The sequence below is a fragment of the Rhizoctonia solani genome, chromosome 3 (assembly GCF_016906535.1).
Source record: "Rhizoctonia solani chromosome 3, complete sequence".
Lineage (NCBI taxonomy): Eukaryota > Fungi > Basidiomycota > Agaricomycetes > Cantharellales > Ceratobasidiaceae > Rhizoctonia > Rhizoctonia solani.
Window position 1 is genome coordinate 1,930,523 of NC_057372.1, and position 418,499 is coordinate 2,349,021.

Here is a 418,499-nt window from a genome sequence, read left to right on the forward strand (position 1 = left end):
GCGTATGTGGAATCGCCCAGTAGATATTCTATGGTGCCCCAGGGATGGGGATTGATTGGTGCAAAATTTCCCGATTGGATACTTTGAACAAAAAGGACATGAAAGCATACATCAAGGCTAATCCAACGCCACGATCCAACCAATATTCAAAGAAGGTTACAACCAATAAAAAAAAGAAAACAAAAGTGCATGTCATCAATGCTTATAATGTTGACCCTTGACTCCGCAATCGTGCAACCTTCGTTCATCACCCTTGGCCTATCGGCAGTCGTTACTCTTCCAAACCTAGTTTGTATTAAGCGTGGCCGAGGCCCACCACAGGATCTCTCGATCTCTCGTGGTCGACTCGTAAGGTCCAGCCATAATAGGCAACAAATCACTCTCCAAAACCTCCTGTGGAAACTTGTGACTCAGGGCCTCGAGCGGCTGGAATCAAAGTTCCACATGATACGGGCCGACAAGTGAGGTTTTATGGGGGACCACAAACAGAGTGGCTAGGGTTGAAAGTAAGCCACTTTTTTGATGGAGTCCAGCACGAACGGAACATTAAGCGAGGGGTTTCCTGGGTCCGTATTGGGAATATGGTCGAGCGTTTAGATAACCACATTTCGAAGCTGTACCATCGCCATGGGTCAGAACGGGACGATTTGAGCTCATAATACCTATAAATGTTTGAAAGATTCCTTGACGAAAGAGAACTCCAAGTAAGAGCGTAACAGGTGTATGCATCCATTGAGAGCCAATAGCAATCAGGCACCCCAGTTTTAGTTCGACGGTCTGGATATGCGGCAAGATCCCGGTAATGACGCGGTAGCATTCTTCGTTGTGAGCCCAGAGGTGCGATGGAAGAGTAAGGATTTTAAACAGCTCCGTCCTAGCTAGCTCGTTGACGCATTGCTTTCCTCCTAACGAGAGAGCCAAACAACCCAAAATTGTCTTCACAAGATGATCATCGAGGTTAAAACTAGGAGGCAAGAACGGAAGCGATACACTATTCGTATCCGTCTTGGACGTCATACGAAGCAAAGCCCCAATCTCAGCGACCTGTTCGCCATCAAAAGCATAAGACCGAGGGTTCTTCAATAGCTCAAGTATTCCAAACACCAATAACTTGCTATAACCGTTGTCCCGATGAAATCCAGCTTGGTACATCCGAACAACCGGCTGGGCCCGGCGGATTCGCGACTCCGCGCTCGGTTCTGTCGTCCCACCCGGATAATTCATGAATATCCAACGTAAACGACGTTGGAGCGACCGCAATCACACGGCGAACGGGGTCAAAGGAAATGCAACGAGGTCCGGGAAACCAGTTTAACGAGAACCATCACAACGTGTCCTCTATCGTGCGCATATCGTAAATCGAACCATCTTGCGGCTTCGAGAGCGATCCTTTTTACCAATGCGACCACGGCGGATGAATGGAGTGTAAGCTCGCCCTCGGAGTACTTCTTCAATAGATTGTACGAAGTTGTGATGGGAGCCTTGGGCCATATCCATTCAACTTGGGTCCAGAACTCTCGCCAAATGCCCATACATGCTGCACCGAAAGCGGCGACATTGGAATTCGCCGGGTTATGTCGCTGTCGTGAAGACTAAGGAACAGGCCCCGTAAGAACCGGAGTCGTTGGAGATGGGAAAGGCGCAAGGCGCAAGATAACTTACCAACTGAAGCCCGAGTCCATAAGGATCGGTCTCCTATCGGGCGCGGTCCCAGTGACCCTCTTGAGCTCAGAGGCCACATAAACTTGATCAGAGGCGCAAGACATGACAAAGGTTAAAGCGCAAGCGTAGAGCGAAGCCGCTTCAAGTGAGGTTATCCCGGTCAACTTAATCTTGGGATCCTGGCTGGGACAAGCCATAAACCTTGTAGCTAATCGGAGGATGACATTCGAGTCGATAAGAGGCTGGACACGCATACGGTTATCTGCCCCCCGCGATTGCCTGCAATGCCAAGTCGACAGAACGCTCGTTTTGAGAGTCCGTGATTAGCCATCCCAGGGCGCGGCTCGTTACTTGATCGCTCAGATTATTCGTAAGATCAACAACCGCGCCCGAATCGTACTGAGGGACCAGAGATCTCTAGGTAAACCCAAACTTTCGGAAAGGCGACAAAGACTTGCGTAATGCGACGTCAATGTAATGAGATAATGGCGTACTGTATGGGCAATATGCATTGCCGAGCGGTAATATCGTCGTAGTTGCGTAAAAGATAAACGTCAGGGCCGTAATACAAAATACGGGGATAGCTACAGCGATATGAATATCCCGGCGGTAGATCGTTAAAACGCACAAAGAACAGGACTGTCTATTTGACGCGCGCGGGGAGTAAAACATTATCATTAATATCAGTAATACGGAAAAACAGAATCATATGGAAGGAACTTACCAAGCGATGGATGCATCAATATGGGCAAGAACGCTAATATTTCAGGCATCTTCCAACGTTCCAGTCCATCGAGTCTACGCTGCCCTCGAGCGGGCCTGAACGTGCGGCTGACCGGTCCAGCCAGATACGTACGAATAGCACCACTGTTTTGGCCAGCATCGCGACGAGCGAGGCGGATACGCTCAAACTCAGAGACAAGAACCATAGCGCATTGACCCATACAGCGGCTAAAGACGGGGTAAATCCGGCCTCGGTCGGAGATGTCGCATTGAGAACTTGAACCTGTAAGAGACTGGCTACTTCCCGCAATGCAATTTCGGTAGGGTCCGGTTGTAGGTTCTTTGCAGACTCGATGAGGGGGGAGAAGAGGGTTTAAAATTAGAAAAATTTCGACTGTACAAGCATTCGATAACCCACGCGGTCGAGATCGCAGAGAACAACGCCGCCTAATCCTCCGAAGTTTTTTTTTTCACGTTGGTAATGTAAATAAGCCGGATATCGTACCACCGTAAACCATATATGCGACAAACTTACAAAAACTGTCAAGCCGCAATTAGTATTAGTTTACCGTAGCAACCTCTCTCCCTCTCGTAACTGTAGAACTACCGCGCACCTAGAATAACATCCAAGCTCCTGACAAGAGTCAATCCACGCACCGAAAAAATAATCAACCGGGTGGGATAGGACGGGAGGAGCGGGAGCGGGTATGGGTGTATCTACCTATTCCAACCACCAACCATATCTTCGTCCCATCTCTCCGCTTCGCGCACATAGGTGACCAGATCCGGGCATCACGCACTAGTTCGCACCCGCACTCATCAAATCCGCCCCGCAAAGCAGTGGTAGCCTAAACATAATCAGATAAAGATAAAGAAATAAATAAAGCTCCGGGCCATGAGAGACTTGACAAATAGTTTACCGGCTCTAGGCCCTCGTTCCGGGAGATCCGTACCTGTTTAGGGCAAAGTGAATGGAAAAAAGAGTGTGTGTGTGTGAGGGGAGTCAGAATCGATGGGCAAAGTTTGATTGTTAGGGCGATATCGTTGGCCGTGGGCATGAAATAAACTTGTGTGCGGAGAAGGGGAAAGGGGGGAGGGGGTGAAACAATTCAATCAGGTCATTGGATGAACACATACGTTGGAGACGGTTTCCAAACTCGGACCAAGAGCGATGCTCTCGCCATTACGCGACTCGAGCTCATCCTCCTCGACTTTTGCACGTGGACGATTCATTTGAGCCCACTCGCAGAGGTGTACAGGTACAGTCGGTCAAGCCCTAATCCACGAAACCAACACCCTGCGACTAATTTGGTGTATTGTATGTGGTAGTCGTAAGCAATACGAATCGTCGGACCGCAACGAACAAAAGCCAAAAGCAAATCAGTCCCCCCGAGCTTAAGCGCAAACTGAATCAGGAAGAAGATGGTATAGGATTGACGCCCGTCGCGACTCGAATAATCGACAACCCGGATCGTTCGCGGTTTGTTTGAAATACTCGATGGTCATTTCGCCTATGGTGTGTATACGGTTACTTGGGCGTGGTGCTATAGTGATGATGATGCCGTTGCGGGAATTGATTTAAGTTTAGTGTCTGGGAATAAGGCAAGTGAGAGTTTCGGTATGTAAGAATAGACTCGAGTGTGACGGATGAAGGATGAGGAATAATCGCGATGGGTGCGAGAGTAGTAACTTGGGACGACAAGTCGTGTGTTGCACACAGTGAGAGTGATTCTCGTCATCCGAGACAAGCGATGGGGGAGACAGGCCGAGTTATTTTGTCCACCCACGCTAGAGCCCAAATCACCATTGGTCTCTTCATAATCGCTCAACCCATCGAGGAACATGCATATGACAACCCGATAGAGCATGGCTTGACAAAACGATTTGCTATAGTCAATAGTCCACCAGACATGGCCAGACTAGGATATGGTCGAGAAGGGAAAGAGAGAGAGAGAGGCATCAGCAATATGAAATGCGATTCATTAGGACGGAACCAAATCATGTGCATGCGCCTATTCCACATGTACATGTTCTGCACGCTACAACCCCCAAACGGCTCCCCCTATCATTCTGGGTATTGGTATTGGTCCTAGCCGGTTACAGGCTACTGCGGCCCTTTGCCCTCTCCCCTCTCTCCTCTCTTGTGGCTCAAACCCCGACCCAGAACAAAATGAATAGGATTCGAGGGGTTGATATCAATATTAATATCAATATCAGCGGAGGAGGCGGGCTCTGTTTGGACTGATGAGTCGATGACAGGTGGACCCCGATCATCATCCGCTCAATACCCCACATTCGATCGGTCGCTCGCGTGCTGGTTCCTGTTCTTCTCTCTCTCCTTCCCCGCACTTGAACGGAACGGATATATGTCTCTAAAACATTCTTATCTCTGGGTTATCTACAAGAGGCTAGTGTGTCCCCGATTGTGGACGTCATAGAGTAAAGCTTAACCCCGGCGCGTAAAGTAATGAGCGGCATTGTGTACAAAGTGCTAGTGTGATGCCGTATTACGTCGCACAATACGAATGACAATACAAACGATTTGGAGGTGAATCAAACGGACCGGTGAGTGGCGGCCGCGGTCATGGAAAATAAGCAGGTAGAGCTTGAATAATGATAACCGGGCCCATGATGTTGAAATAAAGCCAACTCTGTCCGAACTGTGCAACGTGTCGCATTGTCCGGACTATTGTCGTAACTGTCCCCCCCACATGATACACCCCGAGTTCACCATGGTAGCAAATATACATTTAGTTCTAGTGTATCATGACACACCAACCAAAAAATTTTATTGGAATCGTATGGATTAACCTTTTTAGAGAACAGTGTAAAGAAATTAGGTAGGGTGAACTGATTCCATGTGATTTCATACGGTATGGATGATGCCCCTAAGCGTTCATCATCATAGACCTAAAGCAGGAACGTATCCAATCCCCCGGAGTGAGCGAAGAGCTAGTCATAATGGTACCTGGAATATCGAATGCGTAAGCAAAATGTGTGTGTGGAGGTTGTGACGATATTCTACACGTGTATCGATGATGAAGCCATTTTAGTTTTTGTTCGACGAGCCCAAGAGGCTGGCTTGCGGGTTTCTTGGCGGCTGGGAATGTATAGTGGGTGGGAGACCGAGGCCGGAGATGAATCCAGGGCAAGGAATGGAATGAATGACAGCGCGGGGGACAAGACAGGACTGGGAAACATAATGTGACGTTTCTGGGATAGGAAGAGATGTGATTAGGAGCACATGGAAGAAGAAGAGAATAAGAGACTGAGAATTGTGTCGATTAATAGGCGATAATTGTCGGAGCGTCGTCGGTAGTGATTGGCGTGCGCAAGGGCGGGGACCAAGTGAGATGGCGGGGGGACCGGAACCAAGCAGTAGGCGAAGTGAGGCACTTGTGCCGTAGGGATCAGAGGAAGGGGTGGAGTTGAACCCTGAAGTGGCAGGCTGCGAAAGTGAATTGGATTAGCGTTGGATTTGGTTAGGAGCAACTGAGCGAAAGCGGAAGGTGTTTGAGATTCAGATCGGTGGCTAGGTCAAATAGACGCAAATAAACGAGCTCAGTGGGTGTATATCATTCGGTGGGCTTGGCCTGGAGAAGACCCACTCCCTTATTACTATTGCAATGGCTGGACTATACGACGACGACGCCATCTCTGTTACCTCGGACTATACTCTCCCCGACGCCGATGCTGTTGGCTTTGGGGCTCCATTGGAGCGTATGGGCTTCGACCACTATGCGCTCACCAAGGGCGATACTTCCTATTCGGGCTCCTATTATCCCTCGTGCGAGCACCTGCCTGTTGCATGCACGGACCCCGACTGCGACTGCGACGACGATGCCGTGTTTCTCGGAGACGACGACGACAACGACAATGACGACGACGACGAGCAAGTTCTGTCTCCGTGTGCTTCCAGCTCGTCTTCCCTGAGCGAGTACTTCCACTCCCGCCGTCTCTCCAACGCAGGCGATCTCGCTGGTGTCGAACACTGCGATACTCCCAAGGCCACTCGACGCAAGGTAAGCTACATGATTTCATGCTCCGTTCGCGAGCTTACATGTCCTAGTTCTCCACAAGCTTCGCGGCTGCATTGGCCCAAGGCGATGCACTTCCTCCAAGGCCCGCATCTCCGCTCGAACACCCGACAATGCACAACCAGCGTCGGATCGGAACTTCCGACACCCACCGCCACCAACTCGCCCTCGCCCGCTACCTAAACGCCGACCGCACCCGCGCAGACCCATGGAACCACACCCATCCCGTCATCCACATCCGTGAACACACAATTGCCAATCACAACGTCGGAGCCACTCTTGTCACCGAGCGTCTCCACGACTGGTGGACCGTTCCCTTTGCCAATGCCCACGACTGTATTGACTATGCAAAGCAAATCCTCGAGGTCCGTTTCATCTTGTCTGATATATACGCTCTAGTTCTGACCCGGGATCATTAATTTAGGGTGTCGCCTTTTTGCATGAGCATAGTATTACCAACTTGGCCGAGGCCGTAAGACCGCACAATATCCAGATGGACGTCGGTCTAGCCCCCCTGGCCCCGCCCTCTCTTTCCCCCAAACCGAGCGGCAAATCTGCCTCGGCTCCTGCCACTCCCGCAGCCGAGCCAGACGACCTTCCTTCCGTGGCCTGGACTCGAGCCGACTATCCAGTCCGGTACTACTTTACCGCTTTGGGCGCTATTCATCGTGTCCGGCGCCACACCCAGGAACAGCAAGACGAGGAAGAAACCGAAGACGACGAGATGCTCGACTTGGCCCAGACTCTCGACGCCTTGTCTCGCCAAGTCGATGACGATGCCTGGGACCTTGCCACCGCGGTTGATCTTGTAGCAGTAGGAAACGCCCTCGACCTCGTTTTCGGCAAGGTACGTTAGAAACACTCACTTTAGGGGCTATATGCGCTCATACTAACGGCACCTTCTTTTCAGATGTCATTCAATCCTCTCCGGCCGATCATCCAAGACTTGTGCGATGCCTTGGATTCCAATATCACCGCCCATGACGCTCTTGCGCGTGTCGAGAGTCTCGAGCAGAGCTTGTCTCGGCACGAACTCTTCAGTCCATGGGCGACGAGTGAAGAAAAAAAAACTTCACTTGACTTTTCATCATCTTTGATCAGCCCCCTAGATCTAGTCTACTCCCAGTTTACTCGCCCATCACCACACACACCATTCTTGATTTCCCTCTTATATGCAACACCATCTGGATTCCTTTTTCCCTGCACTGGTCCTGTCCTGCTATCCTGTCTGATAACCGTGTATTCTTTGATTGTTTATAGCTGGGCTTGACGAGGCAGCTTTCTTTTCATTCCTGTTCGTTGGGGTTTGTTCTTGTTGTAACGCTTATTCTGTTTCTCTTTTTTTTACTGTATGTACTTTGGGTCTAGGTTCTCATGCTCTTTTCGTATATGCAAACATGATTCAGCTGCATTACCATCATCATTGGGGCAAGCTTTTTATTGCCCCCTCTCCACTCCACTCTTGAGTCGTGTGACCCCTCCTCCCCCCCAAGGCTGGAAAACTCGAGACTTGGGGGCGGTACTTGCCAAGTGCAAAAGTTGTCATCAGTCAAGGTAAGTAGAGTAGGCGCCGGCGGAATCAAATTAGCGTTTACAGCCAGAGGGCTAGAGCTTGTTTTGCGTCACCACGCCCTTCCTTTGCCTTTACGCTACTAAAGCTCTAGTCGTGCGTCACTCGGAGTTTTTATTTTACTTTGCTTTGCTGCATCGCGCTGAGAATCTACGCCACCAGACTTGAAGCCATGTCCAATATCAATTCCGATTATCCCCCACCTCCACCTTTGAGCGCCGGGATGAACGATCCGACAAGATGTGTATGGCTTCTAGCGTCGGTCGAGGCAAGTTCAATTTAACCTAAAATAATCATCATACTCAAAATCTCTACGTATACACCGCGAGCTCAATTACAATGACTCATGTTCAAACGTCATATTAATATGAAAAAACAAACAAAGCAGGATCGACAGGATCGGGATCCAGCGAGACGGTTACAGCTGCGCGGAGCAATAACAACACTAATAACAAGGAGACGGAGAAGAAGAAGATGATGACGAGTTGTGGTCGTACATCTTGCCTGTTCCCGCCGAGCCTCGTCCCGGCGGTACCCATGCATCTATTCATAGCCATCCCGCCATCACCATCGATACCGCGTCCACGGCTGCAACCGCAACCACACCCGTAACCATAACCAGCACAGCCGAAAAAGAAAACTTAAAGTTGCCGACCACGTCTCCTGCGGACAGAAACGCAATTTCGATCAGGCTCGCGCTGGGGGACACCCAATCGGCCGTCCAGAAATTGGCGGATCGGGTCGATCGGGTCGTGGATCTGCAACGGCAAGAGACAAGGAATGTGCACGATGCCATTGCGCGGGTTGGCCAGTCGGGTGAGTTTGGGGGGTGTGCGGTGCGGAATTTGTTTGTTCGGATATGGTCTGGTAGGAGGTTGGAAGTCCGAGTTTGGTGTAGAGATAAAAATAGAGGGCTGAGACTCTTGGATACGCTTGGGCTGGGGGGGCGCTGAGTTGGAGAAGAGAACGAAGGAGATTTGATCCTTGGGGCTGGCAGCTGCGGGGATCTTCTATTCTGTCGTTGTTCGGATGTTGACTCACATCGTGCTTCTTTCCGCCACGCACCTCTATCCATCTTGCATGGTCTATTTTTGGGAACAATGCAGTCGAACAGGCGTTTACGGCACTCGACCAGACTACCATGGCGCATACATCTAAACTTGACGAAGCCTTATCTCGCATCGCCCGGCTCGAAGCCGCATTGAGTGCGCAGTCCACGGTGGTGACGCAAATAGGCGCTAAATGCGATGTACACTGCTCGGTGAGGATTCATCCGAAATATCTGTTTTTTTGGGAGGGGGCCGAATATGGTTTTATTAATGTGAATTTGTGTATGTGCGTGGTGAGAAGGAATTTGGCACCATCATACCGATTCTCCAATCACTTCCATCCTCGATTCAAAACAGCCACCTTTCAACATCCCAAGCGCTCGAACGATCGTCACAGAACCAGCTGCAAGTCCTGTCCGCCGAGGCGAACCGGTGGATGTCCGAGCACCAACTGGCTACTAGCGCAAGTTTGGACAAAGTAAGAGAAGAGGTCAGACATGCGTTGGATGCGAATCGTGAGGCGTGGAGTGTGGCTCTGTCCTTGCATCGTCAAGAAATGAGTGCGATGCTCTCGGCGGTCTTGGCGGGGATAAGGAGTGTGGCCGGTCCTATTGGTACGACTTCTATTCCTGGATCTACTCGTGCTTCTACCACTCGTTCTGGTTCATCCGGGGGGCCAACGCAAACTCTGATCGCTGTGGATAATACAAAAACAACAATGGCTCGAAGTCATGCATCGGAGACGCCACTGACTGCAGCGCTCGGCGACACCACACCGCTGCATACATTCGAGCCATATGGACAGCCATCTTCCATCACACATTCCCAGCTGCAAGAGCGTGCGGCGACCGAGTCCGAGAAAACGCATGGGGCTCAACAACACGCAGCCAAGAATTCGAACGTTCAGGCTCGGCATATCCAAGCTGGTCCAGTACACGGTAAAAATAGCACACGATCCGAGGTTCTTCAATCTAGTCGTGTGGTCATGGATGATACCCAGTCGATGCGCTTTCCTCGGTCCCAGACGAAGACGAGGCTGTGGACCATATGGTGATTGGGAGGAGAGTGCCCTTGGATGGCCGAGGATTCGGCGCGCTCAGTAAACGCGCGAGCTCGACTTTTGCAAGTTTTACAAACCCAGCCTCGCCCGGATTTACTATTCACCGCCAGCCGTTTGTGCAAGGTGAGCCTTTGGCCGTCCGTTGATTGGATCGATCTATAGCATATATTCGTATTTCAGGCTTGAATTTACAACCTGCTCTCGTCCTGCAGGCCAAGGAAAAGCCTGAAGAGGATAATACCGAAACGGGTCAAACTCTGGATCACTCACACCTACCCTGGGCCAATCTTCATCTCCAGGAAACGTACCCAATGTACGTCTGGTCATCAAAAAACGGCCGGCTAGGGTCGAAGATATTCCTTCGGCCCCGGCCAAACGATCGCGCAAGGCCAAAACTAGAGTACTCATGGACTCTCAGGAGTTGTTGATGCTTGACTCTTCGCCAGAACGCTAAACGTTGAAACATGTGGAATAGAGGCGTGGGATTGCAGCGGGGTGGCCGGATCTTTTGATACGAATGCGTTCTTACTGTAAACGACTATCTGGAGCCGCAGCGATCGAGAGACTTGTAACATATGCATATGTATTGTGTGGGAATGTTTATTACCGTTTTTGGTCAAAACGATGAAATACTGGCTTGTGATGTACAAATCGAGTAAAGTAAAACGAGGTCGAGGCCAGACCATAAAGAATGAGTGAATAGGATCACGTACCCTTGAATACGAGAGGCGAGGAGCTACAAGGGAGGCAACGATCTTCGACATTGGGGGCAAATATTCTAATGCCCATGCCATCTCAGTACCCTAATGTCCACAAGTTCATAACTTGGCACGTACCTTGATCGCAAGCCACTGCTCCAGGCATTTCGTATGCTATCAACAGAATGGTGAAATCGGCCAGAGGTCGATAGATTGTTATTTTTTTTACTTACAAACATATGGTGACACGGTGCAATTGCGTATACGCATTTCGGACCCATGCCCACGCCTGCCAACAGCGACGCTCCTTCTTTTGCGCCCCCGCTCACATCGGCACTGTCAAGAAGGATATCATCCATGCATATTGCACAATCTCCCAGAGACCGGTTGGGGGCTTCGGCGTCAGGGCGTGCGATAGGGGGATGCCAATCATACAACTCGATCTCCACGAGCTTGAAATTTCATCGAAGACAAAATCAGTATCAAGGGTGTAGCAATTTCAAGGGACCTAGCGCACACTCACCCCTTTGGGAAGAAAGAAACTGGGTCCCAGGTATTCTTGTCCTACCAGTATGGCACATTGCAACAGGGCCCACCCGGCCACAAGCCATATCCAAGCTTACCTATAATGTCAATATGAGGTTGTATTATCCTCCCGAAAACACTTACGCTGACGTTCGGCAAAAAGGACATTGCCCGGGCATAAAAAAATATCTTCAAGCGCCAGTTGAATTCGGGCTTCGTAGATCATAGTAATTAAGCTACTCACAAAGAGGGAAGAAGAGGCGACAGAGCGTGGTGCCAATTACATAGCGTTTTTGCAACGCCTTGCGAGTGCCTCTCTTCACGTTCCTCATAATCTGAGGTACCCAGAACGAGTAGAGCGCGCCGATCGCGTATAGAACCAAGCGAGGCGACACCGTGATTTGAACCAGGAATAAAAATGCAAATAATATCATAATCCCTATCCATTGCGGTTAGAGTCTGTCAGCTGACCCCAAAGTTCGAACACTCACAAAACTTTGAGTCTGGATCAGTCATGCTATCCACAAATGACCTCGCCCCATCTGCAATACGGCGAACCCGAACCATCCATCCCGGTGGAGTGCTAGCCTGAGGCAGGGTTGGTGTAGCCTCTGGCTGGTCCGCAAGGAGTGGAGTCTCAGCCTCGTTTGTCGTTGGCACAGCATTTGGAGTGGGTGTTATCGGTGCCCTCATCACAGCATCTTCCGGCCCTTGGATTTGATGAATGAGCATCGAAAAGCGCTGAATATGTCACGGTTAGACTAGGCTCGTGACTCTCAGCCTTCAGCATACCACTTCGAATACTAAGAACAGTGTGGCGGCCAGAAATCCCGGCGCGATAATCGAGAGTGAAGATCTACTTTCGGATACAATGCCGACCGTAACATGCTGGTAAGGTTAGACGAATAGGCGTATGATATTCAGAATCTCCAATACTTACTCCGACGAACGAGTAAGCGTCCGCGATCGCCTGAAGCGCGAATGTCCATCTTGATATCTTGGCGATTGACGACGGCGTACGAGAAGTTTCCATTTGTCGGACAATTAATTTGAGGATGACGAAGTAGCATATCGACGCAATGAATGAGTCTTAATCGCGACTCGTCAGTTTACAGCTACTGCTGGGGACACATGACTTACACAGGGTGGCCTTCTCCCAGAATATGGATGCCCTGAACAAGATGTTGGCTGAATTGCCGCAAGAACATGATGACGCACTCACTGCATGCCAACCGCATCCTTGAAAGTCAAAGCAACGGCGCAGTCTGGGCTTAGGATAAGGCCATCGAGCTTCAGAGGAGGGCGAGACACAGTTCTAGCTCCTGTTGGGTCTTCCATTTCGCTCTCGAGTTCTTGCATAAGGTACACAGGGAAATCTGCTGCTTTGATTTGGCTGTAGAGTTGGAAAGAGCATGTAGTGACCGAGTTCTTGTCTAAGAAACAAAGGGTATTGGTGAAATACAGTCGTAAGAAGTATGGGCAATGTAAACAGACCTTCAGCTTGACCGCCGCCTGAATTCTTGATTTTGTCCTGCAAAACATGAATTTGGCGATCAATCTCGTCCTTGATTGCGTATGCGGTCATATTCTGTAGTGATGCCGGAACAAGTGGAATAAGCTGCCTTAGATCAGGTTCAAGCCTAAGAGTGTATTAGACACGGCGTCGTCACTCAGTAACAACATACCCTCTGGCTCCATCAAGCCATAGATCGACCCATCTTCGAAAAAGTGAATGCCCTCAAGTTGATAATTTACGAGAACATCATCTTTTGAGTTGACAAAGTCTATATGACCCTATGGCTGTATTGATATTACTGAGATGAGCCTTGTTCAAACTACTCACCGCCAAAAATGAGTACGGAGTGCTTTGATTAATCCGTAATTCACGAACATTCCCAGCTATCTTGTCGATTCCAGCCCAATGAAAGTCACCGAGGCTAGCATTGAGCCTGGTCTGGTTCAGCCCTGAAATTAGTGGCCCAACAGTTTTGTTCCAATTCCACGTATGATTGAAGGATGGATCGGATAGATTGAAAAAGGTGGCCATTCCGTTCACAAAACCGGTTGTATTGGTAAAATAGGATTGCTTCAAGTCGTCTATGGGCAATCGGGCAGGTAAAAGGGCATCGACGATGGGGGACGTAATGTTGGTCGTATCTTCCTACAGCAATCATTAAAATCCACCCAAGGGATAGTAACAATACAATACCAGTGTAAAGTTGGATGCAGTCCCGTTCAGCCAAGCGGTATAATTACTTTGTTGATATTCAAGAGACCGGAGTGTATCCTCTATAACCCAGATAAGGTAGATGTCCGAGACCGATGGGTGTGTATTCTCGAACCTTGTTGTGCTTGAACTGACGGATCATCGCCGCTGAGGAGAAAGAGAACTATGCTAATTAAAAGTATAGATGTGATAGAGCTCCTAGCTTGATTCGGATTCAAAGGGGTTGTAGCAGCCGCTCCAGGAAGAGGCGTCTCCATGAGCGTATTGGGGTGGCGAGTTGCAATGGATGGGCCAGCTGAGCGTTAGTAATCAGACCCTTGGCGCTTAGGTACTACGATAAAGCCGGCTCGGGACCAAAATTTCTTCAGAGCCATCCACGTTAGGTGAGTTGACGTTCCAAGTTCATTCTTTCTATCCTCAATATGATGTTTGTGAGGCATTTGGCTTGAATATCTTGGTGATGGAGCCCATCGCCGTGTAGAAAATATCACGCTACCTTATAATTCTTGTCTGACTCTTCAGCTCTTATTCTCAATCCTGCTTTAGGAACATCACTGACAAATTATACTTAGTTTATAGCACATTCCGAAATGGCTGTACCAACGTTTAGGACGTATATTGCCCCAAGCACTCAGTCTCTCCTTCGACACCTGGGCCATTCCTCAGCCATCTCGGCCAACAACGTCAATATGTTTGCTCTCTCGACTCACGCAGATGACTTGCAAGCTGCCGTTGCTCACTTGACAGCGATCCCAAACTCGATAGGCACCTTGACCACTTCAGTTTTCAAAGGAGTTCAACTATCGATTGCATCTTATCCAAAAGCATCCTGCCTTCCCTTCCGGTCCACTGTTCCTGGGGTTCCCCAGGCACAAGTGGGTCGTATTCGAACATACCGGCCTCCCAGTCGTGAGGAACAAGCCTCAGAGACGCGACTAGGAAACATGCTAGCAGAGGGAAGTGTGGATTGGAATGATGCGTTGAGTGAAAGCGGTCCTCTGGAGCTTCCCTCGGATCTACAGCGCATTCGGTGTGTTGGGCTTTACCGTTTATCCCACATGTATTTACACCGTAATAAACAAAAATTAGTGATAAATCCAGTGTTTCTTCATTTTTCTATCTCAGCGATGGTAGACCAGAAGGGCTGTTTGATTCACTACACCGACACTTTCCTGCTGCTAGCCAGGTCGGCCGTGGTTCCTAAACCAAGTGGATAGTTTCTGACTTCGGCATCATCCCTCAGCTTGGCTTGATTGGTAGTTCGACGCCGTTCATTACCGGACGTCCTTTTACTCTGTTTGAAGGAACCAGCGTCGTTTCTGACGGAGCAGTTGGAGTTGCCTTGTTTAATCACACCACGCCAAGTAGCGATATATGTTTTGATGGCATATATGCAGTCTCCGAGCCGATGGAAGTAACTCAGTACGTGTATGCGCTATGCTTCGGGATGTTCAATTAAGTCTGATGCAGGGCACAGACTAACTTGGTTGAAACCTTGGACGACGGGAACCCAGCCGAAACGCTGATGGCAGCTATGAAAGCCGGCGGCACAATCGGGAAAGACCAGGAAATTTATCTCGGGGTCATAAGCGACCCTACTTCCGGTCCTAAGGCACAGCATTCTGGAATACGCACTTACAACTACAGCCGAATTTATCGGATTACGGCCGGAGGTCCTTCTCGAGGATCACTCCTTTTGGACGCCGCGGAAGGTCCTCAGACAGGTACTAAAGTTCAAGTGAGTAGTGATGCTGCGCACAAGGATGTAGTACTAATGCTCAAATCAACCTCGCATATATATAGTTCGCTACCGCCAGCCCACCTCAGAAGGCCTCGCATGGTTTGAACCTTTCCAGTCCGGCGTCACCAACTGTTTTGTTGAATGTATTGGACGAAACTCAAGTTCAGGCATCTTCTGTCGACTCGGACATCCGCGTACTGGACAAGCTATTCATTGGAACTTCCGAAAACGGGTTTGTTCTGAAGGCACCAAGTAAAGCAAACCAAGGACGTCCTTGGATGTGTTCAGTACCTGGTGCAACGGTTCAATGGGTTTGGTAAAGCAGATACCAACCTATCATGTATATTAACCTATGCATAAAGCAAAATATTTCGAGTTGAAGCTATTCAGGTGTTCATGTATTGTTCTATATGGCTTCGAGAGGTTGGTGGGGTAGCATGCCTTCAAAGCACTATCTTACTATAGATTACCACTTGGAAGGTGGAATCGTTATTTCCGCCCTAACTGCAACCACATAATTTATGTCTCCAAGGCCCAAGCTTATAATTAATATGTACGGTATGCATGCGCGGATCACTTGGTTAGGCTTGTTGGTGAAACATTGTATTATTGATCATGCTATTTACATGAAAACTGCCACCACAGCTAAGGTTACTTGAGAAGGCGAATGGCAATGGGGCAGATAACTGTCTGGTAGCAATATTACACAAGCGAACGGAATAGATAGGACATGTTCCAACGGTATCTTTTGAATTAATGGTATCTCAAACTCGGGCGGCGAGGGTATGCTGATGGGCAAATGCGTGGTTCGATCCAGCATCACGAAGAGCGGACATATTGGTACTGGTAGTGGGCGTGGTGGGTATGAGATCTGGGATATATCCGTCGGTATCGGACTGGGGGTTAGTCTCGTGGCCAGACAGCCCAAAAAGGAGGCGCTCAAAGGACGAATGAGTCAGTGGGAAAGATCAAGAAAGGTGTATCATCTGCTCAATGGTGATATTAGCACCATTCAATCGCATAATATACAAGTCTACCAGGAACATACGCAGTGTCCACTTTTCAAAAGTTTCCGAGCTGCTTCAGTCCTAGCATCCTTTAAATTTCGTCCTTCACCAAAGCAATCATCAACAGGCGAATAATTTAGTCTGTAGCAAACTTTATTCGAGCTAACGAGATCATCCAAGCGAAACAAGAATATGTCGCACCTAATATCGAGACAATCTGTCTTCCTGCCTCCCACCCAAAACATGGCCAGTAGTTTATAAGCTCATACGTAGCCTGCCTGTCCATCCATTGATCAACAATGCTCCTGGAGGTAATTTCTAGATGTTTCCAGTCTTGAAAGTAAAAAGTCAGGGGGAAACCATCATGACTAGGGATCGCGCAACATTTGATGCAGGTAACTTGATGCATCTAATTCAGGTAAAATGCAGTCCGGAGGAAAGAATGAACTCACGGTATGGAACTACTCTATGTATGATTTCGTTTTTGGGTCGGCGGTATGATGATTCCTGCCAGTCAACTTTGGCTTTAGTCTTGGTCTCCCACTTGGCGAGAGCATCGGTCGGATGCTGCCTCGAGTCTGGATTCCAAGTCTCCCAACGACCAGAAGATGGAATCCGATTCATGTGTAGCTAGAGGGGAGGGTGAGAGGTTTGTGTGCTGTTAAACCGAGTACAATCCCTATCGACGAGCCACGAGAAGGCTTACTTATGCATGCCGTACGGACGCAGCCTTGATCAGCGTAGACCGCTGTCGGGATAGCGCAGCCACGGAAGACCACCTATTGTCTGACTGAAGTAGGTAGGGATACTCGCCAGCTTCGTTTTTACCAAGACCTAGAAAGACAACAGTCTATTATCAGAAACGCGCCACATCCTGCTACCAGCGTGTTTCGTGTAACGTCAAAAGCAAGGTCTAGGGCAGTAAGATTAATAGTGCACATACCTCATTAGGGTTCTGAAAGTTCTCCGGGAAGCTTGTATCATTTAGGAATTATTCGGTGCACGGTGTAGTAGCGGATAATAAGAGATAGATGACGCGCTGTTGGGGCCCGGTACAAGGTCTTTCCGCACCCAAAGTTCCACAGAAGCTCTTGAGTGTATCGCAGTGATGGGCGAGGAACTGAAGGAACGTGTCTCGCCCATCACTAAATATTCGAGCTGGGCATGTGGTCACTGGTGGATGGAGTGGTGCACTGGGACAAAGAGATAGAGGTGATACCTCCGCTTAATCTGCTAACAATATATAGCGCGCTGCTTCTAGGGAGTTTTTTTGTGATGTTTCATAGAAGTTTCCTCGATTGTCAGGCTATTGCAAGTAACTAGAAATGTTTTGTTGTGATGATTGACTTGAATCCAATGAACGGTGATTGCTCATGATCAAATCAATGCCAGATACAACTCACTTACATCCGTGGAGTTTTTCAAGCGCGGTTATACTCGTGATTATTGCCCACGCCAATAAGTTATAAAAAATGATACAAAACTCGGTACATGATATATGCTCATGGCTAGCATTATTTCAACCGGTGATCAAACATCTTTATGAACTGATTGCAGAGCGTCAAGTAATTTCTCGAGATTTAGCACCCAACCAGCGGCGGAACTACTTCCAACGAGTTTTGACGAAACTCTTATACACCAGGCAGCTTCCTACCACTCTCATATAGAATAGACTATGTGATAACATACCTCTCTCTCTTGCTTGTGTCCGAGTAGTTCGAGTGGTCATTGGAGATGCTTCGGTTAGCATCAGTATAGCAGTTCCGCGGCAAGTAAGTTATTCCTAAAACAAATGGGGAAACGCCAAGGCTCCTGAACTGGCGGAGGATGAATTGATGCAGCAAGACCGGTTCTACAGTATTGTTAAGAAATAACAGGGAAGCAAACCGGCTACAGGTGTGGTATGTGGGCGCAAATGATACATTGGCGCCGGCTACGGATAGTAGTGATGATAAACGAAGGTATGCTGGTACGATTGTGTAGGGTTGTGGGTATGCAACGTATGAATGAATGTGAAAACAGAAACAAAGAGGCGAAATATTCCGAATACCGTGAGTCATCAAAGGAGAGAACAACCGTGTCTGGACAAATGAAGTCCGGAGGGTAAAAAGGATGGCGCTTAGTCGAGGCGTATCATCTGATCACAGAAGAATATTAGTCAAGGACTTGTGAAGGCTAAATAGAGAACGTACGCAGTGACCGCTCCTGAGGAGCCTTTCGGCTGCGGTTGCTTTGGCTGCCTTCAAACTCGGGCCTGTTCCTAGGCATTCGTCAATGCGGCACCGGACAAGTTTGTAGCAAACTTCACATCCCATAGTCAGATTCATACGCATATTAGTTGAGATGGTTTTGGCTTACTCATGACTGAAACGTATGGTTGAGGATAACCTCCCACACGAGACCAGTATTCGAGTAACCGACGGTCGTGTTGATGCCTGTACTCCCAATCCCTCACTGCCCTTTCGACCCGGTCGAAGTCTCCATAAGGAAACTCCAGAACGCCACCACGTCCATCCACAAGGGGGTGGACTTTGACACAGGTCACTATGCTAAATGTCAGTCGCAGCGAGATACAGTACAATTAAACCCGACTCACATACTGGGACCACGGTATGTACGACCGTGTTGTCTGAGTTGCGGCGCTGGGCGCAGACCCAATCGACCTCTGCGCAGGCATCTACCGCCCAGTTGGCAAGAGCATCAGTTGGCCATTGCTGGGGCTGTCGGGGGCGCCACACGACCCAGCGACCAGAGCAACTAGACATGTTCAGTGGAAAGGAAAGTGGAGAGGAAGAGAGGGTTAAGAGACCAGGGAAAAGATGAATCTCAACCCACCCTCTATCCTGGTTTTATTCTGAGCTGAGGGGGCCTATGTGATATCGGCAACTTGCCCCAACTGTTGTGTACAGGCCCCCGTGACTTCGAGTTCGTCGTTAATGGCAAGAGTATGGGCAAGAACGCTGATACGCGAGCCACGCCATACCATAGCCATAGCCTCTAAACATACGTACAAACGGCCGCGGACACTAACAGGGATGACTTCCAGAGTCCAGACCCTGCACTATTGTGTTTCCGACCAAACTCTTGGTGTGTTATTGGGGAACCTTTGGGTCTATGAAAGTAAAGTACGTCAAAACGAAGCAGCTAAAGTCAGCACAGGATAAATGATATTGTTGAAATTAGCGAGTGGATCCAAGCAAGACGTTGGTGATAAAGTCAATTAACGGGATTAACGGCCAACTGGTGCTTTCGAAAGACCATTGGGTTGCCGATCCGAATGATCGAGTTTTTGAGTCCTCGGCTTCTAAAGTCCAGGAGAGCTAGCAACAGATAGTCAATGGGATGTGGTAGAACCGAGATGAACCGGAGGGGGGGAGCCAGGGCACGTCCAGAAACCAGTAGTATTTCTATACTACAAAATGAGCCGCAATTAGTACATTGTGCGCATCGCTTCGTCATACAAGTTCTAGCGATGGGCGAGACCCGTGCTCGATTTCATGTTTAAAAAGCGTATGCCCTGTAATTTCCAAGGCGGTGAAAGCGCGCTCGGGCAGTGCTAAGGTGCGAACGAGCATACATCTTTCGTTTGGGTGTCTCGTCCAAGTCACCATACAGTACATTGATTAGTGGTGACAGTCCTCGATGGTGGCGTTCATCCAGTCCTCGAACGTGGGTTGGTCAGTGTTAAGCGCCATTCGATTACTTAAACAGATCTTTAAAGCTTTCCCAACCACCACCTAACGGCCTAGATATAATAATTTCTGCCATGGCAGTCCTTGGAAACGTTCTAGGATTTGGCGCGTTTGGAATAGCTGCACGCGCCTGGCAACTTGGTATCCAAAAACGCAATCTCTTCCAATGTAGGCTTCTTGTCATTCGTACACCTGCGTATATCAGTCTCACGGATCGGCTTCATGTAGCACCAGGAGCATACTTGCTATCGGGAGGAGCATTTGGAGCGATAGGATACTGGCTTGTCGGTGTTGAAGAACGACAAGTAGAATTAATTGCACAAAAGCGCAAGGTATGTGTACATCATAGACTGCAGTCATGTGAGAAACTACCCTCACCAACCTAACAGGAATTGGAAGCACGGAGAAATCCCGCACAGACTTTGTAATTCATTTGCATCCCAATGAACAACATTTCGTCCATACCGATGTCAGATTCTATCGGATGCACAATGGACTAACACTTCCAAAATATCCATTGGTTTCTTCTCTCAATTTTTTTCCAGACTACCGTACAGCTTAGAAACAGAAAGCTTCCAGAAACATGAATTCATTTGGAATAGGAGCATTCACAGCTTGCTCGTCGTGGTTGACTTTGCCTCATGCACCGCCTCCTTTTCCTTCGTCTCCTCAGGTAGTCACAAGAGCTTTTCAATATCTGCCTCGAGAGATTCAGGCTTTGTCGTGGAAGCCCAACGGCCAACAACGTTGCCCTGGCGGTCGATCAAGAATTTCTATCATAATCGAGTCAATCGTCAGAGTTTGGAAAGCGAACCAACTTGACTAACCTCGAAGTTCCACTTGATTCGGGTGAGTCCAAGAATGCCAGACTTTTGCGCCTTGAGGTATTTATAGACCTATATGGGATTGTTAGCACAAATTATTTAAGGTAGTTGTTTTATCGCACATACCTCATTGGCATCATCGCCGTTGACATCGGATTTCTTCATGAGGGGGAAAGACACCCCATGATTGACTTGACAGAACTTTACGAACCTTGTCAATGAATGAATTTTTCTAGGAGCAAAGGTACTGACCTCGCCAATTTGTTCGTCTGATCCAGGTTCTTGCCCACCAAATTGGTTGCAAGGGAATCCCAAAATAATGAATCCCCTATCTTTGTATTTCTTGTAAAGAGCCTCAAGTCCTGCACAGTGTTATCAGACTGGTGCATACAGACTAAATCATACCAACCCACCTGTATACTGAGGGGTGAAACCGCTGTTGAAGATGAATGAGCAATCAGGGCCATACGATACACGACACGACACGACACTGTAGTCTTACCAATTGGAGGCAACGTTGACAATGAGAACAACTTTGCCCTTGAGTTGATCAAATGAATACTCTTCACTGCGAGGAGTGGCTGACTGTCGTATCCAAATTTAGTATAGCGTACCAACTGGGCTCCGGACTCCAACCAACCTTGAGATCGTAGAATGTAGACATGGTGCTTGGTGTAGAGGTGGTGTGAAAGGTCCTGTGGTAGTTGGAAGCAGAAGAGGTCGTCAAATAACTCAGAGGAAGACGGGAAACAAATGGCGATATGTAACTGGGCGTCCATGGCCGACGGGTCCTAGGCCCTTTAAAGGCACGAATCGCACAGGTACAGAATTCACATATGGCGCGATATTCCCTGCTATGTCATGCCAAATCTGCACCAATCGCTTGAGACCAATGGCCATCAGATTCAACTATGGTAATACCCAATGATGAATGTAAGCTTATGGTGATTTCGTCAGTCGGATTCGGCTATAGGTGTTGAGCCGGACCTCGGCCAGGGCGGCCCCGGCCTCCCTTTTTAAATTGCGGTAGGTCGTCCTCGGGGAGCGAGGAGCCAACACCCGCTGCAACATACTGATTTGATAAGCACAAGATGCATTGACAACTTGCCCCAACCTCCGGGGTACCGGTATATTCTTCTTTATAAATTCGATGGCGCTTGGCCTGCTCATATCACTCCACACGTACACAAAGGGTCGGCCACCTGGCCCATCCATTAGTCTATCAAGTACAATCACGCTCGTTACAATAGGAGTCGAATATATCCGCAAAGCACTATGAGAGAAAAGATTGATCGTAAGCAGCACCAAAACAGTTCTCGATGGGCTCAAAATACAACCCACTGACCGTTATGGCAAGTGTAGTGCGCTATTTGTTGATGATTACCACCCACGCAAACAAAATGTCCAGATTAGAATGAACTGTGTAACTTTAAACTTATTTCAGCACTGGCTATTGGTTATCTGTTGCTCCTGGTTGGAGATCGACCACTCGTAATCTAAACAACTGGCGCTGAGCAGTACGTTTCATCAGTGATAGTTATTTCCTGAATTGTTCTAGTCGTCCCATCTGTTCGCCAACCTGGTCCCAGAGCGCTCATTTACTGCGATATCAACACGTGTGATCAGTTATATCTCGCCCATGTCCTCTCTGTTCTCTCTGCTCGGCAAGCTCTCTCGCTACCTGACTGGCACTAGAAACCCTGCTGTTATGAATGTCGAATTCAAGAACCGTTTCATATTTCCGAAGAACCCCCCTAGGGGAGCACAGTATTTTGATCATGGGTACGTGCCATGGGAGCTCTTGGAAGCCATTCAACAGGATAGGGATGCGGTTGACGGCATAGGGCATATTTACGTCTCATCTGCCAAATACTGTAAGAAACAAAAGGGAGCAGAACATGAATTTCTCGTGTTCACACTCAAAGACAACACTTGCGGCCAGCGACACAACGATATAATAATCGACCGAGTGCCTTCACCTGGTCGTACAGATAACCGTGATACTCCCCCGGCTAACTTGGATGACTTGACTGAAAACGATCATCGTGCGCTCCGAGGCGAACCAGTCGCATCTAATAGCGCCATGCTGGGATCAGCCTTGACCAGTTCACACGAACCTGTAGCCCGTGGAATGTTGTCCTCGGATGGGGCATCGTCTATTAGCAATAGCCTCATCGGCGTTCCCGCCCTCGACATGTGTCGAGCCTCAGCCCATGGAGGCTTCAAAGAAATGGCAGCACGCCTCGCATTAACACCCTACTCATGTATCGCCGAACTCGTTTTCACCGATGACTCCTTCACAATCGAAAAATTGCTGAATCTGGCGGTCACTCTTTCAAACTACGAGCCGCGCTACGACTTATTCAAAACGCAGTGTTACTGGTACGCTTTGATGTTGTGGGAACTGGTGCAGCGAGTTAGCGACAAGGTAGCAACTCCATTCACCACCGTTCGTCCGGGGTCCAATCGTCACGTTCCGTGGCTCCTAGCTCAGACACAAGGGTCAGAACGGCAAAGAGAACTCGATGAGCTTGTTATGGAATATGAAAAGAAATGAGAATCATTTTTGAAAGAACTACCCCACTGGAAAGATGTGAGCCCAAATCTCAGAAAGTTATGTCTATACATGGAATTGATGCTCGAAAACAGCAAGGCGTTAAGGCTTTAAAGGCGCGAATTGATAGTCGCCCCACTGCCTCTGTGGGACAAGCTCCTATAGCCCCAAGCCTGAATGGGCGATAAAACTCGCCCCCAACTATGAGGCCAGGATCTAACGCTCATAAACTAGCAGCGGAGGGACTTGGTCCAAAACAGCTTGGCTAGCTTTGAATATGTGCTTTCGTGTTATAGTTTGGAGGCGAATTTACCTTGTAATCGGCAGCCTTCCTTCTTGTACATATTTTGGTACGAAACAGATTGGCAATGGGAGGACCTTTGTGACTGGAGTATTCATCCAAGTACAACCATCAGAAAGCTGGTCAAGTTGGAAAGTTAAATCTGTATGGGAAAACGAGCACTATGAGTGCTAGGTAGATTTATTTGAAACGCGAATGATGCATGAAGATAATTTGGTGCCCAACGTGAGTGTGCAGTTCAAGCCAGGCTAAAAATGTAAGTCGAACGATTGTTGTGTCAGGACTGGGCGAAGAGCAAGTGACTGTATGCGCGTAGACACTCCGCCATTATCCTAAGTATATGCATTGCTGATTAGGATAGATTGAATATCATAAAGCGAGACCAACAGGAGGATCAGTACGCCATCTCCGGCAATAATTTCTACACGTGACTTAGCGCAGATCGTGGAGCACCAGCTGTGCTTAAATTTACTGTAGTCACATGCAATCGTTCATAGAGAAAATGGGCAGTATGACTGTGATGTGAGTCAAGCCCGGCGTGCAACCCCCAGTTTATATGAGCTTTACGTCGACAGGCACAAACCTTAGATAAGTCGTGGTGGATCGCCGCGATATCTAAATTCACGGATTTACATCACGTGGCGGCAGTACGACCAACTGACCTGGCTGAAGACACGCGCATACTCGTCACAGAACACCGCAGACTTCTTGTGTTCTTTCACATCGGAGACTTTCCGTTCGTATTCGACATTCGATAGTCCCCAGAAGTGTTTGTTGGACCCCTTGATCTAAGTGCTAATTGAACACAAGTCTCCTTGCAAACCCAGGTGTCCCAACCCCGGATAGTATAGTTGTACTTCGAACCTGGTCCATCCAGGTAAATGCTTCAACAGTTCACGTGCGGATCAATGAGCAGGGTCGTTGACAGCTTTAGATGCATCTCATGCTGGCAGTTGTACCGGAAACCGTCGGTAAGTTGAATTACCCCCGGTGATCTTTACAACCACGAGGATTCCATAAATCTTTTGTACTATACTTTGTGGGGTTGTAATCCGAGTTAAACAATCCGAAGAGCCTTCGAGAAAGTTGATACATGTGCCGCTAAGGGACCCATCGATACATGTGATCCAGTTGCATGCAACACGACTCCCGAACACGTTGTTTTGCCGTACCGTTTGATTTCTATCACACAACGTATATAGCTTAGGATATTACCAGCGATATTTGTCTGTGCCCAATGATTATAATTATGGTTTACAAACACTACCGAGTAAGTAAAGAGGACCAGAAGAAAGAAAAAAGCCATGCCAGCTAAACAGCACGCCCAAGCTAAAGTAAGTATTCGTGCCTAAATGCGATCGAAATTTCCAACTCGAGTAACCCAAAATGAGGTATGGTATTACAAAGAAGATATGCTGTGTATTGCTAGGTCTCTGGCAAAAGCAGGTCGTCCCTTGTCAAGCCCCATGGCACTTCCAAATGCCTTGACAAGAGATGCTTGGTTTTCGTCCGTCCTGCGCATGGCAACGGTATTAGAGAGTGTGCGAGACATAAAAGCTACAGTACGCACCATGTGACGGCGTGTCCGTTGTTTTCCAGCGCAGTTTTCGAAGTTCCCCAGCTGAATCTAACAATGTTCGGAAAGCCGAACGTAGGCTCGCAAACTGTCTTCAGCCATGCTTTAGTATTAGGGTCTGACCAACAAAGGTGTATTAGGATGATCATCAAAGTATTTGAGGGTGAATTCTTACCGGAAGGATAGCCACTCCCTAACGCTGTATCCCAATCCCCCGGTTCGGTAAATACCCAATTTTCTATCCATGCATCTCTTGTCACCTTGGCAGCGATACTCGCAGCACTGACAATGGGGTATATAGCGTCGGCCTTGGGGCAAACGGTTACTTTGGCTGCAGGGAAGAGCTTAGATAAGTATTGTTGATATGGGCCACTCGGGCCTAACGCATCGACGTAGATTTCAGCGATGTCTATACCACTTGCTATCACGTCTCGAATCAGCGATACGGTAGCTTCTTTCGATTGCTCGTTAAGATTAATGGGAGGATGACGTAGCATGCCCGATGAGATATCTTGGGGGGCGAGAACGCGCACAGACCAGGCCAAGTTGTTGGGATCAGATGCCAGTGTTTCGAGAAGGGTGGCGCGGGTGCTATGGTTCAGTACCTTAGAGTCTGCGTCATAGATAGATTGCGTTAGTGAATATATATAAAGCCGAGATTGGAATAACCTGCGAATCCCATCGTTTTGAGCGTTTCCATATATTCTAATGGGCAGTACGCGATGCCATAAACAAGCGGACCAAGGACAGGACCACGTCCTGCTTCGTCTACGCCAAGTACATAGCGTCCGGATATTGTAGGTTTCGCAGCATGATATGAATATGATTTAGCCAATGCCCCATGAGGCGTTGGAAGCGAAGGGGGGAGGCTATCGCCTTCGGTGTCTGACATGTTATGGAGTGGCTAACGTGGTTGGCACGCGTCGCGTTGACCACGTGAGCAGGCTTCTATCACGTGATCGACATGTTCGTTGGGCAATATTAATTAACCCCGGAAGTTTGGGATCGGATTGGAACTCCCCCCTCCAGTGTTTCCATTTCCCCCTGATTCTGCCTCCGCTCGGTCTCCTGTTCGATTCGTTCTGTCTTTTGTTTCATTCTACATAAAATTATAAAAGCCTATCTGGTCTTGTCTCCACCTCTTGACTTGGTATATCTATTGCCATGCCCATCGCTCACCGACGGCCCGGATTGCTTCATCTGGTAATGCCTCACCCGGCTCTTGACCAGACTGCAGCATCCTCGCCCTCATCTACAGTCGCTTCCCCGCATACACCCAGAAGGACGCCCCGGCACCTCCCAGAAAGCCTCCCCCACACTCGCACATCTGTTGCGTCAGACAAACCACGCTCGAGCATCGATAGCTGGAACTCGGTCGACACCAATGAACTTGTTTGGGAGTGGAAGGACGAGGAGCTGGAGCTGCTTTCTCGTGTAAGCATATTCTGCGCTTCAGCGATCATCACCTCTGATCCTCATTGTTCATCACTATAGACACTTGATAACATCCCTTCCCACCTCATGACTCCCTACGTTGGTGTTGTTCCCCCGCCCAACGTACTCGACAAACTGGCTCGCGATATCGCACTGTCTCGTAATGCACTCGAGTGGCCACATTCTGTTCGTGCAACTCGTGTTAAACTCCACGAGCTCTGCCGTCGCAAGACTGTGAAAAAGGCTATTGATCGTCGTGCCCCGCCAGCCGAACCTACTCCCCGGAACACAGTGGAGGTGGTCTCTGAATCTGCTCCACCTCGCCGTCCGTTATATCGTCAGAGCAGCATGGATTTCTTGCCCGTCAAAGAGGTCACGTCAGTCACTCGGTATGTCAGCCTATTTTCCAGGTTAAATGCACTCTAACGATAGCTTTCTGTAGCTTGTCTTCCCGCCTTCAAAGGCCCGACCGAACTGTTCCTCATGCCTCATTCCACCCTTATTCCCGCCCTTCTGACTCGCGTAGTCCTACTCCCCCCCTCACTGAGAGCATAGCATCTCGTCCTCGCACACGCTCGTCTACTCCTTCCGATAGTTCTTCTCTTCATGCTACTTCCCCCCGTGGAGTCTTCCGTAGCTCGGCCACGCCACCACCACTGCCGCTCAAGCGTGCACCCGCTTTCAGCGCTGCTACTGTCCAAACCCGTGTTCAACGTGCCCAGTCCTGTACCCCGCCTGAGCCTGGACCATATTCTTCTGACGAAGAAGAAAAGGCTCGCCAAGCTTCTGCCAAACGGCCTCGAACAACAGCTCGCCGCGTTCCTAGCTTCCTGGGCGCTCCTTTGCCTCCACTCGCACCTTCACCCGAAGAGGAAATATTGGACCCCCTCGTGGCCGTCCCTGAAGATCCCGTCTTTGCGCCCACTATCCGTGCGTCAGACCTCAAGGTGGCTCCAACCCCCCGCCGGTCAGCAACAAAGTCTACCAGATCTACCACCAACGCTGCCCCGGTAACTCCTGCGCCTGTTGCTGTTCATGCTTCTACTGCTTCCCCGCGCACTTTGCGTCGAGTTGGTACTCGTGACTTTCCTACTTCTATTTCTACTGTCGCTACTATCCCTTTCCATGCTCCAGTTCCGGCTACTTCCAGAGTTGCTCAGGGGCACAGGACCGCTGCTAATCGTGCTTCGGCTACCCAACCTCGCACCAGCACTGCCGGTGCTACTAGTAGTTCTAACGAGCGTCGTACCGAAAGGAGGAGCCGTCGTGACAAGGAAGCGGAGACGCAACTTACACAAGATAGTAACCGCAAGATCAAGAAGAAGTCCGCAACTTTAAACATGAAGGATACTAAACCTTCTGTTGTCGGAATGAGGCTCTATTGTCCACACTCCACAACTCAAGGGGCGGGACCTGTCTGGACAGCTCCCCCAGCCTATCTATTTCGATCTTTTCTTATCTACGCTTTCAAAAACTTTCGACTTTCGATGCCCGTAAATATTTATTCGTTCACGACCGATGGCCGACTCTTACAACACTTTTTGGCGAAGAGTGTATTGTTTCGAGCGCCTCTGCACGGTGCATATCTTTTTCGCTTTTAGTAAATGAAAACACGACATTCCGAAGAGTTTTGTATACATCAAGCTGGTCATTTAACTCGTCCTTGGCTCAACATCTGTTCTCTTATTCCTGTACACCAGTCATTCCTTCGTTCCAGTGTTTTCCGCCATTTTGTGCTCATCACTGTCCCTCCCATCACTCGTCTATCTCGGACTCCACCCAAACTGTTCCCGCATCGCATCACACACCCACATTCCTTGTATTGCTCCCACAACACATCTGCTCTACCTCAAGGGTTTCGTTCTAGTCACTTTGTTCGACTGTCTATATCTCGTGCGTAGGCCCTCAATTGCACATTCCACTTTCCTTCGATTTCCCTATTCTTCTTCGCTGTAAATAGCGCTTGCACCTTCCTTTGTTTATTTCTTTTTTTGCGCATCGGACTGTTATATTTCACACATGAATTACTGGATACACTTTATGTGTTATTTGTGTGACATGTACATATCCAATGTTTCGTCCTCAGTCTGCGTATTTCGTCACACTGTTTATTTCTCAAAGGACTGTCCGAGTTTGTTCGTCTGGGTATTCGTTTTGATTTTACGAACAATCCTGTACATTTACGCTTCATGGCAATGTATAAATTTCAGCCCTTCAATCAAATGTCGCAATCTTTCATTATATTGACCGCTCGTGCAGCTAAATAACTCCAATCGAGGTTCCCTTGTGGTGAACTCATACTGGGGTATATGCTCGTGGATGACGCGGCAGGGCCAGACAGCCTGACGTTGTCGTATTTCTCTAATACACATAGCCATACAGCAACACTGCCACATGAATATACCAGCCACAGATTTGTGGCTACAATGTCGCCCTGGTTGCCCTACGGACAGGGCACTTCACTTGAGTGCGTGGCATAGCAAAATATCACTATCATGCCAAGACGGCAATCAAGAATCTATCTAGTGACGCGTAAACAGGACTCGCCGGATGGCCCGAACCAGCTGACCTCCACTTTACAACCCTTTGGCCGGCTTTCAATTTCCGCTCTACGCCCTCCACTCCTCCACTCCTCACTGATGGCTATCACCGTGTTCGACGTACTTATCAATCGTAAAAGCCTATATAAGCCTCGTAGCTGATTGACTGACACCAACACATTCCCATCTACACTTGAGCTTTCTGCTGTAATCTTCCGTTCGAAATGCCGACTGCCCCTGCAAAGACAATGACCTACAGTAAGCACGCTTCCGCGTCCTAGCTGTGGTATGAGCCTAACCTCTTCTTTAGCTCGCTTGGGTTCGAGTGGCCTGAAGGTTTCCAGGATTATCCTTGGAACGATGAGCTACGGGACACCCGACTGGCAAGGATGGGTGCTCAACGAAGAGGAAGGTCTGAAACATATCAAGGCTGCGTGAGTAGATGGTTTTTGGTCTTTCTCGCCCTTCTCACATGGCTTTGCAACAGATATGATGCAGGAATCCAGACGTTCGACACAGCCAACGTGTACTCGAACGGACTGTCAGAAGTGATTGTTGGGAAAGCGATCAAGAAGTATAATCTGCCGCGAGACGAAATCGTGATCCTCACCAAAGTAAGCCAATGTGATCGAACAAGGACAGTCGAATAATGATTGTTTCTTTTCTGATGTACAGGTCATGCTCCCGGTTGGGAAGGAGCACAACCTTAGCAGTGAGGCGCTGTTTGTGGGTGATGCGGAACTAGAGGCCAAGGGCTATACGAACCAGTTTGGGCTGAGTCGGAAAGTAGGTGCTCGTCTATGCTACGTGTGACATAGGTGCAGAATGCTAAACTGATGTGCTCTGGGTTAGCATATCTTTGATTCCGTCAAGCGGTCACTAGAGCGCCTTCAGCTCGACTACGTGGACGTGCTTCAATGTCACCGCTTTGACTACAACACATCCATCGCCGAAACTATGCAGGCACTTCACGATGTAGTCCAGGCTGGGTATGCACGTTATATTGGGATGTCGAGCTGCTACGCGTACCAGTTCCATGCTATGCAGAACTATGCGATCACGAACAAGCTGACGCCGTTCATCTCTATGCAAAATTACTACAACCTGATATACCGAGAGGAGGAGCGGGAGATGATTCCGACGCTCAAGGTAAGTGGCTGGTGAGTATCACGGACTGTGTATGCGTACTGAGATGGATGAATAGATGTTGGAGTGGGATCGATTCCCTGGTCGCCACTGGCTCGAGGCCGGCTGACACGGCCGATTTCTCAGCAATCGGCTCGAGAGAGCAGTGATCCGTGAGTTGTATGAGGCATACAAATAGGAGGCTAACTAACTAGGACGGACAGATGGATGGGGCTTGCGAAGAGGCAGACGGAGTCCGAGAATGCGATAATCAAGCGGTACGTCTGTGAGCATAGTCATTAGACATATAAGCTTATCATCGTGCAGGGTTGAGGAACTGGCAGAATCAAAGGGCGTTAGTATGGCTCAGATCTCGGTCGCCTGGGTGCTGTCGAAGGACCCGGTGGCTGCTCCGATTGTGGGAACGACAAGTCTGAAGAACCTGGAAGACATCATAGGTCAGTTGGATTAAGGGAATGGAAAATGGTATGGATCAGCTGATGCTCTGGCATTAGGTGCGATCAATGTGAAACTGACGGAAGAAGAAATCAAGTCACTGGAGGAACCGTACTTGTCACAATCAATCAGCGGGCACTACTAAGTGATGCTAATGAACCGAAGTATGGTGAAATGTAGTCGGACAGATTGAAGTTGGCACAAAAGAAGAGGCGGAAAAGGAAATGCAAGAGGATGTTTAACCAGTTACTCAGATAAACATGTGCGCAATAGTATATCTACTTTACAGACATAAATGCAGGGACTATAATTCGATTCTCAACTTCTACTTGAAGTATATATGGCGTATTCTAAGTTTGGCTTTCGAGCGTCTGGAAATCAGAATCTGGGACAATCCAAAGAGTTAGTACGAGTCCAGCGTACTGTATCACGGGCTTCATGATAATCGGGTATTCGTATCTATATCAACTTAAATTTGGTGGATAAAAATGACTGGAATGCCAGATATGCACGGCCGTACGTCAAAAGGCTACTGGCTCGTACACCTGGCCTTTTCGCCTTATTTGGCCTTAAACTAATAACTGAATATTTACTTTAGGAAAGCTTAATATTCAATTGTATAGTATACGTACTGGTTACGATTGATCATGGTAGTCGGACAGGGGCTCAAGAGTTCAGGAATAGGTCCAATATATAACTTCGGCCTTCTTTCTCTCTTACTCTCACGGATAGATGTCGGGGGAGAATAACCTGAAGTATGCAAAACCAGTCTACAGAATAGACCAAGCGTCAAGAGCCGATGCTGAACATGCGTACGAGTGTTTATGAAAGCGTCAATCAATTCAATCATACGGGTCTAGCGGGGCTAGCCTTTGGTTTACAAAGACACACATTATTTTACGAAGATGAAACTTATATGTATGACAATAAAGCAATAAACGAGATGTCTACTGAAAAAAGCTTTCACTATAACTAAACATACAATGAAAATATGTTTTTGCTTAGACTAGACACGGACAAGCATGCCGTAGTGAGCCCCACGGGATTGAATGCCGCCCGCTAGTTTAACCGCCTTGAAGGATAGAATATCCATAACGTCGAGCATGCCGAACTCCTTGATAAGCTCAACACGGGGAGGGCGAGGTGGAGGAGGAATAGGATCTGGGTGGGGCCTGGGGGGTGCTGGAGGATTACCAGCAAGATATGCCACATTCACTGGGTGTATGCGCATCCCACGAGCCCAAGATAGACCAACTCGGCCACAAGTGTGTAACAAGAATAAGCATGATAGTAGTGCTGTGGCCTCCCTTCAAGTTTGAAAGCCATAGTTCCTCATCATGGAACGAATTCTGGCTATGAAGACACCCGGTTTTTGGCTTGGGGGGAGGGGGCGAATGAGGGGGCGGCGGTGGGGGATATCCGCCCGGTCCAGCCGTCTGAGAGGCTGGAGCCAAGGAACCAGAGTTGAAGTGTCCGACACCAACTACACCACCTAGCACGGCTGCGTCTGTGGGGAACAAGCTCCCAATGATCTGCGCGGAATTTGGGGGGCGCGCCGGTTTGAAGGGAGGAGGAGGAGGAACTGTCTCAGGCTGCTTTCCCGACATGCTGTTTAAATTCTGGATAAGAATTAGGATACTTGGTCAACGCAGAGGGCAAGTTCACGCTTACTGACCGTACTAGTGAGACATGGGTAAGATTTGATACTGGTGAGAGGCTAACCCTGCCAGCTTTTAAACTATCGAGCGAGGCGAACAATATACCTATCTGGAAAGTGGCGACATTGGTGGATGAGCATCGCACACGGTAAACAAATGAAGTGGTCTCTAGTTTGCAAGAATGAGTCAATTAGATGCTTAGCACGCAAGCACCCTGGCAACTAGACTCCGCAGTATGTCTATCACCGGGCTGGTAGTAATGCAACTCCTAGTAAAAAGCATATCGAGATTATGGATGACACTTGGTGAAGTGAAATCCGAGTGAGGGGTTGATACTGTTGGGGAGGGGGGGTTGTTCAAACATCCGCAGACAAAAAATCTCCGGATCCGTGTATTTCTACCAAGGTTGTAGGCGCTACTTGATAAAACGTTGTCTGGTCGGATCACAAGTTAGGTGATGGAACTGAGCAGAATAGAGAAAAGAGCGGCGCGTGGGAGAAAAGGCCTTGTAATCTCGCAGGTTGCAATTCACGCCCGCACGTGTATGCCCATCGCGTAGCCGAGCGTAGACCAGGTTTGACTCATTGAGGCGCACTAAAACGAGTGGGTTGTGGGGTTGGCGGCATCGTAGTTGCGCAAGAATCGAAGCATACAAGTGGAGACTCACAGAAGGTGCAAAACGAGAGCATTTGAGGCTTATTGATAGGAGAAAATCCGGTTTTGTGTGATGCTCGCGGCCTGATCCCGGATCCTTCCAATTCAAAATAGTGTACTTTGAAGGTTCAACATTGGTATTTTACTGGGCACGTCCATATATATAATGATTTGGCCCGAGATGCTTCAGAGTGTAAGACAAATCATACCACGTGATCTTACGGAATCAAGGTAACTTAGAAATTCCCAAATTGCAGTAAACCGGTAACTTACTGTTTACCATGAACCACCGGGCTGTTACGTTCCCTCAATGCAGACTTTGATATCCGAGTTCATCAGAGATATGTGTGTTGAAATCACTCCAGACTTGAGCCTTTGAATACAACTTTCAAATGAAAAGACTCAATATTTTACGCACGACATAACCACATATTATTAACAGTAATGCTAAGGTGATGATCGATCGACCTGAATGCGAACTTTGGCTTTCGTAGTCGCCTTTCCCTACATTATAGGAAATATACGAGCCAGAGGCAGTATGACTATCTGGGCGTTGATTTTGGTACTGGGATCAGACCCACTAGACCAAATGTAAGAGCGTATGTTCCGGTCGCTGGCCCAAAAAAGAAAGGGAGATGTAAAGAGCGTCAATCACACGAGAGCGGTATACATTATTGACAATCTTACCTCCGCAAATGCCCCCTACTATACCCAGTGGACTCCATCGAGCCAGAGCCGTAGCCAAAGATATCCATCCCACGATTATACTCGTCATGAGTATCTATACTCAGCTTCAGGCACTCTGTAAGCAAAGTACTGAAATGACCTTACCGGTATGACTACACGTAATTCTGGGGATTCATTCCAGCGAGCATACTACACAATCGATTAATGGCTTTGAAAGACTTCTTTTCGATTTACTCACGTTTGGGTGTCGTTTCTGCACTCGGGGGAGGTACAATACCAAATAAAGGAATAGGCAGACAACGGTCGCGAGAGCCCCGAGTGCTAACTGAGTAAAAAATCTTTTTATCATATCAGATACGTTAGGTCACGGCTATGAATTAGCTGTCTCACGAGGCATAGCCAGATAAACTCCTCAAGATGTGAATGTTAGTCGGTATGTCGAAAAACCAGACGCCAAATCCACCAGTGCCGATGAACTTTAGTTGTTTCAGTGCATGGGTCAAAGGTTGCTGTCGACTCATTCAGAACGCTTAGTCTGGTGTCTGGGTGCAAAGTTGGTCAATACCAGTGACGGTACGCTTGGTGCATGTGGAATTCGAAGTCTAACGTGGCTAATCACATGCCTGCGACAAGTCAGCTGAGTCAGCTGGGCCCGGACTGCCTTTCCCGAGTAACCGACCCCCAACCGACGCCGACCAAATACGTCTAGGCCCATATAAAGACCGACTGGAAACTTCAACCAACTGCACATCTCTCCATTACCATGCCTGCTCCTAAACAGTCCAAGCGAGTTTTCCTCTCTGAGCGTCCCAAGGGACATATATCCGACAAGACTTTCAAAAGCGAAACGGCGGCGCTTCCGACCCCAACGCAGACCAAGTTGTCGTTCGAGTCGACTATGTTTCTCTGGATCCCGCTATGAGAGGATGGCTCAACGATACGAGGTATGTGTCAGCTGTTTAATCAATTGCATTGCTCTCAAATATATTGTAGATCGTATGTCCCGCCTGTGCAGATTGGCGAGACTATGCGAGCAGGAGCGATTGGAACCGTGGTACAAGGAAATAACCTGTTGAAGGAAGGAGACATTGTCCAAGGACTCTAGGTTTGTATGAATACTATATGCACATGGGATTACACTCATCCATCGTATAGGCTGGGCAGAATACGTCGTTGTCCCAGCAAAAGACCTCCGAAAGCTCTCGTAAGTAATCACCGCATTGGACTACATTGATTACAATACTGACCTACTTTGCTAGTCCTCCTGAAGGCTCTACTGCAGTTGACTACCTCGGCCCACTCGGCATGACAGGCATGACAGCCTATTTTGTATGTGCCACACATATTTGAAGATTTAGTCCTTAGGGTCTAACATTTATTTTCTTAGGGGCTTTTGGACGTGGGTAAGGTCAAGGCTGGTGATACTCTTGTGGTGTCAGGGGCTGCTGGTGCAACCGGATCGCTCGTATGCCAAATAGGCAAACTCAAGGGGGCCAAAGTGATTGCTCTCGCGTCTGCATCGAAATGCGACTACTTGGTCAATGAACTTGGAGTCGACGCAGCACTGGACTATAAATCTCCTACTTTTGCGAAAGATTTCCGCGAGACCGTCGGATACCTCGACGTTTTCTTCGATAATGTTGGAGGTGAGATCCTGGACCTCGCCCTGACCAGGCTCAAGAAAAATGCTCGAATCGTCTTGTGTGGTGCTATTTCTGCATATAACTCTGCTGGACAACCTGAGGGGATCAAGAACTACCTTACGCTAATTTCTCAACGTGCAAAGATCGAAGGTTTCATTGTCTTTGACTACAAGGACCGCTACGCAGAGGGCGAAGCAGAAATGGCCAAGTGGATAAAGGAGGGAAAATTGAAACGAAGGTACCAGATTGAGCAGGGCTTGGAACAGTGCCCACAGCACCTTGGACTGTTGTTCAGCGGTGGAAATACTGGTAAATTGTAAGTATCCGAGATACATTATTGGTTGGACGAAGCTGACCAACCTTGTCAATGAATCAGACTTGTTAAAATCTCAAAGGACGCTGCCAAGTACTAAAAGGCCTCCTGTGTTGCTTCTCCGAGAAAATAGTTGATTAAACTTCATGTTACATGTATCAATACTGCACGCAAACGCATAAAATAAACGACGTCCGAGCAATACACGTGGAAATTCTAACCAGTCGATGAACCCACACGACTCGGGAACTAAAGTTGATACACAATATACACGAGTCTTAGACCAAATAATTCGAAAACAGAGAATGATCAAGTGCAAAATAAACAAGCCGCCGCGCCATACTCCCGAAATGTGAATACAAACTAAACCTATCTTTCTTGGCAACCCCGGAAAACCGACCGCGAAGTTCGAATAGGAGGGGTAGATTTACACACGCCTATGACGAGGAATCTTGTCTCCCTTATCTCTGATGGGAGAAAGCGAAGTAGGAATACCGAGAGTGTCAAGCTGAAAAGGGCTCTCATTAGTTAGCAAAGGGAGAATAGCAAATTTCGACGCACAAGTCCTGGACCTGCTCCCCAGTTGAAGTCCGCATTTTCCACTCCCAATAATTTGCGCTTCTTTTTCTTCTTATCTCCCGTCTCCTCGGCCACGCCTGGCTCCTCATCGAGAGGTCGCTTGGAACCAGAAGCACCGTTTGTCTCCTTTGACTTTGGCTTTGGCTTTTCCTTTTCCTTTGCTGTCGCTTTCTCCTTTGGCGCCGCACGAGGCTTGGGTTTGGCGGATGGCACATCAACTTCGTCGTCATCGTCATCATCGACGATGACAGTCTGTTTACTTTTCCCATTCGTCTTGGGTTTCGAAGCGGCTTTGGGAACAGGGGGTGGACTGGGTTCTGGAGGAGGTCGAGGTTTCGGGCGAGGCTTGGTCTTGGCCGGTGCCACCTCATCATCGTCCTCGATCTCGAAAACTTGCGGAGCAGACGCCTTGGCTTTCGGAGTGGCGGAGAAGGTGATTTAGGTGGTGGGCGCGTCTTTGGGCGCGGCTTCGAGCGTTCGGATGTTGAAGTGGAAGGATTAGAACTTGGCTTTGCTTTAGGTTGGGCTTTTACTTGCGACTGAGGCGGAAATATTTCTACGTCCTCTTCCTCTTCGCTCAGATCTGTGAATACCAACTCCTCTACAGCTCGATCTGATGACTTCGAGTGAACATCTTCTGGGTCTTCGGAAGGCTGCCTGTGAGACTAAGACCATTGGTTTAGGAATTTTCCCTTATCACTCAGTAGCGCAGCCTCACCTTTTCTTTCCCTTCGCCTTGTTAGTATGGATGTCAATTGGGTTGATTGAGCTCCCTTCGCGTTAGCCAACTTCTTTTCCAATGCGTTGACACGCATCTCGGCTGCCTGCGCTGCCTCTTGAGCTTCCTGGGCTTCGGCCTGAGATTCAGATAGCTTGCTCTCCAACTCCTTGATTGCTCTCTTGAGTTCGGCTTCTACCTTCTTGACTTCTTTAGATTTCCCTTTCTCAAGATCAGAAATTTGTTTCTCCATCGCCTTTTGGTCAACTTCGGCCTTGACGCGCTTGTCTCGCTCCTTCTCCAACATACGATTCTGCTTCGCCAACTCATCGATTCTTTCCTCAAAGGACTTTTTCTCCGTTAAGTGAATCGATCAGGTCATTGAGCTTTTCGAGTTGAGACTCGTGCTTAGATTGCATTTTCTCAAGAGATTTCTGAGTTGACTTGGCTTCCGTGGCCCCGCTCTGAAGTTCTTTGATCTTGGATTGCGCCGAGGCAAGTTCCCTTCGAGTACGTTCCAAGTCTGAGGTCAATTCTGCGTTGGTATTTTCCAGAGACTCTTTCCCGTTCTGTTAAACTGATTTAGTTTCTGTGTTGATGGAACAAATAACTTCTTACCTCAATGGAGCCCCGGGATTTTCGTTCGTGCTCGAGCTGTTGCTTTAGACTCTTGATGGATTCTTTTTGGCCCACTAATTCCTTCTCGTATGATTCAGTTGCTTGTCCCAGCATACGTTGTAATTCATCGAGTTCGTCCTTAGCATCCATAAGTTGATCCTAAAAGGAGTCGTAAAAAGGCGAGCCTTGAACATGACAACGACAGCCTACCTGATACGACGCTGACTCCTTGCCAACCTGAGCTTCATGAACTTGAAACCTGGTCAAAGAATGGTCTCGGACCAAGATTCGAACATTTTGCTGAAGGATCCGACTCTCCGAATTAAAGTAGTTGAGCCGCTCTTGTTCAAGCTCGTGTCTGGCACGCTGGTGTGCTATGTTGTGAATGATTTGTACCTACTCAACAAGTCTATAATTACAGCGAATCCGTTAACGCAGAGCCTCAATAAACTCACTGCATTCAGCGTATCTTTCCATTCCTGCTTCTCCTTCTCGTATTGAAGGCTTAAGTCCCGAATGATCCTGTCACGTCGACTAGTTTCGCTGTCCAACTTTTTCTCAGAGTCCGCTAGACGAGCATTTAGATCCTTCTTGAGAGCCTCAAGTTCAACTAGCTGCTTGTTGAGACTGTTGATATGGGCATTCAGAGGCCCGTTCTCAGACTGTGTGATAATCGGACGAGCGGCAGCGATAGGTGTGACTCGAGCAGAGAGCGGCGTAAACCCAGCCCCATTGGATGACTGGCGGATTGAGGTATATATTGAAGTTTGCTGGTAGAAGGGCGAGAGGAAGAATTGAGTTTATTGTCGACTTTTACAGGTGTAATGGGATCCTCTGGGCTCTCCTCGATTGGTGGCGGTGATGGAGCTCGAGAAGTAGACAGAGGTTGAGTCGATGGTCCACCTTGGGGTGTTGGAGTAATGAAGGTCGAGCGTGGATATACCACCTGTGGAGGAGTACGAGGAAGGCCCATTTGCCCTAAGCGTCGATATTAAACCACACGCAGTGGCGAGTGAGATAGGGAGTGGTAGGTCTAAGAGTGGGGTTGGAAATCGCGGTCAAGGCACTCATATGTCACGTGACATGGGAAGGCTTCCAGCTGGATGTGATGGACAGATAGCAATAGGGAACTAAATTTCCTTTTTCGACGATCTACTGGTTATTCATGAGCTGTAGGCTTCCAAAGCTCTGAAATGGTATGTATTATTCAATGATTGGTTGCATCCGTAGTATCCCAATCTCTTTCTCCACACATACACAAGGTCTTCACCCTTGATCCACATGCCAAAAGAGGTTACACTGAAATATTTGATTCTGAAATGTTGGAACGATTTCACGAGGAAGCAGCTACACCAGGTGACTTGACCTCTTCGACCTTTTCTCCATCGTCTCCGGATTTTTCCTCTTTTGAAGGTCGATTGTACATCCCTAGTGTATAAATACATGCATTTAGTCAGATTTATTCGGTTGGCACCCAATCCGCTTTTACCCTTAAATTTGGCCAAGCCTTTCTTTTCAGTGGCAGCCTGCTTGATCTTGATATCTTCAAGGTCTTTCTTCATTAAAACATCGTTTGGGTCTTGCTTTAAAAGCTCTTCGAGTATATCGATGGCCTTCTCCGTGTACCCTTGAGCGGCGTATGCCTTGGCCTAACAAACGTAAGGTGAAACTATTGCTTGTCAGTATTAGCACCTACTTTCCGATACTTCGCCTTGGAGTTGTTTTCGTTCTGTTGATGTGTTAGATGATAGTAATTTGAGAGTGTATGTGCGTGCCTTCTTCAACGCCTTGTCTGCTAATTCAATCACCCGCTTATAATTTCCTCCCTTGAGATGGCATGCTACCGCAGAACCAGATTAATACAAATACTATCTGGTAGGTACGCAGGCTTACCTGCCATGTTTGTCTAAACAAAGTGAGTGCCTTCAGTGGTTAATGTATTAAGGGTCAACGCTACGTACCCAAATCTTCTCGAGCAACTCATCCGCCTATAATATATGTGCAATCAAGTCATGGGCAAACAGTCTGGCTGGGCATCTTACCTCTGTCTTCGCTTGTGGGGAACCTGGTTTGTTTCTGGGTCTGGAACTCCGCCCCCAGTGAGTGCCCTTTGTTTATGGTCAGCATATTATAGCGGACAGTGTGTAGTGGCCTCACGGAAGCAACGATTTATCTAAGCCATTCAAATATAACCCTGCCTTTATAGCTCGTCAAGAACAGTTCGAACGGATTCATCACCTATTACCTCGTGATAGGCCCTCAGTGCTGAAATTCCATTAGTGGCAACACGAAGGATATGAATTGATATGCAAACCCACCACCCTTATAGTCTCCACTTCGAAAGCACTCATCTCCCGTCGCTTTCTTTTCCTTTCCGACTGCTAGTTTCTGTTCAATGTCCATATTGCCTGTGGCGGGTATGTGCTAGGGACTTGGGTCAATGCACTGCTTTTATGCAAAAGATGAGCGCTCAACTAAAAGGAGTGATCGAGTGCACCGATTCGGACTGATTATTAGTCAGCAATTTATCCGCTGATAGTTGCGCGCTTCTGACGTCACGGGGGCCAGAGCTGAGCTTGAACTGGCAAAAGAAATGGAGAGAGGAGCCAACTTTTATTCTCCTACTTCCCCCATGATTTCTGCCTCTCGACCACCACCAAGACCGCCCTCTTGTGAGTAACCCTTATCATCTAAACTACTTTATTTGTGGCACCGCGACGTAGCCCCGCCCTCTTTTGTATTCTGACGTTTTTACATAACCAAATGTACCTGGACCGTCACTAATAAACAAACTTATAGCCATCGCGAACACCTCCTATTACTCTTTGGACTCTTCAACACCGGTTCCCAGCGAGTTTCCGACGCCAACACAAAGCCCCAACTTACTGCCTATTGACGTCTCGCATCACATAGTCGACCTATCCGAACATACCATCACGCATCTCGACATGGCAGACACCGCTACCACGGTCACTGCGGACACGCCAGTTGCCACTGCTGCTCCAGCATTGCCCCCTCGTTCTCCTAGTCGCACTGCTGCCAGCACAGAAGCAAGGCCAATCTCCCCCGCGAACACTCAAGTCGCGGTGGCCACTGTGTCAGAGACCAGCCATAAGTCTGCTTCCTCCGAAGCCGGTCCCTCTAAGGTGGGCCCAGAAGATGATAGCACTGAGGATGCTGGTCCCGCACCCGCTATAGCGCCGAGCATAAGCCCGCTGTTCCCGTCTCGGATATGAAGAAGGGCTCTGTAGATACGAACACCAAGGACAGCGCTGTTATTGTTGAGTCCCCTTCGTCCACGAAGAGTGAGAAAGGAGTCCGTAGCGCGTTTGGAATGGGACCCGGTACGAGTGGTCCGGCGCCACCCAAGGACGAGAACGAAACGCTCCACCAACGTGCGGCTACTGCCGAAAGCGGTTTAAGTCAGTCGGTAGTCCAGAAGATCACAGCCGCAGAGTGTGAGTTGTTTGTATCGACGTCTGTGATGCCAACTAACGTTGTAATCGTGTCGAGATAGTGAAGGATGCCAAGCGGGTTTCGAAGATTTTGAAGAACGAGCAAAAGGCTGAAGACAGGTCTATGAAGCAGGCGATCAAGGAACTTGACAAGCTAGCTTCTATTCAACGCCAGGCGTCCAAGGACGAATCTGCTGCACTCAGTGCTCATAACAAAGCCGTCAAAGCTGAGCACAAGTTGAACATGAAATACTTGGCGGCAAAGGCAGCATGGGAAAAGTTGGTCACCCGACTCTCGATTGCTGGCAATTCCTAATGTTTTTGGTTGTTTAGAGCTGCCGCGGACCTGAAGAGCAAGACTGAAATGCTAAACAGCACCAGAGAACATGCCCGGACCCAAACTGAGCTCCTGCAGGCCAAGACCAAAGAGGTCGATCAGCTGAGGACTCAGAAGGCAACAGACGACGTGAGTTGAACCAATTAGGCCATGTTCCCATGCTGATCTGAGAGGGATTTTCTACAGCGCGAGCGCCAGGCTAAGCTTCTCGCTCTGAAGAACCCATCTGGTAAAGTTGTGACTAAATGATTGACCATACGATGCAACTTTTACGATATACCCAACGTTATATTTTTTTTTTTTTTTTGGAACCTACACCTTGTATATAATCCGCCCTTATGACCACGACCCTGCATGTATTTTGCCACATGCATGTTATGTATTTAAATTGCATAAATGTCATTTATTTGAGGAAATAGTAGTTACGATAAAGCAAGAGGTGTACCCTCGGCATGAAACTCCGCAGCTCGTGAAAAGGCGGGCCCAGAGCGATTAATGAGGTAGATTCTTTCTTGACATCCCAAAGGCGTAGAATAACGTGCTACCAGCATACACACGTGCGGCACAAGACGGCCTGAAATGCATGCGTCGGCATGGGAGGTCGGACTATCTTGAACTTTGAAGACAAAATTTCCGGTGTTTTATGTAGCGCTGGCACGTGACATAGGGTTCCTTTTTGAAGGACCAATTCCGACGAAAGGCAAACGGGTCAGGCGCGCGCGGGGACCCCGAATTATATATAGGCTAGACAGTGCAAACAAGTCACGATGGACGTTCTTGAAACCATTCGAAACTGGATCATGGCACCTTTTGCCGAGCCTGCGTTGCTTAGGATGAAGTTGGGTGGTCCACAGGTGACTGAGGGCAGAACGCGTTAATGGTAAGTAATTCTGTATATCTTTATATCGAGCTATTGGCCGAAAGCTACTTTGAAAGGTTCAATTCTTCGAGTGGGACTCGACAGGGGGTAAAATATCATGGTGGAAGCATTTTGAAGATCAAGTGCCTCGTATGAAGGAGCTGGGAGTCACTCAAGTCTGGTTACCCCGTAAGTTCGACACGCGGATTCCCCACCATCGCTTCTGATAATCACGCCCACGCACTTGATGTCTATTAGCTCCAAATAAGGCGATGCGGCCAAAGGGGCAAGGATACGATGCTTACGACCTCTGGGATCTTGGGGAATTCAACCAAAAAGGATCAATAGCCACACGGTGGGGTACAAAGGAAGAGCTCATTCACGCAATTCAAGTAGCCCGCGAACACGGGATTGACGTTCTAATTGATGCGGTTTTGAATGTAAGCTGAAGTTTGTATGTGTTTTGGAACTGTACAGTAGCTAACAATTGCGCGTCAATAGCACAAACTCGGTGCTGACCGTCGAGAGAAGTTCCTCGCCATTCAGGTTGATGACAATGATAGAAGAATAGATCTTGGACCAGCCAAAGAAATCGAGGTAAGCGAACTCGAGCGTAACACGCTAAAGAAACGCGAATCGAATGCTCTGCTTTTATAGGGGTGGACGGGATATGATATGACAGGAAGGGGTAACAAGGTTGGTTGTTTAAGTCTCTTTGGCTCGCTCAGCTGATTTACAATACAAATAGTACAGTAGTCTGAAATGGTCGCACCAGCATTTCACTGGTAAGCACCCAAGAGCCACAAATTAAGTGCTGCATAACTCACATTTCATTGCCTACAGGCGTGGATTATGACCACATCACCAAAACGAAGGGTGTGTTCAAGATTGCTGAGCCCGGACGAAAAGGGTGGTCTCATCGGGTTGATAAGGAACTTGGTAACTACGACTACCTCGTAAGCAAGTATACCTATCGCATGGACCTATTGCTTATACCCTTTTACTCCGTGGATAGCTTGGAACGGATGTATGCCTTTGTTGCTTGTATGGTGCACAGCCTATTAACCTGTACCCTAGATTGATTTCAGGCATCCCGATGTTCGACGTGATCTGATGGACTGGGGTGTGTGGGTGCTCAAGGTAAAACACATCAGAGTCTGGACCTGTACAATAGTTTTGAGCCTTCCTTAGGAAACTGGTGCAGCAGGTTTCAGACTCGATGCCTGCAAACATATTGACCGGAAGTTTCTCCGCGAATGGGTTAGTAGATGTAGTTCTCTAAATGCCGTTCGCTAAAACCTCGCCTTTGCATCCAGCTTGCGAATGCTCGTAACACGCATGGACAACAAGTATTCGCAGTGGGCGAATTTTGGAACAGTGATGTAGCGAAGCTCGTGCGAGATATACGCGCCTTCCCCGGGGAGATGTGTTTCTTTGATGTTCCGCTGCACCAAAAATTTTTCCTCGCAGGACAGCAGGGCTCCAAGTTTGACCTACGGAAAATTCTGCATGGATCATTGGTACAGGCCCGTCCTAGGGATGCATGCACATTTGTTGATAATCACGATACCCGCCCTGAAGGATCACTGGTATCCTGGGTAGGTCTTGTCGCTTGTTACCGGCCGGCACGGAATGTCTCATTAACCATTCATCGGTTAGGTCGAGGATAATATGAAGCTCATTGCATATGCACTGATTCTTCTACGACCGGATGGACACCCGTAAGTATTAGTACCTATGACGGAATGTGTACATGTAACTCTTGATTCAGGTGTGTTTACCACGGGGATATCTTCCCGGACCCTGAATCGCATATAGGTCGGGACTTGCCAGCAAAGATCGAAGTATTGTGTGCGGCACGGAAATTGTACGCATACGGTGGTTTGAGAGACTACTTCACAGAGAAGAACTTGATTGGTTTCGTGCGGTCTGGGGACGATAAACATCCTGGTGGATGTGCTGTTGTAATGTGTAATCTCCTTGAAAGGTGTGTTATTGTGCATGAAAAATGGCCTTGTTTCGAAAGTTCTGATGTATATCACGCCACAGTGAGCGTACCGGCGAAACCGGTATAGCTATGAATGTTGGGGCCGTAAGTTTTCATCCATCATATTTCGCTCGCCAATGGAGTTGATCCGCCTCGCCTAGAATAATGTTGGTTCCTGGAAGAATTTACTTGACCCTAGTGCCACTACCGTCACTGTCCCGTCATCTGGAAATGGTTGGTTCCCTTGCTCAGAGCAGGTTGCAGTGTGGGTCAAGGGCTAGGTGCTTTAGCTTTCCAACGCCATCATCATATTCTACTTCGCCTCGACCATTGTAATACATATACACGCAATACTTAATCGTTAAACAAAACACCGGGTACAATTACATTCCCAAATAAGACGGTCCAAAGAGGAATTTAAGGGAAAAACTAGTATCGATAACCACTATGATCAGCGTGTATCGACCTTTCAGACGGGTGCTGGCCAGGTCTCCGGGATTTTGTATAATGTGGATCAACCCGTCGCATCTCATAGATCTTATCATCATCTCTATCAATGTAGACGGAGAAGTAGTCGTAGTGTTCATAGTCACGGGTTCTGATTTGAGTGTGGCGAGCGGCATCATAGCCAGCTTGATAACACCAGTTAGCTGCGGCTTCGAATCCAAAGCGGCGCGAATCTCACCCTGTTCTAACGCGTCTGCATGACCCTCTCCATCAAAGAGTGCTGCAGTTTGTTCCAGAGAACGACCCTTGGTCTCGATGATGTAACGGAAAACGAATACAAACTCGAAGAGAAGCCAGCCACAGTATACAAGTGCATATCTGATGGAGGGCTCGATTAGAAATGCTTAGAGCAGCAATTAAATGACTTACTTCCAACCAATAGCTCCAAGAGCAATTGGATTCACGTATTCTAATGTACGGGAGCCACGTTAGAAAACACTCATGGACCAATCCAACAAATCTCACGATTTACGATCAGAGCCTGTGAGTGGTATTAGCCTATGAAACTATAATTATAGCTACTTTGATAAACTCACAATGCACACGGAAAAATTCATTACAGCAAAGCCCTTTGCACGGATATTGAAAGGAAGGATCTAAGCTATGTATTAGACCATGCTCCCTTAATACTTTGACTACGGAGCATATACCTCGATTGTGTATGCCACTAGCAGAGGCGAATACTGAGAATTATAGACCATATTAGTTCCAAGAGAGCGATCAGCTACGATGAGTACTTACGGCAATGTCATAGAAGCTAAAAAAGATAAAAATGAGAGCGATATTGGCTAGCATAAATCGCGCATTAGGTATCGACCAAAGTAGATTCGCAGGCGAAACATACCGTTTGCTGCGGCAGTATTGCCAAGAAGTTGATATAGTGCTGCTGTAATCGTCCATATGGAGAATGCTATATATGATGTCAACAATAATTTGGAAACCCACTTGCTTGCCTAATCTTACCACATAGCATTCCCGCATTCGAGACGACCTAGCGAATCCCTGAAATTAAGCCCATGATATCTATGACGAGCGCAGCACTTACAAACATGGTCCGCCGACCCACACGGTCTACAAACATGGCTGCACTCAAGGCCATAATTAGATTCCATATCTATATAGATGTATTAAGCCAAAGTTTTATGTGCCCCGAACTCAATAAAGTACCTGGAGGATCGCATTTATAAGAGTCTTCATTCCCGGGCTGGTGATACCCAGAGTCTGGGAAACGTAAGTAAAAATATCTATTTATTGCACTTACATGACATACCTTAAAAATCTCGTTAATATAATACGAGAACAGCCCGTTTCCACTCCATTGCGAAAAGAATCCAAGAGCGATTATGATCCGCATCCGCTTGAGGTTACCGACTGATTTGAATAGCGTGAAATATGAAACCTCTCCTGATATTTCTTTCTCCAAGATCAATGCCTCACGAATCTCTTGGTACTCAAGCACGACGAGTGGATCAGAGGTGTTTCCATTCGCATGGTATTTCCCAAGGATTTCTATTGCTTCGGCGTCTCGATTCTGAGATAATAGCCCTGTGTTGGTTGTTAGATCACGCATACTTTAATTACTCAACAAACTTACATCGAGGAGATTCTGGGACAAACCACAGGAGGCATACTTGAATCAGTGAAGGCACTCCTTGTAGGAGCGATGGGATTCTAGTGGGTTAAGTATCATTATCATCATTATCTCGCACAACCCTCTTTGGTGTTCGTTCATACCTCCATGACCAAGTTGTCCCAGACATTCGGAAAGTTCCGAAGCAGACCCAAGCCGCTTATTGTAGGTTAGTTTAAAATGCGAAGTCGAAATGCTAGCAACTTACCAATGATACTACCAAAATACCTGTCAAATATCTCTGGTTAGGGCTGTGCTAGACATATTGATTTCTTTGCTGGTGGCTCACCATGACGAATTGTACCTATGCGCTACGTGTCAGTAGTTTTCCTATATCCGACGATCCCAGGTACTCACATAGCAGTGATAGGTCCTCGTTGAGTTGGGTAAGCTAACTCGGTGATGAGCAGAGGCGCAGCGTTTGTCGCGAATCCCAGGCCTAGCCCGACTATATGCACTTTTAGAAACACACCCAGTGAGCCAGAGTCTGTAAAACCACTTACTCATTCCCCGAGAACCAACAAAGTGCCAAATATTAGTTGATGCAGCTTGAAGTGTTACCCCTCCCAACATAATGAGTGCCCCAGTGACTAGGCTCTTCTTACGGCCGAATTTATCGCTGACGTAGGGGGCCATGGGAAGTGCCATCAACACACCGATATTCTGAATCGCATTGACCATGCCTAGACCAAAGCAGCGTGAGCAGTTGCACAAATAACATGACCTTGTTCTAACCTAAGGTTGACCCAGATGGGTTGCCAAAGTAACCTTGCCCTGGAGATATTCTGAGTTGGATAATGTTACTTCAAGAATCATATCAGACGTACAATCCGGTACTATTTGGAGGCCGTTCATCATCTAGGATACCGACTATATTAGCGATAGTATGAGATTTATAGGTGATCAACCTACCGAGCTATCAAAACCATTTGCTGACGAGGTAATAAGGGCGAGTAACAAGGAAAGATTGAGGAGGATTATTCCTAGTATAGCGCAGTTAGTACTGAGACATTGATTTAATAATCTCGAAGTTACCTCGGTTTCTCCACCAAGGCCCATCATCGACCAGATCATAAAATGACATTTAGCCCTGTTGGTTATAGATTTAATGTCTATGAACTGCCTAACACAAATAAATGTGCCCTTCGGTTGAGGGGGATATGGAGAAGGGAGACGAGTGTAAAGAAGAGGGGGAGGGGGAGCTTGATCGCGCGGGGCTCCTGGTCTAGGTTTTATTACCTGTTAGGTGAAATCCTTTAAAATGTGAGGGAGTAGTTGGTGGAAGGGCCGATAAAGAAGCGTGTTGGTGCCGTCTATTACATCGTAAAGCTAGAAATTACCTGCAGAAGCAAAGACCCGACGCTAACTCCTGGTAAGTCTCCAGCGGGTGCCCCGGACATTCTTCGTGCCTCGGGAGAGCCCTGCCCCACATGATCGACCCTTAGATCACCTGCCTAGTGATCGTTTGCAAAGCATTGATCACCGGGAAAGCTTCTGGGTGATCAGTGACAAACATATTTTGGCAACTGCCTCCATCGAGTAATCTGGCTAGGCATCGAGGAGTAATGGCGGAGAAACAGCCCAATTGGGGATAAGCGTATAATTTGTTGTTTGGCTTTGCCGTTATCCCCGGAGTTAGTCCGCAAAACTAGCTAGCTTGAGATGAGAAGGCCGAGAAAGCGGCATCAAGTTGGTCACAAAGCTTAAGTATAGTGATGCATAGGCAATTATAACTCTTTCAAGGCATTTAAGTACTAACAGTCCCAAGCTACAACTAGCTCACACAAGCATTAAAGTGAGCCAAGTAATTGCAACATAGGGAAGAGCCTGACACAATAGATCTCTATGAAAAATAGGGCGCCAAGATTGACGGTAACTTGTGCAAGCTTTATGGGAGCAATAAATTTATAATTTCAAATCACGTGATTGTATCGGCATTTTGCCAATTAACCTTGGCCTGAGCTTGAGTCGGAGCTATCACACCCCATTTGGATGCACGACCGAACTAGAAAGGTTCAAAAGGCGAAAATGTGTATTCCTTACCGGCAGATTTCTCCTTCGATCTTTATCATCTCTCGTCATGTCTCGTATTCCTATCCATGTTCCACCTGCGCCTGCACCATCCCCTCTTGGGGTACTACGCCTTCGTGGTACTGAGATCGTAGGCTCCGATGGAAAGCCATTAGTTCTACGTGGCGCCGGTCTTGGTGGTCATTTGAACATGGAAAACTGTAAGCCTATATATACGATGCCTTTTATATTGAACCTAATGTCCTTTTCCCAGTTGTAAGCACCTGCCTCACTGGTGCTCGGTTGGTTGTTAAATTATCCCGTCAAATATCTAGATTTCTGGATACCCTGGACATGAATATGGCATGCGCCGCGCTCTCAAGAAGGTAATGATATAACCTGGCTCCTTGAACAAACTCTGACCTTGTCGATCAGGTTTTGGGAGAGGAGAAAGCCGACTTTTTCCTCGACAAATTTTTGGAATATTTCTTCACTGAGAAAGATGCGGAATTTTTTGCATCTCTTGGGTTGAACTGCATTCGGTTAGTGTCAAAACTGAACGGGCTACACTTTGGGTAGCTTAACTTCCTTTAGAGTCCCTTTCAATTACAGGCATTTCGAAGATGATATGAACCCAGGTGTTTATAACGAGCGGGGGTTTCAATGGTTGGATCGAATTATAAACATTGTAAATGGATCTCCAACATATTGTTTCTGCCCGAATTGACATCTTTATAGCTCGCCTCCTATGGCATTTATACTATTCTTGACCTGCATGCCGCTCCGGTGGTCAAAATATTGACTGGCATGCGGACGCTGGCGTACATCGCGCCATGTTCTGGGAGTACATCGAATTCCAAAATCGAGCTATCGCGCTTTGGGAGGAGCTAGCGAGGCGCTACAAGGGCAATACATGGGTACTTTTGTTCATCTCATGAATTGGGCACATTCGTTTAACGTTGCGTATTACAGGTCGCTGGCTACAACCCGCTAAATGAACCCACAGATGAAGACATGTTCGAGTTCTCGCTTGGTATGAACGGGTTCAAAAGGCAATTCACGCAATCGATCCCGATCACATTTTGTTCTTGGACGGTAATACTTGGGTACGTGTTCCATATGCCTAAAATTAGCCCGGATTGATATGACTAATCGCATGTTTATAAACACATAGGCTGCAGACTTTTCTCAGTAAGTCTTTTTACTTCGCCAAATTATCTGGGTCTTTGACTGGCCAAATAGTTCAAGGAGGCCCTTCCTGGAGCGTGCTATGCCGTACGTAGCTTTTTGATATTTTATTCGGTGTGACTAATGGCGTATCCATTTTAAGATTCATGACTACTCCAACTTTGGGTTCCCAAGCGGCGACCCGTACAAGGTTGGTGATCGTAGCTAACATTTGGCGTTGCGCAATTTTTTGACCTGATTTAACGTATCTGTAGGGAACTCCTGAACAACAAGCCAAGCTTGAGCGACAGTTCAAGAGAAAGATTGAATTCCACGAGCGAGTCGGTTGCCATATCTGGAATGGTGAATTGTAAGTTGCGTAGAATTTCTTGATGATAGTACTAAGTCTCCTTCGATTTAGTGGCCCAGTATACGCATCTCCGTCGGACGGTCCTGATTGGGAGAGCATTAACGAAGACCGGTATCGCTTGCTCAAGGACCAGCTAGCATTGTACGACACCGCCAAAATCTCGTGGTCGATTTGGCTCTACAAGGTTTGTCCAACGGACACCCAAACTGGAAGCTTGTTCTGATTAGGTCATTGCTAGGATATTGGATTCCAAGGCATGGTTTATGCCGGACCTGATACTGCATACATTAAGCATCTAAAACCTTTCTTGGAGAAGAAGAAGCGAGTCGCGGCGGACGAGTGGGGCGCAGATGTCAAGGTTGTCAAGCACATCTTTGATCCATTGGAGGAATGGCTTATCAAAGAAGCACCTGGGATCAAGCAGCGCTACCCTCGAATGTGGAATGTTTCGACCCATGGTATGTTACTCATCCTAACATGCCTTCTAAGCGCATTGATTGACTTTCTCTTTCTAGTCGGGCGTCTTGTGAGGAACATTCTCCTCAGCGAGGAGCTCTACCCTGAGTATGCGGAGTACTTCCGTGATATGTCTTTGAGCAGCTTGACGAGTTAGCTGCGAGCTTCAAGTTTGAAAATTGTCAACAGCGGGAGGGCCTCAACCAGGTTTTGCGGGACCATGCCAAGTTACACTGAGTTAATTTTGAGCTGGGGATAATCATACATTGAAGGGTTAGAATCCAGTACTTTTACCATACGAATACACATATCAAATATGAAGCTGGAGGTCTGTGTTCCGTGGTTTGGAAAGCCATGATTACGTGTAAGAACGTGTCAACAACTACCGGTACAATCGCGGTATAGAGCTATCCAATCTGCCGGCCGGCTTATTTCACTCGGGCGGTTGCCCATTTGGAGTAAGCTGGAGGGCAACCAGTACGCATATAAGCGCATGTAGAACCTCTCTCATACATCCCAACCCTCTCATAACCATAATGTCCCCTGTACAAATCAAGGTACCCCCTCCGCCCGCCCCCTCCCCGTTGGGCGTGTTGAAAATCGAGGGCTCAAAAATTGTTGGCAATGATGGGAAGCCCGTTCTCCTGCGTGGTGCTGGGCTCGGTGGGCATCTTAACATGGAAAATTGTAAGTAAACGCAATAAAAAAACAGGCGTAACTTAACCACTTTCCACTGGCAGTTGTATGAGATATGCATTTCAATCCGCACATATAGCGTGCTGATACTTCTGTAGATTACTGGTTATCCTGGCCACGAAAACGACATGAGGAAAGCAATCAAGAGGGTACTGGGGCAAGAAAAATATGAATACTTCTTCGACAAGTTCCTTGAGTACTTTTTTACCGAAAAAGATGCCGAATTCTTTGCTTCTCTCGGCCTCAATTGCATTCGGTGGGGCTCCCGTGTTTGCTTTGTTGGTATAGCACTGACGTTTGTTAAACTCCCTCAGGATCCCATTCAATTATCGTCATTTTGAAGACGACCTCAACCCCGGGGTGTACAATGAACGTGGATTTCAATGGCTGGATCGTATAATAAATATCGTTGAGTCATCGCTTTGTTCATACTGGTTGACATACCTAACTCGGCTGAACTTCAGTGCGCCCATCACGGCATTTATACTATCCTCGATCTTCATGCCGCCCCCGGAGGTATGCATTGAATTTACTCGGAACTTTTTGCTACTTAACTCATTTTTGAAAGGTCAAAATGTCGACTGGCACTGCGGTAGGCAGCTCGTTGGGGGGGGGGGGTATATAAATGTGTTAAGTGACGTTCTCCGGTAGATACGGGCATCCACCGGGCCTTGTTTTGGGAACACATTGAATTCCAAAATAGAGCAATTGCTCTCTGGGAAGAATTGGCCAGGCGCTATAAAGGGAACACTTGGGTCCGTGAGACATGCGAATGTTGGAGCGTTTTCTGATTTGGTTACTATTTTACAGGTCGCTGGCTATAACCCGTTGAACGAACCAACTGATGAAGAACATACTCGCGTACTAGACTGGTACGCACGTGCTGAGAAAGCCATCCATGCCATTGACCCGGACCATATTGTGAGCACAGAAGCGGTTGTGGGTTTGAATGTTGTACTCATTTATGATATAGCTGTTTTGGGATGGAAATACTTTTGCTGTGAGCTCAATATTTGAGGTCGTTGATGCCTAGCTAACATTGTGCAATAGGCCGACTTCTCCCAGTAAGCACGATTTTCACATTTTTAGTTTTACCGTTTTTGACACCACAAAGTTTTGGAGACCCACTTCCGGGCTCTGTATATTCGGTAATTTTTTATCAAAATTCCTCCTGTTAAATTTCACTCAACTGAGAGTGCGATTCAGATTCATGACTACTCGAATTACGGGTTTCCGCAGGTCAGCGAACCATACGAGGTACGTAAAACTGACTGTATGTATGCGTGGTCTATAAGCCATCGTGTAGGGAACTCCCGAGCAAAAGGAGAAGCTCGAAAGCTCGTTTAAGCGCAAGATTGCATACCACGAAAAGACAGGTGGCCACATCTGGAATGGTGAATTGTAAGTTTATGATTGTCATCAGTATTATTAGGGGCGCCAACACTTGTGTATAGTGGTCCAGTATATGCGTCTCCGGCCGATGGATCCGACTGGGAAAAAATCAACGAACGAAGGTATCATGTTCTTAAGGACCAATTAGCAATTTACGACCAGTATCAGATATCGTGGTCAATTTGGCTCTACAAGGTGATATTTGGATCTCGATGGATGAACGTTGGCTGACAGTACTGAAAGGACATCGGTTTCCAAGGCATGGTCTACACGTCCCCAGAGAGCCCATATATAAAATTATTTGAGGCATTCCTCGCAAAGAAAAAACGTCTTGCAGCCGACTCGTGGGGTGCCGACACTACAACAGTTCAATCTGCATTCGATCCGATTGAAAAGTTGATCACCGAAGAAGTCACACATATACAAAAGAGGTATCCACCTACGTGGAAAGTAAAGAAACATGGTAGGAAAGAATCACCGCAAATATATAAGTTGCTAACCATTGGCCCTGGACTAGTTGGCCGCCTTGTCCGTAATATCCTGATCTCGGAGGAACTGACGCCCGAGTATGCATCTCACTTTGAAGGTCTCTCGCTACAGGAGCTCGATGACCTAGCGGCGAGCTTCAAGTTTGAAAACTGCGCTCAACGTTCGGGATTGAACAAAGTACTTCTGGATCATTCACATCTATGATTTGTGGAATCATGTGTAGTACAATGGATATATGTAGAATCAAAATGAATGAATCAAAGTCTCGCGTTCTCGGGCAGGCCACGCATGGCTTGTCGGACTCCAAGATCACCCATAACGTCTTCGGCTGCCGGAAATCTGTAAGTAGCTTACTCTCTTTAGGCCAAATTCCGACTTACTTCCTCCCAGTATACTGTCGAATGCGATTGTTCGGTAAGCCTAAGAGTATAAAGTAATAGCAAAGACATAAGTAAGATCGAGCAAATGACTAACAATCCAACTTACGTGCTCTATGAATCTTCCCATTCCGGACTGAGTTATGCCTCGCCCTCCGAACAACTGGACAGCATCCGCTGCAGTCTTCTGTGCTGTCTGAGTACAATACATTTTCAAGAAACCCATTTGCCTAACGAAAGCTGTGATAGGTTTTATTGCACTAAAGAAGAGCGGTCTACATACCCAGCAAGTTTGTCGGCTTGGACGTGGTATGACATGGAACACATTTGGTGGGTGACGTTTTCGAGCCAATTTTGAACGCTTTCACACCGTGCTATCATGGCAGCTAGTCTATACCAGGGGTCAAGACGCATTACTTGTCAAAATTTTGAGCTCACTTGTGCCTAACCACTGGCTGGTCCACGAGTCGCTTTCCGAAAGCCTTTCTCTGATAAGCCCATCTAACATGGATATTAGCGTTATAATTGCTAAAATGGTATAGACACATACGTAAAGCATTCCTCAGTAATTAACCTCTGGGCCCGGGCACTGAGGCAGCATAGGACCCATCGCTCATGATTGAAATTGCTCAAGAGGACATATAGGCCTCCGTCTTCTTCACCCAATGTGTTTTCGATCGGTACACGCACTTTGTCAAAAGTCACATATGCGGTACCGGCAGAAGCCGAATACGAAGTTTTGATGGGTTTGGTTTCGACGCCTTCCACTCGAGGAACGAGAATGACGGTAAACCCACCCTATTTGGCGGATGATCGATTCGGAAGTTTTAATCTCGTGAGATTTGTACTCACATCAGTGCGAGTACCAACAACGAAGTAGTCGGCAAACGTTCCGTTGGTAATCCATCTTATGGATGTGTCCGAGATTAATGCATGTTGAGCAAGATGAAGGAGAGCACTTACTTCTTGGTGCCATTGATGATCCACTCCTTCCCATCTTCACTCTTTACCGCCGTTGTTCTCATACCTGAGACATCACTACCAGCAAAAGGCTCGCTAATGGCTAAGCATATAACCTTCTTTGCTGCCAGAATGTCCGGCACGATGTGTTTCTTGATAGCATCGGAGCCAAAGTTAAGCACTGCAGGCAAGCCAATGACCATTCCTGACAACAGCGCATCACCGTAGCCTCGGGTGCCGACTCTTACAAGCTCTTGAGTGATTACGAGCTGCCAAGAGTTTAAAATATAACGCTTGTACAGAAAATACCTTAAATCAACCTACTTCGTGAAAGTAATCAAACTACGTTAATAGGATTGGGGGAAATACGGGTGATTAGGTAATTCCCCAACAACCTATAAAGTCGACTTACCTCCTCTGGTTTAACAGCTCCTTCCATGAGTGTGAGGCCCTTGAGATGTTTTCCTGGACCCAACCTCATGGCGTGTACGTTGAGACGACTAAAATCAGAGAGCGACCTCAGATACTTCCATTCAATGATGATAAACAGATGAGACGCACGTCATTTCGTCAAGAACCTGCTGACTTGCCCGCTTCCCATCCGCTTCTTTTAGCTGCCCATCCGGAAAGAGAACTTCATCAACAAGCACACGCATGCGACGTTGCAGTTCCCTATGGGTCTATGCACCATTGGTCACCTGATGACATGCCAGGAAAGGCCAACACACCTTTTTATAGTAAGGGCTCTTGAATTCTGGCAATAACCAGGTAGGTTCCGCATAAGGCACCTGGCTGAGCATATCCGATTTGTCGACCTCTGTCGTCCGAGACTTCCCGAGCAGTGTTCCTATCTTTAGCCTTGCATACTGGGGTTTTTCGAGAACATCCGAGCGGTGCACTGAGAAGAATGCCTCTGTAGCATCTTGACCAGCTATGTGATAGGCGTGTAAGAAGCTATTCAGTATCACGGACAGTATTAAGTCTCACCGATCGCCGAGTCGAACAAAACAGCTTTTCCTCCGGGATGGATGTTGGCGAAGCGAGACAAATCATAGACATCCGATTCGATGACAATCCACTAGCAAGATATTCAATGCGATTAGGTCGCAGCTTGAAATTTACAAATATAAGAGACCTACCAAATCTCCTGGAGAGTTATGCTAAGCACAATAATGCATGGTCAGCTTGGGCAATAATTAACGATTTCCGTGAACCACATGATGAACTTGAAGACGGAGTAGGATCAAGTAGGAGCGGATTGATATATGTTTTATGCAAATGCGATGATGATGTTGCGGGGTTTACCTTGGCGATTTCTTCGGGTGTAATCGTTCGCTCGTTTCCCATTGTGAATGGGGTCGGGAGAGATTGGGTAGTGTGACTGGGCGCTTAGCTTATGATCGGAAGGAATCACATGGTTTCGTCGCACCGGCATTAGCCGCTCGGGACTGTAATTGGGACCGGACCGAGTGCAGCATCATAGCTATGTATTCAATTCATCCAGATGGCGGCCGGAACTGGGCGAATAGAAAAAGGCAAGGTGCTCGATCCGCAGCTTCAGTTTCCGCTCCCACTCTCCACCGATCACCTCGCTGTCTCTTGATCGACCCCGCACCAGTGACATGGGCAAACCTATCCCCCACAATATGGCAACTGAGAGCTTGACTGTGCGCGACGAGCGTACTGGAAAGACGTATAGTATTCCTATTACTGATAACACTATATCCGCCACTGCCTTCAAGTGAGTTGGCCTATTCTGTGACGTTGTGGTATCCTCAATGAGATTGGAAAGAGCAATCAAGGCGCCTGCCCGACCTGGGGAGCGACCAGAGAACGAGACGGAACGTGGTTTGCGTGTTTCCGACAAAGGGTTCTTGAATACTGCAGTCATCCAGAGTGAAATCACGTACATTGATGGCGACAATGGGAGTAAGTGGCGGCTTAAACCTAGTTTCTATTATTGGCATCTGACGCTTGATTTGTAGTTCTTCGGTATCGGTACGTCGTAAATTTACTCCCGAGCTTTTGATATAGTACTGGAACTAAAGGGCCCATCACACAGTGGGTATCCGATTGAACAACTCGCCGAACACTCAACATTCTTGGAAGTCGCCTATCTCCTCATTTATGGTAGCCTGCCTTCAAAAGGTCGCTATGAATCATTCGAATTTGAGGTTTTGCACCATAGCATAACCCATGTTGATGTCGCTGGGTTATTCCGAGCCTTCCGCTATGACGCACACCCTATGTCAATCTTGACCTCAGCGTTTGCTGCACTGGGTAGCTATTATGCTGAAGCGAACCCCTCTTTACAAGGTCCGTCTTTGCCCATCAATCAGCCCACCTTGAATGTGTCTAATGTAATGCACTAATTATAGGTCAAAATTTGTATACCAAAGGCGACAAAGCTTCCCTTGCGATCATGGATAAGCAAATATATCGATTAATCGGTAAAGCAACGACGTTGGCTGCGTGAGTTTCATACCAAAGCAGTGTTCACCTATTCGTATACTGAATCCAATATTCAGAATGGCATACCGTGTGCGGCAGGGGCGAGAATTTATTGTTCCGCCTGTTGGAATGTCGTACACTGGCTCGTAAGTTCATCTCCTACCTTATAAGTATCCCAACTGAGGTCGCTCTAGCTTCTTGTATCAAATGGACCGTCTCGGACAGGAGAATTATGTGCCTTCCCCCGTCTTAGAACGTGCTTTGGATATCTTATTTATCTTACATGCGGACATGAGCTCAACGCCTCTGCGACCACTGTTCTTCAAACCGGAAGCTCATTGGTCGATCCATACTCTGCGATTGCGTGAGTACCACACAAACCGGAATGAATATATTCCACTAACTCTCTGCAACAGGCGGATGTGCATCTCTGTACGGCCCTCTGCACGGTAAGTCTTCAGGATGCATGCTCCGGGTGTGCCATGCTGAACAAGTATTATTTCAGGCGGGGCGAACGAGGCCGTCATTCGCATGCTTATTTCAATTGGTTCCCCCGAGAATGTACCTGCGTTTTTGGAGTCTGTGAAGAAACGAGAGAAGGTACTTTCCGGATTTGGTCACCGGTAAGTTGGCTGTTGTATCTCCTAAATATAGATTTAATGTATATTCTCAGTGTTTATAAGACCGTAAGTATTGCGTCGAGGAAAACAGTCCGTGATTCGAGCTATTTGGTGTACTAGTCCGATCCTCGCTCGTTTATCATTCGTAGGACAGCCGAAGAAGTGTTCAAGGTGTAAGTGAGGCAAATAAATCTCAGATAGTTTTAATAACAGCCTTAGAACCGGTCAGACCCCCTACTCGAAACCGCGATGCGTCTACACGATCTCGCAATCAAGGACGAATATTTTGTAAAACGCAAGCTAGCACCAAATGTAGACTTTTGGTACGATTATCCGAAGGATGCACAGTCGACATCATAACCAGCTAACAACCTTTCTACGTAATAGGTCAGGACTAATCTACCGCGCGATGGGCTTCCCATTGGACTTTTTCCCAGTCTTATTTGCTGTTCCACGTGTGGTTGGTTGGCTTGCGCACTGGCGTCAAATGATGCTTCAGCCTGGGGGTGTAAAGATCTGGCGGCCCCGTCAGGTATACGCCGGTGCCGGTAGGCGCGATTTCATTCCTATTGACCAACGGCCCACGGAGTCCGATGACGACACCGATCCCAAGAAGGTCCCTAGTGCTAGTGTCCATTCGACCGGGTGAGTTTCAGCAGCTTACACGTGCGGCGATGCTTATTTATCTATTTGGAACTTCTAGGCAGACGAAGCGAACTGCGCTGGCGACTTACAAAGGCAAAGCCAAGCTGTAGTAGAGCTTTGGAGATATGCAAGTTTGTTATTTATAAATCCAACAATGGGCTGGCTATTCTTTATGCAAAGTTTTGAGCAATTGCCATCGTCAATAGAGTTGAATGTAGCAATATAATAGGCGAAGTTCGCAATCCCATATACATATTGAGTGAGCCGGTCTTCACACAGAGCGACTTCGAGCCTTTATGAGTCCCTCTTACTTAGCCTTTTCGAAGCACATCACCCTGACACATTAGATTAAACTGCTTGACAACGGACTATAGTGATATCATTGCGATGTCAAACGAAGTGTTCGAAGTCAGGCGTACAGCTCCACTCTTTGATAACTTTTGCTACTTCGACTCTGCGGCGCGTCCGATTCGGTGCTTCTTCAATACAAGCAGGTTACAACATAAAAAATGAGGTTTTGACCCAAGTTTATAGGTATCCTTCCCCCCCATCTCTTAGTTTTCTTTATTTTTGCGTCTCGCGTTGGTGTGAAACCTCTGCTCACCCGCATATACGCTCGTTGCATACAATTTCAGCTATCAAACTAACTAGCACCTACCATCATTTGCCTTCAAAATGTTATATATATCTCGTGCAGCTCTTGTGTTCGCTGTCGCAGTTTTAGGCGTTTCTGCCCAATCTCGAAGTAACGATACCGAGGTACCATTTGGTCTTCAGAGCCCCAGTGGATTTACTCAGGTAAGTGTTTTATATTCTATGTTTCAGTTATTTAGCAATTGCATTCGCTAATACTACTTTACCAGTGCAAGAACACTACGATCCTATGGCAAGGGGGGAAACCGCCGTACAAATTGACTATAAAGCCTGTGTGTAGTGCTGGACAGAATGCTTCGGAAGAAGTGTAAGTCGCCTGAATTATTGGGCGGTTTTAATCACATATTGACATCTTTGGTAGACATAATGTATCTACTTCAGCTGGCTCAACATCTCTCGAACTACCCATCCGCTTTGCCAAAGACACCCCTTTGATCGTATCTATAGTCGATAGCTCCAATATGCAAGCAACTGCTCCCCAGGTGAGTTTCAATCGTGTATTTGCGCCGTTTTTAAATTAAGCTGCTCTACGCAAAGGTCACCGTTGCATCTGGCGATGTGGATGATTCCTGCACCGCCCAAATTGCTTGTACGGATGTCGTTCAAGCACCAAGTGTGCCTGTCGCAGCCGCCAGCACAACCAACCAGTTCGTCCCTTTATTAGAAAGCTGTATATCACAACTAACGAAAAAGTATGGCAGACCATCCAGCACTGACTTCCCTACTGATCAACTTGTTACTGCTGCCCCTTCTGATACCACGGTTCAATTTCGATCTACGACCGATTCGAGTGGATCCACAATGGTCATTGTATATTCTTACGCAACCCCATCCCTGGATCCTACTACCATTACCTCGGCCGAGACATCTCTGGAGACTCAATCCAACTCAGCTCTTTCGAGTCGTCACCCAAGATTGGTTATTCTAGGGCTCATGTCGATTTTTGTTACGCACTTGGTCCTTGGGCACTGGTGAATCCCGGTCACGAGCAAGGTATATTCCTGAAATATAGAGCCGAACCTGGGTGTCTATTACTTGTTTCCATACTCTTTCCGCTGTATTCTCGTTTACCTTGAGATATCTTGGTTATATTTTAGTAATTTATTTCACCTCGAGATCTGAGGTCTGGAGTCTTATTTTCGATTTACCTTGGCCTCTATCAAGACAGTGGTTGGAGATCAGATTTTTCCAACTGAGCACCAGGGCTTCTACTTGGCATGGAAGGACGTGGGCGTTGTTAGCGTTTAAAATTTCCTTAAATATTACTAGGGTATGTGCCTCCATAAAGGTGTTTCTTAATGGAGGTCCCATGTGTTTGAGGCCCGTAGTTGCAAAAGGGCGCATATACGGTCGAAGTCGCAGTAAATTTGTAGCCTGTGACTAAGTACGTCCTATAAATTGACTAGAACATACAAAATCCTTTGTCATCTAGTTGGCTCCAATCGCAGAAACCAACACATCTAGCGCAGCGTTTTGACCCCATGGCGTTGGGCCATTGTAGGGGCCATGCCAAACTACACCGTAGGATGTACCGTTGGAGGAAAGGTCAAGAAGTGCGTTGTACTGTACGTCAACGTAACTATGAATCAAGATTTGCAAGTCGCGGTTGTTGGTATCGTGGAAGAGCTTGTGCAAAGCACGAATGAAGACAGCTAACACATGGTGCTAAGATTGATTGGTAGGCGTAACAAGCGCAATGTATACTCACCCTTGAAACCTCGGGCGTCATCGTTCTTGTTGAGGTCGCCTCCTTGTCCCTCAGTGATAATACCGTCATCACCTTGCCAAGCTCGGGCTTTGATTGCTGCATTGGCGGTTTCAATAAGTCTACCGCAAACTCTAGTCAGTACTTATTTAATAAGGATCCTATCGATTTCTACCTACTGGTCATGCCACTTTGAAGCATTAGTGAGCCTTGCTAATGTCGAGAGTCCCTCGAGGTACTTTCCGCTGTTATAGGTAAACATCCAAGAATCAGGTGATGTAGTGCAGCCATGGGGCTCAGACTATCAAGAGCTAGTCTCTTTTTCCAGTCGTAACGGTTGTTGGTAATCCATTCGGCAGCAAGGATGGCCGGTGTAGAATATTTATTGGCATCTTTAGTTATATCCCAGAGGTATGCTGAGAGCCTATTGTTCGACCGTCGTCAATAGGTTGGCTGTGAAGAACTGTGACCATACGTGCGTCAGGTAAAGGCTGGTTGTGATGGTATTCATTTCTTTATCATCAGCACCAGTTTTCTTTGGAGACTTTATATCAGCACTCCCGGACTCCTTAATTATGTGGCCTGGCCATCCACTTACCCAGAAAACACCACCGGCCGTAGTATTATGGCCGTCACATGTTGCCCTGATGGTGTCTTTCTTAAGTGGATGCTTGCCGGCTTGAGCTTGTGTACGAGTGATCTGACTGTGTGCAGGGGGTTTAATTATGTACTTATAATGCTTGAGTAAATCGGAATAATCACTATTTAGACGCCTCATTCCAGTTGTCGATAGCATAGTTGAGGAACATAGTATCATTATATGCCTGATAAGCATAAATACTGGCTGTGCCCCACCACCTAAATATGTTGATCAGCACTATGTACTTTATATGGGAGCATAATTCCACTTCCACTTACAGTGCGTCATCATTAAAGTCGTATTTGTAAAAATGAGGGTGGTTCTCAAAATTACTCTTTATGATTACCAACATGAATACATCACAGACCAAGAGCTTGAGGTAATAAGGGCATACCTTGAGCGCGGCGGAAACAAGTTTTCGGTTTGTTTCTGTACCAGTGATCTTGTCTTTAAGAGCTATCGCGCTGTATGTGTTAGCTGAAACCCAATATCCAAGTCCGTTAAACTCGTAGGTCTTCTTATCAAGATATTGTCTAATATTGTCTATAACGATATAGCATCAGCAAATTATCTCCTATCGCGAGCCAGTCAACCAACCAACTGCCTATAGGTCCAGGTGTTATTCATTAGATGTGACTATTGACAAAGAGAATGGAAGATCATACAGCCTGGGCTATTTTCTGACGCTCTTCTAGAGGTCGCTCGTTGTAAAATTTCTATTGAAAACAGTCGATACAATAGCCATACAGTAATCTTATGGCTTACTATCCAAGAAAGAGGTACACCCAGATCAGCAGCCGACCCTAAGATCGGAAGGGAGAGAAGAAAGAACTGGGTCAAAGAGGGCATGTTAGACGGTTGCTTGGATATTGGATTTGCGGGCCTGGTGTTTTAAACCATGCGGAGGCTCTGCGTTGCTAGTCAAATCGATTCATATGAATAGCCTGAATAGTCAAGAAGACCGAGTGATGCTGATGCGGCGTCCAGCTGATTATATTTTAGCGAGCGGGCAGCTCGGAGCTACAACTTGCATAGCCAACTTGCGGCAGGACTAATTCCAGTTGATAGTACCTACACAGTTTTCTTAGTCGACCACGCGGGTAAGTCACCAGAAACCGGCTTCTTGTGGTCAGCGTTAAAGAAGTTTTATATGAATACCTAAGTCCCCAAGTTCAATCTATCGCTTACCTCGAAGCCTCACGATCACATGACCGTGCATTTACCAATTCGACCCAAGTATTGTTAGAAAGCCGAATGTACCGCAGAAATCTATCGCACATATATGGGTGCTTATGAACCAAAAATTATGAAACTAACCATCCCATACGAAGGCTAGCCCAAGACTCTGGACTGATGCTGTACCCAGAAGGTATACGTTACGTACAGTACAATGCAATAGCACGCACATTCGAGACCTAGAAGTTTAGTGAACTTGAATGCTTTATTCTAGCCCCTCAAATTTACTAGAAAGGAAGATCTTGGTATAGTAAGCGAGCTCTATGAAATATAGGTATCAAAAGTTACCCAACCAGTTAAGGTTCGTAAACATGAGGTAGGTTTGGGTCCACGAAGCTCGAGCCTGTCCCACCACTCCAACGCTCCTTTCGAATCTGGATCATCAAAAGAGGACTTGGAATTTTGTAAACAACGAAGTCTAACTCATTTTGGGCCTCTAAAACTATACCGACTTCATGGTAAGTTGAACCTGGCACTTATCGCTCGGCTACTATGCAGATAGTTAGCCATTTTCAGGGCAAAACGAAACGAAGATAATGCTATATTCAATGAACATATTAGACATTTACGATAGAACAGCCGGCCAAAAGCCCCTAATTTGCTACAATCGCGGCAACCAAGACGTCCACCGCCGCATTCTGGCCCCATGATGTTGGTCCAAAGTACGGACCATGCCAAACAACACCATATGATGCCCCGTTGGATGCTAGATCAAGAAGTGCATTATACTGCACATCTACATAGCTATGGATAAGAATTCGCAAATTGTTGTCGGCAACGCTTCGTTGGAACACTTCGGTGAGGCCGCGAAGGAAGACAGCTGTGGATATTATTCAAAATAAGATATCTAGATCTTGTAAACCAGAAACGAATACCAAGCATACCCTTAAAGATTCGACCATCATTGTTGGTGTTAAGGTCTCCGTCCTGACCCTCAGTGATGATACCATCCGAACCTTGCCAGTGATTAGACTTGACGGCCGCGTTAACAGTTTCAGTCATCCTAATCAGTTATTAGTGTTATTCATACCAACAACCTCTTTAGGACTGACAAATTGGTCCACTGAGCGTCCTTGGTTACGTCCTTGAGAACTGCTAGTCCTTCTACGAACTTACCGCTATTATAGGTAAAAGTGAACGAATCCGCAGAAGTGGTACAATCCGCAGAATTAATCGAGTCGAGCACAATCTTAGCAGAAGTAGAGTATCTGTGATTTTTGATCCAGTTGGCGGAGAGAATGGCCGCGTTCGTGTACTTGGAGTCTCCAGTGGCCTCAGCCAGGTAAGCAGAGAGGCTTAGGATAATCAACCGTTAGTCTTACAGTCACAATAAAACAAGATTTCCATACGTCATATAGAGCCCGGTAGTGATAGCGTTCATGCCCATATCATTGGCCGTGGTCCTCTAAAACATCTATAGTAAGTAACATATATGTAATGTAGGGCAAGTATGTGCCGTACCCAGAAGACGCCCCCAGCCATAGTTGTACCACCACAAGTACCCTTGAGTGTACCTGTTTTAAGAGGATGTTTTCCGGCCGCAGCATGTGCAGCGGTGACGACGCTAGACCCAAAAGGAACGACTGTTACAATAGCTCTAAATCGATAGGTTATGAGAAACATACTACTTAGAGACCTCGTTCCAATTGTCTACCGCATACCCAAGCAAGACATTATCTTTGTATGCGCGATACGCATATATGTTTGCTGTCCCCCACCACCTGGAGACATCCATCAGAAATTAGCGTTTGGACAACTAAAGTCGATCACGTACATCGCATCGTCGTTGTATTCATATTTGTAGTAGTGAGGATGCCAATATATATTGTTCTTTTTTCCTATCAGTTTGGGCCACAGGTGAATGTACAAAATTGACTTACCCCTAACGCATCACTGACAATCCCTCTGTTTGCTTGATTTCCTGTAGCCTTGTCTTTTAAAGCCATGGCGCTCCAGGTATTTGCAGAACCCCAGTATCCAAGTCCATTAAGTTCGTAGTTATCGTAGTTGACATATTGTTTGATATTATCTGAGATAGCGTTAGCGTTAACATTGCGGCTTCAAACAATCAAATAAATTTCCAACCGATTGCCTATATCCAAGTGAAGTATTAGATAAAATATGGGGAAAAAAACAGAAACTGTACTTACAGCTTGAGCAATGTTCTGGCGTTCTGTGACGGGTCGAGAATTGCTGAATTTCTGAGTACTGGTGTTAGATATAGTACATTGAAACACTAGCCATTCTACTCACCCTCCAGGAAAGAGGCACACCAAGGTCAACGGCCGATACTAACAGTGGAAGAGCGAGGAAGAGAGCAGTAGTAGTACGAGCCATTTTGAGTAAGGAGATAGGTCACCCATAACAAAGTCTCTCCTTAAAAGCGACTAAAAATTATTGCAGGAAGAAGGCCAATGTTACCGAATCGGCCGTAGCGAGCAGAGACCCCATCGTTTCGTTGTACCATTCGTCGGTGGTCGTAGTCTAGCGAGAGAACCAAACGCATCGGCAAACTCGGTGTGCGCTGTCGTATGGGGATTTCGGCCAGCGCCTAGTGCACTATGTTGTTGTTGGTTGACGAAGACACAACGCCCATGCAGATCAGTAGACGGCTGTTAGGCGAGCTATGTTAAGTTTCGCCAAGCGTGAGAAGTGGGTCATTGGAATGATGGCCATACGCGCCGAGTATATAAAATTGATCGTCCCGAAGACGAACGGCACTTGGCCGGACCCTCTCAATATCATGACTGACTGTTGTAATCGTATACCTCATTCCGCCGCGGTATCGGCACCTCTACTGAACCGGTCGGCTAGTGCGGGTAGCCAGTTCTGTTCCAAGCCAATTAATACATCCGACGAAAATATTCCTACTAACACACCTCTGTATTCATGCGCGGCTGATGCTCGATTAAAGAGTAATTGATAAAAACCATGATAGATAGATGTATGACTGTGGGCGATGATACTGCTACATCATGCACATAATGAACAAAACAACAGGCGAATGCGATCAAAACACATTAAAGTATACACACTACCCTCAGAAATAGACAAAAGGTACAGCGTCCGTGTGACGAATAACCACTATTATTTTGAGTTGTCAGGCTCTCGCCTATAGAACAACAAGTACGCAGTTTTATCTGCCTTGGCGTGTTTTTCGTGGGCGGTTACGTCTTTTTCTGTGACTGGTTCGATGTGCGTGTCGTCGATCCTCACCCATTCTGAGTGATCTTGCCTGAGGACGTCGATTGTATAATGGCCGCCAGTTGCATGTTTCCCGTGATGATACACCACTAACACGACGTTTCAGCAATTTTTTAGACTACTAATAAACGTTTGGTCCAACTTACCACCGTATAATTGATACTTGATCGATTGCTTCGTTCGGCGAGTCGGCGAAACGATCTCTGCAACAAAAACACGTTAATGCCGATCGATCGGACAGGGTGAAAATCTTCTTACCGGGCCGGATTCAAGTGTAGTGGAGTACTCAATGACCTTGGAATTCTTTTGGATACCTTTCGCGTCGTAAACAAGTCGCTTCAGGTGAAGAATTAACAGTGGGGGCAACGACTCGAGTGTGACTTGCTTCTTCGCATCAACCATCCCGCCTCGTGCCTCCGAGTGCATTGACACGATCTCAGGGACGGTGATGTGTTTCAGAGCATCCTCGATGGTGCGAATGTGATCGCTCTACAATGAACTTAAGTTATAACGATTTATGATCGTAATCTAATCTATTATTGTCGTACCTGTATGTCCAATTGCAATGGTTGGTACGGTTCCAGGGTCACCGAGTCCTTGGACGAGCCTGGGATCGACAGCACGGAGCGAAGCTTCCCCCCAAATATCCGAGTGATCGCGGACTCCGTTGCTCGAGTCTGCAAATTTCGATGAGTCACAGTAACGAAACGCAGTATAACCTAAAATGTTCTGACCGTTCGCGTAATTGCTGGTTTGTTCTTCTTGCCGACCTCCATCCAGTCGCCATCCTTATTATCCGGACTGACTGGACGCTGAACTTCTCGAGTGTTCTCAACCCCGGGCGTTCTACTAATCGAACCGTTTGTCCAAGCTGTTCCTTCGGAGCAGTCTCCGTTTGTACTCGGGAAAGTATGCTCAAGAGTTCCTCGTGAAGGGTGTCAAGGAAGAACCCAAGAATTCTTCAGCGTCTTCTTGGTGTCCGCGCTGTGAGAACTTGGTTATGGGAATAATTTATGGATAAGGCAAACAACGCCATACCTGCATGCTGTCAAATCGTTTGTTCTGCTTCATGGCTGCGTACAAGAGTTCAGGGAAGAATGGATTTTCATTCCAGGCTTGCTGTCGAGTTTGTTCAGGGGGCATGGGGGTCGAAGCGCCGGAGCGAGACTTGGCCTTGGGTGCCGCTGGAGGCGGTGACTCGGGCTCAGGAGTGAATTCACGCAAGAACAGGATTCTGAGTGAAAGGGGTTAGAAAGTAGATCTTATTACTTAATTCAGCGACTTACGTTGCTTCGTACAATGAAGTCTTCCCGCTAAACTACCCGGAACAAGATGCGCCAAAGTCTCAAACAATCTGACAAAAGGAGCGCTGTACACCAGTGCTTGCATCACTACATTTGCAAAGCACATGTTACCCGAGTTGATTAGTCCGCGCGGTTGAGTGACCTGGGAATGTGCTGAATATGGTTTGGCTCCTTCGGATAAGACAACATGCAACGGAACGTTCGTCGGAAGTGGCTCATATCCGCCGTTGGATGAGGCATGTCCGTTGACCTTTGATTCCATGTCAGGTGTTTGCTTCGATCCAACAGGGGTAGTAGTTCTTGTAGCCGGTTTCTGTGACTGAGGTTGTGATGGTTTGACAGACTTTGCGGGGATGCTGGACGGAGCAAATGCGCCCAAGACTTTGGAGGCTGCTTGACGGGTGGTGCAGGCTGTGCAGCAGGTGTTTCGGTCGACGTAGGCGGGTCCAACTGATCTGATGGTACAAGTGCGGAAGTTGTCGTTGAGGAAACTCCGGGTTGAACTGCCAAAGGAGTTTGAGATATTTGGACAGGAGCTTTGACAACATCTGGCCCTTGATCCTCAGTCGTTGGTTCACTTGGCGTGGCTCCCTTTGGCTGCTCGATATTCGTTTGGGGTGCTGACGTCGTGAGATCCACTGGTTTAACCGGACTTTGGGACACCGCCAGAGGACTGGCAGGTTTGGTGGGCTTGGGCGGAGTAGGAAGAGGAACAGCGGCAGCCACAACAAAGGCCGGAATTTTCGCTCGTCGACTGAAAGATAAAGCAGGTGCAGCATTGACTTCAGGCCTACGATTAGCTATGGAATATCGTGCTTCTGGTATATCCTTTGCCAAGAAGCTCGACGTCGTTGGCGAGAACAATGTGATCGATGGGTCATTGGTAGATGTAGCATCTTTCACAGGGTCGGTAAAAATCGGAGCCGATGTAAAGGTCTGGGGAAACGGAACATTAATTTTCCCCGGAGCTTCGCTAGGCTCAGATTGTACAGAACTTTTGGGTTCCGGATCGTTCGGAGGTGGTGATGAAGTTGAAGAGACAGAGGGAGGAGCAGCAAATGTAATTATCGAGCCGGCGTTTGGCGTTGGTATCCTCCCACCAGCAAATCTCAATGACCCATCCTCTTGAGCTTCCTCTACCTGGGTCTTTGTTTCTTCAATAGGAGGTGGAGGTTGAGGAGGCGGTTGGGATGGGGGCGATGATATTGTTGCTGATATAGGTTCGACCACTGGGATAATTTGCTCGACCACCGGGATAGGTTGCTCAACCACCGGGCTTTCGGGGGCTACTGCCGATTCGACTTGCGGATCTACCAATATTACTGGAAGAGGCGCAAGCGAATTCGCCTGGTTGCTTGACGGTGAACCAGAGCTCGAGCCTCCAGGCTGATATTGTCCAGGAATCCGGGCGTAAGTTCGGGACGGAGAATGTACTTGAGGGGCCGTAGCGTGCGGGGAAGGAAGATACCTATATGGGAAGATGGTGAAGGAGGGACATTTCGAGGCACAAATGTTTGTGAAGATTGATACAAAGTCTGTCCACCATGGTGCATGTGCGGGGGAGGAGCATAAGGCGGCGTCGCATAAACCGGTGGCGTAGACATTCCTTGGTCAGCTGAAGGCATGTTGGGCGCGGGTGACCATGATGAAGGCGAATGTTGGTAGGGCCCAGCGAGTGTAGGAGATGCATAATGAGGGTGCGGGGCAGGCATGTGTGGCATGTATTGCATCGGAGGATACCCTTGTGGAGGGTGGACGGGATGTTGGTATATAGGCTGTTGGTATCCATAGTGCGCGTAAGGCATATGATGGTGTTGAGGATACAATTGGGCAGGAGGCATCGGCGGAAGGGGATACGAATTCATGTATTGTGGGATACCATACCCATATGGCGGTTGATGACCGACATTTGGAGGGCCGGGTTGAGGAGTCGAACCATTGGGTTTCGCAGAGCGACGATCAGGTGTTCCTGCGGCCATGTCTTCGCCTAGATTGAAAGGATCAGAGCAATAGAAGTGGTGCATGCAATATACTAAACCTACGGGTGTCTTTGACCACGGTTCACTTCAGGAGCTATAAGTGAGATACTAAGCACCACTTGAATACACAGACGCATAACCAGCCACTTACTTCATGTAATTCCAGGCGAAAACCACTGGTGCCCCTTCAGATTGTGAGGCGCGTCAAACCCTCCGATCGCAATTGTGAACCGACGGTGCTGTTGCGAAGCGGACTATTCAATTAGCTGAAAAATAGTCGAGAATTATTGGTAAGTTATCGTTAAATCAGCACAGTCGACTTACATTAGATCTCTCCTTGGGTGCCCTTGCTCCCAGTCTCCGAAACTACTGACGATCACTGAGAAACAAAACTATACGTTTCAGACACGTCGTCAAGTCAGAAAGCCCGTTAGTGCATATATTTATTCAACTTCCTATAATCCGACCCCGTATGCTGGACAGCGCAGCCCAAGCTATGCTAGATGGGATGCGAGCTAAGTTTACAAGACTGGAAGGAGCAAGATGCAATTTCATATTCGCCACCCAGAACCAAACAGATTTTGTGGGGTGGTAACACAGACAAACAAGTCCACAAAAATTAGAGAGAACGTTCATCACCAAACCAACTCTCTTCAAGCTTTCACCTTATCAAACAGCTTGAACTAGTTGATATGGCATTTGGTTAGTAGCTATACTTAACTCAGCTATACTCAGTTATATTCATAATAATAATACTCTCAGGTGCATCTGGAGGTCGTGGTGGATTCGGCGGAGGTCGAGGCGGCGCCCGTGGAGGCAGGGGCGGCGGTGATCGTGGCGGTCGCGGGGGAGGCCGAGGTAGGTGATAACTGCTACATATATAATTCGCTGCTGACCCATAGTGAACAGGAGGGCGAGGTAAATAATCTGCTCGATGTGATTAATTTGAAAACTAAATCTTCATTTCGCTGTAGGTGGGCTCGGTGCCCGAGGTGGAGGCGGGGGCCGCGGGGGTGGACGAGGTGCAGCCGGAGGCCGAGGCCGAGGTGCGGGAGGTAGGGGCGGAAGGGGTGGCCGCGGAGGTGCCAAAGGTGGTGCAAATGTCATCTTGGAACCCCATCGTCACCCAGGTGTCTTTGTCGCAAAAGGCAAGGAGCACCTATTGGTCACCCGCAATCTCGTACCAGGAGAGTCTGTCTATGGCGAGAAGCGAATCTCCATTGAAGGCCCCGCTGATGACGCAGGAGTGCCAGCCAAGACTGAATACCGAGTATGGAATCCTTTCAGGAGCAAGCTCGCAGCTGGTATTCTTGGTGGCCTCGACGATATCTACATTGCTCCTGGAAAAAAGGTACTCTATCTTGGTGCCGCGAGCGGTACTAGTGTGAGCCATGTTGCCGATGTTGTTGGTCCAGTGAGTTTCCTTTGCAATATATTGTACCCAGCTACTAATAGTTGCTACCTTAGGAAGGCACTGTTTATGCTGTCGAATTCTCTCACGCTCGGGCCGCGATCTTATTAACATGGCCAAAAAGCGGACAAATGTAATTCGTAAGTATACGATCCATACATTTCTCGTATAAGACACTGACTGATCCTTGTGTATCTCAATAGCCATTGTCGAGGACGCTCGCTACCCTAACAAATACCGCATGCTCCTGTCTCTTGTGGATGTTGTCTTTGCAGACGTCGCCCAGCCGGATCAGGCCCGTATCGTCGCCTTAAACTCCCACCACTTCCTCAAGAATGGCGGCCATGCGGTCATTTCTATCAAGGCAAACTGCATTGACTCGACCCAGCCCGCCGAAGTTGTATTCGCATCTGAGGTCAAAAAGCTACAGGCGGAAAAATTCAAGCCGCTTGAGCAACTTACTCTTGAGGTAAATTTAGACCGGTACCTCTCCATCTATATTCACTAACCACCCTGAACGATCTAGCCATACGAAAGAGACCACGCCATGCTGATCGCTGAATACAGAAGACACGTTTGAATAACTGGCTGAACTGCGTGTTAGGTTTCATCATTTTATTTCTCCATGCTCTTTATCTAGGATATTTACTATCGATTTTGAACAAACCTTTTGATGTGGTGGGCGTAAAAAGGCATTCAGCCAATATCTTAAGTTACGGGGCTTCCAAGATGGATCTTGCCAGGAATTGGTTACCATTCAAGTGCGTCAAATGTCCTTGTTAATTCTAGAATACAACCATAGCAAGTTGAAATGATCCGAAGGCAATCATTTCAACTGGCTATTTACACTACATAATATTCATTTGCAAAGTAAAGTACCACGAATATGAATGCGCATGCCCCCCCATCACTCGCATTGAGGCGATCTCCTCTCCGTCGGCGGCGGAGTTTGCCATCGAGCCGCAAACTGCATAGAAACATAATGTAACGCCCCCAACACCATGAACAATACAAGGAGCTGACAGAGCTCCCCAAATGTAGCTCGCCGCCTGATAGGGACATAGCCCACGTCCTCACTCGTAATAGCGTTGCCTAGTTGCTCGGTGGGGCGTTCGGAATGGTCCGTTTTGTCGACTTCGTAAACAGAGGTGGCACCGGCCTCGATGTTCGAAGCGTCGTTTGAGAGCGCCTCAATGGAGATAGCGTTGACTTTTTCGCTTACGATACTCCCGGTACATCGACCTTCGCCGAAAGATGAAGCAACATAATAGATCCTAGTCCACGTGGTTTTGTAGGGGCGAGTATTCTTTGCCCTAAGAGAAGGGATGGGGTGGCGGTCAGGCACCCCAGGTGTGCAGCGGGGGTTGTACCCAGACGCAGAGATCACATTCTTCGACCCGTCAAGGTAATGGAGCGCGATTTCATCGTATCGGTGCTCTTCATATCTATCGATGGACACGAGAGTTGGCGAATGCGAGGAGCAAGTGGCACGCGGAGTAGAAGGGCCTGGATCTGTTCCATCAGAGGGTTATTAAGTATGAAGAGTTATAGTGTGAAGAAAAATACTAACCCAAGATACATTGGTGCAGGCCAACAACTGTTGAGGCACATACCCCAGCGGCCACGGTAGAGCTCAAGAAAACAGCCGCGCTACGCATGTGGATGAATAGTGTGGAGGGGGTAGGGCAGCGAAGAGAAGATGAGCTCTGACAGCCTCGCTAGTAGCCAGTTCTTAAGCTATCTGTCGAGGTTGGTATCAACATATTGAGGCCTCCCGCGCAAAAGAATATCCGGCGAACCGGCATGGCACGTCCTTTCATTCGATCTCGTTTAGGATGTCGGTGGTGATCCCAGAAATCATGTCGCGTAGCATCGGACACGGTAAGTCCCTCGGTCCCCACCAGAACAGATGGACTGGCCAGGACTGACCCTGGACTGAAGTCCTGGTGCACCCGTTAAATGTGAAAAGGAGAAGCAATGTTCCACCCACTATCCCTGGCCATGAGATGTAACCTTCTATCACATCATGGAGCTTAACCTTATTATACGGGAGATAGGGCAGAGAAAGTAATATGAGATTGCAACAAGTACCCAACATCAAAACTATTCAGGTTTGGCTATAACCACATTCGTCATAGATCTCAAAAGAGGATATCGAACGGTGAACAAATTCATTATACTCGGCAACGACTTTCCAATTTCTGCTACTTGCCCGGGTCTCAAGTGATGGACATGTGTCGTTAGCTTTGACACCAAACTAGGGCCGTATTGTATACTTTCAGTTTATGACGTTTTATATACTTCAAGGTGATACTGCCTAACAGAGAACGAATCATACAGCGCATATATCCCCCGCACTTTCAATACCAGGCAACTTCCGGAATTGGATGAGAAATAAGGTTCAATGCTAGCGATTGTACGTACCAGCAAACGAGTGACCTGGTCTATCCGTCCAGAACTTCGGGCCTGATTCTTCCTGTGTGCCGGGTTTGAGCGCCAATTCCTGCGCTCCAGCGACGTGGGCACCCGTACACTGAAATCGGGTCCGGCATTCGAGGTGTAGAGCCACCTAGCGACGCTGCCTCCGCCAGACATAATTAGTTACTCATTCGGTCTTTAAACACAACCCGGCATTCTTGCCTTTGTTGGTCGGAGCCAAAACAATCCCCTTGGTGTGTGAATATCGCAATACCAGTAGTTGAGATATGTACGCACTTGTTCAAGCTGGCCGAAGTTAGTAAATATCTGGAATCGAGAAATTGGTGGTTACTGCACAGATTCATCGGGGAGAATTGTCTTCAGGGAAATCCAGATCAAGATTTTAGGGTGTCGTCTTCAATTTACCTTGGTGCAGATATTGGTCAAATGGGTTATAATTCGCTTCTATGTGTATATGCAAACACGAGTTTAGCAAGGTATAGACACCCTCGGTCGGTGCCGTCATCTACGATTACCAGGCTGAGGATTTGAGCAAGCTTTGTTTGATACACAGTTTGTTTCAAGTTATTTGTACAGTTAGTCACGTGGATTCCGTCTTGTTTATCCTCCCTCATCCCTCTAGGTTCAGACCTATTCAGGTCTCCAGGTGCAAACCAGGCTTTCCCGTCGATCATATGACCCATACGACACAATATTCTTGAGTACCCTTATAAATGCCAAACACACGAACGGCTACTTTCAGAACCTACGGTTCTCGCGGGTCCGGGGCCCGTACAAGGACACCTTCCGATGATATCATTGTTGACGAGGAGATACCAGAATCGAGTGCACACAACGGTAAGTTCTCTATCGTGCTCCTGTCTCAATAGGCCAACATATTTAACAGGGGCCAAGACGTCATTCTCGGCATTGAAACGCAAATGTTCGTCCCCGAACCTACATTCGTTCTTCGGAGGAGCCCAGACTCTGAAGAAACCTAAGCTTTCTGCTCGGTCCGGTAAATCGATACCCAAGTGTCACAATAGTACCCAGAACATTTCAGATATCCCAGCACTCGCACAGCTTCATTTCCTCTCTAAAGATACGTTGGTGACGTGCAAATTGTGTAATCTTTCATACACACGGGGGGCTCCAGAAGATGAAAGCCTTCATCGTTCGCATTGTTTGCGAGTCATTAAAGGGATGGAATGGTCCCGGGAGGAACGTACCCTGGAGAAACCATTAGGTTCAGGAACGTCGCATGTCGAAATAGTGGAAGAGCGCTGCGCACTCCCCAATGGTGATGTTGGAAGGATAGTGAGGATAAGATGTGATGTGACCAAGGGGAAGTTGGGCCAAAAAGTACGTTCTTCGACGTTTCGCTATGGATTGTCTGACCATCTTGGCTTTCAGGTTACGATGTTGCTTTCAACAATAAATAAAGCTCTCTCCGCACCTTCTTTGCCCGGTTCTGGACTTAGCTCATCCAAAGCCTATGTGATGATAATTCCCGCCAAACCCAAGTTGGGAGCCAAAAATAAAACGTTGGCAAAGCGGCCCAACACTGAACGTATTGTCGGTTGTGTTGTCACTACTCATATTACGAGCGCGATGCGTGTTATCGATAGTAGTGAGCTCGAATCATCAGATGTATCAAAGTCTAACCTTGTCTGCGTGGATATCGACGATTCCAGCGGAAATGTCTATTGCGAGTGAGTCTCTGGCTCTACTCCCCCTGTATGGATCCAAACTAATCGTGCTTACCCCACAGTCCTACCCCTATACCAGCAACCTTAGGAATTCCACGTTTGTTTGTAGTACCTTCCCATCGCCGTCAAGGAATTGCGCAGGCGCTACTAAATGCGGCTGCCAAAACTGCCGTATGGGGATGTCCTCTCGATCCTACTGGAGGGCAGATCGCGTTTTCTCAGCCTACGGCGAGTGGCCGCGCTATAATGAAGGCATGGGGCGGAGATAGCATTCATATCTACGACGAACAATAGGCTCTGAGCTCGGACTGAATTTTCTCCCCGTTTTGCTTAATTTAACTTTGAGCTCAATACTCTTGATTTAACCCGTTACAGTAATTCGCTCTAGCCCTACCCGATTTCCAGTTCCAGCCTGTACTTTCGCCTCAAGGTCTTGATTAATGGTTTGCCACAGTTAATTTGAGGTGTTGGCTCATCGACCAAAGAGTGAACCCTTCATTCAGATGTGAAGTCTACGTAATTAGGATATGCTCGACTTTTCTACAAGAGGATGCACGACTGTTGGATTGGGGGCATATGTAGAATTAGCATAGGTAGGTTGATCTCGCCTCACATTTATCTACCATATGCTATCAACCACGTCCGCATTTACATCCCACCGGGTCGCATCATACATCAGTCGGCCCAACTTCTCCGACTTCCACTCAGGTTTTCTACATGATGTAGCGTCACGGCTTCCTCGGGCCGCGCTCGCCTGTCATGATCTGGAGCTCGTAATGTGAACGCGTGCAAAGTAGCCACGCTCGCTTCGCGTACAGTACTGAGTGATTAGATTAAGGTTTTCAGGGAAATGTCAAGTGGAGACCCACATGAAATGAACATTAGAATCCAAATCAGATTCCCTCCTGCAAATTTAAGTGAAATCGACCACTGGAACAAAGAAGTTGCCAGGACTGGGCCTAATGTTTGTCCCAACAAGATACATATTGTTGAGACGCCTGGAAAGCGCATCAGTGGAGCGCATCAAGTACGTTATCAGACAGGGTTGAGTTACCAATGAGTCTCGCCAAAGCTTCGTCTGATGGGGAGACCAGATTTACCATTTGTGAGTTAGCGGCTAAACCAGAAAATTTTATTAGTGGACCGGAACGAGACGCCGCCTGATAAACTTGCTCCAGACAAACCCAGCAAAGGACCACTAGGGGATAAGCATGTAAGTTCAGGGTGGTACAAGGATGACGAACATCTTGCTTACGATTGTAAACCATATTATCACAAAGACTTGAAATAAGAATCCTTCCGATGAATTATTGACTCTTGCCCAGAGACTAAGTAGGGGATAACATAGTCCTGACAGTACCCACATGGCCATCGACCACGCATATAACCTGTAAAGGCCTAGTTTCCTTTCTATGGGCGCATAAATGAGCATCGTGAGTACGTGGAGAAGGCCACGAATGCTCAATTGTAACCCAATCGACGACTCTGAGGCACCCAGCCCTCCCTTGCTAATAGGAGTGAACGCCCAAAGTGGGTATAGAGTAAACCAGGCAGCTAAAATATTCTAATCAATGTCGGATGTTCTAAATCGAGAACAGTCGAGACGGGAACGCACCGGCAAGGAATGCAAGGGCAAAGCTCGTTATAAGAACGGGAATTGTAGTTGGCGTTAGCACGGACCAAACCGAAACTGGTCCGTTGGTTGCCAATAAGGACTCGGAAGCGGCCTGGTACTCAGAGTCATCCGTAGCCTCGCGCTCGTGCCTTCCTCTACGAAACGAGATGCTCCCAACCGGATTGTTGACAAATCCGTCCAGCCCTGGTCCTGTGCTAGTGGTCGAGTAAACACTCGCGCGCATTGAAACAGACATCTGCCTTTCTCGTTTACGGGTCCAACCATCTTTCGAGGGGAGAGTCTGTGGAATGCTTAGTATCGAATGAATGGCGTATTGTTCGTACTCTTACTTCAGGAAGGGCAATCATTATAATGAGTACGGTAATTCCCGATAATAATATTCCAACGAAACATGGTAGCGCAAAGGGGTTATTCTTCCAGAAATCGCCTTGAAATGCTGAAAAACGATCACTTGGATGAACAAGAAACCCACCAATCGAGGGGCCTGAGTGCAAATGTCATTCGATGTGTGCATAACGGGGCAGCACAGCGACGTAAACTAACTTATCATGTTCCCTACATTATCAGTTAGGATGAATTCTCTTGGCTACAGCATCGAAAAAAAACACACCTACGGAGTAGGCCACATTGATAGCTGAGTAGGCTCCCGAAGCACTTGCAGCATCGGCTACTTCGCCCAATATGGTGAATGAGCCAGTCCATGTCCAGTTCGGGCCAAAGGCGCCCCCAATACATCGGCTAACAAAGATACCTAGGAAACTGCGCCCAGTGCCAAAGAAGAATAGGGAAACCATTGTTCCGATCATACTCGCAATCATAACAGGCTTCCGACCAAAGGCATCACTGAGATAGCTGCACGGAATTGTGGTCACAAATCCGGCCAGTGCAAGTCCACTCTCCTTTACAGCCTCATTCAGTATTTGTTGATGAATAGACGATGTGCTTCTCACAAGTAGCCCCGAGTAATAACCCGCCGAATCTGAATCCTTCGCTATTCCTAGTTCAACAACCATCTGGTCTGTATTGTTTAACTCGGTGAATGGCCCCAAGCGTATACATACTCACTGATGAAGGGATAAACTACTTGAAAGGAAGCGATCACCATGGCATTAGCAATGCAAAGGATAGTAATGATCCTGTAATAATCTTTGCTGCGTCCTCCAAGGGCCTGGTTATCCTCATGTCGTTGGGGAGAATCCCGTGATTCCAAGTATGCGTCGCCGTCATAGTCTTCGGACAATAAGCCTGACTGTTCTTGTTGATCCGAGTTCATAGGGCAAGGTACATACAAACTAGGTGAAACTAACAGTGCTTAAAGTGCAGCCACTTCCGCGACGAACTCAGGGTGATGGTGGCGCAGTGGAGAAGTCTAGGAGATAGCTACGAGAAAGATAAAACCCTATGTAACACCCCTGGCTGAAGCCTGAGCGCGCTTGACCGTCGAGCCTGAACGGAGCGGAGTACCAGTGACCAGCAGAAAAGAACAGCTCCGAGCACAGTGCTCAGCACTTGTCGGTTGTGATCGAACGCGCTATTCGCCTCTCCACAATGAGGTTGATAACAAGATAAAGTAACGATACTGTCGAGTCTAACAAAAAGGGTTTATATTAATTATGTAACCGGGCAGGGTCTGGGGTGCGTACCTGATATTTTTGCAATCTGGAGGGCGCGCTCCATCCACAACTCGACCACCACACCAAAGTGCTCTTGTCAAAGTAAGTCAGCTTGTGTACTATTGCGAGTTAAGCTGACAAGGTATATTGTCCAGTTTACCGTAATTTAAGAAATGGCCGGACGTGGATGCTATAACTGTGGCGGCTGTGCGTTGATAATTTACTGATGGCATTTTGAACTCTTCCACTGTTCATCCTGCACGCGACTTGTTTCGCTATCATTTATTCTATTTCTGGTTGTTTTTGAGGTGTTTGGAGCTGACGAGGTTGTTTTACGTATGTTTTTATTTCCATGGCGGGGACGACGTTCGGCAATGTGGCGCTACAACCATTCGTCAATGAATTTTTGTTCAACCCCATTCTACCGTGTTTAAATCGGGGATGAAATGCTGTATCGCTTACTGGAACAGTCGGTCACCAGGCTGCCCAATGCCCCAAAGCTGGCACCCCAACCTGTTACAATTGTGGGTCTTACTCAATCGGGAAATTTGATTATTGGTTAGACTCTAAATGCGTCACACTTGATCTCAGGTGGAGTTGAAGGTCACGTTTCGCGTGATTGCACGATGGAGGCGAAGCCAAAGACATGCTACAAGTGCAACGAGACAGGCCACATCTCCCGTGAATGCCCTCAGAATACCCAAAATGATAATACTGGTGGAGGGTACAGTGGTGGAGGATATGGCGGAGGATATGGCGGCGGCGGCGGATCAAACACCGAGTGTACAAATGCGGTAAGGTCGGCCACATTGCGAGGGCTTGCCCTGAGGCAACTTCGGGCGGCTATGGCGGAGGATCGGGAGGCAAGAGTTGGTAAGTATACTTGTGCATGTGGTTGAGTCTGACCTAACGATTACGTTCCAGCTACTCCTGTGGTGGCGTTGGTCACCTGTCGCGTGACTGCGTACAGGGATCTAAGTGCTACAATTGCAACGGAGTAGTAAGTGTTGTTGGGCTGTCTTGATGGCGTTGGCTAACCTTGAGATAGGGGCATATATCCAAGGATTGCCCACAACCTCAACGACGGGCGTGCTACAATTGCGGCTCTGAAGGACACATCTCGCGTGACTGCCCCAACCCGGGCACAGCTGCCTAAGATGATGAAACGCGGCGAGATGTTTTTTAGCTTTCAACGATCGATCTTTTTGTCTCTTACCATTCTCGACCGCATATCCAGACCTAGCATGTTCCATTCACGCATTCCCGTTTAATGTTCCAACAGATCTCGAGATCTCTTTGTACTAGTTTGTCGTGTACGATTTGACAGATATAGGAGAAATTTGCGTGCATTTAACCGTCGTTTAGATTTGGCGTCGTGGAATCTTAGTGCAAGTCGACTGGTTCTGTAGGTGATGTGATCACATAGGGTAAGATAGATTATATCCCATAACAAATAACCTAAACCGTATTTTCTTGAATGTGCCGCATGGTTTGGTGTGGTTGATGTGCATTCACTCATAGTATGCGTATATAATCCTTTATAGCGTTCTTTTTTGAAAATTCATTACGACCGTGGTTTCAATGCGCTCGTTGAGTGATGGGTAAATTTTGGTGCAATTGCATAGTTGTAGCCCAACCTTCTACAAACACAAATTGTACGTTTTCATTCCGAGGTAAATCTATGCTCTTCACACTGCCGCGGACTTGGGTACGGCGTCAGCGTCCTTGGGAGGGTTGATCCATTGCTATTTATACCAAACTGTAAGCCAACCATCTCTCGTTCTTTCACGATCGATAAACGATACTCACGGCTTCGCTAGACTTGCCAGACTCCCACTTTTGGTACTTCAAAGATGAAAGACCACGCTTCTCGGCAGAGACACGGGCGTTCTCGTTCAACGAGCGGGCAAGGGCACGGCCTGCAATGAGAGAGTAGCGGTTGTACCTACGTGGGAGAATTTAAACAGTAAGATATCTATCGATATATATATAACATGGCCAAGTCCTAATTTACTCACGAGAAGTGTGCTCTCCAAGCTGCAGCAGTGCTCATGATGACTTATGGATGAATCGAAATTCGGTTGGGTAGGTGGGAGGAACGGTACGGGCAACGCCGGGTGTCACAACACGATCAAAGTCAAGGCGTCACCAGACTGGCACGTGATATCGGCGCTTAAAGTCTTGGGATATTATCACCTGTCACTCGGCTTTCTTGGATAACTCTGCTCATTGTTCTGTTATTCGGTATGTTGGTGTATACAAGCCATCTTTTGTACCTGAGCTTTCTCGAAAACTGCCAGTCCTCAATCAAACCCAGCACTATGGACATTATTCCTTGGCAGAACAATTCGGTAACTGGCGACCTCTGACTCATGGAACATTACACACGCGCTAGTTCCGAGCGGAGTGCTTATGCCCGTACTAGGATAGCTTCTATCACTCAAAAATAACAGGAGCTCTTTCAGCGGGCTAAAAGAATAAATTCTCGGTGCGTCAATTCCTAACAGCGCTATTCTAGACACGATCCATGGTTCCTCGTACTCATACATTTTTTTGGTTACACACTCCTCGCAGAGAAATAGTTGATACGACCTTCGTCTCCTTTTCTTAATGAGCTTGAGCTTAATTCTCGCATTCTTGTCCCTTGTTCAAGACCGAGATTTCCGGTTCTAGTCCAACGGGATGCTCCAGTCAGCATGGTGCGATGATCATCGGCGTATCGCTTCCCAATCAGGGTCTTAAACTGGTATAGTTTCACACGAGACCGTATGATGACTGCACGATACTAGATTTTAGGCGTATTTTCGAGGGCCATGAGTGGGTCGTTTCGACGTCGTGGCTGTGATATTATGTGCCTATCGATTGCCGTATGGTCCTCCCCGAGAGTGTATATAAAGTCCAGACTTTAATGAGCTATTCCTTGTGAACTTCACCCGCGAGCGGACCCGAGATCGAAAAAATTGTAGCATGGAAAACCCTTCAAACGGGTGAGTACCCATAATGTCTTTGCCATTTAATTAATATACATTTATATAGCTTGGGCGAGTTGCGGGGCGTGCACGGACGGCGACTCAATTCGCTAAACAAGGTAATCAATCATATGGGATGAAGTGCGAAACGCTCACTTTTAGGGTAGGACTATATGCTACCTGCGGATAGCGTGGAGATGAAGGTACCAAGGGGATAGCAATTAAAATACTATAATGTTAATCATGATCTGAAAGCGTCTAAACACGCAGCACAGAACACTGCGTACCGGGCTCGGGGGACTTTATCCGGAGAATTATGCGGAATCCATCACTCGCAGGCTGGCACCCCAACAAGGAGAAACGGTTCGAATCTGCGATCTAGGGAGCGGCTCAGGCGACTGGTGTGTTGAAAACAGTGGTGTGATGCTAGTGCCGGATCTTACTCGAGAACAGGGCAGCAGAGATGGCGACTGCTTTTCCTCATTCTGAGGTGCTCGCCATTGACCTGGCACCTGGGGTTCCAGTGTATGTCCAGATTCTTGAAATTTATTCAACCTTCTGATGCTTCGATTTTGGCGCTAGGAATATACCATCGAACCTACAGCGAGTAACTTTCCCCTGAAGAGCAATTGTATGCTCACTTGGAATGAATATACAGGTTCAAAGTTGCAGATGTAACACGAGAAGTCCCTGAGTATTATAATCAATTCGATTTGATTCAAGGGCGATGTATAGCAAACGGGGTATGAGCCGCTCATAGTCAGTATATGCTTGAATTAACAAGTTTTTTTTTTCAGATTAAAAACTACAAGGGTCTATTTACTTCGATTCACCACTACCTCAAACCTGGAGGAATTCTCATTTCAGCAGAAGGTAGGATAACCAAAGCCATTCTGAACCATATTGATTCAACCGCGCATGATTTAGGATATTTTGAGGTTTTGGGAGAAGACTTGAAACCCATGGAACCAAAAGAATCAGGGGACTCGCGAAATTACTCTTTGAAGCAGGCAAAAGACAAATACCACCGAATGACTCGAGTGTGGGCGTTGAGAATGTGGCCGATTACTTGGAAGTCTGGATAAAAGGGCACGGCGGTTTCGAAGAAATAAAAGAGCACAACATCTACATCCCTGTAGGCTGGGAGGGGTCTACAGAGTTGTGCAAAGAGCCGCATCTGGCAGGCCAATTGATGCTTCAAAACACACGGGTTGGTTTACACGTTTACACCCGTGTAAGTGCGGTCACTAATCACGGACATCAATCAGAGCTTTACTGGCGCTTGGAAGCCGATGTTCCTGTCCATGGGACTGCCTGAAGCGGACGTGGATAGATGGGTTGCATTGGCGCAGGAGGAGCTAGAGAACCCAGAGACAACGAGAGGATACGTTAGATTTCGATTTATTTGTGCCGTGAAAGGGAGATAATGTATGGTTGTTGTCTGGAGCTGTAATTCTGATGCAGGGACATATTTGCTGGATTAGATAAATGCGTGACTTGGATTGGCACGGCTCAAACCGGAGTGCCGCCGGCAAGATAATCAGCACAACCAAACAGTGTGGCGGGGGATATCATTTCACCACAACTTTCCCGTGCCCAACTCCATCATCGTCATGAACGTCCTACGTGCCTCCAGGATTGCCACCCGCCCTCGTGCGCTCCTTGCTGTCCGTGCAGCATCGACGACGGCATCTCCTATTCGCTCTTCGAATTCCGCGGTTTCCCTGGCAAACGTAGAGGCACAATGGGAGAGATTGTCATCTGAGGAACAGGTCGAGGTCCATCGTGAGCTCGAGGCTCTCCAGAAGAGGGACTGGAAGACACTGTCCATCGATGAGAAGAAGGCTGGTGAGTGTCTGCTCGGCAACTATTTGTTCGAGTTTTTCACATCGCTGCGATCTTTCTTGTCTGAGATCGGGCCATCGTCCTATGCGTGTAATGACTCCTTATTTATAGCCTATTTTGTTGCTTTCGGTCCCCATGGGCCTCGCACACCTGTAACTCCCGAGGGACAGACCATGAAGGTTATTGGCGGTACTATCTTTATCCTTGCTCTTGCGTCGGGTGCATTTGGTATCATCAGGTCTTATGGTCAGTGTTCGTTTCTATTATATGTTGTGTGGTTGCCTGATAAGGTGTGTAGGTACTACCCCTCACACAATCTCCAAGGAGTATCAGCAATCCATGAACGAGCGTGCTTTGGAGCAGAAGATGAACCCGCTTACCGGTGAGAAATCTGATACATATCGTAATTCGCGAGCTCACATTGGCGAACCCACCAGGTATCGCCTCCGAGGGCTACAAGGGTACTGGCTTCGTCACCCGCACTTAAAACGCTCGCGGGAGGGATCTTTGGTAGTCGGACGCAAAGTGGGACGCCCCTGGACGACCCGACGTCCCGCTCAAATATTTTACTTATTCCCTGACCTAGCCCCGACCGCCCCGGCAGCCTCATTCTCTCTACCCATGTGTATTAAACTAAAATACAGGACGTGTTTTTCTTCCTTTTTTTCTATCACCCAGCGGTCGAGTCCATCGTTTTGCGAAGAAATGTCTATTTTACCCAAGCCCTAGTCCGGGAGCATACAGTGTGCTACTTGCACAAAATTAACTCAATATGATAGTATGGAAGTTTGGAAACACCAATTCATCTTCCAATGTCTTTCGCAGCACGTCCTGAAGGAATCTATACACATATAAGCAAATGAGTACCTTTAAATGAGGTTAAATGCGTACCTTTCAACTCTCGACACATTCCTCAACACATGCTTATCTGTCTGCCCAATTTCCGTCTCTATTAGGATCGAAGGCAAAAGTCGTTGACCAATAGGAAGAGACCTGTCAATGGGCGAAGGTGAAGGTTGCATGCGTTCAGGAGTTCTAGGTGGGCCATTTTCAGCACCGGGCCTTGAAAGTGAATCATTACTATCCGTTCTTCGGTTCCTCCTATCACTGGCCAGACCATACGGGTCCAGGTCGTCGACTATGCATATATGAACTCGGCGCCTTGGGCCCTCGTATGCTACCACGACCTCTCCATCAAAAACCAGGCCTAGAGTAAATGACATAAAATGAAAAAAAGTCTAACCGTGGGAGGAAACAACTCACCCGTAACGCGGAGCTTGACTGGCAGAGTCAGGAAAGATTCTGAAGGATAATTCAGGAGCACACTCGTCTTGATCGTCAAACGTAAATTAGAATGAAACAAAACATGTAGATGCATCTGCAGGGCTGGGGCCGGAGCCGGCTCTGGAGCCTGCTTGCTCTCCTCGTCTGTCTGCGTGGGAGGCTTCACGGCGGGACCTCCTCTTCGGGCGTCCTCTCCTCTTCTTGCGGCGTTCGTCGACCTGAGCGGCCGCCCAGAGGCGAAAAGCCAATACCAACGTTGCCCATACCTGCGAACGCCATGCCACCGGGTCCCAAACTTCTAGGGAGGCCATGGATCCCGATCCCACCGACCCCGGCCCCGCCAAAAAAGTCACGCGCTGCAAACGGCGAGCCCATGCCTGGTGACCGAGGTTCCATTTCTGGGATCTCGCGGGTGGCTCTTCGTCGAGGTACCCATTCGTATTCCTCCTCTTCCTCGTCGTATCGAACACCTTCGCCTCCGTCTTGAGAGCCTTCGTCTTCGGAATATTCTTCGAGGAAATCGGGGTGAATGTCTCGTACGTCGACGACTTCAATTTCGGGAGGGTTGGATCCAAACTCGAATGAGGTGACCTCAGAGGGACCAATAAACGAGGGACGGGAAGCCGAGGCGAGCGTTCGATTGAGTGCGTCGACTAACGTGTCGGCTAGTGATTGCTGTAAAGAATCCCAGGCTAAATCGACAGACCTAGTCGTATGTATATAGCTCTTGTCAGTATTCAACGAGAATTTCAAGGCACTTGCATTAATATTGCGAATTAGGATTTGTTCCAGGTGAACTCCTGTGGTAAAGGCAAACAGGCGGTGGTCGTTAAATTGTCACTAAAGAAGTATTCAATTCGATGTCCAATTTGTCAAACACTAAGAAACGTCGATCACCTGTACGAACTAAGCAATGCCTAAATAGTAGACTTCACGCGAAGATACGAAGAGACTGTATCGCGCACAAGCAAGTAGAAATCATGGTGTAAGAGAGGACGACCCCAAAAGTAGTTTTCATCGGGGCAACGTGGTCCCAGTCACATGACGTGGAACGTCATATACACCTCACAGATACAAAGCAATAGCCCATGACATTCTCATAATAAGTAATATACGAAGAGTACTGGCTGCCCAAACGTCTAGTAGTAATGAATCTATTGCGCATTTAGTCAGAATGATTACTTTGAGCTCGAGCCTCAAGTGTTCTTACCTCCTCACGCTCACGACCGCGCATGTAGGGAGGTTCCGTACCCTTGTAATAGATGTCGGTCCAGAGGTCCTTTGGATCAGGCTCGGGAGAAGCCTTGGCCTCTTCAACGGCCTTGTCAACTTCGGCCTTGGCCTCCTTGTCAATTGTCTGGAGTAGCAGTCAGCACTTCCTGTTCATGGCATAACAAAGGGCGACCTCACCTTCAACTCCTCCTCCGAGGCGACGCCCCAGTCTTCCAAATATTTCTGAAGACCTTTGATCGGATCCTGAGTGCTGCGCATGCGCTGGATCTCCTCACGGGTACGGTAGGTGGTTCCAGGGTCAGACATACTGCCAAATAAGGATAATGAGTAGTTGAAGGATACAATAATTCAGTGTACCTACGAGTGGCCACCATAGCGGTATGTGACAAACTCGAGCAAGAGCGGACCATTGCCATTGAGGCACCAATCACGAGCATATTTGACACCTTGGTGAGAGGCGATTATGTCCATGCCATTAACCTAAGCAAATTAGACTATCAGTCGGGCCGGGACTTCAAGGGACTCGAGACCTCACCTGGATACCGGGGATGAGATCACCACGCTTGAAGTACTCGGTGTTCGAAGACGAGCGTTCGGCTGAGGTACCCATACCATACTTGTTATTCTCGCAGACGAACACACACGGCAGGTTCCACAGCTTTGCCTGAATGGAAATAATACCTTTAGTAATTCAAAAGCGCTGTATTCTGATGAACCGACCATGTTGTATGCTTCAAAGACTTGACCCTGGTTACTTGCACCATCTCCATACATCGAGAAAGTTACGTTTTTGTTGCCCATGTACTTTTGGGCAAAAGCAAGCCCAGCGCCAACTGGTACTTGGGCACCAACAATACCGTTTCCTCCAAAGAACGAGGGGGTGAAGATGTGCATTGATCCACCCTTTCCGTTGGACATTCCGGCCTGGCGACCTATAGAATTCGTGATCAATCACCCGCTTCTATGATCGCCCTTCAGCGAGTTTAGCATACCAAGGAGCTCAGCGATAACGCCCTTCACGGTTCCACCGCGCAAGACTGCGAAAGGGTGGCAGCGGTATGCGGTGATAACGCGGTCGTCCTTCTCAATGGCACTCTCCAATCCCACAGAGACTGCTTCCTGGCCGATTGCAAGATGACAGAACCCTCGAATAAGCTTTGCCTTGTATAAAGCGTCGGCGGCCATCTCCATGCGACGCATTATCGTCATCTGACGATACATGTCGACGAGCATATCTTTCGTGACCTGGACATCGAGACCAGGAGAGTCGCAACGATACGCTTGAAAAGAGTCCTCGTGTAACCTAAGCGTAAAGGGCTCCGATCCCGAAGAGGGCACGGATTGACGAAGCTCAGTAGTATCGGCAGACGTTTGAATCGATCGCGCAAGTCCCGGAGTCTATCGCCCATATGTTATTAGGATATTTCTACTACTACATGTTATGCTTACAATGCGACGGGACGCGAGACGTGAGGCGACACGGAGAGCAGCCATCGTGGGACTTGTGGAAGACGCGTTGGGGCAACTTGATTTTTCGAGATATCAGGGTGCGTAAGCATAGTAAGCGCCGGGCGCTGAGCTGTTCGGGACATCTTGAGACATCATTTGATAGGATGCCAGATCCGGAGGAGGCCGGCCCGTCGCGCCGGGAGGCGGTTCCATAAATGCGTCACATGAATCGTGTATAAAAGTAACGTCGTTTTCTTCACATCCACCACATACCCATTGCGCCATCAATACAAAGTATGATACACTGTCGTTCATTGCCGTTGACGACTTTGCTAAAACGTTCATTCCCCGCCCCTTCGCCTCTACACCACTCTTTCAGACTCGCCCGCACCCTCCATTACTCACCGTTTGTCAGAATGCCCGCTGCACCCGTTGACGCTTCGACCAAATCCCTCGCTATCCCCCACTCCAAGTACCCTCAGAAGCAAATTCCCATCCTTGGATTGGGTACTTGGCTCTCAAAACCGTAGGTTGAGTCGTCATCAATTTCAATTTCAATTTGTGACTTCATTTCGCAGTGGTGAGGTCGAGCAGGCCGTCTACGATGCCTTGAAGGCTGGATACACCCACATCGATGGTATGTAGTCGTACTCTTTATGTGCATAGTATGCCCTAACTTAATCGCTATTATCCAGCTGCTGCCAGTGAGTACCCCATTATCGCAAGCCATCTCATGAAATGAAATAACTCCTTCGCGATCGAAAGTTTACAAGAACGAGAACGAAGGTATCTATTTCAAGTTGCAAAGTTTATCCCCTATGTACTTACGACTGCACAGTTGGCAATGGCATTAAGAAATTCCTTCAGGAGACCGGCAAGAGCCGTGATGAGCTTTGGATCACATCCAAGCTCTGGAACAACTCGTACGTATGATCTTGCCTGCATCGGTCCCGTCCTAATATAGAACCAGTCACCGCCCTGAAAATGCGCCCGCGGCTCTTGAGAAAACCCTCAAGGATTTGCAGATCGACTACCTCGATCTCGTAAGTTACTCGATCATTGAATTATTTGTTTATTCGACTAATTATTTTGAGCACAGTACCTCGTCCACTGGCCTGCAGCTATGCAGGGCGGTGGAGAATTGATTCCTAAGGATGAGCATGGTCTCCCTCTTGTCGACCGCGGGGTTACTCACAACGACACCTGGCGTGCGATGTACGTCCTCAAGCCATGCGCCAGTCCCCTCAGCCGTTTAACTTTGTATGTAGGGAGGCTCTTCTCGAGACTGGCAAAGTCCGCAACATTGGCCTGAGCAACTTTACTCGCGCTGAGACCGAAAACGTGTTGAAGACTGCAGTCCACAAGCCCGATTTCATTCAGATTGAGGTTCACCCTTGTATGTTTGTCATGATCGGATCCCAAGCAAACTATTAACTTGGTTCCAGACCTCCAACAGACCGAATACATCAAGTGGCTCCAGAGCCAAGGTATCGTCGTCGAGGCTTACTCTCCCTTTGGCAACCTCAACCCTATCTACTCCGTCGGAGATGAAGGTCGCATTATTGACAAACCTGAGGTCAAGAAGATCGCCGAAAAATACAACAAGACCCCAAGTCAGGTCGTCCTTTCCTGGGGTGTCGCGTGAGTATATTACATTCAGTCCTGAGTGATAAAATCTGATATTTTTTTTCAGCCATGACCTTGTCATTCTACCTAAGTCTGTTAATGCTAAGCGTATTGCCGAGAATGTGGGCATCTTCGATTACGATGCTGAGGACACTGCTGCTATCGATGGCATCAACCTTAACCTCCGCTACAACGATGCCTCGACCGACTTTGGCTATGTCTTCTGTGAGTACAAATTTTTGACTCATAAAATAATCCAACTAAATGCTTTGTTTAGTCTCCGATGAAAAGTCTCCGGCAAAGATTGCTGATGCTTTCTTGGAACTCTCCAAGTCTGCTGTTGCAAAGGCCAAGGGTGCCTAAATAGCCCTAAAATCAACACTTTTATGTATAGATAATTCGTTGAATAAAATATTAATATTGCACATTACGATCCGTTTCTTGAAAATACCTCGAAGTTGCCACATGTGAGCCACATGGTTGATCGCGACAAACGCCCGCCCAAATGAGCCACCTTGGGTATCAATCACGTGTCCAGTTCAATCTCGCACCCGACCATCACGCAGTGACCGCCACGCACATCTAGCCCTTCCAATCTCTTGAAAGCGACTGAACCGCTACAATGTCTTCTCTAAACTGGTATGCTTATCGACTGGAGCCAAGTGACCCGAGCTTACAATCGATACAGGGATTATGTCCTGAAGTTCGTGATCATCGGAGATGCAGCTGTGGGGTAAGTACCAATCATAGATAAGGGGGCAAATGGGAGGTGAACATAATCAACAGAAAGAGCAGTCTCCTTGTGCGGCTCACAGACCAGAAGTTCTTATCTAAACCTGATCCTACGGTAATTCCTGTCCCCAGCTTCCCACCCTATGACCAGGGCGTCTGACCTTATTGTCCCTGTCTAGCTCGGTGTAGAATTTGGCTCCAAGTTGATTTCTCTTGCGGACGAAAACAAGACTGTGAAATTGCAATGTATGTCCATTGACTAGGGGCGGGATCAAAATTCAGACGGAACTACATTCCAGGTTGGGACACCGCTGGTACTGAATCCTTCCGTTCAATTACCCGATCATACTACCGAGGAGCAGCGGGTGCATTGCTCGTTTACGACGTGACCTCGCGAGCCAGTACGTTGGTACTTTTGAGTCGCCACTTTAGGACTAACCATCAATCCTGTTTTTTTATCTCCTTTGTTATTCAGGCTTTGAACACACTAGAACATGGCTTTCCGATGTACGAGAACATGCCGATCCCAACCTCACCTGCATTCTTGTTGCCAACAAAGTCGATCTATGTGTGGATGAAGGACGGGAGGGAGACAGCACACCACCTACGAGCGTCAAAAGCGGTACGTCATCATTATTCCTTTGATCACAAAATTACCTGTCTCCCACGACATCGTAACGTTCTCATATGCGGCTTGTAGGACGCAAACACCGCGAAGTATCTCGTGATGAAGCGGAGAAATTTGCACGAGAGGAGGGGCTATTGTTTATCGAAGCTAGTGCAAAGACGGGAGAGAACGTCGACCGGGTGGGTTGCGCATTTGTACGCTATGATCCGATTTTAATTTAGGCGACATAACAGGCATTCGAGGAAGCAACACGTGACATCCTTCACAAGATCAGGCAGGGCGTCTTTGACGATAACAAGGTGTGTGATATCGAGGTGGCAGGATATTGTGACCTAACCGGTGCATAATATATAGTCCCCAGGAGTCAAGTCTACTCGCCCACGCAATGACCCTAATACCTTGCAACTTGAAGACACCCGGCGCCGTGGTGCTTGTTGCTAGTTGCTCGCACTCTGCACACTTGAGATATCTATGACCCTATCATAGACTTATTTTCACACCTCGCTCTCTTCCTGGATACCTTGCACTATATTTGCATTTCCAATATGTATTTTCTTGTCCGCCTTGCCAGAATGTAATCTAACGTGTATTTGAACTGGAATAACTCACGTGCTTTAGCCTTGATATTGGAATTATATAGCCCTTGCACAGATTGCATTGTCGATACTCAGCGCGGATATGCCGCATCTTGAAGAACTGTTGAAAATTAACCCACCTAGCCGATTCACCAGCCTCTTTGTTCCGGTTGGTTCGGAGCTGAAATCTCTGGACAATACGCCGAGAACCCAAAGCTTAGACGCCCCGAGGCACTGGCCTAACTTTGCGTTGGAACCCTCAGACAAAGTGGAACAACCATATCTAACTTGGAAACCTGTTTGTCATAGCACATTTTAGAGAAAGAATACGCCGAAGTTGAGATTGAGAATACCCACCGAATCGATGTTTCAGCTTCAAACTTAAATTATAATCGAACATATATACCAAAAAGAAGCCAGTGCCTGTGAAAATTGAAAAGAGAACTTAATAGTTGATGCTGGTCAAGTGCAGGCTGCCTTCAACCTACCGACAGCCTGCCCCATGACTTTGCCAGGACGAGATACTGGATACACCAAGTCGGCGATCAACAAACGAACTCGAACACGACAGCTTTCAAGGAACTACCGATATGGTTTTGGGAGGCATAATGATGCGAAATTGTTCTTGGATGGAAAATGCCGGATATCTTTAGGCTCATAAATATGAAGAAACTACAGGCCAAGAAAGCTATAGTATAGAAATGCTACGATCAGCAGCGAAATACTGATGAATCCTTGTCAATCAAATCCGTTGGAACATGTGTATATGCGCCCCTAAAAGACTAGCTAGCTCTATATGTAGCCATATTTTAGGCGTACGTAGCTATTAATAGGTATTAAAAAGACCAACGAAGCTAAACTAGTTTGAGGGGAGAGGAAGTTCGGCAACAGGAGCACTCAAATAAGTTATGTAAAACCTCAAAGGCGAGTAAATGGGATGTGGAGAGTAATTACCATCTTGAGTCTCTGTAATAAGCATTGTCGACTATCCTGTCGTCGTTCGAAACACGCACGAACATATAAATTATATGTAAGTTCAGATTTTGTGCTTCAACCATATTGGGTGCAGCCAAAAAAAAACGTCACGGAACATTTGAATGGTACTGGGCGTCTCCGCCAATGTTTTGCGCGTCATTTGATGAGTCAATTGGGAAACCTGGTCTTTGTGTGAGAGAAAAAAGATTAAATTATATTCCATTTTGACAAGAATAATGCTTTGTTGAAGCCTCAATCTGGCTATGAGTATGGTTCCTAGTTTGGACCGGGACGGAGTTGAAAATATTTGATTTCAAGTTCCTGGAAGACTATTGCTGGTACATAGGGAGCGACATTGAGAAATACTATGACGGCGTCAGAGAACAAGCTTAAAACAGCAAGAGCCCGGGGATTTACAAACAAATGTAAAAAAAAAAATTATCGAAACAGAGGGGTTATAAAATATCGAAAGCCTAACTATATATAAGCCAAACGAAGGATGGTGTTCTTGAAATGTGTTTTGACCGAAGAAATCTATGGATCCCGAGTCCCTTAACTTAATCCGAGTATGATAATAATTAACAATTGCTTATCAAGAGATCTACTTTCTTGCGGGGATGGCTAGGCATATTGCTCCGAGAATTGCCGCAACAACAACTCCCATAATCGCACTCCTCACGACAATCTCCCATTGTGCGCGAGTCACTATCGGGCTTAGCACTTTGGTCAGTGGGCCAAATGTCGGAATTGATCCAAAGTTTCTGTCCGAACGAGTGGGCAACGCCGATCCCCATTGGTTGGGGTCAGCCGATGCATTGGGTCCCGGACTCGGCAAAGCATCGAAATCAAAGGACCATCGCTGAGGGGCGGCCAGACCTGCTGCAGCGTTTGGCTGTTGTATTAAGTTGTTTACTGACGCGGGGGATGCTACAGTCTGTGGTGACGCCATCGCCGTTAACTCGCAAGCTTGGCCTCGTGTCTGGTGGTCACCGTGCCCCATCGATGACGTCGAATAATGTCGCGAATGCTTCCCGAGGGTCGAAGCAGATGAATATGAGCCCATGTGGCCTTGCTCCAGGTCGACATGAAGCACCTGGTTTGTAGCGCCTCCGGATTTCTCAATATCATTGCGTGGTTTATCTTCGGAATAAGATATTGATGCTGGTTGGGGTTTGGATATTGGAGCTGTGATCTTTGGGCGCGCAAGCTCGTATGGGTAGAGTTGGCGACTGTCTCCGGCCAAGTATATAAGTATACAAACGCCTTTTGTGGAAACTGCGTTAGAGTCATTGCCAATAGCTAGGACTTAAATTCTGGGGAGGCCCAGATGGAAACCTAGAGCCGAACAGCCCGGTTGCGAGACCTTACTCACCATGTAAGCTCATTATAGTGATCCAAGCGCCAAGCCAGAATATGGGAATAGCCGCAACTCGGAGGGCGCGACCCCCTCGACCTTGAAGGATGCTGACAAGCACAGGGGCAAGCCCAACAGCTGAATAGACTTCAGGAACAGATTTGAAAGAAGTAGTATTAGGCGTACCTAATGTGATAACCCCCAGGGCAATTCCGAACAGGCCCCTTGCACGACCAGAGTTGCCGCATGATCCACAGACAAAGCGATTGAGTGATTCCCGCAGCATGTCCTCGACCTCACTTTTGATTTTGGTCAGCGCAATTGGATTCGGATAGGACAGCCCGGTTGGGCGGCCCTGAGAGGAAGACTCCTGTGGCATAGAGACGGATGAAATGGGTTGTTGAGATGAGTTGGGAAGGCCTTCAAGAGACTCTCTGGAAAGGTTGAGCTTGAAGTGCGCATCATTGACGAGGAAAGTCTGCTTGGCTCGGGACCATGAGAGAGCAAGCTGTGGGGAGTAAGGCGTTCCAGTCTGGGCCCAAGCATTGTATGCTTTTGTATAGTCCCTATACCATTGGATAAAGTACCTAAAGACGAGCATGGGTTGAGCCCATCATACACCAGCATATAAGGACTTACAAGTTTTCGGGTGAGTGCTCGACAAAGAGCAGGTACTCCTCAAAATCTTTTCGGCTGAGCGGAGGTAGATGCTGCCCGTCTGTAATTAAGTGAGCACGGGATGGATGTATTCTATTGTACACATACCCAGCACGTCCGCGAGCTTAACCTCGAAGAGTGGAGTCAATGACATGCTCCGTACACGGCCGATTTTGATTTGAGACCGAGGAGGGTTAAAGAGGCGACGAGGTACATCCTTGAGCGCCTTGAATGAGTATGGGTAATGGGGTGGTCGAGTAAACGAAGCCATGGGGAGTTGCGAGGCTATCGGCCATGCGGTCCCGTGTTTTTATCAAGGTCCCGGGAATTGGTTCTGAGTTTAGGCGTCTGATCTTCGTTCCTCGGCCCTCGGTTATGACGTGAATGACCTATTCCACGTGAGAGTTTTAGATTCTCCACGCGCAAATTGAGTTCCAGACCTCCTATCCCTTGTCCTGGCGACTGTTGACATGTGTCAATTCTACTGCAATATTCCCTGATCTTTTTGTGCTGGATACCATCGGACCACCCCTTATCGTCGCATACAGACATGCTATGGCTATAATAGGTGGTCTTGAGGGTCCGTTATAGGTGGGCTTCGTACCTGAGGAGAATTGAATATGCGGATGTCTGACGCGCAATGATGGATAAGCAAAGACAAGCACAGTCAGCTGACTAATAAGTAGCCGCAACTAAGAAAAGGGCCCGCAAAGCTCCCATCCCCCTATCCTCGGCTCTCCTCGATGTGCACCATCAACGCTAGAGAGGATGGATCAAAAACGCCGATATCTTGATGTTATATAGCGCAATATCTCATCATAGCTTCGGGGACATCTGTTTCAGGCCGAGGATCGACATACTGCCTGCAGATTTTGGTAGGGCAAGCACATGCTAGTGTCTATGCAGATCGCCAACGATACTTCACATTCCGGACGTTCAACGGAAAATTGAATAGGAAAACACGCACCTTGTGAGGTATTATCACTACACTAGTACCAACTCTTTGCGGGCCATCAGGTTCAAACCCTATAGATCACCAGCCAAGGCATACTAGAAGCCTTTCATTATAGAAACCGTGAGTGTGTTACTCTGTAGGCATCGTCTGAGTGGCCTGCAGGTTATTCGTGTCATAGATGTTACGCTTAAACTTTTTTAGACAGAGTTCCTCGCAAGATTTCTGAACGCTTCGCTTCGAATAGCTGCCGATGAAACCCATATGTATTCGAAAAATAATTGTACCGCACTAACAATAAAAGAAATGAGAGCAGGTCCATCCAACGCAACACACACGGTGGCAAGAGTAAGATCAAGTAACAACACAATTAAGACAGCGAAAATATTCAAAATGAAGGAGATAATTAACCCCTGAGAATCCAAGCAACTTCTGCGCGCCACCATATGACCATACAGTACTTTCAAATGCGCCGTGTATCGTTCGACTTATGCCTTTGGAGGTGGAGTGGGCCGGGGAATTGGCCACCGTCTTTGGTTAGGGCACGTCATAGGACTTGGGCTTGCGATGGCGTCCCATGCGGGCGCGTACGTGCATCCAGCGACGGCCGTATAAGCTGGGGCGGTATCATCGGTCTTGTACCAACCACTTCCGGCATCAAACGTCTTGGTAGTCTTCCCATGAACGGAAGTGTATGTAGGAGCAGGCATGGTTGTGACGGACGCTGTTTGGGTGTACGTTGCGTAGGGTGGATTCGCGTTGTTGAGTGTTGCCGGAGGCCAGGTACCGTACTTGGCGATCTGAGCAGCTACAATATCACCTGCGCCGGCACCTCCGGTTTGCCATGCTTTCAGTGGTGCGTTGAACGGGTTGCTGGGGAGTCCTTGAGACGCGCAAACTCCGATAGCTTCGCGAGGATCCTGGGTGATCCAACCTTCCGCAAGACCGAGCTTGTAGGACCAGAACGGTGCCTCAATTTTATTGGTGAGACTCGAGTTGCCAATGTTCCAAGTCCAGAAGAACCAATTCTACAAACAAACTTAGACTTTTCGATCACACTACGGGTATAGGCGCGCGTACCTGAAGAGCATCCATGGACGCCATGTTGAACTCCTTAACTGCAGCACGTGTCTGGGCATCCCACTTTTGGTAGTCGGTCCATCTAGCGAAGAGTCAGTGGTAACCCACGGCTAAAAAAAAGTCTACGCACCGGTCGCAGCTACCAGCACCCAGTCCTTGCCCCTGGAAACCAATGTAGGTACCTTCGTAGCGAGTTCCAAGGTTAACGCCATTGACGTTTAACCCACAGTCGTTCATCGCGTTACTCCATTCGCCCGCAGCAATGAACCCAAAGTTCTTCATTGAGTTGTTCACATTGCTCGCCCAGGCTTGGCAAGGCTTCAAGACTTGCTGATCCAAAGGATCATTTCCGACACCGCCAAACGCAAGGTACGTGTGAGCTGAAAAGAAGATTAAAGTCAGTGCCAATCGAGACAGGGCTCAGAGTGTACTTACTATCGAGAGCGACACGGTCAGCACCCTCAAAGAAACCGTCCCACTGGTTCAATCCAACGAATCCGTCGTGAACGGAGATCATTGGGCCCTTCCCTTCACCCACGCCGGAGATATTGCGGATAATGTTGTAGACCTCCATGTAACTGTAGAGATGTTAGATAAGTATAGGTGCATCAAAAGTTGGACATACAAGGAACCGATTTGATCTTGGCCGATGGTGGGAACAAGCGCTTCGTTCACGACACCAAAGAAAGGAACAACGTCCTTGTATTGCGGTTGAGAAATGAACTGAGTCAAAATGCTAAGCTGCGGTCAGTAACCATTGAAACGGCCCAACGACGAACTCACCGAATGTAGTCCAAAGTTCGTTGCGCGTTGGCAAGACCCATTGGACCATTCAAAAAGTTGATTCCATGGGCAAGACGACCCGAGTGATTCCAAGCGTTCTGACTACCAGGGACAGCGTGCAGATCCAAGTTGATGCGAAGACCATACTTGCGTGCCCATCGGATGGCCTTGAGGAAGTATTTCCAGCAGACCTTGGGCAGGAAGGGTTCGCCGGGCCAAACTTCGATCGCCCAGTAGGGGATGGGAATCCGGACCCAATTCAAGCCGGCGGCGGCGATTTGGGCAAAATCTTCTTCAGTCTGGATATGATCGAGTTAGTTACGAATTTGAAAAAGTGGGGCTGGCGTTTACAATGAAAGTCTTGTAGTGTTCCTCCATCAGGCCCTCGAGACCGCCATTTGCCGTATCCTTTGCCATGCATTCACTCAAAGTCCACTCGTCGACAGCAACAATCTGACCTCCAGTGTTGCATCGCTCGTAGAGTGCAGGGGAGATGAAAGGCTCAGTGTTGAGCCAGCCGCCAAGGTTGACACTAATTAAGGACATGAGTCTCGGTCAATTGAAATTGAGCCAATGTACTCACCCATAGATTTTATCAGTGCTGTAGTCCCAGGTTTGGTTGAGAGGTTTTGTCCAGCTGTTCGGGCGCGCGCTGTTGTCGAATGGATCATCAGGATTTTCGACCCAGTATCCCCCAAATTTGTTTGTATAGACCATCGTTCCGCCTTCCGTCAGCTTGACTGTGCTACCGTCACCGCCGGTGATAGGATCCTGACTCTTTCCGCCTCCGCCTCCTCCACTGCTTCCACCGCCACTGCCTCCACCACTGCCGCCATTACTACTTCCACTTCCATTACTCGACCCGCTCTCGCTAGAGAGCATGTTGGGCTTGATAAATTTGAAGTAGACTGGTATAAGAACCCCAAGAGCAATAAGGAGAATGATCAGGATGATGACTCCACATCGAAACAAGGAATTTCCTTTTTTCTTGGCCGGTGTCGCGTATTCACTTTTGTCAAGTCCACGAGACTGGCCCATAGGCGACATGGGAACGTCTCCTTCCTTGAAGCCGGCAGTGCTGGCATAAGGGTCGTCGCGGTATCCCGATGGAGCAGAGCCACCTAGGAATGTTGTGCTCCCGCTGGGGGTACCAGGCATATACGCCGAATCGCGGTAGGGGGAGCCAGTACCGTAGGAGACGATACTATTACGCGGCTCTGGGTCGCCATATCCACCGAGGGCACGAGGTTCAGGCAATGGGCCATCGTCCCGAAGGTTATAGTACGAGCCGGATGGCTGGGGCGAGGGAGGTGCGTGCAGAGGCTGCGACTCCAAGTGGTAAGATGAGCCTGCAGCTGAGTGCGCGTATGGAGACTGAGCTGGGTGCAAGGGGTCGTAGTGCGCCATGGTGGCCGCTCAGTTGAAGTAAGTCGCGTCTGAAAAAGCGGGGGAAAGTATTATTATCAGATGGTTGGTCGTGCTGAAAAAACCGCGTACCTGATTTGACACTCTTCGGCTCTGCTGTACGGCTGGTTGAAGATATAATTAATAAGAACAAAAAGAGGGGGCCAGTCGTTGGGCCAGAAAATGGCAAGAGAGCGAGCAGGTAAGGAGAGAAGAGGGAGGGAGAGTGAGTTGTAAAACAGCAAGGTTGAACGAGCTCTTTGAACTAATTCTAAATTCCACGCTAGGACAAATACGGTCTTCTAACACAGCCATCTGCTTCCGCACCGACACCAAGGTTAGATCTGACACCATAAATGGCGGCCTCATCAACATATTGGCTAGCGTACCTATGATGTTCCTTGGCTAACCTTACTGCATATTTAAATTTTCTGTTCATTCTGAAGCCACGTAGAAAACTTCAAGCTCTGGTCTCACGCATAGACCAGTATTGTCCGACAAGTCCCCCGACGTGGATTTGGCGATTTGGCGGCGGCTGACAGGTTAACTCTTCTCCGCTTTACTGAAAGACATCAAACGCGGTTGTATGATCACGTGCTCGTGTTCCATCTATGCTCAGAACAACCAATCCGCTAGAGTTCACAATAGACATACTCGGGAAATGCCTCTACAATTGTTTCTCTGCTGGTACCTTGTTAATGATACGCCGCACACGTTCTTGAGGCTGAGCGGCTGAGCATCTGCTCATGCCGAATCGAGCGAATACACGTGGTTCGGCCGAGATTACATATTAAACCCCTCACTCGTTTGATCCTGTCCACAAAGACGAATTATCCACAAACGAGTGTCACCATAGTCAAGTGCTGTTATCTAGGAAAGGAAACTCTTTGTGATGTCTCAAAACACCGCATACAAAGTGATTAGTGCCGTCAGGGCTACAAATTTGCCACCGTCAGTATCAGCGATCACCTATCATCCAAACCCGAAACTGAAAATTATGCGTCATGACTCGAATAGTATTCCTATGGTCACCAAATGGGGGTCTGAGTACAAGGACCCAGGTTCAAAACCTCTTATCAACCTTTCACAGGGATCACCCGGAGAACAACCGCACCCCTCGCTAATCGAACGGTTAAGCAAAGTTGTACAGAGTCCCGTCGCGCAGCAAGGTGATACCACCATCTCTGGAGGCTCGGATAGCGCCGCATATGGGAACGTGCGTGGGGATGTGGCCATGCGGATAGCCCTGGTTGGGGAGATGAAGTATGTGTACGGAGGAAAGGATAAACTCGATGTAGACGTTCAAGTTGAAGATATCGCCCTAACGGCAGGGTGCAATGCGGCGTTCATGGCCGCCGTGATGGTGGTTGCAGAGCGAGGAGACGAGGTTATACTGCCCGTGCCTTGGTGGGTTGTGGAATCAACCAGGGGTAGATGCCACTTACATATTACTCTCTATTGAGTTCAGGTATTTCAATAATGAGTAAGTTCGTTGGTGCAAAATCCTCACGCCAGTATTTTCATTATGGAATTTAGGATGACATTGCGTATACTTGGCATCGAACCCGTGGGACTTCCTGTATCTGCCGAGAGTGGATTCTTGCCTAGTGTCGAACAAGGCGAATCATTGATTAACCCTCGCACAAAAGCCATCGTACTTGTTTCTCCAAACAACCCAGTAAGTCTCAGTATAGCGTTTCAGTCAATTGAACCCTATTTTGACTGAATTCACATAGTCAGGTATTACATACCCCACATCGACTATAAGAGCTTTTGCAGATCTTGCGGTCAAACATAAAATCGCATTGATCATCGATGAGACCTACCGTGATTTCGTAACACCCGGGCCTCCGCACGATTTATTTACTCCAAAGGACAACTGGAGCTGGCGTTCTAATGTCATTCACCTGTTCTCGTTCTCCAAAAGCTATCGTGTTCCAGGACACAGGCTTGGCGCATTGGTGGCAGACAAGAGCGTAGTCGATGAAGTCAAAAAGGTTCTTGATTGTATACAAGTAAGTGCACACTACTTTCTTTTATTTACACCGGTAAAACGACCTATCGGGTGCCCTGTCAGATTTGCCCAGCGCGTGCACTGCAACTAGCACTCGCGCCTCTCCTGCCAAGTCTACGTCAAGATCTCGCTGAGCAGTCGGCCGAGTTTTCCAAGCGACATCAGGTGTTCCGTGACACGCTCAAGGGGTCTGAATGGGAGATTGGAGCATCTGGTGCCTATTTTGCGATTCTCAAGCATCCGTTCAAGGGCGTATCCAATGTTGAGATTTCCAGACGACTAGCTTCCGAGTGTGGTGTTGTTGTGAGTTGTCATTTGCTAAAGCTATTCGGGTCTAAACTAGGTTGGTAGGTACTGCCTCTCACGGGATTCGTTCCTTCGAGTGATTCGTCGTGGGACAGCTGGTTGCGTGTGTCTGTTGCTAATGTAGGAGAGGAAATGATATACGAAGCAGCTACTCGAATACGCGATTCGGGCAAGGCGCTGGGGTACGAATAGCTAGGGAATCAATGAATGCACTACCGTCTTGGTAGGCTGCACAGCGTAAAGAAATGGTTTTAGAATCAGAGGGCAGAACGGCTCAGCTTCGAGTTGTGTCTGATCTACCTTGTTACAGTAAAGTCCCCATTGGCGGTACACTCCTGTATCTGGACATAACTCTGAATGTTGTTAGGCAATGGAAGGTGTTGATGATTGTCCATGTGGGCCACAATACACGACTGCGGTAATCCTTTGAGGATTGAGAGGGTCTCTATATACACCATCGACATCTTATGAATTTGAGTTTCGTAGACTTGGCACAGTAAACTATATTTATCAGAGAAAGAAATTAAAGACTTGGAATTCAGAAAACATGTTAAAAGTAGGGGCGTGTGAATACGACAGCACCGGGCCATCAAGGGTAAGCTATTAGTATGGGAGTGGAAGGTACACTGGACTGCCTATACATATCTATCTACTATCGGGGGGAGGCCAGAGCAACGGATTGAATCAGACAATGTCCTAGAATACGAGAGTAAGCCGTAATGGGTTCATCGACTAACATCTCTGATTATGGCATTCAGAAATGACTCGGGACCGGTCCGCCCGGTCGTTCGCGTCTCACGTGTATGAATTGTATAAATCCTTACTTCTGACGATCACCGGCTGTCCGAGCACTGCTTCTCAACTTGCTGCGTATGTGCATAATTGGTCGCTCGTGCACAGCTCGTTTGCTGAAAAAATGAAACACATCGCCCATCCGGTGCAAACGTTTCGGCACCACCCTCTTCGGCATAATTTGGGATGACGATACTCACGCTTGTCTCCACACCCTTTCGTTATCGTCATTGGCTAGCGCTCGTGTATTACGAGATTCGGTGCTGATTAAGCGATTGTACCTAATGGTACTTGATTGACGCTGATCAAAATATAAACAAGGCTCATTTCTTTAGACCATATCACTCCCCCACACCGTTCCTCTCCCGACTGTACCTATACGAATGAACAGCCGATACTCTTACCAGAGTGCGCCTTATGGGCAACAACAACAACAGCAATTTCAACCTGGCCGCCAGCCCACGATGAGACCTGCGGGAGGCCCTGCTGGGTTTGTCGGCGCAGGACCCAATCCCCGGCCCCCTCAAGGAGCAGACCCTCAGTACGTGCTAATCAACACATATTTCTAGCCGAACTTGGCTCATCGCATATCCCTCGCAGACTCTGGAACTGGTTCATAACCGTCGATGAAGATAGGTCTGGCCAGATCACCGCCACCGAACTGCAGAGGGCGCTTGTGAACGGAAACTGGAGTCCATTCGACCTGGACACGACCAAGATGCTCATGGGAATCTTTGTGAGTCGTATAGAATTGCCCCCCTTGCCCTGCGTTAGTTCCGGAGTGAGCTGACTGCTTTCGGTTGGCTCAGGACGTGGACCACAGTGGATCGATAAGTTTCAACGAATTTGCTGGATTATGGAAATACATTGCTGACTGGCAAAAGTAAGTCCAATATGCCGGCACCATGATGTAAACTTTAGGAATCTGACGGATGCTTGGTGTCTTGTAGCGTCTTCCGCCATTTCGACTCTGACAACTCTGGCACGATCGAGGGACATGAGCTGGCCAATGCTCTGCGCCAATTTGGTTACAATCTTTCGCCTCAATTAATTAGTCTCATCGCCACCAAATACTGTAAGTTGTATTAATGGGCGGTATTGCATTTTATCTAACGGTTATCCAACGCAGCCGCTCTGCCTGTGTCCACAGCCCCAGGCGCCCCGCCCCCAGGCATCTCGTTTGACCGCTTTGTCCGAGCATGTGTGGCGATAAAGACCCTCACCGAGGCTTTCCAGCGCCTCGACACTGATCGGGATGGATGGATTCAGATCAATTACGACACCTTCCTTTCGGTGAGTTGAACCTTTTTAGGCCACAAACAACAAAACTAATGGGTCCATTAATAAAATTAGACAATGTTGAGCGCACCATGACACGATATGCCACGATGATTGAAACGACTTAAACTTTTGTCCCATTATTTAAATTGAATTCTCTACTCTTTTGATAGTGATGTACTATGTTAGTAGTTTACCATATTCAGTCACCTTGTATTCGTCGCCCAAATATCTTCTGGTTTAGAGAGTGTACTGGATCTTTGCGAACTGAACCGCCAGCTGAGCAATGTTATAGTTTGGATCTTCCTTCAGACTGCGGGTTCGGGACTTTATTTTCACTGCCTAGCAGTTCAATGCCCAGGAGTTGTTGAAGTTCCTGGACGGCTTTGCGGGATCCTCCGATAGGAACGTCTAGGTAATGGAAGAAGTAACAATGAAGGATGAGTTGACGGGAAGACGGTCACACTCACGTATCGTCTTCATCCCCAATGCCTGAGCGGTTTTCAAGTTTCTAAATACGAAAAGGTTCAACTCGGCTCCAAACAGATGGATGTGACATACAGGCCCAAGTCATCCAGGAACACGACTTCTTCGGGGTTGACGCCGTTCACTTTACACGCATACTGGTAAATACCAGGCTCGGGCTTCCTGTTCACACCGAGTCAATACGAGCCAAATATCGCAATCGCCAGGTTAAACTGTATCGGCCTACCTTGACCCAACGACGCTACTATCAACAAAATCGTCAAACAGAGCTCGAATCTTTGGTCCGCCTGGACCCCCGGTGCTCTCTCCCCAACCCAAGAACTCAAGCTCGGCTTCTGGAGAGAACTTGTGTGCTCCTTGTTTTGAAGGAGGAGTATCCCGAATGCGCTCGTATTGAGCTGAATAGTTGTTTGTCAAAGCAACAATTTTAAACTGCTTAGTTTCTCGAAGCTTGTGTATTGCACCCAGGATGTAAGGGTCAAACTCAGTGGACCTCATCATTCTTCCAAATAGCTAACGACGTCAGACCTGGATTAGTGATTCAGTCTGACAAGCTTCGAAGGTGCTTGCCTCTCTTCCATCTACTTTCACAGATTCTGGAAGTGTTGGTGCATCTAGACCGAGATCAAGTAGCCGACCCTTGAACTGACGAGGAATATGACTCTCACCTACATTTTTAGACTGGCACCACTCGCGATAGTATTGATTTCCCAATCCAGTATCGCTCAGTTCTTGTCCGAACAAAGTGTAGAAAGGGTATAGCTCAAGTTCGCCCCTTTCGAAACGTTGCCATGCGCCTCCTTTTCCTGAATTTGGCCCAGGTGAGTGAGAACCCACTCGACAAACGAGGACGGCTATGACTTGCCTCGTCTAGTGATGATGACGTTTATCCAGTCTTTTGGGAGTCCCTTTTCGCGTTCGTATGCGTGTATGGCTATCAAAGGCGATTTAATCACCACTCCACCAATGTCGAAGAAGACAGCTTTGATAGGTGAAGTAGCCTTTGTGGTGCTCATAATGGCTCGCGATCGGTAGTCTCAGGTCAGAGTAATGATATGATATCTTAGTGAGATTCAGCAAGATATAGCCGCAATTTCCGAAGTCTATGGGTAGTAGTCAATTGCAGAGCGTTTCTGAGTTAGTGCGCGGTGGCAGGCGGATGGATGTTGCCGGGTGAAAGTTAGCCGGTGAACCCGATTTGGTTCGATACATATAGTATTAAATACGAGTAAATTTAAATAATCATACTTGATCAACGCGCGATCATCAGCAGGAAAACGAAATACCACTTTGTATTGCTCTTTGCCTCCATATTTTTCGAGACTACTCAACAACGTCGTTTCCCACCTAGCTCGTCGCTATTGTGCTTGTACCTTGCCAAAGATTCCTGTCTTTAATCAGTACTACTCCGACTCAACAGAACTTCGCCGCAAGCGTCGGTCTGAATATGGTACCTGGTCCTCTCTTGTGGATTAATTCACCTCCCAGACATACTGCTACAGCTAATCAAGCTTCTAAAGGCATTAAAACGCTCTCATACTTGTCTCCGCATCTGGCAGCTCCAGCTAAGCGGCCCGGGGACGAACTTGAAAACAGTACTCCGCTCCTCGTGTGCTTGGAAGCTCCCCGGATGGCTGTATTGTTATTGAGCCAATTGGGTTGATCCCCGTAGAGGTATACTTAGCGGGGGAAAGCATAAGCACCTATACGCCATGTTTATTGTTGAGATCAAGTGCAGCCTCAAACGAATGGGAGATACAAATCGACTTTCTATTGAGATCATCCGATGGACTCGTTGTTACTGTATGGTATGTCGGTAGCACACGTAATGATTTATATTATTGATCGAATAATACTATTTTAAGTGGATTTAGACTCTCGTCAGGCTGTACGGCCTACCGATTTAGTAAGGCTAACTTGCGAGAGGCCGCGTTTTGACCAAAACCAGCATACACGCGGACAAGGTTACGTCTGCATGCAGCGGTAACTCTTTCGTTTCATCGGGACTCCTGGTTGGCCGGCGGCGGACGACTGGCTGAAAGCGCTCTCTTTGTTACCCAAATACCACGAGTAATTAATTGGAGGGATACCGTATACTTACTGTCAGGCAGATACAATGACTAGCCAAGGGCGTGAATCAACGCCCAAGGAGTGTATATAAGAAGTCCCAAGACAGTTTTTCCCCACTGGCTTACCATGGCTCTCTCACAGGAATCATCGCATCACCGGTCCAGCTCTAATATAACCTCAATTCGTACCAATAGCGATCTTCCACCTTTTCGGTCCTTTCCTGCTGCCCAAGACGGTTGCTTGTCCAATCCAGCTACTGGAAGGAGGCCATCCCCAAAGGGGTCGGATATAAATTATGGAACCCAGCGCCACCAAGCCACAGATAATGGGAGTATACATAACTTAATTCATTCCAGCTCGGCATGCGGAGAGCGGCAGCGTGTAGCTTGTTTGCCCGAGTTCACACCCTTCCCGTCAGCGCCACCAAGTCATCGCTATGCACCCCCAGAAGGACTCAGGGCTGTACAGCCACAGCCAATTCCTCTACCTGAATATGCCATCCAGACAAACGTTAGTTGTCCGCCAGTCTCTCCCCTTGATGCTATCCAATATCCAAGGCAAGTTTTAAAATCACAAAAAGAGGGTGGTCATGTCGATCTCATGATATTTATAGTGAGATTTTGCCCGTTCGGTCATGCAATTCGTGCCTATCCCCGGCCCTATTGACGCCACGGTGGCCTTATGTGTGCGAATATTGCGACTCTAAGTCTGCGCAAACTCACGACCCAAAGAACACTCAAGGACTCATCATTTGAGTAATTATACCCGGTAGTTAATGTGTACACCGGAGCACCGGAAGTGCATTAGCAGTAACACATTGAGATGAAATATATCCACCCCTATATGACCTTTCTGTGCGTTCAAGTTTCTTGATTATGTACTTTTTGATTTGTTCACAAAATACGTACATTTGTCTCATTCCCTCTCCTCTGTGTGCCCAATTGTCTTTTCAAGGCAGTGAATTCCCTCTATACTTTCACTGTTTTCATTCTTAATGTCAATCTAGTGATCTATGGCTCGCAAATCACCAGCGCCCCCGCTTTCTCTTAAGCATGCATACATTTGCCAAGTGCAGACCATAGGAAAGGATAAGTATCTGACATGCGCCTTTATATTGGTGTAATCCTGTCGCCATCGGGTTGTTGCCAAACCTTTTTCGGTCTTCGCACGCACTAGAAGGATTCAACTAGTTTCACTGCCGAGGATTTGCCCACCTTTGCTTTTATTTTTACTTTTCACGTGTTTGACAGTACGACATCCTGAATAGTCAGGCTAAGTGCGAAGGAGCCCTTTGGAACACAAAATAACAACGCTCTGATATCTACATAAAGACAACTTATTCTGCTTATCAATTCACCTGGGAAGACATATTTTCAATCTTTTGGATCCCCTCCCAGTGCCTTTTCCACCTCCCTCCCTGCCATTCAAATATTTTCTTCAGGTAAGACGAATCCTCTCCCTCTATACTTTTGACCCAGTGAATCAGGCCCCCAAGCGCAAAATCGATGAAGGAAACAGTGTGTCCCGTGATAAACGGTCCAGCATCCTTGGTTCCGTCATTGAGCTCTGCAGATTTACTAAGGGAAGAAAACTTTTCCTCCGCCTCGGCCCATTTCTGGGAAATCACATCATCCGGGTATGGTTCAAGCATATGCCCTCTTGTGCGCTTCAGATACTCGACTGATCGAGCATCAAAGAGGTGAAGCATCCGTGGCATAATGGTCAACCTTATATTAGAAACGGTGGCCGGGTAATATTGTGTTGTAAGTATATGCTGAAGAGAGCGAGTCCCGGGCGCAAAAATTGCAGGATACGTAGGAGTGGGATATTTATCATCTAGGTATACTGCAATTTCGAACGAGTCTGCAACATAGGTTGGTTTACCGTCTGGATGACTTGATGGATCCGCAATCACTACCAGACCCAATCAAGATAAATTCATTCCTGTCAATTAGTAGAATAAGTGTTCACCTGGTAGTGTATAGTAGGGAAAAGTGTTTGATACTGGGGCTACGCCTAATGCCTTCATCTTGGGTTCGATATCGGGGTATGCAACATACTCAATACGATATGGTAGCCCCTTGTAATTCAGAGATAACCTGCGTGACCAGTTGTTGTGTTGATAACGTGCACTGTGATAGAGAAATATACCTTGTTCTATATGGATTTGGAGACCATGAAGCACCGTTGACGTTGGGAATATCATAAAGGATGATTGGATTCTCTTTGGTAGCGGCCATAATGGCGGGAACTTTAGGGGCCGTTGATCTAAGTACACTGATCCGGAGTATTTATAGCAGCATCAAACCACGGATATCCGGCAGATTTGATAGGAAGGGACTGACTGATCATTCTCAACCACCCACGCAGACTCTTCAGATGACGGAGAAATCAGACCGTTTGACAAAGCCTTATCCACTCTGCAATGAGATCATAGTGCTGATGACTCAAACCTGTCCTCTATGATCCGGCCGGGAGAACTGGAATGTTCTGCTATCATCAACTATGGGTAGTCCAGATGCCAGCAGGTGCTCCGTAGTGAGTTGTTCTGAAAGTTGGGCATCTTTCTGAAGTTCCGTGATCAATATAATGAGAGTTTATTGTTTCATAGCCGTTGTATAGTAGATGTCAACTGTGCGAGGCGCCAGGATAGAGCTATAGATAGATTAAGTTGCGTGCAATATAATCAAATATATGCATGGTGTAGAAGCTAAAGACAAGGCACCAGCCTTCAGAGGCAAATGAATGCAACATTGCGCAGCTTTACTATGGTAACATGCTTGACCGGCCTGTCGCCAGGAGCAGTCGCTATTTTGATTAATGATACGACATAACAGGATATTTGAACTGGGTAGAGCATCTGAACGCAAAAGTCTGCAGTTATGCGCCGTCTTTGGCGACAAATGCCTATCCCAAATTGATCTCGATGGTGATACCGCACGGTGAACCCCAAGAGTACAAAAAATCCGCATAAGGTTCAGATTTTCCAGACATCCGCACTTTTGGGGTCGACAGTGGCGATCAGGTTCCTCATTAATAGTTATCCCAGCGGCTGATGAATTTGCGATCGTACTGGCATCTGAATAACAAACGGGAATTGGAGTGAATCTACTGTAAACAACGCTCTGAATCTGTTTTGGATTGCATATTCGCAGCTAAGTGGTTCACAATGAGTCATTTTCTGCCCTTGGGTGCTCGCTCAAGCTCGTCCGATAGTGCATGTATCTGCTGTAACGAAGAACCTCATTGATCACTGAAGTACATAATACAACGCCATACACAAGAAGCCCGTGCACCGCCGGGCAAAGAGTTCCTGATAATTACGGTGTGAATCATCCCCACTAAAGTAGCTCTTTGGGCCCTGGTGACTCTCAACGATGGGAACGCAATCGTCACTAATTTAATCAGTGCTTGCCGCGGTATGTCTAGTATCAGTTAGAAGACGTGTCTTCTGCCGCCGGGAACATAACAACATATATTGATCGAATCCCCGAAAGGAAACTAAAAGTTGCGCTTGAGGGTGATCCAAGGAGACACGGGGTATTCTAAGGTTCGTGTACGGCAGTAGATAGACAAGCTTCAGATCCTACTCAGTTGAAATCGACGGGAAATTCCGGACGTAACAAACAGGAACGCAGTCGTGGACAACCACGAAACACTATTAAAAAGAGCGGGTCGATGCTTCGAGCTGCTCAGCTAGCACAAAAAGCGACACACCTTACTCTTTGATCTATGGCGGTAGATGACTCAAAGCTAGAAGCAGGCCATATATTTGGTCTAACTATGTTTCATTGTGTATTGCAAGGTTCGTCAGAATCTATCGAATGATCCCGGACATAACGCTGAACCGATATTATTGTAGGCGCGCTGTTGACCACCATGTGCAGCGCACTTGTGTCCAGACCATGTGATAAGATCTGGCTTAGATTATACATGGTAGCGGTCAATATCATTGCGCTACTACAAACTGTAGTCCATGTTACGCAAGGCTTCTGCAGCCTTGCAGGACACCCGCCGCGCCGTTGGGTGGGTTGGTCGTTTTAAGTCGTGGTTTGTACAAAGCTAATATTTAGTGACCGTAGCTTGAGGTGTTGGTTCCCAGGTTAACCCCTGTTCTATGTGCTACGACACAGATGTTCTTTATCCGTCGATGCTGGCGGATATTCGAGAAAAGGTGGATACCTATGATCCCCTTTGGTGCCCTATGGATCGCAGCTTTTGTTCCAGGAGTTTGTCTTGTGGGTAAAATGGCTAGATAAGCGTTATAGAGTAACTGGAAACACATGCTGTAGGGCGCATATGCATATCCTTTGGTATCGATTGCAACAAACGAACTCGTCAAGGTGAGCTTTGAGTACATTCAAGGCGGTGGTCAAACACCAATTCTTACCCTCCCTGTGCAAATACAGTTGAAGGTTCACTGTGAGTGTTTACTACTAGCTATATAGTCAGGTGTCTAAACTGGAGCCGATTGCGATACACAGTTGCAATATGGATATTTTGTTCTTTCTGTTTGGACCTGGTAATGACTTCCACCAGTAAGCATCCACTGGTCGTTCTGGGCTCCTATTTACCATGAGATACCCCAGCCGTGGCCTACTTATGGAATACACGAACTAGTGGGTACCTATTGATGTGTGTGCACAATTTATTTCTACTAAAGCGTCCATCCAGTTTCGAAAGAATACTCAAACGTGTTCTTAATCGTCTGGGCAGTTATGTGGGTCAGTAACTTTGACAAAATTTGCCCGGGTTTGTACGAGGCTGTGATTAACACTGACTTGTGCAGACATCTGCTGCCCCACCACTTATCCTGATGGCTATTGCCATTATTGACGAGTACATGGTGAGCTTTGATTAAGTCACAGTGCAATACGGACTCAGATTACGTTCTCCAGGTCAAGGGATCTTCGAATCCTGCCTTTATTATCACCGTGGAAATTACTGGTCAGTGACTTGGCCTCCCGCTGAACGCGAGTCTATAATCCTTACCCTCGCTCTCAGGAAAATTCTTCTTACTTTCAGTAATGATCAATCTATGCGGGTTTGTATAACTTCGTTGGATGGTTACCTTTTCCTAACGTCTCATGACATATAGGAGAAACCTTGTTCAAGAGAGGTTCAACTTGGTGATGAGCCCTCGGCGCCCTAGATCGTACCCACCCCGTGACCATGATGGCGCAGCTGCGAACGTCATATCGGTGACGATACAACAAGAAAAGGTCAAAATGCCTCTAGCTATCTGCCATTGAACTCCATATCTGATTATGAAGGCTACTAGTTCACCGAGTATGAGCTCAACGAGTGGCCATTTGCGCCCAAGAGCCCAGGAACAAACCTTAATCACAAACGAACCGAAAGTCGGTCGAGCGTGGAGACTAAAACTCCCGATAGCGAACTCACAAGAAATGTTCATAACGAATATACCAAGCGGTCGGAAATCGCCATCGGCATGGATCAGGAGTCTTCCAACGAATCGCATCTCAGCCACCAAGTTTGAGTAATCGAGTGAATCGGGTCCTGGGTATCGATTCCTATCCCTGATCTACAAAAAAAAAGTCTGGGTTTTTGCGAACTTTCCGACTTCCAGAATTAGTCCCCATCACTTTGTATCTATTCATTTAAAAAGACTTGTTCGTTTCGAATAAAGATTCCATCCAGGTTGTCATGCGCATATATACCCACGGGGCGGCCAGTCAGTCATGGCAGGTCCCATCAAACACTCACGTGGTGATGACAACAGGAAATTAATTTACGATCGTCCACCACCCCGGGCGGTCCAAACAAGCGCTGGACGACTGATCATGAACGCCATTTTGAGGACTCGGTTTTGTTCTGCCCGTATACGACCGTCTGTTTTTAGACCTTTACAACATCCTAGATTTTTCTCTCGTACTCAAGTTAAATGTGCCCCTCCTAATAGACCGAACCCTCGGGATGTGTACAAGGCGAGAAATCGGACGCTTTTGATGTATACGACCGCTACCGTGGGTCAATTTCCCAGAAGATGAATCCAAAATTCACTATACGCATGAGAATAGGTGATCACGGCAGTAGGCGCAACCTATGCCGCCGTCCCGCTCTACCGTGCATTCTGCAGCGCAACCGGGTTCGGAGGGATCCCCATGACCGATCGCGACTCGTCCCGGTACAGCGCGGACAGACTCGTTCCGCGAGAAGAAGCGAAACGTATCAAAGTGCATTTTAATGCGGACACTGCGACAGCTTGCCCTGGCAGTTCCAGCCTCAACAGCGGTTTGTGAATGTCTTGCCTGGAGAGACGAGTTTGGCTTTTTATAAAGCCAAGAATACGAGTAAGGATGATATTATTGGTATTGCGACATATAATGTTACCCCGGCCAAGGTATGTCTATGCGCGTGTTAATCGTTTTGGTGGTAGGCCAGCTCAGTTTTGTTCTTTGGGGGGGGGATTAGGTTGCGCCGTATTTTGCCAAGGTCGAGTGTTTCTGCTTCGAGGAGCAAAAATTGATTGCTGGAGAAGAAGTTGATATGCCTTTGTTGTTCTTTATCGATCGGGATATCGTGGACGACCCACTTATGGCGGACGTAGATGATGTGGTGTTATCGTACACGTTCTTCAGGTACGTCGAGTTTACATAATATGTTCACAATAACTGAATATTCATTCAATCGACAGGGCGCGCCGAAACTCTGCTGGACACCTCGAACCAGACGCGCCTCAACAGGTTGTGCTTGAATCGCAAGGATGGGGTGATATTCCGCATGCACCTCCGAAACCTGCCGACTCGACGGCCACGTGAATTCCGAATTGTCTGCTTTCCATCCAATTCAACTCGGTACAACCTCAGCTCAATATTTGTTCACCAAATCCATGAACTTCTTTGTATTCTATTTATTTTGCATTTATTTTTTTCGTATGTGAGCCGAAATGAAATAAGCATCCTGGGCGTGGATCGATTTTCATCCCTTGATGATTCACAGGGGTGAGGGCTGAGGCCAGAAGAAATGTTTCTGATGCGACGTTTGTCGTAACGGACAGATTCGATTTGGAAAAGTCCCCGAGTAGGGGCGCGGTAGGTGGCGCTTCGAGGAACGAGTGTCGGCCTCGTGCTGGTGGTTCTGCATGTAACCACGCTTGTTAACGCACGATTACGGACATAAATAGACATATGGTGCTGAAGGGGGAAACGTGGTAGGTTGTATTGTTTCGGGATGTTAAATTTCGCACATGAAGTTCGATTACTGAGTAAAGGAGTAGTCCTTTGTGTGTGTGATTGCTTGCCTTGATTCTCAACAACCAGAAAGCATTGGGTAGACACAGCAATAATGAGCTAGAATACAAGGGTAGATCTGTGTAAATGCGATTACCGCATGAGTGCGATGCAACCAGCCAAGAACATCTGCTGCGCACCTAGTAAATGCATAGCCAGGTGCTTATTTTCCTCGCTCCTGTTTTTCTAGCAGATCCTTGGCCTCGTTGATTTTACTTGCCAAGTAGGGAGAGCCCCCTCGATCGGGATGGTTGGCAATCATGATGTTGCGATGGGCGTCTTTGAAGCGCTGCTTCACCAATGGACCTTCTCTGCATAGACATTGGGTGTGAATGGGCGGTAGTATCCTGGGAACAAGTGATAACACATACTTGAGACCAAGGATATCCAGCGCCTCTTTCCTATCCATTTTGGCCTTGAAGCCACCTTTGACCCATTCATCGGCGGCACGTTTGCCTCCAATCACACCAGATTTGATAAGCTGGCGACCGACCAAGGCGGCCCCGATGGCACCGAGCCCAATGAGCACAGGAGTAGTCATGGTCCAAGTCAAAGTTAAATAGTTAGGTTTAGCCTGGACCCTGAGCAGATTCTCGTGGGCGCTTATATGGGCCATCGGCTGTGACGGCAGCGATCAGCGTTGGCCAAAGTTGACGTCCACATCTGCCCCTCACTCGGTGTATTATAATTCGGCACATTATAATTCTGCAGACATGCAGACCAGCCAATGGGAGCAGCGCAATGCTGCGTTTGTACCTCCAACACGCATAGTGCATGAACAGCCGCGTGACTTGTCTCCTCCACAGACACCTGGGATGTCACCCTCTCTGGCTCAGCATCAGCAGCACCCGCCAGACTTTAGCGCCCAGCGCCCAGGAGGCCAGAACCGACAGTCTACCGGCTTCTTCTCTGCGTTCTCCCGCACCAAGTCGTCAAGTAGTGGTCAGATATTGAGTCCCCCGGCGACTCCCAATGAGCCGGTTCAACACACTCAAAACAATGTCGATCATCTACCCCCGGGGCCCTGCCCACACAAGCCCAAACACAGCCCGGCCACACCCAGAGCACTCAGATTTCCCCACCACCACACATGGCTCCCTCCCCCATCCGACGGGAACATCTCCCAATCCAGATGCTACTGCTACGGCCAGTCCCCCTGCTCCCTCGCAGCAGCAGCCCTTGCCTAGTCCAGACCAGCCGTTTGCGTTGGGTCCTAATGGCATTCCGCTTCATCCCGAACTGCGGTCCGTTCTGCGTCTCAACTCGGTCCACCAACAAAAGATATACTATTCTGGTCGGCTATCTAAGCGTGTTGAACGTGGAACCGATGGCTCGCGTCCGGCCAAGGACGAAGGTTGGATCGACATTTGGTGCCAATTGGGTGGAGTCACCCTCAGCATATGGAGCATGCGAGCGATTGAGGAGGCAAATGCTCGTGGTGAACAGGTTCCGCCACAGTATATCAATGTTACAGACGCAGTAAGTTTGTTTAATTCGGTTGATGATCACAGGCAGTAACGCGGATCTCCCAGTTTGTTCAAGTTCTTGGTAGTGTTACATTCCCCGCCACGGCCACCTCACCAGCCAAACGATATACCAACGTTTTGACCCTCAATACCGCCGGCTCTAACTTGTTGTTGTTTGTCTGCGAGTCTCCGGCCGCACTCGTCAGCTGGGCCGCTGCCTTGCGTTTGGCCGCATGGGAAAAATCTCGTCTGGAAGAGATCTATACGGCACATCTTCTCCGGATCACTCTTACAGAGAGTCGTGTTTGTGCGTAATTTCTCTGCCGTACAGCCCTTCCAGATAGCTAACGATAGTCCGACTTCGGCGCTTATCAAACTTCTGGACCTTCTGTGTTCCAAACATGGATTCTAACTTTAGGGAAAGAACCACGAACAACGCTCGTCAAGGGCCAACTGGAAGGTTGGGCTCGCGTAAGAGTCGCCGGACAGACCGACTGGAAGCGTTTTGGGTTGTCATCTCAGCTGGCTCATCCAGCTACCAATCCGGTACGCCGGCTGGGCACCAGTCCACTCTCCCTCACCCGAACCAACTCGCAAGGCTCCCCGAATACAACTACGCCTAAGAAGGGCCGTCTGAGTGGACTGTTCTCCAAGTCATCCACCAGCATACCCCGTCCAGTGCGTCTGTGAGCAGCAACAGCCCCGTGGGTGATTTGGCGAACATGCAATTCTTTTCTGGCGCCAAGCCCAAGGAACGCAAACTGCCTGTGCTTAGCGTATCGAGTGTTACGCAGGCGTTTGCTGTATATCCTGAAAGGCCTGATTTGATCACCAGAAGCACGTTGGTCAAGATCGAGGGTCGACTTGGCCGTGAGGAAGGGGCAGGGGCTATCAAAGGCACCGAGGCATGGGTGTTAATTATGCCCGAGGTTGAGAGTGGTCAGCCAGCTGGACCTAGGAAGATGTTAGAGTGGGTTGTCGGTGAGTCTATTCTTACAAATGATTATCTGGACAGGAATTAATTGGGTTATAGCACTTCATGATGCATTCAACTATACGGTCGTCCACAGCAATATTCATTCAATCCTCATCACGTAAATTCGCTCATGTTTGCATATCCTATTGAACCCAACCTCGAGGTGAGTTGATCTCCGCGACGAGCTTGGGAATGTGCAATTGATCTAACTGATCGTATAGCAACTGTTCCTCGAGCGCGAGGGAGCCGAATCTCTTGACCCCCGTGATGATGCCACTCTGTTGTACGAACTCGCTTAACTGGGCTTTTACAAGAGCATGCGCCGCCCGCTTCCACAGGGAACTCCTTCGCCTCAGCCGCCAGCGCAACCCGATATCCCCCAAGCTCAGCCACTTCCGGTGCAGGTCGGCAGCCTGCGACGGGTGGTCGTGGACCCGCGCTCACCCTATTACCGAGCGAAGTGGCACTGGCGAGACCCGGGCCAATACTGCGGGGGATGGCGTTTCGCCCCCAACTGGTCCGCACATGGAAGCAGTGGGGACTAACTCGGGTGTTGAGCTAGGTGCTAGTATTGGCAATGGTATTCTTCCCCAGGGCAGTACTCTTGTCAAGAGCCCGATTGAGGAAGAGGATGAGAATAGGCCATTTGGCCGACCATGGAGCAACAATGGAGGCGCGACCGGTGGTCCGGAGGGCGGTGCTCGTCCGCTAAGCATGGCTTTGGGAGCAGCAAATATCGAAGGTCCCGCTGCAACCGGTGCTGATCCCCACCCACAGGATAACCAACCTGCTGAAACCCAATACAGCCGAAGCCCTCTTGTCAGCCATACTCCCACGAATCCACCGAGTACCACGGCATCTGGATTCACGAGCGCTTGCAGTCATAATGTCACGAACACTACGGCTACAGGATACAGTTCGCCCGATATGCGTCTTGGGACCGGCATTCCTGAGCCCTCAGCTGTTGATTTGCGCGGTATTGACGTTGAGCATCGAGCCAACCGGCGTCCAACGGATATCCTTACGGAGCTCACTCGAGTGACAGCCCGCATGAAAGCGAGAAACCAAACTTGACGCCCATTCGTACGACAGCGCTTTCTCCTCCACCTCGCGGGACTGAATACCCGGCGACCGGCCAGTCGATCATACCCCCAGGAGCACAACCCGCCCTCCAACCAGCCGTTGCACACCCTCCAGGTGCTCAATCGTTTGAGCGTCATAATGACCAAATTCCCGAGTCACTTCGGTCTCATACCGACATGCCTCCCCCTCCTTCTACCCTCCCCGTTCCTTCACACACCCCTGCATCACAACCCAATCGCCAATCTGCTTCGTCTATCGAAGGATTTATCCCAACTGAAGCTGCACGCTGGATCCTTGATCACCATGGCGAGAATGTTAGTAACCTTGGTTTAACCAACATGAAGCCCAAGGTCCCATTCCTGGACAGAATAGGGCTTGGGTGAGCTCGAGCGAAGACGAGGAAGAAAAGGACCTCCCTCAGAAACCATGGCAGCAAGTACAGGCAAGTGAAAGGTTCTGTTTGGTATATGCGCAGTTGTGGGGAACTGATTCGTCATTGAATTACCTCAGGACTCAACTCCGTCCCCTATTCAGCGTCAATCTACTCCGATGGCGTTTACAGACATGAACATGGGCTCGAGACCCCAGCAACGCGATGACAGGCCAACTTCTCAATTGTATGCATCCCCAAGCCGCCACAATCGAGTCCTTCCCCAGAGTCCCGCCAACATCTTCCGTTACGTCAGCTCGACGGGTCAGGGTTCGCTTCATCCGGGAGCAGAAATCTCGGAAGGAAACCGACAGGTGCACGTGCCCAACCAGTGAAAACCCCGCGTGTCGCAAAAACCGGACACGAAAACAACCGGCGCTGGACAACGACCAACAGCCAGATACCAGCGTTCGAGCTCTGCCTGCTGCTCCTTTACCTCCCAACCCTACGTCCGATTCTCCGGCCGTTCAGTCCCACCACCACCATCTCAATCGCAATCGGCAACCTCAACCACAATCTTTAGAAGATATGGCCGATGATCTTGGCGTCGACGCGCTTGCTGCTCTTTCGTTTGCTGATCGTGACCCATCTACCACCACGCCGAGCCTCAACGCCAGCACTCCAGTGGAAACGAACCCTCGAGAACACCGTCCCCCAACGAGCCAGCTGCTGTACGACCACCGCGTCAACAACCATCAACGCTCGCTCCTCCGTCACAACAGGGTCAGCCTACCGATCATCATTCGCACCTTCGAAACATGCTGCCGAACGAAAGGCCAAGGCCCAGGCCCACCAGGCCGCAGCCGAAGGTGCGATGAAACGCCCTGGACGTGCGAGTGGCAAAAAACCTCGAGCAAGCATGGCTTCTTCCCGAACTGGCGCTTGGGAGTCGTCTGATGAGGAAGAAGATGTCAAGAGCAAGACGAGGACGCGTCAGACGATGAGCCTCTTCGTTCCGGCCCGCCTCTGTTCATGCGCAGACCAACGTGCTTGCTCCTCAGCCACAACAACAACACCGCGGCATGTTCCTCGGTACCGGACACGGATCTACCACGGACTTGCACTCTCAAACTCCTCCTGGCGCTCGTCCACTTCCTTTCTCCCGATTCCCATCAACAGGGTCGTCCCTTGCGCGGGCTACCGGCTCTGCCAGGTTATGCTCCTATGAATGGTTCTACTGATCAGTTTGGTCAAGGCCGTCTTCCTATGGACCCGGTAGCGGTCCCCCAAGTCGTGCTGTATCTCAGGCTTATGATGAAGGTCCTCAACAACCACTCCGCCCCCTCAGGCTCAGATGCTGCAACAGCCGTATCGCGGTACTTACCGCCAGACCATGTGGAATAATGGTCTCGACTCGAACCACCGTAGCGTCAGCCCTGGCCAAAAGGACACATTTGTGCAGATCAACCCGAACGAGACCATGACCAAAGCATTCACTCCCCAAGGTCTTCTTCAAGCTGGTCTTCAAGACAAACACGATCGCTCTGCCAAACGTCAGGAAGAGCTCGCGCGCGAATCGGGTGCTTCGTTGCTCAACGTTCCAACAAGCCGCTCCTCCCAAACTGGTCTTCTCGGTGCCGTTTCCGCCCATGAACGCGACAGGAAACGCGACGGCGGGTTTGGTGCAGTTCTTACTGAACGTGAACGCGAGAAGCGTATGGCCGAGGTCGCCAACGCAAAATTGATGATATGCAGCGCCAGCAGCTTGAGAATGGTCAGATGTATGGAGGCATGAACCCGATGATGGGTATGAATCCTATGATGACCGAATGGGCTGGGTATGAACCCGATGGGCATGATGGGCTTCAACCCGATGATGGGCGGCTTCGACCCTCAACAACAGTTCCAGATGTGGGCCGCACAAACAGCTGCAGCCGAGGCTTACCAACGTGCCATGATGACGTCTCCCAAGCTGGTTCGGTCGCACCTGGCCAGCAAGACGATGGCGCCGCCCCTCGTGTGTGGCGAGTCCTATGCCTGGAATGGGGAATGATGGTGGTATGCCGGGATGATGGGGATGGGTGGCATGCCTGGTATGGGAATGAACGATGATGGGGATGAATCCCATGATGACCGGTATGGTGGCATGAGCGGATTCGGAGGCTCTCCAGTTTGGAGGTATGGGTATGGGTATGCCCAACGGTATGAATCCTATGGGTAGCCCTATGAGCACGGGTGCTCAAACCCCAGCGGTCAACCGCGACGCGGACGACAACCACGCTGGGCAAGCCGCCAGTCCGCTGCGGGGATCGTTAAGCCATGGACTAGATTTCTCTTTGGTTTCCTACGTCATTTCTCGTTTTGTCTTTGTGCATACCCTCTATTCATATACGTGCCTCTCTATGGTCGGACTCGTGATTCGGTTTGATTGCCTCTTGACAAAATTATAATATCATGTGAACACCTTTTTTGGTTTATATAACTCGAGCTTGCTTGCTATACATGTTACTTATGGAGAATCTTTGTTGTCGATACATACGTATGCTCTCAATCTTGATACAGTCTCGGGATCCGAGAGTGATTTGCAAGCTTTTCCCTCCTTGGAGAATAAGATCATTTTTGGTCACTATTGCCGTATGGTCCTATGCAGAACCCATCGGGGTTAATTCTGGTTCGGGGCCGGCATGTCTATGGTCGGACTCGTGATTCGGTTTTGATTGCCTCTTGACAAAATTATAATATCATGTGAACACCTTTTTTTGGTTCTTATATAACTCGAGCTTGCTTGCTATACATGTTACTTATGGAGAATCTTTGTTGTCGATACATACGTATGCTCTCAATCTTGATACAGTCTCGGGATCCCGAGAGTGATTTGCAAGCTTTTTCCCTCCTTGGAGAATAAGATCATTTTTGGTCACTATTGCCGTATGGTCCTATGCAGAACCCATCGGGTTAATTCTGGTTCGGGGCCGGCATGATATGAATCTGCAGCACTTGAATGGCCGACGTCACAGCGATCGTACTCAACTGGGCCCGGCTCGAGAACGTCAAGTCCATTGTCGCTCATCTGTGCGATGAACCATTGCGGACGATCTCAAATGTGATCGTATGGAATAACTCACCCGATAGAATAGATGCCTCTGTGAGTCTCTTTTGATCGCTCCAGGTGGCGTTGATTGACTATGGGGGGTTAGGAGTTTGTCGCAGACGAGAGAGTGAGGATCATAAATTCAGACGTGTTCTTCCAGGCGAGGTTTTTGGCATGTTTAGAGGCCGAGGGAGAATGGTGTTTGGTTCAGGTAGGACCGCGCGATCAGGTTTCTCTGACGCATTCACAGCACTGATAAGGACGACAGGACGACGACTACCTTGTCTCTACCGAATCTATCAAAGCACTTCGCAAATACGCAGGATTATACAACACCAAATACCCAATCCACCTTCTTCCGCCGCACGAACACCTTTCGACCACACTCCGAATACTCGTACATTCTCCTTTACACGTCGCCTCGTTCGCATGGCTCGGTCATGGTACTCTCCTCTCTAAATCGCATGCTCGAGCGTTTATGGAAGTGTTAAAGGCCGAGAGCGCGAACCAAGAACACATCATGCAAATGGCGGATAACTTCTTTTCCGTGCTCTTGAACCGGCGCGCGGACGTATGGGTCGATCGGGGGATGCATTTCGCAGAGGGTCGGGAGGTCGCGTTTACCGTGGGGGCAGAGGGAGATGCGAGGAACTGGTATTATACGGTGCGTCCATGCCCTTTACCAGTACCGATGGAATTAATTCGAGATTAAAAAAGAAGCGTCTTTCTATAGGCGATTGCGGAAAAGTATCTCGAAAGTATCGTCCAGAGGGCCGAGCCCAATGGATATACGGATCTTGAACCGAAAGAAGAAGAAGAAGAGTTGGTTACTCGTTCCCCAGCCAGTACACACGGTCTTTGGTCGACCAATGTCCCGATGTTGCCTCGAAACGTGTTCGAGGCCGGGCGAAACGCGACGGATCTTAGGTCTGCGGATATGACGCGGAGGAGCGCGTTGGGGAAGTGGACGCAAGGCATTATATTCATCATTCGTTTGCGTGTGTCGGGGATGGGCTGGAGCATACAGTCTTTAAAAGTCCGGCTGGTGAGTCCGTTTTCTATTTTTCTATTTTTTTAGAGTGTTTATTGGTTTTGCTTGGGTGTGTTGTAGGTTGTGAAGAAGGTCAATGGCTGTCTTTTGATTTGCTTGAAAAGGTGGAGGTGTCGAGGATTGAAATCGAGTGGACGATCGAGCCAGAGTTTGCACATGAAGTCCAAGACATGAATTACCAAGTTTCAGAGGACGGAGTGTGGATAAATGCGGTCGTACAAGAGTGCACGCGAGTCGAATCCGAGTCGCCAGAGTGGATCAAAGTGTCGACAAGGCTGGACCTAGAGTCCCCGCGGATATTGAATATCGTTCGCGCAAATATTGGTCCTGGGTCTGGATCGGAGCGTCCGGCTTGGGGGGTGGCTGGATGTGCGGTGAGAGTAGTGCCAGAATAAGCCCGCTCTGGAAATTCGGATTAACCTAGTTTATCTGGCTGAGGTTTGCCCTTGTACGGTGCGAGTGTCGGGCCCATGACGTCAAACACGATTATTCTGTATATAGAGATAAAATAGCTGAATAAATACTGGAATAGAAGGCAGCAAAAGAGTGTGCTCGAGAGCAAAGCCGTGTTTTTCGAAATTTATAAACGAGACAGGTGTCGGAAAAATGAAAAAGCATGGTAGGATGGGGACACACAAGCACAAACTGTGGCAGACGTCAAGGCGAGCGCGTCACAAGTACTTAGGACGACCACGACCGACTCGACACGAGTGATAGACACTGATTGGCTGGGATGCTGGACACTATATGCCATCTGGGATGATGGGTCGCGAGCAGGGGATGCAGGGCAATCCAATGCATCCGCAACAGCAGCACATGCTGGGCCAGCCGCACCATCCCCAGCAGCCGCAGCCACACCATCCCATACAGCAGCCACCCCACCCACAGCAGCAGTTTGGCCCACAGCCACAGCAAGGCCCGCCCCCCAATGGCCAGGACATGTCTCTTGCCACCGTGCTTCACTATCTCCAGTCCGAATGGCGCCGCTACGAACGGGAGCGCAACGAATGGGAGATCGAGCGAGCCGAGATGCGCGTGAGTTTACTTGTCTCTTGTCTCCTTCAGGTGACCGACGTGTCCTAGGCGCGTATTGCGCTCCTCGAGGGCGAGAGACGCTCGTTTGACAATCTCAAGATTGATTGGACACGCCGCATAAAGATGCTCGAGTATGCCCTCAAGGTCGAGAGGTGCGTCCAGTATATTTCTATCAATTTGTTCTCACATTGTCCCAGGACAAAACAGTCAACCAGCCCGCGACAGCCCAGTCCAACAAGGTCGCCTCGTTGCGCAAAGAGGACGATCCTGCACCACTCAAGGAGGGAAGTGGGTCCAGTTCGCCACGTAGCGAAGGTACGTGGTCCTGTTATCTCCCATCACGCATATAATTTATCGCAGATCAGATATTCCTTTGCCTCCCGACGCGCGTGCTGGGGTCCTTGCTGGCGGTCAGCCCAACTCGCGACCACAGTCGATTGCCGGTCTCAATGGACTCGCATCTCAGTCCACGGCCAATCTGCTCGGTACAAAGATGACCGGCCGCGATCCCAAGTCGCGTGCGCGCAGCAAAGAGTATCTCAAACAATGTCTACAGGAAGTCAACTACCTCACGTCCCCGCAAGCTGTTAACCCCCTTCCCAACCGTCCATTGGTTTCCCTTGGCCCCAACTCTACGCTTATCAGCACCGGCGCTCAGAATATGGGTCAGCAAGAAGGTCAGCATCACCAACAAGGCAGTATGCAGCAGCAACAACCTCAACATCATATGGCCAACACCAGCCCATCACTGTCGCCCTTCCCAATCTCCCGCCTTTCCCCTCCATGCCAGGGAACGAATCTAACCAGCATGGGGTGGTAATGATACTATCGGGCCCAACGGCCGACCGCGTAAACTTGTTCCAGAGGTCGGAAAGGAGTTTTCGACCTTGAACGGCGGTCTTGAGCCTAGTCTTATGCCCGAAAGCGTTGGTGCACCACGGGATCAGCCTACAGAGATCAAGAACAAGAGTGCTCCAGAATCTGGCGGTCAACCGCCTCAGAGCCAGCCCGACGTACCCACCTCTGCCCAGGAAGAGGAGCCTTTAGCTCCTATTCCTCTCGACGAACCCGAGCAAACCGCAGAACAGGAACCTCAAGTCGAAGAGGTCGAGTCTGCCGAGGAAGCCCCCAGACAACCTGCATCATCGGGAGGTGCTACAGCACTCGCCAATATGTTTGGTGACGCAATCTAGTCACGGCGATTTTCCGTCCGGATGATCGAGGGGAGTGGAAGAGGCAACTGCAAGAGGCACATGATGAAGCTGTGAGAGCTGGAACCGCTGGAAGTGGTCTCGAAAACATCTCATTAAAGGACGAGTTCGATACTGATGATATGGACAACGCGGCAGAAGAGAGCGAAGACAAGACAAAAGTTTGGAAAACTCGCAAGACGCTCAGAAAGTGAGTAGGGCTTGTCGTGCCCGGTTGGAATTTGACCAACGTGTCGTCCAGTCATCTCGATGCGGTCCGGGCCGTGGCCTTCCACCCTAATGAAATGTGCCTGGCTAGCGGTGGTGATGATTTCACAGTCAAGATTTGGAGGCTTGATCCAGCCTCTTTAACGTCCAATTCGTGAGTTCCCGGTCGTACTTTTTTTTTCACGGAATTTTGGCTGAATTTGAGTCGCGCCATCAAGCCGTCAAGCTCAGCAGTCGGTTGACATTGAGCCTCAGCTCACGCTTCGTGGACATACAGCCGCGATTACATGTCTCGTCGCGTCCCCACGAGGACTCTTGTTCTCCGCTTCTATGGATGCGTCCATCCGTATTTGGGCATTCCCTCCCGAGTCCCTGCAGCCGTACGCGCCCTACGACCCGAGCTACTCTCGAGGTGAACTCGTAGGACACACCGACGTAGTTTGGGGCCTGGCCCTCGTCCGGGATGGAACATGGCTCGCAAGCGGCGGTGCAGACGGCATGGTTAAAGTTTGGGAAATCACCGAATCGGGTGGAAATCTTCGACTGACCTGGGGCTACAACGGCGCTGAAGCTGAGGCCGAACCGGAGGCCGAACCCGAGTCGGGAGAGACGATACCGGTCGTGGCCGTCGAGGGTATCAAGAGTGATCTACGCAAAGTTGCGGTGGCGTACGCAAATTGCATAGTCAAGGTGTTTGACATTGAGAATGGCAAAGAATTGGGTTCCCCACTAACTTTTGGCGAACTCGATGTGCACACTGACACGGTCACGATTGTCCATTGATACGATTGGCTTCTCACTTGTCAGCGGCAGTCACGATGGCTCGATCCGATTCTGGGATATCCTAGGTTCCAAGACGTGCGTCCAGGAGATCAACGCCCACCGCGAAAAGAGCAACGAGGGCACGCTCGACGTGGTCTTCCACCCGAGCATGCCATTTATTGCGAGCGCGGGTGCGGACGGGGTAGTCAAAATCTATGCTTCATAATACGCGTCGCAAGAGGGATTTTTTTTGTTACGATTCGTAATGTTGTTTGACGCGCATGTGTAGTTCATAATCAAGGTAGCTGTGTGTTCCAACATTTCTCTGCTGTTGTGTTCAATTCAATCACGATTCCCACCGCCTACCTACCTACCCTACCCCCTCCTGGTTTGTTTCCATATGGCCTTGCAATTTTCCCCAGTGCGGCGGAGAGACGCGGTACATGTATATATTTTATCGTTTTCAAAAATAGTTGATTGTCTGGATATGCTGCGGTTGTTTGTTATTGAAGGAATGAATGCGGCTATAGTCGGATGAATAACTGGTTCCAATAGTATATGGACGTGTGTGGGGCAAATTACATTTCGACTAAGCGCCGGATGGCTCTGGCTGGCAATCGGTAGGTCTGTCGTTCCTGCAGTTGACAGCGAGGTCTTGTCCTCGGCCCAGACCTGATCTTCCTTGTTCTCAGGGCTACTCTTTGCATTTCCTTTGCCCACCTCGCCAGCTCTGGTTTGTTCGGCTCAAGTTTCGTGTCTATCTGGGTGAGATTATTATAATGTAAGTGGACGTCATTACATACTTGGATACGCGTTGGACGAGCAGCAGATAGACGGCCATGCCGCCACCAGAAATTCAGCAAGAAAGCCAAGCGTTTATTTCTTGGTTATCGCTATTCAAACTCTCACGGCCCGTCACTTCGCTCGCCGACCTTGACGATGGAACTGTGCTCTTCGAGGTCCTCTCTCAGGTGTACGTACACGCCATCTCGCTCACTAACCCTCTCCTGACCCCCCTCCCCCCTCTCTCCTACTCCTTTCTAGTGACGAAGAATACTTTCACAATCCACCCCGTTCTCAGTCGTCCGAAAACTGGGTGATCCGCTTTGGTCAGCTCAAACGACTCTTTCGTCTCATCACCCAATACTTTCGACGTCCTCCCCGACAAACAGCCGGCTCGAGTGCCCGACTTGCAGGCCATCGCCCAGAACCACGATGTCGTCCAGACCCTCGCGCTTTGCCGACTGACCATCGCGATTTCGGTCCAGAGCAAGAAGAACTCGGAGGTCATTGCCGGGATTCAAAAGTTGCCGCAGACGGAGCAGAGGTCGATCATGACTGCTATTGAAAAGGTGCGTCTGCGCGTGTATTTTCCTTTTCTTTTCTTTTTATGTGGTCTGGGCGATGGGCTTAATTTGGGCGTGCTGGGTGGTTAGGTCATGTCGAGGTTTACGGAACAGGAGCGTCGTGCGGGGGATACAACTATGACCGAGTGAGTGGGTCGTCGATTCTGGTTTTACATTTTATATTGATTTTACATTTTTCTTTCTTACGTTGGTCAGCGATGATCATTATTACCAGATGCAATTAGAACGTAGTCGGGCGCTGGCTGAAAAAGAGACTCTGGAGAAAGTATACCAGCAACTTTTGGAGGAGCATAGGAGGCTGCAGACTGGCTATGTACGTCGGATTTCATATAGATTCTTGTCTCTTTTTATTAATGTGTTTGTTGGCAGGACGACGCTATCGCTGAAAAGGACGAATTGACATCCAGTGTAAGGGATATGCGAAGGCAAATGGACGACCGCCGTCAAGACAAGTCCGACGGCATAATGCGTGCAGAGATAGAGCGACTGCGCGCCGAGCTGTGGGTATGACTCCTCAATTGGTCGGGATTAAACTTTATATGTCTGTTTTTATTAGACAAAAGACCGAGGAGAATTTGAGTACGGCTGAAACGGAGGCTGAGCGACAGACTTCGGTCGTGAACGATCTGACGCGCCGGGTGAGCTCTAATTGGTTCGAATTTTATTTGCCTTTGATCTGAAGGTGTGGTGATTTAGGTCGAGGAGTTGCAGGCCAAAGCCGACGAGGCGGCAAGGCTCAAGGACCAGGTTGACGAGTACGTATTGGGTATCATTATGATAATTTAGGTGTTGAACATTTGATAGGTACCGCCATGCTGCTGAAAAGTTGCACAAGACTGAGAATGTAATGGAAAAATACAAAAAGAAATTGGAGGAGAGTGCCGACCTCAGACGCACAGTCAAGGTAACGCAAAGGCGTAAATGTCGAGCTAAGTTTTGTTAACCGTAATGGCAGAGCCTGGAAGAGCAAAACGCAACCTTGGTTGACAAGAACGCTGCGCTCGAAGAGGAAAACCGTAAAGTGGCCGCATACAAGCCCCTGATGGAATCGTACAAAACTCAGATTTCCGAACTTGAGAGCAAGGTTTCTCAACGCAACGCCGATATCGAGGGAGTGAAGTTTGAATTATCTCAGTCTCAGTCTCGACTGCGCCAGGCAATGGAAGAGCGGGCAAAAGATAGCGAAGCCCTCGAGCTTTACCAGGAACGCGTCCGGGAACTCGAGTTGGCAGCCGTCCCGAGACCCCGTATTCGCACTGCTAGTACCGATGATGTTTCAGTCCCTGTTTCGGAGCCTCAGACCCCGGCTTTACCGATAACTCCTGGCGACGATCTGGACACCACAGCCAGAGGCTTGGGCGGAGAGCTCAATGACGCGCTTACTGGAACGACCATGACGGATCTAAAGCTCCAAATCCGCGCCTTGAAGCGTGATTTGGAAGCTGCGCGAGCAGGTGGCGAAGAGCAGAGTAGGATATTGGTTCTCGAGAGCTTACTTGAAGATTCCCAACGCATGAAATCACGGTACGAGGAGGACTATCTTACTGCTCATCGTGAGAAATTGGCTCTTCAGGCTCAACTAGAGGAAATTCGAAGCGGAAAGGCCGTTGGTGATGGGTGGGTAGTGATACTCTTATGAGGTTATAGTTGCTAATCCCTTTGTAGACCCGAGGCCGCTATCGCCTTGCGTCAGAGGCTGAACGAGACTATTGAACAGCTTGATACGCTCAGAAAGGAGCACGCTGAGCTTCAAGTCAAGTTTGAAACCCAGTTCAGAGATCTTACAATTGCCAAGTCTGATCGTACGTACTTTCTTCGTCCCTTTTCTTCGGCTGCTGAGATACTTTACAGTGAACCTTGTGAACAAGGACCAGCTCGAAATCCTTACTACCCTTCGCGAATCGGTCAACGAAGACAAAGCAGCGTTGGAGTCCGAAGCGGAGCGCCTCAAGGGACAAATAGTCGAGTTGAAGGACAAGAACAAGATGCAACTCGAGCAGGTAAACGCTCTCCTCATGGAGAAGATTTCCCTGCAAAACGAAGGGATCGGTCAACGTGAGAAGATGCTTGAGCGTGAGCGCCACTTTGGGTGCGTTTCTCGCAGCGACCGTGATCTGAATTTGCGCTGGGCGGTCGATGTATACCCTGTGCGCTAACGTATTTGTACATTGACAGGGATCTACGAGCGAGTCTGGGAGGAAAGGAGCTACCAGAGGAGGCCAAGGCCAAGTTTTTGGCTCTTCACGAGGAGATGGTTCAGCTCAAAGAGCAACTCAAGACTTTGCAGGAGAAGTACCAGAAAGCTCGCGCAGTAAGTTTTCCATGGTTTTGCCGATGAACTTGTAGTGCTAAGTGTGTTTGCTTTTTTCAAGTTCATCAAAGACCAAGACAAGTTGTTCAAGGAGCAAAACAAATCGTCTGGAGGCCCAGTGAGTGAATTGGCACGTATCTTTGGTTCGTCATTGAGTGTCTCTGGTCAGGCTACCTTCGAGGAAGCGGAGAATCACAGGTCGCAGATGAAGATACTGGAAGAAGAAGTGGAGCGCTACAAGGTTGGTGCACAGCTCGCCTGGCGTGCTTGTATGCTAACTCGATATGTACCTTTTCAGCGACTGCTCAGGGAAGCGGTCCAAAGGTATCAACAAGAGCAAACGCTCATGCTGGGTATCATTCAGCGACACGGCATGAATGTTACTCGCGGCCACCTCAAGCAGCCTCAACGCGCCGCGCCATCGAGTTGGCTCGGACAGCAGCGGAAGAATGTTAGTGACCTCTCAGCCCGCCCAATCTACCACTAACACTATTCACATATAGATTGGACAATCATTGGTGAGCTGGGGTCGTAACCTTGGTAAACCTCTCGTACTCAAATGAACAATCTAAATTACAGCAGCGGCACTAGTTACTTCCACATTCACTTCTTTCTTAACGCTTCCTCATGATCATTTATACCTCTGTCATTCTAGCGTACTTTTGACTATGTCCTTGCTAGTGTTTCCAGGATGATATTTATACTGTAGGGAATAAATATTGTATACGTCGTGCATGTCCTTGCGGGATCACATGAGAACCTCCTATTTAATGCCGAGTCGGCACCCCCTAAACACCCCGATCCCCTTTCCGGGCTTTATTTATTCTCTACGATTCTACTTCAAGCTCTGACGCCTTCTTTCTTTCCCTCGTCGCTCTTTATCATCCAGTAGATCTTACGATATGATTTTACTTCCTTTAACACTGCTTTCAGCCTCATTCGTTTCCTCTTTCGCTGCTACGGCGGAGCAATGGAGGGGGCGTTCTATTTACCAGTACACTCCACTACTTTGCTGTTGGGAGCTATGAGAACTAATTCTATGTAGGATTATTACCGACCGCTTTGCTCTCCCTCTGGGCTCCAATATACCACCAGATGCCTGTGACCCCATGAAGCAGCGCTACTGTGGCGGGACGTGGAACTCGATCCGAGAAAACTTGGATTATATTCAGAACATGGGGTTCACCGCCATCTGGATTTCACCTGTGAATAAGAACATTGAAGGGAGCACTGGTTATGGAGAATCGTACCACGGGTATTGGATTGAGGATATCTCTCAGTTGAATGCTCACTTTGGGACGGCTAATGATCTTAAAGCCCTTAGTGCCGAACTCCATGCACGCGGAATGTACCTTATGGTCGATATGGTAGTCAACAATGTTGTTGCGGCGGGAACTACTGAGCCGGATCTGTCTTCTTTCTTTTTCAAGCAGCCATCACAGTACCACCCCTACTGGTAGGTACTGATGTTCCTTGGGGGTTGGTTTTCCACTCAAGCGCCCGCATTAGCCCCGTGGACTACAAAAACCAAACCTCAATTGAGCAATGCTGGATGGGTGATACCAAAGTGGCCCTGGTGGATGTCAACACTGAGGACGAACAGGTTGTATCACAATATGAGGGTTGGGTCGCCAACTTTGTGCAGGAGTATGGGATCGACGGCCTTCGTATTGACGCCGCCAAGCATATCCGTCGTGATTTTTGGCCGGGGTTTTGCGGTGCAGCTGGAGTATTTTGTATTGGTGAAGTCTACGGACCAGACATAAAGTAAGTCTAATCATATTGTACTAACAGTAGTACTAAATCTTTTGAGGCTCGGGGCTTCGTACCAAGGACCATTGGATTCAATTCTCAACTTTCCCCTGTATTACGGACTTGTTCAAGCATTCGGAGATCCCAAGGCCGCTAACATGAGCGCTCTCGTTTCTGTAATCTCCGATTCTCAGCACACTTTTAAGGTAACATGATCTCTGTTCTTCGCGCATACAGCTGGTACTTACACCATTCTAAAGGATACAGGGTTGCTTGGTAACTTTTTGGAGAACCATGATGTTCCACGGTGGTTCGGTCAACATAAAGACCCTCAAAGCCTCTAGTATGTTTTGATTCCTATTCTGACCTCTCTATGAGTCATAATTCTTGTATAGCAATGCTCTGGCATTTTCTTTTATGTATGACGGTATTCCTGTCGTCTACTATGGACAGGAGCAGTACTTTCAGGGGAGGGACGACCCAGCTAATCGTGAACCTCTGTGGCCATCTTATTACCTCAAAAACAATGCGACTCGGTTCATAGCATCCCTAAACCAGTTTCGAAACTTTCTAGTGGCAAGGTCTGCCGACCCAGATGATTTGGCGAGTCCTATATCCGATTGGCTGCACCAATCAACCCAAGTTCTCAGTCACACCGAGCATGATATTGTACTCGCCCGGGGTCCCGTTATCAGTATCTTAACGGGGCGTGGATCAGCAGTGAGTGCAAATGCCTACGCAACTATCCTTCTCACCGAATTTCAAGGAATTCAATGCAAGTGCTTCAGTACTCAACTCTGGGTATCCAAGCGCGCAACCACTAACTGAGTACGTCAGGTTTATCTTCAACCGACTGCCTTCTGATCCGACCTGTTTTTTTTAGTATCATTACATGCTCGGTCAGTCAATTTGACAAAATGCAAGACGCATTTATTTAATATTGTCGCCTAACCCGGCCGATAGCAATATGTCACAGGCGCGGGTGGCGCGTTGACGGTATCCTACGAAGACGGGGGCCATGCCGTGGTACGGATGTTGTGTTGGTGTTGTTTGTGCCACTGTTTGACTTTGATTTAGCTACTTATCCCGTCAGTCTATCTAACCAACTCTGGAGTATGCGGCAATCGAGTTCTCCAACCAGCGTCAAGAATCCAATCCTCGAACTCGGGATCCAATTTGCGTCAACGCCTATCTTCTTCGTTTTCTTATTCCTTGGCCGTCCTCGGGCTGTTAGTAACCATCAACGGATTCTAACCCAGCGCACCTCGCTGTTGCTACGCGTTCACCGTCTTTACTCCTTTATTGCTATCTGAACCGCTATCTCAAGTAATTTGTATCAATGAAGTACTGTGTGATAGTCTAGTTTCATCAGGTGTCAACATTCAGCCAATTCGACCGAGCGCATGCGCTGTCGGCTATCATGAATTTGGAAACGCATGGGATATTCTTCAATCAAATACTCGAAATGCCCGAACTTTCTTGGTGTTTAAGAGCCTACCAGCCGGCTTCAAGGTTAGGGTTGAGGCGGATCAAAGCAACATGATGCGCGCCTAGAGCATCCGAAAACCTCTCTGGTCGGAATCTGCCATTAAGGTCAGTAGATAAAGGCTGAAGTGCGCGGAGGGATGAACAGCATACCTGGCTTGTATCCTCGTCATTTTGTGGTGAGTGTGTAACCTTGATGAGTGACAGTACAAGGGCTGACATCGGATGACTCTAAAGAATATTACATTCTTTTAGCTTACACGCTCCTTTATTATATATTTGTTAAGCACGCCAGCAAGCTATGAGCACTGCTGCACCGTTAGTTGCGCGGGTCGTAGTACCGGATTCTCAATCTCGTTCCCCTCGGGTCTTTATTCCACTATTCATAGTGAGCGGTGAGCTCATTTCCTTCAAACCATATCAATATATCATTATTTACCTGCTTTCACAGGGCTCCTCGTATGTGGAATCACTGTGTATCTTGTCTTCAAACTCTTCTTTCGACTCCAAAAACTTAGGGATGAGAAACGCTCTGAGAGCCTGAAACAGGAACTAGAGTCGGGAATTGACCATTCTTCAGTAACCTGCTGTGGCACGGTCGAAAAATCGAAAGATTTAAAGTTGCCCCTGACCACGTTCGAGTCAGAGGTTGAAGAAATCGCCAACCACCACGCTATCCTATCTTATGACATGTTCCCGCCCTCTCCAAGTACAGATATATCTCCTGCCCGCAGGTCGTCGTCCATCTTCTTTCGTAGCGAGTCATTGCCCCCACCTGCTCGAGCGCTCTTGTACCCCCCGTCACCGAGGCGAGCGTCAATTCCGGCAATATGGAGCAACCCGCGTTCGAAATGGACGGATGAAAATCAGGGAGGATATTCAGGGAAGGCTCGGTACCCATCTAACAGGCCTGCAACTAGTCCACTTCAAATCTCTGGAGAACGCTTGCCAGAGGAAAACCTTCAAGCTAGACGGAGTGTCACTTTATTCTAATTGTATGAATCCATATCAACTGAAATGCCCACCAAGATCCGAACCTATACGACGGAAGCAAACTTTCCTCGGGTATTTTACTGAGTCTAGGTTTACAGTGTCTGTAAAAATATGCAGATGGACTCTCGGACTTATTCTTATTCGCCTATAGCTATTTGGGAGCTAGTACTTGGACTGTGAGCCAGCGTCATATCTTCACCTTGCGTAATGTTGTACATATACATAACTCCAGATATTGGCTGTATATCGAGTTAGGCCGCTCCATACCGTTGTCTATACAATCGTTACTCTTATATTCGTCAGGTACAGTATCTGGGACAATCAATAAACATATACGGACTTCTCTTGTTACATGTAATTGCTGGTAGCGTATGGGCTACATGTAGCGTTATAATACCTTGGCGTAGAAATCTAATTAGCACGCTTGATAGCACTATAACTACGTCTGCACTCTGAAAAACCTACTCATTGACCGGGAAAAGAGCTATTCATTCCTCAAATTAAACACAGTAGATTCTCACTATATGCTATTATCGAGTTCGAGGCATACGCAGAAAACAGTAATTCTATCGGTTTTGCAATTTCCCCAGCCAGTCTCCCAGCTGCCTAGTTATTTTTGAGCTCCCAAGCATTACGCCACCGTTGTATATGTCAGTTTGACTTGACGTTATGTGGCATTGATGTCCTCAAGAGTTTGGGCACGTGTATGGTGGTACCCTAAGTTCACGTCGACTTCAGAAGGCTCATGCGAGCACTGGTGTCCATGAGATTTAGTACGTGACTGAAGTGGGTCATGACGAGAACGATCACCATGCTTCCTGACAATCACGATACTGGGAGAGCGTGGCGCACTGGATGTCGCGAACTCTGAACATTTATTACGACCGGACCGTACACATCTATAGGCACATGTATACACGAACGATTACTTGTGAACTTGCACCTCCAGAGATTCTCTCAACAAAATGTAAGAATGCATTTCTGAACAACAGAAGGGTACTAGTGTAACGTATACTGATCGATCTAGTCCACGAGCACATCAGAATTTGCAGCTTGAGGATAACCAACCATTAGCTGTAGCTCACAACATACGACAGACGATTGCGAACTTACTTGGCGTTGGACTGATTCTGAGTCAGCCTAACAGGCTCGTTTCCATTGTTAGTACCCCGGAAGGTGTCGCATACAGACGTCACACTCGTGTACGCGTTCGTCTTCGTGTCGATCGTAGCCACATCTCCATAGTTCGAGTTCACACCCGCGATAAGCTTGCCGTTGCGAGCGATTACGTTGCTGATCGTGACCTCACGCTTGACCTGAGTGGAGCAGTTGCCGCACGAGCGGTAGAGCTTGCCGAAGTCCTGGACGCAGTACGAGTCGATGTCAACAACACCTGCACCGTTGTGCCTTACAACAACGTCAGGAGCACTCTTCGCGCCTCCGCCGGTGATGGTGGTTTTGCCAGAGCTCTGGCGGAGAATGATAGCTTCTTCGCAAACTTCTTCGAACCATACGTTACGGATCGTGCAAGCCCCCGAGCATCGAATGCCTGTTTGCTGGTCTGCACCAATAACGACATTACTGTGGGTGTATGCATAAGTATATCTCAGTATATATAAACTAGGGACCTACGCGATGGTTGCACCCGGCTCGAGGATAAACACTGGGCTCGGGGTGCCAACGTCAGGAGCACCGTTGCACTTTATTCCACGGCCATAACGGAGGTTTTTACCTGGTAGCCAGTAAATAAACACTATGTAGAAAATCAAACAACTCGTATGCCACTTACCGTCAAAGGTTTCGCCAGCCTTGATTGTGCGCGGGGCAGAGAGCTTGACGTTGGTCGACGCAGATGGGTTGGGGAACGAGCAGCTGGCGGCACGCTTGTCTGAAGGAGCGGCAACGGCGGCATGGGCGAGAACACCGACGATAGCGGCAAGAGCGGCGAAGGAGAACTGAACCATTGGAAAGAATGTAGTTAAGGACGAGTGTGAGTGTAGTATACTAATGATATGATGAGAGTTAGGAGGTTATTCTCTCTTTATATGTGCATTTCTGGGTTCAATTTTTTGTGTTGATGAGAGCAGCGCGTTGTCGCCAAGCGGAACAGTCACAAGAGCCAGCAAAAATCACCCGCGGGCAATATTGTAGATTCATACGTCTATGAATCTACACACAGTCATGCCGATCGCGGCCATAGACATGTGGGCGAGCATATTTGTCGCGAAATTTCACTCCGGACCGCTGGTATCCACAGAGAAAAGAAACGCAGCTAAAATTAGCTGGGCGAGGTAGGAGCTGGTTTACATGAGAGCCCCACTTAAATTAGATGAGCAACTCACCTCTTTTTACGTGCGATTTGCATGTGGCAACATTTTCTTGGTTCACACATGTAAATTGCGTGTATGGATTCCCTCGCCGCTTACAGCCAATTTTACACGGTTTTTAACCTATATCAGCTACTGATCCCGCAGGTGGTTTTACGTGCAAATAGTAGTTAATTCTGATCGTATAAGTGATGAATACATGTAAAAATACATGGGAATGTATCTAATAAATGCATGCGAAAGCATACAGTCCTGCGCTGCGATTATCCATTGGGGTGCCTTGCCGGGTTCGGGGGTATAGCGCCGATGGGTATTTGCATTAGGATCGGTCGCGTGTTCGAACCCCAGGTGGGCCGCCGGTCGGAATAATGATAAAATAGAGCATACAGTCAAGTGAAAGCCAGAAATTCGAAAGTAAAGAAACGAAAGTTCGAAGTCGAGGGAAGGGTCTTCAGTTTGAAAGGGGCGATCGGTGAATAGGGGGGGGGGGTATCGTCTAGGTGCGCTTGCGGAGGCTGCGGTCCGAAGGTGGTACTGGAAGCTTGATCTTTAGTGTTCCAACGGCACGAGCCTTCCCCTGGAGTGATATGTAATAATATACAAACAACGTTGGGCAATACTTACCGTATTGATAAGTTCCTGAGCGGTCTCACCGGTTGATTGTGTGGTCGCCTTATTCGACGAACTGGCCTTGGGTCCATTGGCTAAAGGCTGTAAATACTATCATGGTAGGGAAGAAAAGATAATCAAGCAGCCCACTAACCTTGGCAGTCTTCTGCTTCCGGCTTTCTGCAAGTTCCTTAGTGATTTGAGGGATCAGGGAAGGGGGGAGGGGCTCAAGCTCTTCCGCTTCGTCCTCCAGTTGTTCGGGAGCCTACCAGATGGGTCGACGGAAGTCAGCAAGGGACGATTTAGTGTGCTCAACGTACCAAGCGCCTTTTCTTCCTTGATTGGGGCTCTTCTCTTTCTCCCTCGCCCTTATCGTTGCTAACTTCCTTGGGTTCCTGCAGGGTTTTCTTTGGTTTCTAGGCCATAGGTTAGTCAAAATGCGAGAGGGTTTGTATAACATACCGGGCGTCGAATTGTTTTGGGTCGCTCGTCATCCTCTTCAATGGGCGGAAGCTAAAAGTGTATGTAGTTATTGGCGCCAAAGGACAAGCATGATGTACTTACTACATTTTTTCGACTCTTTACCATGTCCTTCTCTGCGGCCTTTACACCCTTTGTACGGGAACTGGTACCCTTCTCGGGCTCCGCCACAGGCTCGGGATCGGCGTCAGATGAGCTGGGGGTGGAGTCGACTCGGCGAATTGATTTGGGAACTTGTCGGGCCGACTAGATGAATATAAATTAGCAGTAGCCGTAAATTGAACAAATAGAAAAACCTGTCGCACAGGCTTGGGATCGGCGTCAGACGAGCTGAGCGTGGAATTCACACGGCGAATCGACTTGGAGATTCGTCGGACGGGCTATGTAAAAATGTATTAATAGCAACAATAAACCCAATAGATAAGGAAAAATTACCTCGTTATCCTCGTTGTCCTCGTCTTCGTCCTCCACATTGGCTTCCTTGCGGCGAATAGGTTTGGGCCTTGGAATGAGAGGACGGCCCTCGCGCTCCTTTCCCTTTCCCTTCCCGGGACCCAAGGGATCAGCTGTGGCCTTGGCACCTGCCCGGTCCCGAGAAGCGCCAAGAGCCTTGTCGCGGGCTTGCTCCCTTTCAACAACCTTGTTGGCCTTGCGAATATTGGCGGCGGTTGGCTTAGGAGGCAGGGTTGGGGGTTGGCTAGACGGCCGATCCTTGTCGTCTTCATCGTCGTCTTCATCATCGCCTTCATCACGCGTTAAGTGCCTTGCTTTTTTCGTAGGTCGGGTGGTACCATAGCTGGGGTGGGGTCGTTTCAAGGAGCGGGATGCTGGTTGGGGTTTTGAGGCTGTTTGAGTGTTGTTGTAGCGACGGGCATTGAGGTTGTAGTCATCCTCCTCGCCACTTTCATCCTTGTCTCTGCCCCGGTCTTCATCCCCTATATCTGAATCCTCATCCGAACCCTTGCTGTTGGGATCAGAGGCATTGCGCTTCAGGAACAGCGCAGCTTTAGCATTTTCTTAAAATTTTGTTAGTTACAATTCGATGTAGTAACGTTAGACTTACTGCCGGATCTGGTGTATGCGCTGTTTGATGCAAGATAGCCAGCGCATATAGCATCAATAGCCCAGCTATCATCACCGGACTCATCGCGGAAGTGATATAGGAACTTATGATGCTTATACATCTATCGACAAACATTAGAGGTAGTCTGTGCTGAAAGAAAACGACTCACATAATTGTTGATCTGGGTTCGCTTCTGGGAACCGTAATTCTTGTATGTCAATTTCTGACCCGGCTTGAGGTCAAGAGTTTGAGGGCGGTATAACACAAGGGCCTTGCGGGCCGATCCCTACACAATAAACTCAGTAATTTAATATATTCAATACAGGAATAAACTCACTCGAACATCCAGCGCCATGTCATAATCATCACGTAGTCCAATTAACTCGAACCAAGGCTTTGAGCCTGGTCCCCCGCGCCCGACCTGGAATCCCTGCGGCTTCTCGATACGCTTGCAGTTCTGTTCGTTCACGCGGGCCTTGCTGTATGGGTTGAAATAACACCCATGTTTGTCGCCAAATAGGTGGCCATTTTCAAGCACATATCGGTACTTGGCCTTCCTAGTGACAAGACGCTCTATTGGGGTTCGTGCAATTTGTCGCTGGCCTTCAATCATAGTGTGGACACGGCCACCGCGTTTCCCGGGCCGTGTCTCATACGAGGTGGGGCATGCGTCGTATGGGTGGGCAGTCGAATTTGCTGGTGGAGGACTTGGGGAGCGGCTCGACAGGGCGGTCTTGCTGCGATTCTTGCGCTGATCCTGTCGAGCAAAGGCATGTGGAGTTCCACTATGTCTGGGTAGGAGAAACAAATCAATCAAAATAAAATCATCATTTTTGTGAGCGAATGTATGCAAATGAACTTACGTAGAGCTGAGTTCAGGCGTCTCCATATTTTCTGGGTCATTTTCGGAGCTGTGATTGGGAATTATACACAACGTGAGTCAAACCAACCAAATGTATGCGAGTTTAACTCACCTCCAAGGCCCGTTCTCCTTAGGATCCGGGGTGGGCGAACGAGAAGACGGGAGAGTTTCGTCTGGGAGAGACTCGACAGACTCTAAAGTGCGGCCAATTGTTGAGCTCCTGTCGCCGCCTGATGCTCAACCGGTAAACAGGAAAAGGGAAATAAAGTAGATACTAGGTCTCACCTGTGTATCTGTCCTGTTCTATGGTCACTTCGACATGGTCCAAGGACCGCCTGATTGTAGGGCTCCGTGCACTCTTAGAAACGCAACCTGAAAAAGATAAATATAATAAGAATAAACCTACAAAAGGAGGCATTACCTGAATCTTTGTGAGTTTTATCGGCTTTATCTACAGCAAGAATGTGTTAACAGATGAGAATAATTAATAGAATTAACTTAGGCTTACCGGCCGCTTCCATTGCCAGGAATGCTTTGAACCGCTCCCAAGTCGCTTGATTGATATCCATTGAAGACATATGAACTTCTTTATGATCAATGTAGCCTCGAATCATGATGTGGCGTGAATTTGTTACTTACCTCAGATCTGGTCGCACGAGCTCCGCTCAAGTTGGAGGTGGTAGTGACAAGCAAATTGACGTAGAATATATTTTTGGCGCTTTTATTTAGTTGAATATGAGGCGTGTTCTAGAACGAGGACAGGGGAGCAGGGATGGGGGTTGTGGTTAAGAGCAAGGTGGGAAGAGGGGGGGGAGGAGCGCGAAATGAAGATCGACCCTCACGTGATCGTGCCAAGTGATGCGCGTCGTCGATCAAATTTGTCTAAGTCCCCCAACCCCTGTGCAATTCCCTGGCTCCCTGCATATAACGCCATGTCCGCTGTTGCTAGACGATTTCCTGGGGACAAGTTGCTAGTTTATTGTGCTCACTGTAAAAAAAATATTAGCTCTAGTACTCGAAATAAACATTTGAAGAAATACTTTGGTACGGCTGATAGTTTGGATAACAATCTGGAATTGAATGCCGGCAACTCTGAGCGGGACGTCGATATGGGCTCTGACAAGGAGTTATCCACAAATGACCTGGATCCCAGTGGTTCACAAGTGAGTGGAATAGTTGAAATCGCCCAGAATTTGGATGCAGAAGACCAGGAGGAAACTCATACACGTGAGCAACTCTTAAATTGAAACCAAATGTATGCTAATTATATTGTATAAAAACACCTTCCAGTAGACAATGCAATCGGATTTCATACCTACGAATCGGATGGGGAGCAATCTGAGCGCTCTGACTACTCGCGCGGGAGTTGGTACCATATCCCAACACCCCCTCCTTCTCCCCCAAGCTCCCCTCCACCCGACCAGGATGTTCCTGAACCATTAGAGGATGAAGACGGGTTTCAAAACCTCAACGCTATTGATTTTCGCAAGTATGATCGATGGTACGCTGAGCCGGATACTGGTGAAGATGTTGAAATGCGTAAGCCTCATGGAATGATACTCTAGCATACTGATAATGATAGTTACCCAGATGCTGAGACTCTGACAGACAAAGAGGTCGACAGCATTATAATGCTTGCGATCCGACAATTTGGCACAGTTACACAAAGCAACTACGAGCGCATTCAATACTCATATCAACATAAACTGCAGCTTCTCACATCCCACCGCTTGCAAACTCGAATTGCAAAGCTTTCCGGTGTCAACCCAGTTAATGTTGACTGCTGTATTAATGTTTGTCACGCATTTACTGGGAAATACGCCAAAGAAACTATTTGCTTGGTATGCAACGCGCCTTGCTACGACTTCAAGAATCGCCCACAACAGGTCTTTCAGTACCTTCCTGCATCCCCGCGCTTTCGCGCTTACTTCAACAATCCTGACTTAATCCGCAAGATGCTATACCAACATGAATTCAAGCATCGGCTTGGACGTATCAACGATTTTTTCAATTCTCAGATCTACGAGCGGCTGCTGAGGACGAACATTGTCATTGATGGTGCAGATACTGGCGTCCAACACTTCCCGGGAAAGCACGACATTGCCATTGCCGTTATGTCCGACGGTGTCAACATCTTCGATCAGGGCTCCAAGGAGACTAACACGTGTTGGCCGATCATGGCCCAGAACCTCAACTTGCCGCCGGAGGAACGCGCCCAGATGCGCAATCTTATTCCATTAGGTGTAATTCCCGGGCCAAACAAGCCCAAGGATTTCGACTCATTCCTTGTCCCGTTTGTTGAGGAATGCATTGATCTTGCAAAAGGCATCGACACATATAATGCGATGACTGGTCAAACATTCACCTTGCGTGTCCACCCAGTCATTATCTCTGGCGATATGCAGGCTATCAAGTACCTGCAGAACTTCAAAGGTCCAAATGGTCGTGTCCCGTGCCGTGGGTGCTTGATGGTTGGCGTCTACCACGCAGACAAAAAGACTTATTACATACCTCTAGCTGAGCCTATTGCTACTGACAGTTCATCGGCTAACGTTAACTCATACAATCCCCACAATCTCCCACTTCGTACTGACAAGAAGACAAGTATTCAAACTAGGAAAATCGACGAAGCTCTGACTGCTGGCCTTGCGGAAGACTTACGCAAAAGAACTGGTATCTGTGGTCCTTCAATTCTTGATCGCATTCCCTCCATCCAACGCCCATCTTCGTATCCTCATGAATTCATGCATCTATTTTTACTTAACCACGGCCCAGCTCTGGTCTCGCTCTGGGTTGGTACTCATCCTGGCATATCCGATGCTGGCTCCGGCTATTACTTGCTCTTGCGTGCTGTCTGGACCGCTATTGGAATTGAGACTGAAGAAGCAACATACCTACTGCCGGCAAGGTTTATTCGACCCCTCCCCAATATTGCTACCAGTGTCAACCTCTATAACGCTGAGTCTTGGTCTTTCTGGCTTGTCTACATTGGTCCTGTGGTGCTACGAGGCCGACTCCCGCCGAAATACTACAACCATTACTTACAACTCGTTAGCATTCTCAAATGCTTGCTCAACCTCGAGAACACCACACAGCGGATCGAAGAGCTCAAACAGGAAATTATTGAATATGTAGAAAAATTTGAAGAGTAAGTAAAATCGAGTATCAATATTTAGCTCTGAACTGAATAATTGCACAAGATACTACTATCAGTACGATTACAACCGCTTGAGCGTGTGTCGACTTACGCTCCACGCTCTGCTTCACGTCGCCAACGATGTTCTCCGCTGTGGTCCTGTATGGGTTGCTTGGTCGTTCTCTGTTGAGCAATACTGTCGGGAGATTGTTGGATGCGCAAGGTCAAAAGTTGTTCCATATCCTACCATTAATCGGCATATTCTCCAAATGGCTCAACTTGCTTCGGTCGCTTGTCGCTTCCCAATTATCCGCAAGGCAATGCTCTTTGGAAAATCTCAAGCACCCGTCCGATCCAGTAAGATGGAAATGATATACCATGGTTGTATGTACTATTCTTATCACTTAGTTCATTACTAACGTATTGCAATAGACCCCAATACAATTCTCCGCTACCCCCATCTGCCCGGATTTCCCCTCAACCCCCACGTACGCCGCCGTCTAGCTCAATATTTCCACACCAACTACCAAGAATGGACTTTCCATGCTTGGTTGGCGTTCATTCCTGACCGTGCTGAACGCTGGGGAAAGCTCCAAATCCCAGAAGGTGATAGCGTTCGTTGTGCGGCCGTTGTCGATCCTCTCTTGTCGTACGGCAAGCGTGACTCCTCTTTTGTTCGAGTAAGTACGCGGGAAACTTGCTTGTTCTTTTGCTGAATTAGTATCAGTACGAATTTCAAAGGGATTTGAATGAAAACTTTCGTAATCGACCTTGCAACATGGTCGATGCGTTTGGATATGGACGCCTTGACTTTATCATTGCGCTTACGCTCCCACGCAGCGAGAAGTTCAAGATTGACGAGCCAACACTTCATATATTGGCGCATATAACTGAGGCCAAGGGTGCAGAGGGCGATGCGGCAACAGATTTTGTCTCTTTTACACAGTTTGGTCGCTCGATTATTCTCGATGTCACATCAGTTCAGAGGGTTGTCGGCCGAATTTACACTAAGGGCGTCAAGGAGTTAGGGGAGTGGTATATCATTGACCGGACCCTCGACTGTTGCGAAACGGTATTTCATCCGGCCGAGCATCCATACGACGACGATTAACTTATATGTGTATTATGTATCTAAACAGCTGAGTATAATTTACATGTATTTTACGTCTAGTCCGGTCCATCAGAACCATCGCACATTGTTTACATGCGCGAGACACATAAACCGGAACACAGCTAAACCATAAGATGAGGTAGGTAAATATTAGTTGAAAATTTTACCTGCTGACCACATATAAAAAAACTTATTCATGCTTCACTCAGGTAAATTTAGCTGGTTCCCTTTTCTCTGTGTATCCCTGCAACACTCATGACGTGTCAATGCTTGTTAGTGGCATTTGACGGGGCCCGCTTCTTACTAAATACACTTATGAAGTAAAGAGCTATCGGATTAGGCTAAATATCTATCCCAGTCACATCCACTGCATGCTTAATTGATGCCAGTACTTGGCATGAGAAATGCTGTCCATCCATGCGCGGGTAAGCACGTTTATTTGAGCATTGCCAAATAGATATCCAGTTTTTTGATTTGACTCTCTTTGCTGGCCCTCAAGCGAGACTTCTTTCGCTGTAGTAACCCGGGTAACTTGATGTATATGGAACTGGCGACACGCGAGAAACGTCTTGGCACACTGGTGCATTGATGAAGGCACCGTCATTGGAAGCACAAAGTAAGTAGGTCTGTTCGGTTTTGCTAACCGCGAGCTATGGATTACCTAGTCAATGAATGTCAAGACCCGCGCCGTGGACATCTGCAAAGAGTTAGTGATTGTCACTCTGGAAACTATGGAGTTAAGGCCAAAGTTCGAGTGGATATAAGATGAAGCCTGGGTGATGGGATCCAGCATCATCTCGACCTCTCATTAGTATACTGCACCCATAATTGTCTCTAACTACATTCTCTCCAATGGTTCAGTTCTCCTTCGCCGCTCTTACCGCTATCGTCGGTGTTCTCGCCCATACCGCCGTTGCCGCTCCTTCAGACAAGCGTGCCGCCAGCTGCTCGTTCCCCAACCCATCTGCGTCGACCAACGTCAAGTTCTCTGCTCCGCGCAGAGTCAAGGCCGGCGAAACCTTCGATGGTCAGTGACATGAGTTTCATGCGAGTTGACGTCTGGTACTTATTCAGCGACTAACAGGTAAAAACCTTCGTTATGGCCGCGGAATAAATTGCGCTGCTGCTCCGGAAGTCGACTCCCTAAGCCCTGTCTTCATTCTTGAATCCGGCGCAAGCATCGCGTAGGTCCATACCTATGTCAGGTACTAATGTATACTTATGCATATATCCAATAGAAATGCCGTTATTGGTGCGGACCAGCAAATAGGTATTCAATGCTTGGGCCCTTGCACGATCCGCAACGTATGGTTCGAAGAAGTTTGCGAAGAAGCTATCATTCTCCGCCAGAGCTCTGGCAAAACCACCATCACCGGCGGAGGCGCGAAGAGTGCTCCTGACGTTGTTGTAAGGCACAACGGTGCAGGTGTTGTTGACATCGACTCGTACTGCGTCCAGGACTTCGGCAGGCTCTACCGCTCGTGCGGCAACTGCTCCACTCAGGTCAAGCGTGAGGTCACGATCAGCAACGTAATCGCTCGCAACGGCAAGCTTATTGCAGGGGTGAACTCGAACTATGGAGATGTGGCTACGATCGACACGAAGACGAACGCGTACACGAGTGTGACGTCTGTATGCGACACCTTCCGGGGTACTAACAATGGAAACGAGCCGGTTAGGCTGACTCAGAATCAGTCCAATGCCAAGTCAGTATTATGTCTACGTTTATCTGCTTAGGACTCAGCTCATGCCTCTTGCGTTTTTTTCTGTAGCTGCAAATTCTAATCAGGTTGATGGGCTTATAGATCGATTATACGTTTCTGTTTATAGCCGGTTCTAATTCCAATGCATCACTCTTAATTTTTCTTTTGGAGACCGACCGAGTTTTATTACTGTCATTGGTCTACCGTTAAGCGCCTTAGGCTCGGTATGCAACCCCTTTGTCAGTAACTAAGTATCGCGACCGTAGCGAACCCCGTTCGCTCAATCATCCCGGTCGTATCACCTTACCTTTCAGAGCCCGATTCACGGTCTCGCACATGAGCTGCAGAAACAGTCTGAAAGTATACGACTTTTTGATTGGCATGGCGGGGTTCGACTTTTCGACTTTTACCCAGCTCGCTTCTTGTTTTATCTTCTTTCACCAGAACCTCTCACTTTAGCTGTCCCGGTAACTCTATCCAAGCTGAAGCCGTAGATTGAGTTCCCGGTAACTCGTCGCTGGCTTACCTTGCATGATTCAGCTTTATACACAAAAATCAAGAATGAAAAGCTTTTCCTCACGCGAGCGGTTGACCGATATAGTATCTTCTCACTGGCGATTTGGATACACCGAATTCAGAGGGCTTTCCCATAAGTTGTAGCATGATGGCTCAAAAGCTGTACCTTGTTCCCTTGCCGCATATATATAACTCCTTCCTAACCACGAGCCCGAGACACGAAAACCAAGTTTCATTTCCTACTTTGTCGTTCCTAGTTCAAAACACTTTCAACATACATACAACGCGTGACCGAATGCCCCCACAAAAAAAATAAACTCGATCACGTTCATTAGCACTGCTCAAGAATACCATGGTCTCGACGCGGCCGCAGATCACTTTTGACTTGGGACGCGTTACTCACGTGCCTAGTTAGGGTCGATCCCTGTTCCTGTGACATCACTCTTCAGCCCTCCCCCTGGGCCTGGGTTGGTCACACAAAAAGTTAACCTTTTTGGAAGTGGATATTACCTAGAATTGACATTTAGCGCATAGGTGATATTAAAATCGGGCGCTGTATACGCCCTTCTTTTTTAATGACGATGGGTGTAATATGAATATATATAGGACCCGATCCCATTAGTTTATTTGTTGTACTTGGGTTACGTGATCATACGCGATCACCAAGACAATGTTGGAAAGCTCCCAGACGGTACGACGATAGATGAGAAAAAAAACCTTGCGATTCCATATGCACAAGTATGAACCAAGTAGACCCGCGTACAGCCCAAAGGAAAAAAGAAAAACGTGGAAGAACAAAGGAGGCAGAACTATAGGCCGCCACATTAGGTGTTAAGAACAATTGACCAGCCCAGCCTCGCACTGCAAGAAAGCTAGTCAATAGCTATGCGGTCAATGAGAATGAACAACAGGAAGAGAACAAGAGAGTATCGCTGATACCTTACATGAAGATGTACAAAGGCTCATCTAGGAGGGGATCGTAACTATCTCACACAGTGGAACATTAATTTCATAGATTGTCGCCAGAGTATCATCTCGTGCGTGGGCTGAGTAGAGAAGAGAGAAAAAATATAACAGTGAAGACAAAAGGAATAAAGACAGGTAGTAAAAAAAATAACCGGTGTGAATGTCGAGTCAGTCCATGCAGCGTCCGTCGGTTTGATGTGCGAAAAAAGGGGGAGCTAGCGACACAGTTTCTAAAGGGTATGCCGGCAAACGCTTGTATTGACGACTAGACACACGAAGTGGGGGGGGGGGAGGGATGCGTTGGAGTGTACGGCCTGTTCGGAGATTATACGAAACCACGGCCACCACGCTTGGCGTCGATCTTGCGGAACCGTTCTTCTTCGACGCGCTGTGAAAGGAACGAAAAATTAGCATACGTCAACAAGAAAAAAAGGAGAAAAACGTACCTTGTTGATAATGCACATCGTAGCCAAAAAGAGCGCAATAATGATCGCCTGGAATCCGTAGATCTAGACAGCAAATTAGAATTTCACAGCAACTGTTACCGACGGACGGCCAATACGTACCGAGGTGAAAACATTATTGAGGGTGTAGTCCGCAAAGTTGGTGACGGCTCCGACGCATCCGGTCGAGTTGAGAGCAAATGTCTCGCTGGCGCAAATGCCAGTGTTAACGGCCCGGTCGGTGCCGTTGTAGTAGCCACAGCACTGGAACTGCTCCTGGATACGGCCGAGGGTGATCTGGTTCTGCTCTCCCCAGACCTCACTAAAGTTCTTCCTTTCCTCAAGAGTGTAGAACCAGACGATGCTGCCGATGATGACAGTCGCGACCGAGTCGGCGATGAGAACCCAGTTCAGGGACTTGAGTCCGCCGGTGGTGGCCTTGGGGGTAAGAATAGCGGCTATGGAGATGACAAATGTGATGGCGAACATGATGCCGAGACCGAGACCGGCGTTGAGATCGGTGTCTGAGATGACGAGGTCTCGGAGCAAGTCGGGAGCACGCCAGACGACTGAGAAGCCGATGCAGATGGCGGCGGCGAGCAACAGGGCAAGGTCCAAGCCGGCCCAAACACCAGTCAGAGTTTTGGAAGGCATTTTATGTGATTTAGGTGTGTGTAGTTTGTGTCGACTAATGAATGTGGGTTAGTATATTCGTATTCGTATATAGTGAGCGTCAGGAAGACCACATAGACAGATGGTGGTCGAGCGAACACACAGCGGGCCGCGGGGTTGCGATGGGGGGGCGGGAGAAGACAAGGCCAAGCAACAGCTCAGGGCGTTTGACAAGTATTACTTACACAAATTGTAAAGACAAACGAAGCTAGAACCTCTTCGGGGTCTTCACAGAAGATGCCGACAGATAAAGAGTGTGAGTGTGCAGCGAACGAACGGCCGAACGAGACGATGCCTGCGTCGTCAAGTGCGAAAGAGCGAGGGAGAGACGGTTGTGGTAAGGATCAAGTCCACCTCGGAATAATAAGAGCCTGGCCAGCCGAGCCGTCTCGGCTTGAAACGTACCTAAAGGAACTGCCCAGACACGACCAAACAATAACGATCCCGCCGGCTCGCGGCTTGACAACGGATGTTCCACCAGGGGGTAAATCTAATAAAAGTGAAAAAGTAATGCGAGAGACCAGCCCCGCGTGGAAAAGAAATAGAAATCAAAAAGTCTAGGGGAGAAATGTGAAAGCAAACGGGGGGACTATCGAAGTAAGGAGAGGAATCCATGTGCACAACCCAGGTCTATGAGTACGGGAGCGCTGCGGGTTTGTAATATAGATCGAAGAACTTACCGTCGCCAGGTTCCTACTCTCACCAACGGCCGGCCGTGCAAGGTCTAAAAGATAAAGTTGTGCCCAGCACGAGTGAGAGGGGGAGAGATCCAGTTGGATCGTCTGCCAAGTTCAGTGAGGCCTGGCCCTTCTATACACTTTACCAGCACTCCCCTCGTGCTGTCAGATCGCGACAAACTCAACGCTACTATTCCGGTCGCTAGATACGGAAGGTATGTATTTTCGGCACAATTGGATTTGTCGCATACAATCTGGCCCATAACACCCCTACCCCCTAGTCCTACCGCCGAGCGCCTAACACGTCTCCGCAATTCGTTACTCGTAGTCGGCGACAATGGACATTCCTGCTATCCAACCTGACGCATCCTTGCTTCTCGCATGGCAACTCAAGAACAAGAATGTGCTGATCGTCGGTGGCGGGACCGTCGCATCTGGCCGACTCGATGCCGTACTTGAGGCCTCGGCGCGTGTTACGCTTGTCTCCCCCCGCCAAGGACTCGACCGGATAACCGCATACCGAATATTCGAAGACGTGCCAGACGTCAGGTCACGCATATCATACATCGACCGCGAGTTCACGCTCGACACGGACGTCTCGCTCGTCGAAAGCGCCGACTTGGTCCTGACGGCGATAGATGACGTCGATTTGAGCAAACAGATCTGTGCCCTTGCCCGCGCTCGCAAGGTCCCTGTCAACGTCGCTGATGTTCCACCCGAGTGCGATTTCTATTTTGGTTCGCAGATTAGGGATGGCCCGTTGCAGATTATGATTTCAACCGGTGGTGCCGCGCCCAAATTGTCGAATCTTATTCGAAAGCGGGTGGAGGAGGCGCTTCCTCCTCCCCCATTTCTCGGGGACGCTATTCGCCGAGTGGGTATACTCAGAGCTAGGCTTAGGAAACGTGCACCTGGAGTCGGTGGGGCCTTGGGCAAGAGGCGAATGAGGTGGGTATTTACGCTTTTTTTTTTCGGTTCAGGGCGCCAAGGCCAGAACTTGCGAGCTGAAATGCATACAGGTGGATGATTAAAGTGTGCGAAACCTGGTCTTTTGAACAGCTTGCACAATTGGACGATGAGAGGATTGAAAAGCTGCTTGAAGCGGGCTGGGATAAGGGATTAACCGTACCTTCGTACGAGGAACTTGGCGGCACAGTGCCTACTGTCAGGTACGATAAACTTCCCCTGAAATCAGCATGATACCTAGTTTAACCTTGCATTCTAGTTGGGTAGAGCGGATTCCTTCAGGCACACTCCCCGTAGCTGCAGGGTTTATTGCCGGTGCCCTCTTCACCAGCGCGCTCGTGCTCTTGCGGCGAAAGTAAATGCTTACACAGCACCGGAGCAGGGGCCGAGTTTCAGTCTCCCGAAAAAACAAATGTTTTTACGAAAAAGGGAGATTGCGATATATGTATTCTTAGGCGTACGACTGTTACTACATGTGTATCGATTTAATTCATTACGAGCTGCCGCCTCATGCCCACCCCAGGCGCAACCTCCGTTTCCCGTTTTGACAAAAACAAGACAACAAGACAAGACAAATTACAGTGGAGAGAACCCTGATTGATAGCCAAACGGTGACTTGCGCATCTGGTGTGAGAAGAAACATGAAACCCGGCCGGCCGGTACGCCTAAGTTTGTCATTCCTGACCACCACCGGCAGTGATCACAATCCCAACAGCTCGCTCAGGCAGGGTTGTTCGACTTTAGGCTGAAATTGAGGGAGCCGGCATTGGATGATGGCGAGCTCTCTGCTTGATCCCGCGGCTCAACATGCGGCCGACATTGTTCAGGCTCGTGGTCTGGGTGTACCCGATCGCAATGCGCTCATGGCTGGTGTCTTGAGCCAGCGCAACTCCAAGTCCTCGTTATTCTCAAAGGACACCAAGGTACCTCACACACCATCCCCTGCTCATAACCCAACGCTGACCCCTCGGCTCGAGCAGACCAAGGAGCGCGATCTTCGAGTCTTTCTCTTTGACTGTGCGATTGTCTTGCTTACGCCCAATCCCAACGAGAGGGAAAAGGGATGGGTCTTGTTCTGTGAGGTAAGTAAAAATAGACACCGTTCCGTTTTTTCCCCCCTTTGAAAAACATGCACTCATCAAACATCCCCCACACCGCTCATTTAGCCTATTCCCATCGAACTCCTCACACTTCGCGCCATACGCACCCCTTCCAACACTCCCCATGCTCCACAAGCTCGCCGTTCATGGTTCCTCGACCGTTTACCAGCAGCCCCAATCTCTCCCCCAGCACGTGCCAAGACTCCTCCACCGTTTGGCTCGAGAACCCAATCGATGGCTTCCGTGAACGCTAATGCTAATGGCTACAGCAACAGCAACAGCAACGGCAATGGAGTAGAAGCGAGTGATTTCTCGTTGGTGTTGTCCACGCTTGGGAGGAAGGATCCTACTCGTACATGGCCGATCACTTTACACGCATCAGATGCGATTGAACAGCGTGCTTGGGCCCAGTCCGTCTCCACTCGACAGGAAGAAATCAGAGTGCAGGGCAGGGATGGGTCCATGAGGGGTTGGGGACTCGCACCTATCAAGGTTGGAGCGCTGGGGGGAGCTCGTGTGACTTGTTATGTCGATTACGGTATGTCACGTTCATTGTCCATCTGCCTGGCATGCGAGCTTGACGATCAATTGCACATCACAGACGTGGGCTATCTCAAAGCTCGCCTGTGGGGGACTCCAGAGGGATTGTACGAGCACATTTTGAATGCACCCAACCAGCAACTTGCCGTTCGCAAGATTCTCGATTTGCCTGGTGTAACACATGTGCTCGTCATCGACTTTGATGAGCGACTGATGATTGTACTTGTAGCTGGTATGTATCCTCCAGCCATTCGTTATGCCACTTCTGACCTAGCATTTCATCGGGTTTGTAATATGTCTACATATGAATTATAGAGCAAACTGCGTATCTGGCTCCGTTCCCTGGCCCAGCCGCAACGCTCGAAGTCTCACGTCTGAAGAAGCTTGGAACTAATATCACACACATCGCCGCTGGTGTGCTAATTTCACAACCCACTCCATCGCCCAATGCTGGAACCTCGCCACCATCGGCTTTTGTTGATCCAGGTACGCATTGAGTTGATGAGCGAGAGACAGTAAGCTTATGCGGATTATCACCAGAAGCGAAGCGTGAGCGCCGCAAGAGCAACACGCTCATCAAGCCTCCACATCGCGGCGCGGTCGCATCGGGGGCGAGCTCGACCAAATCTTCTGTGCCTAGTATGATTCGCAAGGAGCAGGATAGGGAGAGTGTGCGTACTGGACCTGTACCTTCGACACCCACTGTGCCTAGTATTGTTGCACCACCCGCTGCACCTGTATCTCCTGCTGTTCCTGCTACACCTCCTGCTCCATCTACGCCCCCTACATCCACACTTGCTCCCGCCTCCACTCCGCGCGAGAGCCTTTCTCCTACCAAGGGCAAGGAAAAAGAGAAAAAGAGCCGTAGGATATCGGATATCGGTATATTCTCATTGTGGAAGCGTAAACCCGCCAAAGATAAACAAGGAACTCGTCGTACATCAACTGCCGCATCCGATATCGGTCCTTCGACCGCTCATAGCGCTTCCAAGACTGCGGCGAGCCCAACCAAGTCCATTCCAGCTGCGACCGCAAAGACCGAGTCGGCTGCGTCTTCCCTGAAGCCCACTCCGTCGGGATACGACGGTGCGCCGCTGACCAAGACCAAGTCGGCGACTCTACCTGCAGCCATGCTACGCCTGCCCAGCTTCGAATTTGACACTCCAAAGGGGGAGGAGCCCAAGGCTAATGGAAATGGGAACATCGAAGCGCACGAACCTACGAAGCGCGCGAGTATCGACGGCGGTACGGGCGCTGACGAAGTTGGGACTCTGGCCGGCCTTGGTCGCCCTTCTGTTGTCAGCCAGACAATGCCCTCTCGCACGAGCACGGGAGCAAGCGCGGGTGGACTGGGCCGTATCGCCCGTAAGCTCACCACCGAATCGAACAGGAGCGTGGGCTCAAAGTCTAAAGAGGCCACTGGACCGGCGCCTCAAATCCAGATTGCGCTCGATTTCCCGAGCATTGCTTGGCCGTCGATGTTGGATAACGGGACTCCTGGTAAATCAGACCTGTTTTCGGGATCGGACTTTTTGGCGGATGTGCAAAAGGATATTGGAGATTTGATGGCGGGGACTTTGGGCAAGTCGTTGAGCGAAGAAGCGAGTGCCGACTCGCCCATCGGAAGGACAAGGAGTCCCGTTCCCGAGGCCATTAGCGAAGAGCCAGAGGGGACGGTGACGCCCGAGGCGGCCGAGCCAAAGGAAAATGGACACGCAGATGTGAATGGAAAAGTTGAGGAGTTGGCGGAGAACGAGGCCGCTCCCGCTCCGGTTGCGGAGGAGCATGATACTCAGGAGACGGCGCCTGCTACGTTGCCGGTACCTCCGTCGGTTCCGATGCCTTCCCCACGCCCGTCGCAACAGCCTCAGCACACTCGGTTCTTGGTACTTTCCAAGAGCACCACGCTCAGTACGAGTGTGAGGCTCTACACGGTCGGGGGGCTCAAGGTGGAGGACGATGGCGATATTGGAGGTGGTCGCCTAACCTTTTTCAAGGTCCGTACAGCTGGTATATGCACATGGTCAGTCACTAATATTTTTTTTTAGGAGTGCTATGTCCCTTCTCAGACATTCTCTATCGATTTTCTCAAGTCTCGCATCTGCTTTGGCAGCAACGATGGCTTTGAGATCCTGGACCCTTCAACCGGCAAAGTCGACCAATTCCTCGATCCAGTTGAAATGTCCGATGCCGACGGTCCACTCGGGTTCCTCATTAACCACTCTCGCCGACCCAAGCCGGGTGCAGTGTTCCGTGTAGATCAAAAGTTCTTGTGTTGCTATGATGGTCAGTCAAGTCTGATACGCCGGTTGTTTGGGGATTGCTAATCACGATTGGCTTCCAGACTTTGCGTTCTTTTTGGACAAGTTCGGAAAGCGCACGAGGGAGGATTGGCTTGTCAAATGGCTCGGTACTCCTACTAGCTTCTGTGAGTGCACAACCTGTTCCCGGTAATTTCGCTCTAATGTTTTTTGTTGGTCCGTAGCCGTCCAATACCCATATCTATTCGCATTTGAACCCGAATTTACCGAAATTAGGCACTGCGCCACTGGCGAGCTTCTCCAGCTCATTCCACAGTCTGGTTCAAGGCGCCTAACAGCCGGAGACTTCATCGCTCCTGCTCAAAAGATGGAAGGAACGCCCCACCGACGGGTCAGCGGAGAAATTCTTCTCGAGTCCGAGGGCTCACTCTATGCACTTCGTCCTCTTCAACAATAGGCCACACAAGCCCATCCCAATTAATTACTTCTTTCGTTTCGTTGTGCACAGTATTCCCCTCATTTTGTTTCTTGATCCATGCCTCGCCTCCTTTTCTCACATATATGCACACTGCTTATCTGAATCTGCTACGTCTGTTTCTCGTGTGGACATTAATGATGATCTTTCCTTTTTTGGCCAACTTCCTATTTGCTCAGCATGTACATGACGTTAATTCCGGTTATTGTCGCTCAAATGGTATTCTTGTCTTCACTTCTTTTGCATGTGCAGAGTGGTGTTGGGATTTCCAATCCCGCTAAAGAGACGATTATGGTGGCAGTGGCGGTCCCAAACCCAGCAACTGTTGGCCGATAATTGGCGTGGTAGAGGATTGTTCCTTGGGTACGTGATTGATAGGGCCGATCCAGGGGGCGTGTACTGACGTATATGGGCATTGGTTTCACGAAAATAAGCCACTAATATGAGTAGCTATTCTAACTACATAACCACTTTGTACTAGCTCAGATTCGTCTAATGGCGTGGGCTCTACCTAGCGGATCCACCTGCTCACCGGGGCTACATAATGCAGCGAAAATAACCGAGTTCAAATTGGGAGGATTGGATGGGCGTCTTGAGACCCTATGAGTAAACGTGATATAAACCTCGTGGACACCTCGTTCATCATTACTTGTCTTCAAAGGTCCATCCGACATCTTCAGTCACTCAAGTGGCCATATGTACCTCATTTCGACACAGCTTTGATATGTATACAGAGAGGTAGCATCATAATATTGGCGTCCTGAGAGGAAGCTTATGGGCGTAGGTTCTGTATTTGCTTGATGAAACTTAGAGGCCAGTCAAACGGCTGAGCTCGAGTTGCGAGGTCAAACATAACTTGTACCACGCGTGCTCCATGATTGACGCCAGACCATTGCAGCCTCAACAACTACTTTGCCCAGCAAAGGAAGGTAGCCACATGTTGGCTTGTTTATATGTCTCCTCTGTTAGACTGATCACCCAACAAACGGTTTCCCCTCTCTCTTCTTCATACCTTAGAATCGGATTATTATTTTTTAATATAGATCTCATCTCTGCGATACTTGGTTTATATCTTCACTCGATGTGGGGATCACTCACTCTTATTATCGAAAGGCGCTCGGACGTCACCGAATTAATAGCTTATTATTGTATTCTGTAAGTCTAATTTAATTCACTGATGTATTCGGGCGCGGCCCGTTGACCACTCTTCATGCAATCCATTAGTATCATTACAGTGTCAATTGCTGGCCAGTTGACATTAATCGAGGCTGCTATTTCCCTCTTCCGCGTACTTGAGGCGCTCGCCATTTTCATAATCGACATATCCTACTCATTCATCTATGTGCACAAACGATTGGCACAGATTCATTTGATCTCGCCATTGGATATGGAGGATCGCAATTACTCAGCTCTGAAAATAAAAGGTCTGTCAAGGTTCTCCCTTGTACGTGTTGTGCTTCATGATTTAACTAAATACTATATACGTCTGAAGAGCATAATGCGTCCGAATTTATTCGCCCAGGCGCACAGGTGCGCCACACAGAGCGAGGATTGAATAAACCCGCTATACAATGCGCACCAATCTACGTCGACACGGACAAATGTGAGAGCTATATGCATAATGGTATATCTAGGTGCTTAATTATGAGCCAGTTGTTAATAGTCCCACTGAAATCGAAGGGCTTACGGGTAGTCCAGACTCCCCGACTAACAAGTCAATTCGAGCCCCTGAAAAACGTGGTCGAAATGAAGGTAAGTTCTCATCACTTGGAACAGCTTCAATGGCATTGACAGTGATGCTTACTTCCACTATTCAGCCGTTGTTCAGGCTGCGAGGACAGTTCAGACAGCATATGTTTCATCTATTCGGCCTACCGATTCAGAACGCCAGTCACAGTGCACTCAGGCCCAACCAGTTCCCCACAAGAAACCTTATATTCAAGCCTGTAAAAGAAATACAGCACCATGTTCTTCTACCGCCAGCCACTTACTTGATCCTCCAGAAAAGCGGAATTCCCTTCTGGGTAGTTTGAAAGGAGTTGGAATTTCTCATGCGGGCCCAGTATCAAGCTCTTCAACGCACGTACATGTGCTAGGAGTTGGCTTGAGTTGGAAGCATGACGCAATGAGGCTTCTCTCTGGGCCATCTCACGACATTCCCTGGCTTAAGCAATTCTTTTCTTACCAACAACACACTCACTTTACCTCATTGCTGGACGAGCAGGCCTCGTTCAACGCAATTCATGAGTCAGTGGCAAGTATATATATGAATGCCCAACCTGGGGATCACATCGTCTTATACTTCACTGGCCATGGGAACAAAAGCAACTCTCTCGAACTTTACGACAACCCTGATTCACTTAATGAGATTATCTTGAATAGGTGGATCATTGAACTCAGGCAAAAGACGCCGAACAGGCCCCGGATTCCTGTTCACATTATCTTTGACTTTTGTCGTGAAAGTCCAAATCGCTCTAATGCTCAGCTTGACGTGGATGTAAATATCATCTGGAGCTGTCCTCCGGGCCAAAAGGCTCTGGATATGTTCCTATCACCCGACTTGCCCTACTCCAACTTCCTGAAGGCCCTGTTACTCGCCATCGGTGACGGCTCCAAATCTTGCCTACCTTCTACGCAGTCTTTTGCGCTCAGGATAATGGAAATTTCGAATATTGTATGGGGTGTCAAATGCCATCAACTTCGGAGCCGGAGACGGTGGTGTCGTCATCTACAACTGTGCAAGCTATGTCGTGACGACAAAAACATCTCTAATTGTGATAATGATTGGCCCAATTTACGACTTTTTGAGGGTCTCGACAATATGTACTTGGGTGTAAGTGACAATCGTACCATTATTGAGTTGGAACTAACTTAAAACAGTCGCCTCTTGACTTCTCAACACTGGTGAGGTATGCGTTGACTCGCTTCCCTTTGCCTATCCAAAAGGTTTGTCAGACCCTCGAAGCCAATCGTTGGTTTATGTACTTCGTAAGTTTGGACTTGGGAAGCGCACGCTCCTTGCTCACTTATGTATGTCTATGCAGAATCCAAGCAGAATAAGCACAAACAACGGATCACAGAGATCCCACAAGTTCCTGCCCCACTATGATCACCATGTTATGAAAACCGAGAGTAATATGCGCCATATGACCTTACCACCTGGCCTTGTTCTTACCTATGGTACCTTATCCACACGTGCTTCTCAGCCCGGCCCGGTTCGACCATAAATTATCACTTTTATGTAATATATGTGCTAGTAGCACCACTGTAGCGTTATGATAATACCACACTCGAGCTCGATCTTTGATACATGTTACTCACCGTACTGTTCGAATATATTATTGGTTTTCAGTTTTGAATTGTAGGTTTGATAGCTGATGTAGTCTCTAGTGTGATTGGGCTGTATTTATAATATATATATATGGATTGGAACCACTGCATCGGTTGAAACTCAGTTAGCCCGGGCCGGAAGATCCTGTCCATGGATCAGATTACACTAGAGCTGAGAAGCTTACAGTACTCGAGAATACTTGGTAAGTTCAAAATACAAGAAAAAGACAAAGGCCTCACAGAACACCTTTTGCGGAAATAATGTATTGCACTACCCAGTGTGAGGTACCTATAACTAACATGCCCTCGCCAATCATAGCATAACTTGAATGTTCATATTTTGAGACATGTGGTTGTACATTCTAATCGCTATCGTTTGCATGCGCATACAAGCCAACCATAGAACATTGAAGGCATCTCGATATGTTCTACACAAGTGGCCGGTTACGGAACAGAAACCATTATCGCTAAGGAAAACTGTGGCAGTCAAATAATATACATGTGTTTGTGAGGAGTGGCAGGATCAGCATTTCATCCTGTGTATTACGGCTGGCGGATCCAAATTGGACCGTATTAGTTACATGTATACAGTAACTGAGCTAGATGATGTCATAGGAACGATCAATTTCGGGCACGTGAGTGACGCGTCCAAGGAGGTTGAATGTTCAGATTTTTGAAGGCACCTGATGTTGCCAAACATTCCATCATGTCACTATATCTACAATTTATTCGAGGACCGATTTAGACACGTGCAATATGTGCGCGTAAATTCTCAGAATACCTGGGGCAGAAGCACGAAGTGAAGCCTGGTCTTACCTCGTTCTGGTCGTCTCCCCCCGGACCCGTTCCGAGGCGTATTGTGATAGGAGATATATGCAGAGAGGAAAAGTGCTGCTTTCAAACAACTATCACGCGATTCTTTATCGTGTTTCTTCAAATTATCGCATCCAAATCGCTAGTAAGCAAATACTATATCGGTCGATTGCTCGCGTGAACGTCGCTTTTCGTACTTGCGGGGAAAGCTTGGACGCCTGATGTAGGACATAGATAGTTGCCGGGGATCTAATTTATGTTTCCAATTTGAGCGATATTACCGGAGCGGCTTCGAAGAAGCAAAATTAGTATAAGTTCACAAATCATCCCCATGTCGGCCAGGCATTCAGACAGCTTCAAGCAGCTCTGTACCTTCTCTTAGCCATGTATTTTGGACGTTGAAAGGTAGGGTTACTGTTGATATAGTCGAATGTATGAAGTTTGCGACGTCTGTGATACCTAGTTACTGACAAAGGGGTAGCACAGCGGCATCAGGCGCTTATAATTAAGAGCAGTATATGTGGTATTAGAGCATGGTCTGTGTCCAATAATTTACAAGAGTAATTATATATGAGTGATGGCTCTAATCGTAAACAGAAGCAGACGGAGTACAAACCAACTAACCTAATCAAAAATTGCAGCTACGAAAAGCAAGCGTATGTATCAAAGCCTAGATGATAAGCATGGAGAGTAGAACTTACCTCGCGCTCGACTTGGTCTCCACCAACGTGGCTGGACCAGTACTACTGTTGCTACCTTGGAACGTGTTGTACACTAGGGTCGGAGGGTATAAGAGTTCAGCTCGGCATCGATTGTCGATATCTCCTATGACTCGAGTCCACTCCCACCACGAGCAGTTTGTCACTGTGAGTAATTAAGTCGCACCAACATTTAATTCGTCTTTGAATTATGTAGCGTAATCCCCGTTCCCGAGCGAATAGTGGAGCTACTATACACAATATGAGTCGATGCTGATCAGACATGGGATAAAATACGGTACGGTGGTATTTCAGACACACCGGAAGGCTTACATCCATGCTTGTGCTGCATGGCCTATTACTAGCACTCCTGCCCCCACCCCCTTCAGAAAAACGGCAGCTCTGCTCGTAACAGAGGCTTAACGGAAGGTGATAGTGTTCTCACAGATCACAGATAATCTTGGGTTAGAAGCTGCGGTTAGTTCAAGGATCTTGGATTCCCTTGTTCTGGCCCGCATCAAGCGCGGCGTTACAGTCGGCGTATGTGTGAGTATGTAGCACCGATGATCGGGAGTAAGAAGGCTATAAAAGAGAAACTTTAAGCTCAAGGACGAAGGGGAATCCTCGGTGACGTCTTCCTTCTGTCTGTGTGGGCGACGCCATGGCCGTATACTCAGCGGATGCTCTCGCCCGTGAATTGTCGTGCGTTCAAATCGGGTACTACGATCGCGAGTAAGTATCGAGGACGGACTACTTGCGCTTTCACACCCTTCTAGTCGCCGTCATCGAGGGACTCGCAGAGAGATAGTCGTCTGCGGATGAGGATATATTGGGCAACGAGCAGCTGGCAGCGCGCTTATCCGAAGATATAGCGGCGGCTGTTTGAGTAGAGACGTCAACGGTGGCATTAATGGGTAGTAAAAGACAGCTGAAGAGCTCCGGTGAGTGTTGGCGGCTGCCATTAAGATGATGGCGGGATTGCCGAGAAATTGAGCCGACAGCAGTGAGCACTGAATGTGCCCCCTACCACCTATGGTATTTATAAAATAGGCTCGACCTGTGCTAGTGAGTAGGGGCAGTCGCCACCCAAAGAGAAGACAAGATTCAGCGGAACCCTACCGTAGACGTTACAATAGATTCATATTTATATGAACACAAACAATCACGATCGACCCCGTAAACGCACCGGTGAAACCGTCTGTCGGCGAGATTTCATTTCGGGGTGCTGATAGTACCTACAATACCATGACGTGTCAGTACCCACCGGCGGTATTGAGTGGGGTAGATTTCATGCCGGAGATAGCGGTGAGCTCGAGGCGCAAAATCACGAACTTAAGCTACGCACGGTGAATCTCAAAAGTGTGGGTTTCTGTAGTTTTTGGGCTAACCATGTATCTGCTCCTGGAGATGGGCGAGTGAATAACCATTGATATGATTTTCTGCATGGTTGATTAATGTAAGCAATTTCTCAGAAGCAATGCTTCTCTCAATATAAAGGTACCCATACGTTAATGGACCAAGAAACCGATTAGTGCAAAACTGGATCATGTCAAAAATGGCTTGGCACACTAGTTGTGGGCGAAGGCACCACGGATAAAAATACGAAGCGAGCCGGTAAAGTTGGTTCTGCGGCAGTTCTAGATTGACCGGCTCCGAGCCATGAAATTATTCGTAAACGGAGACTATCTCATCTTCAATGGCTCTGTTTCAAAAAGTCAGAAGAAATCAACCAAGACGACTATGATATCAAGTATCATATCTGAGCAGGTATAATTAGATTCAGTATTGCCGGCCGGGGTATTTATTAGTAGCCACCGGTGCCTCCTCGAGAACAGATTAGAACTGGCAGGGGTTTTGATAACAAGCCACTTGTTGGTTTTTAATTACGAGCTGTTGAATCAGCATCAATAATTATTGGTACTTATCCAATAGCTCGTAGTTGAAACATTCTGCTATAATCCTGACGTGCCATGCTGCTCAGCCATCTGTATCTCGAGCTCAGCATCTATGCTCGATCCCTGATCCAGCGCAACGATTGCGTAGCTCTTAGTCGGCCATATGTATCTATGTATGGGTTCATACGCATATATTCAAAATCAATACTATTATTGACGCAAATCAGGAAATAAGTTTACAATACTAGGGTTCCTGGACCACCCACAAAGTTAATGTGTGGCTGGGAAGTTTGCGAATGAACCGGTGTCCTCGATCAGAGCACCAGCACGCTCACAGTCGCTGGCGAACCTGCGAGAAGTACTCCATATGTGGTCATGCAACACATCGACGGAGCGGTCAACGTCGATTCATACTACTCCCCAAATGTTGACAAGCCTTACAGATTGACAAATTGACCGCTTACAATAGTAAACTCCTGGCTGGTTTGAGTCCTTAATGAGAAGAGCTAGCAATGATATCACCATTAATGCAAAGCAAAACTTCAAAACTCGTAGACAACTCCGATACTTGTATCTGATGTCGAAAAGACATCAAAAACGGGCATGAGTTTGCGAGAATCAATCCGAAGCTAGCTCAACACCAAGTAAGTTCGTACGTTATCTTCTAGTACCATTGTGAGTTAGATCAACAATTTCAATCGATCGACTTCAAGCTACAAGCTCTAATATACTCATAGAACCGGTTGAGTGCGCGTGCTTGTCAATCAGACCTGGTGTATTACGGGTTTACCCTCAACCGTATATTTCAACTTTTGTTTTGTTGGAAGGTGTATGTTGATAAACGACCATACCTGCACATACGATATGCTGTGTACAAGTGTGCGAAAGACTGTGTACGACTAGTGCTCATTTGAGCTCTTCGGCGCGGACGATCTCGTCTTTGAAAAGCTCTCTTCAGCTGTATCTTTATAAGAAGGGACAATGACATCCACTTGTTAAACCGAAATCTAACCTCAGAACAAGTCTAGCGGTAGTGGGACAACAAATCGGCGCCAGTTCATATGAGTTTGTCAAATGAGTATTGTAATCATAGGAATGTATGCGCATTCGGAAGTTTAATTTCGTTACTAATATTTGATATACTATGTAATCGATTCCAACAGTACTTGAAGCAAAATTATGTAGCAAGGCCTGGGTCTATCAGTAATCTCTCGGTAAGATTAAGCGCTCATATTATCTTCTGTATCTCCCGACTTCCTCTAGCTACAATTCTTAGACGTCTGGATGGTCCGAATCAGAAGATGCATGCGGTTATTGGCCTGACACCATGGCGCCTATTTGTGGGTACGAGAGCCTAGCGTTCCGAGCCGTACATACGGGTCTTTAAGCGCGTGTAAATCAACATGAAGTAGGAAACATCCAACCAAACTAGGCCAGTTAATAGAATAGCCTATTCGAATCCACATGTGCTTAAGGGTAAATATCAGGCATATATTTAGGGAATCCTGCCAAGGGTGTTGGTTGTCCCGTGTGGAACGGACTACGGTGGTGCGATAGATTGAAGCGTTATCAAAACCTTCTTGGAGTAGCGTCACTGTCAAATTTTTAGTGGCAAATAGCCTTATTTAATTCCTATATCTGCGTACCTGGCTGTTAGACCGGTGATAGACCGGATTGTGCCTGCACCCATAGATTAAACTGAGCTTTGAGGATCAAAATGACAACAAAATTTATCGAGACAGTAACAACAACTAACCGCTCGGTTATAGGCAACACAGCATATTCATCTTGTACAGCAAACCCCTCCGCCCGTACGTCATCCTAGGGAGTGGTGGTGAACAGCAAGGAATTAAACCAGTTGTTTGGTGACTAATTTGAAATTAGGAAACCGGGGCGATTTCGAGACCGGAGGACAAAGAACAAAAGCAGTCCCCCTAATAACAAGGACCGGGAGCAGCAGCCGATTCCCACTCCAATCACATCGCTCCTCAACATCTATCCCGCTCACTGGAAAACATGTATAAGTCGAAAAGCAGGTTAGGCTAATCGGGTGATCGCCATCCGGACCAACTGAGCACGCGTTACGAGGAACTCTTTGATCGCTTTCGAAGGAGGGTTAGGTATATAGGCTCTGCCTTGTTCAACTGGATCGCCAATTATTGTATTTACCGCCCCCTCGTTAACAGGACCTCCGTCCTCCTATCACGACTCGTTCACGACCATTTCGTCCCACCATGGACGCATACGATTTCATTACGATGGTCAACGAGCTCTTCCGCTCCCAACATGCGTCTCAAATCGCAGCAATTATCCTCATTAACTCTCTCATTTCATTTGTAAGTGCCCTCCCATGCATACGCCACTTGACATATACATATACCTTTGTGTTGCATACATCTCAATCCATCATACTTACATCCACTTGATCATAGGATCTTCGTGCCGATAGGGTCGTGCTCAGCGATGCCGACCGCGAGGCAGTTCTCTCCCTCTCTCAAGAGTTCCTTTACTTGGCTGCGCACCTGCGCGTCGAAATCAACTTTGCCCCTGCCCTTGGAGTCAGTCAATTTGCAATTTATGGCCTGTGCTTCCTTTGCTGATCTGAGCCATCGGCTCGCGCCACCAGATTCCAGAGCAGGTCCTCAGGGATGCATATGGATTCGGTGTTGACCTGAAGCACATGTGCAAGAATCCAAAGGTATGTCTTATCTTGAGTCGTAATCTATCTGTGTCTGACACAACTGGGTTTCAGCAATCCAGCCGGGCGCGCATGATGGAAGCCCACACACTGCTTTGTTACGCCGCAATCGTGAGGCACTTCCACAGCCAGCTGACTGATGTGCGTGGGCATTAGCTTTTGGGGTTTTTTTAATTACGTCTTGCTGACAATAACTTTGACCCATCTACAGTGGGACCTCTCCCAAATCAAAGACACATTCCAGAAGGACCGGGGTGCTCATCGCTCCATCAACCGGACATGTGGGGTCGGTGCTCGTCGGAAACGAACCGGCCAGAGGATAGTCGACGCGTGCTTGCGCTCGACACACTTTAGGAACACATCCACCTCTACAGCGACGAGCACGGCCACCAGTGCTTCGGTCAAGACAACAGCCACAAACACCACGAACCTCTCTACCTCGACTCAAACAACCTCGAGCAACGCTAGCTCTCGCCGATTATACACAGTTGATGAACAAGAGGTAAATCCTCGACCTAGTTTGAGTAAGATCAAGGCCGCACGTTCTGCGACCAACGCACAGTGGATTTGAGTAACCGTTTGACGAGACTATCTTTCTTTCCTTCATTTTTCTTCTTGGGTTTATTTGGGACCATGGGTTTCGGAGTCCAGTATTGCAGGCTATACTCTCCTTTCGTTTCATCTTTCATGCACCTGATTTCCCTATGCCTTTTTTAGCATTATTCCTATTCATACGATCCTTCCTTTTCCATTCATCTCTCTGTACGCGTACACTTTCTCTCACGACGCTCCTTGTGTACTTTTCATCTCACCCCAGAACCAGATACCCCATTTGATGTGTAAATTTACACCCAAGTAACAGTAGCATTGTTCGACTGAATTGTATAAATGAAAGTTTAACGGAACTATTTCCCTTTTATGGCTAAAAATATTCAATGATATTACAAACTTTATCACGTGGATCGTGTTCTCCTTGCTCCGAATCGCGACCGTTGCACATGCAGCTTTCGGACAATGCCTAGAGAAATAGTATCAGTGCAGCTCGGACAGTGCGGGAACCAAAGTAAGTTAGTCTTCTTGGTTATGAAACGTCGATCATAAACCCACTTAAACCACTTAAACCGTCCCTATTTACAGTTGGGTCCTTGTTTTGGCAAAGATTATGCGCTGAGCATGGGATCAATAAGGATGGAATTCTAGAAGAATGGGCAACAGAAGGCGGCGATAGAAAAGATGTATTTTTCTATCAGGCGGACGACGAGCACTACATTCCTCGTGCCATCCTCGTCGATCTGGAGCCTAGGGTAAGGCGCTTTGCCACCCCAATCTCCCTTTACGCCACCAACCAAGCATTGAATAATTTAGGTCATCAACACCATTCTCAGCAGCCCATATCGCGACCTATATAATCCTGAGAATATATTCTTATCAAAGGAGGGCGGTGGTGCAGGTAACAACTGGGCAAACGGATACGCCTCTGGAGAACGATGTTACGAAGAAGTGATGGAAATGATAGATCGCGAAGCAGAAGGGAGTGATTCTCTCGAGGTATGTTCATGGCCTTCATTGTCGATAATTTGATTACTTATGGCTTGGTGTTCGATGTGCCTTCCCCTATTCCTTGTCTCGTGTTGCACAGGGCTTCATGATGATGCACTCTATCGCGGGCGGCACAGGCTCTGGAATGGGTTCCTATCTTCTTGAACGATTGAACGACAAATTCCCGAAAAAGCTGTTACAAACGTACTCTGTGTTTCCGAACCAAGTGGATGGAGATGTGGTGGTTCAACCCTACAACAGGTAGGTGAGTCTCTGAATGCGGGATTAAGGCCATGGCCGAGGATTCACTTTTTCTTTGAATAGTGTATTGACGTTGAAGCGACTCGTGAACAACGCGGACTCTGTGGTGGTTCTTGACAACGCTGCCCTCCAACGTTTGTCCTCTGAGGGTGGGGCCTTGTCTTCCGGACAGAGCTTCGACCAGACTAACCAACTTGTATGTGCTAAACGACCATACCTCAAGCCTTGTACTGACAGGCTGCAACTAGGTCTCCACTGTGATCTCCGCCAGTACACAAACGCTGCGATACCCCGGGTACATGAATAATGATCTTGTTGGAATCATTGCTTCGCTGATCCCTACACCGCGTTGTCACTTTTTGATCACGAGTTACACGCCATTCATGAGTGATATGATTGACAAGGCGAGTTTTTTCTGTAATTCACCCGACATTATCCCTCACCTAATGCGCGACGTGCAGGCGAGATCAGTGCGTAAAACAACAGTGCTCGACGTGATGCGCCGTCTCCTACAACCCAAGAACCGAATGGTATCCGCCATTCCAAGCAAGTCATCTTGTTACATATCCATCCTCAACATAATCCAGGGCGACGTTGACCCTAGCGATGTGAGCCTCGTGTGCACAAATGACTCGGGTGATTTCTAAACACAACATACACTTTTTGCTTTTCGGGTTATCTGCCCCGTCTGATAGGTCCACCAATCCTTACTCCGTATCCGCGAACGGCAGCTTGCGAGCTTCATACCGTGGGGCCCAGCATCGATCCAGGTGGCACTGACGCGTAAATCACCGTATGTCACAGCGAGCCACAGGGTTAGTGGTTTAATGCTGGCCAACCATACAAGTATGGCATCGGTGAGAGTGAACGGTCAACATGGTTGGCATTGGGTATTGATTTGTATTTGCATATTACAGTTATTCAAACGAATTCTGGACCAATTCGACCGACTCAAACGAAGGAATGCGTTTATGGACCAGTACAGGAAAGAAAGGATGTTCGAGCACGGGCTGGAAGAATTTGACGATTCTCGGTGAGTGGGGCTTGGTTTCTATCCACCCGGGGGGCGGCTTGAGAGATGGGGCAGGGGGATCTACCGTTTGTTGGGGTCTATGCGCGATTGATGTTGGCTTGTGGATTAACGTTGGGGGCTAATTACTGATCGCCGACTCTATCTGAATTGTTTCAGCGCGACCGTGGAAGAAACCATGAATGAATACAAGGCTTGTGAAAGCCCAGACTACATCTCCTATGTGAGTACATCTCATTCAGTGTGATGGTCAAAGTCTAAATAGAGGTGCAGGGAACTGGCGACGGTGAAGGCACTGGCTGAGCCAGACCCTCGCCATTGGACGCTCAACGTGTGGGCGCAACAGGAGTTCCATACGGGTTGGGCTCGTGGTGTGCGCATGTACCGTGTCTACTTGCGACTTTTATTCCCTGATACCATTCTGATCACGCAGTTTTAACGTGCAAAACGTATTTGCTATCTAATATAACATTACTCTGAGGCTAGAGCGATTCATGAAATACAATGTGGGTTCTATGCAAGAGAGCGCTATTATAAACTACGAGAACGGGCAGTCGACCAGGGTGGGAGACTACGGAAGGACTCAAGTCGACTTCTTGGGCCCCTCCAGCTTTTTCCCAATATCGCTACCTGAGTACCCGATCGGGTGATAAGTCTAAAAGCCTGATATGAGCAGCATGCACAAACACATACCTCGAAGCTTCACTCCAAGCGCACGCTCAAGCTTTCCGAGAATCTGGGGTTAGGGATGGCCTTCCCAGACTCGTAGTCCTGGAGAACCGACTGCTTCTCGTTGATCTTCGCGGCAACGTCCTTTTGCGAGAGCTTAAGCTCCATGCGGGCAGTCTGCATGGCCTTGCCGACTGAGGGGGCGACCTTGGAAGGTGGAGCCACGTCGTTCTCGCGGTCTAGCTTAGCAATCTTTTGGTGGTCAGGACCTGTGCATGCAGGTGTTAGCGCTGGGCTAGAGCCCTACAAGTGAACGTGGCGTACCAACGTGGCCCTTGTTGCTGGCAGTTGACTTCTTGTCGGTGGAGACAATGGCACCTGCTCGTCGTGCGGCTAGAATAAAGCTGAATGAATATATGGGTCACACGCCAAAAAATTCATGCACATACCGTTCACTTCAGCATTTCCCTTGGTAACTTTTGGGGTGCGGGCTTTGTTGCCGATAACAACTTTGGTGTCCCAATCAGCGTCGCTCATGATAGTTAATTTAGGGGAGTGTCTAGGAGGATGAAAAACTGAGATGTGTGATGGGAGAAAGAAAGTGGGGTTTGTGGATGCGCGGCGTCGGTTCTGGGATTTATATCGGACGCTGACGTTTCACCGCCTCGCGATCGAATCTTCCGGATCCCGGCTACACAGCCACTTGACTCGACTGCTGACGCTATCATTATCAAGCTGTTAGATAATCAACCAGGCCCCTTGTTGCTCACTTCAATATATTTACCAGCCCACGTCCACCAAGTATTATGGCTATCAACACCGCACACATTGTCTCTCATTATGCTCAGCCCAAGCCTAGAGGATTTCAGTGGAATCCGCGTCCTCTCAAGTTAGCAAAGAGTTACCCTGTACCTTCTCGGCCCAGAATACCGAGCGCCCAGTCTTTGCCCGACGCACCGCAGCCTGTCGTCCGAGTTCAAAATGAGCAACAAGAAGAAAGCATTCCGGTAGAGGAAGCCAAACCAGACGTCTCAGAGTGGGTGTCAGACCGTCGTGCAGTTTGAAGTCAGCCATTTGATATCACCTACCCTTCAACTAGAAGCCAGCCAGAAGAAAGTCAAGTTGAGACTGCTAGGTAAGTCAAAAGGCTTTAAAGCGGTGCTTCAATAAAAACTAACTGTAACTCAAGTTCAAACAACACAACCTCGCCCTTGAGTATCAACTCGGAGCTTGTTGCTGAACCTGGGGTGTCACCGGAAGACTTTCTCAGGTCAGTCCTGATTATCTACACTAACAACCGTGTCGAACCATAACTAATTGCGTCGAATCGATCAGAAACGCATTGCCTTCAACTCACACATTCTCCCAGCCAACCCCAACGCACACACCAATGGTCACACCTTCGCACAGCCGGCTCGACCTCTCGCCCCCTCACCGACTCCGGCCTTCGTCCTCCATGTCCAATATTTCTTCCACCTCAAATCGTTCGCGCCCTCCATCTGCCATGTCTGTTAGTGGTCGGACGCGTCGCTCTTCGTCACGAACATCCCTGCGGCAGAGTACAGCCCCGTCTGTGGGCGCTGGATCTTCTTGAGCCATCAAGAACGGCATTTATTGATACCTCGTTTGTTATTTAACTTATCTATCCTCTCTTTTAGTGTATCACTTCTGTTATATGCTTTCACAAAATTGCTCCTATTATCGCATTATCGCGACCACCTTCATTGCTTTTTCAGTTCTTCCATCTTATCAACTTGTATATCTACTCTATATCTATTCCTTGATAGGACTATACCTTTACCCTGCGTCTATCAAGCAGATTCTTGTTCAGTTTTGAAGGCGCCACGTATTCGTGGCTACTCAATTACAAACCTAAGTTACAAATGCGCATTAACCTACTAATGATGACTACCCGGTTTAGAATCTACGTCAGGGTAAAGCTACAGACACGAATCTTTACATATATTCCCAGTATCAGAGCCAAGACACATACCTTTCCAGGATTGAACAGATTATGAGGATCAATAGCCCGCTTGACGGTTCGCATAAGTTCGACTGTGCCCGGGCCAAGCTCTTCAACAAGATATTCTTTCTTTCCAACGCCTACACCGTGCTCGCCGGTACCTAACACCTCTGTTAGCTAGTACAAAATAGACAAATCCTTTAAGACTCACAAGTTCCGTCCAAGGCGAGTGCGCGGTGAACCAATCGATGAACTGCTTCTCGTACGGCCTCTAATTCTTCAGCATTTCGTATAATCATAATCGCGTGGAAGTTGCCTGTGGGGAAACCAAGTGTTGGTGAATAGGATAAGAGATGCGGTAATATGTATTACCATCTCCTACATGACCTACGATGGTGGACTTGAGGTTAGAGTCTGCCAAGTCTTTCTTTGTCTCGAGAACAAGCTCGGGAAGACGAGATACCGGAACGCTAAAACATCGTGTGTCACACAACTCGGTAGGGGTAGAGCGCTCATTAGACTCACGCCACATCTGTTGTCCAGGCCCTCGCACCTGGGTACAAAGCCATGGTACTCCAAAGCGCATACTTCCTATTCTGCCACAGGTCGCTCGCCTCTTTCTCGTCGCGGGCCGCCTGAAAGTGTTTCCTGAACGCGACATCAGGGTTCCCGAATGTTAAGGATAAGACCGGGGTGAATCTTACCCCCCGTGTTTCTCGACAATCTTTTTAATGGTAGCTGATGCTTCCTTTTGAGCCTCTGGAGAGCCTTGGAATTTGAAGAACAATGAATCCATTTCTGCGTATTTGCGGTCGGCCAGGTTTGCTTTGTTAATTGCAGCCATCATATGATCTTTTTTAAGGAGTAAAACATCAGTTTTTAGATTGATGGCTATTGGGCTATTCGTAGCATACCATCAAGCAATTCGACACATTCTAGGAAACTATTAGAATACGGCCGGAGTGAGTTAGATATATATACTCACGAATCGGGACGCCCTTGTTCAAAATTTCAGCCACTGCGTCGACTGCTTGGCGAACATCGGAGAACCCAACTGTCGCAACAGAGGTCGGAAGTCGAGGGGCCAGTCGAAGCGTAGCTGTATTGGTTGTATTTGATTCCTAGTACCAGTAGAACGAATGATAAACCCAGATGTACACATACCTTCCGTCACGATCCCAAGTGTGCCTTCAGCCCCAATAAAGAGTTTGGTAGTATCAAACCCAGCTGAACTCTTACGCGCTCGTCGGCGTGTTTTGATCACTTCGCCGTTGGGGAGGACCACGGTCTGTATGCAGGCGGAGTTATTCTTGTGTTATCTGAGGATGAAACGGAGGGCCAACATACGACGTTGAGGAACCATTCAGCTTTTGCAGTTCCGTACCGTACGGCGTTGGCTGAAAACGAAAGGTTGAATACGTTGAACAAACATACTTTGTTCACACTCACTGCCCGAGCACCCTGTCCCTATCATTCCGCCAATGGTTGCACCCGGACCTGGATCCAACTGCATTGGATTGACGTTTACTCAATCTCAGGTATTCGAATCATATGCCAATCCTTACCGGGAAGAACAGCGGAATTCCTTTAATAAATAATAAATAAATTGCTGAAGAGTTTTAATCTGATTATTTAGGGATTCGATAACCCACCTTGATCCTCCAAAGTATGGTTGATATCTTCCCACTTTGCTCCCGACTGCACGACCATGTCCGAGTCGGCTTCGTTGATGCTTATGATACGATCCATGTTCGACAGATCGATGCATATACCCCCAACTCCTGGTGTCTACATAGAGGTTCGTATCCAAATTGTAGTCGTTTCATGGGGTAATACTTACTCCGCCAAAGTGGCCTTCTAAACTGGTGCCACCGCTGAAAGCAGTAACGGGAATACGATATTTGTTGGCAATTTTCACGATCTTAACAACATCTTCGGTGCTGTGTGCGAGTACGACCACGCTATGCGGTGCACTGGGATGATACGAGTTATCCTAGGAGCGTGGCTAATTCAGGCTACTCAAGTCCCTGCGTGTGTGTATAACAAGACTCACCGAGAACCCATGGGCTTTGAGTACGTCAGAGTCAGTCGAGACATTGTCTTTTGACAACAGTGTTTCCAGTTCAGTAATAGCTTTTAGAACGGCGGCTTTAGTTGCATATACAGGTGTCACTAGCGCGTCGTCGGGTTTGTTCTCCGATATCGATTGGGAGAGGAGGTATCCGGCTAGACCACTGACTGCTGCTACCCCTGCAAGGGTTGTATAGGATGTCCTGGAAGATGTCGGTACGGCCGAAGAAAGCGTCCGGCATCCAAAACCCAAGTGGGAAGAAGAGGAACTCAAAGATCCCTGAAACAACGCGCGACGTGAGAGAGAGCGAGATACTAATCTAGAAGTACGATGCATAACTCGGGGTGGTCAATGGAGAAAGAGGAGTGGTGGTCGGGACGATCAACCCCAATAGCAAGGCCAAGTACAAAAAATGGTCCTGTACAGAGTCTAGACACGGTGTTATCAAGGATGGGTGTCCGGTGCTGCCCGACTATCCAGGTACGCGAGTCGTACGAGGAAAGATCTCATCACTCGAGCGCTCCCCAGCGTTGGGCCGATCAGCACGAGGATGATGTAACGGCGCAAGTCGGCTTTCGTCGCCGGGAGTATCCCGAAATCCCGGGCCAGAGCTAAGCGCTAGGGGTATGTGGAAATGACGAGAATCTGGGTGCTTGGTGATGTAAGCACCCACACACGTTGAATTTTGAGAACAACTACCATCAGTCAAAATGTCTGGACGCAAGATTCTGTTTGTAAGGTGAGCAGGTTGTTGAAGAGAGCGAGTGTGTTGTCTAAGGTTATCATAGTGGCTTCTCACGAGATGCTCGTGCTAAAGACCTTGCATATGAATTTGAGAGGTAAGTGGGTTGAAGAATGTTGTGGCAGCGAGTGCTTACGAAAGGGTAGGTATGGTCGGCTTGTACGGTGCGACATACCATCGACTCGGGGCGGAGGCGGCGCAAGGTGAGAAGGGTCAATACCAACTCTTGGTGTTTATTTTTGCTTTGCTCGGTTCGTGGGAACTCGTCTCGAGGACGATCAAGTCGCTACGGCTGCCCCGTTCGATATCGATTCGCCTATTGGCCACTTCGCACGATTCGAACCTTGCTATTCGATACGCAAACTGTTCCGATCTCGAGTAACCTTCTACGAGCCCCCTTGTACGATCGTCGATTCGATTCATTTGACCCCGGGCGAGCTTGTGACGCATGGTTAGAGCACATTGCTCTCGAGACCAAAGCTCGAGTCGAGGGTGATCCACCGTCTTTTTCGCCATAACAACACTCGAACATGTCCCTGACTTGGATCCTGTATTTCAGCTACGCATTTGTCGAATTTCGAAACGACCGCGACGCAGAAGATGCCTACCATTCCATGTAAGTGCTTGCCAACACATGCTAGACAGCGCACTGCTAACAGGCGTTCAGGCATGGTCAGATGATTGACCGCCATCGGATCAGCGTTCAGGCAAGTCACTATATAATATGCCATTGGTATCGCTCTGACATTTCATTTGGCATATTTAGTGGGCTCGCCGTCCCCCTTCAGCACTATGGCGTCACGATGCTCCTCGCCCCCGTGGAGGCCGTGACCGTCGTGATGACCGAGACAGGGACCGCGATCGTCGTGACCGTGACCGCTCTCGTTCTCGGAGCCCCCGCCGCGACGACAAGGACAAGGAGAGGGATAGGGATACCCGTCGCCGGAGCCGAACTCGCTCTCGTTCTCGCGATAGGCGTGACCGTGAGCGTGATGAGGAGCGCGATGAACCAAGGACTCGAGAAGACCGTGATGATGTTGACGAGCGTGAAGATCGCCACCGCCGCAGCCTCTCCCGCGAACCCAATGGTGTGGTTCCAGTTAAAACGGAGCCTGATAACATCAAGAAGGAGCCCGAGCCCGTCGCCGAGGAAGACAAGTAGACTGCTTGCCTTGGCCTAGAAAAATTGTTCATCGGTTTCTTTTCTGTGAGCCCATTTGTTCCTGTTACATATTTGGTCGACTGGCGGATCCCGGAATTTCTCTCTTCTCCCTCGATATAACCTGATTGTAGTTACGGTTGACCAACCCCAATGGTATCACTCGTTTACCGATGCACCCGAGTGCGATGCCCGCAAATACAAATGCAAAAAAAAAAAAAAAAATTTAACCCCCCACTCTGGGCGCCGTTCTTTGTTTTCAGATACACTCTGCCAGTGGCTGACGTGCGCGAAGTCTATCAAAAAACTCGCCCTTGTCTCGTTGAATGTGGCTGGGAGCCGTAGCATCCGAGCAGAACTTCGTTAGCTATTCTTCATGTGACGATGTGATGTGACTGCGAAGGTTCGAAGACCTTTGATGTGATGCTCGCATTCAGCTGAGCCAGATCTACAAAGTTCGATATGCATTCATTTTCATGGAAGCTCTGGAACACTAGGAACCTGATCTTCAAGCCCCAATACACGATTTGTTATGGTGTTTGGCCTGCTGTACTTTGGTCTGCCGTACTCGTGGCTCGTAAACGACAGAAAACCATCTCGCAGCTCCTGGTAGTTGATTTATGATTGCTACGGCCATCTGGAGTGGACACGAGATTCGAAAACAGGATCTCACCCAATTGAACCGCACACTCCCTCGGGTTCTTCTGCTCCGATAGCTCCTGCTTCTTGTGACTGAGTATTGTACTATATGCGCAGGGAACGAACGAGATATTGCACGACCCTGTACAAGGCTGAAGGGGGCTGAAGTATCGTAATGGAATAGTCGACGTTTATTGAAGCAACGAGGTGTGTTCTGACCTAATTACAGCTGCTAGGGGTATTGAATTACAGTGCTGGGTCTACAGAAAGAGCACGAGAACTTAGACCGGAACAGAGGGCAAAGAGAATAGAGATGGGTATAACAAATACAAAATAGTGGGCTGAGCTAAATCCCCAGTGTTATACCAGCCCCACGAGAATAGTGTTAAGTATATATTGAACAGGTGCCTCTCGGAAAGTATCAGAGATGTGGAATAATCATTGGCCTTCAATTGAAGCATGTTCTTCAAGTTTCCATAGGTGGGCCAAGCTATATGATGCATTAGTAAATATGAAAATCATTAGCGACGAATCATATCCACACCAGGTAGATTGGACCCATCTGGTTGAGGGCTCAGAGCTGTCGCAAAGTTGATCCTAAAATAAAATGTATCAATCTAAAGTATCCTTGGCTGTTCGAAATTATAGCGCACATACCAGTATCGCATCATCTTGTCCGATACATCCTTGCTCCCTGGGTCGCATTCGGTGGGAGCCCACCAAAGATGTATGAAATTTCCGATGCATGAGATATGCCATATTCTGGCGGGCTACCTGCTGTAGGTTGAGAAAACATGTATGACCTGTACAAGTGAGTATATACTATATCACTATTAGCGCATACATGCTTACCAAACCTTCTGCCCCCTCGAGGTCGCCGCCCTAATGAACTGCCTTCTTGGGGCCTATAAAAAGTCAGGATCACAAGTCAAGGGCAGGTTGTAGGGTGACTGACCGTAAATAGGTAGTCCCCAACCACAGCCGCCGCCCATTTATAGTTGTAGCTCCGTCCAAAGGTCTCGCTCCCTGTGTTGTAAGGAGACCCTGCAGCAGGTACATTCGGATACAATGCGCACATAGGAGAAGAGATAAACGGAGAGAGGCCGATAGAAAGCCCGGGTCTTTTTGAGTTGAAGAACCCAAGCAAGTCGAGAAAGAAGCTTGTGGCAGCAACGAACCAAGTCCCTTCATCCAGGTTCGCTGAGAGATGAAATTCAAGGTGAGCCTCGGAGACTAAAAACCTAAACCAATGAACTCACAGCCAGAAATCATAGGGATATTGGCATATTTTCCGGATCTAATTATTGACGTAGTAGAAGAGGGGAGAAAGTCATCTCCGGAAATCTACATTTCAGACAGAGTTATATACTTGTACGCTGGACAACTTGAGCATCACTTACAGTTACGGGCCCGTATGCGGTCGGGAAGTTCGCAAATGCCAGAGCATCCGGCGGCAATTTGTATGTCGCGACGTGTGCTTCCTGAAGTCTGTTAACGTCTATCGTCCGCAGGCACTCGAAAGAGTCACGGGCTTGGGAACAACCAGTTTGAGAGGCTATTTCATCGTATGCTTGCTGTCGAGCACTGTTGTCTTGTGGAGATGACTTGAAGCTAAGGTATCACGTTCAAAGCCTGAATATACTAATACGACCAGTGCTTTACCTCGACGGTGCTCCACTTTGCATAATTGCCGCTCTGAATGCATTATTGATCTGTCCGCCTCTGTACATCATTTGATAGCTGACGCTTATTCCACCCGCTGATTCACCGAATAGGGTGACCTTTTGTCATGTGTATGAGTTTATAGTTCCTCAACGTATTTGGCCTACTTTACTTACTTTTGTGGGATCACCGCCAAAGTACTGGATATTCTTTTGGACCCATTCAATTGCCATTCGTTGGTCATAAAGCCCAAGGTTAGCGGCACCCTTGTTCATGGTTTGCTTGCCGACAGGGACTGGATTTATTTTACCGTCAATAATATGCAGAGCCAGACCCATGATCGTACATACATCCAAAGAAACCGAGCCGATAATTCATACTAACGTAGATGACAGGTTGACCCTATTGAGAGTGATGTAAACATTGGTTATTGGCGGAGCAGTTGTATAAGGTGGGCGACTCACCATTTCAACACTTTTCCCTACGATACCATACCCGGGGTACGAGCTGGATTCACCCAATATGAAACTGCCTCCGTCTGATATGTTATGAGCACCAAGCTTCTCATTAGAAAGAACCCACTTACATATCCAAACCATGACAGGTAGTGGCCCTGTTATCCCGTGTGGTCGCCAAATATTCAGAGTTAGGCAATCCTCTGACGCATCGTTAACAATTGCCGATTGGAGGCACCTCGGGCCATAAGTTTGCGCAACAATTGTTCCATTGGGGGTGAATGCGACTGGCTTACGAAACCGAAGTCCTCCGACGGGGGCTGTGCATATGGGACGCCTATGTGCTGCGGTGAGCTACAGAAGTAGTAGGCAGTGAAGTACAACCACGCACCGAGGAATACATCTTGAGCATCGACTTGGCTCCCAATGTAAGTTGCGCATTTACCGGAACTTGAACTTCTTCCGTACGCTTGGCTGACACTGCATAGCCCCAAATGAGCTGAGCGTGAGCCAAGGCCAAGAACGCGAGTTGAAGAGAACGCGCTCCACGCATCCTTAGATGACTGCGGATAGATGCCCTAAAATGCTGAAATCCGCAGGCAGGCTTGAGGCGATCGCCTGTCAGAATACGTTATGTGCTAGCTAGAATACTTACCGTAAGGTATGGAATTAACAGCTGATCTATGGGGTGGGTGTATGTCCTCGGAGTTGTTCGCACTGGCTGTGTCGTGATTGACAAACTCAAAATGTGTGCTTTTGATATAATCGTACTAATGAGCGTGGGATGAAGTTCAGAGAGTTCTAAACTGAGCGAAATTAGGCCCAGGTAACGCGAGAGAGGGGGGGGGTTGTTGACAGATTGTCTCGAGGGCGTGGAGTTTATATACCGACGACAATGACCGCAGAGATCGGTACGAGTACTCAGAATGGCATCGAGGTATAGTTTACACCTCGATTCTGGGAGCGGGCGTTACGAGATAGGAAGTGCCAACTGTCGACTTTGAGGGACAATTCGCATCTATTGGATCCATCGAATCATGGCACCATTTGGTTCATCACGGACATTGGCAGTTAAGCGAATAGACACTCTGCTTGTATGTTCTTTCGGAAGTCGGGATTTATTTGGCTGGCCAGAGATTAGAACTGGAGGAGAAACGGACTGGGCGGATCTGCATTAATATTCATTTGGATGTGATCGAAGAGCAACTAGCAGAACCATTCAAGTTCAGCGCTAAGGGCTGACTTAATCTCTGGCAGGCCGTCGGCCGATTCTTCCGATTGAAACCCCTCGACGGTCATTCGCTCGCGACTCCGACGCTTGTCGAAATCGATTTTCTGGCTGGTTCGGCCTACTCGTTTGCTGTTTTCACCGTCCTCGTCATTTTTTGAGTCGAAAATTGCGGAGATGATGCTACCTAGGCCGATCCGATTTCGCCAGGCGCAGCGCGAATTTCGTCGCGGTCTGGCTACAGTTATAGAGACAGGAACCGTGCCTCAAACCTATATCGAAAAAATTGTTCAAAAATATGCAGTGGGACTTCCTCCCGGGAAACGAGTACGGGCAGGGGATTATGTGATGATACAACCTGAGCGTATGCGCCTGGCACTCCTGGTTCATATTTCAAGCGACTAATGTTAGCAAACCACGGCGGTCGGTGGATATAGATTGTATGACACACGATAATACTGGGCCCGTCATTTCCAAGTGAGTACTGGCAGTGATTTAACGTGTGCATATAAACTGAGCAATTGGTGATAGGTTCAAATCACTTGGCGCCACACGAATTCACAACCCTCGTCAGCCCGTATTCACTATTGACCATGATGTACAAAACAAGACAGCCAAGAACCTCCAGAAATATGCCTCGATCGAAGCGTTTGGGCGGACGCACGGGATCGACTTTTACGGCGCGGGCCGAGGTATTGGTCATCAAGTCTTGGTCGAAGAGGGATACGCATTTCCCCATACGCTCGTCGTTGCTTCTGATTCACACTCCAATATGTACGGAGGAGTCGGATGTGTTGGGACCCCTGTGGTCAGGACGGATGCAGCAGCATTATGGGCGACGGGAAAGACATGGTGGCAGGTTCCGCGCATGATCAAAGTCGAACTAATGGGCAAGTTGGCCCCTGGTGTAACGGGAAAAGATATCATCGTCGCCTTGTGTGGCCTTTTCAACAAGGACGAGGTGCTGAATGCTGCCATTGAGTTCCATGGAGACGGAATTGAGGCGTTGGGAATCGACGAGCGACTGGCAGTAGCCAATATGACGACGGAATGGGGTGCGCTGGCTGGCGTATTCCCGGTTGACGAGCCACTTCTGGATTGGTACAAGAAGGCAGTGGATAAGATGACCCTAAGAACTTTTTCAGGAGCATCTAGTTCACTTCCCCCTCCCCCCGAACACCCCCGACTTAACGAGGGTCGGTTGAACTCTATTCGATCCAGCCCAATCCACCCGACAACGGCGCAGAATACTCGTCCCACCTAACACTCGACCTTTCTACACTTGTTCCATACGTTTCCGGTCCCAACAGCGTCAAGGTAGCAACAGCATTGCCTAAACTTGCTCAAGATAATATCAAAATCAACAAGGCCTACCTCGTTAGTTGCACCAATGCTCGAGCTTCCGACCTTAAGGCCGCAGCTCAGGTCGTCAAGGGACGCAAGGTAGCGACTGGGGTCGAGTTCTATATTGCGGCAGCGAGCAGCAAAGTTCAGGCTGAGGTGGAGAAATCAGGCGACTGGGGTGCGTTACTATCAGCTGGCGCTAAGCCTCTACCAGCAGGCTGCGGGCCATGCATTGGGTTAGGAACCGGGCTTCTCGAGCCGGGAGAAGTTGGGATTAGTGCGACAAATCGAAACTATAAGGGGCGAATGGGTAGCCCGCAGGCTCAGGCATATCTAGCCAGCCCAGCAGTTGTTGCTGCGAGTGCAATAAGAGGAGTTATATGCGGCCCGGATTCTCTCGATTTGAATGCCCTTCCTCAGAACGAAAGGCCCGTGTTCACTTCAAGTACCCCTAATACCATACCTGGCGCTTCGACATCTGCTTCACCTGCCGAACCGTTAGTCGACGGGTTTCCTCGGTCATTCGGGGGGCCGATTATGTTTACACCCCAGGATAACTTGAACACGGACGGGATATATCCCGGAAAGTACACATATCAGGACGACATTACACTCGAACGACAGGCCGAGGTTGTGATGGAAAACTATGATCCTGCCTTTGCGAAGAATGTTGCAGAAGTGCGATCAAGTGGTAAAACAGCTGTCCTTGTTTCAGGATACAATTTCGGTACTGGCTCGTCGCGCGAGCAAGCGGCAACTGCGCTCAAGGCTGCAGGAGTTCCGCTCGTTATTGCAGGCTCATTCGGAGACATATTCAAACGCAATTCCATAAACAATGGTCTAGTGTGCATGGAATGTCCCGAATTAGTAGCAGACCTGACGGAAAAGTATGCCAAGAGCGGCGCGCGGGGTAACGGCGGAGTTGATGGAGAGTTGACGGTCCAACCGGGATGGGAACTTGATGTGGATATGCAGAGTGGGAAGATCGAGGTCAAGCAGGGGGGCAAGGTCCTGCGCGAGTACCAGACACGGCCTGTAGGACCGAGTGTGCAGGAATTATGGGTATGCGATGGGCTCGAGGGATATGTACGAAAGTCGATAGCCAGTAGTGTTTAGTAGATCCGTGAGATAATACCACGTGGTATGGGTGCCACCCCGTGACTATGACGTCTTACGCGATGTGCGACTAAACAATTCAAAGGATCGCATGAAATGGCGTGAGATCCATATGGAACCATGCCGCCACACATGCTGGGAAATTTCCATCAGCCCTCAATTCTAATTGGATCATGTGGTGATGCAGAATGTTCTGGGCAAGAATCCGTGCATGAGTAGCGGTGACTCTCGATGGTGCCAAGTCGATCGGAACTGCCTCCTGCGTCATCCAAGCATTGCGCCCTCCCTTATAAATGCGCTAGCTCCGCTCTCCGAATCGAACCAACGCCTCCCCTCAGACGAACATGTACTCCTACGCTCTCCTCGCTGCCCTTGCTGCTCCAGCTGTGGCCCAAAACATCAATACGACTTACCTCACTGGCCTGGCCAATGCCCTCAATGGTCTTGGCCTCACCTCGCTTGTAGGAGTTGTGGGGTAAGCATAATATGCGTCGGCTGTCATCATGCACTAACATATGGCTACAGATCCCTCGCGAACAACACCAACGGAACTGCTCTCCTTGCCCAGCTTTCTCAGGGTAACAAGACCGTCTTTGCCCCTAATAATGAGGCATTTGGTCGTGTTCCACAAAATGTCAGCAGCAATACCGACCTCCTGACATCCATTCTCTCCTATCACATCGTTGAGGGTACGCTTTGCACCATATCAGACTGGACACAGAACTTATACTTTGTTCTTTTAGGTCACTACAACGCATCCGACTTTGCTCGTGAACCCAACCACACAATTGTTAGGACCTACCTGACCAACCCGTCTCTTGTCAATCTCGAAGGCGGTAGAGGTCAGGTCCTTGTTATTGAACGTGATGACGGAAACGACAACGATGTGAAAATTCTGTTCGCTGACGATGACGTTGACGTTCAGCGCACTACCGGTTATGAGAATGTACGTCTAGGTATTCTGGGCTCTGGGAAAGTAACCCGCTAACATGCCTTACAGCTCATTGTCCACGTTGTTGACGATGTCCTCACGCCTCCTGGAACGATCTCCGAGACAGCCCGTCAGGAAGATGACTTCTCGCAGCTGGCCGGTGCGCTGCAGACCACAAACTTGATTGCTCCTCTTGAAGCCATCAAAGGAGTTACCATCTTTGCACCTACGTGCGTAATACAGCATGCATATCATACTGCTCGAAGCTGATATTTACGATATTCTCTGCATTTAGAAACGATGCATTCCAGGCTGCTCTTGCTGCTCTTGGCTCCCAGGCCCAGAATACCTCGGTCATCAGCTCAGTCCTCGCTAACCATGTCATCAACGGAACGACTGTCTACTCGAGCGCACTCACCTCCCAGAACTTCGTCAGCGCCGGTGGCCAAGGTTTCTCCTTTTCATCCAACTCCTCCGGAACCTATGTTACGAGCGGCTCTGCTTCCGCACGGATCACTCGCGCTGACATTCCCATTCGCAACGGCGTGATCCACCGCATCGACCGTGGTGAGTCTCAAGGATAAACAGAATTCCAATAATACAATCACTTACAATGCTGTGTCCCCACAGTATTGGCAAACACTGAATCCAACCCCGATGCTGCTGCTTCTGCGGCTTCCTCTCAAGCTTCGGTTGCCGCGACTGGTGAGTTCCCAACTTCTCCAGTGATGTCACAAGACCCCGGGACTCACAGATTTCGTAATTAGCAACTTCGATCCCGGGACAGTCCAACTCGCCCAGCAACGTGCCCTCAGCATCTGGATCCGCCAATGCTAGCATTCGTACTGCCGTTGCTTTCCCAAGCGGCGCCATCTTCTCGGTGCTCGCTGCCGGAATGGGCGCCCTCATCGGCGGGATGCTCATCCTCTAAATTCCAATTTCCTTGCTTTCATTGTTTCCTCTATTCTCACTTCTAAAGGATTCACAAGGATTCTGCGTGTGATTGACATTGCATTAGGACCTTGTTTGAACTCTCACTTGGCATTCTGAATTTTTTTCTTCTTTGGTACTCCTGAAAAATGCTCGGATACTTTACGATTCCCAATGACCGTATGCGTCACCTGTTCCATTGTTTTTTGTACTCATGATTGAATACGAGTTTACGTGTTTGTATTTTGCAAGACGTTAAGGAGTCAGAGCTCAGCGACGCACGGGGGAGTGTCGTATTATAAAACTGGGAGGGACCGGAAAGACCGCTTGGAATTCAGAACCCAGACTCCAGACTCCAGACTCCGTAGCATGTGCCTGCCAAGTCTCACGGACTCATTTCGGGCATCAGAGTGCGACTGTCAGCAACACGGTCAGACCTGCGGCTATATGGTAGACCCGGCGACCTTGTGGCAAACCTGAGTACCCCCAAGGCCTGGCTACAGTAGGGCCTATCAATGAATGCGTATATATATGTATATATTGAAGCCGCTATAAGGGCCAAATCACTGTCGCTCAATTGATCAACTGTTCACCCCAATGTTATACAAAAAAGGCAATACTCGAATATCATCTCCAATGGTCTGATAGGATGTGATACCGTGGGGTTTTACACGCATACGCTTCCGAAAAGAAGTGTCCCTGATCCATCTACATAGCTACAATGTACTGGGAGATAAAGCCTTTGTTCTCAATAATTTACATTTGAGCGAGGGAGCATAGCGATTTCCAACAACCCGAAACTAACCTTACCTAGGTGGTGTCGAAAATCCGAGTGACTCGACGGACAAGAACTCAACTCAAGTGGCACTCGCTCGTAACTCAATAAGTAAAAAAGCCATTTCCAATGTCCATTTACAAGAATGTATACAACCTGGTCACATGAAGACCAAGATTGCTTTCAAGGTGTGCTATTACAGGATCGTGAATGAAAAATGAAGGGCCTTGTCCAATATTGTCCGGAAGCAAGGATGCAGTCTAGAGCGTGGTTTTACGGCAATTTCAATCTCAGGCAACGATGAGAGCGGCCAAGAGACCGATTAGGCCGGTCCATCCTGCTTGAGCGATGGGGAGAGCGCCGTTTGCGGCGGGAGCGTTGGTGCTACTAGGGGTAGGTACGGAAGTGGCAGTCGCTGGAGGACGCGTGGAAGTGTTTCCTGAGGAGGTGGAGGTTCCAGCTGGAGGGGTACCGGCGGGGGTGGTTGCGGGTGGAGGGGCTTGGGTTGAAGATGAAGCGCCAGTCGTGCCTGGGGCGAGTTGGGCCGGAGCCGAAGACCCCCCTTTAAGACAGCTAGAATCGCTACTGTTTTGGATAGGTGTGGTAGCTGGAAGCAACGAATAGTTAGTACGAGCACCAGTGATTATTACCACAAGAGGTGATAACGCAATTATTTACAAAACTCACCTGAATAGGCTACTGCGCCATCAGCGTCCTTAATCTGGAATGTGACATCTGTCCCAGCAGGCTGATTCACCGTCCAGGTCAATGACTTTTTATTTGGTTCTTGAACCCCAAAGTCATGCAATGGGGCGGCTCCGGGTTGGCCACCGGGAATGATCCTATCAATGATAAAAGTTAACCCCCCCAAATCCAATCAAAGTCGGATCCGGAGTTTGCTCACGAAATGTAGACCGGCACCTTGGTTGCTGTCCAAGAGAGCTGAATGGGTTGGCACTGGACAACCGAGGCCCTATGTGAAACGCCAAGTTAGTTAACATGAAGAGGCACCAAGAATTCAAAGTAACGCACGGAGAGTTGATAGACGGGTCATTCTGAGCAACCGCAAGAGCAGCAAAAGCGAGCGAGGCAGCGGCAAACTTCATCATATTAAATGGCCAAATGCGTCGAAGAGAATTCGTTGAACGCGGTCGTAAAGGGATAAAAGGGCGGATAGAGAAGAGGAGGAAGAGGATGAGTACTGGCTCGGTACTGAATCTATGGTATATATACTCACAATGCACGCCCTAGATTCAACACAGTTATTCGCAACGGTCAAATACGCGGTCGTGACGTCGCAGACCCGAGTTTGTGTTACCTTGTATTGACCGATCCCTGTAACCGACGTGATAGATACAGTAGATCAAGAAGGAACCAAGGGCGACCTGTCTTGGTTTCGTAAGAATGACCTGAAATGATGGACGAAGAACCTTTGTAGGCGCGCATACATCCGCCTCGTTGCGGTCGTCTGGTACGACATTTGAAGGATAAAGGAATTTTTTTTGTTGGTTGCGAGGTTTGTGCGCGCCATGAACGTGTTATTGCATTCGTATGTAAAACGAATAGTGATCTAGCGTCGTGCCACTGGAGATTTGTGTTCTTCCCGTTCAACGGGGGTTCAAGGAAGGACAGTGCCAAGAGTACCTGAAAAACGTATAATTACCACTAGAATCACAGAATGACATCATTTTCTCAATTTAAGATCCATGTGGCGTCATACAACGACCCGTTTGAGAAAATTTGTAGATTGATGCGATGTTTGGATCGAGTTGGGTAGGGGTTCTCACTAAATTATAATGTATTCATCCCTCCCCCAGGCCGGACGTTTGCATGCTGGGCGTAGTCATGATCAAATAACTCAAACCTGTTCTTTCCGACAAGTACAAGAGCCGAAATCTCAGCTGTGGTACGCGGGTTTAGAACGGACTAGCTAGTATTACTACAACAATAACAACGTTATCCCCATGTTTGCCGGTCCGACAGTGATCGCTCCCAACTGGAATGTTCCCGGATGCAGTGTCAGGAACTCAATATCGATGCGAATTGTACTTTCCCCGATCTCAACCAGATGGGGATATATTACAGCAATATGAGTGGTATTGAAATGGAATGCGACGCCAGCTTGTTACGGCGTAAAGTAGACCAGCTTGAATGGACAATACAAACGTTCAAAAAATATATACCATGTTGCATCGATGGGGAGAGGAGGGTGATTTTCAGAAGAACAGCTGAATGATGTTATGTACCGATTCGGCCCGGGTCGTGTGATGCTGAGGCACAATTGTAGTGCCAAATTATGTGATGAACAGAAATGCGGGTTAGGCACGATGGGATGGGCCTAGAAAGCGCGTGGTATGCGCGCGTTGGCAATCTAGGGCCAACGTGCGAGGGCAGTGAGATGAAGAGGGGGAAACGAATAGCTGGCATGCAAGGTCGTTTTGCCAAGCATGAACTTTGCCCGGAGTTCTAGATTTTAGTTGCGGCCAAGTTGTGCCAAGTTACGGCTTTGTCCATCGAAGGAAGGATTCCTCGAAACTAGCGCCCTCGACTTTGTATCAGATCTACCTTACGGGCGAGTGGCTTTGAAGAGTTTATGAATATCATGGGCTACTGTACTTCGGTTGAACAAGGTTCACAGTTACGGTTGAGAGGAAATACTCGGGACTGGGACAATAGTTCCGGTAGAAGTCGTTGAGGATCAAACAGTAGACGCACTACCAAACTACTTCCCGTCCGGGAGGCTGGGTACATTAAAAGTATAGGTGACCAATTTTTCAATTGTTCTTATCTATATGCATTCCAGAGAGTCTAAACAGCCCACTTGAAGTCATGCAATTGAGTTAGATATGGCCTCAAGGATCATATAACATTTACTTAGTACCTGTTGTCGAGGTGCCGTGATACTCTAGTCGATCTGTGACAAAAGTTTTCGCTTTCGAACCAGTGATGGGCGGGGGCCTTCAATCACCGGTCGTTTGGGCAGACTAATTAAAAAGGGCAGATGGATAATATTGCAACAGTATCCAAAAAAAGCAATACAAATCCACTCTGCGACCCACAAAACGTCCAAGATACTTCAAACGGGGTCAGAAAAGAATAAAATGGGCAAACGTGACGAGATACAAACACAACAAGGAGAGGGTGGCATTAATCCGGGTAGCGAGACAGGAAGAAAGAAAATGTGAACCAAGTCGTGAAAACGTGCGAGTCCATTCCCAAACCGAAGTCCGAGTGTGTCATCAAATGATGTAATGGATTTACGCCATGACGACAGCGGCGGCAACACCGAGGAGACCAACGAGGCCGGCCTTTGGAGCGGGAACAGCGCCGTTGGCGGTGCCAGAGGGGGCAGCACCACTGGCAGTACCTGATGGAGTGCTGCTGGGAGAAACCACAGTTGCGGTGCGAGAGGTAGTAGCTGGGGCAGTTGCGGTGGAGATAGCGGACGACACTGATGAAGCTACCGATGAAGCTACCGAGCTTAGCGACGAGCTGATCGAAGAAACCGCCGAAGAAACGCTGGAAGCGGCCGAGCTGGTGGCTGGTGCCGATGTGGTAGGAGCAGCGGTGGCCGAACCGGCAGATGTGGATGGCTGCTGGCCGAGACAGCTCGAGTCGGAGCTCTGCTGGATAGTGATGGGAGCTTTATATGATTATGATTATGATTAATAAGGGAATGTTCAAAAAGGGGTAGAAAACTCACCAGAGTAAACAACAGCACCACTAGAGTCACGGAGCTGGAAAGTAATCGAGGTTCCAGAAGCAATGTTCGCAACCCATGTCATAGGGCTGGTGGTTTGTTGGCCCAAGTCTTGCAAGGGGGCAGCAGAAGGCTGACCGCCAGGAATAATGCTAGTAGCATACAACTGTCAACTCGCCGCTTCTAATTCCACGACGAGCCTACTTACCTAATGAACACCGGGGTTTTGCTAGCGGTAAAAGTAATCTGAGCGGGCTGGCATTGGACGACCGCAGCACTGAGCAAGGGATGGTTAGTTCGCTTCACTTTGAAGAATTGCCCATTCAAGGGGTAAGAAGTCGACTTGAGACTTACGGAGTGTTGATCGATGGGTCAGCTTGGGCGTAGACAACAGCAAGCAAGGCAAGGAAAGAGGTAGCTTGGAAGAGCATTGTTGCGGCCGTTGGAATCGAAGACGAGAGAGGGAGGTCGACGTGGGCTGGTTGAGACAAGCCTGTTGCAGCGGCCTTTTGAATCCCGTTGACCGGCTTCTGTCGCCTTTTCCGCATGCAGTTAGGGGACAGGACCCCCGCCACTCTGCCCCCATGGCCCATGACGCATCACAACCGTATCGATAACCTTGCATTGCAAAATGCGGTTCTCTTCTTGGCTCTGCACTCGTCGGAAATTCCTGGCAACCACAACGAGGCTAGTGACTTGCGTTGCGCATGTATCCTATACCGCACTTGCTGCTTGCCAACTCGAGCTGGTGTGTGGGTCAAGTGGCCGGAACTGAGGAACCCTGGCCAGGGCACGTATTCCGGCAGCCGATATTTGTCGCATTGCGTCTCTTGGCAAACATTCCCACCCGCGCGTGATCATTCCCCCCCAGTCTACGCCCTCATCGCAATGCGCAGCACCCACTCTCCACGAGTTCGATGAGTCCGATTTAGCTTTATGACTATTCATCTATTCTCAGCTGTGGCGAACTCTTCGGCAATCCTTGGTCCCACTCGTAGTCTTACATCCGATCCAAGACCCCAGTCACTGTTCGGGGGCTTATCGCACAAACATGCAGCACGAATATTCTAGACCTGAATAACAATATGCGTGGGGTTGGTATCTCGGTGCTTCTATACTGATTTCGAGGCACACGCGGGCAACTCGCATGCGTCTCGCTGTTGGTTGAATGTGGTTCTGTCAGGCTAGGGGGCCAAAATACCTGTCAAAAAAATGCGTAAATTGATCAAGAACGTCAATTACGCCCGCCGAAACGCTGCTTAGTGGCGCCTTTTTCTTTGGCGTTACAAACATAAAACATTCCTGCCTGAGCGTTGGGGCGTACGCATTCAAACAACAAACTCAATGCGCGTTTGTTCCTACACGTGTGCTTTGGGCGCTATCTCGTACGATTGGATCCGGCGACATGAACGCAGATCCTCAAATCGCACATCATAGCTGTGTTCGATTTCTCACGTACTTCATACGTCTTCCACGTGATTGATACATGCACGTACATTATTCAGTTGGACAAAAACTTACAGGTTCGGGAGTCAACAAAGGTCCTTGTTCCCCTGCATACACTCTTCAACTCATTTCAGATACGGACCGGTTAAAGTATAGGGGTTGACGTGCCAAGAGCTCGTGCCCAGTGAGTCCAATATAAATAATTAATCTCTATCGCTCGTCCTTTTTACGTCCTGATCCGGAATGAACGCAGGGTCGGGTAACGCGCTACGTGAGAAGGTCGTCCAGGAACTCTTCCATTTCTTTCTTAGGATCCGTCGGCTCGTCTTCCCCGGCCAAGCGGGCTGAAATAGTACGTCAATGGTGGAGAATGAACAAATTCGGCAAGACCATATCTTACGTTGACGAACTACCCGACGCTCGTTTGCTCGGGGTTTGCTCTGGGGAGCGTGTTTGAACCTTGCTTTTAACTCTAATTTTATCGAATGGCTGAGGCGCTATTGATAGCACGAGTTGACACAATTACTCACCCCAGACTGCTTCTGCCTTTTCCTTTTCCTGTTTCATGGCCTCGAGCGAATCGTCCCACTCAATCACACCCTTTCGGTCCTTTCGGGACGCAAGAGGCGCCCGTGAACCGAAATTAGCAAGGGAGTGATCTATCTGCGCGCATTCAATCCGATAAGTCACCCAGTAGTGTGCCAATTCACGTACATCATCATCCATTTCGGCTTTAGGAACAGCTATACTTGCGCTTGTCTCCGCTTCATCCTCCAGTTTTTGTTTCCTCATAAATTCCGACAAGTCCACCTCGGGCTCCGGTTCCTCTTCTGCCCTCAAACCGCCCTCGATCAATCCAACCGCCACCCAATAGATATCACATATCTCCCATTCCCTCACTCACTCACCAGGGTCAGGTTCCTTCTCCTCATACCTATCCGCATTGCTCTTCATCCCCCTCCTCGCATACTTGAGTCGTTCCCGCTCCACCTCTTCCTCATCCACCTCATCTTCCTCTTCCTCCTCTCGCGACCGGAACGGCGCGGGCGTTGTGAACCTCTTTCCTCGCCCTCGTGCACGGAGGGATTTACCGAATCCGCCGCGCTTGCCTCGACCCCTATAAGGTGTGGATGTCCCTGATTCGGAAGTGGGTTCGGTATTCGACATGGTGGGAGGCGGGGGGGGAAGGGTTAGGTAAGAGTTACTGGGTGTAAGCGCTGTGGAGTGACCAATCAAAGAGGTAAGCGCTTTGGCTTGGGTGATTGGGCCGGTTATCGGTTTCGGCTGGGCGCAACTCGGGAGTGAATTGGTATAAAGTGAAATGTAGTATGCCCTCCTCCTGCGTACACCGCACTGGTTAGATGTGCAGTTATCGTCTGGTTGAGTTTCAGCCTCTGGAACGAACTGATGTCTTTCTCGCATTGGTATTCGGCATGTCGCCCGCCGACTGGCGAATTATGCGTGCCGAGGAATTTTCCAATTAAGATGTCATGAATGCTGTTATGTTATGTCATAGCATGCTTGATTTATGAATTTTAACATGGGCAATCTTGGTGGATCAAATATAATACTTTTTTCTTTGATATCCAGTCTCGATGCAAACTCTGAATTGGTTCAAAGAGGATGTCTTGACTTCTTCGGGCAGGAGATGTCCAGACACAAGTCGTAGGTGGCTGTTGGCAATACAGTGTTCAACCGACCCAATCCAGTGTTCAAAGGAGCCGACCTATTTGGAGAATCCATTGGAGTTTTCAATTAAGAATCGTATATATCTGATGTGTCAACCCTGTTCAATATATCCTGAAGAGGTATGTCTGGTGGATCGATATTATAGCCATTCATAGCCCGAGCCCAATGGTAGTAAAGACAACCATTTGGATGTAAGGATTATAGGAGCCGTGAGGGTCTCTCTTGGCCCGTTGTAACAGTCTGTCTCTTGGGAAGACCAACAAGGATGCAAACGCCCACAAATTTGAATTGGGCTAATTTACTTGTTTATTTAGACCAAGGTGGCTCAGCATGGCTGATCGACACAAGGGTTCAGCTCTGCTTCTGCTTGACCAGCTTTCGTCATAATTTACCCCATTGTATCCGCTCGACCATCCACAATCCGCCACTGTACTTATCCCTGTGCTTTCCACAAAAGTATAATTAGGTTACAAAACTTAACGAGAATTACGCATCTTGGATAGACACACAGCCTCAAGCATAACGTTAGCATGTCTCGTCGAAGCCCGGGTCCCGGGGCGAGACGACCTGAATCCGCTCCACGTACAACAAGCTCGACAACCATACGTCAAGTTCAACGACCCAAGGTCCATATACCTCCTCCATCTCCTCCTACTGGTGCTCAACCGGCTATCAACCCTTCTTCGCCTACCGCTCTGAAAGAATCACTGGACCAAAGTACGAGGATGGCCAATGCAGCTCGACCTAGGTACGGCTCCCATGGGCAAGTACCCAATGCGGCAACATATGCCATGCCCACACCAGAAATATACCAAGGAAATCGTAGTGCCGGGACATTATATCCATCTGCAGATCCATACAAACGACCAGGTCCCTCGAATCCATACCCCCAGAATGATCGACTTGCCCCTCCCCTCCTTCCTCCCGGTCCAGTATCTCGCAGCTGGAGCGCCGAACCATCCACGCTACACACAAACATGAACCCTCGTACGGCAGACGCCCGACTCCAACGCCCTCTCACCCAGTTTGAAAACGTGAGTGCTTCGTGGGGGCAGCCCAAGACGAGTCGCGGACCTGGAGAAACCACGAGCCGGAGACATGCACGGCCTTGGGAGGGGTCGGCTTTCACGGTTGGGAATCATGTGGATGTGAGCATGGATGATTTGGATAGTGGCTATGGGGGATCCACGCATGGGCATGGGGGTAGGAAGCAGTCCACGCCAGCGAGGAGGAGCGATGAAGTGGATAAGCGACAACAGCAGGAATTGATCAAAGATCGGTGGGGGATGGACTCGGAGACTTCGTTCGATACGGCATCCAATGTGAGTATTGTTCGCTAGACTTTGAATCCGTTCGGGTTTAAGCATGGTCTCTTTTGCTAGGCTGAACAAATCGGATCAGGCATGCTGGCTGATCAGGTGTTATTGGCCGAGTAAGTGGAAGTATTGCAAACTTGCTCCCGCGTGCAGCTAAAAACGATACAGGTCTGGCTTGGATAAACTTGCATTGTTTCATGCATCTGCATCACCAGAAGTTGACGAGTGGGTATATGTCGTGCCAGAAGAGGCTCGAAAAATCTTGGACAAGCACGAAATCCAACGACAGAGCAATATCTATGAACTTGTCAAGTCCGAGCGCAACTTTATTATTGGGATGCAAATCTTTTTGTATGTAAGTGAGATTTGTTTGGGTATTCGGATATGCATAATAGTGCCATAGATTTTCAGGGACGGTTTGCTCTATGCTGATCCCCCAGTCATATCCCACCGCGACAGACTGGATATATTGGTGCATGAGATATTCTTCAACGCTCAAGAAATCCTCTCGATACATCTCGAACTTCGCGACAAACTCTATGAACGACAGCGAGACCAGCACCCAATAATTCACACTGTAGCGGATATATACCTCAAATGGCTACTCGAGCACAAGGAGGCCTATACCAGATTCCAGAAGGTCCGTCCTAGTTTATGAGTCGCTCCAAACCTAATCTGATAGTGAGATTCCAGCATTTACCCAAAGCGCTTAATTACCACAAGACTGAACTTCGACAAAATGAAGCATACCGCAAATTCTTTAATGACATACCCAAAATCTTGGCTAATCTCCGTAAAGTTGGAATGGACGATTCGTATAGTCCTCGACTCGAGGATAACCAGAAACCTTCGCTTGAATTGTTGGCCCAGAAAATCAACAAGCAAGAATTTGATTCCTACCTGCATGGATTTAATACTCGATTTACGAGGCTCGAGTTACAGCTCACGACTATGGCCAAACATACCGTTGAAGACCACCCGGACGTCCACGGAGATGATGCTCCTATACCCTTGATAGTATCAACGTTGAAACAAGTACTGAGTATCGCATCATATGAGTTGCAGTGTGAGTATCTGGGGGCTTTCTGCGTTCTGTTTACTAAAGTCAGTTTTACAGCACTGCAAAAGCGTGTAGACTTTGAGAATTTTTGCAAAAAGTTGCACTTCCGAAAGGGAGAAATTATTGTAAGTAGGAATATTGTAGCTTCTACAAGATATGGCTTATATGCGCATGGAATAGGATTTAGACTGGTATGATGAGCATCGTCAGTTATTCATGGCTGGTCCTCTATCACGGCGACAGCGCAGGGATGTCGAGTGGCATGGCTGGAGTGATCTTTATGTTGGCTTACTTGATAACTATCGTAAGTCGAGTGTTTCTAATATAACTCTTTACATTAATCTTTGGTATAGTCGTAGTCACGAAAGAAGTAAACCATGGATGTCGCGAACAGTGCAATGTTGTTTCCAGAGTGAGTAATTCCTTGCTTGTGTAGGTTTTTATTTAACTCTTGTGTCAAGCCTATTCCTCTGGACTACTTGCGGATTGCTAAACCCCTCAATGGACCTCCCGAAACGCGCCGACCGGAAGGTTGCATCATTCGCGATAAGCTTTTGGGGGATACCATTCCAATGTATCCATTTACAATATTTCACGTCGCTGAACCAGAGAATCGTCGGTATACGTTCTATGCCGAATCCGAATCGAAGAGGCAACAGTGGTTGACAGCGATTCAAGAAGCCAAGCTCATCCGAGATACCTATCAGACCGAGAACAAAGTATGTAATGGGTTACGGATCTTCGTACTGTGTTCTGACTTGTATCAAGTACTTTGCTATGGGAGTCCTAAGTGGAAGGAGGTTCAACTCCAGGACCGTCCTCGTGCCTTCGGAGATTGCGGACAGAATAGAGTTTCTTGGACAAGTCAAGGCTGTAGCGCCATTTGGTGAGTTGAATGTAAGAAGGGTAGAGGATCTGACTTCCTAACATATTCGTAGCCTACGAGGGTGGTCATTACTTAGCATATAGCACGAATTTTGGCATATACCTGGGCCTTAGGCACCAACCGCAAGGTTTGAAGTTTAACGTGAGATCCCTACTTTAGCTAACCTCTTTAATAGGCATCCAGAAAGTCATGCGATTTACAGATGTAAACTGTATGGTTGCCCTCCAATCTTTCGGAAAATTAGTAGTACTTGCCAACGAGAGCCTATATGCATACCCGTTCCAAACTTTGGTTCGTGTTTGGCGTCGTGAAGCCGACATGGCAGAGCTTGGGGTTGCTGGAGAACGGATATCTAGGCATCGAGATGGCGACGTACAATTTTTCAGGGCTGGGGTATGCGAAGGGAAAATGCTTAGTGAGTCTTGTAGCAAACAAGATAGATTAGCAACTGACATATCGACGAAACCCTGTGGTTAGTTGGATACGTGACTAAATCGTTGCTACAAGTCCATTTGCACGTACTAGAAGCATTGGAAGAACCTACTAGAGCCTCGAATACCACCAATATAGGATTATTCGGTAGACTAAGGTCATCTTCGAAAGATTCTTACTCCAATATGTTCCCACAGTACGGTCAGGTAAGACACATGTCAAAGTATGGTGCTGCTCAGAACCGACTTTGGATTCTTTGTAGACTCTCAGTTTACCAAGAGACGCCACGGATCTCGCTATGCTAAACAAACGATTGGTTGTAATGTGCCAGAGTCAAGTTGTCATTGTAGATCCACGAGAGTACGTTCACTACCGCCACATGATTCCATATTCTTATTCTGTCTTCAGCCCTGCCATGAAAGCGTACCCCGTTCCAGACTTTATGGTTCATCCTAGTGTGGAATACGGTAGTGCTGAAGCCATAGCTAACCTCAAAGATCGCTGCTATCGATCCAAATCTCTCGGCATGGTCCTCTCCCGATCAAAGGAACTCATGATTGTCTATGCTGACTTTGGATGCTATGTGACCAAGTATGGTGCTCCTGCGCGACAGTCTGCCTTTGTTCGTTGGGAAACGCGTGCCACAAGTGTGGCATTCAGGTGGCCATATGCCCTCTTATTCAGTCCCAACTATATCGAAATCCGAAACGTAGAGAATGGAGGTCTTGTACAGGTTATTCAAGAGCGGGACGTCAGACTTTTATACTCGGGGCCACCATACGAAGGACCCGTTTTGGCGGCTATGAGAGGAGAAGACGATGCTCGGGGGAAGACTGACCATGTGGTCGAAATATTGGAAACCGCTCCGATTGAGCAGAACCAGACAAGTGGTGATGCGCTGTGGAGAGAATGGGATCTATGATTTTTTTGTGTATAATGTATCAAAATTCTTTCTGTATTGTTATACGGACCAAGTAACGATGTTTTCAATCAAATATTATTTGTACCATGCTGAAAGGGCGTGTCTAAAATAATAGGGCGTGGAAAGGGGATGTTGCGAGGTAGGAGAACATGGCTAAGGCCGATAGTGGGGGTGATACCAAGGTCATTCACGTTGACAGCTATTTACTAAACCAGTTGGTGTCATGAGGTATATTGACGAACGACCAGCAAAATTAACACCGACTGGTAGATGCACGTGCTTAAACCCAAGGTGTGCTTATAGCTGGACCAATGCTGGAACAGTCATATTACGGGCTACATTATCAACTCCTAAGCCCAACTCGGGGCTATGGTTATGGGAATTTAAAGGTCGTTTGTTGGTTGACATACGGGAAGGGTTCTGATATTCCTTAAAGTCAGCCGTCCATGCACTTCAATAACCACGCAAGGCTAACTTACGAAATATAGCATCCAATAGCTCTTCGCTACCTGATCGCCCACTCTTTTTATATGCAACGGGAAAGAGCTTGCAACATAATCCACAAGAACAGAGAAGTCCGAGTTATCCTGGATAATTGTGGTGTTATGAGTGCCTAGGTTGTAGAGAAGCAAATTCACTCACATCAATCCCACCTATACTAACCACCTGGAATGGTAAGTCTCCTCCGTGCTGGTCATGAGGGCAAAGACCACCTTCTACGCAGGAGTTGCATCCACAAAAACGCCATGGTAACCTACATCGACATCGATAGCAAGCTAACCCCCGAATGGTTTTGACAAGTTGCTTCATTCGATCGGTGAATCGGCCTACTGCTGGTAAAGTAGGATCCTCCGAGACATCGCCTATAGCGAGGATTAAGGATAAAAGGAAGCATGAGCGTGGTAAAGCGTTGTTAGGATCCTTCAACTTTAGTTCCAGAGCGGGTTGAGTGGGAGAGCAAGCCCAAATGACTTTGACGTCGCTGGCGAGCTCCGCTTGAGGTCTAACACGACCTGGCCGACAAAAGTCAAAAACGATGTAAACAGGATTGTGTGCAGAATTTGAGGAGCGAAATTCGACGATCCATTCGTTTAGGATCACTTCGTCAAGTGAAGTCGAATCATATAGTTCGAACTGGTCATCGTATCCTCCATGGCCGGAAAAATATAAAGCCAACAAGTCGCTCTCTTCTGCTACAGAGAACATCCTATCCAATGATTGACGAATTGTCGCTAGAGTGACGTTGTGGTCAAGAAGGGAGTTAAACCAAAAGTTTTGCTGGTGAGCAAATGCGTTTTTCAGCCATTCTATATCGTGAGAGGGCCCTGGAAGAGCCTCAAATCTGTCGCCTTGTCCTTCCCAACTCGTTCCAACTCCTAGAATATGCACCTTAGCCTGCCGCAACGAGATCAGGCCCGTTAAGCTTTTCACAAGAGAAATCGAGGGGTTTCTAATGCATGGGGCTGTATGAGCTCGTAGGTTACTCGTTGGGACATGCTGAGTTTGAGGTTTCTTATTGTTGGACACTGTGTAATCTTCCTGTACTGGACTCGGAGACTCAAAGATTTGGGATACCAATTTGGTCGCTCGTATGTCGGACCCATTGGAGCTGATTGGGTCTTTCTTTTGAGTAACGCCTGCCGGTATAATAACACTCAACATGTGGGCTCTTGCATATAGACTGTAGCTTGTAACGTGTTACTAACCAAATGACCGGCCCCGGATACCTGACTTTGGTGTGATTGTGGTTTCCAACTGCTCCATTGTAGCATCCACCCCCTCCACAGGACTCATTACAACTGCACAAAAACTCTCGCTAAGTATGATCATACAAAAGTCGGAGTAACTCACTACAATTAGCATCTCCCCCAAAAACGAATTTGGAAGGGTATAAAGGCTGAATGACAGGCCTAGATCCACTGGGCCCCCATGTGGCAACACTCGTTTGTTTCGTGGCAACTTCTTGATAGCTTGCTAGTGTCACCCAGATTTCAGTGCGATCGTGAGACAACGTGGCTTATTTACTAACCAGCATTTGTGTTCAGTACAGTCCGCCTCAGTAATGATTTTGGTTCGTTGTCCAACGTCGTAGTGACCCCCCTGAGTTGACGAGGATCCACAGTACTGGTGCGTATATTACAAGCCACTCGTGCTATTAACCCGGCAGCTGAAAAAATTATGAGCATCACAGCAAGAATTAATAGCAGGCGATTGTAACAAGCAGCTAGGGTTGGACTGTGGCTTTCAATTTTTTAAATGAGTCTTCTATCAGTGTATGTATTAGAAAGTACTCACTGTTGAGCCTCGTGAGGTATGGGTATCACATCAGGCTCCCGTACCACACATTGACTTGGTTGCTGTATGCATATCAGAGTCTTAGTTCCAGTAATCATAGCACCCTGGTGAGACGGCAATGCAGCTGAAGGTTGTGTAGAAGACATAGACTCAGTCAATCGAGAAGGAAATAGGAAGGTAGACATAACTTGACACAGTGAACCCGGTTTCTATAACGAGATGATATATATGGAGATATATATGGAGATTGCTAGATGATCAATATACCAAATTTAGCTAAATCGTCCCCAATTTTTAGTAGCCCCCCAAAAAATTTTCTTTCTGGGCCAGAGCGCCGTTCATACCAAACCTTCTGTGCAAACTTTCCGAATAGAAAACGATGCTTTCTAGCAATACAATTATGGAATGACAGAAGGTTGTGCTCCCAAATTCCGTGAAGTATGATTACGGTGCCCTGGTAGGTTAGCCGCGATGTTGTAATCGGTGCTTTATGTCTTGTCCTGCGCAAGGTACCGTTCTTCATTGTCCCAAATGTGTGAGCCGGAAGCTTCGGCTTTCCGGTGGGAATACCGGGCATAGCGTTCCGTGCGGCGTGTATATCATTAATTTGGACCAACGCATATTGCCGGCCAAGTTTTTTCTTTGGAAGTAAGGGTGATCTGAATATGTGACTCGACTTAGTTCTTTGAGGGTGGTTCTATATTTTTGACAGAAATTCGTGGTTATTATCCACAGTTGTGTATGGTTTACTAGAAGGGACGCGCCTTAATTCCTGGACTAAGGAAGGAGCTGGAGTAGCAAGTCAGGTTAGGATGAAGTAACCCAGTCGCCCAGGTACCTGGGTCGCACAAATGAAAGAAGACCTCCTGTACAACTTATTAGCAGCTGGGTCATATTGCTATTCATTCCAAGCAAGTGGCTATATGCGTTCTACCGGTCTGGAGCAATAGTAGTCGAGACGATTACTTGAGTTAGCACGAACTAGTGAAATAATAGCATTCAATTTATTCCACTCTAAACTGACCCGGGGGAACATGTATCGAATAAATAAAGTAGCCCAACCCACGTTGGAGCCCGTGAGGCACAACTATGTGTTCCCGTATCACTTAGGACCAATCAAAAGGGGTGCACCATAATAATACGCGTTCAATATATAGATAATGAGCTCAAGCATGACAAGCCCAGGATCAGTTCATGGCCCTACGTCTATTCGCCTGCTCTGACTGTGTGTACCACACTCCATGAGGCGTGAGCAATGTATTCTGCTGCTGATTCCTCTTGTGGTTACCACTCCGGCCCTAGAGTACGTCACAAGGGGGATATGTGAAGGTTTTGTACACTACTGACACTGTGGTGTGATAAGATCCTGAAAATCAGTACATCAGTAAAAGATTCCTTTTTTCAGTAGGATATGGTCTGAAAATTACAATGTTAGTATGCCTCTCTCAACATGAATCAGACTATGGAAGAATCAATACCTAAAATCAGTATGTATTGATATTGACTTCAGCTCAATTCTCACTCAAACACGCGCACTGATTTTCAGCATTATAACCTTGTACAGTGTGAGGGATGGGGTTGCATCGTTGTTGCCGTTATATTGAATTACAATTGTGTGTTCGGTATTCTCAATTGTTCTACTTGCGGCTTGTTTCCTCCAGAGCAGAAGACCCTGCGCACTCCCAGTCAAGCTGGGATGAAACACGCTAGCTACCACGAAATAGATGTGGGACACAAAAGTGGCTAGCCCACCACATGATTACACGAAGTCATGAGTGGAGACTGTCACCCTTTTCAATCTTCGATAGACTCGGGATGGAATACAATTGATCGGCTAGATACAGAATATAGAGTGGCGGTCAGATACGGATATGGTGAGTAATTATAAAGATGTCCCCTCAGGCCCGGAAGCTTTAGATGCCGAGATCTCCGCTAATGTAAATTTATGACGATCATTCGACTATGTATGTCCATGACTCAATGCAGAATAATGCAGAAATAACTTTCCCGATCTTCCCGCCATCTTCCTGCCAAGTTTCAGAGACAGCTGTGATATGCTCATCAGTGCAAGGCCTCTCATAGCATCTATCGCCTCGAAAAATCGTCGAAACGCTCCACACATAGTTACAGTTACATGTAGCTAGTTGGCCAAAGACTTAACCCTACTATTGTTTAGACCATCAATCGCCGGTTATGCAAGCACAAGAACATGTAATCAAATGATAACGATGTCACCTGTGCTACCCGTGGCCGGGCATCGCTGACCACCCTACCCTACCATGAAACTGCCACATGCAAAATGCTAAAAGCAGCAGTAGAGAGCCGCCTGAGCGAAAGCCTGAATGCCCGCGTACACTGCTCTCAGTTGTGTGGTTGTAGCTCACGATCACAGCTGCCGTCGCAATGATTTCAGGATGGCTTACCGGACCGCACATGGCCCGTAAATTCACATATCCGGTTTGCCACTGCCAAGAGATGAAATCTGCCGAGCTAATGACAAATGTTCCTTGTGCCTACCGATCGCTTTGAAGAAGCGCGAATGATGGAACATGAACTTTTATTCCGAACTTCATTCCACTCCTAATGACTAGCTTCTCATCTTAAAAAGTGCCTTGTGACGCCTGGTTGAATATCTCCAAACCCCCTTACTCCCTCTCACCATGGCTCGAAGGGTTTTGTTTGCTCTTTCCCTTGCTTCTTATACAGCAGCAACCTTTTGGCCTTTTGGTGACCAGCAGCTTTGGTTCACATCTAACACTGGGGCTTTCTCAACATTTAACTTTGACGGCAATACTCTCACGAATGTTTCTACTACTCTCGATGCGGGATATCAGCCTGGGTGGGTCGACAAGCACCCATGGCTCCATGTTCTTTATACCCCAGCTCGTGGTCAGCCAGAAGGCGGAGTAAATGCGTGGTCATATGACAAAGACGGTAAGGTCGCCAAGATTGCGTCGGGACATACCAATGGCAACTCTGCTGTTCATTGCGAGATTTCTAGAGATGGGAAGACCCTCGCTGTACCCAATATGTGAGCGTGACTTCTGTCCACCAGGACCGGCTCTTAACAACTCGTATTCTAGCAACGGTGCGAACGTAGCTATTTTTGCTGTTCGCGCCAACGGTACTTTTGCTGCCGATCCAGCAGCCACGTTTACCTTTCCATTTTATGGCGTTGGGCCCAACGCGAAGGAACAATCTGCTTCCCGCCCACATCAAGCGCGCTTTGATGGGTTCTCTCGCTTCCTCTACATCCCTAACCTCGGAACGGATCGTCTGCACGTCTTTCGACACAAAGGGGCTGGTCAAGTCGAGCAACTCGACGATGTTGTGCTCCCAGTTGGGTCCGGTCCCAGGTAAGTTCGGTGCATATATTGATACAGAAATAGGCTGAAACATATATTACAGGCACCTCACGTTCTGGCCGCCCATTGGGCCGTCACTATACATGTACCTGCTGAACCAATTATCCAACGTTATTATGGTATTCGATATCTCCACCGATTCACGCGGCGCAGTACCCAAATTGGTTCAGACTATTTCCACTCGCGGAGCTGGCCTTCCACCTTCCACTCCTACCATTGATATCAACGCTGCCGAAGTCGTTGTTACCCCGGATGGTACGATATAGCTGGTTGCTCTCATCACGTATGATTAACTAATAATCCTTGGACAATAGCTCGCTTCTTGATTGCTTCTAACCGGAATGATACCTCACGCTCTGATGATACCCTTGTATCTTTCTCTATCAACCCGTTTTCTCAATCAGAACACTTGACTTTTCAAAGCCTAGTCGGTACAGGTGAGTGGGTGTTGCCGTTGCATTGAACTATGTAAGACTGAAACGTTATTCGAAGGGGGCAAAAACCCTCGTGACCACGCGATTGATCCTACGGGCAGATATGTTGCAGTGACAAATCAGGATACTGGAATCACGGTTGTCGAACGAGACATTTGGACAGGCGAGTTCAAGGACGTTGTGACTAACTATAAGACCAAATCCCCTGTATCTGTGCTCTGGCGTCCAATTTTCTAGGCATGAATTAAACTCCGTGGACTCGCTGTAAAATAACCTACTCACTCGCATATATCGATTGTTACCTGCCGCAAATTCAATTATGTTTCAACCGAATCAAATATTACCCAAAGAGACCGAATAGCCATGGGCGCCAACTCGATTAATTATACAGTAACAGCAATATCTACGTGATACAGATGTCTACAATCCGTCCAACTTGATAATCTCATCGTCAGGGTCATATCCCCACCCCTGGATATCATATACAGCAAGTAGTCCGAAAAAGTTAATGAGAGGAAACGCGACCCACAGCATCCACTCGCGCAAGATCCCAATCCTCCACCCCGAATCCTTCCTAGCTCTCCCCTGACTCTCGGCGTGTTTCACAAAACGATTTACCCTCTTCACGCGCTTTGCCTGATATTCCCTAGCCCATAGCTCGGCGCCCAGTCCGACCTTGTTACGCACACTCCTCCCTCTCTTGGCAAGATTTGCCACTTCACGTGCGCGTTGTTCGAGTGCCGAGACCACTCGAGCGACTAGGACCGAGTCTTCGATACCCATTCCTAGTCCTTGAGCAGCATGTGGAGGCATGGCGTGTGCCGCATCACCGATTAATACGACTCGGCCGCTGGAGCTGTACCATTTATCAGGGATCGGGGCAAGTCGAAATACGGGCCAGTAGTAAATATGGTCCGTCGCTTGTATAAGGTTTGGTATAGGCGCAGGGTGCTTCCCGTACATCTGAATCAGAGAGTCTCGAACGGACTCATGGTTAGGTTCCGGTTCGTCCGCTGGAGGAGGCACGCGTGGCGTGCGTGAAGAAAACCAATGGACATGCGAACGCGAAGCAGTTGCGTATGAAATGGCGAATAAACCTTCGTGAGGTGAGATTGTGCGTATACTTTGGTGACGCGAGAGGGGATCGAGTAAGGATTGAGGGATTTTGGAAGACGGAACTACACCATAGATGGTCGTGACTCCCGAGTATACTGCACGCGGGGTTGTCTCTAGTTTATCGTTGTCCGAGTACAGTTGTCTTCGAGTGAAGGAATGAATGCCGTCTGCTCCGATGAGAAGATCGCCTTTTGTCAGTTCCCCGTCACTAAATCGGATGGACACTCCATTTTCGTCTTCTTCGATCTCCTCAGCACGTTTTCCGTAGACAATTTTCAGTCTTCCCTCTTTTTCGTATTTTTCCATGGTACGTAGTAAACCTTGTAGTAAATCAGACCTCAGGACGCGCATTCCAATCGCCCCGCGCGCATACGGGTCCCATCCGCCTCCGTACCAAAACACACCTATCTTCCCGCCATTCTGGTTCTGAAACAACACAGTCGGTGTCGCTCCCGCAAAACTCAAAGGCGAGACTCCGAGTCTTTCGAGCAGTCGATGAGCATTCGGTGAGATATTCAGTCCTCCTCCGATAGTTGTCGGTTCGGGCCTGAGTTCGTATATGGTTACGGTTGGAACGATAGTCCGTTGTAAGATGGCTAGAGCTGCCAGAGGCCCGCATATTCCGAGTCCAAGGATCATTACATGTTTGATGGGAGTGTCTAATGTATGATCTGTTGCAAGAGGTTCGACGCGGGAGTTAGTCATGATGTCAATAACCAGGTTTTAGATCCCCGAGTCCACGTAGACGTGTGGTTTTGCTTGGCTGAAAACGCGTTGCTGATGGAAATATAGGGCCGGGTATGGCGGTTAAAGATTCGCTGAGCTCGGTCTTTCTGTCATGTAATCAATCATTTATTCATATTTCGCAATGCAACCGAGTATATCGCGTAGCCAGGATGGACAATATATAATGTGGAATGCGGGGTGAACTTACACAGCAGATATCACCCTACGATCCCGAAAGCTATTAGGTTCTACTTTTCGGATTTCTTAATGTAGTGTGTATATTTATTTATAGCAGTAAATCCCGAGCAACGGAGATATCTTCTGCCTTTATAGCGTTGATAGAGTCAAGACAAAACAGTCAACGTCAGCACGTGATGTCATGTCATTTGCCACCCAAGTACCAAAAGTGGCTATATGCCTATCTTTTCCTGTGCTGACGTATCTGTTGCGTATGGCGTTCACCACCGATTGCTAACTAAAGTCCCGCTGCATTTCGGTGGAAGTATTATAGCATACACGTCTATGTGGACATAGACTTAGGGACCATTTACAAACGATTGCGGTTGTGTCAATATAGCGCGAATTGTCTATATTAGCTTTTAGAACCGTCACTGGCATCTAGCTGCAGACGGAACCAGGAACATCTGTCCCCGGGTTTCATCGTTGCCTGTAGTGAGTGGTGCGTATAACTCGGTCGCCCCAACTAAACGCTCCCTATTCGTTTTCTTTGTCCTCATTGAACTAACTGACTAGGCCCGATAGCACGGTCTACGTCAATTTGTTACCAGCTCAAGGACCAAAGCTAGCGGATTTGGCTAGCACCGAGACTGATCTTCTTTCAATACGAACATCGAGGCGAGTGATGTTCTAGTTGTGCTTGGTTGATGTGCTCGTTTTTCACATCACATAGGGCTCTTTGCATTTCAATCCCATTCTGAACTGCTTGCTTTCAATCTCATGCTCACTTGTACTTCAACCTATTATCCCTCTGCAATCGCCCGTCCAGTTTCACAAACTCACACGTTCCAGATAGTAACTAGTATATATAAGCTACACACAACAAGTCCAAAAAAGAAAAGAAAAGAAATAACCGCTACAAGTACAAAGGGAACCCGGGAACACCAAATCCGGAAACGACCTGAAACGACTCCGAGGCAAAGGAAAGAGGGGTAGGTTGTCGGTTTGGTTGTCAAGTTAGACAGCCAGGTGGGGACGAGGGGAAGTTGCGAGGGATTTATATAAAGAGGATGGGAGTAACCGCAGGGGGCGACGAGTGCCCTCGGATTCCTGGGGGCATATATTGGCAGACTATTGGCCGAGTTGGAAGGTAGGCAACCGACCCCCTCTTTCCTTGATAGCTGACCAGTGTGGGTTATAGAACTGCAAGTGACAAGAATTAGTCAGTTCCTCGTTTGGGTTATGAGTGAGTTGGATTGGAATTGATGCCGTCATCTCCATCCGTCGTGTGGTTTATAACACGCGGCAAGCCTTGTACCATGCGTATTTATACACTATCCGAGACAGTGCGGATACCTCACTCCAGCAGTCCTTCCGCCGCCGATTCGAAATAAAAGACTCGGCTCACCAAATTCATCACCCTGGCATGCAGCAATATATTCCACACCCGTCTCGTCCGGCCCCAATCCTAGACTCTTGACTCCAAACTTGAGTTGTTCCACGATATAATCCGCGATAGTCTGTGCGCCTTGAAGATCAAACCCTGGAGGAGGTTCTTTACAGTGGGTTACTATCACCCGCAAGCCCGACAGAGGACCGGCGGGAGCAGGAGCAGGGGAAGGAGAAGGAGATGAAGGTGTAGCAGAGGCAGGAGATTTGACCAGAGATCGAGTGCGAGGATATGGCAAGTCTGAAGAGGGCCTTCGTTTGAGTGGGCGACGGGTGGGTCGATCGGTTCCGCTTGGTTGTCGGACTTTAACGGAGTTGATTACTTTCTCTCCTCCAATTCGGCTAGGTTGGAGCTTTACGACCTCGTCTGCCAAAACCTTTATCTCTTTTCTCAAGCCTTCGACGGATAAATGGCCGAACAGCCGGGATTCTGGGCGTCCGGCCGGGTAGGAGCATTCGATGAGTAATGCTCGTAGACGGTTGGATGTGAACAGATGCGCGGTGTGTGACCATACTGGAAGCAACATCGGACGAGCCGGGGAGTTCACAGCGTGCGAATTCGAAGAAGAGGTACATGAAGAAGCAGAGGAAGAGCCCAAAGGCAAAGGATCAGCTTCGACATCTCCGAAAAATAAAAACTCGTGTCGTGTTCGCATGTGTCGAATGAAGAATGCGGACGAGGTGTAAGCGCATCCGTGCGATAGTGGGACAACACGAACGGACATATCGTCCAGGCCTGCTCTGATGGGTAAGTAGTCTTCGTCCTTGTCTCCTCCGTCTTTGTTGTCAGATGAAGCGAGTTTGAGTGAACGGAGGATCCCGCCTGCGGTGTTTGAAGAAGGCTCGGATTGGTCCCATCCTACTATGTGAGGCCAGCATCTCCCTGGCTTCCAGATACATCGCTCGAGGTCTTCCAAGACACTCTGGGCTCCCAAGATGTATCTCGTAGGGCCAGGCAATGAGCCGGAGGAGATGATAAGCGAGGCACAGTGGTCCAGATGGGCATGGGTTATCAAGTATGCTCGGAGATGAGTGAAGACTGTATGGGCTTTATCTACGGAGCTGGTATGGGCCTTATCGAGGAGGTTGGTTGGGCGCTTGGACTTGGATTGGTGTGGTTTAAACAGCGAGGAAAAGAGGTGTGGGTGTGTTGTCCCGAATAGCCGTTTGAGCGCCCCGTAGCCCGAGCCAGCTTCAAGACCCAGTATGCCGTCGGACCAGGCCTTGTCTCGTGGTTTGAGGAGGTATCTGTAGGGTGGTTAAGCACCAATGAGATATTGTAAAGATAATGTGCTTACGCAGAGAGATTGGTCTCGTCGTGACCTCCTCCACAGCCAACCACAACCAAGTCAAAGTGGCCTGGATGGGAGTCCATGCGTCGTTTCTTGCGTGGATGTAGTATAGACATGAATTAAGGTGAATTTAAGTACGAATTGGAGGCGAGTCAGACTGCAGACTATAGGCAGGCTCAGTTTGTGTACAGGTAGGGCAGCGCAATGCGAGTACCAGACCTAGACCAAGGAATATTCGCGAGCCAGCCGCAAGAAAGGAGTGGACTGGTGAGGACAGCCGGAAGTGACCATAGATGGGGAGGCGCCGGGCGCTTGGCAAGACCCTCGCAAGCCATACTAGTCGACCATCACCCCGCCTGAGACAGGATGAACGAAGGGCGGGATCGGCCGACGGAGAGTTTGCTCAATATTGTTCGCGCCCAAATATCATTCTTATTGTCTAGCTTAAGCGATGAGAACTTTGAAAGGTTTCAAACAGAGATTCGATCGGTGGGTGGCTGCCCTAATTATCACAAATATATGTATAGTCGTATTGACGCTTTTCTGGTAGTTGTGTGACCAGCACGGACCCGAGTCATATGTGGGACTTTTGAGACGATTGATAGGAACGTGTTACCCGCGTATGGGGGGTGGAGATGGGGGAGTAGTCCAACGACTGCTTGTACAGGAGATGCAGCGTATGGGGCGAGATCCGTTCTTAGCAGACAGACTCAAAGACACTCTGGAACGCGGCGATGGCGAAGTGTTCCGCACCATGGAGCTCGAGAAACTGCTGGAGAGAGTCCCTCTGCGCCCACTCGAACGCCTTGTTATTGCCTCGGTATTTGTCACCAGCTCCCGCCCCGACTTGTCCTCTTCCGCAGCCCAGATCGTACACGCAGACTTGGAAAACGCCGTACTGGCGCTTGTTGCTCGACCTTCCTTCGACACCACCGACATGAGTCTCAGCCAGGCTGCCAAGTTGCTTGCCAATCTGCTCTCCGACCCCCCGCCCGACGCGCCCGTTCTCGATCCATCCGAGCGCGTTGCCCTCCTTACTGCCGCCCAGGCCAAGTACGGTCCTGATCTTGCACCAGTGTTGCGCACGGTCTTTCCGACCCTGTCGCTTCCTCCTGGCACATCGCTCGTCCAGACTCTGCTCCAGCTTGGGCCGGATATCACCTCTGACCACGAGACCGTAAGGGCACTACTTGCCCGTTTCGGCATCACCGACCAAAATCCACCTCGCGACGCTCAAGTTGTCGAAATTATATCTACTCTGGTTCGGTGCGCAGCCGAGGGGAAGCCCCTCTGCGATGTGGGCGCACTCGTGCGTGCCCTGTCCAGTTTTGTAAGTCTCTCACATCTGTCTTGCTCTCAAACTCATTCTTTCGTAGCCCACTCCGATCCACTGGGCTACCGCCGTGCTTGCGTTCGATAGACTCGATCGCCCGGGCGTCGACACCGCAACGCTCAAGCTTCTCATCGCCATCCTACTCAACTCGCCTCGCGACGTTCCGGACGTCCCACACGCTGTCACCGGCTTTTGGGCATCCTGGACCAACCCGCTCTGGCAACTCCGTCTCCTCGACGCGTTGCTCTCCTTGCCCAACGATACATTTAACTTTGTTACGTTGCCAGGTCGCCGGATCGTTACTGTCGATGACGTAGCCGGTGCTAGTCCCACGATCAAAGCTCTCGCCGCCAACGTCCAGAGCCATACCTGGAATGAGTTGATGTTGATCGAGACGCTTACAAGGCTTGGAGACGAAGGTACCCCTGATGTTCAAGCCTATGTTCGGGAGATGATGGACAAGGCGGTCAAGATTAGTGCGGAGCTTGTGTACATGGGTTTGCTACAAGTTTCGGTATGCCCCTCACTTTTTTCCCTATCGCTGTGCTCGGGGCTTAACGGTCTGGTTTAGAAACCCTGGAACCGGACGCAGCAAGAGTACTCGTCCAAGCTTTTGACCATGTTTTTGAACGGCCACCCGAACCACCAGCTAGTCTTTATGCGCATTTGGCAGATCGAGCCTACTTACTTGACTAAAGCCTTTGGCGAGTATTATGCGGACAATGCGTTGAACATTACAAGGATATTGGACGTTGCTCAAGATCTCAAGGTAAATCCCCACGCTGCCTCTATTCGCTCGTTGCTCACTTTTGGTTTAGATCCTCGATTCGCTCCTCGATGTCAGGCCATTCGAGTTTGCGCTTGATGTGGCCGCGTTGGCGTCCCGCCGAGAATACCTCAACCTCGACAAATGGCTAGCGGACAATATCACTACCCACGGACCCGAGTTTGTGCACGCTGTGATTGCGTTCTTGGAATCTAAGGTTAAGGGCGAGATTGCGCGTAATGCGAGCGGGAGTGATCAGCCTCCTGAAAGTCGGACGATGCCCCTAAATCCACAGACGATTGCAATTTTCATTCGTGTACTTAAGAACAGGTGGGTTACACTTTTTGTTGTATAGGGGTCTTGGCACTGATTAAACGTTGTTTAAGCAGTGGGACGGCGCTCACGCCCGAAGATGCAGAATATTTTATTGAGATTCGCAACCAATGTCTCCAGCTTCACCCACGTCTGATGAACCTTACTCCAGGGAGCGACGCCGAACCAGGCGTAGCGGTTGTCTCCTTCTCCCCCGAAGTCGAACAAGAAGTGGAAAATATTTACAAGGAAATGTACGAAGACAAGATCTCGATCGACCAAATGGTTCAGCTCCTCCAACAATCCAAGGCCTCGTCTAAACCGCGTGATCATGAAGTTTTTGCATGCACCCTGCACACCCTATTCGACGAATATCGCTTTTTCGCACGGTATTATCCCGCTCGGGAACTTCAAATGACTGGATACCTGTTCGGGTCGTTGATCAAATATCAGCTCGTGGATTACATCCCACTCGGAATTGCGATTCGATATGTCCTCGACGCGGTCCGCGCACCACCCGATTCGAATATGTTCACGTTTGGAGTCAACGCCTTGACCCAGTTCAAGAATCGATTGTGGGAGTGGAAGCCTCTGTGCCACGCCCTGCTCGGAATCCCGCATTTGCAAGAAGTTCGCCCAGATCTGGTCGATGCTGCGCGCAAGGGACTTGCAGCCGAAGGACCCGAACCCGAGGAGCAAGAGAAAGAACCCGACGAACTCGAGGTCGTAGCGTTTACAGCTCTTCGTCCGGACACGTTGACCGAATCCGATGCGCTTGTGGAGCCTCCCGAGGACGTATCGGACAAGATCATGTTCATCGTTAATAACCTTGCGCCGAGCAACTTTGAGGCCAAGTTGGACGAGATGAAGGCCAAGTTTGGTACTGAACATTCCAGATGGTTTGCGCGGTACTTGGTTGACCAGCGCGTCAGTCTCGAGGCGAACAATCAAGGGCTGTATATGCGTCTTTTGGAGGGGCTCGTTCAAGAACCAGATCAAGAGCAGGGATCGGGTTTGGAAAAGGCTCCATTGGGGCGATATGTGCTCCACGAGACATACGTTCGCGCCGCCCAGTTGCTCAATGCCGAAAAGACGATTTCGTCATCTTCGGAGCGGAGGGTGCTCAAGAATCTTGCAAGCTGGTTGGGCCAGTTGACCCTAGCGCGCAACAAACCAATCTTGCACCGCAACTTGTCTTTCAAGGACTTGTTGCTTGAGGGATTCGACACGGACCGACTGATTGTCGCTATTCCTTTTATCTGCGCCATCCTCGAACAATGCTCCCGCTCGCGCATCTTCCGACCTCCCAACCCATGGCTTATGGCTGTCCTCGCGCTCCTCGCCGAATTCTACCACTTTGCCGAGCTCAAGTTGAACCTCAAATTCGAGATCGAGGTCCTATGCAAAGCGCTCGATATAGATTTAGACAAGGTTGAAGCGGCTGGAATCCTCCGTGCCCGCGTGTCAGCGCAAGGCATGGGCGCCGACAGCGGTTTGCCCGACTTTGTCCAAGAGGGGGACACATTTGGGTTCGAGCAATCGGGCACGACGACGTCTGGCGGACCGGCTCAACAACCCGCGGACGCGGTTCAGAGTTTGGGTGGAGCCGGGGGAGGAATGACTGCGCAGATCGAGGCGATCGTGGCTAATTTGGGTGCGATGGTGGTTGTTAGCCCTGCTGTAGGGTATGCGAATCATCCGGGCTTCAAGAGGGCCGTGCAAGTTGCTATTGAGGGTGCTGTTCGGGAGGTATGTTTTCTTTCTTTTTTCTTTCTTTTGGTATGAGGAGAGACAGGGCTGACGGTATGGTGGTGGATAGATTATTTTGCCAGTTGTGGACCGTTCGGTGACTATCGCGTCCATCTCGACCAAGGAGCTTGTGGCCAAGGACTATGCGCTCGAGGCGGATGAAATTAAGATCCGCAAGGCCGCTCAACAGATGGTCCAAAATCTCGCTGGTAGCTTGGCCTTGGTGACCTGCAAGGAGCCGTTGAAGAATAACATGGCGTTGCACATGAGACAGGTATTGACCGAGGTTGGGTTTAGCGAAGTAAGTACTCCAGGTCGCTGTCGTGCTGGACCGCTCTGATGAAGCGAGTAGTTGATGGTACCCGAACAAATCATTTTGCGTGTCGTGTCCGATAATGTGGATATGGCTTGCACGGCAATTGAGCGTGCCGCGATGGACCGCGCAGTGACCGTGATCGACGAGACGTTTGCGGCGTCATACGAACTTCGTCGGAGGCATAGCGAGGTACGCATCTTGGTTATTCTTGCTTGACGCATTCGAGCTCAAGGTTGTCTCAGTCACGTCCAAATCAACCGTTCTGGGATCCGAATATGCCAGTCATGCACTACCAGCAGAGTCTACCCGACCCGTTGCGCATCAAACCCACTGGCCTCGTCAACAGCCAAACGCGGGTGTACGACGACTTTTCGCAGCCTCGCCGTGTGGAACAAAAACGCGTGCTCATGCCCCGTACCGTATCGTACAACCGTCAAGATATGATGAGCGGGCCGAATGTTAATACAGGTGCACCCGGAAACTTCAATAACCCTTCGCCCGCTCCTTCGACTCAGAGCCAGGGACCTGGACCGGCCATAGGTATCCAGCAGCCGCAGATGACTCAGGCAGTCATGCCCGAACGTGTAATGGAGCGGTTTGTGGTGCGTGTATTCCTTGCAGTGTGGTAGATTTTAGAGTTGATTATTGTTGGCAGTCATTGATCAACGAACTCGAGTCGCTCTTCCTCATGGCCTCGGCTCAACACGGTGGCGAAGCCCTTCAATCAAGCCAAGAAATCCGCATATACATTCGCCAAGTTTTGTACCTGGCGCAGCAGTCGACGGATCGTGAAGAAACTGCGTTGGCATTCTCGCAAAAGATTGTGCAGCTGTTGTACAAGAGCACGACCCCGCTCGCACGTGAAGTCTATGTGGTCATCCTTGGAAGATTGTGCGAGCAATCGGGCAAGGTTGCAAAAGAAGCGACCGATTGGTTGTTGTATGCTGAAGATGATGTGAGTAGATTGCTACTCGAATATAGGAGTGTGTGTTTACGCGTTTTGGACTGTAGCGCAAATTGAATGTGCCAGTTACGACGACACTCTTGCAGTCTCGCTTGATTGGATTGAGGGAGCAAGATCAACAGCTCGCAAAGCTCATCCAGCGTGACATGCGTCCAATCGTGATGGAATTTACGGCCAAGCTCATTCGGGAATGTGTTAGCGGAGATGGAGAACATGCATTCGCAACCCGGGCTGATTTCCCGCATTCCCTTGATGCACTGTCGCGTGCTGCACAGGCAAACAAGGCACCCGAAGAGTGAGGTGATAACCTTTGTTCAACCAGACGTAAACTGATGGCAAATTTAGGGCTCTTCGTTTGTTGGAAGAATTCCAAGGCGTCGCACGTGGAGGATCTCATAGTAGCACCCCCTCCCGTTCCTCTGCGACTTATTCAAACACCCAACTGGTTCTGTTGTCTGAACGTCTCGCAGTCCACTTTGACGATTGGGTCCGAATCTTCCAACGCTCCCCATCGTCCGAAAAGGCGTTCGCTAATTATGTCATGCAACTCACCAATGAAGGGATCCTCAAAGGAGAAGACATTTCCTCGTTCTTCTTCCGTGTGTGCACCGAAACAAGCGTCGAACAATGGACCAAGTACACCACTGCTGGTGATTATGGCACCGCTTACCAGCCCATCGATGCACTGTCTCGCTTGATAGTGCTCATGATCAAGTACAATGGGGATGCTACGGACTTGCCAGCCAAGGTCCACTATCTCACTAAAATCTTGTCGATCGTCGTCTTGGTCCTGGCCCAGGCGCACGAGTCCTCGGTCGAGTTCCCCCAGCAAAAGCCATTCTTCCGGTTCTTCTCGAGCTTGCTGAATGACATTAACGGCCTCGAGGCCCATCTACCCCTCTTCCCACTTCTCGTGGCCATATGGTGAGCTAAACGTTGACTAGAAAGGTCTGCTTTGACCTTTGTCCGCAGCGATACCTTCAACACCCTTCAGCCTATCAATTTCCCAGGATTTGCCTTTTCTTGGATGACTCTTATTTCACATAGACTCTTTATGCCTAAGATGCTGAGTTCCGAAAACCGCGAGGTGGGTGAGACAATGGTTGGTATGCATACATGATCTAATTCGTTTTTAGGGATGGCGCCCATACCACCGTCTCCTTATATCTCTATTCCGCTTCCTAGAGCCTTTCCTCCGAAACGGCGAGCTCCAAAATCCGACACGGACATTGTTCCATGGCTCCCTGCGTTTGTTCATGGTGCTCTTGCACGATTTCCCCGAGTTCCTCAGCGAGTTTTACTTTTCGTTGTGTGATGTGATCCCAGCGCGCTGCATTCAACTGCGTAACATCATCCTCAGTGCTTATCCTCCCACGCTTCGCTTGCCAGATCCCCATCGCGAGACTCAACTCGAGTCCTTGTCCGACATGGGCCCGATCCCCCCGGTCCTATCTGACTTTACGCTCGGCTTGCGCCACGGAGATATGCGCGCCGCCCTCGACCAGTGCTTGCTTGGACGTGGATCATCAGCTCTAGTCACCTCGCTCAAGGAGAACCTGATGACCCAGCCAGCCAGCCCGAACGCGACCACAGGAGATCACTACAACATCCAAGCGCTAAATGCGTTGGTCATGTATGTTGGCGTGTCTTCAGTCGCTCAAGCCAAAGCCCGTAATGGGTCGCATGTATTTGTGTCAACTGATCCAGGAGTGACGCTCTTGACCCATCTGGCCAACGAGTTGGATACCGAGGGTGAGTATCGTCATGTGGTTGATCAGCCTCGTAGCTGACATTCTTATAGGTATCTATCACCTTCTGGTTTCGATGGTGACTCATTTGCGCTACCCCAATGCCCACACGCACTGGTTTAGCTCGCTCCTGCTTCACATGTTTGTCGAAGTCAAAAACAGCCGCCTTCAAGAGGTTGCCGCGCGTGTTCTTCTCGAGCGCCTCATGGTCTTCCGTCCTCATCCTTGGGGTGCTCTCGTCACATTCATTGAGCTCTTGCGTAACCCTCGCTATGATTTCTGGAACAAAGACTTTGTGCGCGTCGCTCCGGAAATCAGCATGCTCTTGGATCGCGTGCGTGATCTTGCTTAGGCTTACCGGAAATTCACTGATCCTTTGGGCTATAGGTGGCACAATCGGTGGCCTAGGGTATACTTAATAATTTAGTTGGCTAGTCCGGACAGTACCCATAAAATATCGATATGCTGCCTCGACCAGACTGGGTCTGCGTTTTCTTATGTACAGTTTCTCGCCCTGTGCTATCGTCCCGCCTTGCATTATGTATTCTAACACATATCCCTGCCACATTTAGTTAACTGGATGTCTTTTTTCTCCCCTCTAACTGAATGTTTCAATGATTTTTGGTGAATAAATGATTTGTTTATATGTTTTCATTGAATGTTGAGTAATATCCACGTGCGGTTTCCATTACACTTGTGTTTTTGCGCCGCGCACCCTTGCGTTCTAACTTTTCTATGACGTAGGGTCGGTCAGAGCTTTGAATCGACGACAGATCATATTTCACCGGACCGTTAATTACCTATAATTTCAACTGTATCCCCTTGGGTGCCTAATCTCACTCAATTCGACCACCTCTACAGATAGCTAGATCCAATTTTGAACAATGTCCTATATGCAGAGCGTGACACCCAAACTCATTTTCGATACCGACGCAAGTATATGGGCTCTTTTTTGTTACTCACTGCGACTCATTCGAATTCTAGCCTGGGGTAGACGATGTGCTGGCTTTATTATTGCTACTGGCTTCGAATGAAGCACAACTCGCACTAATAACTGTCACATTCGGTTAGTTGAATAATTTATCTTAGAATGCTTGTTACTCAATCACGCCTTTCAAGGGAACACGGAATTGAAGCATGCGTACACAAATGTGTTAAAAGTCTACCAATTGGTCTTGGATCATTTGGAACGTTATCCAGGTGATCGAAACAGATTTCCTAACCTCAAGTCAAAACCCAAAGTGTGCTCTGGGGCCACTGGACCGTTGTCAGGGGTACCTCATCTAGCACAATATTTTGTGGGTTATTACGGCACTGGTTTAATCATAATGTACTTCACGACGGCTTTGTATACAGCACGGGCCGGATGGCCTCTCGGACATCTCCACTACACACCCCGAGTTCAATGTCCGAGATCCTTCAGTTCTCTCCGAGGTAATTGAAGAATCTGAGACCGCAGCAGAAGATGCTATCATCGAGTTGTTATCAGAAAGCCCCGAGGATAGTGTTACGGTGGTAGCCGTGGGGCCATGTAAGCGCGCATCCCATGTTGGTCTCACTCACTTATCTTTGTAGTGACCAATATCGCTCGAGTCTGGGTCAAGAATCCAACTGCACTCCGGCGTGCTAGGAGAATTGTTGTAATGGGTGGAGCGTTGGATGTCCCAGGAAACACATCGGCCACCGCTGAGTTCAACTTTTTTGCCGATCCGTGAGTGCGTTTTTTTGGCACGGTATCAAGCTTCTGACCTCGAACAGCCAGTCCGCCGCGATGATTATGGATGCTGCCAAGTCTGAAAGCATCAACCTATTGCTTGCTCCTCTCGATATTACAACCCAACACGGTATTCCATACACGCATTTAATTCACCCCAACCTACTCTCCGGGCCTCTTGTAAATGGGTCGGAATTACTGCAGACAATGACTCCCCTGCGGGCATTTACGTCTGCCTTCCTCTATCGTGTTCGACGTGTCACTCGGGAACTTGGTATCCCTGATGTGTTCGATATGCATGATCCCTTAGCTGTTTGGGCAGGTCTGGTTCATGCAACCTTACCTCGAAATGCGCCATTGTTAGAAGGTTGGGGAGTAGAGAAAAGGGACTTTGTAATCGAGTGTGCAGGGCAATACACAAAGGGTTAGTATATAGAATACTGGCTGGCTTTCTAAAACTAATAAGCGATCCAGGCATGTGCGTTGTGGATAGAAGGTATGATAGGTTAATTATTGGATCATAATATTTCTCTAATTTATACCACTCGACAGAGGTACTACAGACGAAACAGGAGGTGTGAGATCGATAGATGGCGTTCAAGGGGTTGATAAAGCCAAGACCAAGCCCGCTTTAGGTGTCAAGGTTCTAACATCTACACCTGGATTGGGTACGCTAGAGAACTTGATGGTCGAGAAGCTTTTTTGGGATCTCAGAAAACCGAATTGATTAAGGCTAGCATGCATCTATGCCATAAACACATGTCTATTGGACCTTTAAAGACCATGCAACGACCTTGCCGTGACTTCTTGCACAGCCACTGAGTTATTATTTCTTTTGACAACCCACCCCAACAAGTACATGATCTTTCTACTTCCCAACACGATAATGTTGGGCTCTAAATCACGAAATTTTGGCTCTAAAACGGTCTACGGCCCCACCTTTTCTACTGCTTTCAGGAAACATAACAGTCCAGCGCTTCGGCCACGACCACAACCACAACCAAGGGCTCTACATTCCACAGGAGCACTTGATACAGGAACCGCACCTCTGCCAAGTACAGTAACCCCTCTACACAAGATCATTCATGGTTCAATTCGAGTGAGGCCCAATACTGTCAGGCTAAAATCCTATTAACCCCAAATCAGGCAAAGGGCCCCATATCCGTCGCCCAGTATATGCAAATGTGTCTCTCTCACCCCGTTGAGGGCTATTACATGAAGGGCGAACCTATTGGAGCGCAGGGAGACTTCGTTACCAGCCCAGAGATAAGTCAGCTTTTTGGAGAGGTACGTGCGTGGGCTTCAAGTTGAAGAGGAAGCATATATCCACTTAGAGAAAGTTAGCTTGTAGGAATTTGGTTGGTTTCTCAATGGCTTGAACGTGGTATGAATCGACCTATACAAGTGGTCGAATTGGGTCCTGGAAGGGGGACATTGATGGACGATATGCTACGGGTGTGTGATAACCTAAAGCCTGTTTATCAAACTAACAGGAAGAATAAAGACCATCGAGTCTATTGGGCAAACTCGTGGTCGAGTTCAAGCCGTTCATCTAGTTGAAACGAGCGCTAAGTTGCGAGAAGAGCAAAAGAGTAGACTCAGCGCCCGAATTCCTGCAGAATTATTGCATTGGTACGACCGGATCGAAGATGTTCCAAATAATGGTTGTTACTCTCAATTTACTGTAAAGCGATAATCAAAAATTGACCAGGACGATGTAGCGGACGTGTACACCCTTCTTGTCGCGCATGAATTCTTTGATGCAGTTCCTATTCACATTATCAAGGTAGGTTCATATTGTCACGAGTCCAAGTGAAGTTTGGTCACAGACTGGCCAGAAAACTCCGGGTGGATTCCAGGAGATCTTGGTTGATATTGATAGAACAGCGCAAATATTGTAAGTATGTATCACTAACTTCATAGATCAACTAACCCAACCTTACATGCCAGATCAGATTCCTCTCCTTCCCTAGTGAATAACCCATCTCTTCTCGCAAACAACTCGCCCGCAAAGCCTCAGTCCCCTGGGTTTCGTTACGTCCTATCGGGCCAATCGTCCCCTCTTGCACGTACTCTAGGCGAATCCTCCGCCAGATTTTCTCAAGTTCCAGAAGGACATAGGATCGAAGTGTCCCCTTCCTCGTGGGCCATTGTGCGTGGCGTTGGCGATTTGATTGGCAAAGGCGGAGGAGCCGGGTTGGTGATTGACTATGGGGATGATAGAGCGTTTGGAGCTTCGTTTAGAGTAAGTGGTCATGGACAGAGAATACGAATTGTATTCACTGAGTGGGACTAAAGGGATTCCATAAACATAAACTTGTGGACGTCTTTCATCAACCCGGTTTTTGCGACCTAACCGCTAACGTTGACTTTGCGTATCTAAAAGAAGCACTCAAGTTCACATGTAAGTCGTCTTCTACTCCCTCCCTCCTGTGACCTTGACGGACTGGCCCTTGTCCAGCAACAACTTCACATGGACCAATAACACAACATGCGTTCCTCGCAAAAATGGGAGCCCCGATACGGTTACATCGACTCTTGCAGGGGGCGAAAGATGACGAGACGCGTGAGAGGCTGAAAAAAGGTGCAGCAAGGTTGATAGATTTAGCGGGTATGGGAGGGCAGTACAAGGTTATGGGCATCACATCTGGAGAGAAACAAGAGCAAGTCTACCCATTTGGGTATGATAGCTCAGAACGGCAGACAAAACAGGCATAGGGTAGGAAACTCAAGAATATTGAGAAGAACCCGCTGCCTGTCGTCGGGGAGAACGAGACCGTCGTTTTGATCGTTCGTGGGAGTGGTCTCTTCTTTCCCGTCGTCTCGACGAGCTATTGTGGTCCCTCCTGGATGGCCGCTCGTCTCGCTCGCGTTGGCTGGACTTGCTTGATGAACCCTGCTCCTTCTCTAGCTCTTCTCTTTCCATCACTCTACTTTGCCCTTTCTTTTCCACAGCATTATCAACTCCTTCCTCCCCTTCCGTCCCTTCCCTGTCTCTATCTCGTTTCCACATCAACTTCTTCTTGCACCTATCGCAAAGAACGACTTTGACAAGTGCACTTTTGGCCTCGCCGTCTTCTAAGTATCCGAACGGTAATTCCAATGTAATAAGTTTAGGCTGAGGAACCGGTCGATCGTCATCAGCTCGGTGATACGCACACCTCGTGTTGCCACATGTAAACTGCCCTAACCCGGAGATAACTTCTGTTTCGGTACGCCAACGTAGTGCAAACTGCAGTGCGTATAAGGATCCGTAGTGAACGCGTAAAGAAAGAAACCTTACCTGGCCACTTTTATAATGTTTCAAATCTACAACAGCAAACTCCTTGAATAAGCCTCTATAGTATTTGACAGCAATTCTCTCTTCAGGACTAAGCTGTTCTAGCTCTTTGTCGTCGTCATCTCGTAGAAACCTGTAACAATTTTCAGTTAATTCCTTTTATTAGTTCAAGAGTGTAAATAGGCATAGAGTATAGGTAAGACTTACTTGTGATGCTCGACCAACCCATCCATCTCTGTCTTTCCCTTGGCTTGAACCCGAGTAGAGTCACTTGGATTGTAGACATTTTGGAATTGCGTGACATATCGAACGTGTCGAGTGTATGCATCTTGCCCGCCTAGATTGTTCCGGAAGACCGAGCGCGCGTGGTCGGACTGAGAGGCGGACATGGTTGTTTACATGAAGAAGCAACAAGCGCCGATCAATCAAAAAGGGTGTCCTCATTTGGGGGCGCGATTTGTTTGGCTATTCTAGCCGGCGAATAAACTACTAGTTTTGCTGCGGCTTCGTGTCAGGCTGTCGTTTCCCCTAGCTTAGTGATCAGCAATCCCTGTAGCTTTAGGCTGCTCTGTGGGAATCCCAACGCTCCGAAGTTCTGAACTCAAGATGCTGGACCTCAAGGCTTGAGTCTATATCCCTGATACCCGTGGTACTTCTCGCCTGCCAATTGTATGGTGGCGCATATGTGTGATTCGATACGAACATTAACTCTGGTGTCAATCAAAAAGATCAAGATCCCGAAGCAGATGTGTCACTCATTGTACGAAGGTCTTGTCTTCTGATCCAGTTGAGCCTTGTAATATATTCAGTAAATTAAACAGCCGGTTTAATGTTGAAGAGAGACGTAGTCTCTGGGGTACTTGCATAACCTCCGTGTAAACACGGCGAAGGCTAAACTTCGAGTTCTTCAAAGCCGGCGGAACTGAAAGGTAGAAAGTCAATCACCCTCAAAGAACACTACAACAATATCAATAGTACGATATAAGCCGTGTTCTACCGGCCTCGAATGCTTGCGGCGGACTTAGAAACAACTAGTGGTTGTCTTGTCGTCGATTGGGGTTGAGGGGGCCTTCTCGACTCTATAACATTCGTCGAGATCTACAGACCGCCTCCCAGCGGCGTATGCACCTTCCGCCGGGCCGCAGCACGTTTACCATTCTCGCCTTCTATATGTCGCAACGAATCGTGATGGCATCCTGCGGATGTTGTAGAGAGAGGATCCTACAGATTGTTTACGGTAAACGGCAGGTCAGGAACCCGAAGTGGAAATCTCAGTGCCGACGGCAGATCCTTCTTTGACACGTTCTCGATTATTAAGATGATCCAGGTACATACGTACAAATCAGACTTCTGTCCGGGTAGTGTACCTGCCACGTACCGGTTAGCCTGCCTAGTTCGTCTGCTGTTCGAGATGGGAACGCGGCCGCGTATATAGGGGTCAAGTTCTGGTCTTCCACAATCCACGAGGCTCAATGAGCGACCTCTTCGGTCCACCTGGGCCGGGATTGCGCTCGTCTTTCATTCGATAGGGAGAACGTGTATGTCATGCATATCATCGACTAATTAATTATAATCATCAGATGTCATGCCGAGGAGCGAGATAATCACATGCCAGCGCATCACCTCCACTACCTCCACTACCTCCACTACATCCACAACGAGCACCACAATGCAAGAATAGGACACACTCAAAGCACTCGTAAGATATGTATGTGGTGACGCTTTTATTCATCCCGTAAACAAAATACATCGAAATAGTAGGTACTTTACATGCGAACAGCCCAACAATATAGTTATATAGTACAAACGATACCAGACTCAGAGAAGAATGAGTGTTTCAGTTGCGATCATGATCAGTGAGCGTACGTGAGGTTTTACATGCCGAACCCGTCAAAGTGGCCCTATGTAACGAGGGTATATGTCAGAGACAGTATGAGCGGGAGGGAGTTGTTCGACTAACCTTGAGCATTCTCTCACCCATAGGGCTGATGCTTCTCTGTTTAATTGGGTCCTGAACCTGCAGACCAAGAGAGTTGCCATTGCCCCGGAGTGGAGAGGGCTTACGAAGTACGGGGTTGTCTCGTGGTGCTGGGGTGGGCTGATGAATCTGCGGGGGAGAAGAGTTCACAACCGCCGGCTGTACAAGAAAGAGAAAGGGCAGCCATCAATATAGATGTCATTAGGAATAATCAGATGGAAATACCCACTCTAGGCGCAAAGGCAGAGCCCAGGCTTAGTCTTCTCAGCAGACCTTGGCCGCGGTCCATGTCCCCTGGACGGCCCCAAGAGCCAATGCTGGTATGGCGGGTATGGCTACGTGGTGGAGAGGCCGGGAATTCGCCATGAAAATCGTCGTGCGAGTGGTCGTCTTCATCTTCTTCCACGACACCTGGCTTCATACCAATAAAGCCGGGACCCTCGGACTTGAAAGCCGAAGTGGTCTTGAGAGGAGACTGAGGTCCCGAGAATATCTGGGTCAATGACTTGCCCGCCAATGAGGGTGACAATTGCGGCAGAGTCGGCGAGTTGGGAGAAACACTAGGGGAGTTGGAAAGCCCAGGGAGAGAAGAGAGAGAATACAAAGAGGCAGAGCGAGCGCGGCCTGGGATAGGTTGGGGAGCAGTGGACGACATGGTGAGGATGTATAGGATAAATGGATGATATTTAGTTAATTAAATCTCGTTGAGGGGAGGTAAGAGACCAGCCCTGTCTTTCATCGGCATTTATATGGGATCCCCCGCACACTAACCTAAATGTGGCGCGAAGGCCTCGGAATTTCTGCTCCGCACGTCGTATTGCTCAGCTGATAGGCTTCTTGCCAAGAACGGCAACTCAGCTTGCGCCCTGGTTTCTCGAATTAAATACACCAGCTGGCAAATTACCAAAGTGATAAGAATCCAAGAATGCAACGAGGGGCTGTACCGCAAGGACAAGGTTGTGACGAAGTCTGGGCGAAAACGTACATTGACGACAAACGATGAGAGTACCCAGCTGCGGTTTCTTGTTATCTCGTACGCAAATGGATCTCCACCCTGGCACACGCCGCACCAATTGTAATCTTCACTGCCAAATCTGTCCCATTCACCCCTGGCTCGACTCAGATTAGCTCAAAGGACACAAAATCGAAGGCACGAGGCTCCAAAGACAGGGGCCTTGACCAATGAACGCCCGGCATCCGCAACTCTGGGCGTTCTCTGAACTTCCAGATACATCTTCGATGAGAGAACATTACGCTTTTGATTGGAGGTATGCTACCGAAGGGGGCTTAGCTCTCTGAATGAAGATAGAGCGCGTCTTCTGTTACGGACCCAGGCTGAAAAGTGGGGTACATGCGTATACGCATCATCGATCTCGATTCTATCTGGGTTCTCCGTGTCCCGAAAAAACCTGGCCAAGATGATCGCACAAGTCCAAGCGCGCGTATCCAAAGCCCGCCGGTATTCATTTGTGCCCCGCCGGCCTGATTGTACGTACACACACCCCTCTCGCACATCCCACACATGTCCCGCCGCGACAGAAAACCCAATTGTTCTAGCCCTAGCTCCCTTCCCACGGCTTGTCCAAATCGGTGAGCCTCAAGAATCGTTTTCTGGTTTGTAATGCCTTCCTGGGTTCGTTTGTACGTTGACGTGGTTCTCGGGAGTCGTTGGTCGTCGCTGCCGTGGTTTGTACAGGTTGTAGAATTCATCATCGCCTCGAAGACTTGGGTTCTCCGTTATTCATCCGCTGGTCGGCCGTTATCCACACACTCCATCTTCACCGTGTTTCTCCGAGAATCATGGTCCGCATTGCCTATTCATAATCTTCCTCATACCTCCACGCGCCGCGCGTCAGTTAGCCGCGAATTGCTTCACCGCCTAGATGACGGGAGGCTCGCTAATTGGCCTGAAGGAGGGGTCCAGCGTGGCCTACAATCGGTGTAGGTCTATCAAATAAGTAAAAAATAGTAAGTAATCGGGTTGAACCGGCCAAAGTGCGTTGGGAGTTATAAAATCGATGACATGAACAAGGAATTTCTGTCAAGTAAGCGTTCCGCCATATGTAGCTTAGACGGTGGCAAATACGCGTGGTTTAATCAATGTCAAGGTATGAGAACAGATTGACTATGATGTGCGAAATGTTTTAGTCGGTGCCAAATTCATGGAAAGGGGACCCCAGTTGGTGTCAATGCTTGACAAATCGACGCTAACAAGCGATAGAGCATGTGCTTGATATATGATGGTCCGCGTAGCATAAGTGTCATGGGGATGAAGGAAAGCGACGTAGTTCGGAGACACAAAAGGATACAAAGAGACAGAAAAGTGCCTGAAAACCGATGGAAGAAAGTCGCGAAGAGACGTCGAGTCCCTCGCGACCAGAAAGCGACCAAAGGCCGAACACACTCGGGGGAGACAAAGTATGCCGCTCTCTAAGAGACAAACAGACGTCAAGACAACGCACCTCTTGGTAAAGATAATCTTTTTTGTTACAATCTCAGTAATATCATATGTCGTCCCAGCGCCCGATTTGTGTTTGGTTAGTATTCCGAGTGGCTTGGGGAGTGAGGCTATTTTCCTTCGAGTGGTGTACACCAATTCGAAGAGTTACTTTGTCCTGTTTCATTGTTAGTCTGTTGCTCGGTGGTTGCGTCTGTGTGATCATGATGCACCCACCGAGTCATCCAACCCCAATACACCTACAAACCCACCTTCCTTTGGACCTTCGACTTCCAGCTTCCCTTGCATCTCGATTAAGAACAGTTCTTTGCCTAGTCGGACCAGCCGGGGTGCTGCGGAGATCCAGACTTTGGCTCGGGTGGAGCAGCAATGGGAATAATCATCGCTCGGAGCTCAACTGTGATCTGTTGGAGTTTGAGACAAGCAGATCTAGTCCCAGTAGCTTGATAACGCGATAAATTATATCCAGGAACCAATTAGATGATATACGTTCCGCAACAGAGTGTTTACGTTGAAAAACAAACGCGAGTCGTAATGAACGAGTCTCAGCAGGTGAAATCCAAAAAGGAAAGGCCCGATGACACGTGACCACACGGCCTGGGGCGATTTTTGATCCACGCGGCGCTTGTGAAGTATTTTTGTTTCTCACTGTAACTTTGGTTCTGGGGTTTCGGTTCTGGCTTGAAGTGTAAGTAATTTCTTTGTCTGTATGATACTCTTGGTGACCAACGCATCTTGTTTCAATAGGATTACCACGCCACAGTGGTCAAATACTCATTTAGGTACCTTATATCTATCACGACTCATTACCAGCCAAGATTTCAAAAATATTCTTTGAAAAATGAAAAGGGCAACGACCGCCAGCCAAAGGCTCGCCCTCGAGCTAGTATGTCAATTATATTGACACATACTATCAGCCTAATTACTAAGAAATTCGGGTTAGTCAAGGGCATATTCGGATTCAGCGGCCGCCCTTCCTCGACGGACTTGGGCGCGCCCGGTTACTCAAACGCAAAGCAATGCACCCGATCCAGCTCCCCTGAATTCAAACCAGCGACAAGGATTGAAACTTCCATGGGATACGCTACCTAGGCCCGAGCCTGAAAGGAGGCCCGGAAGACCAGGCCAATTCGAGAGGATGCGGCAGGGACAGGGACAGGGTCGAGGGAGAAGAGATGCGCAGGGCCAAGAGCAGGGGAGGTATCAGCAGAACAGGCAAGCAGGACAGCTGGAACAACGAGAGAGGAACCAACGAGAACAACAATCCCAAACCCCAGCATGGCCTGGGCTTCCTGACCTAAGCTCTCGGGAGCAAGCTAGAGAACGGGGTCCTCCGCGTCCCAATCAAGGCGGTCGATCTCAGTTCCAACCGCCCTCGACAGTTTACCCTCGCACTTCTTCGCCTTCTCGTACCTCTACGCCTCGTACCGAACGAGATACCAAGATCCCAGCAAGGTCTTGGGCTGTCTCCATCCCAACCCCCGGGCTTGAAGAAACAAGAGAGTCCGTAGGAAGAAGAAGAGAGAAGGAAAGGAGGGGATGGGTTACGAAAGAGGATATGGAGGCTATGGAGGCCGAGGCTGAGGCAGCGAGACGAAAAAAGGCTCAACAAAAAGTCAAGTTGATTGAGGTAGAAGATAGGTCCAAAGACGTATATGTCCCGACTGCAATCTCGGTATCTAACTTGGCACGGTTATTAAACGTGCGAATAGGTGAGTAGTAGATATCGGATTAGGAATGAAATATTTATGGAAAATCATAGGCCGTTTGCAAGACAAGATATATGCTGTTGGAATGGGGGACACGACTTATGACCATATCCTCACATCCGACGATGCCTCGCTTCTCGCCTTAGAATTCGGATACAACCCAGTTGTAGATGAAGATGCCGCATTTGATGTCTATCCGGAGTAGGTACATTTATCAGCCCATATTATTATGCGCATTTATCCTGTCGTTAGGCATCCTCACCCCGATCCGAGTACTCTTCCCCTCCGACCACCCATTGTCACCATTATGGGACATGTCGACCACGGCAAAACTACACTCTTAGATACCCTCCGCTCTGCATCCGTCGCAGCAGGTGAAGCAGGAGGTATCACTCAACATATTGGCGCTTTCTCTGTTCCTCTCAAGAATCCCTCCCAATCTTCTAATGCCCCCAAAACCGTTACCTTCCTCGACACACCAGGGCATGCAGCCTTTTCTGCTATGCGAGCCAGAGGAGCCGGAGTCACCGACATTGTTGTCTTGGTTGTTGCTGCTGATGATGGAGTCATGCCCCAAACTCGGGAGGTCATTGAACTCACGAAAGGGGGGGAAGGAGGCGTGCAACTTGTGGTGGCAATTAATAAGTGTGACAAACCGGGTGTCGATACGGTAAGCTCCTCTGTGCTTTATTCGGTTAAAAATCTTCACTAAGTACACTCAACTATAGGATAAAGTCAAACGGGCCCTGCTTGCGGAAGGAGTTCAGCTTGAAGAATTCGGTGGAGATATTCCGTCTGTGGAAGTTTCGGGTCTAACCGGTCAAGGCCTCGACACACTTGTCGAGACATTGTCAACGCTGGCTGAAATGGCTGAGTTGCGTGCCGAAGTTGACTTGAGGGCACATGGGAGGGTGCTGGAGTCCAGAATCGATAAGGGCAGGGGGTGTGTTTACCTTTCTTCCTCCTGATTTTGTGTTAGGCTAATTAGGCTGGGTTAGGCCGGTGGCGACAGTGCTCATCCAACGCGGCACACTCAAGCCTGGCGCTTCGCTCGTGGCAGGAACAGCCTGGGCTCGCGTGCGTCAAATGACAGATGACAAAAATCGACCAGTCAAGCTTGCCAAACCCGGAGATGCGGTGACTGTTGCGGGGTGGAAGGACGTCCCCGCAGCGGGGGATGAAGTACTTCAGGCCGAAAAAGAGGACGATGCAAAGAAGGCTGTAGTAAACCGAAAAAGGGTTATGGAGACGAGGGCATTAGCTGAGGATGTGGAGAAGATCAACGAGAAGAGGAGAATGGATAAGGTACTGGAAGAGCAAGAGAGGGAAGCTGAGGCTGCAGCCAATGGTGATTCGGTTCCGGATGCGACTTCAGAAGTGGTGCAATCAAATGAAACGGAGGTCAAAGAGCTCAAACTTGTCATCAAGGGAGATGTGAGCGGAAGCGTCGAGGCTGTGGCTGGCGCCCTCTGTGGGATCGGAAACAAGATCGCTCGGGTAAAGATTGTATCCCAAACTGTAGGGGATGTTAGTGAGTCCGACATTGCGCGTGCAAAGGCTATCGAAGGTGGTTGTTTAACGATAGTATTTATTTCGTTGTGTTGATGATTTCTTCTAGGCACGGTTGTAGCTTTCAATGTCTCTGCCCCATCCAAAATTCAACAGCTTGCATCCCAGCAAGGGGTCCCGCTACTTAACGAAAATATAATCTATAAACTTATGGACGAGATAAAAAAGCGAGTCGTTGCACTCTTGCCAGTGACGTATGAGCAACGCGTCTTGGGCGAAGCAACTGTTCAAGAAATCTTCACGATTGCGCTCAAGGGCAAGGCGACAATGAATATTGCAGGATGTCGCATTACGAATGGGGTTATTGCGAAACACGCCAAAGTCCGCGTGGTGAGGGACGGTGCTGAGGTGTATGATGGTATGTCCTTTTTCGAACTTCCTCTCATTTCTATCAGCCCACTGATTCTATCGGGAATTAGGTGCCATTGACACATTGAAGCAGCAAAAGAAGGATATGACAGAAATGCGCAAGGGCAATGAATGTGGGATGTCGTTCGCCAATTTCGAAGATCTCAAAGCAGGGGATCACATTCAAACTTACGAGACAATCGAGAAGCCTGGTGTGCTTTAGACCTAGAAAATTAGAATTTCGTCAATTGTATTCCATAGACCACCACTCTTGTTCCCCTGCATTGTATGATATGCACTCTTTTGAAATTCATGGTTGATCTGAATCTGCATGCCCATATATAAAGGATGTAATCTACATTCGGCTTTACGACCTCAGATTCTCCTGGCCTAAGACAGGGGCCTTGGCTCCCACCGTGCCAGTACGCCCGGTAACTCCAAATGTCAACTGATACCCATCTGGGATTGCGGTATCGGCCTGGAGCGCATTCCAGCTCCGATTGTCAGACTTTGCAAGTATCACATCCAGCTAGTGCATTTTGTTAGTCATTCTACTTAGCAAGTCCACCAATAGATGTGTACCTTGGTACCGTAGAATTTGTAAGACGATGCCGTTGTATCGATTGTCCCAAACAGCGCAATGGTCCGCTTATCTCTCTTGCCAGCTGGTAAGAAAAGGTCTATTATGATCTGTATAATAACCCATTAATTATCTATATGATGATAGGGGAGCTGTGATCACGTACCTTATCGGTCTCAAGTACAACAGTGCTTCGCGACTGATCAGCTTGTTTTGCATATATCGAGACACGAACTTCGGTGGGGGTCTGGTAGTGGTCGATACGGGATTTGACAATCTCTTCAGTGGGTTTCTGTGGCATTTAGGTTAGTGATCTATCAATACAAATAGTCAAGTAAGATGGAAAACACACATCTGCTCGTGCCTTGGGTGCGAACACATGCTTTCCAGTCTTGCACCCTGGAATTGCAAGGAAGTCATCGAAATCGAGTACATGCTTCTTACAGCACACGTATCCCTATCACCAGACCATTTCAGATACTAGTTGATCAGTCTATTGATAGTCTGTACCTTGCTACCCTCGTGGAACAGGGGCTAAATTCATTTTTGATTAATTTGTGAAGTTGAGATCGGTGGTTTAATATTCAATCTCACCTGGTTAGCATGGTACTTGCATTGTGCATCCTCTCCATCTCCCTGCCTGCTCTCCTCATCACTTACGAACGGTTTCCGGCATCCGGGCCGCTTGCACAACGTGCCAGGAGCTACGGCCACACTAGGGTCGTCTTCGTCTTCGATTATCTCTGCAGGTGGGGCAGGTGTAGTTGCTCGAGGGGTAACGCCAGTCGCGGGAGGGGCGGAAGGAGCAAGAGACAGAGCAGCGGTCGCTGACTCGATACCAGTTTTGTTCGCGCTGGGCGCTGTTACGACCGGGGCAGCTGGAGCGACTTTTTCAGATGTGTGAGTTCCATGCGCACAACCCTAGAAGAACTATGGTTGAGCATTCATGAGTTGAGATGAAGCACGCGAATCAAAATGCTCACGGGGATCGCTTGGAACTCTTCAAAGCTGAGCACCGGCTTGTTCGTCTTCTCGCAGCATGTCCAGGACTTTTGTCCTTCGTGGAATTTCTGATAACCGGACGCGTGTAACTACCTCTGCTGGCAATAGTAATTGCCCCATATACTCACCGGTGCACCCGGATGGAACGCTGAGGAAGGTTAGTTCGATTGCACCTGTATGCCTCGGTTATTTAGGACTTACAGCATACCATATCTTTATTATCCTCCTCGTTGTATTCCTTTCCACATCCCAGACGCGTACACTTAGGCATGTTGGTAGCGGATTACGGAAGTAGGTTTCTAAAGAGTCAAGTGTTGGTCAAGCCAGATATATATGTCAGGGAATGCGGGGCGAGGGTGGCCGTCCAAACTGGTAGCCATAACACATTCTAGTAGATTCCATTACAATGTATACTCTATTTGGTAAAAGAACAACAAAGCCAATCAAACTGCTATAAAGCATAAATAATTATCCCAAGGGGTCAAAATCGCTCCAGGCGTCTGCTCCCATCTTTTTGATGTTCTGGTTTGTCCAGGTCGAAGAGGTATTTGTAGGTTGCAGTATACTGCTACTCATTTGAGGCTGCATTACTCCCATTCCAATACTAGGACTCGGGTTGGAAGTATTGACGTTATAACTCGGGGCGGATGGAGTTAAAGGCGTAAATGCGGTATTATTCGACCTTGGAGGTGTGGGTGTTAATGTGATATTGTAGTTAGGAGCAGATGGTGTTGCTTGAGTGGTCGCGGAACGGGTCATCGGAGGGGGTAGCGAGCTAAACATGTTGTTATTCGTTGAAGTCGAAGACAAAGGAGATGATAACGAGCTGGAAGGAGGGGGGATGATGCTGCTAATTGGCGGAGGTAGGATGGCAGAGGTGATGGGTTTCGCTCCAAGGGCTCGTGCAGCAGATGTGATCGGTCTGGGCGTGATGGGTAGTGATTGAGTCGAAGCAGGGACAGATAAAGATGACCGATTCGAGACCGTTGCTGGAGGGGGTGACTATTCATGCCGTTAAACGCATCACCCATTTTGAATAGCATCTAGACTCACCGATGGCGCGGAATTCAACATGGAGTCCCACATGTCATCGTCCCAACCATTACCAGTAGTTGGGGCAGGAGTCGGTGTGTTTGATCCATTGGCGATCGGCGTGATTGTACCAGGTACAGTACTTGGGCTACGCCCACCCGAGACCAGACTATGGAAATCGACGCTGGCAATTGGAGTGTTGGCTGAATTGTTGAGGGCAATCGCCGATCGGTCTTCTACTCGTTGTGAGTCCCTTAAGTGTTGGGCATGTTCTTTCTCGATCCGCTCAGAAAGCGATTTGATGACCCTAAGCATGAGATATTAACGCGTAGTCGTACGCAAGCATCGAAAACTCACGCCATGAATCGCTGAAATTGGGAAATGTTGAGCACTTTTTACGGCGCGGTTAGTTGAATCAATATAATACAATAAGTCGGGCTCACATGGTCCAACCGACATGGCCCATAGCTGCGGCAATACAAGGGTCGCAACGGCTTCCCTGTCTACCTTCATTCCCATTCGCTCGTGAACATCCAAGGTTGCCAGCTAATCAGAGAAACGTGAGCTTGAATGTATTTGAGCAAGGGTTGAGCTCACCATTACAGACGGCTCTGGACCAATGCCTCCCGCATAAGTAGAGCGACCTCAGCTAAGCATGCTACATACCTTTAGTTCGTATCTTGGATAATAACGGAACGAGTTTTTGCGTCAAACTCGCCTTGAAATGGACATGTAAACTCGAGGCTCAGAGGACCAGGTTAACTATGAATGTACTAACCTGGTCGAGTGTCTTTACCATGGCCAAAAAGCATACTAGCGTATTCACTTTGACGGATAGAATCCTGGTTTTTGTAAATACCAGCTACAAAATATTCGGGTCAAGACATGGCAGCTATAGGGCAGCCATAAACTTACAGCTACCCGAGGGAAGAGTACGCCTTGGACTTCAGCATAATCGATAGTCTCGCACAAGTCGGGCACAGTTTTAAGGGCACGCTCTTGCACCTATCCATAATCATGAGCTAGGTTCTCAAGAAATACTTGAGTTACGCACATGAGGATGCTCAGAGTCTAGCGCATTATACACCAGTGGTAGCACATCTGGGGCAGACGTGAGAAAAGCTGTCCAATAAGCATCAAAAAATTTCACTTACCTGCTCTAAATACAGCTGGTGTGGTTTTGCCTTGTATCATGGATAAATTATCCAGCATAGCGAGAACGTTTTGAGGAGGATCCCGCACAACAAAGAGAGGCTTGAGTGCCGGTAATACAGTTGACGCAAACTCGGCCGGCGTGAGCTTGTCGGCAATCGTAAAGACATTGGGAAGAATGGAAGGCAATAGAAGCGGGTCTTTCATCTATAGATCATGCTCAATATCTGGTCGAATGAATGAGCACTTGAAGGCTTACCTCTTCTAGCAAGGAAGGCAAAATCTTCCGCCTCTTCAAAGCATCTGAGAAACTGCCCAGCACACTCGCAAGGCCCTTCATGAAGGCTACTTTCTCTTCGCGCGGTTTCGCCGCAAACGTAGCCCGGTCCAAGAAATTAAGTGTAGATATGGGCAATGCATTGAAGAAAGCATGACTTGGGACGGAGGAAGCGGTGGGACGAGAACCCGACGAGCGCGTGATGAGAACCATGAGAAGACCTAAAAGCTCAATCTATGAGGCAATCCGAGTAGGAGAACGAACGGCAACTTACTTCGCAAGTCAGCATCCAAACCACCTAACGAAGGCAAAGCACTCAAGGTCCCATTCTCTAACTTCCGAGCGTTCTCTCGCAGGGTGTTCATACTCCCATGGGTTGTAAAAGGGGTTTTGCCTTTCATATGTACGGCGTATACGAGACATCCTAGTGAATACATATCCGATCCAGTCTCGATGCATTCGTCAACCGCGTATTCTGGGGCCATATAGTCATAGTTTCGCTGGATGTACTCGGGCAATCTGTTATCATATGCAGGAAAATCCCATCGAGTAGGATCTCCCGTAGGTGAAAGCAGAGGGATGGTGAGGCCGAGTCCAGATAGTTTCCAATCGCCCTATTAGAAGACGTCACAGGGCGATCCTCAAGGGAGCGATGTACGTACCGCTGAATTGATCAGGACAGAAGAAGGGTTGAGATTAGAGTGCACAAGCCGTGCGGATGTGTGAAGAAACGAGAGGCCTTTTGCGACTTGTAGTATCCCTTTTTGTATCTAAAATGATACCATGGATGAGTATGCACAACGAAGGAATAAATATTAGACGCGTACCTCTACCTCGTCTAGTTCCACCTGTGGCTTTCGTGATGATGATCCAGAACCAGGTATAGAAATTGCAAGGGTTGAAAGGAGTGGTTCTGTGGCAAAGACGAGTTCCGACCTAAATACAGCATGTCAAACGACGCACAAGTGCGGCTCGCATGACCTACCTTCCATCCTCCAAAGGCTCAACAACCTCTACACAATCCTGCTTAGTGACACAAAGGGAAATATATTCATGGAGCTCACCCAGAACAGAAGGATGCCTCAAGCGACTCAAAGCCGTAACCTATACCTCCCAGCTGTCGTTAATCTAACAGGCATTGCCACTTGGACGATTTTATCCCACCTCGGCCTTCAAGATGGTCAACACATTTTCTTTGGAGGCAGCAGGGAGCTTGTCCACTTCAGCTCCACGTTTGTCGTGCACCCATACGCTGACCCGCTTATTCGTTACTTTATGAGTAGCCTCAGTCACCTTCCAGAGTCCGACTTGAAACGGAGGTACGGTTGGACCGGCTTGTGTAGCAGATGATGATTGAGAGCTAGCGGACGTCGACGCTGCAGAAGATATAGTATAATTTGCATAGATAGCCGAACGAGAGAACAGCGAACTAGCTGCTGCGAGCATGATGGGGATATGGTGGTTAAGAATGTCGAATTTCAAACACTGGAGATGTCGGATTAGCACGGGGTTCCTGCCCAATTGGGAGCATAGAACATCGACTGTATTTTATCACCGTTTGTCAGTTGTTGTCAACCACTGCTACATCAATCGATTTTTGCCTTGCTGGCAGTTACTCTTGTATTTCCGTCGCCTCAAGGGTGATTGAACGGTGCTTTCCAAGCACCAAATGACACGGGATGTGAATCGTTTATTCTACACTGGTACTAGATTACAATTGGATTCGAAGGGGTTTCACCAAGTCAGCCAAGAGGATAAAAAAATCTGGCTATTGTTTGACTACTTTCACTACCATTTTTTCTTTTGGTTCTGCCTATGTTCGCCTTCACTCAGGCAGAGACCATATCGGCAACTACTTCTCCTGAACGGGGACCTATTACACTCAAGAGAGTGTCACTCAATCCATGAGAAGATTCGGCACATCCTTGGACATAAACGCGAGCGGTAAAGTCGGAGTGTTGTTCAACTGGAAGCAGACGGTAAGCACGGGTAATGCGGACACTTGGTGGCGGTACACCCTCGGCAAGTGTGCTTCCGGTACTCTCAGCAGGCGAAGGGGGAGTTGTCGCACCACTGCGAGGAGGCGTCAAAGGCTGGGAGCCCTGGACCTTGGCTGCGATGGCCTCTGCAACGTCAAGCTTGGAAAGAGATGTAACAGGCTTGGTAACTTCGTCTTCGACACTGGGAGGAGTCGAATAGGTGCCAAAGGTGTCAATCCAAATACTTCGCTCAACGGAGCAACATCCTTGCTTTCGCCTTGTCCGAAAAGACGCATCCAGCTCTGGCGTTCGTAACCGGTACCTAAGATGATCGCGTCATACCCACGATCATGTTCATCCCCTGTTAAGAGGTGGCGAAGGCGAATCGAGAAGGTTGGCTCGTTGGATATTTCGCTGCCAGAGACCGAGAGATGTGCTGTGTCTTGGTATGACAGAATGTTGATACGAACGCGGGTACCATCAGGCGCAGAGACACCGCCAAGAGGACGGCTCTCCGCAGCATCATCGACCTTTTGAGCGTAGACTTCCTCGTAAAGTGCGTCAATCGTACGAGGATTAACAACACCATAGTTGGTTCCCGCGTACTCGGCTCTGAGCCAGGCCCGAGCAGCAGGAAGTTTGAACGCCTTGTCAGTCGCTATAAATGGTTTATAGTCAGTATGGAGCTTCCAGCCTATTCAAGTCCTCACTTACACTCAGGGTCGAAGATCTCGTTGGCAAAGGGTGAGTCGTCCGAAGGTTTCAACGAGCCCTTGCGGATGATCATGTCCAACTGGTGTTCCTGGGGACCTTCGCCCTCGATGGGAATACCTGCTAGGCGGGAACGAAGGTCAAGAAGTACCTCGGCAGAAGATTGTCCGAGCCCAAGACAGCAATACGAAGCGCACGAGCAGTGGTCAAACCGCTCAGACGGGATGAGTCTGACCCAGCAGGGGATGGGCTACGAGAAGACCCAGTCGACTCAACAGCGGCCTTGATGAGACTCGCTGCGCGTTGGACATACGAGGATGTATGCATGACTCGTGGATGATCCGCATAAGGAGCAAGAATTTTCGGGATTCTTGCGGTTCCTCCGGGTGCGATGATGAGGGTTTCTGCATAATATGTAAGCTACATTATATGTTTCTGTGTAGCCAACACAACTCACTAGCATTTCGAATTCGGACTTCATTTGTCTCTCGAACCCGACTGGTCACAGTGACAGTCTTGCCGCCATCAAGGCTTTGGACAGAGACTACGTCTTCGCCGTAACGAATTCGAAGTGCTTCGCCGCCAAGCTCTCGGACGCGAGTAGCAGCCCATGCCATGTAATCGGCATATTCGCGACGGGTAGGGGTATCGGCGTTTCTATTAATAAACGCGGGAAGACGGCCATGAGCATGGAGATAGCTCAAGAATGTGAACTTGGATGCTGGATTTCTCAGAGTGGCCAAGTCCTTGAGAAAACTGTGGATACGGTAAGCTGGGTGTGCCTTGAGAGAAATAACAAAACACACCTAATTTGCATTCGTGATCCAGGCAGTAGCATTCCTGGGTGCCAAGAAAAGCGAGGATGCCTTTCAATAAAACAGGCATTCTTGATTTAGGTTCAGTGCCGGCGGCCTGGATAAGATTGTCAGTTATCTATAACGGTCCAGATCGGGCACCGAAATGACATGACGTTTACCTTGTGCTGATCCCAAAGCTCAAGCAAGGCAACGGTAATGGCTAAGTTGGCAGGGCCGAAGCCGATACCAAGCAGATCATAGACCTCTGGGACTCGTTGCCGGCATATCGCTCGTTGTAGTTGGGCCCCTTGGACGCGACATCGACGCCGGGTATTGACGAAATTTCATGGATTGGATTGGCAGCCATCGTGCTAACTCAGAGCAGGGACGAGTAGGGCGAGTAGAGAGGGATGGCTGTTATCTAGGAGATGTGGGTAATCTGATAAGGTGAAGGGAGATGCAGGTGAGAGACCCAAGTCGCTAGCTTTTGAACCGACGAGAATTTCACCAAATGAACGAACCACTCCAAAAAATTATTGGATGGCGTAACCGCAAGAAGCTAATTCTATCAGGTGCATGTTAGGCGTTGTTTAGCATTACACCACCTTCCCTCCGAGACACGGCAGCTGGTTACATGGATCATGAGGAATATTTCGGGACGAAGCCATCGTCGGAGTAGCATCAGGTGAGTGCGGGGCGGAAAGCATGTGGAGCCGGGGTAACACATGATTTACAGAACTTGGTGGTGACGATTCCCGAGCGAGCCGTACTCCCGAGCTAGAGATAACAACGTCACTGCTAAGGAATCTTGTATATATGCGACTCAAACCAATATTATCATCCTATAGCTCCTCCATTGGAGCATGAAAAGGTCCTTTCTTTTTGTATAACTATGCCTCCACTGATATTTCACCCTAAATCTCAAATAAGGGGACCTGGTCCGGCTTAGAGAGGTATCGCCCGGGAGGAATTCTGGGGGTCGCATATCAGATATGCTTCCCCATAATCTAATCGCAATCGCGATCATAATCGGATAAGATAAGATCCACCATCGGGTATGCACCACAAAATCACTGCTTGAAATATCCGCTGATTTCCTCCAAAGCATTCATTTCATGTGATATTATTATTTCAACATGCCCCATGATGCACGCAAAAATTAAAATTAAGAGAGGATTGTTTTGCCGTGAGCGAATAGTGTCAAGCTACTAAATGCGGTGGCCGAACACATGCATTGGCATACATAGCACGACCAGGACAACATCTGTATTTATCACTTCTTGTTACCTGGACGAAATCTATTTCCCCAAAATTACTTCAAGTTACTTTAATTAGGCTTGTGGGAATCACTCTTAACACACGGTTCCGATTTCGAACCACGTGTAGTTGGTGGTCAAGTCCTCGCCACATGTCCTTTCTTCGGACATCAGTGATCTTTTGCGACCATGGGCTAGACTTCAAATCTTGTTATCCGACCTCTCCCAAATGTTCCGTAATTAAGTTTGTGCCGAAATCAGTGCACCGAAACTTTTCCATACAAGGCTTCTTGAATTATAACCGATGAATAGATCGTCGGCGAGAGTCAAACCATGCCTGGGATCTGACGGCCAATCCCAGCTCACATGAGCGTAGCCGATTGAAATGGGTGCAGTGATCCGAAGTCAACCAGCTCTGAGAACACTCTTGAGGCAAGGCCTACTGTTTTCGGGATTTCGGGAGTGTGTGATCAGAAGAGGACCAAAGAACGAGGGTAATGGCTTGGCTACATATCTTCACTTTGTGAGCGGGCCAAAACGGAGAAGGCAAGGCTATGAGCGAGCGGGGATGGGCAGCATCGAATTTCAGTACAAATTTTGAGAATTTCTTCATTTGCCATCAAAGTTATCCTCTATTATATTTAACGCTGGCGCCTCTGCCCCGCTTGTAGCATAAAATGTGATCAAATCGCTCTCACATCCATGCCCTTGGATCCTTTTGTTGCTGAGCTATCAGCCTTTGGAAGCCCGTCCAGTATAGATTGGACCTCTTTACATATTTCCAAGTAGGCACGGCCAATATAGTCGAAATCCGATCCTGGGTTAAGTAGACTGTTATCAATGAATCAGGGAAAATCGTGAATAAAAGTACTCATTCCATATTTGTGCACTGCAGCGCGTCCACCAGTGACTATCGTGTATATATCTAAGTGAGTTGAACCGTTTGTTACCCATAATAACTTCTACCAAAATTCAGACTCACGTAGCCGCAAATGCGTTGTAATCTTCCAGTAGCCGATCGGTGATTGAGAATAAAATCTTCTTTAGCTCCTGAGGAGAAACTCCCACTGGGGTTTCAAGGGGAAGTTGAACGTTTACCTTGATGAAAGTTCAAATGCGCCTGAGAAACAGCCATGCCTAACACATACCATATTGGCTGTTAGCTCATTTTCATCAGTATCCATCACCCTCGTTTTAAACATTTCAGCTAATCGCGCTCCTCCCCTAATAGCTAGCGAGTGACAATAATCGTTAATCTTTTTTTCCCCACCAACAGCTTCGCGAAACTCTAATGCTATACGAAGCTGTTAGATATCAAAATTATCGTTGAGCTAGGTGCTTTACCGTGTTTGGCTGAAAGGAATGGCACAAAGTCAATGGTACCGGTCCCTATATTGTCAAGTCGTTAGTGAGTCGGACCAGTCTGTTATACTACGTACATTCAAATTGAGAAACCATATCGGCTCCTTTTAGATTTGAGTGGTGAATATGCATGCGGCGTTGGGAAAGAGCTCCGGATAATATTCCGGTTTCTTGGTGTGACAAATGATTAGCATCTGCTTAGACAGATCCAACCCCATTACTAACCTTTTTGCCACGTAGAGTACGGCATCCTCTTTTTGCGTATAGCCACTTGTGGCAATTCTGTAGGGTTAAATTTATTACCTCAATATCTGAGAAAGATAAGATGTATCACTTACCGATACGAAGAAATCAGGATCTGAAATGGACATATCCAATGGGATCTGACCAATGGCATGAGCACCATCGATTAGGCTGTATATTCCTTCCTCTTTGCAGACTTTTGTCAGCTCTTCCCAAGGTAGATGCACTCCTGGATTGCTGGCAAGCGCATCAATGACTGCTACAATAATTTGACCATCGTGGCGAGGTATATCTTGCAGTTTTTGCCGGAACTTGTCAACAATGGCCTTGTGAGAGATTGGGAACGCCAGGTCCACGGTTATGTGCTCTGGGTTGGGAGGTATCCGAAAAAACTCGCAAATGTTGAACACAGAACCATAAGTACTAGTAACTGGGGTTTAAATGGCGTCAGGGTAGTATCATTTCGCAGCAGCATATACACTCACAGGAGATGAGTATGTCACCTTTCTTCCAGTGAAAGTTATTGATGATTGTGTGAACTCCATGTGTAGCGTTATTGGTAACTACGCATTCATCGACATCACAATTGAGAAGTTTCGCCAGTCGGGCACGAACATCTCGGAGTTCAGGAAGATATTCCCTGCGGTGGAAAGAATCAGGTCGGGCTTCTATACGCTTACTGGTTTCGACACATTTATCAAAGACGGGCTTCGGAAGAGAGCCATAGGAGCCTAGTAGAGAGTTATTAGGGTCATAATGTAAGGAATGAAAGTAGGCGCACCATGGTTGAGGTTGATGTATCCCTCCTCGAACATGAAATGTTGAAGCATGTTGTGCCCAAAAGTATAGTCTGGCTTCAAAGTACCTTCTCCTCCACTAGGGACGACGATTACTCCATTCATATCGCGCCTTCGATCCACCTCTTCGTAATATTCATTATCGTCGGCCCACTGCCAGCCCATTTCCACAATTTCTCCTTGACGAAAGTGTCGTACTCCCAAATCACTGGCTCCAGTCGGGACGTTTCAACAGCCCAAACGTAGGTTTCTACCTTGAGTGCAGGCGGGAGTTCGATAGGAAGATCAGAAGATGCGGAGAGTAGGGTTTGGGTAAGATTTGAGGATATGGCAGCAAGCGGAACAATTGGGTGAGCTTCAACTCGAACGCGATTGTATTCCTAAAATAGACTGGGATGAGTGTGCAATACGAATTATGATTAGAGAACTTACATCGCCCTCGAATACATCTAAACAAGCAACATCTTCAGGTCGTAGACCTGAAATGATGACGCCTCTAACACATTTCTCGTCCCGGTTCAATTCACGTTTGAGTAATACAGCTCCAACATTATAGGGTACGATTGCAGGATAATCGCAATTACGGACATGGTGTCTAGTAAATGACTAGAATAACTAATTGCATCAGCGGTTCGGGTTGGCGTCCAATCGCTGGGGCTTACTAGTAGCACTGCTGGCGCAGCCTGAAGATGGGAAGCGTCATTTCCATCACACGCTTGAGCACGGCAGGGTGCATAAGCGTGCCTATCAATTAAACACCCAGCGTGTGTATGTAAATTATTGAAAAAGCAAAATACAATGTTTAGGATAGCGCACCATAGAAGAAAGCAGAGACAGTTTCGGTCGTGCCGTTCGACATGTTCGTTGTTGGGATAAGCCTTGCTCTCTGAACCCTTCGTTTAAATTCATGTGGATCCGTAATGACTCGACACCTGAGTGCTCACTAAGGGATGTACCAACGTGACCAGCGGTCGTCGCCATCGATATGTCAGCAAGACATTGCATATAAATTATTGTGCATATATCCAATCCGAAATCGAGATGTTAAAATACACAATCCTATAGTAAAGCATGATGGCAGTAGGTACGTGTAGCAAAGCAATATAGTGACTCGTATGACTCGTGATCCCAGTTACCTGTGATGATATTAAGCATTATGTTTTTCGTTGACTTCTTCTGGTCACACCGCCTCGTTTCCTCTTTGCGTCAGCCAGGGCGGGGACGCGGTCTTGGGTCTCCTCCGGTTCGGTCTGTGTATCTAGATTGAGTATATCACCACCTACTTGGGATGATCCATCCAACAGCCTTCGGAGGTTTTCCTTTGCTGCTAACTGATTGGGGTCCTGGTAGTGAACTTGTAAGGTCTCTTCGTTCACAGGTTGCATAACTTCAAGCGGAGAGACATAATCGGGATCGTGTGCGTGGGTTGCAATGGACAAAGAAGAGACTTGTTCGCTGAGGGAATGGCTTCGGCTACTACCTATTCCAGGAGTCCCATCTATGGCCTGCGTCCCGCCGAAATAAGCCTTTGAACTGGGGCTAGCCCAAGTGAAAGCGCATACCTTGTGTCTAATATTTGGCCTTGCTCTCTTGCGGGGTTGATCAGAATGAGTAGATTCCTCACGTTGGTGCTTCAGTAGTGCATCCAGACTGTTGGCCAGTTGATTTCGCTGAGCCTCTCGCTTTCGCTCTCGGTCGATTTGGCTATTTTGCGCGGTCCTACTATTTTGCTTAGGGCGGACGTCGAATACAGGGATAGCAGGTTTTCCCTGGTGTTTATTCACCAACGAACTATTTCCAACTTCATTTTCAGTCGAACCGGAGCCAGAAGATCCAAGTGCTGGCCGGGATGCTGGTCTCGTGGACTGGCGTTGAGTAGGCAGTAGCCCATTGGATTGTCCAAATAGAGGCGTGCTGTTACTCATGGAAAGCAGATCGGTTGCCTCGAGACCGCTTGGACCTGTACGCCCCTTAGCGTTGTTTGTTATCAATGGTATAGCATACGCACCATCCATCGAGGCTGCATTTGTCTTTGGGCCAGCTTGCTCCAACTTCTGCCTCGCACTAGCCAAGTCTGCATCTGATATTTTCCCTTCTTTCCCGATACCGTAAATCCACTCCATATCAACTACGGCCACTTGCCATTGAAGGGCCTTGCCATATTTCAACCCAGAACGCGAGGGACAGAGCAAATGTGTATTGACCCGCCTGGCGAATGTTTCGGTGGATGCTATGCCTACGAATTCTAAGTCAGCTACATGAAAATGAACTTGAGCGATATACGTACCAAGCGCCTTGATCAACCTCTTCACAGCCGTTTCCTGTTCATTGTCCAATCCAGTCCAATGTAACTTGATAAACTCGGCGCCTAATTACCAATCAGTCAGTACAGTTGGGCAATTGTCGAATATCATTTGACAAACCTGGAACAGGAAGTTCAACCTTCAATGGCGCGTAAGTGATATTCTCTTCGGGGGAACAGAGCCGATCCTCGAAGATGCAATGCTCCACCCAGCAGTCTGTGCGGAACTTGTGATAGGAGTCTAATTTATTAGCTTGTTTGGCAGATTCGCTACACCAAACCCTTACTTCAGCATCGCAGACGTCAAACACCACAAGGAGCAAAACTGAACTCACCTTGCAAGTCGCACAATATAGAAATCGGCTTCCGGAGGTAGATTTGGTTCGGAATCTCCAGCCTTCCGTTTACCCTTGGGATCTGAGGTTTCAATCACGGTTGCTCCATGTGCACGTAACGCATCATAAAGCATTTGCCCACATGCTTCTCCAATAGGAGCAATACACTTCCCGCTGAACACTTTGGCAGTTGAGGGAGGGGGTGATTGAGGCTCCCCAGTGCGAGCACCACCTAGTTTTTGTCCAAGATTAGAAACCGAGGTAGTGCGTCCAGATGCGGGTGCAGTATGCTCCGATAGCGCCGGTCCAAGCTGAAAGGCCGACCCACGCAGACTGTTGAGCCGAGATACCATCGACGAGCCTCCAACTCCAGATTGGAGTCTAGGATTAAGAGGGATCCGCAGTGGTTCTACAGGCTTCGGAGGCATGCGACTGGTTTTATCGTCTTCGTCCTCGTCCTCGGTGGCCGAATCATCTTCCAAGAGCTGGGGTTTTGGCGATGAGAGCCCTTCGGGTGCAGCAGTGGTGTCTTCGACTTGGCTGCGTGACGAAAGGATTGATCCCCAAACGGTATCCTTTGGAGCAACTCTTCTAACTCTGGCCTTTTCCAAAATCTCCTTGGAGTTATTGTTCGTCGATGCTGCGCCAACGTTTGACGCAGTAACATAAATTTTTGTGGGTTTTTTCGATGAACCACGCCTTAGAATCTGTTCGATATCGGCCGGTGCTTCAGGTCGCGTGCCTGTTTCCGAGTATGCATATTCTTTCTCGGAGACACGAGAATGAGATGCCGCGCATTTGAGGAGCCAGACATCCCAGACAATAGCAATCTGAGGCTCTTCAGCGTCTTCTTCTCGTCGTTTGGCATTGATACGCTTGACCCATTCCAGCTTTTTGTTGTCAACATCGTCCCCAGGGTCTGAGCCAACCAATAAATGTGTCACATCCTTGCTCATGTGAGAGCGGTGTTCTGCGCCTAGTCGCCTGGATGATTTACCAAGACGCTGTCTAGCATTTTCTGAAGTAGAAAAGATGTGAATCGTTAAATTGACTAGATATACCTTGTTACCTTACCATCATCAAGTCTAGTGACGCACACAATAACGCCCTTGAGAGGTGGGAGCAAATGCTTAGTTATGCTCTGGTCCAATTTCAGGTGAGTGAGAGCCCTCGCTAATGAATCATATAATATTCACCTCCTCGGTATCGATGTCATCTCCAGCCAACCACCGTCTATGAACCTCAATAATCCATTCCGAAGTGCAAACAGGGATTCCAAGTTCAACCGCACACTACAACCCAGTTAAAATAGGTTCGATCAACGGACCATATCAACGAACCTTGTGTTTGGCACTTCCTGGCGCATCAGCTACCAAATGGGTCGTCAAATCCGTCAAGTCGCTCGAACATGTGGCGCCCAGCTCGCGAGCTTTCGCGAACAATATTAGTTTATCTTTGACACCTGAGCAGCATATGTTCATTCCGGCAAAAGGCCTGGCGCTGGGATCGCTTCTCAGGGATTCGCGCATGGGCTCATACGAAGGTTCGTCGTCATAGTCTGCAACAATCCAAAATTGGTTGGTATACGGGTGGTTCTTTGTGTATCGTAACGCCTACCGTCTGTTTGTGTTGTCTTTTTCGTGACCGGTCGTATTTTGACATTGGGAACTTTGGTCGAGCCATGGCCTCTCCGCATGGTGTGGTGGATGGGAACTCAAGAGCGGGAGATGTTTGTGTTTGACGCCGATCGGAGAGCGCTTATATAATACGCGTCACTCGGGCTCTCTGGCCGTCGCGACACGCGCCAATCAGAAACGAACGTATGTCGAAATTAATATACACATCATACGCGCATACGTGCGTTGTTCGTATAACGCGGACTCATAACACGCCAGCCAATGTAATATTAGTGAGAACGACAATGTATATACAATATACCAAACAACATAAATTACTATTAACAAGTCCTTAATGCTATCTATCCAACCCACCGCTGCATCTCACTTGAACAACCTTTCCGCGGCCCTTCTTACCAAAAGAAATGATTTCGCCGTCCAACTCCTCGTCCACTTGATACATATCTTCATCTACTACTACTGTGGTATTCACGGAAGCCCCAGCTTTCCATGGTTGACCCAATACAAGAGCTGTGAGTCGAAGGTTATATACACATCCCGTATCCAAACCTGGGAAAGTGAGCGCCTTAGTACCGTCGGGCCGAAAAGAATAAGCATCAACTAACCTTTGGACCACTTCTTGATATCCAGTCCTTTAGACGCGGTATGCCCATAAACAACCGTCACATCTTTACATGGGAGTGATTTGACACCCTTGAACTCGCTCTCCACCCACTCAGTCCAGCCATCATCTTTGTCAAACTCAAACGTCGAGTTTGAGATACCAGTGAGCTGGGCATCAAACCCGTTGCAGAGTTTGATAACCTTATGCCAAAGATCACTCCAGGGCAAGCCATCCTTGTCTCGGGAAACTTTTCCGTTTTTGAGAATGGTTCGCATGTTCATCTTCGTCCATGGATCAGTATTCTGAGGTATGTCTGTGAATAAAGCGAGTTCCTAGAGCAGGAGTAAGCAACACATTTAGGGTGTTTTATTTGACAGTTATGCACCTGCAGATGACGTAGAGCTGGTTCGGTCTTGTTGTGCTTGGACTTGGGAGGATGAGAGAGCGGTTGACGTGGTGAGTCAAGCTTTCGTCGGGGGTTGATTGGCAAGATGCCAGCATGGACGACGACTGTATGCAGCGACGGAATATGGAGAGCTATTGGCAAGCTCAGCAGATATTGGTACTCTTCGGGTTTAAGATGCCTTAATGATAAGTCAGCAAGCAGTCAATCAGAACACGTGAGCCGAATAACCTAGCAAGCTGATAGATTTGATCTCCAAACTTCCAACCATCAGGTATCGACCATCCCTTTGCAGAAGCAGCCTTCTTAAATTGTTTGTAGTCTTCTTTGGTGGGCTTTTTCTATAATTACTTCAGTTTAACTCGGATAGGAGATCCCCCGATATACTTACCAGCGCCTCAGCTCGTTTCTCCATCTTCTTCAACCACGGTTTTCCACCCTCTTGGCTCAGTACCCACTCGATCCATCCTCTCCACTCGACAACCTTTTGATCTTGATTTCCTCGCACACCCAAGGCGTTTATCCGCATAAGCTCCTGTATGACCTTCCGGGACTGGGGACCTTTAAGAATAATGTCTCCAGTGTGGATCAACATATCGTGATTGGCGTCATAGTTGAGCTTTTTCAGTAGTTTCCTTAATTTAGATTAAGCTGTCAACCCCTGGGTTCACGTAAAGGAGGCGGTGTGTGATGACGCACTTGAATGGCTTGTCCATGCCGTGAATATCTCCAACAAAAACAATCCGGCCTCCTCCTGCACGCAACTCATGCTTTGGTAGGCTTGTAAGGTCGATGTATTTGGAGAAATCAGGTGGCTTGGCTAGCACATAATAGACGATCAGCAAATTGAAGATAGACAAGATATCGAACATACTGTTTTCCTTGAGGAATCCTATGTTGGCTTGTTCGCCAGCCAGCTGTAACCCCTCGATCGGGGGGAGGCGAGTGGCGGCACGCACGCCGGTCCATCCGATGCTGAACAGAAACAACGAGATGGTAAACAGACCAAAAAACCGCCGGGCAGCTGAACGCCGACTATGGGGCTCAAGAGGCATCGGGAGTAGAGCGTCACAGAGCGATTCAGGTGGGCTACTCGGCACCTTCATCCAGCTTCTTAAATAATTTAACAAGCGCCAAGGGACGGGATCAACGGAGAGTAATGTAGCGGTACAGGAATACAGAAAGGACAGTTACAGCCGTGGTCGGGAAATCTAGCGGTACCCAATGGGCATGAGAGTCTATCTGAGGCCTGGTGGGGTGTTGTCCAGAATGACACCGGCGCTAAGCCCAGGTAACCAGACCCTGAATAAGCAATTTCATGTATAAAGTTTCTTCATGCACCGAGGGATGTCAAAATGAACTGCGACGGTGAGTGCACGTTCGTCATTTGATTCGCTGATAGCGCATGATGGTACTTGTAATTTGCGTTCGAAATACGCTATTCCTACCCCAAAGGGACCACCCGCCAGTGCGTCCTGGGAATGGCGGACTGAGACAACTTTCCTTGCTGAACTCTAAATTTGACTGTGGCGTTGTGGATGAGATCACTGACGTTGGAGCTGTTACAGAAAACAATCCGGTACGGCCCACAAAAAAGTCCTTGCTTATTATGAGATATTATGATGGGCTTTGTGTACTTGATACACCTGTCAATACACCTATGTATGCTTCAATCAATAATTCATTCACTTCACGTTTATACACCTGGCTGTGACAATGAGCCCTCTGTTCCAACAATCTTCTTATGGTCAGCTGGGTTTGCTTGGGCTTCGTAAATAGTCACAACCAGGTCCCTCGTAAACTCGCTCCATTCTCCAAGCAAACCGATATAGTAGATCTGCACCATTAGTATCAGCATCACTTGCACCGCTGTTGTACTTACCTTCAAAGTGTCGGCCCCTTGAGCTGCAGGGAAGAACAGTGTCAACGATCTGCAGTTAGAGAACTTGGCAGGCCTGTGTCTCGATTTTAATACTATTTGAACTAAATCACGATATTTAAACTCACTTGACGGTATACTCTCCAACCTCCCTCGACCGCACAATATCAAACGACTGGGCAGGTTCACGTTCGCTTGCATCATTGAAGTCCATATCATCCGCATTTGGGAACTATGATCCACATAACTCTACTTAGCCTCCTCGAATCACGCATAGGCTCACCAATAACACTTTCTCAGCCGTTTGGTCTTCTGGGCCCGTTTTCAAAAGCAATCCACGGAGTTTGACGGATCCGGTGAACGGAATACGCAGAATGAGCTGGTCATCTGCGTCGGACTCTAGCCACTATACAGGTTAAAGTCGCAAATGAAACAGAAATCACATGTAAATCACAAATTAATTCGTGCATCTATATGCTGTCTAAGATGCTATACATGTACACACCTTGGTCTCGTCCAGTCGCTCATGCCAGGGTTTCAGGGCAACGCGAGGATCAGAACCTTCTTGAGCGTTCAGAGCAACTACATTCGGTCTGTCAATGCGCGCATAGAGGTTATTGGGGGAACCACTATCATGGTCGTGGTCATGGTCGTGATCATGGTCATGACCATGTTCATGGTGTTCATGTCCGCAATCTTGTCCGTGACGGTGAGACATAACGAAAGATACGCAATAGTCGTTGTCGGGAGTAGCTCAAAGCAAGATTACGTAATTTAAGTTTGATGACCTCAGAGACCCCCAAAGCGGCAAGTTGACCCAACACGACGAAAGCAATCAACCACAGGGCTCGGGTGGCTGCGCGCTTCGATATCATTCTGCCTCTCGCCATGGATAAACAAGCTCCACCGACCGGGATTCAGCGAAAGAAAGTTCTCGTGTGTGGGCTGCGCAAGTAAGTTCGCACCCATATTTTTATGACATTCGTGGCATTTATACATCAACCTTTTATTATAATTTAGGAGCGGGAAAACCTCTGCGCTTCGAGTGCTCACCCACGGCATTGCACCCAAGGATACTTTTTACATTGAAACAACCACACAGATCGTCAAGGAGGAGGTTGAGTGAGTCATTAGACGTAACAAGTAATCTGGAGCCTTACCAACCAATTGAATCTAGTACGATTATTCCCCTGGAGGTATGGGACTGTCCAGGTTCAACGACAGTCGAAAATCTTGGCGTTCCACTTTCACAATTCTCGTCTATCGTGTTCTTTATAGATATACAGGTGAGGCTTTACATAGTATCCTCTTGGTTCGCAACTCAGTGCCGCCAGTCTACTAGGACGACTATCATCTTCCTATCAAACGGTTTTACGAACTTGTAGTTGCAGCATACGAAGCTGGCATCACAAACCTTCCATTTGAAGTGTTGGTTCATAAAGCCGAAGCGCATTCTGAGGATTATCGCGTCGGTAAGAATGCTCTTAGCCTTGCCTCCTAACTGGTGTACTCATGGTACCTCTTAGACAATTTCAGAGAAATTCAATCGAGGATTGAAGATGAACTATACGACTATCCGAGCGAACCGTTGCATACGTTTTACCCCATCAACTATTACATGACGTCCGTCTACGACCACACTACCCACGAGGCATTTTCGAGAATCGTTCAAAGGATAACATCGCAGGTTCATATCGCTGCATTAGAAAATCTGATGAATGTCCTGACTCCAGTAAGTCCTTTCTGCAAGCAAGCTTTCCTACTATTTGCTCATTTCAGGGTTAGAACTGCTCCATGGCGAAAAGCTTCCTATTCGATGTCAATCTCAAAATCTATGTAGCGACCGATGCGTCACCAGTAGACCCGGGAAGCTATGAAGCTTGCTCAGAATATGTTCAAACCATCTTGACTCTTGCTAAACTCTATCAGTAAGCTCATTCCAGCCTTGTGTGGTTGTTTTGCCTGATATCAGTTTTTCCCTCCAGTAATATACCTGCCCACCCACGTTCACAAATCAACATGTCGTCAACGTTGACATCCCCTACGACTCCCACACCACAATATCCTTCCGGCCCCCCATTCCAGTCCAAGCCCGAAGTCGCGAGCGATGCACACTCCACCAATTCACGAGAGGAGCTATTCCCAGAAGGAGAATGGGCCTCTAGTTTTGCTCAGTTGGCACCAGAAACGACTTTAGCGTACTGGCAGATTACTGGGTAAGTTAAACCACAAGCGCCTTTTTTGTATCTAATAAACCATCTTCATAGCTCACTCGCACTGGTTTCGCTTGTTCGAAGCGACGTGTTCGAAACCAAGCGGGGCCTAATTGAATATAACGTCGCTTTTTTCCGAGATGCGGTTCAGAAGATTCAGAGGATCGCAATGAGCGGTGGAAAACCTGTCTAGTCTCGACTACTCGCTTTGAAATTTGTAGTATACCCCAGCTGTTGTTTTGCTTTACCTATTAGCCTTTACGGCGATTGGATCGATATGAAATTATCTTTCTGATATGAACACACCGATCAAGAATTCGCGTTTGGCCAGGCCCACGTGAGGTAATGTATGCACCCCAAATATAGCAACAACTATACATTCTCAAACGCAGTTAGGGGAACAAATATCACTGAGTGCTTGACCACTCTGTGAGCTTCCCGGTTGTATTCTTTCCTCATTTCTGGTACCTCTCCATGAAATTATCTTTGGCTCTGTTACTGTTGGGCAGTAGCGTTTACGCTCAAGACAGCACTAAACGCCACAAGGGCGAGCCCTGCGATCCTACTCGGAACCGGCTGAATGCTGAAACTCACAAGTTTACTAGCGACTGCGATGCGATGACGTTTTGCTCTTCTGGGGGCGTTTGTCAACCTAAGGGATGCAGACGGGTAAGCCCAGCAGTTCTCAAGCTGCCCTTATACTATGAGCCAACCCCCTATTGCTTCAGGATGAATTTCCATTCGGATACGACTCAGAGGTGCCTCTCCCCCTAGTGTGTGCAAGAGGTCAATTTTGCCGGACGAGGAAGATAAATGCTTGCCTCTGGCATCTCCTGGGTCAGCGTGTCAATTGAATCGTGACAGTAAGTTTACACGCATCCTCTGTGCGCTGTAGCTAAGTTTTGAGCATGTTCAAACAGACCAGTGCCAACCACCGTCAGACAGACCCGAGCTCGAAGATGGAGATCTAACCAACCGAGGTGTAATCTGCTTCAAATATACATGCCAATACGCGAATATCACACTTGGCCAGTCTTGCGAGGCCGAAAATACGATTTACGTTGGGTACACGAGCGGAGGGAAAGAATACTATAATATCATCAGCCGAGATCGATGTGCTCCCAAGCTATGGTGCAATGATCAGACAAGCGTTTGTGAGCCCAAAGGTGCTGTTGGAAGCGCTTGTTCAACACACAAGCAATGCGAGACTGTGAGTATGATGACCTGTGGATTTGCTGCCCTATTAAGCTGTTAAAATGTAACCAATCATAGTATACTTGCAATACCAACAAATTTTGCGCAGAACCTCCAGGAACACCTCTCCGGATTCGGGTTTGGCAATATATGGTCACCGGAGCGGGAATTACCTTTCGTGAGTAGATTTATCTTTTTTTTTTAGTTCTCATCTGTTCAATATGCAAATTTCAGTCATGGTAGCGATGTCTATTGCACTGTTCATGAATCACAAACGCTCTCGCGCCAAGAGACTCCGCGAAATTCACGCATACTTCAAGGAACAAACTTCTTACCGGAATAGTATAATATCTATGCACACCAACGCGCATTCCCAGTTTTCTATCTACTCAGATACGCCTAGTTGCCATGGGTCACTCGCTCAGTTTGGAGCGGCTGCTGAGGAGAACCTTGAGGAAGACGAAGATGATGATCGCCGTGGTCTTCTTGAGCAGAGGCGCAGGTCGCACCGTGATGATGAGCTATAGTCCGAGAAGGATTGCGGTGGCAAAGGCGCTGGATATACTTGTTAACGCTATGACAATACTAACGCTACATATACTATGCCTTTTCGCAGAGCAAAGAATGGAGGTCGGCAGAATCTTGAGACCGGGACTTAGGATATACAATTTAATAGCATGAGCTGATATATTGATTTTTCATTTTTTGCTTGTCATTTAACATGATATGAGGGTCACATACACGAAAAGCACCCACCATAATAATATAGGAATTGCGATATGCCTATTGGGCTAGGGAAATTTCGGGCACATTCACTCGTCAAGTTGGGCCTAGTTTGCCCAATTCAGAGAACCAGGCTAAAGATACATAGTTGGGCGCCGGTTGGTCCAAACAAATCTCCTGGGAATGTGCAATAAACAATGTAGCCTGAAGCTATAGGGATATTTCTATTCTGACCTAATTTTACGGGATATATTCATGCGCCTCATCCAATTGAAGAGCGGATAAATGTCTAGTAGTGCATAGGCACAAGTGGCTCGATCGAGCGATCATGTAATCGTTATTCCGCGTGGTGATAATTTTAGGTTATGTCCAGTTTACTCATTTGCTAAGGGCCATCACTTCGAGATCTTCAACCTAGATCGGTGTATTACTTGGACTGTAGTATCGTTTTAACATGTGATCCGGCTTCCTTACTTTCTTGGTACTTGCGATTCGAGTGGGCGCTCATCTCGTGTTCGTTCCCCGCAATGCCTGAACTCACGTTATGCGGACCTTCGTCGGTAACTTGGCCTTGCGAGAAATATATTCCAGACCGGCATTATTACTCTTTACTCTGACTGCCTGGTCTACAGTATGCCCGAAATTTACCAATATAGCCGTATTGTCCCTTGGATTCCTTTCGGCCAGTACATGTACTTCTTCCGCTGGCTTCTATCTTGGCTTCTGGGCGTCAGTATTACTTGATCGCAAATGCATGTGCTTCGTATCCTGAGCTAGGGTGTGCCGATGGTCTAGAATAGAGCCACAATACAAAAAACGTTCTCCTACTACCCTAACCAGCGCAATGAACCTGGTCCAACATAGGAATGTACACCAGTCCCCCGGATTACAACTCTCCTTTGGGAGGTTCCCTCGGTTAGATAACAGCCTGAAAGAGATAATGTTCTTGATAAACTAATATAAGCTCCGGCTTGGCAGGCCCAGTCCGCCTACAACACCTTATGGAGCCATCTGAGCACGTCGTACCGCGCGTGACTGTCGAATTTCTGCCATGTGTGATTCTGAAATTCGTTCAGGACGGTCGGTGGGCCAGCTTATTGCGAGTGACAATGCTGGTATAAAAGGGAGGCTGTTGACATGACCGTACTTTGTGCCCACGAGTTCGCTAGGTCACTAGTCATGGTCCGACTTGCCCCTTTGGCCGTTGCTGCGTCTTTGACGTCATGCGCATGTGCAAGCTTCATTGATGATACCATTAATGCATTAAAACTTCCTTTGAGCTCAGAGAAGTTGCAGAATGTCAGTATCTTTACCAAAACTGAAGACCCATTACTTACATTGGTCGGCCAATAGGACATCAAGCTTCCAGCACTCAAGACTCACGCTAAGCTCCTCCAGAGCTTTGCGGACAAGTCCAATGGAACTCGTGTCTTTGGTTCAAAAGGACACAATTCCTCTGTTGGTGAGCCTGAAAGAGACTTGTACCATGAGTTCTTCCCTGAATATATGGTTTTGTTTAGACTATGTGGCTACTATTGCGAAATTGGCTGGTTACGATGTGCAACGACAGACATTCCCACACGAATATTCAGAGGTCCTTACTCAGAAATTTGTGGCTAATGCACCTATTAATATCAATGCCATGACTGTTCGTCAAACTTTATACCTAATTTGGCGGCCGTTCCCAATTAATCTTTGATTCTGTTTTTCAGTATTCACCCTCCACTCCTCTCGGAGGCATTACTGTTCCTCTCGTTCTGATTCCCGGCCCCGATGCCGCCCCATCAGCTGGATGTACGCCAGCGGACTTTGCTAGTGTCGATGCCAAGGGAAAGATTGCACTCATTCAACGCGGTGGATGTAATTTTGCTATTAAGAATGAGAATGCCAAGAATGCGGGAGCTGTCGGCGTTGTTGGTATGTCACTTTATAATCCAAAACCTTTTTACAGCATAATTTTAACCGAAAAATAACCATAGTGTACAATAATGTTGAGGGTGCTATCTCTGGTACTCTTGGTGCCTCAAACCCCACTGCATATGTCCCAATCGGAGGCATCACCAAAGCAGAGGGGGAAACACTTGCTCAACGATTGTCGTCTGGTCAACCCATTTCAGCCACGCTCGATATCAATATTTTTGTGGAACAGAGGTATAGCAGCAACGTGATTGCCACTTCCAAAGCGGGTAATCAGAGCAACATTGTTTTCATCGGCTCCCATCTCGACTCGGTTACAGCTGGTGCTGGTATTAATGACAATGGATCTGGTGAGTAATTATAATGAGTTTAATCTAGGAGCGTTTGACAAAATGTCCGGTTGTTAGGTTCAATCACTGTTCTCGAACTTGCTATCCAACTTGCCAAGTACAAACTCAAGAACGCAGTCCGCTTTGCTTGGTGGACTGCGGAAGAGTATGGCTTGGTTGGATCAGAGTACTATGTCGAAAATCTTCCCGAGGCCGAACGCAAGAAAATCGCCCTTACATCAACTTGGACATGGTCGCCAGTCCGAACTATGTGATTGCTGTGTATGATGGTGACGGCTCTGCCGGAATCAATCCCGGCCCAACGTAAGTCCATTCCCAAAGCTTGGTGGATGCAAGACTTATTGGGATCATATAGTCCCCCCGGCTCTGGCGCCATCGAGAAGGTGTTCACCGATTACTTCAAATCGAAGAAAATTCCGAGCGTGCCAACTGAATTTAGTGGTCGTTCTGACTACGGCCCTTTTATTGCCGAAGGAGTAAACATCCCCGCTGGTGGGCTATTCACTGGTGCAGAAGGCGTCAAGACCGAAGAGCAGGCCAAGTTGTTCAGCGGAACGGCTGGAGTCGCATACGACGTCAACTACCATGGCAAGGGTGATACCTACAGCAACCTCAATTTTACGGCCTTCGAAATCAACGCCAAAGTGGGTACAACTTATGCGTTTCAAATTTAAATTTATTTATAGATGAATTCATAGGCTTCTGCACATGCTATCGCTACGTTCATCCAGTCTACGAAGGTAGTCGATGACGAAAAAGCTACCGCTGGTGCCTCACCCAAAGTAGCTGCCAAGATCGCTGCTGAGCCGAACGACGCTCTCGTTGCCCAGGGTAAAGACCTTTGCGCCGGAGAACTCGCATGAAGAACTCGGAGTCATGTATCATGTCCACTAAATGTATCAAGCAACATGTATTAACGAAGTTCAATCTACTACAAAACGTTCCGCAAGTGTGAGGACGAGTATTAGCTCTAGTTTGTCGTACGACCTGCATTACATAAAATCGTCATTGCCAAAGTCGTCCAGCGCCTCCTCGTATGCACTTGTGTCGAGCCTTTGGACCTCGGTTAGAGATTGCACTGATTATATGCTAGATGTTATCACATACTTGCTATTGACCTTAGCAGCACCAAGGACCGGCTTCATCGTTGCCTTTGGCTTTTTCTTGCCGCTTGCTTTATCACGCTGCTCCTTTTGTTTCTCATTAGCCAGAGTTGATAGAGTCGATGCGGCCTTGCGAATATCAACATCACGCAGAGACTCAGCAAGCGCTCGGACCTATTAGCAAAAATTGCATATTGGATTTGTAGCCCAAAAAACGCATTCACTCACGTGCAAATCGACAAAAGCAGCGTATAAAGGTTTAGACTGGTGTCTCTGGATGACATGCTCTATGATCATATTGGAGAGTTTCTGGAAATCCTCCTTGTTTCGTGGGTTGAATGTGACCAATTCGGCAAGTTCAGAAGGAGCATCTGCAAGTACATCTCAATCAGTAGCTCAAAGATAGCTATAATAAAGCGCTTACCTCCTAGAGCTGCGGCACCCAGAAGGTCCGTAGTGTTTTTCAAGTCGCTCTCGAGCTCCCGAGCCCTTTGCTCTGCGATGCTCATACCAGCACCTTCACCCACTGTCGCCCATTCCGAAGGATCAAGCTCTCCTGCTGCACCTCGACGTGTGTTTGCAGCCGCGGCTGCTTCTTTCTCAGCAATCTTAGCTTTGACCGACTTTCTTTTCTTTGTCGGTGCTGCAGCGGTAGTGGCTGTAGGTTCGGGTTTGGATTGATCCTCATCCGAGGAGGCATCCCAATCGGACTGAAAATTATGACGGTTGGTTAAGTATCCAAGTACTGGGGTGGATAAAGACGGCTTACGGCAGGTTTATCATCTTCATCTTCGTCCGCCCATTTAGATGGCTTGGGACGAGCTGCAGGTGCCGCAGGTCGCGCGGGGGCTGCTGCAGGAGTGTCGCTTTCGGAATCGTCTATTACAAATTTGCATGAGAGGTGCTTACGATTATGGTATGTATGTTACCTACCCCAATTATCTGCGCCCATAACTCAAGTCACGATAATTGTGGATTGGCGAGAGGGCCAATGGCGGAAAGGGTTGATGGCTGTGGTTGTAATTCGATGATCGCCTTCCACTAAGCGCCGTAATATCCAGAGAGAATCACGTGGCCATTTGATTGTGATTTTTGGTGATCACCTCTAGCTATTGGCAATCTGGAATCTACTACGCCTTGCTCGATCACTGCGAGTATCATACGAGACAAACGACTTTTATTACCGTCCTTTTTAATCCGAGGAGACGCGGAACTTAACGTGTGTGTGATAACGAATATATGGGCATTCAGATAAGATAATGAAGACATTGAGAATTGTAATAGTACGGCGACAATTGGATTCCCTAAAGCTCCACAACAACGGCGCAGAGACATACGAACTCTGAATATAAATTGCATTTGTGTTCTCTATTGACTTTTCCCCAACGGACGAGGATTCTGTGGCCCTGATTTGGAATAGTTACGGTTCGACGTCAAGTAATTGGAAATCAGTCGCACTCTCTCTTCTCCCATCTCAGCTCCAATGGATCCTAACAACTGGGAGAACAGTATTGACTGGGACGAATACCTCCCAGAGGCACAGATTATTCAGTCAATGGACGATATTGATCTCCAGGTTGAACACACGGACGATAACCGCCGTATTTTCCGCCTCGAGAACTTCATCGTTTATGATACAAAGACAAAACAGCTTGCCACTTTTGACATTTCGAACGTCGAGCAAATGAGTATTATCGGCAAAGCTATCCCAATATTTCCCGATATCAACGACGATGATGGTGGGAGGAGCGAGTATGGGGAGGGCGCGAGCGACGATTCCGATACCGCGCGCAGGCGGGCGCGTCCGGATGAAGAGCCCCCATATGAAATAGACCTTCAACTCTCTACTATACAAAAGGCGGATTATACCTACTTGGACGTATCTGCGGCATGCTGCGAGTGAGCTCTCATTGTTAAGTCACAGTTGTGAACCCAACTAATCTCGTACTTAGTGGTATATACGTCCTCACGAACTACGCTTGGTAAGTCAAACGAATCTTCATAGTATAGATCGCCTATTGCTTCCTCAAGGTATTTGCTGCAGCGACCATCCAAAATCTACGCCTCTCTATATGATCAACCGTTTCGCGAGTTCCGTCTCGTCTTGACTATTCTACGGCGAGCCTACGAAGACCCCGAGGAGAGATTATCCGAGTTTCTCCCCAAATTTCGACGACATGCCACACGTATCGACAGAAAATATACCAAAGCCACCAATTGGGGGTATCGTGAGCTACATCAGATGGACTTACAGCAATGCGTAAGTACAACTTGCTTGTCAGGTTCTGTGCAAAATCAATTACAATGAATACGGTTATAATAGAGCACGAGCATTGCGCATAACATTCAAGATTTTATTCAGAATCTATCCAACGAGCTTGAAAGTACCGATGACGCTGTGCAACGCGACCTGATTCGGGTTGTTCACGACAGGTTGACACATAGTCGAATTGTGGACAAAGTGTTGGCCGGCAATCTCGCAACTATTCGCCGACGAGACGGTGACCTCGAACCTTTTATGGACCCCTCCCCCCCTCTAAGCTCCCCCCCTCGATCTGCCATCGCTGCTACTGCTACCGGAAAGGAAGTGATCGAAATAGAAGATTCGAGTGACGAGGAGATGGATGATCTAGGTGCCCGGACGGCTCGCAAGGCTAAAGTCGGACGACAAACATGCACGACCCCGATTGTCGAGCGTGCTGCTCGGAAGGTTTTCTCCCACCCGCTCAATCTGATTGGCGAACAACTCCCCGAGGTGACCTGGCGAGAATCGAGAGCCAGGGGCATGGAGGTGACTGGCAACACAAAACTCACGGTAAGCTTTGATTGCCCGAGTTGATGGATTTGATTGAGAGTGCCTCCCAAAGCGAGGTCAATGTGTGCTTGTTCCTGCAGGAATAGACAAACAAGAACCACATGAAGTAAGCGGATTGCTCCGGCTATGTATACAATATGTTTATTTCTGACCAACGGGTTAACAGGACTGGGCGTTCAACCAGAACAAAACAAAGTCGATCAACGATGTTGCGAACAAGTATTGGCGAGTTTTGATAAGTTTGTTGCAGTGTATGCGCTCTTGAATTATTTCATTCCTAGGTTTGCTCAGATTATTGACGCAACGAGTGATAATCTTCACGTGCGTTGGTTTGACCATAGCTCCAAAACATCCTTGCTTGCTGCCTTGGAAAGACCATTAGAGCTATTCCTGTCCCAGCGCTGTGATGACATTCGACGTGTGCATGTTAAGTGTATTATCGATGTTCGATGGCTTGGACCGGACCAAGGTGTACCAGATTATGAGGAAGGATATTACGTTCGGTGGGCTAGATGCTCTGTACTTTTCCCTACTTTCTTGACGGTCTTGCTAGATTCATCCGTACATTGGATAGTTCATTTACTTGGGCCAAGCCAGACGACATCCAACTCGACCCTTCGACCCAATGCGGGACGTGCGACTTGGCCAAGGACCGACAAACTCGATTTGACAGCTCAAGTGGGACACTCACTCTTCAAGGACTTGATATCCATCGCGGGGATTTCATTGTAACCCAGCCAATACCAACCTCTCCCTGGTTCCCGAACAGCTCGATCCCACTTGATAACCGTAGAGCATATCCCGGTCAAATTTTTCAGGTCATAAGAGCCATACGCTCGGATGGTCATGGAAGAGACTGCATAGTTGGGCTAGTCCTACAGCCATTTGAGCGCGTGAGCGAACTTCGGCGCCATGGTTTCCTAGATGAGGATCATGATGCATGTCCTGGCCGCCCGGCGAACGATGAGGTGAGCGATGAATTGTGCCATGCTCCTGTTGTTGACCCAAATAGAGACGCCTTTGCCTCATGGATTCGTGGACGAGTATACTCGAGTGGGAGACTCTGAAAGAATATCCCATGCGTAAATGCTATCTTCGACATCCCGACTCGTTTGCTTCGCACCAAGATATGAATTCTTGGATTTCCCAGAGCCCGCTTCACTTCCTAGTTGACCTTCGTGCTATGGCTACTGAGGAGGGCGCCACACCCGATCACCGTTTCCCGCAAGACCCACTCCTCCATTCTACCCAACATCTTCAGCTTCAGGAGTTCCAAAGTCTCGCAAAGCCATGCCGGAAGTGCCCAGAAGAACTAGGCAACTCTCGAGTCACCCGAATGAGAATGCTTGATATGTTTTCTGGGGCTGGTGGACTGAGTCAAGGCCTTGTCTTGTCAGGCGTGTGCGAGCCCAAGTATGCGATTGATCACGACGCAGCGGCACTCGAAACTTACAAGTAGGTAATTAACTGACGAAATTATGGATATTGGTAGGCTCATATTTGACAGGCAGAATTTCCCTGGGGTCAGTGCCATTCACCAAGATGTGAATGTGGCACTATCGGATACGCTCGTGGCGGCAGTTGCCGGACATGATCGTGCGCCCACTCCGAGTGATAGCGACAGCGAGGACTCCACTCTCCCGGGCCGATACGATGTCGACTTTATTTGCGCGGGCCCGCCATGGTGAGTGTATGCGCCTTTTTACGTTTCAAATCGTCCTCAATTGCGCATTTAGCCAGAGTTTCTCTGGCGCCAACCGATTCAGAAAGGATACCGACCCTCGTACAACAATGATTATTGCGGTTATGGCTGCCGTCGACCATTATCGACCCAAATACTTTCTCGTGGCAAGTCTGTTTCGTTTAATTTTCAAAGACTACCAATTTATTCCGTCCAAAAGGAAAATGTGCCGAACGCTCTTACGAACAGGATACTCGGCCCCTCGGCAAGAGGTAGAAGCAGTGACTCTGCAGAAACAGACTTTCACGAGGATAACTATGTTGAACAGGGGATCCTCAGGTTCATAACCCGAGCTGCCCTCGATCTTGGCTATGCTATTCGAGTTGGTATTCTGCAGGCCTCTGAGCACGGAGCACCACAGCATCGACGAAGGGCGTTCATTATGGGTGCTCGTCATGGACACACACTCCCAAATTTTCCTCTCCCAAGCTACTGCGTTCCTAAACCCGAGACCGGACTGCGCCTCCCGAGCTCTCGCTATGGTGACCCTACTCACCAGAAAGATGGCAATGTGCCAATTGTTGGAAACGGGATCCATCGACGAGTCACCATGTGGGACGCAATCAGCGATCTCGCTCCATTTGAATGGTACGCACATGTTCTATTCTAGCGTACTCTTTAAGCGTTGCAAACTCGCGTCTCGACACAGGGTCAATCCGTACTTTGCTATACCCGAGACCGAGGCCTCGCGAGCAGAGGACCGAAGGCGACGGACCAGAGGCGAAACCCGCATTCCGGTTTATGTTGCCGTCAAGGACGATCGGCAGGCTGTGGGTATAGGGGCGGGAGGGCCCGTTCCGTATCGAGGCGATTCGCCCTTTACATCTTACCAGCAAGAGGCGAGGGGGAGCGAGACCACGGTATCCGAACATTACACTTCGTCATTCAAGTCGCCTCTTTTCGTTGAGCGGTCAGTCCGGTCCTTGTATTGGTCTGCTGAATTCTGAACTTTTAGTTATTAGCGTTGTCAATATTCCGTTATCTGCCAAAGCCGATCATCGCGGTGAGAGATGTGCTATATTGTCATTCATTAGCATATATTCAATTTTTTGTTAGCTCTTCCCGAGGTCCTGAAGAGGGGAGATTTCCTTTCGAACGTGTTCGGCAGTGGGGGCGCTAGCGGTTACTACCAAGGCGCATTCGGGAGATATGATAAAAAGGCACCGTTTGCGACTATACTTACTTCGCTCCGACCTGCTAAAAAGAACGGGTTCTGCATTCATCCTGATGTGGGTGGATTTACATTAGCCGCGATCGTAACCGTTGATTAATGCGGGGGGGAGGGGGTTAGCAAAAACGCATGCTCACCATGCGCGAACTCGCACGCGCACAAGGATTTCCCGACCACTTCCGGTTCCACGGGACTGTTGAACAAGTGAACCGCCAGGTAAGTGGGCACGCATATATCATGCGGTACCCCTAAGCTTATAGGCCACTTACAGATCGGCAATGCCGTCGTTATCCAAGTCTCACGCGCAATCGGACTCGAAATCAAAAAGGCAATCCTCAAAGACGGGGCCATTTAACACCATTTTTTTTTGCTTCGTTTTCAGAACTATCTATACAACCATCTTAATGTGATATATAATTCACGACGTACAAAAAAATCAATCTATTCCTCCCCGCTTTCCTCGTCATCGCTTTGCACACCTACCACACCGCCTCCCTCGCGTGTTCTCTCCCACCCACCTTGACGCAGGGGCAAGCGCGAGCCAAACGACTTTCTCGCTCCCGGGTTAGCGCCGATATCCCAGACTTGGAGTTTTGCCTTGGATCCGGCTGCGGCCAGCGTCAACGGATCGTCGGGCGAGAATCCGACCGTGAAGACTTTGCCCTGCAGAATTGGCGAGTTACACATGAACATGGATAATTATATATATATATATAAAGGGAGAGGGGTTAGGACGTACGACTTCGAGATTGCGGCTCGTGACCATGCTCGCGTTGACATTATCCCCGTCGACCTCGACGTTCCAGATTTTGACGAGCTTGTCTGCTCCGCCGGTCGCGACGCAGCCTCGTACGTGGGGGTTAATGTCGAGGGCGGATGCAGCGCCCGTATGGGCCGAGAGCGTGAACCGGGACTTGGTTGGCGCGGGGAGGGATCCTGAAGCGGGGATCGCAGAAAGCGTTCGGGCATCGAAATAGTGGACGTTTCCGTCTTCCAGCGAGACCTAATATATGTACGCATGCACGCAAGTCGAATTAGCTAAGAGACCTCCACGCGCATATATGCAGTCTGGATGCTCACGTAGAACGACATTGCCTCCCAAGGATCCCACCGCAGAGCTCGACATCAGCACCGATAACTGCACCAACGGCCTTGCCCGGATCGCGCGAATCAAACACCCGCACGGTGTGGTCGTAGCTTCCAGTCAAGAGAACCTCGGGCTGGACCGTGTTCCACTGGACACTCTGCACCTTGTCACGATGAACACCAAAGCTCCTCACCGCACTCCCCGCACCCCCTGTACTCCCTGCGCCCGAGGACAAGTCCCAGATCTTGACGGTAGCATCGGCGCTAGCGCTCGCGAGGATATTCCGGTGCGAGCGGTTCCAGGCAAGACCGAGGACGGCGTCGACGTGGTACTCGGGCGTAGGATCGCGCGCCTTGGTCTGCTTGCGCTTCTTTTTGCCCGTCCCGAGCGGTACGGGAACGTGCGCTGCGGACTTGTCGGGGCGGCCGAGGATGAGCGAAGGGTAGATGGCCTCTGTTACGTCCAGCGACCAGATTTCGATTTCGGGCTCGAACGTGCCGACTGCGATAAAGTTTCCTTGTTGTTGTTGAAGGGGTCGAGGGGGAGGACGAGGAGGTGGGAGGAAAGTCGAGCCATTCGAGGCAGAGAGGAAAGGAAGGGAGGAGAATGTCGTGGTGGACATAGAGGTTTTCGTCATTGTCGTTGTAGATGTATATGTCGAGATGCGAGACTTCGTCCTCTGTTTTGGCAGTGACGATCATGTTGTCTGTGGACTGGACTTGGAGCTCGGCTCGTTCTGCCTCTTCATCGTCCTGGTCGTGGTAGGTTAGATAGAATGAAAAGGTCTGGACGCTAACGGACCTCTTTTAGTGTGATGTATGGATCTTCGTCGTTTGAGCGATAATAAGTAAGGCCTTTGATGTTGCTGAATACACCAGAGGCTGCCAAAGTTATTAGCCATGTGTTCTATGGCACACCCAACAAGATCTCACCGGCCCCAATCTTCTCCTCGTCGTAATTGTCAAGATTGTACTCGGCAAGACCGTCTGGATCGTCTTGAGCATTCGGCTTTGACTTGGACTTTTTAGGCTCGGGGTCGATCACGTCTTCGTCCATACGATCATCGTCAGACGCACTGCTTTAATGTCAGAAAGTGACGCTTTGCAGAGAAGAATGGTAGCTCACTCTTCCCACGAATCATCATTATCATCCTCTTCGACACTACTATCCTCCTCGTCGCTCCTGTTCTCCATGTCATGGGCAGCCTCGCTCGCGCGCTGCAACTCGATCTGGGCATCCTCGAGCTCAATGCGTGCGAGCTTCTGGACCCGTTCGAGTCCTTTTCGTCGAGATTATATTTCTCCGGGTTCTCGACTGCTACTCCCCGTCGGACCCATGCTATGCTGCTGATCAACGGACTCATAACGAATAAAAAGAAAGTGTGGCGGAGAGACAGGAAATTTTGTCAAGCGCCGAGGCGGAGGAACCGACGATCAATTGGAAATGAAAAATGTAGCGGGAAAATGAATATCATGTGTTGCACTACGATGGCCAGCGCTACCTTGGGCCTCCGAACCGCATCTCGCCTCTCGACTAGACGTGTGTCGAGGGCATTCGCAAGACATAGCAGCACGAAACACGATGCGGCCGCTGAATCGACTGAAGCCGTGGGACTCGAGTGCGCGATTGGATATCGAAAATCATGTCCAAGACGCATGTCCAGGAGGACACAATCGACCCGCGCAAACTCCAACTACTCGATCTTACTTTACCCACATTCGAGGGAAACAACAGCAAACTGCAATCCAAACTAGTCGAGCCGGGCACACTAGTCGTACCCGGGACCGAACTCGTATTCTTCCCACCTCTAGTGCCCACAGACTCGCTCTTTGCAGACGGAACAGACCCATCGTACGCTGCGCCCTCGCCCTTTTCCGTCGGATGTGGGCAGGTGGGAATTTGCATTTGACCCGCACAACCAGCTCCGAGTGGGCGAGAAACTGCGGTGCGAAACCACGGTGGAGGATGTCCAGCTCAAGGGCTGGGAAAAGGCCAGAGAGACAGGACTCGTCGACAAGGACACGATGGTATTCGTCAAACAACGACGCGAGATTTCAAATCAACACGGATTCGCCGTCGTCGAGCGCCGTACGCACGTCTATCGCCCCGAGCTCGCCGGGCTGCCCACTGCAGAGGCCACGGGAAAGAAGAAACTGAGGTACCATTCGGGTGAGTACTACTGGTGTGTGTGCTGTACGATGATCGAATGGCCCGGGTTTTGATCGAGTAGAGTGCAGATCAACCGACCCCGGATGAACAGTTTACGTTCACGCCTTCCGCACATATGCTCTTCAGGTTCTCGGCTCTTACCTTTAACGCCCATCGTATCCACCTCGACCCCGTCTATGCGTCCCAGCAAGAAGGACACCAAGGTGCGTCGGGTTGTCTTCTCCCTCTAATCCTTTACTCACTTCAATCCAGATCGTCTGGTCCATGGTCCAATGACCGCCTCCTACTTTACGATTCGCCCACTTTAAGATGCCCTCGGAGAACCACGTCGCAGCCTTCAAGTACCGAGCCACACACCCGCTCGTCGTCGATCGCCCCTTGACCCTCAATCTAGCCTGGACGAGCGAACGCAGAGCTGCCGAGGTCTGGGCCACTGACCCGGACGGCATCCTAGGCATGCGCGGCTCGATCGTTTTCACCTGAGTCCACAGATTCTTGAAATCTTATCGTGTGTATTATTAGTCCCTGGTCTCTTGGCTTTTTTTTTTTATACACTGGACAAAAATTCTCACAAGTCGACGCGGCGCATATAACCCAGATGGTGACAAAAATTTACTATTCGCGCATGGGATAATCAACAACGTATGAAAAAGGAAAACAGGAGATGTACAAGGTCATAGAAAGAAATCATAAGCACACAGACTGGAATTCATAACAGAGACGTGAAGATCTAGACAATTCATGATGCTTGCGCAAACGCAATAGCTACGTTCTAAAACACCACATTTTCAGTATACTATCCTTCCCCGCGCATAAACTGAAACTCACCTCGGAATGGCTCAGAGACACCAACACCTTGGCCACCCCCTTTTCGTCAGCAGCCTTTTTCGCGTCTCCGTGGAGCGTGACGCAAGGCACACCGTTCCCGTCGGGCAGAATCTCGATATCAGACATCGCAGCGCCCGCGCCCTTGGACTTGACACCTAGCGCCTTGAACACGGCCTCTTTGCCTGCCCACCGAGCCGCAAACGAGGCTTCGGGATGGGGCTGCGCACGACAATAGGTAATCTCCGACTCGGTAAAGTTGCGCTTGACAAAGTTCGCATTGTGCGACGGCACGGCCGAAATCAGTTCTGTCCTCGAGCCCATGAGCACCACCCCCATCGAGCACATAGTAAAAAACCCACCTTGGTCGACGCCCACGCCCTTGAAATCGCCCTGGACACCCTTGAGCGCACTGACCAACACGTCCCGGTTCTCCTCGGCCACCCGAGGCGACCTGTCCAGCTTTTTCGCAAACGAAAACTCGCCGGCCTTGTCGAGCGACGTGCGCGCCAGCGGGTTGAGCAACACCTCGGCCTCGAGCTCGGGCGCAAACGGCGGGTGCTCTTTGATCTTGACCAGGCTGTGCGTCGTCATCATCTCGCTCATCGCCTTGTAGCTCGCCATTGCGCGCGCGCGGTTGCGTTCCGTGTAGACTCTGTATTCCGATGTGCTCAGTGCGCCAAAGAGGTACCGCGGGTGGAGGACGAGGGCCGAGCCCCCGACTTGGCCAAAGCCAAAGGATGTCATCAGTCCGGCTTTGATGCCGTCCGTGTGGATTGACCTCGATGGGAAGACGAGGTAGTCGAATTCGCGCAGGGCTGGGTCGATGTTGCTGTCCAACTGTTAGTGGTCGACAAAAAATTCACAGACTGCACTTACTCGGCGTTGCGATTGCCAGGAATGATACCCGAGTTGACGCTCTGGCACAGGCCGAGGAGCATCCATGCGGCGGCCGCGCCCTTGGGGTGACCAGTGAGATTCTTCTGAGCGATAACAGGAACAGCATTTCCGGGAGTTCGTGGATGGCAGTAAAGATGTCATTGTAGATATGAGGCTCGTTCAGATCCTGCCGCGCATATATAAGTAACTCAATCTCGACAAAAAAAGCGTCACAACTCACGTTGGCCTTGGTACTCGTGCCGTGAATCGAAATCACACCAATATCGTCGGCCGTCAATCCCCAAACGGCAAGAGCGCGGCGGAGAGGGGCGATACGCGGGTCAGAGCCCTCGAGCATTCCGTACGTGGCGAGTGCGTCTTTTTCCTGTCTAGCCGCCTCCCTCTCGACTTCTGCAACAAGTTCCGCTGCGTCCGGGTCGTCCCTCAGGTCCTCGAGTTCGTTCTCCATCCATTCAGAAATTTGCTTTCGCCGGAACGCGAGTTGGCGGACACGGTAGTCGACATCGAGAATCCGCAAGGGCTGCTTCGGGGTGATTTCACGGGCGACGGAGAGCACACCACGGCCAGGAGCAGGGATAGAGCGGCCAGCCTTGTCGCTAAAATACAGTTATGAGGTGGCAAAAGAAATACATAAAAAACGGCACTCACGTCGACGTCGAAGTGAAAGCGATAATGCCTTGGATTGCGCATCCCATTTCGATAGCGGTCTTGGCACTCATTAGCACTTGCACACCGGCACCTTGCGATTCCATAAACTAGAAGATCGTCAGTACCCATAAGCCACTCCCCGAGCATGGACGCTTACCCCTGCGCGAGTGCTGGTGGTCGGGCGCGAGAATTCATTTGGTTCGCGGCCCATGGCAAACTCAGTGTCGGTGTTGCTCGTTGCCTTCATGTTGGCAAACTCGTACGAGCCTTCTTCGCTGAAATCGTCAAAGCCTCCCGCAATCATCACTTTAGCCTTGCCAGATAGAATGGTATCGCATGCGATCTCGAGAGATTGGACAGCAGTAGCGCTAGTAGAAAGCGTTAGGACGAGGTGGCATGTATGCATTTCTCACTTACCAAGCGCCGACTGGAATCTTGATAGGCCCGCTAGACGAAAGCAAGAGCAAGTTGACCCATCCGGCGACAGTGTTGATGAAACTACAAACGAGATAATCAACATTTGCTGGCGCATACAAATACCAAGTGGCGTGGACTCACGTTTCTTGAAGAATGTCCTTTTGCACGTCCTTTTCTTCACGTCGATCCTTGAACATGGCAGCTAAACTCTGCATTCCACCCATTCCACTACCCAAGCTAGAGCCGACTTCAGACGGGTGGACATGCTTGTAGAGTTCGTATGGGTCAGTAACACCAGACATGATGAGTGCTTCGGCGGCGCAGACGAGAGCCCAGAGCGCGGTGCGATCGGTTTGAGTAATAATGTCCTGAGGAATTCCATAACGCCCTGCATCCCATCCGGTAGGTATCTGTCCAGCAACCAGACGGTCGAAACGGAATGCTTTGGGAACGAGGACACGGGCGCCCTTCTTGAGTTTAACAAAGTATTCACCCGATTCTTGGGCCCAGATATCAACCTTCTCCCCATGCTCGAGCTTGAACTTGCGTGCCTCGGCTTCAGATACTTCGAGTGGCTCGAGGTCGTGATTGAGCTCGATCTCCTGGTGGAACACTTTCTTCTTGGGATCGTACCCCTTGAAAAGCTCAGGCTCTGTCGGGAAAGGTCAGATACGTGCAAGAGCAGCCAAGATAGTCAGCTTACCGATGAGACGAATGCCAGTGTGCTCGAGGATTTCCTTTTCGTACTTGCCACGGACATCCTTATCATCGACTGGATCCCCACTCTTCGAGTCCACCCAACCAACGTAGAGGTTGCCGTTCTTCAGGCGGCCGTCAAAGTGCTTAATGTAGCCCATCATCCATGCCATCTCTATGCAGCCTTCAATCGTGAATTGGCCACGAGCTTCCATCTCCCAGCGAGTACGAGAGCTACCCCAAGGTCCAACCTCGGCAAATCCGGTCACGACAATGACCTTTTCGAGGTCCACCAAGCCTTGCAGCTTGCTTAGCTGCTCGAGAGCCTCGGGTGCCTCGAGTTCGGGGAAGTTGTATCTATGATTGGCACGGGGGGTAACGGTGACGGTCTGGAGAGCCCGCTCTGCTTCGCTTCCATTGACAACCTTGAAGTCGGCAGAATTGTCGCGGGCGATGGCGCGGCGAAGGTCACTCTGGTGGTTGATCTCGAGCCTGATCTTGGTCGTGATTTCAGCGAGGTCAGCAAGGCGATCCATACCACCGTTGAGGTCTGCCCAAATAGGTTCGACTTGAGTAATGCTGAAGAGAAGAGGGTGCATGAGACCAAGGATGTTGAAAGCCATCTCGTTGGCTGAGAATGTGCGGACTCCATAGGATTCAACTTGCTGTGCAACCATATTCGTGGCACCCATGAGACCAGTACCGCGGGTCCATCTATAAAATACAACATTATTTTTCGTTCAATAATAGCAGTGATAAACATACCCAATGACAGCACCGGCTAGACAGAGGTACTCGCCCCAGGATTCCGAATTCCACCGTTGGAACAACGTCTCGAGAGAGATCTTGGACTCCGAGTACAAGCCATCGTTACCGAAAAGACCATGGTTGGGAGAAAGAGGAAGAATAACTTGAGTTGGACGAGTAACGATGCGCCGGGAAGCTTTCTTGTTCTTGACAGCACCAAGGAGGCGGAGCAGGTTTACCAACATGACACGATGTGCGAGCTCAGAGCGGTCATCAATTCCGTCGATTTCGCGACCGTTCTCGGGAATAGCAGCGAAAGGAAGAATATAATCGAGATCCATGCCCAGATTAGAGTAGACATAATCGACGAGTGCCTCGACATCTTGCTTGGAACCTTGGTTGAAGGGGACGACAGTCAGAGAGGAGTCACGGCTACCGCATTGGTGGTAAATTCCCTGGTAGTATTCGACGGATGCACGGCTATAGCGGGAAGTAGTAACAACAACCCGGGCGCCTCCTTGAAGAAGACCCTTCAGAATTTCGACGCCGATGGAGCCTTTTCCGACACCAGTGAGAAGTGCGTTCTTATCCTTGAATGAAGTACCAGAAGTCGCAATTTCGTGAAGGACATCGAGATATACACCTGTCAGATTATTGCTATACTCCCAGTTTCCGCCAACTTTACGCTTGAGATGGAGGAGGGGAATCTTGTCATCTGAGAGCGAGGTAACTTGCGACACCTGAGGACGAAGGAACTGAGAAGATGCGCGGCGTGTCCTGGCGGTTGGGCGGGAAGGTTTCGACTCGGGGCCCTTTCGGAGGGATCGAACAACACCGTCGTAGAGAGACTTGATACGGCTCTTTTGCTCCTGACTGATCTCCGGTTGAGATTTAACGACGTTCCAGAGTTTGACAACATCATCGTGAACTTTCTGGATGTTGACATTTCCAGGAATGTTATCACCACTGGCCATTTCTTCAACATAAGCCTCGAGTTTTCGTACACCTTCTCGAACAACTTCCGAGTAAATGATATCACCCTTTTGATTGACTTCTGTCTTGGGGGCGGTAGGGAACGTAACTACACAAATAATTAATGTTACAGGCACCTATTTGGAAATTTAAATGACTTACCATCGCGGTACAAGGGTGGCTGCCCAAGAACTTCACGGCAGTTGTCGATTAGTTGCTGTCCAAATTGCTTGGCAAGTGCGTAGGTCTCCCTTTCTCCGGATGGCAATTGTCGATATAATACTGCATATAACTGAGGAGAGTAGGATCGGCACGGTTCATGATGGCGATGCAGCGAGAGGTGATTTCACGATCGACCGTGGTGAGGCGACCAAAGATTATGTCGTACCACATTAAGAGCGCATCTTGTCGCACCCAATTCCACGACGAATTGAAATGGCGGGCCTTGAGAGGCTCGAAGATGGGCTGGATACCTTGGATATATGCATCTCCATGCTCCTTTGCAATGTCATCGAGTTTGGCTTGCAGGGTGGCAGCATTTTGCTTCTCTTCGTCGTAAGCGCGGGCACCAGATCGAGAATCGCGCTTGAGATAGCGCATGTAGAGCTCGACATGTTGAGATGCAAAGAGTTGTTGCTCGGCTTGGAACTTGAGGAATTCTTCGGAATTCATGACAGCCCCACCCCCAACGGCACCACCTCCACCGCCGCCTCCAGACGACAAAGTAATGCTTGCTTGTTGGCATACTCCCTAGCTACCGAATCGAGCCAGGACTTAGCCTCAGCCTCAGACCCCAGACGCTTAGCCGGTTCCATAGTCACACCCAGCAAGAGAGCGGCGTCGGAGCGAGCAGGACCAAGACCCCATGTTTTGTTAAGGTGGGCCTTTGCAGTAGTAATGTTGAAGCCACCGGGCATCTTTCCGCCAATCATACGAGATACTAAACCATTCGTGTGTTTCCCAAGAGCACCAGTATACCCCACACTCAAGGCTGCTCCGAGTCGTCAAGAGGAAGCTCCTCCCCCTTTTCTGGTGGGACGAAAATTCGAGCTGAAGATCTCCCAATATTTCGTTCTGGAGAGTTGATTTGCCCCCGACTAAATCTTTGATCGCTTTGCTGATAGGCACTTCGTCGACTTTCTTCTTGAGCTTCTGCGCAATGATGACACGGAGGGTATCAACCGCCTTGAGAGGCTCGTCAGGAATAGCAGCGGCTCCACCGGCGGGAGCGACAGGAGTGACAACAACAGGTGCTGCAACAGGAGTAGGAGTGGCCGCAGCTGGGGCGGGAGTCTCGACGACCGTTTGAGTGGGGGCATCGACGACTTCATCCTCGAATTGATAGTATATTTCCTTGGGGTTCTTGGCATGGCAAAGGATCTGGCGGACACGGCTAACAGACCCATCTGCGGCTTCGTACTTGGCCTTGAGAGTACGAGTGGCCATTCCAGTGAGGGTGGGGCCGGGACCAAGTTCGATAAGACGCTCGAAGTTGTAGTAGGTGAATAGCAAGTCCTGAGTCTGAATCCATCGGACCGGAGACGCAAATTGGTACGCGAGAAGTTCGACTAGGATTGTGTATGCAAGTTTCTGTCGTTGCTCAGGAGAGCCCCAGTCGTCTCTGTCCCAATTGGATAATATCTTGTCGAGGCGAGGAGAAGAGGTCTGGTCGTAAATAATCTGTGCATACTCTTTGTGACTTCGAATGGCTTTGCGATGAGATTGGGAATGTATTTGCCGATGAGGAGGTCGGGGTTAAGATGAAGCGGATTAATTTTCTTTGAAAGATCTAAGGCGCAATTGAGCTTAAAGTCGTACAATTGGGTAAGTCACTCACATGCACGGAAAGGCATGACTCCGGCCCAAAGGTAGCGCGAGTGGAACGGCACATCGATACCGGGAAGAGGGATGGTCGCGAATCCTCGCTCAAGTTTGATATGGCCCTCGGCTTTCTGTTTCTCCTTGGCCTTCTCGAGGCAGCTCATGATTATGTCCTTCAGCATTTCTTTAACTTGCTCGATAGTGAATTGCTCGGTCAGCTGTACTAATATTAGCAATAGAATAAAGCAAAAGGTAATGCAATATACCTGTTGAATGTCAATCTTCTTGATCTTGAGATAGTTGAGGACATTGGTGAGGGTTTCAAGCGCAAGAAGCTCTCCGGCGCAAACGTATTGTTGTCCCTGGATGGTGACTTAGCGATAGCATATCATATCTTTGGAGCACCCGTACCTCGACATTGAAATTGACAATCTCCAACAACAAATTCGTCTCATGGGAAACACTGTCGACAACCTCACGGAGAGCAGCATCGCTGAAGCTCTTGCCAATGCGGCTAGGATTGACAGCGCACATAGCATAATTGGAGCGATTGTGCTCGTCACGCTCGACTGCACGCTGCATGGTGATACCACGGTAGAAGACGACATCGACGAGAGCCGAGATGGCAAGGACATCTGCGATAGATGCTAAAGCGGAGTACTCTCCAAGCGAGTGTCCGGCGAATGCGCAGTCCGTTTGCACGAGTCCTTTAGATTTCATATCTTCGAAGGCCGCCTTCTCAGTGACGACCAGGGCGATCTGTGCGAATTGAGTGGCAAACAGGAGACCGTTGGGGTGACTGAAAGTGTACTGGGGGGTTCGGACGTTGATATCGGCGAAGAGGGGGAGAGTCTTGACATTGCCGTCCTTATCGGTAGTATCGTAGGACATGGACATGTAACGTTGGCGGATTGCTTGGCCCTTGATACCACCAAAGTGGATCGTCTTCTCTTTGGGGTTATTCTTGACAATGTCGACGATCGAGATCCCATAGACGGCGAGCAGATGAGCATCGGCAGCCTCCCAAACAGCGCGAGCGGCAGGTGAGTTGTTGTACAGCTCCATACCCATACCTGGTTCTTGGGAGCCTTGTCCAGTGAAGACGTAAACGGTAGGTACTTGGGCCACCTCGGCTGTACCGCTTAGTACGCGTTGACCACGCTGGTTGCTGGTCTCGACCTTAATTGCCAAGTTTCCGTCGCGCATTCCGTAGTGCGTAAGCTTAACGGCTAACTCATCGCCTGGGAGGACCATTCCAACAAAGGAAACGTCGTATCTGTAAAGTAGGGTTAGTACCATGCTGCTGTTCTTCATAGAGTAAGCTTACTGGAGGACTCGCTCCGGCTTGCCTTGTGCAACAACGTTTTCGACATACTTGCGGGTCGCAGCACTAGACCACATGCCATGAGTAATAGTGCCAGGAAGAACGGCATAGTCGGAGAAGTAGGGGTTGATGTGAATAGGATTGTAGTCGCCAGAGGTCTTAGAGTAGGGCTCGTTGGTAGCTGGAGCAATGAATGAAGACGAAACAGCGGAAGATGTGAGACTATAGCCATTTCCTTCGAGCTTCTTGACATCGCCTTGGACTTCACCGTGCCGTGAAAGATAGGAAAGTACGAGGTTGCCGTGGGCATGGCCGGTGGAATATGATATGGTGGCTACCTTGACTAATTCCTTCAGTTGATTGCGGGTATATGCGCTTCCTCTACAGCTACGGAAGAATAGGTGGCCTTGGCCTTGTACTTATACTCGCTCTTCACCTTGAAGATCAAAGTGGTGCCTGGCTTGAGCGGCTCAGAATCGTTGTCCCACTCGAACCACTCCTTGGAGCTCAAAACACCGACATCGACAGCTGAATCGATCTTGACAACGTATTCCGGCTCCTCAACAATCTCGAACGTGTTTTGGTAGTCGGTAAATGTGCCACGGTAGAGGAACGATGATGATACTTCAATAACTGGCTTGCCTTCACGCAGCACGAACCCGGTAACCTTGACAGTCTTGCCGCTGTCGCTATTGATTACGGACGCAATGCGAGCTTCAGCTTTGCAAACATCGCCGACCAACAGAGGTGTAGCGCCCTCGACCATCTTAAATCCGTTCGAAAGGTGAACAAGCTTCAAAAGGTCGCCATCAACAGCTTTGGGGAAGATCGAGCGCATGATAGCCTGCCAGCCAGTGACAATGGCGAAATCCATTGGGGCTTGTACGCGCTCATTACGAGCAGACTTGAATTGCTCCCCTTGGTTACCGACAACAGCACAGAATCGCTCAACGTCTTCCGCAGTAATAGTGACCTCAGGTCCGACGAACGTATCTCGGATGTCGATCTCGGGAAGTGCTTCGTTATCGCCGAACCACAGCTTCCAGTAGAATTCCTTGATGCGCCAGTTGCGACCGTCGCTGACTTCATGGATAGGAGCGTAGCCCATACTGGGTTTGTAATCAAAGGCAAGTTGGAGAGGGATGCTCGAGCCGGTACGCTCTTCGAAGATAGTGAGAGAAATACGAGAAGAGGAAGGATCAAATGTGAGTTCGAGGGCCTTGAAATTGGGGTCATGAACGCCATGGGATCGGGCAGCGCCGTTTACGATGATTTGGGAAGGCCGATCGTTCTTCAGTTGGATGGAAATAACCTGTCCCCGACGAGGAGCAAAGATACGCTTGAAAGGATTATCGATGTAAGATCCACCTTGTATAATATTGACGGAAGTAAGAGCGGCGCGAAGCCAGGAGACTTTGGGGCCTGCGAGCAATTCCATCCATGCGGACAGAGGAGGTAGAGACTGGCCTAGTGTAAGCTTTGCCCCGGATTCGGTTTCCTCAATCTTGATACCATACTTCTCAGCAACTCCAACTGGTTCTGAGGCGGGTGGCGCCCCAATGTAATCGATAGTGGGAACCTTGGATTCATCGCCGCCGTAGTACTTTTCGAGGAATTTGGAAACAAGGCCGGATGCGACACTGTCGAGCATATCTTGAATAGGTTCGTCCGCGACCTTAGCGTGCTTGACTGCAACAGGACCCTGCAAAATGCATACACGCTGGGGATCCTGGTCAAAGACGGCCTCGATATCTTCTGCGGCCCAGAGAGAATCCTAAAGAGCTGCTTTAGCATACACCCTACTACCAAGTAGTTTGGCACTGACCTTCTTGAACCAGACCTCAAAGCTGGCGTCTAAAATGGGGATAAATGGTACTGGTTTCTGTCCGGGTCGTTGTGAGATGGCCAAGAAGTAGGCCTTGTCTTCGGCAGAAAGGAGTTGCTCGCTCGCCAAAGGATACGTGTTGAAGAATTCATCCAAGAATTTCTGAGGAACATCGAGCTCGGTAAAAGACTGCAATATGGATTCGGAACGGCGGACGTCTCCTCCTGCGAAGCGCTCTTCAACGCGACGGAGCCAGTCGCCCACAAGATTACGGAGCGAGCGATCAACCCAACGAGTCTGGTGCTCGACGTACATCAATCGAACCATGCGACGCACAACTTCCTCGTAAGTCATATCAGCAATATCTCCCGCAACACGGCCATCGCCCTTTTGCGCGAACCAGGGCTTCGCAAAGTCCTTGTTTAGCTTCTCGATAACCATGTCCTTGTTTTGCGCCAGCCAGGCAGCGCGCTTCTCCTTGGGTAGCTTGAAGACAGTATCGTCGAATTCCTTCCATAACTTGACACCACGAGTAGCGACCTTGTGAATTGGCTCGCCTAATTCGGATTGCACAGTGAGGATACCACCGGTTTCCTTAGCATATGTGCCCTCCCACTTGGAATCATCCACACCAGCCGCGGCGACGATCAAATCTTTGACGCTCTTGCTCGTGTGCGCCTCTTTGGCGACCATAACACGGCTCGCAAACAGTACACCGTCGAATGGCATAGGTTGTGCATCAAATTGAGCACTCCACTCTCCGCTCATGTAAGGCCAGACATCCTCGGCTCCACCAAACCCAGAACCAGCAACAAGAGCAATATTGGCCTGCTGTCTGATGGCACCGTAGGTCTGAAGGATGGGCTGGTGGAAGTCCTCGCACGAATGATGTCCTCCGGCCCGGCCGCCGGTCCACTGAAGGATAATGGGGAAGTTGGGGTGTCGGGAAGCAATGTTGACAACTTGACGGATGCCGTCGACGGACCCGGGCTTGAAAGAGACATGTCGGATTCCTGCCGCACTGAGTGCGTCGATGATTTCCTTGGCCTTCTCGGTGCTCGGAATACCAGCAGCAACACAGAAACCTTCAACTGGGAGGCCCTCGCGGCGCATTTCTTGCCAGAGAGGGAATTGGAAGCCAAATTGGCGCTGGTTGATGTATAGAGCATTGAGAGTAAGGCCAACACCAGCTGGAATTTGAGCCTGAATTTCGGCAACTTTGGCACGGAGCGCAGCGGCGTTATAATGTCCACCGCCAGCAAGTTCGACGTGGTAACCAGCGCGGAGCACGGCAGAGACGAAGCCGGCCTTGACAGTAGTAGGAGTCATGCCCGCAACCATGATAGGGGTTTTCCAAGCAACCGAGAGAATGGGGTGTCGAGTTGGACTTTGCCATCGCTAATGTCACATAAAATATCAGAATGGGTTTTTGGTCAGAAGGATGTGTTTAGGCTCACCTAGTTTTGACAAGACCAGGAGTCCATTTCTTGGACCACCAGCTCTCGATCCTCACGTTGGTTGAATCGTAGACTTCGGCACCATTCTTACCCTTCTCGCCTACAATGACTACACGAACACCACGACCATCCAGTCCACGGGCCGTCAAAGATCCGATACCACTCAACCCTCCGGGTCCAAAGTCAATGGCATGAGTTGCAGAATCTGGGAAGGCTGTGGCCTTTGTCCAATGAATATGGAGCGAGAAAACCTGTTCGCAGAGTGAGCGGGTAAGTGAAGTAGAAAGTTCCCTGAGGTCGGCGCCTAGGCACCAAAGAATCAGCCCCTGACGCTCACGAGATAAGATCGAGTGCATACCAGTTTCGGTGTGATATACCGCGATTCCTAATTCCTTTACATCCCAGAGTTCCTCACCAAGGTCTGCTAAAACTTTTTCCGTGGCACCGTCAAGGTAATGTGAGTGGTATGGTACGCCAACAACCAAGAACCTGACGTTGAAGACAGCCTTGCGTTGCGAAAAGGGAACTTTACTCTGGTCGAGTCCGCTAGGAGCACGAACCTTACGCAGTGCGGTAACAAGGCCGTACAGCGCGCGAGGTGGCCCAGTAACGACAAATGCACGCGATCCATTGTGAAGGGAGACCCCGAGCTGTGAGTTCTTTGGTAGATGTTTGTTTACCCCAGTAATATGTTTCTCGAGGGCGGCAAGAGGAAGGCCGGTCACGCTAAGCATGGGCGAAGGTACACCCTCACCTCCATCAACAGAATCCTTGACGATACTTGGCTCAACTGCGAGGACCGGGAAGGCCTCCTGCCCACGAGCGCCGACCCACAATAGCCATCGGAGAGCCTTGGCAGAATTTTTGGAGAAAGATTCGAGGTCGGTGGAAGTAGCAGCGACGACTGCGGAAAGGATCCCTTGGGAGTGTCCAGTAGCACCCTTGAGGCGGTCTCGGAGCTCACCGGGTGTGAGTGCAGTGGCTGAGGCTACAACGAGATATTGTACGAGCTGAGTGAGCCCAATTACAGGGAGGGAAACGGGAACAGATGCGAGGTACTCGATGGAGGGACTGGGACAGAACCATCGAGCCATCCAAGGACGTCGAGGCCATGGATGTAATATGTGAGGTTCTTCTCATACGCCGAGTTCGCAAGGGGAACCAGAACGCTTTGGGTCATTTTCGAAATGTACTCGTAGACGTACGGCCTATAGATCTCATAGAGCGACCTGAGTTCGTCAAAATATACTTCATTGGTGCCCTGACCTCCAAAAAGCGCATAAATTTCGGCTTTGCCTAACACAGCTGCCTCGAAGAGTGCAGATCGGGGCTGGCGGGGGACATGTCTGGGATCGTGTACCTCAAGCGCATTGATGGCCAAAAAGTACGAGGTAAGAACCGATTTACGGACATCGGGGTCAAAAGTTGCAGCAATAGAGTGGATATCGCGTTCAGACAAGAACGTCGAAGTGAAATGGCCGGTAATAGCCTGCAAAACTTGGACGCGCGCGTGAGCCGACTGCGAATCAGCGTTAATTTTAGCCGCAACGGATCCCAAAAAGGCGGCTGCGAGTTCGATCTGTGCTTCAAGTATTGCAGCTGAATTTGCTGTAGGTTCTTCTTCAGATTGTTCGGGTTGGGGCACATCACGGGGAGTATATTCGTGTTTGAATTCTTCGCGAAGTACTTCAGCAGCAATCCAGGTGCTGCCTGTAGCGGGAACTGGGAAGGAAATCTAGAAATATATGCGTAAGTATTGACACAGTACTCAAATGCCGCGCATGGGTGTAGGGGATGAAACAGCCCTAAAGTAGCCAACGCAAACTGACCCTTTCCGTCCCCGCTTGAATGACAAGCGGTCTAGTGGATATAGTACCATCGGCGCCCGCAATGGGCTTGCCGTTGGGAACAGACATACTAAAATCTAAAGTTCAGCGGAGGCAAGGCTGCTTGCAGGCGTAATTTTATGCGCTCAGGGAGTGATGCGCGACGATCTGCGCGTGCCATCAATATTAGTATGTACTAATACAATGTAAAAGCTTACAGTGAATCGGCTCTGGTAGAGCAAACAAGGCCCTCGAGAGTCGCGACGTCTAGGAGAGGTCGAATGTGGAGCTTGGGCATTCATATTTCACTATATATCAGTTTTTACCCCAACGCTCTTTGGGGCGGACCCTGAAAACTCTCCCGACGCGTGTCCCCAGCACTTCATTCTCCAACCGGCCTTACAAACCCAACAAATTATCTTATCGTACAACATTCCTCAACTCGGGCTTACATGCCCATCATAATTTAACATATATTTCCCCAACGCGTAGACATAGCTTTATGCTGGGGGACTTGGGGTCCTACCGTTGGTGCCGCCGGGTCGAAGTTCTCCATCTCGCGCCTCGAGGAGCAGATCTTGTCGAGATGAAATCGCCCCCTATGCTAATATACTTTGCCCACTGCCGCGGCATAAATTGCTCGCATATGGTCAAACTAATTATGGTTCCCACCGTGTCTTATTTTTACTATGCGGGTTGGCTCGGAGATCGCTAGATGGCGCGCCTCCCCAACGTATCCAGGGCCCCATCCGCCGGCTGGATATCAAATTTCTCCACAAATGCTACGTTACCAATGTAACACCGGCTGTTGGATTGGGGATGATCAATACGGCCTCGTGGCTGCCAGGCCGTCTAGCCACGCTTGATTTGTTCCGATTTACAAACTCGGCTTCCGCAACCAACTCTGGTGTTTACCCCAATGCGAATCATCTCACAAGTATCGTTACTGTTCTCGGCTCTAGGCTGTTTTGGTCTCACTGATACTTCCAAGCTATTTGGACAACATCCCTTGGCGTACACTTACGATGGGACAGCTCAGTACGATCCCAGGTCATGTGTCTGCGGCAATGATCCTCAGCATTATCCAAATATCATTGCCGACGCAGTTTTACCTGCCCATCCAGGAACTATTTTCAACCTGATGTACTCCTATCATGACGAGATAAAAGACTTTTGGGCGCGGCAGGGAATGCATGGTAGGTTTTTGTCAAGTGTCTTCATGACCAACTACTTGATTATTTTCTGTACTAGACCTTCGCACAATTGGCTGGGTCCCTCAGGATCCAAGTTATTCCAACTCTCGCCTCCGAACGCGAACGATGCTATTCTCCGTAGATATCCCCGAAGGGTTACAACTGAATCACAATGTCACACGAATCCAAGTTACCGACACAATTACCCATTTAAGGGATTGTCCCTTCAGTTCATCCGTTTTGTCCACTATTTACGCACCCGATGTTGCTAGTGGGCATGCGTTTGCGGTCAAGACGCGTACATGCATTATTCCGCATGCAAAGTCGGAAGCGAGGTTATTCGTGACGGCAGTCTTAGTGTGGGGTGACGGGAGCGATTTTCAGCGTATGTTTACCTTACCACCTGCCCCAGAGGTCCATACTCACCTTTCATAAAGGTCCAATAGGACAGGCCGCACTGGTCGGGTTGAGACAATACCATGACAATATTTTGTCTGTCATGCGCGAGGAGATTTCTACAAACAAAGAGGTCTATGCTTCACTAGACGAGGCTGCGATTATTGAGTGTCGCAATAAATTTAAATATATCGGTTGAACTCGAGAAAACCGTGGCTCAATGTTGTTATCCAAATGTGTAGGACAAAGCACGATATCACACGCTATCACCTGTTTGTTTTGATCAGTAAGTATACGCCATCGCGTCGCACACACGTGTAGTGTAAATTATATTCTAGCACAATAGAACCATACCTCGTGCCTCAACAAATCACAATATTTCTCGTGCACTTAAAAAATCGATTGAGCCAAGCCGCCCCTGCTCTCACCAACCCCCATCGTCATGGCTCGACTTTCGCTACATTTGTTTTTCACATACTTGCAATTGGGCTTCGTCGGCGCTAACTGGGTTTACCACCCAGAGGCCAGAGACTACATTACATCCGACGAACGCTTCAATCAACCATGCATAGGAGGCAATCTTGGAGCCTCCCAATACTTCCCCAATGTAATTATAGATACCGTCCTACCAACTAATCCAGATGGGGTCCTTGATGCAATGTATACCGATCGCGAGCCAGTAATGAACTTTTGGCAGCGAGACCAAGGCTTCACTGGTACATTAGCATAAACCTTGCTTTTCTTCCCATATAAACTGACCATCCGCCATTAGACCTCCATTCAACCGGATGGTTTCCACAGGACCCTGCCTATCCCAACTCGCGCCTCCGAACCCGGTCAACGTCCTTTACCAAAGATATCCCTGAAGGTCTACCGCTGAGCCACGGTGTGGTTGGGAAGCGGACGCGGATCGAGGTTATAGATACCATCACGCACTCGGAAGATGGCCCCACTGGAACTGCGATTCTGTCTACGTTGCGCGCTCCAAACTTGATGAACGGGCACGCGTTTGCTGTCAGGACCCGTACTTGCCTCGTGCCAGAGGGAGCATCGGGGACGAGACTGTTGGTCACTGCAATGGTCAGGTGGAACCAAAGAGTTAACTATGGTGGTGAGTGAGAATATTGAAATTATCACTAAATCACACTGAGTATGCTTGAACATAGAAACGATTGAAGACTTTGCATTCGATGCTCTGAAGAAATACTACCAAGACCTCACGAACTTTACTCGACGAGAAATGATCTCATACAAGGGAGGTTACGAAAGTTTTAGAGAGGAGCCCTGCTGCAATTTTGGTCGCTCAGATCGGGATGCAAGTGCAAAATATGCTACCTATCGCGAACAACTTCCGAGTGAGCGGGAGCAAGAGTCCTCCTATGGATCCTATAAACCTCGGATAGCCGTCCCAATCCAGGGCGCCGAACCCTCAACTGGATGTGAAGATCTGCAAGGTCAAATTCACCAACTCTCCCAGAGTTTGCGTCGAGTTGAAATGCGTGTGATCGATAATGAAAATCGGATTGCAGATCTCGAGGCGCAATTGAGGGAGGCAAGGCGTGTTCTCAAAGTTATTTAGGCTCAAAAGACGTGGAAGTGAGTTTTATATTGTGTAATCGAAATTGAAACCTATCTATGTATGTATGCATTAATCTATGATGTGAAACAATCTAGAATTCTAGCTTGGGGCATAGTCTACGGGGCATACCACAGCAGGGCTCGTTACTCCCGGCCTAACCGGAGGCTCAGGCAGGAACAGGCGTGTTCGAGGCACACATCATAGAGTTTCTATTTGCACCTCGTAGATGATCCCTCGTATGATTTTCAGGCGATCGTCCATACTTTTTCGTGCGATCCGATCCGGTATTCTGGTAATCCGCACAACCTGAGTGAAGTGATGCTCGGAGAATCGAAGTGTGAACACACACACCTCGGGAAAGTACTTTACAACAAATTCGTGAACCTCTTTCACTATTTTAGTTCTTGATATCATTCTTGCAAATTCAAGCAGGGTTGATAGATCCTATGAACACAGAATGTTCAGAGAATAGCTTAGGAGGCGATCTCGATTCAGATATGGTCACTCACGTTTGCTTGGCTCCAATCTGGCGCCTGAGGACCGGGGCCATCGTTACTTTCACCTGAGATCCTCTTCGAAGGAGCGGAATCCATAAGCCCAATCAGCTGTTTTAGGCGCCGCTCGATGTCTGCCTTGAAATCATCACTTGTACTTGTTGAGGAGCTTTTCGAAGCAGTTATGAAGGCCAACACGAAGCAAGAGTAGGGCATTGGCTGGTTAGATTGGAATCGAATGGCCTTTGCTTTCTCCCCAGGGGATGCAGAACAAATTAAATTTATGCCATGCTGCATTCTGGCACTCGGCTTGTCCGCGTTGACACGGCAAATATCGAGTGCCAGGATGATGGGCCGAGTGTATCCGCATGACTTATGGAGTTCAGCTAACCATCGATCAATATCATCCTCCGAAATAAATTTTCCGTCTAGTAAGCGCATTCTGTTTTGCTCGTCACCCTCGCCAGTCAGGTACACGAACAGATTCGAAGGCCCAATTTTGCCAAGTGATTCTGAGTCATGATACATCTCGGTCAGATTTTTGTTGATGTTTTCCGGTGTAGCTTCTTCCCCTACAAGTTCAATGAAGTAGATGATTTCCGACTCAAGAGCAGGGTCACCGAGCACATTCCTCCAGAATCCCAAGTCGTGCACCGGATCCTGCAGACCACGATAGTCAACCGCCACGATCAAAATGAACCAAGCAACTTGTTTTGGTTGAAGGACGCTTGGACTGCCAAATAGTGCAGTTTCAAGCGATGATTTTCTTCCGATATGGCGTGTTTGAACAGTTGGCATTAAACATTGATGTCGGGGCCGTGCATTTAGGTTGCAAAAGCTGGGGTAAGGAAGAAAACGAGTTGTAGCTTTGGTCTTGGTCTTGGTCCGCTTCGAACGGCCAGAGATTGTGCGCTCATTTAGGACAATGGCTTGTTTGTCTACATTCGCCTGCAAAGGTAGAGAGGCATGAATAGGATAGAGTCGGGCACGGGAATTAAGGGACAGATCTAGCGCATCTACTAGCCAGAATCAGTATATGGTACGACTATCAAGATCGGACAATAATTTACATCCATCACTGAGCCCGTAGATCAACTCACGTTTCTGGTTTGTCATATCACTTTTCTCTTCCAGACCCTTCATCACTGTAGTGAATGAAGGCATCCGGTCCTTCTGAAGGAAGGTGGAATGGTGCTCCTTCACTTTCCACGCTGCAAGCGATATCTGTTAGGAGATAATTCACAGCCTCACTCAATACCCATGCTTACACTGTGGGACAGGGGCTAAACTTGAGTCCTTCAACCCAAACCGTTTCCCTCGCCCAATCTTGGTTTGAGACGCATTTGTGGCTGAAGTTCTCGAACTGTCCGTGTCTACATTGGGTGAAATTAGCTGCCACTTCTGCCTACGAATCAAACGTTCTTACCGTGTAGATTAGTTGCCACAAAAACGGATGCTATCGGCGACGTGCGACGGACTCGACGTAGTGTAAGCTTGCTCTCAGCTTGCGCTAGTAGCCGTCGGTCTAATCTAGACTTGAGCCAGCGAACAATTATCACGCACAATATGATAAACGCGTAGCAACAACTCCATGCAGTAAGATTGGGTCGTCTAACTTGAGGATGGTGGGTAGGACGATGCAGACATTCATGACTGCATTGATATGTTTTGAACTTAACTCTCGAGAAGACCAGGAGGGAAATAGCCATCAACCAGACGCATACGAAGAGTTCAGACCTGCGCATTGCTGAAGGAAGGCTAAGGGCGCATTAGGGGGGGTGTCACAATGCGAGCTGGTGATCATAGATTGTAGGAGGTTATAAGAGATGCTTGCATGACTCACGTGTTCTGTCCACAAACACCGCAACGAACACGTGGTTTTGATACTGGTCTCTGCAGTTTGTCAATTGACTTGTGGCAGTGTGGTGCGTGATGTTCGAGCTGTTAGAAGCTGAAGCAACACCTAACTCTCGTTGATTCCATCCTAGAACTGGTCACGAGAGCTCATTACGCCGCAGTGTGCACGGTGTGAAGAGAGATTTTTTTTTGGAGGAAATGCTATCTGATAATAACCCTGAACAGCTAGGCAAAGGAGTATGCAATGAGAAGTAATACCACAACAGAAAGAGAGTGAAAGCTGATGTATGCGACTACACGCTAATGATTGACACACGGTGGACCCCAAAAGTGCGGATTTTCTGAACGTAAATAATCGCGCGTTATATGCGGAGTATTGGCAAAATCCGACCAGTTTTTCCATGAATCCGCACCCTCAACTCACCCCTGTGTGTCGTCAAGGTGCGGATTCTGCAATTTTGAGTGCAGATGTCTGGCAAAATCTGGATGTCATACGGATTTTCCGTACTTTTGGAGTTCACCGTGACACCGCATTCACTCAACCGCGCCAATGCTATTCTTAACGGATACCACCCGAGAACAGTACCCTTCTCGTGAGGTTTTTACGCTGGTAAAACACCAATAGAAGAAAGAGCTGAAGTTTGCGGATGAACGCCAAATGCGCTCGTTGTTTGGATCGAGTACCAGGTTCCGACGTCGGGTTCGAACTACGCGGCCTGACTAATTTTGTATCGTACCTAGAGGGCGTGGTCATATTGAGCACCCACATGTGGGTTTATATAGGCATGGCCGTGACAGAATGATGGGTTTATAGGTAGAAACCCTGGTTGGTGAGGCAACTACGCGGTTGTTGTCACTATCATGCTGATGCTACCACAGAACACAGATTCCTTCGGGAAATAATTTCTGGTGTCAGGCACGCGTTGACCGAGATTTGAATTCTGTCTTTAGGATTCGCCAGTCGAATGCCCTTGGGCGCCGGCCTTTGGGTGGGGGTGGGAGAGAAATTCTTGCCAAGGCTGGTTGGTAGTCGATATTAGGTCCGGAACAAGCTCGTATCGCTGATCTCAGAGATCGACGGCTTAGCATACGAAACAAAGGTGTGAAGTAGTATTAGTAAAAGCAAGGGAGTATCGGGTATCTGGATAGGAGGAAGGGAGCCAGGTCGAGATGAGAATGGAAAGGAAGTCGAGTTTATTGAGGGGATAGTGTAGTACATTTGAACGCGCGGCCGAGGCGGCACCCTGGCCGAGGTGGTGCGGTGCCAAGTCCTATTGTAATTGGAACCGCCTCAATAGTAAAAGTACGGAAAATCCGCATGATGCCCAGATTTTGCCAGACATCCGCACCTAAAATTGCAGAATCCGCACCTCGACGACACACAGGGGTGAGTTGAGGATGCGGATTCGTGGAAAAACTGGTCGGATTTTGCCAACACTCCGCATATAACGCGCAGTTTTTTACGTTCAGAAAATCCGCACTTTTGGGGTCCACCGTGTAATAATAGGTGTTCCTCGGGATCTCGGATACTAATTTACTGCACAGCACACTCTGCCAAGTATTGTCTAGGTTAAGTCATGTGCTTTTTGTCGATTGGCCAAACAACACCGAGGCTCGTGGATCCACTCGACACGAGGACTCAGGGTCTGCACCCGAGCGGATCAGACACTTGCATCCGCGACTCTGAGCATTGTTTCCAGTTACTCGGCGGGGAATCAGCGACCAGTATCTCTGGGGCATGTAGTTATAAACTACTACGTACTATGAGGGCCATTCGGTCCTTTTCTCTAGCCCAGTTGATTCCACTGCTACTCATCCCTACTCGCTATCACCCGTTTCTGACGATCATATCTAGAGCATACTCATGGTCGAGGTCAATCTCATCACTCATCCTGATTCTCCCCTACCCCTCGTCTGCCCAACTGAACATGGCTTCAAGGCACTCGAGAAATATACTGTATGCTACATATTCGAAGAGCCAGTGATAGAGTATGAAAGGAAACTATATCCTAGTTCTCAACTCGATATCGCATTGGTCTGGAGTCTAGCTGTATTAGTGGCAGTCATAATCACCGGGCTCACTGTTTTCTTTCCTCCCTCATCAATTGAACCTCTGAACGAGGCTGACGAGCCTTACGCGCCGTCTCGGGGACGTCTTGACCCTAATGTCTCGGCGCCTACAAAAAGTGAGTGTATTTTGTGGCTGGCTGGGTGCGCGTGAATGCTTATTTAATTTCTCCTAGGTTTTTTGACTCCTCGAGACCTTGTCATCGATACCACTAACATCGACGTAGCTAGTGTTTCCGGGAGGGGGAAACAGAGTCCAGTCGGGGAGGTAACTCTGGGACCTGGACTAAACATAACACAGAGTGAGTTTGCCACCGGTTTGTCGCCGCATCCATTATAAGCTTACTGAGATTTGATCGACGCAGCACAGGCGCAGGCCGACTCTGGTCGTGAATGTGTTGGCTCATCCTTGTTCATACATGGGTCGCAATCCGATAACCCGGGTGTGGCAGTAAAACAGGGCACTACTGGCTCCAAAGGTGTGTAAATTTCGTATAGCGATTGGAGCTTCTTTTAGATACACCATTATTTACCATCTATGCAGAGCTCGGAACTATACCGGGTTCAAAACGAGGATCTACGGGTCCAGTTCATCAGTCCTCGCTGTTCAATAGTGATTGGCTCGACCTTTTTCAGACAGGGTTGAATCACTCTGCTTCCTCTCTCGTTGATAGATTTATCGTCCTTATTCGATATCCGAGTATCGCTTGGTTTGGTTCTGGCCCCCTCCTAGGAACTCTGTATGGACGAACCCCCACTCTCTCCATTTTCGCCATCAGCAGCACCGATTTCGAAGATGATGTCAAAGTATTGGCGGATACGCTTATGCCGCTATATCCGCAAAACTTCCAACTTACAAAGTTGGATGTGAACACCGCATTTACTAGAATCAAGCACGAAATCAAGAAGCTTTGCAGCGGGCATCAAGGTGCACCTGACCGACATCTCCTCATCTACGTGACCAGCCACGGTGACACCAATAATGATATGTTTATATCCGAATCCAAGAGGCTCAAAGAGAGTGATTTATTCGGGCTATTCTCGCAGCTGGCCATTGTGGCTACTATATTGGTAGACATCTGCCGCGAGGGAAACACTCCAAGCATATCCCCTCCAGAGGGCATTTCTGTGATCCGGTCTTGCTCTCTTGCACAAAAGGCCGGTACATTCCGGATTAAAGGCCTTGCCGCCCCGGGTTCGTGCTTTCTCAACGCGGTAATGATAGCGGCTTGCACTCCCAACCTACAGCACGACGACGATGGGTACAGAATACGTTTAAGCGTCCAAGAACGGCTTGATCAGTTGATAAAGTACTTGAACTACCGCTATAGCGAGAGGCACGGCAAAGAGGCAAAGTGCACGCGCTGTCCCAGCCCCACAGATCGCTGCCCCGAACCCACAAAGCAAACAATAGATTGGGGCGATGCTAGAGTAAGTCTTCCGGTGATCATCACGATACCACATGCCGTCAATACTTATGCCCCTGAGCAGAGCACAGACGATCTATCCAAGTTGATGAAATCTCTTGCAAATTCCGAGATTGCAATGGGAGTGTATCACTGGTTCATGGAAAACCAAGTTTTTTGTACTGTCGTGAGTGGCACGCTGTTACACATTTCAAGAAGTAACTATTGACTTTTATCCGACCTCTAGAACGGTATTCCTTATCCAGTAGCTACGGAAGCAGATACGGCACCAAATCTGGCTTTTCAGCCTGTTCATAGACCACCGGGTCACGCGGGTCAACTCGAAAGAGGAGCAATGAGCCCCTTGGCAATTAGCCATTAAGTCAGGCAAATTGTTTTCTTGTTTGCTTTTTTTAGGGGATCTTGTTTAGCGAGCTACATCCGGACGGATTTTGCGGCTCATGGGACTTGGGCGCGACATTACCAGTACTACTGTTAGGAATCCTGCGACTTGGATGATATTTATGAAAGGGTGGTATCATTATAACTATGATATATTATTATCAAAATATAAATTCGATTTGGGTTGCCTGGCCATTAGATTGAAATAAGCGTTAAGATTGAGTACATACAAGAGTGGGACGATGAACATTTGGCACTTGCATAAGACAATCACAGATTATTCCAATACATTCTACATATTTCTACAATAATCATAGCCGCTCAGGCGGTCTTCGAGCTAATTACCATGACGCCTGAAAGCAACGGGGCCCGGAGAACACAGCCCCGGGCCTTTCCTTATTAAACAGACATGGCGATGTGATATAGTGAAATTTAGCTAGGCTCCTTGATTATACAAACTAAAGCCTGTCATGAGATTTTCTGCGGGAGCGTTCCAAAAATAAGACAAACGATTGAACACAACTGGTGGTCAAGCTATATGAGTCATCAAACGATAAGGTACAGATGAATGGGAGCAAGAGTCACGCGGTGGGCGCATATAACCGGGACTAACACACAAATTATCTAGCGCCTTTACAGGTGCGTGTTAATTCCTTAGAGACATGACCAACCCAAAGAATGTAACTCATCTGTGCAAAAGCAACCAGGATTTCCAAGGGGCTGTCAATGAGGCAGCACTGAGGCTTGGAGATTCTTTATTCAATTCTGAGAATGACCCAATGGTATGTGTTAAACATGTCGGACACAGCTACAGACAAGAAACCAGATACAGAACAAAAACCCGCCAATCAACTTCAATCAGACATCGCCATTCGCTCGTGCTCGTTCCTTCTTTTTGTATTCTACCTCTTGCCTAATGTACGTACAACAGTCCATGAGCTGCTGGCCTAACATGATCATTGCAAGAGTTTGACTGTAGCTCCAATCGTTGACTTGTGTGGATACGTCCTGGTTACGCCGGACGATTTGTTCTGTTGTAATAATCATGTAGATCATTCCAGCCGCGCCTCCAAAGAAGGACATGTGTTGTACTGAGGTACCCGAGCGATCTGAGCGAGTCCCATCAGTCTTGAGAGCCTAAATAAATGATATACATAGTACGCACTCCTTTGACCGCGAAGCTTCCGAACATATTCCTCAGCAGCGGCTCGCTTGGCTTTCTCGGCTCCGCCAATAGCGTATAGAAATGTCCATTTTATACACTGCCAGAGCGCTGCCAGAGCAGAGATCGAGCCGATTGCGAAAATGAACATGGCGAACCCACGCAGACCGCTGTTTGTTACGCTGACGTTTTGACCGAATACGACGAACACGGTGTCGATACTAGCATTACAGTTCTCCTCGCCCTCGGGAATCCCAAAGGTTTTAGGATCGTTCCATACTTGCAGACCCCAGTAGACCCAGAAGGTAGTGAACAGAAAACTGGAGATATTAATGGAGAGGCCTAAGGTACGACTCTATAGCCGATGAGTCTAAAGTCAAACAATCGATTGTAGATTACTTACATAGGCAATGTTTGCCGTGACGAATGCTGTCATAATAGTCGTGAGCTGTAAGAATTTCATCTGGATCAGTCTGGAGCGACTTGATCGAAGATTAGTTTCACTTACCATTGTCACAATCAGGGCGTCAAATAGACTGAGCCCGTGAGTCTTCAGTTCGATTAGAGAAGCGATCATCAAGCTTGTCGATACTATATAGGAGCTTCGCGATGTATCCCGAAAGGCCTCTTCATGGTATGGTAGGAATGAGGCGATGCTCTATGGCCGGGGGTCAGGTTTGTAATTGATTAATATAGGTGAGAGTAATTGGTCTACCATGCTTATAATTGTTTGCGCATAGATTGCAACCCGGACCTATTTCCTCGGTCTGAGATTAAAGCGGATGTAAAAACCCTTCAAACGGACTTACACCTATGCCCTAGGTGGCGGTAGGCTAGTAAGCATCCCTAAGCCTCGAGCCAAGTGGTTAGGCTTACTGATATATCGGGGTTGGACACGATTTGTGTGCAGAGACTGGGTTCAGGATCTTGGGGACAACTATCCATACTGATGTGGGTATATTCAGGCTCGTAAGTATCGTCGTTGGAAGAGGAGGGGGTATAGGGAATAAGGGAGAGAAAAGCCTTAAAGAGATCTTGCTATGCCCATCAAACTTATAAATATGATCGGTGCCTTTACCAGCACCTCTTGATTCGAAGGGTGTCGCTTGTGCGAATAAGCGCCCCAACACTGCCCTTGGCCCTTTATCTTAGATATGTATACCAAAGATAGGATCCATATACTGGGAAGGACTCATGTGAATATTTCAAACGCGCAAGATTGGGGGAGTTCTGAGGGAACCAGAAATTATTTGGAGAGCCTGCTGACTATCAAGTCAGAGGCTGCAGACCAGAGATCCGGAGGCACTCTAAATCATTTTAGTAATCTCTTGAATCTAAACTTAGGGTAATATAACCTAACTACACGTGCTGTGAGAAGGAAAGCCATTATTATAAGACACAAATAAACCCCAACACAAAATTACACCATGCTTGTACGCGCTTGAGCCTCTAATCTTTGCATCTCAATCTCATCTTCAGTTTTCTTGTTCCTTTGCCTTTCTTCTTGCCTGTACTTTATTTCTTCTTTTACATGCGTTATACAATCCAAGAGTTGTTGGCCAATCATAATCAATGCAAGTGTCTGACTATACATCCAGATATTCAGCTTGTCTTGAACATTGTTACAATCCACAATTTGTTCCATAGTGACAATCATATACACTTGCGCCCAAAAAGATTGAGCCACGTGAGCTCAAATCAATGACGCTCATGCGTCACCCGCACAATTGAGAATTTGTTTACAATGTAATAGTAAATTTTGTAGATACAGTAGTATAGAACATATATACAAAATTTTAGATCAAAACTAAGTCTCCTTGTGGAGATACGCATGAGCAAAATTTTTGGGCTGGCTCATTCTTTTTGATCACTTTATATAAGCTACTTGGTCCTCCCTCATTGACTGCCATTTACCACCCCTTTTTACGCTCAAATACCTGCCAAGAGTGCGCAAATGGCTCAATACACTAGTCCCAAGACTAAGGCTCAGATAATTGCGCTGAAAAAGCTCAAATACTCAGATTGGGCTATTGTTCAGCTTTTGCAACCTGAGACCAAGGTCTCTCACGCTACTGTTGGTTGTATCTGGGCCAAGTATGGACTTACTGACTGCCCACTCAATCAACACAATCCCATTCCTGGGCGCCCACAAAAGTTAACCCCCAGCAACGTCAGATTTTGTTACACCCTCAAGAATTATACCATTAGACTCACCTATTTTTTCTGATATTTTTACTATTTTTTGCGGACTCAATATCTTATGTTTTTCAATCACGTGATCTCAGCGCTTACATTGCCAAGATGCCGTGCCAAGATGCTGTGCCAAGGGCGCTTAGAAGAAATCCACGCTTCTGCGCAGCCGCAGCACACTTCTCATTTGTCACATGTACTTCCTTTCTCACGCGCACAGACCATGTAAATAGTGCGCCCTTGTCTATATATACAGCAGGAAAATTGCTTGGAGACCCCAAGTCAATTTTACCTTGTCTCATATCCATTGAGGAGGGATCTCAGCCAGCTAAGTAGCTGGCCCCCAGTTGATTCAGAAGTTAACCCCCTTACTTGCGCTCATCACTTCTCCCAGGCCTCAGGCCCCTTTGCAGTAGATAGTTAGTAGTATAAACGCCATACGCGTTAGTAGTATAGCCTTAGATAGATTAGATAAGCAGTGCCTTGTAGTAGTACGGCCTAAAGCGCCCAACCCACTAGCGTGTACCCACATTACCGTGGTGTATGACAGATTTGCTGCTTTGGCCCTAGCTTGGAGTAGAGTACCAACAGCAGCAAATATTAGACGGCAGTACTTCCCTGCCATTGGGTCCTCTACCCTCCGCTGCTACCTCCAAGAGCTGGGTTTACGGCCATACAAATGCCACCAAGTACCCCTGCTCACTTATTGGCATAGAAAAGCCTGTTGCACATGGGCCCACAGTTGATTATTCTGGCCACAATCACACTGGGACAACATTGTCTTCTTGGACAAAGTCCAAATCTGTCCTAGACGTCCTTAAGGGTTGTCTAGGTAGCAGGCGCTTGTGGCCGTATGGACTGAGTGAACCGCTTAAGGCGGTGGTGGGGCTACCTACAATGACTAACTACCTAAGTACAATGACCACAGTCCTAGTGACAGTGGCAAGCTATGTATCTACAATGAGGAAGTTGCTTACGGCAACGTGTACAGGGGGGGACTTAGTAGTTACTGGCTTAAGGCCTTGTACAAGTTGGAGATGCAACAAGAGGTAATCAACCTGGGTGTTACCATGGTTGGTTGGCCTCCTTATATATTACAGAGTTACCTAATTACAAATACAACTATATGCAATACTGTATCAAATAAGAACCCCAATCCGCAGTTGGCCTTACTCATGCATACGTGTCATAGTGATGTCATCAGGTGGAGGTGGCTACGCGTGCTGAGGTAAGCGCAGATGGGGGACGTGGCTTGGCGCTTAGCGTATGATATAAGCGCCAAAGTCACATGATTGAAAATGTTGTCCAATTGTCTTTGTTTAAAATCAAGAAAATGGGAATAAATTCCCTGGTATTGAGTGTGTCTACAACAAAATCAAGTTATTTGGGGCCAACAGCGGCCAATATTACTGGAGGCAACCTGGTGAGTCCCTGTATAATCCCCAATACACCAAAAAGACAATATCTCATGGTGGCAGGGGTATCTTCATTTGGGGGTGCATTACCCAAGAGGGAGTTGGGCAATTGTACCTTATACAACGCAAGCTGAATGCCCCAGGATACATTGAAATCCTTGGGGACGCCTTCTTTGGAACCCTTGCCAACTATAAAATCACCCTGTTTGACATTACATTCCAGCACAACCAAGATCCAAAGCATACAGCCAGGCTGACACAACGTTGGCTTGCCAGTTGGGGTGTAAGCATCCTCCCATGGCTGTCAAAAAGCCCAGATTTGAACATAATCAAGAACGTCTGGTGGCATCTGAAGGAGCGCGTGCATACTCACTGACCTCCCGCTTTGAATAAGGAAGAATTATGGAAAATAGTGAGGGACAAATGGAAACAAATTTCCCCAAAATATATTGGCAATTTGTATGATTCATTACTGCGTCAAGTACAAGCTGTGTATTTAGCTAAAGGTGGAAACACCAAATGTCCTAGACGTCTGTAAGGACGTCAAGGAAGGGGGGCGCTTGCGGCCAGATGTATCTAAGTGGGAAACTGCGTAAGGCGGCGGCAAGCTATCCTACGACGACGACCAGCTATACTACGGTGACCAAGGCCGTAAGGGCAATGACCAGCTATGTAACTACAACAAGGAGGCCGCTTAAGGCGGTGTGTACTGAGTGACTAAGTAGGTTACTGGGCTTAAGGCCCTTGTACAGTGGTGGGATGCAACAAGAGGTAATTGACCTGGGTGTTACCATGGTTGGTTGGCCTCCTTATATATTACAGAGGTGAACTAATTACAAATATACTATATGCAATACCATGACCAATAAGAACCCCGCTCTGCAGTTGGCCTTACTCATGCGTACGTGTCACTGACGTGTCATGATGACGTCATAGGTGGAGGTGGCTACGTATGCTGAGATAAGCGCGGATGGGGACGTGGCTTGGCGCTTAGTGTATGATATAAGCGCCAAAGTCACGTGATTGAAAATGTTGTCCGTTTATCTTTGTTTAAATTCAAGAAATTGGGAATAAATTCCCTGGTATCAATTGTGTCTACAACACTGCCCCCCCTCTAAGGGCCTTGGCGGCGCCAAGGGCCTTCTTTTTCATCTCTTTCTCAAAATTTTTTAGGATTTTTTCGGCGTTTTTGAGGTTTTCCCTTGGTTCCCAGGTGTCCTAGACGTCTGTAAGGGCGTCGAGGAGGAAGGCGCTTGCGGCCGGATGTATCTAAGTAGAAGACCGCGTAAGGCGGCAGCAAGCTATCCTACGGTGACGACCAGCTATACTACGATGACCAAGGCCGTAAGGGCAATGACCAGCTATGTAACTACAGCGAGGAAGCCGCTTAAGGCGGTGTGGACTAAGTAGCTAAGTGGGTTACTGGGCTTAAGGCCCTCGTACAGCAATGGGGATGCGACAAGAGGTAATCGACCTGGGTGTTACCATGGTTGGTTGGCCTCCTTATATATTCTACAGAGTGACTAATTACAAATACATCATATCAAATATATAATCCAATAAGAACCCCGCTCCGCAGTCGGCCTTACTCATGCATACGTGTCACTGACGTGTCATAGTGATGTCATCAGGTGGAGGTGGCTACGTATGTTGAGATAAGCGCGGAAGGGGACGTGGCTCGGCGCTTAGCGTATGATATAAGCGCCGAGGTCACGTGATCGAAAATGTTGTCCGTTTGCTTTCGTTTAAATTCGAGAAAATGGGAATAAATTCCCTGGTATCAAGTGTGTCTATGACACTGCCCCCCCTCTAAGGGCCTTGGCAGCGCCGAGGGCCTTCTTTCTCATTTCTTCTTTGTATTTTTTCAAAATTTTCCCCGCATTTTTGAGGTTCTCCCGGGGCTCCCACGTGTTATCTTCTGGTCCGTAGCCCTTCCATTTGACTCTGAAGAACCATTTCCCGTTCCGTTCTTCCATGTCCGTTATCCCTTCCACTTCGTATTCCTCTTCCCCGTCCACGGTGACTGGAGGGGGGCGATTCTCAAAGGTGCGCTTTTTGTCCCTCTTGACTTTAGATAAAAGTCCCACATAGAAAACGTTATGGATCCGCATGGTTGGAGGAAGTTCCAAGCGGTAAGCCCTGTCGGAGATTTTCTCGGTTACCTTGAAGGGGCCTAGGCGTTGTTCGGTTAGCTTTGGACTAAGGGTCTTCAGCTTCACATTCTTGGCGTCCAGCCAGGCTTCTTCCCCAATTTCGAATTCAAGTGGTTTACCTGCTTCTCCGGCTACCATGCGTGTCTTTGATTGCCGGAGTGCCGCCTCTATTTCCCGCCATTGTTCTTCCATTTGGGTGGCCAGATTATCTGCCTCGGGGACATCCGTTGGGACGTTACTTGGGGTCAAGGAAGGTTCCCAGCCGTAAAGTGCCTTGAAGGGAGATTTGCCTGTGGAGCTGTGTACCGCGTTGTTGTAGGCAAATTCCGCCATTGGTAGCCACTTGACCCAGTCTTTCTGGTTTACCCCTGAGTACGCCCGTAAAAAGTGTTCCACCGTGGGGTTCACGCGTTCCGTTTGCCCGTTGCTTTGAGGATGGTAGGCCGAAGAGAAGTGGGGGTCTATCCCCAGGCGTTGGTACAGCGCCTTCAGGAATTTGTTATTAAAAACCCGTCTGCGGTCTGATATTGTCTTCTCAGGCATGCCGTAACGCTTCCACACATGGCGTAGGAATAGGTCTGCTAGTTCCGGGGCTTTGAGCTTCTTGGAGCACTCTACTAGGATCACGTACTTAGTAAAACTATCCACAATGACCAGGATAGAATCACAGTTTCCGTCTTTGGGTAGGTCTACTATCATGTCGTATGACACATGTTGCCACGGGCGTGATGGGAGTTCTAAAGGCTGAGGCGGGATCAACGCGTACTTGGGTTTCCGAATCCGTTGACAGGTTTCACATGAGTCAACGTGCCAGTATGTATCTGCACGTATGCCGGGCCAGTAGTAAGTTCTGGATACTAGTTCTAGAGTCCTTTGTCTGCCCGGATGGCCCGCCAACGGACTATCGTGGAAGATATTGAGCAGATCCGTCCTCAAGGTCCCTACGTCCGGTACTACGATCCGTCCCTGATAAAACAACAGTCCAGCCTCCATTTCATAATCCTTGAACGCGCGTTTGATGGAAGGTGGTGCCTTGGACTCGTTTTGTAAGAATTGGAGAATCTCTTCCAGGGACTTGTCCTGGTCCAGGCTTGACTCGATACGCCTTTGTAGCTCTTTTTCCGGTAGAACTAGTGCCACGTTGGCAAAGACGGGGTCGGGCAGCATTGTTTGGTCGGCAGGCGGAATATCGGCGTGGTCGGCGCGGCGGGACAGGGCATCTGGTTTGCCGGACTGCTTGCCAGGGCGATAGACTATTTGGAAATTGTAGCCAGCTAGTAAAAGGTGCCACCTTGCATGACGACGGTTGAAGGTTCGGGATTCTTTCCAGTACTCTAAGTTCCTGTGATCGGTGAATACCGTTATGGGGTGGGCCGTTCCTTCCAGGAAGATTCGCCAATATTCAAAGGAGCGGATGATCGCAAGAAGTTCCTTGTCGTGGGTGTCGTAGTTCTGTTCAGCACCTTTGAATGATTCTGACAAGAAACCTAGGGGATGTAAGCGACCATCCTCTTGGCGTTGGCTTAGTATAGAGCCCAGTGCTGCGCCGGAGGCATCCGTTTCGAGGAAGTATGGTTTGGCAGGGTCAGCGTGGCAGAGTACCGGGGCACTAGTGATGGCATCCTTCAGGTTTTGGAAGGCTTCCTGTTCCCTAGTTTCCCATTTCCATGGCGTATCTTTCTTCACTAGGTTGTGCAGTGGCCGGGCTATGTGACTAAAATTGGCAACAAAGCGGCGCAGGAAATTGGCAAAGCCTAGGAACGATTGTACTTCCTTGACTTTGGTGGGCGTAGGCCATTCTCGGACTGCCTGGATTTTGAGCTTATCCAGGCTGAATCCCTTATCCAATACAATTATTCCTAAATACTCCACTGATGTGACGTGGAATGTACACTTGGATGCCTTACAGAACAATTGGTTCTCCATTAAGCGTCGTAGGACTTCATGGACGTGTTGGGTATGGGTTGCGTCATCCTTTGAGTAGATTAGGATATCATCAAGGTAGATGATGACGCATACATCCAATAAATCCTTGAACAGTTTGTTCATGAAGTGTTGGAAGGCCGCAGGAGCATTAGTCAAGCCAAAGGTCATAACCAGGGATTCGTATAGGCCATATTTGGTGCGGAAAGCCGTTTTCCATTTGTCACCTTCTTTAACACGGACGTTATTGTAACCCCATCTTAGGTCTAGCTTGGTGAAGACCTTGGCACCGCAAAGCTGGGCCATGAGGTCATCTGGACGGGGTAGCGGGTAAATGTTCTTCTTTGTCTGGTTGTTCAGACGACGATAGTCTACTACAAGTTGACGGGAACCATCCTTTTTGGGCACGAACATAACCGGGGAGCTGATTGGTGATTTACTGGGTCGGATTTTCCCAGCCTTGAGCTCGTCCCTGAGCCAGTCCTTGAGTGTAGCGGATTTGGCATCAGTCATGCTATAAAGGGGGGAGTTCAGGGGTCCTTCTTCCGTAAGTTCAATGCCGATATTGTAGTGTCTATGAGGGGGAAGTTTATTGAATTCTTCTTCCCCAAATACCTTTGCATATTGATGGTACTTGGAGGGTACTCCTTCAAGGGGTGTCTTGTCAGCTTCCTCTTCTTCAGCAATGGCTATGTGTTCCGGGGGCGTGTGAGGGAATGAGAGGGTGCGCGAGTTCCAATCGATTTTGGGATTATGATTCTCTAACCATTTAATTCCTAGGATGGCAGCGTGTGATCCAGTATTGCAAATCAGGAAGGTTTCCGTCATGCGTTTGCCATCAAATAGGAAGGTTAGGTGGGCCTTCTTCCAAATCTTTCCAGCCTGGGGGCTCGACCCATCGAGCATAGTAACAGTACGGGGTTGTGGGAGGTCTATTAGAGGGAGGCGGAGTAGTTCCGCTGTACGGGGGTGTAAGAAGGATGAGGTGGCGCCTGAGTCTATCAGGACTTCTAAGTGATCCGCTTGTTTCTCTGGTTTGATGGAAATAGTGAAGAGGGGGGAGATTCTATTGTGGCTATTCAATATATTACATATTTCCAAGACAAAACCAGAGTCCTTGGGGTCCTTGCGCGCGGCAGCAGGTACCCTTACTCTTTTCCCAATTGGTACTTGGAGTCTTCGCCAATCTTGGCGGTTTCCTTGGCTTTCCCTTTGTCCTCAGTAGGGGTAGCCTTCCAGCCCGTGCGGCATTCCGCGAACTTGTGGCCCATTTTGCCGCACTTGATGCAGGCGCCAGCGGCGCGGCGGCGATTCCTTTCCTCCTCCGACACGAAATTGGGGTCGTCGGAGAGTTTCTTCGAACCGGTACTTGATTGGCCGGTACTTGTTCCCCTTGCGGGGTGGGGTTGCTTGCTAGACTTATTATCCCTCGGCGGGTGGCTAGCACGCTCTTCTCGGAGAGCGTTGTCAATAACGAGTGCTGCGTTTTGCAGCTCGAGGAGTGTTCGGGGGCGATGTTCGCGGGTAGCAATTTGGCGGCTGACCTCCCAGTGGAGGCCGCGGGCAAACTGGCCTCGGAGGGCCGCGTCGTTCCAGTCCAGTTCCATTGCCAGGGTTCTGAACTTTGTGATATAATCCGCGCATGTGCCGGACTGGGTAAGCAAGGTGATCTTCCGCTCGGCGGCCCTTGTGGCATCAGGGTCACCGAATGCTGCCAAAAACTCCATTTTGAATCCCTCAACCGTTTGGATGATTGCCCGGTGTGATCCAAGCTGGTCAAGGTGTGGGTGTGCCCATGCTCCCGCGGAATCCTTCATATTCATCAGAAGGAAGGATAGGACTTCTTGGTCCGTGGGAAACATGCGCGAGTTTAGCCGGGTCCAGGCCAACATCCTTGTGAGCCACTGTTTGGCCTCACTCCCGATCTTGCCTGTATAGGCGTCTGGGTGGTCTACTTTGACCGGGGCAGGATATGCGGCGACTGGAGCCGGTGGAGGAGGGGCAGGTGCTCCGATGGGGGATTGGAGATGCGGAGATGGAGGGGGAGACGGGACTCGCAGGGGTGCGGCTCTTCTTGGGGTAGGCTGGGCGAGACCTGGGATTTCCCTAGTTGGTTCTGACCAGAAGGGTCCCCTACTAACCGATCCAATAGGCTTGGTTTTTGGTATGGGGCGTGGCGTTTCTTCCACTGCCTTGGGTTGGTTCCCTTCTGGGGTACGGGGGCCTTGGAGCTGGAGGGACTTGAGACCATCCTTGACAATATCGACGGTTTGTGAGATATTTTCGACGTTTGTCCGGGTCTCAATCCCTGCTTCCTTGATCTCAGCGATTTCTCGCTCGAGGCGCTCAACTTGGCCGAGTAGGCCAAGGAGGAGTCGGGTGACTCGTTCAAGGGAGACCTCGCCATATTCGACAGAGGAGGTTGGCGGAAGCTGGGGTTCCAGGTGTCCCGAATCGAAAGGGGATTGGGCTCGAGAGGCCGTCCGGGAACGGGTTGCCATGGTAGATTGGGGGTATGAGCGGCCAGCGTGGGAAGAGGCCCGCAAAGAGGAGCGTGTGGGAGTCCGGGAGAGAATGGTGGGAAGATGGGGGAGACTAGTAGATGCCTTTGTCAGGACTTATGAGCGCTTTATTGCGTAGTACGCTAAGAGCCTGCGTCAAACGACCTAGCGTTGAACAGTAAGTGTAACTAATCACTGCCGTGGACGGGCGTGATGTAGTACCTAGTCTCTGCAAGCGGGTGTATCTGCTGTCTGGCTCCGCTGGCAAAGGGTGCGGCAACCGTGTGGTATGCGGGGGATAGGAATATCCTGCCTTATAGCAATTTCCTACTACGTGGGGGTGGGGGAGTTTTGATTATTATCTCCCGCAAGGTAGCCCCGATCACGTGATTTTGGTTGTGCTAGTACAGGTATTCTTCTCCGGGGTTGAGTCTCAGTGGTGGGTGTACAGAACGGTTTGCAACCGACGTAAGGTCAATTACCTAGTGTCCTAGACGTCTGTAAGGGCGTCGAGGAGGAAGGCGCTTGCGGCCGGATGTATCTAAGTAGAAGACCGCATAAGGCGGCAGCAAGCTATCCTACGGTGACGACCAGCTATACTACAATGACCAAGGCCGTAAGGGCGATGACCAGCTATGTAACTACAGCGAGGAAGCCGCTTAAGGCGGTGTGGACTAAGTAGCTAAGTGGGTTACTGGGCTTAAGGCCCTTGTACAGCAATGGGGATGCGACAAGAGGTAATCGACCTGGGTGTTACCATGGTTGGTTGGCCTCCTTATATATTCTACAGAGTGACTAATTACAAATACATCATATCAAATATATAATCCAATAAGAACCCCGCTCCGCAGTCGGCCTTACTCATGCATACGTGTCACTGACGTGTCATAGTGATGTCATCAGGTGGAGGTGGCTACGTATGTTGAGATAAGCGCGGAAGGGGACGTGGCTCGGCGCTTAGCGTATGATATAAGCGCCGAGGTCACGTGATCGAAAATGTTGTCCGTTTGCTTTCGTTTAAATTCGAGAAAATGGGAATAAATTCCCTGGTATCAAGTGTGTCTATGACACCAGGTGTTCTCCTCTGACCCATAGCCCTTCCATTTTACCCTAAAGAACCATTTCCCGTTCCTTTCTTCCATGTCTGTGATCCCTTCCACCTCGTATTCTTCTTCCCCATCCACGGTGACTGGAGGGGGGCAATTTTCAAAGGCGCGTTTGTCATCTCTTTTGACTTTTGACAATAGTCCCACGTAGAAGACATTGTGGATGCGCATAGTTGAAGGGAGTTCGAGTCGGTAAGCACGGTTGGAGATTTTCTTGGAGACTTTGAATGGTCCCAGACGTTGTTCCGTCAGTTTGGGGCTCAAGGTTTTTAGGTTAACGTTTCTGGCGTCAAGCCATACTTCTTCCCCTACTTCAAATACGGTTGGGCTTCCTTCCTCTCCGGCGGTCATTTTTGTCTTGGATTGCCGGAGTGCAGCTTCCACTTCTCTCCACTGGGATTCCATTGTCTGAGCTAGATCATTGGCTTCCGGTACATCTGTTGGTATGTTGGACGGGGTCAGGGAAGGCTCCCATCCATATAAGGCTTTGAACGGGGTTTTCCCAGTACTGCTATGTACGGCATTGTTGTATGCAAATTCCACCATTGGGAGCCACCTTGTCCAGTCCCGTTGATTGATACCGGAGTAAGCCCTTAGGAAGTGTTCAATAGAGGGGTTCACTCGTTCCGTCTGTCCGTCGCTTTGTGGGTGGTACGCTGAGGAGAAGTGTGGGTCAATGCCTAATTGTTTGTACAGTGCTCGTAGGAACTTGTTGTTGAAGACTCTGCCCCTGTCCAATATTGTTTTTTCCGGCATTCCATGACGTTTCCACACGTGTTCCAGGAACAGTTCCGCTAGCTCGGGTGCTTTGAGCTTCTTGGAACATTTGACAAAGATTCCGTATTTTGTGAAACTGTCTATTATGACCAGTATGGAGTCATTATTCCCATCCCTTGGCAGGTCCACAATCATGTCATAGGAGACGTGTTGCCAGGGTCTGGATGGTAGCTCGAGCGGTTGCGGGGGAATGGAGGCATACTTGGGCTTTCTGATCCTTTGGCAGGTTTCACAGGAGTCTACGTGCCAATATGTATCTGCGCGGATGCCTGGCCAGTAGTAGTTACGTGATACCAATTCCAGAGTTTGTTGCCTGCCTGGGTGACCAGCCAATGGACTGTTGTGGAAAATGCAAAGCAAATCCGTCCTCAGGGTGCCTACGTCAGGTACCACAATTTGTCCTTGGTAGAACAATAATCCGGCCTCCATCTCATAGTCCTTAAAAGCTTGTTTGATTGAGGGTGGTGCCTTGGATTTGTTCTGGAGGAACTGTAATATCTCCTCCAGAGACTCGTCTTGATCCAGGGCAGCCTTGATCTGTTGCTGGAGCTCTTTTTCAGGGACCACTTGGGCTATGTTAGCAAATACGGGATCTGGGAGCATTGTTTGATTGGCGGGAGGGACATCGGCATGATCCAAGCAACGTGAGAGGGCATCCGGTTTTCCCAACTGTTTCCCTGGGCGGTAGACTATCTGGAAATTATAACTGGCAAGGAGTAAGTGCCATCGTGCATGGCGTTGGTTGAAGGTGCGGGACTCCTTCCAATATTCCAGGTTGCGGTGGTCCGTAAACACAGTAATAGGGTGTAAGGTTCCTTCTAGAAATATGCGCCAGTACTCAAAAGATTGGATGATGGCTAGGAGTTCCTTATCATGGGTGTCGTAGTTCTGCTCGGCACCTTTAAATGATTCCAACAGAAATCCTAGTGGGTGTAGGCGTCCGTCTTCTTGCCGTTGACTGAGTATGGACCCCAGGGCCGCGCCGGATGCGTCCGTTTCAAGGAAGTAAGGCTTTGTGGGATCAGCGTGGCGTAGTACAGGGGCGTTTGTGATGGCATTCTTTAGTTCTTGGAATGCTTCCTGCTCCCTTGCGTCCCATTTCCAGAGCGTGTCCTTTTTGACTAGGTTGTGTAGGGGTCGCGCCATGTGACTAAAATTGGCCACAAACCGTCGTAGGAAATTGGCAAATCCCAGGAAGGACTGAACCTCCTTGACTTTGGTTGGGGTTGGCCATTCTTGCACGGCCTGGATTTTGAGTTTATCCAGACTAAATCCCTTGTCCAAAACAATGATCCCCAGGTATTCCACAGAGGTGACGTGGAACGTACATTTGGATGCCTTGCAAAAAAGTTGATTCTCCATTAGCCGCCTCAGAACCTCATGGACGTGTTTTGTGTGAGTTATGTCATCCTTAGAGTAGATTAGGATATCATTGAGGTAGATGATGACGCATACATCCAGTAAGTCCTTGAACAGTTTGTTCATGAAGTGCTGAAAGGCGGCAGGGGCGTTTGTCAGGCCAAATGTCATGACCAGGGACTTGTATAGACCGTACTTGGTGCGGAAGGCAGTTTTCCATTTGTCCCCTTCCTTAACACGGACGTTGTTGTAACCCCACCTTAGGTCTAGCTTAGTGAACACCTTGGCACCACAGAGCTGGGCCATAAGGTCATCTGGACGGGGTAATGGGTAGACGTTTTTCTTGGTCCGGTTATTCAAACGGCGGTAGTTGACAACCAAACGGCGGGAACCATCCTTTTTGGGGACAAACATTACGGGAGAGCTAATTGACAATTTGCTGGGTCGGATCTTCCCAGCCTTGAGCTTGTCCCTGAGCCAGTCTTTCAGTGTGGCAGACTTGGCATTGGTCATACTGTATAAGGGTGAGTTCAAGGGGCCTTCTTCCGTAAGCTCAATGCCAATATTGTAGTGCTGGTGAGGAGGAAGCTTGTTGAATTCTTCCTCTCCGAATACCTTTGCATATTGGTGGTATTTGGAGGGTACTCCTTCAAGGGGTTCTTGGTCGGCTTCCTCTTCCTTGGCAATGGCTACATGCTTGGGTGGTGCATGGGGAAAGGTGAGAGTGCGCATATTCCAGTCAATTTCCGGGTTGTGGGCGCCCAACCACTTCAATCCCAGGATGGCGGCGTGAGACCCTGTGTTACATATAAGGAAAGTCTTGGTCATTCTCTTGCCATCAAGGGAGAAGGTTAGGAGTGCCTTCTTCCAGATCTTGCCAGCCTGGGGGCTTGACCCATTGAGCATGGTAACAGTACGGGGGTACGGGAGGTCTATTAGAGGGAGGCAGAGTAGTTCCGCTGTACGGGGGTGTAAAAATGAGGAGGTGGCGCCTGAATCTATCAGGACTTCTAGGTTTTCCGCTTGTTTCTCTGGTGTAATAGAAATGGTGAAGAGTGGGGAGATTTTATTCAAGCTACTTGATATATTACATATTTCTATACAACCAGAGTCCTTGGGGTCCTTGCACGTGGCAGCAGGTACCCTTAGTCTTTTCCCAATTCGGGTCCAGACTCTTTGCCAATCTTGGCGGCTTCTTTCTTGACGCCTTCCTCCTTAGGCATGGCTTTCCAGCCAGTGCGGCATTCCGCAAACTTGTGGCCTGTCTTGCCACACTTGATGCATAGGCCTTTGGCCCAGCGGCGGTTTTGCTCCTCCTCGGAGACAAAATTAGGATTGCTAGAGAGGCGTCCTGGTCTTGTGGCCTGTTGGCCAGTACTCGCCCCCCTATTGGGGGTGGAGGAAGTTCCAGACTTACTACCTTTAGGCGGGTGGCTGGCACGTTCCTTGCGGAGGGCGTTATCAATGACCAGGGCCGCGTTCTGCAGCTCCAGGAGGGTAGTTGGGCGCCGCTCTTGAGTGGCAATGAGGCGGCTGACCTCCCAGTGAAGGCCACGTGCAAATTGCCCACAAAGGGCGGCGTCGTTCCAGTCTAGGTCCATGGTGATGGTCCTAAACTTTGTGATATACTCAGCACAGGTTCCTGTCTGAGTGAGTTGTGTGATTTGCCGCTCGGCAGCTTGCGTGGCATCCGGGTTCCCAAATGCAGCCAAAAACTCCGTTTTAAACTCGTCAACTGTTTGGATAAGGGCCCTGTGGGACCCAAGTTGATTGAGGTGGGGGTGAGCCCAGGCTCCTGCTACGTCCTTCATGTTCATTAGGAGGAACGACAGGACCTCCTGATCCGTGGGGAACATCCGTTGATTCAGACGTACCCATGCCAACATCCGTGTGAGCCATTGGCGGGCTTCGTTCCCTATCTTCCCCAAATAGGCGTCAGGGTGGTCCACCTTGACCGGGGCTTGATAAGTGGCTACAGGGGCCACTGGTTGTGGGACTTGGGGGGATTGGAGCCGGATAGGCGTAGGTGCAGGGGGAGTATGGACTTGCGGGGGAGCTTGGACGGGCATTGGTTGTGCAAAGATGGGGGGAGCTTTTGTGGGGTTAGCCCAGGCAACGAGGGGCGCACTAGGCGCTGGAAGAGGGTTGGCTTTGGGTAGGGGCCTGGGCGTGGCCTTGATTGCCGGAGGTTTCCGGTCTTCTGGTGTGTGTGGGGTTCCACCCCTAGCCTCAATGCGAGTGAGGGCTTGGTCGACTGCTCCCATCCAGTCTTGGGCTTCCTTTGTGGCTTCTTTTTGTTCCTTGAGTTCCTGTTTGAGCCGGAGGACTTGGTTTTGCAATCCCAGGAGGAGGGAGATTGCGCGGCTGAGGGAGATTTCCCCATAGACCTTGGGTTTGAGGCTTGTTGGCTCATTGGCGGTTGCCAAAATAGTGGGTCCCAACTCTCCTTGATCGAGAGGGGACGGGGGACGAGCGGTGCTCTGGGAACGGGTTGCCATTTCATGGGGGTAGGAACGGCCTTGGTGAGAAGTAGTGCGCTGGGAGGCGCGGGAGGAAGCGCGAGAGGGAGTGCGGGAGGTAATGATGGGCAATGTGGGGAGAATGGGGGCTATGTAGCCAAGGGTGCCTATAACAGGACTTATGGGTTGCTTTACTACTTGAGCGCTGTTACAAACCCCTAAGTTACACTATCGGAATCTCCTCTTTTTTCTAATATTTTTACTATTTTTTACGGACTCTATATCTGTTGTTTTTCAATCACGTGATCTTGGCGCTTATTATGCCAAGAGGCCGCGCCGAGATGCCGTGCCAAGGGCGCCGAGGGGAAATCCACGCTTCTGCGCAGCCCGCAGCACACTTCTCATTTGTTATACGTACTTCCTTTCACACGCGCACAGACCATGTAAATAGTGCGCCTCTGTCTATATATACAGCAGGGAAATTGCTTGGAACCACCAAGTTGATTTTACCTCGTCTCATATTCATTGAGGAGGATTAGTCAGCCAGCTAAGTAGCCGGCCCCCAGTAGTACTTAGACGCTCACCACCCCTTCTTAACTCACCACACCTCCAGGCCTACGGCCCCCTTGCATTAATTAGCAGTAGCAGTCCGCCTTAAGCGGAAGTAGTATAGCCTTAGTAGTTAGATTACATACGTATTGCTTGTAGTAGTACGGCCTTAAGCGCCCACTCCACCAGCGTGTGCCCACCTTACAGTGGTGCATGACATTGTAAAATCGACTTTCTGTAGGCTTGTTTGACAAGGAGAGGATCCCCTGTACTAGCACAAGGGAAATCACGTGATCAGGGCCACTTTGCGGGGTAGAATAATCAAAAACCCCCCACCCTCACGTAGTACCGAATTGCTATAAGGCAGAAGGACTCTGATCCCCCGCATACCACGTGTTTTGCCGGAACACAGTAGTTAGCAACCTTAGTCAGCTGAAACACCCGCTTGTAGAAAACCTGCTCATATCACGATCGCCAGATCTGTTGATTTGTTGTAGGGACTATCCAACGCTAGGTGCTTGACGCAAAGGTTTAGCGCCCACACACTACACAAAAACCGCCCATAAGTCCTGATATAGGCACCACTTCCCCCACGCCGTCTCCAATATTCCCTCCACACGCTCTGGCGCCCCACACCCATACTCCCGTCCCTCCAGTTGTTCCTCTAGACGCTCCATTCCAACCCACTCCCTACCACCCTCTTGCAGCGCATCTCCCCCTTCGCAAGACTTGCCAAGGATGGAACCGGAGCCGTCCCTTGCCGCTCTCCTCAAGGCTATCACAGCCCTCACAGCCACAGTTGGGTCCTTGCAGGACCAAATCAAATCACAAGGCAAGCAAATCACACAGCTCACCGCCATATGCAAGGAAACCAACAACCTTGTTGGTGACAAGGACCAGGGCAGAGCCCAAACCAAGCCTGGCCCATTGACTCAGGAGGGGAAACCCACACTCCAGGCATGGTTAGGCCTGGGCTCAAGGCTCCCTTCTGCCCTTCAAGAGGAACAGGGTTTGACTCCGAGGAAGAAGAAGAGCCAAGGCGACCCAAAAAAGAGCCTCAGGGAACGCCTAGGCGGTCACTCAGCTCCCTCACCCCCTTTGACGCAGGGTCCAGCGTAAAAAGGCCCAAGATGGACCTCCCCGACCCCTATAAAGGAGACACCAGGGGACGCAAGGCCACACAATGGCTGGACCGCATGCTGCTCTGGGTGGCCCTACATAGGGACCAATTCGACAAGGAGGAACAAATGGTCGTGTGGATACTTTACCACATGACAGATAAGGCAGCTGATTGGGCACTCCCTGTCATAGGAGCCATCATCAAGGGCAAGGGCAATCCGCCAACCACTATCCCGGCCTTAACGGCCAAATTTAAAGAAGCCTTTGCAGACCCAGACGCAAAGCAGGCAGCCGCCAGGAAAATTGCCGCGCTCACTCAGACCACCACCACGTCTGAGTACGTTACCGAATTCCGCAACATCATCGCGGAATTAGACTGGAACAAAGAAGCATATATTGCCCAGTTCACGCGCGGCCTTCACTGGAAGGTCAAGGAACTCTTGTCCACCAAGGATAGTATTCCCAATGACTTGGAAGCTATTTTTGCCACCTCCATCAAAATCAATAACATTTGTCGGGAAAACAAGGAGAATCGCCCAAAGAAACAGCCCGCCAAATCCCTGGCCACCGTGGCCACTACTTCCACCACCACCACTCAACAAGTCCGCTTATCCAAGGACCCAAATTACGTAACTCCAGAAGAAAGGGACCGCCGTTGCGCATCTGGCCTTTGTGTCAAGTGCGGCCAAAAGGGGCATAGCATTAAACAGTGCCCTAATGGGTGGAAGGCTACAATCAAGGAGGTGGCCAAAGTAGGCAAAGAATCTGAATTGGGAAAAGACTGAAGTCAAGGACTGCTGCCAAGCCCCCAACTCAGAAAAAGGACAATTTAGATAGTTGTGTTGAATTTGTATCAGTTGGTCTTGATTCGAATAAAAAACCTCTATTATTCATCGATCTATACGTCCAGAATTTCCCGGCAGAACCCCTCAAAACTCTAATAGACTCAGGAGCCACATCAAACTTCATTTCCCCCTCGATTGTGGAAAAATATAAAATTCCAAAAACCCAACTCAAAAATCCACAAGTTGTGAGAATGTTAGATGGTACCATTTCCCAGACTGGTTGCATTTGGCACCAGGTCCACCTCACGGTTTTGGCCAACGGCCATCCCCACTCCATTCCCTTTCTTGTTTGTCCCATTGGCAATACCCCAGCAATTCTCGGCATGACTTGGTTAACAATGGAAGCTCCTCTTATTGATTGGCAACAGGGGCTAATCACCTTTCCTGAACAAGCACAGATTGCCTCGGAGGAAGAAGCGGACCCGGATTCTCTAGCAGATCTTCCCCCTCAATACCATGAGTTTGCTAGGGTATTTGGAGAAGAGGAATTTAAGGTCTTACCCCCTCACAGGGAATACGATATTGCAATAGGCCTTATTCCTGATGCCAAACTCTCCCCAGGTCCAATCTATGGCATGACCAACGCAGAATCAAAAGCGCTAAAAAAGCATATTGATGAAGAACTGGTCACAGGCAAGATCCGCCCTAGTACCTCCTCCGCCAGCGCTCCAGTAATGTTTGTCAAAAAGGCTGATGGTTCCCTCAGACTGGTTGTTGATTACAGGAAGTTGAATGACGTCACCCATAAGAACGTGTATCCCTTACCAAGGCAGGATGACCTCATGGCTAAACTTAGGCATGCCAAAATCTTCACAAAATTGGATTTATGCTGGGGGTATAATAACGTTCGAATTAAGGAAGGTGACAAATGGAAGACAGCCTTTAGGACTAAATATGGCCTATTCAAATATCTAGTCATGCCCTTTGGTCTCACCAACGCCCCAGCCGCATTTCAACACTTTATGAATGACCTGTTTTGAGACCTCATTGATGTTACTGTGGTTATCTACTTGGACGACATCCTGATCTTCTCAGAGAACCCCAAGGACCACCCTACCCATGTAAGGGAAGTTCTATCTCGGTTAATGAAGAATCAGTTGTTTTGCAAACTCTCAAAGTGTCACTTCCATGTTACCACGGTGGATTACTTGGGTATTGTCATCTCCCCGACAGGCTTTTCCATGGATCAAAAGAAGATTGAGGCAATTACAACATGGCCCCAACCCCAAACGGTCAAACAGGTTCAAGCCTTTCTAGGGTTTGTCAATTACCTTAGACGCTTCATCCCCAACTTCAGCTCTGTTGCACGTCCCCTACGCAACCTCACCAAAAAAGAGTCCCCTTGGTCATGGGACGTATTGGAGGAACAGGCTTTCCAGGAACTCAAGGCATTGGTCACCAAGGCACCAGTCCTGATCTACTCAAACCCCAATTTGCCCTACTACCTGGAAACAGATGCGTCAGGAGTAGCCATGGGAGCAATTCTCAGTCAGAGAGGGGAGGACAACCGCTTACACCCAGTGGCTTACATGTCTAAATCCTTCTCTGGTGCCGAGGCTAATTATGACACCCATGATAAGGAACTCCTAGCCATAATCAAGGCACTAGAGGAATGGCGGATTTTCCTAGAGGCAACGGACAGACCAATTCAGGTATTCACAGATCATAGAAACCTGGAATATTGGATGCAGGCGCGCACGTTTAATCAAAGGCACGCGCGTTGGCGGATTTTTCTGAGCGACTTCAATTTCGAAATCCACTATTGCCCAGGAAAACGATCAGGAAAGCCGGATGCATTATCCAGAAGGTCAGATTACGTAGACACGCCCCCAGAACCAGAGGTCATGTTACCAACAGAAGTCTTTGCTAATACGTCAGAGGAAGAGTTTGAAATCGTCACAGAAATTTGTTCCAGAATCAGGGAGGACCCATCCCTGGAACCCATTGTCCAATTTCTCACAGAAGACGCGGACAATGCACCTCCCTCCATTCAAAAAGCTTACAGAGACTATGATTGGGAAGAGGATCTTCTATGGTACCGTGGGAAGCTAGTTGTTCCAGACTCAGAAATCCTGAAAGAACAACTTCTGAAGGAATTCCATGACTCCCCACTAGCCGGCCACCCGGGTCAACAGAGAACCCTTGAACTTCTAAGTCGCAATTACTGGTGGCCGGGCATGAAATCTTCTGCCAAGGAATGGGTAGAATGTTGCCCCACATGCCAGGCTAACCGCCAAGCCCACACCCCGGTCATTGCCCTCAAACCTCTGGAAGTTCCCCCCTATCCGTTCCACACCATCTCCTACAACTTTATCACAGGATTCCCAAAGTCAAATGGCCACGACGCAATCTTAGTAGTCATTGACTCCTTCTCCAAATTTGGGCATTTTATCCCAACTACCAAGAAGGTTACATCTAAAGGCTTAGTGGATCTATTCATCTCACATGTGTCATGCCCTAGAGGCGTGACCACCTTAAAATCCACTAAGTCGAAGAAATAGTGAATATATGCGCTATTTTCATGAAGATTTATGGATATATGCATCTTTATGCTATTTAGGCGCTGAGCGCTTATTATGTAATCTCATCACATGACCTTTAGTCATGTGATCTTGTTTTCTTATCTCTGGTCATGTGACCTTATCTTTGTTATGATGTTTGTACATGTATTTACTCTTCCCCTTCTCTGTGAATATATAAGGAGGGTTCTGAGAGCCTTAAGCCTCAGAACTTGACCTCTTATCCCCATCCAACACTACTACCCTAAGACATACATTTAAGAGTATTGCCTGAGAGCATACCAGTCCCTGTCAAAGGTCCTTTGCCCAGCTATCTTTATAGCATAGTGCACACTTACTGTATTGGTCTTGTCCAACCCCTTATCTGGCAGTTGCCTTGAGCTCTGTTAGATCCTACTAGCTGATAAGTCCTATATTAGGCAATAGCTTGTTAGGTTTACCCTGTGGTAGTTGTTGGCTCTGACATTAGGTCAAGTTCTTCATTGCCAACCCTTGTGGACTACTAGGGTGTTAGTACTGGCACGACCCATCAAGAACCAGTGATCCAGCATAACCAGATAATAATCAAAACTGGTGATTGTTGCACTAGGGGGTTATTGTTACACGGCTAGCATTGCAAACGTCCACCCAAAAAGTCTGCCACAACTTCTTCTGCGTCACAGACAGTCAAAGACCCGCTTGTGCAAAACCTGCTACTGTATCACGCCCATCCAAGGCTTGTTGATCAGTTGTAAGGAGCATTCAACGCTAGGTATTGAGACAGTGATTAGCATAAAGAATAAACTGTGAGCTTAGTGGGGCCAATCATCTAGCCTCCCCTTATTCCTAAACTAGTAGTGAAGTTGCCTTATTTAGCAAGGACGCTACTTAGTATCTATCATATCCCTCCTTCTCCACCATGTCTACCCAACCTTCCACCTATGTGCATGCCGACCCCAATGCGCTGTCAGTCCCCACCAATATCCAGGAGATACCTGCGTGGGCCCAGGAGATCAAAAACCTCCTCCTGGCTATGAACCAAAATCTATCCTTGGTCATAGGACAAGCGGCTGCCCACCATACAGACATCGGCACCACTCAGGCTACCCTCAACAACCATGATAGTAGCATCACCAACCTTGACGCCCTCATTGTTAAACTAGGGGCTGATATTGCCAAAATTGGCACCGCTGCTGCTTCTGGTTCCTCCCTTGCCTCGGCTACCAAGGCTCCTAAACTTGTGACGCCAGACAAATTTGATGGGTCAGACAAAAATAAGGCAATCTCTTTCAGAGTTGCTGTTTCTCATTATCTCAGGATCTCATATCCTGGCTCAACGGTGGATGAGCAAATTGCCTTTATTATCTCCTGCCTGGATGGCAAGGCCCATGAGTGGCTTGAGCCCTACCTGGAAGAGGACATTGTTAAAGGGAACCCTGTTTCTTGGCTCCACAATCTGGATGCCTTCTGGCTGCAATTCAATGCACGCTGGAATGTCCAAAATAGGACAGAGAACTTCCGCGCCAAGTTGCGCACCCTCAAACAAACCAAGGGAGTCCAAGATTATTACAAGGACTTCCAGACCTATTCTCAAGGTCTTGGTTACAACAACCCCTCTCTCAGGGATATGTTCTATGATGGCTTATCCCACAAAATTAAGGAAACTCTCATGGTTCAAGATTATGACCATGCAGATGCCTCTGTAACTCTTGCAACTCTTGCAGAGAAGGCCCTTAAAGTGGATCAACGCCTAGAGCAGTTTGCGGCCCAGCACAAGGGTCCCTCTTCCTCTTCAAACCAATCTGGAAGCAAATCCAGCACTTCTACGTCAGCAGCAGCCCAGGGAGCGCCCAGGGATAAACTGTCTGTTGGGGAACAAGTGTATGCAATTGTGGATGGAAAGGCTAAGAAGGGGGTTCTACAAAAGGTTGGCCAAAATGCCAAGGGAATAGCAGTTCCAATTGTCAAATGGAATGATGGCACCACCATGGATGTTACCTTTAAATCTCTTAAAAAGGATAACCACCCTGCCACTGTCACCTCTTCCACTGCTCCCAAGGCTTCCTCCTCCTCCTTGCGCAACTCTGGTCCCTCACCAATGGACTTAGACTCTGCCTCATCTAAAGGCAAAAAACCAATTATATGCGCAACATGTGGAGGTAGGGGACACTATGCCAACCAATGCCCCTCCAAATCCTACTCTGGCCATGAGGCCCATATCTCTGAGGATGAGTCGGAAAATGGGGACCTCTGAACACTAATGGGAACAGTGTATCAGAGGGAAATAATGGACATTTAGGTAGCTTGGAAATCTTTTCTGTAAATAATATATCTCCTTTAAATATATATTTTCAAGCATCTTGCGTTCAAAATGTTCCCAACCCTAAGGTTACCAAGAAAATGAAGCCCTTCTTTGGATGGGCTATGATTGATTCAGGTGCTTCATCTTGCTTCATACACAAGGACCTAATCAAACAATATGGTATACCTACTACAAAAAGTCTGTACCACATTGCCTTAAAGTGATTGATGGAAGAGACATTAGTTCTGGTTTGGTAGATTCAGAATGTATATTTACTTTAGAATTAGGTAGTCATAAAGAGGTTCTGAAATGTAACGTAGCTGATATAGGTAAACATAGCATAGTCCTTGGAATGTCCTGGCTCAAGTTACACAACCCTACTATAGACTGGCCTAACAAGCGTATTACTTTTAATTCTCAATATTGTAACAACACTTGTCTTTCTGTTTCTAATTCTATCCTGGGAAATGTCGGTGGGACTTCTAACCACCTTGAAGGCATACCAGAAGACTTAGGAGGTGTTGAGGTAATTGAACCTCTTGAAGGCATCCCTAGGGAAACTGGAGGTACTGTGGATTCTCCACTTGAAAGTATCCCAGTAGAACTGCGCAATTTTGCGGAGGTATTCTCTGAGGACATGAAGGTGACGGAACTGCCGCCGCACCGTCCTTTTGATTTAGGGATTGATTTAATCGATCCTGATAAACCTGTTAAGGCTATGGTATACCCCTTGAAGGCATCTGATGATGAGGAACTTAGAAAACTCCTTAAAGAACAATTGGACAAAGGATTGATTCGCCCATCCAAGTCCAAATATGGTTCCCCAGTTCACTTTGTCAACAAGAAAAATGGGAAAAGGCGTATGGTTGTGGATTATAGATCCCTAAATGCAAATACAGTCAAGAATGCGTACCCTCTACCTCTAATACAGTCTCTCATTGAGAAACTAAGGGGCGCAAAATACTTTTCCACCATTGACCTGAAATCTGGATATAACTTGGTCCGGATAAAGGAAGGTGATGAATGGAAAACTGCGTTTAAAACCAAATATGGCCTGTTTGAATACCTAGTCATGCCCTTTGGGTTATGCAACGCTCCTGCTGCATTTCAGCACTTCATGAATGAGATATTTAGGGACATATTGGACGTCTATGTAGTAGTATATCTAGACAACATCCTAATATTCTCAGAAAGCAGGGAACTACACACAAAACATCTCCAAGAGGTACTGAAAAGGCTGCAAGACAACGCATGCTACTGTAACCTGGAGAAGTGTAATTTCTATGCATCTGAAGTAGATTACCTTGGTGTCATTGCCAATGGTGAAGGAGTGAAAGCAGATCCCAAGAAAATCACTCAAGCGGTTGATTGGGCAACACCGCGCTCTGTCAAAGGGGTTCAAGAGTTTTTGGGCTTTATAAATTTCTATAGACGCTTCATACATAACTTCTCAAAATTGGCACAACCCTTATACCAACTACTCCAAAAGAATACACCTTGGGAGTGGGGTGAACGCCAAGAAGTGTCTTTTAAAGCTCTTAAACAGGCTCTAATTGAATCCCCTGTCTTAATCCAACCCGATCCATACAAGGAGTTTTTCCTTGAGTGTGACTGTTACAATCCCCTAACATATACCGTTGAACTCGCACGATTTTTCTCATATTTTTAGTATTTTTTACGGACTCAATATCTTTTGTTTTTCGATCACGTGATCTCGGCGCTTATTATGCCGAGATGCCGCGCCGAGATGCCGTGCCAAGGGCGCTTAGGAGAAATCCACGCTTCTGCGCAGTCCGCAGCACACTTCTCTTTTCACATGTAGGCTTCTATTCACACACGCACAGACCACATGTAGTTAGCAGTATTGTCTATATATACAGCAGGAAAATCGCTTGGACACCCCAAGTCAATTTTACCTCGTCTCTTACTCATTAGAGAAGGTAGCCAGCCAGCTAAGTAGCCGGCCCCTAGTAGTATCAGTTGCTTACCCTTTATATACACCTACCACACCTCCCAGGCCTAAGGCCCCCACGCAGTAGTATAGAAGTAGCAGACCGTCTTAAACGGTATTAGGATAGCCTTAGTTAGTTAGTTAGTTTACATAAGCTTGTAGTAGTACGGCCTCAAGTGCCCGTCTCCACTAGCGTGTACCCACATTACAGTGGTGTACGACATTGTAAAATTGACTTGCGTAGGCTTGATTGACAACAAGAAGCGCCCCTGTACTAGCACAAGGGAAAATATCTGATTGGACTCCCCTTTCGACTAGAATAATCAAAAAGTTGTTGGTCCCAGATAGTACTGAATTGCTATAAGGCAGAAGGTGTCTAATCGCCCGCATACCACGTGTTTCGCCGGAACACAGCAGATAGCAACCCTAGACAGCTGACTCACCCGCTTGCTAAAAACCCGCTTATATCACGATTGCCAGATCTGTTGATTTGTTGTAGGGATAGTCCAACGCTAGGTGTCTGACGCAAGGGTTTAGCGCACACACTCTGCACAAAAACCGCCCATAAGTCCTGATATAGGCACCTTTCCCCCACGCCGTCTACCACAATTCCATCCACACGCTCTGGCGTCCCCCACCCATACTCCTGTCCTACCAGCCGCTCCAGTTGCCGTTCTGTGGCAGCCAACTCCCAACCACCCACTCGCAAACCATCTCCCACTCCGCGAAACTTGCCCGGAATGGAACCAGAGCCGTCCCTTGGCGCTCTCCTCGAGGCTATCCAAGCCCTCTCCACACAAGTCGGGTCCCTCCAGGACCAAATCAAATCCCAGGGCGAGCAAATCACCCAGCTTGCTGCCCTATGTAAAGAAACCAACAACATTGTCGGAGACTCGGCTCAGGGCGGAACCCAAGCCAAGCCTGGCCCAGCGACTGGGCCTACCACTCCTCCTACCCACACAGGAGGAGAAGCCAACACTCCAGGCACGGTTAGGCCTGGACTCAAAGCCCCTTTCAGGCCATCCAGGGGAACAGGATTCGATTCGGAGGAAGAGGAAGAGCCAAGACGCCCCAAAAAGGAGCCTCAGGGAACGCCTGCTAGACATTTAGGGTCCCTCACCCCTTTTGACGCAGGGTCTAGCGTGAAGCGGCCCAAGATGGACCTCCCTGACCCCTACAAGGGAGACACTAGGGGGCGTAAAGCCACTCAGTGGCTGGATAGGATGATGCTCTGGGTTGCCCTACATAGGGACCAATTTGATGAAGAGGAGCAGATGGTCGTGTGGATTCTTTACCACATGACAGACAAGGCCGCAGATTGGGCCCTCCCTATCATCGGCACGATCATCAAGGGCAAGGGAAATCCCCCCACCACCATCCAAGCCTTGACGGCTAAGTTCAAAGAAGCCTTTGCCGATCCAGACGCAAAGAGGGCAGCCGCCAGGAAGATTGCCGCGCTTACTCAGACAACCACCACGTCTGAGTATGTCACTGAATTCCGCAACCTCATGGCGGAACTTGACTGGAATACGGAGGCATACATTGCCCAATTCACGCGCGGCCTTCATTGGAAGGTCAAAGAGCTCCTGTCCACCAAGGACAATATCCCTGACGACGACCTTGAGGCCATATTTGCCGCCTCGGTCAAAATAGACAATATTCGTCGGGAAAACGAGGAGAACCGCCCCAAAAAGGTTCCCACCAAGGCCCCGGTCACCGCAACCACCTCTACCTCCACCACTACCACCAGGGTCCGCCTATCCAAGGACCCCAATTATGTAACACCGGAAGAAAGGGATCGCCGCCGCGCGTCTGGCCTCTGCGTCAAGTGCGGTCAAAAGGGGCACGGGATTAAACAGTGTCCCAACGGCTGGAAGGCAACCATCAAAGAGGTGGCCAAGGTTGCGGAGGACGAGTCGGGAAAAGAGTAGGGCCAAGGAAAGCTGCCAAAACCTTGAGCCCAAAAATAAACGTATCTGATGTATCTTGTATTGAATTTGTATCTGTGGCTTCTTTAGATTCCAATAAAAAACCACTCCTCTATATCGATTTACACATGAACAAATACTTGGCAGAACCCCTGAAAACCCTTATAGACTCCGGAGCAACCTCCAACTTTATTTCCCCGAGCATAGTGGAAAAATTAAAAATCCCAAAAACCCTACTTGAAAATCCACGAGTAGTGAGAATGTTAGATGGTACTATTTCACAGACTGGTCGCATTTGGCACCAGGTTCACCTCGCGGTCTCGGCCAATGGCCATACCCACTCCATTCCCTTCCTTGTTTGCCCCATTGGCAACACCCCGGCTATACTAGGCATGACATGGCTCACGGCAGAATCCCCACTCATAGACTGGCAACAGGGTCTTATCACGTTCCCGGAGCAAGCACAGATTGCCTCGGAAGAAGAAGCAGACCCGGACCCTTTAGCAGACCTCCCCCCTCAATATCATGAGTTTGCTAGAGTATTTGGCAAAGAGGAGTTTAAGGTCCTCCCTCCACATAGGGAGTACAACATCTCAATTGACCTCATTCCAGATGCCAAACTGTCCCCTGGTCCTATATATGGCATGACTGATGCAGAGTCCAAGGCGCTCAAACAACACATTGACGAAGAGTTAGCCACGGGGAAGATCCGCCCTAGTACTTCCTCAGCAGGCGCCCCGGTTATGTTTGTAAAAAAGGCCGATGGATCCCTTCGTCTGGTAGTTGATTATAGGAAGCTGAACGACGTAACCCACAAAAACGTCTACCCCCTCCCAAGGCAAGATGACCTAATGGCTAAATTAAGGCACGCCAAGATGTTTACCAAGCTGGATCTACGATGGGGGTATAACAACGTCCGGATCAAAGAGGGAGATGAATGGAAAACGGCCTTCAGGACCAAATATGGGTTATTCAAGTATCTAGTCATGCCCTTTGGCCTCACCAATGCCCCCGCAGCGTTCCAACATTTCATGAACAACTTATTTAGGGACCTCATTGATGTCACTGTGGTTATATACCTGGATGATATACTAATCTTCTCAGAGAAACCTGAAGACCACCCAACCCATGTCAGGGAGGTCTTATCACGGCTAATGAAGAACCAGTTATTCTGCAAACTCTCCAAGTGCCATTTCCATGTCACGACAGTAGATTATCTCGGTATCGTCATCTCCCCAGCAGGGTTTTCTATGGACCAAAAGAAGATCGAAGCGGTTACAACATGGCCCACTCCCAAAACGGTCAAACAAGTTCAGGCTTTCCTAGGCTTTGTAAACTATCTCAGAAGGTTCATTCCCAACTTTAGCTCGGTTGCTTGCCCTCTCCACAACCTTACCAAGAAGGAATCCCTCTGGTCATGGGGCGTTACAGAAGAAGTTGCATTCCAAGAATTGAAGGCATTGGTCACAAAATCCCCGGTTCTAATCCATTCCAACCCTAAACTGCCTTACTACCAGGAAACAGATGCGTCAGGAGTAGCCATGGGGGCCATTCTCAGCCAACAAGGAGAAGACAACCGTTTACATCCTGTTGCATATATGTCCAAATCTTTTTCAGGGGCCGAGGCTAATTATGACACCCACGACAAGGAACTCCTAGCCATAATCAAGGCATTAGAGGAATGGCGGATTTTCCTGGAAGCAACAGATAGGCCAATTCAGGTTTTCACGGACCATAGGAACCTAGAATACTGGATGCAGGCACGGACTTTCAACCGCAGACACGCACGATGGCGTATTTTCCTGAGCAATTTCAATTTTGAGATCCACTATCGCCCAGGAAAGCAATCAGGGAAACCAGACGCGTTATCTAGAAGGTCAGATTATGTAGACACGCCCCCAGAACCAGAGGTCATGTTACCATCGGAAGTCTTTGCCAATACGTCAGAGGAAGAAGTCGAAATTGTCACGGAAATTTGCTCTAGACTCAGGGAGGATCCATCACTGGAACCCATCATCCAATTTCTCACAGAAGATGCGGACAATGCACCTCCCTCCATTCGGAAAGCTTACAGAGACTACGATTGGGAAGAGGACCTCCTATGGTACCGAGGGAAACTAGTTGTCCCAGACTCAGAAACCCTGAAAGAACGGCTGCTGAAGGAATTCCACGACTCACCACTAGCCGGACACCCAGGTCAACAGAGGACCCTTGAACTTCTAAGTCGCAACTACTGGTGGCCAGGCATGAAATCATCCTCCAAAGAATGGGTGGAATGCTGCCCCACATGCCAGGCCAACCGCCGAGCCCATGTCCCGGTCATTGCCCTCAAACCTCTGGAAGTTCCCCCCTACCCATTCCACACAATTTCCTATGACTTTATCACGGGATTCCCAAAGTCAAACGGCCATGACGCAATCTTGGTAGTCATCGACTCCTTCTCCAAATTCGGGCATTTCATCCCAACTACCAAGAAGGTTACATCTAAAGGTCTAGCGGATTTATTCATCTCACATGTGTGGAAACTCCATGGGTTACCAGTCAAAACAATTTCAGACAGGGGAACTACGTTTACTGGGAAGTTCCTAAGGGCACTCTATCAACGCCTTGGAGTAAAACCAGCCTTTTCATCAGCCTACCACCCAGAATCGGACGGACAAACAGAAAGGGTGAACCAGTTCATTGAGTTCTACCTCAGATCATACGTTGCCGCCAACCACTCGGACTGGGCCACCTGGTTGCCACTAGCGGAATATGCCTATAATAACGCAAAGCACTCCGCAACCGGAAAAACCCCTTTTGAATTGGTTTATGGAAGAAACCCCATCATGAATCCGTCTAATGTTCCCGCGAATGTCCCAGAAGCAGACCTTGTAGCCGATACCTTGGCCCAAGAATGGAAGGAAGCAGAGTCAGCACTTAGAATGACGAAAGAACGCATGACCAAAACAACAGGGATGATACCGGAATACTCCATAGGCAAAAAAGTCTGGCTAGATGGAAAGAACATAGAACTTAGGACGAACTCCAATAAGCTAGATCCCAAACAACTAGGTCCATTCAAGGTTACAGAGAAAATATCCAGCCACGCCTACCGCCTAGAACTACCTGAAACCCTGAAAATCCACGATGTATTCTATGTGGGATTACTATTGAAGGCACACGAGTCCCCAAGTCAGCCATTCCCAAGCCGTCCCCCTCCTGAAACAATAGAAGGGGAGGAAGAATACGAAGTGGAACAGATCATTGACTCCAAACGCCAACAAGGAAAGTGGTTCTACTTGATAAAATGGAAGGGTTACGGGCCGGAGGACAATTCCTGGGAGCCGGAAGAACTGTTGAAACACAGCCAAGAAGAGATTAAACATTTTAACCAAGCTAAACTCAGAAAGGCTTGTGACGCCGCCAAGAGCCTTTAAGGGGGGGGCAATGTTACAATCCCCTAACATATACCGTTGAACTCGCACGATTTTTCTCATATTTTTAGTATTTTTACGGACTCAATATCTTTTGTTTTTTGATCACGTGATCTCGGCGCTTATTATGCCGAGATGCCGCGCCGAGATGCCGTGCCAAGGGCGCTTAGGAGAAATCCACGCTTCTGCGCAGTCCGCAGCACACTTCTCTTTTCACATGTAGGCTTCTATTCACACACGCACAGACCACATGTAGTTAGCAGTATTGTCTATATATACAGCAGGAAAATCGCTTGGACACCCCAAGTCAATTTTACCTCGTCTCTTACTCATTAGAGAAGGTAGCCAGCCAGCTAAGTAGCCGGCCCCTAGTAGTATCAGTTGCTTACCCTTTATATACACCTACCACACCTCCCAGGCCTAAGGCCCCCACGCAGTAGTATAGAAGTAGCAGACCGTCTTAAACGGTATTAGGATAGCCTTAGTTAGTTAGTTAGTTTACATAAGCTTGTAGTAGTACGGCCTCAAGTGCCCGTCTCCACTAGCGTGTACCCACATTACAGTGGTGTACAACAGTGACGCCTCTGATTTTGCAACGGGCGCTGTCCTTAATCAAAAGGGCAGTGATGATAAATTACACCCGGTTGCATTCCTATCAAAATCCCTAGCACCTGCTGAAAGAAACTATGATATCTTTGATAAAGAGTTACTAGCAGTAGTAAGGGCTTTAAAGGAATGGCGTCACCTGCTGGAAGGAACAGTAATCCCTGTCAAAATACTGACAGACCATAAAAATCTGGAGTACTTCCAGACAAAAAGGGATCTGAACCAAAGGCAGTTAAGGTGGATGGGATTTTTGGCAGATTACAACTATAGGATTGTGTATAGGCCGGGCGCACAGAATAGAAAAGCAGATATTCTCTCTCGCCATGAAGACCACAAGTCTGCGGTTAAAGAGGGGGGTGAAACCCCTGTGCTCATAAGCCCAGAGCTTTTTATTGCAGCTATTCAAACAGATAGTGACCTTAATGATCTAATAAGGGACGCTCTGCATGATGATAAAGCTGTATACAAAATCCTTAAATCCTTGGAAGAGGACATACCTGTTAAAGGATGGAAACTTGATAATGGCTTACTCTACTATCATGACCAGATTTATGTCCCTAATGAGCCAGAAATCAGGAAAGCCATCTTAGAAAGCAGGCATGATAACCCTTCCACTGGGCACCCAGGACAGTTCAGAACCCTAGACCTCCTTTCAAGGGATTACTACTGGTCAGGGATGAAACAATCTGTAACAAAATATGTCCAAGCATGCAATTCATGCATACGTAGCAAACACTCCAACCGGGCTCCTGAAGGTCTCCTTCAAAACATAGATATACCCAATAAGCCCTGGGAGGAAATAACGTATGACTTGATTGTAGGACTCCCCACCTCAGAAGGATATGATGCAATATTAACAGTAGTGGACCAATTATCCAAAATGGTTCATTTTATACCAACGCACTCTGATGCTACTGCTGTTGATGTTGCAAACCTCTTTGTATCCTTTGTGTGGAAGTTACATGGGTTACCCAGGAAAACCATTTCGGACCAAGGCCCCCAATTTAATGCAAAATTCCTGAGACAAGTCTACAAGCGGTTGGGGATAGAACCACATTTCTCCACTGCATACAGACCACAAGTTGATGGACAAAGTGAACGCTTAAACCAGTTTGTGGAAATTTACCTACGCCACTACATCAACTATAGACAAACAGACTGGGTTGCATCACTACCACTTGCGGAATTTGCATACAATAATGGGAAACACTCAGGCTCCAAACACTCTCCCTTCTACATGTGCTATGGTTATAATCCAGACTTCACAGTTGGAAACACCAAGGAAAGCCATGTCCCCCAAGCCAACGACCTAGCAGACTTCCTGAAAGAAATCCAAACTGAAGCAAAAGCTGCTTTAGAAATTGCTGCAAGACAAAATGCGCAATACTATGATTTAAACAGAAGGGAAGCAACCAAGCTGGAAGTTGGTGATAAAGTTTATTTGAGTAGTGCCAACATCAAAACTTCAAGGCCTTCCCATAAGCTAGAACATAAGTGATTGGGGCCCTACAAGGTCTTGGAGAAAATTGGCAGGAACTCTTATAAACTGGATCTCCCTAAATCCATGAAAGTCCATCCTGTCTTCAACATTGCCCTATTACACAAAAAGCCAGTAGACAAGTATGACCGTGATCCAGTCCCACTCCCCCCAGTTGTCACAGCTGATGGAGAAGAGGAATATACTGTTGAAAGGATCCTAGACTCCAAGAAAGTGGGTTGACAAGTCAAATACTTGGTTAAATGGAAAGGGTATGGACCAGAGGATAACACATGGGAGCCAAAGGCCCACTTAGCCAATGCCCCTGAAAAATTGGCTAAGTTTCACCGTGAACATCCAGAGGCAGCTGGACCTTAACGGGGGGGAAGTGTCATGCCCTAGAGGCGTGACCACCTTAAAATCCACTAAGTCGAAGAAATAGTGAATATATGCGCTATTTTCATGAAGATTTATGGATATATGCATCTTTATGCTATTTAGGCGCTGAGCGCTTATTATGTAATCTCATCACATGACCTTTAGTCATGTGATCTTGTTTTCTTATCTCTGGTCATGTGACCTTATCTTTGTTATGATGTTTGTACATGTATTTACTCTTCCCCTTCTCTGTGAATATATAAGGAGGGTTCTGAGAGCCTTAAGCCTCAGAACTCGACCTCTTATCCCCATCCAACACTACTACCCTAAGACATACATTTAAGAGTATTGCCTGAGAGCATACCAGTCCCTGTCAAAGGTCCTTTGCCCAGCTATCTTTATAGCATAGTGCACACTTACTGTATTGGTCTTGTCCAACCCCTTATCTGGCAGTTGCCTTGAGCTCTGTTAGATCCTACTAGCTGATAAGTCCTATATTAGGCAATAGCTTGTTAGGTTTACCCTGTGGTAGTTGTTGGCTCTGACAACATGTGTGGAAACTCCATGGACTACCAGTCAGAACAATATCAGACAGGGGAACCACATTCACAGGGAAGTTCCTAAGGGCGCTCTACCAACGCCTTGGAGTAAAACCATCCTTTTCATCAGCCTACCACCCGGAGTCCGATGGACAAACAGAGAGGGTGAACCAGTTCATTGAGTTCTACCTAAGGTCATACGTTGCAGCAGACCACTTAGACTGGGCCTCCTGGCTACCATTAGCAGAATATGCCTACAACAACGCTAAGCACTCCGCCACCGGGAAAACCCCCTTTGAGTTGGTATATGGAAGGAATCCAGTAATGAATCCGTCCAACGTCCCCGCTAACGTACCAGAAGCCGACCACGTGGCTAATACCTTGGCACAGGAATGGAAGGAAGCAGAATCCGCCCTAAGAATGACAAAGGAAAAAATGGCAGGAAGCAAGGGAGTGACCCCAGAATACTCCATCGGGGAAGAGGTCTGGCTTGACGCCAAGAATGTGGAAATACGCTCCAACTCCAACAAATTGGACCCCAAACGCCTAGGACCCTTCAGAATCACTGAGAAAATCTCCAGCCACGCGTACTGCCTGGAACTTCCCAAAACCATGAAGATCCACAATGTATTCTATGTGGGATTATTGTCCAAAGTCCACAGGTCCCCAAGCCAACCACTCCCAGAACAACCCCCTCCTGAAACAATAGAAGGGGAAGAGGAGTATGAAGTTGAACAAATCATTGACTCCAAACAACAAAAGGGAAAGTGGTTTTACTTGATAAAATGGAAGGGATATGGCCCAGAAGACAATTCATGGGAACCCAAGGAACTGCTGGAACACAGTCAGGAAGAGATCAAACGCTTCAACCAAGCTAGACTCAGAAAGGCTTGTGACGCCGCCAAGAGCCTTTTGTCATGACCATCATTGGCATGACATGATTTTTTACTATTTTTTCTACCTTTTTTCCGAGATAGTTTCCTTTTTTGGTATATATTTATGACTCATCAAGATCACGTGACATATTTGATATATGATGTGAAATTGTAAATGACTCACTGTTTTGTATTGTTGTTTTTGATGTGGCTCTTCTCATGTATTTAAACCAGGTCAAGTCGCCGCTAAAACAGCAAGACTTGACCTCTTTGTCAATTCACCTTAGCTCTTATACACACCCTTAGCCCAGGCCCCTTGTTGGCCATTAGTGCTCATTACTTAAATTGTTAACCAGGCCGTTGTTGCCCTCTACCCACCTATCATAACCCCCGGGCCCTAGTCGCCCCTCTACCTGTCTCATAGTCCATTGGTGATAGTGCCACGGACTTTAAGCCCTCTTGAACCATAGGTCCAAGCTGAGTCGTGACACTAGGTCAAGTCTTTCTACTCGTACTCTTGTCAACAAACAAGACCTACGCTTGGATAAGCACCAACGCTTGAAAAGGCATCACATCGTAGCCCCTGTGTAATAGTCAAAGACAGGAATACGAGTGCCAGTAAAGCCGCGGGATAGCCCCTTGCTAGCAATCGTCCGCATACCAGGGTGTCCGCACCTTTAGCCATACGCTGTTAGTCAGCCAACCTTCCGCTTACTAAAACCCTGATTGTTAATCACGCTCGTACACAGCTGTTGATATCAATATAAGGATAGTCTAACGCTAGTAGGAAAGCAAACAGTTAGTATTGTAGCGCTATAAATCCGTTATTACCTATCTGATCGAGTACCAATTTATATTGGGAACGCATTCTAGTGTTTGATTTCTTAGACCTCATCCTATTTGCCATCTTTTGGCCTTACTCCGTCGTCACTCGCTACCTTTACCTCGAAAAAACTCTCAACAATATCGATCATATACTAGTGGGTCGTATCAATAATCTTGAAGAACACATCGCTTGCATTGAAGAACCCGGGCTACTCCAAACCATTGCCCATATCAAACATCACAAATCCTTTGCCGAGCGCCTCAACAACATCTACGAGGCTGATCTTCAAGAACAAAGAATCTTATCTCCAACCTTGAAGCTCACAATTGCGACTTAGCTCTCACTATCGAAGAACAAGAAAGGCTTATCGAGGAAAAAGATAGATTATTAGTTGAGAAAGAATTGGAACTGGATAATTTCCATTGTTCCATCCAAGACATTACTCAGGACGGAAAAGGGCGCATTTATCATTACAAAGAATATGAGTTTTTTGCAGTCTCATATGACAATGCCTGGCTTGGGCGTGATGGGAGAGACTAATTTGTCTTCTTCCCAAATCCAATTGGGGTGGTCTGCCCCATCTTCTTGAACTCATACTCCTGCTCCTGCGGTTGAACCGCCACATGTATATTCTCCTATGTCTTTTAGCCAGATGTCAGATTGTGAAGTACTTGATATGGTTGCTCAAAATATGATCATTTTAAAAAAAGAATTCTTGCAATTACAAGGCGCATACAAAGCACAACATGATCAAATAGCATTGTTAAGGGCAGAACTTGAAGAACATCGCAATCAATCGCGTAATCAACATATATTCTATTCCACCCAAATCCAAGGAGCGGCTGCTTCCATTCAAGCTGTGCAGGACCAACTACTCCACAATTCCACTACTCGTCCCACGGCCCCACCTCCACCTTCTGGCACGGCCACCTCCACCAATCCCCCACCCGCTCCTGCGTCTTCCAATTCGGATTTGAAATTTGCTAAACCCAATAAGTTCAGTGGCAAGAAAGAAGACGCCCTCAATTTCATTATTGCCTGCCAGGCCTATATAAGGGCAAAAGGAGCAAGTAGATCCCACAAGGAGAAAATATTGTGGGTAACGTCATATTTGAAGGTGCAGCAGAAGATTGGGTTCGCCCCTATAAAGAAAGGAAGGTTTTCAGGGGAGAAGCGGTCCATTATTGGAAGATATTGACGTATTCTGGGCAGAGTTCACTAAACATTATGTGGACACAAATCGTGATGAAAAATACCGCCAAAATGGAACAACTTGCGGCAGAAGGCTTCGGTACAAGAATACACCTGGGAATTTCAACAATACTCTGTTTCCCTGGGATATAGCGACGAAACCCTGCGCAATAAGTACTATGATGGCCTCCAAAACAATATTAAGGACATCATGCTGTCAACTATGTTCCAATGGCGCCGCGCTACTGCCCAACAAGTCTATGATAAGGCAGAAGAGATCGCAAACCATATCGAATCTACACGCTATCTCATCCTTCTGTCTCTACAGTCCGCGCCCCTGCCAATGCCGCCCCACTACCACTTCCATTCCCCCTTCCACCCGCACTCGTCTCAATGTGGGAGATAATGTTTATATGATTGACCAACCACCCGCGCGCCAAGAAAGGCGCTATTACTTCAATTGTTCGCAACTACCTCTGGCAATATGCCAAATGTTGTTGGAATGGAGAATCCAAGGACACCATGATCCCATTCCCCTCCCTAAAAAGGATGAGCGTCCTGCAGCAGCCGCCCCAGTTAAACCAATTGTTGCCCCTGTCCAGTGTTAGCCACAAGCAAGGGTCCAGGCCCCAGGATCTTGATGGAAGGGGTTTTGCAAATCTAACCTGCCATGTGTGCGGCGGAAAGGGCCATTTTGCACGCAACTGTCCCTCTAAGCCCATGTCTGGACATGTGGCTAATGTCAAATGGTCTTGGGAAAGGCCTAAAGAAGAAAATAGGATTGAAGTTGTCTCTGATGAGGAAGAGTCGGGAAAAGGAAAAGCCAAGGCCAACTAAGGAGTAAGGCACTTGGCTGTATGCTTGCGGATTTGCATTATGTAAACAATGATTTCGAAATACTCTCTTTATGTAATACATCTCAAATATATGCATCATTCTCTGCAAATCCGTGTGAGACTCCTAAAACCCAAAAATCAAGTTTTTTGGCTAAACCTTTTCAAGGAAAAGCCATGATCAACTCTGGGGCAACTTCTTGCTTCATCCACCCTCTTTTAGTAGAAACCTATCGGCTTCCAACCTATATACATCCAATTCCCAAGAAACTACGCGTTATTGATGGCCAAGAAATTGATTCTGGCCAAATCACTCATTTTACTCGGTTTAAATGTACCATTGGCAACCACACCAAAGAATTAGAGTGCCATATTTCCAATATTGGCAACCATCAATTAGTTTTAGGGATGTCGTGGTTAAAAAAGCACAATCCCCAAATATCATGGGAAAAACATACACTTGTTTTTAACTCGTTATATTGTTCCAATAATTGTCTGTCTGTACCCGCTGTCTTAGAACTCAAGGCAGTAGAAGAAATACCACTACCTTATCAAGAATTTTCCAAGGTCTTCTCTGAGGAGGAATCATCCAAACTGCCACCCCACCGGCCTTATGATATCGCCATTGAGTTACTCCCGAATGCGTGACCACGACATGGTCCCATATACAATTTAGGTCCAAGGGAGGATGCGGAACTTAAAGAAACCATTGAGAAACAACTCAAAGCAGGTTTAATCCGCCCGTCTAAATCCCCTATGGCCTCTCCTATATTATTTGTAAAAAAGAAAAATGGGAAGTTACGCATGTGTGTGGACTATCGGCGTCTGAACAGTATGACCAAGAAAACGTCTATCCCCTACCTTTGCCACAGAATCTCATCGAGAAATTGCAAGGTGCTAAGATCTTTAGCAAATTTGATCTCAAAGCAGGATACAACCTAGTCCGAATCAAAGAAGGCGATGAATGGAAAACCGCTTTCAAAACAAAATACGGACTATTTGAATATTTGGTCATGCCTTTTGGATTAACAAATGCACCAGCGGCTTTTCAAGACATGATGAATGAGATATTCAGGATCTTCTGGATGTCTACGTCATCATTTATTTGGATGACATTCTGGTATTCTCTTTGAACGAAAAGGATCACAAAGCTCATGTACGAGAAGTACTTAAAAGGTTACAAGACAATGATCTCTTCTGCAACATTGAAAAATGTCATTTCCACGTCAAGAAAATCGATTACTTAGGGTTTATTATATCCGAATTTGGCATAGAAGTGGATCAGTCTAAAGTTACAGACGCCATGAACTGGTCAACACCTAAGAATGTCAAGAACATCCAAGAATTCTTAGGATTCGTAAACTTTTATAGACAATTTATTCCTAATTTTGGCAACATGGCACGACCTCTGTACAACCTGCTCAAAAAAGATAGTACTTGGAAATGGGAACAGGCGGAACAACAATCCTTTGATGGTCTGAAGAAATGTCTTACATCAGCACCTCTGCTTCTGCAACCAGACACCACAAAACAATTTTATGTGGAATGTGACGCCTTGGATTATGCCACTGGAGCGATACTATCTCAACGTAATCTAGAAGGGAAATTAGCCCCTGTAGCCTATTTATCTAAATCCCTATCCCCAGCTGAAAAGAACTACGATATCTTTGACAAGGAATTACTGGCAGTTATCAGGGCATTTAAAGAATGGCGCCACCTACTGGAAGGATCAGAATTACCAGTCCAAGTTCTAACGGATCATAAGAACTTGGAATACTTCTCCACATCACAATCCTTGAATAAACGACAGATTTGATGGGCAAATTTCCTAGTGGACTATAATTTCCAGATCATTTACAGGCCTGGGGTACAGAATAAAAAGGCCAATATCCTTTCGCGGCGCTACAATTTGGTATCCCTTGAAGGGGGGTAGAGAACCAAGTTCTCCTGAAACCGGAACTTTTCATTGCATCAATCACCCCGGATCAGGAAATCAATGATTTAATTGGCGAAGCTATTTACAAGGATGACCGTCTAAAAGAGATTCTGCTCAAACTCCAGAACAAGGAAAAGGTCTTGGATTGGGAATTAAGAGAAGGACTACTATGGTATCAAGGAAAAATCTTTGTACCAAAAGACAATACCATTAGGAACCTTATCCTAGAATCTAGGCATGACGCCTTGGCGGCGGGACACCCAGGACAAGCCAGGACATTAGAACTTATTTCCAGAAGTTATTACTGGCCATCGCTGAAAAAGTTTGTCAACTCTTATGTCAGCCACTGCGAAACCTGTATCAGGTCCAAACCAACAAATCAAGTACCTGTAGGGCTGCTAAAGCCATTGCAAATTCCTGAACGCCCCTGGGAAGATATAGCTTATGACATGATTGTGGGATTACCGGTTTCAGAAGGCTTTGATGCTATCCTAACCGTGATTGATCGATTTTCAAAAATGGTCCATTTTATTCCTACCCAATCCACAGCGTCGGCTATTGACATTGCCAACTTATTTGTCACATACATCTGGAAGTTACATGGCCTCCCCAGGAGTACCGTTTCAGATAGAGGTCCTACATTTAATGCCAAGTTTATTCGTCATCTATATAAAAGGCTAGACATCAAGCCTACATATTCTACAGCCTACCATCCTCAAACAGATGGTCAAACAGAACAAATACAACGAGAGGCCAAGATCTTTATACGTATGTTTGGAAATCATCGTCAATCAGACTGGGTATCACTATTGCCATTGGCCGAATTTGCCTTGAACAATTTGAAACAGACTTCCACAGGCAAATCCCCCTTCCAAATATGTTACGGCTATAATCCAAGATTTACAGTTGGCCAAAAGTCAGACGAGTCAGTCCCTAATGCAGACAAACATGCAGAATTCTTAGAAAAGGGCTATGATGAAGTCAAGGCAACGTTATCAATATCCCAAGAAAGGATGAAACACTTCTACGATCAACGTCACAGAGAAGAAGAAGAAATTCAAGTAGGGAACAAAGTTTGGCTAAGTCATCAGAATATATCCACCGATAGACCATCCATCAAGCTTAGCCACAAAAAGCTAGGTCCCTACTTGGTAATTGAAAAAATTGGATCGCATGCGTACAAATTACAACTACCTCATACCATGCGCATACATCCAGTCTTTCACATTAATCTTCTGACAAAATTCCATCCTGACCCTCATGGACGCGACCCTCCTCAACCTGCACCTATTATTACAAAAGAAGGCGAGGAAGAATATGAAGTTGAAAGAATCCTGGACAGCAAATGGAAAGGGCGTGGCAAATCAAAGAAACTCTGGTATTTAGTTAAGTGGAAGGGATACGACAAAGGAAGCAACTCGTGGGAACCAGTGGATAATGTGGGTAACGCTCAAGAAGCCATAGAAGAATTCCACATGGAACATCCTGATGCAGTTAGTGTCATAAACAGAGGAAAATAGAACTAGCCGGAATTGAACCAGCTTGACCACTAAGCCATAGAGCCCTATTATTCCTCTGCTGACAACCCATGATTACACCTGCTACCCCCCAAATTTGGGCTTGGGCCAGCATGCAACCACTTGTACTGGTCATGTGACCGTGTCCAGGACAGTTAGAGCTTGAAGAGGGGGTAATGTCATGACCATCATTGGCATGACATGATTTTTTACTATTTTTTCTACCTTTTTTCCGAGATAGTTTCCTTTTTTGGTATATATTTATGACTCATCAAGATCACATGACATATTTGATATATGATGTGAAATTGTAAATGACTCACTGTTTTGTATTGTTGTTTTTGATGTGGCTCTTCTCATGTATTTAAACCAGGTCAAGTCGCCGCTAAAACAGCAAGACTTGACCTCTTTGTCAATTCACCTTAGCTCTTATACACACCCTTAGCCCAGGCCCCTTGTTGGCCATTAGTGCTCATTACTTAAATTGTTAACCAGGCCGTTGTTGCCCTCTACCCACCTATCATAACCCCCGGGCCCTAGTCGCCCTCTACCTGTCTCATAGTCCATTGGTGATAGTGCCACGGACTTTAAGCCCTCTTGAACCATAGGTCCGAGCTGAGTCGTGACACCTTTAAGGGGGGGGCAATGTTACAAACCCCTAAGTTACACTATTGGAATCTCCTCTTTTTTCTAATATTTTTACTATTTTTTACGGACTCTATATCTGTTGTTTTTCAATCACGTGATCTTGGCGCTTATTATGCCGAGAGGCCGCGCCGAGATGCCGTGCCAAGGGCGCCAAGGGGAAATCCACGCTTCTGCGCAGCCTGCAGCACACTTCTCATTTGTTATACGTACTTCCTTTCACACGCGCACAGACCATGTAAATAGTGCGCCTCTGTCTATATATACAGCAGGGAAATTGCTTGGAACCACCAAGTTGATTTTACCTTGTCTCATATTCATTGAGGAGGATTAGTCAGCCAGCTAAGTAGCCGGCCCCCAGTAGTACTTAGACGCTCACCACCCCTTCTTAACTCACCACACCTCCAGGCCTACGGCCCCCTTGCATTAATTAGCAGTAGCAGTCCGCCTTAAGCGGAAGTAGTATAGCCTTAGTAGTTAGATTACATACGTATTGCTTGTAGTAGTACGGCCTTAAGCGCCCACTCCACCAGCGTGTGCCCACCTTACAGTGGTGCACGACAAGCGCTAAACCTTTGTCTCAACCAACCTAGCATTGGACAGTCCTTTCAACCAATCAGCAGCCGTGAGCGGGCGTGATGTGGAGCAGGTTTTCTGCAAGCGGGTGGATTGACTGTCTAAGGTTGCAGGTAGAGGGTGCAGTGACCGGGGGTATGCAGACAATTAAGACCTGTCTGCCTTGTAGTAATTTGGTACTAGGTGGGACCGACGCTGGTTTGATTATTAACAGCAAAAGGCGAGTCCGATCACCTGATTTCCCTCGTACTAGTACAGGAGGCTCTCTCGTTTGTTGGATCTAAGTGGTTGGGTACAGAACGGTTTGCAACCAACGTAAGGTCAATTACCTAGTGTCCTAGACGTCTGTAAGGACGTTGAGGAAGGGGGGCGCTTGCGGCCGGATGTATCTAAGTGGGAAACTGCGTAAGGCAGCGGCAAGCTATCCTACGACAACGACCAGCTATACTACGGTGACCAAGGCCGTAAGGGCAATGACCAGCTATGTAACTACAACAAGGAGGCCGCTTAAGGCGGTGTGTACTGAGTGACTAAGTAGGTTACTGGGCTTAAGGCCCTTGTACAGTGGTGGGATGCAACAAGAGGTAATTGACCTGGGTGTTACCATGGTTGGTTGGCCTCCTTATATATTACAGAGGTGAACTAATTACAAATATACTATATGCAATACCATGACCAATAAGAACCCCGCTCCGCAGTTGGCCTTACTCATGCGTACGTGTCACTGACGTGTCATGATGACGTCATAGGTGGAGGTGGCTACGTATGCTGAGATAAGCGCGGATGGGGACGTGGCTTGGCGCTTAGTGTATGATATAAGCGCCGAAGTCACGTGATTGAAAATGTTGTCTGTTTATCTTTGTTTAAATTCGAGAAATTGGGAATAAATTCCCTGGTATTTGTCCTAGACGTCCGTAGGGTCGTCTAGGTAGCGGGCGCTTGTGGCCGTATAGGACTAAGTGAGAACCGCTTAAGGCGGTGAGGAGGCTACCTACGACGACTAACTATCTAAGTACAATGACCAAAGCCCTAATGGCAATGGCAAGCTATGTATCTACGATGAGGAAGTCGCTTAAGGCGACAAGTACAGGTGGGGGGACTAAGTAATTGCTGGCCTAAGGCCTCGTACAGTTGGGGGATGCGACAAGAGGTAATTGACCTGGGTGTTACCATGGTCGGTTGGCCTCCTTATATATTCTACAGAGTGACTAATTACAAATACATCATATCAATATAGAATCCAATAAGAACCCCGCTCCGCAGTCGGCCTTACTCATGCATACGTGTCACTGACGTGTCATAGTGATGTCATCAGGTGGAGGTGGCTACGTATGCTGAGATAAGCGCGGAAGGGGACGTGGCTCGGCGCTTAGCGTGTGATATAAGCGCCGAGGTCACGTGATCGAAAATGTTGTCCGTTTGCCTTTGTTTAAATCCGAGAAAATGGGAATAAATTCCCTGGTATTGAGTGTGTCTACGACACTGCCCCCCCTCTAAGGGCCTTGGCAGCGCCAAGGGCCTTCTTTTTCATTTCTTTTTTGTATTTTTCTAAAATTTTTTTGGCGTTTCTCAGGTTTTCTCGTGGCTCCCATGTGTTTTCTTCGGACCCATAACCCTTCCATTTGACTTGGAAGAACCATTTTCCGTCTCGTTCCTCAGCATCCGTGATTCCTTCCACTTCGTATTCTTCTTCCCCGTCCACGGTGACCGGTGGAGGGCGGTTTTTGAAGTTGCGCTTCTTGTCCCTTTTGACCTTTGACAGAAGCCCCACGTAGAAAACATTGTGGATTCTCATTGTTGATGGGAGTTCCAACCGGTATGCTTGGTCTGAGATCTTCTCGGTTACTTTGAAGGGACCTAGGCGTTGTTCGGATAGCTTAGGACTCAGGGTCCTTAGCTTTATGTTTTTGGCGTCTAGCCAGGCCTCTTCACCAATCTCAAATTCTAATGGTTCTCCCGTTTCTCCCGCAGTCATTCGAGTTTTGGATTGTTGGAGTGCAGCTTTGATTTCCCGCCATTGTGCTTCCATTTGAGTGGCCATATTGTCGGCTTCCGGGACATTGGTTGGGACGTTACTTGGGGTAAGTGATGGTTCCCATCCATACAGTGCTTTGAACGGGGATTTGCCGGTGCTACTATGTACTGCGTTATTGTAGGCAAATTCCGCCATGGGTAACCATTTGACCCAGTCCTTCTGGTTGATTCCTGAGTAGGCCCGCAAAAAGTGCTCAACTGTGGGGTTCACATGTTCTGTCTGTCCATCGCTTTGGGGGTGGTATGCCAAGGAAAAGTGGGGGTCTATTCCTAGGCGCTGGTACAACGCCCTAAGGAATTTGTTATTGAAAACCCTTCCACGATCCGATACTGTTTTTCTCGGGCATTCCGTAGCGTTTCCAGACGTGTTGTAGGAATAGCTCCGCTAGTGCCGGTGCCTTGAGCTTCTTGGAACATTCCACCAGGATGACGTACTTTGTGAAGCTGTCTACAATGACTAGGATGGAGTCACTGTTACCGTCCTTTGGTAAGTCAACAATCATGTCGTAGGAGATATGTTGCCATGGCCTAGTGGGAAGCTCGAGGGGTTGAGGAGGGATCGAGGAGTACCTTGGCTTCCGTATCCGTTGGCAGGTCTCACAGGAATCTACGTGCCAATAAGTGTCGGCCCAGATGCCTGGCCAGTAATAGGCGCGTGAGATTAGCTCCAGGGTCCTTTGTCTTCCTGGGTGGCCTGACAGCGGGCTATCATGGTAGATACGCAGGAGGTCCGTCCGCAAGGTCCCAACATCTGGTACCACAATCCTCCCCTGGTAGAACAACAGGCCAGCTTCCATTTCGTAGTCCTTGAACGCCCGTTTGATGGAAGGGGGCGCCTTGGATTCGTTCTGGAGGAATTGGAGGATTTCCTCCAGTGATTCATCCTGGTCCAGGGATGCTTCGATCTGGCGCTGTAGTTCCTTCTCAGGGATTACCAAGGCAACGTTGGCAAATATAGGTTCTGGCAGCATGGACTGGGGTTCCGGTGGAATATCGGCATGGTCTGATTGTCATGACAGGGCGTCTGGCTTCCCTGACTGTTTCCCGGGCCTATATACAATTTGGAAGTTGTAGCCTGCCAGGAGGAGATGCCATTGTGCATGGCGGCGGTTGAAGGTCCAAGATTCCTTCCAGTATTCCAAGTTACGGTGATTGGTGAATACGGTGATGGGATGTAGGGTCCCCTCCAAAAATATGCGCCAATACTCAAAGGAGCGAATGATCGCTAGGAGCTCCTTATCGTGTGTATCGTAGTTTTGCTCGGCTCCTTTGAATGATTCGGAAAGGAAACCAAGGGGGTGTAGGCAACCGTCTTCCTGCCGTTGACTGAGTATAGAACCAAGGGCCGCGCCGGATGCATCCGTCTCCAGGAAGTAGGGTTTGGTAGGATTGGCATGGCAGAGGACAGGGGCGTTGGTGATCGCGTCCTTCAAACCTTGGAAGGCTTCCTGTTCCTTTGCATCCCATTTCCAAGGGGTGTCCTTCTTGACCAGGTTATGTAATGGCCTGGCCATGTGGCTGAAATTGGCGACAAACCGGCGGAGGAAATTTGCAAACCCCAAGAATGACTGAACTTCCTTGACCTTGGTGGGCGTAGGCCACTCTTGTACCGCCTGGATTTTGAGCCTATCCAGGCTAAAACCTTTGTCTGACACAATGATCCCTAGGTATTCTACAGATGTGACGTGGAAGGTACACTTTGATGCCTTGCAAAACAATTGGTTATCCATCAGGCGCTGTAGAACTTCATGTACGTGCTGTGTGTGGGAAGCGTCATCCTTAGAGTAGATCAGGATGTCATCGAGATAGATGATGACGCATACATCAAGCAGGTCTTTGAACAGTTCGTTCATGAAGTGTTGGAAGGCAGCGGGAGCGTTAGTTAGGCCAAATGTCATTACTAGGGACTCGTACAACCCATACTTGGTACGGAAAGCAGTTTTCCACTCGTCACCTTCTTTGACACGGACATTGTTGTAACCCCATCTTAGGTCTAGTTTAGTGAAAATCTTGGCACCACGGAGCTGGGCCATGAGGTCATCTGGACGGGGCAGTGGGTACACATTTTTCTTTGTCCGATTGTTGAGGCAACGGTAGTCAACTACTAAGTGGCGGGAACCATCCTTTTTTGGGACAAACATGACGGGGGAACTAATAGGGGATTTGCTGGGTCTAATCTTGCCCGCTTTGAGCTCGTCCCTGAGCCAATCCCTGAGTGTGGCGGATTTGGCGTCGGTCATGCTATAGAGAGGCGAGTTCAGGGGTCCTTCTTCCGTCAGTTCAATCCCAATATCATAGTGCCGGTGGGGGGGAAGCTTATTGAATTCTTCTTCCCCGAATACCTTAGCATATTGATGGTACTCAGGGGGTACTCCTTCAAGAGGGTTCTTGTCAGCTTCTTCCTCCTCGGCGATGGCCACATGTTCTGGTGGAGTATGCGGGAAGGAGAGGGTGCGCGTATTCCAATCTATTTCCGGGTTGTGGGCATCCAACCATTTCAATCCTAAGATGGCGGCGTGAGACCCTGTGTTGCAAATGAGGAATGTCTCAGTCATGCGTTTGCCATCAAAGGAGAAGGTTAGGTTAGCCTTCTTCCAGATTTTGCCAGCCTGGGGGCTCGACCCATTGAGCATAGTGACGGTGCGGGGTAGTGGTAGATCTATGAGGGGTAGGCGTAATGCCTCGGCGGTACGGGGGTGGAGAAATGATGATGTGGCGCCTGAGTCTATCAGGACTTCTAGTGTTTCCGCTTGCTTCTCTGGCTTAATTGAAATCGTAAAAAGGGGAGAGATTCTATTGTTACTATTTGATATGTTACAGATTTCAACAAGCCCAGAGTCCTTGGGGTCCTTGCGCGCGGCAGCAGGTACCCTTACTCTTTTCCCGATTGGTACTTGGAGTCTTCGCCAACCTTGGCGGCTTCTTTGGCCTTCCCTTTGTCCTCAATAGGGGTAGCCTTCCATCCCGTGCGGCATTCCGCGAACTTGTGGCCCATTTTGCCGCATTTGATGCAGGCGCCAGCGGCGCGGCGGCGATTTCGTTCCTCTTCCGATACAAAGTTTGGATTGTCAGAGAGCTTCTTAGAACCGGTGCTTGGCTGGCCGGTACTCGTCCCCCTTGCGGGGTTAGTTGGTCTGCTAGACTTACTATCCTTTGGCGGATGGCTAGCACGCTCCTCTCGGAGGGCGTTATTGATGACAAGTGCTGCGTTTTGCAGCTCTAAGAGGGTACGGGGGCGGTGCTCACGGGTTGCGATTTGCCGGCTGACCTCCCAGTGGAGGCCACGGGCAAACTGGCCTCGGAGGGCCGCGTCGTTCCAGTCCAGTTCCATTGCTAGGGTTCTGAACTTTGTAATATAATCCGCGCATGTGCCGGATTGGGTAAGGGAGGTTATTTTCCGCTCGGCGGCCCTTGTGGCATCAGGGTCGCCAAACGCTGCCAGGAACTCCAGTTTGAAACCTTCGACCGTTTGGATGATGGCTTGGTGTGACCCGAGCTGGTCGAGGTGCGGATGGGCCCATGCTCCCGCAGAATCCTTCATGTTCATGAGAAGGAATGATAAGACCTCTTGGTCCGTGGGAAACATGCGGGAATTCAATTGGGTCCATGCCAACATCCTGGTGAGCCATTGTTTGGCTTCACTCCCAATCTTGCCTGTATAGGCATCTGGGTGGTCTACTTTGACCGGGGTAGGATAGGCGGCGACTGGAGCCGGAGGTGGAGGGGCAGATGTCCCGATCGGGGATTGGAGAGCCGGAGATGGAGGGGGAGATGGGACTCGCGGGGGTACTCCTCGTATGGGAGTGGGCTGGGCAAAGACGGGGAGCCCCTTGGACAATTCGGGCCAGAATGAGACCCAACTAGTCGATCCAATAGGGTCGACTTTTGGTAGGGGGCGTGGCGTTGCTTCCACGGCCGGGGGTTTTGTGTCTTCTGGGGTCCTGGGCCCGTGGAGCTGGAGGCTTCTAAGCCCATCCTTGACAGTATCGACGGCTTGAGAGATGTTCTCAAGGTTGGTGCGGGCCTCGACTCCCGCTTCTCGGACTTCTTCCACCTTTTGTTCGAGGTTCTCAACTTGGCCGAGGAGGCCAAGGAGGAGACTTGTGATTTGCTCGAGGGATACTTCCCCAAGTTCGACATAGGGGGCTGTCGGAAGGTGGGGTCCCAACTCCCCTTGATTGATTGGGGAGCGGGTTTGAGAGGCTGGCCGGGAACGGGTTGCCATGGTATGTGTTGGCGGGTAGGAGCGGCCAGCGTGGGAAGATGCCCGGGACGAGGAGCAAGTGGGAGTGCGCGAGGTAATGATGGGCGAGTGAAGGGGAGTGGAGGCTGTGTAGCCAGGGGTGCCTATATCAGGACTTATGAGTGCTTTACTACTCGAACGCTAAGCCTTTGTCTCAACCAACCTAGCGTTGGACAGTCCTTTCAACCAATCAACAGCCGTAGGCGGGCGTGATGTGGAGCAGGGTTTCTGCAAGCGGGTGGATCAACTGTCTAAGGCCGCAGGTAGAGGGTGCAGCAACCTGTGGTATGCGGGCAATAGGAGTATTCAGCCTTATAGCAATTTCCTACTACGTGGGGGTGGGGGAATTTTGATTATTCTTTCCCGCAAGGTGGCCCCGATCACGTGATTTTGGTCGTGCTAGTACTGGTACTCTTCTCGGTGGCTGGGGCTTAATGGTGGGTACAAAACGGTTTGCAACCAACGTAAGGTCGATTACCTAGTGTCCTAGACGTCCGTAGGGGTCGTCTAGGTAGCGGGCGCTTGTGGCCGTATAGGACTAAGTGAGAACCGCTTAAGGCGGTGAGGAGGCTACCTACGACGACTAACTATCTAAGTACAATGACCAAAGCCCTAATGGCAATGGCAAGTTATGTATCTACAATGAGGAAGTTGCTTAAGGCAACGAGTACAGGTGGGGGGACTAAGTAATTGCTGGCCTAAGGCCTCGTACAGTTGGGGGATGCGACAAGAGGTAATCGACCTGGGTGTTACCATGGTCGGTTGGCCTCCTTATATATTCTACAGAGTGACTAATTACAAATACATCATATCAAATATAGAATCCAATAAGAACCCCGCTCTGCAGTTGGCCTTACTCATGCATACGTGTCACTGACGTGTCATAGTGATGTCATCAGGTGGAGGTGGCTACGTATGCTGAGATAAGCGCGGAAGGGGACGTGGCTCGGCGCTTAGCGTGTGATATAAGCGCCGAGGTCACGTGATCGAAAATGTTGTCCGTTTGCCTTTGTTTAAATCCGAGAAAATGGGAATAAATTCCCTGGTATCGAGTGTGTCTACGACAGTATTGATTGTGTCTACAACACCAAATACTAAAATTCATATCCAAATTATTCAGTTTTGCATGTCATTTTGGGTGCATGCGTGCAGTTGCAGGTACAATTTGAAAATGCTCAAAAAGAATGAGCCAGCCCAAAAATTTCGCTCACGCGTATCTCCACGAGGAGACTTAGTTTTGATCTAAAATTTTGTATATATGTTCTATACTACTGTATCTACAAAATTTACTATTACATCGTAAACGAATTCTCAATCGTGCGGGTGACGCGTGAGCGTCATTGATTTGAGCTCACGTGGCTCAATCTTTTTGGGCGCAAGTGTATATCATTCCTGCAAGGCCTCCGAAGCGTGACATGTATTTCCCTAAACAGACCATTAGCCGATTTTTTCACAAATAGATATGGAGCTACCAACCTTTGGTGAGACGAAGACGTTTAACATACCTCCTAGCGGCGTTGTCTTTAGAAACGGCCGCGCCATTGATAGTGTATCTTGCCAACTAACCGGTTGAATAGCACAAAGACGCCAGTGCGCTAATAATGCCAATCGCAAACATGGATAGCGCGAAGCCACGCAGGTTACGATTCGTCACACTAATGTTATGACCGAATACTACAAATATCGTTCCGGTACTTGCTGTGCAATTTTCTCTGTCTGAAGGGATACCAAAAGTCGACGGGTCTTTCCATACCTGCAACCCCCAATAACACCAGAATATGGTGAATAGGAAGCTGCAGATGCTGATTGAAAGTTCAAGTTGTCTCATCTGTAGGCAATCAGCCAGCGAAATATGGCTTGAACAAATAAACATACGTAGGTACTATTGATGGTGACAAAGGCAGTCATGATAGTCGTAAGCTATATATATGCGGTAGATATATGGGTCAGTGCCTGACAAATAATCACCGCCATGCGCATGACTTGCCATGGCTACTATTAACGCGTCGAACAAACTCAATCCACGCGTCTTCGTTTCGATGAGCGATGCAATAATCAAGCTGGTTGACACGATGTACGCGTTTCGTGCTGTGCTGTGAAATGCCTTCTCATGGTATGGTATGAACGAAGCCACGGCCTGTATGCATTTAGTCAAGAAATGAATCCCCACCGGCCCTTGTAGATCGCCTACTACCCACCATAGTAAGAAGAGTTTGGGAGTAAAGTGCAATCCGGACCTATGTAGTGATATGAGTCAAAGTATTAATTATGGATGCGCTGAAATGAACGCACCCCCTTTCCCTACGATTGTCAGCTGGTTAGCCTGACGTCTTATACCCGAGATGAAATACGGTACTTACAGAGATATCAGCATTAGGCGTGATGACCGTACAAAAATCAGGTCCAAGCTCGGAAGGGCAGCTGGACATGCTCATGTCCTTTGGCTCGTAGGGCGCGTGGGTAGTGTTCAAAAGACGCGCGAAGGTCATCTTCAGTCTATATAGCTCTCGCCCTGTAAATTTGTTATAAGGATAAAGGATGGGCACCGGGATGCCAAGCATCACGGGAAAATCGGCTATCAAGAATACAGGCAGCGTCGGATAGCGTGTGGTGTGCCTATTATGTCTGGGCCGATCGCTTCCCAAAAAGGCACATGCTAACTTCTTGGAGACGTGGCCAAGCCCCAAAGGAGATAATTCGTCTCTATGGGAGACCAATCAGGACTTCCAAAGTGCAGTGAAGTTTAAATATTTTTTGTTCAGTTGAGAGTGAATTTGTGGTATAATGTAAACAAAGCAGATGAGGTAAACATGTTAAACACAGCTACAGACAAGAAACCAGATACAGAAGAAAACCTCGTCAATCAACTTCAGCTAAGCCACATCGCCATTCGCTCGTGCTCGTTCCGCCTTTCTGTAATTTATCTCTTCTTTAAAATACGTAAAACAATCCATGAGCTGCTGGCCTAACATAATCAATGCAAGAGTTTGACTGTAAGTCCAACCATTGACTTGTTTGGACACGTCCGGGTTGCGCTGGACGATTTGTTCTGTTGTAACGATCATGTAGATCATTCCAACCGTGCCCCCAAACCGGGTCATATGCTGCCCTTTGCCACCCGAGCGAGCTGCGTGGGTATTGTTAGCCTTAAGCACCCAGGCGAACAATGTAGACAATACGCACCCCTTCGGTGGCGAAGTTCTCTAGCATATCGTGCAGCAGCATTTTCCTTAGCTGTCCTTGCAGTACCAACAATATATCGGAGTGACCAGGTTATGCACTGCCAGAGCGCTGCCAGAGCAGAGATCGACCCGATTGCGAAAATGAACATGGCGAACCCACGCAGACCGCTGTTTGTTACGCTGACGTTGTGACCGAATACGACGAACACGGTGTCGATGCTAGCATTACAGTTCTCCTCACCCTCGGGAATCCCGAAGGTTTTGGGATCGTTCCATACTTGCAGACCCCAGTAGACCCAGAAGGTAGTGAACAGAAAACTGGAGATATTGATGGACAGGCCCAGAGTGCGAATCTGTGGAGGATGAGCCCAGGTCTGATACGCTGTAAATTACTTACATAGGCTGTGTTCACCGTGACGAACGCTGTCATAATAGTCGTAAGCTACAAGAGCAAAATATCTGAGTGAGTCTGGGACCAGTGAGTCGAAAGCTAGCTTTACTTACCATTGTCACAATCAAAGCGTCAAATAGACTAAGTTCATGAGTCTTTAGCTCGATTAGAGAAGCGATCATCAAGCTTGTCGACACTACATAGCAGTTTCGCGATGTATCCCGAAATGCTTTTTCATGGTATGGTAAGATTGAGGCAATGATCTGTGGTCCGGGGTCAGATTCGGTTGGAAATAGACGGGAGCAATTGGCCTACCATGCTCATGATTGTTTGCGCATAGATTGCAACTCGGACCTATTTCCTCGGTCTGAGATTAAAACGGATGTAAAAACCCTCCAAACAGACTTACACCTATGCCCTAGGTAGCGGTAAGTCAGTATGCATCCTAAGTTCTCGGCTAGGCTGTCGTGCTTACTGATATATCGGGGTTGGACACGATTACTTTGCAGAAATTGAGTTGATCTTCTTCGGGACAACTATCCATACTGATGTGGGTGTATTCAAGGTCGTAAGAGTCGTCGTTAGAGGAGGAGGAGGAGGAGGTGGTGGTGGTGGGTATAGGGAATAAGCGAGAGAAATGCCTTAAAGGAGCCTCGCTATGCCCATCAAACTTATAAATGGAGGGGTGGCGGTCGGTGCCTCCAACAGCACCGTTCGATTCGAAAGGTCCCTCGTGTGTGAATTAGCGCCCAGGCATCGCCTCCTTTGTCTTTGACGTGTGTGCCCAGTATGGGATATCTGGACTGGTTGTGGCTCAGATCGAGGTCCTGCGAGTCTTCAATGAGCCTTCAACCAAGTGAGATCGCGACTTCGTTGCTATGACATGTAGGATAGCGTTGATGTCCGGAAGCCTCGGCGGGGCCATAGCGGTCCCTCGTAAATTGTAGTAGTTGCTAAAACTTCAAGCTAGACGGGTAGTTCATAACCGGCCCGGAAGCCCCAGTGCAGAACCAGGCTCTGTCCAATTTATTACGAATGGCGGCGCGCCCTACTAGAGGCACGGAGTAAACAAGCATCTACGATTGGACGGCTGTGCCTCGGCCAGACACAACGACAGCCAATCGTGAGCTCAAGCACCGTCAATCTCAACCCGTTAACATTGTACAGTAACTGGTCTGGTCCAAACAGTCACGTTATCAAGAACCCGAAGATGAAATAAACACGTTGATTTAAACGAATAGCGTATGAATTTCACTCGGAACTAACATTCGAATACTTAGGGCACATTGCGTGCGAATTCATCGATATTTATAGAAGGGTGGGATTTAACATTTGGTTCAGCAAACTATAAATCTTTTGATGTAAATTCTACTCAATTCGATGAGGCGCTGAATGCTCGGTGTCAGTGCGCGCTCCGAAGGCGATCGATGACGACCAATGCCGTACAGAGGGACACAGGTTGCACAGCCACTATCATACTTTTGGGTTTCGTCATATAAGGCGGCTCCCTTGGCGGCGACCAAGATTCTGACTGCCCTGATTTGCTTCAATTAGCTTCGGTTTACATAAATAACATTACTCCTCATCTTACGACAGCTCACGACACGGACTGACGGTCATTTAAATACTGTTCGGTTGAGGTCATGACGCCCACTAATCCCTCCTCCAAGCCCGCTGGGAACAAGATGGGTATTGGAAAAGTGCTCAAGAATGTTGGAAAAATACCTAAAGGAATCAAGAGTACTAGGTCAGGTCGTACCCGAGCCAAGGTCACTCAACTTGAGGGCGAGCTGCCTGCGGTCTTACTCAGGATCCAGATCGTAGGATGCAAAGATCTACGCGCGGCCGACTCCAACGGCAAGAGCGATCCGTACGTATTTATGTTGATGCATATAATGTAACTCGCGATCATTGAAACCTGATTTAATACCGCTAGTTTCGTGGTCATATCTTTTGCTGGAAAGCGCCTGCAAACTCCCGTTGTCAACAAGACTCTGTATCCCGAATGGGCCCCCAAGGATGCCACTTTTACTTTCCCACTATACCTCTCGACTATAGGTTCCCAGGGATCCATCGAACTCGTCATCTGGGATAAGGATCGCTTTTCCAAGAATGACTACCTGGGCGAAGTTTCGCTTCCCATTGATGAATGGTTTAAATGGAACGGAGGAAACGGCGCCGCTTTTGAAGAAGTCCAATGGGTGTGTTTGTGCGTGTCCAAAACCTTAGGGTTTTTATTCACATATATTTCAGCCATTTAACGAACGTGTCCTCTCAACTGACCCCAAGAATCCTGCCACGGGTACTATGCAACTGAAGATCGGCTTTGTCACGCCGCCCGAGGTTAATCACCCCATTGACTTTCAGCAAGCCTACCAACAATTACTCAGTCATTCCATCATGGCCGGCCTGAGTCTTGACACTGCTCCCCCAGTAAGCGCCTGATTCTATTCCACGGGAACCCCGCTGAAATTAACACATCTGACAGACGCGTGGAATCGGCACACTTGGGTCTGGTGACGAGGCTGAAGACTTTGATGACGACGGGCTTAGTAGCGATGACGAAGAATCAGATGATGAACTCGGACCTCACTCTCCACCACGTACACCAGCCGACCTGCCTGCACATGCACCTCTCAACATTAGAAAGGACTCGGTTACCCAGCCTCAGGCCCAGCTTTCTCCTCCCCAGCCTAAACCCTTCATCCCTAGATTGTTCTCGGGTGTCAAGCGCCCATCTATCAGTAGACAAGATTCGGCAGCTTCAACCGCAACAACCGGGAAATCAGACACTAATGGAGCTGCCGCACCCAAGCCCAAGCCTCCCTCGCTGGCCCAGCCAACTGAGAAAAGGAAAACTAGGAGATACAAAAAACGTGGCAGTAAAGACAAGGACATTGACTACCAGCTTGATGCCGGTGCCGACATCCAAGGTATCGTCATGATTGAAGTATCTGGCGCTACTGATCTACCAAAGCTAAAAAACGGTAAATCTTATGTGTTTTGCAGTATTGTATTGGGATCTCATGTGACTTTTAGTGACTCGTACTGGGTGGGACATGGATCCTTTTGTAGTCATCGCTTTCAGCAAAAAAGTCTTTCGTACTCGCGTTATTCGTCATTCCCGCACTCCTGTTTGGGACGAGAAGCTCTTGTTCCACGTCCGCCGACATGAAACTAATTTCAAGATCAACTTCTCAGTTTTGGATTGGGATAAGATGTCGGGCAACGATCATATCGGCGATGTCTCATTGGATCTTCCAGAACTCATGAAAGACCTCCCGGCCCGCGACCCAAATACTGGACTTTATCCACTGCTTGCAGAGCCTACCGAATCAGAACTAAGGGCATTTACTCTTGACTTGGTACCTACGAAGGAAGCGTCGTGGGAAGGCAAGCACAAGCCCACTCTGACGATCAAGTAAGTGGCGTCTCTTAGTCGGCGATTGCTTTAATCAATTATGTTTAGGGCCAAATATCAGCCGTATGATGCGCTCCGACAACGTTTCTGGCGTCAGTACCTCGAGCAATACGACGCCGATAACACCGGTCTCATATCTCACATCGAGCTTACATCAATGCTCGACTCGCTCGGCTCCACCCTTTCCGCTCAAACTCTCGACGGGTTCTTCGCTCGATTCAACAGGAATCCCGAGAGCGAAGAATTAACTTTCAACGAGGCGGTTCAGTGCCTCGAAGAAGAACTCGCCAAGCCTACTGCGGACAGGCGCAAAGTTGTGGCCGAAGAGCCCAGCACAGGTACCGCCACACCGTTGGCGCTCGATCCTTCCATGGTATCTCCCGGTATTGGCACACTCAACTTTGTAGGACAGGATGCACGCCCTCCACCTGGCCGGAGCAACTCTGAGATCGAACAAGTTCCGCACGAGTCGAATCAGAATGTCATTGATCCTAACAATCCTGGCCAATACGCAAATATCAACGTCAGTTCCTCAGACGAGGAAGACTCGGGCTCGGCCAGCTCATCGAGTGGGTTCGAACGTGTGGTTAATATCAAGACATGCCCGCTATGCCACCGGCCGCGCCTCAAGGGCAAGTCCGAGGCTGATATCGTCACGCACTTGGCTGTATGCGCGAGTGGCGACTGGGCTCGGGTGGACCGCATCGTCGTGGGCAACTTTGTGACTGCGAGCCAGGCCCAGAGGAAATGGTATACGAAGATGTTGACCAAGATTACGGCGGGCGATTACCAGCTTGGTGCAGTACGTGACATGGCTTATGTTTTCGTATTATTGTTACTAACAAAATTTATAGAATTCAGCAAACATCATTGTGCAGAACCGCATTACTGGGCAACTTGAAGAAGAGAAAATGCAGGGATACGTCCGCATTGGTATTAGACTGCTCTACAAGGTGCGTTTATAATCGAAGCCAGTTATTTGCATACCTATTTAGGTGCTTTCGCAGGGAGCTAGCAGCCGTATGGAGGGTGGCCGAGGTACGTTTTGGAGGGCTGGTTCTATTTTAGCTACTTCTAACATACCTTCCATGTAGCTCGCAAGTTACTCAAATCCATGTCGATTAAGCAGGGCCAAAAATACGACTCTCCAGAATCTGCGCGTGAAATCCCAGCTTTCATTGAATTCCACAATTTGAATGTTGAAGAGATCAAGGACCCGTTGGACTCGTTTAGTATGTAGGATTTTTATGTCGTCATTTATTGTGCTTACCAAGTGCTTCATTTCAGAATCGTTCAATGAATTCTTCTACAGGTACGTATCACATTTATACCTGCCTTGATGCCCTTGAACTAAATTTATCTAATAGGAAGCTCAAAGAAACTGCTCGTCCAGTTGATGAGCCAGGAAATCCGTCGCGTGCGGTTTCTTGTGCTGACTGCCGTATGATGGCATTTGAGACCGTCAGCGAGGCTACTCGATTGTGGATCAAGGGCCGCGAATTCTCTGTGAAACGATTGCTTGGGGAAACTTATGCGCATGAGGCCCCGAAGTATGACGGTGGCGCACTTGGCATCTTTAGGCTCGCTCCCCAGGTTAGTATAAATGAGTGAAAATTCGACGTCAAACTTATTCCCGATTGGATCACAGGATTATCACAGATTCCACAGTCCGGTAGACGGTGTGGTAGGGCCAATGACCTACATCGCAGGCGAATATTACACCGTTAACGTAAGTTGTTTCGCTCAAACTGAGCTTTATTCCATCTAAATTCATCTGCTCGTAGCCCCAAGCCATTCGTACTCAGCTTGATGTCTACGGGGACAATGCGCGTAAAATCGTCCCAATCGACTCACCGGTGTTTGGACGTGTAATGTGTGTCTGTATTGGTGCAATGATGGTAGGGTCGATTGTCACCACTGTCAAGGAGGGAGAGTCAATTGCACGCGGCCAAGAGTTTGGGTAGGTTCAATTATGCCTACATCATACGTTGTTTGCTTGACCAGTAATTGGGTAGCTACTTCGCATTCGGTGGAAGTACTATTGTCATACTCTTTGAAAAGGGTAAACTGAAGTGGGACGATGATTTACTTAGCAACAGTAGTTCGACTCTCGAAACTCTTGTACGCGTGGGAATGGGTGTTGGTATAAGACCTGCATAGGGAACAACAAAAGCGGACATTTATAATGAATATATCGTATATGATATGAATGTATAATAAACCATCTAGTGGAGTGGTATACTACCAATTCGAAACCAGTTTGATGTGCCTGAGCTTTATTTAAGATATCCTACTGAGGACGTACTAGTAGGTCGCCGATATCCGTAATATGTGCCAGAGATGGTAACTGAGAAGCATATTCTCACAACCTAACTCCCGCGTCATCTAATTATGGGTGAAAGATACTAATCCTGCGTTTGTAGGCTCACCTACATCGGCTCTATAACTTGGTGACTGATTCGGACGTCCTCAGAACTACTTCCCAAAATGACTTAAAGTTGGTCATTTACGAGACCTCACTAACAAGTATAGTTGAACAAGTGGCCAACCATACATCATACAATTGCCCATGACTTCAAACAATCGAACACAGTTGTTGCAATTGCGAAAAGACAAAGGGATAATGGGGTTTCCAAGAGATCACTGGCGCTATATTTAAGTTAGCCTATCGACCTACCCGCACTCTCTGATCATTTCCCCTTGGGAGCTCGGCACATAAATTTAACCAAATGGACGGTGCGAATACCTGAGGTTATTGGTACACACTAGTCTCCCAGAGTCAGGCTGTTACTGGGCGGACCAAGGGGAGCACTCAAGGTACGGTAACAGTAGGTATACACGTATACGACACCCTTTAGTTGCCAACCCATCAGTAATATTTACAGCTAAAGGGTTAAGTATCGGAGCCTGGTATTATTTATGATAACTAGTGCTTCGTGGTATATGTCGCAAGAGAAATGAAGGGATCAAATAGTCTGGGCGGATAATACCGTGATTCAAAGTTGTGCCTCAGCGTCCTCGCGGATCTTCACAATATCGGCGCGCGAGAGTCCTGCTTTATCGCACATGGCTCGGAAGTGGGATTCTGTTATTTTACATATAGTCAGCTGAAGAACCTTTTGGTGGTTAATAGTAATTGCATACCTGGGTTATCAAAGAGATTTAGCGGAGTATCATACTCTTTCAGACGTCCTTCATCCATAACCAGGACCCTGTCATAAAATACGATAGTATTAACTATATTCTCGGTTAGCTATCATATGCAGATCCAGGTGCTGAAACGTACGGCGATGTGCAATGCAGAGTAGTGTCTTTCCGTGAAAGTGGCGTTGAATCATTTGTTGAACCGTGCGGTCGGTATCTACATCTACACTAGATGTTGCCTCATCCAGAATCAGTATTTTACAATGATCCTTGGTCAAAGACCGACACTTTGAGACCTCTTTAGTAGGGGTTGGTTTGTCATTGCATAAAAGCAACCCACCAGTGCCAATAACTGTCGCTCTCCAGCACTGAATAAATCATCCCGAACTTGATTGTCTAGATGAAATTTCGAGTTTCTAGGTGGTGCCTTCGAGCCGGGCTCTAGTAACTTGACTCTTCGCAGAGCGGAGTACAATTGCTGGTCGGTCCTGGTTTTGAAAGGGTCGATATTTTCCCGAAGAGTGCCTTTAAATATACCATTAGCTACAGGGTAAACTGATAGATTGCTTATGATTCGGAGGAAATACGGACCTTCGAACAGCACAGTATCTTGAGGAATGACACTGAATCGATGCCTCAATGTTTCGATCCCAATCTCTTCAATGTTCACGCCATCTATCTCAATGGTTCCGCCAGACAATGGAGTAACACGAAACAATGCAGTGAGTAATGACGATTTTCCTAATTACGTAGAATAAGACTAGTCGCCACAGTGTGCTGAAGAATAGGCTTTACCTGCTCCCGTTCTCCCTACAATGCCAACTCTTTCTCCAGGTTTGATATTAAATGTTAGGCCGTTCAGCACCAAGGGCAAGCCCTCCCTATAACGAAGGGCCACATTCCGAAAGCTGATCCCCCCTTGTTGTGGCCATTCACGCGGGGGGTCGTTGGGCAGTTGTGTCGCGGGCTCTTGCTCAAGGTTGCGATAATGAACAATACGTTCGACCCTAACATAAATCAATTAACATAATTCCAGAGGATATGAAGGCTCAACACACATGTTCATGTCTTGTTCTACTTGTGCGAGTTGAGTAACCATCTGAGAAAATGTTTGTGTCTGAAGATTTTGATTCAGCATACGAACCGCAAATATTATGAGTGCAAGCTTACAATAGTCAAGGCGTAGGTCATTACAATTCCAAGCTTGGATGGGTCTGCGCTCGTCCTGAATCCAACGCCAATTAGACCGATGCCTAAAACAAGTAGGTTTCCCAAGAAATCCAGCCTGACACCCAGATAACGCTGGAGAAAGGCTGATTAGCAGTTAATTATAAACTAATAGACAGGGCGTACTTGGCATGTTATTGTCATGAAATATGCTTTGTTCCCCATGTCAATCTTTCTCTCCGATGTTCCAACAAACCGAGGTTGTTCTCGATAAGCGCGGATGGTACTTATACCAGTCAACGCTTCTGAGAAAGCCGCATACAAGCGGGAACGTAGGATTGAATCTAGCCGCTTGACTTCTATGCTCGTTCTTCGGTAGTATATGGAGAAGTACCTGTACAACATCTATGCATAAGCACTAATTCAAGGTATTTCATGAAAGATACTCACCAGTAGAGGAAGAATAGAGGAGGAAACACTAAACTACGGTTAAAACCGGTCAACTGAAGATTATTCACGAATTATACATACTTATTCCAAGCCATACGTATGTATAGAAAACAAGCACTACGGTGCCTAATATGCTAAACGTATCGGATAGTAACTATGGTGCAATAAATTAGTAGACCATATAGCGTGACCGGGGCGAAAGCATACATGAAACCATGCCTGAGGCAGGTTGGCATCAAGGGTATCAATATCATTGCTTAGTCTTGTGATAATAGCGCCTATAGGTGTGGTGTCAAAAAACTTGATCGGAGAGCCTAATACGCCGCTCAAAGCACCAGAGAATAGGTTCAGCGATGCAATGAACCCCGCCCATGCGAAAGCGAATGAACTAAAGCCTACATCAGCTGATGAAGAATATGTGATGCTCATTGCTTACCCCATGAATGAGAAGACTGCTGTGGCAAATCCTAGGCCTGCATAGATGCCTACGTATGCACCTTGAGACAAGTTCCAATGGTTTGAAGTCCAGAAACCAAGGAAAAGCATACTCAAAACCTGAGCGAGGAGGTCAGTATATAATCGCTAGCCGTGAAAATTAAATCACTGACGCTGGTAGCTTGTGCCAGGCTCAGTAAGAGTACCAAGAAGGGCATCCAGTGCAGCCCTCCAGCTGCGCGAATGTAACTAGCATAGGCACTCCAACTGACCGCACCAGTAACTCTTTCGTCGTCTTGCATTAACTTGACCGGAAAAGAATCTGCCTCCCTTGTTTTTCGCCCTTGGGCGTCATGGTTGCATTTGTGTCTTCATTTTCCTTCGGGTTTTCGGTTTGTTCAGCCACACCATATTCAGCAACAAGTCTGCTGAATTGCCCTCCGGCGATAACCAAGTCCGAGTATTTACCCCTCTCAACAATGCAGCCGTTGTCCATGAAAATGACTTCGTCAACGTATGGAAGCACGTGGAGTTGATGGGTGACCAAAATACGAGTCTTATCAGCAAGCGGACCAGAAAGGAGACAATTTTCAAGAATGTGTTTAGAGACATGGCTAGGCGCAAGGGTGAGTTATCGAGAGGTCACGGATAGTTGAGGAACTCACCTATCGACTGCACTCAAAGGATCGTCCAAAAGGGCAATATCTGGGCCGAAGTAGGCAACCCTTGCAAGATTGATTCGAGCTTTTTGGCCACCTGAAATGAAGGCACTTATTAATACCCATACACCTAAGGGTATCGGGAATTTACCTGATAAATTCACACCTCGCTCTCCGATTTCGGTTTGCTCTCTATCGTGGAGCATTTCGATATCCGGCATGAGCGCGCAAGCATCCACCACCTGATTGAACTGGTTCGGGATATCTGGCCTCCCAAAAGTAACGTTCTGACGCAGAGTCATGTTCTGAATCCATGCTTGCTGCGGTGCGTACGCGGTCGTCCCACCTAAAACCACATTGCCAACCACACGACGCATTTCTCCAGTGATCGCTTGGAGCAAGGACGACTTTCCGCCTGTAATTCAGGCATTAGTACTCACAGTTTCGGGTAGATAGGCATGTACGTACTACCGATCCTTCCCACAATGCCGACGAAGGCTCCGCGTGGAACTTGGAGGTTGACATCCACCAGGCGAAACGGCTCAGACCCATCTTCTTCCTCGTCTGAAGAATCGTTGGGATCTATTCCCCTCTTCTTTTTTGCCAGTCGCTCCTTCTCCCGTTTCTTCTTTTCCTGTTCCAGTCTTTTCTTTTCCTTGTCGCCCGCCTTCTTCTTCGCCAGCTGCTCTTTGGTCGGCTTGGAAGTCTCGGTAGCCGCGCTTTTCAATGTTGCATCTTTATCCTTGTCTTCTTCTTGAGTAGACCCTTGAGGCGTGCCCCCCCGTTCCCAGGTGAATGTACCGCGGATGTCAACAGCGTAGTCGTTTTCGAGCCGTACCTCAAACTGATCTTCCATCTCCTCGCTGGTTAGGAATTTAGCGATACGTCCCAGAGCAACGTAAGCATCACCACAGGTACCAGCAACCTGTTATCGTGGTGAGCTATCAAGATAAATATGTAATAGATGTCCATCTCACAAAAGGCACCAATATGAGCGGAGTACGGATCTAAGTTGACGATTAAACACTCAGATACACACAATCTTCTATATCAAGTACTCACAATATTGAAAAGTTGCAGACTGGAGAAGACGATTGCCGCATTGAGATCATGGCCTTTTAGGGAACGTAAGCACGACGTGTATGCATAGAAATCAAGCATTGGGTTATTCAACGAACCAGTCAGCGCATATGTAATGAACCTAATTCCGCTTGTAAGTAACCCGTCTGTTATTCGTTTAATCAATACTGACGATAAAGTTGCGGCCAAAATTGGCATAAACGTGATTGTCGAAACGAGTGTAGCGTGATAAAAAGACTAGGTAGAAGCCTATGCCTTGAGCAAGCACACATCAAAAACATGAAGCTACTTACCGCCTTCCGAATGCGAACCAACTCCTGTCTGCGGATTCCTAATACTTTTTCGGCGTAGTGCTTCTGCCAGCCCTACAGTTCGAAGAATTGAGTTATGAATAAAGCAACAGAGCAATGGCTTACAAAAAGCACCAAGAGCCGAATGCCTTGGAGAATTTCTTGAAGGAGTCGGACTCGCTTGTCGGTAAGCTGAACAGTTGCATACCGGGCTTGAACCATTCTTTGAATGAGAACTGCTTGCTGCTTCCACCCTCAGAATAAATATATTAATAGGGTAGGAAGAGCACACACCACCGGGAATCCAACGATGAGCACGCCGAGACCGACTAGAGCAGAGTATCCCAGATTATGAATGCTGAGCGAGCATTAATTAATTTCGAACGAAACGCCATATATGTGATATTCTCACAGTAATGCAATACTACGTATTTGCTATGTCAGCACAGCTTAGCGACAGAGAGTGAGTCAACCAACCCAATGATAAGTTCGATCGGACCCGTCCAAATAATATGGAAGAAAGCAGCAGCCGTGTCAAGTCTGGAACAATCGGTGCTGATCATAGTTGTAATCTGCCCGGTTGAATGTTTCGCGCTGAAACATGTCACTCAGATGGATGCAGTCTTCCAAATGACTTAAACTCACCGGGATCGACCAGAAAGTCGTAAACCTTTACGAAAGATAGCAGAGATCACGCTGGTACGAACCAAGAATCCTGTTGTCATAGCCCTGAAGAAATACTGGTTCGTGCATAGCGAACTGACTATAGCCAAATGTGAGCCGTGACACTAACTCTGAATGACAATGCGCTGACCTTCTTGCATGGCTGCGACAGCAATGGCCAGGCCAAAGCCATAGCTGGCAGACCCAGGCTGAGGCGCACCAGGAGTACCACGGGAATGGTAATAAGCTTCGCTGAGGTATGTCAAGAGTAGACGAGTGACAACGGCTTCCCAGAAATTGACATGAGCCAAATGAAAACTAAGATGAGGACATGTAGCTTACGAGTGGTGGCATTCAATACATCTGCAACGCCCTTGAATAATCCTGCCGTCCAAAATCGCCAAAAGAATGCTACACAACGGTAATAGGTCATGATGCTGACGAAGAGTTGGTCTTCCAAATAACATACCTCGATTGAGTGCCCTCAATAGACTTTGGTCCCACTTATTTATGTGATTGAAAAGTGGGATCCACGGGGCCTCGATTTGCGGACGTTTCTCGCCCATCGTCGCTGCTTCGCAACTCGATGCTTCTGCTTTTTCGAGATCCTCCCGTTCAGCTTCCGGTACAATGTTGTTAGCAAATGGGCGCATATAAGAGGGCCGCTTCCTGGGAGGGCACCGTTCATAGAATAGCCGTTCGATACGATCTCCACAAACTGATGCCTGTTTTTGCGTGTTGAGGTCCCAAAGGTCTGAAATTCGAGGTTGAAGCAACTTATATCAGCAGGAGGAAATGGCGAATACAACATACCTTCAGACTGGAGAGGACGTGACCACCCTACACGAAGCAAAGGAGTGAGCCACCAGAAAGTGAATTGAGAGAAGACGTTTGCATCGACATCGGGCACTGTCTTTCCCTCTGCGAAATTGGGCGATGCAGGATCCGGATGCCAGAGTTTCTGGAATAGATTTTTCGCCATTAGAAGGAGGCGAAGGTGAGTACAGGTGGACGAACCAGCATGGTGCTACTTATATTGAGGGACAATTGACATTATACATGAGATATAGTTCTAACATAAGATCCAGTGATTGAATTCGTATCACAGTTAGGGGCGCATCGCGAGCGTCGGGCGATATCAGCCAATAGGAACAGATGTCGGGAGATACTAGCCAATAGGAACGGGCCTGGGAATAGGCAGCCAATGGGATCAATCTAGATTTCAAAAACATCGCGCCTATCACTGTGCTCCATGGCCACAGCAATTAGAGCAAAGGGCCCATTAACCTTAAAAATGGGATATGGGGGCTTCTGTCTTGTGGCTCCTCCACACAGACACACATATAGCCTAATATGTTGTAAGTTAGCTTCACGTGTATATTTGCACTCCCCGATGCAATAAAGCAGCCCTATGCATATGTATGGCATCTCATTGTAAGCTTAAAATGCTCTGTTAAGCTATAGATCAGAGATGATGGCAGTCAATATACGCGAGGCCGAAATAGCTGATGGCGACTAACCTTTTAGTCGAGTCACCATTATCTTCTCGGACTGCCTTTATTGACCTATCGTTCATGATTAATTCCTTGCCAGTGGGCGTATCTTCATCATTCCGCACCGAATTTTAACTATATTTTTGCAATGCTGTTGCCAGAATTGAGCTTTCTTACTATGCCCGCCAAGCACCACAGACCCTTAGTTAACTGATGTTTATCCCATATTAGGATATTGATGTGACACTTACTAGTTCTAGTTAAGTGAAACGTGTGATGACTAAACTTGCTAGATTCATCACGAGCCTCTGTGAGCACGGGTGCTGCCAAGCGCTCACGAACTCTAATTATATGACGGTTTTTGCAGAATGACTTCCCGTGGTGTGTAACAGAAATTAGAATGTGACGTCATATTCCTATTCTAAAAAAGAGCTTATAAACTTACCACAGGATCTCAAGTTAGATCTCGGCCATTTGGACGTTCCAGTAGAATGGCTTCTGTTCTTCCTAAATTTATTTGTAACTAGGCATCGGAACACATGCATGTTGACGAATAATTCTAATTATTACAGATATACCTTGCACTGAACGATCACTACGTATTCTGAGTAGTGACCTATGATCTACCAGTCCCCATATTTCAAGCACTTTGCAGCCGTTAACGAGATCTTCAGCATTAACCTAATTAGAATATTTACCAGATGGTAGTTCTCAAGGCTCACCGTTGGGAATATGCCAATCGATAGCCTACAACTAAACACATGCGGTGCACTACGGCCACATGCCTCCAGCCATAAAATTCAACACACCTCAGCTTGAATGGTCTCCCTACACCATCCATATTCCTCGACAGGATGCGTATGCTCTCGACATTTCTTGTGGGTCTAACATTTGTTCTACTGGTTCTTTGTGCGACGGCTCCGGAAAGACAGGCGCTTCTTCAGAAGTGCAACTCTGGTAGTCCAGTATCTTGCACCTTCATATCACCCGTATGTGGTTTCCGATAGGCTTCATGGTGCTTTACCTCCTGACACCTATAATCCATTCAAGAAAGCTGTTGGTACACACTCTCAACGTTCAATAATAGGAAACCCATTTTTCAACTGCCTCAGCACCCAACACGTCAAACACACAATATCCGGCTTCGCGACCGTCACTGACAGTTGGGGGGTATCGGTAGAACTCCGCACTACATGGGCATGAGAGCTTGGGATTCCAACTTCGGAGTTAGCGGTGACAACGATAGGCCACAGTCGGGAAGTTACCATGTCACAGAGTATTGAATTTGAGATTCCACCCATTATGCAGGTGAGCTGATTCGTTTTATGCTCTGTCGAATTCACTTTCGACCTTTACAAATATTAACTACATAGACTGCACTCATTGGGGTAGCTAAATTTCAAGGACTATGGGGAAGAATGCTCCTGCAACATCCTAACAACACAGTGCGAGTAAGCTCTCAGTACTACTGCGAAGCATTGATGCGTAGGTGACTTACTCTCTGCATTCTTGGCATCAACGTCACCGATATATATTACTTTCAGTACAACAGGGAACCCGTGGTTTTCCAGAGATGTGACTTAAGCTGCGACGAGGACTGGCCACTTTGGAATACGACTGACCAACAGGCGATTTCTGGTGGATTAGCTATGTATATGCACCACTCACCTAGAGTTCTCTGGATCGTTGTCGCGTGCACATTATCGCTCATATGGGTCTAAGCTAGGATACGTTGAAAACCATCGCCATTGATTGCTCGAACAGCGATCAATCAATAGACGCTGCACGAGTTTTCGCAGCCTCATGGCTACTGTGCACCGCGTTTTATGCACACTTTTTTCTTGGCGTCACATAGGGAGTGATGGTCATAGATGGCTCACCACACCTACTTTCGCCCTGTCGTTTAGATCCATGCTCCGCCCCACCCACCCAATTTGTTTATTACATGGATTTCCCATACATTGATACAATATAGTATACTTTTGAGTTTACAATTTTCGAAGGAACACATGCACCATATAGATATGTCTTCGCTCTATTTTATATCACATTGTATGGATTGTATTATCTCTGATTGGTTTAGCTTTTGGATATTTATGACAGTGTATAGCCAGTACTAGTATCCGTATGTATACTAACCGGCTGGGTCTGGATAATCTTTGGATCCTTGGTCGATCGAAAACGTGCTAAACTTAATAGCGAAGGTGCATATTTAGGTAACATAGCGGATGGGGAATTCGAGTATTGTTTTTGCACACCAAAATGATAGAATCAGTATATCAGCTGAGGCTCCTGATTGAGGGTCAGACGTCGATCAGCCAAACATAATTCTGTTTATGTTAGGCGCCGAGCCACAAATTTTAATTGTTGCACTCTTCCAAATCCTCCCCTCCCTTGGCGACCTTACCAGATCATGTACAAACGAATCAACAAACGTATCAGGAAAAAAGAAAAAGAGGAGGAGCTTGGCCTAGACGATGAAACCAAAGAAATATTAGGAATGCAAGAAACCGATTCGGACGAGTCCGACTCAAGTGATGAGGAACAGTCTGACGAAGACTCGGTGGAATCTGATACTGACGAGGAGAGGTTGGAAGTTGGACGGACCCACAGAGAGCCTGAAATGTTTTCTGATAACAGAGAGTCTGATACTGAAGGTTCGAGCGGGGCCGAAACGGAAGACTTAGAGGTTGAAGACGAAGAAATGGCTGATGACAAACCTCCTATGACAGTATCCGACGCTCTTAGAGATCCCCTTTATTCGATACAGAAAGGCTCTGACGTGCAGGGATGTATACTGTGCCCGGGAAAAGAACTCAAACATACTAAAATGGCGTTAGTTCATGTAGAGTCCTCAGTGAGTTGTTCCACGCATATGCATTATCTTAATTGACATAGTAGGGCAGTCGCACCTACGAAGGATGAAGCGATTTGCAACCTTGTCCGCACGTATAGGAGATGAAGAAGACGACCCGAGGCTATTAGTTGCCGCATTGGATCAATCCGCGCGAATTGCCCCGAAAGAAACGACGATTAAAGTAGGGCCTCTGTTATTTCTCCTCAATGGTTTTAGTGACCTCTTTTAGGCCTCAAACGATCCAAAAATATCTAAGAAAGAGCGTCGAATGGCCAAAAGAGAGCGCCGAAAGGAGCGCAGAGTTGTCAAACAGGCAGACGAGCAAGTCCAAGGAAAGACAACCCCCAAGGCTCAACCGAAGACCGACCGCGTGTTGGAAAAGAAAATAGTAAACCGACATTCCGAGGCGATAGCCAAACACAAGGTATGTTCACATGCGAAGCACGATGTCATCCACCAATTAATCACGCGCTATCAGGCCAAATCCAAACATTCCAAATTACACAAATCGTCGAGAGCCAAAAATTCTGTCGTCTGACCTTGGTCGTTATCTGCCATTCTGATTAGTACATTCTGCTTTACTCACATTAATTTATATTACTTCATGATCTACGACGACGAATCGTCTATCGAACGCTTGGAAAGTCAATGTTCGTAGGAAAGTTTCCGATCAAGTCATGGGGTCTGGGAACAAATTCGATCGCGATTGCTCATGATCTTTGATATTTCGTGGTAACTTCTCCTCATTTTCCCGAAGTAGTAACTTTCATACGTTCGGGTATGGGCTAGCCGGCTTGGTACACATGGCGCTCACGTGCAACCGACACGATGCCTCATCTAATTCAGTTCCAGAACCATTTTCGTTGCACAAACCCGACGGTTCTGATGACACTTCCCCTTAGCAGCTGACCGGCCGGACCCCTGTCCACATGAACGTGACCGTCCCGGACGCCTTCTCGAATCTTTAGACGGTTGAAGTCGCGATTACCGGCTAGACTTTCGTAAGAATCGTTGGACATATTTTTCAGCCCTTGAAGTTTGCATCAGCCTGTCGCTTCTGGTATATATACACACACACTCTCATTTCTATTCTTTACCTCTCAGCCAGTTCTTGAGTGGGTGTTTGATCACTTGAATTAGTTTGGCATGCGCGTCTTTGCTACAGCGCTCACCCTTGCCACTGCGGCACTCGCCCTTATTCCGGGTCGCTCCAGCTTCGAGCGTCGGCAGTCGGCCATCGACAGCTACATCACGACACAAACCCCTATCTCGAAGGCAGGTCTTTTGGTAAGCTATATTTCTCCCAACAACTCCGGGTTCACTCTAACGGACCTGGCTGCCCTACAGGCTAATGTTGGTGCTGATGGCTCCAAAGACCAAGGCGCGAAGTCGGGTGTAGTTATTGCGTCGCCTTCCAAGACGTGAGTTTTTTGAACCCTATAGTCCGACTTAAACTAATCTACCTTCCCTAGTGACCCGGACGTGAGTCGTTGCAGTAATTAATACCCTAGCGTCCGACTAACCATCATGTATAGTACGTCTATGCTTGGACCCGCGACTCTGCATTGGTCTTCAAGCTCCTGGTCGACCAGTACACTCAGGGTCGTGACACGACCTTGAACACCCAGATCCGCAACTGGATTGCCTCGCAAGGGCGTATCCAGCAGGTCAGTTAGCTTGCACCAACACGACTACCAAACTCTCATTCTTCTCCAGGTATCCAATCCTTCCGGATCCGTCAGCTCTGGTGGACTTGGGGAGCCCAAGTTTAACATCGATGAGTCCGCTTTCACTGGCGCATGGGGTCGTCCTCAGCGCGATGGTCCAGCAGTAAGTAGCCTTGAAAACTGGTCGTATATGATTCTAATCAACCGCAGCTTCGTGCTACAACCATGATCACTTATGCCAACTTTGTTGGTGCCTCTGACACCTACGTTACTGGTACCATCTGGCCAATGGTTAAACTCGATCTCGACTATGTTGCAAAATACTGGAATTCGACTGGCTTTGACCTCTGGGAAGAAGTTTCTGGCTCTTCTTTCTTCACTACTGCCGTCCAGCACCGTGCTCTTCGTGAGGGCGCCAAGTTTGCTACTGCTCTCGGCGACTCAGGTCGCGCTTCGACGTATACCGCCCAAGCCGCCAACGCTCTCTGCTTCCTCCAGAGCTACTGGAATCCCAACGCCAAGTTTGCGTCATCGAACGTCAACGGTGGATCCGTCATTCGCTCCGGACTCGATGCCAACTCGATCCTGGCAAGCATTCACACTTTCGACCCTAACACAGGATGCGATGCTGCTACTTTCCAGCCATGCTCTGACAAGGCCCTTGCCAACCACAAGGCTGTCGTAGACTCTTTCCGTGCAACTTATTCTCTTAACAGTGGGAAGGCTGCCAACGCCGCTGTTGCTGTCGGCCGCTACAAAGAAGATTCTTACTATGGTGGTAACGTAAGTGATGTACCGAAAAAAATCCACAATCTACTAATAATCTGTGGAATAGCCTTGGTACTTATGCACCACCGCCGCTGCTGAACAACTCTACAACGCTCTCTACACTTGGAACAAGCAAGGCTCGATCGTTATCACTACAACCTCGTTGGATTTCTTCAAGCAGCTCTATTCTAGTGCAGCCGTTGGTACCTTTGCCTCGAGCACCAGCCAGTACACTGCTATTACTGCTGCTGTCAAGACTTACGCCGACGGTTTCCTCACGATCGTACAACAATACCAGGGTTTCGGAGGTGCTCTCGCAGAGCAGTTCTCTCGCAGCAATGGCTCTCCTCTTTCGGCTGCTGACGTAAGTAATGTGAACTCTGATAGTGGGAACGACACTTACCCAAGTACAGCTCACCTGGAGTTATGCTGCCAGCTTGACCGCATTTGACGCCCGTGCTTCCAAGGTCCCTGCTTCTTGGGGCGCTTCTGGGCTTACTGTTCCTTCTACCTGCTCTACTGGCGGTGGAGGAGGCGGAGGCGGAGGAACCGTTGCCGTTTCCTTCACTGTCACTGCTACTACTGTCTTCGGAGGTGTGTACATCCCCAGTAACAACATTCCGAGGGATTTGGCTAACATATAATATCAGAGAATATTTATATCACCGGTAACCAGGGAGCTCTCGCCAACTGGGACCCCAATAGCGCACTTCTCCTATCCTCTGCGAGCTATCCTCAGTGGAAGAGTAAGTTGATATCGACTCTCAAAAGAGTGAACGTCTAACCCAAACTCTCTTCAGTTACCGTCAACCTTCCCGCGAATACGAACATCCAGTACAAGTACATTCGCAAGTACAACGGTGCGGTTACTTGGGAATCCGACCCTAACCGCTCGTTCACTACCCCCGCCTCTGGCACCTACAACTTGAACGACTCGTGGCGGTAAATGAAACCTGTGCCGCCCGAAGGCTGGTCTCTAATATAGTCAGCGCGCGCATTGTATCCCCTCTCTCGATATAGATCAATTCTATCTTAGTTTTATTTGAAGATCTCTAGTGAAATGAATTGGTGCAAAGAAACACTACAGTTGAACAAATAATTTTGGTAATATTTATCGTAAGCCAGCGATGACCTTGTCGGTCATAGCGATGAGCTAAAATATATCAGCTGAAGACCCGACCAAGCCAAGATTAACGAAACATACCTGGTGGATATCAGGGCGTTCACTCGGATCTACCTTCAAGCACGCATCAATCAAGCCAATTAGACCGGCACTCCATCTTCCCACAGCCTCTGGTGGGTGCTTGTACTTTCCGCCCATAACGGCCATAGCCATACTACCTCCCTGTTCCATCGTTTGCGTGGTTTCAAAGGGCGAATGGCCATACGCGAGGGCAAATAGCGTACATCCAAGGGACCAAATGTCGACGGCTTCGGTAAGAGTTGTCCCAGTCTTGACATCAAAAAGCTCGGGAGCACGATAAGGCATCGTAGATTGCTCTGCGGCAAGATCCTGGAGGAAATCAAAGAAATAAATTGTCGTCGAGACTAAGATATTGGTATAACTTACCTGCTGAACCAGGGCCTGGGAGCGATCTTCTATCTTTATACGCGCACGGATGGTACTTCCAACTATTAGATATCAGATAATGAAGTGATAACAACGATGATGTTCGCTTACAGTCCATTAGAATAGGGGTCACACCGTCGTCCGCATACATAACATTCCTAATTCAATTATATCAGAAACAAACTCATTTTATAAACGACACATCACTTACGCCGGTTTGATATCACGATGAGCATACGGAACAATAACGCCTTCGCCTTCTGGAACCCCCTGCTCTCCGGCCCGGGCTTCAATCTCCCCCAGTTCCGCATCACCATCAAACACCAATCGACTATCATCTCCAACAGGGTCGCGGCTGCGTGGGGGAGCTGATCGGAGCGGCTGGGACGAATAGGAATATCCACCACCGTGTTCATCATCCGAGTCATCGCCGTGGTCGGCCTGAGGCAGAAGTGCAGCGTGGTGATCGTCTGCTTCATCGCCATGACCGGGGGCTGGGCTGGGTCGTCTAGGAGGAGCCCCGGATGATTGGTCACCGATGCGTGCGGGGGCGCGGTACGCGTGCATCGCCCGAACTGCGAGGCAAGTGCCACGGAATAGTTGCGCAAGCTCTAGTTCTCCAAAGTGGGTTCCAGCGAGCGAATGCGATGTGATGGCATCTTGTAGGTTTCCTCGTTGATAGAAGGGCAGAAATAGGTATACAATTTTCCCCTCATCATGATCCTGCACAACTGCGGAATCTAGTATACGAATGATATTTGGGTGCCTGTAGATCATGTCAAGTTAAACAAACCTGTATAGTTATATTTGACATACCTGAAGCGCCTGTACGCCTCTACTTCTCTCATAGCTTCGCGGACTCCGTCCTCGCCCGTAGGGCACCTAATCTTCTTTAACGCAAACAACCGACCACTCGTCGCATCCTCGACAAGGTATACAAAGCTGAAACCCCCCTCCCCTAGCACTCTCTTTACCACAAAAGATCTACCATTGACTTTGATCGTAGCAGATTGTCGACACATACATGATGACAACGCGAATACCGCGTCAGTCACCGTCTCGCGCAGCGAATCTACGACATGCAGTAAACTTCCAGCCATGGTTTGGAGCTAAAATAAATGGAGGGATCAGATACCGTGAGCTTGCAGGGTTGATTTATAAGGTACGGCATACCTTGATGGGGTCGTAAATGGGCAGTGTTGACAATGATAGCTGTGGGCAGATATGGCTGTACCAATTGACCCGAGCTCGATGGAGATAATTTTATCTGTTTTATGCTGTAGCTATACTAGCTCCACGATGGCAGAAATGAGGTCATTTTAGTTGCATATACACTCGTTGAAACCGATGATGTGCGTACGGGGGTGGACAAAAGTAAGTTGCTAAGCGCCAGTGTGATCGGTCAATGACAAACAAATAACACATATATATAATCAAGGCACCAGCAAACTATGTACATGTTATTTACTAGTCGTTTATAGTCATCACAACGCATACCGGGACTCGAGTATAAGGCTGCAAAATATTCCCCCCATTGGCCTATGGTCTGTGAGACCCTAAACATTTGCTCATCGTGGGCCTTGTAGCACATCGGGAGCTCTGCTGCTCATGGTCGAATGGTTATGATTTGCCAAAGATCCCATTAGCTTTACTCATATGTATATAAAGTCCTCCAAAGACGTTCGGCTACGTGCCCACGCGCTCTGGTGACGTTGAATAACGTGGTCGTTGACTCGGATTCCATACAAACATCTAGCCGATTTCCACTTGGTCGAATCAGCATTAATTTGCTTCGATATACGGCACCGACACACATCACTGACTCACCTGGCGGGGTCGACATTATTGTGGCGACACACAGCCTCAAAGGTGGCCAAGGCCCCCGGTCGTGGTATTTGACACACGGGCGCTTTCCCCAAATAATACCTATATAAAACTCTGGTACCTGGTTAATTCACCACCGTATTCCCCAAAACGTGCTTCGACTCAGCAGAGATGGCTGACCACGCCCGGCCACCTTGGTATAACACTCCTCTCTCGTCTCCAGTTGTATTAAACCTCTACACATTATGCGTGGTGATTATTACTGCAACACTTGCTATCTGGGGTCCACATATCTTGTCTGCTGTAATCGAGCGTGCCAAAGAGGCGGTATCTTCCAAGACAGAAGACGAAAACACCGACTCGACAACTAATGAAGAAAAGGATAAGGAAGAAAAGAAGTCTGACGAACCCGCGAAAAAATGGAAACGCAAGAATCAAGTCTGGTAAGTAGCTTTTCTAATTTTCGTTCCACTAATTTGGCGTTATAACTGAGGTTCATTGTCAGGGATTATGGCTGGGAAGATGTTGACCGACCCAAAAACACGGATGAAGATGATGCAAATATGTTGTTTTTCGCAATTAATCGTTCCTGGGGACGTAATAGCGATAGTACGCGAGCTAGTTACTTCCATTTTATTACGATACAATTGACGCGCCCCTTCATTTGTAGCACGCGATGATCACTTGTGGATACAGATCAATAGCCCACCATTGGCCGAACTTCTAAGGTGTGGTAGCAGGGTTCAAGACCATAACCCAAACACTAACACCTAATCGATGTAGATTCGAGTTTAAACATGTCGAGGGTCTTCTAGAAGACAAGCCAGGAATTGACGCTCGCGAATTGTACACGGGTCGTGAGCGCCTTGCTGAACTTGCAGCGCAAGCTCCCCCTGAAGAGGAAAGCAAAGAGGAAACGCCCGAAAAAGATGATAAATCTGAAGAGAAAAAGGATAAAAAAGAAGAGGCTACTCAATCTGCTACCAAAGACACGGAGGGTGAAGATCAAGCAAGCAAGGATACCGATAATGACAAGGTGAAAAAGGAGGACGACCGCCCTCTACGTGACGTTTTCTCGGACGACCAGAGCCCAAACGTACCCGATCTCTCCAAAGCAGAATACGATCAAGCACTTCGCGAGCTCAATGTGCTGTATGAATTCATGCTCACTGAGTTCAAGAAGATAGACACCCGACTCGAAAAGCTCAAGGTTGATGGTATGATCTCTTGGCGTTTGCTCTGGACGTTCTTTAAGCATGGCAACGTATTGAAACTATCCATGCTTCGAGTGGGGAAAAGGTCTGCTTTGTCATGGAAAACTGGGCTTATACTACTGACGATGAGAGCAAAATGTAAGGACCTCGACTCCGCTCGAGATGACAAACTTAAACATATATGCAGGGTCTTTGAGGTTCGCGGAAGATGGCTTGAATGGACCGGATTCCGGTTTGCAGAGCAAAGAATAATTCGTCAGGTCGCGGAGTTTACGGTCAGAATCGTTTGTATGCGCATATGTCAACTGTTGTTGAGCTTGTAAACAGGGCTTGAAAAAGGCGGCACAACTCCCAGTCAGGCATCTCTCGGATGAGATGCTCAAAACTTTGATAAGTATGTCATACCCTTATTTTGTAGAGTATCTCCTTCTCACAAAGACTACGCCAGCTCGTGGCCGGATTTACAACAAAGTCAGTACTGCACCTTTGATCCATTATAAACCAGTATGATTTGATGCTATATAGTATGCCGGTGTTCATCATCTCAACTACAACTCGAATATTATCCAAATGACACCTATGGGACCTAACAAAACTCGGGCTGAGGGGCGTTTGATGGTTGACACTGCTTCCTTCCGCCGTATCAATCCTAATTCCGACCGATGGGAATAGTGAGTTTTGCCGAAACAACTCAGCAAATTGGCTTGCTTATATCCTTAAAGTGATGATCCTCGTTATTTCTCAGCTGAGAAGGCACAAAATGACGGAGCAGCGTCAGCTAGTTGGCGCACTACACTGGAGGATGATGACGAAGATATTGCCCTTCTACCTCCAACATTGCACGGCTGGTCCTTCGTTGCCAAGAAATGGGGAGAGATCTTGGTTGAGCATCTAAGCCCTGTTCCCTTCCAACCCCATATCTTCAATCACCTGGTGCTACGTGACGATTACAAGAATCTAATTCGCAGTCTTGTCGATGCTCATGCGGGAAAGGGGGACGCAGCACTTCTCACAGACGTCGTTACTGGAAAAGGTGGAGGGCTCGTTATCGTCTGCACGGAAAACCGGGTACTGGAAAGACTCTGACTGCCGAGGCGGTATCCGAGCACTTGGAGGTGCCTATATTCCTCAAATACGAACTATGGGTAATCTGACAATTTCTCTTAGCGGCCATTATATAGTGTCTCCTCAGGCGAACTTGGAGTTGCTGCCTCTGAACTAGAAACGAAGCTACGCGATACCCTTGATGTAAGATGTGCGGTTCATACCTTCCTATCGAAGCTCATTCTGGTTTTAACAGGTCGCGACTCTATGGAAAGCGGTATTACTGATTGACGAGGTTCGGATCATATTCTTCTGCATTTCATACATTTTTCTGATTGTGGCCGTTATCAGGCCGACGTGTTCTGGAAGCACGATCCAATCACGAGCTCCAGCGTAATGCCCTCGTCAGCGTTTTCCTGCGTGTTCTGGAGTACCATTCTGGAGGTGCGTCTTCAATAGCGTTGGCCCTATCTACTGGCTGAAACGACGTTTTCATCAAGTGCTGATCCTGACCACCAACCGTATCCGGTCTTTCGATGATGCGTTCCTATCGTAAGTTCAATTGAGTACTGATAGGAATTGTAGCTGATAGCGCTTCGGTAGGCGGTTCTCTGTCGCGCTTCGATATCCCGATCTTGATAGGGAATCACGCAAGGTCCTTTGGTCCAAGGTGGGTACTCCATCATTGATTTCAATGAAATGGGGTTGTAATGACAGCTCGCAGTTCTTACTTCTGGCGGGTGCCTCGGTTGAGGGCAACAAGTCGACTTCTTCACTCAAGGCTATCGCCCCGAGCGTCACGGAAGGCATGGATACTGAAGGAATTAGTACCCCGCGCCACTTCTCTCTAACGGATATCAACAAACTATCTCTAAAGAACTTAAATGGTCGTGTGATTAAGCAGTCCGTGCGTACCGCACAAGCATTAGCCGTATCGGCCGGCGAACAACTTAGCATGTCTCATGTGAGTCCGATCAACGGTACCTTATTCATCGCATGTACTGATGACGTGCATCAGGTTGAGACTGTACTAAGGGTCTCCGATCAATTCGCGGAAGATTGGAAAGAACTGGAGTTTGGCGATACTCCAGGCAACGAGTCGGGCCAGAAGAACATGTACGCTTAATTACTCACATTTGCTATACTGTATTTCAGGGTAGTAGCCGTCGAATGTGGGGCATTTTGAACCCCCCGGCCTTCTAACTTTAACATTTCTAAATCCGAGCATGTACCAGTACAATATCCGACTAGTCTATATATCGTATATTTGAACCAAGAGGCTGTTCCACTATTTAATTGACAAAACCTTGCACGTTCTCAAGTCCAGCGATCACCTTTTTGCTTGGTTCAATCAGTAGTCTGTATGAACTTGAAATACGAGCGAGGGTGGATTCGAGTTCTTCAAATGGTCCATATTCAGATTGACACTCGAGTACGTTCGGAGGCAATGTACCATTGACGAAATAAGCCAAGTTTGCCGGTATCATACATAGTGAAGGGAACCTAATGCCATGCTGCAGCGTGTGGGACATAAATCCGGTCTTTGCGATATGGAGAAAAGGGAACGTACCCCAGGAGAATTTACATTAATCAAATGTGAAGAATTTCCCAATAGTTTATGAACGAGTTGGGCGCTTGACAAAGGTGTGATAATGTAACTCAAAGTCCATAATTACTTTTTCCGAATTGTGTCGAGCGTGGTAGGTAGACTTCTTGGTGAGGTTTCCCGTTTACGCGAACGCTTACTCGAGGGTCTAGGTTGATCCGTATGTGCTTCGTTCCAGACACAACGACCACTGGGTTGGCCAGTGTTTTGTTAAATGGACTAGTGAACTTGTCAACGCTATCAACGGGCCAAAATTGGCAGCCTCTATCAATATCTGTGGTCCCGGGGCTTCCCCTAAAGTAACGGGATATTCCCTCAATACGATTCAGAATGTTTCGTGCCAGAGATTGAGGCGTGGGAAACGATGTTGTCCCGTTAAACCGCGGGGAATCGGCGCAGGTAATTGCATACCGAGACAGCTCTGCCTTATCTAAAGCATCCCGAGAGAGCCCAGGTAAAAACCTAACAACAGCGAAAATTAGCTCGGCAAACGGCGAAGGGATGGCGGGAGAACTTCATTCACCTGTTCAATAGTGGGGCTGGATCACCTTCCATTGCACTTTGCAGTTGTAACGCAAAACTTGACCATGTGGCTGGAGACAATAATGCATTATACAGGCCAGCTGTATGTCTGAATTGGCAATCAAACTAAGATGGGCAACAAGCCGCAGACTCACATCTGATGGCCCCCAGTGTCAAATAAGCCGGTACAATGCTATTAGGTGATGCTAACGGCCTCGATGTACTTGCGAAGGGGGCCCGCGGACTTATGACATTGCGCAATTCTATAACGCGTGGGCCCGGCCTAGATTCCCCGATACCGTGGTATTGGTCAGTACGGATTCAACCTACGGCATGGTCTCAATTCGCACCTTGATACAAGAATTCAAGAACCAACTGTATGTTTTATCAGCATCGTGCACCCAATTATCCATTCACATATGCGAGTATTGAGTGGCATAAAGCACAGGGTTGGCAATACCCTTTATCATGCTTCAACCGATACGATCCTGGAACTTAGCGAAGACCAGTCAGTCAAATCAACTAATAATCAAAAGGCTAATACCAGACTTGTATATTAAACAAGTACATCCCAAGGATTGATCCATATGATTGCCCCCAGTAGTTTCCACAATACGCACAGTAAGCACACATTGACGACGATACAGGTGTACTTACATTGGAGCACCTAGGCCATCAAAAACAGTTGCCATAAAGTCGATGTCGCATGCAACTGATGACGTACTCATGTGTTTCATTGCAATACCTCCATCAGCCATGTTCTCAGCACATAGTTTCGCTTGAGTTTTGAACAGACCCATAGCTTGCCGTTGCTGTCCAATGATATGGTAGAATGCGTTTAGATCGTTTGTTGCATTCAGAGGTTGAGTATACCCTACTGTAATTCAAAAACCGAAATATCCCTCGGTTAGCCTTGGTTGGAGATATAAAACAACTGTACATAAACATACCGGTATTCCTGTAATATTAATCTTTGGCTTCTCGAGACGCAAAACATTTCACAATGAGTCTGAAAATCTATGATCAGAGCCAATGCCGGCAGGAATGTTGCTTGTGCCGAAAATCGGCTTACATAGTTTCTCCGACGCCTGCTCGGCCATATGTCTCAGACCGGTCAAGGTGACCATGTGCAACAACACTGCCCACATACCGCGAGGATCAAATGCAACTATGTCGAAGTGTCCCCCAAATATACTTGTAGCCATAGAATCTCCGAGCTTGGTTACTAGCACCTTGCCAGGAGCACCAGGAGCACCTGCCAATATTGGTATACCAAGTATCGAACGAAGACTAATCCGAAAACATACCGGGGCTAACAAATACTGAACCTTGGTGCAAGTTGGGATCCGCCTTATGTTTAGCTAATGGGATAATCGCAGTACCTGCACTTGGGTCGAAGTAGTCCAATGGAACACTGGTGCGTTGATGTGTATGGTTTCAGTTGCTATACGTGTAATGGACATGTAGTTTTCGTGCACAATACTTCCGCATTCGGCTCTTATATTATCTGTTTCTATGCATTTGTGCCATTCTACATCCGCAACAGGTCGAGAGGGTACCGAAACATTTGCCTTGTATAAATCAATTATGTCAAGCACCCAGCGAACAAATGACACGCACTAGACGACCATTTAACCTCGCTCCACGCGTAAAAGACCCGAGCTCATTAGTGGTGTTTAATAAATTGCTCATGTTTCCACTTTCAAGGGGTCGATGAATCTAAAGCCGAAACGAGACAAAATTACACCCTGCTTTATAAGTTTTGTTGGTGATGAGAAGATGATCTTACCCTTTAGGCCTGACAAACACCCACATGGCATCATCCAGATATAAACTTAGTGATATTACCAACCGGACCAGCGTAACTGGTTGTCTTGGGAGAGAAGTTTGATTAGTATAAATATATACTAGCTTGGTAAATGTGCACACCAAGGCCAAGAAAGGCATAGCAATCACAATCAGAGCATGCATGTCCGTCTTTTCAAGATAAACCAGCTTTATCTGCACTCCAACGTAGCATGCTTTCGGAGGCTTCTCGCCGGTATTAATTCCTGCCTCTGATCTCGACCGGGCCGTATTCCGCACACTTCTGGCCAGAGCAGGAGATCTCAGGACATACAATAGCTCCACCCCCGCTAAGCGAACAGTGTACTACCCAACAGCCCGTGCTGATCACCGTAGTTGGCCATCTCCTGATTCACAGCGCGGCAAAGTGCACATATCAGGTCTGGAGCGCACAGATGATACACTAATCAGATGAAAACACCCCAGGAGGTATAACGGCGAAGTTGGTTCGTTTGCTCGTGTCATGCCAATGTGACAACGTGCCAGAAAGGTGGATAAGTGTCCCGAGGAGATGTCCCTCATGGATCGAGAGAATGGTGTGTGTTTTTCGGATGTGGGTAGAGAAGCAGCGATCCATGAGTCGGTAGTACATCTCCGACAAGAGTGGTGATCTGAGCTTCGTCGAGTGAGTTTCCGATCTCAAAGGAGAGCGTGTGTATGTGCTAGTCGCTAAAAGTTGTCCCTAGTTCATTAGAATTTCCCAGAATCCAGGCTGCGTCTAGAACCGAGCAAGAAAAGCCCAACTGGAAGTCAATCAAGCGTCCGGTCAGCGGCAGCAGGATTGACCTCGCTCGATACAGAAAAGGGGGTTATTACAAGAGCCGTACCTGATCAATTCACTATTATGGAGCAGGTTGCTGAAATCTAAGCTCTGGTTCACAAAGGTGGTCAGTAACGAGAAATGTGACATTACCCATAAGCGCCGAGCACTTCCTGGGTCAATAAGGTTACGTTATCAAATGACGTCTGTCGAGCTCATTGTTCAACTCGTGTTGGCATCTCATGATGCATGTGCACTTCGGCTAGTTGTAGCTTGTACAACAGTCACACCATACCTACCCTTGCCAACCACCTCAAGACGTACTTGATCTGGTGTAGCGATGATTTTCAGCCCAAAGGTAACGCTCTCGACTCGAAGCACGGGCTGCTTACGAGTCTGATGATCTTCAGGTTGGGTTTCAATGGGCTGGTTCGGTGATGGCGATCATAGGGGCGTTCGCACAAGTCCCTGGATCGTTTGTCGAGGTGGGAGACACTAAGGTGTCCGCTATGATGGTGTGTTGTTGTTTTGTTCTCTATATACGATAATTTTGAACAATGGTCTACAGATGTTTTTGGGGAATGAACAAAAGGTATACATCCTGGTATGTATATCCGATTGGCCTCTTCTAATGACATCACTGTAAATAAACTTACAACGCACATAGGACAAAGTGGAAGGCAACCCGTCACAAATCAATGGACACCCAGCTTGGGGCTCAGAATGGTAAAATTCCCGCGCGTGAACTCGGCATGACGAGATGGTTAAATCTCTTAACATAGGGATATAGCGTCATCGACAGCCACCCTGATGGACGTTCCGACAAACAGCTTTTGCGCAGCCGGTATGCATTTCCCTAACGGTTCATGGGCTACCTTTGGGGGCAATGCCGCTGTGGGACCAGGTGGGAAGATCGGCAGCGTGCCCAATCCGGGTGGCGCTGATGCCTTGTATGATGCTACCTACCAAGATTGGGACGGTCGCCGGGCCATTAGGGTACTGAACCCCTGCCCCAGTGGGTCGGCAGGTATGTCTTATTCATCACATAGCGCCACACTGAACTCATCCCGAGAATAGGCACCGCACAATGTCAGTGGTTTGACAATACTACATATGTCGGGATGCAAAAGGCCCGCTGGTACGCATCAACAGAAGCACTGGCTGACGGATCTATTGTGATTGTTGGCGGTTATGTGAACGGAGGATACATTAATAGGTATTCAATAAAAACGTCATGTACTCGCGTCTATTCGGTTCTGACCTCGATCGTTAGAAATACACCAAACATCGACCCAGCCTATTCTGAAGGTGCTGCGGAACCTACTTTTGAATTTTGGCCTAGCAGGTAAAGGCAATCCGGTTATGGCCTTGATCAATGCGTCCTGAACCATCCCTATCAGAGGAACCCCTGCGGCTGTCATGCAATTTATGATCACAACGAGCGGTTTGAATTCTTATGCACACCTATATCTAATGCCTAGTGGCAAAATGTTCGCTCAAGCCAATTTCTCCACGAGTAAGTGCGCATATACACACCTGTATCAGATGACTAATACTGTTTCAGTCTTGTGGGACTACAACAACAACATTGAAACACCCCTGCCCGACATGCCAGGTCGCGTTATTCGCGTATACCCCGCGTCAGGTGCCGTGGCGATGCTACCTCTTACACCTGGGAACAACTACACCCCCACCATCCTGTTCTGTGGCGGCTCGGACATGCCCGAGTCTGCCTGGGGGAACTATAGCTGGCCCGCGATCAACACTTGGAACTATCCTGCTTCTCGAGACTGCCAGCGTATCACGCCCGAACCGATGGATGGAAGCCAACCAGTGTACATTCAAGACGATGAAATGCTTGAAGGCCGGACCATGGGTCAATTTATCACTCTTCCTGATTCGACGCTTCTTGTGCTGAATGGCGCGTTGAACGGAACAGCTGGGTACGCGACGCAAACAGGAGAGACACCGACGTATGGGGAAATGCCGTTTGGAATGAGCTTGTCATCGGGACCAGTCTTGACGCCTGCGATATACGATCCCAATGCCCCGCCTGGTCAACGATGGAATCGGTTTGGAGAACCAAGCGCGATTCCTAGGCTATACCACTCAAGCGCGCTCTTGCTCCCAGACGGCTCGGTCCTCGTAGCAGGAAGCAACCCCAACGTCGACGTAAATTTTACAACTGCGTTCCCGACTACGTACGCAGCCGAACGTTTCTACCCTCCGTACTTTGCCAACATTGCGAATCGCCCTGTGCCAGAAGGTCTTCCCGATACGTTATCCTATGGGGGAGCAGCGTTTCAGATATACCTCCCTGTGGGTACGTACGTAGGAGATCCAAACGAGGCAGCTGGATCAGCACGGGTAGTTCTTGTTCGTCCGGGATTCTCGACCCACGCGATGAATATGGGCCAACGACTGCTCCAGCTGAATTCGTCATTTGAAGTGTCCGACCAAGGAAACATCCTACTCCACGTTGCACAGGTTCCACCGAACCCGAATTTGCTCACTCCGGGGCCGGTGTTGATGTTTGTTGTCGTCGGCGGTGTCCCGAGTGTCGGAAAGATGGTGACGGTCGGAACAGGAAATTTCGGGACGCAGCCGGTTCAAGATGCGTCGTTCCTCCCTCCGTCTCGTCCCAGACCAAGTGTGGCAGCAAACCCGGCAGCGGCCAACGCCAACTCCGACTCGGACCGCACGTCCCGCGAATCTCGGACAAGGACCGTGGCTATTGCTGTGTCAGTAGGAGGCGGTATCCTGTTGGCTGCTCTGGTCGCCTTGATATACCTAATAAGGAAACGAAGACAGGACAAGGTCGAAACGTCCGAGTCGACTCAAGATTTAGGGGCACCTGCTACACTGGCGTCTCAACCTCCATCGATGGCATCGCTCTGGCGACCTGAGCATGACTCACGATCGGGAGGAGTCTGGACGCCGTCTGTGAACAGCTCCAATCCGCAATTTGCACCACGGGCACATCCGTATCCGCATCCGTATCCGTACGAGTCAGAGTCGAGCCCTAGCTTGGGAGGTCCGGTTGTGTCCCCTGCTCGTGTTTATTCGGGACGTGGGTCCGTTCAGCGCTGAGATGGCAGTGCGCGTTTATTGAGGGAGGGGAGAACATGGGGAATAAGCTCACAAGGGGCACGTGTTTGTGCAGAGCAGACTGATAAGATTACTTGATTTGGTAAAACTGAGAATTGGATATGAATAATTGTGTATTCTTTTTACCGCTTTTTTTCTTTTTCTTTTTTCACGTTGTATCTCATGACTCCCACTGTATCACGGACGGACACGGAATGGCTTGGTTACTAGGATAGTAAAGTGGGCCGGCGGATGTATTTTATGTGATTTATGATCGATCATTTGGCGAGTTTAGCCTATGTTTAACCAATTGTTACGAAAGTTGAAGGAGTAGATCGTTGTTCTAGTTAGCTTCAAACGATGTGCATCTGGTTACGACACTTGGGTAGGACTGGAGCAGGTTTCGAAGACGATCAAACGTGAATGTGCGGATTCTTTAATCCGCTCTTGTTCATCGCGAAGGAAAGTCCATGCATTCGCAAAGAGTGGGTGTACGGGTGGAGTACAGTATGTGCGTTCGTCATACCGCAAGGTGCGAACCTGGGCGTTTGTCGGCTTTCTACGTCAAGTGAGATAGGACTGATCGGTATATACCCTTTATCCAGTGCCTGCGGCTACTTTTGACGGTTCGGTTCCTGTCACTAGTTCACGTTGATTGAAAATCAGGTCCCTCGTAATTCAACAGATATCGATCCAGGTGGGTATGATGGGGTGGTATCGTATGAGCAGATGCCTTGTTATGTCGTATCGATTGCGGTGGAGAGCACACCTCGGGGTCATCGAGAACGCCGAGCCCCTTCTGCCCTTCTGGAAGTTGGATGTATCCATAGAGATAGGAACCGAATTTGTGTAAAGGCATGACATTAATAGACGAATTGAGGTGTGCGGGGGTAGAACAAAGTGTGCTTTGTTTACAAGGTAATGGTGGAGACTTGGGTGGTGGTTAGGGATGGATGTATGCGATGGGGAGGAATATACCGGGGAGGTATAGGGTGTGATATGCATATATGGGATGTGTGGATCAGGTATTCCGTAGGATGACTTTTCAGGATATGCGGAACAGGGACCATCCGAAGGTGCAGTCTTGCCGGAGGGAAGCACGACCGGCGACCCAAGAGTTCGGGCCCATCTAGATCAGTGAGCAGTAGAATGGGACCCACGTCTGCGGACACAGTCGCCAATTGAAAGCTTCTTGCCGTCAGAGTATATATCGAAACAATCGTTGTTGCTTGTGCGGTCTCGAGTCTCCACCTAGTAGCACTATCTGGCCATGGCTGTGGTCTCGAGCCAACCGATGCTCACTGGCTCTCCGCAGCAGCTGCAGACTGCCACGTCCTTTGTCACAACTGGCCAACATGCTCTTCCCGGTCCCTCTCGACGCGGCCGAGGCCGACCACCGGGTTCATCTGCCGACCGGAACACATCCCTCGACACCTCCCTGACCGCCTCATCCACCAGTCCTGCTGCCTCCACCCGCACCAAAAACGGATGTTGGTCATGCCGCGTTAGGCGCAAGGCAAGTCTCCGCAGCACACACATACACACACAATCACCCGCTAACATCTCTGTAGAAGTGCGACGAGGGGGCCTCTGGACGCCAGGGCTCGTGCGGCAACTGCACTCGTCTCGAGATCGATTGCTTGGGATGGGGGGCTAAGCGTCCCGAGTGGATGAAGGTTCGTCTCTCTCCCGCTCATTTCAAGATGTCCGAATTAATTTCTTTGTTTTTATCAGGATAAAACCCAGGTCGAGGCATGGAAGGCTCGCGTTACCCAGAGTCTCAAGGACAAGGGTATGATTCGTGGTGTTCCTCGCACCAACCCCCCTGCGCCGCCACCGTTCACATACAACCCCCGTGGTGCCCGTAACGTTACCCCTCCGGACTCCTCGGGCAGCAATCCCAGTCAGAGTCTGAGCCCAGTCTCTCCCGTTATCAACACTATTCCTGGCGCAGGTCCGATCCCCCGTACACTTCCCAATACCACTAGTACTCCCCCTCGTGCCCAGCCATCTGTGGCAATCAATACCATGCTCCCGACCCCCGACATCAACGGTCTTGTTCATTCTCAGCAACCACTACACGAGCTCTCTGAAGAGTCTGACGAGGAATATGGCTGGGACATTCCTGATACCACCCTTTCCGAGCTTCCCCCGAGTCTCTTTGATGGTCCCGCCCTCGGTGATACGCCAAACCCCATGGATCCCATCCAAGCTGTCTTTCCTCAACCAGATACATTCGAACAAGTCACTGTCTTTCCTGAAGTCGTTGGGGAGCTTATTTCCCCAGGGGTCAGAGGTAAGTGTCCCAATATGTGATTGATTACGTATTTTGACGCTTGCATGTAGCTGGCACTACTGTCGGTTTCGTAACTCCGTATGAGTTTGCCCCTCAGACAGGTGTTGCTCCCTCGGTCATCTTTGGTCCCACTCCTCCCTATGTCGGTTCTGAGAACGAGTGGTCTAATTATAATGGGTATCAACAGCAGCAGCAACAACAACAACAACAGCAGCAACAACAACAACAACAACAACAGCAGACCGAATATGCAACTAACGAGTGGGCATCTACCAACGGATACGCCTATTCAAGTACTACGAGTGATATCCCCCCTCCGTACCAAGAGCATCAAGTCCAGCCGTTCCAACCCCAGGTCCTGCGTACACCAACTGTTGGGCTCGACCAAGACCGACTGCGCAACATGCTTATCCTCTACTACTTCAAGCACGTCCGTCAGATGCAGTACGTCTTTGCTGGAGACACCACCACCAATGTCATGTGGCACCACGCCCAAATGGACCCACAGGGTGTCGTCTCGCTCGCACTCTGCTCCCTCGCTGCTCTGCATGACTCGAGGATGCGCATAGCAAATGGCATCATGCCCAACGATCAGCGTGCACGTGGCCCAGCGGACAAGTACTACCAAAAAGCGCTGGCAAGGTTGCAAGATAACAAGCTGCGTACCGGAATACTCACGGATGCAGATGCCACCGCCGCGTTGCACTTTGTTTCGTTTTGGTAAGCCCTTGCACTTGCACTTCTAGGGGAATGCAACATTGATCGAGTGCAGGCTGTTTACGGGAGGCACGGGCGACTGGCCGACCGCGCTCCAAATTGCAGGTGATTGGTATGAGCAGAGTAATATCACAAAGGACGAGAACCCAATGAAGTCGTTGATGGAGATGAACGAAAACGTATGTCTGCCGCGTGTTTTTCTAGTCTTTTCGCCAAGCTGACTTGGGCGTGCTTCCCTCATCTCCAGGCGAAGCATGCAAGCAAGACGACAATGTGGATGGACATTTTCTCGTCCATTTCGCTCTGCAAGTCGCCACGCTTTTTGGGCCTTTACCGTCGATTGTTGCAACCGAACACATGGTACCCAACCGGCCAACGATCTGGGCTTCAACTCGAGAATGTCATGGGATGCGCAGACGGAATCATGCTCTGCCTGGCTGAAATCGCCGACCTTGCCTACTGGAAGTCCCAACAACAGGCCAACGGATGCCTTAGCATGCCAGAGCTCGTGCGCCGGGGTCTCGTAATCGAAAAAGACCTGAGACGCGAGGGCTACACGCTCTTCCGTCAGCAACAACAGGAGAACGGGATGTGGGGTAGCGTCCCGCCTCGGGCGACAGCGACCCCGAGTGTTAATCTGGACCTCCCGAACGGTCTACGGCTGGGTCAGTCCCATTCACCGCCCTCTTCACCGCCGCTGCCAAACGCAGTTTTAGACGGCGACGAGCTCCGTCGGCTCGTCTCGGATATCTTCCGGGAAGCCGCGATCCTGTATCTGCATACCGAATATCTGATCTGCGCCCGCAAGTCCCGGAGATCAAGCGCGCGGTCAAGGACACGGTCGAGGCCCTCAAAAAGCTCCCGTGTAGCGAGTACGATCGCAGTCTGGTCTTCCCGCTCGCCTTGGTGGGGTGTGCGACCGACGAGCCGGAGATGAGAGAGTACGTGCGCTGTCGCATCAAGCAGTTGAGCTCGGCCGTCGGGAACTGTGCCACTGCTGGAGAACTTATTGAGCATGTATGGTCTCGGCGAGACAAGTCCCCTGGGCTCGTGCTCGGTTGGCGAGAGGCGATGCAAGAGATCAACATGACGATCTTGTTGGTCTGATCTTCCCCGTCTCTCTCTCACACACGTTTGCATGCGTGAGAAGACTATTACGTCTATCTTTTCTATCTCACTTTGTTTATTTCAGATTTTTTCGGGGCTTCTTGTGTATCTTTTGTCTATGTACCATTATGTCGGTGATCAGTTGTTTTGGGTTCTGTGTCATTATTGTTTTTCCCCCCCTCCCATGTTCCAAAAGCCTATGTGCGTATGCTTGATCCTCTATCGTACACTTGGGATGTTAGAGGACCATCTCGAATTCGATTACTACTAATGTATCAACCAAAGTTAATGAAAATGCTCGTGTTCCAAATTGTCTCAAGTTGTCTTTTTAAATGGGCGCTCATTCCATTAATTATAAAATATGAGATTAGGTTTCTCAGTTGACTATCGACGATCGTCGCGTTGATCCTAGGTGGCCCGATTCCACTTGGACCACAATACAATAAAGCTTAAAACAGCCGCTCATATACTGCATGGTGGCGTCATTGTCATCATTAGGGGCACTTGCACTGCACTCGAGGTTTTAGATTTTTTGCCCACGCCACGACGGTGTTGATGATGACTCGGTCGATCTGGCCGAGTCTGAAGACCGCCTTGCAATCATTTCGGGTTGAAATGTGTTGGCGTATACGTAACGGCGCCTAAAGGATCTTTGGTCCACGTGACCTTTGCTCTGCTCTCTGCGCGGCCTGGGGACGCTATGGAATGTTGCGATGGGGGCGATGGGTTGCGGTTCATGTCATTAGGCGAGTCGAACCATCATTTCACTCGGACTGTCAAATTTCTAAATATTTTTTGATACTTTGTTGCAGATCTCGTCCTGCCGTTTTATCCGGGAGTAAAAATGTCTCAAGGATCGTCCAGCTGTAAGTTTTACCGTACAGTCACGATGCAATTGATATATATGGTTATCGTAGGCGACGACCGTTTAGCCTCTACCCGGCGGTGGCCTCGAAGGAACACAGTCCCGAAACGAAGATGACCAATGAGGATTCTATAACGACCACTCCATGCGCCCCGCCCAATCCCATATCACCCGCTAATCCACTCGCAACTCTCCGGGAACTGATTACGGATAAACGCCCAGTCGATGTCAGCACGCTCGAATCCACCTATGTCGCATGTCCCGCGCACCACCTCTCCTACCTAACGAAATCAGAATTCTCGGCTCTTGTGTCAGCTGCGAGCGCTCGTCCGGAATTTGTCTTGAAGCTGTGCGAGGATCAGGTCAGGCTTGGGAAACGCATATCTGATTCGGACAGGTATTGGTATATGGTTGCTCACTTGAGCTGTTGTTTGTCCCATTTTCGCTGTTTGGAGTTGGGCGGGAATGATACTAAACCAGGTGAGTTCTCGAGCTTGAATTAATTGCAGGTGTGCACGTCTAATCTCGTTGGAATGAGCTATAGAGGAGACTACTTCGCCGGCGCCAATAGAACACCTTACGAATGCGCAAGCACATTATACTAAATTGGCCAAGAACCGCATGGGAGTGCATCATGCTTATTTGGAACGACTTTTGCGCATTTATGAACATATTTCATCGACTCCAACGCATTCTCAAGTGATTGGCGTGCTGCGCGGTATCATCTCCACCGTTCTCCAGTCGCTCTTTTCCAGGCCCCGGTTCCGGTTTGAATCCCATCTTTCCCAAGTTGTCTGGCACGCAATCGCGTCGGTCCAGTTTGACCGAGCTCAAACCAGGGCGATACTCGGCGCCCTTCGACTGCGGTTTTCCGGAACTGGTTCAGCTCGTGATTCGCGAACCTGCGATTCTGATCCAATGCAACATCTTCTGCAGACTATACTTGATTCACCCAAAGCCGATACGAGGATTCATAACGAAGTTTGTTCCATCCTCCGCGATTCACAGGCATGGTCGTGGTTGAGGGCACTCGCCGGGGGACCACACGAGCCATCTATGGTGGCAGGCGCTAATACCAGGCTGGCCGTTTTGGTAATGCTGCATCAACTCTATGCTGATACACCTTTAACCGGCTCGAAGTCAACGCTTACATCACTCGAACATTGTTGGAACGTGTGGATGACCATATTGGGTGCCGAAGCTATCTCTGCACAGTCCCTGCCCCAGACACAATCGATCGAGCCATTCTATCGTCCTTTCTCCGCCTTGCAGTGCGATATCAGTCTACACGCGTCGTGTCGGGAGCAGAGCGCTTGCTCACCGTGTACACTTCGGTATTATGTGAAGAAGACAAGATCCACATGGCTCAGCCTAGAAGTTTATCCGTCGAACTCGGTGCTGCTTACGCTTGCACAGGCACTTCGAATGTATTTGAACTTTCAGCGAGGTTATCAGCAGCAGGATTCCGGTTAGACTCGATCCGACTTCCGTCCGGGTACTTGACGCACGTGGTGGATTTGTTACTCAAATACCGGTTTGTGCAGGTCGCTCGGAAGGTTTCAAGCCAGGTACCGGCGGACTTGCCTCCAACGCTCATTGCTTCTGTTGCCTATAACTGCGCCGAAGCAGGGTACGTCTCCGATGCCGCATCTTTGTTATGCGATGCACGACTCGACGTCGAAGAACGACATCGTATTGCCCTCGAGTGTTTATACCAGCTAAACAAACAAAGGGGTGTGCTGACACGACCTGTTGCATTGCATATATGCGAGGCTCTTGGTCCGGATTTAGGTCGCACGCCGCCTAATCTTCGTCCTATCGCTGTTCGAATGGCTTTGAATGCTGGCCTTTTACGTCTTGCTGGTCTCATGGGTGCCCATTGGCAATTGCAACCTCGACTTCAGCGCTTACTAGCCACCCGATTAGTCAAAGCACGTCTCCCCGGCTCGCTTCCCAGGCATTGGACCCACACCAAGTTAAATGGTTCTCCATGGTGCTTGGTAACACCATTTATCGCCATAGAATTTCCGGAAGAGCGCGGCGAAGCCATAACCGGCTCTCGTATGGCGAAATAAACGCAACACGCTTGGGGAATATACTTCTCAGTCGTTCGAGTGCGCGTCTTGGCGGACGTGCCCAGCTCCGAGCTACTTTGGCTACTTTGGCTCGGCTCCTTCGCGCCAACGGAGTTGCGTACGAGACATCTTGGAGCAGCAAACGCAAACGTGCGCCATTTCGGCCAGACGGTGTAACATTAAACATCATTCTACGCGCGCTGGTGCGATCCACTTTCTGTGTGTCATCGAGTGATTTAAGAACACTATTTGATTTACTATCCCGTGCTGGCCGGTGTGGAATGGCCAAAGTCGGCAATCACTTCGGAACGGGAGCGGACTATGTACTTGATGGATACGCGAGCAGCGCAATCGCGCTGGCAAAGCTCGTCCCTCGAACGGAAGGACCATGGGCATTTGTCCGCTATGTAAGACCGCTCTTACGGACGTTTGTCGCTGGACTACGAATTCGGGGAGATCAGGAGGGGGTCAAGGTGGTAATGAAGGTTCTCAGGGCAGAGGATTGGCACTGGAGAAGGGCGGGTTGGCATAGCCCCGGTGGTCCCGATTCATAGCATATACAAAGGTTTGATGGGATGTCACTGTATGATGTTACGGCATTTGATGGATATATTTATTTTCGTTCTTTGGTGCCAAGTCCAGTATATCTAGGAAAGAGCTGCTCAATCCTGTGACATTCTACATATGCCCATCTTCATCGTTTGGACTGTTTAAGAGGTTTTGTCTGGGTTCTTCTGATATGGACGCATAGGTTTGTCGCTTCCTTTGCCGCATGGGTCTCACTCTCAGGCCCCAGTTGGTGAGGTGAACAACTATAGCCAAAGGCTTGGCTTATGCCAGTGATCGAATTGGTTGTGAGGCCAGAGCCAGGCGACACACGTTCAAAACGCCATATGTGCCAAGACACAGGGATGATCGGACCGGAAGCAAATAATACGAACGTGCGTGGCTATAAAGCCTGTGAGTGGCTGCTCGACCGGAGTATATGCGCTACGATCAGATGTGGAGTAGTTCCAGGCACTACGCCTTGTTATTATTGGGACCGCCTGTCACCCAAATGCCGAGCACAACCGAAAATTTGGGTGAAATAGGATATAAATTCCACAGGCTGAGGGCTTGAGAAGATAACGCCGTCTCATCATGTCCACTGCAGTCGACGAGAAGCACAGCGCATCATCCAGCTCGTCTGCCAACAATGTCCCAGCTGGCAAGAATCCCAATGCTATGACCTATGACGAGAGGCGGCGAGCAGCCCTGCGCGAGGTTGATGAAGCCAAGTTTTCGTACGTCCTTGGCATCACCCATATCCTCTCCTTTTAGGCTAACGAGTTTATTTATCTAGACGGTTTCACGTAAAGGCATGCCTAGTTGCTGGTGTTGGTTTCTTCACCGATGCATATGATATTTTCGCCATCAACATTGCGGCAACTATGTTGGGCTTTGTCTACGGCAAGGGAGGTGCCCTCAACGCCAACCAGGACCTCGGTGTCAAGGTTGCCACTCCTGTCGGCACACTGGTTGGTCAGCTTTTATTTGGTTGGCTCGCAGATGTTGTCGGTCGTAAGAAAATGTATGGTGTCGAGTTGATGATCAGTGAGTGCCGATTTTAATTTTGCTCAACCTGAGTTAATTTTGGCGTAGTCATCGTAGGAACGTTTGCCCAGGCTTTGTCCGGCTCTGGCCTGCGGTCGGTATTGTCGGTGCAATTATCGTCTGGCGTTTCATCATGGGTGTCGGTATTGGTGGTGACGTGAGTTACGCGTATTATTTTCTCATACAGCACACTTACATGCAATTAGTATCCGCTCTCTGCAGTTATTACCTCCGAGTTTGCTGCTACTCGTATTCGTGGCCGTATGATGACCGCTGTCTTTGCTATGCAGGGTTTCGGTAATTTTAGTAAGCAGTTACATATCATCCTGTTAGGATTCCCCTAACCATACTTTAGCCGCTGCTCTTGTCGCACTTATTGTCACCGAGGCATACAAATCCAGTATCATCAATGGACCTGCAGACCTCCACAAGATTGACTACTGCTGGCGCATTCTCATTGGCCTTGGTGCTGTTCCCGGCTGCGTTGCCCTCTACTTCCGTCTCACCATCCCCGAAACCCCTCGTTTACTATGGATATCGAACGCAACGTTGCTCAGGCTGCCAACGACGTCAGCATCGTTGTGACCAACGCCAAATACAAGCACGATCCCGATGCAGTTATCGAGCGTGTTCAGGCTCCCAAGGCTTCATGGGCTGATTTCAGTAGGCATTTCGGCCAATGGAAGAATTTCAAGGTCCTATTGGTGCTGCCTATGCTTGGTTCGCGCTCGATGTTGCATTTTATGGTCTTGGGCTTAATTCATCGATTGTGCTCACTGCCATCGGCTTTGGTAACAGTACCAATGGTAACAAGCAAGTTGGTGCCTACGAGACCTTACACAACGTCTCTGTTGGTAACTTGATCTTGTCTGCTGGTGGACTCATTCCTGGATACTGGGTCACCTTCTTGTTTGTTGATTCCTGGGGCCGCAAGCCTATTCAACTTTTGGGCTTCACTATGCTTACCAGTACGTTTCATTCCGATCACGGCAGAATAGATCTCTGACCGATTTTTTCAGTCATCTTCATTTGCATGGGTTTCGGCTACGACAAGATGATCCACACCACCAGCGCCGCCAAGAAGGCATTTGTGTTCCTATACTGGTAATAATCCCGTCATCTAACAAACTAGAAACGAACTAATTACTTAAACAGCTTTGCCAACTTCTTCCAAAACTTTGGTCCCAATACCACTACCTTCATTGTCCCCGGCGAGGCCTTCCCCACTCGCTACCGCTCCACCGCGCATGGTATCTCAGCCGCTTCTGGGAAGCTTGGCGCTATTATCGCCCAAGTCGGTTTCGCTCGGCTTAGGGATATTGGTGGCAAGAACGCATTCATCAAGCATATCCTTGAGATTTTTGCCTTGTTCATGTTGACTGGTCTATTCGCGACATTCCTCATCCCCGAGACCAAGGGTCGTACCCTCGAAGGTTCGTTTCCCTGCCTTGCTGTTAACATAAGTAATCCTGAAAGTATTTCGATATATAGATCTTTCCAACGAGTCACAAGATGGATTCGTCTCAGGAGGCGCTGGTCCTCTGGAGCTTCGGGACGGCGTTGTGGTCGATCCTCGCACCGATCGCCCAGTTGGTGTTGTACAACCTGTACAGGGAGCTAACGCTCAATACTAGCTAGTCTCATAAAACGGTAGAATCTCGTTTTTTCCATTATTATTCTTCCACCACTTGATATGCCTGCTATTTTGATACCGTGTTTGTAATCTAATATACACAGGATTATATAAACATTTTCACTCCAAATTTTAGCAGCCTGCTCTAGTAGTTCACTCATAAGAAGGCAAGCGAGGCCGTTGCTATATTACCTGAGTACCACCAATGACGCCAACCGACAAGGGTTGTGGTAAATTTAAACCTAGGCCTAACTTGGCTTCTACCATCAGCTATCGGCCATCGACCGAACCAAGTCCGGCCATCGGGATTTCATTATGCTCTTCGGACCTGACTTCCTATCAGTTTATCTCTTTCCCGTACACGGTTCTTGACAGGACCGCTCCCGCTCGGCTTCGGATACGTAATATTGGAGCTCTATTTGGATAAATTACACGGTGGTAATTTCCAGCTACAACGACCACAAGTCCGAAAAGTAAGAGCAGGTTAAATAGAACACTAGCGTCTTGTAACATTTGAACGACGCGTTAAGCATGGACTCCAAAGTGACTCTCGAGGGCTCGGTACCAATCACCCCCACCGTATCTCTGGATCATGATCCTCGACGAGAGAGCGTCGAGATGACCGTGTTCAACAGGTCACATACCGAGGCAGACCAAATCAATTCACCCAAAGATACAATCGTCTCAACTCACTTAGATGATACTGCCGCGCATCGCAAGGAAATGATCGCGATGGCAGCAGTATGCTGGACACAATTCATGGTATTTTTTTTATTCGGTGTTTTCATGGGTCGGATATTTACCATATGCGGATAGGCAGGTTGGAATGATGGTACGCTTGGCCCTTTAATCCCAACTATTCAGGAGCACTTTCATGCGAGTAACTCAGTGGCTCAAAACCACATTTAACCGCTAACTAATAACTTTAGATTGGGTTTATGATTGTTTCTATGCTCTTCGTGTCCGCATGTTGCGGTTATATTATCGGAGCTATTGCCGTGATCTATTTTACAGACAGATTTGGGTTTGGTCGAGTGCTTATAGGAGGTTCGCTCTTTCAAATCGTTGCCTATTCTATCTTAAGCACTACACCACCTTTTCCTGCCATGTGTGTGGCATTAACGATCAACGGGATTGGCATGAGCCTCCAGAATGCACAGACGAGTTCCCTGGTTATTTCATTGACCAGGAATCCGGGTACAAAAATGGGAATGATGCATGCGGCCTACGGTGTGTTATGATGAACATATAATCAAAGCATGGACTTGTTAACAATATTGGCGTCTTATGTTTTTAGGCGCTGGGGCATGTGTTTCACCACTGATTGCTACACAGTTTTCTCAAATGCCGCGATGGTCATTTTATTTCCTCGTCTCTCTCGGTCTCGCGGTATCCAACACTGTTTCACAATCTCTCGTATTTGGTTTCCGCACTCTCCCAGAGATGCTTACGAGCTTTGGAATTCCCGAAGTGGTGCATACAGCCGATTCGACTCAAACGAGCAAATATAGACAAATCCTGAACATAAAGGTTATATATGTCTTGGCCTTCTTTGCATTGCTGTACGTTGGAACTGAGGTCACTATCGGAGGTAAGGCTATATCTAGCACGTACGAAACCAATAATAATAAATCGCATACCCAGGCTGGATTGTTACTTTCTTGATCGAGAATCGTGGGGGAGGGTCTTCATCTGGATACGTATCAAGGTAATGATCTCATATATAATGGGATCGGGGTCATTGCTAAGTTTGAATTTGATTGTGTACAGTGGCTTCTTCGCAGGTATGCATGTGTTCCGAAAAGCGGCGCAGTGCTCCTATCTCAGTTTGAAACATCAGGCTTGATGCTCGGACGACTCGTACTCTTATGGGTGAACCAAAAGGTATGTTAAAGAGATTTCCGGTTGCTCAACTAATCAATGTTACAAGCTTGGAGAACGAAGGGCAGTTTACCTATATTCCTGTTTGATTATCGGCCTCGAATTCGTCGTTTGGTTCACGCCTTCGTTGGTCCTCAATGCTGTTGCCATTTCGATCGTTGGACTATTACTAGGTTGGTAGCCGAGCTATCGAGCAGCGGTTGCTTGCTAATATTTTTATAGGGTATGCTGCTATATTACGTTATTTATGTGTTTGTCTGATCAAGTTCCAGTCCATTCTATCCTATTCTTATGAATCAGTCAGGTGGATTCGTACCTGCGTGGTGAGTACATAAGCTCAGAAGTAAATGTTCTCAATTGTTTACCAAGTCCAAAGGCTTCTGACTGGGGCCATCAGTTGGATTGCAAGGTATGTGTATACAACCTGATACCTTTAATGAGGCTGATACGTGTATTCCAGCTCCGGGATGAGTGGATCCGCTATCTTTCCATTTATCACTGGTGTAATAGCCCAAAAAGTAGGAAACGTACCTATTTTGAATATGAAAACTGACAGGCGATTTTAGCATGGTGTGCAAGTCCTGCAACCTTTGTATGTTTGTTTTGAAACATCGATTATGTGTCCCGAGCTAATCTACTTTCAGGATTGTTGGCTTGTTGGGAACTATGGTAGTAATATGGGCACTAATTCCTCGGGTTGGAAAAAAGAAGGAATAAATCTCAAAAGGACTAGTGCTGCTTTACTTGCGCATGTTTTGCCATATTCGGCTATATTTTGTTTCAGTCTTATAGATTATGATTGTTTGATTAGAGATAGGCTAATCGCATACTTCAAATATCTTGCAATCACCTTGAAATGTCTTAGGTCGGAACCTGGCTTCCGTCCGCTGGATTATCCCAATTTGCGTACGATGCGTACACCCCCAAACTTAAGATGGAAATTGCTCAACGTAGGGAAGCTGAAACGATGTGTTAACTTTGTTCCTCCAGCTCACCCTGAGTGTCTTGTAAGGACAATATTCCTCAGGAGTGCTCCCGCTACCAGTATAGGGCGGAGAACATCTGGCTTGTGCTTGAATTTGAAGGCGATGCAATTGGTCCAAGGCAAGGTTCGGATTTGGCCCATGGATTGTTTGGGTCGAGATCGCTCCGTCGAATCTGCCCTGTGGCTTTTAGGGGCGCGTGCCACAAACCCATTACGAAATTCCCTGAAATTGATTGCACTCGTTTCTCAGTATCCGCTTACTGGGTACTACTGATCGGTCAACACCCCCGAAGGTGATCGATGGGAAGATCACGGATGCTTTTCGGTTCGTGATTAACCAAGCTGGTCCCGGATTACACAGGTGGAATACTGGCACCAAAATAGCGAGTACTGTAAATTGAATGCCGACGAATATGTGGATTCGACCCAGCGGACGTGACCGGCCGAAGATAGGGTTAACATAACGTCAATGTCGAGGGCTGCTCAACTCAAGTCGAAAAGGGAATATCGTTTGCCACCGAGCTGCAGTAGATCCCCCTGAAAACTTAATCGTTGCCCCATTAGAACATACTAGATGGCATCATTCCGTCCCAAGAAAACTAGAGATTGACTCCACAGTAAGGTCGGGTTCGCTTAATTCATCGGGCGGACTGAACCAGCTGCGATGCTTGCGCATTTCTGGAGGAATGTTGGGAGCTTCACTAATTCACATGGTTTTCGTTTCCGCAGGTAACGATGCCAGGTATCGCAACAAGTGGTAAAGTGTGAGTTCTATAATATTTTATAGTCAGCCCATTCCGATAATCCATGGTTTTGGTAGTTGGCTTTTCCATTAAGCGACTCGGAGAGTTCCAATCAATCTCTTAGTTTCGGCATCACTGATGGTTGGAGGTTATTTTCGTGTACCCACGCCACTTATAACATTAATTCGGCCCTGTGATCACCTTCGGCAATTCTTGATCTTTGCTTTAGTCAAGTACTGCTCTTAGCGAGGTGAAGGTACTAAAGCTTCTCTCATCTTTAGATACGCACGAAGAGAACCGATTAACTGTAACTTATTCGAGATCAGAGCTCTATTCCTGAACAGGTGCCCCTACTATAGGAGCTTGTACAGATGATCGATGAGTAAGTGTCAAATTCAAGAGAGTTACGAGCTTATACGCATTTTACGAAATAGTCGTAATGATATAGATACATCTCTCAGGCTAATCTAATTTACAGTCATCTACCCTCAGAATTAGTGCCGCCAATTGCATAGAGCTGCCAAAATATCTAACTTCCAGTATCTAAGGGAAGTCCGACTATCTATAACCGACCTGTGAAACCAGTGGTGTCTCAGTTATTCGCTTTTTCTCCATGATGCAACATTGCATATAGCCTATCTGGATCTACTGTGTTCTCGAGTCCTTCGACTTAGTGTTCGAATGCGTACGGTTACATTCTAAAAGATTTATATGCTAAACAACAACTGATTTCAGCGTCTGGAATCTGAATTGTCGGCACCCCAAAAATCTCATGAACATAATGGTGGATAACTATGTCCCGTTTAATACTGAGGGGTCGTGATGATGGCGAACTTGAACATGATTAGTTTCATGGGGATAAAATTATTCAATTTTATACAATCGGATTAGTAGCTTCAAGCACACAACTTGCCAAGTAGTGAAACTCATAAGATTAATCAACGGAAGTGTACTTGGTCTGTGGAAGCTCCACATCACGTGATTTGATCAAATTATCCATGCGGCTCGGGGTTTGCAGAGGACATCGACGATGCTTTTCTCTATAGGCTTCCGGCGTCGCGTCGCGAACATAATACGGCGAGGACAACCGCCAGCGGTCAATGTTCCACAACTACAGGCTACTTTGTCTACCTCCGCGCCACTCCGGCCGAGGTTGAACATTCCCGCTCAGCAGGTTGCCGATTCGATGCGCCAGATGCATGTACGCGCAATCTCTTACACAGCACTGCCACGCTTTGTGGCTCGGGCATTCAGAGTCCCTATTGCTGCTGGTACAGTTGGTGCTGGAGCTCTGGGATACGCAAACTACCGGTTTGAAGGTGCCTGCAGTCTTTCATTAACCATTCTATATGTACATACTAATTTCGGCACAGAATTTCGCAAGACATCAACGGCATGGATCTCTGAAGCGCAGGAAACTGCATCTCAATTCTTGGGCTCTACATCCGAAACAGCATCAAAGTTATTTGGTACGGCATCCACAAGCGCATCTGGGTTATTGGAATCAGCTTCAGAAGGACTCGATGGCATAAAGGCTCAACTTGCATCAACGGAGCTACCCTCGTTCGAAACACCCCAGTTCATGAAGGATTTGATAGCGTCCATAGGCGAATCGAGGCAAGGCGAAGATGATCAAGGAAACACACCTCCAGGAGGCAACGATAATGCGTCTGCTGTCGCATTGGCTGCAGCTATTGCTGTCACGAGTTCTTCTCCCTCTGATTCAGATGTCAAAAGACGTTCTTCGGGTGGTGGCGCACTCATGAACCTTACCCGTAACCTCATCGAAGTTCGCTCGATCCTCCAGACGATTGATATGGGTGACGATCTCACTGTTCCTAGCATCGTAGTCATTGGAAGCCAAAGTTCTGGAAAGAGCTCTGTTCTAGAAGCAATTGTTGGTCACGAATTTTTGCCCAAGTAAGTATTTCTCGAAACAAAAACAGAGTATTGTTTTAAGTTCCATTCAGGGGTAATAATATGGTCACTCGTCGCCCCATCGAGTTAACGCTTGTTTGCACTCCGGATGCCGCCTCTGAATGGGCAGAATTCCCTGCTCTAAATTCAGGCCGTATTAGCGACTTTTCTGTTATTCAAAAACAACTCTACGATATGAATATGTCCGTTCCGGCTTCAGAATGCGTTTCTGACTCACCTATTCAGCTGAAGATCTGTGGTCCTAATATCCCCGACTTGACTATGATTGACCTTCCCGGATATATTCAACTTAGCTCCATGGACCAACCCGAAGAACTTAAAGACAGAATTGCCGGGCTCGTAGAAAAGTATATTCGTCCTCCAAATATTATCCTGGCAGTATGCGCCGCTGATGTCGATTTGGCCAATTCGCCTGCTCTCCGTGCATCTCGCAAGGTTGATCCACTGGGTCGTCGTACCATTGGTGTAGTTACCAAGATGGATCTCGTCCCGCCCGAACAGGGGGCTACTATCCTCTCTGGAAACCGCTATCCTCTACATCTAGGTTACGTTGGAGTTGTTACCAAGCCTGGAAAAGGTGACTACTCGAGCCCCAAGAGCGGCCAGCCTTTGCTCATGGGTGCTGTCCAGCACCGAGAGGACGCTTTCTTTGGCTCGAATCGCGAACATTACACCGGCAGTCTCATGGTTGGAACCGATACTCTACGCAATCGGCTCGAAGATGTGCTCAAATCGTCACTGTCAGGAGAGCTTCACAATATCACTAATCGTGTACAACGCGGACTTGAGGAAGCATCGTATCAGTTCAAGGTACAATATAACGATCGCCGCGTTTCCGCAGAATCATATGTTGCCGAATTGATGGACCAGCTCAAGGCGAATTTCAAGGAAGCAAGTGCTCAATTCTCGAAACCTCAGGTTAGGGCGAAACTCAAGGCAATGCTGGACGATCGCGTACTCGGAGTTCTCGAACAGATGTATTGGACCGACCCTCGCGCGGAGGAGCTCAATAAGCTTACGGCTGATGCGCGCATCCCCAACGCGGCGGCTCTCGATACATACTGGCGCTACAAGCTTGAGGCTGCTTCTTCTTTGCTAACCAAATCCGGCGTTGGACGCGATGCGACTGCGATGGTCGCTGACGGTATCAAAGGTCTCATCGATGCACTTGCTGGAACTTCCGGTACTGGCCCCTTCACCCACCACCCCGGCGCTGCAGCCCGTCTTGAAGAACTTGCCCACGAAATCCTGCGTAGTCGCTTGTCCATTACCGCTGACCAGGTCGAAAATGCCATCAAGCCGTTCAAGTACGAGGTCGAGGTCGATCCTAACGAATGGGAGCATGGTCGCGAAGGAGCGGTTGCAGCCCTCGAGAAGGAACAGGTTTTATGCACCGAAAAGCTCAGTGCAATCAAAAGTCGGGTTGGTGGGAACAGAAGGCTGAACCAGCTTCTTACATACGTAAAGAATTTAGAGGCTCAGGAACGAGAAATTGCTGCTAGGATGGCCATGAAACGAGATTCGGGCCAGGAAGTTGAGCAAGAGGTTCCTTCAATCATTGATAATTACCGGTACAACCCTGCCCATGTGATTGATGGTGAGTGTTCAACGTTGAATATTGGTGAGCTTTCGCTCAAGTATCTATGGTTTGAAAAGCCCGTCATGCTCAGCTTTATATGGATCGAATTGCGATACTGAAAGTTCGTACTGCTATTCTCAAAGGCAAGAGGTGCCGCACTGGGTTGGAAAACGATGCGTTCTGTCCGGAAGCCTTCTTAAATGCTGTGGCGCAAAAGCTCGCATACACTTCCGCAATGTTCCTGAATATAGAGCTACTTGATCATTTCTTTTATCAGGTAAGTATTGAATAGCACAAAGTAGCGTGCACTTCTATCGTTCACATGGCTGATGGCTCCACAGTTCCCACGTGAAATCGACTCCCGGTTGATGTATGATCTCGACCGTAATGAGATCGTGAAGTTTGCTAGGCAGAACCCGAATATTAAGGCGCACTTGGATCTACAGGAAAAGAAGGATAAACTCGAAACAGTATGTACTCATCCATTTTATTGAGTTGCGGGATTAATCCTGCGAATAGGTGCTTTCAAAGTTACAAGCAATTGCCAGCATGCGCGGCGAATCCGAGACACGTCCAAGAAGGCAAGCTGGGCTCTTCAGAAGCTTCATCTAAGTTCAATGCGATGGAACAACAAGACAAGCGAGTGAGCCCAAGTGTACCGGAATGGGCGAATTATTTAATGGGATGGTTTTTACTTGGTACCACTACTCCTATATTTTGTTTGCTAGGGCGGCGCCCTAGTATATGCCACTCAAGTTAGAAAATCACAGATACAAAACGAATATGAACGTGTACGCCATTGATACGATTATGATGAATACACAAATGCACAGTTGAGACAGCGGGATTAGATAAATAAAAGCGTAGCCAGATCAAGTTTAGCTAACACGCGATATCTAATATCTTAATTTTCTTCAAGCATCGCACTTATTCGATTAATAAGTGCTGAGTATCCATTGGCCGAGGAAGGGTCGAGTGATTGAATGCGTTTTAATACTCCTGGCCATGTAGAGTATGGCGGAGGCATCCTACGCGTCTGAACCACAAATGTAAAATGTTCCATCCCGCCCAAGTGGACGAATTTCACGGTATTATGACCTTCCCGAATAAAGTCACTGATATCCACTGATTGATTTGGCTCAATCTGCGCACCTGGTGTCAGGAGCAATTGAGATGACTCGTAGTATGAGACTTACAAACGGCGGCGGGGAGAGGAATAATCGCACGTTACGATCCTTGACCTCGTCCTCCGCATTTATAAATGCCCATAATATGCCCCCGTCCGGCCAAGTTCGGGTTTGTGCGTTTGGTGTAAGCTCGTGTAGACCTTTACCCTCTGGTGAATGAAATGCATCCTTTGAATAGCATGCAAGTTCGACCGTTATCAAGTCCCCGTGAGAACTAAAAATACATTAGGCTGATAATAGTAAGGCAAAGTGGGCCACATACCCTGCTGGTGTCACAAATCGGGCTCTCCACCGCTCCAGAGAAGCCATTATGGCCGGTGAGATCGAAAACTCTACAGTTTCGGAGCTCAATCTCATAGCACCGGTTACGGAGCAGAATAATGTCGGTGGTTCTTTCGGGGGCTCCCGCACATCTATATGTGGGAGGTGTATTTTGTGGCTCGATTGTACCAATCTGTTCTTGTAATGATCCACTATCCTACGAGCGTGCCCCATTTTATTGTATATGTCAATCACCTCCTGGTCGCTCATTTGATCGAATCGCTTTTCTACTGCGTCACGCGTTTCAGAAGGTTGTATTGAGAGATAGTGGGCAATTAAAGGTTCTTTTGCCTTCTGGCGTATGTCAGCCCGAATATGTGGAGGCAATGGGCTGGAGCTAGCGACAAGCTGGGTCTAATGGCGTAAGTAAGCCAATCTCATGCTGAAAAAAACCATTTTACCTGGTGATTCACGACAGATACGGGATATGAGACGGATGAAGGTTGAAACGTTTGGGGTTTTGTTGGCTTTATCTGACCGAAAGACCCTGTAGGCTTATCGTCAGGCTGCTCGGATTGCCTGATTGACCCAGTTGGTTCAGATGGGTCCAATTCATCCACTTCCATTTCGTCATCGCTGTACTGTATGTCGATAACATCCTCATCCAGTGACAGCAGAGCAGGTTCGGTTGATGACTGCTTGGGCAGTTCGATAGGGTTAGGACTAGTCGCTTCCCCGTCACCGAGTTCTTCAATATCAATAATATCCTCCATTGAAGATTCATGGTGCTTCGGGGGTTGGACGTTTTCATGACTGGCGGGTAGTGTCCGAGTACTGGTATCCTCTACTTCGAATCCAGGAGCACCGGGCAAGAGTTCCTTCGGCTGAGCTATTGAAGGTCCTCCGGACTCGCCGATATTTGGCCCAGCTGGGGTGTCCTGATCGTTTACCGGGACCGCTTGAGTTTCTGGAGCATTTGCAGAACCGGGCTTGGGCAAATCCTCCAAGTGAGCATCGTGGCTCTCCGCTTGTATTGAATCTTCGCCTTGCCACTCTGATCGATCCAACGCTTCGAGTTCATCCCAATTAAGGTTGAGGTCCCAATCTTGTTCCTCGGAAAGTAGAGCGCCTGGTATAGTATCCGAAGCGGGAACAAGAACGGCGTCTGTAACTGGCTGCATGATAGGTGGCGTTGCCGATTGCTTGGTGAGTGTACCTTGGGTCTCAACCTGAGATTTAGTCTGAGATGGTGCCGAGAGATGAGGTAGCTGAGGTAGCTGCATTCCACTGATCGCCTGTGGTGTTGTGTGATTCGAATTTATTATGGGTCTCACTAGAACCATATTATCCGCTGGGAGTGAACTTGTGCGTACGGCATTGTCTGGTTGAGTGTATGGTCGCATATGCGGAACCTCAACCCCACCCTGATCAGCATAACCTTGAGAAGCCGTACGAGGTGGCGCCGGTATTGTTTGAAAGTTGGCAGGTACAGCAGACATATGTTGCTGTTGCTGTTGTTGCGGAGGGATAGAATCTTGTGCTGATTGTGAGGTAGACCCACGACGTTGCTCCATCGGAATGCCTCGAACTTCCCCAAGCCTACGTCTGAAACTATAAAGCCCATTGTAAAGTATTTTACCTCGATCTTGAATAAGGGTGAGTAAGTAATACCAACATACCCTGACGAACAAAACTGGACTCACTAAGGGGATCTTGGTCCGCTGGCGTATTATATCTGCTTTGACGGTGCGGAGGGAACGCTATTTCGATTAATTTGATGTAATCTTGGCTATGCGATATGCCATTCCGTAAATACGCCAACGACAGCCGTTCAGTTGCGCTAGGGGTTACTCACAGCAAATATTCAAACTCCTTTTCACTGGCTCTCACCCAATTTGGCTCAGGGATCTGGCTCCGGACGGTGTCTACCGCTCGGACCGAGTCGAAGACAGCCTGTGTTCACGTCGGTTAGTAATGATATCGCTTGAAATATGAAAACAAGATACTGACCTCCAGCATGCTAACAATCTCCGGGCGAGCTTGCTGGTAGTAGGCACGGTCGTCAGTGACCCATACCGTTAGAGCAGAGACGGTCTTTCTCCAGTCTTGTATACGCTTAACCAGGCTGGCATGATCTCCAAGGACGGTGCGAGGCTTAAGAGTCAACTCTTCGATAGTCTTTCGAAAAGAGCGAAAGGTAGCCAGATTTGCCTGGTGGACACTATCCGATGTTCCACGACCAGAAGAGCTCGACATTAGAGGTACACCAGGCTACGGCTTCACCCTTGTTACTTAGAATGGATAGGTTGGTACCCGAGAAAAATGAGGTTCCAATCGTACGTTACTTGTGTCTCTCGTGGAAGCCAGGAGCAACTCGCAGTGTCTTTGAGGAGGCTTCGTCGTATGACATAAGGTCCCCTGATTGGCCCAATCACAAAACACGTCGTGTGCATGTGACCTGTGGCAAATAAATTGGCCGTCCTTCATTGCACCAACTTACTGGATTCGCAATACTAATGCAAGGGCGAACCAAGGAAATTCAAATTTTATTATTTTATTATGAGAACGTACATATATATATCCATTATACTTTGCGCTGATACTTATCATGATAACAATGATTGAATTTACGAATGAAATACAGAGCATAGCGGTACACTGTATGTAATAGTACAGGAAAGCCAATTGTTCGCAACGTGTGTGGGATGACTCAATGATCCCAGCTCAAGTCCAGCTTGCCCAAATCTGTGTGGTGTTAACCCGGCGACACGACCCCCCCCCTCCTTTTATCGATGTTCACGAGCGATTCGATTCAATCGCTCTGCGCATTTCTTCAAACCTCTAATGGACCCTTCTTCTCTCAAGTACTGAGACGTTAGGTTTTCAATTTGGTCCATCTTATGCCAGTCTTCAAGAGCCACCTGTTTCGCGAAATCTTCGTCTCCGTTCGGTCCAACTAAACGCGCTCCAGCGTTGAATCTGGTGTTCTCGTCATTAGCCTCCAGTGCCTATTAATCTTAAAGGCTCACCTATAATAAACTCCTGGCGTCCTGGAGAAGTACTCGTTTAGCTCACGATGAGCTTGCTCCGAGTTCAGAGCAATGGCTTTGAATGCATCGTACGCAGAATTGAATCTCCGGACATCTTGAAACCCGGTATTTCGGTCTACACCAGTTCCAATGCTCAAGAAGCAACCGATTGCGTGGTCAGGACCAAATACATCTCGCGCTTCATTGAGTAATTCTTTACTTGGATTATTGTATCCAAGCCCGCCGTCAATGTAGGACCGGAGCTGGCCGTATTCATCCTTGAGTTTGATAGGAGGAAAGTATGACTACGCGGGGCTAGTTAAGCAACCAGAATCTCCTGTTTGATAGGAATGTCGACTTACTGGTGCTGCAGAGGTTGCTCTGCCAGCCTCCCTAAAATATTTTAAAAAAGTTATTTTGGTGGCAGCCACAAGTAGAAGTGGGAGTGGAAAGTACCATATCTCACACGTATCAGCTGGCCGATGCTGCGTGGCATAGGTACGGATTCGGCGAGCTGCGTGGTTATTTACGTTATGCTTTCTTACGGCCACTACAAACCTGAATAATGGTTTACTATATGTACATACTATACTGATCGTAATATAACGTACGTTCGAGCACAGTTCTGATGATGATCAGCCATCTTGGTATTCGATGGGCTCAACCTGGCTACGACTTGCTTAATGGCTTCTTCAAGATTGTCGGGAGAAAACCTATGCTCCACGAATGCCAGACTCCCAGCTTGTGCCGCCGGATTCCTCTTGAAAATTTGCTTGGCGAGACGATGATAATACAGAATGCATTCGTCAACTGACATGCGAAGACGCTAAAAGGATGTTAGTGAATTGAAAATATTGTCGTAATTCGAACTTACTCCCAGCATGATCGCAATCAAGCTACCATTGATTCAGAAGAAAGTTTAACATTATAATCAACCGACTCACCCTCCAGTACTTGTTCCGGCAATCAAATCGAAATAATCACAAGGTAGGGCTCCCGGTTTAATACGGTCCATTATATCCTTCAATATCTTCAAGCTGCTAATACCTCGAACTCCACCGCCATCTTGGGAGGGTTCCAGTTATTAACACTTTACTATCAATCCTATATGCTACCTACCTAGTGATAACAATCGAAGTGGACGAAGCCTGTTTGCTTCTGGGCGGAATTGAGCCAACGCAAAATCATATCCTACCGGAAGCGAGGAAAGAGGAAGAATGGTGGGAGAAGAGGACACTGGAGCAGAATATGGAGGTAGAAGGGGGCTGAGCATAGAAGGACTGGGTTCCACAATTGTGTTGACATTCAGCAAACCTCGGCTCGGGTGCGAGGGTAGAGGCGGAGGTTCTGTGGCGGTTCGAAAGGGCACCCATAACGGATTTGGTACAGGAGGTGGAATAGACGTATTCTTGCGCCGACGCGAGGCCACAGGAGGCGGTGCAGGGGCCTGGGCCTGGGTTTCAGGGGGACACGGTCCTACAGTTGCGCCAGTCGAGCTGACAGTGAGATCTCTGTGATGAGCACTGTGTTTCGAAAACTCGGGAGTACTTCGTAAATGCCGGAGGAGGCGTGACTGCGTAATACCTGATGGTTGACTCGAGCTACCCTGGGCCTCGTTGAGACGCTCGAGTTTCTTCTTATTATTGTAGTAATCGAGAATCGCTTGCTGTTGGTCCAATTCCTTAGGAGATACGGCGATACCCATCGGACGACGAGTAGTGGTAGCCCCCAATCCACTTTCGGGCTCCCGTGACTGCCCCCTATCGTCCACGTAGATCCATGTGCCATTGGAGCTTATAGACATGGTAATTTAGTATGTTGGGCCGACTTATTTTCCAAGGCTAAGGTGTGGGCAAGTTCTTCCAGTCTCTCCGGTCACAGGGATGTCAAGGTCTGTGGAATCGAGATAGCCGTCAGAATGCTGTATACATAGACCACCGTGGCCCAGAGAGGTGGTAAACAAAAGTACCCTTCTAGGTGTAGGTAGTTTGATCTGTGGAGAATGTGATGGGTGTTATTGCTAAAGTCTGGAAGTACAGAATCCATTCCTTGGTTTTGTGGCACGGTAACTGATCGGGACATGTACAGCGCTTGCGCAATTGGCAGCCTGGAAGTAGAGCAACTTAGCGCCGTCCAACCATCGCATCTCACCAGCTCCATATTAAAGCCTAGCTATCCAATATATAATGGCCCGCGAGCATCCATATCCGAGTTTCAACACGGTGGACCCCAAAAGTGCGGATTTTCTGAACGTAAATAATCGCGCGTTATATGCGGAGTATTGGCAAAATCCGACCAGTTTTTCCATGAATCCGCATCCTCAACTCACCCCTGTGTGTCGTCAAGGTGCGGATTCTGCAATTTTGAGTGCGGATATCTGGCAAAATCTGGATGTCATACGGATTTTCCGTAATTTTGGAGTTCACCGTGCAATTGATACGTAGGTCGGGACAATATTTCGGTTAATTAATCTTTTCGTATTTTTGAGAAGTTCGGAATGACGTTAATGCCCTCAAGCTTGTTTCCCAGTGAACTCAGCCAAGCCAATGTAGAGGCACCCCGGAGGTCGATGTATTAGGGAATGATTGGTGTCGCATTGACCAGGTGACGTCGTCAACGAGGATGTGGGAGGGTGAGAAACCCTGAATCATACAGATCCATCATAAAGTCAAATAGTTCACTACTTATAAGTTGATGTAATTACCCACAAAGCCTGAACAGTTTGAGTGGCCTACCATATGCAAATAACGTTAACCAACCGTGTAAACTACAGTCAAAATCAAATACTCAAGGCACTTCCATTTTACAAGTAGCTATGGTATGTGACTATGGCAATTACATGTACATAAATCTGGGTGAATGAATATCTTCAAGAGGTTGGCAATTATGTGCATAAAAGGCTGATCGTAGCGAGGGTGATCTCACTATAGCTGTGACTTAATGTACACCGTTACGCGTGTTGGAACTGGAAAAATTGGGCACTCCTAGTAGAACATAGCTACATAGAGACTTGAACTATCAACAACCAAGCGTTTTAATATGCTTTTTACACAAATATAAGTGATAATCCTCAAATTTTCGACCCACAATTTCACCTTTGAGTTTTCAGTTGATCCCTAACTCAGTGACTGCCTCTCCATCAGTTTCGAGTGGATATGCCCGAACCCAGCCAAATTCCCCATTGTGCCACTTACCTTCTTAGTATCAAATAATCATAAATTTCCTGGTGCAGCTTTCTCGTCACCGTTGGACTGAAGGAACGTTACTCCAGCTACATTATGAGGCATATGGGACAAGTACTGAGCAAAGCGAGCAACTTGAGTACGCATATACGACCACGTGCATGCAGCCGCCACAGGTTTTTGAAATCACGCATTCTAATTCTAATTAAGTGGTCTGACCCTTCGTTCTGGTAGCAGCCACATTTATTGATGTTCTCGTAGTCCAGAAAATATCAAGTTTCGAAGGCGACTGTGATTATTTGCTTCCGACTATACTTGGTTTCCTAGCAGGAGTCCTTTGTACTACGTTCGCGGTCTTGTGATACCCTGCGTTGCCTTCGATATTATAGCCCGCCCATTGCCAAGTCCGCTTGCTCCCTAAGATCGCTGTCAGGTCCTGATGAGAACTCTCGTCGTCCATGTACGCGGCTCATACATGCACATGTTCGCGCAAATTTATTCTCACATTCCCGCTGTTCCCGGCCAGCATCGCGCCGTGTCTACTCGCTCTTGGCCTAAATTCTCTCAGCACGTGCGCGCCTTCCTCTGGCACCAGAATCAGCGCACCGCGCGGACAGGCCCACGTTTTATAACGCGGTGCAGCTTCTCTTCCCGCGTATTTTCCCATAAATAACCACTGTTGATCACTGTAACCAAACCCAGTTCCAGTCAAGAGCAACCAGAACAGTATACTATGCAGCTTTCGTTGATCGCCACTCTCCTCGGCTCGGTTGCTGTTCAGTCAGCGCTCGGTGCGCCTGCTATTACCGAGCGGGCTCAGCTCAAGGTTCTTGTGTAGGTTTTCTCCCGCCGGAGCTATTCTATTATACTAAATAGCGCTATAGTGGTAACGATGATGGCTGGGCTGAGGCCAATGTCCGTGCATTCTACCAGACTCTTGCTGCAGCTGGATATAATGTGCGTAGCCTATCATAAAATAGCATATTCTTATACCTAAACTTTACAACAGACTGTGGTCTCCGCCCCGGTCGAGAACCAATCCGGCACAGGTTCGTCGGACTCAGCCGCGAAGGTTCTCACGAAAGCTGGACAGTACAACTCTGTGCCTGTTGGCGCCCCAGCACAAGGTTTCAACTCTACTGATCGTGAGTGCAATGTTACGATTAGGACTTGACGTCGGGCCATATTGACATGCTCGTGCCCAGCCCGACTGAACTACGTGAACAGCTACCCCGTCACTGCGATCAAGTACGGAATTGCGGTGATTTAGAACAATAAAAGGAAATAACTATTCCTCACACAAATGTTGCATAGACTCTTTCTCCTAAGTTCTTCGGAGGTTCTCCAGACATCGTAGTCACTGGCCCCAACGTTGGAAGTAAGTGTAAATCTGGGACTTCTAGATGTTTCTCTGACACAGGTTACGCAGACAATCTTGGAATTGCGACTTTCTTCTCTGGAACTGTGTGAGTTTTGGTAGTTGAAGTGCACGGACGACCTTGGGTATTTACTCCAAACCCCGTACCGTGAAGCGGTGCAGCATGTGAGGCATCCAAGCAAGGTTTTCCGGCTATCGCCTTTAGCGGAGACAATAGCCCGGCAAGGTATGTACTGCGTATCCCCCCCTGGACCAGGATTGAGGATTCTGCCCACAAATTAGATCTTACACTACCCTGGTGCCAGGTGATTCTTCGTTCCTGTATGGGCAGATTGCGCAGAAACTCGTAGCAACCTTGACCGCCACATCCAAGCCATGGTTACCCTCCGGAGTCGTAAGTCCTCTGCATGTTTTGAAACCTAATAAATACTAAGTTGTCGTATTATAGGGACTTGTAAGTGTATTCGGGGATTCAAAGCGCCTACGGGTGTTGAGAATAGCAATTTATTTAGAACGTCAATTTCCCTGCCGTTTCTTCAACCTGCTCCAAGGTCAGTGACTTCCAATTCGTCCTGACCCGTCTCTACTGGAACCCTCTCCGCACGGTAAGCAATTGTCGTTCTTTCGATTACGAAAAATCGTCTAAAAATTTTGTGCGGAACAGGATGTTGTGACATGCAACAACGGAGGTCACCTCCCCGATGAGACTCCCACCAAGAACACAAGTGGTAAATGCTATGTTACGATTTCGGCTTTTGATGCCCAAAACAAGCGGGATGCGAGCGTCGAGGAGCAGGTAAGTTTCCAGACGACTCTTGTATAATAAGTCGGTCTAACTGGCAATGCCAATGTAGGCCGCGTTTTGGCTAAGCTCTCTTCGATCTTGGTCTGCAAGGCATAAAAAGCCTGCGCAACCGGCAGACGCTGATAAGAGACATAGTTACCGAAAAAAACTATTGCTTCGATTCCGAGCCAGAATCCACTGAAAACGCACACGCATGTACCTGTTCTCTCCAGGCACGATTCTATTATAATACATGACATTCGCATCTTCGCTATGACCTCACAACTAATACAGTTGGATTAATGAGTTGGAAATTTGTGTTGTCTGAGCCCACAGAAGCAAATTCATCGTCATTGCCGAGCCTGCCAAGACCAACAGCGCTTAGTGCCTGTTTTTTTCTCCATCGGCGTACAGAAGAGTTGATAAAGGTGATGGAGGTTGCCAGGTTCAACTTTCCCACCCCCCTCGCGTTCTGTTTTTAGCTTCAGCCCTATTTTCAGCTTATCCTTCCTAAATTAGACGTGGCTGACAACGCGGATACGGAATGCGCAGCTGCAATTTCACTATGTCCTGTGTTAGTTGGCTAAGATTCGTGCGCAGCAATGCATTATAAACCAACAGGTTACAAGTTTAAATCACTGCAACGATATCCCCCCCGCACTATCCATGTTGACTTAATAGTCCCCCAAATCGCGAACCAGAAGAGTATACAAAAATACGATTAAATTGGGAAACAAAAAGTGGGTAACATACGAGAGCAAAACGAATGTGTAGCATGTAGCTTACAAAAAAAATTAGGAAAACATCCATCCAATTGTCCATTTCAACCCAAATCCCAAACTGTATGATGCGATCGTCTACCAAAATCAAGCGTAACGCATGCACATCACACATCGAATGAATGCAACAAATGCGGCTCCGAGTGCACCACCTACAACTGCGACCATGCCAGGTATGGCGGCCCGCCACGCCGAGCTGACGGAGCCGGCACTGGTACTACCCAATCTTCCGCCTCCGTAGTGACCTCCTCCACGGCCATTCGAGGTGGAGAGCACCGCCTGGTCGACGGTTGCGGTGTTGTGGATTTTCTACAAACAGGTCAGTCTAAATTCATAGGCAATAAGCCAAGCTCAACGTACAGTGGCGGCAGTAGTGGCGAACGTCTGAGGACCCTCATTCGGGGGAGTCGAGTCTGCCAGAGTTTGGTCGTTTAGGAATACGAGAACGATAGAAGGAGCCTTGACGTTAATTGCGCAAGAACCAGCAGCAGTGTCACACTGGATTGTTTCGGTTTGAAGTTCACCCTTCATGCGCCCGTCCGAATTGAATTGGTCACCCATGGTTTGTCCTGTTGTGGATGTATCAGCAAAACTCCATGGATCTGTGGATATTAGATGAACTCACCAGCCCAAGTTACGTTGTACTTCTGGTTAACCGACGCAGCGGACAAGCGACTGGATACTACTCAGTAATCGCTTTGGACAACTTCTGAAACAAACGTACCGGACTTTGACGGAGTTGGGAATGGCAGCAGGTTGACCAGTTTGTCCTCCACCAATGGCAATATGAGCAACATAGTCGCTGGCACCACTGGGATCGGTGATATAGTTGAAAAGGACAACCTTGGATGGCTGGATTACGGTAGGTCATTGTTGTGCATGAGTCAAGACAGTAAATTAACGTACGCTACCGTTTTCATAGATGGCGTATCCAGGGGTATAATCACTGCCACCATTCATAAACAAGTCGACAATTTGGGAGTTTCCGCTGGGACCGAACGCCTCGGCGGTAACAAGGGTCGCGTAGAAGATTGCGCCGGTAGTCCATTGATGGAAAGTGGATTGGTTGGTTGGCGGAGGAGTGAAAGGCTACCAAAAGGACGTCAGTCAAGAAATGAGAAGCAAACTGAAGACTTCGTACATTATAGTAGACGTTTTGTCCACCAACATGGAGAAGAACCTGCGAAAAATTGGCGGACGCGAGTTGGAACGCGAGATCCGCAGCCCAGAGGGCTGCACCGAAACTGTCGCTGATACCCGGGAAGCCACCACAAGACGCCGTGTTGGTCTCGAGCATGACAATAGGCTTCCCGTACTGTTGTGCGATGGCACTAGACGACCGATATGGGTTAACCATGGATACAGGCGAGTAACCGGTGTTGGCGTGTCTCAAGAAATCGGGGTAGATTGCTTGTGGATCGAGGATATTTCCATTAATCTTGCAATTGTTGGTCGGATAGTGTTGGACCGCGAGGATTTTTAGGTCATTTTTGAAACGTTCAACAAACCCAGCTTGGAACAACTCAGTCTCATTCCACATGCAACACGACGAAGGCGCAAGCAGGATATCCTTGTTGGTGAATGCTGGAGCCGCATTAAGCTGGGTCACAGCCTGTTGGAACTCATTCATGTAAATGTCGAAGGTATAGGGACTTTGTGGGCGTTTTCCATGCTGGTCGTATCTGCGGTACAGTCAGTGACAGCTCGGTTCCGTGATTTACGTTGGGCGCTTACAGATCAGGTTCATTACCGAGTTGCAGGGCGAGCAGATCACTTCCAAGAATAGACTCGACGGTCTCGGCGACAAGTACGGAGTTGGTAAAGTTATTAGGATCAATCCAATTCAGACCAAAGTAATACTCGGTGGGGATCAAGGACGAAATATTCTTCATTGAATAGATGAGCTCGGGCGAGAAGTAGATCAAAGGGGTTTCGGTCTATTCGGGAAGTGAGCGCTAGGCGAGTCTCGCATGGTGCTGGCAACTCACCGGCGTGGAACCTGGTCGGCGGAACTTTTGGATAACATATCCTGTGTTGAACCCCTCTGGGAACATCACTGCGGCTTCCTGCGTATTGCCTCCCACTCGGATGGAGACCTTGCCCGCACGCGCCTTGAGGGCAGACATGTGGTTCAGGAATGGTACCTGCAAGTGACTAGAGTTTTTCCCCACTATTTTCTGTGTATTAGTAACAAGATCTGAATGCCACTTCATTGCACCTACGAATCTGATCTGCGACAGACAGCTCAATACTGAATCCCATGAAGCTGCCTTTCTGCTTGATCGACAGACCATCCATACCACCCGAGAGGAGCTGTACAGGAAAATCCTTCACGAGGTCTGTTGGAGGTGCGGGCGGGTTAAGCACGGTAGTATCATACGCCGCCGCCCCTGTGTAAGTTGCGTCGGCGGCAGCAGCAGTCGAAGTCGACGTCATAGTCGGGTTATAGACGGTCACACTCCGTTTTTCGGGCTGTAGGCCAGCCACCAAGGCCGGGAGAGCCAGAGGCAGCGAGGAAGGTGCGCATTGCAATGAGGAAAGGAATGTCGTCGTGGTACAGAAAAAGAACGCCAAGACAACAGGGTATAATTATGGCACCGCCACTTCAACATCACGTAACTTGGCATTCCCTTTCAATAGGCGCGCAACCGCGGCCCAGCCCTTTGTGAATATACATTCGATAAAAATAGCCAAAAGCTGTACCTTAATGACACGGCCAAACCCGTAGCAACTTCCACCTATCGGGCAAGGTTTTGTGAGTAACGCAACTGTCACCGAGTGATGCATCTGCGCCTCGAGGCGGTCTAATTATATACGCTACGTCACTTGAAGGTCACCAAAGTGAATTTGTCTACCTATGTGCATAGAATAGAAGGAACTTGACCTTGGTGTTACCCAAGAACGCCTACTAACAACACTGACTCCGAGCTTTGAATGGGAACATACCCCGAACTTGAGAATGAGTCTTTGAAACAATACTGACCTATTTAATTAAATATCCGGAGTGGGCATCTGATGCCCTACATTAAACCCTACACAAATATCGTAGGAATATGAGAAACAGTACTAGCCACCAAATTCATTTCGATTTTGATAATTCTAACGCTATATAACGGAACCTTGAATCGCGATAGCGCTCAAGTCTTGAAATGTGGAGCAAAGTCGGCTGCGGCAAATGTGGATCCGTTGAGCTGGATCAGGCGGTATTTCAACATCGATGTAGTGTAGTAGCGAATAGGCTCCTACAGGCGCAGCTTTCTGTATGCATCCTCCATGCGTATGATTACCTTTCAATACAATAAAACACGCTGAAAGGGCACCAAGAGTTGAACCCAAAGGGCTCAACTTTAATAACGCTTGGGGAATTTATAAATATCGCAAAGGCCACCTCTCTTGGACGCCATAGCGCCCATCCCTGTTATTCTCTCGGCGTCTCGATGCGCATCTACATCTCTTTGCTCACTTTCGTTGCCGCTGTAGTCGGCCAAGCCGACCCATCAGTCAACACACCGTACGTAATAACCAACGAGTTGAACGGGGGCCGGCTAAACTGCAGAATAATTCAGCGCCTCACTCGTGCAATGCGAGCCAGTATTGCTTACTTGGGCTGCCTCCAATACACCCGTATCTATTAAGTAGACGACATTGTATTTATGGAACATCCTTCCGTGGCTGAATTTCTGCTAGCATACTACGGGCTGGCAATGCTGCCGCGGCGCCTCTGCTAAACTTGGGGCAACAGACAAGCAACTCAATAACGTGGATTGTAAATATGACTTCTGGTATTTTGATCACTATTCAGATCAGTGATTCAAAGGGAAATTTTGCTTATTCTGGTGAGCCTTCGAGTTGGTTTCTTTCTTTTACGAGTAATCATACTAAGGTCGTGTATGTTAGCGCCCCTAACTGTTCAAAACGGCGCCGACTCGACCTGCATTCGCTAATTGCATTTAACATATTGGGGCGAATCTTTCAAATATGCGCGAGAGATTATATGCTATAAATAGGTCATAGGAACTCACTATGCAAATGGCCGTTGGTAAAAAATACCTTTTGTTTAACCCGTACCTAAACATATATATATATATATATGCGCATATGAAACGCGAGAACTGCACGTATATTGGACTGTGTTTGATCGATACATTTTAAGGGCCGTCTATTTCGGGAGGTCATTTCTGCGGTGTCGTCCAAGGCCCTTTTTTATGCCCTGTACATGTACGGGTTGCCAGCGAAGTTAGTATTGATTGTGACTTTGAAAATACAATATATACATGAGCAGGCGCAAAATGAGTCGCTTCAAAAACGCCAATTTCGAGCATTATGTATATAAATGCCTTCCTCCTTTAGGTACAATTTGTGAACCGAGACATGGGTGCCGGCATTAATTATCTATATATGTACTATATAATGCAAATCAGGCATCGTGTTGCATATCAACTTATAAGCTAAAGAGCAAGATCGCGGGGCTATTCTACAGTGAAATGATCATTTTTTACAGAGCAGTGGTAACTTTACGGATACTTTGGTAGTCTTCTCTCCAGCCCTCCATCTTAGCCGAAGCCATAGTATGACGTCTAAATAATATTGGCAGTTGAAAATATCCACCGCTTTCTCGCCGATTTTGCGATGCCAACTTGCAAGTTCTCTATGAAATGGAATAATTGTACCAGTTCAGTACACATTTTAAAATGAGTGTCCAGGCTTGACGTCTCCACCCGTGTGATAGCCCTCCGCAGTATGGTGATATTGGTACAATAGCGAATGAACTTCCGTTTATGGTAGTTACTGCAATTTTTCGTGTGTCTATCAATATAATCTAACGTAGACATTCGACTATGACATACGGTGCTCGAGGTTGGAGTTAGGTCTTGATAGTTCTATAAAGGATCTGAATTCTCGAACTTCTACTCATAGTTATCTCAACCTTACCTCTCATTCTCTAAATTCCATGCGCTCTCCTGCGTTTCTACTCACTTATGTGGCAGTTGTTCTTGCTCAGAGCAAGCCGTTCATCAATACGCCGTCTGTACCATCTCTTAGTTGCCTAGATCCAACCAAAGCTAATTAATCGGTCAATCAAGTGTCTCGCTCGTTCAATGTCAGCCAGTACAGATTACTTGGGAATCATATGGCCAGCCTGTTACCATTAGGTAACTATCCGAGTCAGACCATTTATGTATTGGGATTAACATCAATGATCCAGCGTTCTTCCCGTCAACGGAGGACAGGTCGGAGAAACTCCCCTGGCAGAATTCAGCCAACTTCAAGGCGCTTTTTACACATGGGTGGTAGGAGTTCATAAAGATACTTTTGTTGCCTTTCGACTTCAAGACTCAGGGGGTGACACCGCTTATTCTGGTATGATCCTGTCCAATAAAACTTTACAATGTTAATATCGCTAACCCTCGTTGAATCCTCAAGCTCCTGTTATTGTTCAAGGTAGTCCTGATTCGAGTTGTATACATCAATCAGCTGTTACAAGTTGAGGGATTGATACAAGACACGCTCAGATAAACTTGTAGTTAATGACCAAATAGGGTATCTGTATACATATATTAAGTATACGCACGTATAAATTACACTGAATCCATATAGGACAAATAAACGTATGAGCACTTTTATTGAAGATGTTAAGCTAGCCCTTTCTTGTAATTGGGGCTTGGCTATCGGTTGGAACAAACTTGTTAGCACTGCCTTTTACGTTATTGCGCGGCTGCGCCGACCACAAGACGGGCTGCGAGTTTACATTACGGAGTCTTGGCAATCCTGTATATTCGAGAGGATATCGAGTCATATAGTCGATCTGCATCTGTGTAGCCTGACTTGCACATATAAGTAAGCCCCTCTTCGTGTGTGGAACGATATAATGCGCCCCAGCCATAATGACTACGTGAGCGCGTCATTCGCACATATGCATATACATACACCTGAACTAATCAGTAGAACACTTGAGATATATTCTATCTAGAACTTCACCTACCAACACAACCCTCAGTAGTCATGAGGGAACAGTCGTATATGAGGTGAGCCATACGCATACTGCCTCATACATTCCTGTAGGTTCCAATTCGAGCGTGTATTCTCAGGTCTCGACGCCAGACATTTTGGGCCCGTCTCAAACAACAATTAAGAGAGGGGAGAGTGTGATAGCAACTATTCAGTGGAACCTCGTTAAAGGAAGTACGATCACGATAAATGGCAAGTCAAGTACGATAGATGAGGTTTTCCCGAGATCTGGAGCTTTATCTACGTGAGTCAATGGTAGAACTAGTATTGAAGACTTAAATTCTCATCGTGGTTACATCAGGTCTCGGATTTGGACTACGTCAAACGGGGAACAGTTCAAATGGAAGGACAGCGCAAAACTATATGTGAGTACACCCATGTGTATCACGCGAAAGAACTTAATGAATGAAAATTTTCAGTGTGTTTCAATGGAGAGTGGTCTAAATCTAGCACATATGATCGAACATATTTTTCGCTGTTTAGAGACAAAAAATCTACACTCGATATTTCAGCCAATGCTTCTCACCTCACAGATGACCTCATTGGTAAAATCTTTCTTCAATCTGAATTCGAGGTGTATTAACGCAGTAAATTCAGTAACTTGGGTGATTGCAGAGAAGAAGGCAAGAAATAGAAGACGTTCGCAGAGCGTCGGTGGTCGCGACACAAGTACTACTCAAGAAGATAACGAGAGATGAATCAATTGCAATAAAACTACACAGGCGATTACAATGTAATTACAATACACAAGATAGCCTCGAGCTTATCTATTCCCGCAAATATATTGAGGACGGCTAGGATTTGGGCCGACCTATTATTCTTCATATATGCGCATATTTGGTCCTCCCCAACTCTTCATGATGGCATGACCACTAGCAGTTGGCTGAGAAAATGCTATTTGACCACTATTTGGGTTAAGAGAGCAGCCCCAGATAGCTGTCTTGGCAGCCGCGTCTAGTAGAGCACGCGCAATTCCCTGCCGACGGTGCGAGGGGACTACAAATAAACGTGGAATTCCAAGAGTTGCAGGAACGGGGCTAGGGCTATAGAGTATATGAACTGCTTCAAATTAAGAAAAGAGGCTTCCCTGAACTCACTCGCAATAGACATTTCCTCCCGAATTGCCGATGTCTACACACACAAGATTGGACTTGGGGGCATTGGAAATTTCAAGCTCATTGTTGTCCACTATCCGCATTGCTTTTGCTATAGGGGTAGTAATAACGCAACCTACAATCCGTTCAGATTTGTGTCGTTTTGCTGAAGCTTCGTCCTTGGATTTCGAGCCAAGTGATTTAGGCCCTTTAGTTGGAACAACCATCACATAGGCTTTGGAGAGTTTGAGGCTAGGATCCGGCAGCGGAGGCGCCGATAAAACTTTGTTTATAGTAGACAGCAGAGTCGTAACCTGTATTGATTATATCGTCAATGGCCCATGATTTCAGCACGCCAGAGGGTACGCCATACCTTCTGCCCTAATTTGCCCTTGGTAGTATCGCATCGTATTCTCAAAATCCTTCCAACGACGCCTTCAGCGAGTGCACAGTGTTCTTCAACCAATTCTACATCAGATATCCCTGCACCAAGTGGCTTCTCCAAGGAACGTTCATCTCGCGACCATTCCATACCCCGAGCGATCCGTAGACAATAAACCCTATGCAATTCTTCATCTGCATGCGCACCTCGAGTGTACGAAAGATCACAGGATTTGCATGTTATGAGAATGGATTTAGATGGCAAAAAATGTAGTTGCGTAAGTGTAGGGGCATTGGTGTTTCCGTTAGTCGAGGACTGCTTAAAAGTCAGGCGTTTCTGAGAATCGCTGCTGAGTTTCAGTCTCTTGGTGGGTTGACTCGCACCAAAAAATGAGTGCAAATTATTCGCAGCTGTGCTCTTTCGTTTCAAAGATAATACCGATGCTTTACGACCTGTTGAAAATATGCGTCTGAGTTCTAGAAATAGTGCTGTGGCTGAGTCCTAACCTGTAGATAGCTCCAGGTCCGATCCTTCCACAGTCGAGGAATCTTCATAATTGGTAATACTTTGGGAGATACCCTTATGATCTGAACATGCCCCACTACGAGAGCTATAAGTTTTGGGAGTGCTAGCTTGTCTCGATGACATTTCCGAGGATAATTAAGAGGGTGCGTCGTAAGTCGCGAATGATCAGCCGAGTATTTTGATGGTTACCTTGTAACTCCGGTCATAGACAGAAAACACAACAAACACGAGCTATGATCACGTGGGCGCGACAAATCAAAATATCAACTGACGAGTTAAGTTCTCGATCTTATTCTTGCAATTGTTGACTCGGTGTGTCGCGATGCTCAATTTTCCTATTTAAAACATTCGCATTTGGCTACCGGTATGACCAAACATCAACCTTCAAGATCTTACACAAGAAACGTTGAATCCAATATTTACAGGCTAGTATCCCCGAATACAACCATTACTAGCCATGTATATGTATCTTGCTCTATGTTGCTTTGCCTTATGCTTAACTAGACTCGTGGCAACCTCTAACCTTGTGATCAACATTTGTAATTTACTAAAGCTGACGACAGCGATCGCCCACCACCTAACCTGCGGATGCACGCTTTTTGCGTAGTGCTGGGCCCATATTGCTAATAAATGCGCATTTATTAGCAATATGGGCCCAGCACTACGCAAAAAGCGTGCATCCGCAGGTTAGGTGGTGGGCGATCGCTGTCGTCAGCTTTATCATCCGGATCCGCAAATTTGAAATGAGAAATCTGACTTGTCCTCAATAATTAAAATTCTGCCGGCATTTTGGGCACCTTGATTATCATGATCAGATACAGTATACATTAAAACTGATGAGTAGAAAGAAAAGGCCGTCCTACCAGTTCCTTTAGGTGAACAGGAATCAGGAGCATCGAGCAAGCGTTAGCATACATTCATCATGCATTCCTGTTCTTCCGTATTTGGGGCGAGTGGGGTGAGATTAGGTATCCTCCGGGTGAAGTTGCCGGTATTTCTCCACTGCTACCCGATTCGTTCGTATTATGGCATTAGGCGCTGGTATGTTTCCACCTAACCCCTCTTGACTCATTCCTCAGGCGCCCTAACGTTACCTTCGGGTCACACACGCTCCCCATGTTGTGTATAAAGTAGCGCGCACCCAGGGGGCTGATATACATACTCGCCTCTCGAATTTCTTCGCTTATCAAACAGTAGAGATGGCTGGCAGCATGTCGTCAGCTTTGCCGACCAGCGCTCTTTCTCCTCCCACATTACTTAGACTCTACACGCTATGCGTTGTGGTATCTACGGCTTCACTCGCTATATGGGGACCCCAGCTTGTGTCCTCTGTCCTTGATCTCACTCGTCCAGGTACCACACCTGAACCGGAGCCCGAATCATCAGAGGAACAACCAGCTGAAGAGAAGCCAGCGGAAGATAAAGACAAAAAATGGAAACGCAAAACTCAAATTTGGCAAGTAGCATTTCCTAAACGAGCCCTATCGGAACAATAAAATTTTCACATTGTAGGCGGTATGGTTGGGAGGATGCTGAGCCTCCTGAAGCTCGTGAAAAAGACAAAGGCCTGGTATTTGTCGCTATCAAACGTTATGGTGGCAACAGTGGTATATTTGGTTTTATATCATTGTATATATACAGGCTTATGTTGTTTGGGTACCAGGCCGGGAAGACCATATATGGATCGAGATCAACAGCCAACCTCTGACCGAGCTGCTAAGGTGAATAGATACAACCAGAAATGTTAAGAAGAAATAACATGGCTATGTTTTATAGGTCTGAATTCAAACATCTAGAGGGGCTTCTCGACGATGATCCAGGAATGGACGCTCGCGAATTGTATATGTCTCGGGAACGGCTAGCTGAACTTGCGGCAACGGCGCCTCCAGAAGAAGAGACTCAACCTGAGGGCAACGCAGATGGAGATGAATCAAAGGACTCGGCGGATACTGAGCCTGCCAATAATGCCACGTCAAAAGAGGCTTCTGAAGGAGTAGCTGAATTAACAGGTCAAACGGAGTCGACAAAAAACAATAATGCCTCAGACGAACCAGCCCTAGCTGGCTTTGAGCTCTCGAAGGCGGACCGCGACCAGGGACTGCGTGATGTCAAGCTGATTTACGACTTTATTATGGACGAGTTTCAAAAGGTGGACGAAAAGCTCAACAAACTCGCAGTTGAAGGTATGATTTCTTGGAAATTACTTTGGGCATTTATTCGCCGGGGACAACGTCTTGAAACATCACATTCCACGACCGGGGAGAAACAAGGATTTATCATGACAAGCTGGGACTACGATACTGATCGTGATGGAAAGCCGTGAGTTTCAAATAGGTGATTGGGTCATGGGATAGTACTGATAGCCTTACTATAGTGTCTTTGTTATTAATGGGAGATGGTTGGAATGGACTGGATATCGGTATACAGAACAAGAGATTACACGAAGGATCCCAGAATTTGCGGTAAATTGCTTTTAAATAGCCATGCAGATCTTTGTAGTGGGTTAATTAGGCTTTTGATAGGGTCTGAAAAAAGCGGCGGACCTGCGAGTTCGGCATCTGTCCAAGGAGAGCTTCGAGGAACTAATCTGTACGTTGACTTTCATCGTCATTAATCGTATTCAATAATGTAATCTGTCCAGCTCGAGGAAGAACGTATGCCAAGGTACGCATATACTGTTATCGATGGCTCGGATCGATTATACTTAAACTTATCTTAGTATGCAGGAATTCACCACCTCAACTATACTTCAAACATTATCTTAGATGACAAAAAACTACGTGCAGAAGGTCGTTTGATGGTCGATGTAGCTTCGTACCGCCGGATGAACCCCAACTATGACCGATGGGAGTAGTACGTCGATGACTTCGTCATATATGAGATGGTCTAATTTATATACCATAGTGACGACCCCCGGCACTTTTCATCTCGACGGGCGCGAGATAATATGGCCTCCTCGCGCGTTACCCTAGCTGATGATGATGAGGATCTTATTATTCTCCCGCCGACTCTATACGGCTATTCCTTCATTGCCAAGGTGTGGGGTGAAATTCTGGTTGAACACCTGAGCCCAGTACCATTCCAGCCACAAATATTCGACCATCTGGTATTGCGCAACGATTACAAGAACATGATTCGTAGTCTTGTCGACGCGCACGCGGGCAAAGGAGAGTCTGCGTTGCTCACTGATGTGGTCACCGGTAAAGGAGGCGGACTGGTTATCGTTCTTCACGGGAAACCTGGTAAGTGATGATGGCGTCTCAAACAGCGCATTTAAGATATAGTTCAATGTGCTTGAAACAGGTATTGGGAAAACATTAACAGCGGAGGCTATATCCGAGCACTTGGAGGTGAGTGAAGGTTTCATAGCTCGGATAGTCCTGGAATCTCACGTGGAGCTGTTAGCGACCGCTTTATATTGTGTCTTCCGGTGAACTTGGTGTTAATGCGTCATACCTTGAAACATCCCTTAAAGATACCCTTGAGGTAAGTTTCTATTAGGTTACATATATACATCAGCTTAACATTCGACCGCCTTAAGGTTGCAACTATTTGGAAAGCCGTGACATTGATCGACGAGGTAAAGTCTAAATCTTATAAGGGTAGAGATTTTCTCGATTAATAGTACCTACACCACACGCAGGCCGATGTTTTCCTCGAAGCTCGATCTAGTCACGAACTTGAACGTAATGCTTTGGTTAGCGTATTCCTCCGTGTCCTTGAATACCACTCTGGCGGTAAGTTTAAGACGCTCGAGGCCAACCACCTTTACTCAGGAAGATATCAATGTAGTGCTTATTTTGACTACAAATCGTATCCGGGCTTTTGATGAGGCTTTCCTATCGTAAGTACAGTATAAATGCATCGTTTTCTCATCTTATAAGTCCACCAGGCGGTTCTCTATTGCTCTTCGTTATCCTGAGCTTGACCAGAATTCACGCAAAGTACTTTGGGCCAAGGTAAGTTCTATCTAACGGGACTAATATTTATTTTACTCATATATTTCTTGTAGTTCTTATCAATGGCTGGTGCTTCGGTCGAGGGCCACAAGTCTAAGGCCATCACCAATGGCGGAGGTATCGAAACACCCCATAATTTCTCTATCGTAGATATCGAAAAACTCTCGACGTGGAACTTGAACGGTCGCGTGATCAAACAGTCTGCGCGAACCGCTCAAGCTTTGGCAGTCTCCGCTGGCGAATCGCTAGGGATGTCGCATGTGAGTTCTTAGTCGGCTCGAGTGATTTGGAATAGGAGTCACTAATCCTCGAGTTAGGTGGAGACGGTACTCAAAGTTTCAGATCAATTTGCGGAAGATTGGAAGGAGCTTACGATTGTGGATACCAACCCAAGGTCTGGATCCTCATAAGCCGGAGCATATGCCCGATATTGGGCGTTTTCGTGTCTTCCTGTTACTTCCAGTATACATTGTTGTAATATATCACACTGGGAGTTGTCTTATTGAATTGTTCTAAGCTGAAGTTTGGTTAATGATATTGGTTGAATTTACGCGCGAAACGAAGACGCAGATCACAATACTCAAGCGTGTAATTTGTTGATCCCTAAATTCAGCTATTGTAATTTAAAAATCCGAATAATAAGTCAACGGAAGGCTATTTAATTTATTCGCCGCCTCCGACTATCACTGCAAGATAAAAATTTACCACCCCCTTACAGCCATGCGTCCACCTTTGAGATCTTTGTCACTATCATCAATATGTTAGCCAGCTATTGTGATCCAATACAAGAAAGGCATTGGAGGTAACTGTATGCGCCCCTTATCAGGGGCACGTTCTTCGAAAATATGAGAACATGCCAAGCAAATCCCTGACTGGTATCACACAATATGACCAAGTACTCACATAGTCAAGCCGACCATGGCCTCTCCAAGGTTCTCCGAGACCTCTGCCAAAACTTTCGGGTTGTTGTAGTGTGTAACGGCCTGAACAATTGCACGAGCACGTTTAGATGGGTCTCCGGACTATAGGGGTCGTTTGATTAGAATAGATGATCGTTGAGTGCTATTAGCCGAACTTACCAAGAAGATCCCAGATCCGACAAAGACTATATGCGACATTAGTCAAACTTTGCGGCCATGGGAATGCGGTACTTGCCTCCATCGCACCCAAGCTGCATCATCATCGCAGCGTCAGCAGGGGTAGCGACACCTCCGGCTGCGAAGCTAACAACCGGTAGACGCTTCAGGCGAGCAGTCTCCTTGAGAAGATGGAAGGGTGCCTGGATCCTGGTCACAAATGATTAAAGGTCCAGATCATCATCCAGAGACAATAAAAGTACATACTCCTTAGCGTAAGAATAGAGTTCTTCGTCAGTCATACCAGCAGCCTTGCGAATTTCGGCATTGACTGCGCGTGCGTGACGGACGGCCTCGACAACATTTCCGGTTCCGGCTTCGCCCTTGGTGCGGATCATTGCTGCACCCTCGGAGATGCGTCGGAGCGCCTCGCCTATAGAGTAAAATAATGAAAGCAATATGGGAATAACACGAGCAAAAGGCAAGAGAGATGAGTCAACCACACCGCGCATATATCAATGTGAAATTAACTAACCGAGCGATGTAGCTCCACAGACGAAGGGAATCCTGAACGAATGCTTGTTAATGTGGTGTTGTTCGTCAGCAGGGGTCAGGACCTCAGACTCGTCGATGTAGTCGATCCCGATCGCCTGAAGGATCTACGGAACCACGTGGAGCAGATGTAAGTCGCGCGGCCGGAACCCAGAACAAAAGAGTCACACGTACCTGAGCCTCGACAAAGTGGCCAATACGAACCTTGGCCATCACCGGAATAGTCACGGCGTCCATGATCTCTTTGATCATTTTGGGATCGCTCTATTATACGGTAAATCGCCATCTCTGTACATAAAATTTAACCAGTCAAATCCGTACCATACGTGCGACTCCCCCTTCCCTACGGATATCAGCTGGAACACGCTCCAAAGCCATTACAGCGCAAGCACCGGCCTCTTCAGCGATGCGTGCCTGCTCCGCATTGACGACATCCATAATCACACCTCCCTGGTCGAAATGAGCCTGAATCCTTGGAGTTTCAAAGTGTTAAATTTTACCTTGAGCATTTGAGCCAGACCAGACTTGACCTGGAAAGTGCCTACGCTGCTGCCCCCATCCGTGTTCTGAGCGGAGCGTGGTATAGGAGCACCGGTAGCGCCCCCTGTAGCCGCTGGGGCCGTTGTCGTGGGTGCAGCAGTCGCCCCTGAGGCTGGGATTCCATTGGTAGTAGGCAGAGATGGCGCAGGAGCAGACATGATAGTGAAGAGAGATCGAGTCAAAGTCGTAGTTGGGAATCGAATGCGCTCGAATTCAAATTTAAATTGGTTCGGCGCGATCTTCAGTCATCAGATCGAGTGTGGGAATTTGATAAAAAGTTGCATCCCGATTACAAAACAGATTACAATCAAACAAAGCGAATGTCCATGACACAAAATAGATATAGATAGATCCAAAAAACTCTAGCGAGATCACACGATACATGTAGATACTATCGCTCTACGCCAAATCCTGACCTCCCTGCGAATGGGCCTGTAGGTAATGGACTTCCCTCACCCCTTGCCGATCCAACATCGCCCGGGAAGCCAACAGCCGTGGGTGAACTTCCCTCAGAGAACCCGCCAGAGTCTCGCTGGATGGGCCCTCCTAGCGCTCCAACTGCCGCTTGATGTTGCCTCCCAAAGCCCATATCTGCGGCCGTATTTCCAAAGCTGGGACCCCGCCGTATTGCAGGGCTAACGGTCGGTCGATTCGGAATAGGGCTAGTAGTGGCAGCAGCTATACGTGAGACAATCGGCGCTCGTCCCTGGGTGATCGCTGGACTGGTCGGGCTATTTCCGGGGCTCCCTCGGGCCGTGCCTATACCAGCCATGTTGGCCGGGCGTTCGCCAAATACACGGCTGAACGCCGTCGGTCGCCGGTTTGCACCAAACGGATCCGAGTCGAGAGGTGGACTAGGTTGGGCCGCGCCGCCCTGGGCACTGTACCCGCGATCGGGCAATTGGTACTCTTCTTTGGGTTTCTCAGGAACAGGGCTAAATCCGCCTACAAAAGGAGCTGGGTGGTCGCCAGGCCGGTCAACTGAAGAGGGATATATTGATATAGAGGTATCGTCGACCGTGCTGACAGCATGCACCTCCTCTTCAGGATGGTCGGCATATGGGACTCTGGTGAGCATCCTGCCATTATCGTTACCATTCCGGAGTCCGTGAGGATAGGAAGGATATGTTCGCGAATTGCCGTTGCGATAAAGTTGAGACTGTCCATCGGCATCCGTGCTGGTTTGGTATCCTTGTCCCTCGGCACTGAAGTCTAAATTAAGTTCCAAGATCAAAAAGTTATATCAAGACGATTCAATGAGTCGAGGCTCACCTTCACGGAAAGCACCCTCGCGGGCCCTCGCAGCAGCAATATCGGCGGCAAGCATCTGTGCTGCGGCCCCCTGCGGCCCGTCCCTCATGGTGAACCGGTTTGTGTTCAAGTTGCTGACACTCTCCCCACTCCCAGTCTGTAGCCCACGTCCCCCAGCGCCAACTCCAGCGACGCCAGGGTTTGGCACAGGCGTATAGTGCGATTGCGGCTCGGGGAGGCCTCCAAAGCCACTTCCAGGGTTCGCATAGCCAGGGGTGGGAGCCGGCATCACGTACTCGGGCTTGCCTTGTCGGTGTTCATCCGATAATACATCTGGCAGAGCGCTCTCGGTCTTGATCGGCCTTGGTTTCTCGAACTGGTCCTCTGTTGGACTAAAAAGTCCAGCGAGACCGTACCGACTCGCGGGAGCCTTTTGAAGGGTTTGTCCGGCAGGTGTTGGTTTGCCAATGATAAATGTACTGTCTGGTCGGTTAACGCCTTCGTTTTCTTCCCATTTTCGTTGTCGGCGGCGAAGGTAGCAGAAGAAAATGGTGGTTAAGAGGAGGATAAACCCAATGGCACCCAAGACGGCACCGACGATAATGGTAACATTATTAGATGTCTGGTTTTCCGGGGTAGGAGCAGGAGTAGAAGTAGGTGTTGATGTGCTTGAAGGGGCTGCGGTTGAGGAGACACCTAAACCAATGGGTTCGTCTTAGGTTCAGCTCAGACTCATGTAGTATCAAAACTTGCCGATATTAATCGCTTGCTGAAGATCAAAATAGTCCGATTGAAAAACCTTTACGTATGCCCAAGCCGGAATTGTAGAATTGTACAAAGTCGAACGATTCCATCTGCCACGGATGCAAAGTGTCAGAACTCATGGTCCCCTAGACGACTAATCGTTGCTAGAACTTACACGCCATCTTGGATGGAGGCTGGATCTGGGCAAAATGCGCTCCATGTCTTCCAATTGACCCAATTACGAGTAACCCTGGAACTTAGCTGGTGCTGACATGCAGCGCATCCAGCAACGAGGTTGTACATGACTGTTGTACATATACACGGCGTGGCAGCTTGTACATTTTGTGGTCCAGTGTAAGATTCCCCTCCAGTAAGCGCGACAATTGGATCAACTGAAAACGGAAAACGAAGAAATGTATGAGAAAACTGCCGAGTACAAGGAAGACTACAACGTACTGGTCGTGCACATCTGTTGTAGGTCCATAGCGAGCGCGCATGGATCCGAACCCTGTGCATTTCGAAGACGGCGCCAGAGAGGATCGGCCGAGCATGTCGCAAGTGGGCGTTCAGAAGGCGGCTAGGTTTTCGGTCCCAATATTCATCAATCCAATGCAATTCAGCAGAATAAGTTATATCTATTTATTAGTTTGTGTGAGACCAAAAAACGGGCATAAACTCACAGTGATAGGAGCGGTGGCAGTAGGAGTAGAAGTTGCCGTAATTCCCAAAGCCTGGGTCTGGGTCTGAGCCAGCACACGAGCGGCCAGACCTAGGAGGATGAATAGCTTCATCCTTGTTCCACCGGCCAATAGCTATGGTATATGGTGGTGAATGTGAACAGAGGAACAGAATCAGGTGGCCGTCCGCAGCAGAATCGTGAGCCTGATGGTCGCTCTTTCGACGTGGATCAATCGGCAAGGGGCGGGAAAATAGCTAAGTCTGGCCGTTTGACAGACCAAGTTCAATCTCAATCCGAATAATGCAAATTTAGAGCAAAAAAAGATACAAGTAAAGACAGTGATGATAGCGAAGCAAGTCAAGGACAGCGCCAGCTCAAAGAGTCAGCACAAATCAACAGGCTATTCAGAACATTCCTCTGTCGTCTTCCCTTCCGCAGGCGGACATTTCCACGTGCAGCTTACTCAGCCATCACATGGGTACATCCTATCCCAGCGCTTGGCAAAACTCACTCACAATTGGCCAGCCTTACCGATAATTATGTTCTCGACATTAATCCGTCGGACTGCTGTATCTGCCTCTTCATCTTCATCTGCCGGTCCGGCCACCAAAATCACAGAAGTTAAATATCCTTACTTTGTGACCCGTCAGTCTACCAGTGGACGCCTGCCTGTATATAATGAATTTCGTGCTGGGACCAAAGCAACTACACTCATTCGAAATGTCGATGGGAACGCTGGGGTGCGTTGGCGCTGCTTATATACATCCTTGATTGCATTTCTCATCTATCTGAAAACTTTTGTAAAATACATAGGCGCTCCGAGACGATTTATTAAATTCACTCTTTCCGCTGATCAAACGAAAGCCAAATATTGTAGTCCGACATGGGAAGCATGTGGAAATTCAAGGTTCATGGCGCAACGTTGTCGCCGACTGGCTTGTCACTCGGGGGTTTTAGGTACACAGGCTTGGTTTGGGGACGTGTGCTGGCCAGCCCACACGACAACCTTGATTTCATGTGCTTGAAATTCTCAACAATGGATTGCTATCACAACCTAAACCGCCTTGTAGAGGTTATCAATCACCTAATTTTCAAATTGAACAAGAAACACGGCTTTTTATCCTGAGTGGCCCAAACAATCGGATGGATCGCATGTATCTCGTCAGTTGGTTGGGTTCGAATTGGGGCTAGGATTGATTGGCTGTTTTGCCTGTTACAGTTTCATGTATGTATACGTACTCGACCGTGCGTTCACAGGGTCAAGTGGGACAATAGGTCGTCAGGGGCATATCCACCTGCTATTAAGCTCCTCTCCAAATTTACAACGCCAAGAAGCTTGTGCATGTCAGATGGATGGACCAGGTACGATATCTTACCCATCTATACCTATCTTTACAACTAGCCTATCGAAATCGACCAAGAATTGAGGTTCGTTAACGCTCTACTTTGAAATCCAATGTGTCTGACCCCAAACTGAGACAGGAAAACGTATATATGCAACTCACACAAGGTTTCATATAACTCTGCTCTGAGTTGGTCTAATCATAAGCTACCGACGTACCAGAGATGCATAACCATGAGGTGACGAGACCCCCAAAGCCGATCATCGAACTTGTTCAAGTTCCAGAGATGTGAGCATCCAATCTGTCTCTAGATTGCTACGCACTGGCAGTTTGGTATGGGATGTTTGCAGACTCTATCAGAAATATGAATTCGTCTCGGGATAAACAACTTGCTTATATTCAGAGCACTGTCGTCATCAGAGTGCTACCGAAATCTCAGGAGTGTTGATATGCTGGAGATGGGGGATAATTTTGAGAAGTATGACGGTGAGCTAGTGACGAAGTCTTCTTGTATCAACCGGTACCAAGCTCAGGAAGTTATGTCGTGACCATGCGCGGGCCATCGTGGTGTAACAATATGCTTAAATTTAGCATGTCGGTGAAAAATATCTTTTTTCAGTATGATATGAGCTGAAAACTATAACATCAATAATATGCCTTTGTCAGAACGAATTAGATTAAGAGAAATCTGATGCCTAAAATCAGTAGATATTGACCTTCATTTTAGCGCAATTTTTACTAAAACTTGCATACCTGTTTTCAGTATGTTAGCCTCGCGCAGTGATATGAGCCCAGATTGGAACGACTCTCATCAGGATAGCTAAGTTTTACATAATGCAGACCCAACTTCGTTGAAGGTGAATGGAAAAAATAGACATTATGCATTGAATACTTGGTCCTTTTCGGCCCGAGGGGAGCATGACCATCAAGGTATTTCAAAGATTAATTAGACTTTCAAGTTGGGATAGGGAAGTGATCATTTTACGTATACTCTACGGGGTCCCGAAAATCTCGGGAGCGCTCCGAGACTCGCTATTGTCGGCGAGCACTCCGGAGCGTCTACTATGACGCTCAGAAGTGCTCGTGGAGTGCTCTCGAGTGCTCGCCGAGCAATCCGGATCCGTCGGATCCTAACGAGGAGGTTCCCAAAACCGGAGCACTCTAGAGCGCTCCAGAGTTTTTAGGGACCCCGTAGAGTACGAGAAGACTGCATTCCCCTAGCCTACCCTCTCCCTGTGTCTATGTCAAAGTCTTGGCTCTATGTACAATGGGCTTGCCGCAACCCTCTGAATAGGTTCATTCCATCCTGCATTCATACATCGATATCCGCTGCTGAACCTTCTCCAGTGGCTCGAGGCTCCGCCTGTCACGATCACGTGGCCAACCCTGCGCACGGAAGCTGAAATGATCAACCTGGCCGGGCATTCAAAATATTGAATTTTCTCTTGAGCTTGTTAAACGTGTACGAAGATCTTTCGCATTGCCTTGATCTCGCAAAACTCAATCATGGTGGAATGTAACGACATGTGGGAGTGGAGTGAGGGACTTATTCTGGTGCCACTAACCTTATAGGGCTTACCCTCGAGGCTTTGTCGGCACGTTTCATCGACTGTTTCCTATTTACCGGTCCTGATTATATAAGTATGGAGCGTACTGATCCCTAAGCTGATGTGTTGTTAAACGGATCACTTACTGGATTATATTACGTACACATAACCTTTGTCAACCCAGCCCTATAGAATTCGTCCACGGCTCCAAAGATGATAGCCTGTTTTATCGGGTAATAATCGTAATATCGCCAGTGTACAAATATTACGTGGTACTATCTAAAGGACAACGATGACCGCAGGCAATAGCCATACTTATTCCGGTGGTGTGGTACTCGAATCTCTATCGATAGCGTACTGATTGACATGTATGCGTTTGGGTATAAGAAGTACAATAACTATTTAGTATATACGATCTATAATCATACTTGAGCAGACGGCTTTTGATCCAAAGAGTCATTTGTTGGGGTTTGGTTCAAGTTTAATAAGTTATTCCCATAGTTCTTGATGAGAAGCCCGGGATGGAACACGTTGAAAGTCTTGTGTAGTGTTGGAGTCAAAGCCTGCGGTTGAAGCTCAAAAAGTATGACATACCACCATTGCTACCACAATAGCACCACCATCAAACCAATTGAACCATTTTTCCGTTGAAATAACACGCCCATTCCTATAAGAGCGGGCCATGAGCATTATTCTACCATTGCTAACGCTTGATTGCTCACCATCCGTCAGTTAGTTCGATAGTTCGATAGATACTGCGAACTAAAATAAACACACTGGCGATAGCAAGGCCCACAAGCATCAACCCGACCCTTTCCGGGATTTGTCGTTTCTTCTCGTGTTTTTCGGGAAGCATCCGGGTTGGGCGACCGAATGTGTACCGAACAACAAATTCGATAGAAAGCAAGTCGAACAATGCTACTGCAGCTAAACACTAACAGTCGGCCATTGTATTGAAATGAGGTTGACCCTAATAATCACCTAATTGAATAACAATCCCGGAAAGCATAATGTTGCCGCCCCTGTTCGCACCATCCAAGGTGATTGCAGATGACGCAACGCCGCCACCAACTGCCTGCAATACAAGCGCACCCACATCTGCGGTCAAGAATATGATTGGATCTGTGATTGATGACCGGGGACAATCAGGGCATCTAGTAACGACATTGATGCAAAAAAGACGTACAAAGTCGCGGAGACATCCGACTATAGTGCTGACCGAGCTCGCCGACGATTCTAGGCAAGATTAGGAACATGGCAGCTGTCATAAATGAAGGTGCCATAATTGTTGTGCATATTCTGGCAAAAACACATGGTAAGCTAGAATTCTGGGCTAAAAAGCTGTAATAAGAGATACTGACTGAATCAAGAATGGGTTTCTATTATACGGGTTCTTGTGTCCCCAAAAGCGACCGCCCCAGCCGATGATTTCGGCTAGACCGCATAAAGCTAGGGTTGGGAGCATGTACCAGACTTTAAGTCGGAATGCCTGTATAATGTGGAATACTAAAACCTATCGATTGCTACTCAAACTTGCAGACCAACGGGGGATACTCACCTGTAGTCAAAGAGAATAGCACTATGAATAAAATACATATCCAACCGGTGGGTGTATAATTAAACGGATTCCCGTCGCCTTGTTCGGGTCTGGTGGCAGCTGAAGTATGGAACAAATTTAAAACTAATTGGATTATTTCCAAGTGAGCTTGGCACATTAACTTACCAAGAATAGCGTCCGTTGGATTGGTGGCATTATGTGAAGTGCGTGTGCAGGAGGAGATAACGAGAAACCACTGTACCCATGACCCATTATATATCTTCGCTCCGTGTTCAAGTTCACTATAGCACCCGCACAGAAATGACATAGTGGTCATGGCGAGACCGCAAGGAATTGTCGCCGAACTAAATGACGCACTGTATGCCGAACAAACCACGGCTCAGGCTCGGAGTATAAATGATAGTATGCATAAATAATTCATAGTGGAGTCAACCAACAGACGATTTCTGACCGAGTTCACCTCGGAGAGCCATAATGCTAAAGTCGTATCAAGTGTTCGCCGAGTTCCATTCGGGTATTAGATACCTACACCACAGGCACTTGAAGTCGATGATCAATGTTGATGGTGGGATGGCGGTACAGATCGCACCACGACCATCGTGTCTCACGTAATCAAATTTACCAGAAGTGATTATAAACTGGTTGGTCGTTTGGTATAGAATGCAAAGCAAAACAAGGCGCGGTCCGTGTGGGTTGTTAGAGAGAGAGAGAGAGAGAGAGCTACAAAAGGGAGCGATAGAATATCTAAAAACGGAAATCCCATGGAATTCCAGTCCACGGGACTCAGAAGGATATATAAAACCGGGATGGATATGGTGGAAACAACGACAGAACAAGTTGCAATTTACGAATGAACGGCGAATGAAGATAACAAACGAATCCAGACCTCTATTGTTGTTGTCTCAAGTTCGATAGTCCTGGAGGTGGGTGTGCCCCTCCGCCAGGTCGAGCAGAGTAGTGGTCTAGGAATCCGAACGTAACGCTCCCAGTCGGAGACACGGGTACACGCGGCTCTTCCTCTTCGGGAGCGGGTCCCACCGTCGTCCTTCGTTTGCACCTGCACCTGTGAAATTAACGAACATACCGCCGGTCATCCGGGTTGTAGTATGGATCATATTGAGTTTGCGCCGAACCACCATAATTATCGTAACTTGCACCCCCACCTGACTGGTATCCATTGTGGCCATACTGGTGATCGCCGTACTGGCCATGCGTCTGCGGCCCATGGGAGTCATCGTATGCCTGCAGCGGCACTTGAGAGGCTGTAGCGTAGGCCGCGCCAGCCCGTATGGAGCACTCGAGTTGCTGCCGTTCGAGTACCTGTCCTCGGCACGTCCTAGGTATGTGTGACCAGCCGGATACCCTTGTTTGTCTATATCTTCGCCGTGTACATCGAACGCACTATTGTTGTACTGCTGGAGAGGAACAAAAGCGCTCGACGCCTGGGACGAACGGTGATCCACGAACGGCTTTCGCCTTGAGCACGTCGACCAGTCGCCGAAATACTAAGTCCTCGGCTGACAGCAGCCATACCAGGGGCAAAGTCATTGTTGCTCTTTTCAGCAATAGCCGCCGTGGGTTGAGCCTCAATTTTTCCGGTTCCAACGGTCAGCATCTTGCCCACGCTCGGCAGCCCATGAACGACCACAAACATCAGCACAGGACCAGGTTGAAGAAGGTTGGGGTTGGGATAAACTTGGGAGACGTGCAGGGTAATGTTGCCTGTGTCCGAGACGGTGAAGGTATTATTCAGCTGGACGTATCGCTGGCCCATGTTCATCGCGTGGGTCGTAAATCCGGGGCGCACAAGCACGACTTTAGTGGCTTTGGCAGCGTCGTTGGCGTTTCCGGCATAAGACTCTGGGCCCAACTCGATATCGAAGGAATCACCGCCATATCCGAGCTTGGTAGGCAAGTTGTGTGGAACAGGGCGAGAGCTAATATTGGCGAAATAAGGCGGGTAGAAGATTTCGGCCCTGTACTCGGTGGGGAAGGCCGTAGTAAGGTTGACATCAACATTCGGGTTGCTTCCTGCCACCAACACGGACGCATCGGGGAGCAGAATGGCAGACGAGTGGTAAAGACGAGGAATTTTGGATTCTGAGAGACCTTTGTCTGACCAACGCTTTCCAGAGGGCTTAGTCGGGTCGTAGATTACAGGCTTGAATACGGGAGCGGATGCCAGACTCATGCCCCAAGGCATGTCGCCGTAGAGAGCGGTTTGACCAGTAGCTTGAGCGTAACCAGCAGTACCATTGGCGGCACCGTTGATAACCAACATAGTTCCGTCCGGGAGCAAGATGAACTGACCCATGGTACGAGGATCAGGAAGGTCGTCATCCTTGACATAAGTAGGAGCGGAGTTATCGGTAGGTTCTGGAATAATCGAATGGCAATCGGTAGAAGCGGGATAGTCCCATGTGTTGATATTGGGATAAGAATAATTGCCCCAAGCATCTTCTGGCATGTCTGAGCCTCCGCAGAAAAGGATGTCAGGAGTCCAATTGTTTTCGGGAGTGAGGGGCTTCATGGCGACGGCCCCCGAAGCAGGATACACGCGGATAACTCGGCCGGGCATGTCGGGAAGTTTGGTCTCGATGTTTTGGTCATGGTCCCACATAACTGGGTGGTGTTAGTATGATACTACACAACGGGCCTGCTTGGACTCACTGGTAGAGTAGTTGGCCTGCGCAAAAATCTTGCCTGAAGGCATTAGAAACGCGTGGGCGTATGATTCAGACCACTGGTGTCGATCATGAATTGCATGACTCTGGTGGACTATATCGACTTGGCCAATACTCATAAGTAGGCTCTGCAGCACCACCCTCGTACGCAGGATCAATGTTCGGAGTATTACGATTGATGTATCCTCCATTGACGAAACCACCAATGAGAATAATGCTTCCATCCGCCAAAGGCTCAGCGGTCGAGTACCAGCGCTTTCTCTGCATGGCAAGAACGTTGGCATTGTCGAACCAAGCACAGTTGCCAGTTGTGCAGGGGTCCAGGATACGAATCGCCTTGGTGCCGTCGTAGTCCTTGTAGGTCTCGTCGTAAACACCAGAGCCCCACTCGGAACACTACCGACGTTTCCGCCAGGTCCGATAGCTCCGTTGCCACCAAAGGTCGCGAAAGAGCCATTGGGAAAGTGCATTCCTGACGCACAAAAGACATTGGAATTCATGTCCATTGGTGTTGCCTTGTTCGTGGCAATGTCCCTTTACAACAACCGCAATGAATATACATTGGGGGGAGATGATTATCACGCGACTTACCACTCAGCACCCCAGGCTGGATGGCCGTTTATTATTTGAGCGTTTCCTTCCACTTTATCCTATTTGTAATTGCATGTTGAGAGCAAGCAACCAGGTGTGAGGACTGAAAAACGCACCATCATGTATACTTTTTCCTCATTTCCGAGTAACATCTGAGGGGATAAGCGGTGAGCACGCATATTAAAACACGGTTACAACAACGGACCATCATTGCAGAAACCAGAGTGTCGCCGACTTGGACAATGGAGCCCGCTTCCTGCGCGAATGTCGGAGCGGCATTGAATAGTGCATTGTAGATTATAGCAGACGTTGCGAGAGAGTGTGTTAGAGATCGAGGCTGTCGCATGGTGCGAAAAAGCTGGATCTCAGCAGTTGGACGGTCGCGGTAGAGAAGAGGAGAAAGAAATAGCTCCCGAACCGGCTGTCACTGTTTCCAATAATATACGGCGTTGCCATATGTATATCGAATTTGTATTATTTTGCGGCAGAATTCCTACCGCCCTTCACGAAGTCGACCCCGGATCGCGTAATGTGAAGTTTCTTCATCCTAGTTTATTACTTGCAACGCATACAGCTACTAATCCCCACTCTTAGTTACAATTTCCGCCTGAATAATACAACCGGAAAAATGTGACAACAACAACAGTCACAACATGGTGTCACAGGCTGGCGTATCACATGACTTGACAAGTGGGCTCGTGCTACTCTCTCAGGGCTGTGGAAGACACCACAGCCTCAGCGTAAACAACTGAGTCCAGCCAGACGTTCTCCCTCCTCCCGACCCTACGATCATTGCACCCATTTACGGAGTCAGACAATGGATTTCTGCTGTGAGTAGTGTGAATCCTAATATCAAGATAAGAAGGAAAATTAGATCATTTCGACTCAACGCGCCACTGACAGGTATCGTCTGTAAGTCGCCGTTATCCCCACCTGGTCAGGAAATATAACACCTATTTGGCCGAAACACAGTTGGGTGCCCAACAACGGTCAAACCCGACGGCAGTGATAATGGACAAACTCGCTTGTGTCCCCGCTGCAACAATGGCAAGTATGACCCATTAAAATGGTTTTAATTGGAGATTTAAGCGTCACCGCCTATACAGTCGCGGTGATAGGTGCGAAGAAGCGTACCTGGCTTGAGATCTGCTTTGTTCCCTTGTTCCCATGAGCTCATCTCACATTTGGAATTGCTCGATATGCGGATGGCATGGTGGGTCTATCGCTATATATTCGACGACAGATATACACATAACTTTATCTTGCGTTAGTGGACCAATCCGGCGGGTATGCTCCACCTCTCCCCGGCCCACCGCCGAACGCCTACAACCCTCACTACCAACCCAATTATGGTCCACCCCCTGGTATGACCCGATCTGATGTTATACGTGGCTATTGATCATTAATAACTCATTACTACAATTTAGGTCAACAGCAATGGGCACAGTCACATCCCAATTCATTTCAAGGTCAGCCTGGGCAGTATCAGCAACCTGGCTACGGCCCGCAACCCGGATATGGCCCACAACCTGGATATGGCTACAATCCTGGGAAATAATGCTGTCATCGCGTGGGACATTTTCATTTTGCTTTGGGTACTTTGTAATATTGTTTGATTCATTTGATACGACTGTAATATACAACTAATGATACACGCATACATCCGAAATGACTGGGCACAGAGCCAAAAAAGTATCGAATGATGCCTAAATATATCGGTGTGATAAAAATACAACCACTCTGGCGAGATGGTCACACTATCGAGTGTGCGTAGACCCTGTTTGTTGTCAAGATAACAAGCGTGGATCAGTAAGTTTGAAAACAGCGCTTGGCGGAAATTGCAAGTCTGGGATACGGCAAAAACAAAAGAGTCTCCAGCCGAGATCTGCTAACAATAGCGCCAGCAGATCACATATGCAATACATGCATGATAAAAGCCATGAATTGGATAATACAGCTTACCGTAAGAGCATCTCTCGCATTTCCAGTCTTTCAGCCCTGCGCCTGTCAGCCCCCCGAACAATGTTGCCCACCACTTCGTCAACTGGGATGATGACTGAAGCGCCGATCTTTACTGGACTGGCCGCAGTCGGAACCATCATTGAACGACGATGTAGCCTTCTATCTTCGGCGGACTTGGCCGGCGATATATCTTCTAGCACAGGGTCAACTGTCCTTCGTATAATGAGTCCAATTCCCCTGAGCGGGTGAGCCGGGCACGAACGGCCTAAGACTAGGATTGAGAGTTGGAGTGAGTGCAACAAGAGTCAAAAACGCCTCGTTGGTAAATCGTGACAAAGGACTGGGTGGCGCTCTCCTTCTGGTGTGGATGGATATGGCCGCCGTACATCGGCATGCGAGCAAACATATACTTCAATCGAAGATGTCCATACTCGGGTGATCGCAGCACGGAACGTGAGTCTGGATTACGGAAAAATGTTAACATCAAGTATCTTGGCAAACTCCAAGAAAGGCGGGGCGATATGCTACCCAGTGCGTAGATACGTGAGACACAGTGATATCACTCACACTTCTCCCGTTGCTACCGCTTCACGAAATTGTAGGCCATCCATCCTGTGAGCCCAAAGATAAAAGTCCGGTTGACAATCAAGTTCGTATAGAGAAATCAACAAATGAGTAGGTATTCTCCCCGCTCCCCTGCGATAGTGAAATTAACTCACCCGGCGGTAACCCAGGCACAATCCCGCTTTAGCCGGTGGGCAGCCAAAACTGCAGTCCGTTCCATCCATTCTGGAGACGAAGGGTCCCGATAAGAAGAAAAAGTCAGTTTCACTAGCCAAGCCAGGCACCAATCAAACACCCATGAGCTGACCGCCAAATAATACACCAACACTATTCGCGTGTTGTGGCATCACGATTTGGATGGTGCATGCAAGTGTGTCCT

General features: G+C 48.3%; 133 protein-coding genes across 133 annotated transcripts; 69 read left to right on the forward strand and 64 right to left on the reverse strand.

Moving 5' to 3' along the window:
• Positions 1-546: 546 nt before the first annotated feature.
• On the reverse strand, positions 547-1,224 carry RhiXN_03019 (uncharacterized protein; the record flags this gene model as incomplete). The annotated part of the gene is made up of 1 exon (XM_043322836.1): positions 547-1,224. One exon carries the CDS (start codon positions 1,222-1,224, stop codon positions 547-549), a length of 678 nt encoding a protein of 225 aa, XP_043178332.1.
• Positions 1,225-1,277: 53 nt separating this feature from the next.
• RhiXN_03020 (uncharacterized protein) lies at positions 1,278-3,618 on the reverse strand (the record flags this gene model as incomplete). The annotated part of the gene is made up of 4 exons (XM_043322837.1): positions 1,278-1,592; positions 1,663-1,695; positions 2,444-2,734; positions 3,523-3,618. 4 exons carry the CDS (start codon positions 3,616-3,618, stop codon positions 1,278-1,280), a joined length of 735 nt encoding a protein of 244 aa, XP_043178333.1.
• A 2,393-nt stretch (positions 3,619-6,011) lies between these two features.
• On the forward strand, positions 6,012-10,555 carry RhiXN_03021 (uncharacterized protein; the record flags this gene model as incomplete). The annotated part of the gene is made up of 12 exons (XM_043322838.1): positions 6,012-6,407; positions 6,455-6,787; positions 6,847-7,269; positions 7,333-7,630; positions 7,683-7,726; positions 7,916-7,976; positions 8,449-8,808; positions 9,099-9,253; positions 9,439-9,979; positions 10,042-10,224; positions 10,282-10,350; positions 10,401-10,555. The coding sequence occupies 12 exons, from the start codon at positions 6,012-6,014 to the stop codon at positions 10,553-10,555; spliced, it is 3,018 nt and encodes a 1,005-aa protein (XP_043178334.1).
• A 282-nt stretch (positions 10,556-10,837) lies between these two features.
• On the reverse strand, positions 10,838-13,808 carry RhiXN_03022 (uncharacterized protein; the record flags this gene model as incomplete). Its single annotated transcript, XM_043322839.1, has 16 exons — positions 10,838-10,879; positions 10,938-10,973; positions 11,033-11,251; positions 11,323-11,417; positions 11,469-11,513; positions 11,569-11,763; positions 11,816-12,065; positions 12,117-12,212; positions 12,265-12,413; positions 12,465-12,496; positions 12,547-12,757; positions 12,819-12,946; positions 13,003-13,118; positions 13,168-13,485; positions 13,534-13,613; positions 13,667-13,808. 16 exons carry the CDS (start codon positions 13,806-13,808, stop codon positions 10,838-10,840), a joined length of 2,154 nt encoding a protein of 717 aa, XP_043178335.1.
• A 333-nt stretch (positions 13,809-14,141) lies between these two features.
• Positions 14,142-15,612, forward strand: RhiXN_03023 (uncharacterized protein; the record flags this gene model as incomplete). Its single annotated transcript, XM_043322840.1, has 5 exons — positions 14,142-14,581; positions 14,641-14,737; positions 14,795-14,973; positions 15,022-15,289; positions 15,355-15,612. The coding sequence occupies 5 exons, from the start codon at positions 14,142-14,144 to the stop codon at positions 15,610-15,612; spliced, it is 1,242 nt and encodes a 413-aa protein (XP_043178336.1).
• Positions 15,613-18,418: 2,806 nt separating this feature from the next.
• Positions 18,419-19,064, reverse strand: RhiXN_03024 (dsrm domain protein; the record flags this gene model as incomplete). The annotated part of the gene is made up of 4 exons (XM_043322841.1): positions 18,419-18,436; positions 18,492-18,601; positions 18,658-18,843; positions 18,896-19,064. The coding sequence occupies 4 exons, from the start codon at positions 19,062-19,064 to the stop codon at positions 18,419-18,421; spliced, it is 483 nt and encodes a 160-aa protein (XP_043178337.1).
• Positions 19,065-20,065: 1,001 nt separating this feature from the next.
• Positions 20,066-20,419, forward strand: RhiXN_03025 (uncharacterized protein; the record flags this gene model as incomplete). The annotated part of the gene is made up of 3 exons (XM_043322842.1): positions 20,066-20,159; positions 20,220-20,323; positions 20,381-20,419. The coding sequence occupies 3 exons, from the start codon at positions 20,066-20,068 to the stop codon at positions 20,417-20,419; spliced, it is 237 nt and encodes a 78-aa protein (XP_043178338.1).
• A 249-nt stretch (positions 20,420-20,668) lies between these two features.
• Positions 20,669-21,479, reverse strand: RhiXN_03026 (glutathione peroxidase; the record flags this gene model as incomplete). Its single annotated transcript, XM_043322843.1, has 7 exons — positions 20,669-20,764; positions 20,819-20,887; positions 20,942-21,016; positions 21,068-21,177; positions 21,229-21,251; positions 21,318-21,400; positions 21,456-21,479. 7 exons carry the CDS (start codon positions 21,477-21,479, stop codon positions 20,669-20,671), a joined length of 480 nt encoding a protein of 159 aa, XP_043178339.1.
• Positions 21,480-22,454: 975 nt separating this feature from the next.
• On the forward strand, positions 22,455-23,372 carry RhiXN_03027 (uncharacterized protein; the record flags this gene model as incomplete). Its single annotated transcript, XM_043322844.1, has 1 exon — positions 22,455-23,372. The coding sequence occupies one exon, from the start codon at positions 22,455-22,457 to the stop codon at positions 23,370-23,372; it is 918 nt and encodes a 305-aa protein (XP_043178340.1).
• Positions 23,373-25,069: 1,697 nt separating this feature from the next.
• On the reverse strand, positions 25,070-26,138 carry RhiXN_03028 (ribonuclease H2 subunit A; the record flags this gene model as incomplete). The annotated part of the gene is made up of 4 exons (XM_043322845.1): positions 25,070-25,184; positions 25,241-25,364; positions 25,422-25,859; positions 25,916-26,138. The coding sequence occupies 4 exons, from the start codon at positions 26,136-26,138 to the stop codon at positions 25,070-25,072; spliced, it is 900 nt and encodes a 299-aa protein (XP_043178341.1).
• A 314-nt stretch (positions 26,139-26,452) lies between these two features.
• On the forward strand, positions 26,453-28,281 carry RhiXN_03029 (uncharacterized protein; the record flags this gene model as incomplete). Its single annotated transcript, XM_043322846.1, has 3 exons — positions 26,453-26,680; positions 26,741-27,069; positions 27,123-28,281. 3 exons carry the CDS (start codon positions 26,453-26,455, stop codon positions 28,279-28,281), a joined length of 1,716 nt encoding a protein of 571 aa, XP_043178342.1.
• A 1,163-nt stretch (positions 28,282-29,444) lies between these two features.
• On the forward strand, positions 29,445-30,946 carry RhiXN_03030 (aldo/keto reductase family protein; the record flags this gene model as incomplete). Its single annotated transcript, XM_043322847.1, has 9 exons — positions 29,445-29,478; positions 29,531-29,654; positions 29,708-29,834; positions 29,896-30,006; positions 30,073-30,369; positions 30,493-30,518; positions 30,570-30,623; positions 30,673-30,803; positions 30,861-30,946. 9 exons carry the CDS (start codon positions 29,445-29,447, stop codon positions 30,944-30,946), a joined length of 990 nt encoding a protein of 329 aa, XP_043178343.1.
• Positions 30,947-31,764: 818 nt separating this feature from the next.
• On the reverse strand, positions 31,765-32,408 carry RhiXN_03031 (uncharacterized protein; the record flags this gene model as incomplete). Its single annotated transcript, XM_043322848.1, has 3 exons — positions 31,765-31,767; positions 31,820-31,983; positions 32,057-32,408. 3 exons carry the CDS (start codon positions 32,406-32,408, stop codon positions 31,765-31,767), a joined length of 519 nt encoding a protein of 172 aa, XP_043178344.1.
• A 2,310-nt stretch (positions 32,409-34,718) lies between these two features.
• RhiXN_03032 (Zinc-binding dehydrogenase) lies at positions 34,719-35,856 on the forward strand (the record flags this gene model as incomplete). The annotated part of the gene is made up of 6 exons (XM_043322849.1): positions 34,719-34,744; positions 34,794-34,890; positions 34,956-35,008; positions 35,060-35,129; positions 35,188-35,759; positions 35,820-35,856. The coding sequence occupies 6 exons, from the start codon at positions 34,719-34,721 to the stop codon at positions 35,854-35,856; spliced, it is 855 nt and encodes a 284-aa protein (XP_043178345.1).
• A 327-nt stretch (positions 35,857-36,183) lies between these two features.
• RhiXN_03033 (myosin-14) lies at positions 36,184-37,360 on the reverse strand (the record flags this gene model as incomplete). Its single annotated transcript, XM_043322850.1, has 4 exons — positions 36,184-36,264; positions 36,318-36,748; positions 36,841-36,978; positions 37,054-37,360. 4 exons carry the CDS (start codon positions 37,358-37,360, stop codon positions 36,184-36,186), a joined length of 957 nt encoding a protein of 318 aa, XP_043178346.1.
• Positions 37,361-37,394: 34 nt separating this feature from the next.
• On the reverse strand, positions 37,395-38,644 carry RhiXN_03034 (Nucleoprotein TPR; the record flags this gene model as incomplete). Its single annotated transcript, XM_043322851.1, has 5 exons — positions 37,395-37,622; positions 37,672-37,830; positions 37,882-38,067; positions 38,127-38,441; positions 38,489-38,644. 5 exons carry the CDS (start codon positions 38,642-38,644, stop codon positions 37,395-37,397), a joined length of 1,044 nt encoding a protein of 347 aa, XP_043178347.1.
• Positions 38,645-39,004: 360 nt separating this feature from the next.
• Positions 39,005-40,074, reverse strand: RhiXN_03035 (TPR-2 domain-containing protein; the record flags this gene model as incomplete). The annotated part of the gene is made up of 9 exons (XM_043322852.1): positions 39,005-39,099; positions 39,161-39,320; positions 39,368-39,400; positions 39,565-39,577; positions 39,633-39,659; positions 39,714-39,779; positions 39,829-39,869; positions 39,917-39,936; positions 39,990-40,074. The coding sequence occupies 9 exons, from the start codon at positions 40,072-40,074 to the stop codon at positions 39,005-39,007; spliced, it is 540 nt and encodes a 179-aa protein (XP_043178348.1).
• Positions 40,075-40,303: 229 nt separating this feature from the next.
• RhiXN_03036 (uncharacterized protein) lies at positions 40,304-41,712 on the forward strand (the record flags this gene model as incomplete). The annotated part of the gene is made up of 6 exons (XM_043322853.1): positions 40,304-40,343; positions 40,471-40,817; positions 40,883-41,129; positions 41,189-41,405; positions 41,460-41,592; positions 41,650-41,712. The coding sequence occupies 6 exons, from the start codon at positions 40,304-40,306 to the stop codon at positions 41,710-41,712; spliced, it is 1,047 nt and encodes a 348-aa protein (XP_043178349.1).
• A 518-nt stretch (positions 41,713-42,230) lies between these two features.
• Positions 42,231-44,590, forward strand: RhiXN_03037 (alpha-amylase; the record flags this gene model as incomplete). The annotated part of the gene is made up of 15 exons (XM_043322854.1): positions 42,231-42,317; positions 42,400-42,511; positions 42,581-42,762; positions 42,824-42,919; positions 42,980-43,018; positions 43,071-43,107; positions 43,166-43,278; positions 43,338-43,349; positions 43,400-43,462; positions 43,514-43,582; positions 43,639-43,920; positions 43,982-44,043; positions 44,094-44,309; positions 44,372-44,414; positions 44,471-44,590. 15 exons carry the CDS (start codon positions 42,231-42,233, stop codon positions 44,588-44,590), a joined length of 1,533 nt encoding a protein of 510 aa, XP_043178350.1.
• Positions 44,591-44,692: 102 nt separating this feature from the next.
• On the reverse strand, positions 44,693-47,530 carry RhiXN_03038 (Sugar (and other) transporter; the record flags this gene model as incomplete). Its single annotated transcript, XM_043322855.1, has 21 exons — positions 44,693-45,134; positions 45,186-45,225; positions 45,282-45,297; positions 45,353-45,412; positions 45,467-45,499; positions 45,558-45,604; positions 45,661-45,726; positions 45,780-45,807; positions 45,862-45,930; positions 45,984-46,037; positions 46,087-46,361; positions 46,411-46,487; positions 46,551-46,605; positions 46,655-46,674; positions 46,736-46,750; positions 46,804-46,894; positions 46,950-47,129; positions 47,182-47,220; positions 47,274-47,304; positions 47,359-47,429; positions 47,482-47,530. 21 exons carry the CDS (start codon positions 47,528-47,530, stop codon positions 44,693-44,695), a joined length of 1,758 nt encoding a protein of 585 aa, XP_043178351.1.
• A 996-nt stretch (positions 47,531-48,526) lies between these two features.
• Positions 48,527-50,606, forward strand: RhiXN_03039 (Cellulase (glycosyl hydrolase family 5 protein); the record flags this gene model as incomplete). The annotated part of the gene is made up of 15 exons (XM_043322856.1): positions 48,527-48,677; positions 48,738-48,751; positions 48,792-48,842; positions 48,892-48,998; positions 49,051-49,144; positions 49,195-49,245; positions 49,302-49,373; positions 49,429-49,562; positions 49,638-49,647; positions 49,699-49,731; positions 49,787-49,834; positions 49,899-49,993; positions 50,045-50,177; positions 50,232-50,451; positions 50,509-50,606. 15 exons carry the CDS (start codon positions 48,527-48,529, stop codon positions 50,604-50,606), a joined length of 1,311 nt encoding a protein of 436 aa, XP_043178352.1.
• Positions 50,607-50,985: 379 nt separating this feature from the next.
• On the forward strand, positions 50,986-53,230 carry RhiXN_03040 (Cellulase (glycosyl hydrolase family 5 protein); the record flags this gene model as incomplete). Its single annotated transcript, XM_043322857.1, has 16 exons — positions 50,986-51,136; positions 51,244-51,294; positions 51,362-51,401; positions 51,460-51,553; positions 51,610-51,661; positions 51,714-51,737; positions 51,797-51,900; positions 51,956-52,066; positions 52,119-52,145; positions 52,196-52,209; positions 52,260-52,293; positions 52,352-52,402; positions 52,452-52,546; positions 52,600-52,732; positions 52,781-53,000; positions 53,055-53,230. 16 exons carry the CDS (start codon positions 50,986-50,988, stop codon positions 53,228-53,230), a joined length of 1,377 nt encoding a protein of 458 aa, XP_043178353.1.
• A 53-nt stretch (positions 53,231-53,283) lies between these two features.
• Positions 53,284-55,710, reverse strand: RhiXN_03041 (acyl-CoA dehydrogenase; the record flags this gene model as incomplete). The annotated part of the gene is made up of 15 exons (XM_043322858.1): positions 53,284-53,354; positions 53,407-53,446; positions 53,513-53,633; positions 53,687-53,794; positions 53,842-53,904; positions 53,954-54,201; positions 54,256-54,310; positions 54,367-54,632; positions 54,688-54,705; positions 54,776-54,863; positions 54,925-55,043; positions 55,092-55,294; positions 55,351-55,441; positions 55,503-55,523; positions 55,669-55,710. 15 exons carry the CDS (start codon positions 55,708-55,710, stop codon positions 53,284-53,286), a joined length of 1,554 nt encoding a protein of 517 aa, XP_043178354.1.
• A 299-nt stretch (positions 55,711-56,009) lies between these two features.
• Positions 56,010-58,189, forward strand: RhiXN_03042 (citrate synthase; the record flags this gene model as incomplete). The annotated part of the gene is made up of 14 exons (XM_043322859.1): positions 56,010-56,104; positions 56,156-56,292; positions 56,349-56,361; positions 56,426-56,679; positions 56,742-56,835; positions 56,892-56,960; positions 57,009-57,178; positions 57,231-57,263; positions 57,320-57,437; positions 57,488-57,500; positions 57,584-57,607; positions 57,654-57,757; positions 57,822-58,079; positions 58,138-58,189. 14 exons carry the CDS (start codon positions 56,010-56,012, stop codon positions 58,187-58,189), a joined length of 1,434 nt encoding a protein of 477 aa, XP_043178355.1.
• A 565-nt stretch (positions 58,190-58,754) lies between these two features.
• Positions 58,755-59,708, forward strand: RhiXN_03043 (uncharacterized protein; the record flags this gene model as incomplete). Its single annotated transcript, XM_043322860.1, has 5 exons — positions 58,755-58,877; positions 58,943-59,040; positions 59,095-59,215; positions 59,271-59,380; positions 59,435-59,708. 5 exons carry the CDS (start codon positions 58,755-58,757, stop codon positions 59,706-59,708), a joined length of 726 nt encoding a protein of 241 aa, XP_043178356.1.
• Positions 59,709-60,161: 453 nt separating this feature from the next.
• On the reverse strand, positions 60,162-60,700 carry RhiXN_03044 (glycoside hydrolase family 76 protein; the record flags this gene model as incomplete). Its single annotated transcript, XM_043322861.1, has 3 exons — positions 60,162-60,385; positions 60,442-60,560; positions 60,618-60,700. 3 exons carry the CDS (start codon positions 60,698-60,700, stop codon positions 60,162-60,164), a joined length of 426 nt encoding a protein of 141 aa, XP_043178357.1.
• A 162-nt stretch (positions 60,701-60,862) lies between these two features.
• Positions 60,863-61,927, reverse strand: RhiXN_03045 (glycoside hydrolase family 76 protein; the record flags this gene model as incomplete). The annotated part of the gene is made up of 8 exons (XM_043322862.1): positions 60,863-60,973; positions 61,037-61,142; positions 61,201-61,296; positions 61,357-61,412; positions 61,473-61,621; positions 61,676-61,682; positions 61,744-61,794; positions 61,844-61,927. The coding sequence occupies 8 exons, from the start codon at positions 61,925-61,927 to the stop codon at positions 60,863-60,865; spliced, it is 660 nt and encodes a 219-aa protein (XP_043178358.1).
• Positions 61,928-62,907: 980 nt separating this feature from the next.
• RhiXN_03046 (glycoside hydrolase family 76 protein) lies at positions 62,908-64,651 on the reverse strand (the record flags this gene model as incomplete). The annotated part of the gene is made up of 11 exons (XM_043322863.1): positions 62,908-63,134; positions 63,199-63,317; positions 63,367-63,609; positions 63,664-63,719; positions 63,776-63,911; positions 63,976-64,035; positions 64,089-64,144; positions 64,195-64,343; positions 64,400-64,406; positions 64,465-64,515; positions 64,568-64,651. The coding sequence occupies 11 exons, from the start codon at positions 64,649-64,651 to the stop codon at positions 62,908-62,910; spliced, it is 1,188 nt and encodes a 395-aa protein (XP_043178359.1).
• A 750-nt stretch (positions 64,652-65,401) lies between these two features.
• RhiXN_03047 (ubiquitin carboxyl-terminal hydrolase) lies at positions 65,402-68,846 on the reverse strand (the record flags this gene model as incomplete). The annotated part of the gene is made up of 11 exons (XM_043322864.1): positions 65,402-65,607; positions 65,665-65,719; positions 65,777-66,007; positions 66,067-66,195; positions 66,253-66,443; positions 66,469-66,502; positions 66,557-66,752; positions 66,805-66,836; positions 66,896-67,178; positions 67,205-68,290; positions 68,353-68,846. The coding sequence occupies 11 exons, from the start codon at positions 68,844-68,846 to the stop codon at positions 65,402-65,404; spliced, it is 2,937 nt and encodes a 978-aa protein (XP_043178360.1).
• Positions 68,847-69,493: 647 nt separating this feature from the next.
• RhiXN_03048 (rRNA 2'-O-methyltransferase fibrillarin) lies at positions 69,494-70,792 on the forward strand (the record flags this gene model as incomplete). Its single annotated transcript, XM_043322865.1, has 8 exons — positions 69,494-69,503; positions 69,564-69,659; positions 69,711-69,719; positions 69,776-70,215; positions 70,269-70,286; positions 70,337-70,352; positions 70,416-70,681; positions 70,739-70,792. The coding sequence occupies 8 exons, from the start codon at positions 69,494-69,496 to the stop codon at positions 70,790-70,792; spliced, it is 909 nt and encodes a 302-aa protein (XP_043178361.1).
• A 327-nt stretch (positions 70,793-71,119) lies between these two features.
• On the reverse strand, positions 71,120-72,807 carry RhiXN_03049 (uncharacterized protein; the record flags this gene model as incomplete). Its single annotated transcript, XM_043322866.1, has 3 exons — positions 71,120-71,718; positions 72,637-72,688; positions 72,745-72,807. The coding sequence occupies 3 exons, from the start codon at positions 72,805-72,807 to the stop codon at positions 71,120-71,122; spliced, it is 714 nt and encodes a 237-aa protein (XP_043178362.1).
• A 557-nt stretch (positions 72,808-73,364) lies between these two features.
• On the forward strand, positions 73,365-74,633 carry RhiXN_03050 (GNAT family acetyltransferase; the record flags this gene model as incomplete). Its single annotated transcript, XM_043322867.1, has 4 exons — positions 73,365-73,488; positions 73,538-73,992; positions 74,044-74,342; positions 74,402-74,633. 4 exons carry the CDS (start codon positions 73,365-73,367, stop codon positions 74,631-74,633), a joined length of 1,110 nt encoding a protein of 369 aa, XP_043178363.1.
• Positions 74,634-75,922: 1,289 nt separating this feature from the next.
• RhiXN_03051 (major facilitator superfamily transporter) lies at positions 75,923-77,248 on the reverse strand (the record flags this gene model as incomplete). Its single annotated transcript, XM_043322868.1, has 6 exons — positions 75,923-76,255; positions 76,305-76,459; positions 76,519-76,530; positions 76,586-76,874; positions 76,926-76,993; positions 77,041-77,248. The coding sequence occupies 6 exons, from the start codon at positions 77,246-77,248 to the stop codon at positions 75,923-75,925; spliced, it is 1,065 nt and encodes a 354-aa protein (XP_043178364.1).
• Positions 77,249-78,214: 966 nt separating this feature from the next.
• RhiXN_03052 (Zinc finger, CCHC-type) lies at positions 78,215-78,859 on the forward strand (the record flags this gene model as incomplete). The annotated part of the gene is made up of 3 exons (XM_043322869.1): positions 78,215-78,461; positions 78,513-78,585; positions 78,637-78,859. The coding sequence occupies 3 exons, from the start codon at positions 78,215-78,217 to the stop codon at positions 78,857-78,859; spliced, it is 543 nt and encodes a 180-aa protein (XP_043178365.1).
• Positions 78,860-79,276: 417 nt separating this feature from the next.
• RhiXN_03053 (ATP synthase epsilon chain domain-containing protein) lies at positions 79,277-79,641 on the reverse strand (the record flags this gene model as incomplete). Its single annotated transcript, XM_043322870.1, has 3 exons — positions 79,277-79,333; positions 79,398-79,533; positions 79,607-79,641. 3 exons carry the CDS (start codon positions 79,639-79,641, stop codon positions 79,277-79,279), a joined length of 228 nt encoding a protein of 75 aa, XP_043178366.1.
• A 914-nt stretch (positions 79,642-80,555) lies between these two features.
• RhiXN_03054 (methyltransferase domain protein) lies at positions 80,556-81,642 on the forward strand (the record flags this gene model as incomplete). Its single annotated transcript, XM_043322871.1, has 8 exons — positions 80,556-80,575; positions 80,625-80,676; positions 80,725-80,760; positions 80,813-80,958; positions 81,011-81,082; positions 81,216-81,300; positions 81,355-81,430; positions 81,485-81,642. 8 exons carry the CDS (start codon positions 80,556-80,558, stop codon positions 81,640-81,642), a joined length of 645 nt encoding a protein of 214 aa, XP_043178367.1.
• Positions 81,643-82,170: 528 nt separating this feature from the next.
• On the forward strand, positions 82,171-82,889 carry RhiXN_03055 (cytochrome C oxidase polypeptide IV; the record flags this gene model as incomplete). Its single annotated transcript, XM_043322872.1, has 4 exons — positions 82,171-82,405; positions 82,514-82,648; positions 82,701-82,784; positions 82,840-82,889. 4 exons carry the CDS (start codon positions 82,171-82,173, stop codon positions 82,887-82,889), a joined length of 504 nt encoding a protein of 167 aa, XP_043178368.1.
• A 275-nt stretch (positions 82,890-83,164) lies between these two features.
• Positions 83,165-86,413, reverse strand: RhiXN_03056 (pyruvate dehydrogenase E1 component alpha subunit; the record flags this gene model as incomplete). Its single annotated transcript, XM_043322873.1, has 12 exons — positions 83,165-83,243; positions 83,294-83,609; positions 83,666-83,732; positions 83,861-84,392; positions 84,756-84,840; positions 84,911-85,043; positions 85,097-85,226; positions 85,281-85,399; positions 85,455-85,583; positions 85,640-85,851; positions 85,912-86,317; positions 86,369-86,413. 12 exons carry the CDS (start codon positions 86,411-86,413, stop codon positions 83,165-83,167), a joined length of 2,253 nt encoding a protein of 750 aa, XP_043178369.1.
• Positions 86,414-86,784: 371 nt separating this feature from the next.
• RhiXN_03057 (aldo/keto reductase family protein) lies at positions 86,785-88,357 on the forward strand (the record flags this gene model as incomplete). The annotated part of the gene is made up of 11 exons (XM_043322874.1): positions 86,785-86,894; positions 86,947-87,005; positions 87,064-87,072; positions 87,134-87,154; positions 87,207-87,291; positions 87,339-87,411; positions 87,468-87,583; positions 87,637-87,764; positions 87,814-88,009; positions 88,062-88,219; positions 88,272-88,357. The coding sequence occupies 11 exons, from the start codon at positions 86,785-86,787 to the stop codon at positions 88,355-88,357; spliced, it is 1,041 nt and encodes a 346-aa protein (XP_043178370.1).
• Positions 88,358-88,616: 259 nt separating this feature from the next.
• RhiXN_03058 (GTP-binding protein YPTC4) lies at positions 88,617-89,795 on the forward strand (the record flags this gene model as incomplete). The annotated part of the gene is made up of 9 exons (XM_043322875.1): positions 88,617-88,633; positions 88,683-88,727; positions 88,781-88,841; positions 88,906-88,972; positions 89,026-89,127; positions 89,202-89,348; positions 89,427-89,533; positions 89,588-89,653; positions 89,709-89,795. The coding sequence occupies 9 exons, from the start codon at positions 88,617-88,619 to the stop codon at positions 89,793-89,795; spliced, it is 699 nt and encodes a 232-aa protein (XP_043178371.1).
• Positions 89,796-91,505: 1,710 nt separating this feature from the next.
• Positions 91,506-93,186, reverse strand: RhiXN_03059 (uncharacterized protein; the record flags this gene model as incomplete). Its single annotated transcript, XM_043322876.1, has 5 exons — positions 91,506-92,203; positions 92,277-92,396; positions 92,445-92,845; positions 92,898-92,976; positions 93,024-93,186. The coding sequence occupies 5 exons, from the start codon at positions 93,184-93,186 to the stop codon at positions 91,506-91,508; spliced, it is 1,461 nt and encodes a 486-aa protein (XP_043178372.1).
• Positions 93,187-94,355: 1,169 nt separating this feature from the next.
• Positions 94,356-97,137, reverse strand: RhiXN_03060 (Cellulase (glycosyl hydrolase family 5 protein); the record flags this gene model as incomplete). Its single annotated transcript, XM_043322877.1, has 8 exons — positions 94,356-94,895; positions 94,948-95,029; positions 95,078-95,327; positions 95,383-95,525; positions 95,573-95,683; positions 95,731-96,029; positions 96,082-96,262; positions 96,314-97,137. 8 exons carry the CDS (start codon positions 97,135-97,137, stop codon positions 94,356-94,358), a joined length of 2,430 nt encoding a protein of 809 aa, XP_043178373.1.
• A 994-nt stretch (positions 97,138-98,131) lies between these two features.
• RhiXN_03061 (aminotransferase class I and II protein) lies at positions 98,132-101,620 on the forward strand (the record flags this gene model as incomplete). The annotated part of the gene is made up of 16 exons (XM_043322878.1): positions 98,132-98,541; positions 98,603-98,617; positions 98,671-98,812; positions 98,871-99,149; positions 99,212-99,451; positions 99,500-99,636; positions 99,765-99,849; positions 100,034-100,163; positions 100,213-100,324; positions 100,485-100,533; positions 100,582-100,787; positions 100,847-100,982; positions 101,056-101,129; positions 101,197-101,321; positions 101,376-101,539; positions 101,600-101,620. 16 exons carry the CDS (start codon positions 98,132-98,134, stop codon positions 101,618-101,620), a joined length of 2,325 nt encoding a protein of 774 aa, XP_043178374.1.
• A 193-nt stretch (positions 101,621-101,813) lies between these two features.
• RhiXN_03062 (haloacid dehalogenase) lies at positions 101,814-102,511 on the reverse strand (the record flags this gene model as incomplete). The annotated part of the gene is made up of 4 exons (XM_043322879.1): positions 101,814-101,935; positions 101,995-102,035; positions 102,086-102,172; positions 102,237-102,511. 4 exons carry the CDS (start codon positions 102,509-102,511, stop codon positions 101,814-101,816), a joined length of 525 nt encoding a protein of 174 aa, XP_043178375.1.
• A 2,917-nt stretch (positions 102,512-105,428) lies between these two features.
• RhiXN_03063 (glutathione S-transferase) lies at positions 105,429-106,320 on the reverse strand (the record flags this gene model as incomplete). The annotated part of the gene is made up of 3 exons (XM_043322880.1): positions 105,429-105,994; positions 106,052-106,179; positions 106,232-106,320. 3 exons carry the CDS (start codon positions 106,318-106,320, stop codon positions 105,429-105,431), a joined length of 783 nt encoding a protein of 260 aa, XP_043178376.1.
• Positions 106,321-108,056: 1,736 nt separating this feature from the next.
• RhiXN_03064 (cytochrome oxidase assembly factor) lies at positions 108,057-110,862 on the forward strand (the record flags this gene model as incomplete). Its single annotated transcript, XM_043322881.1, has 14 exons — positions 108,057-108,110; positions 108,163-108,318; positions 108,373-108,502; positions 108,755-108,804; positions 108,870-108,926; positions 108,979-109,027; positions 109,085-109,124; positions 109,179-109,302; positions 109,362-109,513; positions 109,944-110,067; positions 110,122-110,335; positions 110,383-110,444; positions 110,516-110,682; positions 110,739-110,862. The coding sequence occupies 14 exons, from the start codon at positions 108,057-108,059 to the stop codon at positions 110,860-110,862; spliced, it is 1,503 nt and encodes a 500-aa protein (XP_043178377.1).
• A 634-nt stretch (positions 110,863-111,496) lies between these two features.
• RhiXN_03065 (DnaJ domain protein) lies at positions 111,497-111,874 on the reverse strand (the record flags this gene model as incomplete). Its single annotated transcript, XM_043322882.1, has 2 exons — positions 111,497-111,644; positions 111,705-111,874. 2 exons carry the CDS (start codon positions 111,872-111,874, stop codon positions 111,497-111,499), a joined length of 318 nt encoding a protein of 105 aa, XP_043178378.1.
• A 431-nt stretch (positions 111,875-112,305) lies between these two features.
• RhiXN_03066 (CCR4-Not complex component, Not1) lies at positions 112,306-117,340 on the forward strand (the record flags this gene model as incomplete). The annotated part of the gene is made up of 15 exons (XM_043322883.1): positions 112,306-112,812; positions 112,845-113,102; positions 113,154-113,477; positions 113,546-113,780; positions 113,833-113,858; positions 113,997-114,058; positions 114,114-114,751; positions 114,805-115,172; positions 115,226-115,321; positions 115,369-115,602; positions 115,685-116,011; positions 116,064-116,118; positions 116,205-116,604; positions 116,657-116,954; positions 116,984-117,340. 15 exons carry the CDS (start codon positions 112,306-112,308, stop codon positions 117,338-117,340), a joined length of 4,185 nt encoding a protein of 1,394 aa, XP_043178379.1.
• Positions 117,341-118,229: 889 nt separating this feature from the next.
• RhiXN_03067 (striatin-like protein) lies at positions 118,230-122,606 on the forward strand (the record flags this gene model as incomplete). The annotated part of the gene is made up of 14 exons (XM_043322884.1): positions 118,230-118,373; positions 118,426-118,530; positions 118,588-118,983; positions 119,053-119,190; positions 119,247-119,364; positions 119,431-119,744; positions 120,088-120,405; positions 120,454-120,549; positions 120,603-120,720; positions 120,771-121,070; positions 121,213-121,557; positions 121,599-121,806; positions 121,858-121,977; positions 122,042-122,606. The coding sequence occupies 14 exons, from the start codon at positions 118,230-118,232 to the stop codon at positions 122,604-122,606; spliced, it is 3,285 nt and encodes a 1,094-aa protein (XP_043178380.1).
• Positions 122,607-123,424: 818 nt separating this feature from the next.
• RhiXN_03068 (alpha-amylase) lies at positions 123,425-126,854 on the forward strand (the record flags this gene model as incomplete). The annotated part of the gene is made up of 18 exons (XM_043322885.1): positions 123,425-123,558; positions 123,630-123,681; positions 123,758-123,937; positions 124,022-124,077; positions 124,148-124,265; positions 124,322-124,452; positions 124,509-124,590; positions 124,649-124,707; positions 124,757-124,856; positions 124,908-125,569; positions 125,618-125,754; positions 125,804-126,041; positions 126,128-126,263; positions 126,325-126,381; positions 126,433-126,504; positions 126,562-126,714; positions 126,767-126,781; positions 126,843-126,854. 18 exons carry the CDS (start codon positions 123,425-123,427, stop codon positions 126,852-126,854), a joined length of 2,394 nt encoding a protein of 797 aa, XP_043178381.1.
• Positions 126,855-127,372: 518 nt separating this feature from the next.
• On the forward strand, positions 127,373-129,269 carry RhiXN_03069 (alpha-amylase; the record flags this gene model as incomplete). The annotated part of the gene is made up of 9 exons (XM_043322886.1): positions 127,373-127,719; positions 127,773-128,030; positions 128,077-128,221; positions 128,276-128,358; positions 128,411-128,735; positions 128,782-128,843; positions 128,899-128,914; positions 128,979-129,041; positions 129,093-129,269. The coding sequence occupies 9 exons, from the start codon at positions 127,373-127,375 to the stop codon at positions 129,267-129,269; spliced, it is 1,476 nt and encodes a 491-aa protein (XP_043178382.1).
• A 532-nt stretch (positions 129,270-129,801) lies between these two features.
• RhiXN_03070 (uncharacterized protein) lies at positions 129,802-130,493 on the forward strand (the record flags this gene model as incomplete). The annotated part of the gene is made up of 2 exons (XM_043322887.1): positions 129,802-129,895; positions 129,952-130,493. The coding sequence occupies 2 exons, from the start codon at positions 129,802-129,804 to the stop codon at positions 130,491-130,493; spliced, it is 636 nt and encodes a 211-aa protein (XP_043178383.1).
• Positions 130,494-131,602: 1,109 nt separating this feature from the next.
• On the reverse strand, positions 131,603-132,457 carry RhiXN_03071 (pectate lyase; the record flags this gene model as incomplete). The annotated part of the gene is made up of 3 exons (XM_043322888.1): positions 131,603-132,074; positions 132,126-132,225; positions 132,283-132,457. 3 exons carry the CDS (start codon positions 132,455-132,457, stop codon positions 131,603-131,605), a joined length of 747 nt encoding a protein of 248 aa, XP_043178384.1.
• An 859-nt stretch (positions 132,458-133,316) lies between these two features.
• RhiXN_03072 (uncharacterized protein) lies at positions 133,317-136,448 on the reverse strand (the record flags this gene model as incomplete). Its single annotated transcript, XM_043322889.1, has 16 exons — positions 133,317-133,397; positions 133,445-133,531; positions 133,584-133,694; positions 133,750-133,845; positions 133,892-133,942; positions 133,994-134,155; positions 134,215-134,289; positions 134,345-134,925; positions 134,973-135,093; positions 135,142-135,258; positions 135,310-135,763; positions 135,836-135,883; positions 135,947-136,064; positions 136,120-136,206; positions 136,256-136,285; positions 136,343-136,448. 16 exons carry the CDS (start codon positions 136,446-136,448, stop codon positions 133,317-133,319), a joined length of 2,325 nt encoding a protein of 774 aa, XP_043178385.1.
• Positions 136,449-136,766: 318 nt separating this feature from the next.
• RhiXN_03073 (Transposase family tnp2) lies at positions 136,767-140,081 on the forward strand (the record flags this gene model as incomplete). The annotated part of the gene is made up of 8 exons (XM_043322890.1): positions 136,767-136,801; positions 136,841-136,997; positions 137,025-137,061; positions 137,125-137,373; positions 137,425-138,982; positions 139,035-139,354; positions 139,403-139,650; positions 139,698-140,081. 8 exons carry the CDS (start codon positions 136,767-136,769, stop codon positions 140,079-140,081), a joined length of 2,988 nt encoding a protein of 995 aa, XP_043178386.1.
• Positions 140,082-140,933: 852 nt separating this feature from the next.
• Positions 140,934-141,818, forward strand: RhiXN_03074 (pectate lyase; the record flags this gene model as incomplete). The annotated part of the gene is made up of 3 exons (XM_043322891.1): positions 140,934-141,108; positions 141,166-141,265; positions 141,320-141,818. The coding sequence occupies 3 exons, from the start codon at positions 140,934-140,936 to the stop codon at positions 141,816-141,818; spliced, it is 774 nt and encodes a 257-aa protein (XP_043178387.1).
• A 1,773-nt stretch (positions 141,819-143,591) lies between these two features.
• On the reverse strand, positions 143,592-144,363 carry RhiXN_03075 (tetraspanin family protein; the record flags this gene model as incomplete). The annotated part of the gene is made up of 3 exons (XM_043322892.1): positions 143,592-143,654; positions 143,713-143,775; positions 143,833-144,363. The coding sequence occupies 3 exons, from the start codon at positions 144,361-144,363 to the stop codon at positions 143,592-143,594; spliced, it is 657 nt and encodes a 218-aa protein (XP_043178388.1).
• Positions 144,364-145,395: 1,032 nt separating this feature from the next.
• On the forward strand, positions 145,396-146,383 carry RhiXN_03076 (siroheme synthase; the record flags this gene model as incomplete). The annotated part of the gene is made up of 3 exons (XM_043322893.1): positions 145,396-146,006; positions 146,078-146,227; positions 146,284-146,383. The coding sequence occupies 3 exons, from the start codon at positions 145,396-145,398 to the stop codon at positions 146,381-146,383; spliced, it is 861 nt and encodes a 286-aa protein (XP_043178389.1).
• A 414-nt stretch (positions 146,384-146,797) lies between these two features.
• RhiXN_03077 (Rho guanine nucleotide exchange factor) lies at positions 146,798-150,382 on the forward strand (the record flags this gene model as incomplete). The annotated part of the gene is made up of 8 exons (XM_043322894.1): positions 146,798-147,106; positions 147,191-147,662; positions 147,726-147,896; positions 147,980-148,150; positions 148,205-149,661; positions 149,713-149,950; positions 150,009-150,092; positions 150,150-150,382. The coding sequence occupies 8 exons, from the start codon at positions 146,798-146,800 to the stop codon at positions 150,380-150,382; spliced, it is 3,135 nt and encodes a 1,044-aa protein (XP_043178390.1).
• A 1,589-nt stretch (positions 150,383-151,971) lies between these two features.
• Positions 151,972-153,509, forward strand: RhiXN_03078 (ICE-like protease (caspase) p20 domain protein; the record flags this gene model as incomplete). Its single annotated transcript, XM_043322895.1, has 5 exons — positions 151,972-152,003; positions 152,064-152,152; positions 152,218-153,233; positions 153,281-153,388; positions 153,456-153,509. The coding sequence occupies 5 exons, from the start codon at positions 151,972-151,974 to the stop codon at positions 153,507-153,509; spliced, it is 1,299 nt and encodes a 432-aa protein (XP_043178391.1).
• Positions 153,510-159,370: 5,861 nt separating this feature from the next.
• RhiXN_03079 (uncharacterized protein) lies at positions 159,371-160,405 on the forward strand (the record flags this gene model as incomplete). Its single annotated transcript, XM_043322896.1, has 5 exons — positions 159,371-159,472; positions 159,569-159,694; positions 159,763-159,834; positions 159,889-159,975; positions 160,046-160,405. 5 exons carry the CDS (start codon positions 159,371-159,373, stop codon positions 160,403-160,405), a joined length of 747 nt encoding a protein of 248 aa, XP_043178392.1.
• A 443-nt stretch (positions 160,406-160,848) lies between these two features.
• RhiXN_03080 (Tubulin/FtsZ family, GTPase domain) lies at positions 160,849-163,103 on the forward strand (the record flags this gene model as incomplete). Its single annotated transcript, XM_043322897.1, has 10 exons — positions 160,849-160,897; positions 160,972-161,138; positions 161,200-161,382; positions 161,474-161,634; positions 161,698-161,830; positions 161,883-162,242; positions 162,330-162,491; positions 162,552-162,667; positions 162,824-162,887; positions 162,930-163,103. 10 exons carry the CDS (start codon positions 160,849-160,851, stop codon positions 163,101-163,103), a joined length of 1,569 nt encoding a protein of 522 aa, XP_043178393.1.
• A 144-nt stretch (positions 163,104-163,247) lies between these two features.
• On the reverse strand, positions 163,248-163,870 carry RhiXN_03081 (multiprotein bridging factor 1; the record flags this gene model as incomplete). Its single annotated transcript, XM_043322898.1, has 4 exons — positions 163,248-163,319; positions 163,382-163,602; positions 163,658-163,726; positions 163,783-163,870. 4 exons carry the CDS (start codon positions 163,868-163,870, stop codon positions 163,248-163,250), a joined length of 450 nt encoding a protein of 149 aa, XP_043178394.1.
• A 269-nt stretch (positions 163,871-164,139) lies between these two features.
• Positions 164,140-164,927, forward strand: RhiXN_03082 (uncharacterized protein; the record flags this gene model as incomplete). The annotated part of the gene is made up of 4 exons (XM_043322899.1): positions 164,140-164,369; positions 164,433-164,468; positions 164,523-164,603; positions 164,669-164,927. 4 exons carry the CDS (start codon positions 164,140-164,142, stop codon positions 164,925-164,927), a joined length of 606 nt encoding a protein of 201 aa, XP_043178395.1.
• A 301-nt stretch (positions 164,928-165,228) lies between these two features.
• RhiXN_03083 (D-lactate dehydrogenase cytochrome oxidoreductase) lies at positions 165,229-167,703 on the reverse strand (the record flags this gene model as incomplete). Its single annotated transcript, XM_043322900.1, has 15 exons — positions 165,229-165,231; positions 165,327-165,457; positions 165,508-165,612; positions 165,669-165,766; positions 165,822-165,944; positions 166,001-166,148; positions 166,211-166,231; positions 166,282-166,395; positions 166,461-166,584; positions 166,644-166,693; positions 166,746-166,803; positions 166,862-166,881; positions 166,949-167,084; positions 167,137-167,289; positions 167,350-167,703. The coding sequence occupies 15 exons, from the start codon at positions 167,701-167,703 to the stop codon at positions 165,229-165,231; spliced, it is 1,638 nt and encodes a 545-aa protein (XP_043178396.1).
• Positions 167,704-168,077: 374 nt separating this feature from the next.
• On the forward strand, positions 168,078-169,271 carry RhiXN_03084 (RNA recognition motif protein; the record flags this gene model as incomplete). The annotated part of the gene is made up of 7 exons (XM_043322901.1): positions 168,078-168,106; positions 168,156-168,206; positions 168,256-168,312; positions 168,393-168,611; positions 168,669-168,725; positions 168,777-168,810; positions 168,876-169,271. 7 exons carry the CDS (start codon positions 168,078-168,080, stop codon positions 169,269-169,271), a joined length of 843 nt encoding a protein of 280 aa, XP_043178397.1.
• Positions 169,272-170,428: 1,157 nt separating this feature from the next.
• Positions 170,429-172,577, reverse strand: RhiXN_03085 (carbohydrate esterase family 10 protein; the record flags this gene model as incomplete). The annotated part of the gene is made up of 13 exons (XM_043322902.1): positions 170,429-170,504; positions 170,565-170,601; positions 170,628-170,710; positions 170,760-170,812; positions 170,863-171,107; positions 171,167-171,251; positions 171,308-171,518; positions 171,570-171,688; positions 171,746-171,864; positions 171,920-171,971; positions 172,034-172,107; positions 172,156-172,378; positions 172,416-172,577. The coding sequence occupies 13 exons, from the start codon at positions 172,575-172,577 to the stop codon at positions 170,429-170,431; spliced, it is 1,539 nt and encodes a 512-aa protein (XP_043178398.1).
• Positions 172,578-173,694: 1,117 nt separating this feature from the next.
• Positions 173,695-175,712, forward strand: RhiXN_03086 (aconitate hydratase; the record flags this gene model as incomplete). Its single annotated transcript, XM_043322903.1, has 3 exons — positions 173,695-173,729; positions 173,784-174,448; positions 174,499-175,712. The coding sequence occupies 3 exons, from the start codon at positions 173,695-173,697 to the stop codon at positions 175,710-175,712; spliced, it is 1,914 nt and encodes a 637-aa protein (XP_043178399.1).
• Positions 175,713-176,056: 344 nt separating this feature from the next.
• Positions 176,057-177,574, forward strand: RhiXN_03087 (Transforming growth factor-beta-induced protein ig-h3; the record flags this gene model as incomplete). Its single annotated transcript, XM_043322904.1, has 7 exons — positions 176,057-176,187; positions 176,238-176,401; positions 176,456-176,658; positions 176,713-176,873; positions 176,939-177,210; positions 177,274-177,348; positions 177,411-177,574. 7 exons carry the CDS (start codon positions 176,057-176,059, stop codon positions 177,572-177,574), a joined length of 1,170 nt encoding a protein of 389 aa, XP_043178400.1.
• A 1,064-nt stretch (positions 177,575-178,638) lies between these two features.
• RhiXN_03088 (uncharacterized protein) lies at positions 178,639-179,457 on the reverse strand (the record flags this gene model as incomplete). Its single annotated transcript, XM_043322905.1, has 4 exons — positions 178,639-178,955; positions 179,036-179,190; positions 179,253-179,321; positions 179,381-179,457. 4 exons carry the CDS (start codon positions 179,455-179,457, stop codon positions 178,639-178,641), a joined length of 618 nt encoding a protein of 205 aa, XP_043178401.1.
• A 2,148-nt stretch (positions 179,458-181,605) lies between these two features.
• On the reverse strand, positions 181,606-182,641 carry RhiXN_03089 (uncharacterized protein; the record flags this gene model as incomplete). The annotated part of the gene is made up of 4 exons (XM_043322906.1): positions 181,606-181,991; positions 182,052-182,200; positions 182,257-182,325; positions 182,403-182,641. 4 exons carry the CDS (start codon positions 182,639-182,641, stop codon positions 181,606-181,608), a joined length of 843 nt encoding a protein of 280 aa, XP_043178402.1.
• A 1,120-nt stretch (positions 182,642-183,761) lies between these two features.
• RhiXN_03090 (uncharacterized protein) lies at positions 183,762-184,916 on the reverse strand (the record flags this gene model as incomplete). Its single annotated transcript, XM_043322907.1, has 6 exons — positions 183,762-183,838; positions 183,895-183,966; positions 184,025-184,157; positions 184,209-184,324; positions 184,403-184,778; positions 184,842-184,916. 6 exons carry the CDS (start codon positions 184,914-184,916, stop codon positions 183,762-183,764), a joined length of 849 nt encoding a protein of 282 aa, XP_043178403.1.
• A 797-nt stretch (positions 184,917-185,713) lies between these two features.
• Positions 185,714-189,799, forward strand: RhiXN_03091 (Rho guanine nucleotide exchange factor; the record flags this gene model as incomplete). The annotated part of the gene is made up of 15 exons (XM_043322908.1): positions 185,714-186,505; positions 186,566-186,615; positions 186,668-186,850; positions 186,911-187,139; positions 187,193-187,565; positions 187,617-187,684; positions 187,740-187,863; positions 187,913-187,971; positions 188,021-188,278; positions 188,328-188,445; positions 188,498-188,572; positions 188,621-188,860; positions 188,923-189,083; positions 189,140-189,237; positions 189,286-189,799. The coding sequence occupies 15 exons, from the start codon at positions 185,714-185,716 to the stop codon at positions 189,797-189,799; spliced, it is 3,342 nt and encodes a 1,113-aa protein (XP_043178404.1).
• A 716-nt stretch (positions 189,800-190,515) lies between these two features.
• On the reverse strand, positions 190,516-192,671 carry RhiXN_03092 (ICE-like protease (caspase) p20 domain protein; the record flags this gene model as incomplete). The annotated part of the gene is made up of 6 exons (XM_043322909.1): positions 190,516-190,575; positions 190,631-191,436; positions 191,506-191,598; positions 191,651-191,773; positions 191,829-191,966; positions 192,608-192,671. The coding sequence occupies 6 exons, from the start codon at positions 192,669-192,671 to the stop codon at positions 190,516-190,518; spliced, it is 1,284 nt and encodes a 427-aa protein (XP_043178405.1).
• Positions 192,672-194,754: 2,083 nt separating this feature from the next.
• Positions 194,755-196,130, forward strand: RhiXN_03093 (lactonase, 7-bladed beta-propeller; the record flags this gene model as incomplete). Its single annotated transcript, XM_043322910.1, has 5 exons — positions 194,755-195,125; positions 195,178-195,450; positions 195,503-195,714; positions 195,774-195,896; positions 195,952-196,130. 5 exons carry the CDS (start codon positions 194,755-194,757, stop codon positions 196,128-196,130), a joined length of 1,158 nt encoding a protein of 385 aa, XP_043178406.1.
• Positions 196,131-196,313: 183 nt separating this feature from the next.
• Positions 196,314-200,769, reverse strand: RhiXN_03094 (cAMP phosphodiesterases class-II domain-containing protein; the record flags this gene model as incomplete). The annotated part of the gene is made up of 3 exons (XM_043322911.1): positions 196,314-197,668; positions 199,321-200,609; positions 200,660-200,769. The coding sequence occupies 3 exons, from the start codon at positions 200,767-200,769 to the stop codon at positions 196,314-196,316; spliced, it is 2,754 nt and encodes a 917-aa protein (XP_043178407.1).
• Positions 200,770-201,019: 250 nt separating this feature from the next.
• RhiXN_03095 (CCR4-Not complex component, Not1) lies at positions 201,020-211,991 on the forward strand (the record flags this gene model as incomplete). Its single annotated transcript, XM_043322912.1, has 31 exons — positions 201,020-201,142; positions 201,204-201,983; positions 202,030-202,500; positions 202,558-202,755; positions 202,805-203,082; positions 203,142-204,813; positions 204,884-205,114; positions 205,166-205,318; positions 205,372-205,731; positions 205,785-206,084; positions 206,141-206,388; positions 206,439-207,017; positions 207,066-207,180; positions 207,230-207,845; positions 207,895-208,175; positions 208,229-208,240; positions 208,826-208,907; positions 208,961-209,139; positions 209,198-209,372; positions 209,417-209,552; positions 209,600-209,979; positions 210,030-210,051; positions 210,108-210,223; positions 210,578-210,654; positions 210,702-210,842; positions 210,900-211,010; positions 211,060-211,219; positions 211,277-211,341; positions 211,394-211,452; positions 211,506-211,800; positions 211,854-211,991. The coding sequence occupies 31 exons, from the start codon at positions 201,020-201,022 to the stop codon at positions 211,989-211,991; spliced, it is 8,553 nt and encodes a 2,850-aa protein (XP_043178408.1).
• A 292-nt stretch (positions 211,992-212,283) lies between these two features.
• Positions 212,284-213,224, reverse strand: RhiXN_03096 (Folate-sensitive fragile site protein Fra10Ac1; the record flags this gene model as incomplete). The annotated part of the gene is made up of 3 exons (XM_043322913.1): positions 212,284-212,787; positions 212,839-212,968; positions 213,043-213,224. The coding sequence occupies 3 exons, from the start codon at positions 213,222-213,224 to the stop codon at positions 212,284-212,286; spliced, it is 816 nt and encodes a 271-aa protein (XP_043178409.1).
• A 1,485-nt stretch (positions 213,225-214,709) lies between these two features.
• On the reverse strand, positions 214,710-215,468 carry RhiXN_03097 (uncharacterized protein; the record flags this gene model as incomplete). The annotated part of the gene is made up of 3 exons (XM_043322914.1): positions 214,710-214,736; positions 214,796-214,972; positions 215,043-215,468. 3 exons carry the CDS (start codon positions 215,466-215,468, stop codon positions 214,710-214,712), a joined length of 630 nt encoding a protein of 209 aa, XP_043178410.1.
• A 2,644-nt stretch (positions 215,469-218,112) lies between these two features.
• RhiXN_03098 (Elongation factor Tu GTP binding domain) lies at positions 218,113-221,120 on the forward strand (the record flags this gene model as incomplete). Its single annotated transcript, XM_043322915.1, has 8 exons — positions 218,113-218,157; positions 218,215-218,983; positions 219,034-219,181; positions 219,233-219,650; positions 219,709-219,923; positions 219,979-220,547; positions 220,599-220,907; positions 220,969-221,120. The coding sequence occupies 8 exons, from the start codon at positions 218,113-218,115 to the stop codon at positions 221,118-221,120; spliced, it is 2,625 nt and encodes an 874-aa protein (XP_043178411.1).
• Positions 221,121-221,264: 144 nt separating this feature from the next.
• RhiXN_03099 (cysteine and histidine-rich domain-containing protein) lies at positions 221,265-222,750 on the reverse strand (the record flags this gene model as incomplete). The annotated part of the gene is made up of 9 exons (XM_043322916.1): positions 221,265-221,426; positions 221,480-221,587; positions 221,644-221,769; positions 221,830-221,934; positions 221,988-222,011; positions 222,072-222,398; positions 222,461-222,547; positions 222,608-222,627; positions 222,681-222,750. 9 exons carry the CDS (start codon positions 222,748-222,750, stop codon positions 221,265-221,267), a joined length of 1,029 nt encoding a protein of 342 aa, XP_043178412.1.
• A 197-nt stretch (positions 222,751-222,947) lies between these two features.
• Positions 222,948-226,386, reverse strand: RhiXN_03100 (other/SCY1 protein kinase; the record flags this gene model as incomplete). The annotated part of the gene is made up of 17 exons (XM_043322917.1): positions 222,948-223,481; positions 223,533-223,818; positions 223,869-223,902; positions 223,955-224,057; positions 224,109-224,122; positions 224,178-224,229; positions 224,290-224,373; positions 224,427-224,516; positions 224,566-224,612; positions 224,666-224,870; positions 224,923-225,161; positions 225,215-225,554; positions 225,603-225,710; positions 225,768-225,876; positions 225,926-225,953; positions 226,005-226,044; positions 226,105-226,386. The coding sequence occupies 17 exons, from the start codon at positions 226,384-226,386 to the stop codon at positions 222,948-222,950; spliced, it is 2,595 nt and encodes an 864-aa protein (XP_043178413.1).
• A 383-nt stretch (positions 226,387-226,769) lies between these two features.
• On the reverse strand, positions 226,770-228,468 carry RhiXN_03101 (L-lysine 6-monooxygenase (NADPH-requiring) protein; the record flags this gene model as incomplete). Its single annotated transcript, XM_043322918.1, has 6 exons — positions 226,770-227,121; positions 227,175-227,577; positions 227,634-227,753; positions 227,819-228,034; positions 228,088-228,386; positions 228,437-228,468. The coding sequence occupies 6 exons, from the start codon at positions 228,466-228,468 to the stop codon at positions 226,770-226,772; spliced, it is 1,422 nt and encodes a 473-aa protein (XP_043178414.1).
• A 1,898-nt stretch (positions 228,469-230,366) lies between these two features.
• On the reverse strand, positions 230,367-236,418 carry RhiXN_03102 (PTCB-BRCT domain protein; the record flags this gene model as incomplete). The annotated part of the gene is made up of 23 exons (XM_043322919.1): positions 230,367-230,514; positions 230,666-230,781; positions 230,832-230,977; positions 231,028-231,072; positions 231,123-231,215; positions 231,267-231,327; positions 231,384-231,718; positions 231,774-232,019; positions 232,070-232,164; positions 232,209-232,465; positions 232,518-232,691; positions 232,748-232,768; positions 233,270-233,335; positions 233,369-233,590; positions 233,648-234,045; positions 234,094-234,321; positions 234,373-234,453; positions 234,509-234,657; positions 234,723-235,740; positions 235,797-235,863; positions 235,919-236,014; positions 236,063-236,280; positions 236,340-236,418. The coding sequence occupies 23 exons, from the start codon at positions 236,416-236,418 to the stop codon at positions 230,367-230,369; spliced, it is 4,359 nt and encodes a 1,452-aa protein (XP_043178415.1).
• A 255-nt stretch (positions 236,419-236,673) lies between these two features.
• Positions 236,674-238,421, reverse strand: RhiXN_03103 (uncharacterized protein; the record flags this gene model as incomplete). Its single annotated transcript, XM_043322920.1, has 8 exons — positions 236,674-236,676; positions 236,727-236,908; positions 236,965-237,295; positions 237,349-237,547; positions 237,598-237,707; positions 237,758-238,001; positions 238,066-238,186; positions 238,241-238,421. The coding sequence occupies 8 exons, from the start codon at positions 238,419-238,421 to the stop codon at positions 236,674-236,676; spliced, it is 1,371 nt and encodes a 456-aa protein (XP_043178416.1).
• A 641-nt stretch (positions 238,422-239,062) lies between these two features.
• On the reverse strand, positions 239,063-239,963 carry RhiXN_03104 (PITH domain-containing protein; the record flags this gene model as incomplete). Its single annotated transcript, XM_043322921.1, has 5 exons — positions 239,063-239,203; positions 239,249-239,321; positions 239,374-239,477; positions 239,529-239,651; positions 239,751-239,963. The coding sequence occupies 5 exons, from the start codon at positions 239,961-239,963 to the stop codon at positions 239,063-239,065; spliced, it is 654 nt and encodes a 217-aa protein (XP_043178417.1).
• Positions 239,964-240,133: 170 nt separating this feature from the next.
• On the forward strand, positions 240,134-241,651 carry RhiXN_03105 (GTP-binding protein GTR1; the record flags this gene model as incomplete). The annotated part of the gene is made up of 8 exons (XM_043322922.1): positions 240,134-240,198; positions 240,266-240,367; positions 240,423-240,531; positions 240,588-240,717; positions 240,772-240,977; positions 241,031-241,173; positions 241,231-241,461; positions 241,513-241,651. 8 exons carry the CDS (start codon positions 240,134-240,136, stop codon positions 241,649-241,651), a joined length of 1,125 nt encoding a protein of 374 aa, XP_043178418.1.
• A 1,222-nt stretch (positions 241,652-242,873) lies between these two features.
• Positions 242,874-243,179, forward strand: RhiXN_03106 (uncharacterized protein; the record flags this gene model as incomplete). The annotated part of the gene is made up of 1 exon (XM_043322923.1): positions 242,874-243,179. The coding sequence occupies one exon, from the start codon at positions 242,874-242,876 to the stop codon at positions 243,177-243,179; it is 306 nt and encodes a 101-aa protein (XP_043178419.1).
• A 1,375-nt stretch (positions 243,180-244,554) lies between these two features.
• On the forward strand, positions 244,555-246,505 carry RhiXN_03107 (Peptidase family M28 protein; the record flags this gene model as incomplete). Its single annotated transcript, XM_043322924.1, has 9 exons — positions 244,555-244,674; positions 244,729-244,837; positions 244,896-245,023; positions 245,088-245,292; positions 245,355-245,642; positions 245,700-245,808; positions 245,883-245,945; positions 245,998-246,286; positions 246,341-246,505. The coding sequence occupies 9 exons, from the start codon at positions 244,555-244,557 to the stop codon at positions 246,503-246,505; spliced, it is 1,476 nt and encodes a 491-aa protein (XP_043178420.1).
• Positions 246,506-246,634: 129 nt separating this feature from the next.
• Positions 246,635-247,697, reverse strand: RhiXN_03108 (translation initiation factor eIF3 subunit domain-containing protein; the record flags this gene model as incomplete). Its single annotated transcript, XM_043322925.1, has 6 exons — positions 246,635-246,695; positions 246,750-246,919; positions 246,974-247,116; positions 247,170-247,455; positions 247,515-247,624; positions 247,679-247,697. The coding sequence occupies 6 exons, from the start codon at positions 247,695-247,697 to the stop codon at positions 246,635-246,637; spliced, it is 789 nt and encodes a 262-aa protein (XP_043178421.1).
• Positions 247,698-248,228: 531 nt separating this feature from the next.
• Positions 248,229-252,827, forward strand: RhiXN_03109 (DNA (cytosine-5-)-methyltransferase; the record flags this gene model as incomplete). Its single annotated transcript, XM_043322926.1, has 17 exons — positions 248,229-248,644; positions 248,698-248,727; positions 248,777-249,005; positions 249,069-249,560; positions 249,613-249,666; positions 249,727-249,779; positions 249,842-250,063; positions 250,114-250,528; positions 250,573-251,015; positions 251,068-251,244; positions 251,297-251,513; positions 251,570-251,889; positions 251,951-252,211; positions 252,264-252,304; positions 252,358-252,530; positions 252,593-252,688; positions 252,744-252,827. 17 exons carry the CDS (start codon positions 248,229-248,231, stop codon positions 252,825-252,827), a joined length of 3,723 nt encoding a protein of 1,240 aa, XP_043178422.1.
• An 86-nt stretch (positions 252,828-252,913) lies between these two features.
• On the reverse strand, positions 252,914-254,922 carry RhiXN_03110 (WD40 repeat protein; the record flags this gene model as incomplete). The annotated part of the gene is made up of 8 exons (XM_043322927.1): positions 252,914-253,135; positions 253,212-253,475; positions 253,597-254,012; positions 254,062-254,311; positions 254,361-254,440; positions 254,492-254,634; positions 254,685-254,821; positions 254,881-254,922. 8 exons carry the CDS (start codon positions 254,920-254,922, stop codon positions 252,914-252,916), a joined length of 1,554 nt encoding a protein of 517 aa, XP_043178423.1.
• A 279-nt stretch (positions 254,923-255,201) lies between these two features.
• RhiXN_03111 (Hydroxyacyl-thioester dehydratase type 2, mitochondrial) lies at positions 255,202-256,211 on the forward strand (the record flags this gene model as incomplete). Its single annotated transcript, XM_043322928.1, has 5 exons — positions 255,202-255,442; positions 255,489-255,728; positions 255,797-255,931; positions 255,981-255,988; positions 256,038-256,211. The coding sequence occupies 5 exons, from the start codon at positions 255,202-255,204 to the stop codon at positions 256,209-256,211; spliced, it is 798 nt and encodes a 265-aa protein (XP_043178424.1).
• A 256-nt stretch (positions 256,212-256,467) lies between these two features.
• On the reverse strand, positions 256,468-269,276 carry RhiXN_03112 (fatty acid synthase subunit beta; the record flags this gene model as incomplete). The annotated part of the gene is made up of 26 exons (XM_043322929.1): positions 256,468-256,500; positions 256,557-257,385; positions 257,433-257,473; positions 257,524-257,619; positions 257,674-258,049; positions 258,102-258,208; positions 258,259-258,469; positions 258,519-258,599; positions 258,660-259,170; positions 259,222-259,928; positions 259,980-261,042; positions 261,096-261,188; positions 261,248-261,581; positions 261,629-261,850; positions 261,912-262,552; positions 262,624-262,722; positions 262,771-262,972; positions 263,021-263,116; positions 263,166-264,030; positions 264,082-264,416; positions 264,464-265,852; positions 265,904-267,290; positions 267,361-267,664; positions 267,719-268,431; positions 268,566-269,095; positions 269,190-269,276. 26 exons carry the CDS (start codon positions 269,274-269,276, stop codon positions 256,468-256,470), a joined length of 11,352 nt encoding a protein of 3,783 aa, XP_043178425.1.
• Positions 269,277-270,005: 729 nt separating this feature from the next.
• On the forward strand, positions 270,006-272,354 carry RhiXN_03113 (GRAM domain-containing protein; the record flags this gene model as incomplete). Its single annotated transcript, XM_043322930.1, has 7 exons — positions 270,006-270,093; positions 270,149-270,382; positions 270,438-270,764; positions 270,817-270,945; positions 271,393-271,491; positions 271,548-271,886; positions 271,942-272,354. The coding sequence occupies 7 exons, from the start codon at positions 270,006-270,008 to the stop codon at positions 272,352-272,354; spliced, it is 1,629 nt and encodes a 542-aa protein (XP_043178426.1).
• Positions 272,355-272,552: 198 nt separating this feature from the next.
• Positions 272,553-274,499, reverse strand: RhiXN_03114 (uncharacterized protein; the record flags this gene model as incomplete). The annotated part of the gene is made up of 6 exons (XM_043322931.1): positions 272,553-272,798; positions 272,864-273,864; positions 273,949-274,059; positions 274,117-274,221; positions 274,275-274,373; positions 274,412-274,499. 6 exons carry the CDS (start codon positions 274,497-274,499, stop codon positions 272,553-272,555), a joined length of 1,650 nt encoding a protein of 549 aa, XP_043178427.1.
• Positions 274,500-276,569: 2,070 nt separating this feature from the next.
• RhiXN_03115 (uncharacterized protein) lies at positions 276,570-278,560 on the forward strand (the record flags this gene model as incomplete). The annotated part of the gene is made up of 6 exons (XM_043322932.1): positions 276,570-276,891; positions 276,949-277,074; positions 277,138-277,251; positions 277,317-278,203; positions 278,264-278,365; positions 278,426-278,560. The coding sequence occupies 6 exons, from the start codon at positions 276,570-276,572 to the stop codon at positions 278,558-278,560; spliced, it is 1,686 nt and encodes a 561-aa protein (XP_043178428.1).
• Positions 278,561-279,438: 878 nt separating this feature from the next.
• Positions 279,439-280,687, reverse strand: RhiXN_03116 (uncharacterized protein; the record flags this gene model as incomplete). Its single annotated transcript, XM_043322933.1, has 7 exons — positions 279,439-279,689; positions 279,746-280,097; positions 280,146-280,190; positions 280,251-280,400; positions 280,458-280,496; positions 280,552-280,560; positions 280,619-280,687. The coding sequence occupies 7 exons, from the start codon at positions 280,685-280,687 to the stop codon at positions 279,439-279,441; spliced, it is 915 nt and encodes a 304-aa protein (XP_043178429.1).
• A 4,450-nt stretch (positions 280,688-285,137) lies between these two features.
• RhiXN_03117 (Retrotransposable element Tf2 protein) lies at positions 285,138-289,924 on the reverse strand (the record flags this gene model as incomplete). Its single annotated transcript, XM_043322934.1, has 2 exons — positions 285,138-288,489; positions 288,576-289,924. 2 exons carry the CDS (start codon positions 289,922-289,924, stop codon positions 285,138-285,140), a joined length of 4,701 nt encoding a protein of 1,566 aa, XP_043178430.1.
• Positions 289,925-290,976: 1,052 nt separating this feature from the next.
• On the reverse strand, positions 290,977-294,072 carry RhiXN_03118 (Retrotransposable element Tf2 protein; the record flags this gene model as incomplete). The annotated part of the gene is made up of 1 exon (XM_043322935.1): positions 290,977-294,072. One exon carries the CDS (start codon positions 294,070-294,072, stop codon positions 290,977-290,979), a length of 3,096 nt encoding a protein of 1,031 aa, XP_043178431.1.
• Positions 294,073-294,311: 239 nt separating this feature from the next.
• RhiXN_03119 (Retrotransposon-derived protein PEG10) lies at positions 294,312-295,664 on the reverse strand (the record flags this gene model as incomplete). Its single annotated transcript, XM_043322936.1, has 1 exon — positions 294,312-295,664. One exon carries the CDS (start codon positions 295,662-295,664, stop codon positions 294,312-294,314), a length of 1,353 nt encoding a protein of 450 aa, XP_043178432.1.
• Positions 295,665-296,912: 1,248 nt separating this feature from the next.
• On the forward strand, positions 296,913-300,639 carry RhiXN_03120 (Retrotransposable element Tf2 protein; the record flags this gene model as incomplete). The annotated part of the gene is made up of 4 exons (XM_043322937.1): positions 296,913-297,183; positions 297,282-298,045; positions 298,375-299,065; positions 299,120-300,639. The coding sequence occupies 4 exons, from the start codon at positions 296,913-296,915 to the stop codon at positions 300,637-300,639; spliced, it is 3,246 nt and encodes a 1,081-aa protein (XP_043178433.1).
• A 916-nt stretch (positions 300,640-301,555) lies between these two features.
• Positions 301,556-302,890, forward strand: RhiXN_03121 (Transposon Tf2-1 polyprotein; the record flags this gene model as incomplete). The annotated part of the gene is made up of 1 exon (XM_043322938.1): positions 301,556-302,890. The coding sequence occupies one exon, from the start codon at positions 301,556-301,558 to the stop codon at positions 302,888-302,890; it is 1,335 nt and encodes a 444-aa protein (XP_043178434.1).
• Positions 302,891-303,290: 400 nt separating this feature from the next.
• Positions 303,291-304,607, forward strand: RhiXN_03122 (Transposon Tf2-7 polyprotein; the record flags this gene model as incomplete). The annotated part of the gene is made up of 1 exon (XM_043322939.1): positions 303,291-304,607. The coding sequence occupies one exon, from the start codon at positions 303,291-303,293 to the stop codon at positions 304,605-304,607; it is 1,317 nt and encodes a 438-aa protein (XP_043178435.1).
• A 1,022-nt stretch (positions 304,608-305,629) lies between these two features.
• Positions 305,630-306,820, forward strand: RhiXN_03123 (Retrotransposon-derived protein PEG10; the record flags this gene model as incomplete). Its single annotated transcript, XM_043322940.1, has 1 exon — positions 305,630-306,820. One exon carries the CDS (start codon positions 305,630-305,632, stop codon positions 306,818-306,820), a length of 1,191 nt encoding a protein of 396 aa, XP_043178436.1.
• Positions 306,821-306,945: 125 nt separating this feature from the next.
• Positions 306,946-310,236, forward strand: RhiXN_03124 (Retrotransposable element Tf2 protein; the record flags this gene model as incomplete). Its single annotated transcript, XM_043322941.1, has 1 exon — positions 306,946-310,236. The coding sequence occupies one exon, from the start codon at positions 306,946-306,948 to the stop codon at positions 310,234-310,236; it is 3,291 nt and encodes a 1,096-aa protein (XP_043178437.1).
• Positions 310,237-311,080: 844 nt separating this feature from the next.
• RhiXN_03125 (Transposon Tf2-1 polyprotein) lies at positions 311,081-312,337 on the forward strand (the record flags this gene model as incomplete). The annotated part of the gene is made up of 1 exon (XM_043322942.1): positions 311,081-312,337. The coding sequence occupies one exon, from the start codon at positions 311,081-311,083 to the stop codon at positions 312,335-312,337; it is 1,257 nt and encodes a 418-aa protein (XP_043178438.1).
• A 66-nt stretch (positions 312,338-312,403) lies between these two features.
• On the forward strand, positions 312,404-314,154 carry RhiXN_03126 (uncharacterized protein; the record flags this gene model as incomplete). Its single annotated transcript, XM_043322943.1, has 2 exons — positions 312,404-312,554; positions 313,271-314,154. 2 exons carry the CDS (start codon positions 312,404-312,406, stop codon positions 314,152-314,154), a joined length of 1,035 nt encoding a protein of 344 aa, XP_043178439.1.
• A 1,417-nt stretch (positions 314,155-315,571) lies between these two features.
• On the forward strand, positions 315,572-316,962 carry RhiXN_03127 (Zinc finger, CCHC-type; the record flags this gene model as incomplete). Its single annotated transcript, XM_043322944.1, has 4 exons — positions 315,572-316,029; positions 316,085-316,225; positions 316,279-316,520; positions 316,571-316,962. The coding sequence occupies 4 exons, from the start codon at positions 315,572-315,574 to the stop codon at positions 316,960-316,962; spliced, it is 1,233 nt and encodes a 410-aa protein (XP_043178440.1).
• A 404-nt stretch (positions 316,963-317,366) lies between these two features.
• RhiXN_03128 (Transposon Tf2-12 polyprotein) lies at positions 317,367-320,414 on the forward strand (the record flags this gene model as incomplete). Its single annotated transcript, XM_043322945.1, has 5 exons — positions 317,367-317,587; positions 317,642-317,735; positions 317,792-317,968; positions 318,034-318,705; positions 318,894-320,414. The coding sequence occupies 5 exons, from the start codon at positions 317,367-317,369 to the stop codon at positions 320,412-320,414; spliced, it is 2,685 nt and encodes an 894-aa protein (XP_043178441.1).
• A 2,692-nt stretch (positions 320,415-323,106) lies between these two features.
• On the reverse strand, positions 323,107-324,637 carry RhiXN_03129 (Retrotransposable element Tf2 protein; the record flags this gene model as incomplete). The annotated part of the gene is made up of 2 exons (XM_043322946.1): positions 323,107-323,956; positions 324,102-324,637. The coding sequence occupies 2 exons, from the start codon at positions 324,635-324,637 to the stop codon at positions 323,107-323,109; spliced, it is 1,386 nt and encodes a 461-aa protein (XP_043178442.1).
• Positions 324,638-324,676: 39 nt separating this feature from the next.
• Positions 324,677-332,407, reverse strand: RhiXN_03130 (Retrotransposable element Tf2 protein; the record flags this gene model as incomplete). Its single annotated transcript, XM_043322947.1, has 15 exons — positions 324,677-326,468; positions 326,543-328,013; positions 329,926-330,046; positions 330,108-330,146; positions 330,202-330,210; positions 330,270-330,421; positions 330,914-331,036; positions 331,093-331,444; positions 331,489-331,533; positions 331,596-331,745; positions 331,798-331,836; positions 331,892-331,900; positions 331,958-332,212; positions 332,259-332,309; positions 332,366-332,407. 15 exons carry the CDS (start codon positions 332,405-332,407, stop codon positions 324,677-324,679), a joined length of 4,650 nt encoding a protein of 1,549 aa, XP_043178443.1.
• A 718-nt stretch (positions 332,408-333,125) lies between these two features.
• Positions 333,126-337,063, forward strand: RhiXN_03131 (phosphatidylserine decarboxylase family protein; the record flags this gene model as incomplete). Its single annotated transcript, XM_043322948.1, has 14 exons — positions 333,126-333,352; positions 333,419-333,683; positions 333,736-333,915; positions 333,971-334,469; positions 334,522-334,903; positions 334,952-335,705; positions 335,758-335,856; positions 335,911-335,941; positions 335,998-336,135; positions 336,191-336,215; positions 336,271-336,496; positions 336,552-336,632; positions 336,688-336,863; positions 336,919-337,063. The coding sequence occupies 14 exons, from the start codon at positions 333,126-333,128 to the stop codon at positions 337,061-337,063; spliced, it is 3,228 nt and encodes a 1,075-aa protein (XP_043178444.1).
• An 836-nt stretch (positions 337,064-337,899) lies between these two features.
• Positions 337,900-343,773, reverse strand: RhiXN_03132 (ABC transporter transmembrane region; the record flags this gene model as incomplete). Its single annotated transcript, XM_043322949.1, has 32 exons — positions 337,900-337,988; positions 338,048-338,140; positions 338,190-338,334; positions 338,388-338,572; positions 338,639-338,788; positions 338,843-339,054; positions 339,106-339,164; positions 339,218-339,349; positions 339,401-339,608; positions 339,665-339,692; positions 339,746-339,818; positions 339,872-340,052; positions 340,101-340,219; positions 340,273-340,348; positions 340,411-340,713; positions 340,765-340,855; positions 340,910-341,173; positions 341,227-341,683; positions 341,736-341,765; positions 341,821-341,873; positions 341,937-341,959; positions 342,011-342,075; positions 342,132-342,203; positions 342,255-342,371; positions 342,423-342,486; positions 342,541-342,552; positions 342,606-342,722; positions 342,774-342,891; positions 342,943-343,077; positions 343,134-343,202; positions 343,261-343,545; positions 343,605-343,773. 32 exons carry the CDS (start codon positions 343,771-343,773, stop codon positions 337,900-337,902), a joined length of 4,194 nt encoding a protein of 1,397 aa, XP_043178445.1.
• A 2,924-nt stretch (positions 343,774-346,697) lies between these two features.
• On the forward strand, positions 346,698-350,522 carry RhiXN_03133 (glycoside hydrolase family 15 protein; the record flags this gene model as incomplete). Its single annotated transcript, XM_043322950.1, has 14 exons — positions 346,698-347,076; positions 347,125-347,141; positions 347,191-347,322; positions 347,371-347,565; positions 348,282-348,428; positions 348,489-348,562; positions 348,614-348,623; positions 348,677-348,808; positions 348,858-348,971; positions 349,019-349,591; positions 349,644-349,940; positions 349,990-350,170; positions 350,227-350,322; positions 350,377-350,522. 14 exons carry the CDS (start codon positions 346,698-346,700, stop codon positions 350,520-350,522), a joined length of 2,493 nt encoding a protein of 830 aa, XP_043178446.1.
• A 165-nt stretch (positions 350,523-350,687) lies between these two features.
• RhiXN_03134 (other/NAK protein kinase) lies at positions 350,688-352,246 on the reverse strand (the record flags this gene model as incomplete). Its single annotated transcript, XM_043322951.1, has 6 exons — positions 350,688-350,729; positions 350,781-351,089; positions 351,147-351,208; positions 351,258-351,304; positions 351,358-351,912; positions 351,963-352,246. The coding sequence occupies 6 exons, from the start codon at positions 352,244-352,246 to the stop codon at positions 350,688-350,690; spliced, it is 1,299 nt and encodes a 432-aa protein (XP_043178447.1).
• Positions 352,247-353,141: 895 nt separating this feature from the next.
• Positions 353,142-356,354, forward strand: RhiXN_03135 (uncharacterized protein; the record flags this gene model as incomplete). The annotated part of the gene is made up of 16 exons (XM_043322952.1): positions 353,142-353,413; positions 353,476-353,579; positions 353,641-353,698; positions 353,754-354,187; positions 354,226-354,322; positions 354,372-354,459; positions 354,512-354,578; positions 354,633-354,655; positions 354,710-354,855; positions 354,907-355,252; positions 355,352-355,505; positions 355,580-355,672; positions 355,729-355,780; positions 355,832-355,898; positions 355,953-356,192; positions 356,247-356,354. The coding sequence occupies 16 exons, from the start codon at positions 353,142-353,144 to the stop codon at positions 356,352-356,354; spliced, it is 2,349 nt and encodes a 782-aa protein (XP_043178448.1).
• A 3,947-nt stretch (positions 356,355-360,301) lies between these two features.
• Positions 360,302-363,051, forward strand: RhiXN_03136 (glyoxal oxidase; the record flags this gene model as incomplete). The annotated part of the gene is made up of 9 exons (XM_043322953.1): positions 360,302-360,319; positions 360,372-360,476; positions 360,530-360,565; positions 360,629-360,687; positions 360,744-360,988; positions 361,039-361,177; positions 361,235-361,306; positions 361,362-361,477; positions 361,526-363,051. 9 exons carry the CDS (start codon positions 360,302-360,304, stop codon positions 363,049-363,051), a joined length of 2,316 nt encoding a protein of 771 aa, XP_043178449.1.
• A 1,267-nt stretch (positions 363,052-364,318) lies between these two features.
• RhiXN_03137 (Fungal specific transcription factor domain) lies at positions 364,319-370,662 on the forward strand (the record flags this gene model as incomplete). The annotated part of the gene is made up of 13 exons (XM_043322954.1): positions 364,319-364,552; positions 364,620-364,724; positions 364,783-365,344; positions 365,395-366,064; positions 366,117-366,240; positions 366,309-366,726; positions 366,870-367,158; positions 367,981-368,034; positions 368,086-368,395; positions 368,489-368,513; positions 368,578-369,315; positions 369,381-370,008; positions 370,056-370,662. 13 exons carry the CDS (start codon positions 364,319-364,321, stop codon positions 370,660-370,662), a joined length of 4,764 nt encoding a protein of 1,587 aa, XP_043178450.1.
• A 586-nt stretch (positions 370,663-371,248) lies between these two features.
• RhiXN_03138 (Sugar (and other) transporter) lies at positions 371,249-373,335 on the forward strand (the record flags this gene model as incomplete). The annotated part of the gene is made up of 10 exons (XM_043322955.1): positions 371,249-371,391; positions 371,451-371,701; positions 371,773-371,858; positions 371,908-372,007; positions 372,057-372,184; positions 372,259-372,364; positions 372,397-372,669; positions 372,721-372,805; positions 372,857-373,134; positions 373,193-373,335. The coding sequence occupies 10 exons, from the start codon at positions 371,249-371,251 to the stop codon at positions 373,333-373,335; spliced, it is 1,593 nt and encodes a 530-aa protein (XP_043178451.1).
• A 530-nt stretch (positions 373,336-373,865) lies between these two features.
• RhiXN_03139 (dynamin GTPase) lies at positions 373,866-381,072 on the forward strand (the record flags this gene model as incomplete). The annotated part of the gene is made up of 22 exons (XM_043322956.1): positions 373,866-374,096; positions 374,151-374,214; positions 374,264-374,295; positions 374,349-374,368; positions 374,419-374,564; positions 374,632-374,925; positions 374,979-375,042; positions 375,105-375,118; positions 375,175-375,218; positions 375,265-375,388; positions 375,438-375,466; positions 375,516-375,538; positions 375,585-375,624; positions 375,676-375,733; positions 375,782-375,807; positions 375,860-375,887; positions 377,990-378,262; positions 378,317-378,863; positions 378,914-380,478; positions 380,538-380,737; positions 380,802-380,930; positions 380,980-381,072. 22 exons carry the CDS (start codon positions 373,866-373,868, stop codon positions 381,070-381,072), a joined length of 4,044 nt encoding a protein of 1,347 aa, XP_043178452.1.
• Positions 381,073-381,364: 292 nt separating this feature from the next.
• RhiXN_03140 (uncharacterized protein) lies at positions 381,365-384,164 on the reverse strand (the record flags this gene model as incomplete). Its single annotated transcript, XM_043322957.1, has 7 exons — positions 381,365-381,604; positions 381,657-381,861; positions 381,910-382,322; positions 382,370-383,553; positions 383,612-383,697; positions 383,764-383,861; positions 383,919-384,164. 7 exons carry the CDS (start codon positions 384,162-384,164, stop codon positions 381,365-381,367), a joined length of 2,472 nt encoding a protein of 823 aa, XP_043178453.1.
• A 530-nt stretch (positions 384,165-384,694) lies between these two features.
• RhiXN_03141 (patatin-like phospholipase protein) lies at positions 384,695-386,741 on the reverse strand (the record flags this gene model as incomplete). The annotated part of the gene is made up of 8 exons (XM_043322958.1): positions 384,695-384,887; positions 384,938-385,242; positions 385,300-385,330; positions 385,394-385,495; positions 385,549-385,763; positions 385,812-385,833; positions 385,882-386,002; positions 386,057-386,741. The coding sequence occupies 8 exons, from the start codon at positions 386,739-386,741 to the stop codon at positions 384,695-384,697; spliced, it is 1,674 nt and encodes a 557-aa protein (XP_043178454.1).
• A 2,111-nt stretch (positions 386,742-388,852) lies between these two features.
• RhiXN_03142 (uncharacterized protein) lies at positions 388,853-390,483 on the forward strand (the record flags this gene model as incomplete). Its single annotated transcript, XM_043322959.1, has 12 exons — positions 388,853-388,953; positions 389,004-389,076; positions 389,129-389,264; positions 389,325-389,380; positions 389,434-389,497; positions 389,549-389,585; positions 389,652-389,723; positions 389,780-389,891; positions 389,946-389,951; positions 390,010-390,102; positions 390,162-390,293; positions 390,352-390,483. 12 exons carry the CDS (start codon positions 388,853-388,855, stop codon positions 390,481-390,483), a joined length of 1,014 nt encoding a protein of 337 aa, XP_043178455.1.
• Positions 390,484-391,147: 664 nt separating this feature from the next.
• RhiXN_03143 (glycoside hydrolase family 79 protein) lies at positions 391,148-393,496 on the reverse strand (the record flags this gene model as incomplete). The annotated part of the gene is made up of 9 exons (XM_043322960.1): positions 391,148-391,369; positions 391,421-391,629; positions 391,686-391,735; positions 391,785-391,912; positions 391,967-392,149; positions 392,202-392,742; positions 392,795-392,997; positions 393,049-393,230; positions 393,283-393,496. The coding sequence occupies 9 exons, from the start codon at positions 393,494-393,496 to the stop codon at positions 391,148-391,150; spliced, it is 1,932 nt and encodes a 643-aa protein (XP_043178456.1).
• Positions 393,497-397,883: 4,387 nt separating this feature from the next.
• RhiXN_03144 (GNAT family acetyltransferase) lies at positions 397,884-399,193 on the reverse strand (the record flags this gene model as incomplete). Its single annotated transcript, XM_043322961.1, has 4 exons — positions 397,884-398,112; positions 398,167-398,477; positions 398,537-398,997; positions 399,052-399,193. The coding sequence occupies 4 exons, from the start codon at positions 399,191-399,193 to the stop codon at positions 397,884-397,886; spliced, it is 1,143 nt and encodes a 380-aa protein (XP_043178457.1).
• A 1,076-nt stretch (positions 399,194-400,269) lies between these two features.
• On the forward strand, positions 400,270-403,439 carry RhiXN_03145 (AAA family ATPase; the record flags this gene model as incomplete). Its single annotated transcript, XM_043322962.1, has 17 exons — positions 400,270-400,530; positions 400,599-400,677; positions 400,734-400,791; positions 400,847-401,389; positions 401,445-401,532; positions 401,593-401,659; positions 401,712-401,734; positions 401,790-401,923; positions 401,975-402,312; positions 402,374-402,420; positions 402,476-402,556; positions 402,612-402,650; positions 402,714-402,807; positions 402,863-402,914; positions 402,963-403,029; positions 403,083-403,289; positions 403,347-403,439. The coding sequence occupies 17 exons, from the start codon at positions 400,270-400,272 to the stop codon at positions 403,437-403,439; spliced, it is 2,271 nt and encodes a 756-aa protein (XP_043178458.1).
• Positions 403,440-403,730: 291 nt separating this feature from the next.
• On the reverse strand, positions 403,731-405,355 carry RhiXN_03146 (pyridoxine biosynthesis protein; the record flags this gene model as incomplete). The annotated part of the gene is made up of 9 exons (XM_043322963.1): positions 403,731-403,776; positions 403,933-404,044; positions 404,109-404,134; positions 404,181-404,315; positions 404,373-404,538; positions 404,641-404,764; positions 404,832-404,921; positions 404,979-405,107; positions 405,158-405,355. 9 exons carry the CDS (start codon positions 405,353-405,355, stop codon positions 403,731-403,733), a joined length of 1,026 nt encoding a protein of 341 aa, XP_043178459.1.
• A 233-nt stretch (positions 405,356-405,588) lies between these two features.
• RhiXN_03147 (uncharacterized protein) lies at positions 405,589-407,983 on the reverse strand (the record flags this gene model as incomplete). Its single annotated transcript, XM_043322964.1, has 6 exons — positions 405,589-406,409; positions 406,470-407,144; positions 407,295-407,302; positions 407,368-407,584; positions 407,649-407,769; positions 407,873-407,983. 6 exons carry the CDS (start codon positions 407,981-407,983, stop codon positions 405,589-405,591), a joined length of 1,953 nt encoding a protein of 650 aa, XP_043178460.1.
• A 229-nt stretch (positions 407,984-408,212) lies between these two features.
• RhiXN_03148 (uncharacterized protein) lies at positions 408,213-408,828 on the forward strand (the record flags this gene model as incomplete). Its single annotated transcript, XM_043322965.1, has 2 exons — positions 408,213-408,611; positions 408,685-408,828. 2 exons carry the CDS (start codon positions 408,213-408,215, stop codon positions 408,826-408,828), a joined length of 543 nt encoding a protein of 180 aa, XP_043178461.1.
• A 2,355-nt stretch (positions 408,829-411,183) lies between these two features.
• Positions 411,184-412,626, reverse strand: RhiXN_03149 (RTA1-like protein; the record flags this gene model as incomplete). Its single annotated transcript, XM_043322966.1, has 8 exons — positions 411,184-411,300; positions 411,356-411,428; positions 411,484-411,688; positions 411,743-411,883; positions 411,948-412,060; positions 412,123-412,267; positions 412,320-412,418; positions 412,485-412,626. The coding sequence occupies 8 exons, from the start codon at positions 412,624-412,626 to the stop codon at positions 411,184-411,186; spliced, it is 1,035 nt and encodes a 344-aa protein (XP_043178462.1).
• Positions 412,627-413,207: 581 nt separating this feature from the next.
• RhiXN_03150 (glyoxal oxidase) lies at positions 413,208-415,940 on the reverse strand (the record flags this gene model as incomplete). The annotated part of the gene is made up of 9 exons (XM_043322967.1): positions 413,208-413,376; positions 413,404-413,639; positions 413,722-414,941; positions 414,990-415,022; positions 415,099-415,357; positions 415,408-415,537; positions 415,595-415,653; positions 415,711-415,746; positions 415,800-415,940. The coding sequence occupies 9 exons, from the start codon at positions 415,938-415,940 to the stop codon at positions 413,208-413,210; spliced, it is 2,283 nt and encodes a 760-aa protein (XP_043178463.1).
• An 821-nt stretch (positions 415,941-416,761) lies between these two features.
• RhiXN_03151 (uncharacterized protein) lies at positions 416,762-417,152 on the forward strand (the record flags this gene model as incomplete). The annotated part of the gene is made up of 3 exons (XM_043322968.1): positions 416,762-416,807; positions 416,866-416,958; positions 417,022-417,152. 3 exons carry the CDS (start codon positions 416,762-416,764, stop codon positions 417,150-417,152), a joined length of 270 nt encoding a protein of 89 aa, XP_043178464.1.
• Between the last annotated feature and the right edge of the window lie 1,347 nt (positions 417,153-418,499).